The following is a 576716-nucleotide window of genomic DNA, read 5'->3' on the forward strand; positions in this document are numbered from 1 at the left end:
GAGGAGCAAGCTCTTTTCTGTCAGAGGACCCTGATCCAAACATCTGGGAAGAGAGGAAAAAGGGGTCTCTGTATCCTGAGGCTCCGATGCTTGAGCTCCAACTTGATACCAGTCTGAGAGCTGGCACAGGGCCCAGACATTTGGGGCTGGTGGACACTTGTGCCCACCATGTGGCTAGGAAGAGCGGTTGGACCCAAGGATCCATCCATTTCAACCCCACAGCTCCAGGAAAGAGCAGAGCTGCCATGGCTTCCCCCTGGTGGACACTGGTCTTAGAGAAGGAGGTGCCAGCTCCCAGGGGAATGGAGGGGTTCTGACATTGTGTATCCGGACCGGATGGGGCTGAAAGCAGACAGAATCCTAGGCGTATTGCGAGAGGGAAACACCCACCTGCAGTCTTCAAAGTTGCTGAGAACATTCACCAGCCCCACAGGTGAACTCATCTGCCCCATCATATTTCTTGGCAAGTTTGTCACAGTCCAGCTTGTCTATGGCCTGGGGAGATGAATGGGTGTGGCCATGGCCTGAGGTCCAATGCAGGGTCAGGAAGGTGGCCTTGGGGTCCACAGTCACGCCCCACATGGTTGGCTGATTGGGAGCCCCACATCTGTCGCTTCCAGAGCAGTCGTGGATGAGGAGTATCGTGGACCTCCCAGCACCACGGTCACTGGCTTTACCTGGCCGGATGGAGCTGGTGTTAGAATACAGGCTCTGACGCCAGGCTGCTGGGGTCAAATCCCCATTCCGAAGGTTGAGAGCCATTTTCCTGTAGTCGGGTTTCTCTGCCTCTCCACTGTCACCTGGGAAATGGAGATGTAAAAATCCAAATTAATAACCTCGCCTACTTCTTGGGAGGTGTTGGGAGAGGTAAGCAAAATAACGTGTCTGCCACAAGGTGCTTCTTCTGTTATGCTAATCCTTCAGGATGGCCCCCACCTCCACAAAAGCCGTGGAGTGTCGGGTGGCATGGGAAACGCAGTGTTACAGGGACAGAGGAACCGGAGAAGGCTGGTCAGCCACCGCCCCCCAGTGTGGAGGTTGAGCAGGACACAGTGACCAGTTCCTGGGATTCTTTTCAATCTTAGCAGAAAGGCTGTCATTTTAATAAGATGAAAGGAGGCTTGTCAGCTCCCGGGCACGGCGGTGGGTCCGCACCACCTCTGATCATCTGGAGAACGCTGAAGGGACACCCTGAGGCTCTCCACCAAGACCTGGGGACCTGGGACACAGGGACACAGGGCTGGGAGGCTTTCATAATCGCTAATGTTCAGATAGGGCGGTGGTGCCAGTGTGTTTAGAAAGACTTTTTTGAGCACTTCTAGCTCTGTCCTGTCAGGGCGATGGATCTGATTTCTTAAATTACCTGGTGGAGGTTTACAGTTTTAACTTAGGGAAAAGCAAGTATGACTTTAGCTCCATTTAAAGTGTATACTTTTTTATTATTATTTCAGAGAGGAAGAGAGAGAGAGAAACATCAATAATAAGAGAGAATCATTGGTTGGTTGTCTCCTGCATGCTCTCCACTGGGAGTCGAGCCCGAAAACTGGGCATGTGTCCTGCCCAGGAATCAAACCATGGTCTGCTGGTTCATGGGTGGATGCTCAACCACTAAGCTACACCTTCCGGGCTGGGGTGTTTTGGGTTTGTTTGTTTGTTTGTTTGTTTTTAATAAAATGGTACATTGACTCAGTGCACTTTCTCTACCTAGCCCTTAAAAAGAATAAGGCTTGCCCTAGACGGTTTGGCTTGGTGGATAGAGAGTCAGCCTGCGGACTGAAGGGTCCTGGGTTTGATTCTGGTCAAAGGCCCATGCCCGGGTTGTGACTTGATCCTTAGTAGGGAGCTTGCAGGAGGCAGCCCATCGATGGTTCTCTCTCATCATTGATGCTTCTATCTTTCTCTCCCTCTCCCTTCTTCTATGAAATCAATAAAATATATAACAAGAGAATAAGGCTTGAACTCCATGATTTAGGGACTAGCAAAAAGATAAATAAGTGTGATTCTGTCTGCATATCTAGACTTTCTCCCCACTCCTTTTTAAAGAAACGTTTATTTTCAATTTTTTTTAAGAAAATGTTTACTTTTAAACATGTTAATATCTTTTCTACTTGAATCCTCTTCTAGATTTTGAATGTTTCTTTTCATGAAAAATTAAGAGTTCTGGGACAAACAGGGTCCCAGGGACTTTACTCTTTCTGGTAACAAATGTATAAAGTTTATAATGGATTGCCCAAGAACCTGCGTTTTGGACACGACGCAGCTAAGCTCATTGCCATCTTATTGGTGAATGTTTGTTGCCAGAATGTGTTGGACTGAGGCCCAGGCAAGTGATTTCAGTTAGTTGTTGATTCCAAACCCATTGTCTTTCAAGTTTAATATTGGTCCGCCTGGTCACCATGGCCAAGAACTTTGAATAGAAATAAAGATGAGGGGGGCTTATTGGCCTCCAAGCAAACCTTGCCTTTGATTGGGTTTTACATGGATACTCCCCTCCCCCCACCCCTAGCCCCACTCCACCCCCGTTATGCTGTTTGGTACCCTGTGCCCTGCATGCCAGAGCTGAGTTATTGGCCGGGGAGTGTTTATTCGCCTTGTGGGGATAAGCTCTTAATCACCTGCAAAGAGCGGCTGGCCTCCCCTAAAAGCGCTTCGGTAAAGCAGGGCTCAGCTCAGTCGGCTCAGCCCTCATCAGCACCGGGCTCCCTCGGCCAAGATGCACTGAGCCAGAGCGGAGGTCGAAAGGTTAGTAAGCGTCCGCATGTCTCGCTGGCTGGCTTGTTCGGTGTATTGTTACTGCAGCACAGGTGAGTGTTGGCTAGCTTCTTTCCCGCTTTTCCAAATACGGAGTGTCCTTCTCATTCCTTTCTTCTCTGCCTGCTTCTGCCAAGATGGCTGTGGTGACTCTGGGCAGGCGGAGCTCATCCGCAGAGCTGTGGGCTCTAAGAGGGACTCACCGAAGGTGGTGTTGTGACATCGCCTGGGAGCCGGCCATCGGTCATTGGACCAGGACTGAGCTAAATCCTTCCCCGGGAATCCAGCCCTGGGAGAGGGCTCCAGGCGGCGGCTGAGCCCTGTGTCCACTAGATGGCACAGTGACATTGGGCACACACCACGGGCCCTGGGGCCTCCAGGACTCACCCTTCCGGGCTTGATGGTCCCTGAGCAGAAGACGCTGGAGGATCAGTAAGGTGGGGACAGACTTCCTAGGTTCTGTATCTTGGGTCCATTTTTCTGAATCTTCATTCCACACACTGTGACCAGGGTGTGGCTTTTGTAAAGCATGGGGCCATCATTAATGACGAGGAGACAGAGAAATACACCAGTGCTTGATTATGAGGAGAAATGCCTTGAACATGTATCTAACAATCTCTGATATGTAAAAAAAAAAAATGCCTCCTAACATTTGGGGGAAAATAGAAGGCTTAACGAGCTCTTATGCTATGCCAGGAATTGTCTTAAGTGCCTTATCTGCATTAATTCCGTTAATCCTCATAATAACTTATGAAGCAGGTGCTCTTAACGTACTAATTTTTCAGACGGGAAATTTGAGGCACAGAGAGGCGACGGCACTTGCCTACAATCACAGAGCGAGTAAGTGCTGGAACCGGGACTCAACCCTTGACTGTTGGCTCCATGGCGACTCTATCCACAAAGGAGGACTCTGCCAAGCACGCTCTTATGCTTTCTCCCACATCCTCGCTGTGAGCCTGCAGCACCGGGCTGTCCGCGCTCCACGCCCATGGGCCAGCGTCCTCATGCTCCCGTGCTAGAGCAGATGCCCCCGTCCTTACAGCGCTAATGCTGGGGCAGCACGGTTTTCTGTCCTTCGATTCAGAAAACCATCCCTTTGAAAACTTCGCCTGGGGATTTTCATTCTGGTGTTCACAGGGCCAAGTACTGGTAGGAAAAAATAACTTACCAGCTTAAGGACACTTAGGCTAGGACTAGAGAACTTGTTCTGATATCCATCCCTCCACTGGCTCGATGACGTTGACAGAGCCTGTGCCACGTCCTGGTCCTGTGGTCAGAGAGGTACCTTGGGCAGAGCCGCCACCTTCACATCACTCCCAGTTCGACAGAGGAGACAGGTAAACCCTATCGGGGCTGTTCCAGGGCAGAGGGCAACGGTGGGCGGGGCCTCAGGCAGCCTCCACAGAGGATGCGATCCTGGGCTGAGCTTCCGTCCCAGCCTGGCTGTTTGAAGAGCTGAAGAGAACGTGCTTCCCTGGCAGGTGAAGGAGGGAGGGATCCAGAGCCAGCCACCGGCTTGTATTTATTTAAAACGGTGTAAATGTTTAAAACATGATATGTAAACTTGCCTCTCGCTGTAAGCAGCCTTGACAGTTAACCATTAGGTGTCTCTGGATTGGAGAAGCTCTGAGTGCTTTTTTGAAAGGTGAGCAGAAAGGCCACTTGCTCCATAGCAGGGGGTGAGGGGGGAGAGAGATTGCATGTTGGGGGGAGTCCAAGGCAAAGCAAATGGGTTTGCCATCTGCTCTAGCTGAGGTGAGATGGAGGCACTGGCGGCAGCGGGGCCAGCACGCGTGTGAAATTCAGTTGAAGACACCTCATGCCTCTTGGGGCCTTTGCCATGATAACAGCTCCCCCATCCAAGTGGCTTACACCAGCGCCACATGAGCGTGTGGCCTGGGCAGGGCTCTGCTCCAGGCTGCGGGCTGACTCGGGCAGCCTCTCTCTTGTTCTGGGCCTCAGGTCTCCAGGGCATCCCCCACCTGCATCTTGCAGTGTGTGGCAGACACGGCAGCAGCACAGGAGGCCGAGGCGCACCACGCAGTCTCACTCCCTGCCGGAGAGCTGGCCGTCATGCCTGCTTGTATTCCACAGGCCACGGCAAGTCGCAGGGCCAAGCACAGGGGTCCAAGGTCACAGGTGACTATAAATACACCAAGGTTCTAGAGAAGTCTACACTGGGCTAGCTAAGTCTGAAAGCAAGCCAGCCAAGTGGGGAAATAGCTCAAGTGCCCTGTCTGCAAAGCTTTACTAAGATTTATTTGGAAAGTTGTGGTCTCTCCCGAAATGAATCCACAGATTGCCTTGCTCTGATTACAAGAAGAACGTTGAGGTCTTTATTAACCGTCCTTAAGGAGATTAATTAGGTAAATTTCATTACAGTAACACCAACTTTCTTGGAAAGAAACCATCCAACTTCAGAATGACTTTGAGTTTATATCTGGAAACCCAGCAATGTTAATGTTTACAGTTGAGAATGTGAAACATTAGGTTTTAATAGATGTTGATGTCATTCTTGGCATCCTGCGATGATATAAACTACTCAGTGAAGAGGTAACACATTGTTAAATGGAGCCGAAATGCAAAGAAAGAAGGTGAAATGTACACACGCTCACCGTTCAACCCAGCCTCCCACCTCCCCGCCCCACACTTGCTGTCTGAGCTGAACCAGAAAATGGTGGTTGACATGCCCCAGCCATCAAGAAGGTCTAGGTAGAGAGATGAAGGAGTTCCTCCTGTCCCATGTACTTTTGGATGCTCTAGTATTTCCAAGGAGCAAGAAAGAGAAGTCAGTTTTAGTCCTTTTTCTGCCACTAGTTGTTGCCTGACCTTGGACCAGTTGCTCTCTCCAGGCCTTGAAGTTGATGTCTAGTTGAGAGATGTTGTTTTATGCATGATGATGGGGAAGCTGGGTGAGCTCACTTGGATAGAGGTAATCATCCTCAAACACATAAAGATTGTGTACATTCATCACCAGAGAATAAGGGATATGGATAGCTAGGAATGAGAAGAAGAGAGGCCAGGATGATAGGGACAGGAGCTAAGAAAGGGGAGAACCAAGAGAGAAGGTCCAGGCTGTTTTTCCATGAGTTGGCCCGGGAGTCTCATAACTCATTTTGTAGTAGCATAAAATTCCATTTTCCCAGACAATACAAGTCGTTGTGGGTCAGATTTAAAACAGTCATTCAAGGCACCTAGTTCTTTCTACTGCCACCAAACACAGGAGCTATAGCAACGTTGGAATCTCATCGATTTATTCACAGAGGGCATTGGAGGCATCTGGAGGGAGCTGACACCTAACATCCTCGTGTAATTGTGCTACAGCTTCCCTATTAGTTGCAGCCACTTTAGAAGGCGCTGAATGGTACCACCATCCCACAGCCACTGCCCACCTGTGGGCGCTGATGCCTTCACCCGGGATAGAGGTCCCTCGAAGCCCTTCAGGCTGCTAGTCTCTAGAGTGCATGTGTGTAGGGCAGTGAGTACAAGGTCTCCCACGCTGTCTGCACAGAGTCTGAGGCCTCAAGCCCAGTCTGCCAGTGCCGGCACGGGAGGTGGACCCCAAAGCCTTGTGAGGAGGGGGCTAGCGAGGATGTGGCACATCATGACCTTTAAACGCCGACTAAGTCAGGTAAGGTTCTAGTGATGGATATGCAGACACTATTATTACCGAAGGTATTTGCATTATTAAACCATGGTATGAATCCAAAAAAATATATATAGATAGATAAAAAACATTATTTTCAAGGCCTGGAGGCCATTCGCTCTCCACGGAGAAGAGTATAGGAGACTCGGGCACACACACATGCTCAGGTAGATTCAGGTGTCTTGCCCATTAGAATGATAGAGACTGGAATGGGTCCGAGGGAGCTGTGCCCTGCCCTCCTCTGGCGTCCTTGTTAGCAGAGGGAATTCTGGGAGTGAGGCTGAATTCCCTGCTGGGAGTGGAGAGGCTAGATCAGACCTACACATTCACTCACCCAGCAACTCTCATTCTTCACTGAGGTGGAATAAAACCCACCTACAGGTTATGGAAAACAGCGTCGAGTGAGAATAAGAGCATGAGAGAAAAACAGGGAACTATTTGAGCTGCCAATACAACCATTTCAAGGGTGAGAGCTGGGATAGGCCTTAGACAAGGAAGGCCCAGCTCTGCTCCCCTCAGCTGTTTCTGAAACTATTTACAAGACCGAGCTTAGCTGTTCTCTCCAGCTTCCAGGACTCTAGCTCACATCAGTGCTTTGGAAAAAGAAGAGTTTGAGTTTGTCTATGAACTGTGTAGGGATGACACACTCTGTTGCATCGGCCCCTTGGAAAAGGAGACAAGAAGGAATAAGACTGTTTCAGTGTCAAAGGTCTGAGCCGGCAGGGAGGGCTGCTTTTGCTATGAGCTTCCAGATTCGCAAAATGGGCAACTGGCTTGCGTGTGTGGCTGTATTAGACGATGCCACTCTGAGCTGTGTTTCTTATTTTAGGGTTTGCTCCTGGCACTCCCGTGGCGTGAGTCACAGGACAGTGGGTCCCTGTCCTCATCACTAGGAACTGATTCCAGACAAGCCACCCAGCGCTTGGAGCTGCAGTTTCCTCTCTGGGACGCGAGGCCGTAGGGATAGACGGAGCGTCTTAGAAGGCAAGCAGTTTATGATTGAACGTCACATCTTCACCCCCTGTGTGCTTTTTATTATTTTTTGTTTTGTTTTTAATATATTTTATTGATTTTTTTTTTTTTTTTTTACAGTGAGGAAGGGAGAGGGACAGAGAGTCAGAAACATCGATGAGAGAGAAACATCGATCAGCTGCCTCTTGCACGCCCCCTACTGGGGATGTGCCCGCAACCAAGGTACATGCCCTTGACTGGGATCAAACCTGGGACCCTTCAGTTCGCAGGCCGATGCTCTATCCACTGAGCCAAACCGGTTTCGGCATGTGTGCTTTTTAGAATAATATTTTCCTTTACATTAACTCCTTTTTAATTATATGCATGTATTTAAAAGGTGGTTTTATATCTTACCATACAGGGAAAGCTGCCCCGCTTGCCACAAATAAAAAGTAAATGCAAAAGTAAGGACAACGAAAAGAAAACGACGTTATTAAAATCTAGCGAGCGCTGCGCTTGCCAAAGTCAGCCTGAGGCTTGCTCTCTCTTTATTAAAAAGGGAGATTAGCAAGTGTGAGAAAAGTGTTAAAGATATATTAGCCCCAAACCCATACTTTCTCTTCGACATAATCATGGGGGTTGAAAGAAACTTGAAAGACTGGCTTACTCTTTTGTAAGAAAAGTTTTTATTTGGAAATATAATTTCAAAGGTACAGAGAAGGTGTGCCAACAGTTCAAAAGAACGGCAGTTGCCTTTTATCCAGATTCACTAGTTTTGAACATTGACTTGATCGTGTTTTCTTTTTTTTTTTTTTTTAAATATATTGATTTTTTACAGAGAGGAAGGAAGAAGGATAGAGAGTTAGAAACATTGATGAGAGAGGAACATCCATCAGCTGCCTCCTGCACACCTCCTACTGGGGATATGCCCTCAACCAAGGTACATGCCCTTAACTGGAATCGAACCTGGGACCTTTCAGTCTGCAGGCCGATGCTCTATCCACTGAGCTAAACTGGATAGAGTGATCATGTTTTATATATATATATATATATATATATATATATATATATATATATATATATATATAAATTTTTTCTGAACCATTGAGTAGGTGGTTTACCCCGTGCCCTGAGTACCTCCGAAAGTCTTTCCTAAGAATAAGGGGAGTCTCTTTTCTAACCACAGTGTAATGGTCACAGCCAGGAAATTTGACATTGATGCAATACTTCTCTCAGTAGGCTATAACTCAGTTTTGTTAGCATCCTTCTCAGCCCCCACCCCCAGGACAGGAATCAGTTCCGCTGATGTATTGCATTTCGTGGTCATGTCTCTAGTTTTATTTAATCTGGAACGTTTTTTCAGCTTTTCTTTGTATTTCATGACTTTGGCATTTTTTGAAGAATGCAGGCTAGTGAGTGCACAGACTGACCTTCAGTTTCTGGAATGTGGAGTAGATGCTGGAAAGACTGACGGCTTCTGACTCAGTGTTCCTTGTTGCCACATCCATGTTCCGATGAAGTCGTCTCTTGTGTAACAGTGACAGCTGCCCACCCATGACGGAGTCAGAGAGATTTGCTCCCTGGTTCCTTTTAGCACCTTCTAGTTCTCAGTTCTGAAGAAATCCAGACGCCGGTATTAACCAGACCACATGATCTGTAAGCGGTCACGTGGTTGGCAGAATTTCACGTTGTGGCTGGTGCCACTAGATACTGCATAGCCAGCCTAGAAATGAAAGAGAAGCTTCCTTCTGACCCCTCTCTGTCGCTGACAAGGGTTGATAATCCCTTTCACTAGGATTCGAGAGCCCAGCACGGCCAGGCAGAGAGGGTGAAGAGGAGGAAGGATGCGTGAGTGATGGGCAGAGTTGTAGCAGGAACTCCACTCTCTGTGACTTCCATTATGAACAGAAATGGCAGATAAGCCATGGGAGAGAAATGATGGAGCCATCTGGGTCAGAGTGGAAGTCTCCACAAGCACTTACAGGGGCAAGAAGTGTGACTCAGGTCTACCTTTAACTGCGTTCTCTCCCTGCTTTCTGAATTGGGGAGGACCCCACACTTTGAATGTTCATGAGGTCCCACAAATTAGGTAGCTGGTCCTGGCTTTAATGCCTATATTTTAGGTGCAAAGGAGTCTGGGAAATGTAGTTTTGGGGTTCTACCCTGGGAAGGAGGGCTTCATAATGCAAGAAACCGGCTGGTCAGGAGTAACAGAATACCTGCCAGGCCACCAACCTTAGTTATTTTCTCTCTTGGATCAGGTGGGCCGAGCAGAGCCTGGAAGAGGATGAGATGCCTTAATCCGTTGGTTTTAAGGAAGACTCAGAAAATTCAAAAGGTGGGGAGGACACATCAAAGTGAAACCAGCTTCCCATTGAATGACCGCTGCACATGTCCTGAGAGGAGAGGAAGAAGAACCAGTTTTTCCAAATTGAGCAATGAATTCAACCTGTCAATCAGAGAGCTCCCCTGCGAGACTTGGCAGAAATACATGTGCTGTCAGTGTCCAGCTCTTTCTTTTTTATGCGCCAAAGAAAACCAGGGACACGTGTGTGGATGGCCAGGTTCCTAGAATCCTCATTCCTGCCCGAAGGTAGACCAGCAAGCCCCCTGGGAAAGCTGGGGGCCGAAAAAGGAATGACCAGTCTTGCATCACTGGAAAGGGCCCATTGAGATGTGACGTGTTCATGTCTGGGGATTGCGGACACCAAGGCCTGCCGTTTAGAGATAAGAACCTGTGCCCAGGAGGCTGCCTTGTTGGCTGGAAGTAGAGTTGGGGTCCCTGAGTCCCCACCCAGGGCTCACCGGCTTCTCCTCCACTCTGCTCCACCACAGCCAAGACCAAAGAGACAGGAGTCCAAGAGCAGCCATCTAGTGGCTTAGAATGCTTTCCTCCCAGGTCGTGGTGTCAGAGCAGGGGACATTGGAAGAAAAAGACGAGACTGTTTAGATTTGCACCTGAAATGTTGGGATCAGGTGAAACAGAGGCAAGGGCCAGAAAAATTGCTTCAGGCCAGGAATGGGAAGGCAAGTAAGTGAGTTTTTACACCATTCTTGTGAAGAGAAGAAAAGAAAAGGCATCTGACTTTAGCATCCCAAGAAATCAGTGTGTGTGTGTGTGTGTGTGTGTGTGTGTGTGTGTGTGATACAGTGTGAGTCACAATTCTGGGCTCAGGTCCCAGCCTCCCCCCTTACACGGTGTACACTGTGGGCAAATGAAGTCCTATCACATCTATAGGCCAATCGCTTAGTTATGAAGTAGGGAGAGTTTTAGTGGTAACTTCATTGTGGGGAGTCAATGAGGTTTTCTATGCAAAGCACGTGGGCCCGTGCCTGGCTGTTGGTAAGCGCCTCTTTAATGTGTGTTGTTATCTCATCAGACAATGTCTATAGCCCATGCGTTCCGGGCTGTCGGTTTTCTGGGACTCCTGCCCGCCAGGTCTGCTCCTCACCTGCTGTACACAGAGCTAACGCCCTCCCCTCCAGATTGCGTGCCAACACTATTGTGCCTAAAAGGGACAAGCTCACCTAACATGCCCACTCCTCTGCGGGGGGTGCCCGGTACCCTCACCCCCACCTCAAGTCTGCCTCTGACGGGTCATGGCTTGCTCAGAGGACTACCCACACAGCTTCAAGCCTCATCCCTAAATGAATACAGCCTCTTTCTCTCCATAAGGACGCTCATGTCTGAATTTCCCTATGAAATGTGTACACCATGGAAGTAATTCCTCATAGCAGATTCTTTAAATAAAATGTACTTTTGCCAAAACCGGTTTGGCTCAGTGGATAGAGTGTCGGCCTGCGGACTGAAGGGTCCTGGGTTCGATTCCTGTCAAGGGCATGTACGTTGGTTGCGGGCGCATCCCCGCAAGAGGCAGCTGATCGATGATTCTCTCTCATCGATGTTTCTAACTCTCTATCCCTCTACCTTCCTCTCTGTAAAAAATCAATAAAATATATTTTAAAAAATAAAAAATAAAAAATGTACTTTTTTGAGTAGAACAAAATCACCACATTGAATAGAAGATTTTTATTCACCCACAGTGTAAGGAACCCAACCTTGCTCCTTATTTCTGCATTGCAAGGACCTCCCGGGCCTCCCGGATGTCCTGATGTTCACGCTTTGGTGAGTGTGGCTGTTGAACTGTCTTTCTTCATCTGGGCTGTTTGAACTGACCGGGACCCAGCGCCTGGCCCTTCTGAGGCTCCAGGGGAGGTAGAACCCCAGAGAGTCAGAGGACCTGGGGCGCTGGGACTTCCGGAAAGATTCTAGCCCAAGGCAAGGGTGAGCTGTCAGTGAGCAAAAAGCCCAGAGGGGGCGAAGGCCACACTGAAGAATGTGAGAGGACTCTGTGGGGTCAGAGAAGCTGTTCCCTCTCGTCAGGAGCCGGCAGCAGGCCACCACGCAGCTGTGGCTCCCAGTGAGGACCTGCGCCCACAGCCTCTGCCTGGACTGCGGCGATGGAGGCATCCAGTGGGGACCCACATTCAGGAACTTCCCGAGGGTCCACTTGTCTGGTCCCAGAGGACTCTTGCCTCCCGCTGACCATTGCTCTTGGCAGGGCAACCTTGCTGGGTGGACTGCATGCCCTCACTGGCTCTGGGCTCAAGGTAAGTTTTCAAGGTCCGGATCAGTGGGTGGTATAGGGTTTGAGGTAACCATGATGGCAAGGGCTATCCTCTGAGGTGACTTGTCAGGTCCCAGACTAAGGACCTTGACTAAAGTCGTGACATTTTGTAATATTGTCGCTGACCTCTTAGCAATTCACTCCCCTACTCACTCCCTGGCCTGCACACTCATCCCAACTCCTGGTGAACATCTACCAGGAAGAGGCCTATGCTTTTCAACACAGAGATGGAGAGAGGTAGAGCCTCTGCCTTCAAACAGTCAGGCCTAGCCCAGCCAGTGTGGCCCAATGGTTGAGCGACAACCTATGAACCAGGATGATTGATTCCCAGGCAGGGCACATACCTGGGTTGTGGGTTCAATCCCCAGTGGGGGTTGTGTAGGAGGCAGATGATCAATGATTCTCTCTCATCATTAATGTTTCTGTCTCCCTCTCTCTTAATCTCTGAAATCAACAAAAAATATATTTTTTTAAAAATAAATTTTTATTGATTTCAGAGAGGAAAGGAGAGGGAGAGAGAAATAGAAGCATCAATGATGAGAGAATCATTGAACAGCTGCCTTCTGCACACCCCCTACTGGGGATTGAGCCTGCAACCTTGGCATTTGCCCTTGACCAGAATTGAACCTGGGACCTTTCAGTCCGCAGGCCAATACTTTATCCACTAAGCCAAATCAGGTAGGGCAAGGCTCTCCGAGACCTCTTGTGTAGCAGGTGGGGCACTTACTAAACCTCCATTTACGGAAGAAATATATAAATATATATATTTAAAAACAACAATTAGATCCATTGGTAATACATGTTAAGTGTTTGGGGAATTGTGATGATTAATTTTATGTGTCAACTGGCTAGGCTACAGTATCCAGATATTGGGTAAACATTACTTTAGATGTTTTTTGAAGGTATTTTTAATATAAGATTGACATGTATATCAGTAGACTTTGAGTAAAGCAGATTATCCTTCTTAATGTGGGTGGGCCTCATCCGATCAGTTGACCACCTTAATAGAAAAGGGACTGACCTCTAAATAATTAGAATTCTTCCTGTAAATTGCCATTGGACTCGAACTGGAACTGGCTCTCCAACTTGCTGGCTTACCCTACAGAGTTCAGACTTGCCTGCTTCGGTTGCCACATTTGCAGGGGGCAATTCCTTAAAACAATCTCTCATTCTCTCTCTCTCTTCCTCTCTCTCTCTCTCTCTCTCTCTCTCTCTCTCTCTCACACACACACACACACACACACACACACACACACACTTCTGTTTCTCTGGAGAACCCTTTCTAATAAAAGAATGCAATCCCTGTTTTATTTCCCTCTCGATAACTTTGGCATTTTAGTAAACAATTTATTGTCCAGAATATCAAATACACACTGTGGAAAACATAGAAAAAAATAAACATAGTATCAAGATGGTCACTGTGAGCATTTGCTGAAGGCCCTACTTTTTTTTCTGTGCACATATTGGCATGTATACCCCACAGAACAGGAATCACGAGTCTTTGTCCTGTGTTGTTGTTTTTTTTAAATATATTTTTATTGATTTTTTACAGAGAGGAAGGGAGAGAGATAGAGAGCTAGAAACGTCGATGAGAGAGAAACACCGACCAGCTGCCTCTTGCACAACCCCTACTGGGGATGTGCCCGCAACCAACGTACATGCCCCTGACCGGAATCGAACCTGGGACCTTTCAGTCCTCAGACCGACGCTCTACCACTGAGCCAAACTGGTTTTGGCTGTTGGTTTTTTTGTTTTGTTTTTTTTAATAAAAAAAAATAACATTAATTGTAAGCATTTTTTAAGTGTCATTAAAATATATGGAGAGAAGTTTAGGGCCTGCCCACTGGTCTGTTTTTGTTGGAAATTTCGGTTGTTTCCTACTTTCTGTTATTATAAATAGCTCTGCAAGGAAAGTTTTTGTACATAAATCTATGTCTGCCTCTGATTATTTCCTTAGGGAAGATTCCTGGAAGGGGAATTACGGAGAACTCCGGCCTCATAAATGAGAGAATTATGAAAAATGGAAGGGGAAAATGCAATAAATTAAATGAATTGGGTTGCTTGACTCATTTTAACCGAGAAAATAAGAAACACCTGACCTCCTCGAGGGCCAACCTCGTGGTCACAGACGTTGCTTGGGGAGGCCAGGAGGCCTGGCAGAATGAGCCCGGGCTTTGGAGCCAGAGCTGGGGTCTGGGCCCACCTCATTTCTCTTTACAGCCGGGAGCTCCGGGCCAGGCCCTGCCACGTCCCCTCCCTGATCTTCCGTAAATGGAGGTTTAGTAAGTGCCCCACCTGCTACACAAGAGGTCTCGGAGAGCCTTCGATGGTGTGTGTGTGTGTGTGTGTGTGTGTGTGTGTGTGTGTGGCCCCCTTCCCCACCTGGCCTTCCTCCTCCTGTGAAGTCTGTGTTAACTCACTAAGGACAAATCGTAGCCTCCCCTTCCTTTCTCCACGCACCTATCTAGTGCTTCTGCACCGAGTGGCCAGATTATTATGTGTTCAGAGATCATAATAATCTGGCCACTCAGTGTAGTGCTGAACTGTAATGATTTGTGCACACTTCCGCTCTTTCCGGCTGGCCTGTGAGTCTCATCCATCTTTTCTCCCCAGCTGGTGCAAGGCATGCAGAAGGTGCCCAGTTAATGCTGGCTGACGAAACTGGAAAGTGCTAAATGAGCATGATGGATACCTTCCCCGAGCATCACTAAGCACCAAGGATATGTCTTTGAACTCAAGGCGCTCACACTACGGTAAAACCAGTATTAAAAAGATTCAAGGCAGCATTTGCTAAGTCCTTGGTTGGTTGTGCAGATGCAAAGCACCTTGGGAGCTTGCAGCCGAGCAGGGAGCCAGGGCTGAGGGCTGTGCTGGCCAGGGCAGCCTCCGGGTCCAGAGCTGGGCCTCTGAGACACATTGGCCTTAGACGAGGGAAAAGAAAGAGGTTATCCCAGAAAAGGGGAACCGAGCCAGCAAAGTGATCGGGGTGTGACCGTGTTCTCTGGTATCCAGCAGAGAAACGTGCTGAGTGAGTGACAGGCCTGGATGGCTGAGCGGGCCTTCCCACAGGGACTGACGATGTTGTCAGTGCAAAAGCACCACGTCACCCACTAAATGTGAATGCTGGGCTCCTCGGCTCCTCTTTTTGAAAGCACAGGTACGAGCATGGGCCGGCGGGATCTCCGTGGCGCTGCGCTTCCGGTTACAGGCCTATGCTCCACCGCCTCCCTCCCTGTGCCCGCCCTGGCCTTCAGAGGCTGTGAGGGGGATGTGGCTCTGCTCTGTCACATCAGCTTCCACGGCGAGTGACACCCAACTTGGAGGTGTCCTTCTGATCAATTGACTGTCCCCTCTGATGTTTTAAAAGCCACTCTGTCCATTCTGATGTGACCAACACTTGTGCAGAAGTCACACTGTTGGCCAAAGACAGAATCAGGAGTTGAAGGGTTTATCACAAAACCATCAGAAAGTGACCATGTCAGACAATATATGTTGCCTCTCGGCCTCTTACTTTAGGTAAGAGATTCAAACCTGTCTTTGAAATTGATGGGTCATAGAATTACATTTAAAAAGTATATATATTCTTATTGATTTCAGAGTGGAAGGGAGAGGGAGAGAGAGAAACATCAACGATGAGAAAGAATCACCGATCTGCTGCCTTTGCACGTCCCTCCCTGGGGACTGAGCCCACAACCCCAGGCATGTGCCCTGACTGGGAATGGAACAATGACCTCCTGGTTCATATGTTGGCACTCAACCACTGAGCCACACCAGACGGGCTAGAACAGTGGTCGGCAAACTCGTTAGTCCACAGAGCCACATATCAACAGTACAGCGATTGACATTTCTTTTGAGAGCCACATTTTTTAAACTTAAACTTCTTCTAACGCCACTTCTTCAAAATAGACTCGCCCAGGCCGTGGTATTTTGTGGAAGAGCCACACTCAAGGGGCCAAAGAGCCGCCTGTGGCTCCAAGCCTCGGTTTGCGGACCAGTGGGCTGGAATATGTTTCAGTTAAAACGAGGTTCAGCTGTGAATGAAGAGCTGCGTTTAAACAAGGCAGCAGTGTGGTTCTTTTGCCCGTGTGAGAAGACCGGAGCAATGTCCCCCAGAGCTTGTCGCTGACTCCACTGTCACCAGAGACACAAAGCCCTCCTCGTCTCACTCTCATCCTTCCTCTGGGAGGCGGCTTCCTGCTCCAGCCCCGGCTGCAACTTCAGACCTGCGCCCCACGCCCCGCTGCCTCGCAGGGGCTGCAATCCCGAGGCTTTGGGCTCAGGCAGAAAGAGGTGAGTGCGACTTCGGGAAAACGTATTGGTGCCGAGGCCGGTTTGGCTCAGTGGATAGAGCGTCCGTCTGCGGACCGAGAGGTTCGATTCTAGTCGGGGCATGTGCATTGGTTGCGGGGACGTCCCCAGTGAGGGGTGTGTAGGGGGCGGCTGGTTGATGTTTCTCTCTCATCAGTGTTTCTAGCTCTCTGTCCCTCTCTCTTCCTTCTCTGTAAAAAAAAAATCAATAAAATATATATTTTTAAAAATTATTGGTAAGTGACACTGAACGGAAAGGAGCAGTAGCCGCTGTAGATATTTAAACATCAGCTACACTGAGCGCTATGGAGTAGATGCAGCATGAATTTACTTGAAATAAACAGTGTCTGCTACGAGGAAAGTGCCAAACCGCTCTCACAGATTTAAGGTTTTGCTATAAGTGAAATAAAGGGAGGGAGAAAGGGCACAACTTTGGCAACCCTTTCCGCCTGTCACTATTTTTGGTTCCCTGTCTAAAGGACGTTTTAAAGATTTCCTTGTAAGGACAAGAGAAAAAAATCATGTCTCGGCCTCACCACTTGTGTGGAAGCAATAATCATGGGTGACTGCCTGGCCTCAGCAGCTGGAAAGAACTGGTAGCAGACGTGAAACCCACCCCCGCCCCCGCCAATGGCACACGCTGACGCCATCAGCTCAGAGGAGGTCCCTGAGCATCATGACCCCCTGTGTTTCAGATAAGGAATGCCCCCCGACTTGAAGTGAGGGTGCCCCCTCCCCCCGAGGAGGCAGCCTTTTCTTCCTTAAGCAGGCATTGGAGCGGAGCCCCTGGGAGCTGTTTGGTGAGATGTACTTGGTTCTCACAGACGCTTCTTCCACTTCTGGAACTTCTTCTGGGTGGTGGACAGAAGAGAAGCAATAAAGAGAACGTCTCGCCCCCATGTGTGTGGAGACCGGTGGTAATTGTGTAAACAAGTTGCTGAGCAAGAAGGAATCAAGAATAATTTTTCTCTCGAAAAAAAGTGTTGAGCTCTCCCTGCTCGTATATGTATTAAACACACACTTAGATGATGTTTATTGCGTGCCTTGTAGGGACTTTAGAAATTAGGACTCTTTTTTAATACTCTTAACAACCCCCTGAGGGAGGTACTGTTTTACTAGTGAAGAAACTGAGGCACACAGGCTTAACGAATTGGCTCAAGGTCAAAGAGCTTGTCAGGGCATCCAGGGTCCATGCCCCGAACCCACGCAGGCTCCCACCTTCCAGAACCCCGAAGTTTGGGGAGAAGGTCTGTTTGAGAAGCACAGGTTATTATAGGACATGTAACACACTGTAGGCAGCCGGAACCGCAGCAGGTGTCTGATTGGTGGGGTCAAATCTCAGTTGAGCAACCTCGGTACTTGGGTTCTCGCTAGGAAAGAATTCAGTGCAAGACCCAAACTGTGAGAGAACAGGTACTGGGTCAATTACAGAGGCAGACGAAGTAATTCCTAGGAGAAACGGGCTTAGCAAACAAGTTGTGGAGATAAAGGGCCAGCCTGGAGCTCGGGAGCAAGAAGCTTAAGGTAGCGTGCCTAGTGGGTGGGGGGGGAAAGGAAGGGGAGGGCAGGGCAGGCGCACTCCTGGGAGGGAGAGCACCCTGTGTCCTCCGTCCTAAAGCTTTTCAGGGCGCAGGTTTTAGGGGAGGTCCCAGGACAAGATCTTACTTAACAGAATATTCAGCAGTTTCCCAGGTGTGTGTCCTTTCGGCGTTGTGGCCTCCCCTGATAGATTGGCCGGCACCGGGGTCATCATTCCGTGCAGCTGGCCCTGACGTCAGCCCTGGCTGGTTTTGTTGCTTCTCTGGGCCTGGAGCTGAAATACAACCAAAACCTAGAGGTTATCTCCAGGGAGGAAAGGTCAGGGGGCCCAAACCTCGAGGCCAGCCATATGCTAGGGGACGAAAGGTCACCCCGGGGGCGAGGTCCCACCCACCACTGGTTGTCCATTGCTAGGCACCTGGGGCCTTCCACCCTGGGGACCTTCTGTGCCTGGCCCTTCGCCCTCTCTCTGCTCAGGTCTGTCTAACGGCCTGCAACAATTCGATTCAGTGCCTTGTACCAACGCTAAAAAAAATAACGCTATTTCTCTCTCTCCTACTGCTACTGCTTCTGACACCTAGCATGGGGTTTCCCCACACCAACCGCAGGGCAAGAGATGGGGAAGCTCAGCGCTTCCCTGCCCTCTCTGGGCGCACCACCCGCCCAGCAGCTCTGTTTGGTGCCCTGCACCCCAACCTCTCTGACCTCTCAGTTAGGGCCGTGGTCTGCAAACTACGGCTCTCGAGCCACATGCAACTCTTTGGCCCCTTGAGTGCAGCTCTTCCACAAAATACCACGGCCTGGGCGAGTCTACTTTGAAGAAGTGGCGTTAGAAGTAAGTTTAAGTTTAAAAAATGTGGCTCTCAGAAGGAATTTCAATTGTTGTACTGTTGATATTTGGCTCTGTTGACTAATGAGTTTGCTGAGCACTGAGTTAGGGTCTTTCATGGAGGTTTTGTTATGTAGACATGATTACATCATCGGTCATTCCAAACTAATTCAGTCCCTGGGGTGGGGAGGGTGTGCTGGAAGCTCTAACCCTCTGATCACAAGTCTAATTCCCTTCGGGCTGCAGAAAGTCTCCTCGTTAACATAAACTCAGGTGTGGTTGAAAGGGGCTTGTCATAAATAACAAAAGACGCCCCTTTATTGCTCTGAAGCCATTTCAGGAGCCAGATAGGAAGACAAGAATATGTATTTCCTTTAAACAAAATATTTTGTTTGATTTCAGAGAAGAAAGGAGAGGGAAAGAGAGAAACATCAATGTTGACAAAGAATCATTGATTGGCTGCCTCCTGCACGCCCCACACTGGGGATGGAGCCCACAACCCGGGTATGTGCCCTGACCTGGAATCAAACTCTGACCTTCTGGTTCATAAGTCAACATAGGTCGATGCTCAACTGAGCCACACCAGTCGGGCTATATCTCTTATATGACAACTAGAGGCCCAGTGCTTGTGCACTGAGGCGGGAGTGGAAGGTCGGGGGGAAGAGTGGGGAGGCTGGGGGTGGGGGGCCGGGTCCCTCAGCCTGGCCTGCACTCTTTTGCAGTCTGGGACCCCTCAGGGGGATGTCCAGCTGATGGCTTAGGCCCGCTCCCTACTGGGAGTCAGACATCCTTAGTGCTCCCCGCACTGCCACTGCACTCACCAGCCATCAGCCTGACTTCTGGATGAGCAGTGCTCCCCTTGTGGGAGCTCACTGATCACCAAGGGGCAGTTTCTGTGTTGAGCATCTGTCCCCTTGTGGTCAGTGAGCATCATAGCGACTGATCATTAGCTGTTTAGTAGATTTGCATATTACCCTTTTATTATACAGGACTAGAGGCCCGTTGCACAAAGAGATTTGTGCAATAGGCCTCCTTCCCCTGGCTGCTGGCACAGGTTTTCCTCTGGCACCCGGGACCCAGCCATCCCTCTGGCTGCTGCCTTTAGTCTTTGCTCCAGGCGGAGCACTGCTCCTGTAGCTCCCTCTGCCCCCCGCCCTCCATCCCCGGCCCTCCCCCTCATAGCAGGCATCCCACTCCACCCAGCCATTCCATGTGTGCTGTCCAGAGGCCCAGAGCTGCTGGGGGGCAGGGCCACCGCCATCTTTGTTGGCTTAATTTGCATACCCACTCCTGATTGGCTGGTGGGCATAGCAAAGTGACAGTCAATTTGCATGTTTCTCTTTTATTAGTGTAGATATTGCAATGGCAGAGTACTCAATGGTTTTCTGAAGGAAAGGATGTAGGAAGCAAGGAAAGAAGGAAGGAAAGGAGGGGGGAGGGAGAGAAGGAAGAAGGGAGGGAAAGTGTCAAGGTCATTCCACATCAGGAAGGAAATACTGGTTTGGCATTTTCTCAAAAGGAAAAGTGCTGCTGAGGATGAGGCTCTGTTTGACCCTCAGTTTCCTCATCTTTCTTGGGGATTATCACAGCCAACTTTAGTTAACTATGATTTGTTGTTTATAAGTACTGTATATATCAAATCGGATAATGTATGCTGATGAACTTTATAAAACAAACTGACATGTACATGAAATACTTTTGTAATTATTATGATCAAGCCAACTCACTTGTTTCTGTTTTCAATTTTCCTTATTCAACCCTTCATTTAACTTTGGGGTGAAAAACAAGAAGGCTCAAAAAAACTCTCATATTCTCCAGAAGTCATTAAAACCAGCTACTAATCTTTTCCCCTTTGGCAGGACATTCCAAATATTATACTGCTCCCCCAGATGCAAAACATTCATTATTATAATGACACCTTCACAAAGGAAACACTTTCCGAATGGCATTCATCCAAAATCTCCAAGTACACTAACTAATCTTCAAGGCTCGACAATGTTTTATTGGCTTGCAAACCTCCAGACCGTCTGTTTACCACAGGAATAAGTGTGATGCACCCTATGATTATCTATTATCTGCAGAGTTTTACTCACATGAAGCTTGTTCTGTTAGGCCCCTTCTGTGCTAGTCAGTTCTTACTTAATCACAGAGCGGGGACTCATCCCCTTTGGGTGTCTGTTGTGTCTTCTCGTCCTGGAAGTTTGAACTATAGAGGGAGTCTGGGGGAGAGTCTCCCTGGATCTAGGAAAGAACACAGGCTTTCTGTGGAGCCTATGTTCAAAGTCAAAGGTAACTCTCTTTTTGCTTGTTTCACCCACATTTCTGCCCTGTTCCCTCAGCTTGGGTAATGAAGATGCAACCCCATTTTATTTATTTATTAATATATTTTATTGATTTTTTACAGAGAGGAAGGGATAAGGGAGAGATAGAGAGCTAGAAACAATGATGAGAAAGAAACATCAACCAGCTGCCTCCTGCACACCCCACACCGGGGATGTGCCCGCAACCAATGTACATGCCCTTGACTGGAATCGAACCCGGGACCCCTCAGTCCGCAGACCGATGCTCTATCCACTGAGCCAAACCAGTTTCGGCGCAACCCCATTTTAAATCCCTCTCCATCCCTTCATTCCTCACCCTGTTCCACCCAGGATGGCACCCACCACTTTATTAAACCTGCTCTCAGTTGCCCAGGTCAACGGACACACTTCAGAGACAAACAACCAGCCCCTGACCCGGAAGATCTCGTTGACCCCTGGGGGAGAGACCCTGGTATGTCAGCCTCCCTGGTGTTGTTGCTCAGCTGGGCCTGGAGCTGAAACACAACTTGAGGCCTCGATGTTATCTCCAAGGAGGAAAGGTCAGGGGGCCGAAACCTCAGGGCCAACGATGTGCCTGGGGGAGGAAAGGTCACCTGGGGGCGAGGTCCCACCCTAGAGCTGGTTGTCTGTTGCGAGGCACCTGGGGCTTTCCACCCAGTGGCCTTCTGCACCTTGCCCATCGTCCTTGCTCTGCTCTTGTCTCACTGCCGACAGCAGAACCGTCCCAGAAAAAAACAAAAGGAAAAACCCAAAACCATGCAGTGGGGTAAAATCCTCAGACCTTCACTGTTCCTGACTTACCAGTGACCTAATCCAATTTGCCTTTTCTGAAGGTTTCGTGATAGGGTGACTGGGGTGGTTTGCTCTGGGGGAGCTGGGCCACGGCTCTCGTTTGGGCTTCCAGCACTAGAGGGCTTTTCAACACCTTGTAGTGCGTCTCACAAGAAACCGTCCTCACCACTCCACATTCTCCTCTGAATTCTCCGGGGCTGTTACCACGCAGTTCCCGGTTCTCGATCATCCCAGCAGCTTCGGAAGGAATCCTACACTCAGAAGCTGATGTGACGAACAGCCCCAAGGGAAGAAACACAGAGATTTAGAATTTACCACAGACTTTGTGGGGGAAAAAGATAAAAATGAGATTTCAGAGAGAAAGGGAGAGGCGGGGGGGGGGGGGGGGGGGTGGTGGGGAGAGAGAGAGAAATATCGATGATGAGAGAGAATCATCGGTGGGCTGCCTCTTGCATGCTCCACACTGGGGATTGAACCTGAAACCTGGGCATGTGCCCTGACCAGGAATCAAACCATGGCCTCCTGGTTCATACTAGGTCAATGCTCAACCACTGAGCCATGCCAGCAGGGCTATTGTAGGATTCTTTTAAAAAGAGTTTGAAGCCTGATGGATTCCCATTTGAATTGTGTTCATGGATAAAAGACTTCCTGTAAAGAGGCCCTCAACGCTTGTGAAACAGCCTCTGAGATGCAGTGAGGTACACCCCCTATCCTCCCGCCCCAGCCTGTCCCGTGCGGGTGCCTCCAGCCCACGCATGCGCAGTGCTGTGGAGCTGCGGGCGGGCACTGCGCTCGGTGGGTGAGGGAGGCTGTGTCCCCTTGGTGCCAGCTGGAGAGCTGTCACAAGGCAAGACTCTCAGAGGCCTTTCTGTTTCTTTGTGGAGACGGCGTATTGATCACAAAGCAAGTGACCCCTCGGTTGAACTTACAATTCCCAGTCCCCACTGAACATCTGCTCCCCAGAAAAAAATAAAAAAATAAAAATACTGTCTGGATCCCAAATCAAATGCAAACCAAACAAAATCCGCAGTAAGGAGGGAATCCGGTATTTTCTTTTTTGTCTTTTTAAAAAAAAAATGTTTTTATTGATTTCAGTGAAGTGGAGAGAGGAAGGGAGAGAAACATCAGTGATGAAAGAGAATCATTGATTGGCTGCCTCCTGCACACCCCCAACTGGAGATGGAGCCCACAACCCAGGTATGTGCCCTGACTGAGAATCGAACCCGGGACCCTTCCTGCAGACATACCCTCTATCCACTGAGCCAAATCGGTTAGGGCTGTCTTTTCTAATGTTCCCCTTTTCTCCTTCCTCCATCTTTAAAGTCTCCTGTTACCTTGGGGATTACGGTGACCACATCCATGTGGGACTCACATTGTCAAAGGAATCTGCCAGTTCTGAACTGGCTCAGTATTCTGCCGCGGCTTCCGCCTCCCTCAGAACTGAGCTGACTCTGAGTCCATCAGTGTTCTCAGTGTTCTCCGGGGGCTGGTGATGCTTTTCAGGGGCTGGGCTGGGCCGGTGGCCCTTGCCCAGCGTGGCAGTGACCATTGGCATGGAGCAACATGGAACACTGATCGGGACCTTCAGCCCAGCTGGGGAATGAGTGTTCTGGATTTCTCTGCCTGTCTCGTGTGGCACACATTCTTCGGGGCTCCTGCTCTGAGAGGGACTTTTAAAACTCAGTAGAGCTCCATATGCTGAATGGAGTCTGTGACCAACGCCAGGCACAGCCACAGGTGACTGATGTTGGGCGTCCGGGGCCTGGCACTGAGAGCGGTAGCTGGCGGAGAATGGACAGTGGTGCTCTGTGTTCTCTCAAAGCACATTCATGTCTTTCACCGCAGCCTGTCTGTCACAGACAGGAACGGCAAAGCTGAGGAGACAGCCCAGGTTTCCTGAACCTTGCCCCACGCTCTGTCCTCCTCAGGCTGCTGCAAGACTTTTATCTCCGTCCCAGGTCTCTTCCATCCACGGGGGAGGTGGGGTGAGGGAGGGGGAAAGAACAGGAGAGAAAAAGAACAGAAGAGAGAGGGGAGGGAAGAACAGGACACACAGACGGATAAAGTGAACAGGAGAGAGAGAGAGAACAGGAGAGGAGGAAGGGGGAGGAAACAGAAAGCAGGGAAGGTTAAGGAAAGGAAGAAAAGAGGAAGCAGAGCCTGGCTGGTGTGGCTCAATGGTTGAATGCCAACCTATGAACCAGGAGGTCACAGGGATTGATTCCCAGGGCACATGCCCAGTTGTGGGCTTGATCCCTAGTAGGGAACATGCAGGAGGCAGCTAATGAATCATTCTCTCTCATCATTGACTAGGAGGGGGGTAGGGTGGATCCTTTAGACAAGGAGCCCTCAGGAGATGTCCAACTGACGGCTAAGCCATAATTTGGACATCCTTAGCCCTGCTACAGAGGCAGGAGAGACTGCCACCACCACCACTGTGCTCGCCAGCCATGAGTCTAGCTTCTGGCTGAGTGGCGCTCCCCCTGTGGGAGCGCACTGACCACCAGGGGGCAGCTCCTGCTTGAGCATCTGCCCCCTGATGGTCAGTGCACATCATAGTGGCAGTTATCCTACCATTTGGTTGATTTGCATATTAACCTTTTATTATATGGATGTTTCTATCTCTTCTCTCTGAAATCAATTAAAATATCTTTATATATAAAAACCCTGGGTCCGTGACATCTGCAATGACTGGAGACTTGACTGTTCACACAGGTTGTGCATGCAGCAGGCTCTGGTGCATGGGGACTTGTGGCAGCAGAGACCAGGATGGGGGAGGTGGAGCCAGCAGTCACACTCACAACCGCACACATGCACAGACAGACACACACAGTGCCCACCAGCTCACAGCCTTTTCTCCCTTTCTTTCCCTCTCTCCCAGCTTGCTCTCAGAGCCTCTCTCAGAATGAGGAAATAAAAGAGACTGGGCCTAAAGCAACCTGGATAGAAGGAAGGGACAGCAGAGGGTGGAGCAGCCTTCACTGACCCCACCCCCTTCCAGCTGGGAAAGAGGAAGAGGGACAAAAGGTGGCAGGGAGGCCTGGAGGAATGCTGAGAAAAAGACAGAGACTGGGCGAGATCAGGCTGGCAGGGGAGAGCAGTTGGGGGCAAGATTAGGCAGGCAGGGGAGGGCAATTGGGGGCAAGAATTGGCAGGCAGGGGAGGGCAGTTAGGGGCGATCAGGCAGGCAGGCAAAAAGGTTAGGGGTGATCAGGCAGTCATAGGGGTTAGGGGCAATCAGGCAGGCAGGCAGAGGCAGTTAGGGACAATCAGGTAGGGAGGCAGGTGAGTGGTTAGAAGCCAGCGGACCCAGATTGTGAGAGGGATGTCCTGCTGGTTTAAGCCCAATCCCACAGGGCAGTCAGACATCCTCCAAGGGGTCCCCAATTGGAGAAGGTTCAGGCTGGGCTGAGGGAACCCCACCCCCACCCCTGTGCACAAATTTCATGCACTGGGACACTAGTATCTTTTTTTTTTTTTTTTTTTTTAAGAAGAAAGCAGAAAGGAAATAGCCTCTGTAGGACAGCTAGGAGCCATCACCTTCCATGTCAGGGAACAGGATTAATAGTCTTGTCCCCCAGGACAGTATCTTCCCAGGCCTGAGGGAAGCGGGGGTGTCCCAGGTGGTCAGTATTGCAGTGCACAGTTGTCTTGTCCTTCCTCTCCTTTGAGTAACAGCAGTTGGAGTGTCTCCTGCCCCCTCCTTGTCTCCCTGGCCGACAGGAGCTGAGACAGCCATGTCTGCAGGGTCCCTTGTGGTGTCCACAGCCCATTCGCAGGGCTACACTGCGGGGAAGGAAAGTACACGGACACGCTGACCATCACCTGCCTCTCAGAAGTCCCACAAATCCTGCTGTAAGAGCAGGTGGAGACCCGGGAGACCAGAACCTGGGGAAGCAGCCAGCTTTTTGAGGGTCAGCTTAGCCATTATAGGATTTAATTCCCCTTCCTACAGGGAATGTGGCTCAAGGTAACACTGTCTGAACGATGACATGTGATTCTCGGGATATAAAATAAGACCAATTCTGTAAGAATTCTGTAGCATCTGTTAGTGTGGGGAAGTGGGATGCTGGTCACGTGTTTTGTTTCCACTCTTAACACCCAGAACCATCTCACTTTGTCCAAGGATCTCTCAAGCCTCTTCTGCACCCCTCCTGTCCTCTGTGCCCACCAAGGTGTCTCTCAAGGTCATCGGCTTCTAGAGGGCAGCGGGCACACTGCAGGTGCCCAGCCAGTGAGTAGGGAATGCCCGGGACAGGGGGCTCTGGTTCTGGAGAGAACCAGCTGGGCAGAGGCTGCTTGACCCTTTGTTTGGTGGGACGTGGGAGCCGTGGAGAAGATGGGTGGTTAGAGTGTCTGATGGGCCAACCCTTATGCTGCACACCTGACACTAATAAGGAATCACACTGAATGTCAACATGAACTGGAAGAAAAAATGGATGGTTAGACTCCATGACTTTAAGATGCCTTGACACTCTGAAATTCTATCATTCTTACATATTTAGAAAACTTCGGAAATTATTAGACTTATAGTAAGTTTGTTTGTCTGAAGCTTATCCATAGCACTGTTATTTTTAGTTTTAATTTTCTTAGTCACTTAAGTTCTTTTTCAGGAACGCCAATAAAAAACATTATCTCTGATGACTCTTACTATTGTCATAACTTATTTCACAAAATTGAAAAGCACGTTTGTTAGACTTCCAAAAGGAAGTTAACTACTTAAAATGGAGAGAAATACAACTACTAAAAATACCAGCAAAATAGAAATTGTCTAGGCCTGAGGTGTGTAGTAAAAATAGTCTAAACTGGGGCCCAGCTGGCATGACTCAGTGGTTGAGCGTCGACTTATGAGCCAGGAGGTCATGGTTCGATTCTCGGCCAGGCTTCAATTCCTGGGCAGGGATCATGCCCGGGTTGGGGGCTCGATCCCCAGTGTGATTCTCCCTCATCATTGATGTGTCTGTCTCTCTCTCCCTCTCCCTTCCTCTCTGAAACCAATAAAAATGTATTAAAAAAATAAAATAATCTAAACTAGGGCCTTTCCAGTCTTTCCACAATATCATCTGTGAATCTGTGCACCCCAGGGAGGCAGAGCTCACAGAATACGTAGTTTCCCATAGTGATAATGCTCGGTTGCTTACAAAGGGGAAAAAAATAGTCTGAAGTTCTAAAGACAAGAAAAAAGAGAAAGAGATTAAAAAAAAGGGGAGGGGTGGCAAATACCACAACTATGAAATAAAAAGAAAGCCAGAAAAAGATTGGACTGCTGACAACGATCATTGCTTTTTGGAAAACAAAATCCACACTTCCAGTGTCACCCATCTTTGCAAGATTTGCCAGGTTCTGTGGTCTTGAGGAGGAGTGCTAGGGGCCTGTGTGGCATATCCCAGAGCTTTAATTCTCACCAAGCAAAAGCTCCCAGGCTCCTCTAGGAATTCCCATCTCTGTGGCAGCTCCTGGAGGGCTGGAGGCTGGAATTGAGGCAGCAATACCCCATGTGTTCGGAAGGGAAGTTAACAGAAGTGGCATTCCACAGGAGAAGTTACATCAAGTCAAGCATGAGTCCATCGCAGCAGAGGTAGCCTTGTTTGGTAGTTGATCACTCTCTGTAGGAACCTACGGACTATTTGCTGATTATACTCAGGGAAGGGTGTCTTTACGAGGAGGGATGAAGTTGTCATCACCTGAATGTGTTTATCAATTTGCCTCTCACATGGTGCCTCCCGTGTCACCCGCTGTGAACGCATTGCATCATGACCAAGTATTCTTACCAAGAAGCACCAACCCAAATTCAGTCAAGCCCTTAGATCTTATTTCTGGTTCATAGGAAATACGAGGGAGAGACCAGGAGGAAGCCAGTGGAAAAGTCCAGAATGTAGGACCTTCTACGGCAAACCTGATTCATCTTTTCAACAAGTCAATAGCATGGGAAAAAATGGGGTGTGCATGTCTATGGGAAAGAAACCTTTGAAGATTATAAGAGACTAAGTCAGGACACAGAGAAAATAAATGCAATGTATAAGCCTTTTTGGATCCTAATCAAACCAACCAATTGTAAATAAGTCTTGGGAGATGGTGAGGGGAATTAAAATATTAATTGGTATTAAGGAATTTCTGTTACATTTTCCTAAGTGTGATATTCCTGTTGTTGTGATTGGAACCTGAGCTTACTTTTTAGGAAGATATGCTAAACTATTTAGGGATAGAATAGCCATTGCAATGATTGAACAGGCTTTTATTTGGATGCAGTATCAGTAAATTCCTTGTGTGAGGAAGGCAGTTTGAACTGAGCTTTCTTAGCGGTGTGCTGAGTGCTGAGGCTAGTTGTCTAGCGGGGAGGGAAAAATAGATGGACCGGGAGAGAAAGAGAGGGGGGAAAGTTGTTGGCACGCTGGGCGGGCAACAAGAGTGACCCAACACCTGCCCACCACGTGTTTGTTACGATCCCTGACAGGGTGAGCCCAGAAGTTGAGAAACCTGAATAACATTTTGACTGAGTCATTTGATGCCCTTTGAATCTAATGATTTAAATGAGGCTTATGAAAAATGTGAGTTTCTGGGGTTTTTTATTTTTGTGTGTGTGGTGTGTGTTTTTTTCCTATTATTTTTAACAAGATTCCTAAGTGGCACGGTATTCATTATTTCACCATCGCTGTTGCCAGGGCTTCTTAGCTGGGGTCTGCAGGCCCCTTGCCCAGTGCGCCCAAGTGGAAGTGCACACGGGTACACAGACACACATGAACACATACATACATCATACATGTACCACATGCATCTGCCAATAGCTTTCATCAGGTTTTTGGAGAGATCTGTGACTCCCTGAAGGTTGAGGAACCCTGGCCCAGAGTTGCCTTGGAGTCATCCCCACCACTTTGCTTAGAGTTGCCTGTGTGGACACTCCCCCCACCTGCCACCCGCCCCCCAGATTTCCCTGTTTGTGTGGCCCCATCACTGTAGTCATTTAAATACAAATGCCTTCGGTTGTTCTCAGCATCCTGCCCGGAGGGAGGTCTTACAAAGAATATGACAAGGAAACCGCGCCGCCTCCAGACAGACGGGCTCCCTGGCACCCCGTGGGGGGGCAGGTGTGGGGCGCCGTCTGAGGCCGAGGTTCTTGCCCATCTCGGTTCCGCCACATTGGCAGCTCCGTTTAACAATCCTTCTTGGCTTCGACACTCACCACACGATTAGCTGTTTAAACAAATTCCAGCGAGCACATCCATTATTACTAATGAACTCCAAACCAGGTCACCCAGAACTACAAAGCGCCGCCAGATGTTTCGCCAGGAGAAAAGGGGTGGATTCTCCCCACCGCCCATTAGCTAGGTCTGAGAGCTCTCGTTTATCAGGCAGCCACACAAAGAGGCATCACGAACATTTAAAAGTATTTCTTAGAGATGGTTCGCGAATCTGTTTCGTTGGGGATTTTACTTTGCATCGACAGCTTACCTAGCAAAACCTCTTTGGACCTCCTTTTTGTGTAGATCTTATTATATTTTACCCTAGGGCCATGGTCGGCAAACTGCGGCTCCCGAGCCACATGCGGCTCTTTGGCCCTGTGAGTGTGGCTCTTCCACAAAATACCACGGCCTGGGCGAGTCTATTTTGAAGAAGTGGCGTTAGAAGAAGTTTAAGTTTAAAAAATGTGGCTCTTGCCAAAACTGGTTTGGCTCAGTGGTAGAGCATCGGTCTGTGGACTGAAGGGTCCTGAGTTCGATTCCAGTCAAGGGCATGTACATCGGTTGCGGGCACATCCCCGGTGGGGGGTGTGCAGGAGGCAGCTGGTTGATGTTTCTCTCTCATTGACGTTTCTAGCTCTCTATCTCTCTCCCTTCCTCTCTGTACAAAATCAATAATATATATATATATATATATATATATATATATATATATATATATATATATATATATTTTTTTAATGTGGCTCTCAAAAGAAATTTCAATCGCAGTACTGTTGATATTTGGCTCTGTGGACTCATGAATTTGCTAACCACGGCCTTAGTGTATCTGAGTGGGGAAGCAAAAGTGACTATTTCCCCTTCTTCCAGGTGAGTAAGTTAAGGCAAACTGGAACACATGGGTTTTTGTTTTAAATAAGACTGTGTTTAGTACCAGATTTTCTGAGATTATTGTTGGACACTCAGTGAGCTAACAGACTTTTTAAAATAAAAAGTTTGTAAGAAATAAAGTCACCAGGGCCCATAGGAAGGCCACGTGAGGTGTGTTTGTTGTTGTTGTTAATCCTCACCTGAGGATACTTTTCCTTTGATTTTTAGAGAGTGGAAGGGAGAGTGGGAGAGAGAGAAACATCGATGTGAGAGAGACATATCCATTGGTTGCCTCCCACACCAGCCCCGACCAGGGCTGGGGATCTAGCCTGCAACCAAGGTACGTGTCCTTGACTGGAACCTAACTGGGACCCTTTCGTCCTTGCTCTATCCACTGACCCAAACCAGTTAGGGCCACACAAGGTGTTTTAAGGTCTGAATGAGATAAACCAGGGCAGGGAAATAAACCTGCAGCACTGAGCTTAAGGGTCAAGGTGAAAATGTGGATGGTCATGGGCAGTGGAAGGTCCCCGTGGATGGGTCCGGGATAGAGGGACAAGGTCCGCAGGATCTTGAGGCATCAGGGTGTTATCAGCAAAGACATGGGAAAGGTTTGCCATCATGCTTCTCATGTCCGATCATCAGGGGGCATGTGCGGCAGAGCTGGCCCCTCTGAGCAGCTCGATTTCCCCTGGGAACTGGTTCCTTTACCTGCCAACTTAAGGATTCCCACTGTGAGATCACTTATATGTGGAATCTAAAAACAAAATAAAATAACAAACAAAATTGAAACAGATATAGATATGAAGACCAAACTGATGGAGGCCAGAGGGGAAGGGTGATGGGGGACTTGATGAACAAGGTGAAGGATTAAGAAGTACAAATTGGTAGTTATAAGATAGGCATGAGGCCGAAACCGGTTGGCTCAGTGGATAGAGAGTTGGCCTGCAGTCTGAAAGGTCCCAGGTTCAATTCTGGTCAAGGGCATGTACCTTGGTCGCAGGCACATCCCCAGTAGGGGGTGTGCAAGAGGCAGCTGATCAATGATTCTCTCTCATTGATGTTTCTAATTCTCTATCCCTCTCTCTTCCACTCTGTAAAAAATCAATAAAATATATATTTTTTAAAATAGGCACGAGAATGTGCCAGGACTAACCAGCAGACCCTGAGCGACGGATGAATAGATCACTCTGACATATATTTCTGTGAAAGAGAAGCTAAGGGGCTGGTTGGCAGGAGGCACCAAAACAGCCTCGATTTCCTGCCTCATTAGGCTTTTGTTGTCACAACTGCTTGAACTCAAATTAACCTCTAGATACAATCAGCAGGGTGAGAATTCTTGAGAAAGCACATGCTTCTTTAAGGTCGAGTCTTTAAACATAGAGATTCCAGCAAAACACCCAGGGGCTCGGACTTGTTTGGAAAAGTCAAGGTGGGGCTGCCACCTTCGGCAAGGTTCCCATAGAGGCCCCTGACCTTTTGGAGAATCCTTCTTACAGACCTTCCAACCCACTCCCATGCTTCCCCACAAGAATGTAAAGCGCAGCATAGGGAATAAAGTCAAAATATTGTAATCTCTGTGTGTAGGGTCAGGCGGGTACTTGACTTATTGGGGGGACACTTTTGACCTCTATGAATGTCCATCCATGGTGCTGGACACGTGAAGCCAATGCAAAATAGTGTTGAATGCAAGCTGTCATTAATAAATAAAACAATTTTTAAAATATCCCCATTGGCCGAAACCGGTTTGGCTCAGTGGTAGAGCATCAGTCTGCGGACTGAAAGGTCCCAGGTTCGATTCCGGTCAAGGGCATGTACATTGGTTGCGGGCACATCCCTGGTAGGGGGTGTGCAGGAGGCAGCTGGTCGATGTTTCTCTCTCATGGACATTTCTAGCTCTCTATCTCTCTCTCCCTTCCTCTCTGTAAAAAATCAATAAAATATATATATTTTTTAAAAATATTCCCATTGGAGACTCATCTCTAAAACAAAACCCCTCCAAATGGCTGCAGGATCAGTGTTATGTAAAATACGGACAACTTAAGAGGTGGTTAGCAGGCCTGGGAGAGAGAAAAAAGGGAACTGTGTCATGTGAGACCAGCAAGGGGCCCAGGAAAACAGGGCTCACCTCGTTCATCGCTCAGGTGAGGGAACTGGGGCACAGAGAGGGCGAGCAGCGCCCCAGGGGTGAGCACACACTTTCTTTATGGTCTGGAGGTGATCCTCTGTTGGTGATGCTTTTCATTTAAATTCTTTATTGTTGAAAGTATTACATAAGTCTCCTTTCCCCCCCATTGACCTCTCCCCGGCTGCTCCCTCCCCCCAGCACATGCCCTCACCCCACTACTGTCTGTGTCCTTTAGTTATGCTTATAGGCATGCATACAAGTCCTTTGGTTGATCTCTTAAACAACCTTCCTCCCCTTTCCCTCTGAGGTTTGACGGTCTTTTCGATGCTTCTGTGTCTCTAGATCTATTTATGTTGTTCATTGTATTCCACAAATGAGTGAGATCATGTTTAATTTATTTTCTTCGACTGGCTTATTTCAATGATCCTCTGTTAATGAATAGTGTTTTTCTGCTTATTCTTACATCTATGCTCATTTTAAATACTCGTATGTTTCCAACGGGCTTTAAATATTTAAAACTTGCAATGAATAAGAATTGTGTTGTTTTTTGTCTCTCCTGCTATATATTTGTTCAAATAACTAAATTTTCATCTGGCTAGTGCGGCTCAGTGGTTGAGTGTTGTTTCATGCACCAGGAAGTCATGAGTTTGATTCCCAGGCAGGGCGCATGCCCAGGTTTCAAGCTCAGTCCGCAGTAGGGGGTGTGCGGGAGGCAGCCAACCAAACACTGTGGGGAGTTGACCAATGTTTCCATCTCCCTCTCCCTTCCTGTCTCTCTAAAACCACTAAAAACATCTTTTTTTTAAAAAAATAATCAATTTTTATTTATAGGTAGATTTCTATTTTTTTTTTTTTAAATGTAATCACACATTAAATATCTCAAAAAGGGCCAAAACCGGTTTGGCTCAGTGGATAGAGCATCGGCCTGCTAACTGAAAGGTCCCAGGTTCCATTCCAGTCAGGGGTGTGTGCCTTGGTTGCGGGCACATCCCTGGTGGGGGGTGTGCAAGAGGCAGCTGATCAATGTTTCTCTCTCATTGATGTTTTTAACTCTCTATTTCTCTAACTCTCCCTTCCTCTCTGTTAAAAAAAAAAAAATAAATCAATAAAATAAATAAATAAATATCTCAAAAAGGGTCCAGATTTAGAGCCTCATGTACAGAAAAGTCTTAGTCTCTGCTGGGTAAGGACTGCTGAATAAGGCCGATCTTTTGTTGGAGTGCATTTCATCATGCATTCCATCCCTACAATACATTTGATTTATAAACTCTAAAAATAAGACATACTTTAGACAGAGACGTGGGCTTGGTCAGAGTGAAAGTCATGGAATAAACAATCTCTTGCAATCACTAACATTCCAAATCATTTTTCAGGGTGATTATCTAGCCAAGAATTACAAAAACCACTTTCTGTACTTTGCACTGTATGAATCAATCCAGAGAGAGAGAGAGAGGGAGAGAGAGAGAAAGAGAGAGACCCTACCTACGGATTCAAGGTTCAAAGTTCCTTTAGAGATAATGAGGTAATATATAGTTAGAATGACACCATGCTTCTTTCTCTTCTCTTCTCCCTCTCCTCTTCCTTATTTAAATTAACTTTTATTTCAAAAGTATAATACATAAACATGCACAAACATTACAATAAAATTATAATACATGCCACTTACAGAAACATTAAGAAAGTTAAGTTGGTGACCTCTAGGTTATTATTTTGAACTTTTAGAATTAAAATAAAAGCATGGCAATATGCCGAAGCCGGTTTGGCTCAGTGGTAGAGCGTCGGTCTGCGGACTGAAAGGTCCCAGGTTCGATTCCGGTCAGGGGCATGTATGTTGGTTGTGGGCACATCCCCAGTAGGGGGTGTGCAAGAGGCAGCTGGTCGGTGTTTCTCTCTCATTGACGTTTCTAGCTCTCTATCTCTCTCCCTTCCTTTCTGTAAAATATCAATTAAAATATGTTGTTTTTTTAAAAAAAAAACAACAAAAAAAAACATGTCAATATGCAGAGAAAACTGTATCTGCATCCATTTCTCTTCTGACAAATGCCATGATTCTTCATCTGAGTTGGCACAAGTGCCACGTGTGAAATAACCGAAACCTGGTGTTTCTGTAGAGTCACGGCTTGGGAGGATCGTGCGAACACTCTTAAGAAACAAAAGCATTGCGTGACAGCACCAACCGGGCCTCCTGAGTCATCCAAACATTGTGTTCGAGGCCTACTTTGCTGCAAACAATTAGTGAGTGTCTGCCCTGCTCTAGGACCTGGATTTCAAAGATGAGAAAGACACAGTCCCTGCCTTCCATGGGTCCTGTCCCACCAGGAGAAAGATACGTGAACAGTGTACTCTCACACTGCAGCGCGCGCTGGACAGAATCACGGCTGACGTTTGTGAGATGCTTGCCGAGGGCATGGCATTGGGCCCAAAATGTCCCTGGTGCTAAGAGGGCACAGAGAAGGGTCCCGGATACCTAGGAAGAGAGGACACCTTGCTAGATATGAAACAGAAGCGAAAGGGCGATCTGTGACGGAAGAATCGGTGTGTGTGGTACCAGAGAGAGCCAGTCTGGCTGGTGTTGCTCAATGGTTGAGTGTGGACCAATGAACCAGAGGGTCACAACTTGATTCCCGGTTAGGGCCACAGTAGGGGGAGTGCAAGAGGCAGCCAATCAATGATTCTCTCTTGTCGTTGATGTTTCTATCTCTCCCTCTCTGAAATCAATGAAAATTTCATTTTAAAAAAATGTAAGAGAGAGAGCGCCAAAGTCAGACGGACTTAATGCCACTTTATTTTTGTTGCCTTATCAAACCTAACACGACAGGTATCTCTCAGCCTCTGGGCAGACCAAAATGCCAGTGAAACAACACCGCTGGGAGTTCCAGGCCTTTTTCTCCACGGCAAAGTGTTCCAGATCATAATGAAGCATGCCATCAAACAAACGTGTCCTTCGGGTCTGTGGAGTTGGGGTCTACGCCCTGGCGGGGCCTCCCCAAGGGCCGGCAGTGTGACCCAGATACATTTTCTAATCGAGTCTCAGTTTCCTCCTCGTGACCGGGGCTGAGAAGACCTCACTGGCGGGGCTGCTGTACATGAGGGGCTGGTGGCGCTCACATCGGCGCAGTTGGCATGGTCAGTTGGCATGGTGACACCTGGACCCAACCTGGGTCCCTGAATTCACCGTGTGCACATGTGTGCACAGGGGACCAGCCCACACAGCATGTGGCAGCGGGGGCACCTTTGGCATGTGCACGGGAGATCCTTGGCTGTGGGTGTCCCGAGCATGCAGTGCGGGCCACAGCAACCCTGTCCTCTCCCCATTAGATGCCAGTAGCAGCATTCTTTCGCTGAAACTCTTCCCAGCCACCGCCACATGGCCCTCGGGCGGTAAAATCACCCCAGGGGAAAACCTGCTCTGTGGATGGGTCTTTCTTGTCATGAGTCGGCCCAGGGAAAGGGCAGGCACTTAGCCTGTGTAGACCACCAGGCTTCCACCATCTGCTGAATCCCAACAAAAACCTGCTGTGAAGGAGCACCTTGCCAGTGTTACCTGCAAGCTTCCACTCGCACGCTCCCTCCTGCAATACTCTTGGGTTTTCGGGGCCAAGATGCTGCTTCTGGAACACTCTTACTCTCTGGGCTTTCTGACCCGGCCACAACCCCCTTTCCTCCCACCCGCCCCGCCCTCTGCATCTGTGCATGGTGACATTGTGATGGTCTCATCCCCGTCACCTCCTTGGGCTCCTCTCCTCCTTTGTCCCAGGCAGGCGCTCTTGACCTCTCCTCGTTCCCCAGGATGTGTCTGCTGTCCGCCCCCACCCCAGCTGGGAGAGAGGGCCTCCCACATCCTTCCTGCCTGGTCGCCGCCCCGGCTCTTCCTTACAGATCCTTTTCCAAACCCTGCTCCGCAGGGACACCCCTCCCAGCTCCCTGTCTGGCCATCTCGAGGCAGCTTTCCCAGGGTCGTTATCTGTGCAGGTCCGGATGGAACGGGTTCACTGGGAAGAGCATCACTGGATCACATGCCTACAGGAGTCACACGCGATGCTGTCCAATGCAGCGACCTCGCCGCTCTCGGCCCCGTCCTCCTAGCTGCGTTCACACAGCTGGGGTGGCGGCTTCATGGTTATCGCTGATCGTTATCAGGGTCAAACATCCGCTTGCTCCGGGTGGACCGATATTCCAGAAACCCATGTCTGTGCGTTGGATGAGGGCCCTTCACAAAGCCCATGTCACTACGTTGCGGGAGCCACAGCAGGAAGCCCGTGCCCGGGGGCAGCTGGCTCTCACACTGGTCTCCGCCACTTCTGCTCTCCGCTTTGGTCCACGTGAACTTTGTTTCCCAGGTTCCTCCCTTTTTTTCCTGGTATGTAGCTCTCTAGTTTATAACATTGTCCTGTAGCCCTCTATTCTTGCTATAAAGTTATAAGCACTTTTTTTAATGAGGGAAAAAGACATAAAAGAAAGCGATAGGAAGTAAAGGAAGGGGCGGCAGTGGGTGGGAGAGGAAGGCTTTGAGGGGCCGGGGTGCAGCTTGTGCTCATGACTCACGTATCCACGTTTTTAGGTTTATGAATGCATTTCACTGAGGCAATACCATCTTCAAAGCCGACTGAGCATAGTTTCAGGAGGAAGTTTGGGCACATCCTGTGCTTAATGAGTCTGGTTACAGGATAGCCTGACACGGCGTCATTGGCCTTTACTTCATACTTTGTAGAACAGAACGCTGAGTTTTTTGTTTGTTTGTTTGTTTGTTGTTTTTGTTTTGTTTTGTTTTTTCAAATTCCCCGGTGCACCGATTTTGGTCGCCCTGTTTTCATTAAGGTTACCCCTGATGGCGTGTCTTATGGGCCACCCCGCAGGTCCAGCCCACTTTCCTGATGTCCGTGAAGGGGATGGGCAGCCAGGGGCTTCCTGCATTGACTCCTTGGTCTTGGCCCTTGGAAGCTGAACTCTCATCCCTCCTGTCCTCCATCATGGATCCCGTTTGTTGGCGGGAATTCATACTGGTTCTCAGTGAGCTTTGCCCATTTTACTGCTGGGGAGTGGTTATTTTTGCCAACGCCTTTTCTGCTTGCACACGTCAATGCTTAAGACTCCCCGCACACTCCCTACCATCCAGAGAACGTTTTAGTTCTGCACAGAGCAGCTCATCTTCCTGCGCTAACAGCTCCCTAGGGCTCTGGCATAGAAACTGACCTGAGAGCCACCTTTTCGACACCAGTAACCGGGCAGAGAACTGGGCTGAGGACTGCCGCACGCTAATCTTGTCTCACCTCTTCTGAGGTCCACTTCATTGGGTTTAACTCCCAGCTCCACCATTGTCTGTCTAGCTGTGGTTCGGATCCAGTTGCTTTCTGCCCTTATGCCTCAATGAAACCTGTTCATAGGATTTCCATACCTAAATTAGAGACGAGCTATATTGTTTCATTGGACGTTTTTCTCTCCTCCCAACTATTTGGTTAAGGTGAGCTGCTCCCCCCACCCTTGGGTGAGACTAACAGGTGCTCTAATTCACTGGTTTTCAAAACATTTGTATGTCCCTCCAAACAACGTCGAAAAAACTTGTAACCCTCGTGCTTAAAGAAAATTCAACCTCAAAAAAAAAAAAAAATTAACCTCTGATATATTTTGCCAGTGGTATAATTTGATACAAAGAATGCAGCTTTGCCCTAGCTGGTTTGGTTCACTGCATAGAGCACTGCATTGGCCTGCAGATTGAAGGGTCCTGGGTTCGATTCCAGTCGAGGGCATGGACCTTGGTTTCAGGCTTCTCCCCAGCCTGGGTCCTGGTCAGGGAGCATGCAGGAGGCAACCAATCCATGTGTTTCTCTCACATTCACATTTCTCTCGGTCTTTCCCTCTCTCTCCTACACTCTCTAAAAACCAATGGAAAAATATCCTTGGGTGAGGATTAAAAACACACACACTTAAAAAAAAAATGCAGCTTCAATTGTATAAATATTGGCACTTGAAAATAATATTATCCTATGACTTTTTTACATATGTTCACTACAAATACCACAGTTATTTTATATCCATTGCCATCCACCTGTAATACGTGGAAACACTTTTTTTCTAATGGTGGGAAAGTTTACAAGTTTCCTTTGTTTTCTTGAACTTGTATTTCCATCTCACTTCTCCCATGGAATTCTATCCTATTGTCTTATGCTTGACAGTTTTATAACCACCGTATCATCATGTTTGCCAACAAAAATACGTGTATCAATGTAAATGTTTAGACGTCGTAGGTCTTTGAGGCTGAAAGTGTTAAAAATTTATTCACTTGCTCAAAACAACATGTGTGTATGAAAATTTAAAAAAATAATTATTTTTAAAAAATATATTTTATTGATTTTTTACAGAGAGGGAGAGGAACAGAGAGTTAGAAATATCGATGAGAGAGAATCATCGATCAGCTGCCTCTTGCACACCCCCTACTGGGGATGTGCCCACAACCAAGGTATGTGCCCTTGACTGGAATCGAACCCAGGACCTTTCAGTCCGCAGGCCGACGCTCTATCCACTGAGTCAAACCGGTTTTGGCTAAAAAAAAATAAATAATTTTTAAACATAAAACACACGATGTTATTGGGAAGGTATTTCAGAGGGCTCCCAACTTCTCCCCAGCACATCCTAACCCAGCAGCCAGCCAGTGGGCAGCCAAGTAAGTTCAGCTGGGGCCTCTTCTCGGAGGGAAGGAGCTGGGTGGTGGTGGGCGGGGAAGAGCATGGACTGCACCTCGGTCCTACCCTCAGGCTACTTCTTTCATCTCTGCTTCCCGGGAGTCTTTTCAAACTGGAGAGAACACAACACATGTGTCCTGCTTCCTGCCAGGAGTAGCAGAGAGGTTCTCCTGAGATCATGTAGAAATGCTGTGTGCGCATTGAAAACAGAACACAATCATCAACGACTGTTATTCGTTAAGGAGGGAAGTGCCGGTGGAAAACATTGGCCTCGGAGACCTGGGATTGAACCTGCAGTTGGATCATGACAGTGCTGGTTTAGGCTGACCTGCCTGGTGTCACCCGGGGTTATGGGTATCCAACCTATTGGAAGAAATATATTTTCCTAAAGAGAGAGATAAGGGTCCTTTAGGGATCCTTGAGACAATCTTAACAATAAAATGCAAAGGACCCCTGTGAACCTAAGTGATTTAATTTTCCTCTCGTGGGGAGTTTGCTCTCGGGATGCCCCAGCGAGGGCCTGGAGCCCCGGGAGGGCCGCCCACCCACCTGTCACCCTGGAATGGGATGCCCTCTGAAATACCTTCCCAATAACATCGTGTGTTTTATGTTTAAAAATTATTTTTTTTTTTAGCCGAAACCGGTTTGGCTCAGTGGATAGAGCGTCGGTCTGAGGACTGAAAGGTCCCAGGTTCGATTCCCTTCCCTTCCCTTCCCTTCCCTTCCCTTCCCTTCCCTTCCCTTCCCTTCCCTTCCCTTCCCTTCCCTTCCATCAGCATATATTTGACCTCCTTTACCCTTTACCTCCTTTAGCCTGAGGGTTTGTGAGTCGCAGAGCCACACCCTGTGTGCACACAGCTGGACAGCTTCTGGTTTAGGGACTTTCATCCTCGGTTCCTGGATGAAAAGAGGGGGAGAGAGTGTGATCTCGGAAGAGTGAGAAGGAAGGGAGCAGGTGGGGGAGAGAGGAAAAGGAGAAGACAGCACAGCAGCCCGTTTGAAGTCTGCCCATCTTGCTTCCATCAGGAGAGTCCCCGGAGAACACGGAGAACTCGCCGGTGTGCTGGGCGGCCCGCATCCCGTCCCCTGGCGGAGGCGGTGGGGAGGAGGTGGCGAGGAGGAGGGCCGCTCTGCACCGGGGCCCCACGGATCCCAGGTCTCAGCCAGGCTTTGAAGTTGACCCGACAGGCCTTTCATCGAGCTCTCTGTGTCGCTGCGGCTATAATTTAAACTTGAAACAGGAACAAAGTGTTGTTGCTATTGAGTAAATCCTCTGTTTAGGAGAGCAGATTCTCCCCGTGCAGATGGCTTCTCTCTTCCCTTCTGGGCTGGGTGGTGCGTGGAGCCACCGCCCTTCACACTCAGGGTCTGGAAAACCATCACTCCGTGCAGCACGTCCACAACACAACCGGCACCGACTGTGGGTCTCAGCAATCAGCATTTCTGAAGTTGCCCTCCCTCCCTCTCTCCTTTCCTCCCTCCCTTCCTTCCTCCCTGCTTTCTTCCCTTCCCTTCTTGTTTCTTTTCTTTTTTAAAAAAAAAAATATATATATATATATTTTTTATTGATTTCAGAGAGGAAGGGAGAGGAAGAAAGAGATAGAAATATCAATGATGAAAGAGAATCATTGATCGTCTACCTCCTGCATGCCCCCTACTGGGGATCAAGCCCGCAATCCGGGCATGTGCCTTTGACTGGAATTGAACCCAGATCCTTCAGTCCACAGGCTGACCCTCTATCCACTGAGCCACACCGGTTAGGACAGTTTCTTTTTTTTTAAGTTAAATATATTGGGGTGCCATCTGTTAATATGATTATATAGGTTTTCAGATGCACATTTCTCTGACACATGGTTTATATATTGCATAGTGTGTCCACCACCCAAAGTCTCATCATCTTCCATCAGCATATATTTGACCTTTATCCTTTACTACCCCCTTTATTCACAGATATATACATCCTATGTTCATTGCAGCTTCTTTTTTTTTTTTTTTTTTTAATTTTAGAAAAATGATGGTCCATGCTTTGGTTTGCTTACAGTACTAATGCAATAGCGTTGCAAATGTAATGCTCATTACAAAACATTAAGAAAAATACAGGTGAGAAAACACAAACATCAAAATAAAACTGTGTGGATCACTTCTTCCAAAACTATAAATTTCGGTTAACATTCTGGTGGAAATTCTTCCAGATTACCCATCCTCCTGACTCTCTCTCACTTAGCATGATGCTTGGATCAAAACCGGGTGTCTTATTTCCCTCAATCTGACCCAGTTCTAAATAGAATCTTCTACTTGTTTACTTTAGTTTTATTGACAAGGAGCTAACTCTTGGACCAACTAAGTCCAAGAGATTTTCCAGGTCAGAGTTCTCTGAGAAAGTCAGTTCTAAAGTTCCTGTTTTTGAGTGTGATAGGAGGTTAAAATTCAAAGGGTCTGAGTAAATGCTGAAACCAGAGTTTTCTGAGCAGACTTGTCTGATCTTGGCCCACAAGGTGTGATTGAAAGTGTGAACATGTCATCCCTACCATGACCATCATGAGTAGCCTTTGTCCCAGCTCTCTCTGTCCCTACACTTTCCACGACCCACTCATTCTTCTTTGTGCTACAAGGATTTAGGCCATGCACACTCCAGTTTAAAATCCTTTCACTGATCTTTTTAGTTAAAGATCAAAATGTTTAACATGGAGAGAGAGGTGAGGGCTGAAACAGATTTTTATTTTTTACAGAGAGGAAGAGAGAGGAATAGAGAGCCAGAAACATTGATGAGAGAGAATCATCGATCAGCTGCCTCTTGCACACCCCGTACTGGGGATGTGCCCGAAACCAAGATACATGCCCTTGACTGGAATCGAACCTGGGACCTTGAACGCTCTATCCACTGAGCCAAACCGGTTTCGGCTGAAACAGATTTTTGAAAAATGGGAAACACTAATAGCAAAACTGAGTATCCGGGAACCTGATTTCTGGTTTGGATCCTGCATAATCTTGTCAGTCTTGTAACTTCTCTGGCATCCAGTTACCTCACTGTACAACTATGTGGTTGGAATATGATCTCTAACTCTCCGAGCTGTAACCTTCAGAGATTTCTTAGGTCTGCACCACTAATTTGGGGACAAGAAATCATTCCAGGGTCTGGGGTAAGATTTCTGTGGAGCAACTTGGGTCATGAATACATTCACCTCAAATTAATAGATGAGAATTAAGGTGAGAAATCCTTGGTCCTAAAGAACCTCTGTGGCCAGACCTTGGCCAAATCTCAGAGCCACAGAGAGCAGATACAACAAATGTGGTCCTTCTGTTTATGTTGACACAGTTGGATCATCCTAGCGACTGCTCTTTCCAAAGAATCATTCTAAAGCCTGCTCAGGAGTGTGCCCAGGTGTTAGCTCGGGGAGTGGACGGCCAGTGCTGAAATTATTCCGTCCAAAACCAATGTGAGGATGGGTCCAAGTTGGAAGTGATGCGAAGCGAAGTCCCATGAAAAGATTACAGTTTCCACGGGTGACGGGTCACAGTGCAGCTCCTGAGAGTCCTCTTCGGGGAGATGAAACAGTGTGTCAACAATTCGCTGGTTGGATGATTATTATGGCTCTTATAGGTGCATGAAGAGGCCTGAATGGCCATTGTAAAAGCAACGTTAGCAATGCATCATTCATTTCCACTGGGCCCTGTGGTGCCGCTGAGGTCAAAGGTGGCCTCCATCGCTTGAACATAACTGAGCCTTTCACAAATTCGAGCTAACCCCCAGCGGTAGATGGAGGCCAGAGGCCGGATGGAAAACTACTCAGCAGCTCTTTCACCTGCTACCCCGGTCAACACTGCCCTCGGCTTCCCAGTTTGCCCACGATGTAACAGAAGGCCCTTCTCTTCCGGAGGCCAGCCTTCCTCTCTCATCACTCAGCCTGCTACGAAAATGTACCTTTACCAGGAATGGGATCCTTTATTCCTCCTGGATGAGGAGGGGCTGAGGATTTCTGATTCCTGAGGCTTTAGCAATCGCCCCGTCTTCGGTGCAGCCACACCATCTTGTAAACACCGCTCTTACACGATGAGAGTGTTAGTGATGTCTATCTTCTGTCTGCCCCCTCAATTGTATGACTGTATGTTTCCTTTTGGCGAACATGTGACTCACTTGTGTTTGTATCTCGCATCCACCACAGCAGCCAGCACACAGCTGTTACTCCAGAAAGAAAGAAAGAGAGAGAGAGAGAGAGAGAGAGAGAGAGAGAGAGAGAGAGAGAGAAAAGAAGGAAGGAAGGAAGGAAGGAAGGAAGGAAGGAAGGAAGGAAGGAAAGAAAGAAAGAAGGAAAGAAAGAAAGAAAGAAAGAAAGAAAGAAAGAAAGAAAGAAAGAAAGAAAGAAAGAAAGAAAGAAAGAATCATATTGGCCGAAACCGGTGTGGCTCAGTGATAGAGCGTCGGTCTGCGGACTGAAAGGTCCCGGGTTCGATTCCGGTCAAGGGCATGTACATTGGTTGCGGACACATCCCCAGTAGGGGGTGTGCAAGAGGCAGCTGGTCGATGTTTCTCTCTCATCGACATTTCTAGCTCTCTATCTCTCTCCCTTCCTCTCTGTAAGAAATCAATAAAATATATTTTTAAAAAAAGAAAGAATCATATTGATGACTGAAGGGTGGATTAGTTAATATCTCATAAGGGCTTTTACTCCAGTTTATTTCGTAGCAGTTAAAGTACTCCACATTGACAATGAAAATATAGCAGTACACAGCATGATTTGAATATTAGAAATTAAAACAAAAGAGTGTCGTGCAGAAAATATTTATTTGGAAGGATGGTTAAGGAAAGGCCAACAAACTGGCTTCAATAAAGGAGGAGAGGAAGTGAAGACCTTCTAAAGAGAGATCCCGAGTGATTTTAGGGGTTGCTCACATCTCTGTCACAGTCAGGGTACACATCAAAGCACATGGCCTTCTTTTTCCTATGCGTGCCCATTCTTATGTGTCTCCATCATACCCGGGACACGTCACAGGCTGGCAGGGTCAGGAGAAGGAGGGGCAGCGGTGGAAGAGACAATGAGGATGAAGGATTGCCTGGAGGAATCTGAGCCACTTGGAAGGCGTTGTTATGGGTTGAATTGTGTCTTCCCCAAAGTTCATGTCGAAGTCCTAATCCCCAGAACCTCAGAATTTCCCTTATTTGGAAATGAGTTAAGTATGGGCCCTGATCCTCATAAAAAAAAAAAAAAAAGGGGGGGGGGGGTGGAAACTTGGACACAAAGACACGCATGCAGGAAGAACACCGTGAACTTGAAGCCAGCCACCTACAAGCCAAGGAGAGAGGCCTGGGTCAGGTCCTTCCCCCACAGTCCTCAGAAGGAAGCAACCCACTGACACACACACACACACACACACACACACACACACACACACACATATATATATATATATATATATATATATATATATATATATATATAATATGTTTTTATTGATTTTAGAGAGAAAGGAGGGGAGAGGAAGAGAGAGAAGGAGACAACAATTGAGGGGTTGCCTCCTGCATGCCCCCCTGCTGGAGATCAAGCCTGCAACCTGGACATGTGCCCTGACCAAGTGGCGACCTCCTGGTGCACAGGCTGATGCTCAACCACCAGCCCTGGCACCCTCTGACATCTGGATTTCAGAGTTTTGGCCTCCAGAACCATAGGACAAACATTTCTGTTAAGTCACCTGCTTTGTGGTACTTTGTTATGGCACCCTGGCAAATTAATTGAGGGCTGAAAGAGAATGCGTGTGTCTACATACTAATATAAAATAATGATTTTCTCAGTGGGAATGAGCTGTAATGAGAGCGGTGAGCTCTCAGGGATGAGAACTGCTGGTGGAAGGCAGTTCCCGGATCCAGCCAGCAGATGGCGTCGTTGGTTGGAGCCGCTCTCTGGGCGGAAGGAGGAACCGGGTGGGTTCCTGATATCTGCCAGATCCTTGCAAGTGGAGTGGCCGGGTCATGGCAATCGCTGGACTTGAACTCGACTGCCAACTGTGTCCAGCATCCTCTGTGGTTCGTGGTCTGCAAGCAGGGGCTTGTGGGAAATATGTTTGGCTGTTATAACTTAGGCAGGTGTTCAGTGTGATACGTGGGCATGGGATTTACACTTCTGCTATATCTGATTAAAATGCAAACTCTTAGAGAGTCTGTGACTGTGGCTGTGCCTTTCTCTTCGCATAGCATCCTACACAAAGTTAGAACATGGTGGGTCTCTGTGATAACAATTTTACCCTTTTAAGCTTACTAAAAAGACTTTTTTTCCTTAAAATTACATATTTTTAAGTCAATGGTATATACAAAGCCTGTGTTTACACCTACTTAAATCTTTCAGACATGCTCTTGTTTACTTCTTAAAATATTAACACACACACACACACACACATACACACAGCCAAGAGTGACGAAGAAATAATGTGTTTACAAAGCACTTTTGTGCCAGAGCCCTGTGATATAATGTCGATCTTACTGTCCCTGTTTTATAGATGAGGAAAACAAACTCACAGAGTGTAAGCACAAGTAGGGAGTAGCGAAACAAAAAATAACCCCTCCCAAAAAAACACACCAAGAAAACCTAAAACCCAGTTCTTCTATCCCCAATTCAATATTCTCTATCATTAATTGCATGCTTAAGAATCGAAGGAACTGTTTGAAATGCAAATCAAAACCACAATGAGCCCTGGCCAGTGGGGCTCAGTTGATTGAGTGTCACCCTGTGCACCAAGAGGTCACTGGTTCTATTCCTGGTCAGAGTACAGGCCCGAGTTTCCGGCTCAATCCCTGCTAGGGGCATGCAGGAGGCACCTGGTGGATGTTCTGCTGCCTCATCAATGTTTCTCTCTCTCTCCCTTCTTTTCACTCTAAAAAAAAATTATAAAAACATATTTAAAAAAACAAAAACAAAAAACCACACACAATGAGATATCACCTGGCAGAATGGCTATCATCAAAAAGACAAGAGGTTGCAAGCACTGGCAAGGATGTGGAGAAGAGGGAACCCTCGTGAACCTTTGTCAGGAACATCCATTTGTGCAGCTACTATGGACATCAGAATGGAAGTGCCTCAGGAAATTAAAAATAGAATGACCATATAATCCAGCAACTTCACATCTTGGTCTTTATCTAAAGAAAACAAAACAAACAAACACTAGCACAAAAAGATATATGTACCCCCATGTTCATTGTACCGGTATGTAGTCAAGACATGGAAACAACCTGAGTGTCCATCAGTGGATGAATGGATAAAGACAATGTGATGTATACACAATGGGATATTATTCAGCCATAAAAAAGGAGGAATTCTTCCCATTTGTAACAATATGGATGGACTTGAGGAATTATGCTAAGGGAAATAAATCAGCAGAGAAAGACAAACACTGCATGGTCTCACTTAAATGTAGGATCTAAAAACAAAACCAAAACAATGATGTCAGATGGCCACTAGCCTTATTGGGATGATTGTTTCATAGAGTACATGAATGCCCAATTAGTGTATGATATACACTTGTATGTCAAATGCAATTGAAAACTAAAAATAATAAAAACTGAGTTCATAGATACAAAAAACAGACTGATGGAAGGTGAATGCAATGGGTAAATGGTCAAAATTTTCAACTTCCAGTTATAAAATAAATTATGTAAATAAGAAACTGGACGTATGCCATAGTGATTACTGTTAATATAATAGTAATGTGTTGTATATTTTAAAATTGCTAATAAAATAAATCTTTAACATTATCATCATAGAAAAAAATTGTAACTAAAAAAAAAAAAAAAAAGAATTTAAGGAACCAATACCAGAACATGATCACACATGGTTTAATGTCTTTGTTTTTTAATGGTCTAACTCTGCTATTTGTCAAGATATTTATCATAAAGAGCCTATAAAGTTTTAATATCAATAGAAATCCGGTTGTTGATTATATAATTAGTTCTCTGAGTAGAAAAAAATATAGACACCTGAAATGGCACAGAATGGGTTTGAATATCTCTAGTTTGGACAAGTTATTTAATGTCATCACACTTCAGTTCCCTTAACTGTCAAGAACGAATAGTCCTACTTGTCTCCTAACCTTCAACAAAATAAGATACAACATATTTAATATGGTTCCTGAGCCCTCGCAGGTTTGGCTCAATGGATAGAGTGTTGGCCCAGGGACTGAAGGGCCCCAGGTTTGATTCTAGTCAAGGGCATGTACCTGGGTTGCGGGCTCCATCCCCAGTTTCGGTCATGGCAGGTGCGGGAGGCAACCCATCCATGTGTCTCTCTCACATCCATGTTTCTCTCTCTGTCTCCCCCCTCCCTTCCACTCTGTCTAAAAACCCTGGGGTAAGGATTAACAAAACAAACAAGCAAACAAACAAACTACACATATATAGTTCCTGGTATCAACTCGGCCTCAGACATGGTAGCTCCATTATGTTCTGTAAGTAAGCGAGTATCTGGAGACTTAGCGTGCAAAGAGCGTGTTTTCTCTCAAGCAAATGTCTGAGATCAAGGTCAAAGTCATAATATGCAGCCGCGGACGGCCTTCCCGCCCACACAGGCTGCCAGGCACGTCAGCGGGCGCACTCCGTCCCACTTGCTCTTGGAACTGAACGCGGGAGGAACATTCCTTGGCCTGGAGCGGCTCCTCTCTCTCTCCCCGGCTTGCTGGGTGGCAGCGCTTCCCGGGGCTTTGTGCTCTCCGCGGGCTCGGTGGGAGTGTGCGTGTAGGAAGAAAGAACAATTTGCTATAAAGATCCCTGCTGTGGAGCAGGGAAGGTTATTTTACCGTAAAAGGAGCAAATTGCGGGACTCTCCTTTAATGTCATCCAGATGATTTTCTCCTCTCCGCTTTTTAAGCTCTGCTTCCAGTCCTGTGGTCTTTCCTGGCGGCGGCAGAGGCTGAACTTGGCACCAGGCACAGCTCCCGCCGTCACACACACAGGTTTGCAGTGCCTGGGTGTGCTGGCTGTGCCTTCCTGAACGTCAGAATTCCATCTGACATGAGCCCTTCCAAGCAGATGAATGCTGTGTCATTTACAAAGTGTTTAATGTGTATTCGTTCGCACAGCGTCAGGGCCGGGTGCATGGACGAGGGTAAGCCCGGCATTTCCTGTGAAGGGCCAGGCAGTAAGAGTTGCGGGCTTTGCAGGCTGAATAGCTTTTACCTGTTGCAGGTACTCAGCTCCGTGCTTGTAGAGTGAAAACAGCCACGTAAACAAACGGACATGGCTGTGTCCCCATGGAGCTTGATTTAGGGACACTGAAATTCGAAAATCATTTCATTTCCACATGATACAAAACAACTTTTATTAAAAAAAAAAAAATCCCCCTTAGCTCACAGGCTGTACAAAAATACGTGTAGCCGAAATTGGTTTGGCTCAGTGGATAGAGCATCAGCCTGCGGACTGGAAGGTCCCAGTTTGGATTCCGGACAAGAGCATCTATCTACCTTGGTTGCAGGCACATCACCGGTAGCGGGTGTGCAAGAGGCAGCTGATCGATGATTCTCTCTCGTCGATGTTTCTAACTTTCTATCCCTCTCTCTTCCTCTCTGTAAAAAATCAATAAAATATATTTTTAAAAAATACGTGTAGCCTGGCCATTGTGGCTCAGTGGTTGAGTATTGACCTATGAACCAGGAGGTCACGGTTTGTTCAATTCCCGATCAGGGCACATGCCCAGGTGGTGGGCTCGATGCCCAGTAGGGAGTGTGCAGAAGGCAGCCGATCAATGATTCTCTCTCACTAATGTTTCTATCTCTCTCTCCTTCTCCCTTCCTCTCTGAAATCAATAAAAACATATTTAACATATATATATTTTTAAAAATAGGCCTAATCTAACCCTGAACTAGAACATTATGAGACATGTGTTGAATCTGCTTCTCAAGGCTCTTCACTTTGTAGCTGAGATTCTGGAGCACAGCGAGATTGCAATAAGGTCCCAACTCACACAGCTAGTGAGTTACAGAGACAAAAACTTATTCCTGTTTTAAAAGCATGTCATTCTTCAACCATCGCCATGATCGATACACACCCGTGCAGACCTTAGGATGAGCTTGTGATGATCTGTGGGCACAAATGTCTGTCTCCTACTTGGCTCCTCTGGTCTCAACTTGGAGAGACCAGGAGTCGGCACAATGACTCCCTCCCCTGGACCCTTCCAGGTGCCCTTGGGGCAAAGGAAGCACGCGCAGCCTCTCTCCTGCGCCTGCCGCTGCCTGAGCTGATCACAGCATTAGGGTGTCTGGGCCAAAAGGGTCCGTGGAGATTCTTCTTGGCTCACATCTTCAAATTATGTGGGAGAAACTGAGGTCCGGAGAGTTTAATCAGTGGTCAGCAAAGTGCGGCTCAAGAGCCACATGTGGCTCTTTGGCCCCTTGCGTGTGGCTCTTCCACAAAATACCACGGCCTGGGCGAGTCTATTTTGAACAAGTGGCGTTAGAAGAAGTTTAAGTTTAAAACATTTAGCTCTCAAAATAAATTTCAGTCATTGTACTGTTGATATTTGGCTCTGTGGACTAATGAGTTTGCCGACCACTAGCCTAAATGAACTGCCCAAGACCAACCTTTGGCGGCATCTAGAAGCCAGATCTCATCTCTAGACCCCCAGCCCAGAGCTGTTTTAATTGTACCACGAAGCCTGGCCCCAAGTTCACGAGAAGGGTGCTTTTGTGTAACGTCCAGGGAACATATACTAATTACCATCAACTACCAAGTCATTCTTTTTTTTTTATTATTAAATTATTATCTGTGTACATATTTTAACATTGCCCCCCCTCCCATACATACCCACCCTCCCCAGAGTTTTGTGTCCATTGGTTGTACTTATATGCATGTATACAAGTCCTTCGGTTGATGATCTCTTATCTCCCCCAGATCTCCCTACTCTCCCCGCTGTAATTTTACAGTCTGCTTGTTGCTTTACTGTCTTTATATCTGACTTTTGGTTTGTCAGTTTATAATGTTCTTTAATATCCATAAATGAGTGAGGCCATGTGGTATTTCTCTTTCATTGACTGGCTTATTTCACTCAGCATGATGTTCTCTAGTTCTATCCAGGTTACTGCAAATGATGAGAATTCCTTCTTTTTTATGGCAGCATAGCATTCCATTGTGTAGATGTACCATGGTTTTTTGATCCAATCATCTGCTGACGGGCACCTAGGCTGTTTCCAGATTCTAGCTATTGTAGATTGTGCTGCTATAAACATAGGGGTGCATATATCCTTTCTGATTGGTGTTCCTAGTTTCTTAGGATATATTCCTAGGAGTGGGATTGCTGGGTCAAATGGGAGTTCCATTTTCAGTTTTTTGAGGAAGCTCCACACTGTTCTCCACAGTGGCTGCACCAGTCTGCATTCCCACCAGCAGTGCACGAGGGTTCCTTTTTCTCCGCAACCTCGCCAACACTTGTCGTTTGTTGATTTGTTGATGTTGGCCGTTCTGACAGGTGTGAGATGGTACCGCCTTGTTGTTTTGATTTGCATCTCTCCAAGTCATTCTTATGTATCAGGAACTATACTGGACACCCTAACATTATTTAATCCTTTCTTTTTTTGTCTCCATTTCACAGACCAGGAAACAGGCTGGGAGAGTTTACAGTAACGTACCTTATGCCCCGTAGCGGGGGAGTCATGGAGCCACATTTCAAAACGACTTACCTTGTTAAAGCCAGGGCCCTCCCCTTCCCCGGTCGCCTCTGTTGGGTCCCCTTTTTTAAGCCACAGAAAATGCAACAAACAAAATGCATAAGTTATAAGCATTTGTTGGGGCAGGGGATGGGAAGGGGGCAGTGGGACTTCAAGTGTCAGCCTCACTGGGCCTCCCCTGGCTCGTTGGAAAGACCCCAGGCTGGCTTCAGCCCCGAGTCCTCAGTCACATCCAGGGAGGGCGGCATGAAACTGAATCACCTGTCCCACAGCATCCGGGTCCCGGGGCGCTCCTGGGCCAGTCCCGGCCCTGGGCTGTGGGCTGAAGGCGGAGTCAGTCCTCAGAACCACCCTGGAGCTGGGAGGGAGGTTAAGGCACTCAGAGTGAATGCTTGTCACATAAAGCAGAGAAGGGTGCTCCCTCCGGAAAGGAAAACCGGAGGGGGAAGGGTGGTGGTGGTGGGGGGGCTTGGGGGGGGGAGAGGAAGCTGTTAGAAAAAGAACAGAAGAATGACTGTTTTGCAGGCAATCGATGCATGTACTCGACCAGCTCCGTATCCACTCTATGTTAACCTAACGCAGGGTCGGCAGACTCCTTAGTCAACAGAGCCAGATACCAACAGTACAACGATGGAAATTTCTCTTGAGCGCCGAAAACCGACTTCGGCACGGGGGCCACGAGGTTTCAATCTCACTGTCCGTGCATGCCCGCACGTGGCGTTTTGTGGAAGAGCCACACTCAAGGGGCCAAAGAGCCGCATGTGGCTCAAGAGCCTCGGTTTGCCCACCAAGGACCTAACGGATAGGGGGAGAGACGCCTGAGGGTTAGGGTTAGGGTTAGGGTTAGGGTTAGGGTTAGGGTTAGGGTTAGGGTTAGGGGGGTGGCGCCCGGCTGCTTGCGCTAAGGTGATGCGGGAAGGATGGCCAGGGCCGGTCCCGCACACCAGTCTTCGGCCCGCACCTCCGGGTCGGTGCCTGCACGCGAGGCATCACCAAGTGAGCAGGGAGCAGCCTCTCAGGGCAGCACCTTCCCAAAAGGCGTGCGGGCTGTTCCTGGGGCGAAATCACTTCCCAGGGAAAGGGGAAGGCACGGATGGTGGCCCAGTCCTCGTCTGTAACCCACATTCAGTCCTCTCCTGTCCCAGCCGGTGTCTGGCTGTCAGACTGCCCACCGCCCCCCCAGCACGCCGGGGGCTGCTCCATGCCTGCCAGCTCCGTGTGACCTCGGTCTCCGTGGGGAAGGGCTGTCTCTACCCTCTCTGGTCCTCAGCGTGGACAGGGCGGGGCTCGGGCCTTGGAATACGTCAGAGGTCACAGGTCACCGAGCTCCTCTGAGCCTCCCCTTCCATCAGATGAGATCCTTTCTTGTTTGTGTTGCAACCCCCACCCCCCAAATTCGTTTGTGGAACCCTAATGCCCAAGATGATGGGATTGCGGGAGGTTTTAAGGGGCTGTCTTAGGTCAGGGACTGGAGGCCTCGGTAACGGTAACACTTATAAAAGGACCCAGGGCACGCCCAGGCCTTCGCCACAGGAAATGACCGCTAGAAGCACCATCTGTGAGCCAGGAGCCAGGCCTTCTCCACGCACCCGATCTGCCGGCTCCTTGGTCTTGGACTTGCCAACCCCAGGCCCTTGGGGAAAACGTTCCCGGTGTATGGGAATTCGTTACAGCAGCCCGATCACACTAAGGCAGTCCTGCGATGGTCCATCTTCCTGTTTCGTAAAATAACGGTGACGCTTACCAACGAAGGTGTCTGATCGTCAATATCCAGGCAGGACCCCACCTTTGACAAATGCCCGAAAGACCTGCCTGAGGACCGCCCACCCCATTTGTCAGCCTCAAGAGATTCCCGTTAACGTTCCCCACAGCGTCCTGGGTGACTTCCGTCACTCCCCACCCCTCTTCTCCTTAAATATATCCTAAGGGCTCTCCAGATTGTTGTTATTTTCATTTCCACGTGCACTGGTTACAGTGTTCCAGGCAGTGCTCAAATCTAGCTTGTATCTACTTTCCATTACCAGCTCACACCACCACCGAGCGTGAAGTCATGGGAAGGACTCTGCCCTGTTTTGGAAAGAATAATTTTCATTCTAGCCCGCTTTGGCCACTAATTAGCTACATGTCTAACCTGCCATCATCTACAGAATGGAAGGGGGGGTGGGGGGGGGGGTGGTGATGTGCGAGGTCCAGTGAGGTCATATGTGCGGACATTCTCCGCAATCACCACCGCATTCTGGAGTGGGAGGTGGGGGGGGGGGACCGACGAAAGGCCCTAGCTCCCCTCCCCCTACCTCCCACCCCGTCATGGGCAGCTTCCCCCGGCAACCCTGGGGAAGAAAGGGGTGTCTATGCAAGTGTGATGATCATTTCCTCTGTGCACCCGCTCCACCACTGGGATGCTTTCTGTTCTGGAAGCATCTAGGAGACGTGGGAAACAAAGCGGCTGTTTGTTCCATGGGAGGCACCCAGTTTCCAGCAGGAATGTGAACTCGGTTGCTTTAAATGTCAGTGTCCCCCTGACTCTGCGGGGTTCCGGCAGGAGCTGCTAGCTTGGCAAGGGCCACTAGGGGCGCCTTATCTTGAGGTTTCTCAAGGCAGAGCGAGCCTGGACTTGAGGCTGGCTCTCTCAGTAGAACTGTCCAGGGACAAGCTCCCTTCTGTGTTTGGCATTAAAGGAGCAATCATGTATTGGTGGGGTGTTTTCCTCCTCCTTGTTAACTTCCGGCTTCCCCCTGCTCTGCGCACTGTTTAAAACTCGGCCTGTTTAAAACTCGGGGTGGGAATGGGTGGGCATTAGGGCACTAGCAGTCATGTAGCGCCCATCTGGGCTGGGTTTGCACCCAGGGCCTCTGTCCCCGGGGCACCTCCCAGTGCCCAGAAGAGGCTGAGGGTCTTGTGTCTGAGAAGAAGACACTGAGGTGGTGTGTCAGAAGTCATGGCCTCTGAACTGACCTCACCCCTCCTGAACACGGAATCTCTGAGCTTTTGTTTCTTGTTTCTGATTTTCGGTTTTGGTTTTGTCCGGGGATAAGAAAGAAGGAGCGCCGAAACCGGTTTGGCTCAGTGGATGGAGTGTCGGCTTGGGGACTGGAAGGTCCCGGGTTTGATTCCGGTCAAGGGCATATACATTGGTTGCGGGCACATCCCCAGTAGGGGGTGTGCAAGAGACAGCTGGTTGATGTTTCTCTCTCATCGACGTTTCTAGCTCTCTATCCCTCTTCCTTCCTCTCTGTGGAAAATCAATAAAATATATTTAAAAAATATTATTTGAGAAAATACTAAGTACCTGAAAAAAAAAAGAAAAAAAAAGAAAGAAGGTGTGAAGTCCTGGCTGGTGTTGCTCAATGGTTGGAGTGTCAGCCCCCTAGAACTGAAGAGTCTTGGGTTTGATTCCAGGTCAAGGGCAGGAAACTGGGTTGCAGGTTCGATCCCTTCCCCTCCCTTCCTCCTCCCCCCCTTCCCTGCCTTGGGGCAGGTTCAGAAGGCAACCAATCGATGTGCCTCTCTCACATCGATGTTCCTCTCTCTCTCCCCCTCCCCTCCTCCCTCCTTCCACTCTCTCTAAAACTCAATGGAAAAAAATATCCTCAGGTGAGGATTAATAAAAGCAACAACAAAAAGTGAAAAAAAAAATATTTGAGGAAACATTTGGCATTGCAGGTTCAATTCTCTTCAACTGGAGCTCATCTTCCACTCTGTATGTCTTTCCTTCATGTGTTATTCCTGAAAATGAACGTGTTAGTGAGTCATTTTCCTTTGTGCTTTCCCCCCCGGAACAATCCCAGATTCTTACGGGGTTACAGAATACGTGGAGCTCAAGGCATTCTGTAAAGTGGCAGCCCGAGGGAAGCAGTGAGGGGTAACTTACAGGAATGAGGCAGTGCAAAGCGCTAATAAAACCTGCGATACAGGTGAAAGGCAGACGGTACAATGTGCTGACAAAGCTATTTAGTACCAACTACCAAGAACTAGAAATATAGAAGATAAAAAAGCATAAATTATTTATTTAAAATGCAAAAAGTAACGGAGACTTAACGTAAAGAGGAAGAAAGGAATGAATTTCCGGCCCCAACATTTATTTATGTAAATAGTCACAAAGAAAATTTCTTCTTTTTTTTTTACTTAGGACTGCATTTTTCTTAGACAAATAGAAAAAAAAAATTACATTTTACTTTGGCCACACTTGATCTGTGATTGGAGTTCCTAAAACACAATTCTTATAATGTGCTAAATCTTTTCCATTTCACAACTTTTTTGCTTGTTTTAAATGTCTGATTAATGTCAGACATTTTAATGTTTGATTACTGTATTGTGTTACTACTTTTGTAGTAAAGTTTGTTTCCTAGATGTGTTGCTTTTCTCTCTAAAGAAAAAAAAAATCCTCTTTGAGAAGTCTTTGTATAAGAAAAGAAAAGCATAGTCTGTAAACCAATCAGATTGCTTAGGTTCATAGATACAATTTCATGGTTTCTCACAAAAAACCTTCGTCGTGTAAATGCTTTGGGAACATGAATCGAAATGAAACTCCTAGGATACCTTTTGGTTCACCAAAAAAGATGCAGAACGTACACCTGGAAGGAAAGGTGGGAGAAGACGGGTGTGTAAAGCCAGGCCGGCGCTTTATGAGCGTGGACATTATTTCTTCGATCACTGGCAGGGTTTCTCGGGGGAATCTGCTGGAACAGAGAGAGAGCACCGTTCCCATTCGGCGTCTCCTTCCCGTGGGCACGGCCATTCGCGGCCTCCTCAGGGGAGCAAAGTGGCCTTTTCCTGGGCAGGAAACCAGGATCACGCGCTGCAGCGAGGGAGGACGCTTCCCTGGTCCTCCTCGGTTCAGAGGAATAAGCACAGCGGGGCGCCCCTGGGCCAGGTCAGGGGGCCCGGCGCGCCGCCCAGACCCGCTCGATGCCCGCGGAGCGCACCGCGCCCCCTGCCCGGACCCCCAGCGCCGCGCCCCGGGGCCCCGCGTCCGGGAGCTGAGCTGGGGGCCAGGAGCTGAGCTGGGGGCCAGGAGCTGAGCTGGGGGCCAGGAGCGGAGCTGGGGGCCAGGAGCTGAGCTGGGGGCCAGGAGCGGAGCTGGGGGCCAGGAGCTGAGCTGGGGGCCAGGAGCGGAGCTGGGGGCCAGGAGCTGAGCTGGGGGCCAGGAGCGGAGCTGGGGGCCAGGAGCTGAGCTGGGGGCCAGGAGCGGAGCTGGGGGCCAGGAGCTGAGCTGGGGCAGGAGCGGAGCTGGGGCAGGAGCGGAGCTGGGGCAGGAGCAGAGCTGGGGCAGGTGCGGAGCTGGGGCAGGAGCGGAGCTGGGGCGGGAGCGGCGGGCCGGCTGCGGAGCCGGGATCCCGGGCACCTGCCGCTCCGCGCTCCTGGGCGCTACCCCCGGGCCGGGCACGGGGAGGACGCGCCGCACCTGGGCCCTTGAGCCGCGGCCCCCGTCCCCGGGGATGGGAGGGGAAGGGAGGGGAGAAGAGGGAGGAGAGGGGAGGGGATAAGAGAGGAGAGGAGGGGAGGGGAGGGAGGGGCGGTGCGGTGGGGCGGGGGCGCGCGGGGCAGGGCCGCTAGCTGCAGGGGCCTTGGCTCCGGAGCCGCACTGGCCCAGGGCCGCGGAGCCGGCATGCGGGCGCGGTGGCGGGCGCTGTGGCTGGCGCTGTGGCTGGCGCGGCTGGGGCCCGGGGCGCTGGGCGGCTGCGGGGACGCGGGGCGCTGCTGCCCCGGCCGGGACCCCGCCTGCTCCGCCCGCGGCTGGAGGCTCGACCGCGTCTACGGCACTTGCTTCTGCGACCAAGCCTGCCGCCGCGCCGGGGACTGCTGCTTCGACTACGACCGGGCGTGCCCAGGTGGGTGCCGGGGCCACAGCCCAGGGGCGCGGGGTCCCACGGCGAGGACCGTACCCCGGCCCCTTCCATCCGGGCGGGTCCAGGCCCCCTGTCCGGCCGGCCAGGCCCTCTCCATCCGCGTGCGCCCCGCTCCTTCCACCGGCTCCACCTGGAGTCCCTCCCCCCCGCCCCCAGCCCCTGCGTCCGAGCCCCCCAGCTCCACCGGCCAGGGCGCTCAGCCCTCCACATGGGCGCACCGGGTCCCCCCAGCTCCACCCGGCCAGGGCGCTTAGCCCTCCCCCTGTGCGCACCGGGTCCCCCCCACCTCCACCCGGCCAGGGCGCTCAGCCCTCCCCTTGTGCGCACCGGGTCCCCCCAGCTCCGGGCATCAGACTTACCGCCCCGACACCCCTCCCGCCACAGCCTGGATGGAAGGGGCGGCCGCCTCCCGTCTGGGGAGATGGCACTGGCAGGTGTGGGGGGGCTGGAAGGGAGTACCCCTGGGCCCGGGTTCCCCGCTTTCACTCTGAGACCCTCTGGGCCCGGAGGGTGGGCGAGGGGATGAGGGAGGGAACGGGGATGGTCCCATGGCCCAGGGCTAGCGCCGGGAGCGAGTTCTGGGGGCGCACAGCTGTGCTCACTGGGTGTCGCCTGCAGGCCTCTCCCAGGAGGGCCCTCCGCTCCCTCCCGAACCCGTGTCAAGTGGGTGGGTAGCTCGATAAAGAGTCCAGTCTCGGGGTTCCCATCTTGTCTCCGTCTTGCTGGTTTCCCCTGAGGGCCGGTCTGCCCATCCGGACACTCCCCACAGGCGCGCGCTGATGGGAAATGCGGAGGGAAGGGGGGCGCAGGGGGACGGGGGGGGGGGGGGTGCGGTCCTGGGGAACGGGGTGCACCTGAGAGCAGCGGCTCTGGAAGGAAAGGAGCCTCGCTCCCCGCGGGGCACACCACCCACCAGCCTCACACCCGTTAGGGTTTGCGTCCGGGACCCGGTGATGAGGGGTCCTCGCCCCCCCCCCAGCCCCAGCCCCCGGGTGAGGAACCTGCAGGGCCGGGTGGTGGGCCGCACCCTCTGCCCCTCTTCGCGGGGAGACCCGCGCCTCCTGGGGAGGAACACAGTTGAAAAGCATTGAGATGGTTTGACCCTGATGGGAAGCTAATGATTTACCCACCAGCGCTGATCTTCTTTTTGATGAGCTGCTGTTCCCTCGGAGGAGAGGAGAGTGGGCTGTCCAGGAAATGCAGCCCCACCCTCCCCACCCTGCTCCCTGGCCCCTGCAGCCCCTCACCAAGCCTCTCCCTCAGCGGCTTTGCCTGCATTTCATTCCTGTGTGTGTGTGTGTGTGTGTGTGTGTGTTTGTTGTTATTAATCTTCACTCAAGGATATTTTCCCCCCACTGATTTTTAAAGGGAGTAGAAGGGAGAGGGAGAGACACAGAGAAACACCCATGTGAGACAGACACCTCGATTGATTGCTTCCTGAATGCCCTGCCCAGGGCCGGGAGCTTGCAACCGAGGTATGTGCCCCTGACCGGAATCGAACCTGGGATCCTTTAGCCTGCAGGCCAACGCTCTATCCACTGAGCCACACCAGCTGGGGCCTTTGCCTGCATTTTAAAGCTAAATACGGAACTCCTGTAGTTCAGATCATGTGACTCAGACACAACTATGATGAAGGCACGGGTTCGGCCCTCATTCAGAGTCCATGGAAAAGCGTGTGTAGCGTGCTTGGTGCCAGGATAAGGGACCTCGAGGCTAGAGAAGGAAAACTTGAAGGACCAGAGGAATTCAAGGAAGACTTCCTGGAGGAAGTGGCAGGCAAACCGAGTCCTGGAGGCTGAGCGAGAGGCTTCTACAGGGGAAAGGAATTCTGGGAGCGTCCCAGCAGTTCCCTGTGGGTGCCGGCCTTCTGTGCCAGGCCCTGGCAAGGCCCTTTGGCCTGGCTGGCAAACAGGACAGGCCCGGTGAACAGTTAGCGGTGGAGGTTCGGGCGCAGAGAGGGATGGAGAAAGACGAGGCCGTGTCCTGAGGAGACCTGGCTTCCCGAGAGGACTAACACTGCTGTGAGCAGTTGCAGAATCCTCGGAGTCTTTATTTGGTCAAAAATAAACCACTTGCGTTCAGTCCAGCAAGCACAAATGTTTTTTAAAAGCCTGTCCTGTTAGAGTGGGGACTTAGGAGTCAGGAATACCAGGTGGCCATTCCGTCTGCGGAAAGACTCACAAAACCAGCTAGTCAGGTAGGCAAAGGCTGGGGCCAAAAAGACTCCTTGCTGGTAGATTCTCTGCACCTGCAGCCTTTTCGGGCTGAAAAGGAGAAAACAAACAATTGGGAGTTGGCCGCTTGGCGAGATGGAGCCTGCTGACCCGCAGAGCTGAGGGCGAGAGGAAGGGGGCAGCACAGAGCTGACTCCTTGGTGAGGGGGGCTGCACGGAGAAGGCCGAGGGGCTGCCCGCGGGCTCCACAGCTGTGGTGCTGAGACTGCAGGGGGCTCTGGGTCACTGGCCCCAGGAGGGGACGGCGGAGGGAGAGCCACACCCAGGGGGCCTGAGCTCAGGCTGCCGCCAGCCAGGCCTGTGCGGGCCAGTGCGTGGCTAGTCTTCGCTCCTGGGCAAACCCAGGCTCAGCAGGGAGCACTCCGCCGCTGAGAGCCCCTTCTTACCCAGTGCTGCTGCAGGCGGGAGCCTCTTTGACAGAATGGCATTAAATGTGGACAGAACATTGAACCGTGTCCGAACTCAGCGTGCCCTACTTCTGCTCCTTCTGACTTTTCCATGCTGATAAACATATTATGGTGGTGGTGGGGGGGTGTATTTGTTTTTTGTTGTTGTTGTTGTCGTTTTGGTGTGGCTAAACGATGAGATCTGGAATGTCTCTTTCTAAATAGAAATAAGTTATTGGATCTATAGAATTACTAAGCTGTGTCTCTCCCCCCGCCCCCCAAATATGTTCTGAAACCGTCTCAGAAACTCGAATGATGATGATGATGATGATGATGGCAAGGGTTTTAATGTCAAGGATGTCTTTTCACCTCTCCCCCCAAAAAGATAAGCAGTTCTCCTTTGGGCTGATCAGGAATGGGGGGAGGAGGCAGGCGGAGGAGGAGACAGGTCTGTATTTCCTGTCTGGACAGCCTCCGGGGAAGGCTTGCCTCTCAGGCTCAGCACAGCCAGTCTCTGCACCAGCCGGGCTGCTGGTGCCTCCTCCTGAGGTCACAGAAGCAGTGGCCGCCTTAGATCTTGGATGCGCCGCTTCAGGAAAGAGGAATAATGAGCCCGCGTGGAGGGAGGGGGACAGAGGCGGAGCAGCCTCTCTGGCCGGGACTGCAGAGGATGTAGGAAGTCCACTGGCCGGGTCTGCTGACGCCGTATCTGGAGGAAGATGGGGCAAAATACGTGAAAACAGGGGCTCTGAAACTCACCCCAAGCAGGGGTGTCACTGGGTGGTGTAGAAAGTTGAGGCTTTCCTGGAGCCGGCGTGGCCGAGGGACAGCGTGCAGCTTCCCCTGCTTTGTCTGCGGGGCCGCACCGACACTCAGCTCGCAGGACTCGGCTGCAGCCCTGGGTGTGCCGTCAGGAGGGCCATGTTGTCAGGCTTACCCAGCATCCCCTCCGTGCCCGGCCCTCCTGCGGGCACTGACTGAGGGCTCACCCCCACCGAGGTTACAGGCATACCTCGGAGATATTGCGGTTCGGTTCCAGACCGCCGCAATAAAGCGAGTCCGGCTCTTTCTGCGGGCGGACGGTCTTCCCTTCAATTAAACAAACAAAAGCCAATGGCTGTGAATCAGCGCCATAAAGTGATGCCCGCATTGCTCACGTTGGTCTCTCTGACGGACAAGGTACTCGGGGACCCGGGAGGCCAGGGGGTAGGCAGCTGGTCCACAGTCACACCACTGGTAGGTCAAAGGGATCGAACCCAGGGCCTCTGGCTCCAGAGCCCGCACGGGTAAGCATCATGTTTCTGAGCCTCAGAGAAACGAGGCTCCCCTAGAGGCTGGGTGCGCGCAGGGCAGGCCCCGCCCCGCAGGTCCTGGCGGAGCCTTCTCTCCCCATCGACACGGCCCCTCCAGGGCAGGAGCGTGTCCTCCTCTTGCCTCCCCTGATGGCCATCTCGGGGCCTCGGTAACATTTGTCAGATGTCATCCCACATGTGTTGATGTAATCTGTGGCTTCCCAGGCACTGCCGGTGGGGTGTGCCCACATGCCCTTTTAACAATAACATTTTTTTTCCTTGACTACAAAGTGTGTGCCGCACACCATTCGGAAAATATCTACAGAAATGCGCCGGATAAGGGAACAACCCACCCAGAAACGGCGGCGTGGTCTTTTTAATTTGCATCCCCCCTTTTTTTTTTGGGGGGGGGGGTTACATGGTGCCTAAAGCCCCAGCTCTCTGACGGGGCGGCCCATTTCGTTGTCTTGCTAGCATTCCAGGCACCTGCCCAGACAACGTGTCGAAAGGAAGACCCCCAACCCCACAGGGGCTGGGCGGCGTGGTTTCTGCCGGAGAAGGCGATGCTGATGGCTTTATTGGAGATTTTCCAGGGGGTACCTCTGGTCTCATTGGACCGCCAGAGCAATTCTGACGAGGTTCCACAGGAAATGCATATGTAGAACGGAGACAGATAAAGGCAGATAAAGACCATTTCAAGTTGTGTCACCCTGGGCGGGGTGTGTGTGTGTGTGTGTGTGTGTGTGTATCTCATTTTCTTCCACAGAATGTCAGCGGGCAAAAGCCACGCGGTGGGCAGAGTGTGAAAAGAGAGCACTTCCTTGGGAATGAGGAGGACTCTCTGCACTTAACAATGCGAAGGAGAAGGCCCTTGATCGTGGGTGGCCGTCAGCTTCGAGGCTGGCAGAGAGCCGAGCAGGCAGGGCTGGGTTACAGAGGGGGGGTGTCTGAGTGTCGGTGATTGACCGCAGAGACACAGCTACGTGAGAATACAAGCAAGGCCTTCCATTAAAATATATGTATGCAATCCAAATCCAAACACATTTATGATATGAATGCTGCTGACTGTCAGCTCAGGTTGCTCTGTGTGTGTGTGTGTGTGTGTGTGTGTCTGTGTGTATTTGGCATCATCAAGAAAAGCATTAAGAGCCAGGCTGGTGTGGCTCAGTAGTTGAGCGTCGACCTATGAACCAGGAGGTCACGGTTCAATTCCCGGTCAGGGCACGTGCCAAGTGTGCAGGCTTGATCCCCAGTGCGGGGCGTGCAGGAGGCAGCTGATCAATGATTCTCTCTCATTGATGTTTCTCTCTCTCTCTCTTCCTCTTTGAAATCAATTAAAAAAAAGAAAAGCGTTAGAGAAAAGGATTTTTCAAATTGCCCTTTGGGATCTAAAGACTGAGAAGAGCATCTAGTTCTGGCTGCCACACCCTCCGAGGCTGTGATGGGCCTAGCGGAGGCCCCGTGGCGATTCTGAGGGCGTGAGTGTCTATAAAAGTTAGGTCCAGAAGCCGGAGTCCTCACCCCGAAGGTCCATGTGGAGGGCAGGGGCCTGTGAAACAGGAAGTCCACGGGGGCCACAGAGGAGAGAGCAGGGTTTTTGCACCGTATTCTGCAATTCTTTTTTTTTTTTTTTTTTTAACTACTTGTGGTATATTTTATTTATTTTATTTTTTTAAAATTATTTTATTGATTTTGTACATAGAGGAAGGGAGAGAGATAGAGAGTTAGAAACATCGATGAGAGAGAGTCATCGATCAGCTGCCTCTTGCACACCCCCTACTGGGGATGTGCCCGCAACCAAGGTACATGCCTTTGACCGGAATCGAACCCGGGACCTTTCAGTCCCCAAGCTGACGCTCTATCCACTGAGCCAAACCGGTTTCGGCATATTCTGCAATTCTTGAGTGAAGGAAGTTTGGCTCAGATAAAAGGAAAAAACCTCTTCACACCACAGATAATAAAATTAAAGAAGCTTGTTACATTCAACACGTGGTCCTGGCAGGAGGCAGAAATGCATGAAAAAGGATTAGAAGAATGTGTGGCTGCCAGGACACGCGGGACCTCCCTCACCTGAAGGCACAGAGAGCACTGCTCCCGCCCCCCACCCCACCCCCGCCCCACCCCCGCCCCACCCCCGGCCACCGCTGCCAGGAGAGCGCCCACGGCTCTGGGCCAGGCTCAGAACCCCGTGTTTTTGGCTCTGGAAGTTTCTCCTGTCCTTCCCACTCTGGGTGTCTGTCAGTCAGTGCTGTGGCTTCTAACTAATGATGGGAGCAGAGCAGAGTCTGCTTCAGGGGAGAACGTCATTAGGAAGGAGGAGGAACTTGCCCAGTGCCATGTCTCCTTTCCTTTCCCCCTCTTCCCTCCCTCCCTCCCTCCCTCCCTCCCTCCCTCCCTCCCTCCCTCCCTCCCTCCCTCCCTTCCTTCCTTCCTTCCTTCCTTTTTTCTTTCCTTTCTTCCTTCTTTCCTTCCCTCAGCAATTATTTTTTGAGTTCTTCCTAAGTGCCAAGCACTAGGCATGAAGTGAAAAACTCACCAACAATGAACCCTGTAGCATATGAACATGTAATGGTGAACCGTGGAGATGCTGGAAAGAGAGGAAATAATTTTGAGGGGCGTGTGTAGGGGCTGGGAAGGACTTGGCTAAGCTGGCTGGAGAAGGACTCCCCGAAGAAGAAATAACTCCTCTGGGGCTACAGGATGAGCCGAGCCCAGCCGTGCCCAGTGTGGGAGGAACATTCCTGGCAGAGCGAAGGCCTCGGCTGTGAAAGAGTTTGGTGTCTTCCAGGGGTCAGGAGGCTGGCGTGGCTGGGGCTTGGCACAGAGGCGGGGGGGGGGGGGGGGGCGGGGGGGGGGATCAGGTGGGAGCGGAGGGGCAGGCACAGGCCGGCCACAAACTGCAAGGGGTTTGAATTTCATTTCAATTCAATGGCAAAGCAGGACGTTTAGAGGAAGTTTACAAAGCCAACCACCTATTAATTCCTTCATTCCTTCATTCCTTCATTCCTTCATTTCTTCATTTTGTGGAAGATGAGTGACCATCTTTAAGTTCACTGGATGTGGCCATGACTGGGTACCTTGTTAGGTCATATGCAATGTGCCTTCTCGTGTGCGCAGATGCGCTTCTGAAATACATGACGTCTCCGTTCTGGGCCTTCCCCGCTGTGGCCATGGCAGGACATCTGACCACCAGAAAGCTCCTGAGGAGGGGGATGGGCCGGTGCACCAGGAAGCATCCCCCTGCTCCGGACCTTCCCACCGTCTCCCTTCCCAGCGCGCCGAGGGCAGCGGTGCCCACTGGGCCTAACGCAGGGCCGTGGGTGCCTGCCTCGCGGTCTCTGCCTTTGTTCCCTTCGTATGCTCCTGGAGTCACCTCCCCGATAAACGACTGGCATTCACCTCCACGTGTGCCGTCTGCTTCTGGAGAAACGCCACCTGAATAGTCCAGTGAGTTTAGACAAAGAACAAAAAGGGCTTGCCCAGCTTCCTGGCACCCATTAAAGGTAGGCTCCTGTCCCCTAAAGTGAGAGGGATGACGTCATATCCTAACATGGAGACATCAGGAAGCCGCGATGGTCCCGATTGCTCAGGGGGCAGCGGTCTGTTGGACCCCCGGAACCCCAGTGATGGAGAAAGTCAGAGTTTTGTGCACATCTCTGTTCTGGGCCTTCCCCCTGTGGCCGTGGCAGGGACATCTGAGGACCAGAAAGCTTTGAGGAGGGGGACTGGCTGGTGCGCAGGAAGGCCTGGGAATTCCTCACACCCTGGGTCTTTCCATTGTCTCCCTCCCAGTGACTTCGATTTGCCGTTTGCAGATGTGAATCAGGTGCACTGAGAGGGAAGGGGACAAGGCACTCATGGGACCGCTCGGAAGGAAATGGTGTCCCGCGGTCTAATATATGGCTCCTGGCACTGAATCTCAGGCGTTTCCGCACTTCCCCTGACCTCCCTGACCAGAGGTCGCTTGTGATCTATGACACCCTCCCGTCCAAATCATCAGAAGTTCACCAGTCAGTCAGGAATTGATTTGTGTGTGAAGAATGGGAAAAGTACCTCAGAGTGTGCCGGGGCGCAGCCTTTGTGAACTCGGTCGCTCTATGGAAACTTGTTTCCTTTTGTCTTGCCACCCAGCCACGGAGATGATGTTGTTCTGGGCCCCAGAGATTCTCTTTACAGGAAAAGCAGCCCATAGCATTTTGCCAAGGACGGATTCTGTTATTTTGTACCTTGAGGATTTTCACTGTGGGTCAAACTGAATAAAATAATAGACATTGGGCATGAGACACAAATGTTGAAGTAACGCTGAGAGACTAATTTCAGCCATAGAACTCCCCAATGCCATCTTCTACCACATGGATAGGGCATTACCCAAGGCCATGTTACTCACTTCTGTCGTGTCCAAATGTTCATATTTGAAACAAGTGGAATATATATATATATATATATATATATATATATATACACACACACACACACACACACCCTATATAATAAAGCAGTAATATGCAAATTGACCGTCACACCATCACACAAGATGGCCGCCTCCATGTGGTCACAAGATGGTTGCCCCTATGTGGTCAGAAGATGGCCACCACAAGATGGCCAGCAGGAAAGGGCAGTTGGGGGCAACCGGGCTGGCAGAGGAGGGTAGTTGGGGACAATTGGGTCGGCAGGGGAGCAGTTAGACATCGATCAGGCTGGCAGGGGAGTGGATAGGAGGTGATCAGGCTGGCAGGCAGAAGCAGTTAGGGGCAATCAAGAAGGCAGGCAGGTGAGCAGTTGGGAGCCTGCAGTCCTGGATTGTGAGAGGGATGTCCGACTGCCCGTTTAGGCCCGATTCTATTAGGGTCATATGCAATGTGCAGTCGGACATCCCTTGAGGGGTCCCATGTTGGAGAGGGTACAGGCTGTGCTGAGGGACCACCCCCCCCACCACCACCTCTAATATAGATAGATAAATATATTTCAGAGTAGAAGGGAGAGGGAGGGAGAGAGACACACATCAGTGATGAGAATCATTGATTGGCTGCCTCCTGCACACCCTCTACTGTGGATTGAGCCCACAACCCTGGCATGTACCCTTGACCAGAATCAAACCCAGGACCCTTCAAGTCCACAGGCTCTGTCCACTGAGCAAACCGGATAGGGCAACAAGTGTATTTTTTAAAAAGTGAAATGGTAAATGTTGTTCAAGTCTAAACACGAGGGCAGGATTAGCTAGACTCGGAGATGAAGAGATTTGTTTGGGTCGAAAGAGATTTATTGGAAAAACGAAGGACAGAAGAAGCCCTTCCCACGCAGCTCCTCGCCCAGCTGTCTCTTTAAATACATACCTGTGGTTGTTTGGGCCATTTTCATCCCGAGATCCTGAAGATAAGAAGGGAGGGGTCCACAGGAGAGGACAGGAGCAGGAAACGCTCTCTGCTGAGTTTCCAGAGATGGCGCGCCGCGGCTATTGGGAACGAGTTCTGGCGTGGCTCATTCCTGCTGCCTTAGGTGGCTGGCCCGTGAGTCATGTGACAGCGATGAGTTTTTAGATGATGAATAAAAAGATTTCAAACCAGTTTGGAACTTCTGAGTCACAACCAGGTGTTTATGTTGGGTGGGACCCTTTTCGAGTCCGGGGCAGCTGTGTGCTCGCTGCCAAAGGACATGTCTTCCCAGCGCTGTGAGCCCAAAGCTCCAGGGTGCAAGTCGGGTTTTCCGGTACAAGCTGGCGGCAGGCCAAGCCAGGTCCCAGAGAAGTGAGGGGGCTTTCTTGGTGTGGTCTCTGCAGACTCGCGAGGGTGAGGGGGAGCCACGTTTCGTGGGAGAGAGAGCGTGTTGGCACCTGGTGCCAGAGGAACATAGACCTTCTAGCTCAGTGTTTCCCAAACTTCTCTCATGATGAGAATCACCTGTTGGAGTTGTTAAAATACAGATTCCTGAATCCCAACTAAGAAGTGCTAAACTAGAATTTTTGGGAACATATAGGTAAAATTGTATACTTAACTAGTGCTCTGAGCTTATTTTATTGTCTAGTGGGCAAGCCTGACAAGCTTAGAGCACTATATGTTCCCAAAAATTCTAGTTTAGCACTTCTTAGTTGGGATTCAGGAATCAGTATTTAACAACTCCACCAGGTGATTCTCATCATGAGAGAAGTTTGGGAAACACTGTTCTAGCTTCTCGACCTTGTCTTGTATCTGATTTCAAGTCCTGAAATAACTCACTTCCAAACCGCATTACAGGCCTTTATAGACTCGTTAGGACGTACAGTGGGATCGCTAACTGTGCAACCACAGTCGTGGGCAGAATTTACGCTCCAGCAGATTCTGACCCTGACTCTGCCCCTTCCCGGGGACCATGATGCTTTGACCTCTGTGGGCCCTGGCGGCTCGTCTCTAAGCTGGACGCCTCTCATGGTTCAGCTCCAACCGCGGAGGGTGAGGATGGGCAGCCTACGTGAGGGGTCCCTGGTGGGGCCCCGAGCCTTGTCTTCCGCAGACACAGTAGCTGATACTCCCGGGCAGGTGATGGGCTCGTGGTGGTGGTGATGTAAAACTTCTTGTTTATGCTTTGGTTTTTCCCCTTGCGGTCACTATAATGAATATGTGCTCTTGTTACAATAGAAAAGGACTGGTGAGGGGAGGAAAAAGTTAAAATCAAGAATAAAGTTAAGGCCCTAACCGGTTGGCTCAGTGGATAGAGCATCGGCCTGCAGACTCAAGGGTCCCAGGTCAGGGGCATGTACCTTGGATGCGGGCACATACCCGGTGGGGAGCATGCAGGAGGCAGCCGATCGATGTTTCTCTCTCATCGATATTTCTAACTCTCTCTACCTCTCCCTTCCTCTCTGTAAAAACTCACATGTTAAAAAAGAAGAAGAAGCCGAAACCGGTTTGGCTCAATGGATAGAGCGTCGGCCTATGGACTGAAAGGTCCCAGGTTCGATTCCGGTCAAGGGCATGTACCTTGGTTGCGGGCACATCCCCAGTAGGGGGTGTGCAAGAGGCAGCTGATCGATGATTCTCTCTCATCGATGTTTCTAACTCTCTATCCCTCTCTTCCTCTCTGTGAAAAATCAATAAAATATATTAAAAAAAAAAAAAAAAAAAAAGAAGAAGAAGAAGAAAGTTAAGACCCACGCCAAGATCTGATCTAAGCCTGGGGAGTATGAGGAAGTACCCCAAGGCCTCCTCTCTTGACTCAGGTGTGTCCCTGGCTCAGACCCACCTTCCGGGTCCCCTGACCTGCACCTGCCTCGGCGAGGCCACCGGTTATCAGTTAACCATCAGGGCAGGGAGTCAAGGTCACCTGGGCCCAGCTGAGAGGCTCCTCCCGCTGCTGCTGGCTCAGCCACAGCGCATTCCCGCGGGGGGCGCCCCTCTGAGCCGGGTGGGGAGCAGCTTGGGGGCTGGGCTCCCCCAGCGGTGACCGTGCCCCCGTGTCTTGCAGGTCGCCCGTGCATCGTGGGGGAGTGGAGCCCCTGGAGCGGCTGCTCGGACCAGTGCCGGCCCGGGACCCGCGTGCGGCGGCGCCCGGTGCGGCAGGAGCCGCTGAACGGCGGCGCGGCGTGCCCGGCGCTGGAGGAGCGGGCCGGCTGCCTGGAGTACCGGACGCGGCGGGGCCAGGACTGCGGCGGCGCCTTCGGTGAGTCCGGGGCGACTCCCCTCGCTGGGTGCCGGGTCCCCCGCAGGGCAGGTGCCGGCAGGGGAAGTGCAGAGCTGCGGGGAGGGGGCCGGACGGGCGGGCTGCAGGGAGCAGATAGGATGAGGTCCAGGAAATGCCTGGTGGAGCGCCCGGCCAGCTGCATCCCCGGCCCCGCCCCGCCCTGTGCTTCCTCCTGTGTTTCTAACCCGGCCGTGCCCCCTTCTCCTGGTGCTTGGACTCTGGGTTTTAGCAAACTCAGCCCAGCGGGTGGCCGAGGACGGGGGTGAGGATGCTTTACCCACGGCAGTGAGTGTCCCGGAGGGATAAGTCCATTCCACCTCCCACCCAGTCCTGCTCATCGCCAGCAGGCGCCCAGGTGAAAAGAGTGAAAACCTGACCCAGGGCTCACCGGTGGGAGAGTTACTAATCTTCTCTTGGAAACACCTGCCCAGCCTCTCAGCCAACTGGCTTGGAGCTGATGCGATGGGATTTGTGGTTTGACAAGTTCATTGCGGTTGTGGAGGGGCCGGGGTCCGCCCCTGGGTGAGTCAGAGCCACGGGAAGCTCCCAGAGAAACGGGCGGAAAGGCCAGGGCCCGTGTTTGGATCCGGATGGAACCTGCCAGAACAGAGGCAGAGCGGAGACCCTGTGTTTTCCATAGGAACTTGGAACATTTCAGGTCAGGCCATTGTGCTCCTCTTTCCGCCCCGCACACCAACATTCCCGGTGGGCACTGGCGGTGCCAGGGTTACGGTGGCCAGAAATGGTGACCAGGAGCCCGCTGTCCTGTAGGTACATCCCTGTCCAGCAGGAGGCGGAGGTGAGCCCGGGTCCTCCTGGGAAACGGATCTCTGAAAACCACAGCTGTAGTTTGGCCCGGCTGGTAGGGATCTGAGTGTGAGCGGTGTGGGCCTACAGAGGGTGTGAAGCTGGTTGCCCTGGTCTTGGGGGTTATAGGGGCCGTGGAGGCGGGAAGGGAGGGGTGTCCCTGAGGATTGGGGGTGAGGCTGGGAGGCCAGAGTGGAAGGGCTCAGAGAGGTCCGGCGATCTGGGAAGACGTGACCATGAGAGGCAGGACACACAAGTTTGGCGGGCGGTCATGGGGCAGGGCTGGGAGACAGGGACATCTGCCCAGAGGCTGTGGTGTGGGGCACCATCCTCAGAGGAAGGGGAGGGATCTGACAGGGCTTGGGTCTAGTGATGTCATTGGAGCAGCTGGGCAGGAGTCCTGGGGCCACAGAGTGGCCAAAGGCAAGGGCCTGGACCGCTCGGGGTCTTACAACCACAAGGTGTGAGCTTCTCAATGGCCGGCAGGTGCTGCGGTGTAGTTTCACAGGGTCTGCAAACCCGGCTGGGCCTAAGTGGCTAAAAATTTGCTCGTTTGACTATTTTCAAAGCAATGGGATGCATACAATTTTGAGTTTGGTGCCAGTGGCTTTGGAGCTATCAGGCTTCAGCCTGCCTTGGGGGCGTGAACCGCCGAGGGCTCACGTATGTCACACAGGGAGGTACACTGTCCCCACACCCAGACTCAGTTATGTCCCACAGGGAGGTTCAGAGGCCCCGTTGTAGAAGCCAAAGGAAGGCCTGGGTGTGAGGACAGAGGAGAATACCCTTCCCCCCAGTGCAGGCCTCAGAGCGCCCCAATTCGGATTCTGGTCTTTACTGTAAAAGCCTTGGATACCCACAAGGATGTTGTTTTCTGCAGGAGCAGGTGTGAGCAGGTCTTGATTTGCAAAGATTGTCCTGGTCGTGGGGAAAAGGAGCTGTGTGTGTGTGTGTGTGTGTGTGTGGTGGGGGGGAGGTCTGCCAGGGGCACAGCTGTCCTCTTAGGCTCCCAGAGAAATCGTTTGGGGCCCGCAGAAACCAAATAGGACCGAGCCACACACCCCATTCCTCTGCAGCAGGGGTCCTCAAACTTTTTAATGTGGGGGCCAGATCACGGTCCCTCAGAGAGCTGGAGGGCCGGACTATATGAACTACTAATTCCTACTGTAACACCTCGGCTGCGCTCACTGCCCAAAAAACCTGGCGGGCCCGCGGGCCATAGTTTGAAGACCCCTGCTCCGCAGGAACGGCTGAGGAGGAAGTGGGCGTGAGCGGCTTAAAAACCTGCCAGGAAAGCAGGGGCTCCGTTCCTTTACCTCTCGAGGAATGGAAACGCACTCAGCACAATGGAGAGGTGCTCTGGTAGAGAAATGGTCTGAGTTACCCCACATTGTGAGTGTTGAATGTCTCCAACATTCGCTTTCCTTACTGGGATGTCTTGGGATTGTCGATCCCGGCCAGCTTGTGGACAGGACGCTTCCAATATTCCCGTCTGCTGGTTCCTAAAGCTGTCCTGGGCCTGGGCCTGGGCCTCACCTGGGAGGTTGTTGGAAATGGGGTTCCTCGGCCCCACCCAGACTCCCCATCAGCGAGGCCTCCAGGGGGTGGCATGGCTCACCCAAGTCCAAGGACCACAGCTCTGGCCCGAGCATGGGCCCACAGCTCCCTCAGGCCTCTGCCTCGAGGCTGGATGGGTAGATGACACTTTCCTGAGGGCAGGACTCCCCAAAGTGCAAGGGGATGCATCAGGGAAATGTGGGGCAAATCAGACCATTTTCTATACCAAAGAACTCTCTTCATTATGCTAAATGTGTTTATGCCCCACAGCAGGGGGTGGTAAGGGATGTCCCCACCTTATTTGATTAAATGACCCTTTTCCCCAAGGGGCCTCTCACAGGTGTTCTGGGGAAATGTTGGAAGAGGATGGGCCTTCGGGGAGCCCAATAGGGAGATGAGATGATGCTGTGAAAAGCCAAGGGGGTGGGGTCTTCCACCTCCTCAAGCCCAGGCCCAGTTTCACAACCCTCCCCACCGGTGCCTTCATTTACATTTTACTGAGAGTCCGAGAGTGGAGGTGCAAACCTGAGTGACAACTACATCCCAGGCAGTTAGAGCTCGGGTAGTGAGTGGCACGACCAGTGGACGTGCAGGTTGGGGAGGGAGCATGGGGAGGGGCTCACCTCTACCTGCAGCTCAGCCCTGGGTGGTCACCTGGGTGGGTGTCCTGCCCTCCCCTGCCCTGCCCTGCCCTCCCCTCCTCTCCCCTTGTCATGTGGCCCAATGACCCCTCCCATTTGCATGCCAAAGAGCGTGTGGAGCCAGTGTTGATCCGGTCTCCAAAGCAGCCCTGAGAGGGGATGAGTGCTCCACCTCGGCTGAGACAGATGACCACTGACGCAGTGGCTTACAGTGACGCACCTTTCTCTCTGCAGGGCGGTGATGGCCCAGCCAGGCTCGCTGGGCTGCTTTCTGAGGCTGGGGGTGTGGGGGGAGTGGGCGTGAAGGGATTGTCCCTTGGTGGAAAGGGGTCTCTGCCATCAGGGGCAGAAGCTCAGTGGGACTGTGGCCTGCAGTTATGTGGAAGCACAGCTTGTAAGCGATGAACTTGGATACTTAGCTGAGGGGATCTGCAAACAGAATGGAGGTGGGGCTGGGTTCTTCTTGCTGAGATAGAGATATAGAGATAGAGAGATAAAGAGAGAGAGGGGAACCCCACTGGGAACAGGGCGTGGTGAACTGGGAACTTCTCAGCCTCACCGAATGGCAGGGCCTTCCGAGGAGACTTTAGAGTAGGGGTGTCGAACTCAATCAGAGAAGGGGCCAAAATCTAAAATCCAGCCTAAATCGCGGGCCGAATGGTTTACTGAACAGTCATAAACTGACAATGTCATAAACTGACAGCGGAGTGCAGTGATGACAGCGCGGTGCGGGCCACATTGCAAGGCCTGGCGGGCTGGATTTGGCCCGCGGGCCTTGTGTTTGACACATGTGCTTTAGAGAAACCCCCCAGGCGCGGTTGGATCGCCGTTGTCAATGCCCCAGAAAGTCAGAGACAAAAGCGCCACAGACTTAGTGACCAGCAGCGGAAATGCATCATCTTTGGTTACTGATGTCAGAAGCCAGACGGGGCCTCACAAGGCTTGCCTTTCCATCATCCATGTTCCTCTCCCCACGGCCCTCCTCCCGTCTCCACAGCAACGCCTCACCTCTCTGCATCCCCCTCTTGCGTCACATCCTCCTAGGACTCTGACTCTTTCTTCCACTTGTAAGGACCCCTGTGATTACACGGGCCCACCTCCCTGGGCCATTCAGGATAACCTCCCTAGGATGGACTGACTGGCACCCGATTGCTCATTGCACGGAGCCTGCTGTGTGCACAGGAGCTGGGGACCAGGGCGGGGACATCTTTGTTCTGGCCTGGCATTATCCTTGGTTTGCACAGGACGTGGGAGCTCAGAGAGGTGACAGCACTGGCGAAGGGCCACCAGAATTCAAACCTGGGTCTGTCTCATGGCTCTAAATCCCGTGCTCCCCCAGCCCCTGCACTTGGTAGGTATTGCTCTGCTGTTGACTGTTTTCTTAAGAGTTAAAATTGCAACTACAGATTCTGGTTAGCACCAAGTAGAAATATAAAGGCACCAAGTAGAAATATAAAGGCCCCGGGAGGCCAGTGAATACGTAATCATCGCTGACATGCTCTTATGATCAAGTAGCTATTGCATTTTTCCCGTTGGATTCAGTGCATATTTTGACTCTTATGTTTATCATAAAAGAAACCCAAAAGCCACAGGATGGCATCCGTTGCACACGACAGCTCTGTGTGTTCTCCTCCTGCAGGGAGGCGAATGTGCCTGTGAGCCTGTGCTTCCGGGCCGGTGTCGCCGGCCAGATGTCCTTTCTGTTCTGTTTTTACCCGAAATCCACAGACCTGGGGTTCCGAGCCTGCTGCCATGATACCCTACTGTGTTCGAGGGCTTTAGGAAATTCTCAGGGAAAATTTAATTTACTTTCCATGTTCAAAGGGGGTATGTGCGGGCCACGCTGTTAGAAGTGGAAGTTGCTGTGAAAGCCGACAATGGTGGGCTGGTGGGATGCCAGGGACGCTGGCCAAAGAGCCCGGTCACAAAGAACCCATGAGGTCCGAGTGTTGTGCCAGGAAGGCCAGAGGAGGAGGAACTCGCGGTGAGCCTTTGTTCTGGGCACCCAGCTACGACTTCCACGCGTAAGCAGAAGTGGGACCGGAGGCCAAAATAACTCCTAACTTACTCACCGCTCTGCAGTCATGACGATTAGGTTTGTGGGGCGGATTGTGGTGCTGGGTCAGAGCCCTGCAGGCATCCTGGCTCCTGGTCTGCTTTCTGAGGACTCCGGGAGGGCAGGCACCCTGTCAGGTGGGCCGAGGGGGTGGGACACAGGACACAGGGTCCAGCAGCCAGGGCTACCGGCCAGCGTTTATTCTAGGTCCTATCCAGGGCCTTGGCACTGTAGTGGGTCTTACAAAACCGGAAGCTGCCTTCTGTGCTGGGGCCCTTGCTCAGTCACTTACTATTTATTTTCCCTTTAACTTCTGTGAGCCCCATCTTTTTAATTTTTTAAAATGTTTATTGATTTTTAGAGCGAGAGGGAGAGGGAAAAAAGAGGAACATGCCAGCTGCCTCCCGCATGCTCCCTACTGGAGACCAAGAACCCAGCCTGGGTATGTGCCCTGACCGGGAATCGAACTGGTAACCTCTCGGTGGGTGCATGGGATGATGCCCAGCAACTGAGCCACACCGGCCAGGGCAGCCTCAGTTCTGTGAGGAGAAAACCCCCTAGAACAGCTTTTTATTTTTTTATTTTTTTATTTTATTGATTTTTCACAGAGAGGAAGAGAGAGGGATAGAGAGTTAGAAACATCGATGAGAGAGAATCATCGATCAGCTGCCTCTTGCACACCCCCTACTGGGGATGTGCCCGCAGCCAAGGTACATGCCCTTGACCGGAATCGAACCCGGGACCTTTCAGTCCGCAGTCCGATGCTCTATCCACTGAGCCAAACCGGTTTCGGCCTAGAACAGCTCTTTACAAAGCCCTTGGGAAGATCGGTGACATGACACTAAACGTGAGAGCTCTTCCCAAACACGGAGGATCGGACATCCAAGATGTCTTCCCACGACAGACGTCCATGGCGCCCACCCTGAGCCACCCCCAGCACCTGGGCCACACGCCCACCGCTCCCTGGCCCCAGGGGTCTGAGGGTAAGGGCTAACATCTCCCCCTTTCCTCTCTTCTCAGTACAGACAGTGATCAGGGACAGAAAGCGAAAACAAAGCAGAAGGTAAACATTTCATGGGAAATAGGCTTTAGAACAGGAATCCTCAAACTTTTTAAAGTGGGGGCCAGATCACGGTCCCTCAGAGAGCTGGAGGGCCGGACTATATGAACTACTAATTCCTACTGTAACACCTCGGCTGCGCTCACTGCCCAAAAAACCTGGCGGGCAGGATCAGACTCCTCTGCGGGTCGCATGTGGCCCGCGGGCCGTAGTTTGAAGACCCCTGCTTTAGAAGATAGTGAAACTTGTGATCTGCATTGTAATGGAGACTGTGCAGATGTGGTTGGAATCAGGGCCTGGCACTGCCCTGTCTAAACACGGGCCTCGAACACATCTTTTTTTTCTTTTTTTTTTAAAAATATATATTTTATTGATTTTGTACAGGGAGGAAGGGAGATAGTTAGAAACATCGATGAGAGAGAGTCATCGATCAGCTGCCTCCTGCACACCCCCTACTGGGGAAATGCCTGCAACCAAGGTACATGCCCTTGACCGGAATCGAACCCGGGACTTTTCAGTCCCCAGGCCGACGCTCTATCCATTGAGCCAAACCGGTTTCGGCTCGAACACATTTCTTACTTTCTCTGCACCACGATTCCATCTGTGAAATGGGGAATGACTGGGATCTGTCTGAGGGTGCCGAGACTCCAATGAGCTAACCAGGAAAAGTGCCTCAAGTTGTGCCCAGAAACTCAGCAGTGCGTCCTTGTCAGCTTTATTTTTATCATGCTAAAACTGTTCTTGGGGTTTTATATCAGAAACTGGAGTCCTAGCCTCCCTGATCTGAGCTACGCATTAGTGCTTGAGCCTTGGCCTTTTGTGGTGATGTATGCTGCGCAAATTAGATCAAGTAGATGTTTGAGTAAAGAAACACACCCTGGAACTGTTACAGTTTTGCTTGGTAGAAAGCTACGCGTCCTTCACTTAGCAAATAAACACACACATTCATCAGAAGAACAGGCATGAAAACAGACTGTGGGAAAACGAAAACCCTTCAGATGTCTGTGCTTTAGAATTAGGTCTAAGAGAAACAGAGAGGGATCCTGACCTATGTGCATTCACTTGTTCTTTTTGTTTGTGGATTTTGAAGTTTAAAAGCTACAGTCACGTTTAGAACACGTGTTGTGTTCTCTTTGGAAAAAAATTGAGTGTTAGTGCAGCAAACAGCACCACGCAGCACCACGTAGCTGGGGCTTGGGGCTTGTGCGAGACGCAGGGGCCTTTCTGCCGGAGAGGAAGCACCAACCACAGGAGGCAGGAGCAATGCCTACAGCTCCTGGGGGCAAGTGGCTGCCAGGCGTGGGCCACTCTTGTCTCACATTCCCCAGTAACTTAAGTGACTCAGCACTGAGAAAACCTAAAACGGAACAGGGCTGCCACCTTGTGGCCGTAAGGCGCCAGGTAAAATGAACATGTACGCTTGAAGGGTCAATTTTGCCCCTGGTACTCTCCCGCGGTTTTGCTCATGTTGATGATGATGTTGGTACCCAGAAGCCAACATTAGCCGGTGTCTACTCTTCCTGGGTTGGTCCTGTTTCTGAAATGAAAGGGAGGCAGGACTGTTGGGCATTTTAGCTACCAGCCTCAGTACAACAGAAAACCCTGGGGAAGGCGGACTCCTTGGGGACAATTTGGTGACTTCACTCATTCTCTCACGGGCCCCTTGCACACACACTGGTTAGGCGTTTCAGGGCCACAGTTTTCCTTGAGTTGAGAGCAGAATGGAATTGAAGGTTACCTGCAGGTGCTTCCTGGAGTGGCAGGTGCCTCCCTGGGCTTAGAGATGGAATAGGGAGGAGACGTACAAATAAGCAAACATCACAGAAAGAACAGAGATGGAAGAATTCCTGGCTCATCTTCTCTTCTCCCACCAGGAGCATCAAGGTTGGGGTAGGGTGAGGGGAGCGGGGAGGGGACTGGTTGGAACTTTCCTTCCTCAGGTGGGCACAGGGAGAAGGCTGCACCGGCTGGCACCTGGCAGTCACTCCTGGGCTATGTGGTTGGCGGCAAAGCTTCCAGGCTGCCATTGCCGGATGTGGGAAGCACTCACACTTCCTTCCTTCGCTGCTTCTGTTCCCCCCTTTCTCATTTCCTCTTTCTGGTTGTCCTTATTCCCTTCCATCCCTTTTCACTCTGTCTTCTTTCTCTCCCTCCTTCATTCTTTCACTTTATTCTTCTCAGCTTTCCCATCTCTCCTCTATATTTCATCTGTAAAAATAGTCCCTCACTTTTTCCTTGTCCTTTAATTTCCTCCAGGCTGTTCCTACTGGCCCTTCCCTCTCAGTGTTGTTCTGCAGACAAGCCCGCTTATCCAATCTGCAGCCCCTCCACACTCATCCGTGCCCACCAGTGTTTGCCGAATGGGTCTGGGGACACTGACCACCCCGATGCTGTGCCACAGGCCTTCGGCTTGAGAAACGAGGGCTGTGGACAGGTTTGGGAAGCGCTGGCCGGAGTTCTGCAGCCTCAGGTGTTCACCGTCACCCTGTTTTCCAGCCCCTGCCTTCATAACTACCTCTGCCTTCAACAAGGAGAGAACAAGACAAGTGGCCTCCCCGCAGTGGTCTGCAGACACACAGGAAGCCGGGTAATGTGCTTTTCTTTAAACTCGTCTTTTCACTTGTATGGTCGTCAGCCCCCAAGTCAACGTGGTGTGCTCGCGTTTCCCCGTTACTTGTTCAGTGCCTTTGGGCAAGGAGGACCTGACCTCAGAGTTGGAAAGCACTGGTCCCCTCCGTTTCTGTTGGACTTTAAAGCTGCATCTGTCTCTGAGGTCTGACTCCCCAGAAACACGCTATATAAAAATGGGGTGATAACACTGTCAGTCTCTCTGGGACCATGGACTCCAGCACCTCCTCTTTGGGGAACTTGAAACTGGCCCAGGCCTGAGCTCTGAGGGTTTCTAGGGACTCAAGGCCCAGGCTGGGAGGGACCACTCTCCTGCTGTCGGAGTAGGACACCAGGTGGCTGCACGTTCAAATCCCCACTGCTGCTCGCCGGCCACCCCAGCCTTTTCTTGAAAGACGAGGCTGTCAATACCTGCCACGTGGGGTTCTTATGAGAACTGAATTAGCGAACATCATTGAAGAGGTGGCGGGGTGAGCTGTCTGGAGTTGATGGGAGCTGCACTGTACTTTCCTACCTCAGTACTTTAAGATGCCTAAATGAATGACACCTGCTGTTGTTAGATTATCTTTTTTTAAAAAAATATTTTATTAATTTTTTTACAGAGGCAGGGAGAGAGATAATTAGAAGCATCGAGAGTCATCGATCAGCTGCCTCTTGCACACCCCTACTGGGGATGTACCCGCAACCAAGGCACATGCCCCTGACCGGAATCGAACCCGGGACCCTTCAGTCCGCAGGCTGAAAGCTCCATCTACTGAGACAAACTGGTTTTGGCTAGATTATCTTTTAAATACAGACACAGTTCTATTGATTTTAGAGAGAGGAAGGGAGAGGAAAAGGGATAGAAACATCAATGACAAGAGAATCATTGATGGACTGCCTCCTGCATGTCCCTCATTGGGGATGGAGCCCAAAACCCAGGCATGAGTCCAGACTGGGAATCAAACTGTGACCTCCCGGTTCATGGGTTGTTCAAACACTGAGCCACGCCTGCCAGGCTAGAGATCTTCGAAGCTGACACTCCACCTAACTTTCCATCCAACCAATTACAACTCATAATTCTAGCCCATTTTAGCATAGAACCTAAAATGCAACATTCATGGTTTTTTACTCTGCTTTATTTCCCCCAAAGAATTATAAAATTGTGTTGCTTTCGAGAACAAGACTCTGAAACATTCACCCATGTCTGGTGCCCTCATTCTAGTCATAGTGAGTTAGAGTTTTCCAAGTGTGATGTCAGGTGACACTAGCCTCTGTCACAGACATGACTTGGCTTCCCATTTCCTTTTACCTGTGATGTCCAGTATAACTTTAATGTTTGACTTCAAGTCAAAACTCTAGTCATTACCCCAGACTGTGCAGGTGAGCTGGGTGGAGTGCAGGGAGGGTCCTGGGGGTGTCTGGGGAACTAGTGCTTGCATGGGCATCAAGGACAAGCCTTCCTGGGACTCACATGGCTCAAGCAAGTTCTTGTTCAATTGATAGAATTCCTTAAAATGTCAGCAAACTTATCAAGGGCGATTTTCCCACTGAAATATGCTTTTATATTGTGGTCAGGCCAGACAGGATACAGAATATCTGGGTTTCTGCAGATCCATGCTGGCCAGGTAATCCAGTCATGGATGAAGAGCCTCGGTTCAAGGCAGTTGTCACCGTCCAGCGAATGAGAACCGGCACTGGGACCAGGGTGGGACCTGGGCAGGAGCTCTGCCTGCTCCAGGCGGTCAGGTGTCCTTGGGGACAACAGGCTTCCTGAGGCTGTCAAGAGGGCTCAGCCACTTCTAGCGCGAGTGAAATGGTTCCTGCTTCTGCTCTAGGTACTGCATGGAGTTCAAGACTGAGTCACTGACTCACCACTGCGCCAGGGAAAACCGCCCTCTGACGCGATGGATGCAGTACCTGCGAGAGGGGTTCACGGTGTGTGTCAACTGTCAGCCTCCAGCCATGAACTCGGCAAGCCTCCGCTGTTCCGGAGACGGCCTGGACTCTGACGGGTAAGTGACGGAAAGGGGTTGAAGGACTTGTCCTGTTACTCATTCGCAGAGATCTGTCCTCTGTGTGTCCTCAACACATGTCCGGTACAGAGCACATGAGGTATGAGTTGGAGAGAGAACACAAGGCGTGTGAAGACTCTCCTCCTGGCCATTCGAGAGTCCAGTTCACACTGTGGGACTTCAGGGGTGAATTTAGATTCTGGGGCACAGTTCCTAAGTGACTACCAAAGACCACCCTAAATGACTTAGTCATTTAGGTGACTTAAAATATGTAGATTTGAGTCCCACCTGAATCTGCACCTTTAGGGGTAGATTTAAAATATATATATATTGATTGTTTTCACAGAGAGGAAGGAAGAATGATAGAGAGCTAGAAACATTGATGAGAAACATCGACCAGCTGCCTCTTGCACACCCCACACTGGGGATGTGCCCGCAACCAATGTACATGCTCTTGACTGGAATCGAACCTGGGACCTTTCAGTCCGCAGACCGATGCTCTATCCACTGAGCCAAACCGGTTTCGGCTAGGGGTGGATTTTTAACAATTTCATAGGTCGGGGATCAGTGAGTATTTTCTGTAGGCGCCAGACAATAGATATTTTTGGGCCACATAGTCTCTATCACAAGTACTCAACTCTGCACCATAGCATAAAAGCAGCCAGACATACTATGTAAACTGATGAGCCTAGCTTTGTTCTAATATTAGTGTTAGTGGGCACTAAAATTTGAATTTCCTATTTTGATTTTTATCAACTCTTTCAAAATGTCTACAGAAAAGTGTGGGGTGAACTGGATTTGGCTCATGGATTGCAGATTGCTGACCCTTGCCCAGATGGTTCATTCCTGCAGCTGGTTCAGAACCATTGCTTAGTGTAGTCATGAGATCATGGTTGAGATAGGAGTGGTAGGCTCAGCTTTTCAGGGTCATAAACCTACAGAAATCTACCGATTGTCCTAAAGAATTGACCCATAACTCATTTATCAGTTAAAACTAATAATGCTATTTGTAACCAAGAGAAAGGTAGACTTCGTGCTGGGTACGGATCACGGTTTTTAAGTATGTCAGATGAAACTGGTAAAAATATACATTAGAAAGTAAAATATGGACCTTTCTAAAGGCTTAATAACTTGAATTTTCTTTTATTAGTCACTTGTGCCTAACAGCCTCTGTGTTGAGTATACCATATGAACAATAAAGTGGGTAAGGAATTCATATGAAAGAGAAACTTAATACTTACTTATTACTTTTTCTGAATACCTCATCCATATTTTGACTTGAAATGAATTTATAATTTAATTTGTATCCATAAAGTACCTTAAACCCTGGCTGAGGTTCCAGTGATTTTAAATATAATAATCTGGCTTTACTCTTTCATTTTTTTTCATTATGGAATCAAAGAGTTGGAAAGGATTATAAGATTATTTGGTTCAGACCCCTCTAATTTAAATATACATGACACAGGAAGCCTTTCCATTATGTGGCACTTTATATACTCAAGTCAAGTAACAAATACAATGACCTCAAATTTCAATAGAACCCAAAGGGAAACTCAGTTTGCAATCATTTCAAAAAATTTCAGTTTACAATGTCTTTAAAAACTCCATGTATGATGATTCTTTAAAAAAAAAACCAAAATTTTATAAATTAGAATTTTTAGTTTGCTTTAGATGTAAATAACATTTCACAATATTGTTTCAGAAGTCAGATTCTCCACTGGCAAGCAATTGGCAACCCTCGATGTCAAGGAACTTGGAAAAAAGTCCGGCGAGTAGACCAGTGTTCTTGTCCTGCTGTGCACAGTTTTATATTTATATAGACCGTGAGGTAAATATTTGTAAACAGGCTAAATAGTTGTAAACAGGCTAAATAGTATCAAGTCATGTTTAATGCTTCATAAACCTTGAAAAATTGTGTGGCCGAGTTCCTGAGACACGTCATGGCCATACTCTGAAGGAGAAAGACAATTTAGGTGCTAATTTTCAAGAAACATGGCGCTCAGTTGAGGACTCACCCTGAAGTCTCCTGTGGTTTTGTGTCCTTGACCTCCCACATAGTCTTCATTCTACAGGTGGTCCATGCAACACAAAATACATCTGTTTGCACTAGAATTACTACAACATAGTCCATTTGTTGGTAAGTTGTCATATAATGGTATCCGTGCTTTGAATATTGCATTTTTTCCTCCCCTTTCTGTAATCTTAAAAAATGTATAGATATATGTACACTCACATTTCTTATGTTATTCCACAAACTCTGAAATGACTAATTTCAAGCAAAAATCTCACAAATAATTTTCCATAGGACAAGTTATTTAAGATATAGTAAACATTCTGTAATAATCCAATAGCTCTGCAAAAAATACTTACTTTTTAATTAACTAAAGAATAGTTCTTCAAAGAGCAATGAGTTCCTTTAAATATACTTTTAATGAGAAACTTTGGCACCAATGACAAACAATTATGAAAATTCTACCATCTTTAGAATCTAAGATTATTGCTAAAGCCTGAAACTGACCAAAATCATCTTTCAAATTTAGTTGTGAATTCACTACTTATTTTCTGCAGCATATCATATTCATTTTCTTATGTTTGGAGTGGAAGACAGGAATAGATTATTGAAGGCTGGGATTTTATTATAGATCTTTGACCTCACAAGTAACAAATATAGTGACATAGAGTACTAGTCTATTTTATGATTGGAAAATCAGTGAGACAAAGTCGCTTAAGCATCTGGGATGCCAAGTGATTCTGCAAGTCAGCCACGGAGCCAAATCCGGCTTCTCATACAGAAGTGGGCTTCGATGGGAAGCCGGACTATGCCAAAGACGGTGCTGTAAAAGTGCAGCCCTTTCCTTTAACAAATCTTAAATCCAGGATATTTTCTTTGGAAAATAGAATCTCAAGATTTAAATTGTATGAAATTCATTTGTATAAAATATTTTACACTAGCAAATGATTTATATATTTATATTTCTCTATACTTATCATGTAATGACAATAGCAAGCTTAATAGAGATGGAAAATGTTTAATACTGAGAGTATTCAATTTCCTGACTAAATATTCACTTAACTGTCTGTGATTTTTATGGTAAATTCTTCAGAAATTATTAATAAACAAATTTACGTCTCATCAAGAGTTAAGAGTTCAACTGTAAGTTCAGTATTAACATTTTATGATCATTTCTAACATTTGTCAAGCAAGGTTTTTGAAAATATACCTGGGTAGTTTTCAATGTTACTTAAAATTTTTATACCAGTAAATAAACTTTCTGTTCACATTTTAAAAGCTCTTTACTTGTTTGATTAAAAAATACTCAAATTTTCTGGGCTGGTTAGAGAATGAACAAAAGTTCACCAAAACCACCTTTGGAATTGACAGTATGATAACTAACAGCAATAAAGTTATGATGGATTTAAGATTTAATATGTCATAACATTTAGCATATTTGAATCGAATAAAATCAAATTTTTACTTTATACATTTAGTTTTTAATGCATAGCCATTAATTACTTCCATCTTGTATATTTTTATAATTTCTATTCCTGAGAAAAATTTCATTAGCTAGACTTAACTTCTAATAATAGTTTGAAATGCTTGTTTTTAATTCTTGCAAAGCCCAAGAAATAAGGTCAGAACTGAAACATGTAGTCCAAGTGGTTAATGAAGAAGCAAAATTTTTATTTTCAAAGTTAGAATATTTAAAGGAGGACACCAAAGAGGTCTTAATGAGTACTTTAGAGTTAGGGGCCTGTCCACAGGAACTCTGCAATGGTATATTGTCCCTAGAACTACTTAATATTAATGGGCTGATTTTCAAAAGTGCAGGTGGAAAGTAATTTGAACAAAAATAAACACACCCACACTCAGGAAGGGGAAAAAGAACTCCGGATCATTTAAAAGAAAAATGTTAGACTCATCAAGAAACAGAGAGGACCCAAATAAAATCAGAAACGAAAGCGGTAAAATAATAACCGACACCACAGAAATACGAAGAATTGTGAAAAAATTACTATGAAAAACTATACGCCAACAAGCTGGACAACGTGGATGAAATGAACACATTCTTAAAAAAATACAATCTCCCAAAACAATCAGGAAGAACCAGAAAACCTGAATAGGCCAATAATAACTGATGAAATAGAAGTAGTAATAAAAAAACTCGCAGCAAACAAAAGCCCTGGTCCGAATGCTTCATAAGGGAGCTTCAAAGAACAACTAACACCTATCCTCAAATTATTCCAAAAAGTCCAAGAGGAAGGAACATTTCCAAGCTCTTTTTATGAGGCCAGCATTATCCTAATTCCAAAACCAGATAAAGACACTACAAAGAAAGATAACTACAAGCCAATATCCCTGTTGATCATAGATGCTAAAATCTTCAACAAAATATTAGTAAATAGGAGCCAGCAATGTATTAAAAATATTATACACCATGACCTAGGGGGATTTATTCCAGAGATGCAAGGCTGGTACAATATTCACAAATCAGTAAACGCGATACATCACATAAACAAATTAAAAGACAAAAATCACATGACCATATCGACATAGAAAAAGCATTTGGCAAAATCTAACATCCATTAATTTTTTTTTTAAATTTCAGAGAGGGAGAGAAAAAATCAGTGATGAGAGAGAATCATTGATTGGCTTTCTCATGCATGCCACCCACTGGGGATCGAGTCTGTAACCCAAGAAATAAATTGTTTAGTTCTATTCTGGCATGCAAATTTTTATCAGCCATCTTGTCTAGATATGTGCAAACAATGCAAAATAAACCTGATTCTGCCCTCTGAAGATATTCTAGTGATGGTTCATACAGTACTGCAAGTTGATTTAGAAAGCAAAGACCTGACCATTCTGAGTGTAAAGCAATGCTGAGAATATTCAATATGAAGAGCATATTGATATAGAAATTGATATAGAAATGAAACTGCTAGGTCAAGGTGACAGCTGGACATACTCACTTACCCTCTCCTCCCCCAAGTCCCACTGACATTACAAGACTTAGAAAAGAGGGTTCATAACATAGATGAGGAGGAAAGTGGTGTGAAAATCAGCCCAGATTTTGAAGACTGGAAACAAACAGGATTCCACTGATGAATAAACCAGAATTGAGGGACTATACCCTTTAGAATACGGAGACAAGAAAATGGAATCAGAGGTGAGAGCCATTCTTCCTGGGAAGGAAAGTCCCACTGAGCACCAAATAAGGTGATTTTTAAAAAACCGCTACCCTGAGAGCAAATAAATTTAAGGACTAGGAATCAAAGGCAAGAGTCAGCAAACTTTAGGCTAAATCTTGCTGGCTATTTTTGTAAATACAGTTTTAGGGAACACAGTCACGCCCACTCACTCACATATTTATGTCTATGGCTAATGCCAAGCAGAGCTGACAGAAGAAACCACAAAGCCTAAAATATTGTATCTGGCCCCTTTCAGGAAGTTTGCCCACTCTCTGGCTTACACCATCAACATTTAATGTAACTATTTAAAAAAAATGTTTTTATTGACTCAAGAGGGTGAGGGAGAAACATCAATCAACTGCATCCTACATGCGCCCTACTGGGGTTCAAGTCCACAACCCTGGCATGTGCCCTGACTGGGAATAGAACGGGCGACCTCTTGGTGCATGGGATGGCGCTCAACCAACTAAGCAACACTGTCCAGGGCTAATGTAACTATTGATGTGGTTAGAATCGGGTGTACTTTTTTTCCTGTCTGTCCTTGTAATTTTGTTTTTGCCCCACCCCCTCACCTTTGTCTTTCATGTTATTTGAATAATTTTTAATATTCCATTTTAATTTATCAATTGGGTATATATCTACAATATATTCTTTTAAATGGTTGTTCTGGGGTTTCAATATCATAGCTAACTTTTTAGTTTAAGAGTTAATACTCTTAATATCACACTGCATGTAAATCAGAAAGTCATCACAGGAATAACTGAAAACAACTCTGAGAGACTGAATATAAACAGACACTAGTCAGACCTTCGTATGACAACAAACTCTGACCCACAAACTCTGCAGCAACTAGCTGAGGATGCCAAAGCAACCTGTACTGCAATCCACCGACAGGACTTTGTCAATGGCTGCCAACATCCCTATTCTTTGTCCCCACTACCAACTCAGAACCAATCAGAGAAAGCCAAGTATGTTCTCCGAACAATTACACAAGATGCCACTGTTAGCTGGCCAGCTCCCAGCTTTCTCATGCCAATGACCTCTAGTCAGGGCAGCCTGCTCTCTCCTTTCCCTCTGAAGCTTTCCCACTATAAAACTTGGCCTGCTCAATTCTCTGCCAAACACAAGTGATGGTGACTGACTCCCTTGTTATAGGAAGCTCTGAGTACCATGTGATACATTTGCACAATGGAATACTATTGGGCCGTAAAAAAGGAAATCTTACCTTTTGTGACAGCATGGATGGACCTGGAGAGCATTATGCTGAATGAAATAAGCCAGTGAGAGAATGACAAGTACCATATAATTTCACTTATGTGGAATCTAATGAACAAAATAAACTAACAAAATAGAAACATACTCATAGGAACAGAGAACAGACTGACAGCTGTCAGAGGGGAGTCAGGTTGGGGAGTCAAGTAAAAAGGTGAAGGGATTAAGAAAAAAACAAACAAACAACCCCCCCCCCCCCAAAAAAAAAAAAAAAAAAAAAAAAAAAAACAGAAAAAAAGCAAACCCGAAACCCAAAACTAGACAGACAACAGTATGGTGATTACCAGAGGAAAAGGGGTGCTGGGGAGGTAGAAAAGAGTAAAGGGGGGGATAGATGGTGATGCAAGACTTGACTTGGAGTGTTGAACACACATTACAATACAGATGATGTATAGAATTATACACCCCAATAAATTCAATTAAAAAAAAAGGCTGAGTAAACAGCCTGTTTGCTCTCATTTTTGAGTGGTCTTTATTTATTCCCACAACTCAAATGCTCAAAAGCATAATAGGTAAATAACTATGATATAATCATAGGATGTATTACTGTACAGAAATGAAAATGAACAAGCTACAGCTACATATAAATAAATACCGTATTTTTCGGACCATAAGACGCACTTTTCCCCCCCCAGAAGTTGGGGTAAAAAGTCCCTGCGTCTTATGGTCCAAATATAGCCTACACATATACTGTAAAAAAAAAGTTTTTTTACTTGCCTGGCTCTGTGTGCTTGCCCGGCTCTAAAATGGTTCTAAATGCTGCTGTTTACTTTACAGGGTTGATTACATGTGTTTATGACTGTGATGTTGGGTTTTAATGCACATAAAATATTTTAGGACACTATTTGTTTCAGAATCTTTTTTTCTTCATTTCCCTTCTCTAAAAACTGGTGCGTCTTATGGTCCGGTGCGTCTTATGGTCCGAAAAATACGGTATGTTGGATGAAAGAAAAAATAGCAAAGAATACATAGAATAATTAATTTAATTTCCTTAAATGCCTCAAATCATTTTGCCTTTGCAGATTGGCTCCACGGTGGGGTCTTAGCCCGGCTACTTACCGTCTGTGCTGTAGCCTTCACCTCTAGCACATGAGAAGCCCAACGCTACTTCACTGGTGGAAGCCTAGAAACCTCTCAGGTGTTTTCTGAGACTGTCCAGTTCTGGGCATGGGCATGGCCTAAATTCTCCGGTTCACTCGTCCTTCAAAGCCCTCAACCCATGAATCTTCCTCTCAGGATTTCCAGCCTGTCTGCTGCCTGCCTCCTCTCTGTCCCTAGCCCCAGGCAGCTGTAGGTAATGTTTTTAAGGCTGAGAATTCAGAAGAGGGCAAAACAAAGACAAATCTCTGAATAAAACCCCCGAACTGGTTAAAAGACGCTACCACAATTCTGAGCACAGGGTCCGAGCTGCCCTGTCAAGCTACACCGAGTAATATACTTTAGTTTTAGAAAAATTTATATTGGGATATTTTCAACAAAAATGATATAGAAAAAAATATTGGGGGAACCTGGAGCAAATATACATGAGACCTCTCTGTATTATTTCTTACAACTGCATGTGAATCTACAATAATCTCAACAAAAATTTTAATTAAAAAAAATCAGATTTAAGATGACAAAATTTAAAAATACATTATCATTTATTTTGCTCTTTTTATGTTTCCAAAAGTTATATGATAAAAATGTTTTAATTAAATCTAACCTAGCTTTTAATAAGTAAAATAAAATTTTAAATAAGCAAGCACCACACTATAGTATAATTGATAGTAATCTTTTAAAAAAGATTACTTAGCAACTTAGATTTATTTACTGCATGTTTGAAACAAGGAAGTTGACTTATAGGTCCACGCTGGTTCATGCTGCCTGCTTTGGCACTTACCATCAAAATGTCTGCAAGAAACACAGTGACAGTATCCAGTCTAACAAAACAGACCAAGCCAGGAAGCACAGAATAATCACCCACATTTCTGTTCACTCTGCGTAGAGTAACAAATTCAGGTACAATGGGAAAGTCATGTATAATGCAGTAAGAAATGAAATACAGGTTACAAAATGCTAACATTTAACTTCTTATGCAAATAGTTCATTATTTTCACTCACTTGTTAAATAAATAAAGCACATGTAACTCAAATGCTAAATAGCTAAATTCTCTAAAGAATTAAATGTTGGTGAAAACTCGAAACTGTCTAGTAAAGTATGTGTGACCTTGTTTAGTATTAATCATACATGTGAAAATGATCATGGTTGCCAGAACTGGTTTGGCTCAGTGGATAGAGCGTGGGCCTTCGGACTGAAAGGTCCCGGGTTCGATTCCGGTCGGGGGCATGTACCTTGGTTTCGGGCACATCCCCAGTGGGGGCTGTGCAGGAAGCAGCTGATCGATGACTCTCTCTCATCAATGTTTCTAACTCTCTACCCCTCTCTCTTCCTCTCTGTAAAAAATCAATAAAACATATTAAAAAAAAAAAAAAGAAAAAAAAAAAAGAAAATGATCATGGTTAACATCAATGCAAGCATTTACAGAACATTATTTAGGCACATGTTGATATATTAAACAAAAATATCAGAGAAAGTATTTATGACACCAGGTTATAAATAAGCTTTACTTAAAACCATTTTGTTAAAGTTTTAACATTGAAACAAAAGTCAAATATTCCTAAATGAGACATGAAGCAAATCTTGGTAATAGTACAAATTTTGTCCAATGGTATTACTATTTAAGATTTTTCTTTTATAGAAAACTACTGAAAGGAAAATTAAAGTATGCTAAAACCCAGACTACTTTGTATCATTCTATAAGCAAATGTCTTAGTAGTTACTGTATCAAGGCCATAAATCAAGTCAATACCTCTTATGTGAAAAGACCATTATTATTCACTGATTTAGAAACTTCACCTTCATTTATATGTTCTGGACTTGAAGTCAGCATACAAACCCAGAACAGGTTAACAGAAATACATTTTTTTCTCTCAGTAGGTTTTCATCTTTTTTACTAGTACTAGATTTGGGGGTGAGGTAATGAGAGCATCAAGGTTTGACAAATTTACATTTTATCCAAGTAAAAAGGATCTTAAAGAAAAATACTAAATGCTTTAAACAAAAATGTTAACATAGATCAATGACCACCAAGTTTCAAACAAAAGGTGATGATCAAAATATGTAATTGACCTTTCATCATCAAGCTTTTACACATTCAGTCATCACTGTCTGAGCAAATCAGTTTTAGCTTCTTCATAGTCCTCCATCTGTCTTTTAACATAACACTTGTTCGATTGTTGAATTTATAGTGTAATAGTATTTTAGTCCAGTTTCCCTCTCCATATTTCCTCACGCCAGATAGCAGATTCTTGTCTTCTTCCCAAATCCATGCCTTTTGATAAAAAATTAAAGTTATTTAGAGAAACAACTCTTTATATTTTTTAATGAGGTATAATTGACAAATAATATATTAGTTTCAGGTGTACAACATGATTCACTATTTGTATAAAAAAATCATCAGAATAAACCTAGTTAACATCCATCAAAAGTAAAATAGTTATTTATAGAAAGAAGTCTTTAAAGAAAATACCTACTATAAATGAAACTATTTAAAATATTAGTTTCTTAAAGATGGAAGAATTCTGTATACATTTCTTAGATTTATGTAAGACCTTATCTACACTAATAAGAGAGAAACCTGCAAACTGATTGTACCTCCACTAAGCCCACAAGCCAATCAGAAGTGAGTATGCAAATTAATCCAACAAGATGGCTGCGGCCATGGAGCTAGCAGGAGGCTTAGGTTTCTCCGGCAATGGAGGAAGCCAAGCTTCCCGCCCATCCTGGCTGGCCCTGGCCTCTACTCAAGGCTACAAAGTTTCAATTATAGGAGATAAATCCTAGATACCAGGGACTCAACTTGGGTCACCGAGGGGCATGGCCGGCCTGTAAACCACCACAGGCCCCTCACCCAGGCTGCCCCATGCCCCAAGGGAACCCCCACCCTGATCCAGGACACCCTTCAGGGCAAACCAGCCGGCCCCCACTCATGCAACATGCCTCTATCTAATAAAAGAGTAATATGCAAATTGACCATCACTCCAACACACAAGATGGCTGCCCCCATGTGGTCAAAGATGACTGTCCTCATGTGGACAGAAGATAACTGCCACAAGATGGCCTGCAAGGGAGGGCAGTTGGGGGGGGGGGGGAGGGGAAGAAGAGGACCCAGGCAAGCAGGGAAGGGCAGTTAGGGGTGACCAAAACCAGCAGAGGAGGGAAGTTGGGGGCGACCGAGCAGGGGGGATGGACCCAGGCCTACAGGGGAGGTTAGTTGGGGGGGGGGGGGGCGGAGGGGGGGACCAGGCCTGCAGGGGAGGGCAGCTAGGTATCATCAATCAGGCTGGCAGTGGTTAGGGGGTGAACGGGCTGGCAGGCAGAAGTGGTTAGGGGAAATCAGGAAGGGAGGCAGGTGAGCAGTTGGGAGCCAGCAGTCCCAGATTGTGAGAGAGATGTCTGACTGCCTGTTTAGGCCTGATCCTACTGGGCAGTCGGACATCTCTCGAGGGGTCCCAGATTGGAGGGTGCGGGCTGGGCTGAGGGACAGCCCCCCTCTATGCACGAATTTCATGCACTGGGCCTCTAGTCCCAATATATAAAAACCCTAGGTCCATCACTATTGTAGGCTTGACCAATTAGAAGTCAGTCCTAAAGTCAGCAATGGGTTGCCGTGGCGACCCAGCACTGACTGCTGAGGGGGCTGCCAATCAGGCCTGGAGAGAGGCCTGAAGAGAGAAGCAGGGTCTGATCCATAGCCTCTGAGGCACCTGTTGATCAGCACTAGCCTCTTTCTCTCCAGGTCTGGCCAGCAGCCACTCTTCCATTTCTCTCCAGGCCTCCACAGGGGCTAGTGACCAGCCCCACCTTTTGATCAGGCCCCATTGATAGGCCCAGAGACACTGACTGGCATTGAAACCAACCAATCAGAACCAAATTGGCTGGCAGAGGGCAGTTGGGGCCATCAGGCTGGCAGGGGAAGGCGGGAACCAGGCTTGTAGGAGAGGGCAGTTGGGGGTGATTGGGTCAGCAGGGGAGCAGTTAGACATTAATCAGGCTGGCAGGGGAGCAGCTGGGGGGTAATCAGGCTGGCAGGCAGAAGCAGTTAGGGGCAATCAGGCAGACAGGCGAGCAGTTAGGAGCCAGCATTCCCAGACTGTGAGAGGATGTCCAACTGTTGGTTTAGGCCCAATCCCACAGGCTGGGCTGAGGGACACCCCTCCCGCCCCCCCCCCCCCCCCCCGTGCACAAATTTCTTGCACTGGACCTCTAGTATTTATCATAAGATTTTTAAGGGCCTTTACTATTACTGTTCATTTTACATAAGTGCTCAGATGCTTAAAATCGGAGAGCTACAGAATGATAGCGCGAAAAGTAAAAGCAGACACTAGTGATATCAGATTTCTTTTGGGGGGTGGGGAGGGGCATAGTAAACAATGACAGACAGTATCATCTAAATGGTATTTTTAAAATTATGTAGTTGATATCCCGTTTTGTTTTGAATACAAAGAAAGACAAACTGTTTTTTTTAAATATATCCATAAATAACACATATTCCATTTGAAACTGTTGCTCTAAAAACTACAGGGAAAGATTAAAAGTATGAAGCAGGGATTTATAATTTTTGGATCAATATGCAAAGAACTTAAAAATTATTTATTTAGACCTCAGAATAAGAAGAAAAGAAAAAAATTGAAAGTTAACAACTCTTCTTAGATCCACCAGAAAAGTAATGTCATTTGAGGTAAACTGGTGCCCTGAACACTAGAAAGACACAAAAGTGGATGCCGAAAATCACAGCTGGTTAGGAGCAGCTCACAGCTGGAGCCAATACTGGTAGAAATTTTTAACTGTGATGGACAAATTGACAGAGGCTCACTATGGACAAGTTTCAATTAAAAAACGGTAGGGTCCCGCCGTAGCCAGTTTTGCTCAGTGGACAAAATGTTGGCCTGCAGACCAAAGGATCCTGGGTCCGATTCCAGTCCAGTGCATTTACCTCAGTTGTAGGCTCCTCCCTGCCCTGGGTCTAGGTGGAGTGTGTGCAGGAGGCAACCATCAGTGTTTCTCTCACACCAATATTTCTATGTCTTTCCCTCTCTTTTCCACTCTTAACTAAAAATCAATGGAAAACTATCCTTGGGTGAGGATTAAAACAACAACAAAAAACTTTAGTGTCACAATCTTAGTGGGGTCAACAAACTTCTGTGAGTTTTACCCCCACCAGATTATCAGGGTGAAGAGGAGGGAAAAAGTAGTCATTTTGAAATACATTTAGAGCATTCTGTTCTCATTAATAAAAGCATGTCCTCAAGAGACACTAATTTTGCCAAGCATAAATGACAGGTAGACACACTCAATTCTAGTCATTTCTAGTCTTCCCGTAGGGAAAGGGAAATATCCAACTTCAGCACCCTCTAGCCTTCTTATTTCACCCAAGAGGCGGGAAAAAAAGCTGAGAAGCCCATATGAAGGTCTTAGCCTATGACACAGGATCACTAATAACAATCACAGAATTACAGAATGCTTCCTTCCCCCATCCCCATCTTACCACCACATTATCTGATCTCCTGTATACCAACTGCCTCAGCTGAAAGAGCTGCCTTGGACTATCTAAGGAGGAGTCTCTAGGAAAATCCAAATGCAACAAGGGAGATAAAAACAAGAAAATTTCAGCTCCTGATGTTTACAGCTACAGCAAATAGTAAATAAAGCATAATTCTTCACCAAACATGAAACCTCACAATAAAGGTTCCTTTGATACATCATGTCCAGCTATTCACAAAAATGATAAGAAAAACTGAAAGGTGAAAAACACAATCCGAAGGGATAAAGCATCAGGATCAGCTATAGCAAAAATTTTGGCATTATCTGAGTGGGAATTTAAAATAATTATGATCAATATACTAAGGCTCCAGTGGACAACGTATGAAGAAACGGATAAATGTAAGCAGAGATATAAACCCTAATGAAGACTGGAGAGGAAATGCTAAATCAGCAACCCACCCAGTAACTTCTGATGGGCTTATCAGCAGAACAGACATGGATTGAGGAAGAATCAGTGAACAGAAACTTCCCAAATTGACAAGTGAAGAACAGAAATAAAAAAGAATAGCCAACAACTCTGGGACAATTACAAAAAGTGTAACATACACATAATAGGACACTGAAAAAAAGGGAGAAGGCACAGAATAAAGATTTAAATTAATGACAAGACACCAAAACAGGTCCAGGAAGATCAGAGAAAACCAAGTAGGGGGGAAAAACGTGTGTATATATAAAAACTACACTTTGGCACATTACATTCACAGTGCAAAAAAACAAAGACAAAAATATGTAACACTATTGGTGGCATAAGTTCAGCATTTTCTTGTTCTCTTTTGGGAATTCACCCAACAGCAATATGGAAAAAAAAAATTCCAAACTCTGATAAAGTTAGAAGACCCTCTATGACCTGAACTATAACAGGTGAAAGGGATACATTATCAGTGGAAATTGATGAAAGGTATGTGAAGAAACAGGGTATAGTCACCTTGCTTACAGATCTCTGCCTGTGGTGAACACTTCCAAAGTAAGAAACATCTTGAGGTGCACACCTGCCTGCCTGCCTGCCTGCCTGAATCCCTGGACTGCAACAGCAAGAGCCTCCCTCAATCTGCAACAGTTCCGAAAGTAGAGGTGCTGAGACTAAATAAGGAATCACAGAGATAAGCAATATGTGCAGGAAGCAAAGCAAAAGTAGTTATTGCTTACTATGTACACTGGGAGAGAAGGGAGGCCAAAATAAGCTGAGTTATAGGAGATATTCCTATAGCCTGGAACTTGACCCTAGCTCTAACATCACAACATAAACCCTTTGCAAAAAACTTATCAAGGAAAAAAAATCACGTTTAACACACAGAGTAAGAAAAAGGTATAGGATCACTTTGCATTTCCAGTAATGATAGAACAAGGACCAGATTTATTCACCTGCTATAAACAACTAGAAAACCAGACACAATTCAGGGAACAATCGTTTTAGACACTATACAGATGGCACAGAACTATATTCATTCAGAGGGGAAATAAGTAAAGTGAGTCTTAAAACTGACCAATCTTAACTTGCTGAATAGAAAAATGTCTTATCAAATAGTGTTTTTTTTGTTTTGTTTTTTTCACAGAAGAACCTTATTTAAATCAGACTTCTATTAGGAAAATACTATCTAATAAAGAGGGAATATGCTAACTGACCATCATGCCCTCACAAAGATGGTGATGCCCCCAGCCAATAAGGAGGAATATGCTGACTGCCACACCCTCAAAGATGGCGACGCCCAGTCCCCTCAGTCCCCACAGAGTGCCTGCCTCTGGAGTCCCCCAGTTCTCTCAACCTCCCAGCTGCCCAGGGGCGCTTGAGGCTCAGGTAACCAGGGCTGGTCAAGGCTTGTGCTGCCGGCAATGGCAGTAGCAGAGATGTGATGGGGGCATCACCTTCCCCTGATCAATGGGTCACCTTCTGACATTGAGGGCTCCCGGACTGTGAGTAGGGTCAGGCCAGGCTGACGGAACCCCTCTTCCAGTGCTTAAATTTTCATGCATTAGGCCTCTAGTATGAATATAAAAGTTTACATATGTATATTTATGTCTCACATTAGATCTGATGGACTGACTCTATGATAGTATAACAATGTTTAAATAAATGTCATTATCAATACCCAACTTAAGACTATTTTTAAAATGTGGATGAAGTGTTTTCTTGGAATTTTGAATAGGCAGATTGGTCAATTATACTAAGACTAGTGCCCTGGCGCACAAAATTTGTGTGGCAGGGAGGGAGGGAGGGATGTTCCTCAGCCTGGCCTGCATCCTCTTCAATCTGTGACCCCTCAAGGGATGTCTGACTGCCAGTTTAGGCCGGATCCCACAGGCAGTCAGACATCCCTCTCATAATCTGGGACTGCTGGCTCCCAACTGCTCACATGCCTGCCTGCCTGATTGCCCCTAACCTCTTCTGCCTGCCAGCCTGAACGATTCCTAACTGTTCTCCTACTGGCCTGATCGCCCCTAACTGCCCTCCCCTGCCGGCCTGGTCCCCCCCACCCCAACTGCTTTACCTCCCCTGTAGGCCCAGTCACCCCCAACTGCCCTCCCCTGCTCGCCTGATTGCCCACAACTGCCCCCGCCTGCTGGTCATCTTGTGACCACATAGGGCCAGCCATCTTGTGCTTGGGCATGACAGTCAATTTGCATATTACCTCTTTATTATATAGGATAGCAAAATCAGAGACAGCCCAAAAGAAACATTTATACTCCCAATTTTTTTTTTTTAGGGTTGAAAAGAAACATGAAATAATCACAATTATCCAAGTTATGACTTTACTGTCCATTAAGTATTATTTAAAAATAATAAATAAGTACCTGTTTTTTTCTAGATCGGTAATTTTTAGAAGTTTCTGGTTGATTGTTTAAAACATCCTTTCTCTTTCTTTCAGTGGCGTGTCTGTTTCCCTCTGTCTTTCTTCTAGCTAAAAGTAGAAAAACTGCCATCAAAAATTGTTTTACATTAAAAGAAAATGAGGAATTGCATTTTAAAAAATTACAATGAAATTCTAATTTACTGTTTTAGTGATTTTAAAGGGAAATAATTCTTTGTGTTTAATTCTCCCCCCTTTGAATCTTGAGACAGTATTACACAATGCAAAGATCAGTACTAGAAAATCAGAGGGTGTGTGTTTTGAATCTTGATTATTCTGCATGACTTTAAACAAATCATCTCACCTCTCAGATCCTGCCTTTTCATCATCTGTTAAATTTTCTTTGGATAACATTTAGAAAGTATTTGATACAATTTAGTATAATTCATTCCTCATCCCTTCTTATTTATAGTTTAGTAAAACAAGAAATATATATGTAACTGAAAAGACATAGAACTATAATTGTACGAAAATTTTTATACAGAAAACCTAACAGAATCTAAAAATAGAACTAAAAAAGGTTTAGTAAGATGGGTAGATAATAAACTATTATTTGTTAGCTCAATAAACAAAACTAAATAGAACTTCTGTACATTAATAAGTTAAAATATTTAATTAAAACAACTGAAAGATAATATTTACAGTATCAAAAATGTAACATTCTTAGGGATAAACATAGCAAACGTGATCAAGACTTATATATAGTAAATTATAAAACATTTGTACACATACGTTATAATAAAATATATAAGAATCTAAATACAGAAATACACCTTTTGTTCATGCACAGGAAGATTTCCTATAATTGTGTCAATTCTCTCCAAAATTATCTATTGTTACAATGCAATCTCAAATTAAAATTTCAATAGGGTTCTTTGTAGAATTTAAGATTATTCTAAAACTATGTGTGTTAGGAGAGAGAGTTCACCATGAGCATCTCTACAGTTCTTGCTGAATGTACAAGGCTTGTTTATTTCCTGATATCAAGCAGTTTCTGTAGTTAATCAAATAGGCACCTAAGTAGGTCAAGGAAACCAAATCATTTTAGTTTAGAATTATAATTCCTAGGCATTTTGTAGCAATAGATATAGAAAAACAATTTTGAAACTTAACCAACATGAAGCAAATATTTCTTTGAATTTAACTTTACCATCTTTAAAATGAGAATGATGATGAGAATGATAACATCTATAGGTGTAAATGATTTTGATCCGCAGCACATAGGTATTAGCTAATAGTGACCATAAAAGTAGCCATAAATTATGAATATATTTACTCAATTAATATTTATTCTAGGCCTTTTATGTACTTGGCATAAAATTGGTACATCTATTATTTTTATATTGATTAGTGTATTTAGGTTTAGATAAATAAGGTTTTATAAAAAATCCCCACTCCTGGAGATATTTTTTCCATTGACTTTTTAAAAAAATATATATTTTATTGATTTTTTACAGAGAGGAAGAGGGATAGAAAGTTAGAAACATCAATGAGAGAGAAACATTGATCAGCTGTCTCTTGCACACCCTCTACTGGGCATGTGCCACAACCAGGGTACATGCCCTTAACTGGAATCGAACCTAGGACCTTTCAGCCGGCAGGCCAACGCTCTATCTACTGAGCCAAACCAGTTTTGGCTCCATTGACTTTTAGAGAGGGTAGGAGGGAGGGTGAAAAGGGAGAGAGAGAGTGGGCAAGGGAAAGAGAGGTGAAGGAAGGAGAAAGGAGGTGAAGGGGAGAGGGGGGAAGGAAGGGAGGGAGGAAAGGGAGGAAGGGGAGGGAGAGAGAGGGAGGGGGGGAGAGAGAGGGGGGGAGAGAGAGAGAGAGAGAGAGAGAGAGAGAGAGGGAGGGAGGGAGGGAGGGAGGGAGGGAGAGCGCGCGCGCGCGGGCGCGAGAGAAACATCAACATGAGAGAAACACATCGATTGCTTGCCTCCAGCAGAAGCCTCAGCCAGGGCACAGGGGCGAAGCTGCAACTCAGGTGCCCTTGACTGGGAATCACACCCAGGACCCTTTTGTCCATGGGTCAATGCCCTAACCACTGAGACACCTACCAGGGCCAATAAGGATTTAAAATCCTTGCATTAGTGGAGTATCTAGAATATAGTGTCAGTTCAATAAACATTGGATAAACGCCTACATATCGCTTAAGAAGGAACATGCAATCAAATTATAATTAAAAATAACTATGGACCGTTTTTAAGATTTATTTTTTGGTTGTTACTTGTTTCTTAAATCAATCCAGCCATGTCTTTAATAAAGATAATAAATTCTAAATGCAACGAAGATAGCTAGATTCTATATATAGTTAATTTTCATATTCAAGGATTCTGTATTTAAAAATCCACCTACTTATTAAAATTTGTAACTCAATAAGTCAATACTCATAGTGCTTTCATGGTCATTGGTGGATGTGTGCAAAAAATCTGAGTTACCTGAGGTGCACATTTCCAACTGAAGTTAAAGAAGGTGAAGCTCTGCCTTCTTATTTTAGCTCTCAAGCTATAAATAACTGCCCTTAATGATATCTGCTGGTAACTTTGTTGGTAATTTTAAAATGCACAACTGTACAGGGGAAATGCTATCTAATGTTCCTAAATGCAAGAAGTGCTCCCTCTAGAGAGAATACGATAGATAAGCTTCATTTAGGCATGAAGTTACAGTGCTGTTTGCCATGAGTTCAATGTTAATGAATACACAATATATATTAAATAAGATGTCTTTAAACAGAAACACATAAAAAAGGTTATATACTGATTAGTTGACAAAACTGTGACTAGAGGCTTCAGGAACCTATCCCATCCTCGCCTGTAGTTTCAGTATTCACTAAATCAGTGTTCACGGAGACTTTAAAGAACATAATGTTAGTTAAGTAACTATTCCAAGTTGCTAAATAAAGTTACAGTAGAAAAGCAGTGTACACATTAGCATAAGTCTGTAAACTCGGCAGTCAGAGCAGCTAAATTTCTAACACTACCTATAATTGACTCTGTGAAGTCATGACATTTAATCTCGTGCTTCAATGGTCTGAAGTGTGTTCACGCGCTGTGGTGATGAGGTCAAGGGTTGGCTCGCTTTCAAGAACACATCAATTTTCCACTTCTAAAACTGTAGTAAGAGTACTCACTTATAAGAGTTTCTGCTTCTTCTTTCTCATTAAAATCTTCTGTTTGGCGTCTGTATTGGGACTTAGATAAGAAGAGATTCTTGTGAGACCTAAACGAAAAATCAAAGCTCGTGACTGGTTTCACAAAAAGTGTTATTTTTTTCTCGGTCATTTAGTTTGGCCAGTTCCCTTTGATGCTCTCTTTGCTTAGTGTCCCACCTTAACCTATGGCCTCTTAAGATTTTTCATTATCAGACTCACCTTTTTCTCATCACTTATTTTCTCTATCTCATCTACTCAGAATGGAGATTCTTTTTGGCCTTCAATTAGATAGAACAAGAAAAAAAAAATCCTCAGACCATAAAGCAAAAATTTTCATTCTTTGCTATGGCTTATAAGTTCATTTCCCCAAAGAGAAATCCCAAAATTCCTTTACACACAATGGCAGGTATCACTTGACTGTCTTTATAGCTGCCGAAAAGGACTTTTCTGAAAGGTAAGCTGTTTGAAAATACAGGATATGGCAGAATTTTTTGACAACTCTGCAAAATTAGTATTATTCCAATTTTATCAAAATGCAAATTATGATGAAAAAAGTAGTTCACTTACCAAGCAGCTATTTTATCACCACCTAAAACCACTCCTTTCACCCCTGTAAGTGCTCTATGTAACCTGCTAATCCTTTCCCTCCCTCCCAAAACTTCCTCCTGTGCTCTCTGGAATGCCATTCCAGCCTCTTCACCCGTACCCCACCTCTTTGCCTTCTTTAACGTGTAGCTCTCCCTTAGGGACAATTTTTCTCTCATTTGTGAACTTCTCAAGTAGAGACTTAATTTTCTGTCTTCCATGAACCTCGGGGTCGCAGAAGTGAGCGGATCTTTCTACTTTTCATTTCCTAATGAGTGCCACTTTCAGGATCCTGCTTCCACAGAGACCTTAGCCGGTGAGGACTTGTGCCACTGTGATGCACCACCACCCACCACCTACTATTCTTCAGTCAACCACTATCCTTCTCAGCACTTCCCATCATTCAGATCTCTCTCTCTCTCTCTAACTGCTGCTGTTATCATGAGTTATTTCAGTGTTCCCATAGGTAACGCATATAGCATCCTAGTCTCTCAAATTTCTCATTCCCAATGAGCTCCTCCCCCCGAGATCTGCCATTCCCAACACAATTTCAGTCAGCATCCTGACTTTTCTATCTCTGAAATTATTGATGCAAACTTTCTGCTCTCTGAACATGTGACAATGACTCTCACAGCATTTCTAATAGGTTATATACAGTTTTCCAAGTAATTTCATAAAATTGGAATTTGAGCCCTGGCTGATGTGACTCAGTTGGTTGGGTGTTATCCTATGCACCAAAAGATCTCCAGTTCAATCTGTCTGGGTGCTTACAGGAGGCAACCAATCAATGTTTCTCTCTGTCTCCCTCCTTCCCCCACTAAAATCAATAAAAACATGCTTTAAAAAAAAAAGTCAGAATTTGGGACAGTCATCAGAAATGTAAGTTCCATCCCTCTCCTGCTGCAACATCATATTCTCATTTCTGTGGCAGAGGAAGAATTGCTAAACACCTGCTTTCAGTTCTAGTATTCCCTATGCATGCATTCCAACAACGGCCTTATAGATACAATGTGAAACCACCTGGGTCCCAGAGGTGGGTCTCTCTAGTTTGGAATATCAGGACATGTCAGGGTCTTGAATATCTGCTGACGTAAGTAGGAACAGGCAATATTTTTTAAATAATATCATTTTCATGGCAGTTATTATGACCTGTCTAGGTTCTACATGAATTCCTAAAAATATTTTAAAAACAGAGAAGAAATGTCTATTTACTTTACCTCATTAAAGATATTGTATCCTGTGAGGATTCAGTTACTACAGATGGTTTGTTATTAACACTGAAAAAAAGAAAATAATTATAAGAATGCAATAAAAATAAACATTTCATAAGAACAGTCATTTTTTTTGCTGAAACCGGTTTGGCTCAATGGATAGAGCGTCGGCTTGGGGACTGAAGGGTCCTGGGTTCGATTTCGGTCAAGGGCATGTACCTTGGTTGCGGGCATATCCCCAGTAGGGGGTGTGCAAGAGGCAGCTGATCAATGACTTTCTCATCGATGTTTCTAACGCTCTGTCTCTCTCCCTTCCTCTCTGTACAAAATCAATAAAATATATTAAAAAAAAAAAAAAAAAAAAAAAAAAAAGAACAAAAAGAACAGTCCTTTTTACCCTGGCTAGGTAGCTCAGTTGGTTAGAACAGTGGTAGGCAAACTCATTAGTCACCAGAGCCAAATATCAACTGTACAATGATTGAAATTTCTTTTGAGAGCCAAATTTTTTAAACTTAAACTTCTTCTAACACCTCTTCTTCAAAATAGACTTGCCCAGGCCGTGGTATTTTGTGGAAGAGTCACACTTAAAGGGGCCAAAGAGCCACATGTGGCTCGCGAGCTACAGTTTGCCAACCATATAGACCATTGTCTCGATATGCCAAGGTTGTGGGTTCCATCCCTGGTCAGAGCACATATAAGAATCAACAAATGAATGCATAAATAAGTGGAATAATAAATTAGCATTCCTTTCTGTCTCTAAAAAAAACAAGACAAAACAGAATAGTACTTTTCATGCAATTTATTAAAAATTTCAGTGCATAAAAACCATCTTTGCGAAAGAAATCCTGGTAAAATTGGTATATATATTTCATTACAACATGACTAATTTTTGCCACTAGTCTCTAACTGAACTTTATTTTCTGGTATTTTTTCATTGACTTTTATAAGAGTGGGAGGGAGGGAGGAAGGGGAAGAAAGAGAAAAACATTGATGTGAGAGAGACACATCGCTTGATTGCCTCCCACATGTGCCTTGACCACGGTGGGTATCAATCCGGCAACCCAGGCACATGCCTTTGATCAGGAATCGAACTCACCACCCTTTGGTGTGTGGGTTGACACTCTAACCACTGTGAAACACTGGCCAGGGCTGATGTTTTTTACAAATCCTTCTCCTTTGTGATAGTTAAAATTAGCCCCACAACACAGCACCACCATTTATATCACCATGGCTTCACAGCAACTATTCTCTCCTGAAAGGACACTTCCTCTTCCATCCACCTGTAAAAATCTTCACCACCCTCCAGGCTCTGCTCAGTGCTCAATGTCCTTGAAGCTGTCATGTAGTCTTTCAGCATGTAAGTCCATCAATACACTAACAAGCTAGGTAATGTCTGTTCGTTTCACAACTATAATTCTGATGGCCTCAAATAGTTTATAAGCTTTAGCAGAGCACAATATTTCATTTAGTACTGATAACATTAAGGGCTTCATTTTTTCTAGCATTTGTATAACCTTGCAGTCCAACTCTAATTCTATTTGCTTCCAGGATAGCTTTGTTAGTTGCTTACTTCTTGATCTCTACTTTGTGTCTAGTGTTGGTTTTTCTCTCTATGTCTAGTGCACTGCAAATTCTAATGTATACCTGGTAATGAACTAGGTACCATGGATACAAAGCTAATTAAGAATCTCTAAAGAATTCTCAATCTAGTGATAGACAAACAAATATGTTACTGTCCATAAGTCCCTTCACACAGGTGCGACTCAGTGCTATGGGAGCACAGAGTGACAACTCTGATCAGAGAGCACGAGACTTCTTGTAGGTGATCTTTGAGCTAGACCTTGAGTGGCAAGTAAGAGCTTGCCTTGAAGAGAACAGAAAGAAGGAAATTCAAAACTGAAGAGCCCTGGCTGGTGTGGCTCAGTTGGAGCATAGTCCCATGCATGGAGAGGTTGCTGGTTTGATTTCTGGACTGGGCACAAGCATGGGTTGCGGGTTTGATCACCAGTAGGGGGGGTGCAGGAGGCAGCCAATCAATGCTTCTCTCCTCCCTAAAAAAATCAATAAAAACATACTTAAAAATGTTTTAAAAAACACAAAAACTGACCCTAGCCGGTTTGGCTCAATGGAGAGTGTCGGCCTGTGGACTGAAGGGTCCCAGGTTTGATTCTGGTCAAGGGCACATGCTTGGGTTTCGGGCTCGATTCCAGTAAAGGGGGTGCAGATGCAGCCAATCAATGATTCTCTCTCATCACTGATGTTTCAGTCTCTCTCCCTCTCCCTTCCTCTCTCTGAAATCAATTAAACAAACAAAAAACATTCCTTGCTGCCCTAGCCATTTGGCTCAGTGGATCGAGTGTTGGCCTGCGGACTGGTCCTGGGTTTGATTCTAGTGAAGGGCACCTACCTCGTTTGCAGGCTCCTCCCCCTCCCAGGCCCTGGTCAGGGCTCCTGCAGGCGGCAACCAATCAATGTGTTTCTCTCACATGGACATTTCTTTGTCTTTCCCTTTCTCTTCCACTCAATGTAAAAATCAATGGAAAAATATCCTCAGGTGAGGATTAAAAAAAAAAACACCCACAAAAACACAAAAACTGAAGCAAGGGTCAAGACATGAAACAGCTTGTAATATTTCAAGATGAGGGAGAAGTTCTGGCTGCTAGAAAGTACCATGAATGTGGACAGGGAGGGACAATATTATCTAAGAGAAAAAAAAGAAAAAAAGACAAAAACAAAACCAGAAAGGGGCTATGTAAGGCCCTGTAAGCCATGCCAATAAATTATAACTCACCTAATAAGAAGCAGAAAGCCAATAGTGGTTATAGTGAAGTCATTTAGACAGACTTGCTTTCATGGGAAGCTAACTTTGGAAGTCATGCCAAGGATGGATTTGTGTGGTACAAAGCTAAGTAATAATCAAAAATACACACACACACACACACACACACACACACACACACACACATGCCTAAGCGACCATCCGACCAGTAGCTATGATGTGCACTGACCACCCGGGGGCAGATGCTCAACACACAGGCATGGAAACATGGAACAGACTGATGAATCTCAGAGGGAAGGGGGGAGGAGGAAAGAGATTAACCAAAGATCTTATATGTATACTAGAGGCCAAGTACATGAAATTCTTGCACTGGGGGGGAGGGGGCGGGGGGAAGGGTCCTTTAGCCCAGCCTGTGTCCTCTCAAAGTCTAGGAGCCCCTTAGGGGATGTCTAAGTGATGGCCTAGGCCAGGTTCCCCCCCCAGTCAATCAGACATCCTTAGCACTGCTGGCTCTTGCCACTGCTGTTGCCCTTGTCAGCCATGAGCCCGGCTTCTGGCTAAGTGGCTTCCCTGTGGGAGCGCACTGACATCTAGAGGGCAGCTCCTGCATTGAGCATCTGCCCTTGGTGGTCAGTGCGCGTCATGGCATCTGGTGGTTCCACTGTTGGGTTGATTTGCATATTAGCATTATATAGGACTAGAGGCCTGGTGCAGGGTCCTTCGGCCTGGCCTGCAGGATTGGGCTGAAACTGGCAGTCTGACATTCCCAAGGGCTCCCCGAATGCAAGAGGGTGCAGGCCAGTCTGAGGGACCCCACCGGTGCACAAATCCGTATACCGAGCCTCTAATAAATTATAAGAAAGGATGGGTTAGAGAGACATTTCTGAGATGGGATTCATAACACTTGGGGAGGTAACTGGATGTGTGAGGTGAGGGAGTTAGGTTACAGAGAGCAGATGAGAAATCAAGAATTCTGTTTTACATACTGATTTACTGTGTCTAGACATTTGAAACTAGTAAGTGGTACTATATAAGGAAGGCACATAGGATAGGTGTTCATTATCTGCCAGAATCATAGTAAATCTTTATTTTAAAGCAGTATTTTGCTGGGCAGGAAGGCTGGGCCACAAAAATGTATTAGATATTAGTTATTACTAAATTTTAATTTCCTAAACAAAATACAATAATTGAGCCAATAAAAATAAAATCTGGCCGTGGCCAGTGTGGCCTAGTGAATAGATCAGCCCATGTACTGAAGGTTCTTGGGTTCGATTCCCTGTCAAGGGCACATATCTGGGATGCAGGTTCAATCCCTGGCCTTGGTGGGGGTGCATGTAGGAGGCCCCACCAATTGATGTTTCTCTTACTTTGATCTTTGTCTTTCTCTCTCTGGTGAGAATTAACAAAAAACAAACAAACAAACAAACCCCAAAACAAATAAAATGGTAAATTTTAAAAATTTTAAAAATAAAATCTATACTTCTCAGAAGGAGCCTTTGAGGGTAAAAAAAAAATCAATAAGAATTAAGACTTTAACAGAGTCTTTGCAGAGATGAGCCAGAGAGGAGAAGATCCTGTTCTCATAGCAGGGACAGAAGAGGTTAATTATAAGATGACTGAGCTCAGCCCTGATGTGTGACGAAAGCTATGTCCATTCAACTTGTTGGACACCAATCCTCACCTCTAAATAAGTAGTTAAGAAGTCCACAAAATGACTATCCTCAGGCCTTGAATTAAGGATGAAAGAATGGAGGGAATGGACCATAGATTCAATAGAAAAGGTCATCATAATGGAAGGGATTTTTATTATTGACAGGGTTAGCTTATAAAACCAAAGCAAAGGTAAAATCAATTGTGTAAGTCACCCTTGCAAACCCTTAAAGAAATAACTCTGGAGACTGAACTCTTGTCTCTCAATATGTACGACTAAACAGTGGTTTCCCTCAGCACTGGAGCAAATCACTGTTTCTTTAGTGGAGCAGCAGATGAAGCGGGCTAGCTTACCATTACTTAGGGAAGACGTACGAGCAATGTCTTAAATAGCAGAATAACCCTCAGTGCAGTCAAATAGTCAAATAATAGGGCAAGCGGGATCTGAGAACAGATTCAAGTTTCCAACCTCAACACTGTTTCAGAGCACATGTCCCCTGAGAATGGTAAGTGACATTACATTATTTAAACTGTGTATTTCTTCACTCTCTACTTTTGTTTGGCATATATAATAGAATTTTGCATAAACCATGAAATAACTCTACATAAGCCAAATCAACAAATGTTAATCATCAGCAAGACAATATACCCACGGCTCAATAATTATTTTTGTTAATAATGGCTCACTAGTATCACTTTTACATAAAAAGACTGCATCAGAAGAAAAAAAATATGTAAATGGATTTACAAACCTTTTCTGTACTTCCAAATTAGCTTCAGTTTCTACTTCAACTTCATTACCATTAGGCTTATCTTGAGAAACTGTTGTTCTCGCTCTTTTACTTTCCACTACTTTTGCTGCTGCCTTAAAAAAAGGGGTTGGGGAAAGAAAGGAATGCATTAAGCCATTTTAAACAAAGAACATTAAATTAAAGCTTCTAATTCTTTGACAGTCATAACCAAAATATCTGTTCACAAGCCAATCAAAGGCACTGTGCTGAAGCTGTGACACCATGAGCAGCTACTTTAGCTATCTGCTTGGTTTATAAGCATTATGCAGGTCTTTCCTTGCAAATATGTCATACCTACAATGCTATCTTGGAAACTTTAAGATAAAAAAGTTACCAAAAAATATGCGAAAACTTTCAGTAAAATTTGAATTGAAACCAACTTATTTCTTAATTCATTCTAAGTTTTCCCTCTCAACTTTTTATTTTGAAAAATTGCAACTCCTATTTTGAAAAGTTGTAAATATACTACAAATATTACCAAGAAACCCTTTACATTCCCTAATTGTAACATTTTGTCACATTCCTTTACAAAAAAATCACTACACAAAATTCTGATTTGCTTTTAAAGGATTTCTATTTCAAGTATTCTTCTTTATTATGTCAATTTCTCCTAAGTCTACCAATCTTTCTGAATATATGCATACCTTCATTAGAAATGTTGATGATTTTTCATCAAGCACATAATTCACAAAACTCTTAATTTTCTCCATCATATGGCTGTAGTTGAAGTGTTGGAAAAAAGAATGAAATGTATCTTTCTGAGAGATTATCATAAGCAATTTTCTTTGTAAAGACTAGAGAAAAGAGAAGAAACATTAACCCATAAATCAAATAAGATACTAGAAATTTTGTCATAAATTAAATATAAATTTGTAAATATAAACTCAAAGACCTACAATGAAGAGTTTAAGATTCTCATATTTTAAATCGCTCACCAATTTATTTTTTTCTGAATTAAAAAATAAACCTTATATTTCACACACATACAAAAAACTTTAAAAAGATTACAAACCTGAATGTCCATTACCAACTTTAAGAACTAAGACATCATCTGTACGATCACAGCCCTTGTTTATAAGTAAGGGCAGGGAACCCAATAAATCTATTAGGCTTTCTGCTGTAATCTGGTGTGTTACACCCCAGGAACAGAAGCAAATTAGACACAGACTGAGCCATACTAAAACTAAACTAACCCTCCACCTGGCTTAGTCCCTCAACGGATGAAAGTGATCACCCATAACTCTGTATTTGTACAGTAAATGAAAAGATGCTCGCCTGCACGAGTCATCAGGGAAGCAAATTAAAACTCAACATAGCCCTGGCCAGTTTTGCTCAGTGAATAGAGCATTGGCCCATGGACTTAAGAGTCCTGGGATTGATTCCAGTCAAGGACATGTACCTTGGTTGCAGGCTCGATCCCCGACCCTGGTCGGGGTGTGTGTGGGAGGCAACCAATTAATTTGTCTCTCTTACATCAATGTTTCTCTGTATCTCCCCCACCCTTCCACTTTCTCTCTCTCTCCCATAGCACTAGAGAAACTGAGATAATATTAATATAACTATTTGGCAGCAACTACCAAAACTGAATGACTATGTTCCTATCCTATTACCTATCAATTCTATTCCTAAATACATACCAATAAAAACACATACAAGGTGTCCCAAAAAATGTATATGCACTTTGAATGATTAAAAAGTCAGTGTTTATTAACACAGTTCATTTTCAAAATTTAAAAGTATCTGTAGAAATAAATATTGTTTTGTGCCTGTTTCTAAACTGATGAGCGTTCTAGTTCAGGCACTGCTGATAATTCGAAGCAGTGGAATCGCAAATATCAAGAATCATTTTGCCTTAGCCAATTTGCTCAGTGGTTAGTGTTGGCTTGTGGACTCTAGGGTCTCAGGTTTGATTGCGGTCAAAGGCACATACCTCTACGGTTGCAGGCTCAATGTCTGGAGGCAACCAATTGATATGTCTCTTTCACATCGTTGTTTCTCTGTTTCTCCCCCTGCCTTCCCCTCTACAAAATCAATGGGGGGAAAAAAAATCAGATGAGGGCTAACAAAAAAGAATCATTTCTTTCAGAATTTGTATGCTTCTAATTCGTTGACTGTTGCCAGTTTTATCTTTTATGTATTTCCATAAAAAAGTCTAGTGGCATTTTAGGATAAATTTTCTTTGTTCAAAGCTTAGTCTAGTTTCCCCCTTTATTTCAAATCAGTTAAACCTTAAAAGAGTGAAAATTATGAATTTTTAATTCAGAAATTGTATGTGTGTGAAATATAAGGTTTATTTTTTAATTCACCTCAAAAGAGTGAAAATTATGGTGAGTGAGTTACCAGCTATTTAAGTGTGTAAATATTTCTTTGGAACACCCTGTATATATACTACAAAAGACAATATAAAGGTATGTAATAGCCCCAAACTGAAAATGACTTCAAATGTCCATCAAAAGTAGGATGTTAGAGTATATTCCTACAATGAAGCAATGAGAATGAACAAACTATTGTTATAAGCAACACCATGGATCAATATTAATATATAAACTTGCTATATGATTCTATTAAATAAGTTTAGAAACAAGTAAAATTGAACTTGGATGTTACAAGTCAGACCAGTGGTTAGCCTGGAGAAGGTGGGAAGGACAGTGACTGAAGGTTGGGGTTCTGGTAAAATCTTCTCACTCATAGCCTAGGGGCCCATCACACAGTGTGCTCCTTGTGTGAAAAAACACCTTTTACACAGTTATGGTGCATGCACTATATAAAGGTATGCAATTAATAACAAGTTAACAGAAAACACATAAACCCTTTCTTTGAATAAGCTTAATTTACTCCAATGGCACTTGCTTTTAATCTTTGACCTTAATGACTAATGAACACATAAAAAACTAGAAAAATAAGCAAGTTATAATGCCTTCTTCCAAACTGCATTACCCAATATAGTAGCCACTAGCCACATATGGCTACTGAGCCTTTAAAATGTATGATCCCAGCCCAGCCGGTGTGGCTTACTGGTTGAGTGTTTACCTATGAATCAGGAGGTTGAGGTGCGATTTCAGATCAGGGTACGTGCCTGGGTTGCAAACTCCATCCCCAGTAGGGGGAAGCAGCCAATCAATTATTCTCTCCCATCACTGATATTTGTATCTCTCTCTCCCTCTCCCTTCCTCTCTCAAGCAAAATATTTCATCAATACATTCTTATATTGATTAAATGTTAAAAACGACAATTTTTTTTAATATATTGAGTTAAATAAAATATTATTAGAATTAGCTTCACTTGTTTTTTGTTGTTTTTTTTTAAACTTTTTTCATGTGGCTACTAGAAAATGTAAAATCACATATTGGACTTGCACTTATTTCTACTGGACAGCACTGCTCTATACTGTTCATCATTCCTTTCTCCTTCCATGTTCTTCCCATTTCCCTCATGCCATATAAACTTCTACAATTCTGATTCTAATTTAAACAATTACCGTATCAGAATCTGAGTCATCAAATATTCTTTCAAAGACTTCTTCTGCTTCCTTAAAATTGCCACTTTCCATACAAACAGCTACAGCCTAAAAGACAAATACATACCTTAAAATTGTTTTGTAAAATAATGAATTGTTGTTTAATGCTGAAATAACACACAGAAGTCTAAACTACTTCAAATATTTTTCTGTAGTTTATTTTTTTTTATTTTTATGTTTTTTTAAAAATAAATTTTTATTGTTCATATTATTACAAATGTTCCTTTCCCCCCCATTCTCACCCCACCCTCTGTCCTTTCCCCACCCCCCATTGTCCTCATCCATAGGTGCACAATTTATGTTCAGTCTCTTCCCACATCTCCCTCTCCTCTTTTCCCCAAGAATCATCAGTTCACTCCCCTTCCATACCTCTGATTCTATTATATTCAACAGTTAATATTGTTCCTTAGATTTTTTTTTTTAGTTTCCTTGGTTTTTAGATTCACTTGTTGATAGTTACGTATTTGTTGTTCATAATTTTTATCTTTATTTACTTTCTCTTCTGAAAGAACCCCCTTCAGCAATTCATATAATTCTGGTTTGGTGGTGATGAACTCCTTTAGCTTTTTTTTATTAGTGAAGCTCTTTATCTGACCTTCGAATCTGAGTGATAGCTTTGCTGGATAGATTATCTTTAGCTGTAGGTTCTTACTATTCATCACCTTGAATATTTCTTGCCATTCCCGTCTGGCATGCATGGTTTCTGTTGAGAAATCAGCTGACAATCTTATAGGTGTTCCTTTATAGGTAACTACCTGCTTAGCTCTTGCTGCTTTTAATATTCTCTCTTTGTCTTTTGCTCTTGGAATCTTAATTATGATTTGTCTTGGTGTGGTCCTCTCTGGATTCCTTTTATTTGGAGTTCTGTGTGCTTCCTGGACTTGTAAGTCCAATTCTTTCACCAGGTGGGGGAAGTTTTCTGTCACTATTTCTTTCAGTATGTTTTCGATATCTTGCTCTCTTTCATCTTCTGGGACCCCCATAATTCTGATGTTGGATCGTTTGAAGTTGTCCCAGAGGTTTCTTACATCATCTTCAATTTTCTGGATTCTCTTGCCTTCTAGCTTCTGCAGAGGAGTGTCTTCTGGCTCTTTATGTTCCAAATCTTTGACTTGATTCTTACGATCTTCTATTCTGTTTTTAGGACTCTGTAAAATATTTTTTATTTCAGACAATGTATTCTTTATTTCTTGTTGATCCCTTATCATTTCTTGTTGATCCCTTTTCATATCCTCATAGGTCTCATTTATTTTATCGGCCTTTTCTAGGAGACTCTTGAAAAACCTTATAAGTGTGGTTTTGAACTCTATATCCAGTCGCTTTTTGTCCTCCATTTCTTTCGTTTGTGATCTATTTGGTTTAGGCATTTTCACAGGCAGCTTTCCTGATGGGGCGGGGTTTCAGGGTGGAGCCTACAGCCTTGGCTTCCGTCAGCCCCGCCCTATGCGACTCCTGAGACTCAGGGTCCTTCAGTACTTGTTGCAAGCGCCTCTGAGAGAAAGGTGCCCTCGATTTTCGCCTGCTGCCAAACTGTCTATGCTCTCCCCCAATGAGTCCGGTATTGGGGTTCAGTTCAGTTGGAAGTGGAGTTGTAGGTGGTGTTCAGAGCAGTCTGGAGCCCCTGTCTCATTCCCGTCAGGGCAATCCCGCGGCACAGCCGGCCGGCCCTTCTCTGCACGCACTGTGCGAGCCTCCGGGACCTCCTCTCACCGTTTCCTGGAGTTCCGCTTTACAGCCCAGCTCCCTATGGGTGAGCCTGGGTCCCCAGGGTCTGGCCTAAAATTGGGGTTCAGAGCAGTTGGAGCTGGGCCCAGCACAATTGGAGCTTTTCTCTGCTTCCCGCTTGGGAACGCCAGCCAGACACTCGGCCTCCCTCCTCTCCGGCTCCGTCCTCTCGGCGCGCCGCGTGTCTCCGTACCTTAGGCTTTTACAGCTCCTCCGCGCTTCCTTCTGGTTTTCTCCTTGCTTCTTGTTGTAGGATTTCCAGTCAGTCGACTTTCCTGTAGTTCTGGGTAATGTCCATTTTATATTTTAGTTGTATTTTTTGAAATTGTTGTGTGCGGCTGCGGCTAGTTGCCTACCCGAGCAGCCATCTTGGATTCTCTCTCCATTTTTCTGTAGTTTAATATTATTTTTTGGAGTTTAATAATTTTGATTTAATAAATTACCAGTATATAGTTTTTCAAAGATAAAATAACTGTGGTTTGAAAAGACATGAAGAAACTTCATATCCTATATAATAAAAGCCTAAGATGCTAAGTGTCTGGTTGACTGGTAGGCCGTTCAACCAATCAAGCTAATGATATGCTAAGTCCGCTCAACTGCTTGTTATGACATGCACTGACCATCAGAGGGCAGACAGTTGACCACCAGTTGCTATGATGTGCACTGACCACCAGGGGGGCAGATGCTGCGACTGGTAGGTTAGCTTGCTGCTAGGGTCCGGCTGATCAGGACTGAGCAAGATGAGCCAGACACACCTTGGAGCACTCCCACAGTCCCTCCCCAGCTGGCCAACCTCCCACATCCTTCCCTGCCCTGATCATGTACCAGTGGGGTCCCTTGGCCTGGCCTGCACCCTCTCGTAATCCAGGACTCCTCAGGGGATCTCCGAGAGCCAGTTTCAGCCCAGTTCCACAGGCCAAGACAAGGGACCCCACTGGTGTACAAATTCGTGCATTGGGCCTCTAGTCCTATCTAATAAAAGAGAAACATGCAAATTGACCATATCTTCGCTATGCTACCAGCCAGTAGGAGTATGCAAATCAACCCAACCAAGATGGTGAGGCCCATATTGGCCAGGTGGTGCTAGGGCTGCCAGGTGGATGGGAGACACAAACCCACAGGAAGGCTGGCACCCAGTAGCCCCCAGATCAAAGATACAAACTCACAGAGAGGCTGGCACCCAGCAGCCCCAGATCGGAGAAAAAACTTCAGGGGGCCAGAACCCAGATCGAAGGCACAGATTTATAGGGAGGCTGGCACCCAGCAGCCCTGGATCAGAGACACAAACTTACAGGGAGGCCAGCACCCAGCAGCCTCAGATCGGAGACACAAACCGCAGGAGGCTGGCACCCAGTAGCCCCCAGATCGAAGGAGCAGACTTACAGGGAAGCTGGCACCCAGCAGCCCCAGATCAGAGACACAAACTTTCAGGGAGGCCAGCACCCAGCAGCCCCATGGCCACATTGGGGCTTTGGGCCTGGATCAGAGCACACTCCCGCAGGGGGCTGGCACCCAGCAGCCCCGGATCGGAGACACAAACCTGAAGAGAGGCCAGCACCCAGCAGCCCCAAGCCCCGCCATGGCCGTGCCAGGGCTGTGGGGGGCCGGAACCCAGCAGCCCCCAGATCAGAGACACAAACCTGCAGGGAGGCCGGCACCCAGCAGTTCCAAGCCCCACCATGGCTACGCTGGGGCTGCAGGGAGCCGGATCGAAGACACACACCCACACAGGGAGGCTAGCACCCTGAAGCCCTAAGCCAGGGGTCTTCAAACTACGGCCCGCGGGCCACATGCAGCCCCCAGGGGAGTCTGATCCTGCCCGCCAGGTTTTTTGGGCAGTGAGCGCAGCCAAGGTGTTACAGTAGGGATTAGTAGTTCATATAGTCCGGCCCTCCAGCTTTCTGAGGAACCGTGATCTGGCCCCCACTTTAAAAAGTTTGAGGACCCCTGCAAGCCCTGCCGCCCTGGACCTGGGGCAGGGGAGGAGGAGAGGGAGTGGATTCGAAACACAAACCTCTCTGAAATCAATTAAAAAAATATATTTTTAAAAAAATTGTTCCTTGAACTATCTATTGACACTTTCTATATATCTCATCTCTAATAAAGAGGGAATATACTAATTCCACAGCCAATAAAGAGGGAATATGCTAATTGACTGCCATGCCCTTAAAGATGGTGGCACCCACAGCCAGAGAAGATGGCAGGACCCAGTCCTCTCAGCCCCTCTGGGGTGGCAGGCACACACTCCGTGCGCCTGCCTCTGGAGACCCCCCGACCTCTCAGCCCCCCATGGCCAGCCTGAGGCATAAGCAAGCCTCAGATGGCAGCTGCCCAGCCACCCAGGGTTGCCTGAGGCTTGTGCTGCCAGCAGTGGCAGCAGCAGAGGTATGATGAGGAGTCACCTTCTCTTATCACTGGGCCGCCTCCTGCACTGAAGGCTCCTGACTGTGAGAGTGGGCAGAGGCCAGGCTGAGGAAGCCCCTGCATGAATTTTCATGCACCAGGCCTCTTGTGTGTGTGTGTGTGTGTATGTGTATGAGAAGGCACAAACCACAAGTTTTTCAAAGTTGCTTCATGAACTTTAAATAGATGTGGCACATTTTCCAAAGTGTGACAATAAACCTGTATATAGCAGACTATAAGTCCCAGCTTAGAGAGTTCATGTCCAGACTATAAACCAAAGGTCAAATTTCTAAAGAAAATGATTACATTAAATTTTACTCTGGGTTTACTTCCCAACTTCTATTAGAATGACTCTTAATTTCTTTAGATAATTATAAACAGAAAATAACAATCATACCTGAATTTTAATTAAATTCTGTATTTCTTCATGAAGTTTGTCATGTTCCTTTTCAATTGAATCCCAAATCATTAGGGCTGATTCCAAGGGTGTAATTCGTTCATCAGTTTCAAACTGTGCATCTTTAAAACCAGAACAAAAATAAAGTAAGTTAGAAAGCTAAGTAGATTTACTGCATCAATTTTAAAAATTCATTTGTTTAAATATTTACCAAGTGTATACTACCTCTTAAGCACTGCTTTTATATATATATATAGCAGTTTAGGGAAGTGATCTAACTTTTCAAGTTAATTTCCTCATTAAAGTCAACTTTAACAATGGAAAAAGCTAAATTAGTTTACCAAGCATTTAAAGCTTTTCTTTACTAAAATATTGATTTTAAGAACTAAAATAAACTATCCTATATAATAAAAGGCTAGTATGCAAATCGATTGAACAGCAGAACGACCTGGTTGCTATGACACACACTGACCACCAGGGGGCAGACGCTCAATGTAGGAGCTGCCCTCTGGTGGTCAGAGAGCCAGAAGCCAGGCTCACAGTTGAGGAGTGCAGAGCAGTGGCGCCACCGAGGCAGCACTAAGGATGTCAGACTGCTGGCTTAGGCCTGCTCCCTGAAACATCAGTCGAGCATCTCCCAAGGGCTCCTGGACTGTGAGAAGGCACAGGCCAGGCTGAGGGGACCCCCCTACCGAGTGCATGAATTTCGTGCACTGGACCTCTAGTACATTACATAAGGTATCTATCACAGTAACAGAATTCTTAAATGATTTATAAGTCTGACTATATTATAACAAACCTCTAGAGCATGAAATTATTTTGTATTTAATTTTACCATGTACTACTTGAAATCCTTGATATATATTTTGTGGATGTTTGAAATAAGATCTTTTTAAAAAAATATATATTTGATTTTTTTACAGAGAGGAAGGGAGAGGGATAGAGTTAGAAACATTGATGAGAGAGAAACATCGATCAGCTGCCTCCTGCACACCTCCTACTAGGGATGTGCCTGCAACCAAGGTACATGCCCTTGACTGGAATTGAACCTGGACCTTTCAGTCTGCAGGCCAAGGCTCTATCCATTGAGCAAAACCAGTTAGGGTGAAATAGGATCTTTTAAAAAGTTATTTCTCTACTAACATTCTTCTAACCACCTAGACTTAAAATCTAAGGTGATTTTAAGTCTAGGTGATTAGATTAACATTTCATTCCTTTTTCTCATTACCATATCCAATCTGTTGCAAAACACTGTATAGTGGTTAAAAATCTTGCTTTGGAATTTATTCCAGACTGGTTAACTGTACTAGTAGCCCTGCGTACGAATGCATGTGCCAGTAGCTTGCTGCTGCCCTCCAGAAGCGCTGTGCCCGCTGCCCCGCCCCCTCATAGCTGGCTGCCCTGACCCCTCCTGTAGCGCTCTGCCACCCCACTTGTAGCTCGCTGCCCCACCCTCCTGCTGATCCGTGATCTGTCATTACTCGATATGCTTCACGGTGAAATGACCATTTGTATTTTACATACATCTTTATTATATAGGATAGTGTCGAAAACATTATTTCACCTAAGCCTCCTTTTTCTCACCTACAAATGGTGTACATAAATACTATCTCATAGGATTTATGTGAATATTTAATGAGATAGTATTTTTACTACTGTTAAACTTTCTTAGTTTTTTTTTTTTTTATCAAAGACTCACAGTGGCTGGTAACTATCGATACTTAGCAAACCATACACAAACATCTCAATGTGACATTCAGAACCTTCACTATAATCAAAAGGCCCTTTTAATGACCATGATAAACTGAATCAGGCATGTCCATTCCGATCTAAAATGAACTCTGGGGAAAGCAAAAGAAATTATAGTTAAAAATCTATTTATATAATAAATAAGTGCTGAAATTAAGTTCAAGTAAGAGGCTTCACATATCATAGTTGCTGGTAAAAAACACAGTGTGCGTGACAGGAAAATTCACCACCAGTTACCATACAAATTAAAATTAAAATCTCCAAGGTAGAGTCTGTGAAGTGTGGGACCACAACAGTACCATCAGAATCACCTGGGAACTTACAGGAAACATAACTCCAGGGCCCCTCACCCGTCCCACTGCATCAGAAACTCATGGATTCAGCATTCTTTCTTTTTTCAAAACAAGTTCTCTCATATTTGTGAAGCAGGATGAAGTTTAAGAGCTACTGCTCTAAGTGGGGACTGTATCCCTTTTACTTGCTTTAGATAAGCTTGTGTGTAGATGTACATGACAAATACATGTGGGTAAACTCTCAATAAAAACAAATGATGGCTCACCATCTGTTTCTCATTATCTTACCTTTAGACATAGACTGAAATATTTCCAATATAAGATAAAAATACATATTTACCAAGGGCTTTTCCTGATGCAATTCGTGTCAAAAACTGGCATATGTATACAGTTCTCAATTGATGAGATGTGAGACTAGATAACCCATGAATAATAGCTGAAAAAAGAAAAAAGTGACTTTTATTAAAACATTAAAAAAATAACTCTGACCCAGCAGTACCTATGTGGTTTGTTGAGAAAAAAAGTTATAAACATCACACAAAAATTACCATAAATTTAGAGCTATATTCTTTTATTTATAGGCAATTTTTAAAAACTATATGTATATTTTTATTTTAGAGAGGAAGAGAGTGGGAGAGAGAGAGAAACATCAATGATCAGAGAGAATCACGTCCCTCACTAGGGATAGAGCCCACAACCCAGGCACGTGCCCTTGACCAGAATTGAACCTGTGACCCTTCAGTCTGCAGGCCGATGTTCTATCCACTGAGCCAAACAAGCCAGGGCTATTTATAGGCAATTTTAAAAATATCAGAACAAAATTATTTTATAAAACTTATAAAAATAAAACAAATATTTCATATGTAGGATAATAAATATTTAAAACTACTTTCACATGTAGCACTCTAATGAATAGAGAGATTTAGACTCAAATTATAAAATGTGTCTAGTAATTATCTGGAAACTTATTTTCTATTTTAAAACTCCTAATGTTATAGGAAATATTTTATATTACTTCTGTCAAGGTTTCAGTTAAGTGTTGGTTACAGGTGTGGAAAAAGCAGGTAGCCAGCTTCAATCAAATAGGTTTTCCTTGTTCAGAAGGGCACTGGTGTGCAGGATATGTGCAGTGACTGCACAGGTGACTAAACTGAATATGGAGGGAAGTGAATACAGAAGGGGTCTGATTTTCTTCTCTACAGCTTAGGTTTTTCTGTTACTTTGCTCTTATGCTTTACTTACCCACTATGGGACTCATTCAGATTTTAATTAGTCACTTGCATAACTTTTTAATTTGTGCCTAAAACCATCGTGAGGGGCAAGGACCAGTTGGCTCTTTCCTCATTCAGTCATTAGTCCCTAACATTGGCTAGAAATACATGCTCAGTAAATACTGAATTAATTTGGTTTAAATTTTAATGTAATATTAAGGCATTTTATTTTTAAAATATATTTTATTGATTTTTTACAGAGAGGAAGAGAGAGGGATAGAGAGTTAGAAACATCGATGAGAGAGAAACATCAATCAGCTGCCTCCTACACACCATCCACTGGGGATGTGCCTGCAACGAAGGTACATGCCCTTGACCAGAATCAAACCTGGGACCTTTGAAGCTCTATCAAAACAGGCTGAAGCAAACCGGTTTCGGCAATTAAGGCATTTTAGAATTGAGGAAATGTATTTGTCTTATCTGCTTAGTGTTGGCCGGACTGCTTTTTTAGTTTTATATATACCAGGTAAATGCTAGGTGAAGTATAATGGCCCTGTTAGGTCTTAAGGCATCTTTATTATATGTTTCCATAGCATTCTATACTCATCTTTTTCGGTTTCCTCCACATTTTTACTTTAGTTGTTCGATGATTTGTCTTTCACTGCTATATGGTAATGTACTCACTGAGGTCCAGGATTATGGTTTACTCACCACTGTATATATTCACTGTCTAGCATAACACTTGGATGGGCATTCAGATATTTGAGATTAGTACAAATAAATACCCTGACCGGAAACTTGAACCGTGACCTTCGGGTTCATATGTGGACACTCAACCACTGAGCCATGCCCACTAGGCTCTTTTTAAAAAACAAACAAACAAACAAACAAACAAAAAACGTTTACCCAAGAAGTGAGGATATTTTTTCCACTGGTTTTTTAGGGAGAGAGAGGGGGAGCAGTAGAAGGAGGGGGAGGAGAAGGGAGAAGAGGAATAGGGAGCTCACTGTGAGAGACACATTGATTGGTTGCTTCTCACACTGGCCAATGAGAGGCGGGCATCCAACCTGCAACCCAGGTGGGTGCCCTTGACTGGGAATCGAACCCACAAGACAATAAGGTTCTGGTCTGTATCAAATAATCTTAGGAACAAAGCACTGACGACAGAGAGTTTCAATCAAACCAAGATAACAGGTAGGACTCCGCTGTGTTTCAGCTTCAGGCCCATAAAAGCAGTGAAACCATACCCATCCAAGCCATGGCTTGCATGCATCAGGACTGGATATGGATACACAGATTAACTACCCGTGTCAGCCAATCAAATAGAGACCAGGACCCTAACTCCCTTAGTCTCCATGATGAGTGGTTTCCCCCTATAGATCCCATCCCCTGGAAGCCATCAGGGAGCCAGGTCTTTGAGCATCAAATTAGCTCATTTGTCCCTGGGCTCGTGCCACCTTCTAAAATGAAACCCTGCCTTTCTTTGCAACAAGCTCCTGCTGCTGTCTCTCAGGGCTTTGATGAATGCAGGCAAACGGACCCCTTTAGTCTGGTAACACATCTGTCTTTCTTTTTTCTTTTTTAAACATATATTTTATCGATTTTTTTACAGAGAGGAAGAGAGAGGGATAGAGAGTTAGAAACATCGATGAGAGAGAGTCATCCATCAGCTGCCTCTTGCACACCCCCTTTAAGGGATGTGCCCGCAACCAAGGTACATGCCCCTGACCGGAATCGAACCCGGGACCTTTCAGTCGGCAGACCGACGCTCTATCCACTGAGCCAAACGAGTTTCGGCTGGAAGCTTTTTAACTAAAAGCAGTCGCCGCCTAGGCTACAACCTTTCCTGACGAAAGTCAATTTTTACTTTAATGGAGCCCATTGTGTTCTGGCATCTAAGACAACATACCTTTGGAATGACAGGGTGTTTTTCCTTTTTTCCAGACCCCTCAGGGCACAAACCCTAAGCACCAGGGCGGACCACAGATCCTCGCCTGGGGCTGCAGTGACTGAGTTAACCAAGTTAGAGACGCAGGTGTCTGTCATTTCACTTTTCAGCCAATCCCAGACACTTTCCCGCTTTGCTTTCTCCCGCCTCCCCCATCTGTCACTAATGGGTTTCACGTAAATCAATTACGTCTTTCCCATTGCTTAATGCAGTGTTTCCCAAACTTCTCTCATGATGAGAATCACCTGGTGGAGTTGTTAAAACACAGATTCCTGAATCCCAACTAAGAAGTGCTAAACTAGAATTTTTGGGAACATATAGGTAAAATTGTATACTTAACTAGTGCTCTAAGACAGATGTTATATACAGAGCACTAAGTTAGGTATGCAATTTTACCTATATGTTCTCAAAAATTCTAGTTTAGCACTTCTTAGTTGGGATTCAGGAATCTGTTTTAACAACTCCACCAGGTGATTCTCATCATGAGAGAAGTTTGGGAAACACTGGCTTAATGTATAGTAACCACCTAAGGTGCAGAAGTGCCATTTTCCAGAGCATTTTTTTCTCAATCCCTTCAGATTTTGCTTCCCAGCTACTGTCCTCCGTTTGGCTCAAATAGCGCCAGAAAAACCCTCTACAGGTTTGAGTGTTTCTCAGGTTGACAATTTTAGCACATCTTTATCCTGTATCAACTTTAAAGGTCCCCCCCCTCCCCATTTTTGTCAGAAAAACTCAGAATCCGCGAAAAACTGGGGAGCTGACAGTAGGCGGATGTGAGATGCCGGCAAACGGCTCAGAGCCCGGGCCCCTCCGCCCCCCGCCCTCGCCGCCCCTCCGCCGGGGGGACCGGGGCCGGCGCCGCGGACCAGGCCTCGCCGCCGCCGGCCGCCCCGCACTCACCCTCGGCGCTGTCCCGGGTGCGGTGGAAGTCCTCGGAGCGGCCGTCGCGGAAGGCCCGGCAGAGAGAGACGCAGAGGAAATCCAGCATCCAGCCGGCAGCCACCGCCTCGGCCTCCGTCTCCAGGCCCGCGTCCCTCTCTTTCTCGGGGGCTCCCGCCTCCACCGGTTCCTCGGGCAGGTCCTGGCCCCCGAACTGCTCCTGGTTCTCTCTCGCCGTTTCCCACAGCCCCGCCTCCGAGGGGCCCGCGTCCGCCCCGTCCGCACGCCCCCGGGAGTCGCGCGACCCGCCGGCTCCGTGGCCCGCCATGTTCAATCCCCGCCGCGGTTTTGCTCGTTCGAACGCCGGGCGATGATTGGTTGGCGCTGGAAGGATGGGGCGGGGCCACGGACGGGCTCTTCCGCCGGAAACCCACCAATCACACCGCCGGAATGGGCGAGCGGCTGGAGCCGGACTTCTGATTGGCTCAGACCTCTGGCCTCGGGAAGTTTGATTCTCCGTCCCTCCCTCCAGCGCGGGGCTTTGTGGTGAACCAGCTGACTGCTGAGGGGAGGGGAGGGGAGGAGGAGACTTAGAAAAGACACAGGCGATTAAAACTTCACTCCATTATTCAAGCGTAACACGAGACCCTGGTGTTCACTCACACTGTTACTACGTGATCACGAAGCCAATCTGTTACAACTGATGGACAGCCGCGATTCTCCAGCCTTAAAGTGCGTCCGGATCAGCTGGGCTGGTACAACCCAAGGCGCCTGGCTCCACCCCGTGGGGCTGGAACCGGGCCCTTTCATTGACAAACCTCACAGGTTCCCAGGTGATGCCGAGGCTGCCTGTCTGGGGACTCCGCTTTGAAAAAAATTGCTGCTCTCCAGGAGTATATGATTATGGAAATGAATTTCAATCAGCGTCTGAAATAGACTATAGGATGCAGCTTACCTTGGACTTTGAAACTTACCTTTCAGTTTGGTGATGGTGATCAGGTTATACTGTGTTTGTCTATGTGGGTGATAGTTACACCCGTGTAACAGGCCAATCAATGCACACAGCAGAAAAGTGTAAAATTCAGAAAAAGTATGAAGTTCAGAAAAGTAGACAGATATGTTTGTAATTCCATTTATGCCAACATTTAAAACGTGCAGCGCTGTACCTTTTGTTCATATGAAGGATAACTATGAAAATATTCAGGAGAAAGATGAACACCGAAGTGCCCACTTGAGAGGGAAGGGGGAACTGTTTTTAAATATTTATGTCTTAGTAAAAAAGATCTGAGGTAGAGGTGGCAAAAGTTTTGATAAGTTTTGATAAGGTTGGCTGGCAGGTATACGTTTATTCTATTGTTCCCCCTACTTCATAAATATGAAATATTTCATAAAATACATTTTTAAAATAAAAATATAGAGAGTACATTTGGGCTGTAACAACTCTACATAACAGATTTGACCAGCATCACCTTTCCAAATTAACCAATGCCTTGACTAGTGTAAAATGGCTTATTTTGTCAGCCATTGTGATATACTTGTTCTTCCCAGCAGAGGTCACTATGAGATGAAATATTTAGTTAAACAATGGAATACATAGTAGCATACTTCCCCCATGAGAAGATTTTCAGTCTTTTTAAAAAAATCTATGAAAACCGTTTTTACTGACTCAACTAGCAAGTCCAACATGCAAAAGAGCTAAAACAAGGTGGAATGGGCGCCAGAGATCCTAACAATCACATGTATGTACTGCTTCCTTCTAGGTTGACCTGAGGCTAGTAGGTAGAGATAAACGAGAACACTTGACAGGAGCAGAAAGTGTGAGGGAAAAGAGAAAGTCAGTCCTTTTCAGGCATAAATTAGACTCTATTATCAGATTATCCGTTAAAATTTACCTAGAAAATGAGGATGCTTTCTTGGATTAATTTTGCTGCCAGAGAAGATCTATATCGATAGATCTGTCTATCTATCTATCTATCTATCTTTCTATCTAATCACCTACTTACCTACCTAGTACCTGTCATCCATCCATCCATCCATCCATTCGATAACACGAGTTGTAGAGATTAGCACCTTTGATTGTATTATGTGTTTAATAAAACATTTCTGAAGTTTATTATCAAATGCCTTATTATCTGTTAAGAGAGGAGAGAGAGAGAGAGAGAGATGTCTTTGGGTGGCAATGGGTCCTTCCAGGAGACCCTTCCTTTAATTGCAAAGTTTTAGTGGCCACCTACACAGCTACTGGTGAATCTGACTTGAAGAACTTCTGTAGTAAACGCAAGTTGCCTGGCTTCACCCACGTCAGTTCTGCAGGGCTGGAACGGGGCCCTTTAATTGACAAATCTAACAGGTTCCCAGGTGATGCCGAGGCTCCTTGTCTGGGGACTCCGCTGTGCTAAGCCAGTAACAGTAACAGTACATAAAAATTGGAATTCTAAGATTGTATAGCAAGAACATAAAAAAAGCAAAATTATTGACCTTTTATAAGACTTCTGAAATAAATGGTAAATTTGAATGTATTCATCAGAGGAACAATTTTATTTTTAAAGAATCAATACATAGTCCTGGCTGGGTAATTCGGTTGGTTAGAGAGTTGTCCCAATACACCAAGGTTGTAGGTTCAATCCTCAGTCAGAACACATATAGAATCAACCAATAAATGCATAAATAAACGGAACAACCAGTGTTTCTCAAGTCAATAAAACAAAAAGAATCAATACATATATCATATAGCTATAATGGTTACTTGGAAATTTTTGTTTTCCAGTAGAAACTTGCTCCAGGGGCACATTATTGGAAGACATTTAGATACTGGCTTTTATTTCTTCTCAGAAATTTTATACTACAACATATAAAAAAACTTTTACCAAGAAACTTTCACCGGCATTGATATACTAAATAACATAATGATGGCAACTGGAATGTTGGTAAGATGATGTTTTTCTATTGATATGTAATAAACCATCTCCAAATTTAGTGGATTAAAAAATAAATTATTTGTTTATCTCATGGATTTGCAATTTGAACTTAAAAGGGCAGAGCTTGCTTCCTCTCTCTCTTTCCAACATATGGAACATAAACAGGAAGATGGCTATATCACATTGCAAGGGGTCATAGACACAGGGTAGCATGATTTTTTCATTATCAAAGTCATCAGCATGGTATTTCTGAATCAGCCCTAAACTAAGGGGCTTAGAACAATAACCACTTTATTACTCACAAATCTGTAGGTCAGAACTCGGGCGCATCTTGATGGGGTAGTTTTTCTCTGCTCTAACTGGTGCAGACACGGGCAGCCAGCCCGGCCTGGAGGACCCAACAGAGCCTCTGTCACATGTCTGGTCCCTTCTGAGGGATGGCTCAGAAGGCTGGAGTCTGGTGGGCTGGCTGGGCCTCTCTTTTCTCGTGGTGTCAGCTGACTTAACACACACATCTGTGTTGTTGGCTTTCTTCATGTGGCCTCTTTTACTATGCAGTGTCTCCTCCAGGCCTGTCTTCACAGCCTCTCTCAGTGTGGGATGTGTTGGACTTCTCTCCATGCGGGTAGACTCCCAAGGAGCAAAAGCAGACACTCGCGGGACTTAGAAGGCTCAGGCCCAGAATAGCACAATGTCAAAGCAAGCCATAAGGCCATTCCAGATTCAGCGATGGACAAGTAGACTTCACCTCTTCGTAGGAGGAGAAACGTGTATATGCAGGGATGAGAACTGTGGAGGGCGATCTCTGTGAACAATGAACCGAGTGCTGGACTGAATGTGGGAAAATGAGAAGCTGGGGTCAAAGGGTTAGTCTGGGTTGGTGGCTATGCACATAGGTTGTAATAGCCAAAATGATTCTACATAAGAGAAGGCAATAAAACTATAGGGGGGAAATTCAAGTTTCTATCAAGCAGCAAATCAGTAGGAGACAACGTAGGGACAGTGGTGAAGAGAGTAGGTAGAATCTGTTCTGCATATGACGTTTTCATGCTAGCTGGCCGTGAGATGGTCAATGAGAAAACCCCACAACCTCTGCGGCCAGGGGAAGTGTTTAGCTGTGACACAGGAAGCACCAGGAGGGGTCCGCGTGCCTTCTCAAAAGGCATTGTGCTGTGATGAGACTAATGTGGAATTTATCCTCCCACTAAAAGGATGAGATCATAAAATACCTCTCCCCTCATCACTTGGGTAGAACCCAGCAGCAGATGGCCAGACAATATGGAGGCTCTAATTAGGGAGAGAAAGCTGTAGGGCCACCAAAATAGAAGACATCTTCCCTTGGTAGTAACTAAACAGTTGCAGGAGACTTGCAGGAAAATAAGGGTTTATTTTTGTCTGGTGTGCTATATAAGGCCCAGGTGCAACTCGACTGCTCCAATGCCTTTTTTCTTTTCTTTCCTAAACCACCCATCCAGCATGGAAGCATTTTTGGATTCAGTTTTGAAAGACTTTGACTTCTGATATTCCTGACCCTGGCAGAACTGAAGATGACAAATGCTTTGAACTTTATGCATTTAATATTCCGTGATCCATGAAGACTCTCTTTTCAACCTCAAGGGCCTGGTACTATTAGGTCTAGTAATAATTAATGTCATTTTCTAATACTTTTTTAAATCGAATTTATTTAAACAATACAACAAAATTTAATCAACAATATAGTTGCCGTTGTTTTCTACTACTTGTGCCCAACGCTCAGGAAGCATTTTAATCCCTCTGTTGTAAAATTCTTGTGATTTTGATGCAAAAAATTCGGTCAATGCATTTTTAAGGCATTCTTCATTATTAAATTTTTTTCCAAGAAGAAAGTTTTGCAAAGAACGAAACAAATGGTAATCGGAAGGGGCAATATCAGGAGAATATGCAGGTTGAGGGAGAACTTCCCATTCCAACTGGCGCAGTTTTTCAGCAGTGATTCTTGCAGTATGCGGTCGTGCCTTATCGTGGTGAAGAATTACGCCCTTCCGATTAATCAGCGCGGGTTCTTTTTCTCTTAAAGCTTGGACTAACCTTTCCAATTGGGCACTATACACTGCACTTGTAATGGTTTGGTTAGATGGTAAAAGTTCATAATGAAGAATTCCTTTAAAATTCCACCAAACACACAACATCACTTTTTTCGCATGCAAGTCAGGTTTTGGCGTGGGCTGCGGAGCCTCATTTTTGTCCAGCCATTGAGGCCGCCTTTTCAAATTAACATACAGCACCCATTCTTCATCTCCGGTAACAATTTGCTTTAAAAACGGCAAACGGTTTTGACGAGAGAGGAGCGAACTGCAAATTGTGACTCTTTGATTACGGTTGTTGTCGGTCAACTCATGAGGAACCCATTTTCCAAACTTTTGGACTTTGCGAAGTGCACGCAATTGATTGGAAATTGTTTTTTGTGAACAATTTAAAGTTGTCGCAAGCTCTTGTTGGGTAATTTGAGGATTTTGCACCAAAAGAGCCTGAAGAGCTTCTTGATCAAAATTGGACACACGGCCTCGACCACTCTTGTCATCTAACGAAAAATTTCCCTCGCGAAATTTCTCAAACCAACGCTGGCATTTCCTGGCGCTAACTGCATCTTGTCCAAGAGCACTACAGATGTTTTTTGCAGCCTCACTTGCTTTTCTTCCTAATTGGAACTCGTAAAGCATGCAGTGCTGAATATGCTCTTCATCTGCCATCTTCTTAGCCCTAGTTTTGCAACAAAAACCAAACCAAACACAAACTTTTTCAAGCAAAACTTGTTAATTGCACTTCACATGTTCTGTAGATACCATGTGTTTGAAGGTTATGTCAATACAAGTCAACGCCAAGCAAGATTTTAAACGAATGTTTAAAAACGACATTAATTATTACTAGACCCGATATTATGACAACAGCAACAACAACAATAAAAACAAACAACTGATATTTGAGAGAAATATTTCCTTTTTTAAAAATATATATATATTATTGATTTTTTTTTTTACAGAAATAAAGGGAGACGGATAGAGAGAAACACTGATGAGAGAGAAACATTGATCAGCTGCCTCCTGCACACCCACCACTGAAGATGTGCCCACAACCAAAGTACATGCCCTTGACTGGAATCGAACCTGGGACCTTTCAGTCTGCAGGCTGACGCTCTATCCACTGAGCCTTATCGGTTAGGGCGAAATATTTCCTTTTCTCAAAGCACATTCCCATTTGTTATTCCCATCTTGTCTCACAGGTGGGTTTGCATTTCCTGTGGCTCACGGAACTCTAGACCGACTGGGAAGAATCAGAAGTGCTGGCCACAGTGGCTCAGTGGTCGAGCATCGACCTATGAACCAGGAGGTCATGGTTTGATTCCCGGTCAGGATGCTTTCATCTCTCTCTCCCTCTCCCTTGCTGTATGAAATCAACTTTATATATTCAGAAGCTGTGAAAGGCAAACTGGCGCTCTCCTATTAATTCCCTTTTAATGATTTAAGAATTTTATTTTTTCCTTCTCTACTTTAAAAGTTCACTACTTTGAGTGAAAAGCAAAAACATCCTACTTGAAGCCAAAACTTAATAAGAACCCATAAGTGCTAACTCTGTTTTTCCGCTCACGAGACCCCGTTGCTTATATGTGTCCCCATTAATGCACAAAATGAAAAGTGGTGATGGTATCAGTTTAATTAGGCTTAACATTTAAATTTGCATGCTCAAAGTTTACTGAGGTTTGTTGAGAGCTAATGAGTGCGGTGAGAGGTTGTCTCATAGGGAAAGAGTGGATTGGCTTTGCCCCTTCTAACTCTCCACCTACATTTTCATCAGTGTCTACAAGATACATTTGACTCAAAAAAGATAAAAAATAACCCCACTGCCACCCACCTTTAATACAACTAGAGAATTGCTGATGATCTTTTCCTAGGATTATGACTATAATCCTATATTGCTTTCATGTTTTGCAAAATTGGCAGCTGAGCCCAGCCAGTGTGGCTCAGTGGTTGAGCATCAACCTATGAACCAGGAGGCCACAGTCTGATTCTCAGTCAGGGCGCATGCCAGGTTGAGGGCTTGGTCCCCAGTGTGGGGTGTGCAGGAGGAGCTGATCAATGATTCTCTCGTTATGGATGTTTCTTTCTCTCTCTACCTCTCCCTTCCTCTCTGAAATCACTAAAAATATCTTTAAAAAAATAAATAAATAAAATAACAAACGTTAAATCACCCCAATCTTTGTTGATGATTAAGCTACTAATCACGCTTCGGGTTTGGGAATTGCTCTGCCCATTTTAAAATATCGCAGCCTCAAGGGCAGTGAAGACAATTTCTCGGAGCGAAATGAATTGTCCTCTTGGCCAGACACCCTCATTTCCTGGTCTGCTGCTTCCATTTTGATGGCCGTGTGGCCTTGTTGACGGCGGCTCATTTATAACAAATACAACCGCATTCCCGAAGGCTCCAGAACATGCTCAGGGGCTCACAAAGAGGAAATGGCTCTTTGGAGAATAGTGGTTGATGGCTTGTTCGGTCAGAGCCAAGTTTTCCATTTCCACAAGGAACTTTTAGGCTGTTTACAAAATGCATTTCCCGGCCTCCAGGTCTGGGCACTTCCCAGGGTCTCTTCAAGTCAGCTTCAGAGAAATTCCAAGGCCCCCAAAATGCTCCCAGGAGGTGCCTGGAGGGGCTCATCTGGAGCCGGAAGTCCTCGGCAGGCAGCCAGCAGGGAGGAGGCAGGGCCAGGATTCTGCACAGGCAGCTGCTCGGGGTCAGTATGGCACGGATGGGACCCCTCACTCCCCTGCTCATTTCCCTTCTTACTCTGTGAATGTCTCCCCTGAGCCCTGTTCTCCATGCCTGAGCAGCCATAAGGAGCAGGGGAGACTGTGATCACATTACAGAAAAGGAAGTGAAGATGAGCCCAGATGCTGCCCTCCCGCCGCCGTCCTGTGCGTTTCTCGGATCAGATTACCCCTTAGCACCTTGTGCTCCAGCTGCGGGCCTCTCCCGCTGTGCAGGAGAAATCCAAATGGTGCAAAAACTGTACAGCAAGACGTCTCCTCCTCCCCAACCCAGCCCTCAATCCCCTCCTCCTCCCCAGAGGCAGCTACAGATACCGTTTTGTTTATTCAGTTATGTCAATGTAAGAAATGTCCAAACCTGCAGGGGATTTTTATGAAGTTTATTTGAGCCAAAACTGACGACAATGGCCAGGAAGCAAGATCTCAGATGCTCCGAGAGGCGCAGCTTTGCAGCTGCTCTTATGCATTTGGGATTAGGGAGGGAAGTTCAGGAAGGTTACACGGAGATGAGAAACAGCAAAGCGGGACTGGATCACAGGACAGTTAAAAAGTCTGTGCCCTCTCAGGGTAGTTATGACTTTGAGGGGTATTACTTCTGGCATTTCAAAGGTGTGTTAACCTAGACACATAGGAACAATGGACAGGACATGCTTGGAAACCTTCATTAAAGAAGTTTTGCCCTGGCAGGGGTGGCTCAGCTGGTTGAGCAATGCCCCAAGCACAGAAAGGTCATTGGTTCCATCCCAGTCAGGGCGTGCCTGAGTTGCGGCTCGATCCCCAGTAGGGGGCGTGCAGGAGGCAGCTGATCAGTGTTTCTCACATCAATGTTTCTGTCTCTCCCTCTCTCTTCCTCTCTAAAGTCAATAAAAAACATTTTTTTAAAGGACCCTTTACACCTGGGATATGACTCCCCACCATGACCTGCCCAGGTAGGAATTTATGATCAGGTTCCTGTGAGGTCACTTTCCGTCCACGCCAGGCTGTGGTGAGCATCCTTGCACACATATCCGACCAGGAATGGAACCTGCCCTCCTGGTTCTTAGGCTGACGTTCAACCACGGAGTCACTGCAACCAGGCTCATTGTTGTTGTGTTTTGTGTGTAAAATCACTGGTATTTCAGAATCAGTTTATTTCTGCAGTAAGCCAATGTTCATGAAATTATATCCATCCTAAATTGAGCATTTCAGCACAAATTAATTGATTACACCTTACAGTGATTTGTTTGTGGGAGTTTCCAGGACTTCACCTTTGCATCATGTCTAACTCTAGCTTTCAGATATTTCTGAGAGTAAATCTCTAAACAATATTTGTGTTTCAGTACAAAACATAGATATGTGATTAATAGAAGCTTAAAAATGTGTTTTTACTAATTGCTTGCTTCCCCCTCTCCCCACCTTTATTCATTTGTCATCGTGCTAAGTGGATTTGGAGACAAAATTTAATGGACACAACTCACCACAGAGTTTAACAAAATAACACATTTGATTCTGGAGCTCCACACATGATAGGATCTCGGAAATGAAAAGGACACTGAAAGGTCATCTGGCTTGTCCTCCTTCATCCGGACAGGTTTACAGTCTCTCCCGGTTCTGAGGACTTCCTAGGAGGATGCCTCTCACCAGCTCTCTCGTTAGCGCTAATGCGAGGCATCCATCACTTCTGGAAAATTCGTCTGAAGGGCATCTCATTTCCTCAGACTGGAGTTTTCCCCATTTCCTTTCAAAAGGTCTTCAGCGATGACCACATATAAAATTGCTGTTAACGAACCACTTCAGAGCACAGGACTGAAGGAGCTGGTGGGTACCCAGTCCTAGAACAGGGTCTGGCACAACATAGGCTCTCCGATACAACAGCTGCCACAATCATTATTGTCATGGTTACACTGTATCCGACAGACATCACCCGACAGACATCATCAGACAGACATCATGGTCTTTGTCTGCCTGGTGATAAAGGAACATCAAGTAATTTGGGGATTAGCAGCGCCCACTGCCAGGTGGTGGTGGATTTGGGTGTTGTTGGCTGAGGCTGCATCTGTGCTCAGTGGAGGGATGAATGGTTGCCATGGGTGAGGACAGGGTCATGGGAGGAGCGGTCACACTTGTGCTAGCTGCTTACTATTCCAGTGGTGATTACTACAAGCACTTTGGGGGTAGAGACCCCCATTTTATTAGTTTTGGGTCCCTAGTACTTAACACAGTGCTCAGCACAGAGATAAAATATGTATCAAATACTTAAATTTGACTGTAGACTCATATAAAAATCACCCAGTAAACTATTTATGTTATCATATGAATGCTATTCCTGTCTTCCAATATGGCATTATAATTTTTAAAAATTTGTCCATGAACTTATTGCAGTTTCTCAGGCCAGCCCTCTCTTCTGCATCTGTCCCACTGTCTTTTATTTGGCCAGAGAGGTCACTGTGACTCTTTTCTGAAGATAACTGAAGTTCATCCAGGCTGTTTGTGAGTGACAGAGGCCAGAATTAAACCCAGTGTCTCGCTGAAACCTTGAGCACTGTGATGGGTTCTGATGTTTCAATTCCGGATGCTGATATTTCTGGCCATCACCCTGGCTTTGTATAATATGTACATGAGCAATGATAGAGTTCAAAGTCATGGGAGGGTCGCAGTGTCCCAACCAGTGGAAGTAAAGGCTTCTGTACAAAACTTGGCCCCATCAGGACCGCTTTGCAAACTGAGCTCAAAAGACCTTGCTACAGGGACTGGATAATCTTTAGCTCTTAGAAGACTGTCAGAGGACTCACAAAGGTTGAGAAATGAAAACTCTGGGGCTGGAGTGAGGATGTGCTCAGTTTTGGCTCCAGAACTGCCTCTGCTATTCTGTAGCAGCCTGGGCCGCACTGTTCAACCCATCTGTGGACGTGTGGTTGAATATGGGAAAAGGGGAAGGGAGGAGAAAAATACTTTTTTAGTTAAGAGAAGATGCCATGCTAGTAGTCCCTCCCACCTCCATCTTTCTTGTGGCCCCAGCTGTGTCCTAAGGGTGGAGGGAGAGTAGAGTGGGCTGGAGGAGATAGAGGGAACCATACCGAAGGGGTGAGGATTTTAAATTCAACCCCATCACCTGGCCTGTGTGGCTCAGTGGTTGAGCGTTGACCCATGAACCAAGAGGTCACAGTTCCATTCCCAGTCACGGCACATGTCCAGGTTGCAAGCTCGATTCCCAGCGTGGTGCATGCAGGAGGCAGCCAATCAATGATTCTCTCTCATCATTGATGTTCCTATCTCTCTCTCCCTCTCCCTTCTTCTCTGAAATCAGTAAGAATATATTTAACCCGGTCAACAAGGGGAAGGAGATGGAGGCTGCTTTTATTCCATTTTCCTTGGATTAGATGGAGTTCTAGGAATGGGCGACTTCTCCAAATTATAGAAAAGGAGGGTTTGGGAAATTGAGTGTGGGGGATGGACTGGAGAAGATTGTGCGGGAGATCTATGTTCCCTTTTGTGGCTAGATCACTCTTACCCCAGAGGCTGCCGACCTGCCCACCCTCTGGGATGACCGGAGAATCCTATGGAGCCAGGAATGGCTGCTCCTTGGTGCTACAGTTAGTCTGAAGGGCATGGGTGCAGCAGGCTGTAGGCGATCCTCCTTCATCTACCTAGTGGTTTCGACCTTGAGCATTAGCCTTGAGCGGAAGGGCTCTTGTGACTAAATGGGTACTGAGCAGGTTGCTTAGGTCCACAAAAATGCATCTTTTATGTGCTTCTTCCTCTTTCAAGTGGGGATGGGGCCCTCTTGCTTTAGGAAGTGCCTGGTGCTCTCTGAGCTAAGACGGCAGAGATTAGTGACTGGAGGAAAGTGTCACCGAGTCCAAGGACAGCCCCTTGTCCCTGTCACATCTTCCCTCTCTGTCATCAGCGCAGGGCTTGGGTATAGAAAGACCAGGCACTCTGTAATCATAGTTGTGGTGGGCTGAAAGACACTGATATTTTACTTACTATTTATAGCCATCTCTTATCAGTGTAACTCAGGCAAGCGTCCTTGGCCTGAAGAGAAGGGGCATGCTGATGAGAGTTGCAATTTCTCCAAAGATATCATCCGTGTGACTTTTCAACGATTAAACAAAGTCTTTAAGATAAAGACTGTATGCGCATCCCCAGCATGTTATTAACAACAACAAAAAAGAGAAAAAACTTTCTTTGATGGAAAGGCAGCACAGCAAAGCAAGAGCCAGCATTGACCTAAATGGTTAGGTGTGCAAACTCTGTAGCCAGGTTGCCTAGGTTCAAATCCTGGAGTTACTAGCTGTGTGACCTTGGGCACGCTGCTTAACTTCTCTGTGCCTTGACTTCCCCTTCTGTGAAATGGGGGTGATGATAATACTGGTATTATGCAGATTAAATGAGCAAATATAGGTGTAGGACTTGGTGCATGGTAAGTGCTATGTGCTGGTGAGAGTCTGCAAAATAAATAAGCCTCTCTCCTCACTAATTGCTTACCTCCTGCCTTGAAGAGCCCGACTCAATTGCCAGTCTCCTTTTTGAATTAAAAAACAAATACATCAAGTGACATACATCTGCAAGCTGACTAAAAGGGTGAATTTGAAAAGGAGAGTACTTTGAATGGCAATGAATCCAATTTTCAGTTTTCCAGACTTCGAAGTTTTACCCTACGTTTCCTCCACAAGCTCCCTGCTCAGCAACTAGTAATGTGGTGTCAAGCAACCGTGATTGTTGGATGGCAGGCACACGTGCCATGATTCCTGTGAAGAGGCTTCATGCAGAGACCCGAAATGACACACGTGATTCATTTACACATTTATTTTCTATCTCGCTTATTCTACCAGACTGGGAAGGAGAACAATGCCAGCCATTTTATAGACACTTTGACATAAAGTGAACAAGTATTTTGATGTTGAACAATTGTACAGACTACCACATGCATTTAAGTATGCTGACCGGTGCAGAAATATTGAGTTGATCAGCAAAACTAGGAATACAAAAAACCACATTTTCTTTTTATGGCGTTCAAATGCAGCAGATATTTGGGGACATTGACACAAACACCATTAAATGGGAGGGAAAGGCATTGTATTAATGGTGCAGGATGGACAGCTGAACAAACACGAGTCGGCTAAATCGTATCCTCTTTGCGGAACTGAAATCAAAACACTTCGTTTGCAAATATGATGAGAAAAATAAAGCATGTTCAGGCAGATGAATGAGACGAGACTCAGCACTTATGAATAAGCTGTAGCTTCCACTAAGGATTTGCATTGAAAGGATTTCAACACAGTGCAAGATGAAACGCTAATGCTGTTGTGTGTGTAGTCAGGACGGGACAACTCAACTGAGAAATCTTAAAAAGTAAAGTATTTATTGTGCTTCTTTTCCCTGCAGCATTCAGAGCGTACATAGAATTGTAGGAACACCCTCTCAAACATGAATAAAAGGGAAGGATGTTTTGTGCAACTGTACCTCTACATCTAACACCATGTGTAACTTAGAAATATGAAATTGCATTACTTAACACGGATAGCAATCTTAAGAACTATTCATTTAACTTTGAATTTCTGAGACTCTATATTCCCTAGGTTTTAAAAATAAGCTTACATGTTTTTAATCTGAAAGATGGGAGGAACTTAGAAACTATTGAACTTGAGGGGAAAAAAATAGGTTGTAGATCAACCTGCTTTATAGAGAAATCACCCATGATTATTCCCCGCGAGGCTTTTTATGTGCATTAATTACTCATAGTTGTATAGCTTCACCGTAAGATTACTTTGTGAATCTTCACAGAGTTGTCCTGAGTTTAACAATAAGATGATAATTCTAACATTCAACATTGAATTAATGAAGCTTGGGAGTTAGGCATACTGTTTTTAATAATATATGACTCTAGCTAACCAAAAAAGCAGACGGTTCAAGTTCTCCTCTTGATCCCAAGCACAGGTCCGCATGCGCACTCATCAACACTTGCTTCCCGATGCCAGTCAACTTAAAAAATACATTATACACTTCAGGTCCCCCATTGAACTCACTTGGGTATTTGCTTTTCTCTATGAGCTTTTCTTTTCTCTTCCTCCTCTATCTCCCAAAACTCCCCCACCCCCTCCCCACACCTCCATACACCTCCCTGTCCTGGCCTTTAAAAGTCTATATATGTCAATTTTATAACCAAGTTCAGTTTTCAGAGCCCAGAATGAAAATAATCTATACTCTTGACAACTGGACGTCACCAGATGGGTCACTCCTGAGTGACGTAAATCCTTTGGTACAAAAAGCTCATGCCAGGCAGGTAAGCCTTTACCAGGCTGCCTCCTTGTATTATACACTGAGTCGTGGTGAAGGGAATCCTCTAAGGTAGGGCTACACTGGCAGTGGGAAACCATCGCAGCCATCGCCTGGGAAAACCAGTCACTACGCCCACGCACTTTGCTATGCGGTGTGACTTGACACATTTAGACTGGGGATGTGATGTAGAGCTTTGTATTGCAAGCCTGAAGAAACAGGTAAAAGTACTGTGTCAGAACTTGTGGTAAAGAAAGCACAGACAGGAATGATGCAGACAATGAGACACCCTAACCCAAGGCTGGCTGCGCTGCCTCAGGCCTCTGGGGCTGGAGGTAAGCGGTTCGGAGTCACTTGAGTACCATTGTGTGTACTGACATACTGTGTGTACGTGATGAGACAGTCATGCTGGCAGCTTTTCAATGCAGCAGACAAGGCCCGTCAACATTGAGTTTCCATGTAAGCTACGCAGAAACAATGTAGTGAGCTGGGTGGGCAGCATAATGCTTCATCGGAATATTATTTACTAAGCTAGGAACTTCATCTTTCAAGAAATCGGGGAGGAGCCAAAACCGGTTTGGCTCAGTGGATAGAGCTTCAGCCTGCGAACTGAAGAGTCCCAGGTTTGATTCCGGTTAAGGGCATGTAACTTGGTTGCGGGCACATCCCCAGTAGGGGACGTGCAAGAGGCAGCTGATTGATGATTCTCACTCATTGATGTTCTTAACTCTCTATCTCTCTCCCTTCCTCTCTGTAAAAAAATCAATAATATATATATATATATATATATATATATATATATATATATATATAAAGAAATCAGGGAGGAATACAGTATTTGTTAGGCCATAACGAAATGGCAATAAGATCTAAACTGCTTTAGAGCATGTGTTGTTTTTTAAAGCATAGAAACTGATGGGAACCCCAAATGCTGTACGAAAGTTTTCATAAAATTCCTAAGCAAAAACAACAAAACTTAAAATCTCCTAAACCTTTTTAAAAATCAGTGTCTCATTTTTAGTTTATCAATGACAGACCCTGGATATTCTGAAGGGGAAGTTCAGCATACCAAGCAACTCCTCTGCAGATGCAACGGGAGATCTTCCCAAAAGGCAGTCTGTCCTGAATATGGGGGAATATCCACACTGGGGAATGGTCACACGATGACTGAGCATGTTTAATTTTGTGGTAATAAAGATGGTGTAAAAGACTTTTCAAATAGATAATATATCTAAAGTCTTGGTAAATCTAGGAAGCTGATTTTTCTCTAGAAGATACTGACAATTGTCTATTAAACATTAAAAATATAAGGCAGTTAGGTAAAAAAAAAACAACAACAACCCTGCATTACCTAATTTTCATAGCATTTAAATAATGTTAAATTCTCTTTAAAGCCAAATGAGGTGAAAATACATCCATATGTAACTTAAATGTAAATAAAATGCTTTCTATTGTAAGGTAAAAATGAGTGAAAACTTACATTTATAGTCACACACAAGTTTAAATTTTTCACTGTTTAAGAAGCCACAGAAAAATTATAGAAGATTAAGTAATTAGCACACAAATGTGAGTCCAATGATTTATTTTGGAATACTTTTAAAAAGAAAAAATACCTCCTATTTTTCAGGTATTATACTATGTGCTTTACTATTACCATCTCACTTAATTTAGCATAGCCTCTAAAAAGCTTATATTTCTAGCAAATTACAAATATTAATTTTAAATGTCCACCTAAAGATGTTTTTCTTATGTGAAAGAACTTAATAGTATTCTAATCTAAATATGAATTATTTCCAATTGGATGTACAGCAAAGTACAATTTTTCATTATGATCTTCTGTCCATCCCTAATATCTTTTGATCACGTTTTGTTTAAATTGGTATTACAGTTTTGGCCATGAACCACATAAAGAACTACCAGGTAATATTGGTCTCTCCTGACTGAAATGTTTGTCACCACTGAACCATTGCTAATGACTCATTTGGTCCTGCCCTTGACTTGACACCTGAAGCACTATCACCAGACAGACCCTCGGGGAGGATGGCTGGTAGATACTGCAGGAGCAGGATCTGAGGTTTCATCATAAAGAATCTGTTTCCAGACCAGGACGGTGACACTCATAAAAGAAGGTGGGAGGGAAGTAAGAAGAGCAGGTCACCTCCACATATGGTTTCCATGGTAGCCCAGGGCACAATAGGTAGTGTTAATAAGTTGTCCAATAGCTGTGCTCTCTAAACGCATTCACCCACTTAGCCTCACTTCTTCCAACAAAACAAAGCAAGCAAGCAGACACACAGCAATGATATGAAACAGAAAAGCTTCTGGATTGAAAGCAAGGTGCGAGGAGCAGGCACAGTCATTACGCAGTTCAATGCAAGTTTATTAAAAATGCGTCGATGTGCTAATGGAACCTTATATTTGCTCAATAAACCTTTCTTATACATTCAGTGTTGAATTTTTAATGGTTTAATATCATACCTCTTTAAAATTGCATAAGTTTGAAAACTTGGCTATTATTTGACAAACCTAGAGTTTTATAAGTTGCAGGTTTCCCCCTCTCTTTGGCTTGGAACTAAATATGATCTTGCCAATTCTTTAGTGAGATTTTCATAGTAGACATATTTGTTAATTCTGGCCATAGCATTTTGTTGGGCAAGTAATTAAGGTAGTATTAGTACATATTATGTTCTGGGTATCTGTTTCCTTTACAAAAATTCCTCCTAACTTCAACTAAACACTGACGTGGTTATCATCTGCAGGTTAAATTATAGCCTAACCCAGAGGCTGCAAATAAGAATGTTAGAAGCACCTTGGTTTAAAGATGGCAGAAACCGGCTGTGATAGAATTTTTGGCCAGCACCCTCAGGTGTCTCTTGGAGTTTAGAAGCACCTGTTTTTTCTCAGGGTCAAGTCAGGGGCAGTTCAGGCTCTCCTTGTATCTTCAGGTAGAATGGAGACTGTGGTTTTGTACTTACTCAGCCAGTAGCTTTGTTTCAACAGGTACATGATTCTTTAAAAAAAAAAAAATCACTACTTTGAGTTCTCTGTTAGGTTCCCAATAATGGTAGGAGGGTCAGAGTAGCATCTATTGTATATTTAGAGTACGGAACAGGGCACTGTTCAATATTTAGCCAAACTTGTGATTTTGTTTTGACGGAGGCAGCAGGTAGCAACATTCTGAAAGTACTGTGTGGAAGGTAGCAACAGTTTTATCGGATATTTTAGAATAAGAGAAAGGAAACTGGGACATGATCACTGAGAAAAAAATCTGGGTGGTACAAGTGATTTTGGCTGGATGCAGACATAATGCAAGGTGGAATGTGGTAGAGAACTCTCAAGCTCTTGTTACTGCATCTTTTCTCGGCAAATAGGGAATTCCACCATCCCTCGGACGGACCACTACAGGGCACTCAACATGGGTCATAACAGGATGGAGGGATCTTGATATTCTTGCTGAATCTTTTCCGTTGCCACTATACCGTGTCTATTTCCCGGAGCTTGGTTTCGAAAGCCTATTTTTATTGTCTTGTATGCTATCTCCAATCCTTGTTGGTTTGAAACAGAGCAAAACTATAACTAAAAGAAACACTAGTCAGCCATATCGTTTGCCAACATTGCCCTCAATGGATGTGGGAAAAGCTGTATGGCTCAGGTTGGCATTAAGCTTTCATCAACAGCACACTATGATGGCTTTTTATCACAGCACACAGGCTAGGATTTTAACAAAATCAAACAAAGCAGTTACGGTAGTGTAAAAACAATTATTTTCAACATCATTTTTTAATAATCTTATTTCCTTTGGCTGAAATAGGTCAAAGGAAATAAGTCTACATTGACATAAATTATCACTAGATTTCAGACAGCTACCATATGGTAAGCATGGATATTTAGAAAGCTTATGTAGTGGACATTCAAATTCTGGGTTAAGGAATTAAAATAAATCACTTGAGTCTGATGGGGGTAAAAATGGATTATAGAACTTCTCAGACAACAAACTCAAACATATTGTCATACGATTTCAGTTCACCTATGGAATTGGATTTCACTTTGGAATATAATCTCTGTAAACAGGAAACCTCTGCTAGACTATAAAACTGAGAGAATGAACTGTATATAAATTAATCTCTGGAACTTGGTAGACAATAAATGTTTGCTGAAGAAAATATTTTATCACAGCAATCTGAAAGTATCTGTTAGATGATAGAAAATAATTTCTTCAGGAGGGAAATTAAAATTGGCATCATGGTCTCAACTGTAAATTTCGTGTCAATAATAAACGTCTAAATTTCACACAAGCATATTCAGATGCCTGATATAAATTTCTCTGCTTAACAATATGTTAAATTTACGTACATATTTTTTAGTCTTCCTCCCTTTTATACTTACATTTTTTGGGTGGCCTTGGGCTGTCTTATTATTAGAGAGATCCACCCTCCACATTCTCCTTTTATTTGTAAGTATATTTACAGGGTAAACTTTTTTACACTTTAGCAAGGAAGAGATTATGCATTTTTGGCAATGGTAAATAAAGATTAATGCAATAAAGTCATACTGTTTTCAAAAGGCAAGTAGAAAAATAGTTACTAAACCCATGAAAGGATAGCATTATACTACACTAAGCGCTAAGTTAAACCATACAGAATGTTTACCAAGATTCTGGAGTTGGGACTTTCCCTCTTCCTTCTTTTTTCTTCCTTTCCTCTTTCCTGTTGGGGATAAGAGTGTTTCCAGTTTTTAAACTTGGGTTTTGTAGCCTTTCTTCCTTCCTCCCTTAGTGAGGACAGTGGCAGAGGAAAACAGCCCAATATATTTTCAAAATCACATGGACCTAGAGAATAAATCCCTTGAGTCAAGCTAAATTATTTTTGGTTACTGAATTTTTAATACCTTCCACTTAAAATTTAGAGGATTAAATAGAAAATAGTGGTGCATTTCTAAAATGTTGCCTAATGTCAATAGGAAGTAAGAAAAACCAGTCAACTGCTTTGTTTTTAACCACATAACCATCAACACACTATTAAAATATGAAGTTCGTTATAGATTTTCACTGGCATTACATTTTGCTTTAGCTATTAGTTATAGACTATTACTAGCAATTTGACAAACACCATATTGAACTAAAATTATTTTTCAACCTATCAGATAATAAGGAAAGATGACATATAACCTCGCTGAACCAGACTAACAATTTTTTTTCTCTCAGGTGTAAATCTAAATTGTGATGAAAAAATAATTGTGTGTTAGAGAACTCATGGACAACAGTGTGGTGATTTTGGTGGGGGAGCAGAGGAGTGGATGGAGGTGGAAGAAGGCACAGAGGGATAAAGGGTAATGGGGAAATTACATTAAATTAAAATTTAAAAAATAGGAAAAATAATTATGGATCAGACTTCCATTAATACCACCCATCAATTTCCAAAAGTTTGTTGGAAAAGCATTTCACTTACTCCTGTCATATGCTTTCTTGGTTTGATAACAGTGATTTTTCCATACCAGAAGAGACATGTTTCAGTAACCCAAGTGATCCTTAGGCGGGTTTAAGTGGGCCAGGCAGGAAGCTCCATGAGGCTGGGCTTGTACCCTGGCACCAAGCACGGTGCCTGGGGCACTCGCCTAGTGTCAATAATATAGGGATGCCCATCTAATACCTGCGGAATGAATGGAGAGGGAAATCACAAATTTGGTTATTTTTGAAATTAGACTAGAAGCAGTTCTAAAGTATACCTGTTTTTGTTTCAGAAAATCTAGGGGCTTCCTTCAGCCCTCTGCCTCATGTTTCATCATGAGCTATGAATTCTCTCCTTTAACAGAGATGTGTACCTTATGAGCAGAATTCTAAAGTGGCAAACATATGTGCTAAAGATGCATTTATCCTCAGTCATCACCACCTGGTCTGAGTCACTGTTGCTTTAAACGAACTACTTGACTATAAATGCATCTCTGTTTTATTTACATAATTTCAGTTATGAAGAGAGAGAAAAAAACACACCCCTAATCAGGTAATATATTGGAATGATGGACAGATGATGTAGTTCTGCCCAGTGACCTGTGCGAACCTGAGCAAAATACATAATAACCCCTCCGATCCTTCCCTGATAAATAAATAAATATTTCAGGAGGCTGTGATAGAGTAAGAGCAACAAGGAACTTGTAAAGTACTTGACACACATACGGCTTTTTGTTTGCTATTCATATTCCAAGAGATAACAGCTGAGTTGTTAACTTTCCTCAGCCTGTGTCTCCATGTGAGGCGGTTTTGACAAGAAATTAATGGGAACAGACACTTGGCCCAGATTCTGCTTGTTACTGAACCCAGTCCCATCAGGAAAATGCTTAATCTAAATGCTTGTGCCGGAGTGGAGAAATTTCTAGTGAAAATGTTTAGAGACCTATGAGGTCAACTCCAGGGACTCACTCCGTAGGTCACTCTTGTAGTTGTGATCCAACCGAAGACGTTTATCTGTGCACCCGTTTCTATCCTTTTATGATTGGTCTCAGTCTTTGATCTAAAATAATCTTGTGGCAATTTGCACTGGCTGTTGAAACAGCCCCAAGAACCAAAGGAACCATTCGGAGTGCATTCAAATGGTCTTTACTCATTGCCATCTGTCCTGGTCACTGATCTCGGGGCCGATAAGTATGTTCTCCCAGCAGCGGGCACCTTCAGCTTCTCAGGGAACCAATCTATGTTTCCCCCCATTCAGGCAGTGCTTCTCAAACTGGGCTTATGATACCTTTTCCAATGGGTACAAAAGAGGTATTTGAAGTTATGAGTACCAATTTTCCTAGTTGATAAATAGTATAAAACATCATTGCTTTAATATCAAAACATATGATATGGGGCAAAATGCAGCATTTCCATGAATTTTTAATGTAAAACATAAGACTTTAAAAGAACTCTGTGCTCAGTACATTCCCAGACTGTTCAGGACATTCACGTGCGTCTTCTGTGTTGGGGGCAGTTCATGGACAAGGTTTAAGAAGCGCTGCCCAAGTGCATTCTGGGAGCCCTCAGTTCCCGCATTGCCTCCCTGTAAAACACCAAAGTCCAAGTGTTTTTTGAGGAGCATTTTATTATTTTTCATAGCTGAGAGCTTTGGCTTGGAAGTGCTTGGAATAGAAGGTTAAGCTTTCAAGTGGATGTTCTTGAAAATTCTTTAAAACTTAGAAAAAAAGTAAAGGGGAAGAGTTTTTATGAAGAAATGCTCCCAGTGGGGATTGGCTAGGATTCCTAATCCAGGCAAGGTCTCTAATATATGAAGCATTCTGGGGCGGGGTTCTCAGGAGAAGGCCTAATGGGCAGATGAAGGATGGACATCAGTGAATTGTCAGGGAGATAAGACAAGTCCACTTGTGCAGACAGATACATTTTAAAAAATTGAGATTCAACAATACGGCATTAGAAGATAATTGCTTCATGATATTCGATATAAAGACAATTATTTGCATAATTTGTTTGCTATTCATCTAACAGAAAACTATAGATAGGGAATTCAAACACTCTAGATTTACAAAAACTGACCAACGTTTAGTTTTAGACACTAAAATAAGTATGAGTAATGGAAATATCAATGACGAAGGACCATAAACTCTTAAAGGTTATGTTCTGAAACAAACATAAAAACCATTAAGAAATTCTAAGAACAGTGCAAAAGAAATGTTTACAATTCTTTTTAGCAGTAGGGCAGCTTGGGTTTCAACTAGGATTGACTTGTTTTATTATCTGAGACATAATGACCAGATTCTGTTAATAAAGGAAAGTTATTCCTTAAGTTAGATTCTAAATATTTGGGTTGTCTTTTTCCAGTGGTTTTTACATTCTAAAAATAGAAACCAATTTAGAATATTTTCTTTCTTTAAACAAAAAGTTGTGCTTTAAATTGGCCCAGAATTTTCCTATTTCCCTGCGCGCGCACACACACATACACTGACAAAGACATATGCGGAGGCAAAGCTTGGACATTCCTGAGAGACCAATGAACCATCTTAATTTGAAGGTTTAAGGAATAATTTTGTCTAGGTTTTTATTGGGGCAAAACTGAGACCAAGGGGAGGTTTTTGAGGCTCATCCAGAATCACACTTCCGGTAGCCACATATCTGGGCCAGAGCCTTGGTTTTCTGTGAAGCAAACCAATTCAAATGACCTGGGTTCCAGCATGGTCTTTACCAGCAGGGCGGCCAAAGCAAGTGCTTAATTCCTCTGGACTGCACTGTTCTCTGTAGAAAATCCTGGAAGTGGTTTCCACCAGGGTAAGCTTGACCATCCCCAAGAAACACTGGAAACACAGTGGTGGGTGTTCCCACTTCCTGCAGCTACTGGAGGGTGCTGCTGGCATCTGTGGCCCTCCCAAAGTGGCAGTGTGCCCTCCCTGCCACTGGGAAATACTGGTGACCCATTACCAGCTCAGGATACTTTTTCCTGTAACTTAAAAAAATATATATATATTTATTGATTTCAGAGAGGAAGGGAGAGGAAGAGAGGGATAGAAACATCAATGATGAGAGAGAATCATTGATTGGCTGCCTCCTGCATGCCTCACAGTGGGGATGGAACCTGCAACCCAGGCATATGCCCTTGGCTGGAATTGAGCCGAGGACCCTTCAGTTCGTAAGCTGACGCTCTATCCACTGAGTAAACTGGCTAGGGTTCTGGTAACTTTTTTTTTTTTAATCCAATTCTCTGGGGGATGGCATTCTCACTTAAATAGCTCTGTTGTTCGTTAAAAGTCACGTTTTGGAATTCCCATTTGGCATATGTGCATTCTATCTTTAGATCTTTAGATAGGAAGGATTATGTTTGGTTCAAGTAGAAAATACAGGCATCTCCAGAGGGCTAACATACAATTAAAACAAAACAATACACCCAAAACTGATGTCCAAATGTGGAGTGCCATGAAACAAACGTTTAGCTGTATGATATAACCATTTCCTTATTTTCAGGTGTTTAAAAAAAATGCATTTCTGTAATTTTGCTGTGGCATGACATATAATTGATGGCAACATTTCAAGCTTAAATTCCAGTGTTTTGATATCTGGTCATTAAATCTTGCCTATGTTCATAATAGATAAATAAAACCACAAATGCCATAACGAAGCAGGGGCAAAAAGAAGAAAAGAAAAAAAAAAATGCACCCTAGGAATGATATCACAAGGAAATAAAAATACTGTATTCCTCTAAACAGATGTACTTAGAAGAGTTTTATAACCCAAAGCAAGATATGGGAGATGGTTTAAGAAGAGGTTGCAATATTGCAACAAGAAGCCTGTCCGCATCCCCCAGGCGGGAGCCAGGAGGAAGGCCCTGTGCTCACAAACTTGTTCCCAGAGGTTCTGGGGCTTTTGCACCCCGGGCCCCACTATTCACAAAAAAGGTAGGCATTTTTGCAGGGCGCGCCTCGCTCCTCGTCCTTAGGAACGCATGCAATGACATTTCATCCTTTCATGTGCAAATTCTAAAATCCACTGTAACAGAAAAGCTGCCAGTTGAGAATCCATCTACAATTTGAAATGAAAGGATCAAAAATGTCAGACATTGCAGAATACCAGCTCCTGGCAGAGCCCTCTTTATTTGGTCACCGATCCTCAGTCATTTTTGTCTGTTTGTTACAAAAAAAGCAGTCTTGGCTCTTTATTTAAACAGTACTTAAACTAAACTGCTCATGCCATGCAAAAATAACATTTTATGCACTTTTTTTGGAGGGGGGTGGGGGGAGGGGGCGAGCGTCCCATGTGTTAGTTCACAGGCATTATTAACCATAATTTTAAGAAACAAGTTTTTTTTTTTTCTTCTTTTTTTTATTGCTTTTGTAACTAGTCACATGCTGGTTTCACGTGTGGGACAGTGACCTGTGTCTCCTAGGTTGGAATGTGTTTCTGGGGCGAACAGGTGGTTTTCCATTTTGCACCCTTCTTGGCTGCTGTCCTTTTGCACGTCAGCCACGGCGTGGTGGTAAACGTCTTGCCTACAGTTGTGACTTGTGTCCTGGGGGGAGGAAGAGCCTGCACAGGCCTCTTCCCTCAGAGGGTCTCTCCCATCGCTAGGCTTCTCGGCGAAGCAGTTCGGGCTGGGGCCGGCCTGCCCGTCCTGCCCGGGCCCTTGCAGCTCCAGGAAGTCATCGTCGTCCCCGGTGTCCACCTCGGTGAAGCTCCTCCTCTCCCTCGATGGGAAAGGGAAGAGTTTCTGCTTGGGAAACCGGGGGCTCGGCCCTCGGGCGGGTCCCTGACAAGGCGCGGACACCTCGGTCCCCAGCAGGGGCCTGTCCGCCTGCGGGGGGTTCTCCTCCAGGAGGATGGTGCTGATGAGCTGCGGGGCGGCGGCGGGAAAGTCGGCCACTGTGACCGGCAGCGGCCTGGCCGTGCTGGGCGGGGTCTGCGGGGCACTGCCTCTGTTCTCCTTGAAATTCACTTTGAACGACCTGGATTTCAGGGGGTGGCTGCCTCTCAGGGAGCTCCGAGGGCTCTCGGGGGCACTGTCAGAGGGCCCAGGGCCGTGGAGCCCGCTTTGGGAACCGCTGGCATCGAGGTGCCCAGTTAGATTGACAGGGACGTATTCCAGGGAGGCATCCCGGGCCGCCGGGCCTCTCTCTCTGGCGAGTGTCAGGAAAGGGGGGCCCCTGGCTCTGTGGGGCTCCTCGGTGCCCGGGAGGAGGTCGGGCGGGAACCTCATCTGCAGGTGGGAAGCGGAGGGCGGGGGGAGGGGCGACCTGTCGGTCTCGGTGAAGTCGGTGGCGCAGCTGGTGAAGCTGTCGATGCTGGAGGTGCTCTTCATGTCCATGACCACCTCGGCAGGCGCCACGGCCAGCTGCTCCTGCGGGCACACCACCTCCTCCATCTCGATCTCCTCCTCGTAGGCTGACGGCCGCTCGGGCTGCTCCTGGCCGTTGGCGGCGTTGGGGTGGCCGTGGGGCTGGGTCTTGGTGATCTCGTTGTACAGCATCTCCAGCTTCTGCGCGCTCAGATGCTGCGGGCTGGAGGCGGAGGTGTTGTTCAGCTGCTCGTGGGAGTCCTTTTGGCTCACCTCCTGGTACTTGTTCTCGTAGGACTTGTTGGAGCTGGTTTCCGACAGAGCCTTCCTGGCCCACTTCCACCGGCTGGGCGACAGGTGGTTGTCGTCGGTGGGGTCCTTGGTCTTGGCCGGCTCCCCTGTCTTCTCCACGGCCACATCGATCAGCTCCATGCTTCGAGCAAAGGCGTCCTTTAAGTTCATGGAGACGATGCTGCCATTCCTCTTGGCCCGCTCCAGAGCCTCCCTCCTTTTCACTGCCTTCTCCTGGCGTTTCTGCTCCTTGTAAAACTCGGAGAAATTGTTCACGATGATTGGGATGGGAAGGGCAATCACCAGGACCCCAGCGATACAGCAGAGGCCGCCCACGATCTTCCCCAGTAACGTTTTTGGGTAGATGTCGCCGTAGCCCACCGTGGTCATGGTGATGGTGGCCCACCAGAAGGATGCCGGGATACTGGTGAACTTGGTTGCGTCCTCATCCTTCTCCGCAAAGAACACCAGGCTGGAGAATATCATGATCCCCATGGCCAGAAACAGTATCAACAAGCCCAACTCATTGTAACTCCGCCTGAGGGTGAAGCCCAGGGACTGCAGGCCCGTCGAGTGCCTGGCGAGCTTCAGGATCCGGAGGATGCGCATGATGCGGAAGATCTGGACCACGCGCCGCACGTTCTGGAACTGCAGCACGCTCTTGTTGGACTCCGTGAGGAAGATGGTGACGTAATAGGGCAAGATGGCCAGCAAGTCGATGACGTTGAGCGGGCCTTTGAAGAACTTCCACTTGTTTGGCGAGGAGAGGAAGCGTAACAGGTACTCCATGGTAAACCAAGCAATGCACACCGCCTCCACGTGTGCCAGCTGGGGGTTGTCACTGGCCTGCCCGAATTCATCCGTCTCCTGGAGTTCCGGGAGGGTGTTGAGAGACAGAGCGATGGTGGAGAGTACGATGAACAGGATGGACACAATGGCCAAGATCTGGAAAAGAGAAGAAAGTCCAAGTGAGTGAATCCTCTTGGTTGCTTAGGCAGCTGGGACACATGGGTTCAGCATTCTTTAAAGGACACGGATTGCTCAAAGATATCCCAAGAAGGTAACTCCGCAACCTGAAATTCCAGAACTGATACAAATATAGTCACTTTTTATGAGTTCATTGCACTTAGAAGCCTAATGTAGTCTATATATTTAAATTCTAGGGCCTAAGTAATTTTAAAAACATCCATTCTTCCCTTCATTGCCCATTGTTTTTAGGCACATTTGTGGGAATAACCACCCCTTGGAATAGTATTGGGAGAGTAATCATCTCTCCTCTCTTAGTTCTAGGTAATTTTTTTCTCTTAATTCCCTGGTGTTTTCTTAAGCGAATTGCCATACGCTAGAAGGGCTTCCTGATTTCTAGAAGTTTTATTCTGCAACTAAAATCACAAATGCAGACATACTCTTGTAGAGATAATATGGCACTGAAGACAAGTGTTTCTCTTACAATGAATCCTACTTATGTGGTTAGCACGGGTAACAGAATTGCATCAGCCTTCGTCCTGGGATTTGTGGACCTCTGGGCAGCTTCATGTGGGGAAGGAAGATGATGAGCATTCAGTCCAGGAAGGTTTCACAAAGAGGAGCTTGTAGTCTGTTCACGATGATCTGGGTGTAGGGCAGACACAGGCAGGGGAGTAGCAGCCCAAAGTCAGATTGGGAAGGCTCAATAATACAGAAGACATGGGTCAACTGAGTGGACTTTAGAGTCAGACATCCAGGGCTTGGACACTGTCTTTATCGTTCACTGTGTTACTTAACCTTCCTGGGCAAGTAATTTAACCTCTGTGTGTTTCAGTTTACAAAGCTGTCAAATGAAGCTAACAAGCCCAGTCATTTCCATTTCGTGGTTGTTGTGAAATTTACATGGCACACAGACATTGCTAAATAAACAAAAGCTCCTTCTGTTACTAGAGACTGAAATGAACAGGACTTCGGTCTTGAAAGATGAAGGCCAAGAACAGGTACTTGGGGGATCTGTAAAACCACGTGAGATAGAGGCAGCCCAAGTGGATTTCCTAACTGGAACCCAGTGTTCCAAGTTGATAAGGCAAAGCATGGAAATCAAGGTTCGAGGGCAGTGGAAGGAGGCACTTACTTGCTTAGGAAAGATTGTGTACCTAGAGCAGTCAATTCTTGGAGGAGGAAGGAACTGGAAGCTCCCTTACCTAAGTAGGTCTGGCTTGGTTTCATCCACCTTTGTTAATGATCTTGGGAGGTGTCACTGGTCTTAGTTATTATTTGTACTTCTGACAGTGACAGATTAGAGATTCAGCATCTAGCATACATTTCAGAAGACAATGACTAAACATCTTGAGGTCATACAGCTCAGTCAACATCAGGCTGTGAAAAAACTACTTTATCTCTAACTGACATCAGGACTTCCAAACTTCTTTTCTCTTGTTCTTCTTTCTCCCCATTCTCTTTATTCTTCCAGGCTCTCTACTTCTAGGTCATTCTTCTTAGCTTTCCCCCCATATGCCTCCATTGTACCTTCCATTGTTTTCTCTTCCAGCTCCTGACTTTCTTCTTGCTATAAGTAAAACTATGATATAATATATTTCAGAATGTGTTGCAGTTGTTACCAGGTGTACAGGTTAATAATGCAGATTTTTTTCAATAGATGGAGTGACACATATGTTGATATATATGCAATTTGATATGTATGCTATCTTGTTGGATTGACAGCAAGCTTCAAAACTTCATATGTCAAATTTTCTAAACGTGTTAAAATAGTTAGTTTTATGCTTAGAAATGTTGAATTTTGAGCCAAAAAAATAAAGCATTTGTGGAAAGTTTTAATTCATTACTTTATTTTGAAGGTAAGTGCTGCTGAAAGTTATCATATACTTCGGGAAGCTTACGGTGAACATGCTCCATCTCAAGATACTTGTGAATGGTGGTTAAAAACGTTTTAAAAGTTATGATTTCGATGTGAAAGATAAAGAACGTCCAGGTCAAATGAAAAAGTTTGAAGACCAACAATTACAAGCCTTATTGGATGAAGATGCATGTCAAACTCAAAAACAACTTGCAGAAAGATTAAATGTTGCTCAGCAAACAATTTCCAATGATTTACAAGCAATGGGAAAGATTTTAAAGAAAGGAAAATGGGTGCCACATCAACTGAACAAAAGACAAATGGAAAACCAAAAAGTCGTCAGTAAAATGTTGCTTCAACAGCACGAAAGGAAGTCTTTTTTGCATTGAATTGTGACTGGTGGTGAAAAGTGGATTTATTTTGAGAATCCCAAATGCACAAAAGCATGGCTTGATCCAGGTCAACCATTAACATCAATTGCAAGGCCAAATCACTTCAGAAAGAAGACAATGCTCTGCGTTTGGTGGGATCAGTAAAGTGTGGTGTATTATAAGCTTCTAAAACCAGGTGAAACCATTAATACTGATCGCTACCGACAACAAATAATCAATTTGAACCACGCTTTGAACATAAAACGACTAGAATGGGCCAGAAGACATAGCAAAGTAACTTTGCACCATCACACACTTCAAAACCAGTTAAAGACACGTTAAAAGATCTTGCCTGGGAACTATTAACCCACCCACTGTATTCACCAAACCTTGCTCCTTCAGATGACCACTTGTTCCGATCGATGGCCTGCGCACTTTCTGAGCAACACTTCAAAATGAAAAATTGGGTCTCTGAATGGTTTGCCTCAAAACAAGGAAAGTTCTATTGGGACAGTATCTACAAGTTACCTGAAAGATGGGGAAATGTGTAGCTAGCGATGGACATTACTTTGAATAAAGCACTTTTGATGTTCCTCTTGAAATTATCGTGTTTTTCTTTGATTAGAAAATCCGAATTATTAACCGGTACACCTGGTAATTAAAGATTTATGGTTCCTTAGTTTAAAGAACAGCATTTAATTATTAGTTCTTGTATATTTTTTCTCAAGTCCTTTTTACTTGAGTGCACTTCAGATTTTCCTTTAAAAATGCAGATCAATGAATTGCAATAAAGGTTCTTCTCACTTACTCTAGGAGAGTCTGAAGGCTCAGGTTAGAAACCCCCTCTCAGAGGGTTTATTAAAGGCAAGTTGGGAATGCTCACCTTGAATGTCTACCCTCAGAGGCCAAGGGCAAAGTGACATTGGCTATATTTGGTCACTAAAATACTCCTTAGGAAGCACTGGTCAGAGATGCCACCTTAGGCTCTTACCATAAGGAACTATGTCCCTCTGTATTTTCTAGGAAGTCACACTGTTGCTAATATAACTTAATATTGGGATGGCTGCCAGCATAGATTTTCCATATCTTATCTATTCACCTGTCCATTTTGGATGTATTTTACTGATGTTTATCACTTCAAAGAGCAAGGAGAAAATAGAAATATAAATTAAAGCATTCTGTTATCTTCCAACCTTTTGGACAAAGAACAAAGTGGAAGGTCCAAAGACGACCTTCAAAATTCCTTGACTTCACAATCAGAGTGAGATTGGAGGTCATTTTACTTTGGTAGATAATTTGGGGAAAATATTAAAACATTGTATTACTAATGCAGTCTGTGGTCCAGTTGATGGCAACTTAACAAATATGGCTACCTTCAAACTTGAAAATTTAGCATGTGCATAACCTGATTTGGAGTACATTTGTGAGAAAAAATAATTAGAAAAAGAAAAACAACAACAGCAGGTTCTCTGCCCCTCCTGTTCATCAGACAGCCTCTCCTGCACAGTGCCAGCCACAACCCTGAGACATGATGGTGAAGATCGGAGTGAACGGATTTGGCCACACTGGGTGCCTGGTCATCAAGGCTGCTTTTAACTCTGGCAAAGTGGATATTGTTGCCCTCAATGACCCCTTCATTTGGTCTACATGTTCTAGTATGTCCCCTCTGCAAGTTCAAAGGCACAGTCAAAGCTGAGAATAGGAAGCTTGTCATCAATGGAAAGTCCATCTCCATCTTCCAGGAGTGAGATGTTGCCAACATCAAATGGGGTGATGCTGGTGCTGAGTATGTTGTGGAGTCCATCGGTATCTTCACTATCGTGGAGAAGGCTGGGGCTCACTTGAAGGGCGAATCCAAAAGGGTCATCATCTATCACTGCCCCTTCTGCAGATGCCCCCATTTTGTGATGGGTGTGAACTATGACAAGTATGACAACGCCCTCAAGGTTGTCAGCAATGCCAACTGCATCATCAACTGTTTTGCCCCCTGGCCAAGGTCATCCATGACAACTTTGGCATTGTGGAGGGACTCATGACCATAGTCCATGCAATCACCACCACCCGGAAGATTGTGGCATGATGACTGAGGGGCTGCCCGGAACACCTTCCCTGCTTCTACTGGCGCTGCTAAGGCTGTAGGCAAGGCCATCCCTGAGCTGAATGGGATGCTCACTGGCATGGCCTTCTGTGTCCCCACCCCCAATGTGTCAGTTGTGGTTTAATCCACCACCTGGAGAAAGCTGCCAAATATGATGATATCAAGAAGGTAGTGAAGCAGGCATCAGAGGGCCCCTTTAAGGGCATCCTGGGCTACACGGAAGACTAGGTTGTCTCCTGTGACAACAGGGTGGTGGACATGGTCCACATGGCCTCTAAGGAGTAAGAGCCCCTGGACCACCAGCCCCAGGAAGAGGAAGAGAGGCCCTTAGCTGCTAGGAAGTCCTTGCCCCAGATCGACCCCTCAACACACTGAGAATCTCCTGACCATGATTTCCATCCCAGACCCCTTGAAAAATAAAAATAAAAAATAAACAAAAAAACAAACATTCAAATCCTCAGGCCCCCCCCCCCCCGCCCCATGTTAAAGAAACCACAAGATATTGACATGCATTATTCATGTTCAAATTCAATCTGCCAACTGTAAAGAAATGGCTTACTTTTAAATATCGTGTGAAACTTGGAGTTCTTCCAGAAAGACAACCCCCTAGGCAGATTTTCAATATATACCGAGGATGATGGGTGATGCAATAAGCCAAATGTAAGCTTATTGTCTTATTGCAGAGTTTCTTCTAACACGATAAATATAACAAATGTGAATTTTTGCTCTAAGCTATGGGATACACTTCCCAACATGGAGCTTTACTTTAGTACAGCAAACCCTTAATGGCATTTAGCTATTGCTTCATTTATCATAACTATGCAGGAGTAGGGCTTTCAATTCTGTCACCTCCAACAACTGGCCTCCAGGGCTCCGGCAAACAGACCCGTGTTTGTACAGGGCAAAGGAGATGCAAATTATAAAGTTGTCTGGTCAGCCCCCTGGGCGATCTGGATTAGATCAACTCTAAGGTTCCGTTCACCTCTAACACTTGGTGATTCTCTTTCTAAATGAAAAAAATTTACTCATTCCAGTCATGTCTGCAAACCAAACCCAGGACAAGTCATACCTGGTCCTTTCACTTAGGGTGAATTGCAAACATCCAATTTTGTTGCTTAGGAAACTGAAATGGGAAGGCTTTGAAAAATACCATGCTGTGCATGTGCCAAGCATTGAGTTAGTGGGAATAGACATTATTTCTGGATGAAACTGCATCCCTTTTGAATCGCCTGGGTAATGGTTTTAGTTCTTTGCTTAGACATTCCTGGATCACATGGAGTTAAGAATAGAGCCCCTAGCACTTGCATTAAGAGGTACCAAAATTGGGAGGGATCCAAGATGGCTGCGCCCAGGTGAACACCTAGCCGCAGCCGCACACAATTTCAATAAAATACAACTAAAATATAAAACTGACATTGCCCAGAACTACAGGAAGGTTGACTTACTGGAAATTCTACAGCGAGAAGCAAGGAGAAAACCAGAAGGAGGCGCGGAGGAGCTGGAAAAGCCCAAGGTACGGAGACATGCGGCACACGGAGAGGATGGAGCCAGAGAGGAGGGGGAGACGGAGTGCCTGGCTGGCGTTCCCTAGCGGAAAGGAGATAAAACTCCGACTGTGCTAGGCCCCCGACTGCTCTGAACCCCAGTTCTAAGCCAGACCCCGGGGACTCAGGCTCAGCCATAGGGAGCCGGGCTGTAAGGCGGAACCCCGGGGAAGCGGCGAAAGGAGGTCCCTGAGGCGCGCACATTGCGCGCAGAGAAGGGACGGTCGGCTGTGCCGCGGGATTGCCCTGACGGGAAGGAGACTGGGGCTCCAGACTGCTCTGAACGCCACCTCCAACTCCACTTCCAACTGAACTAAACCCCAATACCGGGCTCATTGTGGGAGAGCATAGACTGTTTGGCAGCAGGCGAAAATCGAGGGCACCTTTCTCTCAGAGGCGCCGGCAGCGAGCACTGAAGGACCCGCATAGGGCGGGGCTGATGGAAGCCAAAGCTGCAGGCTCCACCCTGAAACCCAGTCCCATCTGTAACTGCGAAAGGCGACAACAAAATAGATCACAAACGAAAGAAATGGAGGACAAAAAGCGTCTGGATATAGAGTTCAAATCTACGCTTATAAGGTTTTTCAAGAATTTCCTAGAAAAGATGGATAAGACCTATGAGGATATGAAAAGAGATCAACTAGAATTAATAAGAAGTCATCAAGAAATGATAAGGGATCAACAAGAAATAAAGAATACATTGTCTGAAATAAAACATATTTTACAGAGTCCTAAAAAAGAAGGGAAGATCGCATGAATCAAGTCAAAGATTTGGAACATAAAGAGCCAGAAGACACTCCTCCACAGAAGCTAGAAGGCAAGAGAATCCAGAAAATTGAAGATAATGTAAGAAACCTCTGGGACAACTTTAAGCGAACCAACATCAGAATTATGGGGGTCCCAGAAGATAAGAGAGAGCAAGATATCGAAAACATACTGAAAGAAATAGTGACAGAAAACTTCCCCCACCTGGTGAAAGAATTAGACTTACAAGTCCAGGAAGCGCACAGAACTCCAAACAAAAGGAATCCAAAGAGGACCACACCAAGACACCTCATAATTAAAATTCCAAGAGCAAAAGACAAAGAGAGAATATTAAAAGAAGCAAGAGCAAAAAAGGTAGTTACCTATAAAGGAGCACCTATACGATTGTCAGCTGACTTCTCAACAGAAACCATGCAGGCCAGAAGGGAATGGCAAGAAATATTCAAGGTGATGAATAGTAAGAACCTACAGCCAAAGATAATCTATCCAGCAAAGCTATCACTCAGAATCGAAGGTCAGATAAAGAGCTTCACTAATAAAAAAAAGCTAAAGGAGTTCATCACCACCAAACCAGAATTATATGAATTGCTGAAGGGGGTTCTTTCAGAAGAAAAAGTAAACAAAGATAAAAATTATGAACAACAAATACGTAACTATCAACAAGTGAATCTAAAAACCAAGGAAATTAAAAAAAAAATCTGATGAACAATAGTAACTGTTGAATATAATAGAATTAGAGGTATGGAAGGGGAGTGAACTGACGATTCTTGGGGAAAAGGGGAGAGGGGGGCGTGGGAAGAGACTGAACATAAACTGTGCACCTATCGATGAGGACAATGGGGAGTGGGGAAAGGGCAGAGGGTGGGGTGGGAACCTGGTGGAGGAGAGCAATGGTGGGGGGGAAAAAAGGAACATTTGTAATAATATGAACAATAAAAACTTATTAAAAAAAAAAAAAGAGGTACCAAAATTGCGGGCACATCCCCAGTATGGGGTGTGCAAGAGGCAGATGATCGATGATTCTCTCTCATCGATGTTTCTAACTCTCTATCCCTCTCTCTTCCTCTCTCTCTAAAAAAAAAAAAAAAAAATCAATAAAATATATTTAAAAAAGAGAAATCATGCAGCATACACTATTTGATAACTTAAAAAAAAAGGTACCAAAAGTTGGTGGCATTGTTCTCTCTATGTAAAAGGAAGTCAAGCAGTTGGAGACTTGCCTCAATTTGCCAACTTGTTGATTTTATGTCCTTGAAAAATAATGGGAGTTTTTTGGTGGAAAGAATGCAGGACAAGGAACTAAAACTCATGGCTTTACACCCGCTGGCTGCTGGGACCATACAGTTCCCACTTCCAGCCTCAGTTACCACATCCTCAAAATGAGGTGCCTCCCACTTGCCTCCCTGTCTCCGAGGTTGTTAGGGATCCAACCAGATCCTGCACACGAGGCTTCTATTATATGGAAGTTGGGGTGATGTAAGAATGGCTGTGGATGTGCCTTTGGCAGAACTAAGAGGATATAAAAAACACAAACTGTTTCTCCCCCATTGAAATACAATTGCAGACCTCTTTAATGCTCACATTTTGAACACATCCTCTCATCCAAGCAGTGGTTTCGATGCCAAACCCAGATGACTATAGTTTATTTGCCTTAGTTCAGAACCATCTAGCTTGCCAACAGCATTTAAGAGTTGGACTTGCCGAAACCGGTTTGGCTTAGTGGATAGAGCGTTGGCCTGTGGACTGAAAGGTCCCGGGTTCGATTCCGGTCAAGGGCATGTACCTGGGTTGCGGGCACATCCCCAGTAGGAGGTGTGCAAGAGGCAGCTGATGGATGATTCTCTCTCATCAATGTTTCTAACTCTCTATCCCTCTCCTTTCCTCTTTGTAAAAAATCAATAAAATATATTTAAAAAAAAAAAGAGTTGGACTGAGGTCGTGTGTGTGTGTGTGTGTGTGTGTGTGTGTGTGTGTGTGTGCTATGAGTGAAGGGGGAGAGAGGGTACAAAATACCAGTTATAAAATAAATAAGTCCTCGGATGTGGCGTACAGCATGGTGACTAGGGTTAACAACACTGTGTTATATATTTGAAAATTGCTGAGAGAGTAGACCTTAAAAGTTCTCATCACAAGAAAAAAATTGTAACTATGTGAGATGATGGATGCTAACTAACCTTATTGTGGTGATTATTTCACAATACATACTAGTATGTGTATGAAATAATTTATTGGGCACCTGATACAAACACAATGTTATACATCAGTTATATCTCAAAAAGGATTTGGACTGAGGTTGCATTGGGTGAACTTGATCTGCCTTGTGCCTTAAAACATGTAGAAAATGTTCTAGCTTGGGCCTCCTATGTGATAATCTGCTTTATAGTCACTGACGTTCAGCACTCCACAGAGACACCCGGAAACTTCTGTGCCTTGCTCTGAAATTAGCACAGATACTTTCTCCCACCCCTCTTCATGAACTAACCTCCCTCCCTTTTTTCCTCCCCTTTTACTCCCCTCCCTTCTCAAAAGCATGCTGAGAGGTAAAAATGAGTGAGTTATATAGAAATTCCTGGTTTATCTTCTTGGGATATAATATGATTTTTAAAAGCCTGATCAGCAATAGAAAACAACAAAATAACTGGAGTTTTCAGGAGAAAAGAACTTGTTTAAGCTGATAGGAAGGAAAAGGCCCGTGATAAGCATCATCAGAAACATGACTAATTGTCTCCTTTCAGGAAAAGGACAAAGCACAGTGGCATTTCTGAGCCTACAAACCAAAGGCCGAACTGTTTGTTGAAGGAAGAAGTGGGGAGTTGGTAAGAATCTCATGCGTTTCATCCACCCATCTTCTATTTTCAGTTATTTCCAAGACAACTTCCAGAAAGTATATGCTTTGATTTGAACCAGAGGAAGAAGTCTCAGAAGGAAATTCTAGCATCTGGGCTCTTTGAACACCTGGGCTCTCTTCTAAGGCTGGTGGCCCTGGGTTGCCACTAGTCCTTTCTTCTCTCAGATGTTCCCTTGGCCCTCCAAGGACGAAAGAGGGTCCATGCTTAAGAAGTCTCAGCTGATTTGCATAACAGCACACATGCGAAGAAGGAGTCACTAAAAGGTTCCGATGACTTTTACTTATTCTGGCCCTATGGGCACCAGGGACCCAGAAGTTCAGTTCTCTCCCTCCACATTTGTGGGCTGTTGGATGAGGAGTTTGCAAAGACCTAGTCATCCGCCACATGCTGATGTCAGTCCTAAGCTTGCATAATGCCTTTCATTTTGGTTGAGGGGTTGGGAGAGGGAAGAAGGAGGCAGGGAGGTGAGAGAAGCAACCAGGTGTACCTATTTACCAAATTCTTCTTTTGGCTTTTTCTTTCTCACATACAAAAACAATGCGAGGAGGAGACCTTCTGGTTCTCTTCTGACTAAAGATAGTGTTTTGATATTTTCTCGTTTATCTCCTGAAATAAACTTTGTTTCGCTCCCCGTGATGTATTTCTGTGTTTGGAAGGATTCGATTTTAGGAAGCAAACCATTTGGCAGAAGGCTGGTGAAGGGAACTTTAATGTTATTCGTAGCAACTCTGCCAAGAAAGGAACAACCGAGAGATGGAGGGACCTTTCATCTTACACCCACTCCAGTGATCAGGAACCTCTTTCTAGGTTGTAATTTGTTCGTACAGAAGTCTCCGGGAGCCAGAGCAGAGAAACAGAGCCTGGGTCAGCTTGGAGGAACAGAACTCCCTGTCTCCGCCAGCTCCTGAGGGGCAGGGCCTGTGGCTCTCCTCTCTGTAGTCTGCTTAGCCCCCCTCCCCAAGAAAGCACAACTGAGAGCTCAGACTCCCCTCTTCAGTGCGTGAATGATAGACCTGGGGGGAAGGATGTGAGTGGAGTGCATCCTTTGAACAGAACTTCATTTAACCTGATACCAAGACTGTAAAAAAATCACAGAGCACTCAGATCAGATGGTATTTTTGAAATACTCCATTTTTCACTTTATAAAGAAACAAAGATCCAGGGAGTCTGGTGAGGGCACTTGGCTTTTCTGGGACTCGGTAGTCCCACCTAGATAATGTGGAAAATAAATACTATATAGACAGCATTGTATTGAGGACTGTGTCAGCTTGTCCAGGCTGTGGTGCCCAGCTGTTTGACCAAACACCAGTCTAGAAGTTGTGAAAGTACTTTTTTAGATGTGATTAATGTTTAAATCAGTAGACGTTGAGTAAAGTAGATTTTCCTCCATAAAACCAGTGAGCCTCACGGAATAGCTGAAGATGGGTTTTCCAAAGAAGAAGCATTTCTGCCTCAAGACTGCAACACAGAAACCCTCCCTGAGTTTGTAGTCTGCGTGGCCTCCCTGTGGACTTCAGACTAAAGATAACAACAATGTAAAAAAGTTTTGTAGACATTTTCTGCTGCTTCCACATGACCCAAAGCCAGCCTGAAAGTTTTAACCACCAACAGATATTTTAACAATAGAAATTCATATTAAAAATTGCCCATTTTTTGCTAACAGACCAATGACATAATTTTTTCAAGTTCAATGACATCATCTTTTCCAAGGTTTAAGCTCTTACTTTTTTTCTTAATTCTTTCTTTTTTTACATTACACTAGCAAATTGATTTTTTTTCCTTCTCTTTTTACCATATTCTTTAAGAAGTCTGCTTTTGACTGTATAATAGCTTGGGCTTCACCTTCACAGAAGGATCCATTTTCTTAAAGAAAAGTGCTGTATTCATTCAGATCACTTTTTTTTTTTTTTTTTTTTTTTTTTTTTTTTTTTTTGCTGAGTGTCATTGGAACCTGCAGTGAATCCAACCAGTGGGGATTGGATTGTGAAAGTGATTGTTCCATGTATAGATCTGGGCAGTGTCAGGTTTGTGCAATAAAATGTGAAGCCCTGAAGAGAATGAATAATGTAGACTACCCATTAAAAATTACTTGCATGCATGTGCACACAAACACACACAAAAATACATACAAATACACACACATCATTGTTCCATGTAGCTGAAAGGAAAGCATCACAGGAAAATAATAGAAAACTCCATTAAACTATAAACTTAAGAATGTTGCATATTCTGTTTAATGCTTATTTATAAGCATAATTTGCTAAAACAACTTGTCCATGTAAATACACACCTTAGATTTGTGCAAACATAGGTCAAAATAAGTTTCCCTCCATTTTCTTCTTCATATAAATTTTTTAGTTCTTAAAAAAGATAATTTATATCAAGCAATAACTTCCTTAAAAAAAAAAAAAAGATAATTAAGCCTGGCTGGTGTGGCTCACTGGTTGAGTGTCAACCATGAACTAAGAGGTCACCGATTAAATTTTCAGTTAGGACACATGCCCAGGTTGTAGGCTTGATCCTTAATAGGGGGCATACCTCCTATGGAAGTTGCTATTGCTCTATCCATTTTTCTTCCTTTCTCTCCTAGAATACCAATAAAAACATAAGAAAAGAAAGCTATAAGGAGTAAGAGCCACCAATGGATTTTAAGCAAGGGAATGGCCTGCTCAGATTTGCATTCTGGTAAGATCACTAATTGCAATGGTGGGACCCATTGGGGTAGGGGTGCAATGGAAGATGAGAGCCGTGTCTACTGCAACGGCAGTAAGAAGGGGAGCGAGGGAATAGGTTATAAAATATTTATAAGGTGGAATTGCAACCTTACTTGCTATGGAGATGACGTGTCCAGAAGTCTCATGTTTGTGGCCAAGTTTACCAGGAAGGCTGAATAGTTCTCTCAAAGCTCCATTACTATCCCATTTAGATTGAAAACACAAAGTAAGCCTTGCAATCATCATTTGTCTCTGAAAGTAATATTTCCTCATTACAGACATTCTAATGAAAACATTAGGTTTTGAAATAGAAATGGAGATATTTCTCTCTTGAGCTAGACAATAGTTTACTAGACATGAAAACCTTATGAGACACTCTATCATTTGCCAGAACTATCTTCTTTTATAAAATTTCACCTGAAGTGTACATTCTGAGATCACACAGGCCATTTAGACTAGATGTTGCCTGAAAGCATGCTCATTTATTGAACTATTTTTCCAACCCACTCCAACTTCCAATTTCTGCAAGGAAGTCTTCTGAATTTCCCAAATTAAAGTGCCATTAAAAACTGGCTTGGTTCCTCGGACACTTAGGCGGTCTCATCAGCTCATCAATCACCATTAACAGAGAATTGCAAGAATTCATTCCCACCATTATTCCCATACCTAGTCTCAGCAGCGTCAAAGAAAGAAAAAAACAAGAGCCCTAATGCAATCGTTATTTTCCTCCTAACGAATCTCTGCAGTAAACCTCTTCTGAAAAGTATTTTTGGGGTTCACGTATTAAGGCCACATTATAGGAATATCAGAAAACAGAAGACATGCCGAAATGCAGCCGCTCCGTTGAGGGAAACGTTGATGGAAGCCAAACCCAGCGGCGATGGAAGAAAACGGTGATTCACTCTACAAAAGCTCTCAGGGGTGGGCTGAGTGCTGTCCCAGGGCCAGCGAGCAGCCGCAACTCACTGATGGCTTCTGTCGCACGGATGACAGGCGTTCTTCCTGGCAGGGAGCCAAGCACCACAAACAAGGGCCTTTAATGGCGTCCAGTTTGGCTTGCTTTGACAGCAACAATTGGGACCATGATTTCAGCAGGCTCAAGAGCTTCTGTGCTTATGAGGGCCTGAGAGGGTGTTTACTAGACAGGGGGTGCTGCTTTGCACAGCTGTCTGAGGCGACATACTCTGCAATCAGGCAGATACACGCCATCTCTGTCTGGAGTCCCTCCTGTCTATCATGAAGGCATTTTAACTAAGGCCTTGCCAATCAGAGTGTGGGCCTCCATCAATACCTGGGAGATTATTGGAAATGCGGCATCTCGGGTATATCCCCCTTGTCCCCCCTCAGCCCTCCTCTCAGCCCCACTGAATCAGTCTGTTTTAGAAAGATCTGGGAGGGATTCACATGCACAGTTAATTCACATGCACGGACAAGCTCCGCCCTCAGACACGAATGCATACCATTCAGAAAATCAGCTTTGGACGCTGTTCCACAGATTTTTTTTTTTTTTTTTTTTTTTTTTTTTTTTTTTTTTTTTTTTATTGATTCCAGAGAGGAAAGGAAAAGGAGAGGGAAAGATAGAAACATCAATGAAGAGAATCATTGATCGGCTGCCTCCTACATGCCTCCCACTGGGGATTGAGCCAGCAACTCTGGCATGTGCCCTTGACTGGAATGAAACCCAGGGCCCTTCAGTCTGCAGGCTGATGCTCTATTCACTGAGCCAAGACAGCTAGGGCTCTTCCACAGATTTTTGACCAGTGAATCTAAGCTCTGGAAATGTGTGTGTGTGTGGGGTTGTTGTTAGGCCTTGTGGGGCTTTTCAACACTGTTCAGAGGTTCTCAGTATGTGGGTGTAGTTAGCTAGAAAAGACCTCATAGGTGATGCTGAAGGAGTCTCTGATCCCACACAGACCTCCTCTCCCAGCCAGGGGTTGACAGCCATTTTTTAATTTATTTTTTATTTTTATTATTATTTTTTTATCCTTCCATTTTTTAATAATATATTTTTTATTAAATTATTATTTTTGTACATATACCAACGCCGCCCCTCCCATACATACCCTCCCTCCCCAGAGTTTTGTGTCCATTGGTTGTACTTATATGCATGTATACAAGTCCTTTGGTTGATCTCTTATCTCCCCCAGATCTCCCCATCCTCCCCGCTGTAATTTGACAGTCTGCTTGTTGCTTTACTGTCTCTATATCTATCTTTTGGTTCTTCAGTTTATAATGTTCTTTATCATCCATAAATAAGTGAGGTCATGTGGTGTCTCTCTTTCATTGACTGGCTTGTTTCACTCAGCATGATGTTCTCCAATTCCATCCAGGTTGGACAGCCATTGTTTTAAACATGTACATGTAAGAATATAAGTACAACCAATGGACACAAAACTCTGGGGAGGGAGGGTATCTATGGGAAGGGGGGGCAATGTTAAAATATGTACACAGATAATAATTTAATAAAAAAAATAAAAATCTTCTTAAAAAAATAAATAAACATGTGCATGTAAGAGAATTCAACTTGGCGGTACAAAGAATGCTGGAATAGGAGTCAGAAGACTTGACCCTTTTCCTGATTACTAGATCAACTGCATGACCTGAGTCAAGACATGGAGCTTCAGTTTCTTCATGTATGACGGGCTAATCATATGATTTTGCTTACATGACTAGGATATAGTGATGATGTTATTAATGCACGGGAAAATGTTTTGAAAGTTATACAATTCTATACAAATGCCAATATTTATAGAGTTTTGGGGCATAATTATTAAACTAGTATATAATTTTATAGGTTGAAGAACTTTATTCTTTTTAAAAATGTTTTTTATTGATTTTAGAAAGAGAGGAAGGGAGAAAGATAGAGAGATGGAAACATCAATGAAGGAAGAGAATCATTGATCGGCTGCCTCCTGCATGCCTGCTCCTGGGGATCAAGCTTACAGCCTAGACATGTGACCTGACTGGGGATTGAATGAACTGGGGATCTTTTGGTTATGGGTCACCACTAACCCATTGGGTGGGGAAGGGGAACTTCATTCTTACAATATCCTGTTGGAAGACAGTCTATTCTTTCATCTGAAATTGCAGTTAAGTACATTTCTGTGGATGCTGTTGACTGATTTACAAGTTACATTACTAGGCAAATGCCTAGGCTTGTTGGGAAGTCAGCATCTTGAACTAACTAGTGTCATCTTCCCCCAAATTCATATACAGCCAGAACCTCAGAATGTTAATTTAATGTTAATTTGGAAATGCCTTTGCAGATGTAATTAATTAAGATGAGGTCATATTGATTAGGGTGGACACTCAACTGGTGTCTGTATAAGAAGGCCATGAGATGGCCACACACACACAGGGAGATGGTCATGTGACAATGGAGGCAAAGATTGGGGTGGTGCCCCAGAAGCCAAAAAGTTCCAAGAATTGATAGCAAGCACCAGAAACTAGGAAGGGGCCAGGAAGACTCCTGCCCTAGAGCCTTCAGGGGGCGCATGCCCTGCTGGCACCTTGGCTTCAGACTTCCAGCCCCAGACCTATGAGAGATAAAGTTCTGTTGTTTTAAGCCACCCAGATTGTTGTACTTTGTTATAGAAGTCCTAGGAAATGAATTAAATCAGGTTGTATTATTTAAAAGTTAAAAAAAATTTTAATTGACGTCAGAGAGGAAAGGAGAGAGACAGAGAGATAGAAACATCCATGATGAGAGAGAATCATTGATGGGCTGCCCCCTCCACACCCCCTACTTGGGATCAGGCCACAATCCAGGCATGTGCCCTCACTGGGAATCAAACTGTGACCTTTTGGTTCATAGGTCTACTCTCAACCACTGAGCCAAGCCAGCTGGGCAGGTTCTATTATTCAAGACAGGGTCCAGTCTTTCATGATGGGTAGAGCTAACAACAGTCAGAGCTAAAGCATCCATGCTCTTCCAAAGTGAATCTAATATGATTTGAAAAGGAGAGGAAAGTTCTGCAGGCCCAGTCAGCATGAAAAACAGTTTAAGTTGAGAGAAACAGCTGTATTTACTGTTGGAAGTAAGTAGCTACGATTTGAGTAGGTAATTAATACCTGCATTCTAAATAGCAGCCTAGTACACGTTACAATATGTGGATCCATGAGCTGTAAACAAATCACTTATACTAGCAGGGTGTAGGAGAAAGATTAATAAGGAAATACCACAAAATACTACAAAATATCGAATTAAAATGGTCAAGTTAGCAACAAGAATGTTTTCTGATGTTGGCAAGTTAAAAAAAACCCCAACAAAAATCCCAATTTTAAAAGTCCTGGGGAATTCTTATGCTGTTATTACCTACAAGTATTATCTACAAAGTACCAGTGAGTGTACTGTGCATACCGGTCTTTCTGTTACTCCAGGCCCTAGTAGCAGGTCCTACCTAAACTTGGTGGTAGCTACCAATGAAGAACTCCTTAGAAACAACATTTTTCTTTTTTTAGTTTAATTTTTCAATTACAGCTGGCATTCAATATTATTCTGTATTAGTTTCAGGTGTACAGCTTAGTGGTTAGACAATATATACTTTACAAAACTGTTCCCCCCAATATTTCCAGTATCTACCCAACACCATACTGCTATTACAATATTATTGACGATATTCCCTATGCCTGTACTTTATACCCTCATGACTATTTAGTAATTATCAATGAGTACTTCTCAATCCCACCCCCCAACCCCCTCACCTCTGGCAAACAACCATCAGCCTATTCTCCGTATCTATGAGTTAGCATAGCATTTTCCAATCTGTGAGCAGCATGATAAATAGATTTTGAGAATCATTACTAGCACTTTTTTAAAAAGTGAGGAAGAATAGGAGAGAAAGAACAGAAAATACCAGGAAGGGTAAGTAATAAAGTAATACCCCACTCCCCACAACACTCTGGGCCATTATTCCTACCCCCATATAACAACAACAATAATAGTTGTTATTATTAAATTATAGTTATTTTATTTTGATGATCCATACAACGGGGCAACATGATCCTAATGTTTCCCAAGCTAAGAGTTGGATAATTCCTATCAGTGGGAGAGCAGAGAGGTGACCTTCCACACCCCCCAAAAGGACAGGACTCTTAGTCTTTCGACATTACTCTGACTTAGGACTTTGACAAGTTATCTGATTGTATACAGCTTCTGTTTATACTCACATTGGCCCTTTCTCAGTTCTGGTATTTAAATTTATGGCCTCTTTATTTACTACATTTTGCACTTCCATTGTTATTTGGGTTTTGAAAGGATTCAGGATATTTCCTAGGATATAAGATGGGGTGATAAAGTTTCATTAATTACTAGCAAACCTATTTAGAAAACCTTTGTTTTAAGTTTATAAAGCTTTGTTATAAGGAAGTGCCATATATGAAATTATGCCAGGTCATCACTGCCATTTTAGGACATTTTTATTAACTTCTGAATTAAAATATTAAAAATTGAATAGAGGTTAACATTATTGATAGACCATTGATTGATCCTGGTTTCTAAATATTATGTGGGTTTTTCAATTATATGACTTGTCTCAAAATAGAACACTCAGTTTTTTGATTAGGTACTAAAAAATGTTGATTTATCACATAAAATTTATATATGACAAATAGTTAATATTAAAATAGTTGATTCCATAATTTAAAACCACAACTTTTGTAGATCATGTCTTGGATTCAAAGTCCAGTTCTGTCACTCACCCAGCTATGAGGCACCTATTTTTCAGGTAGTAGAGCTGATAAGATCAAGCTTAGAGCTTAAATATATATAGCACCTAATAAGTGCTTATATAATGACTACAGGCCTGGAGCACGAAAATTCATGTACTGGGTGATGGTGGTGGGGGAGGGGTTCCTCAGCCTGGACTGCCCCCTCGCACAATCTGGGAGCCCTCAGGGGATGTCCCACTGACACCTTAGGCCTGCTCCCCCCACAATCTGGCCTCCCTCTGTGGGAGGCGACCAGGCCAATCATGGGAAGGCACCACCCCCATCACCCCACTGCTGCTGCCACTGCCAGCCACCAGGACTGCCAGTCCTCAGCCCTTGCTTCTTGGCAGGGGGGCGATCTGGGGCCAGGCTCACTGGGAGAGAGGCTGTGGGAGGTTGAGGCACAGCAGGTCACAGCCCCTGTGGAGGTGTGGTGCTAGGCCAGCCCGAGCCACTGCCCATGTGGCTCCCTCTGCGGAAGGGGCAGCACTGGGACCAAGACCACGCGGTCCCCTCTCCTGTTGCCTCTGTGAAAGGGGCCACGGTGGTGGACTGGCCAGCACCAAGGCCTTTCCCAGGCCACCTCTGTGAAAGGGGTGGTGGTAGTGTCTCCTCTCCTGCACCGCCCTACCTCTCCTGTGCTGGCCCCCATCTCCTGTACCACCTGGCCCTGTCTCTCCTGTGCCCCACCACCTCTCCCACACCCCTCAGCCCTTGCAGCAGCTGTGGCTTTTTCCGGATAAATGTTTAGAAGACGTCCAGTCTAATTAGCATATTATACTTTTATTAGTATAGATTATTAGCATTTTCCGGATGGATGTTCAGAAGACCTCCAGTTTAATTAGCATATTACCATTTTATTAGTATAGATGGCTAATACTATTGCATATATTCAACAAGTAGTTTTCACAGTTTCTACAATGGTTCCTGTGCGGCAAGGTAAAATTCAACTACCAGGATAGTTAGTCTACATTTAGAAATACAATGGTCAAGGACAATAGGGGGTTGGGGGCATGAATGTGGAGGGGTGGGGGATTGAAATGGGGGGTTGAGGACAAATATGTGATACCTTAATCAATAAAGAAATTAAATAATAAAAAAATACAATGGTAATGTTATGGCACATGTTCAGATAACTTTGATATATAGCCTGAACATTCTTATCTTTGAATTTCTTACTTTTTAGGTAGAAGTCTATCAGCGGTTGAATTACATGTGGTCACTCTATCACAGACTCTGGCTGTGGCTCATTTCCTGTCCTGGGTAAAATATTCCCCTGCCATTAGAAGGGTGGGAGGTCAGGTGTGAAAACTGCCACACACCCTTTCCTTTCAATGCAGGAAGGAATGTCTGCTCCCACGTCTATGTTGGAGATGGTATACACTATTTTGAATCATAAAATTCTAAAAATAAAAATCTCTCTTAATCTCCATAATAGAACCATTTCCTTCTTTGGTTTTCAAATGGGCTTTCTGGAGCCTTGGGTTCCGTGAAAATGGCTTTGGTGGCTATTGCTGAAAGAAGACAGTGGACAGGGCAGAGCTGTCCTTCCATGCAGTGCTGAAGAGGCATACATATGTGAAGAGGTAGAAGTTTTTCATAGGGGCACCTTGATTCTATGGTGGAATGGATGCACACATACAAACAACACAGGCATTTATATACATAACCATCTGCATCTCTCCTCTGGAGGTGATAATGCTGATAAATATTGCTAGCTGTGTTTGAGAATTCTGTGGAAAAGACCTACAGTACATGTGACCAAAGCTCTCTCTGCACTAATAAATGGCTATTTTATTGGTGGCCACAGCTGTTGTTTGCAGAGTTAGTTATTGAGCACTGTTTTGTCTTTAAAATTCTAGGCCTTCTAAGTGCCAGGCCAGTTTTGTATATGCCAATGTGCTAAAATTTGACCTCCCCAAACAGGCAGAAGGCATGACTAAACACATTACATTCAGATAGCATATAAAACAGAAATCCAGTGAGCCCTGGCTGCCACCGGCCAGCTGCACCACATTAAATGGCCTCCAGGAGGCTGAAGGTTTGGGCGGCAGGAGAGATGGAAGCATCAGTTTCCTCATAGTATCAGAGTACTTTGTTATGGTTTTGGATCATTTACAGTAAACATAATCAAATATTCAAAATCCATTTTGCCACAATAATGGCAAATTGGTTTAGAATTCCTCAAAAAGGCATTTTCTAGGACTTTGTCTTGGTCTAAGCACTCAACCCAAAGAAGGCCCATTGAATATGTATGTCATTCTCATCAAATTTTCATATATGCAAATACAAACTGAACAGATGCCATCTGTGGCCCTTATAGTTTCTAAGTCTGATTTCCTAAGGCATTAAGCTGATGAGAACAAATTCTAAGCCTTCTACATAAATAAAAGAGCTAACATAATAATCTATCTATATTATAAAAGGCCTGTGGCTTAATGCTGTAAGACCAGTGCGGGTTCACGAGATTTTGCGCTCTGGGCTTCTAGTACTAATTATAAAAAAACCCCACTGCATCATTCCCACAGCCCCACCCTCTCATTGGATAATAAACAGAAGGTGTTTGATTTTGAAAGGTGTTTTGAGAACAAAACACCAACAGACATGGCTTAGCTCTGTTACAAAAGATACAACTTTGATGCTGCTTGATCCTTTTGTTTCAAAGTTCATATCCTAATGACATGGTTGGGGGATTGTCAAGTACCATGTATTTGGCAGAGAAACAAAGAACACCAAAATTCACAACAGAGATAGGCTGAAAATAACTAATTTGCTCTCTGCAAAACCATGACGAGGAGAGAGAGAACACAATTGCCCAATTGCATACTGGCATGCCAGGCCAGCCTGGGATACATGTTGGGGCATGTTTTATTTATCCTGGGTACTCGTCAGCTACTTCTGCTCTCTGCACCTTCTATGCAATTTGCCTATCAAGGTCAAGTTCAGCCTCTTTGGGGCTGCTCAGGGTTCCCCAGCATAACATATGCTGCTACTGCCCCTCCTTTCCCAGTCCCTCTCATTCTCCATTGAAATATCTATCCAACAACCTCCCGATCCACACACCGGATTCTACCGTGAAGGTTATATCTTGACTCAAATGAATGTATCCTTATCAAGAGACTTTCAGACAATGGAAATATTTTTTATTTGTAGACTCTTTTAAATTATACCACAACACTTTAACTTATTATGCTCATTTAATTGTGCTGATATTACTGGAAAGATATGTTTTGGTACAAGGAACCATCATTCTGTCAAAAATTTATCACTTAAATATATGGCACAAAATAAATTTTTCTTTTCATCTCAACCCCATTGGCAGAATACAAATTCTACTTGAATTGAATTAATACTTGGCCTTCTTCATGTGGCATATGGTTGTCAATTAAGGATGTTTTAAATAGACTTGACTTATTGACAAGGTCTCAGGCTTTTAACTTTGGAATTTATTCTTTACTTTTAATAAGATGCCATATGCTCATTAAGAACAGTATAAATTAATTCCCTCTTATTTATATTGGCTGTTGTTTTTTTTTTTGATTTTTTTTTTTATCTGAACATTATAATAAGGGCAAGAACTTGCATATTAGTGACTGCTTTTAGTTCACTGATTATAGTATTTACTCTTTCTCATTCCACTGAAAGCATATTTGGTGCTAAATTCAAACTTTTGGTTCTGGTTTCTCTTAGCCATAGATAGGTTTATTTTATTCTCTAAACAGTTAAGTAATTTCTCAACTTTAGCACTCATCTAAAAACTCTCACAAGAAAATGTTTTCCTTCTTAGCTTTCTTATTTTTGATATCTAGAAACTTCTATTATAATACAAAAATCTGTTATATTAAACTGCCCTTTTACAAAAGCACCTGGGAGTAAAAGTGATTTCAAATTAACCCCTAATATAAACAAGTTAATAGCATTTCTTTGCACAAGGTTTTCAGAGTTCACAAGATCTCGTAGATTCTACAACTCCTGATTTAAAAAGAGTTTCCTGAGACCAATTCTGCATTTCCAACCTCCGAGGTGGTATTTCCACCTACATATCCTTTGGTCCCTCTACCCTTTTAGAGAGTTGGAAAAGGAAGCTCATGACATCACCCTCTGCCCCACGTTCCTGCAACAAATCCCTCTTATTTACTTACTTATTGTTGACAGTATTACAGGTGTCCCCTTTTCCTCCCTTTGCTCCCCTCTACCCAGCCTTTGCCCCACCCCAGACAAATCCTTCTTGACTATTTTATTTCTATTAGTTCTATTTCTACTCTTTATTTCATTTTTTTTCACCTAGGAATTAAAGTTTTTTCCTCTCTAATAATAATATTCCAATGTTCTAATATTCTATGTCTATATCTATGCTTATATTAGTATATAACTCTTCTCCATTAAGCTCCACATTCAAGCCCCTAAGTTCTAGTCATTCATCTTTTAAAATTCTTTTTTTCCAACCCATCTCCTCCCCACACCATTAATTATATCCCCTTAACTTTTTATTCCTAAACAATTGCATTAAACTTCTAATTGTTTAGCTACCTCCTATCCTGCCCATTCTCTTTCTGGGGATGAGATGGATGTGTGGGAAGAGGGAATTCAAGGAGTTGAGGGTGTTTTAGCTGCTCTTATCTGTTTCACTCCCCCAGTGGCTTCCTCTTATTGTCTCAGAGATCCATCACTTGTCTCATCTCTCCTGCTAGACTACAATTTGTCAACAATCAGAACAGATCTGACTGAGATCTGTTTTCTTTAGAGCTCCAAACACAAAGGGTGTTTAATTAATAAAATGTCATCAACAGTATTCAGGGATTTATTTTTGTCAGTGGTGCATCTCAATTATTGGCTACATTCTCAATGCCCACGTGCACATCTCCCATGATTTAAATTCTCTCACCCCCACGGATCCCTGGATGCCCTAGTCACTTTTGTATCATCCCCCTGCCCCTCCAGGTAGGCACATTTTCTTACTTTAACTCCAGAATCCACATAGAAACCAAAACCAAACGACATAGGTGATTGCATCCCAACAAGCCAACTGAAAACTGCTTCTTCGAAAGCCACCACGACTTCTTGATTATACATGGTAATGGGAGGAAGTTTAGTAGGTTTGAACAGAATCCAATGTGGTGCTAAAGCAGAAGGGTGACATTGCCATCTCCTTACAAAGTTTCCTCCTCTCCTTTATTTTCCTTCATCTGTTTCCTTCATCCTTCCACCATTTATCCTTTCTGAACGCTTTCTCCTAGACAACACTTAGAAAAGTACAATTTTCAAAATATAGTTCCACCCTCAACCAAATGACATGGTGTAGGAGAAAATCCAAATGAGTATACATTCATGAAATTGTTGATGGAAGAGTGTCACCTTTAGGGGAACAAAGTCACATCTGAGTGCCCCAGAAGAAACAAATTCATGTAATCTGATCAGACAAGATCTGAGTACCGGGAACATCTGGACTGGATGGGGAGCCCTGGCCTAGAGTCATCCTGAGACTAGAAGGATGAGCATCTTGGCTCCTGGCTTCTGAGCTGGAAATGCCTGTTGGAGGGGCCTCTCCCCACCTATCCTTGGAGTGCAAGTGCTCAGTCAAAGTCTGTTGACCTGAAATGAGAGTAATGAAGGGCCCCAAGGATCTTGTACCTGACCTGGTATTTGCCTCACTCAAGCATAGTGTAGGACCCTAAGAAAGTAGCTTGGTATTCCTATAAAGGAGAGGAGAGATCCTGTGCTTGGGCTGTTATATAAATAGTTGGATACATCTCACCTTTTCCCTTTTAAAATGTAATATTCTGAGGGAAGATGCTGTATCTTACTACCATACTGTTCATATCCAATACATATAAATCATAGTGAAAACTACCATCTTCAATGGTGGAAATCTGTGTAGTGAGGCTCATTCTCACCAGTAGGTGTCTCTGTTCCATCATACTCTCCCCAAACTCACCTAGGGTTTCTCCTGGAAATATAGATGTTACATAAAAGGCACCTTTCCTTTAGAAATTATATACTTTAAAGAGAAGACATAGAATGACTTCTTTTATTTGCATTCACTTTCACTCTGAATTTGGACTTTCTTTGCAGCACTGATTGCTCATAACGTTGGCAGGAATTTTCAAGATAATCCCCCTTTTCACTCATTGGCACTGAAATTAGCTTTCTTGCTAGGCTTCATTTCACTTGAACTTAGTGGTGCATTTCTGAGCAAAGTAGCAGTAACTAAGTCTCTAGGTTTGTGAGGCTGTTCAAAAGCTCAGACTCTTCCTTCTAAACATCCAAATTAAGGCCCCAATTGGAGTGTTGTCTGGAGATGTCTCAGGTGTTAATTTCTGGGGTGGGGGTGGGAATGGGAGGGTGAGAGTGTTTAAGTAAGTTGGTAGCCTCTAGTTGCAGACTCTGGGGCTCTGCTTCTTACTACTGGATTGATCTTCTATGAGCTACTTACTCATTTTGTGCTTTAGTTTCCCCATATATAATATAAAAGGGGATGATGAGAATACTAAGTACTACATGATAAAGTTCCTATCAAGACTAAATATCTTATACCTAGAGTGACTGGAACACTTCATGGCATGTGATAGGTAACATAAATATCTTTGATATGTACAGGATATACATGATACATATTCATAAATATGATAAACAAAAGCTAGCTTCCACTTTGGCATGGCTCATGTGGTCTTTCTTTGTGACTTGTCTCTCCAAGGCTATGGAGGTTGGAATAAGGAAACCACCTCATGTGTTTTCATAAAGAGAGAGAGTCACCAGCCAGCTTCCACCCACCACAAGCCAGCAAGTCCCTTCCCATGTGGAGTTGGGTTTCATGTTTTTGAGATGTTTTAAACACACTTGAAAAAATGGAGAAAGTGAGATAAATGAGAATAAAATAAATGGGAAAATGACCCACGGTGAAGTTCATAAAAATATGCAGAAACATTTTGATGAAATAGCCCAGCAGCTGTCCTAATTTCCAAGCAAGCTTTGCTGAGGGCATAAGCTAAGTGGAGGGCGATATAACAACCAAGCACTTTATCTGCATCAGCTCCTGCTTGCGTCTCAAACACATTTTAATGCAGGTACAATTATCATCCTTACTTTACAGGGGGGAAGAGGAAAGATACCATGGTCAAGGGCCTGCACAGTGATAAATATTTGACATATGTTCATTCATGCTGTCCTTCCTCCTCATCACACTATCAACTGATTTTGTCCTCATTATGCAAAGTGGGGGACTGAGGCACCGAGAGATTAAGTTGCCTGCAGCTGGCAAGTGGCAGAGCCAGAATTTGAGCCCAGCCAGACTGGCTCCAGACACAGATCTGTCTGTTATAGAAGGAATTAGTGCAGCCGTTGTCAAACTTGAGGTTGTACAATAAGAACTGCTTTTACTGCAAGTCATCACATTGAGAAGATGCTGGATATCTGAGACGGCTGTGGGTGCCTGGGAACCCCTGGCTAAGATGGCAGTGCTGGCTCCGGATGCACAGGCAGCACAGGGCTGTAGACAGTAATATTTACTATGTACCGCACATGTGTCAAACACAAGGCCCGCGGGCCAAATCCGGCCGGCCAGGCCTTGCAATGTGGCCCGCACCGCGCTGTCATCACTGCACTCCGCTGTCAGTTTATGACATTGTCAGTTTATGACTGTTCAGTAAACCATTCGGCCCGCGATTTAGACTGGATTTTAGATTTTGGCCCCTTCTCTGATTGAGTTCGACACCCCTAATGTACGGTGTCAGCTGGGTACCAGGCTCACCGGGGTGACCACTTTGCAAGCTGTACAAATGTCTGATCACTGTGTTGTATGCCTGGAAGTAATATAATATTACTGTTATGTCAACTGTAATTAAAAAACAAACTTAAAAAATAATAATTTAAAAAGACTTGCAGGGTAAAAAGTCAGTGTTGGATAATGAGAAGGGATCTGGCTCTGGTTTGATAAATGAGTCATCTGCACACTCTTGTCTAAAAAAGAATCATTTGGTGCCTCAGTTCCCTTGTCTGTCAAATGTTATTTCCAGGTGAAAGGCTTTGAATGGTGTGCGCCTGTGTAAGAATGAGTGTGTGCGTGTGCGTGTGTGTGTGTGTGTGTGTGTGTGTGTGTTTGAAGGGACTAAAGCTTGTTAGGTTTGAGGGGAGGCCCTAGCGCAGATCACATACAGTGTCCACAAGCATAAATAAGTCTGAGTGCCAATCCCAAAGCTGTGCTCTCTATGTTGGTGTCACGGGGAAAGCATGGCTGGGTTTGAATCCACAGAAGTCACTGAGAAGACCCTGAAATGGGGTCTAGAGACGCAGGCTGTTGTCAGAGCTTCTGTTCCACAGAGATCTTCTAATGCTCTAAATGGGAAAGTGGATTTCCCTCAGGAATATGCACGCAACACAGAAAATTGCCGCCGATGCTACATAGAATTTAATCCCTTTTCAAAACAGCCTTGCGAACAGAATAAACACATTATGCTTGCATGGTGTATTTAAGATGTCTCCTCCGTAGGAAATGACTTTCCGATAATCATTTTCCCTTCCTTTGCCAGCGCCCAACGATGCCCAGTGGAAAACTAGAATGGGCACCCACCTGAGGCCCTGAAGGTCTTTTTGTCACACTCCGAACCACAGCACTGAGGCAAAACCTAACTTCCATAGTCAGGAAACACTCTTAACTTCTTCTGCCCTGCCCTGTTTTGATAGTGTTTACATACCGAATAGTGACCTGCTATATCTTTTGCTGTGCCTTTCTTTTCTTTTCTTAAAAAAAATCTATATATCTATATCTATATATATCTATAAATATATATAGATATAGATATAGATATTGATTTCAGAGAGGAAGGGAGGCAGAAAGCATCAATGATGAGAAATAACTATTGATCAGTTGCCCTCTGCAAGTCCCACACTGGGGATCAAGCCTGCAACCTGGGCACATGCCCTTACTGGGAATCGAACTGGAGACCTCCTGGTTCATAGGTTGATGCTCAACTACTGAGCCATGCTGACCTTTCAATTTAACTGTTTTCTCAGATGTCACTGCTCCTACCTGTCCCAGAATTCAGTGTCACTTTGCAGTCCTTACTTTTCTTTATCCATTGGTAGGATTTTACTCTACTGATGGCTTCTCTTCTTGAAACCTTCTCTTCCCTGGGTTTCCACCACGTCACAGCATCTCTTCATTGTCCTCTTACCTCCCTGGATACTTCTTAATCACCACTGTGTGTGTTCTTTAGTATCATTTCAATGTTGGTGTGTTTTTTATACACTCGATTCTATTCTAATATTCTATTTTACTCCATTCTATATTCTACCTCATTCTATTCCAATATTTTATTATATCCTATTCAATATTCCATTCCAGTATTCCAATCCAACATTCCATTCCAATATTCCATCCCAATATTCCATCCCAATATTCCATTCCATTCCATTCCATTCCAGTGGCTCCAAATACCTCTATACTGGTGGTCCTCAAATCTATATTTCCACTGCTGCCACCACTGCTAATGACTTATTGAGGCTGAGTGCTTTACAACGTGACTTCAATTATGTCTCCCCAAATCTTATAGACTGAATTCACCATCTGTCCCAGAGTGATGCCAGCACCCTCCATACCTCATCTTCTCCCTTCTCATCCAATCAGTCCCCTAAGCCTGACAAACTGACCTTTTAGTTACCTCTTATATCTATTCACGATTTTCACCCCTTTTGCCACATCCCGAGTGCGGGCCACCATCATTTCTTGTCCACATTATTGCCTCAGCCTTAGAACTGTCTTTCTTCCCCTGTCCTGCTCCTCTGAGTGTACTGTCCACTCTGTAACCAATCAGCGCTTTAGGCAAAGCCCAGCCTCCCATAACCCTTATGGTAAAGCTCCATTCCTGACTTTGTTTTCAAGGCACCGTGATCTTGTTCCTGTCTACTGTCCAGGCCCTTGCTCACCTCTTGCCCTCCACTCAGCTCTCCAACCCCCCCCACTCTAGAATCCCTCTCCTCGCTCTCAGAGCCCTGCTCTCTCTTATCTAGGAGTCTGTGCAAATGCCGGTCACTTTGCCTGGTACATTCTTATACTCCCCATCCCCATTAACTCCTCCCTTTATTTGGTTCTAAACTTAGGTCACTGCTTTTGGGACCATGCATCCCTTGGGACCAGCGTGTGTGCCCACAGCTTTCTGTATCTCTCCTAGCAGGATACTGAGCACACTGAGGGTCCCTGCTCATGTGCTACTGATTGCGCATTAGCCCTAAGCTAGACAGTACCATGGCCATGCCCATCTTCCCAATCCTTCTATCCCCATTCCTGATATATGGCCAGAATAATGAATAAATATAGGATGGCTAGCTGTTTGACTAAACCTGGAGTGTCAACCTTGCAGGCACTGTCTGAGAAGTGGCCAAGAAGATACAAAGTAAATTGTCATCCACTCATATTGCCAGAACTGTCAAGCCCATTTGCATCAGCATGGGTGTATGTTCCTGGGTCAGAGAGTTTTACAAACCAGGCTCCGCTCTCTCTATAGGAGGCAGATCATCCTCAGGAGGGCATCCCCCGTGCACTGTATTCATCTTCTCAGAAAGCAGAGATGGCTGAGCCGCTGTGACTCAGCCCCTCACTCCTGCTGTGCTGCAGTTGCTGCCTTTATATAAACCTCATCATGACCATGACGGGGGCCATTGAAGCACCTCCCTGCTCTTCCTGCCTACGGACTCCCTTTCCCAGGCGGCCCTCCATCCTGCTATCTTAGGGAGCTTCCTCAATTGCTAACCTGATCATTGTTGTTTCAGTATTTTGGTTGGCTTCCTGTTGCCTACAAGATAACGTTGCAACACCTTAGCAAGGCTATTGATAACTTTACCCCAAACCTAGCTGTCCATGCCCACCTCTGGTCATTTCCCTATAATTAGCTATGAGCTCCTGGAGAGAGGAAATTATGTCTCATTCATCAATTCATCCATGCATCACCCTCCAATCAATTCACCAATTAAAGGAGCCTTCCTGTGTTCCAGGCACTATAAATTGGTGAGCAAAGTCAAGCATAATTCCTGCTCTCAAGCTGAGAAGATGGGCATTAATGAAATAATATAATATAATTTGTTTACGAGCAAATATCTTCTATGAAGAAAAGGCTGAGGTTCTATACAATTAAGAAAATTCCTAGACTGGGGTTAGAGATATGTCTCTGAGGAAGAGGGGGTCCACATGAAGGATAAGGAGGAGTTAAGAAGGGGTACCACCCTTCACTGTTGAGAGCTCTCCTCAGTGCCTGGCATAGAAGAGTCACTTGATTAATATCTGCTGAATTAATCAGGAATGGTGGGAAAAAACACCTAAGAAAAGCCAGTTTAGACTCTGTCCTAGAGAAGCCTGTAACCAAGTTGTGTTGGGAGATTCCAGAATGTGCCAGAAGAAGAGATAGACAGTCTTTGTTCACATAGAGGATGACAGTTCTTCTAGATAGGTGTATAAGTACCAGGGTCTTAGGAGGCTGCTGAATAATTGCTTCTCTACCTCAACTCAACCAGGAAGAAAAAAATTAATTGGAAGTTAAATCAAGAACTGATTAATTCCAAATGCAGACATTATCACATAACATCCAGGGGACACCAAGGTGAAACTTTAAAATGTGTCTGTTGGGCCTGGCCCCCATGGCCCAGTGGTTGAGCATTGACCTATGAACCAGGAATTCATGGTTTGATTCCAGGTCAGGGCACATGCCTTGGGTTGCGGGCTTGATTTCCAGTGTGGGGCATGCAGGAGGCTTTCTTTCACTATACAGCCCTCCAATGGGTCTCTCTCATCGTTGATGTTTCTATCTCTCTCTTCCTTTCCCTTCCTCCCTGTAGTCAATAAAAATATATTAAAAATATAAAAGGTGTTGAAAATGTGTCTGTTGGATTCACAGACAGTAGGCAGGCCACCTTGGGCTACCCCTCAATCTACGTGACCAAATCCAGGGCCATGCCAGCAGCGAGTGTTCCTGATGCTTTCAGGCCCCACCTTTGGTGTAATCTGACTCTGGAGTCTTTTAAACACAATTTTGATTTGCTACTTGCAAACATTTTTGTGTTCAGAGAATCGAAATGGGCTCCTGGATTCCTACAGGCCAGATTCTTCTACGTTTGCATGATACCTTCTTCAGGCAGGTACTTCTTCAGGCATGCCACATGCCTTGGACTTATTTTCTCTGCTCAATCCATCTTCCACTTTGTAGAAAGTACAGTGCTCTCTTACAATACACATACTTTTAAATAGTTTATGAAAATTGCAAGTTAGTTTTAGTTATTGAGGGTACTTCGTGGTTGGTTCATTCTTCGAAAAAAGTAGCAAGGAACACATACTTATCAGCAACTACCTATTCTTACTTCCAAGCAAGCAAACATTGATTTGCTTCTCTTATGAAAGGAAGCATTCTTATGGTGGTACTGATTGTATCTAGGGTTAGAATATAAAATGTGTCTTTGTAATCATAGACAACTAGTAGTCTTAATTGCCCAGTATGCCCTTCAAGGACAGGTAATACGAGGTCGCAACTGGTAGCTCTTGTGGGCAAAAGTGTGATATTTATCATGGAAAACTTAACATTAATTAGAAAGCAATCGAACGACAAGGCAGTCTTTGCTGTCAGGAAAGATATATTTTAAAAAGTCAAAACAGTGAGTCATTCTCCTACAATGCAATTCTCTATTTTGCTCCTACCTGGTTAATTTAAAACTTCTACTCTGAGAGAGGAAATGATTTTTACATAAAAGGCCTGAAGCTGCTTTCTTTCACTATACAGTTTGAATTCTACAGATATTTTGCTTGTCAGGAAAGGGAAACAGACAATTCTCTGAATTATCTTGTTTAATTTGACCTAATCCAAGGACTAAGGAATATGATCCTAACCTCTGCCTGGAACTGTTTTAGATATTAGTGGGAGTCATAAGATCTATAGGGGAATAAAAAGCAAAAGATTCATTGGCTTCTTAAAATAGGAGGCTTAGATTAAAACCTGTAAAAGGCTCAAGAAATTAAGGCATCAAAAATGAATGCATTTTAGTGGAAAAGAATGAGCAAAAGGCACAATGCCAGGTTCCTTTCTGCTTTGAAGCTTTTCTTTCCTCCCCTAAAGCTTCTTTAAATACAGTGTCAGTTTTACTTCTCTGCAGACCCGAGGTCTAAGACATTTAAATGAAAATGCAAATGGAAGCTCCAGGGCTTCCTGACAACTTAATAAAAGCATCTGAGGGAAGAAGAGAAAAAATTGAATAGTGGTTTGCTTTTGCTGATGCAGACAAAGGTCTTGTTCAGAGTGAATCCTGTGCATTTGGCCTGGGATCATCCCCACTAAGGGGGGGGGGGGGGGATAAAGCATCCCACACTCCTTTAAGAAAAATGACTTCAGAGAGGAAAGGGGGGGGAGAGAGAGAGAGAGAGAGAGAGAGAGAGAGAGAGAGAGAGAGAGAGAGAGAGACATCAATAATGAGAGATAGCCCTACTTGGTTTGGCTCAGTGGACAGAGCGTCTGCCTGCAGACTGAAGGGTCCTGGGTTCGATTCTAGTCAAGGGCACATGCCTGGGTTGCAGGCTCGTTCCCCAATAGGGTGTGTATAGGAGGCAGCCCATCAATGATTCATTCTCATTATTGATGTTTCTATATCTCTCTCTCCCTCTTCCATCCTCTCTGAAATCAATAATCAATATAAATATAAATATAAATATAAATATAAAAATATAAAAATATAAAAATATAAATATATATATATCGAGGGAGAGAGAGAGAGAGAGAGAGAGAGAGAGAGAGAGAGAGAGAGAGAGAATCATTGATTGGCTGCCTCCTGCACTCCCCACACTGGGAATTGAACCATTACCTCCTTGTTCATATGTCAACACTCAACCATTAAGCCAAACTGTCTGGACCACAATCACCCTTAATTTGCATCTCAAATATATATTAATTCCTGATGGTCTGGGGGCTTTTGGTGAGTACAGTATTGTGCATGAGCATGCATTGAGCTGAATAATAAGTCTTCCTAAAGTTCTTGGGTTTAGGGTTAAGGGGGCTGTTGCAACAGACTTAGCCATCTGACTAAAGGCCCTTTTGCTAGAAGCCAGCCTGCCTCACACACAGAGCAGTTGACATAATCCATTTCCTGGTGGACAGTCAATGGCATGCAACACCTGTGCTCTTGGTAATAAGTAGCAAATACCCATAGCAGAGGACTCCTCTGAGGGCCCTCTACTTTGTGTAGGTGTCATCACTCTCTTTTTGCTGAAAGTCTTTTTATAAAACGTCCCCATTAAAATTCACTTAACTTTCTAGTTCACTCATAATTTTAGCACACAAATATTTACCTAATGTCCAGAATTATATTTTTATTTTCTGCAATTACATTTCCAAGTGTCTTTCCTGAAATCCCATCTGAATGGCTAAAGTGAAAGAGAGAACTTCAGGATCCTGTTAATTGGGAACTTTTCAGGTGCCCAGCCTTGAGGGAGAAAAAGGAGGGGAGAGACTCTTCTCTAAGGCCCTGTGAATTCAATCTAAGAGTGCAACCTAAGCCTGAAGTGAGCTTTACGCATATTTAATTATTTTCATTTTCAGAGGCCAAGTTTAACTTGTAAGAGTTTTTGAGAAACATTTGAAGAGATTGGTTCTTAGGCCATTTAAGTAAACCATTTGTCAGAACTGGAGTCAGAAACCCATTGAAAGTGAGGTCTATACTTGGCAGGTATTCCATGGTTAAAAGACAATCATGAGTGATTTTCCAGATCTTGTGAAAGTGTTCAGTTATAGCTGCTTCCCATTTATCCTTCCTTCCTTCCTTCCTTCCTTCCTTCCTTCCTTCCTTCCTTCCTTCCTTCCTTCCATCTATTCATCCATCCACCCATCCAAATAACAATGGACCCCCGTTCACCCTTCCCTCCCTCCCTCCCTCCCTCCCTCCCTCCCTCTTTCCTTTCCTTTCCTTTCCTTTTCTTTCTCTCTCTCTCTCTCTTCCTTCCTTCCTTCCTTCCTTCCTTCCTTCCTTCCTTCCTTCCTTCCTTCCTTCCTTCCTTCCTTCCTTCCTTCCTTCTTTTCACCCATTTACCCATCTGGTGTTTAAATGATACAAGGAATATAAAAGTGGATAGGACAAGGTTCCTCTTCCCTAGATGCTGCATTCCAGTGAGAGAGAAGGAGGGAGGAAGGAGAGGAGCAAGAGGCAGGGAGAAAGAGGGAAGGGGAGACATTCTAGCAAAGGATCTATGTATATAATAGCCTAAGCGACCTTTATGACTGAACAACTGGAACAACTGGTCGACCAGCTGCAATGACACACACTGACCACCAAGGGGAAGACACTCAACACAGGAGCTGCCCCCTCATGGTCAGTGTGCTCCCACAGCCAACCTCCTGCAGCCCTTCCCTTCCCCCCGACTGGCTGGCCCCCTGATAGGCTTGATTGCTGGCCAGCCTGAGGGACCCTGCCTGTGCATGAACTTGTGCACTAGGCCCCTAGTTACAATATAATGTGATAAAGTTTCAAATATAAATTCACATAAAGTTCTATGGGAGCACCAGTGAAGAAACTTCCCCCCTTAAACACCAAAGCTGCTTAGTTAGAGGCACCCAGTTATGCTAATTGAATTTTAATTTTTGTTTATCTTGTCTAATTGTTAAAGAACTGTGAAGTGTCCAAGATTATTTCAAGGTGCAGAAGAAAAATGGGGAGATGTTAATATTATACAGAAAGTGGGAAATCCACTTTGGATAATTGAATTGCAGAGTCTAAAACTATCTATACACACTTAAAATCGCAGTGTAGTTGTGCCTTTTAGTAATACAACAGTACTTATCTGTAAGCACATCAATATTGAGTAAAAATAATTGGCAATCTAACTAACTTGTATATACAAAAGCAAATTATTTAGATAAAAATAGTGAAAGCTAAAAATGAAAAAAAAAAAGGCATAAAATGAGAAATGAGAAGTGAAACTATTTCAATTACTCTCTACTTCTCAACACCTTTTAAAAATAACCTAGAGATCTATTTTTACTAATACTACTCATATGGGATTTGGCTTGCTTTAGATTGGTTGTTTATATTTCCACATGGTTTTATTTCCCCTATTAATGCATAGTCTCCTGAAGATAAAAGGGCTGTGTCTCATGCATCCAAGTACTATATGAAATTAAGATTTTTTAAAATAAAAAATATGTTTTTCATTCTTAAACAGAGAATAGGTAAAAAGAGAAAATTTTTACATAATTATCTGATCAAGAGCAAAGGATCTGGTTTCTTAAATGTCTAGGTTTCATGGGGAGGATAATCTTTTAGAGATGACCTTTGTTTTAGGGCCATGGAATATTTGAGAGGTGTTGCTATCATTTTGAATCTCATTCTGTAGCAAGAAACTGGCATGATTTCCCTTAAGCAGTTTCAAAAGGGCAACTCAAAAGTTTTATTACTTGCCTTCAAAACAATTTGAAACCAAAATAATTTCAGGCTAGATGGATGAATATATTGAGAATTTTTATTTTCTGAGTTACTTGAAATTCTGTAGTCACAGAAACCTGAATTTTAGAGCTAGAACCACCCTCATCTCCGAAGATGAAGAAGGAGGAGCCTTGTTCAAGGTCACACACAATTAACAACAACACTGGGACTGTGCAAAACTTTGACTTCCTAATTTATTCTTTACATTTCTTTCTACTACGCATTTCTTTAGAGATGAATAAAAATAAGATACAGGAAAATAAATACACCAATTTCCCATATTAGTCAGCCACCAGAGATAAACATCGCAGAACAAATCAGTAATACCATCCCAAATACTAACAATAGATATCACTAGTATCCCCAAACCATATTATCTCCTAAACATTGATAAGATTTTTCTACAGCAATTGTATTATTCATGTATCTGTTCTTTTAACAATTATTTCACCAACTTCAGCAATATGTTAGGCAATAGGCTCTATCAAATTGAAACAAATGCAGCCATTTCCTCCATTAATCAAATAATTCGGTCGACTCCAGCTCTGTTGCAGAGGACTCCATTATCCCTTCTAAATGCTTTTGCCTCTCAGCTTCCCAATCTTAACTTCAATTCTCTTCCAATTCATCTGTCAACTCTCATGGCTTGGCCAGGATCTTGCTATCACCTGACACTACTCCATCTGAAATCCCAAACTCTAAAACCCCACTCTGTCATAGCTTCACCTCCATCTAGCTTTCCCATGACTCTACTCCCACAACTATCTTTGATGCTTCCTTGTGGTCTCTGAACCTTCCTTCCTGTTTAGATCCTTTTTAGCTTTATTTCAATCCCTATCCAGCCTAGAGTTCATTCTTCTGCCAATATGTTCAAATCCATTGACCTTCTCCTGTCTATCTGCCATCCTTACTATGTCACAGATTCATAGAACCATTTGTCTCTGTAATGCCCTATACTTGGGCTGTTGCTGAAGAAATTTGCCTGACTGATGCTCAGAGAAAGTTAAAGAACAGAGTGTAGGCTAAGCCCTCAATACTGCTCAGTCCTATCCTATATGGTTGCTCAGCTCCCTCTTCAACTGTTCAAAAACTTTCCTGCTTCTCTCAAGACACCAACTCCATATCTATCTCCCTCACTTGATGACCCTGTCTTCTATTTCCACAGAGTAAGGAAGCTCAGACTTGAAGTATCCCCATTTCCCACCCTGCTCCTCCAACATAACATAGCCTGCACTTGGGACAGCCAAGAAGTACAACCTCTGTGGAAGGAAGTTTGGCGGTGCCCAGCAAATGTGCACATACCTTCCATCTGCAAAGCACTTCAAGGAATCTCCCTGAAAGAGAAAATGGAGAAAACACAAAGTGACCCAAACACAGGCTAGTCATCCTAGCACTGCTTATAAGAAGAAAAGATTGGGAACTGACTGCATGCCCTTCAGTGCCACTAACTATGGCACATTCACAATGGTTCCCCAGGCAGCTGTAAAAGAAATGGATGGAGCAGCTATCTGTAGACTGTAATGGAGTGACCCTCAGTACCCGCTCAAACTGCAGAAGAAAGTTATAATATGCTGCTTTGGTTTAAAAAAAAGTTGGTGAGGATACGAAGATAGAAATCTATATGTATTTGCTTATATTTTCAAAAAGGAACAATGGGTGTCACTGACTCTCATACTGACTATTGCCTGGATGTCCAAGGGCAAGGTTCTGCTTTTTTTTTTTTTGAAGCCCTGCTACTTTTCTTGCAAGTCGTGTGCTGAAATGCATCTGAGATTGCCACTCCCCTTGGACATTCTGCTGCATCTCCTCACCGCATCCTCTGTAGCAGGAGTCCATGCCTCTCCAGCCACATGCCACCTCTCTATCCACACGTGGCTGTTTCCCTAGCCCTCTGCATTCGCCCAACCCTCTCTGACTCCTGCTCCAGACCAGAGCAATGCAAAGGGCTGAAACAATGAAATAAATAATGACTTCAAAAACAATCTACAGACAGCCAGGACTACCAGAACAAATTCCTTACAAAGGAAATCTATATCTTATTGTTTCCTATACTGAACATTGAAGTTCTCAGATAAAGCAGTCGCCTTTTATACAGGCAAAACACTCTCCAGGAGTAAAAATGATGAAGTGAGCTGACAGGCTTTCACCAGGAGAAGTCTGTCAATTAAAGAAAGCCTAGAATAAATTTATCTATCACCAGCCAAGCTCACTGCTACATGAGAGAAAAACCCTTAGAATTCTGTTGGCTTGGCATAGCACTGCATCTATGGTTAATTTTGAGGAAATCATTAATGAGCATTTGTTGAATTTCAACAGTTTTTGTAAAATTGTCTGAAAAGCAGAGTAAGGTTCATGAGCCCATAAAGAAGCAACCTTTGATTTCTAGGAAGCTCAGCAAAAATGAATAGGAACGTGAAGGAGCAAGAGAGACTTCTGGCTTGGTTTGATAAGAGCTGGGCTTAATTTCAATACATTGGATAAGGACAATTTAAACTGATGTTGCGTTGACCTCCATAAGGCGTTCCAGGTAACAACTACTCCAGACAAAATAAGGGGTCCACTTCTCAACGTCAATGGCGTTTTCTGCCCAGAGCTGCAATCTGTCAGACACCTCAGCGGTTTACAAAAGAGTCCTCCTTAATTCCCTCCTAATATGTTAGTCCCTGCTAGCCATGCAAATCCTCTTGATTCCCACAGAGATTAATCCCCATTAAAAAAGACAGAACTTGAAGTAGAAAATGAAAGACAGATATGAAGACAGTTCCCAGGGGCCACGTGCTGCTGTTGGGAAGCCCAGGCTCCCAGAAGTGACTGCCTTTGAAGCACACAGGCCTGGGACCCGCTGTCTTTCCAGCAGGGCTGTTCCAGTCTCCTCCAGACGCACCAGGTCCTCCCATATCTGAGAACAGGGTGCAGCCAAGAAGTCGAGTTGCAAATGAAGAATGCAGTTACCAGGGTGAGAATTCCTTTTGCTAGTGGGATTTTTGTTTTGTTGTTGTTAATCCTCCCCTGAGGATATTTTTCCATTGGATTTTAGAGAGAGTGGAAGAGATGAGGAGAGACAGAGAGAAACACTGATGTGAGAAAGACACATTGATTGGTTGCCTCCTGCATATGTGTGTGTGTGTGTGTGTGTGTGTCGTCCCCCCCCCTCCCCCCGCCCCCCAGCTGGAGCCAGTGTGGATCTAGCCTACAACCAAGGTACGTGCCCTTGAACTGGAATCAAACCCAGAACTCTTCTGTCATGGGCTGATGCTCTATCCACTGAACCAAACTGGCTAGGACTACCGATGGGATTTTTACATCAATGCCCTGTATTTAGGATTCATTTAAAACAGCCATCCTTGCTCCCCAAGCAATAATGTTTTCAAGATGAGATCAAGTCAGCCCAAATGAGAGGAAGTGCAAGAAAGAGGAGTTCTGAATTAATGAACTGCGGATCAGCACACAATCAATCTGAATAATTAGGATCAAGCCCCAAGCTTGGGTTTTTCACAGGTGTGCAGTTCCGGTCAAGGAGCTCATTTTCAATGATTAGTCGCCACTGTCTTTTAAATAGGTTCTTAAATAAAACAATTAATCTTGATCTACAAGTAACACATTCGAAACAAGGAGGGCGGACTGGAATATTCTTTGGGTAATTCAAGCTGACAATGACCATACTTCAAATGACCTATACTTCTGGATAGTGGCGAAAGTTGTTTCTCTAAATTTGATGTTTAAGTTAGGATCTGGAGGCCTTAATTATTCAGCTTTATTCTTCTTCTTATGTCAAACAGTAAAATTAATAACTTTTTTACTTGATCTTGTATGGTTTTATTTTTTCTATTATCTACAGAGTGAAAGTCAATAAAAATTTAGAAGACCACTATATTCTAGGTATAGGGAATTTTATAAAATTAATAAGATGTGGTCTCTGTCACAATATAGGGGCATGTATAGGAACAGCCAGTTTATTTCCTATATTGTAATAATATAATGAAAAAGTTTGGTCTGGAACTGTCTAGAATTTAAATTTTTAAAAAATTTATTTGAGAGAGGGAGGAAGAGGTTGGGAAAGAGAAACATTGATTTGTAGTTCCACTTATTTATACATTCATTGGTTGATTCTTGTATATACCCTGACTGGGGATCGAACCCATAAATACTCTTGGCATATGGGTATGACATTCTAATCAACTGAGCTACTTGGCCCAGGCCCAGAGTTGTCTAGAATTCAGATAGCACTCTTTTTCTATTTAAATCTATGCATTTATACGCACAGCCATAACCTGCATTTTCCATAAGACTATTATAGTTTTCTAGCTGACCAGAACCCCCCCCCCCCCGCCCCCTCCACACACACACACAAAAAGACTTGAAAGTGCCATTTAGAGGTAAAATAGACAACAAAATGGATAAGGAGTTTTCTTGTCTGATTGTCTGCACCAGCTGACAATATGCGTTTCTCTGAATGACTCAGATCTTGATTTTTTTTCTTCCTGATGACAGAGCCTAGATCTAGATTTTAGAGGAACCTTCAATTAAGACACACGATTTAAACCAGTCATTCGGAAGCAGTATTATGAGAAAGAGAATTTCTGACTCAAATACAATGTTTTCTTTTGAAATATTTTCTGGATCATTGGAATTGATGTATCTGATCTAATAATTTCGTGCACAACAGTCTGATATTTTGCGGCTGACAAAATTAGACATAGCAGGCTGAACTCTGTATATTCACATACACACACTTCTGCACAAATGTATAAATGCAGAAGTTTCATAATAAATATGGAGATTCATGCATAATTATGAACTGGAAAGGCCACTTTGCTCAATGTCTCAGCGATCATTAGGAGTGCTTCACTTAATTCATTCATGAGATACCATTTAGGGTTGACTTTGTGAAAGATGCTGTGCTGGTAGATGGGTGGACACAAAGGTGAAAAATACATGGCACATCTGTCCTACGGGAGGAAAACAATGCAGGTGACAAATACTAACCCCACAGCAATTCCCAGAGCAAGGCATACAGGTGACGGTACCCTCGTGAACTGCCTTATATTCTGGACAGAGCAAGTGTCGACTTGCTGGAAGAGAGACCGGCTGAAAGTTACAACCAGAATCAAGCTTACTAAATTATCAATAGCTACTTAAGAGGACATTTAGAGCTACTTTCTCTTGCTCTGAGGCATTCAGCAAAACAAAACTCTGCCAGACTAAACATTATGCTTCACTATAATTCTTCTCAAAGTTTCAAGCAAGTTTATAGAAACTTACTTTGGAAATTTGGAAAAAAATACACAAAAACCCAAGGATATTAGGCCCTGCTAATTTTAGGAGCTGTAAAGGACAACTTAAATGGGTAGGAAAGACAGACTTAAAATCAGGAACAAAATCTAACCCCTAATCAGTAGCCATGTTAATTAGGCCAAATATTTAAAAATGTACCATATTTTTCGGACCATAAGATGCACTTTTTTCCCCCCAGAAGTGGGGGGAAAAAGTCCCTGCGTCTTATGGTCCAAATATAGCCTACACATATACTTTAAAAAAAAAGTTTTTTTACTTGCCCGGCTCTGTGTGGTCTCTGTGTGCTTGCCCGGCTCTGTGTGCTTGCTGCAGCCACTGTCCATTCCTCCGTGCCCAGAGTGTCTGCCCCGCTCTGTAAACCCCGAGTGGTAGAGGAGTTCCCATGTATGGTAGTCAGCCTCCATGCCCTCGCTGCAGCCATATCTCCATGTCAGCCCAGGTGCGGTGCACGGTAACTGCGTAATCCAAACCGTAATCATCGCCTGTACCCCTTGCTGGCCCGTACTCTGTGCCCGGAAGAATGCCACGTCTATTCCCCCAATCATTCCTCTCCGCCCTCTGTTGCCGTGCTTGACTACTGGGTAGGCGTACTGTAGATCTCAGCAGAACCTTTACCATAAATCTTCAACTTTATTCTAATTTATTACTGAAGTCTCTCGTTATTGTGTTTTACAGTACATTTTGTCTTTTGCTGACTGTATTTGTTAATAATGGTTCTAAATGGTTCTAAATGCTGCTGTTTACTTTATAGGGTTGATTACATGTGTTTATGACTGTGATGTTGGGTTTTAATGCACATAAAATATTTTAGGACACTATTTGTTTCAGAATCTTTTTTTCTTCATTTCCCTTCTCTAAAAACTGGTGCGTCTTATGGTCCGGTGCGTCTTATGGTCCGGTGCGTCTTATGGTCCGAAAAATACGGTATATAGAAATTACTCACAAGTAGGTTGTCCCTTGTACTAATCTAGGCAGGCTGCTGGCCATGAGTATTGGCCACAAAGCTGTCAAGAGCTTTGTTTTGTCTTATGCTCTTCAGAAGATTTTCTTTCTATCACAGAGTTTCTGGATCAAGATTTGTATTCGCTGTGAGACCTTCAGCCTGTGAGTCTATGTTCCTCTCTCATCTCACTCTTGGACTTCCTAACTTACTTCATGAGGTAGAGCTTTGTTCTGTGGTATTAGTTCCTGTTAAGGCTATCCTATATAATAAATGGCTAATTTGCAAGTCAACCGAATGGTGGGTCACTATGACATGCACTTACCAGCAGGGGGCAGATGCTCAATGCAGGAGCTACCCCCCTGGTGGTCAGTGTGCTCCCCCACTCAGCCAGAAGCCCTGAACAAGGCTCATGGTTGGCTGTGTGGGGAGTGAGCCTAAACCAGCAGGCAGACATCCCCCAAGGGGTCCCAGACTGTAAGAGGGTGCAGGCTGGCCTGATGGTCGCCCCCCACCCCCAGTGCATGAATGTCGTGCACCAGGCCTCTAGTAACAATATAAAAAACAAAACATAAAAAACACCAACATACAAAACATAAATCTATTATCTGTCAGTTCTGAGTTTGAAATGAGTCTCAGTGAGCTAAAATCTCAGGGTTGACATGGCTGTGTCTCTTTAGGAGACTCTTGGGGACAATCATTTCCTTCTCTTTCCAGCTTCACGAGGCCATTGGCATTCTTTGGGTCTTTGCACCTCTCTATGCCTTTCTTCTGCTGTCCCATCTTTCTAGGACTCTCTTCTGACTCGTCCACTCTGGAGGGCCCTTGTGATTACATGGGGCCACCTGGACCATTGAGGAGAATCTCCCTATTTTAGGGTCAACTAATTAGCAACCTTAGTTCCATTGGCAGCCATAATCCCCTTTTGCCATATGACATACTCTGTTAACATGTCCTGGAAATTAGGATACAGGCATCTTGAGGGGCCATTATTCTGCCTATCGCACTTATCATTATAGAAGGCTAATCAGTGTCATTGTGTTGTGTTCACTGATTGTTTTGTGACCCTTGACCCTATTACCCTATTTTATAAGGGCCTTGGGGACAGGGTCCACTGGATCAAAGGACTGCTTAGTGTCTTGTAGCTAAGAGATCTAGGGAAATAAAACCTGAATATGCTTGCCTGAATATTTACCATTCTCCACAAATGTCCCTCCATAACTCTAGGGTCTATCCAACCCATGAAGCCTGTGTCCTCTTTGAGTGCCCAGGTGCTCTAAAATAAACAATGCAAACCTTTACTTTAAAGTAAAATTCGAATTCTTGAGAAAGAGTCAGAGTTTCCTGATCCTACAGAAAGGGAGGGAGACCTGCTTGGATCATATGTGAGGCTATTGGCAAATGGAGTTTAGAACAGGCAACATCTAAAACATATGAACTGATGAGGATGCTGCTGCCACAGGTGCCTCACGAGGGAGGTCCTTGGAAAGACCCAGGAAGATGGCATAATATGGCCCCTTTATATCACAATTAGATGGAGAAAATGAGGTGAGGAGTGATGTGATGTTATGCAGCAGGCCATTCCTTCCTTCTTTCTTTATTCTAAGAATGAGTGCATAGTCACAACTCTGCATATTTATAACTTTAAACAATGTAAACCATATCATGCTTTTCCTCTGAAAACACTCACATTTAGAATAAAACTCCTTGCCCAGGCCTGTAAAACCCCATGTGGCCTTTCTCTGATCTCATCTCCTCCATTCTCCACCTCGACCCATGTCTCCAGCCATAGAGACCCCACAGACTCCTTCTCACCGTTGGCATCTTTGCTTGTCTCTACACCTGCAACCCTTGTCCTACAGATTGTCGCATCACTGACTCCTGGAAATTTCAGATCTCAGGTTAAGTGGTACCTCCCAGTGAGTTTAATCATCAACCTACCCCAAACCGCTTATTTCAATTCCTGGCCTGTAATAATTACTTATCACTCTCTATGATTTTTCTTATTAATTAGATAATTAGCTCAAAGAAAGCAAGAAAATTGCCAACCTGTCTCATTGCCTCATCCTCATTGTCCAGAACAGTGCTTGCCAGAGGGAGACGTCAATAATTTGGGGTGGTATGAATAAAATGGACAGCTGGGTTTATAAGTATACATGACTTTATAATTGTGTCACTTGAATTGGACACCTCTGAGATCAAAACTGAATTTATAATGTCATGGAATTGACTCTGTTTCTCTGTGAACATTTCTGCTCAAGTCCACATAGCAAACCAGTTCAATCAAGCTACTTGGCTTTTAAGTTTGGCTAACAAACATATGGATTGCAAAAGAAACTGGTTAGACATTTGGTATTGTGTAGACATTACCTAAATCTCAATGTGTTTTCCTTGGTTATCTGTGAGGAGGCCAAAAAAAAAAAAAAAAAGTGGAAAATAATAGTGAGTTGCTTTGACCTTAGTTGTTTCCATTAATTTTGATAAGTAATGTGCAAAAAGATTGAGTAAGGTGATACATATATAAAAATAATCTGCACAATTCATTTAGTGCTAATATTATTTTGTGAAAGGTATTATGATCAAATTTTAGGTCTGAATTATGCTTGCTAGTATTGTGGGCTTTCTGTGTAAAAATAGGTAGAAGTCCCAAAAGTGCAGGTAAAATACCTAAAGGTATAAAATGCATACAATCACACAATAAAGAACTCCAGAGAGTTGAAAAGAATAAATCAAAGATATATTTTCTGCCTCATGCTGGGATGGAAAATAAATTTAGTATAATAGGACTCAGGACATGAAATGTATTTATCATGCCCAGATAGCAAACTGATGAGTGTGAGGTTTTTTTGTTTGTTTGTTTGTTTTTTAATAAGCAGAATAAATGTCAGGGCAGATAAATCTATCACAGTGCTCGAACAGAATTTCTTCATAAATAGCAAATCACACTGATTCTGGGCTGTCTTGTTTTTTTGTCAACTTGTATAAACCTCTTTCCTTTTATCAATCCTCAGATCTGAGTCACACACATCCATCATCCTAAGGTCAAACTAAACTTCCTGGCTGTGCAGTCATCCAGGACAAAATCATTAAATATTCCCAAGGGTTGATCAGCTGGCAAGGCTCATCCTTTCAGAAGTGAAATGTGACCATGGCCATTTCCTTCAGCCAACTGGCTACTTTTAGAGATTATTTTGCATACTTGTTTGAACAGCAATTTAATTTAATTTACAGCCTAATGGCTGTGTGTCCAGGCTAGACAATGGTAGAAAAATTTTTATAGGCGACCATTTCCATAGAAGGTTTAGGGGGAAAAAAGAGAGAGAGAAAGAGAGAGAGAGAGAGAGAGAGAGAGAGAGAGAGAGAGAGAGAGAGAGAGAATTGAACAAAATATAGAATTAGGAAAGGAGAGGGTGTAGGAGACAGAAAAGAGCAGAGGCTGGGAAGTCTGGGAGGCGGGCTCAAACCCTGGCTTGGCCACTGGGCAGTGGGACAAACCCGGGCAAGCTGTGTAACCTTGCAGAGCCTGCGTTCTCTCACCAGTAAATTAAGGATGGTCTGCCAACTTTTCACACTGTTGGGGCTCTTTAGGCGATTTATGTGAAATGCCTGTCACGTGCCAGGTCCCTGGTAAATAGCCCCGGATTCACTGAGAAGAGCCAGTTTTCCTATGCTAACAGTGAAAGAAAGGGAAGGAGGAGGCTTCCATGTTTTGGCAAGGTCTTCCAATGTGCCGAAGAGGTCATTTAGGTTTTCCATGGTGGTGGGCCAGCTGAGACTTCTTGCTCCAGCTGATACTCCCAGTGATGGGGGTCCCTGGCTGTGGTCGTTGTCTCTGGAACCGTCTTCCAAAGACAGCCATTGTTCTCTCTCCCTCATACTAGCTGTTGTATGTTGGTTTGCTGTGATTTCAAATCCACTTGCTTATGACTCCAGGAAAATTCTTTTCACTTGTTAATGACAGAAACCCAAGGAAGTTGCTCTTAAAAGTAAAGTTGTTTTGATGTGAGAATGAAGTAAGTTGTGTGAGGATATAATTCTGTTCACTGTGGTCATTGATAACCACCAGTCATCTATTCATTGACGTGCTCAAGTGGATCGCAAGGCCCCAGGTTGTCTGAATCTTTAGTGGTTGCTTTCTGGATACACACGTTGGAAGGGAAGTAAGGTCTTCAATAATGCAAGCTGAACAGCTACCATTTCACAGAATCATATCCACATCTGAGTTCCTTGATTCCCCCTCTACCATTGCTGCGTCCTGAAGACATATGGCCACACTCCTTACAGATCCAAGAAAAGAAAATTTAGCATACATTAACAATATGTATGCAGCCTGTGGTGTTACCAGCACTAAGATTTTTGTATCGATGCAAAAATCATTTCAATTGGGTTTGTGTATGACTCATTAGCCTACCACGATTGGAATTAAGGAGGGGCGATGATCCTGGCCGCTGCTCCCATTGAACTATGGGGCATATGGATTCAGTCTCCTCCTACATTGGCCCTGAGGGCAACAGGATTTGTGCCAAGGGTCTCAAGGTGGGAGATCTGTGCTTGGCATTCATTGTCCAAAGTTACTTTTCTTTAATCTATGGATTATAATCTACACTAAAGATAGTCTACATTTATATAGACCGAAACAGGGCTGCCTCCATCATTGTTGTTTACAATTATTTATGGGCAAAAGGAGTGGAAGCAGTGAAATGTAATGGCAGGAACATGGACTCTAAGATCAGAGATGGCTCCTTTGCTTCCTACTATCTGATATTGGCACCACCTAACTTCTCTGGGCCTCAATTTTCTCATCTGAGAAATGGGGTTGTGGGGAGGATTAAATAAAATAACACCCCCTGTAGAGAACAGATGCTCAAAGTTGACGCATATCTACTATTTCCTGCACAAGTTTAGCTCTGTGATTCCTATGGTGACTGTGGGAACCGGTGTGACAGGTAGTGACAATTTTCATGGTGGTATGATGGGCCTGGGTAGGGGACCTGAGCTTCAGGGGTGTGAAAAGCACAGGAGTGCTGGGCCAAGACTGACTGGTTCTGAGTTCCAGCTCCGCCCCCCCACACTCTATACTTTCCTCCACGCAAGCGAGTCATAGCTGTTGTGAGTGCTGGTCAGTGTCTCAGCCTCCCAACAAGGCTAGAAATTCCTTCAGTGCCTACAGTTCCAGTGCCTGGCACTGCTGGAAGGATGTATGGAATGACTTTTAGGTATTTGTGTTGCATAGATTAGCATCTGTGGTTACTTTGCTACAGAGAATGTTCTGGAACTGTAGAATCTAAATCTGCCCCTTTGACAAATGATTAGAGAACTTCTTCATCCCTCTCTCCTTCTCCCCTTTCCCAGCCTTCTGAAGAAGAAAAATGGAAAAATACTGGGATTTTTGGTTGTTAAGAGTTCTGTTTTTATCACTTCATTTTATTTATTGTTTATATGTCGTGTTTATCTTTTTTCTTTTTGATTAGGGAGATGTCTGTTTTCCACATTGAGTTCAGACCTTTAGTTCAAATTCCCACTTATTGCTTGGTGTCCTGTGATCCTCAGTTTTTAGTCTCAGTGAGTGTGTCTTTTCAGCTGTATAATGAAGATCTACACTCAGGGATGCTGGGTGAGGTGTTGTGAAGGATTTTTCAAGCGTGAAATGTGGTCCAGTGCCCAGGACGACGCCAACCTCATGCTCCCTCCCCCAGGGGCACGTGGCACTGCCTGCCGGAAGTCGGGAAGCCCTCAGACACAATGTTCCTTATAGTGCTGTGGAGCTTTCAAGAGGAACCCAGAACATTCCCCTCAGGCTACAGATCCTGAGTAGATTTTCTCAGTCCCAGAGTTAGTGTTATAGAAACTGCGATTTGTGAATCCCAGATTTCATAAGAGCAGTGGCAGCAGCAGATGGCCCAATGCATCCATAATTCACTGAAACCCGCTCCAAGAAATGAGTTCTCCCAGTTCTCATCACACTTACTTTTCTATATGTCTCGTCCTTGCCTTCTGAGTAAAGTGATTGTGGAGGAGAGAGACAAGCTCATGATTCCCTGTGCTCAGAGGCGGCGGCGGCTGTTCCATGGGCTCACGGGGAATATCACAAGGGCAGCTGCTGGTACTGAGGCTCAAGAAGCTCACTCTGTTGTTCCAGCCTGAGGCTTCAGTGATGGGGAGGTGGTGGCTAAAATTTACCTTCATGTCCTTGGACTGTCTTATTACAAACCGGGTAGCTGTGTCTAAAGCAATAATCAGTTTGAACCCAAAGCATAAGGAATTTCTACCTCTGCTAGCCCATCTCCTGATCTGCTCAGCAGGGGGCGGTTGTTTGGAATCGGCCATCCAAGAAAATCAGGACCCCTGTCAGGCCCCTGCTCATCAACCAATAGATTAAATTTATTATGTACTTTGATAATAAACTTCCCTCTCCTGTTTTAAAATAACATTGCCCACCTTGTTTTGGTCCTTGGTAGGTTGTTCACTCAATAGTCAAAATTCATCTCCAGCATGGCCGACTTTCAGATGGATATAGAAACCTGTGTAAGATGTGAGACTGGGTGGCATGTGTATTTGACAAATAGGTCATCCTGGAGTGGAACGAGGCCTTTGTTAACGTGGTTGTGAAGGACTTTTTAAGCATGAAATGTGGTACAGGGCCAGTGAAGAAGCTCGCAGGTTTTTTTGTTTTGTTTTGCTTTGTTTTGTTTTGTTTTGTTTTGTTTTGTTTTTCAGGGCCACAGTCAGGCTCTATCCCAGCTCCCTCACTTGATGGCTCAGGACATAGTCATAGACAATTCTCACGAGGCTGGCTTAGGGAATCCCTGTTGCTAATACAGATCAACCACAGGCAGAACCACAGTCCTCTGCCGGGGAGAGCCTGCCCTTGGCAGAGAAATGCCCTTGGCATTGGGCAGAGTCTTCTGGCCCAAACAGCTCTTAGCTGGTGCCACATGTGTCTTCCCTTGAAAATTAGGGCCCGGTGTCTGTGGAGTGTGACCTTGGTTACCTCATCAGACGATTCTTTTGTCTCTCTTCAGTGCCACTGCATAGCTATTGATTAATATTTACTGAACGCTCACAATGTGCCAGCTGCCGCTGTGATGAAAGTAGCTGATTATCGGTTGAAATTGCTGCTCCTTTGTTTGGTTGGAAGAGCCTGGGCTACTTGAAACTTTCTGAGGCTGTCTGAACATCTTTGCCAGGGGCAGTGCCAAGGGCAATGGCTTCTCCAGGGTAGTGCCAGCTCTAGGCTTTGCGGGGACACACCAGAGGAGATCAGAGCTGCAGGCAGCACCATGCCCCTCCTGACAGAACCTGCTTTGGAAAAAAATCTCTCTTTCTGATCAGTGAAAAGTAGGCGGTGGGGGCTTATGCTCTCCAGCCAGAGAGATGTTTGATGTCTAGCTTCTCGGGGAAGACAGAGTCTAGGAGAGAAAGAGATCTTTGGAAGTAGAACTTCGGGCCAGGAGCCAGAGGACTGTCACAGGGAGGCTGTGTTCCCACCCACCCTTTTGTTTGATTTGATCCTTATGATCTGGGAAAGAGAAAGAGGGACTAAAACAGGGCAGGCCGTAGGATGCAGGAAAGTGTCAGGGACTGTGAGGGACAATATACCCACAGGCTCTACAAGGTGATAGCGCAGCATGGGGACAGCGGAGAGGAGACTGGGAGGGTGGGTACGAGGGTTAGGAGGCCAGTGAAGAAGCTCACAGGCTTTCTCTCGTGTTCAGCTCAAGAATATATGAACAAATACTACAAAGGAATTTTTGCCCTAGCCGGTTTGGCTTAGTCGCCAAAGCGTTGGCCTGTGGTCTGAAGGGTCCCAGGTTTGATTCGGGTCAAGGGCATCTGTTCGGGTTGTGGGCTCGGTCCCCAGTGGGGTGTGTGCGGGAGGCAGTCAATCAATGATTCTCTCTCATCATTGATGTTTCTATCTCTCCCTCCCTTCCTCTCTGAAATCAATAAAAGTATATTTAAAAAGGATTTTTTTCTTTTATTAAGTTTAATCTAATAATAAACAAAATCTAACAATTAAAATAATTTCTGATATAGGGAAAGATCACTTATGGACACTGAAGGCAGGAAAGGCTAAACAAGTTTTTTTGGTTTTTTTTTTTTTCTTCCAAAACAGCCAGTGTCAGGGAATTGGTAATTCGCAGTCTCAGAATTCCCCATGGTCCATAAACACGTGGAAAGATGCTAACCTCTCTACTAAGGAGAACCAGGAAAATGTAAACAGCAAGAAGATGTCACTTCACTCTCCTAGTGGCCTGAGTTCAAAGCCTTGATAATGCCAATAATGAAAAAGACGTAGAGAGAGGAAACTGCTCCACGGTAGCTCAGGGAGCTTAAGCAAAGAGAGCATTTTGGAGAAGAAACTGGCAATCAAATAAGAGTAAAAAAGTGCTACCCTGTGACTCGCAATCCCACTGCTAGGCGCATAAGAGAGCTGCACACCTGTGTGTAGAGAGAGGACCACTCATTGCAGCGCTATTGGTAACAATAGAAGGTCGGAAACAATTGATATGTCCATCAAGAAGAGAGAAAAACCAATTGTGATGTATCTTCCAATGGAAGTACTTAAAATGAGCCTGTGTCACACGGGAAGTAGAGCACAGCATAGGGAACATAGTCAATAACATTGTAATACTAGTATGTATGGTGCCGGGTGGGTACCACACTATTAGGTTCCGGGCTCACTTCATAAGCTATATAAATGTCTAACCAAATAGGCTGCACACCTGAAACTAATAGACTATTGCATGTCAACTGTAATTAAAACATAAAAAATATATAAAAGCAAAAAAGCCTCTGTTGAATAGTTAAATCTAAAACATCACTTTAAATGATGCAGGAGAAAGATCATGTAGGCTGCTGGCTAGCTCTGGGAACTCGGAGAAGAATCTGGAATCTGGGAGACACACATGAGCTACTCTATTCCTTAGGAAAAGACAGCCTGGAGCAGAGTGACAAGGTGTTAGGTTTCAGTAGACAGGATGAGGTTACCTCAGTTCCTTTCCATAGACCTGAAATACTTGGTAAACAATTCAAACAAAGGAACAGCAATCAACAGAGTAGCGTTGAGTAAACAGACCCAGGCTGTCTCTGCAACCAGGCTAGTGAGGATGAAGAGCATGGACCGTGGGAGGTTCCGAGGAGCAGCCAGAGTCCGCGAGATGCTCCAGCTAGGACTGCCAGCGAGAGGAACCCGCTGAACTGCCATCTGATCACTGCTGGGGGGCTGTACCGCGTTAAATAACCGCTATGTAGTTTCACCACACAGTTGTTCGACTTCCTTCTCAGTGCATTTTTTCCTTTTGTTAAAAATCAGGTATTCTGAGATAATCACTTTAGTGCTTTATAAACCGAATGAAGCGGATCCTCCCCCCAGCCACATTCTCAGCCATCTGGCCTCTCAGACAGGAGCCTGACAGGGAATCCAGCTTCACCTCAGGCTGTCAAAGGGGCTGGGAACAAAAACGCCTTCTGCCACCAAGTGGTGTCGATCAGGAGTGTAGCAAGGGTGGAGGTGAGACCCTGGAGAGTGGAGGGGACGGTGGGGAACGGGAGAAGTGAGCAGTGGCTACAGATTTAGCTGCTTGTGGCCACACAGCAACAAGGGTGATTGCCTTCAGATTTTCCAATTCAGAGGAAGCCAGAAATGTGGGTTTAACAAACATAAATGTTCATTTTCCAATTATACTTGACACACAATATTATATTAGTTTCAGGTGTATACCCCAGTAAGTAGACATTATATAACTTATTAAGTGATCATCCTGACACCATAGTTATTGACTATATTCCCTACGCTGTACTTTTCATCTCTGTGACTATTCTGTAATTACCAATTTGTACTTCTTATTCCCTTCACCTTTTTCACCCTTTCCCCTAACCCTCTCCCCTCCCTATCTGGCAACTGTCAATATGATCTCTGTACACGCTCCTATTGTAGTTGAGTGTTGATTGCCATTGGCACATCAAAGAAAGGGAGTTATCCTCAGGCAAATTGGCTGCACGGACAGGCAGACCACCATGGAAAATCAGATGTGCAGGGGCCCACCCCTCCAAGCAGGACTTACTTCAGCGGGGTTTTGGGGTCTGCTGAGTCCGCCCCTTGAATATGGTTGGGTGGTGCTTTGATGTGGTCTGAAGCTGTCCATTGGGTGCACTGGCTCTGGGGCCTCCCAGGAGGTGCAGGCCAAGGTCAGTAGCCATCACCTGTGTTCTGCTGGGGGTTACTCAGCCTGAGCTACAAAGCAGTCTGCAGATGGCTGCTACTTGTGCTGGACTTGGAGGTTCTCAGGAGAGGCCAAGCAGCAAGCCAACCCTGTCTGAGTTAGTTCTGGGCCTGGAGTCACTTACTGAGAGGTACAGGGCATGCTGAAGCCAGATGCTTGTTTGAGAGATTTTATAAAAGTCTAAAGCATGAGCCAAGGCAGGCCATGCACATGGAAAAGCCACTGGAAACAGCTTGGGTGGGCTTGAAAGTTGGATGGGGTGGAGTCTCAGGGAATCACAAGGGTAGGAGAACATATTAGCTGGGTTGATGGAGGCTCAGATATGGCACTTATCTGCTGGTTCTGTGGGGGCAGGGCTCAGAAAATGAACAATGGCCTCTGCCAGCACTATTGCCCCTCTCCCTCCCCCCAGTTCTCACCCTGATGCCAGACACTTTAGTTCCTCCACATATTGACTTGTTTTCCAAAGATGTAAAATTTTCTGATTTTTAAATATTTCAAGTATTTGGAACATTTCTTAAAATACTATGTGAGACAAAACAACATCAACAAAACATAAGCAAGCCAGACCTTGGGGATCTTTGCTAGCAGACCATTTCATCTCATGGCACACATGAACTAATTACTAAAATTCTGCAGCACATAAAAATATTATATTTTTTGATCTGACAAAAATAGATATAATTTTTAAAATAATTTTTTTTTTACTGATTTTAGAGAGAGAGGAAGGGAAAGAGAGAAATAGCTATGAGAGAGAAACACCAACATTGATGAGTTGCCTCCTGCATGCCACCTGCCAGGGATTGAGTCTGCAATCCAGGCATGTGCCCTGAGCAGAAATCAAACAGTGACCTCGTCATGCATTGGTCAATGTTCAACTACTGAGCAACACTGGCTGGGCAAAAATATAGGTATACTTTTGATTCATTCATACTGAATGGCTAGCATTGTATTGGCTTTTGTCTTTTTATTTTATTTTATTTGACAATCTTAGGGAAAAGATGTCAGTGCCCCTGACTAAACAGTCAGGTAGTGGTATTGCATATTTAAAAAATTCTCGAGGCACACCAGTTAAAAATCGCTGATCTATGGTGTTTGGAATCCATGGAGAAAGCAGGGGTTGCTGGATCCATAACCCCGTCTCACTACTGCCCCCTGTTGCAAAGGAACTATAAGTGAGGGCGGTAATGAATCAATCTCTCTCTCAAAAGCCAGTATGGTTAAAATAAAACAAAGATGTGCCATGTCACTGTAATGAAATCCAAACAGGGCTGCTGAATGAGCTGGTAGGAGCTGTGATTGTCACCTAGCTATGACTGTGACCTCATTTTATACCTTCCCATCCCCCACATTCACTTTCATTCCAGGGGTGGCCTCTGTGGGCACCTCAGTTTTTCAATTCCTTCATAACAGCTCAATGCAGACGGGGAAAAGGAGGACAGAGAGGTAAAAGCGACACAACATGTGACGAATCTGAGAAATCATTCCCTCTGTCGAGGTTGGTGGAGCCTCAGAAATTTGATGAGCATGCACTGAGGGTCTCAATGGCCCCGAACGCTTTACTATGGCTTTTTTTTTATGCTAAGGAGAGAAGGTTGCAGAATCAGGAGAAGAAATTTGGGGTTGTTATAGCGCTGCTCTTATTCGAAGCTATAAAAGGAATGGTACATTTCCCCAGCCTACTGAAGTGATAACTCTGGGTTTTATTTCTGGAAAAAGTACTTTTAATCTTGTAAAAATTTAATGGCCTCTGAGTGGCAGGGAAGTTCCAAGTGGTTGTCTCTGGCTCTTCTCTGGCCGCAGCAGCAGAAGGAAGTGAGGGCCAGGTCCTCCCCTGCTCCTAGAGGACAGGCTGGAGGAGGAAGCATCCCCACCCTCTGTCCGGGTGCTGCCACTTCACAGCCAGAGCTTCTCTGAGCTCGGGGCAGGCAAAGGTAGCCAGAGCTGTAGGAATTATTGCTAATATTAACTATGAACTTCTGCAGAGTTGTGCTTTCAGTCTACCGATGTTTGAGTGTCTCCATTATGTCTTCCACTGAGATTTGGAAAGAGCAGAGATTTCCTTCCACTTGGTGTTAATATAAAACGATCGTGTTGCAGATCATTAGCTTAAGCCTCAGAGCAGGGCTTCTGGACCTTGACTGTGTATAGAGTTACCTGGGGGAGGGGGCAAATCTTGTCAAGATGCAGATTCTGATCATGTGGGTGTGGGTGGGCCCGAGTTGCTGTCAGGCTCCCAGGTGATGCTGATGTTGCTGATCCATGGACCACACCTTGAGGAGCAAGGGAGGGTCAAGGCCAGGAAGAGGAGGGGACTGGGGGAGGGACTTCCCTATCTTCCTTGTGAGGATGTGCCTGTTCTCTCCTTGCCCAGGATGATAATCTGTCATTTGAGCCTTGCTGGGGGGAGGGAGTAGGGAGAAGGGGCAGGCCCGGCTGTGGAGGTTAGGATGTGACAGAGAGGACGCAAATGCTGTTAGTCTGTTCCAGGTGCTTTCCTCATTGCAGACTGGGTGGGGTGCAAGTAAGCCCTGGAAGGCCAGGCACACAGATGGTGTCACAGTAGGGATGCCCCTCCTGTTTGGATTCGGAGGTGCAAAGGGCCTCCAGCCAAGGGACTGTGACAGATGCTGCTTGTTCCCAGCAGCTGCAAGAGTCCTGGTCACAATGTAAACATTTCATCTGTTCAGCTGGTCCTGCCCCTGCTCCACCAGGGAACACCGGCTCCCTGGGGTAGGATGGGGAGGGTGGGGGTGGGAGGGGAGGGGCACTCTGTGTGTTTCAGATCATAAGCTTGGGTAGGCAGGGCTGTGCTGGCTCCCAGGCTGCCCTGCCTGCTTCTGTGCACAGTTGAAGAAGCCGATGCGGACCCAGGTGACACCGGACTGGCCGACAGACAGGACACCCCAGTGGGTGACTTCCACTCAGTAGCACCCCAGACACGCCCCGAGGGGCTTTTGGCCCATGCTCATCAGTGGCCTTGTTTTAACTCACCCTCAATGACTGTGGAATGTCTCCAGCCACTCCCTAGGGCGAAGACACTGCCTAATATGCTTTCTAATTTTGGGTAGTGGCAAAAATTTTTATTAAAAAATGAGAATTGCATCCTACACAAACCCAGGAAGAAAAAGTTAAATGAAAAGAAGGTCTCCAACTGACAAGCAAATATCCTTAATTCATTTTAAATTGAAGATATGAATGAGCATGAGTAGGCAAGTCCATACTTGCTGTTGCTGCTGCCTTTTTTTTTTAGCTAGAGTGAAGAGATGGGGAAAGACACACAGAGAGAAACGTTGCTGTAAGAGGAACATATCATGTGCCCTGACCAGGGCCAGGGATCAATCAGGCCTGCAACCAAGGTCCGTGCCCTTGACCAGAACTGAACCTGGGATCCTTCAGTGGGCTGATGTTCTCTATCCACCGACCAAACCGGCTAGGGCCACACTTGCTTCTTGATGCTGCTCATGGGAATGAGGACAAACAATCTCACACACACTGTATATTTCATGGAATTACCAAAGTTGTCCAAACTATAAACAACACTTGATCTGCTATCAGAAAACAGGAGTTTCAAGAAATGTTATTATAGGGGAGAAGTTTAAATCTGTAGAAGGAAAGACTCTGGCTCACCTGAAGGTAGCTGGGCTAAAAGTGTCACCTGGGCAGGTACTGGGGTCTGCAGCCAGCCTACACATCCCCAGCTGCACATGCTGTCGCCATGTGACTTACAGAGGAAGATCTGAGTTGGCCTTTGTTCTAAATGGAACCACACTTTGAGGACCATGGATTTGCCTCATTTCCCTCCCCATAGCCGTCATGCAAACACTGAGCACCCAGTGATGTCTGATTCTCTTTAGCCAAGCACTCCTCTCTAAGTCCTGCCTTCTCCTACTTGCACTCCTCCCCTAGTCGTAAGCTCACTTGCCGGCCAGCGTGCCATGCAGGAGGCCTTTGGGGAGAATGCTAGCATTCCTTGAGAAGCTGCTCTGTGCCAGGCACCTCTGTGCACTCACCTGGGTTCACTGCAGTGGGCAGGCTGGGAGCACTGTTTGCGTCAGCAGAACTTAGAGGCTAAGTTTTTAAGTCAAAGGCTGTCTGGCGTATGCCATAGCCAGGTTTCCAAGTCATGCTGACCCCAAGACCAGTGTCCTTTTTACTGGTCTGTTACACAGTGAAGCGGGTGCTCCCTGACAGTAGGTCAACAAAGAGATGAAGCAGCCATAACCCATGAGCCCTGTGGTTCCCCCTCTGAGGAGGAGGAGGAAATGAGTGCACTGATGTACTAGCCATTCTGCTTACTTTCAAACTTGGATTTTAACGAATGAAGACAAAGCCACCACTGAGACCCCCTGTTGCAGGATGGTGGGTCGTGGAAATGGCTGGGGAGTCTGGGAAGAGGGCAGCGCTTGGCTTTGTGTTGGGCCAGATGTGGGTGCTGCCCAGTCAGGGCACACAGCTGAGCCCATGGTATTCTCCCAATCAATGAACATTTACTGGCTCCAACTATGTGCCTGAAGAGGCACTGGGGGTGCAAAGGGAATATGCAGACTCAGTGATTGTTGGAAGAGACAGGATCCTTTAGACATCCAGAACAGATGGGCAGAGCAGGCCCCCAGAGCGTGGTGGTGGGCAGATAAGCTCCCGCACCCCGGTATTTTAGAAGATTCTGTGCCAGGACTGTCTTTTCTTCTTGGTTGTTGAGTTTAGCTTTATGCTAATGAGATAAGATTAGGCGCAGGATGAAGACCACATTTTTACTTTTATGCTCTTTCACGCACAAGATGTTCCAGGTAGAACATTTTGCTAGTATTAACTATTATGTACATCATGACGGTCATTTGCGGGATGGAGATAAGAATCACAGAAACCTCCACAAATTATTATTTTTTTCTAGAACTAAAGCTAATTAACGTCCAAACCAGTGGCCAGGACTCTCCCCCTGCACACACAACCATACCCACATCAGAACTGACTGGGAAAGGGTAACACTGAGTGGAAGAAGCACATCAAATAAAGTCACCAAAAGGTATACCCCGTTCAAGGGCTGCTGAAGAGATGTTTGGAATGGGGCTTTTCTCACAGAGCTATTTGCTGAGAAAGCTGGTCAGTGCCCTTTCTGCTGAGAACTTCAGTCAGTTATCATCACAGCTGCACCACGGAGATGCCAATTTATACTCTTGATGCTGCCAAAAGAAGCAATTTCAAAAAATGTACCACACACGAATTCTCCAAAGACACTCTCTGCTTCACCAGGCAAGTGGCCACAGCTTCAAGGATTCAACAGACCATGTAATCCCAACTATTATAGATAGCCAGAGACTTCTTTACATGTGAGCATGGCCATCCGCTGTGTGTGTGGCCATTTTGTGGTGGCCATCTTGTGATGACGTCGTGCACGAGGGCCACCTAAGGCTTTTATTAGTATAGATAATACAAATGTAATATTTCCTCAAGCATTTGCTAGCTGTATGGTCAGCGACACATTTTAAAAATAAAAGTACAGCGCATAACTTATTAGTTTACTCATTCAAATAATATGCATTAAAAGCCTTTTTTAAATTTGAGAGTCTTACTGACATAAATAGCTAAGGAAGAGCTTGGGGGAAAGACTGGAATTAAGAATGTTTCTGTGTGAAATGAAATTAAGATTGGCAACAAGAGCAGGTCCTTTGGATAAATTCAACTCACTTCAATTTCCAAGAATTTTCTGAGAGATTATTGTATGTCAACCCTAGATGGGAAATGTTGGGAATACAAAAACACAAGGAATGTGTTCCTTCCAGAAGTCTGCAATCTAAGACACTTACAAGTTGGTTAAAGTTATAGTTATGAATCATTAGCTACAATCTCCTCATAAGAAATATTTAATATTTTTGTCTTGGACGGCCTTTGTAATGCTTTTCACCACTAACTACCCCAGTGAAGATTATAGTGTTTCAGATGCTGAAAGCTTTATCAGGCATCCACTCATTCAATAAACACCCGCCAAATAGTCTTCGTACGCTGCAGTGGACACTTCCCTCTTCACAATATTCAGCTTCTTTGGTAATAAGTGATTCCTGCACACAATGCTTTTAGCTATAATAGACATGCCTCCACATCCATTATCTCATTTTTTCTTTCAGCACTCTTGACTCACTCAGAAAGGTTAAGTGCCTGGCTCAAGGTCACACAGGCAGTGTGTGGAAAAAAAGAAACTAGAAGCCTCTTTGTCTCTAAGTTTTTCTATATATCACAAACTTGCTGTTTACTATTAATAGCCACAATTTTCTTAGTGTTTAGGAGGCAGTAGGAAAAGTATTTTGTAGATATCTCATTTAAATCGCCATAATTATGTTGTAGTGTAACCCCCATCTTACAAAGGATGCCTCAAAGTCAAATTATGGAGTCATTTATTAAAGGCCAGTAACAAGGGGTTAAAACGCTTCTCACAGCTTCGGACAGCTTGTCACATCTGTCTTATATTGGCAGAGTATCACAAAGGTATCGATTACATCTTTGGGTCTGGAATGAGGAACCTGTTTCGAGAAGATCATTTTTTACAGAAGGGAAACTGAGCAACTTAGTTATCTAAAGTATCTACGAATCACTGAATCAACAGAAACACATTATCTGGGACCACCTGGGCAATTTAGAATAATTGTGCTGTCCAGATTCTGGGATCAATGAGTCAACAGGAATGCACTATCTGTAGCTACTGAAACAATTTAGGATACTTGAGCTGTCCAGGTTCCCAGAATGTGTTTCATTGACCACTGAGGTCACAATCAATGGGATATTCAAACCGTCATCAATGGAGTATTGGAATAGCATACATAAGTTCAGAAAATCAAAATAACTTCCTATTGTTTTAGCAAACAAATAAGTACAGAACCCAAACAGCAGTTTCTACCTGAGATGATTGCTACCATACTTCAATTACAATTCATGAGGAAGCCAAGACTTAGACAAACTAATTTGCTCAAGGTCCTATAACTTACAGGTAAAAAAAAGTGACATTTCAGCCATGACCCTGTACGGCTTCCTTTCGATGAGCCTGTCATACGGGGAATGTTCATGTTCTCCCAGACGTGGCTGTCTGGTCCTTTAGGTGACTGTGCACTGTGCTCAGGGCTATGACTGGGCCCATTGACTGTTTTCATTTCAAGTTCATTTAAAACCAGAAGAAAAAAAATGGATATAATGACTAATATATAAACCCAGACTGGATTATTCCAGTGTATTAGTTCAATGTAATTTTTAGTATTCAATGGAGGAAGCAGCTCACAAAAGCAAAAGTGCCTAGGACAGAATGCTCCACTGTCTCTTCCTAACGTATATAAACCCTCAAGGAGGGTCTGTGAGTTTTCCTCGTGCCTGCTTCTCCCTCCAACCCCCTAGCCCGCTTGGAGGCGCACACTCACTCCTCTCTGCTTCAGAAGGCCTGTTAAACCACTATCGTCCTCACTCACAGGGCAGGCAACTGAACTATACCCAGTTCTTACCTCAGGGCTGCTCCCTAAGTGGGTGCTTTTTCTCCCTGTGACAGCAAGAGAACTGGTCCTGGTGTGGACTGCAGGGTCACCGGCCTGGGTGACCAGTTTCTATCCTGACTACCTCACCTCCATGCCAACTCTGGCCACCTGCCCAGTTCTGATTTTGATAAATGAGACTTCGGAGGAAGAAGAGACACTGTCCCACTGAAGGGTGACTTGGTTAGTGATGGGTGGTGGTGGTACTGGGACACAGGGAGGAGTCACATAGCCATCTTCAAGGGCCTGGATGGAATCATCCATGGACACAGAAGTGCACCTTCAGACCAAACGTGCTCTTCTCCTGGTGCTCCAGTGTCCTGCTCTGATTGCTTCCACTGTTCTCACCAAATCTGTTCAGAACAATGCATTTTATGTCTCTAAGTCTGGGCTGTGCTTCAGGCACCTAAGGCAGTATTTTTCAAATGTTTACTTAAAACAGACAGTTAAGGGTCACAGAGTGCTCTCCCTCCATGAAGCATGCCTCTGCCATCCCCCCCCTCCGCCCCCCACACACACACTTATCCCCTAACTTCTAACAGACCCCAGGAGACTTGCAACCAGGGGAGCAAGGGGCAGTGGCAGCTTGTCCTGAGATAACCCCATGACCCTGCCTCTGAGGCCCCCTTTTCTCTGACTTCCCAGTGAGCCAAAGCAGTCCGGCCTAGGCTCTCCTGCTGCTTCTTCTATGCCCTTCCTTGTTTCACTGTGGTTTTTTTTTTTTTTTTTTGCTGTGGTCAATACATTTTTTTTTTTTTTTAAGGTACATAGAGTCTCTTTTAATAGCAAGGTCCTCATTAGAATTAGAAAACATGAATGTGCAATAATTAATTAAACTAATTATAATATTATATTATAAAATTAAGTGCCCATCAGTAGACAAGTGGATAAAAAAGCTGAGGTACATTTACACAATGGAATACTACATGATCATAAAAAGGAAGGAACTCTTTTACCTTTTGGAGCAGCATGAATGGACCTGGAGAGTATTATGCTACGAGAAATAAGCTAGTCATAGAAGGACAAACATCTTATGGTCTCACTCATATGGAAATCTAATGGACAAATAAACTGTCAACAAAACAGAACCAAAGGCATGTATATATGCTATAGATTGACAGTTATGAGAAGAAAGTAAAATGAGGGGGGCGGGGCTGGACGAAAGAAGGTCAAGAGATTAGCCAAAGAGCCTCTATGCATTACCATGGACACAGACAGTCTCAGAGCGATGGCCAGAGGGAAGGGCCCCTTTTTATGGGACACTTTCTCCAGGCAAAGGGAGCTCCAGCCTTATAAATGCAAGTGGAAACAGTGTAGTTCCAAGAGCCAACCCTTTATCTGAAGGACCGTTTCCTGGCATTGAATGGTGTTACTTTTAAAACCAGCAGAGAAATATCTTTTAAAAAAGACATCATAGCCGAAGCCGGTTTGGCTCAGTGGTAGAGCGTCGGTCTGCGGACTGAAAGGTTCCCAGGTTCGATTCCGGTCAAGGGCATGTACATTGGTTGCGGGCACATCCCCAGTAGGGGGTGTACAAGAGGCAGCTGGTCGATGTTTCTCTCTCATCGACGTTTCTAGCTCTCTATCTCTCTTCCTTCCTCTCTGTGAAAAATCAATAAAATATATTAAAAAAAAAGACATCAATACATATAGCTAATAAGCTCATGCAAAGATGCTCAACACTATTAGCCAGCAGGAAAATGCAAATCCACAACACAAGGAGAGACTACTGCACATTCGCCAGGATGACTAGAGTCAGAAAGAGGGATGATAACAAGTGCTGGTGAGGTTGTGGAGAAATAGGAACTCTGATATACTGCTGATGGAAACAGCTCCTCAAAGATCAAACGAGAGTTGGCCTAAAACCCAGCAATTCCACTTCTAGGTAAATATCCATGAAAAGTGGAAACCTATATCCACATGAAAACTTGTATAGAAATGCTCATCACAGCATTATTCCAGCCCCAAGGTGGAAACAATCCAAATGTCCATTAGCCAATGAATGCATAAGTAAGATGTGCTATACCCACACAATGCAATATTACTTGGCAATCAAAAGAAATTAAATTCTGATACATGCTACAACATAAATTAACTTTGAGTCGTTATGCTATGTGAAAAAAGCTAGTCACAAGACTACCTACTGTATAACTCCATTTATATGAAATGTTCAGAATAGGCAAATCTATAGAGATGGAAAGTAGATTAGTGTTTGTCTAGGGCTGGCAAACTGAATTGTATATTTTAAATGGATGAATTACATGGAATGTGAATTATGCCTCAATAAAGTAATTTAAAAAGGCATCAACATATACTGAAAACTTACAAGAAAACAGTACAGCTTGATAATATCCCACACTAGAGTTCTCTCTGCAATGCTTTCCATCAGCAGGATGGCAATAACCATAGCAAACCTCTCAGCCCTCTTTCTTTCTCCTGGGGACCTGGGGAGGCCAAACACTTTGGTGTCCCAGATTCACAGTGAGTTTCCCTTTTTTAGGTGACGCATGCTTTATAAATTGGCGACATTATTGTGGAAATGGAAGGATTTAGGGTGCACCTATCCGAACATTTTGCAGGAGCAATCACCTTAGTATTTGTATTGTATAATCCTGTATCAGGGATGGAGAAAGCCCCATTCTTAAGGCAAGAGTAATTTACATGACACAAAGGGTACAGAGAATAGAGAACATTATTCCCTGGGAGAGTCTGCATTTATTCAGGATGTTACCAGGGAGAGGGACATTCACACAGTGTAAGCCAATCTGTACTCAGGAGAAGCAGCCACAATAAGGCAGATTCCCCGGAGGTCCCATCCTGGAATCACTTTTCAAGGCCCCGGTAATAAGAGCAGTTCCTGGGCAAGCCTTATAATTGACAGTGACAACTACCTTGACACCTCATACATTGCCTGCCTTAGTTCCAAATCTTTTCCTGATAAGCTTCATTTTACTAAAGGGCTGTGTCCTCAGCTTTAAACTGTGGAAAAAAGCAACTTTGGGCTGCCAGATTAGCTCTGCAAAGTGGGGATATTCCTGCTAAGTTTCTGTGCCTCAACACTTTAAAAATGCCGGGATGAAAGATAACTTAAGAACTTCAGTAAAAAAACAAACAAGATGTTTAAATTGCACATTATGGTAAAGAGTTAAAGTTACTCCCTGATCTAAGAATTTATTTACTTTTTGCAAAAGAACTCTTCTTTTTATAAAAATTAGTGTAATGCTGTTTAAAGTGGACTTGATTATGATCTCCTTTTAAGATTGATATTAAAATTATTGATATATATATATATAAAAAGCTAATATGCAAAGTGTCCCCTCTAGAGTTGGACAGGGAAATTGGGAGTTGGATTGCTTGCTCTGATGTGTGCTGACTACCAGGGGGCAACCCAGACCATGGCACTGAGAGAGTGAGGGAAGCAGGGGGTGGGTAGGCAGGGAGGAGGGGAACTGCATGGGGGCAGGGAGAGGGAAGGAGGGAAGGAGGAGGCCGGGAGGCAGGGAACCTGATGGACTCTGATGGCCAGCCAGGCCTAGGGACCCTACCCATGCACTAATTTTGTGCACTGGGCCTCTCTAGCACATCTCATAAAATATTATTGGGCCAGTGCAATTTAACTTGGTTAAACCTTTAAAAATGGGAACTATGAATTAAAATGAAATAATAGCATGTGGATTTATGTGTGTCATCATTCTTTCTGCTTGCTCAAAGCACTACACACACACACACACACACACACACACACACGTATTTTAAATTTATCTTTGTTTAAAGTATTTCAGATTTTTCCCTTTTCTTTTCCCCCAGGATACCCATTCTGCCCCCAGGTCTTTACCATACTATTGTCTCTGTCCATAGGTTATGTATATATGCATATGTTCTTTAATCTCTTCCTTCCCAGCACTGTACATATATTGTTTTATGACTACTTATGCATATAGAGAGGTTAAACTAGCAAAATTCTATTTTAGTATTAGGGCCAACAGATAAGGCTTAACAACTTTTCCAATATGTCAGAGACTAAACTCCATTTTAACCCGAAAGGTTATTTATTTATTATTATTTTAATATATTTGTATTGATTTCAGAGGGGGAGGGAGAGGGAGAGATAGAAACATTAATGATGCAAGAGAATCATTCATAGGCTTCCTCCTGCATGTTCCACACTGGGGATAGAGCCCTCAACCTGGGCATGTGCCCTGACCGGAATAGAACCTGTTACCTCCTGGTTCATAGGTTGATGCTCAACCACTGAGCCATGCCAGCTGGGATAAAGGTTACTATTTATTTATTTATTTATTTATTTATTTATTTATTTATTTATAAAATACATTTTATTGATTTTTTACAGAGAGGAAGGGAGAGGGATAGAAAGCTAGAAACATCAATGTGAGAGAGAGACACCGATCAGTTGCCTCCTGCACACCCCCTACCAGGGATGTGCCCACAAACAATGTACATGCCCTTGACCAGAATCGCCAGCTGGGATAAAGGTTACTATTTATTTATTTATTTATTTATTTATTTATTTATTTATTTATTTATAAAATACATTTTATTGATTTTTTACAGAGAGGAAGGGAGAGGGATAGAAAGCTAGAAACATCAATGTGAGAGAGAGACACCGATCAGTTGCCTCCTGCACACCCCCTACCAGGGATGTGCCCACAAACAATGTACATGCCCTTGACCAGAATCGAACCTGGGACCCCTTAGTCTGCAAGCAACGCTCTACCACTGAGCCAAACCGGTTTCGGCAAAGGTTACTCTTTAAACATCAGCTAAGATTACTCCTTTTTTTTTCTTTTTAAATTAAGTTTCTTGGGGTGACACTGGTTAATGAAATTACATAGGTTTCCAATGAACAATTCTATAATACATCATCTGTATATTGTATTGTGTGTTCGTCACTCAAAGTCAAATCTTTTGTCACCATATATTTGACCCCCTTTCCTCCCTTCTATCTCCCTACTCCTCTGGTAACCACCATACTGCTGTCTGTTTCTAAGAGCTTTTGTTTGTTTTTCTTGTTTGTTCATTTGTTGATTTCAGTTTTATATCCCATATATGACTGAAATTCTATGGTTCTTGACTTTTCCCGTCTGACTTATTTTACTTAGCATGAAATTCTCAGGATCCATCCTTGTCACAAATGGCAGTATTTCATCTTTTCTTATGGATGAGTAGTATTCCATTGTAAGAGTCTGTTTTTTGATGAGTCCACAGTGTGAGGGCACTGTAGCCTGTCAAATCTGAATTTATGTCTCTCCGGTATACACCACTTACTAATATATAACTTTGGGCAAGTTACAACACCACTCTGAACTTCAGGTTCTTCATTGTAAAATATGCTGTTGAGATAAATAAATTAGATAATATACACATGGGGTCTAAACATTCTAAGTTTTTTGATGCAGGTTCTCCCTCCAAGGTTAGTGCATCTTGATAACTGGTTCAAATCCAGTCTTCATCTCTCATTGGGATAAACAAAGTCCTCTGATTTTTTTTTCTTCTGACTCTTCATTCTTCCTTACACCTTCATTCTTCCAAACAAAAGGAAGCCAAAACCACCATGTCAGCTCTTAAACTTGGGTCTTCTAAGTGTTCTTTCCTTTACCTGGCTGTTCTGTCCTTCTCTATTCAACTGGCCAACTCCTCCTCTTCCCCCAGCACTTACCTAATGACCCTTCCTTTGGGAAAGTCTTCTTGGAATCTCTGGATCAGGTTTCATTCTGTTTCTAGAAGCTCCCACACCTTTCACCATGCATATCACAGACTCATCAAGTGTCTGACTTCCCCAAGAGGCTGCATGCTCCTTGAAGGCAGTGATTGCAAGGTCCTAGGGCCCAGCACAAGGTCTGCACATATTAATGCTCAATATGCATTTAATGAAAAAATGAGTAAAAGAATAACTGAAATGAGATTATATTACTTAATAAGATATGTTAGTTCTTGAATGAGGTGTAAAGGATCATCATGCATATTAAAGAGAATTGTCTTTCTATCTGTAATTTACTTCTGTGTTTCCACATGTTTGTGTGCTGGGGGAGGGGAATCCTTTGTTGAATCTCACTCACTCTGTGATATCAATAAATTGATCAAGTGAGAAAAGCTCTCATGCTGATTCTAGGAGCAAGAGGAGAAATATTACTAGACAAAATATTTCAATTGTTGGCTTTTTCCTTCTGAAATATGAATACTATCTTTGAGAATTAAAAAAGATTAATCTCACAATGCTCTTTAACTGCATCCAGCTATCTCATATGCATCTTCAGTTTTAGAACCAAGAAAAGTGATCCAATGAAAAATTGAGGAATTGCTGACTTTTTTCCAGTGATAACACTTTATCTCTAGGTATTATATTGAAACTGGTGGAAGCATTTTATCCCATCAGCACAGAAAGCCAAATCAGAGAATTCAAGCCTCAAAATTCTCAGATAATTAATTCCTTGAAGGTCTTTCCAATGAGGCTCATATTAATTCTGTTCGACTTGTTTCCAGGTTTTTGTTGTTGGTGCTGGCCTTACCTGTACTGTCCAAGGTGGTGGCCACTAGTCACAGGTAGCCACTGAGTACTTCAAATGTGATCAGTCTAAATTAGGATTTGTTTTTGGGTAAACTACACAGTATATTTCAGACACTTAAAAAAGAGAATGTAAAATTTTAATAAATTTTACACTGTTTACATGTTGAAATGATAATGCATTGGATATATTGGGCTAAGTCACAGATATTGTCAATGTTAATTCCATCTGTTTATTTTTTTATGTAGCTCAGTTATACCTGCTTAGTTATGTCCAATATATATATATATATATATATATATATATATATATATATATATATATATATATATATATATATATTTTTTTTTTGCCAAGTTATTCCAGTTCCTAGATATACAGAGGCAAAAACAACAGATCATATATTTATCTTTGTGGAACTCCTACTGTAGTCTAGTGGGAATTATTGATAGATAACCAAATAATTTTAATAATATGGAAAATTCAACAAAGAATATGGAAAGATCATATTGGAACACAGAAGGGGGGCATATAACTGGCTTGGGGGTTGCAGTGAGAGGTTAGAAAAGACTTCCTTGGGGAGGGGCTACCTGAGCTGAGAGTTGAGGAGAGGAAGGGCCAGAAGTTGGAAATATTATGGTGCATGTCAACTTTGATGAAATTTTGGTGAAACCATAAGCATTCTTGAGTTGCTAGAAAGTAATGATGCAGAGAGAAATGAGAAGAGTTCAATCTCAGAGGGCTCTGTATACAAAACCAAATTATGTCCTGCATGTGAGAATCAACTTTTGGAAGGCTTAAAACAGCCGTGTCAGGCATCTTACATAGGAAGCTACAGGGCAGAAGAGATTTTAGTTTTAATAAATATAGCTGTATGATAAGGCTCTAATTGCTTTTATTGTAGTTGCATTGCTGGCAAAGCAATTCAAGACTGACTAAGAGAGGCAGGTGGCCTTTGAGAGGGAGGTGGGGTGGAGAGACTAGCACAAAGGAGCTGAGAGATTTGGGTGAAAATCTCTCAGCTCCTTTGTGCTAGTCTCAAAAATCTCCTGGATCTACATGAGCACACCCTTGCATGCTGTGGACACAGAATATACTTCCATTGGATTGAGATGACTCCTAGTATAGTGACCTCTTCCCTTTTTCTATTCTGTCCACAGCTTCCCTGGGTCATTGCTCTTAGATTAAATGCTTGCCTTGTCATCTTAGGCCCTCTAGCTCTACCTGTGACATACTGATCATGTTTGGGCCTGCCACAGTGCCTTTGCTCATCCTAGTGCCTCTACCTGGAGTGCTCTTCTTCCTCTTACTGTTTCTCCAATATTAGCTTAACAGTCACTTATTTGGGAAGTCTTCTCTGATAGCTTTGAGTTGCTCAAAGTTCACTCTCCTCACAGTGATATTTACTCAGTCTCTGATTAAAACTCTCTCTACATTGCTATCTATGTTGCACTTTAAGATGGCAGGCATTCTCTATGTTTCTGCTAACCACATCCTTAGCACAGGATTCAGTATCTAGTAAGAACTTGATAAACATTAAGCAAGTCAATTGAGTTTTAACTCTTCACGGCACTGTGAAAATCTGAAAAAGTATTGATCCTGAGGTCAGTCCTTATGCAACACCCCAGGCTGAAATGGGACATCAAAAGCTCAATTCTAAATAGCTTTCTCCTAACACTTTTAAATATAGATAACTGACACTTGCAAATTATCTGAGTTGTATTTTCCCAGCACAACTGTGTACAAACTCAAGATTTTCCTCCTTTTGATTTTATTTTTTCTAAGAAGGAAAAGTGAACAACATCCCAAAGATAGTACAATTCAGTTTAGGGAATGCCCTAATAGTTTTCCCGACTAAGACAGAGCAGTCCAGGAAGCAATTAGATGCTCTAAATAAATAAGTAAAGAAACATCTCATAAATAAGCAAGTAAACATTGGAACTGAAGCATAATAGTCTTAAGTGTTTGTTTTTTAATTTAATTGGAAGGAAATGTCTTATATTTAGGCAAATTGTTGTCATTTTTTTGTTTATAATAAGAGAGCATAATATTACATTAATAGTAAGCATAAAAGTGGGGAGGGTGAAATAAGGAGATGGAATATTCTGGAAGTATCTACCCACTTGTATGAAAAAACACGACTTAGAATTTAAAAATAAGTAGAACTTGCAAGCAACTGGGAAATTCTCCATTCAAGTCAGGTTTATGTGAAGGTGCAGAGAAAAATTTGTCACCTTGAATGACCCCAACAAGGGCATTTATAGCACTTGTTGGGAGAGTTGGCATAGTTAAGTCCCAGAGAATTTTTTAAAATTAGTTTTAGCAATAGCATTGATGATGGCAATGTCTACCATTTGTTTAATTCTTTCTGGGTTACAAAATACTTTCATACAATAATAGAGCACTTAATTCTCACAGCGATCCCGTGGGTCAACTATTACTGTGACTTTACAGATAAAGAAATGGAGGCTCAGAGGTTAGGGGTAACTTAGGTCAGGTTCCGAAAGCAGAGCCTAGACAGGCTTCTTGCTCAGAGATGTCCTGGCAGAGGGCTGTGAGCAGGATGGGGGACAGCAGGAGGAGGCCCTGTGAGATGGCAGCCAGCGGGAGACAGCTCCGCCTGAGACCATGGGAGCTGGGCAGCATGGTGCTCACAGAGGGGTCCCGCCTTTAGGCACAGGAGCTGCCCTCTCCGTGCGGTGCCAGCTCAGTCACTGGCTGCAGGCTGCCCTGGGTGGAGATGGGGGTGTGTCTGTGACCTCCTTCATTAGCAGCCACCACTCAGAGCTGTAGAGAATGAGTGCACGAACTCAGAGGGGATCTGGTTGAGGAACAAACAGTGCCTATTATAACAAGTGGGTTGCCCAAGAGAACACAGATAAGTGTCAACTATGCTTTGAATCCAAACCTGCCGATTCAAAACTTGGTGCCTTTTCATTAGAACTGAATAGAATCCAATCATTTTACTTTACTAAAACAAAACAAAACAAAACAAAACAAAACAAAACAAAACCCCTCTTAGATGCAGAGGTGGAACTATCAACCCCACGTAGTGCAAACACTCTCCATAGAGTGTTTGATGCTGTTGACCACATTGTGATAATGAGAACGCGTTTGCATCATGGACTTATTTTTTGCATCCTATGGATGTGAGATTCAGAAGGGACTATTCTATGTTACCTAAAAAGCCACCCGATAGGACAAGAGGCTCAACTTTGAAAATTACAAATGACCAGCCTTCTAAAACCAAGGAAGATGAAATGATCAGTCAGTACTGGCTCACTCTTGTACATTCGCGCATAGAATACTTTCCCATAGAGAGATAAGACTGAAAAATGAGCCACCAAATTCTACTGAAGGGTCCCCACATCGTGTGCACAGGATTACAGACGAACCATTCAGCTGCAGGTTATCCACTGCCAACTAGAGTTGATTGCTTCCCCTTCCCACACAAATATTAATAATGTGCGCTGCTTAGCACATCCATAAAACTAAGATGGATGCAAGAGACCTACAGGGCTTGCAATATTTCACCTGTAGTGTGTACCATAATAGCACAAGTGTAAATGAAGCAGTAAGTGTAATGGAATGTGTAATATTTTGACAAATAATATAAATCTCTTTTTTATTTATTTATTATTCTTTTAAATATATTTTATTGATTTTTTACAGAGAGGAAGGGAGAGAGATAGAGAGCTAGAAATGTCGATGAGAGAGAAACAACGACCAGCTGCCTCTTGCACACCCCCTACCAAGGATGTGCCCGCAACCAATGTACATGCCCTTGACTGGAATTGAACCTGGGACCTTTCAGTCCGCAGATCGATGCTCTACCACTGAGCCAAACCGGCTTCGGCATAAATCTCTTTTTTGATTAGTAGAAAAGTAGTAGAAATGGTCATGAAAAGTGGGGTGTAACAGGGGAGAGAACAAAGCTTGTTCTCAAATTTCATGTGGGAAGAAAAACTCCTTCAAAAGTATTTTAAATACTGTCTTCATTTAAGTCAAACCTGCAAGAACAGGCAGGTTTTTTTTTTAATTGGGATAAAGGTTTAATAATATTCCTGAGTGCCATGCTAGGGAATCTCAAAGGAAATGTGAGATACGATGCCTTCACTCAGTTTTTACGGATCAGAAAGGTATCTTGAGAGTAAGATTTTAAGATGTATGGTGAGCATTAAGCTCTGTTGCCAGAATTAACATATTTTTTCATGGTTTTCTTGACAAGATTCCAACAACAAAAAGATTTTGAGGTGAGACATCTGGAATAAATTTCATATTAATTTAAAAAAATATATTTTATTAATTATTTACAGAGAGGAAGAGAGAGGGATAGAGTTAGAAACACTGATGAGAGAGAATCATCGATCAGCTGCCTCTTGCACACTCCCTACTGGGGATGTGCCCGCAACCAAGGTACATGCCCTTGACTGGAATCGAACCTGGGACCTCTCAGTCCGCAGGCTGACGCTCTATCCACTAAACCAAACTGGTTTCGGCTCATATTATTTTTTATTGTCAAAAGCCTCACGTCCAATTGGAGCATAATGTGAGCCACAGGTACAGTTTAAAATTTTCTGTAGTCACATTGAAAAGAGAAAAAAGAAACAGGTGAAATAAAACCCACTAATGTGTTTTATGTAACCCAATCTATGTAAATAAAATATTATCATTTTAACAGGCAATCAATGTAACATTTATTAAAGAGATACCAGCCGAAACCGGTTTGGCTCAGTGGTAGAGCGTCGGTCTGCGGACTGAAAGGTCCCGGGTTCGATTCTGGTCAAGGGTATGTACCTTGGTTGAGGGCACATCCCCGGTAGGGGGTGTGCAAGAGGCAGCTGGTTGTTGTTTCTCTCTCATCGACGTTTTTAGCTCTCTATCTCTCTCCCTTCCTCTCTGTAAAAAATCAATAAAATATATTAAAAAAAAAAAAAAGAGACACCAAAAACTCCTTTTTTTTTTTTTTTTTGCCAAACAATGTGGCTCAGTGGTTGAGCATTGACCTATGTACCAGGAAGTCACTGTTTGATTCCCGGTCATGGCACTTGCCTGGGATTCAGGCTCGATCCTCTCTAGGAGACATGCAGGAGGCAGCTGATCAATGATTCTCTTTCATCATTGATGTTTCTCTCTTTTTCTCCCTCTCCTTTCCTCTCTGGAAATCAATAAAAATATATTTTAAAAAAATCTACCCCCGCCCCATATTAAGACTTCAAATTCCAGCATGTGGGTGGTACCTCTCAGTGTGAACTGGTGACATTTCACGTGCACAGTAGCCACTGGGCAAGCAGCTACTGTCATGGACTACAGAGAACAGAGACGACACCTGCTAGGATTCAACCCAAGACAGCTCTCTTTCCCCTTCATCCTAAATAAATGTACCCTTTTAATATCAGAAAAAAGAGAAGTTCTCTGTTTCCTATATCCCTCATTACCCTCTACATACACACCAGATTTCTACACATCCAGTCAAGTGTCTGTCAAGACAGTGGGGAAAGTTCTGGGACTCAGCAGCATGTGGCTTTCCACTGAGAGAAAAGAGAAGAGGAGGAAGCCGCAGCCGGGCGCCCCCCAGGCAGACATGAGCTCCCTCCTCCTGGCAGACACCTGCTTCCTGAACAAACCCCGTGGCTGTGGGGGCTTCTGTCCCCTCCCGGGAGCCACAGAACCTCAGGATGCAGGTGCTCAGGGGGTCGAGGGAGAAAGTCAACCTGTCTGCTCTGGAAAGGTTCCTGCCACTTCCTGGCAAGTGACCAGAGTTCAGCCGAGAGCCACCCCGAGGCGAGTGTTTGAAGGAAAGACCTGGCTCTGGTTCCCGTGTCCAATTCTTTAGAGAGATTTAAGGTCACTTCAAATTCTCCTCGTAGAAATCTGTTCTGAAACTCAGATTTTAAGGATAATGCACAATGAATGTGAAAATGTCACAAAGGGCTAATTAACATAGTGCAGACACTTTATCGTGTGTGGTCCTGTCACTGGCTGTTTCAGATGACCTTGCTCGTCATAAGCCATGGTGCCCCGGGCTCCGGGCGCAGTGCCCTGTGTGCCAGAGGATGTAAGGCCATCATGGTGACGACATCCTCTGCTTAGGTGTTAGCAGAGACAAGGAGAGGTAGACTTATCTGTAGTTCTCTTGTGGAGATGTTCTGCCTCGTTCTATTAAGAAAATCTGCATATTCACATGCTTTATAAACTCTGTTGCATTTGTCAGATTCATCGGTGCCATGTGTTAACCTTCTGCACCTCCTTCACCCAACGTTAAAAGCAACGCCATTACAACTTCTCCCCGGTACCGCACCTTAACTGGAGTTGGGGTTTGTAAGCTTGTGCGGAGATTATTACACATCATCAAAGTTTCTAGCAGATAATTTCTTTGTATAAAAGCAGAATCTGAATTTTGCACCATCATTACTGGCTCCAAATGAACAGAGAGGAGTCTTAGCAAAAACCCTCCTAAATATGTACAGCCTTTAGATTATGCAAAATACACAACCGAATCAGAAATGTGCTGTTATTGCCTTCATCAGCTCTCAACAAACGTCTGTCTGGTGTCACAATGGTGCTCGGTGTTACTTACAAAGGCAGAGTAAGTAAGGTCCTGCCCTCAAGATACACAGGACTCTGGTTAGAAGTGCTGGGTGTTATAGATAACATGGCCTCAGTGCACCTCGATGGTACGGCTTTGGTCATCGGAACACACAGCATTGTTAGATGTTAGGTTGCAGGTTTTTCGAAGACTGTCCCCAAGCCTCATGTTCATGATAGTGACATTAGAAAGCCAAAGTTTTCTTCCACTATTGAAGAACTATTGGAAATGGACACCAGCAGAACTCCCACTTTTATTTTTTTATTTCTTTAAGAAAAAATATTTTTATTGTTGATAGTATTATAGCTATCTCCTGCCCTCCTCTTCGGTGTTCCCTGCTTTCCTCCCAGCTCCTGCTCTTAAAAAGCATTTTTGGCCAGCTCTTCTCCAAAGCAATCAAGAGATTGAACTTTATCACTTTAAACATCTACACGTTTTTTACTGGGAGAGGGGGTTTTGGAAAGTAAGCAGAATGCTGGTTTATATGATCTATTTTAAATGATGATTGACAGACTGAGTGAGAAAGCTGTACTTAGGAAAATGGATATTAAGTATCCTATGCATACTTAGAATTAGAAAGAAGGTTGGTAGAACTAATCTCAATGAAATTGAAAAGAATTATGATTGCTGAAACTGGTTTGGCTTAGTGGATAGAGCATCAGTCTGCGGACTGAAGGGTCCCAGGTTTGATTCTGGTTGGGGGCATGTGCCTTGGTTGTGGGCACGTCCCCAGTGGGGGGTGTGCAAGAGGCAGCTGATTGATGTTTCTAGCTTTCTTTCCCCTCTCCCTTCCTCTATGTAAAAAAATCAATAAAATATATTAAAAAGGAATTATGATTCATATCTTCTCTAATAAAAGAGAAGCATGCAAATTGACCGTACCTTTGCTACACCCACAAGCCATGCCCACCAGCCAATCAGGGCGAGTATACAAATTAATCCAACCAAGATGGCGGTTAATTTGCATATCCAGGCCAGAGTGAAGACTGAAGACAGCGAAGAAAGAAGCCAAGTGCTGCAGAAGGGAGCAAAGCTGTGGAGAAGCACGAAAGCAGGGCAGTGGAGAAGGAAGGGAAGCAGGCAGGGCAGCCAAGACTGCAGCAGGAAGCCCTATTGCAGGAATCTTCCTGCAAGGGGCATCTAGTATTGTAATAAAAATTTACAAGGCTGGTGTGGGAAAACTCCTTTTTTATGCTTATGAAAATGAGAATAATAAGTATTATGTTGGGCCTTAAATAAACAATATATGTGTGTGCACTGTGGATGTGAATTAATGACAAAAATGATGAAAATGCTGAAAAAGTACAAAAGAATATAAGACATAAAAGTAAAAAATGTGTAGTGATTTTTTTGGTTAGATTTATTTTTATTGATTATGTTTCACATAATTGTCCTTATTCCTCCATTCCCATCCCAAACCCATCCCTAGATATGTCCCCCCCCCTCAAACCCCCATTGTCCATGGCCACTGTCTAGGCCCATATGTATGCATACAAGTCCTTTGGTTGATCTCTTCCCCTTACCCCCATCCTCCCTTACTTTCCCTCTGAGGTTTGAGAGTCTGATCGCTGGTTCTCTTTCTCCGGGTCTGTTTATGTTGTTCATTATTTCCTCTAGATGTGTGAGATCATGTGATCCAAGAAATACCCTTGTAAGAACCTAAACTGCAATTTCAAATTTTTAGGGATATTGTAATGAAAACATTTTCTATAAGCTCTTTGAAGGTAGAAATGGGGCTCTTTTCATTATCATATCCCAGCATTTAGCACAGTGCAAACTTTTAATTAATCCTAAATAAATAATCATGGAATGTCTAGGTGGATGAGTCAATCAGTAAATGATTAATATATTTTGAGAGAGAAGAAATGAAAGAAGCATTATTTAAACCATTATGTGTTATGCCTTGCCTTTTAAAAGATATATTTTTATTGTCCAGAGAGGAAGGAAGTGAGAGAGAGAGATAGAAACATCAATGATGAGAGAATCATTGATTGGCTGCCTCTTGCACACCTCCTACTGGGGATAGAGCTCCTAACCTGGGCAAGTGCCCTGACTGGAAATTAAACAGTGACCACCTGGTCCATAAATTGATGCTCAACTGCTGAGCCACATCCTTCCAGGCCCTTGCCTTTTTTAGACAGTACTAAAGGCAACACTACTCAAGGCAGTACTACTCAAAGCGTGGTCCGGGAACCTGTGTGCATCTGCAAATTGTCACTAATCCATGACAACGAAAGTGCAGAAATTAAGAATAAGTATTGAAATTTAAAATATATATATATATATTTTATTGACTTTTTACAGAGAAGAAAGGAGAGGGATAGAGAGCTAGAAACATCGATGAGAAAGAAACATTGACCAGCTGCCTCCTGCACACCCCCTACCGGGGATGTGCCCACAACCAATGTACATGCCCTCGACCAGAATCGAATCTGAGACCATTCAGTCTGCAGACCGACGCTTTATCTCCTGAGCCAAACCGGTCTCGGCTGAATTTTTTTTTAAATGATAATCTATGTTTACCCCAATTTATTTTCTATTGTTTATTTACAAAAGTATTGGTCCATAACAAAATATTAACTATAATCAAGAAAGAAAAAAATGAAAAGAAGAAAATCCAAAACTGGTCCTTCAGCAGAGATTTGAAAAAGCACTGCTCTGGAGTAGGCACTACTGTCCCCAGTTCACTGACAAGAAAACCCAGCTTGAAAAGTCAAGTCCCCAGGAAGGGCTGGGACAGTTGGAGTCGAACATAAGATGGGAACTGAGCCGCCTGACTCACGGGGCTTCATGGGAAAACACGCCTTACCCACCATTTGCCTCGTACCCCCAAGATACAACAGTAAATGTGCTGTTTGTTATTTTCTGCCTTCTCTTATTTGGACAATCACTTCCAATTTGTGTTTTCTTCCCTTGGAGTAAAGGTAAGTTCTAGTGACCTCTCAGGACCCAGGAATTCCTAGGTCGGTAACAGCAGATGGTTCTGTCAAATGAAGTGAAAATGTCATAATTTCCATATTCAAAGTGATGGCCTTTACCCTTGATTGGTTGTACAGATGTGAAAAGAAATGCATGGTCTTGATGCAAGGACACGGAATTTAAGAACAGGTTCACAGATATCTAGGAAACGAAGCAGTTCATTAGCAACCAGAGGCTGGAAGCTGTAAAGAAGCTGCCTGGCTGCCTCAGCTGCTGCTTCCAGGAACAGGACTGTGGTCCTGGGGCCCAGCCCCCTCAGGTGTCTGTCCTTAGGAAGCTGTAAGAACACTGCTCTCTATTAGCACCTTTGCAGAAGCTCTGGACCATGCTAGTGATGAGAGTGTGTGATGCCTGGGAGGTGGGCCTCTGGGGAGGTCCATGTTTGGCAGAGGCTGAAAGGCCACTTGGGGGCGATGTTGTACAGAACACTGAGGGAGTGCATGCCCAAGCAGGAGAACATCGAAGATTCTTTAGTGGAACCCTAATCCAACTCATAAAATTATTTCAAATTTTAAGGGAAAGCCTTTTAAAACTCAGCTCAGGATGACTTCTAGTTATCTTTCCTGGCCTAGTCCCTGCAAAGTAAAAAATGCAGATTTAGATCAACACCTGAAGGAATTATTGAACCCTTTTTGGCTGTGTTTTCCCTTTTTCCTTATTAGCGTATAATTTCCTCAAAGGCACAGATGGTGTCTTACTCATCTTTCTGTTGTAATGTCTAACAAATTACATGGCAAGGCGCACAGTTGGTGTTCAAAAGATGCTGGTTGAATGGAAGTGGAATCTGAGATTTTCTAAAAACCAGGACAAATCATAGAAATTGTTTTCTGCCATTTAAATAATATTAAATCATTTGATTTAAAAAATATAAAATGATTATGTAGAAATGTGGAAGATGTTTATTATAGAATTCAGAGAAAACAAAAGTATTACGTAAACCGTGATTTACCTAAGAAATACACATTCACTTGGTAATAAGAAAAGAAGGAAAAATCATGCAAAATGGAAAATAACTATATTTAGATGATGAGTATCTTATTGTAAAAGGCCATTTTTACTATTATCTATATAATACATTCTTTTATATGTATAAATATATGACACATGCATTATTATAACATACATGATATATTGTTTTATATATAAATTTATACCTATAAATATGTAAATTATATGTAAAATAGTTCTTATATATAAAAACAAATAACTATATATAAAATAATATTGTTTTAATTTGTTGCTTACATTACCTTTTTAATAAAGATAAAAAATTCTAGGATAATGCTAAAAAAGTTCAGTTACTTTGAATATTACTTTTGGCTAATATTACTTTATTTAAAAGCATCACAATCTTTTTGGGTGGATATCAATAAGCAATTTTTAAAATGTGGGGCAGAATTATCTTCTTATTCAATATCCCAAATTTATGATGTCTTAAAAAATTTGGACATTTCATATGAATCAAAGATTTTTCCCTTTTATTAAAATCTTAGAAAAATTACATGTATGAAAAATGTTTTCTTTTTACATATTAATACCATTTTACTGTATATGTAGACTTTAATTTAGACCCATTAGTTTTAATGTAAAGTTACCATTCCATAAAATAGCTATAATAGCTATAGCAGTTACTCTGAGGTACATAATGAGTTAGCTGAATGAGTATTTTCTAAAATAATACTAATACCACAAAACCTAATTAATATAATTTAAAAAGGGAAGGCCAGCATGAATGTATAAACCAAACCCTGTAAAAAATTCTAAAGAAATATAGTTGTGTTATTTAACTATCAATCCTGACCCAAACTTTGTCAATACAAGATTTTATAGTCTGGTTGGTTTTTGGTAAGTGACTTCTTTAATAACTAAGTAGGGTGAAGGGAGCTTTGAAATTAGTATAGCATATGTCTTAAAATATGAAATATGCTTGAAAATATTTGATTTTCTTTGAAAGATATATTTTATTGATTTTTTACAGAGAGGAAGAGAGAGGGATAGAGAGTTAGAAACATCAATGAGAGAGAATCATCGATCAGCTGCCTCTTGCACACCCCCTACTGGGGATGTGCCCGCAACCAAGGTACATGCCCTTGACCGGAATCGAACCCGGGACCTTTCAGTCCCCAGGCCGACGCTCTATCCACTGAGCCAAACCGGTTTCGGCGAAAATATTTGATTTTCAAAGTCTGTAGCATTGTCCTTGTTATGGGATTATTTTGGAATTAATATATCTTGCTATGCTACTAATTAGCTCAATAACATATGGACTAGGGACTGAGATGATACATTTTAAACTTTAAAGCCTTTTATTGTCTAAAAACTATGGATTCCTTATTTGTGGGATCATGAATGAAACAGATTTCAGTCTATATAATTAATAGCTTCCCCTCAAATAACCTGGGTCCTGGGGAGACTGGTAATAGTCTGACAAATGCAAAGGTCAGGGCACAACTTCTAAGGGTAGTGCTTGTCCCTCTGATTGAAGAACTTGTCCAGACATTAGGGGTTTCTAGTGTGAAAAAACATCTATAATTGTTAAAAATTAATATTTCAAATAAATATATTTGGAAACCAAGAACATCCAAATTACACCAGCAATCACCCTTGGTATAATGGCTTTTCAGTCAACGAGCAGAGGTACAAGAGCTCCACGCTGGAGGAGGTACCGCAGGAGGGCCAGTTGCCATGAAGCTCCAGGTAATGTATGCATGTATGCATGTGGCTGCTCTGAGAAAAGACCCAGGAACCTCAGGTGGGGAGGAAAGGGCAGATTAGGGGGTTGTCCTTAAGAGCTGCAGCCCAGAGTCGTTATCAGTAGAGATTTCTCTGGTCCCAAAAGTACTATGGATGCACAATTCTAGGTACCATAGAATGGACAAAGCAGGGCTCAGATCCCTTCTTCTAGAATTAGAAGCCACCATCCAGAAGAATGTTCCAGCTTTAAGTAGTAGCTAGTGCCCACGGTGGAGAAGTGTTCTACTGAGGTCCTGTGCGAATGGGAAGTTTCCAAGCAAAGGAGAGAGCGGTTGGTAATGTTTTGGGTAGGGAGAGCAGAGAAGGCGATAGACAGGGAAGAGAGTCACTTTCACGTCGTTTGGCCCAGGGGAGCCTTGTGTGAAAGGGATACCTCAGCTTATGAAATTTCTAGGAAACAATGAAAAATCCAAAAAGTGGCACTGCCACGTTCAACAAAGTAACAGGCATGTCATGCTTCTTGCGAAACACCTCCATTTTTGGATTTTTTCCCCCAAGAAAATATTTCTGGCTTTTTCATTTTCATTACTAAGTTAATGGGAAAAAAAAATAGGTTTGTTTAAAAATAAATTGACTTTGCAAATTTGTTAAAACAAAGCCCGATTACAGCTGCAATGTGGTGACTGGAACAATACCTCACTGGCGCCTGTTGTTGTTGAGCAGTGGTTTCTGCCCCCCACCCCCCTTTCACAGGTACTACATGGAGGATTCAAAAGAAGAGAAACAATGGCAGGTGAACAGAAGTGAATGAATTTGGCGTTGACATTTTAACTTCAAATCTAGAGAATCCTTTGAGCAAAACATCCCAGTTGAAGAAGTTGCTGCTACACTCCAAAATTAATGAAGGATGGGACATTAAATAGCAATTGTAAAAGAAGACAAAGAAAGAGGCATCCAGCTCAAGGCTGGTGTGCACTGCCAAAGCCGAATATTGATGTTTGGCTCTCTGAAGCTCTCTGTTAATGTTCGCAGCACAGCGCCTTTTGAATATAGAGACTAATGGGAGGATTGCTGAAGCAATAAATGAGTGTGTGAATGAATGAATGCTTTCCAGAAGGGAGCCTGCAATGATTAGGACAGGAAGTAAGTTTGGGTCTGATGGAGCTAGTTTGGCTGTCTACACCAATCCCCTGAACCGGTAATAGTGCTACATGTGAACTGTCCTTTCTAGTTCTCTTACACCTCACCAGAGTCCCGGGAAGTCACACATCTGGGAGCCCTTTGCATGGGCAAGTTCAGAAAGCGTGCAGGTATTTATTCGGAAGTGCTGTAAGTACCTTCTAGTCCAGTTCCCAGAACTCTCAGAGCCACCGTTAAAGACAGAGGCTGTTACTTTACAGCCCGGGCTGTGATCAAGAAAACACGATTCTCAGAACTCCCTGCGGTGGGCACTATCCATCTTTCTCTCAGCATCTGGAGCTTATGCTTAGCTTTTTATTTACTTTTTTTTTTTTTTTCCTGTTGCTGTCCCCTTCCTGAAAAGGCAGAGTGACCCCAACCCATAAACACTGTACCTGGTTTTAGTTTAATTTTGAGACTGGTGTACTATTTGTTCCTGTAATAAAAGGTATACTATTTGTTCCTATAATAACAAACCTTATTTGTAAATTAAATGAACACTTGAAATTACACTCGGCATTAACGTGAAGTCTCAGCAGCATACTTGGAATCTGAAATATTATGAGCAGAGTAGTTTTGGTTAGTATTCATCTGGTTCATCTACCCTGTATACATGCTTCACTCCATCTCTCCCCCAGGGATACGAAGCTTTCAGTGACTCTTCAAAGGTACAATTGTTCTTAGGACCTGAGCCATGAGCCTCGCTAGAGGACTATTTACCAGAGACTGGCAGGACCTCTTTGCCCTGTTTGGGTACCATTCATTAGCATGGCCATGATCTGGAGGAATTAACTGTCGGGTGTGCTTGGGCAGGATGCAGAGTGGCAGAAACAAGAAGACAACGCTATCTGTGTTTCTGGCATTAACTCCTCAAACTCTATTCAAAGGCAGTGATTAATTTTTTTCTATAGTAGTCATAGTAATTATTTCCCTGAAATATCCCTGGCGGCACCTCATTTCATTTCTTTCATAGAAAGTCATGACTAAGTTGGGTGCATCCTTAGTATCCATCAGTATTCCGGACCCAAGATGCCTCAGGAAAGTCATGGCTCCTTGGAAGATGCCTCAGGACTGGCTTGGAGTTTGTGTCAGAGCCCCTCCACACCAAAGACTTAAATTTTTTGTCGCGTTCCTGTCATTTGGGCTCGATGATGAGCCCTTCAGAATAGCGCATCTGGAGAGATCAAGTCAAGGCTCAGATCTGTTCAGGCCTGATCCAAATTCATGCCTGGTCAATTTCAGATGTGCTCGCCAATGAATTGCTTTTTTTCCCCCTGCAGGAATGTTCCTCCAAACACTTCCTCAGTCAAAATTCCAGAGTCACCTCCTTGTAAATCTGGAGGGCTGGATGTGTTTTCTTGTTGTATTTTCTTATCAGTATCATGAGATATTTTTGCCACTTTGACCCCTGATGGAGGGAGGAACTCAAAGATGCTGAAGGGATCAATACAACATTTAAAATTAAGATACTAGATTCATGTACAGTTTAAAAGATGTCTCACAGAGATGCATAAATAAATAATTAGAAATAGCTATAATATCGGAAAAATGTAATAATTCACAAGGCCAAATGAATATGTCTTTCTCAGTTAAGTATTAGTTAAAACACCCAGCGATGAGAAAAATGCTTTTATGTAAAAAAAAAAAAAAAAAAAAAAAAAATCTGGCCTCTATCAAATGTGTAACTGAGGTCACTTGGGTAAATCCACATGTGCTGATGTGACAGAATGTAGGCCAAATGGGAGTCTGAGAAAAGACACAAAATTAAGGGGGTGGGGTGGTGGGTCCCTTGGTTGTCCACAGAATCTGTTCTTCATTCTGGCGCGATTGATTGACAGGCCTTCACTTCCCGGCTGCGCAGTTCCTTAACTTCCTCGCCTTCTGAGGGCTTCAGCTGAGCTCCACCGCCACCAGCCTCGGAGGGATTCCTAAGTCCCCTTCTCATTCGCAGCTGCTGCTCTGCAACAACAGCATCTCTATGTCCGGCTCTTGTCCTTCCACACTTCTGCATGGCTCCTTGCCTTCAACACGATTTTTAATTTAATATAAATGTCCTTATTTGCCCCCTCTTAGCCCAGCTCCTTTGGCTGTATTTCTCTCTCTGGGTCTGAACCCTACAGTCAAAGATGCCAGTGGCTTAGATTTCTTTACCCTCTAGCCTTGGACTGACTTCCACCCTAAGTGATTGCTACCATTTGTTTCTCCTGTTTCAGCTTCCATGGAATAGACAGACACGGGTCGGAGGTACACGCGTCAGAGGTACACACTGTTCTGATCCCCTCCCTCACTATGACATCACATGACCTTTCTGTCCTCAGCTGGACCCTTCTTACTCCAAGCAGTCCCTTTATCCACTCCTTGCTGGCAGCATGTCCAGGCCTTGCAGTAGCTTTCTAAAACTTATGAAACCTTTTCCTATCTCTGCATCTCAATCTTTCCCACTCCCGGCCCTGAACCATCTGGTATTCACTTGGCCTTACCTCTTCTTTCCCCTGAAAGATAAAAGCATTCTGGTCAAAGTTCCTGCAGCTTTCCACCTTTCTTCTTTAATATTTTAGCATAATATACCCATTCTTATCCTTGCCATGTCCTATTCTGGATAGAGACAATCTCCTCTCCTTTCCCAAACCAACATTTCGTTCACTATACTTGATTCTAGCTCTTCCAACTCCCTTAAGAAACTTACCGTAAGTTATCTTTTATGTTATGATACTCAATATTTCCTTGTCCAGAATGGACTTCTCTTCTTACCGTTGGGAAACAGTTTTCCTGGGGTCTCTCATGTTTCTGTGTGTCTCGAGCAGAGCTGTGACTGCCTTTGCTCTGGATTATTAGCCCAAGGTCGTTTGTAGAGCAAATAGCCTTGGAAGACAAAGCTCATCTCCCTTCAAAGCAAAGCATAGGTTTGCTTACTATCCACTATAAAAGATTTGGGATCCTCAAACCTAGGGGTCTTTTCCTCTAATGCAATCCAGTGTCTCCTGGCCTTCTCAGTGTCACACCCGGTAGGAACTGGGCCCAGGGGAACAAGGACAGAAAATGCTGGTACTCTGGAGAACGCCATTTCTGTGAGTGATAAAGTCTGACTCTCAGTGAGCACACAGCTCTCGCTGTGGGGGTGTAAAATGCAAGACCACACTAGGGTGGCTTATCACCTGAGCTTTGGGCTCGCCACGCACCTCAGTCAGCCTGACTTGTAAGGGGAGAAGAACCATTCTCGGTCCGGTCAGGTGTCAAGCAGACGAAGGTTAAGAAGGCTTCTACTGTATTTAAAATGGATGCTTATTTTATGACATTGGTATATAAAATGGAGATCAAAGCAGAAATCAATTGAAACCCAAACCCAAATGGCTCAACATTTGAATTACAGCTTTTGTAAGCCCGGGGGTTTTATTTGCAGTCATAGAATTTATGATCTGCACCCCTCTCCAAATGAAGTTTAAACTGCCAGGCACTGAGTTTCATAATGTCACTCAAGTTTTCATTGCTTTCTTTCATGCAGTGTCACCAAGCAGGGAGAAAAGATGTTGTCTGAGATTAAAATGGTGTTCAGAGCATGAGCCAAGACCAGGCGTTGATGACCAGCTGTGGTGTGACCCATGGGAGGACAGAGGCATTATGCCACCTGCAGATGGGCCAGATGCCCACCCAGGGACACATGGGACTGAAAGGCAGTCCATAAACCACGAAGGATCACTGGCAGATATTAAAATGTAAAGTTACCATGTACCTAGATTTAGGAGAATAAAATGGAACACGGAAGAAGTTACTTTTGGAATGGGTGGGATGGGTAGTAATGAGAACTTGACAAGTAGTTCTTGACAACAAGGGGCTGGTTGGCTTGTTCTGTTTAGTACGTAACTTCCCCAGAGTTGCTTTCCTCAGAGTGCATCAGCTCTAGGAGAGGCTTTGAACGTCCCTGTCCAGTTCTCTTCGGACAGGTGCCTCCTGTGGCGAGAGGACCTGTGAGTGAGTGAGCAGTTCCACTCATGTGGATACCTTATGATTTTGGTTATCTTCTGAGCACTTGAGGTTCTACCCCTTTTCCCCCTATAATTTCCTTCTTGGAAAATACCTACGTAGACAATTGTCAATTCTAAGAATTTCTACTGTTACAGCAACATGCGTGGGAGATGTCATTGGGAGGCACAGGGAGACTATGATGAAGTGGGTGGTTGTGTTACAATAAGAGCAGAAGAAATAACGAGAAGCAGAAGAAATATGATTTCTGAAGAACACTGGATTGTCTCAGCTGACAAATAGTAGCAATTTTTAGCGACAGATTATAGCATAACTCAGTTTCATTTTTGTTTGGCTTTGTGTTAGGAAATAGTTTTTTTATTTTATTTCCCCCCATCTCTCTTCCCTTCTTACTAACCTTGACCCTCACAAAGAATAAGGATTCATGATGCCAATTCTCACTTTCTGTCCCTCAGGATTCATCTAAGGATGTGCAACTATATTATCGGTGACAAAAGCCCAATGCATAAAGGAAATCATTTGGACATTTTAATTTCAAACAGATATTTTTGTTTTGTTTATTTTATAACACCAAGACATGGAAAAGAGTTTACAAAGCCAAATGGAACAATGTATTAAAAGATAATATATTTTTAGCAGAAAGAATGTGTCATCTAGAAGCAGGAACCCTGGGGTGCAGTTCTGACCACCACTGAATGGTATGGTGACCAGAGGCGAGTTGCCGCATTTCTGCATGTCTCACGTTCCCCACCAGTGAAGTGGTAAAAACAAGATCTTCCTATGGAGTTGTGCTGAGGACTTGTGAGAAAATATTTGTTTAAATATTTGTTTAAATACGGAGAACTGTGCACATACGAATCCCCTCATTATTTTACATACTGCTTACACAGAGGCACATTGAGAACTGCACTAAAAAACACTCTGACAAATATTAGCAGATTTCCATTCATTTTGAAGATTTTGGTGGGGCCCAGTCTACCCACTTCCTACTAATGAAGTCATTTCTGTAGTCCAGACTGCTTTTCCAAAGTAATGTGAAGAGGTGGGTAGTTACCGAATTCAGTAAAATGAAACATTTCATGAGCACCGCCATGTATGTAAATACTCTGAGACTGTCTTCAGGAAGAAGAATTCAGGCCTCCAACATCCCTAAGTACTTCTGGGCAATATTATCTAAAATAACCGACTGACTCAACTCTTCATTTCACTTTCAATGGGTACCATTTAGTCACAAGGCAGCCATTTAGAATCTTTCTTCTCTGGGTAGAACCATGAGGAGGCAAATGAAATTACAATGACTCACAGGAGGACCCTTGCCTGAAGCGGCCTTGGTGTTAGAGTCGGCCAGAGAAACGCTAACATCACCTGGCGATGATGCATGAACACAGCTATAGTGCTGTGAGCTCGTGTTTAATAACAGAGATACATTCTGAATATGGCAGGAATAAACACAAGCAGCTATTTTCAAACTACCTAAACTGTTACTCTTTCTCTGAGTGCTGGAAGGAAAAAGTACCAGCATTGTTACTAATTTGCATTTTACTTTGGAATTTCTAGGCTTAACGTATTATAGAAGGGGTGACTCTAGCATCCCTATTCTTAGAAAATGAGTGGTCTCAGGTTGGCTTGAAAACTATAGAATCGAATGTATTTTTAGCCTAATACATCTTCTCAATCCTTTCAAAAAACAGATCCATAGACATAGCAAGCAGATGGAAGCCCATGTGCTGTTTTGTAACATGTCCAGGGTTTAAAGTTGGATAAACACGGACACCCGGCAGGAGCAAATCTGTCCTTTCTCAGATAAAATCCTATGAGATCAGGAGAACGGCTCTAATAAAATATGCGCATTTAAAAAAACCAAAAACCCAGAACCCCTGCCAAGTTCTCTGCTGGGGTCAGATGATAAACAGCCTCAGAGTATGGTCATTAATCCATTTTTATTGATGACAATATGCATAATACTTCTAGGATGTTATTACTGTAACAACCCAAGCACTCAGGATATTAGCCCAAGATGAAAACCATACTGAAATACTGTAAAAACCTGGTTATCTTCCCATACACTCCCATTGCGTTATTGGACAAGACACGATGGAAACGTAAGGCTGTGGATATAATTTGGTTATATTTCTTTCCATAATGAACACTTAAGCTTCCTCTTGGGAAAACTGGTTAGAAACAAGCTCATATTTTTTGGACCGTGTTTGTTCCTCAGATATTTCATGTGATTCCTCATGTCAACTCCTTCCCTTTTCTACATGGCTGCAATTTAAAAGATTTTTTTGCTGCAGAAAGCACAGTGTTCACTGGAATCAGCGTGCGGAACAGAAAGTGCGGCCCTTCTGAGGCTCCTACCCCAGCATTTGGCACTGTAACTCTTTATGAATGTCAAGTAGACATTGATAAATGTTTGCTGAATGACTCAGTGAATGAATGAATACAAAGTTGGGGGTGAGGATCTCTTTGCCACTCTTGGCTGTTGGCGTAGCAATTAAAGGTGTTTTTCCATTTTCCCTCATCTCTTTTAAGGCCACGGCTAAGGAAGTGTTTGGTTGGAATTTTTCACCATGGCAGAGTATGTAGGTTTAAAAGACATCTCTATGATGTCCTTCATAGAGTAGATTTGGCTTCCTGCTTAAAATAAAGCCAATCACGATGAATACCGGTCTAAATGCTTTAGAAATGCTAGCTATGATTTGATAACCATTTATTCATGGAATCACCACAGACATGTATATGCCATAGGAAAGAGTTCCGAGGATGAATGTGTGCTCCCAGCGGAGAGAACATGGGGACTAACACATACACGGACAAAGACAGGGTGATGGTTCTATGGCGGGGGCACCCTGGGTTCTGTGAGAAAATGATCCACTGCTCGGTTACGTGCGAGAAGCAGGAAGGCTTCAAAGAGCCCTGAAGAGTGAAATCACTACACGTTCAGGAAGAGGAAGGCGTGAGCATGCTGTGTCCTGGAAGGCGGCATGTGCCATGTGGCTGGCACAGAGGACACTGGGTAGGGCTGAGACAGAGGTAAGTGGTAGGAGGTGAGGCCAGACAGGCGAGCAGAGGTGAGAGCCAGGGATGAGCTGCAGGGTACCGCCACGCGAGAGGTTCACTTCTGCACTGGTGAGGAGGTAGTAATAACACAATGGTGCGGCTGTTTATGGACCGGGAAGGTAGCCTGCGTGTATCCTAGGTGAAAGTGCCTTGACATCGCTAGGGGTAGAAAAGAGGCCTGCGATTGCTGATGCTATTTGCTCAGCACACCAATTATTTAATGGATTAATTGTGCCAAGTTGATTTCCCAAGATACATTCAAGTTATATCTCTCCTTTCCCTTCTCCCCTCAAGTAGAGGGTGTGGGTTCAGAGGATGCAAACTACCCTGTTTCCCCGAAAATAAGACAATGTCTTATATTAATTTTTTCTCCCAAAGTTGCGCTAGGTCTTATTTTAGGGGATGTCTTATCTTTCCATGCGCTAGGTCTTATTTTCGGAGGATGTCTTATTTTTGGGGAAACACAGTAAATTCATCAATAACCAGCTTCCCTCACCTTCAGCGATCATAGGAAGATCCACCTTTTCCCACTAAATCAGTGAAATATTCTAACACCTACCTGACGTGTGGGTTACCTGATATGCAAGCCAGGATCCCTTCGTTACAGGGGCCAGCCCACAGGGGACCAGCATAGCAGAGAGATGTATCATGCTGTTTGATCTTTCCCTAACACATCCCAATGTAAAACAAACACGGCAGAGAATAAAAAAGCCAAAGTAACACAAACACGTCTCTGTAGCTGTGGTTCTTGCTTACATTTAGTTACAATTGGCACAGAATTGGTACAAAGGGAATAGACAGCAACATCTGTGGAAGTTCTATCTGACAACACTTTGGGTTTTAATTCTCAGTGTGCAAAATTGCTGAATAATCAAATGCAAAAAACAATTCCTTTCAAAACATGTTTGTTTCCCCCACTTCTCCCCAAAATATAATTTCCCAAAAGGAAAGAGACTTTAGGGAGCTATTTTCTTCACCCAACCCCCATTCAGTCTTTTATTTTCATTAAAAAGAAAAATCTCTGAAGAAAGATATTTACCATCCTGAGTAACCTAGATACACATTCCCAGGAAATATCTAAATCAATCCTTCAGGATACAATTTAAACTTATTTTCTCTCATTCTTTCCTCAGTGAAGTAAGCAGCCTTTGTCATAGGCTTGCAAACTAGTTTGATTACCCCTTGCTTTTCTCTTCTTTGAGCCCAATACTCCTCTTGTCTTTCTTTAGTGTTCCTAGAGATAAACATTTTCACTGTTTTCTCTTCTGTTAGGATGGGATATTCCAAGATGGGGACCTGCTTTCCTAGCAGGGTTTGTGCTACATGGAATCTGATTGGGGGGCAGTTGATCATTTGCAGTTCTACTTTCTATATTCCTGTCAGACGATGCCAGAATTAGACTCGTCCTGACTCAGCTGTGACTGAAGTGCCAACTTGATAACTACTAATACCACAGTAAGTGTAAGAAAGATTTGCATGTGTGATTTCTAAAGAAAATCCAGGAGGCTAGGATCTATAGCAAGTCAAAATTTTAAAACTTTAAAGAAAACTTTAAAAAAAGGCCACACCTTAATGCTGGAATTTTTGTTAAAATAATGTAGTACCATATACTGTGAGAGAATGTTGAGACATGCATAATATAGCTATTATACTGTCAAAATAGGTATATCAAACTACCATTTGTTACCAATTATTTTTTCTTTTGATATCTCTTATATTTTAAAAATATTTTTATTGATTTCAGAGAGGAAAGGAGATGGAGACAGAGATAGAAACATCAAAGATGAGAGAGAATCATTGATCAGCTGCCTCCTGCCCAGGCCTCACTGGGGATCAAGCCCACAACCTGGGCATGTACCCTTGACTAGAATTGAACTCAGGACCTTTCATCTGTGGACTGAAGCTCAACCCACTGAGCCAAACTAGCTAGGGCCCTAATAATTTCTAAGCGTCTTAAAACACTTCCTCATAAAAAAATAAAATAAAATTAATGAGTAGATAAACAAAAGAATAAATAAATAAAAAAGGCCATGCCTTATACCATATTAAAGTTAAATGGATCAAGACCTAAAAATAAGGGCTAAAGCTATAAAAATCTTACAAAAATATTAGGGGGAACCTTTGAGGCATCACATTTGGTAATGAATTCTTAGATATGACACCAAACACATTGGCAACAAAACAGAAAATAGATGAGCTGGACTACATCAGAATTAAAAACGTAGGCATACCAAAGACATTATTAACAAAATGAAAAGACAACCACTGGAATGAGAGAAAGTATTTGCAAACCATATATCTGATAAGGGATTGATATCCCAAAGTATGTAATGCTACTTTCTTTTTTACACTACTCCCCCTCCCCCCTTTTTAAAATAAAGATTAAAAAAAAAGAGAATGGATATAACTCAAGAACAACATCGAAATCCAATTAGAAATGGCAAAGGATCTGAATAGACATTCATCTAAAAAGGTGTACAAGTGGTTTAGCGAGCACATGACATGTCACTGTCACTAGGGAAATGCAAACTAAAACCACATTGAAATACCCAGGGCGGCTGTCATAGAAAAACAAAAACAGAAAAGAGAACAGCAAGTATTAGGGAGGATGTGGAGAAATTTGCAACTTGTCCGCTGTTGGTGGGAATCTGGAATGGCATGGACTATGGAAAACAGCATGGCGATTACTCAAAAAATTAAAAATAAAATGACCATACGATCCTGCAGTTGCATTTCTGGATATACACTCAAAAATAAGTGGAAGCAAGGACTTAAACAGGTATTTGTGTACTCATGTTCACAGCAGCATTATTTACAATAGCCAAGAAGTAGGGGAAACCCAAATGTCCACTGATGGATGAAGGGATAATGAAAATGTGGTATGTACATTCAATGGAATATCATTGAGCCTTAAAATGGAAGGACATTTTGGCAATAACACTGAACCTTGAAGACATGCTTAAGTCACAAAAAGGACAACTATTGTGTGATTCTGTTTATATGAGGTTCCTAGACAAATGCACAGAGACAGAGTCCTGATCACCAGGGGCTGGGGGCACAAAGTTTCAGTTGGGAAAATGAAAAAAGTTCTAGAGATGGATGGTGATGATGGTTGCACAACAGTGTGAATATACTTATTGCCACACAACTGTACACTTACAGATAGTTAAAATGGTAAATTTTGTTGTGCATATTTTATCAGAATAATAATAAAAGAAGCCAGAGTTCAGAAGAGAGAGAGGGAATGTGAGGAGGCTCTCCAAAAGGCTTGTCCTAGATCCCCATCTACATTCTCTCTCCCCAGGAGCTTCCATGCTTCTCTCTGCAGGTCTAGTGAAGGTGGGCAGCTGCGGGCCACTGGGACAGCTTTGACTCTGCAACTGGAACACTGTGAGCCAGTATCTCTAGAGAAGGGCAGACTCACTGCTTTGGTCTCATGACCATAATGCTGTTGCTTGGAGATGGACAATTGCAGAGTTTTGGAGAACAAGATACTTGAGTGTGCATATGGTCCAAGCAAGAGGGGGGTTGCTTAGACACTACCTGCTAGGACTGTCTCAGGGACAAGAAGACCTCAGCAGCAATGATCTGCAGACAAAATACCACAGGGTGCTGGGCAGAAGAGGGAAGCCTGGGAAGTGACCAGTGCATCGAAGGAGGATCCAGCAGGGGCGCTGCAGAGTCATGGACCCGCCAAGCGAGACTGCCACGGACTACAAGCCATTCTTTGTTTTATAGCCATATGCCATGAGGCCAAGTAAGGACATGGTCAAGATGTTTACAACATTCTCGTGGGTTTCGATACTACTCAATTACATGCATCTGATCGAGCTTTGTTTACTTGCAGCCTATATCACTTAGGCACATGGGGCCATGTGTTCGGACCATAGGTTCAAGCTTACAACAGCTGTTGGCTATAATTGTGCTGGGAGGGCCCTGCCCTCCAAGCTGGGACTTGGCATGTGGCCATGAGAGAACTGTGCCCTCTCATTAGTCCAAGGCTTGAACCTGTCCAAAATCTGCAGCCACTCCCACAGTATTATCTGCCACCTTGATGGTTTTAGAATTTAATGAGCCAATGCAGGGAAGTATGAATAAATATGAACTATAATTATTATTATGGGTAGAAAAAAATTATAGGCCTTTGCCCCTTGAGACTTGAATTTCCAACAGTGATTATCACGAATCTTCCAGCTAAAATCCTGGAAACTTGTATTTGACAAGGACCTCAGAAGCAGAGAATTATGGGTATCAAAGTCCAAGCTGAGCTGAACTCTGATCAACATTATCGGGGCTGCCATGAGCAAGGTCTTTGCTGGGCCCATGTGGGAGGTGATGTCTGTGCAGAAAGTTTAGGAGCAGTGGAGAACCTGCTTCTCTTTGGCTGGATTTGCTTCATAAAGCCTTTGCCATGGCAACAGGGAAGTACTTGCAAAGAACTGCAGCTGACACTGTGAAAAATACCACCTGCTCTCCAGGTGCTCGGGATTGCAGAGCATGACTCACAGTGGTGTTCCCTTTCCGGCTATCTGTGGGGTCATGAATGCTGAGCAGACATGGAGCATTAAAGAGGTTCCTAGTTTGCAGATGCCTTATGAGGTAGAGAACATGTTCATGAAAGCAGAGATGAAGGGTTTGCAAAATGACTAGCTCAGAATATGAGGGGGTACTCATGGAGTCAACAAATATTCCCCACCTGCTTTTCAGAAGCCAGGTACTGGCCTAGACCAGTGGTCAGCAAACAGAGCCAAATATCAACAGTACAACGATTGAAATTTCTTTTGAGAGTCAAATTTTTAAAACTAAACTTCTTCTAATGCCACTTCTTCAAAATAGACTCGCCCAGGCCGTGGTATTTTGTGGAAGGGCCACATTCAAGGGGCCAAAGAGCCTCATGTGGCTCATGAGCCAAAGTTTGCCAACCATGGGTCTAGGCCATAGGTAGTAGGTGGTGGACAGGTGCCATATTCCAGCGAGCTCAGAATGGAAGGGTGACAGTGGGACAGTCCACGCACGCATAAATGCATTAAGTAGAAATTACCCCACAGGGATAACTGTCATGAAAGGTAGTCTTGTGGGTGGTCAAGAAAATGAGGTGATGGCATTTGAGCTGAGATGTGAATGACAGGAAGGATCTAGGATTTGGGACAACCCTGGCAAAGACCTTTCCAGTCACATAGAAGAGCTCGAGGTCAGAGAACTCGGAAGGTGTCTGAATTTTGAGGACCCTATGCTGTCTGGATTTTATTCTAAATTTGAAAGAAAACCATTAAAGAGTTTCAAACAGGGAAGCGATGTAACCTGATTTACAGTTACTGGAAGAAGATCATTGTGGCTGCTTTTGGAGTCTGAACTGGTAGGAGGGAAAGAGTAGGGTTGCTGGAGGGAAGCAGAAAAAAATTGAATGTTTGAATGATGAAAGATGGTGCTTGGACTCAGGTGGGTGGTAGAGGTGGAGAGAGGATAAGTCAGAGACAGTGACTGTGTTTGCTTCTTTCCAAGCAAGACAAGAACAGCCCACATAACACTTACGTATACAGCCTGTGCCAAATAATCCATGGATTTTTGCCTCAAACTGTTCTCCACTTTTTCAGGTCTGTATCTTGTCTTTGCAACTAGTTTGTCACATCATTCAATTCATAGATACCAGGCATTTGCCATGTGTGTGGCATTGGCCCTCCACAAGGTATTTACCAGAGGGAGGGAATGTAAGGCAAATTAAGCATCAGGAGGGGTAGAAGAGGAAGACTTTATTTCAGAATACTCAAGGGAAATGCTTGAAGATTAGCATAAGATTAAGAAATTAAAGCAGATAGTTTCTAAAATGTCATCAAAATATGTTCACTCAATATAGTTTTAAAAGTTCCATCAGCCCTGGCTGCTGTTATGCAGTGGTTAGAACCTTGGCCTGTACATCAGCGGTCATGGGTTTGATTCACATATACCTGGGTTTCAGGTTCGATCCCAGGTCCTGGTTGGGGCTCATGCCAGAGGCAACCAATTAATGTGTTTCTCTTGCTTTGATATTTCTTCTCTCTCTCTCTCTCTCTCTCTCTCTCTCTCTCTCTCTCTCTCTCTCTCTCTCTCTCCCTCCCTCCCTCCCTCCCTCCCTCTCTCTCTCCCTCTCTCACCTTTCTCTCCCTTCAACTCTCTTTAAAAATCAATGGAAAAAATATCCTCAGGTAAGGATTACAAAAATTTTCTTTAAAGTATGCAGTTCAAAGGCCATGAATCTGGCTTTAAATGATGGGCCATTAACTCTGTCGGGTAAAGCTGAGATATCTATAAAATCCCTCCTTCCACACATTCTTCATCTGTAAAATAACAATATTTTTAGTCAATCCTTCTTCCCCAATTCACTTTCCCCTGTTTGGTGACAGAGGGGATATTCATAAAGATGTTTATGAAACATTTTATTGGTATACAGTTTAATATAGCATATTTAAATATTTTAAAAATTAAGTTGGATTTAATTACATAAAAACATATCCACCGGTACTACTATAACAAATGAAAACTTTTCTATGAGAGATTTGCAAGGCATTATAATCATCTTCTATTTTATCAATCATTGAGTAGTCCCCAATAAAACTGTAGCTGTTGCTAACAATAAATTCAGCAGGAGGGCCGATTGGGCTGGGGGAGTAGGTTGGGTAGGTAACCCACTGGGTTGAGGTGAAATAATCCCTGCATTCTTTTTTTTATTTTTATTTTTAAAATATATATTTTTATTGATTTCAGAGAGGATGAGAGAGGGGGACAGAAACATCAATGATGAGAGAGAATCATTGATCGGCTGGCTGCCTCCTGTACACCTGCTACTGGGGCTTGAGCCTGAAACCCGAGTATGTGCCCTCAACTGGAATGGAACCTGGGACCCTCCAGTCCGCAGATTGACTCTCTATTCACTGAGCCAAACCAGTTAGGGCAATTCCTGTATTCTTGTTGAGAAAGTTACTGAAAGAAATGTTAATGCGACCTAGACTATTGCACAGTCCTATGAGAAAAGGCGAAAAGCAAAGGACTTAGAGATTTGAGCAGTCACCACAAGAGAAGCTGAAAAATGATGACAGCTCACTTTTTAGAAGAGCAGAAACCCTTCCACCCAAATCTGAGATAATATTGAATCAAAAGTTGGCTTGCTCCAAAGACATCACAGAAAAATCAATGACTATTTGGGACGCTCTGCCTTGCCTTTTTGAGACGCCGGTTATAGTAAGCCTGGCCTGTTCCTCAGTTTCTACAGGCTGGACCTTGAATGAACTGCTTGGTGAGGGGCAGTTCGGGGAGAAGAGGGCAAGGCTATTTTAAGCTCCACTTGCCACAGCCTTAACCAAGGTTTTGCCCTATGAATCACAATTTGCTCCACCGGAAACATAAAACCATTGAGAAGTTGTCAAAGCATCCACTCTTTTATTCATTCAAAACTTTTTAAAGACTTTTCCAGGGAACATATTTTTCTTTTCCCTTGGAAGATTATTTTTTTATAGATTGTGGCCTCCTTCAGGACCTAACACACTAGGGCATATGAAAGTTGGGTTTAAGAATTCTCTAACTTCGATACTTGCAGAATTTATTAACCTCTCCACTGCAGCTGTGGTTGGGGGTAGAAAAGCCCTCAGCAGACACACAGAGTCCTGGACCTTCTGTGTGTGAAAACAATAGCCATGAGGCACCCCTCTCCCCGCCCCCGTCCATCTGGCTTGTTTCCCATGGAGAAAGGAGAAAGCCACATATTTCATTTCACTTCTTTTTTAGCAGAGACTTTAAAAATAAAAGATGCTCCCAGAATCCATAATGGAAGCACACCATTAATAAGAGGTGAGAGTTATGGTTTTAGGTGAATTTGGTAGGGTATTCCTTAAGGAAGAGAGAGACATTATTCATGAATTCATATCACGAAACCATCAAAATGTTCAGCATATCCATACAGTCTTACTCCAGAGACACCTTTTCATGTACTTCATCTGCTGCCAGGTTACTTGAGAAATCACTGTATTTGGTGTATATTTTGGACTAACTGCTTCAAAATCTTGACAATATGTTTAGTTTGCATAAATCAGGCAAAACATATTTTGTTTTGTTCAGCCTGCTCTGAACTTTCACAGTTATTTCATTATCTGTTCAGATGGTCCCTCAGCCTTGCTTCAACTGAAAGGGAAATTGTAAATGTTGTTAAAATAAAACCAGGCTGGTGCACTGGCAGCTGTGTAATTTGCAAAGGACCCTGGTTCAGGGATCTAGCTGAAATCCATGAGGTTTATCTTCACTAACTGCTCATGCAGATGAGCATTGCTATTCATCACATTTTGCAGAAATCTGTCCAAACTTCCCTCTTTAAGGATATCTATTTTCATTTTAGAAGGATCATCTTATCCCAGCTTCCCTTCTTGGTCTCAAGCATTGCTGATTCTAAGTTTTTCCCTATTTATAAAATACCAGAAGCCCAGTGCACAAAATTTATGCACTGGTAGGATCCCTAGGCCTGCCCGGGCCAATCAGATTTCCTGCCTCCTCACTTCCTCCTTTCCTCTCTCCTTCAGCACCCCACCACCACTGCTGGTAACCCGCCATGTTCTGCATCGCCCCCTGGTGGTCAGTGCATGTCATAGCAAGTGATTGAACTTCCAGTCTCCCAGTTGAACTTCCAAGGAGACACTTTGCATATTAGCTATATCTATCTATCAATCTATCTATCTATCTATCTATCTATCTATCTATCTATCTATCTATCGATATATTTTTTTCTAAACTTTGTCCTTTTTTGGTGATATAATTTTGAGTTATTTTAAGAATAAGAAGGGATAAAACATGACTTTCCTAGCTTTATAGCTCTTATGTGTGAATACATTGAGGATAGTTGGTTCTAAAAATTAAAATATCCATCAGAAATCATTTCAGAATATTCCAACTCCTCTATCCCTGTCTCTCATTTCCATTTTCTTTCATGTTCAGTATCTGCGTTAGTGGGTAGTCACGTTTCCTGGGGAGATTCTGTTAAAGAGCTCCTGAATCACAGTGGAGAAGACATCACACATTTAAAGTGCACATTTTTGCAACTCCTTCTTCATGACCTTTAACTTATCATTTGACAAGGAATTCTCCAACCTCAATAAAAAATTGTGTCTCCCTTCTATGCTCTATTTGTTATTGATTTTCTGATTGGCTTTAAATTTTCAGTATTTCCTACAGTTCAACCCATTGTTTTCCTTATAATTTACATATTATTCTTTGGCTCATTATCTTACATTATTTATGCAGAATGATTATTATTCCACCCGCTTGGAGATGTCTTTTTTTTTTTTTAAATATATTTTATTGATATTTTGCAGAGAGGAGGAAGGGAGAGAAATAGAGAGCTAGAAACGTCGATGAGAGAGAAACATCGACTAGCTGCCTCTTGCACACCCCCTATTGGGGATGTGCCCGCAACCAATGTACATGCCCTTGACCGGAATCGAACCTGAGACCCCTCAGTCCGCAGACCGACGCTCTACCACTGAGCCAAACCGGTTTCGGCGGAGATGTCATTTGTTAGAACTGTGGTGTGCAGAGTAAAAGAGCAACATTAAAAATTGGAAAAAATTTAAAAATCTAAACGAGTACATCCTCCTAGTGTCAGGATTTTGCCTAGTATAGATTTAAATGAAAATTGGCCTCAGTAGGACGGACGATTGTATCCTCTGAATAAATGAAATACTTCGTGACTTAAAAACTTTCTATTACTTTTATTATTATTTCTGAAAAAAGATGAGTCCTTAATCAAAATTAGACGAAGATTTAATAAGCAGTGAAACTAGTTTTCACGTGTGACTTGCACAAATGGCTAAGATGGTAGTGATGGGAATTAACAAGAACCGTATGTAGAGCAAAAAGGATTCCACACTCCTGGAGGAAACATGGTTTGTCTGTACCACTAAATGCTCAACACTTGCCTAGCTTATCACCTTATGATTCCACTCCTAGGTATCTGTCCAATATGAAATTAAAAAAAAAAAGTCATGAACAAGAATGTTTATAACATTAGGAGGATTCATAATTGCTCCAAACCGGAAACTATTTAAATGCTCTTCAGTATTAGAATAGATAAATACAGTATGGTGTATTCATACAGTGTAATCCAATGTTGCAATTAGAATTCAATTAATATGCATCAACACAGCTGAATTTCACAAACAAAAGTATTGAACAAAGATAGTATTGAACAAAAGAAACCAGATAACAAAAAAATTATGCACTAGATGATTTACATCAAGTTCAAAAACAGGCAAAGTAATTGTTAGGAGACTACATCCTGGGAGGTGGTTGAGGGGGCTGATGTTTACATGAATGTGTTTAATTTGTGAAAATTAATTGGTATCCATTTTTTATTTGTTGTACCTTTGTGTATATGTACAATTCTCTGTTAAAAATTTACAAGGAGTGGGAGGAGGGAGGAGAGAGAGACAGGTTAATCTTGGTTGATTGCATCTTGGGTAGTCCCAGGCAGATGAGAAAATTTAACAAAGTTTACCTTTGAACAGTCTTTCTTTCCCTCTTGTGACTTCCTTATTAGTCTCACTCTCACGGACCTGGGAACCTTACAAGCTTTACTTGTTGATTTTCTGCACCCAAAATACCATCAGGAGCAGATGTTCATCAGACATTGCTTTCGGAGGATAAACTTAAATGGGTGTTTCATCCCTCCCTGGGCAGCTGTATTTTAAGCCTTACAATGTTTCTCACGTGAAATGAGAAGTCTTGAGTCGCCTATTAAAGGAACTTCAGCAGCTAGAGGCAGGTGTTTGGGGCAGGGCTTCTGGGTTCACACTGGTTAGGCCTCTGCTTGCCTTTCTAATGAGTAACACCAACACTGGTTGAACGTAGTTCACCGTTTCCTTTAAAAACCATTCTTTATATTCTCTAGCCTCTCATCTATATACTTTTTTTTGGTCTTTATTTTTTTAAATTAAATTTTTTTTTTATTGATTATGGTATCACATAACTGTCCTCATCCCTCCATTCTCACCCCAAACGCCTCCCCATGTATGCCCCCACTCCCTGTAATCTATATTCTTTTGTTAAGAAATATATAATTCCATTTTAAAATATATTATTGAGCCGAAACCGGTTTGGCTCAATGGATAGAGCATCGGCTTGGGGACTGCAAGGTCCCGGGTTCAATTCCAGTCAAGGGCATGTACCTTGGTTGCGGGCATATCCCCAGTAGGGGGTGTGCAAGAGGCAGCTGATCGATGACTCTCTCTCATCGATGTTTCTAACTCTCTATCCTCTCTCTTCCTCTCTGTACAAAATCAATAAAATATATTAAAAAATAAAATAAAATGTATTATTGACATTAGGCCATGAGTTCCTTGAAGGCTGGGACCATGTTCCATTCACCTCTTTATCTCCTGTTACCAAGCACACTGAGGCCAAGTAGGCATTCAACCAAGCCTGCTGGGAATTTTACCACATCATCAAAGACCATCTAATTTCCATGCAATTTATACTTCTCCAAGACAGAAAAAGAAAAAAACCTTCCAAATTCTTTATATGATATCTGCATAACACTGGTACCAAAATCTGACAAGCACTTTACAAAAAAAAAAAAAAAAGAAAACTATAGTCCAATGAAACTTATGCTGAGTAATGTAAAAATTTCCTACCAAATAGCAGCAACCAGAATGTGGCAACATATTAAAATAATAAAACTCCATGACTGAATAGAGATTATTATTATTATTATTTTTAAAATATATTTTATTGATTTTTTACAGAGAGGAAGGGAGAGAGATAGAGAGCTAGAAATGCCGATGAGAGAGAAACATCGACCAGCTGCCTCTTGCACACCCCCTACTGGGGATGTGCCCGCAACCAACGTACATGCCCCTGACCGGAATCAAACCTGGGACCTTTCAGTCCGCAGACCGGTTTTGGCCTAAATAGAGATTATTCCAGAAATGCAATGATGGGTTAGCATTAGGAAATGTACTAATACAATTTAATATATTTACAGACTTAAGGGGAAACATATGATCGCCTCCATAGACCCAGAAAAGGTAGCTAAGTATAGCAACTATTTCTTATTTAAAAACATTAGTTAAAGTGAGAATTGATAGATGCTTCCTTGAAATAATAAGTATATCTCTATATTTGTCCATACATCCATCATCCATGTCAGCCAAAAAACTGGCATAAAAATTAATGCAGAAACATAAATAGCATTCTCACTAATGTTACAGATAGAACAAGAATATCCACTGTTACACTGTTGTTTAACAAAATTAGCCAAGAAATAAAAAAAAATAGAAGTACAAAAATTGGAAAGGAGATGGTAAATCTATTACCATATTTGGAGAAGATTTTATCTGGAAAACCCAAGGTAATCAATAGAAAAAAGCATACAAACATTGAGAATTCAGTTAGGCATAATGTTAATCAATAGAAATAAGTACTTTTTGTATATAAATACAAGTTAGAAGATACAATGAAAAAAAAAAAAAAAAAGGCCCCATTCAGAATAGTACTCCCAAAGATAAAAGTTTACAAGAAATGTGAAAACTTATATGAAAACATTAAGACATGTCTGAAAGACATAAAGGAAGATCCTGACAAATGAAAAGATAGCTCAAATAGTTGGGATCAATATGTGACAATGGAAAGCTATCAATTCCCCCTAAGGAATTTATAAAGTTAACATAATCCTAATAAAGATATCATGAGTTTTAAAGAAACCAAATTAGCTGATTCTAAAGTTCATAGAGAAAAATAAACAAGAGCAGCCAGTAAAATTCTAAGAAGAGACAAAATGGACTAGCCCTACCAGATGTTAAAACACACTATAAAGCTTTCATAATTAAATCAATGTGGTACAAACACAGGAACAGATAGGCCAATGGAAGAAGATTAAAAAACAGCAATAGATCCCATTACTTATAGGTTGTTACATACGATAAATGCGGCATCATTGGGATAAAGGGTTAGCCATGTGGAAAATGAGAGTGTCATCCACTTTTTATTGCAGGATACATTCCAAATGGACTAAAGATTTAAGTGTTGAAAACAAATGAAACCATAAAAATTTTAGAAGAAAAGGACAAAATATCTCAGAAGGAGAAAACACACTTTGAACTCTGACTCAAAAATCAGGAAAATTAAAGAAAAAGAGATGGAAAGCTCTTCCATATCCAGCAGTGTGTGTGACTTGTTCCTGACAACTGAAGCTTATTTTTTTAAGTAAGAAGTTGTCTGAAAAAGAAATGGTTGAAATGGTAGGATAATAAGTAGCATAAATACAGTTTGGATAAGCGTCTTTTCACAAGATGATGATGATGCAAACCATCTCTCTTCACTTTTATGGTTTAGTTTGACAACTGCGAGTTAAACTTAAGACTGTTCACCCGGAGACATGAGCTTCCGGTTGAGATGTGCCTACTTCTTCCAAAAACTGCCTGATGTCAAGTACCAAAAATTTAAAAAATAATGTTCTTCCCCACACCCCCCCCCCCCCAAAATTTTTTTTTTTATTGATTTCAGAGAGGAAGGGAGATGGAGAGATAGAAACATCAATGATGACAGAGAACTACTGATTGGCTGCCTTCTGCACACCCACACTGGGGACTGAGCCCACAACCCCGGCATGTGCCCTAATCAGGAATCGAACCCTAACCTTCTGTTCACAGGTCGATGCTCAACCACTGAGCCAGGCTGGTCAGGCGATCTTCTTATGAAAATTGGAAATAAAGAACATATGTCTGTTCTCTAACAGCTGTACTATAATATAATATGAACACACAACAGTCCCCTCAGGGATACCGAAGTGTGTCACCTTCAAGACACTGGTGGAGCAAAGAAAAGAGGTGGCCATACCTGATTGAAGGCACTTCCTTATCTAAACAGGAGAAGGAATTTATGTGTCCATCAGAGGGAACTATTAGCAGTGGACATGTGAGCAAAGAAGACGAGCTTTCGGGTTGCTCTGAATTCCTTTTCCTTTGATGCCAGCAGCCATGAGTCCTGATTTATCAGGAACAGTCCAGGTTTATGCCTCCATTCTGATGTAATTATTTACAGTGTCTGCCTTGATTCTCAAAATAACATGGATGATAAATTATATAGACATCCTGTCCCACCTGTTTCCATGATGCTTAACTCTTTCTGCCAAGTTCCTTCAGGGTGGATGGTCTGCTCTGATTTTTGATTGGCATCTTCCGAAGATATTCTTCTTCTCCCAAGCATTTCCAAATGATGCATGCACACCTACCTAGACTCCAGGCTTAGAGGAACAGCTTGGCTGCCCTGGTGAAAACCATCCAAGTAGCATTAAGATGAGAGGGACACTGAGCCATTGGGGTTTTAGTGTTCTGGTCTCATTGACAGTAATGAAGAGAGCGAGTAAAGGGTACTAAAATTAAGAAGTTCAAATAGGTAGTTATAAAATAGTCACAGGGATTTAAAGTACAGCATAGGAAATGTAGTCAATAATATTGAAATAGCTATGCATGGTACCAGGTGGGCATTGGAATTATCAGGGGGAGGAATACATCATAAATTATATAAATGCTTAATCACTATGCTGTACACTTGAAGCTAATATAGAAAACTAGTAGCCCTGGGCACGAATCCATGTGCCTGTAGCTCTCCAGTAACTTGCTGCTGTCCTCTAGTAGCTCTCTGCCTACTGCCCTGCCCTCCTTCGCCCTGTCCCCCTACCTCATAGCTTGCTGCCCTGCCCTCTCCTGTAGTTCTCTGCTGCCTGCTATAGCCAGTACCTCACTGCTGCCCTCCTGTAGCTCTCTCTGTCACCCCCCTCTCCCATAGCTTGCAGCCCTGCCCCCTCCTGTAGCTCTCTGCTGCCCGCTTGTAGCTCACTGCCCCACCCCCCCTTCTGCTGATCCGTGTTCTGGTCATTATGCTCACGAAGTTAACGGCCATTTGCATATTACATCTTTATTATATAAAATGATATTGCATGCCAACTGCAATTAAAAATAAAAATATTTTAAAAATTAAAAAGGATACTAAGGTAAGACAAATAGTAAGAGATATAAATTTAAATGAAGGCTTGGAAAAGGCATTAGGAAAAGGCAATTATTTCTTCAAAAAGAAGGCAGGTTACGATTGAAGACTGGCATTTGTTTCTAAATGCTCCGATGGAAGGTCTGATTTCAGCCACGGTAAGCCCGAACTCAGTGGACAATCTAGTTCTGGGGGTCCTTGGGGTTTCCTTAGGAAGAAGCATTCTTGCATATAGGTTGTCCTTGCCAGAGACATGACAGAGGACATATTCAAGGGCATTATTAGCACTATGGATTCATTTTGAAAAAGTATTTCTCTAATAAAGTTAAAAAGAGAAGTTTAAGTTTATCTCAGAGACCAACGTCCCCGAGCTAATCAACTTTACTTCCTTGCAGGTCTCCAAGGTAATGGAAGCTTTTGCTGCACGGAGTTGCCGGGGATGGGAGCATAACTACTCCAAGTTCACTTTTCCCTTTTTGTTATTTTTAATTTCATTATAATTTGTAAATGCCACATGTACTACTGGGGGAAAGTAAGATTTATAGGATGAAGAACAACTAATTTTCATATATTAGAGCAGAAATTGGTTATGGATATTGGTGCAAAGGTTTGTCTTGGAAAAGAGAAAAAATATTTGATATTTGAACTTTACCTCCACATGGGACAGAGTATCATCCCCATTCCATCATGTAATTAGAGCATTTAGATGAAAATAGTAGACTGTAACTTCCTAGATTTAAAGGCTATTTTTCTGATTGCTTAAGAGCCTGGATACAAAACCACTTCAAGCAACAGTCATTCAACAAATATTTATGGAGTGCTGTTTTGGTCAGGCGCTGCACTAGAATAGCAAGCAACATTTGTCATGATGCTGTCCTCAATGACCTTGGAATCTAATGTGCAAAAGAGGCATTAATCAAGTATTGAACCAAATAGATTTAAAGTTATAATTGTGTGAATAGTTAAAGAGACCTGACCTTTTTGGATGTTGTAAATAGGATACTCAGCAAGGTTAGCATTTGAAGGCCAATGACTTGGTACACTGAAGGCATAAAAGGAGATCTGATGTAGGCTTAGGATCAGGTTTCCCTTAGGACATGACCTTGGACCTGGAGGATGAGTAGGCATTACCTAGGCGAAGAGCTGCCTTGGGGATGGGGTGGGGGAAAATGTCAAGTACATAGGGGCTCTCGCTGTTTTCCCATGAAATAATATAATTCTTAGTGGTATTGGAAAATTTCTCCCTAAGACTGCAAAACTGTGTGTTATTAATATTTTATAATTGCAAACACCCTCCATTTCTGCTCTAATATATGTAAATTAGTTGTCCTTTCTCCTATAAATCCTATTCAAGGTTAGGATAGGGAATAGATTACCGTGACTCTTCTTAGAGAGAAAGACTCTACCTAACACTTTTCACTAAAGAAACATTTATTGAGTTGCCCACTATATGCCAGGCACCACACTAGGCAATTTTAAAAATAGTAACATGAAACAAATCATTTGATAGTTCAAACATTTGTTGCATTTAGAGATTTTTATGTAGAAATATCATAAAGCTTCAAAAGATACTGTGATATTATTATTACTTAGATTTAGATGTACTTCTGATCAAAGCATATATCCATTTGATAGGATTCATCCTATTCATGCTATTGGAGCTCAGGTTAGAACTGGTCCCTGGTTGTGAAAGATTTCATGAGGTCAAATGGAACGCTGCACTTGGCCAAACCAAGGGACACTGCAACATGCAGTTCCTTAGCTCTTGTAACACTTGCATGAAGTCAGCTGGGAAGGTGAGCATCAGGAAGATTGTCTTGGTAAGGTATTTTAGCAGCTTTCAGCTTTTGTATTAGTACCTCTGTTCTGCTACCTGGGCTTGCCTTTCTATTATATTTCCTTCACTTTAGCTTCCCCCCCCACCCCCCCCTCTCCCAAAGCTTCTCACTAACTCAATAGAAAATTCAGAAAAATATTCCTCCCCCTTATTTTTACCTAGGTTTCTATCTGTACTTATTATTTTCTGGAGAAATTCATGACCCAAACTGTGACATAAGTTCGCTCCTGTCTCACATTGTGTGACACAGAGGTGGCTGCCTTCTCCCGCCCAGATGCCATCTAGATGGTGTTTTCCTGGCAAGAGAAACACAAACCTGTCTGTTGGAGCACCTGAAGGTCAGACCTCACCAGCATGGTGCTCTGAGTAGGATCTCAAACAAGGTGAGTCTGATGTGTGCAAGGTTAATGTTAGTCTGATTGAGGCAGGAAAGCACAGAGCTGCCCACAGACCAGCTGAATGTCTAGGAGGAAACGGTGCTTGCAGAAGCCATCTGTAAGGTCTAGCATAGCAGGAAGCATAATAATAACTCACGCCTGCAGGGTGGTTCAGGTTTACAAGGGCTTACTCACTTAAGAGTCTATTGTATGATTCTCTCAATAACCCTGGATCCCAGAAAACAGCTTGCTCGTACTGACTTGCACACAGTCTATGGTTCATACCCTTCATCTCAAGAGCTCTTTTGGGAGCCGACAAGCTTTGAGATATGGGACATAACCTACACCAGCTGCATGCTGCGGAACCGTATCTCTGCAGCTTCCGCAAGCAGCTGTAAATCTCCCACTGGCTGTTCCTGTGTGCTCATTCAGGCCTGGGAGCTGTGTTAAAACTCCCAGCGTTTCCCTCCTGGGCGCACCCTCTTGGAAACCTCTCCTCTTCCCTGTGGCAGACTCTTCATTCTGGTCACAATTAAAATGGACCCACCTCAGAGAATGAGAGAGATCCGTGATCACTCTCTCTCCAGCGTGAGCCCCCTTCCTATTCGCTCTCCCATTACTCAGGTATTTCCTTGATAAGCTTCTAATAATCTGAAATTATTTTGCTAATTTCTTTGTTCATTGTCTGTCTTTCCCAATGGGATACATGCTCCATGCAGGACTAATCCTTGCCTACCACTGCGTCCCGGTACAGGTAGATACTAGGCGGTCCATAAATACTTGTTAAATGAATGAAATAGTCTTACATTTTTCTATTAAGGATTTCACTGAAGTATATATGTTACTAAAACATTCATCCCTTTTCATTTGTTAGAAACCAAATAAAGTGAAACTATAGCGTGCACAGTTTCTATCTCTGCTGTTTCACAAAGGAAGAAATTGAAGCCCCGGAAATTGTGGTTTTTCCAAGGTCAGAGACAGTGCTAGAGCTGGGTCACTTTTCCTTGTCCAGTCCAATGCCCTTCCTTACACACAGTGACCACTCCCAGAGAAGGCCAATACTTATGACAGTTCCAACAGTCAGTCCTCTTTCGCACAGACGTGACCCTTGCTGGCTTCATACACGCGAACCAAAGACAAAGTATTCATTCCATGGAGTGGTTCGTAAACTCAGAAGGACATACGATGCTGGTAGGTCTCAGACCTTGAAAGCAAGTGCCAGCACTTTGGTAGGTTATGTTGTTTAAAGAACCAGACTGCAAATGGGTTTGAGGTTGAGAGGAGCATGAATCAATCTGGTAAATGAAGAGTAAAAAGAGCTCATTTAATACATGGCTCAATAGATTGGGCCAGCTCTATATATCACTTTTCTAAAATCTTTATTTGCAGCAGGAATAATTCTTAAAAACATGGCTGTGTGCAGGAAGACAGATCTGTACTCTAAGATAATTCTCTTAAATGTCATCTTATAATTTCCTAGAGGCCTCACACTGGCATCACTTTGGGAAAGTCAGAACAACAACGATATCTTTCCTGTGGCTGTCTGATTTCAGAGCTGATAACTCTGATTAGAACCGTGGCCAAAGTGGGGAAAGTTTATCTCTGTAGAGAGAGGACAGATATCTGGGAAAGACATCTCTCCTTTAATATATTTGATCTGTTGAACTTTATTTTTATACTTTACTATTGTAAGTTGTTTGGCTTTTGATGATGATGATGATGATAATGACTGAGCAGCTACAATGTGTGAGGCCCTGCTCTGAGCTCTTCACATGTATTAATCTGCATGATCCTCACAATCAACCTTATTGTGAGGGGAGGGCCCCCCTTTGTCAGAAGAGAAATTGAGCCGGTAAGGTGGAGCTGGATGTGAACCCAGGAAGTTTGGCACTTGTGCCCAGCAACAAAGTCGCTGCAGTGTCTCACTTTGAACCTCGTGGTCTGAAGGGGATACTCTCAGTGTAACATTTATCCTAAGGGGCAAAATACCCAGTTCTCCGTGCAGCCCTGGGATCCAGTACTTCCTTTCCAAGCCTCCCCCGGGGATCAGGTGCTTGGTTACCCCTCCCCTGGCTCCGCTCCCGGAAGCAGAGGCACTGGGTTTTATCTTGGTGTAGCCCATTGCTAGCCTACAGATAACATGTTCAAACAGTGATCAATGAGTGAATGAATTTTCCAAATTAACTGCTACTCCTTTCATTTTATTAACAATATAGCCAAGCCTCACAAGTCATTTTCAGATGTTATGGTTTAATTAGTAGTTAATTTGGCTTAACCTATGGGGAGGAAGGCAGTGTAAAAAGCTGGAGTAGAAAAGGATAACATTGATTAAAACCTTGGATGAGAGCACAAGTACTAACACTAACCTTCGTCAGCAGAAGGATGGATTCTATTTTATTTTTGCTGTCCCTGGGTACTGTGATCCCGTTTCTGAGAGACCACCAGCAGTTTCTATGACCTGGTGATACTTTATAAGTCAAATGAACTAGCTTTTCTAGGTTCCACATTCCATCAGAGCAGTGAGTAAAGAGAATGACATGCACTTAAAATTAAGGGAGGGAGTGCGCAGGGCAGGTATACTTGCTCTGGACTATGAGGAAGCTTTCTAGAACATTCATTCATTCATTTATTGCCTCCCTACAATCTCTTCCCTCTTCACAAATACAGAGTATCCCCCCAAAAACGTATACAATATAATGTATTTGAGTAAACACTGCTTTATAATTATTCAGAGTGTATATATACATTTTGGGGGGATACCCTGTATATGCTGCAGTTCTGCTAGCCATAATTTGATCAGATCACCTTTCTTCCTATTGAAAGTCCTTCAGTGGCTCCCCACTGCCTTGGGGATAAAGGTGACTCCATACATGGCCCACAAGTCCTCACAGCTAGACTCAACTTCCTTTCTAGACCCTCAAACTATATCCAATCATCTGCCCTCGCTCTGGTCATACTGATCAGTGTTTATTTCCTGAAACACGCCAGGCCTTTGTACAGAACTGTAGCTGTTTAACATGCTTCCCTCCCTGCACACACCCCCTTCTCAGCCAGGACAGAAGGGAAAGCGATTGCTCAGAGTCAGACCTATTCAGCTTTCTCTTCCAGCTTTTCTTGCCCTTCCAACTCCATTTTCATAACAGTTTGCTGGGTGCACCGTGTAACACCTGCTTCCTGCTTCACTCAGCCTTTGTCAGTCCCCTCCTAAACCTCTGCCCCCCGAACCAGGCTGTCACTCACATGTCTCTCAGCATTGTGTCCACCTGGCCTGATGCCAGAACTGTCAATCATGGTGTCACATCTACAGATACTCAGGGTTTGCTCCTTGTCTCGAAGACCTGGGAACTCAGGATTATAAAAAGGAGTCAGAGGAGATAACTGATATGTACTGGAGAGTCCCAGCTGCAGGGACTTTTCTCCAATCTTGATATGCCTTTTAGCTCTCCCAGATGTTATGAAGGGTCATTAAGCCTGATCTGCAGAGCAGGGATGTTGGTTGTCCAGATAAGGTGCTACCTTGGGCTCCCAGTTACCAATGATCTAGAATGGCTGTCGTGTTTCTGGGATTTTTCAGCCATTAGGGAAGTTTGGAAAAATGCTGGTGAGATGTGATAGTGACAAAACAAAGCATGGGCATTTGATACAGGTCAGGTGGGAGAGCAGCAGGCAACGAAGGGCATGTTAAAAGGGGTGGAATGACCCTGAAAGACAGAACAGAGAGCATGGGGTCAACCACTTGCTCTGACCTCCTGGTGCTGATGCTGCTACACTGTGCTGCCCTTGCTTGTCATGTGTCCCCTAAAGTAAACAAATAGGTTCCTGGCTTATTTATTTCCACAAGTTGAGGCCACTGACCCAGAGTTACAGATGTCAGCAGTGAGCATGAGCATCTTGGCGGTGACCACATTTTCCTAGATCACATGACTCTGTTCAAAGATCTGAGCGATAAAGTTTCAGGGCATTTGGGGAGAAAAGAATCTCTTAGTAAACATCAATTCTCAGTAAAAGACGCTTCTGATGATCTACCACATTCATCCAAAGGGCAAAGAGAAACGTTTTCTGATGTGAAAACGATGGAGAAGGAAGCTGTGACAATTCTCATTATGTCATTATTGCTTACCCTGGGTCTGCGCGCTCACCCAAAGAGAAAGCCGTAATGGAAGAGATCCCCATTAGGGGTGTTCAACGTGGCACTTAACAACAGCAGCGGTAATAACACGGGGCCCTGAGAGAAGGACCGCATTCATTAGCACGCTGATGTCAGACTTCAGAGTAGCTTTTAGTTGCAGACTTTTAATCTTTGTCCTCCCTAGTCAGATATAAACAAGCAAGTGATCGAAGGGAGAATGGCCACACAGCACGTTGTCCAATGCAGAAATAACCTAACAAAGTTCCAAGATGATTAGAGAACGAAGTGAACATCTGCTCAGTGCACTGCAGTCTGTATTTAATTAAAACCGAGATGATCTTGGTGAGGTAGGAGAAAGGCCACTGACACCTTTGAGTATATGTCAACCCAGAGATAATATCTAAAAAGTAACAAGGATTTTTTCTCTGCCTATATGATTATGTAGTCCAAAGACGAGGCTCTGAGTTATTCCATCAGCAGTGACTGTATGGGTATCAGCCATCACTATCAATACTTAATAGCACATGTCTATGGATTTAGGGACTGTCATCTCAAAGCCCTTGAAAATTGCCTTATTCATCCTATAGGACTTAAACCACTGCATTCGTTGCTAACAAGTAATGAGCTCTGTGGTAGAACCTAACAGCTGTTTGATACCAAATAACAACAATACGCAACAACCGAAGAGAAGTGCATGGAATTCTGAACCTACTAAAACGACAGGGATAAATTAGGTAGGAGGAATGTAATTATCCAAACAAATCTGGGCAGGCTAACAGGGCTAATAATAAACTCATCTTTCATAGAGATCTAATAAGGAAATCAGCTACTTAACTTTTCTCTTACATGTCATGTTTTGGCTTTCTTAGAGGCTGAGGGAAGTGGCTGAGATGATTCTGCATTTGTTTGGGCAAATGTGTGAAATGGGAAATAAGGACACGTTGCTATTTTTTTTTTTTTTTTTTTTGCTCTGTCACAGCCCCATCTGGAAAACTGCCTCAAGCCCGAATACCAGCCATGTCTTCTGAGATATCTTTTCTGATGTGTTCACATAAAGAATCTCTTTCTTGCCCCCATCAGGTGACTTGGTTGGAGCATCATCCATACACCAAAAGCTTGAGGGTTAGATACCCGACCAGGGCACAAACCCAGGTTGTGGGTTCAATATCCGGCCAGAGTGCTTATAAGAGGCAACTGATTGTGTTTCTCTCTCACATCAATATTTCTCTCTCTCTCTCTCTCTCTCCCTCTCTCTCTCTCTCTCTCTCTCTCTCTCTCTCTCTCCCTCCCTCCCTCCCTCCCTCCCTCCCTCCCTCCCTCCCTCCCTCCCTTCTTCTCTCTTTAAAATTCATTAAAACATTCTCAGGTGAGGAGTAAAAAAAGAAATAGAATCTCTTACTGCCTTGATCTTATGCTCTGAGAGCCCTCCTATCTTTTCTAAGGGATCTTTACTCAATCTGTCATCCTTACTAGACTTGAGGACAGGAACCATGTCATTCATTTTTCTATGGCCAGAGCCTCTATTTATGCTCAATACATATATTTTAAGTCAAGAAATGCTTCAGAAAAATAATTAGGAATTCTTAAAAGTATCAAGGCTACAGAATTATCTATAAAAGTGAGGTGTCTTATTATCTGATCTTCAAAGTTTAGGTTCTGAAATCTAACTTAGTGTTGCTGTAATACCCATCTTCCCAAGGGGGCTCATCAAAAGAGGACTCAGGGAAAGTCAGTGAGCATGACCCATTCTTTTTTACAAACATAGAAAAAAGGGGCACTTTATGTCAATAAAGATATCTTAGGTTTTGGAGCCCAGCATCTGAAAAGGGTACCTATGATTATCCAATGTGTTATGTAATACTTCCTTTTCAACCAAGTAATAGCATCTTTTTGAATCAAAGGCTTCCAGCAGGGCTCACTATGGTCCCATCCTTTCCACGTCCAATAAGCATCTTTCTTGCATTGTTGGCCCTAAGGATTCAAGACCGGATTTTTGCCTTTCATGTTTTGAGCCACTGGGACACCATCTCACACAGGAAACAGAATGGATTAAATTCGAGGGAAACTTTACAAAGCTTCTTGCACTCACTCAGTTGGAATAAAAGTTTCGCACTTTTAGGAAGACCCTGAACCTGTAAGGAAGTTGTAACTCAGGTAGTACTCTTATTATTGGAAGCCAGACATTAGACCATCAGGAGCTATTTTTGTCATCAGTAACTGTAAGAGCCACAACACTCAACAAAGTGTCACTTCACAAAAAGAATCTGAAATTCTACCTGTTATAATAATAAACACAACTACAGCCAATTGCATCCTTGCCTTTGGGGATTGGAGGACCAAAAAACTCCATAAAAAAAGTATTGGAGATTGTGTCACTGGCAAAAGTGAATAACTGACTCCCAATAGACGAATCAGGCATTGGGCCTTTTATGAGTTCTAGGGTCATATTTTCTCAAAAATGGAGCCTTAGAGAGCGAGGGACATTGATTCAAGTGAGCTACTGGCCTCATTGGGGATTCTTTACAAATATACATAAGCATTTGTTCAGGAATAAAGAAGCTACCTCAGGAAGTTTGTATTATACAAGATTTAAATGTATTAATAACTAAAAATTATTGGCCAAGAGATGTAGTGTCCCATAGTTAGAGGCTGCACTCTGCAAACATTCATGAATTACAGTTGAATAAAAGGGAGCAACACGGCAGGCTATATTTTTCACAGAATAAATTGGATTGCTTTCTCGAAGGAGGATGTTTATATTCCAGTGACATGATGCTTCTGCCAAGGTAAGCTTCCAAAGGTCTGTTTTATTTTGTTTTTTACTGTCTTCTTAAACTTATGAAGACATTACAAAAAGCAAAACAAAATACACACACACAAACACACACACACACACACACCTCACTCAAGATGTTCCCTGGGCACTTGGTTAAGAGCCTAAATCTACACCTAAATACAGATAGCTCTGAACATTTCCATTCTGTGCTCAAAAACCTTCAGACTAAGACCTACAGATGAAATCCAGATTCATTTGCTTGGTTCTCACATGGGCCCCAGTGACCTTGTGTTCTCCCTGTAGCATCCAGAAAAGCTCCCCAACAAAGAAATTTCCCTGCCTCAAGCATATAGTACTTACAGTTCCACTTACTGAAATTCTATTATCTTCCAAGGCTCATATCAAGTACAGCCTCTCTTAAGAGTCCTTTTGGACTAAAATAAATCTTGGTCTTCCCACAAACAGCAAATTTCTTCTTCAATTATATTTATGTATGTTCATGTCCTGAGACACTACCTTAGCACAGGGGCTGGCAATGGGACTGAGTACATATTTGCTGCTTTCTTTTTAAAAAAATTATGTTTTTATTCATTTGAGAGAGAGAGGAAGGGAGAGATAGAAGCACCAATGAGAAAGAGATGTCGATCAGCTACCTCCTGCATGCTCCATACCAGGGATCAAGCCCACAACCCGGGCATGTGCACTGACCAGAATTGAACTGGTGAATTCTTCGTTCATGGTTTGATGTTCAACCATTGAGCTCCACTAGCCAGGCCATATTTGTTGCTTTCATATCATTGCCCTTCTCTCCTGAGGCTTCCCTAGGTTACTACCTCTATACCTACTTGACAGACCTAACATCCTATGGCCTATGGTCATAAAGGTTATTTTCTGGTCTGATCCACTGCAACTTAAAAAAAAAAAAAAAAAAAAAAAAAAGGTCACAATGTGGTTTTCCATTTTCTAGAACACAGGAGTGCTAAAAAGATTTGTTTCATCAGTGTTTTGTAAATATAGTAAATCCTAAATTCTGTCAATAGTTCCCGCAACTTTTAACTGAAATGACATAAAAACTCCACATCCTATATAAAAGTCTAATATGCAAAGTGTCTGGTCCGCTGGTTGGCCATTCAGCCAATTGAAGTGTAATATGCTAATGATATGCTAAGGCCACTCAAGTGCTTGCTATGATGTGCACTGACCATCAGAGGGCAGATGCTCCAACTGGTAAGGTTAGCTTGCTGCTGGGATCTGGCTGATAGGGACTGAGTGAGACAAACCAGACATGCCCTGGAGCCCTCCGGCTGCCCCACCTCAGCTGGCCAACCTCCTGCATCCCTTCCTGGCCCGGATCTTGCACAGGTGGGGTCCCTTGGCCTGCGACCTCTTGCAATCTGGGACCTCCAGGAGATGTCAGAGAGCCAGTTTTGGCCAGATGGCTATGACATGCACTTACCACCAGGGGACAGATGCTCAATGCAGGAGCTGCCCCATGGTGGTCAGGGCACTCCCACAGGGGAGCACCACTCAGCCACAAGCTGGACTGACAGCTGGTGAGTGCAGAGGTGGTGGTGGCAGCAGTAAGGATTAGGCCCGGGCCTAAGCCATCAGTTGGACATCCCCTGAGGGCTGCCAGACTGCTAAAGGGCACAGGCCAGGCTGAGGGACCGCACCCATCTCTGGGTGCACAAATGTCACGCACCAGGCCTCTAGTAGGGAAATAAAATACAATAGCAATGGGTGTGTGTGTGGAGGGGGTGTTGGGAAGTGGGGGTGAGCCAGGGAGGAGAGAGGGCAGGCCTTCATTCCAACAAAAAGAAACCCACTATTTACCAGCATCTTTGACTGCCAGGATTCTTAAGTAGAGCTAGGTTTTAGCATTAGCTATTCTGAGGTTTCAGGAGAAGGGAAGAATAAAAGGAATAGTCCACTCTCATAAGCACTTTTTGAACAGTACAATGAGAAAGCCATTATGTTGATTGCTATTGCAGATACAATTAAAACAACAAACTAGCCAGGTAGCTCAGTTGGTTGGAGTGTCATCCCTACACTAAAAAAAAAAAAAAAAAAAAAAAGTTGCTGGTTCCATTCCTGGTCAGGGAACATACCTAGGTTGTGGGTTCGATCTCCAGTCAGGGCATGTTTGGGAGGCAACCAATCTATGTTTCTTGTTCACATCGATGTTTCTCTCTCACTCTTTCTCTCTTCCTTCATCTCCCTCTAAAAATCAATAAAAACATGTCTACCTCTGGGTGAAGATTAAAAAAAAAAAAACACCCATAAAACTACACAAAGACCTGGCCTTCAAAAAGATTACAGTTCCAGTGGCTGTGTCAGGATAATTCTTGCTGGGGTCACTGAAGAACTGAGTGCCTCTTCTGGATTACTAAAGCATTGAGATGCAGAGATTTGGGATAAGATTTTTACTTCAGAGGCTAGTCTTCGCTGACAGCTAAGACAGTTCCTGTGGGGAGGACGCCATTTAGGCAGAGCCTGCAGAGTTCCAAGCCTGGGGCTATTTTCTTTAATCTTATAAAAATGTAAAAGATATAGATTGCTTCTCAGGATCAAGGGCAAATTCAGAATTACTGCAGGTTTTCCAACCTTGAAAACATTCTGAGGAAAAAAACACTTCCAAGGAAAGTGTTCAGGGTATGCATATTAGGAAGGAAACTTTGGAAGAAAAGGGGTGAGGAAGCAATATTGTAGAAGACGTGGGGATTTAAAAATGACTAGACATAGATATAAAATTTTGAAAGGTTTGACCACCAGAAACAATTTTTTAAAATGGGAAGATGATGGGAACCTTCTTTTAGCTGTGGACCCACCCCTTCCTCCTCAGCTCCTCATAGCTATCACCGAGACATGAGACGAGCCACAGTCGCATTACAAACAACCCCTGGGAGCTGTTGTGTACTCACAGCAGTTGGCCTCATAATCGTCTTGTTCAGGCCCTGTTACTGTAAGCCTTGCAGATAATTGGTTTCGCAGAGCTAAACTCTGTCAGCGTGGCTGATCCCAGATGGCTGAGAAAATGCTCTCAACCTGGCAGGTGCTGGATGTTGCATCCCACAAACCTCATTTCACTTTATTAAGCTACTCCCCTTTGTAGCACATTTTCTTGGCGATAAAGTTAAAAATTGAAGTTGAAGACCGAACTGATCAAATTGATACAAGTTCAAAGCTGATCTCTCAAGGTCTCTAGCGAATGCAGGTGCTGCTGGCGGGATCGGGGGTCGCCTTTGAGCATAGGGACTGGGGTCCCGCCGCTCACACCCCCATTGCAATAGAGGTTACCTTTTTTTATTACACTCACAGCTTTGGGGCCATTTATTGCCAGTCTTATGTAGATTAGGAAGACACAGAGGCCAGAACTTCAGGTTTCTGAGATGATAAAATAGGAAGACTTGCCCAGCCAGTGTGGCTCAGTGATTGAGCTTCAACCTACGAACAAGGGGGTAACAGTTCGATTCCTGGTCAAGGCACAACCCCAATAAGGGGCATGCAGGAGGCAGCCAATCAATGATTCTCTTTCACATTGATGTTTCTATTTCTTTCTCCTTCTCCCTTCATCTTTGAGAGTAGATGAATTAAACTAAACTCATTCCGCTGTCTAGTTACTTTTCTGAAGTCTTTGTGGGGACTGTATTAGAATGTTAAAAAATCTTTTACAACACGTTTACCAATAATCCTTGCACATTCGGGTAAACAAGCATTCTCCTTTAGAGATAACACACGTCATCGTCAGCTCCACCTGAATCGTGACACGAGGAGCATAGGAGAATCTCAGGTTCTCATTATTATCATATCATATCATCGTTGTCAACCCTGAGAGGTCATGATGTGTTTGGTAACTGGAACTGTCCGCAGCGTACAAAGCACTTCCACACTCTAGATCCCAACTGACCATCAGCTTCACCGAAAAACACTTCCAAGAGGATGAGAAAGTCTCTGCTCAGGAAATGTCAGAAAATAATGTTCAGGACACTCTGAAGTGCCACCAGAATTCTCTACAGAAGACCTGCATGCGCACACACGCACACGTCTCTGCATATACAATAGTTGATAAGAATCTGGTGACAAACCAAAGTTCTCATATAATTACTTCAGCCACAACAAGGTCCCAACTATTTGTTTGGCTTGTTTATTCTGTTCAACAGAGCAGACACTATTTCCCTGGTAGTTATTTCCAGGGGAGCTTACGAGGCTATTTTGATTTTGTAATTTTTAATGAGTCAGAATAAATGTGATTAGATTGAAAAAGTACATAAAAATCCCAGCCTTATTATCTCAAAAATGTCCTGAATATTTATAAAGTCCCCCATAGTCCCCGAGAGAAGATGAAAACACCAATTACTTTTTAAATATGACATGAATCAGTTTTCTGAAACTGTCCTCAAGTCGCAGGAACAGTAATGAAATAACACATTTGTTTTCTGTATCTTTTGGGAAATTTCCAAATTGCTGGCTATCCAGTTCCCATTAACCAGCTGTTTGCTTCAATGAAACGGGAGCAAACACATTTATCTCTATGTCCCTTTACACCTAAGACCATCTCTCCCATTTAGCCCCCGTGTATTTGTGATTGGAAATTCAGAACAATGTGAGAAATTTTAGACTTCGGTTGCATAGAGCAAACCTAAAATCTGTGATGATTCAAACACTGATTAGCCCAATGGCTCCAAACAGGTGGTCACTCCAGGACAAATGCACCTGAACAAATATTTCCTTCGGTAAACGTTTCCTGGTGACAGCAGAGATCCCGGGTCATAAATGTGACTGCTTAATGTGAGGCAGGCCAGATGGAGCCTGAAAAGGGCGAGGAGGATGGTCCCTTTGTCACGGCAGGAAGGGAGCCTCAGTGGGCATTGCACACTAGACTGAAGTTGAGCAACAGCATCGTAGGGCTCCCCGTTCCCATTTCACCCATTTGGAACAGGAGGTTTACCTTCCTTCATACGCTAAGATGGTAGAAGCTAATTTTGTTACTGACACATCATTACATGCTTGTGTAATAAGAGAATCCTGCTTGCTTGCTGTACGAGGAACGATAGAAATGTGCTGCTCCTTATCATGAATGTGAATAATGATTGCACAGTTGGTTTTGGCTTTACTTAGTTTTGTTTTGAGCCATCTTCAGGGATTTGCATTATCTTTTTTTATTACATTAAAAAAAAAATCCTCACCTGTGTACTCTATATGTCTATTGATTTTAGAGAGAGAGGAAAGGAGAAAGAGAGAGCAAAAGAGAGAGAGAAGAGCGAGAGACAGAAAAACGTCGAAGTGAGAGAGAAACATGGATCAGTTGCCTGGCATAGAGCCCTGACAGGGAATTGAACTCACAACCTTTTGGTGCACAGATAATGCTCTAACCAACCAAGCCACCCAGCCAGGGCTGATTTCCATTATTTTAAATTTTCACACAGCTCACCTTTATATCAAACATTTTAAGACATTTGAGAAATAAAATTCTAGCTCCATTTCTTATTTGCTTTGAATATGAAGACCTCTGATAAATAAGTGACTAAACTCCAGGTAACGGATCTGCCTGACTTCCTGTCGTCGTTGAAACAGCTGGTCCTTGGTCCGGCCTGTGGGTTACTTCATGCACTGCCCTCTCCTTCATGCACAGAAAGGTTGCTTTTCACAGATCAGTATGCCGTTCACATTACACAATTTCCAGTGGAATCTCAGACTAGCCACAGAAAACATTCAGGTGATTCATTTCAGGGCCTTTTTGTGGAGTTGTTCCTTTGGTCCCTCAGTAGGTAATTTAATGGATTGAAATTTCCAGCCTAGCCCATAACTGCTGTTTCTTACAGATCAACTCTCCTAGGTCCTGCTGAATTTTTAAAGCAAAAAGGAAGTAGAATATATGTAAAATTTACTGAGTCACGTTGTCTATTTTGGGATACATCCGCTTGCTCTACTTGGCAAAGTAATGTAATCCATATATTTTTTTCTGTGGTGGTATTAAAACTCTAAATCTCACTTGGCTCTTAATGACCTTGCATTGATCTTATACACACACACACACGCACACCTTTAACATCACAAATATTTTCAGTCTAGATCTATTTTACTGAATGTACTCATGAACTTGTGGCAAGGAGGGTCGTTAACAGTGTTCCCTTTGGCGAGTCTAATTCCCAAACCCCAAATCAGGCACAGATTTTTCCAGTGGTTACTTCTCTACTAGATCCTCAGCAGCATTTGAACCAGCTGGCTCTTTCTTCTTTACCCACTTGGGCTGTTTTTTTTCTTTTTTCTCTCTCCAGATGTTCTCAGTAGTCTTCAGGACTTAATTTGAATAGTTTCTATTAAATAGGGCTTCTGCATTTGCAGCTTCTACATTTGTGTCTCTAGCTTCCATCTGGAGTTGAGCTCCAAAATCATATCTTCAACAGACTACCTGATACTGTCACTTAGCTGACCAAGGCACAAGTTGAACAACAGATTCTAGGGCCTACATATCTATACTTAGGTCACCCTTCTCTTAACCTACTCCTCTCCTGGCCCTCTCTGCCTTGGTCAAGAATACCTGCATTCACACCTGTTTGACTTTAAACTTAGGAGTCATCTCTCCTCCAATCCAGTAAGTGTGGTTGGTTCTATACCATATGCCTGTAACATGCCCAGCCTGACCATTTCATTCTTCTTGTTTCAGACTAGGACAAAGCACCACTATCTCCCTTCTGGAATATTGCAACTGCCTCTTCACTGATTTCCTTCCTTTTGATCTTGCTGAGCCCATCTGCAATCCACTTGCCACTAAATGGTGTCATTCCCTTGCTTACAACCCTTCTCATTATAAGTGGAATAAAATCCTATATCTCTTTATCAAGATCTCAATTTTTTCTGTACATTAGGGACACATGGAGAAAACTAATGTTGAAACCCAAGAGATTCTGAATCAATGAATCTGGGTGGCTTAGGCTCTGTTGCTGTTTTTTTTTTTTTTTTTTTTTTTTTTTTTTTTAATTATCAGGATATATATATATATTATTGATTTTCCACAGAGAGGAAGGAAGAGGGATAGAGAGCCAGAAACGTTGATGAGTGAGAAACATCGACCAGCTGGCTCCTGCACACCCCCTGCCAGGGATGTGCCCACAACCAATGTACATGCCCTTGACCAGAATCAAACCTGGGACTCTTCAGTCTGCAGACCTATGCTCTATCCACTGAGCCAAACCGGCTTAGAATGTACAACCAATCATGTACATTGCCCACATGATTGGTTGTCTGCCTACCTATATGACTATGTCTTTTTTGACTCTCATTTTCCTTCTTGATGCTCTGGTTCCAGTGGCCTTGATTTTCACAAGGCTGACTTCTTGTCATTGAATTCTTAGCTCAATTGTCACCTTCTGGAAGAAGCTTTCTCTAGTCACTAACTCTCAGGTAACCACCCACTGGTCTCTATCACACTCCCTATTTTTTGTCCTAGCCCTGGTTGTTTCTAGTCTACTTATTTGTTCATTTCTGCTCACCCTTCTGTTATCCCTTTGAACTAACCCCAGTACTTACATAGGATAGATTCCCAGCAAACATTTGACAAATGAACAAATGACTGTGGTATCAGTGTCATGAGAATATCTGCAATTGGTATATTCTTGGAAAATGTGGGGAATATTAATTGTCTAACAAACTAGAATGTTTAAAAGTGTGTAGGCAGTCTCAGGTCTGAGGAGGAGGAGAAAGAAGAGCTGTTCTTTTTTTTTCCTCAAATGGTTTAACTGCTTATGTTTTAAGAACTTTAATTAGTAGATATCAAAAAACATCCTGCTACATATAGTTTTATTGATATGTGCTACTGATCCATTGCTGTGTTTTCTTCCACCATCTGGCAGGACACCTCACTGAAGGTACCTAGTTCTCTTGTAAACACCTGCTATAGGTAGGATTATCAGATGGTGAAGCTCAATGGCTTCCAACTCTGGCTGCACATTAGAATCTTCTAGGGCAAGTGTGGGGAGTATCTGGCCCACAAGCCTTCATTTGGTCTGGCCCTGCCAAGGCATTAGGGATGAGTTAATTAAATGTTTGACCAAATAAAGCAGGCTAATTTTTAAGTTGATAATTTTGTATGGTCCTCAAAGGATGTTATAAATATCTGAATGGCTCTTGGCAGAAAAAAGTCTCCCCCCTCTGTTCTAGGTGAATTTACAACTATACATATGCCTGGATTTTATTACAGGGTAACCAAAATAGAATTTCTGAGTATGAGACGCTGGCAGAGGTATTTTGATTTTATTTTAAATTTTTTTTCTTCTCCTCCATCCCCAGGGCTTCCCAAGTGATTCTGCCTTGCAGTCAGGTGTAAGAGCTAGTGGCAGTCAGCAGCATTAGGCCTGGGGAGAAAGGAAAAATGTATGAACATGCCAACCAAGTAGAAAACACCCCCTTTGTTGACAAGAGGGATGTTCCCTCCCTTTTCACTTTGAGACACATAGATTGTTACTTCATTGTCTTACTTTAGAAGTCACAAAGGCTATCAGTGGTCATAAAAGAAAACAGGTAGATTCTTTTGTGTGTGTGTATGTGTGTTTTGAGGAAAGGATATTTTTAGGTGCCTATTAAGCCAGAGAAATTCAGGAAGTGCAGTTTATTGAGAGAGCTCCAAAGGAGTTCTGTGAACTCAATTCTTTGGCCAAGAAGGTGGCCTGGCTGGTTAATGGGGAGACCAGGCCTCAGGAGACAGCCCTGCTTTGATACTCACTTTGTTGTTGACCCTGGACAAGCTCCTGAGCTTTTCTTAACCTCATTGGCTTCTGCTGCAAAACTGAATGATAGAACCTTCCTCACTGGCAAACAGGGGTAGCGGGTGCAGTGCCAGGCACTCCTGCTGATTTTTTGCAATTACACTCTTGGTAGGATTGTGTCTGGGACATAGCAGGTGCTAAAAGAGTATTTGCAATGGCTATTGTGATTGATCAACTGAGCCAGAAAAATGGGACAGTGAAAGGCTGGTGAATATGCTGGTGGCTCTCAAATGATCATCAGCCAGCTTTGCATGAAGAAGAGGAGCAGACTTAATTTTGCCTGCTGAGGGGCCTCTGTCCTTCCACTGGCCCTGGCTTCCCATCCAGGCTACTGCATTTCCTCTCAGGAGTAAGTGAAGCTGGGACCCAACTGCTCTGCATCTGATCAGCATCCCTCTGACGGAGGGATATGCTACATGCAAAGGGTGCATCCCAGTTCCTTCACTAGTACTCTAGCCCTCTCTTGTCTGAAACTTAGGGAAGGATCCTCTAATTAGTCTCTAACATCTTGCCTCATGTTAGCCACTCCGAACATCTCAAATTTTTGGGACTTCTCTCCCTCAACATCTCTAACATGAAAATCTTTGGGAAGAGTTATTTGGTTAATTTTTCTTCCCCTACCTGGCTTTTGTTTGTTCATGAGAATGCTTACCCAAGATGCTTTCTTTATTCTGATCATCTGACAGGATAAATCACATTGACAGAAAAAGCATCTATAAAAACATCCTGATTTTGATGCTCCTTAGGAAAAGACTTTTATTAAGACTTCTAAACTATTTTTACTAAGGCGTTTATATCAGCTGGATATATAGTAAGCCAAGAAAAGAATCTTACATACAAATTCCAAGTATAAACACATTTTTAAAAATAATTGGCAAATGAAGTAAAACTTAAAAGGAATATCAATCAGTGAGGTTTTCCAAAGACTTTAGAGGTTAGGATATTGTTTGATCCTTAGAAGTTAGGATATTTTTAGGAATATTAGCTGTAAGGTGAAAAGCCCCTCAGCGCTCCTTGGATCCTCCCTCCTTGATAGCTCCTGTCATGAACAATGCTTCCTCAGTGCCCACGTTCTTGAAAACACATTCTTTATTAGACGCTTCCATTTCCTCACCTTCCATCACCCACTGCAAGTTCACAAGTGTCCTTACATTCCACTGAAGCTACTCCAGCAGTGTTACTGGGATCTCCTAATCATCAAATTCAGGGGATAGTTAATAAACCTTCCATGGCCCTGAGTCCTATATCCTTCTTGAATTCTCTTGGCCTCCAGAATGCTGCCCTCACCTGGTTCTCCTCCTGCCTTTCTGTCTGGCCTCCTAAGGGCCTTCATCCACTCCGGATTCTCTTTTCTTGAGCTGCTCTCTTGGGGCTGGCTTTCATCTCCCGACTTGCCTTGAACTGTTGTTGCCTACGAATGGGATGATAGCTTTCCAATCTCCACTTCTAGCCCTGACTTCCTTGGAGCTTCAGAAGTGCCTTTCTGGTTGTCTATAGGTGACATTCACTCAGATACCCCATCAGCGACTCAAAGGAGGGCACCCTAAATAGAGCTCGTCCTCCATGCAGAGCCCACTTTCCCTTCCATTTCCCTCTCTTGCTTCAGAGCACCATATTTCGTCCAATTCTCTGAGTTTGGAAGGAACCTGAGAGATAGTTTTGCCTTTCCACTCATCCTCATTTTTCAAACCCGATTAACTACAAACTACTGATGACTACTCTTAAATATACCTTTGCAACTTCTGCCCAGCCCTACTCCCACTTCCTAAATTCAGATCATTACCACCTCTTGCTTGGACAAGTGTGGTTGTAAACTGGTCTTCCTCTCCCCATGTAGCAACTCTCTGAGATAAAACCTTCCCTGTCCCAGCATCAGGGTGACCTAATAAAATGAAAAGTTTATCTCATTTTACATGAATTTTCCTGCTCAAAAACAAACAAAAACAAAAATAAAACAACAACAAAAAAACCCTCCTCCAAAACAATCTCCTAACAATCTGCTATTTTTAGGTTAATCATGACTTTCTAGGACCTTGCCCTCAAGGTGGTCTCACATTAGATGATTCCCAATTCATATCCTACTCTCCATTCCTAGGAAAGCTGTGTTCCCGCACATCTCAGCCTTTCTCCTTTCTGCTTCCTCCTCCTCCATCTGAACAACTTTAATTCATCTTTCAAGATCCAGCTCAACAATCATTTCTCTATTAAGTCTTCTGCCGGATTTAGATATTTTGTGCTCCAGGGCAAAGAGGCAGTGTGGACATGTGAAAATGCCCTCTGAAACGAGACCAAATCCAGACCTCAGCTTAGCTTCACAACTAAAAGCCACTGGCAAGATACCTAATCTCTCTCAACCTGTAAAATGTCAACCACCACAGAACTCAGTATTTTTGTAAATGTTAGTGAGAATAATGAATATAACACACTTGGCATGGGAACTGGAATATTATAGTGAGCACTCAATAAATGATGCCTGCCTATTATTACATTTTCATGGCAACAAACAACTGTGTCCTGTTTCTGGTTTATTATAATTACTTACTTACAGGTCTGCTCTCCCCAAACGCCTTTAAGCTACTTTAAGGTTATGGTCTGGGAACTATTTCCTCTGAACCCTTAGGGGCTGGCACATAGTAAGGAATCAATATTTTTTTCATGAATAAATAGAAGAAATGAATGTAATATCAAGTTGAACAAGCCTGTCTTTCTCCTTGATAATTACCTTATCTAGCAATCTCAGACTAGTCACTGAACAATGAATGTCATTTAGTTTTTGATAGTACATCCTCACAAAGGTAGATCATGGGCTGATTTATAATGAAATTTTATGTGTGGATCTAGGGGAAAGGAAATTAAGCAATAACTGCAGTTTCACACAGTGGATCAGTAGATTTGGGCAGGGGACTAAATGTTCTCTGCCTCTCCTGAATTTGTCACTGTGAACTGAAACATGTTCTCTTTGGGATTCGTCTTACCTGATGGGTCATTTTTGCATCCCAAAGCTACTTCTAGGTTTCATTATATGTAGAGTATACATACATTTGTTGTTATGAACTGAATTGTGTGCTCCGCCCCCAAACCCCTACCAAATTCACATATTGAAGCTCTAATCCCCAAAGTGATGCTATTTGGAAGCAGACCCTTTAAAGAGGTAATTTAGGTTAAGTGAGGTCAAAGAGATGGTCCTAACACTTATAAGAAGAGACAGCAGAGTTCTCTGTCTCCACCTACAAATAGTGAAAAGGCCATATGAGGATACTGTCAGAAGGTGCCATCTGTAAGGCCAGGGGTCCTCACTAGAAATCAGCTCTGCTGGCACCTTGATTTTGGACTTCCAGCCTCCAGAACTAAGATAAATTAATTTTCTGTTGTTTAAGCCATCCAGCCGGTGGTATTTTGTTATGGCAGCATGAGCCGATTAATGTCACTTGAGTTACAAGTTCTGCTATAATAAATATATATATAAGTTAATATTGTTAAGGCTCATTGTGTTGCCAGACACTAATGCTATGTCAAGTCCTTAATATGCATTCTCTCCTTAAATCCTCTTGACAAACCCAAGTAGGTGCTATTATTGTCACCATTTTACAAATGAGGAAACAGAAAATCCAAGTAGATAATCAACTCGCCCAAAGGCACAGACAACAACTGTCAGATCTAGACTTCAGATGTCTGTTTTCAGAGCCTACTACTCAATCGCCATGCTGTGTAGGAAAACCAAATTACCTGACATTAGTGAGACTGGTAATTAGTGGTCAATACAAAAATTAATTAAAGCAAGAAAATGAGAAAAAATATGTAATTGAAAATGTCATTTTAATGTAAAATTCATTGGCCAATATTTCACTAGGAGGAGAAAGAGGAGGCAAGGCAATGCTCACTTCTTTAATATGGATTATGCAATTCTGACTCTCTTCCAGAAGTCATACTTCAAACGCATTGTTGACAGTCTCCAGTTTGAATTCTTTTAAAGTGGAATGCATCCAAACCCTGCTGAGCAATTTGTGTGAAGATCTGTCTAGATTTTTGTACTCCTCCTTTCCCCAATCTTTTAAAGTTACCATACCCACACTTAATTAAAAGAATTTCTTTTAGCCACACATCCTTACTGAAGCTCTCTAAAAAGAATCATTTTAGTTTTCATAAAGGTGACAACCTGTTTTTATTGTAATTGTACTTTATGGTTTATATTCTATTGAATTAAGTTGTATAAATGCAGTAATTTCAAGTGGATTAGTATATTGAGAAGCAAATACCACACACTCTTAGCAGTCAAACATTTGGAGGGAGGAGGGGTGAGCGGCCGGATGCTCTGAGACAGATCAGTGGGTGTTAGCAGGAATGGGGAGCCCTGGTTAATTTGGGTGCTGGGTTATGTGCAGTAGATTACGAGAGCTCCTGGTATAGGGATATGACATCCCTCCCCATAATTCTAGAAAATGGTACCACATTCATTTAAACTTTGTATTTTAGGTTTTAATCTCAGTGTGTTCATGGACTGTTTACAGGACAGTGTTTCAAGATTTCCTGTTCTTAGACAAAGCATTTCTCATTTCATGGTTTGCTCCATGGGTCAATGGAAAGTTAGATTTATTTTCTTTTAAAAAATATATTTTATTGATTTCAGAGAGGAAAGGACAGGGAGAGAAAGATAGAAACACAAATGATGAGAATCACTGACTGGCTGCTCCTGTACACTTCCCAGTGGAGACCAAGCCCTCAACCCAAGCATGTGATCCTGACCAGGAATCGAATCCTGACCTCCTGGTTCATAGGTTGATGCTCAACCACTGAGCCACACCGGCCAGGCTAGATTTATTTCCTAACTAAGATTAGAGGCAAAGATTATGAGTATTTCATAAACAGGATGGAATAATTTATATTTGAGAAATGATTAGTGTGGAATATACTAGCATGCAACAATGAAATATAAGCTCTAAGCATTGATTTACTATCATTCTCACTTGGGAATTAATCTAAAACACCATATCCCTGATCCCTAAGGAGAGGTGCTCAGTAGACATAGCAAAAGGAAAATGGGAAATGGATGCTTTTCTTTATTCCAAATGATTGAGTATTACTCTCACCCATTTTTATTCCAGTGCCTTCAAGATGATTTTTATTTTAGGACAGACATAATCAGTGTAAGATGTTCAGAATTAAGTAAAACTAGGCTCTCAGAAGATAGCCTCAAGTTATCCTGGCCTCGAGGAAGCCCTCTGAACTGTCTGATTACATAAAATAATCTGCCCAGTGCATCCAACACAGGCAGTGTGGAGATAGCAACACTGGGTGATCATTCACGGCCTCGGAGCTGAGCCGCAGCTGAGTTTATCTGGTTGCATGGTGAGGGGAGATAAGGCCTATGAAAATGCTGTAGTTTTAGAAAATCTCACATTGCAGCCAGTTGCCTTACACAGCGCCTAAGGATGATTGTTTGAACACTGACTACACATCAAGGGAGAATAAATTGTCCTCCATATGTATATAAGTAGTAAGGCATAGATTCTTACAGGTGGGTACTCTTCCTGAGGGTGCCTCAAACTAACTGAGCAAATTGTGATGAGCTATATATTATATACTGATCATTATAAAATTTTAACTAATAGATTTGTCATAAACACCATAAGAATTAATTACAGGAATTCAGGAGCAGAATTAAGGCTTTTTAAGAACTCAAAATATTTAACTAAATATTCGTTAGTAATGACATGTGGATATATACATATATATAAATAATATATACATATATGTAAATAATATGTGTATATATAAGTTTTATATATGCACAAACAGTGTGTGTGCATGTATATATATATATATCAATATATATATTGTTCAATGTATATATGCAAATTGACTGTCTCTCCAACACACAAGATGGCTGCCCCCATGTGGTCAAAGATGGCCACCCACATGTGGACACAAGATGGCCACCACAAGATGGCTAGCAGGGAAGGGCAGTTGTGGGCAATCAGGCCAGTAGGAAAGGGCAGTTGGGAGGGAACAGGCCTGCAGGGGAGGGCAGTTGGGGAAGACCAGACCTGCAGGGGAGGTCATTTAGGGGTGACCAGGCCAGCAGGGTAGCAGTTAGGCATCAGGCTGGTAGGTGAGTGGTTAGGGGCAATCAGGCAGGCAGGCAGGTGAGTGGTTGGGAGCCAGTAGTACTGGATTGTGAGAGAGCAGTCAGACATTCCTTAAGGAGTCCCAGATAGGAGAGGGTGCAGGCTGGGCTGAGGGACACCCTCCTCCACCCTCAATGCACGAATTTCGTGCATCAGGCCTCTAATATATGTAGTTTCCATCTGTACAACACATGCTATGTTTTATATTTTGGTAAATGTCATACTCTGTGTATTGTCAGAGATAAGTGCATATATTCGCAATAATATAGCTATGCTTACACTATAATATTATTTTTGTGACTGTAATTGTTGACATGAAAATTGAAGGTAATTTAAGATTTTATGAACAGAAACACAGTGAAAATGTGACTAAAGCTGTCATGCTTTTTTTGCTTTCAGGTGTTTTTTTTTTTTGTGTTTTTTTTTTATGGCCCCCTTCACATTTAATTATGAACAACTTTATTTTTGCAGAAAATTAGTGACCTTTTTGTGCCTGCAAGCCACATTTAAATATGGAAATACTTATGAATTTAAAAATGGAACTGCCCTTTTCAGTATGCTGGTTCTGGAGAAAGGTCTCATTAAATATAAACCCCATGATGTGTCTCCTTTGGCACCTAAATCCATGTCTGACACACAGTAGGCATTCAACAGTTATTGAGAGAATGAATCATCTCCACATTAAAGTTCCAGAAACTGTTTAAGTCATTGGCCAAGGAAAACTGGACTGTAGAAGCAAAGTTACTTTGCCTGAGAAGACAATTTACCAGAAAATTTGGAAATACACCAAGAAAAATAAATGGCTTATGATTCATGGTATCTGTAATCACATAGAACAGGATGTCAGAAAAAATACCTGATTAAATGTTATCATCTTCCTTCAGGGCAAAAACTTCCTTCTACTAGGGAACAGGGTTAAACCCGAGCCATTTTTATTTCTGGTTTTATCTGAGTTAACTGTATTAGCATTATTTTCTTTCCCAAGAATGGAAGTACCTCTCATCACCCCCAGGTTGGACTTGGCAGTCCTAGGAAAAGGCAAGAAGTGACTAACACAAGTTTATCTCTCAATTATTCGGAGCTCATTATCCAGCATATGGCCTGTTTGTAATTCCCTTTATTCCTTCTCTTCTCCCACATGTTTTTCTTAGGAAGAGAAATGTAAGGATGTTAAACTCATATCAATAGAGTTCCTTCTGGGTTAGCAACTTTGATCAAATGTTTGGTGTAATTAATTTCTACAATGAGGTTTGGGAATTTTCTGTGAATTTAAGTAATCCTTAGCAGCCACCTGGCATGGCTCAGTGGTTGAGCATCGACCAATGAATGGGTAGGTCAAGGTTCAATTGCACCTGCTCAGGTTGCAGGTTTGATTCCCCCGTGATTCTTAGAGTTGGTGGTTATATCTCCCCCTCCCTCTCTCTTCCTCTCTGAAATCAATAAAAATATTTTAAAATGTATAGCAGCAAGCCACTTTTGTTGAAAATAGTTTAAATAGGGTGAAATTTGATTATGAAGGTTTTTTTTTCTTTTAAAAAATATTTTATTGATTTTTGCAGAGAGGAAGGGAGAGGGATAGAGAGTTAAAAACATCGATGAGAGAGAAACAATGAGTTGCCTCCTGCATTCCCCTCACTGGGGATGTGCCCGCAACCAAGGTATATGCCCTTCACCAGAATCAAACCCTAGACCCTTCAATCCACAGGCTGACACTCCATCCAGTGAGCCAAACCGGTTAGGGTGTTTTGTTTTGTTTTCTTTTTCTTTTTTAACTCTGAAGTTCTAAATAAAAATAACTGTAAGTAATGAAATGTAGACAAATATATTGACGGTTTCTACCTGTAGAATACACAATGTATTTGGCAATACAGTCAACCACAGTCAGAAGTTTAAGGTCTGGTCTCCTTCAGCAAACTTGAATTGTGCATGTACTTAATAGCATGCTCAGGGATGAGAAAATTAAGATGAATTAAATAGTCCTCCCATGCAGTAGATTCTGGTCTCCTGGAAGAGTCGACAACCAAATTAATAATTATAGACCAATGTGGAAAGTCCAATGGTAGAGACTACAGGGAGCATTATAATATTATAGTGCTTAGAACTGGTTACCCAACCTGGCCTGGGGAGGTGAGAGAAGGTTTGCTAAAAGACAAGTGACTGCTAGAGCTTTTAAGGAATGCTAGAGCTTTTCTGGAAGACCAACAATCTTCAGGGTAAAGGGTCAGCACATGAGCAAGGTCAACAAATCCGAAATATTTTTACATATTCATAGAAACAGGAGTTTGTTCCTACTCAGTTTGGGACTGGAAGCAAGTCCTTGAGCTATCATTTCTTATTTGGCCAAATTGCTGTGTGCATGGTTTATAGGAGTGAATGAGAGGCATGTCCCTGCTCTTAGGGGCTAGTGAAAGCAAAAGAGTAACTTCTGATAGTGACAGATGCTGTGAAGAAGACAATGAAGGTTAATGGAATAGGGAGTCAGGAATGTGGGAAGGCTGGACACCTTCAGAGGGTGGGTCAGCAAGAGCCTCTTTGAGGAGGAGACACTGAGCCATGGAGACCGGAGAATTATTTGGAATAGAGGGACCAGCAATTGCAAAGGCTTAAAGGTAGGAATGAACCTGGATATTCAGGTACCTGAGAGATGAGTGGTTTGTCTGAAGAACAGTGGGAAGAAGTAAGAAGAGATGAGGATGGTAGAAGATAAGTTTGGAGAGAAAGACCTCCCATTTAAGAATGTGATCTGATTTATGCTGTAAAAAAGGTCCCAATGGCTGTTGTGTGGGAAATAAATTATGGGGAAAGGTTGGGATCCCTTGTAGGAGATTAGAAATGAGATGGCTTGACTCTTTTGTAAAGTGAAGGTAATGGATCCCCATAAGATGTTTGTAAGGTTCTTAGAACTACTGCAGGAAATAGCAGACACTGTAAGACACAATGTCAGATGTATCTACATTGCAGAGTAGATTCAAGCATCAGATGGTGTTGCAGAATGTAAACTCTGAAGTTTCTTACAACTCTCATTAACTCTGAATCCTTGACCATTCTTATGCATCGTTGAAGCATTCTCTCTTTTATATTATAATGATAACAATTGCTTGAAGGATTCTTACACTAAAACTTGTAGTAAAATGAAATGTACAGAAGAAAAGTAAAAAATGGCCCAGAGGGAGGACAACCTAAATGAATAGCTAAACACTCCCTTCAAACACTTGGCCAAAGTCAACAGAAATTTTTCAATATGAACTTGAACTTGAACTTCATTCATTGGGGAATTTACTTGAGTGAAATGGGTCTTAACTATCAACAATCCAGAAAAAGTAGATGGGAAGAGCCAGCTATGCTCTTGGAAGGCTGGCCATCTCATAATGCAATGGGTCATAACAAAGTACTCCGGGCTTGGGTTCTTCTCAGAGGGTTAAACAGAATGAAACAGCAAGGCTTTCCTTGCACGTGGTCCCCATCTTTAATCAGTTCTAAGTAGTTAACTGGATTGCCCTGGAAATCTTAGTACCACCTGAGGAGTAGACACTTGGGGAGTAAGTGCATTCAAAAACGTCTTGACATCTTACACCAACATGCTGTGATTTAAACACAATGCTAATCATGAAGAAACTTTAGTCAGCCCTGGCTGGGTGGGTCAGTTGGTTGGAATGTCGTCTTGGACACTGAACAGGTTATGAGTTCCATTCCCAATCAGGGTGCATGTGGGAGGCAACCGATCGATGTTTCTCTTTCCCTCTCCCACCTTTCTTTCTCTCTAAAATCATGAATAAAAACATATCCTCAGATGAAGATGAAAGAAAGAAAGGAAGAAAGGAAGGACGGAAGGAAGGAAGGAAGGAAAGAAGGAAGGAAGGAAGGAAGGAAGGAAAGAAGGAAGGAAGGAAGGAAAGAAGGAAGGAAGGAACTTTAGTTTAACAGATAAGAGGGAGTTCTTAATTGTTTGAGATTTATACAATTAAATACTGAAATGGGATTAAAATCTTGTCCTGATTTGTGAAGCTGTTGAGTTTTGAATACTTTAAATTTATAGATGTTGTTCCACTTGGGGTTGGGCCATATAACTCCACCATCACTTTACATTTTTCCAAGCCTGAATGACATTTTCAGTCATTTTACTATATTGAAGAAACAGAAGAGCAATAATTCTAATTGAAGTGGAGAGGATATATTAACCATGTAACCGAAAGAAAATGATTTGAACATCAGGACCTTGCAGATATTTTGGTTTTTATTTGTCACACTGGCCTCAGTATTTCAATTCCCTCTGAGCATATAGACGGTCAGAAGTCACAACGGGAACACAAAGTCCTTGGCTCCAGTTCTGAGTTTGGATGACTAGACTCCACTTACAGCTGTGGACATGATTACATAACGTTTCAGACAAGAGGCTCTGATTTATAGTGAAAGGGCAGCTTTACCCACAGCAACCGCTCAGACTAAACAGGTAGGTCGGTCCTCTCACCCACAGCAATCAGAGGAAGGGTGATGGGTAAGTCTCAGTGACATTCGGAAACTAAATGCCTAATCCTGAAAAGCAGCGGAGGATATTGAAATACTGGGTCATTAGGAAGCAGCAGTCCATTTTCATATAGTTCTCATAGATTTCATTTGGTGCTGAGCGAGGGGAAGAATGTGCAGCTTGACTTAATCTAGATCATTCCGTCATCATAGTTTTAGGTGTCCTCTTCTTTCTTTATCTGTAATTTGATATTCTGAAATTGTCAAGTTACTTTAAAAAAGAGGAGCTAGCCCAACCAGTGTGGCTCAGTGGTTGAGTGTCGACCTATGAACCAGGAGGTCACGCTTCAATTCCTGGGCAGGGCATATGCCCAGGTTACTGGCTTGATCCCCAGTGTGGGACCTACAAGAGGCAGCCAATCAATGATACTCTCTTATCATTGTTGTTTCTATCTCTCTCTCTCCCTCTCCCTTCCTTTCTGAAATCAATAAAAATATATTTCTTTAAAAAGAAGAGCTATCCAGCTAGACAGTAAGATTTTCTAAAAGCCCTAAAATCCACCAACTGAGGACTTTCAAATCCAATCAAAAGGCTGAATTCTGGAAAAGGGTAAATGGAAATGAGTAGGATCAGAATTGGAGCATGATGTCACATGTACCTGGGAACCTTCCTTTCCACGTCCCCCTCCGGGAGCGCAGGCAGCTGGTTTTAATTCAGCCTGAAGGAAAGGTGCCAGCCGGCCTGGCCAGTCAGCCCGGGAAACAGGAACATTCTGTGTCGGAGGTGCCCTGCGTACAGATGTCTGTGTGGCTGGAATCTTAGCTTTGCTTCTCTGGTCACCACAGGGGGTGCTGAAAAGGGTCTCTCCCACACAGAGACCAGCGCCTTCCACGAAGGAAGGCAACATTTATTTGTTATTTTCATCACCCCTCTACAGAAAGGAGAAGCGATGAAATGCTGTGGTAGCCTTTGTTTTGTGAGCTGAGGATGAAGCCCAGAGTTCCCTTCCTGAGCCTCCTATGCCAAAGCCTTGCTCACATCTACTCAGAAAGCAACAAGCTAAGTTGTGACTGAGCTTCAAGCCAGGTAGGTGTGGGAAACCTTCCAGCAGTGTGTGCACTTGCTGACTGGGCACAGGGAATCACCTCAGAGCTCAGCAATCAGCTGCTTACAATTGGCTGCCGACGTAGGAGCTGGCTTCCTACCATCACCTGCTCTGCAGGTAGCGCTGGCAGCGATGTTTAGAAGGGAAGGTGTCAGCCAAACTCTCTATTTGGCTTCCTGAGTGACTCAGTAGGAAATTGGGCTCTAAAGTCAGGTTGGGATTAGAATATATTATTTGTTACTGTGAACGTGACTAAATCTGAACAATTTCTAGAGAAAGGAGATGCTGAATCTAGCCACCATTTAATATCCCCCCAACCAAAGAGATGTATATTCACCCTCCTTCAAGCTTGGCAAGATAACATGGTTGAACCTAAAGTAATGGAAAGAAGCCAGAGGCCAATGGAAATTAAGTTTCTCTTCATTAATCTTCATTTTCCAGGGCAGCGAGCACAATAACACCTGTGTGAAAACTCATTCTTTGTTTCCATGATTAGAAAACTAAGCTGTTTAACTGTTGGCCAGAAAGGAGTATTAATTATAAATATCTCGCAGCAAGTGATGGAGGAGTTATTATGTGGCCCACCCCAAGAGCTAGTAACTCTCACAGATGCTATTTTAGACAACTAATTTTTAGTTCATTGTTAGTTTGTTGTGAGAGGGCAGGGTGGGACGAGGATGAGCTCCCGACTCCGCCCTGCAGGGTGGAGTTATCCCTAGCCCTCACCCAACCAATCTGGGTTAGCCGAGGCAGTGACATCACCACTGACCTGACCGGAGTAAACCCCTGGACTGGGCGAAATTCGCTCTCTTCTGCCATGCTGCTGGTGTGAGTGGGACAGAGCCCATGCTAGCATGGAAAAGGCTCTTTTGTTTATTGCATCGGACTCAGCTCCCTGGTGGTCCTTGGGGATCACAAAGTCTGGGCGTAACAGTTGCTGGGAACCGAAATCTAACATTGTCAGTGGTAATAAAATGTAAAAAGAGCTAGCCAGGCTTGATGGCTCTGAATGGTCAGAGCTATTAACTCATTGACTCTAAGTGGAGTCACTGGTAGTAAATTATAGAAAGAGCTAGCCAACCTTGATGGCTCTGAATGGTCAGAGCTATTAACTCATTGTCTAGTTGAGATAGTGGTAGTTGAGGCAACTTTAATTTGTTTATCATATGTAAATGTAAGTTGATTTTCTGTTGTTGGAACTTCCCGCCTAAGAGATGTCTTTGTTTCAGAATATCGATAAAAGGAATGGTAAAAGGCCAGAGAGGTAGGTTAGTCTTCCCACTAGAGGTGGACTTCCTGCCTGGCCCCCATTTTCCCAAATTAACTCTTTTCCAGTCTCTCTCTTCATTTTAGTGTGCGGCCTTCTCCAGAAACCAGACCCTGAGTGGGCCCTGAACCACGTGGGTCGTGTTAAGGGATCCCACAGTTTGTAAGTATAAAGTATGAAGACAGCGGCTGATGATAGCCTCTGCTAAGAAAAAGAAAATGGGGGTGAAAAGGCCAACTTTATTTCAGATGTCTGGAATAGGGTTTTTAGCAGAGGAGAAGACTTCCAATGAAAGTTCAGTATTAGAGTTTTCCTCAGAAGAACAAACTATGTGTTCAATCACTAATCAAAAGACTGTACCAGCCAACTGTTTTGAAGAGTTGTATGTTTAATTTTTTTGGTCTTGAAATCAGGCAGAATGTCATGTCTTACTACGTTCTCTTTTTGTACTCTGACCACTGAACATAAGTCTAAGAAGTAAATCAGATATTTTAAGCACACATGCACAAGCACACACAAACTCTTTTTAATATTATTTCTAACTAGAGGCCCAGTGCACTCAGGGGAGGGGTGTCCCTCAGCCTGGCCTGTGACCTCTCACAGTCTGAGAGAGGCTCCCTCCACTGTGAGCCTGGCTTCTGGCTGAGCGGCTTTGCCCCCTGGTGGTCAGTGTGCATCACAGCGACCGGTTGTTCTGCCATTCAGTCAAACTGCATATTAGCCTTCTATTATATAGGACAATAAGAGTATATTTTGCCTTCACATCACTTTTTAAAACTCTGGGCTTCTGGAAATTCTTGGAAAAAACAAAACAAAACAAAACAACAACAATAATACAACATGGTGGCAACAATAAACTGGGTCAATATGTATTAATTGAGAAAACAGATGTTATAAACCGAGAAACAGATGTTATAAACAGAGACACTCAATGTGGTGACTTTTCTAAGATACATCGAATGCATGGGTGCCTGACTGTGCCTCTGGGAGAAGCCTGTGAGTCCCCACATCTCACTCCTCTCTTATCTCCAGCATTTCCAGTTCCTAAGAGGGTCAGGGAACTTTCATCCCTTCTCCCCACATGCCCCAAATCTAAGTTTTATTCTCTCATTTGCCAAGGGCCAAATTAAGCTGGTTCAGGAAAGGCCTTAGTAGCACTTTGCAGATATGCAAGGCTAAAATGACAAGCAATGCAGCACTCTTAGCAGTCTGTTGAGCTCTGTGTTGAAATAGCACTAACTCTTTGAGCTCTAGGCCATTGCCTCATTGGCATAACAAAAAGAGGAAGAGAGAAGATGCTATTTCAGTTAACATGAGAATTTGTCAGTGTCCCTGTACAATGCAGATTTAATTAAATAAATTTACCTTCTTTGCTTTAAGATGATTTCCACATTTCTGGTGAATCATCTGAGATCTATTCCATTTAAATCACATATATTAGCGATTTTAAACCAGTGTGCCACAAGAATTGTTAAAACATGCAATACCTGACTATTTAGTGAGGGGCAGTGACCTCTTTTCCCTTAGCTTGTCAAATAAACAAATGCCAACAGACAACACAACAATAGTTGTCTGGCTGGCTGCGCAGGAGGCAGCTGATCAATGATTCTTTCTCATTATTGATGTTTCTATCTCTCTCTTCCTCTCTGAAATCAATAAAATATATTTAAAAAACAACAACAATAGTCATCTAGTGTGAATGAGCTGATATTATACATTTTTTTTTTTGGTCAGACTTGCAAAACAAATAATACTAGAGGCCCAGTGCATGGATTCATACACCAGTGGGGTCCCTGGACCTGGCCTGTAGGGATCAGGCTGAAACAGGCTTTCTGACATTCCCCAAGGAGTCCTGGATTGCGAGAGGGTGCAGGTCAGGCCAAGGGACCCCACTGGTGCACAAATCCATGCACCAGGCCTCTAGTATGCATATAAGATCTTTGATTAATCTCTTCCTGCCCTCCTCTTCTCTTTTTCCCTATGAGATTCATCAGTCTGCTCCATGTTTCCATGCCTGTGGTTTCTACTCCTGTGTTGAGCATCTTTTCCCCTGGTGGTCATAGCTACTGGCTGGTCACTGGTCACTGGTCACTTAGGCTTTTATATATATATATATATATATATATATAGATAGATAGTTTTTAGTATGCCACAGAATTTTAAAAGTTTATATGAGCCATGAAATAAAAAAGTTGAAAATCGTTGACTTATATGTAAGAACAAAGAACAAATGATAGGATCATAGACCATTAAAATGAGGAAGGAACCTCAGAAGTCATACTACCCCATCATTTCCCAGTTGGGGATGTAGAGCTTAGATCAAAGGTCACTCAGCTGAGTTGGCTGGCCGTCTCTCCCTAACTGCAGGCCTTTAACCCGAGAACATGATCTGGAACCAGGATGAATGCATGTTGATCTCTGCACTGTATGTCTCCACTATCCCCAGAACTCTTTTCTTGGTCATGTTAGCTTCATCTCCCTCAGGACCAGCCCCTAAAGTCCCCACACTGGCCAGCAGCAATCCTGGAAACACAGTAAGATGTTCTGAAGGAGGAGGCCTACATTGAAAAGCCAAAAATAGTCACAGTGGGTTGGAAACATCATCCTGAGATCCCAGTGCTCACACAAAGCAAACATATGTAAATAAGGACGAGAATGAATAAAAAGCAATGTGTGTTCAAAAACACAGGCGATAATTAAGTGGTTTTTAAAGAAGGGCACAGCCTGGCATTCTTAAATGTGACCTACCTAGGTATTTTCACCTGTAGGTCATTTTCTAAAAAGGTCATTCAAACAGCCACTTCATTTTCATTGCCCTTTAATTAATACAAGGCTGGGGGGAGGGAGGCAGGCGCGGTGGCTTTGTATTTTTGCTTGAAAGCTGAGGGGCGTTGCCACTGGGTTATTTACTGTGAGTCACAAAGTCAAGTCACGCATCTGTGTTTTTAAATATCTATTTACTTAAGGGGAGAATAAAGAACAGGCTTTTAAAAATACATGTGCACAGCTTGTGAGTGAAGGGAGAGCCACAGCGCCTCTTAGGCCCACCTGCTGTTTCTATGCTGAAGGAATGCCTTGAGCCTTGTCATTCAGGGAGGCGGTGACCCGGGTCAAAAGTTGGCAGTCTGGGGTCACAGGTGGTTTTGCACCATTGGCACAGTATTTTTAAAAACTGGACTTTGAGTGGCTTTTGACATTGCCTACATCCCCCCCCCCTCTTTTTCTCCCTCCCTCCCTCCCTCTCTCTCTCTTTCTTTGGGGGGTGGTCCACACCACCTCCAGACGGCAGCTGGGCCAGCCCCTGCAGGACTGAGTTTTTGGTCACTGACTATTTTAGGCAGGGAAGGGAGGTTGTGAAGACCTTGGCCCCTGGCAGGGGTCCCGGCCTTCCTGTCCCTTCTCTGCCTCAGTGGGGTGGGAGATGGAAGGCAGAGGCTTTGTAGGCAGGTGAATGCTTCTCCCTGCTCTCCTCTGTTTGAGGGAGCTTGTCTTGGGGCAGAAGGGATTTGTGATCTGTGTGACAATTCCCTACTTGGAGATAGCGTTAGGGTCCCTGGGGACCTCTCCCTGTGGTGACCTCAGGTGCTTCAAAGCTCAGCAGCTGTTAGTGGGCTGCTCCCCTGCATCTGTCCAATGCAAGCCAGGTCTAGGCTGCTCTCTGCTTCTAGAGCCCAGACAGAGTGGATTCCCTGAGCTACAATGAGGAATAATTTCAGCAGGTCTCCACTGAGTGGAGGCTCTGGAGTGAATTAATACTGGACATTATTATTAATACCTCACATTGTTGTATTTGTAATTTAGTGTTGCCCTAAACATACTGCCAGGTATAACTCAGGGAAATAAAAATGTATACGAGGGCATGAGAGTTCTTTCATGTATATGTTAATATGATTTTAAAAACTGAGATATAATTGACATACAATATATTGGTTTCAGGTGCATTAGTATTTGTATATATTGCGACATGATCACCACAGTAAGTCTATGTAAAGTCCGTCACCATACATAGTTACAGAATTTTTTTGTGTGTGATGAGAACTTCTCAGGTTTAGTCCTAAGAGCAACTTTCAAATATGTAACACAGTACTATTAACTATAGTCACCATGCTGTATACTAATGAATATTTTACAAATAATTATGACAGAAAGTGAGATGAATATGAAAAAGGAATGGCAAGTAGAACTGCAGAAACAGTCTCCTCTGGCTGACACATAAGAAAAAGGGACAGAACAGTTAGATGGAGGCTGGTCTTGTAGTCAGACTGCATGGGCTAAAATGCTGGCTTCATGACTTGCTACGACAAACTTAGGCAAGTTACTCTTGTTGCCTCAGTTTCCCTATCTCTAAAATGGGGTTAATGACAGAAGCAAAATCACTGGGTTATAGAGGACTTAATGTAAATTAAAAACTCTTGGTACAGTAGCATATAATAAGCCCGAGGTAATGTTTTTTATTATTGTCATTGTTGCTAATATGTAGTATTATACAACTCACAAAACAATGAGCATAATACTCCTTTTAAGAACTTTAGAAGCTTTTATAAGACCACCACTCTGAATTCCTGAATTTCTCACTGATTATCTTGTTTCATATCAACTGCAGCTCAGACCTTGGGCTGAATGAGTGATTTGGTTTATGGTTTAATTAATTTATAGCATAAACATGTACCTTAGTTCCATAGTTTAGACCTTAAAGTTCTTAGATACAAAATTAATTGTAAAGATGAATAACCTTCGGGAAAATAAAGTGAAACAGAGCAGCTCAAAATACTTGGTAAGTGGAAAGGTTTTCCTAATATCCTAGATATTACTCTAATAATAAGATTTAATATTGACAAGAATGGCTTGAACAGGCTGTAGTTCCTTCTTTCCAATTTTTATCAGCATTCTGAAAGCCAAGTCACATAAAAAAATCAATTTAAGTAAAATCTCTATAAGCCTTTTCTACGAAGGAATTCTGAAGCCATCCTCATACAATATATGTTAATAAGAAAATGAATGAGTAATTAAATGTTAAAATTTGGATCAAGGTCTCCTCAGGAGGCCCAAATAGCCTCAGCAGGGCTTTCTCTCGGATTTCATGAAGCTCTTTGACAACCTATTAATTACAGTTGGCAAGACTGGGTTAGAGTATACTTCTTTCCACTTTACTAAAAGCTCAGCCATTTTCACCACACCAGTGAAGATACAGGCACAGTTGACAGGCCCAGGCAGTACAACACAGGCTGGGGAATTTTCACAATGCTCACTCAGCTCAACAGGGCAGCCACAGAATGAATGCCTCTTACCTATCAAAAAATTCACGTGACAGCCCCAGCCAGTGTGGCTCAGTGGTTCAGGGTCAACCTATGAACCAGGAGGTCACAGTTGGATTCCCGGTCAGGACACATGCTGGATTTGTGGGCTTGATCCTCAGTGTGGGGTGTGCAGGAGGCAGCTGATCAATGATTCGCATCACTGAGGTTTCCATCTCTCCCCCTCCCTTTCTCTCTGAAATAATTAAAAATATATTTTAAAAAATTTCACAATGCAGCTGTTAAAAAGTGAACATGCTTGGGCCAGGAAAGAAGCTAAAATGTACTATCTTTTGTGTCCCCCTTCCATTAATTAATTATGGCCAATCGCGAGAACTGACTCAAGAGGAAGGCGATGCCAACCTCCCCTAATGGGCAGCATAAGTGAGACTTGCCGCCATTGCCACCTGACCCATAGGTATTTTAAGCATTAATTCCAAGCCATTGAGAAGAATATTACTGAACTTACAGGCTTTCCAGAATGCCTTAGCTGGCATTTCAGAGACAGAAACTGACTGGCCATCAGTATCACAGACCCAGCTAAGCATACCTGTGTGTGGACACATCAGCAGGACTTGTGATCAGAACACCCCTCACACGGGTACTTATGTTAAATGGACAGACCAATGTGTTTGTAACCAGAACCTTCTAGATTATGCAGGTATGAGATACTTTTAGGGCGAACATCGAATCCTGTATTTACTTCCTACCAGCACACTGCTGAAGTGTCCAGAATAGTGCCAAGTATGAGAGGAAATAATCTGGGCTTAAGACAAACTTAATAGACAACAAAATAGATAGAAGCACTGATGTCTAATCACCTACTTCTCATCTTGGCATTCCTCAAACTTTGGGAGCCTTGCCCACTTAACTCAGTGCATCTGGACCAGGGAAAATGTCTCCCAGGGGACACAGTAATGGCAGGAGACAGTTTTGATAGTCATAAGTGGATGCTAATTGCTAGAGGCCAGGGATGCTGCTAATAAACACCCTACAATGCACAGGACAGAGCCCACAGCAAAGAATTATCTGTTAGAAAATGTCAATAATACTGTGAGGCTGGTAAACACTGATTTAACTCCTATCCATGGGTACGACCTACCCTAGATTTGGGCTATCACTGGTCTGATTAGGGTCCTTGAGCCAGTACCTTAGTGTCTCCAGATCTTGCATCAGCTTTGCAATGTCATCTGCTCTGCCCTTGAATCCAAGGGCCTGGCTCTTGACTTCTCCCCCTATCTCATGTCCTTGAGTCCCTCCTCTGCCCTCCTATCTGATGTTCTGCCTGGCTCATCAGGAAATGTGGTTTTACATTCTGTCTGAAACCTTCAGGGACTGAAGTCAGATCCTGTTCTCTAGTCCTCTGGGATGCTGGGGACTGCCATGAGATCTCCTGGTGCCACCTACTTACCTGCTTCACTTTCTGCTCCTAGACCTTCCTAAAGATTATAATGATTGAACAAGCAGACTTACTCTTAGATGTCAGTGCCTGAGCTTTCATTTTGTAATATTATATTAAACTAGTGACCCAGTGCACAGATTCGTGCACATTGAAAGGAAATTAATTAGAAGGTGGCTGGTGAGGCGGGCCTGGGAGAGATGGGCCAGACACACCCTGAAGCCAACTTCCTGTGGTCCCTCCCTGGTGTCTGCTGTGGAGTGAGCGGGGTCCCTCCAGTAGGTGGGGTCCCTCAGCCTGGCCTTCAGAGATTGGGCTGAAATCAGCTGACATCCCTCCCAGGAGTACCAGAGTTGGAGAGGGCACTCTGCAAAGTTGCTGCTGTACAGAGTATGGAACACAAACACAAGTGTGAAATAAACCAGATATGGGGCCGACAGTGCCAAGCAACAACATAACCCACGGCGGAAGGTGGAATCACTTGGCCTTGTGAGGAATCAGCTCTCCTCTCTCTGGTTTCAGGGGATGTCACCTGAGAACCACTGCTGCCAAGTCATTGCAGCTCTGCAGCTCCTGCGTTGAGCATCTGCCCCCTGGTGGTCAGTGCATATCATAGTGACTGGCTGGATGGTTGGACACTTAGCATATTAGCCTTCTGTATATATAGTCTAGATGCCTGGTGCACAAAATTTGTGCATAGCGTTGTGTCTCTCAGCCCAGCCTGCATCCTCTCCAATCTGGGATCCCTCAAGGGATATCTGACTGCCAGTTTAGATTGGATCTACCAAGGGCAGTCGGACATCCCTCTCACAATCCAGGACTACTGGCTCCCAACTGCTCTCCTGCCTGCCCTCCTGATTGCCCCTAACCACTTCTGCCTGCCAGCTTGATCACCCCCTAACCACTCCCCTTCCAGCCTGATTGATGCCTAACTGCTTCCCTGCCAGCCTGTTTGCCTGTAACTTCCCTCCCCTGCAGGCCTGGTCATCCCTAACTGCCCTCCCCTGCAGGCCTGGTCCCCTTCAACTGCCCTTCCCTGCAGGCCTGGTCACCCACAACTTCACTCCTCTGCCAGCTTGGTCACCCCTAACTGCCCTCCTTTGCAGACTTGATTGTTCCCATCTCTTACAGGCCTGGTCCCTCCCAACTACCCTCCCTTGCCGGCCTGATAGCCCACAACTGTCCTCCTTTGCAGCCTGTTTCCTCCCCTGTCCTCCCCTCCTGGCCATCTTGTGGTGGCCATCTGTTCACAAGGGTGTAGTATCTTTGAACACATGGGGGCAGCCATCTTGTGTGTTGGAGTGATGGTCAGTCTGCATATTACTCTTTTATAAGATAGGATAGAAGCCTGGTGCAAGGGTCAGGGCCAGTTGGTTTGCCCTGAAGGATGTCCTGGATCAGGGTGGGATTCCTTAGGGGTATGGGGCGGACTGAGCAAGGGGCCTGTGGTGGTTTGCAGGCCAGCCATGCCCCCTGGTGACCCATGTGGAGGCCCTGGTATCTGGGGTTTATTTATCTTTTTTTTTTTTAATATATTTTATTGATTTTTTACAGAGAGGAAGAGAGAGGGATAGAGAGTTAGAAACATCGATGTGAGAGAATCATTGATTAGCTGTCTCTTGCACACCCCCTTCTGGGAATGTGCCTGCAACCAAGGTACATGCCCTTAACCAGAATCGAACCTGGGACCCTCCAGTCCTCAGGCTGATGCTCTGTCCATTGAGCCAAACCAGTTTCAGCTGGGGTTTATTTATCTTCTATAATTGAAACTTTGTAGCCTGGAGCAGAGCCAAACCTTCTGCTTGCTCTGTGGTGGCAGCCATTTCTGTTGGGATTTATGTATCTTTTGAAATTGAAACTTTGTAGCCTTAGGCGGAGGCCTGGGCTGGCCAGGATGTGCAGAAAGCTTGGCTTCCTCCATTGCCAGGGAAAGCCAAGCCTCTCTCCTGCTCTCTGTGGCCACAGCCATCTTGGTTGGGCTTATTTGCATATTTGCGCCTGATTGGCTGGTGGGCGTGGCTTTTGGGTGTAGCGGAGTGGTGGTTAATTTGCATATTACTCTTTTATTAGATAGGATGGTCTGCTCTACCTGGCTCCTGGAACATGGGACTTTTGAGCATAGCTACATTTCCCCAAACCAAATCAACCAACATTCTCCTGTTTGTTCTTGCCCAGCCACCAGGTGTCCCTGGTCCTGTACCTGCTCTGTCCCTGCCTGGCCTGTTCCATCACCCACTCACTGAGACTTCCTATGAAGAGCCTAAAATCCCTATCTCAAGTTCATCCAATAATATAGCAACTTAGGCTGACCTCCCCATAAGTAATAGATATCAGATACTAGTTTCATACATATATTAAAGAATCCAGAGAAAAAGCAACTCTGTTAAAAATTAATTCACTTAATAAAACACAATTTTGAATGTTGATATGGTAAAAGTAGGGATCTATAGCTCCATAAAAAAAGAGGAAATTACCTTATCTGCAGGCAAGCAAATTAAATATTTAAGAACATGCCACAAAAAAAACCTGGATGATTTTTAAATGAGCAGTTCTGTGAAAAGAGGCTTAGGTAACTACTGATGTTAACTGTTAGAAAGGTTAATTATATATCATTTCCCCCCTTTTAGCATCATAACTTTTTGGTAATGTACCCTTCCCTTAATTATACAAATTCTCTCTACTTCCTGTGTAGAAATTGCATCCAGAGATGATTTTTCTGGTGAAATCACAGACCAGCTGAAGCTAATTCTGGTCACGTCTTTCCCTCTAGGAGTTTTTTTCTTCAAGACACAAATGTAGCTGAGTTCTTATCACAATGGAATGTTTTTAAACATCATTTGGACAGATACAAGAACAGCACAATTTCCTCCGACTTTAACACGTGTTGCAGAAAGTGAATGTCACAGCTGTGTGGTGTGGCCGAGGACTCAGTTCAGAAGCCTCCCTGCACAGTGAATACATGTGGTTATTTTCAGTGTACTGCATCTACATTGCTTTCTGAAGTGAACCAAGCTGTGGCCCTGGCCCGAGTGGTAATAACAGGGAGCATTTCTTGAGCACTTAATTTGTGCCGGGCAGCCAAGCCTTTACACGTTTTATGTCATTTAATCCCCCATCCTGGCCATATGAGGTAGGTGTTATTATTATCCTTACCTTACAGACTAATGAGCTAAAGCTTCCAGAAGTAACTTGACCAAGATCACATAGCTAGTGAGGGACAGACACAGACAGGGTTAAATTCAGCTTTTTGACTCTGCTCCTAGACTCACCTGCTATGCTACTTCCCTTCCCACGAGTACTGAAGGTTTTATTCCTACCTCATGGTGTTTTGGAACATTTTCTTGTTCTGTTTAACAAAGAGCATTGCTCAGACTTTCTTTCTTGGAGCTCAGGTTGGGGAATACATACTGTTCCCTTAAGAGACGCGCGAGCACGCACACGCACACACAAACACACACACACACACACACACACACACACACACACACACTATGTCTTACTACTAGAAATCATTAAGTATCATTATAGTCTTTGGATACATAGATGGCATATCGGGTAGAGCATTACAGGTAGGTATCTGTGTCTGACTCCATTATCATAAGAAAAATACTAAACATACTATAAACATAATTCAAAAAAGGATTCTCTTTACATAAACTTATAAGCTTTCCTTTGCCATGAAAATGAAAAGTTCACCCAGTGTATGCAGATATGTGTATATTTACATCTAAAAACTATATATACATTTATTAATATCAGTTTCTGTTTGCTTTGTTTTAGATTTGTCTTTAGCTACCAGGAAACAAAGTCAACATTTTAGTGTTCAATGTAAGAAGTATAGACACCAAATTATCTATTCTTAGGCCCCCTGGAGCAGTTAAACATAGCATAATAATAATAGTTAGCACTTTCTATAGGCTGAGTGCTAAATATATCTTTATTTCATTTAGTCATCTAAAAATTCTAATGCATATGTATACCACAAATAATGTGTATTCTTATTTACATACAGAAAGCTAAGGGATATTTTCCTTCTGAGCAAGAGTAAGGCCCAAAAAGTGTAAAGACCCTGGTACCTGGGAGAGAAGGGAGGGGCCAAGTGGAAAAAACGATTTGAAACAATGGTTTCTAAATGGAATTCTGCTACAGAAGGTTTTCTCCCCAAATTTGTTTTTGGGTACCACTAAGGCTACTTGTCCAAACATGTCAGCAGGTCATTCTCAGATTGCTGTTATGACTACAGACGTCACATCTTCCATGCCTGGAAAATTTGAAAGCTGTGGGTATAGCTTTTATGGCCTCCATAACACAGGGCCCCTCTCCTGGCTGTGTCAGAGAGTCCCTTCTGCTGGGAAACAGGCAGGACCTTGAAATGGTCCTAATGTAACTCTGGTGACATAGCTGCACACCTTAGCTCAGCACAGGGGGAGGCATTATTCAGAATTGTCACGGAGGCTACAATGTATTCCATACAGAACCTACGGAAATATGAACATCTATAAATCCAGGAAGTGATGCAGTTTTAAACAAACTTTTGCTTTAGATGTTTAACATAAATCTAACTTCAGGTGATTTTACAGACTCTGGTAGGCTGCTGATGGAATCAGGTTATTTGTGCTCTACAAAGGGATTATACTTTTGCAAATAGATCTCTCCTGAGGTATGCATGGGCTGTCAGCAGTAGAGATATTAGAATATTATTTCTCTTGCAACAGCATTTTATTCTAAAATCAATGCCACAGCTTTCATAGCTAATGGATTCTGTTGGTATGCATTCATCTGCCACGGAGAAAATCATTGCTTAAATCAGGTTGCTCCAAATAGGAATGACTAAAGCAAGCAAGATGGCATTCTTGTCAAAGCCACCTCATACTCCAATACACACATTGTATTCTAGTGCTGACAGCTGAAGGCTAGAGTTTTGATTAATCCATTTTCCTCTCATTATAAACATTCTTTCTCCCCTGCAGCTTCCAGCAATCGCTCTAGCAAGTGTTGGACCTTGATGAAACAATGCTTACCCTTTGGTGGCCACTGCGTGTACAAGGGAGAAAGAGCTGGTTTTGTTTTCCAGATCTCCTTGGGCCTTGTTGAAAGGGGCTCATTTGTGAATGCATGTGGTTCAACAGAGCTCAAGGTTGTATTTTGTTTTTCTCTTCCATGGCGAGGCAGGGAGGGAGAGGAAATCGTGTGCCCTTAACCCAAAGCAGGACCTGCACTGCTGAGGAGTCATTTCAAAGTGCTCCGCGAGGCAGCACTGCACACAGATTCAGGGCCCACTTCGGCTGTGGAAGGTAGAGGTCAGAAGGTATAGGCTGACCACGCTCCTCATAATCCCCATCTGAACTATCACACCACTCGGAGGCTTACTTTCTGTGTTGTTCAGACTAATAGTCAAGACTATTTTTGAGCCCGAGATGTTGCATTACTTGATACACAGTGGTGGGTTTGACACCCAGCCACCAAATACAGTTGGGAGAAAGGGAAGAGGGGGTGATGGTGCCACGAAGAAGCGACTTCATATTGCACAGCCTGGTGACTCCAGTTAACAATACTGTGTTGTGTAGTTAAAAGTTGGTAGACCTTGAAAGTTCTGATCACAAGGAAAAAAAACTGCAACGATGTGAGGTGATGGGTGTTAACGAAACTCACTGTTGTAATCATTTCCTACTACAGACATATTTCAAATCATTTTGTTGCCCACCTTAAATTTACACAATGTTCCAAGGAATTATATCTCAATAAAACTGAAAAAATTCTCTTCCTGTTGATTAAAATAAAGAATTGGCTTCAGGCAACAGGGAAGTTATGAGTTCTATATTTGTTTCCCAACCCCGATTAAGAGACATGACTGAACACGGTCAGACAGCAGAAAGAATTTTGGAAATTCCTGATCTCCCTAAGTCTAGAACTCCGGTCCCGGCACTTAGCTATCCACCTGAGGCCAATCCTGCGCAGCTCAAAGTAAAGTACTGCCAGCACCATATGAATCTGGGGAGGTAAACAGGAGACTATATTCAGTATAAACTGTTCCCCCGAGGCCCATGAGCCCTACACCTGCTGTATACTTTGAGTTACTGACCTGCTTTACCCTAATATGATAGTTTATGTTTTAGTGTGCATCTGCTGGAGGACTTGGTAAGCAGCTTGCTTGGTTTCGGATTTCTAACCATGAGTTTCTGACTCAGTAGGTCTGCATTGTGACCCTAATTCCCAGGTGATGCTGTTGCTGCTGGTCCAGGGACCAAGACTGAGAACCATATCCTGAGACTTTGGGCAAGGGAATGCCTTCCTTGCCATGCTTGAAAAATGAGGATTTCTGGACAGGCCTACATCATGTAAGTTGTTTGAATGTTTACTCATAAAAGGGCAAGAGAGAAAGGGAGTTATTCAGAAACTCCCGTGTTTTCATACATCACATCATTTAATGCTCACAACAACCTGGCCAGATAGAAACTGTTATCCCCACTTCCTAGTTAGGAGGATTAAGGCACAGATGATGAGGTCAGTGCACTTGCTTCAGTCCTTGAAGGCAGTTAGTGCTCAGGCTGAGATTCAGGCTGGGATAGTCTGGCTCCAGACCTTCCATGACACCTCCTTACACCTGGAGGGATCTTATAAAAACCCCAGAGAAGAAAAAAAGCAAGACTTAAGTCAAGGTATGCATCTGAATCAAGTAGGTGGACCACTGATTCATGTGTTTTAGGCAAAGGGCGTAGAAATTCCAGATGCTGCAGCCCAGCCACATTGAGGTTGTTTCTGCCTGCGACGTTATCTGACTTCTCACTGCTTTGCCCCTGCATCTTGACACTGACCTGGTCTCACTCAGGCATCCAGTGGTCACCCCTGGTCTTAGAATGACAGGCTTACCCTGAAAGGCTCTCGGGGAATCCTCTCATAAATACAACGGCCGATGGGCTCCCTGCCAGTGATGATGCCATTCAGAGGTGGGGCAAAGCCCAAGTCAAATCACACACTCCCTGTCTTGACAGCTTCCAAAGACGAGAATGGTGATTTGCTCGCCTTTAATAAAGGGTACAGATCGCAGCATTTCAGATCAGCCATGCTGCAGTTTGGTTAGTTCACTCCACGCAGAGATAGAAATATATGTTCTGTTCAGAGCCTTGCCCACTGTAGTTGCATAATGTTAGCTAATCATGGTAGGAGAAAGAAGGCTGCTGCTGAGGACTGAATTTAAATTCTCATGACTGTCTATTAATATTTATTGAGTGTCTAGAGGAGGCAGGCTCCGTGGTAGGATTCTTCCCAGATCATCCAGGTTTGATTTTTTTCTCGTACATTTCCATTAAGATATTTTATGCCTCAATGTCCAATAAAAATATAGGGAGCTGGCATTCTTGATTCCTCAGGGTGAGTTTCGCTTCCCTGTTTTCTAATGTAATATAATGCCATAAAGTAGAATAAATGAGCCAAAAAAGAATTTTTTTTCTGTTAAAACAAAAAAGATTCATGTCCTTTCCTCTATCCTGCCAACTCGTTTACATAATGGAATAAACAAAGCTCTTTGAAAAACAAGAGGAAAAGCAACCTCGCTCTGTGCCCTCGACATCCACCCAGCCCAACAGAGCAGTCTCATGAGTTCAGACTCCGTGAACCAAACAAAGGAGGGAGAGCCTAAAAGTTCTTGTGAACTGTTGGCACGGTTTTATCCTTTCTCTGGCCGCCCTTCAGCTAGCTGATAGACTTAGGGCGTGTCATCAGGTAGTCCAGTTAATGGCACTTGGCATAGTTTAAGTAAATGGCAAACCAGGTTAGTGTGTGGAGTTCTGCTTTTTCTCCATTAATGGAATGCCCATGGGAAATAACCAATGTTCTTTCTTAAAAAAAAAAAAAAAGGAACTGTGAGCCCTCATGTTTTTCAGCGACTGCCAATTCAATCACTATTGAAATAAGTCCTCACAGCAGCAGTACCTCTGGAAGCTCAGCTGCTCCTCTGGGTACCTGATAACCTGCCACAATGAAGGGAGAGATTAAAGCATTCTCCCTGTGAGAGGGAAATGAAAACCTTGAGTAATGAACATGGAGGAAGATGGTCTTGAGTGACAGAAGCTGGAGATTTTACTCTTTGAAAGGAGAAAAGTGCCATTGAGGCTTGTGTTACTTTTCATAACTGTGAGTCATTCATTAGCTGTATGATCGGAGAGCTATCTTTCTGTCTCTGTTTATAAACACTTCTTCTGCACCCACGTGACTCATTCTTTCTCCAGTCTCCCCCACCACCTGGGCCCCGGACTTCCACCACACCTGCCTGGCAGGACCAACCTCTCAAGGCTGTTTGTGTGCTATATGCCCAGGCTGCCAAGCACCTATGGAGACAATAACTCTGAGGGCTGATGCCACTACAAATTTCTAGGCTCCAATTTCAACCGGATCGTTTGAAGCATCCGCCTTATATAAAAACTGCCGTTTGAAATTTTAATCCCGCTATTTGGCTTCTGTAAATGCTTGCTTGCTTAAATAATAAGGAAAATAAGACTACTTCCACTTCAGAGAGGCCATTATCCTCCCCCGGATGAAATTATCAGGGCTGGCACCAGGCCAAGCCTTTGGTTGAGGTCTCAAGGCCCCAGCACATAGAGGCTCTTTAAGAACTACCTGCGCCCCAGGTGTTTCAGGGCAAAGCCCCTGCAGTGCCTCACCCCATGATGGGCTGTGCTTTTCCCTGGCCCAGGAGCCTTACCATGCCCACTTCTGGGCTGAGACCATTGTGAGAAGATCCAATACCCTGACACTCAGTGGAAGGTGGCGTCCTATGCACAGCTGCTGAAGGCTGTGGGAGGCAGCTTTCCCCAGCCAGGCGGGCTTCTGGGCAGGCCTCCCCAGCCAGCCTCTGAGGAAGAAGATGCTGCCCATGCCACACTCCTCCCCAGCCATATACTGCACACAGAGGTGCTGTGGGAAGGAAGGAGCCGGGCACTGTGGAGAACAGTTGTCCTTCTCCCTCAGCTCTCAAGAATGGAACCTTCCTGTTGGCTCAAGAAAGCCAGAACATTTGCTCTATAAAACAAGCAGCCATCTGTGCTTGCAAGCACATTGAGTACAACTGACAACTGAAGGCCTCTAACGCACACTAACCAGGTGTTAGAGGCTAGACTGTGTCCCCTAAAGTGAGACATACTGAAGTTCCAACCTCCACTACCTCAGAATGCGACCTAATTTGCTAACAGGGTCTTTACAGAGGTGACCAAGTTGAAATGGGGTCATAAGGGTGGGCCGTACTCCAATATGACTAGTGTCCTTATAAAAAGGGGAAATTTGGACACAGAGATGGACCCACACCGAAGGAACAGGCTGTGAGGACACACAGGGAGCATGCCACGTGCAGACAAAGAATTAATGATCCATCTACGGGCCAAGGAACACCAAAGCTTGCTGGAAAACATCAGAAGCTGAGAACAGGCAAGAAGTGCTCTTGTACTCTTGTACAGGTCTCAGAGGGAGCATGGTCTTGCTGAGACCTTGATTTTGCATTCCTAGCTTCCAAATAAGTTTGTTGTTTTCGGTCACACAGTTGGTGGTACTTTGTTATGGAGCCCAGGGCAACAGTGCACCAGCTAACTCCATCCACTACCTGAGACACAGGCTCTCCGGGATCCATTCTAACCTCGGCAGCCAGGTGTTTGGCTCCGTCATCCCACCCTCTCCTGACCCTTTTCCTCCACTGGCTTTTCTCTGCAGACATCACTTACCCTCCCACCCCATGTGTGGTCTCTTCAGCACTTTGGCAGAATTCTGTGGAGTGCAGGTTCAAAGGTTTACTCATTCCTCTCTGCAGATTGCCTTATAAATGATTCCAGCTACCATTTAAGGCCTGGCTACGAGGCAGTAGGTCTCTCATATATTATCACCTTTCATTTCCACATTACCTCTAGGTCAGAGGTAGTTTCATCTTCATTTTAGGTATAGAAGCTGAGTTTTTGGTAGCATTAACTCTGCCAAGGTAAGTAGCTTCTAAGGAGCAGGCCTTGGAGTCTAGCTCAAGGCAAACTGGAAGCTAAGGCCTTGCCTGCCTCGGGGTAGCATGCTCTTAGACACAAGCTCTCTGCTCTAGCTGTGCCTTCTTGCTGCTGTTCCACCTGATGGATGAGCCAAGGTCCAACGGTAGGCCCAGGGGACTCAAGCTCTCTCCATTCCACCTGTGTTAACTGAGTAATTTTTATAACCACTGAGTTTTAAGAATTCTCTACAGAATCTGGATACTAGTCCTTTTCCAGAGTTGATGATTTAAAAATATTTTCTCCTGGAGAAAGAGTCTCCTGTCCTGCAGGGGCTTATAATTGCATTGGAGGACACGCAATGCCATCCTAACTCCAGCCTTCCATTTCTATTGCTGGGGCCAGGGCAGCCTTTCCCAAGGGAACATGGTCTGGCCAGCCCGGTGCTGCATTCCACAGGTAGGCACATATTTTCAACCCCAGTGCTGAACTGAATTAAGCATTACCCATATACTGGTAAGATGTCATTCAAAATTCAGTACACTCACCCCGAAAAATAGCTGTGAATATTTTTCATAGTTCCATGGATATGAAATGCTCCTAAAAGTATTAAAACGCCTGGGTCAAACTCCTTTGAGAAATAAATTGCCACATTTTTGCAGATTATCAATTATTAGCTGATAATGGGCTCATGAACACCATGCTAGCATAAGGCTATACATATTTTGGTTTATATCTGAATGCTGAGAAAATTTCCTTTTGGAATTAGATTGACTCAAGTTCCCACAAAAGAGAAAAATCTGCCATGATTGGATTTACAGTGTTGAGTGGTCTCAGCCTCTGCTGGAAGAATTTTCCAGGTTTCAAGAGGGACTTCGGGTCTCAATAATGTTGTTGCCAAACATGAACCTTTCCTTCTAAGTTTGTCCGCTTAATTTTGGTGAAGTTTGCTCACAGATGCCCCTTCCAACCAATGCACCATGCATAGGGCAATATATATGAGTAGGAATGTGAATTTATTCAGAAAACAAGAAACAGGTACTGTTGATGGGACTAATTATGAAAATCGTGACTAGGGGCATGGTGCACTGGGTAAATAAATAGTTAACTCAGAAACGTGTTCTGAATCAGTTCAGTGATGATACCAACACTGATTATTCCTTAGATCTCTGAGTGACATGCAAAGGATAATGGGATACACTGCTGATGGAGAAGATATGGGCACTTTGGAAAACAATTTGGAATTCTCTCATGCAGGTGAGATAAGCACATCTTGTGACCCAGGAATCCCACTCCTGGATATAGGGAGAAATTCTCATACACTTGTACTAGGAGATAATAAAAGCAAATGATGTGAGACAACACAAATGTCCACTGTTAGCAGTACAGATAAATAAATCGTGGCTTAATTTATACAAGGAAATACTATACAACAGGAAAAAATGAATGGAATTTGGTTCTATGCCACAACATGGGTTAATATTAGATTCATAATGTTGAAGACAAAGCAAATTGCAGGAGACTGTGTATAGTATGAAGTCACTTTTATGAAGTTCAAAACAAGCATAGGAATCGGTGTGTGGTTTAGAGATGTGGCTATAGATGATAAAACCTTTGATAAACACAAAATTCACCATAGTGGGCATCTTGAGTATGAGGAGGCAGGGAAAGAATATATTGGTACATGTATAATTGCTAATAGAGTATTCCTAATATTAGGCAGTGAGTTCATGGGTCTTTAATTTATTGTGTGTTTTTAATGTACATATGTGCCACCTTCTTATTTGTATATACACAAGTATACATGCTAGAAAAATATTTTAAAGCCATATCATGATTTTAGTGTTTAAAATGTTACTTTCCTTGTCTAAATAGTTTTAGGCAATAATAAACAGGTTAGATTCTAAGTATTTATATTTATACTTAAAACAGTTTTTGGCTCCTTTCCTGGGATAGAGGTGAAAGGAATGACTTATGACATCTATAAAAATGCAGTGATCATTTCTTACTATGAAACATACATATACACAGCTAACAAATCTTTTTTTCTTCTTCATGGAATTGCAGAGAAAATGACTGGTCAGATTAGAATCTATGAGTGGACCCAGAAAAGGCCTTGGGTGATTTTAGGTTCAGAAGCACTTTGCATGTCAGAATAAACCATTATAATAAAACTTTGTATTTTATTAACTTAGTTTCTAATTTCTAAAATAAACCAAAGTGAGTTTGGGACTCCGTAAATTCAGTAGTATTGAAATGTATATTGTTTACTTCAGCTCTCTCCTAAGGCACATCCATCCCCTCAAAAGTCCATAGGTCTTTGCAATAAAAATAGCATAAAATTCACCATGATATAATAAAATATTGTAAATCTAATCAATGACAATTTGCTTGTCTAATGGATCTGGCATGCCATCATCCAGCACAATAGAAAGGTTAAGCATCTGAAGCTTATCTGATTAAATAATATTGAGTTATATAAAATCATCTTACTGGCCAGAGTTATTTCAGTAACTTTCTTAATGGGAAATAACAACAACTTCCTATCCTGCATGTTGATGAGACTTAAATTGATGAGGAAATAAACATCCAGGATATTAAAAAAATTATAACAATAAAAATTCAATTCATTTTAAATTAAGACAATCTATATGCACTTTTAATCAATATTGCTTATTTGTCCTAATTGTCTGTTGACTCCTTCCTTGCCTTCCACCCCATCTTAATATTTATGGGTACCACCCATTTCTTTGCTTTTCATTATAATTTCTCTCTTGACCAAAGGACAGTGGAGCTGACAAAGCTGCTGATATGTAAATAACAGCTTGGGAGACAGAAGTCTAAGGTTGTTCCTAAACAGGAGAAAAATGCAGTTGCTTTAGTAGAATGTCTCAATATAAAATTTCAGTTGCTTTCTATAATTAAAGCTGTATTATCTAGGTTTGAGCTTCACAATAAGCATGAGAATATTATAGAATGCTGACAATCCAAATGATCATTTCCAGATTGAGCAAATTATAAGATAGGCTGCCCACTAAAATGAGAATTTCAGGTAAACAATAATTCTTTTCTTTTTTAAGGACAAGTGTGTCTCAGATATCATAAGGGCCATACTTACCCTAAAAAAATTGTTTGTTGTTTATCTGAAATTAAATTTTAACTGTATTTTATCTGGCACCATAACAGGTAATTTTTATGAACATTTAAGTTTGAGGAACAGGGTAAGATCTGTTTTTTATTCATGAAGTAATTTAAATAATTGGATTAACTCCAGGGCTTCCAACAATAGGTTATATTAGTGCTAAATAAAATTAAAAAAAAAATAATCTTGTTGCTAAAGGTCACAAAGACCTATGACTAAGAGATCCCTTCCAAACCCCATGTGATTTTCTAGTTTATGTATCTGATGCTCTGAATTTAGGGCCTTGTTGACCCTGGAGGACTGTCACTCCCGAGGCCACCGAATTCCTGGAGGCAGCAAACAACGTATGGAAGAATGTGCCTTTCTTTCTTTAATATATTTTATTGATTTTGTACAGAGAGGAAGGGAGAGAGATAGAGAGCTAGAAACATCGATGAGAGAGAATCATCGATCAGCTGCCTCTTGCACACCCTCTACTGGGGATATGCCCGCAACTAAGGTACATGCCCTTGACCGGAATCGAACCTGGGACTCTTCAGTCCCCAAGCCATTGAGCCAAACCGGTTTCGGCAGAATGTGCCTTTCTATGCAAAGTAACCAGAGAGCACCCCAGCACCTCCATTATGCAGCTGTCACACTCGGGGCCACTCTTCCCTCTCACTACCCCAGGGCCAGCACCCAACAACTAAGAATAACCTCCAGTCTCAAGAGCCTGCTGAAATTATTCAAACCAGCCAGTCCAAGCCTGCTGACTGTGCTTCACCTAGTCCTTCCTGTAGAAATCACAACAAAGACTTTTGATCAGCTGGTTTGGCTCAGTGGATAGAGCACTGGTTTTCGAACTGAAGGGACCCGAGTTCCATTCTGGTCAAGGGCATATGTCTGGGTTGCTGGCTCAACTCCCAGTAGGGAGCATGAAGGAGGCAGATCAATGATTCTCTTTCATCATTGATGTTTCTATCTCTCTCTGTTCCTCTCTGAACTCAATAAAAATATATTACAAAAAAAAGGACTCTTGATCATACTTCCCTCCATGCCCTTTGCCTCCTGATTGACCCCGGTGCTTCCCCTTGCGGCCTTGCCTGCTGTGTTATGCCTCTTGGTTCTAGGGATCTGTGAGTATAAAAAAATTACTTGTTCATGACAAGCATTTCTGTGTCTGCAGCATGTCTTACCTCATCTGATTTAAACAAATCTCAGGGACCTTTTTTTAAACACCCCCTGTTAACCCAGCAAAATGATATCAGATTTCTCCTGGAATTGTGATTAAATCAACCTTCCCTTTAGAATGGAAGAGAATGGTGAATAGGGCATTAAACTGAGGCTCCACGATAATAAAATTCAGCTAGAAGAAAATTCGGTTTTCTGGATGGTGAGTCTACACAATGCTTGGAGACATTTGGGTGATTCGATTTTGTGACTTATCATTCCTCAGTCAGCTGTCACTAGGCCATCATCTTCCTCAGTCCTTCAGGTTAGGGCAGGCCACACAATCACAGAAGGACATATTGCAGCGCCTTCAAGGGTGGTGCAATGATTTTGAGGCTACACGTCACAGCTGTCACTCACACTGAGAAGTGGAGAAGGCAGGGTTTCTGTGCAAGGTCATCTGGAACACTAGCACACAAGGACACACATCTCTCCAAGCCTATTATGCAGTAAAGCATGAAGTTATTTATATCATCTTCCCATTGGGTTATCCAGGTGTTTTTCTTTTCTTGTTTTGGTGTTTGTTTGTTTTTGATAGTAAACAAAAGAAATTTTGAAAAGTTGACAGCAACCTCAGATTCTAAATGTTAAGGACACTGAGGCTTTATTTACGATCACTGTCAATTGGACAAAAGGACAAGGTTTTTGTTCTCACAGTTGTTCACAATATTTTTTAAAAAATATATTTTATTGATTTTGTACAGAGAGGAAGGGAGAGAGATAGAGAGTTAGAAACATCGATGAGAGAGAGTCATCGATCAGCTGCCTCTTGCACACCCCCTATTGGGGATATGCCCGCAACCAAGGTACATGCCCTTGACCGGAATCGAACCCGGGACCCTTCAGTCCCCAAGCCGACGCTCTATCCATTGAGCCAAACCGGTCTCGGCGGTTGTTCACAATATTGATGTCACTTGCCCAATTAACATTTGCCAAGTATGTACAAATATGTGCTCAGGAGAGGGGAGAATCGTGGCACTTGTCAGGGAGGAAAGCAGCACACAGATTTGCTGCCCGGAAAGGCGGAGTGTGATGTGGAGATGGGCGACATGAATCTGTTGATACCTTTATAAGGATGCTTGAAACTCCGCAGTTCTAGTCTGCTCAGGAAATTCAAGGATGAGTACAGCTCCTTCCTTACTCAAGCAACCCGAATTGCATGCAGGACTGGTACATAGAATAAGCAATTGAATACAAACCTGATTTGAGAAGTTCTAGTGTGAAATAAAGAATTTGAGTCCTGGCCAGTGTGGCTAAATTGGTAGGAGCATCATCCCATACACCAAAAGGTCTTGGGTTTGATTCCTGGTCAGGGCACATACCTGGGTTGAGGGTTTGATTCCTGGTCAGGGCACATACCTGGGTTGAGGGTTTGATTCCTAGACCCAGTTGGGGCACATGTGGAAGGCAAACTGATTAATGTTTCTCTCCCACATCAATGTGTCTCTTTCTCTCTTCTCTCTTTCTAAAAATTATTGAAAATGTCCTCTGGTTTTTTTAAAAAAAGAATTTGAGTGGCCCTTGTCCCTGACTCTTTACAGGGAACCTCTAAACTAGGGATGGGGAATGTCAGGCCTGGGGGCCATATAAGGCCCATGAAATCATTTGGTCTGGCCCTACCAAGGCATTAGCGGTGAGTTAATGAAATGTATGAGCAAATATAGCAGGTTCATTTTTAAGTTGATAATTGTGTATGGCCTTCGAATGATGTTATAAATGTCCAAGTGGCCCTTGGCAGAAAAAAGGCTCCCCACCCCTGCTCTAAGCTCTTGGAGCTTCCTGAGTGAGGAGAGGGTCTTTGCTGCTATTTATGGACAGGACCCTCAGCCACACCTGCTAGGTGATGCTCATGACATGACTCAGGATGGAGGCTGGTTGAGGCTTGAAGAGGAGAGGGGGACTGAGTTCAAACTCCTCACCAGTGATCCCATCAATCATGCTTCCTTAACGAAGCCCATAAAAAAAGGTTGGACAGGAACGCTGGGGTGAGCTTCCCTAGTTAGCACTGCTCTGCATATTGTCACACATCAATATGCTAAGAGGATAATGCATCCTGAGGACAATGGGGGCTCCATGTTTGGAATCCTCCCAGACATCGCCATGTGTCCCTTCAAATTTGTATCTTTTTGCTACAATAAACCTGGAGTCGGAAGCACAGTACTTCCAGTGAGTTTGGTGAGCGTTTCTGGTGAATTTTCAAACCTGAGAGGGTAGTGAACTAGCATGACTTTGGATTCCCTCAACAATGTAGGTGGCATCTGAAGTGAGGGCAGTCTGTTGGGGACATTGCCCTTAGCCTTTGGGCATCTAGGAATACACAAGTCCTAAAATATTCACATTCATTCTCTCCCACCCTTTTCCCCTCAAAGAACACTGCACATATTTTTAGGATAGAAAACTCCTAATTGCACATTTATTTTACCAGCACAGCTTTCCTACTTGCTTACTTCACTTGCGTTTTGCCAAGGATTCGCTTGCTTTCTTTCCCAAGGTGGTGTAGATGGCACCAGATTTCTCTGGAGGGGGTGGGGCAGGGACCCCGATTTGCATATTCAATTCAGAGGGTGAAAAGGAAAGGTGTGCTAGCAGTGTTGCTTTCCTCTCCATGTTTTCATTATGGGCTATAACTGCTTAGAATATTGCCACAATTATACTGTGTATTATAGATAGGCAATTTTAATGCCCAATATTTCATAAGGGAGTATCTTAGTATTAGAATTAGAATGAGTCAGAGCTATAGGGACAATTCAAGACCTTCACTTTTCAGATTCACTCTAATACTAGTAACGGTCCCCACCTCCCCCCAGGTCTTGCCTGACACCATGTCCTCATTTATTCATTCTGCAAATATTTATGGGCGTAGACTGCACTTGATTAATAATAAAATACGGCTTAGGACCTTCAGGTTATGAGACCGATGTGCTGCCGACTGTGCTATAGTAAATGATATCGTAATAACTATGTATGGTGGCAGATGGTTATTAGACTTACGTGGTGATTTCTTTGTAAAGTATATATATGTCTAATCACTATGTTATACACCTGGAACTAATACAATATTGTATGTCAAGTACAATTAAAATAAATTTAAAAAATGAACTACAACTGAGATTTGTTTTCTGCCTGAAAGGTGCTCACGGAAGAATGGCACAGCTTTTGCCAGCTTTCCAGTCTGAGAGTACATCCACTGAGCTAGAGTCCGCCCTAACCCCAATGGCAAGCACTTACAAATGCTGTTAAAATGCAACCATCCCTTTGAAAAAAAAATACATACAAGTCTGAAAGAAGAGGTTATGATTATATTGTAAAGTCACCAGTTGACTCTAGTATGTGTGTACTGAGCCCGGACCTTCCTGACAGGAAGAGGAGGTGTGAGTGGGAGCCAGGATGGAGAAGCCTACGTAAAGCCAGAGCCCTGAAATAAATGCCCCTCCATGCACGGGCGGACAAGAGACTTTCTTCCCAGATGGGGACCAAGGAGGACATGCATGAGGACGCTGACCGCTCGCTCGGTGTGGGGAGTCAGAGGCCCTGGGGATAGGCACTCAGGGAGGGGGATCGGCCAGTCAGGGAAGCAACAGGCCAGCATATTTCTGCCCTTGGCTCTAGCTTGGTAGGGTAGGGCAAGTACCTCCCATGACAAATAAAAATTCCCTGGCGGTGGTACCAACCATGGGTATCCAGTCTTAATTTATGCCACCCTTATGGTGCCAGAAATCCAGAGCAAAGACAACCTCTACTTAGCTAAACTATTTTCCAAGTGTTGAGAACAAAATACATTTACAGAAAAGACCACAAGAGTGATCATTAAAGGCCTGTACTTGAAAGAATTACTAAAGAATGGATATCCAGAAAAGGAAACCTGAGCACATAATGAAGAAATGAGAGTCAAGAATCCACGGTGAACAAATACATTTTAAACTGTGTAAGATCTAAAGAAGCTTTCATTGAAAGCACCATCACAATGCAAGGTACGCACAGAGTGGCAAACATGTGAGCAACTTGAAATGGAAGCACAGACAAGACAGCCACTAATTCCCTTGGGAGAGTTATGAAAGAGACTGAGGATCGAGGGAGGAGCAGGAATTTAGCAGGCAGCACGGAGAAGAGGGGGTTTTCTACGGTCAATCGCCCGGGTACGCGCATGTTGCAGGGACCAGGCATTCGCTCAGAAGTGTCAGAATAAAGGCTAAGAAAGGCAGGTGCTGAATCTGGTCTCTTCCTCTCAAATCAACATCATCAGGTCAGCTTGTGCGAAATGTCAGCTTATTATCAGAATTCTTGGGTTGAAATAGAAAACATGAAATTGAAAAATAACCATTTCATTATTTGGGGGCTTTCTTGCCAAGATTCCTTTAAATAGTAGTAACTTTACTCTTTTCAAGAGACATCAGCTCATTTCCTTTCCTCTAGATCCCCTGGGGGTCTATCATCCCTGAGACTGTTGAAGTGGAAGGAAACTTCTCATTTATTGAGGCATTTTTTTTTTCTGGTTCAGTAACCAACAGTATTTTAGCTCACAGTTAGAAAACGGATCTGAAAAGTGAAGATGTCTTGAGAAGAGAAAAAATATTTATATTAAAAACAGTGAGAGAACCACAACATCAAATAAAATACCTATAATAAAGTTACAATACACAGAATACAATAGCCCATTGAACAGTTAGAATTCATTTCCTTCTTGCTGCAAAATACTTGTCACATAAATTCTAAAACACTTTTATTTAGGTGGAAGAACTGATAAATATAAGATCTGGAGAGAATGAAGGTAGAGACTTAGGATTTAAAGATAAGCTAAGGGATTTTTTTTAGCTACAATTTAAGTAGCAACATTCAAAGGAGAATACAGGTCTGGCCAACCACACTGTGAGGAAGGTCCCTTTTTCTGCTCTATCCCTATCTTTCAGCAGCCATCAGTCCTGGGTCTCTCATCTATCCCCCAGAGAATTTGTTCCATTAAGAAGATTTTTATAAAAATATTCATATTAGGTCTGAGTGTTACTGTTGCTTCAATAGAGTGTCTTTCCCTGCCATATTCACTTTGTAGTAGGGGACAGCAGTCTAAATTTCTTATTAAAGACTTTGAGGCATTATCTTGTTAGGCTGAAAGGTGACTCTTGACCTGGGCATTCCAACAGCTTTAGTATTCAACACATAGGTCCCTGCTTCTATATCCTGGACATAAATCTGTTTCAGAAAGTGATAACCTATTTGCTCTTTTGGGTCAGTGTCAATAAACATAGCACCCAGTTGGTGTGATAATGTCAAATAGCATACAAATATGCTGATTTCAACATGATCTGAATTAATCTACCATTTGACTATTACCCTGCCTCAAAGAGTCTCAATATTTAACAAATGTAGATAGAAGAGAATAAAAATCATGAGTTCACAAGGAAGTTCTGTGTCTTGCTTTATAAACAGGAAGATTCTGAAACCTAAAGAAGGCGAGCATTTATGAAAGGCTACTCCCTAAGTTGGCGCCAAAGCATAGCTGTCTGCAGTCGCCAACTTTTCGGACCTCACAGACCACCAGTGGTCCAAGGATCACCAGCTGGTGACTGCTGGTCTAGAGGTAGACAAACTCTTCCAATCAATCCATCAGCACACCTTTGTTGCATGCCTGCTCTGTGTACTGCATTGTACACAAGCAGTGTGATGTGGTTCCTCTCCTGGTGAGTTGGAGAGATAAGATCCCTATGAAACAAGAGGAAAATAAATTAAGGGTGCACTGCGTGGTACGGATAGAACTGATGACTGATTATCCTTTCTGTTTTTCCTAAGTCTTCCTTTTATCTTAGGACAAAGTCCAAATCTTTGATCAGTTGTAGTGAATCTTTCTATTTGGTCCCTGCTTATCTTTCTAGCTTCATCCATTGGCACTCTATTCCATGAATTCAAAGCCCCAGCTCTGTCAAGACATATGGAATTTTATTTTATATTTTATTTTATACCCAGGGCCATCCCTTCTGCTTGAAATGCACTTCCCACTCTTTTTGGCTTAATTCCTACTCATCCATTTGAAAGTCTTCTCCAGTGGGAAGTCTTCCCTAATCCCTAAAGAGTTTTGTGCCCCTCCTCTATGTTTCCATTATGTGTCTCTATTTAATCATATGATGGCAATTTCACACTGTACTGAAATCTCTTATATGCTTGTCAATTCTCTCACTATCCTAGTTTATAAACAAGTATGAGGATCTGTACCTCATTGACATTTGTGCCCCTACTACCTAATTTGAAACCTAGGTACACAATTTGGTGTTCAATAAATAATTGTTAAATAAATCCCAGTGGGGGTGATGGCAGATGGCAGGTAGATTTTTTTCCATAAGGTTGAAAGACATGACAATAGAAAAGAAGTTACAGAGCGTGGTAGGGCAGAATGATTATGGAATGATATCTACAAAACAGTACAGGAGGTAGTTGAAGTAAACTTATCCAGGGAATCCCACAATATAGTCTAAAGCTAGGACCTATCACTAATGATATTTGAATGGAAAATGTAAAGAAAAAGGAAAAATGGATCATATAATCTTAACAAGTGGTATAGTTGGAATATGTAACTAATTTTTAAAAAGATTAAAATTAGGAGTGATTATCCATAAAGAATACATTAAGGGTATATCCTTTATTTTCTAACCTGATGTCAAGATGAAAACCACATCTTAGGCTATAATGTTCTTAGATGCCTCAGTTGAGGCAACACTCTTTGGCTAGAACACAGATGCAATCCTATATAATAAAGAAGTAATATGCAAATTGGCTCTCATACCCTCGTGTCACAAGATGGCTGCCCCCACATCATCACAAGATGGCTGCTCCCACATTATCACAAGATGGCGACCACAGATGGCTGTTTCCACGTCATCACAAGGTGGCCAGCAGAGGAGGGAAATTGGGGGGGTGATTGGGCTGCCAGGGGATCAGTTAGGTGTCAATCATGCTGGCAGGGGAGCAGTTAGTGTCAATCAGGCTGCAGAGGAGCATTTAGGGGAGCTAGGCAGGTGAGTGGTTAGGAGCCAGCAGTCCTGGATTGTAAGAGGGATGTCCGACTACTGGGCCTAAACCAGCAATCAGACATCCTTCAACAGGTCCCAGATTGGAGAGGGTGCAGGCTGGGTTGAGGGATACTTCCCATCCCACTGCTCCATGCATGAATTTCATACACCGAGTCTCTAGTATCATATGATAATACTAGAGGCCCAATGCACAAAGATTCATGCAAGAAGGGCCTTCCTTACCCTGGCTGCTGGCATTGCCTTCGCCCCATCCGGAGCTGCCTTTTCGCTCTGGCCCCAAGCTGGCTTTCCATCTTCCCATGGTGCCCAGAGGCCTGGAGTGGGTGGGTTGGTATGAAACATTTGGGTCATTGCCATGGCAATGACACAAGTGTCTCGCCCCGCCCTGTTGGCACCTGCATATGCAAATTAACATACAATTTTTATTGGATTAATTTGCATACTCACTCCTGATTGGCTGGTGGGCATTGTGAAGGTATGGCTAATTTGAATCTTATTCTTTTATCAGTGTAGATGATAAAACTATTTCTAGTTGAATTTTTGGTTCCTTGTGTTCTTTTTTCAGGGGTGCTCAGCTTAACTCTTTGCCTGATACTGAGTTGCAAACTAAGGCCAGGGTAACCAATTACTTTGAGTTACTATCTGTTGGTTGCATGCAATCACAGCAGGACAAGGACAGTAGGGGTGGGAAGGGAGTGGCTTGCATTTCTTCCAGAGATTAGTGGAAGGTATGTGGGGCTGTCTGTGACACCACACCACAAAGTACCTGTGTGTCCAATGACCAGGGGCTGGCTCTGAGATGGAGAAGTAACCATTGGGGAGAGCAGCTGGTAGTTGGGTGTGAATGTGGAGGTGGGGATCAGTGACAGGGGAGGAGAACTGTCCTGGCATAGGATCAAGGACACATAGTAGTCTGGATCCCTTCTCCTCAGAAGAGATCTCAGCACTCGATTGGTACATAACTATTAATTCATAGCATGATTTTTCAAAGTCCTCACATTTGCAAACATGCTTACTGCATTTTAGAAGTATCTATATCAGGTGCCAGTAAGAGAGGTAAAGGCTTTTCCTGATTTTCAAAATGGGAGCCCTCTATCCACTAAGATTTGGATCACATATATAAAAATAGGAATTTTCAGACTATTGATACCAAACATATATACTCTTTAAAAAATTAAAAAATATATATACTTTATTGATTTTACACAGAGAGGAAGGGAGAGGGATAGAGAGCTAGAAACGTCAATGAGAGAGAAACATCGACCAGATGCCTCCTGCACACCTCCTACTGAGGATGTGCTCACACCCAAGGTACATGCCCTTGACTGGAATCGAACCTGGGACCTTTCAGTCCGCAGACTGACGCTCTACCACTGAGCCAAACCAGTTCTGGCCAAACACATATACTCTTATTCAAGCTCATGAACAGAATCTTCAGAGATTCTTTAAAGAGTTTTCAACTTGAGGGGCCTGCTGAGGAGTGGGGATAATGTCCTGTCTGGAAGGGAATTGTTCATTTTTCCTGGAAAAAGGATGAGAGATATCCATCAACATCTCAGAGGCTCCACTGACACTTCAAGAAAATGTTAAGAGCTCTCATTTTAGAGGAAATAACTACCTACAGTTTCTACACTATAAATGTAAACTTTTTTTTTGTATCGACCTGTACAACTCGTCCAGATCTCTGACTCTAAGCAGGCAGTCCTTCTGAGAGTGAACCATCAAATGCTTGCTCGATTGCTCATTCTACAAGAAATCATTTCTCACATTGTTTCCTGATGCTGAAAGGGCAGTTGTCTAAGTTGTCTTCTAAAATAGCACCTACCAGCCCCAACCACGTGTTTCCTCCTCTCTGCTGATGTCTTGACCTATGGCTCATTACGAAGGTCACCACAGCTTCCATGCTATCATATATTTGGCAATGATAATAGTTGAAACTAAACACTGAATCTGGCTACCTTCTGGGAAAAATCACAGAAAGGATCTGCATTCTCTTTAGATACTGCTAGAGAACATTTGTCTGCAACTAATTTGCATTAATAAACACTGGCTAAGTAGGCATGTTTACAAGCTGTGAAGGTATAACCTCTTCCCAAAACAACTCAGAATTAGAGCCAAGATTTTAAGTAGAACAAGCAATTGGTTTTGCTCATAAGGAACAGTCATTACTTAATATAGTTGGCAAAATCCAGATATTAGCAATCATAACTAATAGTCCTTACTTGGAAAACAAACACATTGTTGTTCATTTAGCCCCCAAATTATCTGTAAACTCAACTATAATCCAAACTTATGTTAGGAATCAACTGGAAGCAAGCATCATTTGATTCATGATATTATAGATGATAATAAAATATCTTGAGGAAACGATTTTTTACTATTATAAAATATATTTTAAATCACTGTGGTGTCTTGTATGCCTATCCATACAAGTAAACCCCAAAAAACCATAACAAAACAAATTGCAATAATATTTCAAATATTGTACAATTGTGAAACTGTTTAAATTAATATGTAAAATTATATAAATATAAATAATTAACGTCCTTGAAGCCCAGGCCCATTGCAGCTCATTTCGCTCAGAGAAATCTCTGACATTAATCTGATATAACTATACACAATGTATTAATTTGGCTCATTTTTGACCATTATATTTACCTTCATTTCAAATTTTAGCCACAAATTCTAAATTAATTTAGGGCATATTATCCCTATATTTTGTCATTTAGAGACTTAAAAGGAGGGACTGGAAGTGTTGGCTAGAATCTGGTAGAGAGTAGCATATGGATCTAAATACCAAACTCTTTTGTTTGTTTCAAGCAGGGAATTTTATCTGAAAAATGTAAGGAGAATCCAAGGTTCACTGGAGAATGAGCATTATCATTTGTCATGGCCCTTTAGTCAAAATTTTAAGTTTCAATAAATGAATTCTATCTTGCTGAATTATACCAGTTACGACTCTTGGAACTGAGCCAAGGTAGCTGACAAGTCTCCAGTTCTCCATCATGAATATGGAATAAGATGATTCTGGTCCACAGTCTCATATCTAAACATCTTGAGGCCAAATGTATTTCAGAATTCAGAATTTTTTGTTTTCTGTTTTCTTAAGTGATGGAATGGCAATAGGGTACATGTACTGAATATAGCATAACACTGCCAACAGGAAAATCCAAATCAATAATATTTATGCAGTGAAATGTTTCCATATTCATACTAAATTGTGAAATTATACATCAAGGGAAGGTTATTCATAGCCCACATCAATTCAAACCAAATTATGTTGTCAAATGAGTTTTGGTGCAAAACTTGGGCAATCATTCAATTGCCAGTGTTGCTAGGGTTTGGAATTGCAAATTAAGTACTGTGTCCTGTATGGATGCATGGGAATTGTTTCTCTATCCTATATAATAAAGAGATAATATGCAAATTGACTATCACTCCAACACACAAGATGGCTGCCCCCATGTGGATACAAAATAGCCATAATATGGACAGCAGGGGAGGGCAATTGTAGGTGATCAGGCCAGCAAAGGAGGGCAGTGGGGAGTGACCAGGCCTACAGGGGAGGGCAGTTGGTGGGGGGGACCAGGCCTGCAGGGAAGGGCAGTTGGGGGGAGACCAGGTTGGTAGGGGAAGGCAATTAGGGATGACCAGGCTGGCAAGAAAGGGCAGTTAGGGGTGACCCAGCTGGCAGAGGAGGGCAGTTAGGAGCAATTGTGCTGGCAGGGGAGCAGTTAGGCATTGATCAGGTTGGCAGGGGAGTGGTTATAGGGTGATCAGGCTGGCAGGCAGAAGCAGTTAGGGGCAATGAGGCAGACAGGAGGGTGAGCAGTTGGGAGTCAATAGTCCTGGATTGTGAGAGGAATGTAGGACATCCCTCCAGGGATCCCAGATTGGAGAGCATGCAGGCTGGGCTGAGGGACACCCCCCCTACCCTGTGCACGAATTTCATGAATCAGGCCACTAGCCATATATATTCTTTAAGCAGGGAAAACTATCAAACACTCTATTAACTTGCAATGTGATTTACTGGGATGCTGTTGTAACCATGCAGAAACTTAATTTTTTAAAAATATGATCTTTTTTTCTTTCTTTTGATTCAAAGTGGCCTCACCCAGCACCCTGACTCACCTGCCTTCTTCTCCCTTGCACATCACACTCTTAATCATTAAGCCCTCAGGATATTGAGGCCCTGGTCAGCATTAAATAATTTTAGGGACAAAACCTCCTGACCACAAAGACAGAGTTTCAGTCAAACTAAAGATAACATTTAGACCTCCGTTGTGTTTCAGCTACCCCACTGACCACATCTTCATGAAGCCAGACTAAGTGACACCATGGCTGACATCAGGACCAGATGCACTGATCATCTACCCCCTACCCTAACACTCATCAATCAGTAGAGACCACACCCCTAACTCCCTTAGTCCCGCTATGTAATCCATCCTCTGAAAACCATCAGGGAGCCAGGCCTTTGAATATTAGCTCACGTGTGACTATTGGCATGGTGCCATTTCCTCAACTAATAAACCCTTACTTTCTTGGGTGCAAACTCTAGTTTTTGTCTTACTGGGCTTTGATGAGTGCAGCCATGTGGACCCCTTTAGTTTGTAATGCTGCCATTTCTGTGAAATCTGAACTTCAGTCATCCATGTCAAATTTCTGCAATATATTGTAATGGCACCCATTAAGAACAATCTTGATGGCATTTGAGCAAACCAGGCGACAAAAGAATAGGCAATCTGTTTAGTAAATGACTACCACACATACCATACATACCCTAAGCCTATTCCCAGTGTCATTACTGCTCCCAGAAGACTCAGGGTTGTTCCTCTCCATAATAAACTAAAGAATAAAATGATCTGGTCCAGTGTTCATCGGCACCTGGAGAGACCATAAAGATGAAAGAAGCTCGCCTCACTGGGGCAGAAACCGGCCCTGGACTCTGACTTCTTATCATGTCCTGGAAGACTCTGATCCCCAAGAAAGCTTGAGAATCCCTGACCTAGCAATATCTTGTTATGTTATAACCTAACTTTTCTTGATGCGTGGGAGACCTTTACCGAGGCTGAGTAGAGACTGCTGTACAGATTCTTGTAGGAAATGAGACATGACTGCCATTTTTTGGTAAGACACACAGTGACTTTCGTGAGCAGAATAATAATAAATCTTGCTGGGAAATTATGTGATTCCAACTGCTTGTAATCAAAGAACTTTATAAAAGCCTCAGTAGTCATCTACAACAAACCACAGAAATAATCAAAAATCACTTCCTGGTGACCAATTCTAATTTGAACCAATGCAAAATATTGTGTGTGTGGCTTTTTTAAAAAATGGTACTGCACTTCTGGATGCTACTTAACATTGTGAAGATCATAGGTTGGGAAGCTGCCGGCGGGTAGAAAGTGACTATAATTTCGCCCATGAATCATGGTGATGCTCACAGGAAGAGTGTGACAAGGAGACAAAGGGGCCCCGCTGTCCATTATAAACCACTAAATTGCTCTCAGATAAATGCATCTTGTCCTTTGAGCAGAAGCCACCTATCAAATTCCCCCCGCAGCCCGCTTTGTTCGCTGTAATGAAAATGCATTTGGTACAGGACAAGCTGCCTAATTCATTATCACGAGCCTGTGTGGACCACCTCCTGGCCCTGGGGGGAAGAACAAGGAAGAAAAAGCACATATTTTTCTAAAATGGCTGACCTTCACCCAAAACTGTTGGAAATATTGTTATTGTGAGATGTTGTGTACACTACACAGTCGGGTATCCCCCTATGAGCACCCCAGCAGGCTGACACCTATTTCCTCTTTTAAGAGGCCGCCACCTCAGTGGGGATGTTGGTGTTGAAGATGCAGAGGCAATGGCCACAAGTGTCATTCAGTTTTCTCCTCTGAGAGACATGCATTTACACATATATGCATTGGCACTGCATTGTAGATGCTGTGGGCAAGTGTTGGAATGGTAATAGGCCCATCCAGTCTCTTAAAAATAACTTTTGTATGGCCCTAACTGGTTTGGCTCAGTGTATAGGGCATTGGCTTGTGGACTCAAGGGTCCCACGTTTGATTCCAGTCAAAGGCACATGCCTTGGCTGCGAGCACATCCCCAGTGGGGGGTGTGCAGGAGGCAGCTGATTGATGTTTCTCTCTCATCGATGTTTCTAACTATCCCTCTCCCTCTCCTTTCCGCTCTGTAAAAAAATCAATAAAAATATATTAAAAAAATAACTTTTGTATGACAGTACAGGTAAGACATGTTCGATAATTCTGTAAAAATATTTTTTATAGAAGCACCAAATAACACAAACATCCTACTTTAAATTAGTCTGTAACTTCAGATAAGTGCTCTTTAAAAGGTAGGAGATTGCCTGGCTAGCGTGGCTCAGTGGTTGAGCATTGCCCTACAAGAAAAAGGTCAGGGTTTGATTTCCAGTCAGGGAACATGCCTAGGTTGTGGGCTTAATTCCCAGTGGGGGCGTGTGAAAGGCAGCCAATCAATGACTTTCTCTCATCATTGATGTTTCTATCTCTCTCTCCCTCTCCTTTTCTCTTTGAAATTAATAAAAAAAAATATTTTAAAAAAAGCTAGGAGACTATTGAACCAGTTTGAGTGATGATAATGGGAAATGTTTGAAATGGCTGGAGTCAAGCTTTCACTCTGAGAACAAAGGGGATAGCTGCTGCGATGTACTGATGTTGGCTCTTGTTTTCCCCAAAACTGCCGTTCAGGGTACAGGTGAAGCCTATACATACTTATCAGATGTAGAAACAGTCTCACTACCCACATGAGCCTAGATTTAGCCTGTGTTTTATCCATCATGCCAAATCTAGGCTACAGCTGATAATGAGACTGTTCTTACATCTTAAAGGAGTGTCTGATTACTAATCTAAATGTTGTCTCTTCCAGATTGCAGATGACAAATACTCCATTAGCAATCTTCCAAGTCAGTTCAGCAGCCAATGAACGGATGGCAGAGAGTCGCCTTTAAGAAAAGCCAGCATCTATAAAAAGAGCTGGATCAAAAGTAGAAGCTGATCACACACCCACTGTGGTTGGGCTGACAGAAATAGCCACCCGCACAGATTTAGTTCACTTCAATGTCAGGTTTCCCCCTCCAACCGCCCTGTCGCCCACCCCTTCGGCTCCTTAAATGATTTCCATGATGCGTTCAGTGTTCGTGGCAGGTGCCTCAGAGTCATCGGCTCCAAACGCAGGCTGTTGCTCGAAGTATGGGCTCAGAACACTCCTCCTCCTCCTCACTATTCTAACCACCACCTTCCTGGGAAAGGATGGTTTTTTACTGCTACCTTTTAGAACACGTGTGCACAGTGCCTGGTACTGGATGGCACTGGGTGCTTTCATACAAGAATTAATTGAGCCCTCCAATAGCTCTATACACAATCATTATTGTCCTACCCACTACTTTCCTGATGAGGAAATGATGGCTCTGAGAAACAACTTGGTTAAGGTCACACTGATCACTGGGACGGCAGATTCTGAACCCAGTCAGATGGCAGAGCCCTGGGCCTTATGTTCTGCTCTCCCAGTTTGGTCAAGAATGGGAGATTCTCACATATCCCATTTAGTGCCCTCCTAGGGAGGTATGGCAATTAGCCATGTCTCACCCCCCACCTCAAAACCAACGCCAGAATTTCAGTATAAATGACTTGCAGTTTAAACAGGTACTATAAGACAAAGGTAAAGCAATAAAGGCACACAGTTTGGCTAAAACCTCATTTATTTAGAAACAAAAAACACACGACTTAAAGGTAATAAATGAATGGAGTTTGAACTCTTAGACTAACATATGTCCACACTTAATAACAATAACCTTAGTATTACTTATATCGAATAAAAAAAGACCCTGAATGCTGCAGCAGTCCTGAGAAAGAAGAACAAAGTAGGAGGGATCTCAGTATCAGATATCAAGCTGTATTACAAAGCCACTGTTCTCAAAACTGCCTGGTACTGGCACAAGATCAGTTATATAAACCAATGGAATAGAATAGAGAACCCAGAAATTGATCCAAGCCATTATGCTCAATTAATATTTGACAAAAGAGGCAAGAGCATACAATGGAGTCAAGACAGTCTCTTCAATAAATGGTGTTGGGAAAATTGAACAGATACATGCAAAAAAATGAAACTACATCACCATCTTATACCATATATAAAAATAAACTCAAAATGAATAAACTAGTAGATGTACTGGAAACCATAAAAATACTAGAGGAATCCACAGGCAGCAAAATCTCAGACATATGCCAAGGCAGTATCTTCACCAATACAGCTCCTAGGGCAATGGAAACTAAAGAGAAAATAAACAAATGGGACTACATCAAAACAAAAAGCTTTTGCATAGCAATGGAAACCATCAACAAAACAACAAGAAAGCCCACTGCATGGGAGAACATATTTGCCAATGTTATTACCTATAAGGGTTTAATCTCCAACATTTACAAGGAACTCATACAACTTAACAAAAGAAAGGTAAACAACCCAATCAAAAAATGGGCAATGGACCTAAATAGATACTTTCTGAAAGAGGACATAAGGAAGGCCAAGAGACATATGAAAACATGTTCAAGCTACTAATTATCTGAGAGATGCAAATCAAAACAACAATGCGGTACCATGTCACACCTGTCAGAATGGCTATCATCAACAAATCAACAAATGACAAGTGCTGGCAAGGATGCAGAGAAAAAGGAACCCTCGTGCACTGCTGGTGGGAATGCAGACTGGTGCAGCCACTGTGGAGAACAGTATGGAGTTTCCTCAAAAAACTAAAAATGGAACTCCCATTTGACCCAGTGATCCCACTTCTAGGAATATATCCCAAGAAACCAGAAACACCAATTAGAAAGGATATATGCACCCCTATTTTCATAGCAGCACAATCATAGCTAAGATTTAGAAACAGCCTAAGTGCCCATCAGCAGATGAGTGGATTAAAAAACTGTGGTACATCTACTAGTAAACAATGGAATACTATGCTGTGGTAAAAAAGAAGGAATTCTTACCATTTGCAACACCATGAATGGAACTGGCAAGCATTATGCTAAGGGAAATAAGCCAGTCAGAGAAAGTTAAATACCACATAATCTCACTCATTTCTGGAATATAATGAACAACATACACTGATAAACAAAAACAGATCTAGAGACAGAGAAGCATCGATCAGACCTTCAAACCTCAGAGAGAAGGTAGGGGAGGGTGGGGGTAAAGGGGAGAAATCAACCAAAGGACTTGTATGCAGGCATATAAGCCTAACCAAATGGACACAGACACCAGGGGGATGAGGGCATGAGTGTGGAGTGTGGGGGGCAAAAAGGGGATAAGGACACATATGTAATACTTTAATCAATAAAGAAAAAAAATGCAAAAAAGAAGAAAAAAGAAAAAAAAGATAACTTTAGTATTTGCAGAGCCTCTTTTTCTTTTCTTCCATCTTCTATCCTTTCCTCTCTATTTTTCCTCCCCATTACCTCTTACTGAATAATTTATTCCTTCACGAAACCATTCTATTCTTTCTTCATTGCCTTCACAAATCAGGCAGGGTGCTAGGTGCTGAAGATACAAAGATAACATACTGCTCTCCAAGTGCTTACTTTTTAGTTGGGAAGACTGGTGAGCCCCAGGTAGGTAATATTGTAGTTCATGGTGACCTATTTTTTTTTAATATATTTTATTAATTTTTCTTACAGAGAGGAAGGGAGAGGGATAGAGAACTAGAAATGTCGATGAAAGAGAAACATCGACCAGCTGCCTCTTGCACACCCCCTATTGGGGATGTGCCCGCAACCAATGTACATGTCCTTGACCAGAATCAAACCCGGGACCTTTCAGTCCACAGACCGACGTTCTACCGCTGAGCCAAACCGGTTTCAGCTGACCTATGTTTTGACAGGGACAACACCTTGAGTACTGTCTGAGCACCTAGGATAGGTGGTCAGCCCAGACCTAGACAGATTCAAGATGCTCTTAGATGTCTTTTTTTTTTTTTTTTTTTAAATAATATGCCTTATATTTAATCTCAAGCATGGTTGAAAAAAGTCATTAGATGGAAGTGTCTCTTACATAATGTATTCCTTTCCCCAAGTCCACAGAATCATCAACGGGCCAACATCCCAGTCATTGTCAATATGGGCCTGGCAAAAGGTTCTCAGTACTATCTTAGTTTATCAGTTCTTATGGTTAAAAATATTTAGAAAAAAAAATTATCATCTAGGAAGCATCTCAATTCTATTAGTCATACTTTCTTGTCATGTCTACGTGAACAGCATGATGTGACCAAAGGTTTCCTGGAAGGCTGTGGGCTGCTCCCAGCAGGTTAGAGTCCAGACTGGCTATATGACCATAGCTTGTGACACAAAGGAAGTGTGGCTCACAGTCACCTGTAAAGTCTGGGGTTTGGGTTGACAGACTGACAAACTATAGTGCCCACAGGTTCTAGCTAAGGAGTAGCACCTTCTAACTAATGACCTGCAGCTTGAGACAAAGCTGCCCGCTGGGAGCAAGTAAAGAAACAACTCAAAGGCCAACAGAAAGAAAGGAAAACAAATCTTCTTTGGAAAACCAAGGAAACACCCTGTAGCAGATAGAATCAACTTCATGAGCATGGCCTCCATGACCTCCAATCTAGGCATCCTTTTGGCCTCTGAAGGGAAGAGGAGTCAGCAGGGAATACACATCTCACTGTGTGAAAACTTCTGTTCTGCAAAGATGAATTAGCTAAACTCATGGTGTTCCCCGATGCCAAGTGACTTCAGGAGAGACTGTCTCTAGGCAGCTGGTTGCTAGTGAACCAAAGTGGCCCCAGACCAACAAGATCACCATGGCAAAGCTCCAGCTTACGAGGCACGAGCTCTGAGTTTCTGTAACCAGTGATCTGTTCTCACACAGAACACTTTCTATTAGAAGTCTTGAGACATATTGGTCCATGACCTGTTTTTCTCTCTTCTTAGCTGCTTGTTACAGCTGTACTGAGAGGATTCGGCCTTATTATCTCAGGCCTCCTGGATGCTGAGAAAGGTTAAACGGCGTGTTCACACTCAGATTGAGCACTGCTCTCACTTGCTGTAAACGCTACACTGTGCACTGCACACAACGTTTGTTCGCGAACAAGTGGTCTTGCTCAAATCAGCTGCTGAATGGCTACCTTTTATACGAGGCATCTGCCTTCGTCTTATCTCTGAATGATTTTTAAAAACACAGTAACACTGGTTAATGGGAAAACTCTCTCGGCAGATACTTCCATGTTTAACATACAGTAATGTTCAAAATGAGGATTGCAATATTCTGAAATGCCCTTTGAATCATTAAAAGAAAATTATATTCAACCCAACATGGCTTTTTATCTTCTGTGCAAGGTATTGTATGTTCATTTATAAGTGAACCACTCATCATTCACACACACACACACACACACACACACACACACACACACACACACAGTATAAGGACCTTCCTGCAAGTGAAATATTTCATTCTTTGAAAAAGTAGTGTACAAGGTATTTTCTTCTTGTTCTCACCTTTCCTGTTCATTTTCCCTTCCACCAAGTCCACCATTACAGCATTATAGCGTGAGCCTCAGTTGTTGAGCGTCAACCTATGAACCAGGAGGTCACAGTTTGATTCCTAGTCAGGGCATATGCCAGAGTTGTGGGCTTGATCCCCAGTGTGGAGCATGCAGGAGGCAGCTGACCAATGACACTCTCTGATAATTGTTTCTATATCTCTTTCCCTTTCCCTTCCTCTTCAAAATCAATAAAAATATATTTAAAAATAAATAAATATAAAGTGCGAGCCACTGACCATGGCACCAGAGCCGCCAGAGTACTGCTCCTTCCTCCTGACAGCCAGCAGCTAGTGGTGATCGGTATGGAAACCAACAGAGGAGGGATATGGGGAGAAGGCTTCCTTGTCAGGAGATAAGACTATGGAAATTTGGCCTCCTGGTCAGAGAAGTTCCATCTGTCATCATCATTGTTTTTGTAAAAGAGATCATTATTTTTTTTAAAAAAAATATGTTTTTATTGATTTCAGAGAGGAAGGGAGAGGGGGAAATAGAAACATCAATGGTGAGAGAGAATCATTGATTGGCTACCTCCTGCATGCCCCACACTGGGGATTGAGCCCAAACCCAGGCATGTACCCTGCCAGGAATCAAACCAATCAAATCAAAGTGACCTGTTGGTTCATAGGCTGATGCTCAACCACTAAGCTATGCCAGCTGGGTGAGACCATTCCCTTTTGATAAGAGATTCCCCAATCATTTCTAGTCCATAATGGTTTATTTCAGGTAAGAGTTATTTGAATAATTTCTGGAGAATAAAATTTTAAGAAATTAGCTGAGTTGCCTAGTCTTTAGAAGTTCAACTTTGAGTTTGATGATACCTATGATTCTGATGTTTTAAAAAAAATAGATCTGCTATATTCTTTCTCTCTTCACATACTGTCTTTCATGTAGCTGATTTAACATGGCCAGTTTCTCATCGGAGACTCAGCACTGAAAGGGAAAATATCGAAAATAGAGCTAATTGCTTTTTTCTTCAAATTTCACTGTTCACTGGAAAGGAAAAACTGACATTAATTGTGAAGAAACCGGGACAAACGAATTAGATTGTGAGTTATTGCCTTATTATTCACCCAGTAAGACTTTCCGGGATTAATAAAAGGCCAATCACAACAGGTTAATTTTAATCAATCATTAAGATAAGCATTATACACTCTGTTCTTTCTCAATTGACATTTCACTTGAAACGAATACAAAGTAATCTAGAGTTCCTCAAAGGCTATTTTAGACATCCATTTTAGAATTTAGTGAAATAAGTTTGGAATGGGTGGTTGACTGCTTAAAAATAAGGACAGTCAGAAGGAGAGATGCACCCAAACCAAACCCATGCGTGTACTTGGGGGCCTACCCAGCCCTAAATAAGCTCAACTCCCCCCTCTCCCCCCCACTGTCTAGGCAATTCTGAAGGTTTGGCTGCTAATGTATGGCATAGAGTATCTCTTGGGAGTAGACAGAACTGGAGTTCGCTTATGTGGGATTACGTCTTGGGGCATCAAGGAGGAAATCTGAATTAAATAACATCAATAACAATAGCAGCATCTGCAGAACCAGCAGCAAAATTTCCCCTTGGTTACTAAAGATTGAAATTACCATATTAAAAGTTGATCTTTGCACGTCCCCTGCCCTTAAGATCCAAACATTCTTAGGAGATGGAGTCACTGGATGTTTTTGTAATTTATGAAAATTTTTCTTCCTGAGAAATTTGGTAAGGGAGTGTTATGTTCCAAAATATCCTAGTATCGAGTGAGACTTCCTAGCCCGGCAGTTCACTGGAAATCTATCTTTCTCAGTGGAAAGAAACACCCAGAATCCCCATGGATAATCAGGATAATGGCCTCCCTGTCAGTTTGCAATTAAGATCAGCTTTTAACCTTGAGGTTCCTCTATGCCCAAAACATTGGAGCTGAAGACCAAAGTAACATTTGCAATTTAAAAACAGAAAATGGACCAATGGAATGGTATTCACCTCAATTCTGTGAAGAATAGCACAAGGTGTAAGAGATGTGTGCTATTCTTTCAGCAATGAATGATCTTTGTTGCTTCTTTATCTGGCAAACTCATTACGATACTTCCAGGCCCAGCTTCAATGTTACTTGTTTTCTATAACTTCTCTTGTATTAATTTCCCTCTCCCTCCCTGCCACTTTATTGCACAGGTAAAAAATAACATGATTTCAGGTCTTAACTAAGGTATAATTAACTTCCCCATGGTGCTCCTTTATGCCCCCATTCCAGCATTAAATAACATCAATAACAATAATATCATAGATATTTCTCCACATCTGCTGGTCCCATCAGATGATGGCAATATCTGGGGCTGTTGCTCATTCTGTATTCTGGTAGAACCCAGGGCTTGAAACATTGTGCATGTACATGTTCTTAGAGGGTTTGCTCAGTCAAGTGTTTGTCTTTCTCTAAACTAGCCCCAAATAATCATTCCTTCATCTAGCCCTTCTTAACACAGAGCACATTATAAGTGTAGCAGGGACTCAGACCAAGGAAATAAGACTAGAAAGCAGTATTGACAGAAACAGGGCACGATTCCATTTATGACACTTCCTGATCAGCCTGTTTATGAAGAATAACTGAGTCTCATACCATCACACTATACAAAAAAGCATTGTCAACCATACAGGTTTTGACCCAAACATTTAGTCAACAATACATGGAGTTAATGTTTACTTCCTCCTGATTTAAAAAGTGAGAGGTAATATCAGGAGAGCAGAGTCACACTGAGAACAGTATAGAACAGAGATGCTTCCGGAAGCCCTGGAATGGGAAGAGAAGAAATGCCCTCTGTTTTTTTTTATGTGGTTTCTCAAATGCAGTGTGGTTCAGATGGAACAATGCCAACTGCCTCAAGAAAGAGATGGTGTTCTGTTTCCTACAGTTTTGAACTGGTTTTCATGCTTCCAAATTGGGTTCAGTTTTCTTTGAGGATAAATAATCTTGGTTTTTAAATAAAGTCTAGCGCCTGGCAGGTGGTCACAGTCAGGGCACATGCCCAGATTGCTGGCTCAATCCCCGGTAGGAGGCATGGAGGAGGCAGCCGATTGATGATTCTCTGGACAGCGGGAGCTGTTAAGGGTATTACTTATATGCTCACCATAAAACTATGCTTTAAAACGGCTACTTCCAATCATGTTGATTTCCTTCTGCCCAAATGGGTCAAAGCCATGTTCAATGTCCAGCTGTATGTCTTCCAATCATGGATTAGGATCTCTGACCTGTTTCCTTGTGACTGAGTCTGCTCTGAATCCTGTGCCACACAAAGTTTACGGTCACTCCACATGGCATGTGACGATGCATGCAAGCATAACTGTCCCTCAAAAGGTTTCAACCACAGCCTCGCTAACTGGTGCAGATTTTGTTGGAAATCACCAAGCCAATGCAGGGATTGGCTCTCGAATGTAAATTATAACAATGCTTCCATGTGACAGCGGTGCAGCACACTGACACAGGTGGCCTATCATAACTAGCTGTGTGACGAAGAGAAGACACAGATGAGGGCAAAAGTCTTGGCTAATGAGCCAAAAGAAGGCAAGGTGCATGCCCCTGCTTCTGGGTTTGCAGTGTAATTGCTAAGATATTTGATGGCTAGACAACTTTGCAGATTGTGCACAGATTAAGTAAATGGGTGAGTGCACACTGGGGACATAAAATAGGTCTGGGGTGGGGGTGGGGGGGTGGAGAGAATCCAGTGATACCTGTGAAGCAACTCATTTTCTGTTTAAAATATTCCTCTCCATTTCATTTCCATTCCATAAAGGTCTCTGAAGCTCATTAAAATATCTTTCTGTTCCATCTTGTTAAAGATTTCCTGGTTCTTTTTTAGCTTACTAGCCTTTTCATCCAATGAGCAAAAATATCAGGAAAACTGGCAAGTGAATAGCAATGGGATAAAAAGCAGAATGAGAGGAAAACAGAGAGCATTTCCATTAGGCCATTAGGCGGGGTTCATGTTGCTACTGGCGCTCTGAACTCCATCTCAATATCAGAGGCTGCTGGCTATAGCTGGGAGCTGCCAGCCATCATGGGGAAAGACTCCAGGTCTGAGGCACTGCCTCTTGCACAGCCACTTCATTTTCAGTGTCACTCCCAAGATGGGTGCTGGCTCATTAACAACAAAAAAAACCTTTGAGTTTATTTTTCCGATTACAGATGTAAAATATATCCAAGATCTAGAACTTGCAAAATATGGTAAAGCATAAAGAAAAATTAAAGCATAAACAAATCTATAATCCAATCACTCAGAGACAATTCTGTATTCACATTTTGGTGTATGGTCTTGTATTTTTAAATAATGTGTATATGTATAGGTATTCTTTTTTTTTTTATAAGAATATGTAATAATTTGTAGATTACTTTCTCACTTAGATTTAATGAGAACTTCCCTATATTTTAAGTCTTTAAAAGAATGATTATGACTACACAGTAATCTACATGTGGATTTACCATCATTTATTTGACCAATATTCTATTCTTCGATATTGTCTTCATCTGCTTGAACTGCTATTTAAAAATATCATAGATTGTGAGTCTTAAAACAACAGAAATTTATTTTCTCACAGTTCTGGGGGCTGGAAGTTTGAGATCAGGCTGTCAGCATGACAGGGTCTGGCGAGTCTCTTGGCTATTAGATGGTGCTGTCTTGCTGGCTGTGACCTCACATGCCAGGGAGGGAGAGAGAGAGAAAAATTGCTCTGGTGTCTCTTTTTAAAAGGTGACTAATCCCATCATGAGTGTCCCACTCTTGTGACCTCATCTAAACCTAATTATTTCCCAAAGGCTCACCTCCAAAAACCATCACATTTGGGGTTAGGACATCAACCAATGAATTTGGAGGCAAGCACAATTCAGTCCATAGCCAATATTTAAGTTGCTTTCCATTTGCACGACTAAAATGAATGTTGTGATAAACATGCTTAGACATATATGTCTGTGAATATAAAAACATCTTTGCTTGGCATAAATCCATAGAATTGTTGGATAAAATTACATGCACTTGTAGAGGCTTTTAATAGATTAATTTAGGGTAATCAACTTATATCCTCAATTCACTAAAAAGCAGCTCAGCTCACAAATACCTATTTATGTGTTTATTACTGTTTGTTGATAATTCTCGCTTCCAAGGAGTTGAGAGTCTGGGTAGAAGGATCAGGGCGTCAAGTAAACCAACAATGAGAGTCGAAGCATACGTATTTCTCCCCTGCCATCTACAGAGCCAGTACATTTCAGCAAGATGATAAATGTATGATTTTTTAAATATATCTTGACAGCCTGCCTTCTAGAAAGTTTAATACGCCTCCTGGCAAAGGAAAGAGCCCTTCAGTTTTCAGAACTTACAGGACTAAACTTGACTTTCAATTGGCCCCGTCACTGGAACCCTGCTCTTCTCTTAAATTGTTAGTCATGAATTTGCTGGCTCAGAGCCTAGAACTATTCCAAATGACAATAAAAATATCCTTCATTAGTTAGAGAAGTCACAATATGTACATTCACCTGACAAGTAAGCTGTTTGTTCTCAGATACAACAAAATAGTTAAAATGTCAAAACATTTAATATTTCATGCATACATTTTTTTAATCCTCATCTGAGGATATATATTAATTGATTTTGAGAGAGAAAGAAAGGAGTGAGAGAGAGAGAAGAGAGAGAGGCACCAATGTTAGAGAGAAACATCAATTATCAATCGGTTGCCTCCCAGGGATCAAACCTGCAACCTAGGCATATGTCCTAGGTTCAGGGGACTGAACTGCAACTTTTTGGTGCATGGGACGACTCTTCAACAAACTAAGTCACCTGCCAGAGCTTGCCTACATTTTAATTTTGGAATAATCCGATGTTGGGGTAAAACATTGATGTGACCAAAAGTTCTTCTTTTCTAAAAATATGGTTTGCTTTAATAAAGAAGTGACTTTTTAGATACCCTAATAGAACTAAATTTTAACAAGTAATTGTGACATCTCCAGGGTGAAAAAAGAAAAGGAAAACGGTCACATGTCTTTGGCACTATAGCTCTAAAAATGAAAGCATTTCTCCAAATAATAGAGAATTTTTTATGAGTATTGATTACCTGCAACTTTCCAATCAAGGGAAGGGGAAGTGATACTCTAATACTTACTGAGTATTGGGTATTATACTTCATTATTTCATTTACATTTCCTTAAGAAATTGCTTTTGTTTCTCACAACCACCTTGTGGTAGGGTTATCAGATTTAGAAAATAAAAATATAGGATGCCCAGTGAATTTGAATTTCAGATGCATGACAAATAATTTTTTAGTATAAGCATGTCCCATGCAATATTTGGGGCATGCTTACACTAAACATTGCTACTTATCTGAAATTCAAATTTACTTTGGCATCCTATATGTTACTTGGCAACCAGAGGTCAGCATGGTGATTCACATTTTACTTTCCAAACTATGGAAATGAAATAGCCCGGAAAGAAATCAAATTAAGGTGCCACTGTTTTTCTTAAAACACACACACACACACACACACACACACACACACACACCTGGATTCCACAAATTAAGGCGTTAGCTCCCCTCCAACATTCAATTCTAATATCTGACAGCATATTTGGCTTGCTTTCTTTGCCTTCACTTTGATTTAAGGTTTTCTAAAATGATACATTCACTGTTTTCCACTTCTAGGCCAAGGCACACATTAAATGGAGAAATAGCTACACAACTGGCATTGAAATATTAATTTGTTGAAAGATCGATTTTCCTGGCCATAACCACTCACTCATATTTAATTTACAGAACTGCGGATACGCATAACAATACAAAGTAGACAGTGATACATGATATCTTCATGTGAGATTATGAAATATGGCCATAACACTATGACAAGAAGACAGAGCAAGTCACAGGGCAAGAGGCTAACTGGGAGCAGAGGAGAAGCTCTGCCTTGTACAGGAAAGGTACTTGGAACCCGAAGAAGGGAAGCAGAAGGGGAGTCTTACCCCCAGGCACAAGGTGCACACACTGAGCAAGGAGTTAATACGAAGCTGCCCAAGGGAAGGGAACAGGGACTGATCATGTTACAAAAGCATGCCACGCCCTGTAGCCTCTCCAGATAACGACTAGTGACAGAAACCTGGTTCTGAATGTGTCATGACTCAATGTTCTAGGGTGGGCTTGGGAAGTTCTACAATTCCTTGCTTCTCCTCAAAAGCACTTGTCCAACTGATTTTGTTTGTCCTTTTTAAAAAAAATAAGTTTTTTTTTTTTTTTTTTTTTGATGTTTTAGAGAGAGAAGAAGAAAAAGGGATAGAAACATCGATGAGAGAGAAACATCATTGATTGGCTGCCTCTTGCACATCCCCTACTGGGGATCAAGCCCACTGAATCAGTTACCTCTTGGTTCCTGGGCCAACTCTCAACTGCTGAGCCACTCAACTGCTGAGCCACAACAGTTGTATCCAACTAACTTTGGATTGGAAAATATGACCACGACCCTGGGCCTTTTGTGTTTTGGGCTCCTGAATGGTGAGACTAGGGAAGCAGTCCCATCAGAATCTGAGATTCTGCATGTACCAGGGCTTAGCTACCTACCACGCACAGGAGGGACTGACACCTGGAAGCCAAGTCAGCTAACAAGGAGGAGACTGAGCCCACTCAGTTGGCCTTCTGAGTCAGCCCCGCTGTGGATTACAGGCTCTGGGCTTCAGCTGGGCTGCAATGGTGATTGTCGCTTCCTGATTATGCAGTCACTTCTTTGGGGCATGAGGAGGCTTATAACGGGGCAGTTTTCACAATGGACATTGAGAAAGTCGGGATGATTTGGGGCAGTGGAGCTTTGTTTTTGAATGGCTGTTTTGGCTTTTAGTTTCTTCAATTTTGGTTTTACTCCATTTTACATGTTTTAGTTAAAATAAACATATCATGCAAATAATGCTGTGACTGTTCGCTTCAGAATGTAGATGGAAAGACTGGACATCTTCGGCATTTTCTTTAAACATTTTTTTCATGATATATTCTCTAATAAAATTCACTTTTCCTTTGTCTTATTGTGTCATCATTTTTCAACTAGAATTGATTTTCCCCCTTCTTTTATATTCCCTTCCTTCCTTCCTTCCTTCCTTCCTTCCTTCCTTCCTTCCTTCCTTCCTTCCTTCCTTCCTTCCTTCCTTCCTTCCTTCCTTCCTTCCTTCCTTCCTTCCTTCCTCTTCTTCTATCTCTTTTAGTCACTAAAGTTCTACAAATGCCGCCCCCCCCCCCCCCCCCCCCCGCCACCCTGCCCTTAATGGCTCCCTGAGATAATGTGGCTGAGCAGGAGCAAAGGAGAAAGTGGTTAATCTTTGGGCTTCTTTCTGCTTTTCAACTAAAACGAAATCTATAACAAGATACTTACAGTGACTTCGGCAGATAGAAAACTAAAGGGTGATTTTGATCTTTCTTAAAGAAAATGTATTTTGATGGGAAAGCTCCAGTCATTCTATAAAACAAACTGGTAAATGTTACATAAATGTACTTAGTAATAAATACAACAGCCTATTTCAGCAGAATAGATCTGAGGGGAGAGGAATGTCATTATCTCCTGTATTCTGAAACATTACTAAGTAGATGGTTTTATGCCAGGCGTCCCCAAGGAGATCTGGTTCCAGGGAAGAGGAGAGTGAGGGCCACGGCTTCCCATTAGTCTGGCTGTCACCAGAGTGTATGCAGAATTTGAGGATAAAATCAGAAGAGTTCAAACAGTGATCCGAGAGAATAGTCCATTCATTCCTCACCAATAGGCATTATTCTGGTGGAAGCTATGTCAGCCAATGCCTGTCATGTATATCTCATGGCTTATTATTACTATTGCCATAATCTTTATCTTAACATCTAAAGTGCTCACATCTACCGAGAGGCAGGGAAAACATGATCTTACCATATGGCCTTCCCAATTTACTCCCATCTCTGAATCTCATGTTTTATTTGTAAAAAAGGGGGAGGGGAACCCACAACACAATACTCACTTTATGTATTTTTTGTGTGATAATGAATAAGTTCCTGATCAAGTGGGAGCATATAATACTGAAGCATATAAACTATAGTGCATGTCAGCATTGATCACCATCTCTGGCATTTAGTGAGCATCCAGTAAGTGACAGCTATTGCTATATTATTGTTAAAGAAGAAAACCACATTATCCAACAAAATGTTAGCCCATTTAAGCCAGCAGGCCAACTGTTTTCAAAACAAATGCATGTCACAGGATAAAAGAGGGTAAGAAACCTGTCACTGCAACATAGGAATCAGTGAGTAAAACATTACTATGTATTCCACCAGCAAGACCATGGGGAGGCATTACTACTGAGAGGGCACTGGGCACATCTGTAAAAATTATTACTGCTTCTTCTTCTCCCCTTCTCCGCCCTCTTCCCTTTCTAGATTGCACTTGCTTATAGAAGTCTACAGAATGAAACATATATTATTAATTATTTCCACTTGCTTTTATGAATAGCAGTCATCATTAAGTAAAAGCCAATTAAAAGCATTACATAACAGAGCAGATATACAGAATAATATAAATAATCAAGTACAGTAGGACAAAAGTCAAGCTAGTTAAATTCTAAGCTGGTCCCTTAAGAGTGCTGTGGGTGGCTTTTGCACTGTGCCCTCTGCTAGGAGCACTGCAGGCCACCTTTGCCTGACCAGCATCTCTTCATCCCTCAGGTCACATCCAAATATTGTTCTCTTGTGACTCTTTAAGAAGGAGTTAGGGTTCCCCCTCCTGTGTGCTCCTAAGCAATCTTTATCAGAGACCTTAGTACATGTTATTGAAGTTGTCCATCTATGGATCTGACTCTTCAGTGTCAACGTACAGATTAGGGGGGAGAGACTGAGAGCTGGATCTCATCGAGGGCCTGGCATAGGTAGGCCAGGTGGCAGTCATTAGTGCTATTTCAGGACTTCTGCCCCCTGGCACATAGTAGGTTTACACCTCCTGGTCCCCTCATGGCTCTGCTGGGCCATGCAACATGCTCTGGCCAATCAGTTGCAAGGGAAAGTGGAGGGTATCTCTTCTGGACCAGAGCATACACAGGACTCTTTCCCTCTGCTAAGGGAACCACTCCCCAGAGGCGCCATCAGTCAGTATCCTGGTGCAAGGAGGGTGCCCAGCACAGCCCCTAGCTAATTATGATGGACCTGCAGGAAGAGCAATAAATGAGTCCTTGTCATCGTAGACCCCTGCGACTGAAGCACTGCTTATCATTAGAGTAATTTAGCCCATCCTGATACAGGAAGTCCAAACTATCTAGTATTAATGAATAAATAAAGAAGAAACAACACTCTGACCAATCCATCTGCTCAAAGAGCCTTGAGAGACATTATAATCCATTGCCTCACTTTCAGAAAAACCCATACTTTAAATTAGTCTCTTCCAAAAATCTCTAGAGATGACCAGGAATACATTTGGATGTTTAATAATGTCTTGGTTAGGAAATTCATTTTTGTATCTAACCAGGGAAGTGACATGTGCATGTCCTTGGAACTATTGAAGGTTGACCTGTGGTTTCACCATGCCTGCTATGGGTTCTGATAGATTGTGGCCACACATTGCTAACTCAGCTCAACTGAGGCCAACTGTCTCTATTGTGCAATTAGGTAAGTGCACTGCTCCCATCCACTCTTCCCTTAGTTCCTGCTGCTTTTCAGCATGCACACACGCATACACACACACACACACACACACACACACACACACACTTTTCCTTTCCTATATTAGTTCAAATTTTGCAGAGCCTGCCTAATAAATAAGACCATATTTCTCATGTCAGGTCATTACTGGATCTAATTATCTGTGTCTTTGAATGTACCATTGATCCTTTCCAAGTATTGGTTTCTCATTTGGGAGATAATTATGATGAGACTTGAAAGAGACAATACATGAGAAACATAGTAGAGCTGTGAAGTATTAGCCACATCCCATGGCATGTGATGGGAAGGAAGCCAGAAAGCATGACTGCCCTCAAATGGCCAGCATTCCTCCGTGTTCGTGTCTCTGAGAAGCCTCTACGAAATTAAGTAGGCCATTTGGGGATGGATTAACACGAATCAATTATTGCCCTAAAATATCTGCAAGCTAATGAGGTCCTAAGTACACTGGGAGGTAGGATTAAAATGTGTGGATGGCACAGAGGGATTTCAAAAGACTTCCTGGACAGGTAACCTCCCATGAGCATCTAGGGGTTGGGTGACTAAAAGGGTGGGAAGGAGAAAAGTAAAAAGTTCTGTTTTATAGCTTCACCGAGGATCCGCGGAGCTGTCCTCTGGCTGAGCAACCACCGGACCACAGAGGTATCCCTGGGGGAACATTAGACCATTCTGGTACAAAGAACTTACTGAGTGGTCCCACCATCATCAAGCCGAGCCACGGGTGACAAGACAGCTGAGAGATTGAAAGACTCTGGTTATTTAGTTAGAGAGTTAACCAAATTTCAAACAATTAAAAAATTAGTTTTGGGGAAACCTCTTTTGTCTTTACTGCAGGCCAATGAAAATTAAAAAAAAAAAATTTTTTTCCTTCATAGTGGACATGATAGACTATGGAGAGTTTTTATTTCCCTCTTTTCTTTTTTTTTCTTTCAGTAGAAAAAAAATAGTATTCCTATTTCTGTTCTTCTAGACATATTTCAGCAGACAGGTTAAGCTCAAACCACTGGCTGCTTGATGAAAATATGTGAAGAGACAGTAAATAATGTCAGTACTTGGAAAATGTGATGTTATCTATCAAAAGGTAAATGATGTGTTACATTTTTTTTAGACTGCCATTTTTTTCATCCTCACCCAAGGATATGTTTCTATTGATTTTAGACAGAGGGGAAGGGGATGGATGGACCACTCCCTGTCCATGAAGGTTATGGTCTTTTGAAACACTGAAGTGGGCTGGTAGAGAAAGCTGTGAAATTACTTTCTCCCAATGTCACTGAGATTTAGGTTCTTACCTCTCTGGATGATCTAGTTCTGACGCTCCGAGGGCAAGATCTGAGATGGAATCACCTGTCAAGGTCCCTTTTTTCACTCATAAAGTACCAATCAGAAGGCACTGACATTTACAAGGTGATGGCAGAAAATGGTGCCAAGTTGACATTAAACAAAGAAGACCTCAGAGGTCATGGGAAGACAGCATGATTGAGCCGAGACCCCACTGATTAATGTGCAGCACGCACACTAAGCAAACATGGACTTGCATGAACACAGAAGACAGAGCTGTGGGTGATACCACAACAAAGCAGAGCCAGTTCTTAAAACATTTCCGAAAAGTGCATGTGAAGCATGAAAAGTGAAGCAATGAAATCCAATTTCTATTTTACTGATAACCAATTTGTGGCAACTCTGCTCCTTTTCATGTGTGGATGGAATGTCCCCTTCAGAGGGGGACTGATATGACATGAAAATGATCTGTGCACTTTCTTATTGAGCACGAGACCATGAACAGACGGATCATGTTTATTTTCCTGACTCATGAAATTCATCACATTGTGCACAGATGAAGCATGATGATTCAGGGGATGGTAAAACACACACACACAAAACAAACACTATAAACCCCAGTGCCTGTGTGCTTGACGAGAAAGCAGGCACCATGACACTAATTGGTAATTTGTGTCTCTGGGGAAATTAAGAAGCGGTCTTGATGCTTAAAGAATTCACTCACCTTAAAGGAAAAGCTTTTCATTCAATATGGGCCATTTGTGAACTACACTGATCTTTTACTTTAAAAATACTGTGGTTGATGGTCTGAAACCCATACTTTGTTCACTTTCATCTATACTTATAACTAAGTATTAATATTTAACTATCGAACCAGAGCCACATATGATTTTTAATTTTAAAGCCAAGATTAGCTAGTGAGAAGAGAAAGGGTCCAGAGTCTTTAGAAGGCTTTTAAGCTAATTTCAATGGATCCCTCATCCAGTGCTGACCAGACACACACCCCATCGCTCAGCTGGGCGATGGTGATCAGTTCTATCAGCCCTCCTTCGGACACACCGGAAGCACAGACACCAGTGTGCTCACCCTTTCGCGAAAGTGGAGCTCTCAGATGGATTCTTTTATTTTCCATTTCCAGGAGCTGCAGCATCCCCCTGCCAGTCCCATGGGCTCTCAATGCCCTGCCCCTCCCCCCGTCTCCTGTCCAGTAGAGCTCTCCCTCAGCTTCCTTCAGATGAGCATAGAAGCCTGTCTCTGGCTGTGGACCGTCCTCCCCTGGAAGTCTCTGTCTTACTGCCCCCCCCCCCCCCACTCCGGCTACACCTGCTTTTGGCTTCTCTGATTGTGGAATCACAACATTAGGAGTGAACATTCTGTCTGTTCTCTAACCAAGTCCCTCAGTACATTCCAGTCAGGAACTGGGCCCCTGTCTTGTCCCTGAGTCTGAATGTACCTGGGTAACCTGCATAGTACCTCAGGTCTTTAAAGACTGAGCCTCTTCACCCTCCTCCCATTGAGGGGACTTGCATGCCAATATCTGTTGCCAGCTATCCTGGTAATAAGCACCTCACTCCCTGCTCTACACACCAGACAAAACAACTCTGGTGCATAAGATCCTTCTTCCACATCTGTCAGGACGTCACATTGTCTACTGACACCCACGCATATGCTGTCTACATGGCTTGATTGCTTTCCTCCATCCTCAAACAAACTCTGTCTACTAGCCTCCCTCCTATTAGAACACACATTGCTACAGCAGATCAGAGACACACATCCATCATGGCCATCTTTACAGATCCTGGAATTATCTACCAGTGTGATTTATTTTTTCACAAATATAGCGTCTCAGAGGTTCTTGGTCTTTTCTTTCCTTATTCCCATCAGCAAGATCCAGCCTAAATGCCTTCTAACATTGCATTTTACTATGTCTTTATATTTTATCAGAAAAACTGAATTGCACCCTGTGTGGGAATTTGTAGACAGAGTTTGTGAGTGAGGAGTTTCCTACCTATAAAATCTTATGAGAGGGTCACCAGGATAACCTAGACAACTTTAGAAGGGTATATGTAACAGAGGGAGGCCATCCAGAGAAACAGAGTCCAGGGATAACAAGTCTTCAGCTACATCCTTGACTGATACAGTCAGAGCTCCAGTCTCCTCAGATAACCAGGTAAAGGACAGATGGAGGAACTGAAAAAGTGTCACAGGGATTCACTGAAAGACAGGAAGAATCCTTCTGAGCTAACTAATATTTAAATCACCTTTGGATTTCTTACTTCTCACAACTTTAGATCTGGAAAGTCCTGCTACATCCCTCATCTTTAGAGATCACTTAAAGAATAACTCAATTTATCCTGAAGCCCACTCTTTATTTTTCGGTGTTGGGTAGGAGAATCCTTCTGATGGATGAGGTCCTTTCAGGGACACAGTGCTCATCCTAACTATACTCCAAGTTCAATAACACACACACACACACACACACACAGCTTTCTTAGAGAGAAAACTATAATAGTTGGATCATTTCAGTAACTTCTTTTGGATTGCAGACTTTTAGCACATTTTTTAGGGTAACAATACCATCTATTATTAGCTGCTCAAAACTGGGCAATTTACTTACTTTTCAAAACTTCATGTTTTTCATCTATAAAATGGGGACACTAACACAACTCATTAAATAAGATAATATTATGCTAAAATATTCTACAGGCAATGAAGGATCAGCCAAATGTTAGTAGTTATTGTTCCCACTTCACTTTCATAGTGCCCTACAACCTTCGTACGAAAGGTTATTTGCTCAATAAATGCCACTGACTAAATGACTGATAAAGTAATTAGAACCTGAACTCCCTCAATTAACTCTAGTAGCAAAGGTCTGTTTTTCACGGTCACTGACATTATCCAAGAATAGATTTTTGAGCTGTAAGGTGTGCCTGGGGGATGTCTCCCCTTCGGCAGCTGTACATTGAGGATTCAGATGCACACATCAATCTTTGGCTTAGTACTGGAAACTTACCTACTACATTTAAAAATTTAAGCACAGAATCAAAGGCAATATTCGTCATAGAGTGACATAATGGATGGATGGTTGGAAGCATTATCTACTGTCTATGAATAACAAACTCTTGAAATCAATGCTTCTTCCCTGAGCACATGCATTTTCATTGGTAATTTTGAGGGAGTTCGATAACATCACACCTCTTGTCCCAGAACTACCCCATGAACAATTTTAACTACCTATGACAGATTTTTTTTTTCTATTCTTTGTAGTGAATGCAGGAACATGGCCCAGCCTTTCCTCTACAACGACCTCAGGCTCCACGTCCCCACCCCTCAGGTACTGCAAGTAATGGAAGCCAATAGCTCTCAGCTGAGACCCTCACTGGGGAGTGTCCGAAGCTGAAGACAGTCCCTTGACCAAGGTCATGTCTCTTCTACAGGCAGCCTGCACCAAGGAGTGACTGAAGTGGAGGTACAGAGGCCTAACCCCCTCATTGCAAGTGTTGACGACTCTGGAAAGCCATCCAGCTTCAGAGCATCCATGGGATCGGCTGAGTCTGGGCGTGACAGAGCAGTTTGTCCTTTTTCTCTGCCCAGTCCTGTGCTCCCTGCTCTCCATAGTGCTGGGCCCCGGGCCACTTATGAACAAGCTAGTGCATCTGCTGGGACAGGAGGGAGTGTGTCTAGCATTCATTCTTGCTCAAGTCGATGGCTAAGCTCTTTCCCTCCAATAGCACCACAACCAAGCTTAGAATCATGCATAAAGGATGCAGTTAGGAAAAGAAAATGGCTTTAATTTCCATACCCTTCTCTTGCTGGCCTTATGATTAAATGTCTATTGATATTTACATAAGAGCTCGCGATTGCTGCCTCAGCAAGATGAGAAGCAAACCTAAAAGCTCTCTTGGTAGAATTCAGCCAGGGAAGTGGTTCTTTAATGATCCCCACTGGCCTAGAGGTGGGGCCAGGTCACTGGGAGGAAGGACAGCCCCAACAGGGCAGGGTAGCTTTGGGGAAACCCACAGACCTAAAGGACCCCCAAGGTTACGCCCTAAACCTGGAGACCCAAATTTCCCCCTCACCCTCCCAGGCACCTTTCTAAACCTTTTCTAAGGTGTAACAACAACTTTGCCTCACAATTCTCACCCAGGGCTGTGTCCACCAGGCTGAAGGGACTCCCAGAACAGAATAGAACATCTGACAACTCCAGCTCAATGTTTTTCTAGCCAATCCTTGGCAGAAGCTGGCTTTTAAAGCACAAAAATGGCACATCATGGTTCCATCGCTCCACATCATTTCTTTCCCTCCCTTCCTCTCTGATGCACAGGGAGGCCAACGCTTCAGAACGGCCCCTGGCCAAGTGACTGACTGAATGGCCTATTTACCAGGTTCTGGAGGAGAGAACACAAAACAAAAACAGAAGCAGACTTCTGCCTGCGACAAACAAGCAACAAGGCTGCACACTGACTGTGTTTATAATTTTGGGACACTACCAAAAGGGGCAGGTTAAGACTATTCTGCCCGCACAATGCTTCGGTGTTATTTGAAAATGCACATTTCTGTCTGTGTTCAAAAACTTCATCCTGGTCTCAAAGGGAGAGTTGCCTGGAAGATGAGGAGCTGGAGGGTGAGTTAGTTGGAAGTGACAGCAGTTTGAGTGAGTTCCTCCACCCTCAGACAGGCATGCACACAAAATCTGAATCCAGAGAAGTTAACATGTTTTTTTGTTGTTGTTGTTTTTTGTATAGCTACTAATGAGATCATTGCCTGATACAGTGCAGGATGGGCTTCTGACCTCATCATCGATAACAAATGTCAAGATGAAAGTTTGTCTAATGCTTTGCATTTTGCTAGGTATTTCATACCCAAATTGGAACAATCATTGTAGGAAATGGAAAGTACAACCCTTGAAAAAGAAGAAAATTTAAATAACCAATAATCCCACCTTCTGAAAATAATTTCTGTTTATATTTTGAGTAACATGTTGGATATTTGCACGTATAATATTATATATCTACTAGAGGCCCGGTGCACAAAATTCATGGAAGGGGCCCTCACAGCCCCAACTTCATCTGTAAGGTTATCCAGGAGGACATCCAGAAGGTCATTTGGCTGTTCAGTCTAATTAGCATATTAGCTCTTTATTATATAGGATTCTATATGAATAATTACTGCTTTGTCATTTTAAAAATAAGTTATATGTCCATGTCACTTTAAAAGGTTAAATAGTTTTCCCCTTTATATGTACTTTACAAATTATTTAATCATTTCCCCAACTACTGGATGTTTAGGTGTTTCCCATTTGTTCCTCCAATAACCACCCTCAATAAATATTCTCGTAGCCAAATCTGCACAGGTGAACACAGGCATGGGTACTTCCTTAGAATCAATTCTTAGGAACAGGACTAAAGGTTAATTCTGTCTATCCCACCCCTCCTCTTATTTAGTCTAGAAAGTATGAAGAAATGGAAGTAGGAGGAGGTTAGAAAACCTACTACACGGACAGGTGTAATGTGTGGTAAGTTACCACAGCTCCCGCTGCACCTGGGCAGCATCTACATGCTGCTGCATGAGGGCAGGGGGTGCAGATGCTGGGTTACTGAGAGTAACTTGGTCACGAAATGACTTTCATATCTATGAGAAGTGCTTACCTTCATGCAAGTGGTTAATTTCTTTATGAATGTAAAGAAAATGATTATAATTACATGTTTAGTGTGCTGTTCACGGTGCCTATTCCATAAGAAAGTTCAGTTTTAGTTTGAAATGTGTTAGTGTGGTGGTTCTCAGACCTTAACGTGCATCAGAATCACCCAGAGGGCTTCTTAACACATGGCTTGCCCAACTCCCAACCCAGGTTTCAGATACAACACGTGCTCAAATCTAACCCCTCAAAGTGATGCTTTGTGGGTGGGACTTTTGAGAGGTGATTAGGTAAAGAGGGCAGTGTCCTCATGAATGGAGTTAGTGTCCTTAAAAAAGAGACCTCGGGCCTGGCTGGCATGGCTCTATAGTTGAGCATCGACCTATGAACCAGGAGATAGAGGTTCAACTTCTGGTGAGGGCCCATGCCTAGGTTTCGGGTTCGATTCCCAGTAGGGGGTGTGCAGGAGGCAGCCAATCAATGATTCTTTCTCACCATTGATGTTTCTCTCTCTCTCTTTATTCACCTCTGAAATCAACTAAAATATTAAAAATAAAAATAAAATAAAAAAGACCCTAGAGTGCTCCTTCGCCCCTTCTGCCATGTGACGACGTAACCAGAAGACAGCACCTAGCAACCAGGAAATGGGCTCTCATCAGTCACAAAACTTTGATCAAAATTGCCAATCTCCAGAATTGTGAGAAATAAATTTCTGTTGTTTATAAGCCACTCACTCAAATATATTTCATCAGCCCAAACAAACTGAGAAATAGGTCCATAATTGCTCCCCAATTTACATGTTTTATAAGTTTAAATTTTCTGAAATTGGGTTGATTTCAAAGTCAATTATATCTAATGCAAATCCAACTCCCAGGGGGTAAGGACTCCCTGGGTAAAATCCTTGCTGAGCAGCATGTGGAAAGCAGTTAGCTGGAGAATCAGGTACTGAAAAGGCAAAGATAACATCCACGGTGGAGCTGAACATGTCCATCATGGGACAAGGATGAGGATGATGATAGCTGACATTTCCTGAGAGCTGACTATGAAACTGAGACTCCCACAAGCACTGTCCAGGCGTTTTCCCACTCAGTCCGCACTGTGATTGTATTATAGGAGGTGGTTCCATCCTATTTTGTCTGAGGTGAGAAAGCCATGGCATATTTCTCATGCTATGGAAAGTGAATTGATTGGTTAGCTATTGAACCAGTCTCTTTATTTTTAATACAGACCTTGAAATACCCCGATAACACCAAAGGCAGGGTAATAAGTTTCAACAACCAGGTAGCAGTGATGTTTACATTGACGAAATAGTAATTTGCTAAGATCAATGCTTTTTAGTTTTTCAATGACTGGGAAGAAATAAAGTGACACCCAGAGTTTCTTGGGAAGATGGTCCCTTTTAGATGTATGCAGGAAAGATTAAAAAAAAAAAAGAGTAATAACATATGCCATTATTTTTATTAACTGTTCTCATAAACAGACTAATATATAGAAAAAATAAATTCTCCTTAATAAAAAGAAAAGATAACCGATAAAAAGCATTTTACCAAAAGGAGAAACTTAGCATGTCTGGCTCATGAGGTTCCCTAAAGTATAGCAGGTGATGTATGCAGAAAAGTGGTTCTTCAACAAGAAAGCAGAATCCAGGACCAGAAAGGCTTGCTCATTTGTGAGGCTGTGTTTCCCTGGTTCCTAGTTTCCTCCCACAGCTCTGTCCCCGGCTCCTCTGTGATGTCCTCCCCCAAATCCCACACGACTTGAAGGCTCAAGTCAAATACTCATTCTCTAAGTCAGAGATTCTTAGGGCATAGCGCGAGCACACACACACACACACACACACACACACACACAAACATTGCCCCCATATATACACACCACACACATATACCAGACGCACTGCATGAACACACACACACATTGCCCCCACATACTATACATACCACACAAATATACCACACATACACTGTGCACATGTACACACACACACACACACAAATACACAATTGCCCCCACATATACACACCACACACTTATACCACACACACACTGCATGCACACACACTCACATTGCCTCCACATATATACACCACACACATTACCACACACACTGCACACACACACACACTGCCCCCCACATATACACATGACACATACAAGTATGCACACACCACAACACCTATCTACGTGCATAAGACCCATAAATACACACCACACACACACCCCACATATTTATACACTTACACACATCCCACACACAAATCACACCACACACACGTATACATATACCACATACATACACACACACACCCCTCCAGTGGTTCCATATTCTGAAATTGTATGTTTCATAGGAGATGTATTTTTCCAGAGCAAGTTCTATAGTCTTTATCACATTCTCCAAGACTCACATTGTCCTTCATTCCAAACCCTTCCCTACCCTTTAGACAACTCGCACACTACCTAGCACATGCATTCCAGTTACCCCTGCTCTGCCTCCCTGCTAGACTCCAAACCCTCACAGGGTGGGATCCATGTCTGATGCGCCCCTGAGTTCAAGCCAACGCACTTAGCACAGAGGAAGCCCCTAATAAATATTTACTGAAGGAGGAAGGAATAAAGGTGGGAAAACAGTGAGAGAAATTTAAAAAACCACCAGATTTCTTCCCCATCTCCTGACAAGGTCACACCAAACTGGCTCCAGCAGGAGACTCTGCAAGCACCAGCTTCCAGGTCCCTCTAGAAAAACCACTTTCTCTGTGGTTCACTGGCTGCAGCCGAGGATCACGGCTCGGCCCACTCTATTTCCTCTCTGCCACTCATTGAATGTCACCTTGTACCGCTAATACTTCATTGGCAAGAGGTCTTGGAAAATACAAAACAGACTCAGAAAGTATTCAGCAGTTGGGACAGAGAAATCGTTGGCATGATTTGGCTGTGTTAAACAATGACCAAAGTTCTGCCAGGGGGCCATTCAGGGCTTAGGAATATAATGATGTGTCCAAAATCAGGTCTAGGAAATATATCCAATGAGTTGAAGTATACCAGGAAAAAAGACTATTTGGTAATGTTCTTGTTTCATTTGCTGATGGCTCTGCTGTTGTCATTGAAAGGAAGCGTTGCCTCTAAACAAAAGAGTTTGCATGAATGAATTAAAGGAGACATCCAAAAACCATGAAAGCTCCTATTTTTAAAATCGCTCAATTATTAGATTACTAGATTAACTTTTAAAATCCATCATCATTGAAAATGTGTACTGTAGCCTCATAATCACGTGCACATGGGAAAATCTGGTCACTCTCTAAGCAAACAGGTACTTGAATTCCTGGCCTCTACTGTTCAGAGCAGATATTTTAATTGAATTGAGGTAAACTATTTCCAGTGCCAAAAGGTAAAGTTTCCAGGTAGAAGAAACATCATCAAATATTAGACCTTCATTCAAATGTGGAATTTTTATTTTCTCGGTTCCTTCTCAAAATTTGATGAGAGAAATAGTGGGGACAGTGGAGGAGAGGTTGAATGTTTTTTTAACTTGCATGTATTGGGCACTTACATTATGCCAAGAATTGCACTACTTACTTAACATTGGTTACAGCATTTATTCTTCAAATTTCCTTCTAAACTGGGAGTATTTTCAGCCCATTTTACAGATGAGGAAATAGGGGCTCATCAAGTTAGTGACTCAGTTAGATTAATGACATCTGGCACAAAAATCCATGTGTCCTTATTTTCAGGGGAAAATGTAATTTATGAGCTTGAAAAAGAAAGTTCAATAAGTTAGACAAATGGAATATTTATTTGTTTAAAAAATATGTACTTTATCTTTTTAAAAGATGGACACACAACCCAAGCTGGTTTGGCTCAGTGGATAGAACGTTGGCCCGTGGACTGAAAGGTCCTGGTTTTGATTCTGGTCAAGGGCACCTGCCCACATTGCTGGCTTGGTTCCCTGTAGGGGGCAAGCAGGAGGCAGCTGATCAGTGATTCTCTCTCATCATTGATGTTTCTATCTATCTATCTATCTATCTATCTATCTATCTATCTATCTATCTATCATCTATCCATCCATCTATCTATCTCTCCCTTTACCTTCCTCTCTGAAAGCAATAAAAATCTTTAGAAAAGATGGACACATAGGTAGTATAAAACTTTTTAGTAAAAGCAGTCACTCAACTGCTGATAGTTTGATCCTTGATGATGTAAGTGACATTCTATACTCAGTATTTAAGAATATATTTACCAACGGCTCTTATTCATAAGGTCCTCTTTGGTTATATCTGACAAGACTGGAAAACTCTCAATTTTAAAAATATTTATGTCTATGTTGAAGTTGTCATTTTCTCGAACACTTTGATAGATTTTTTTTCCCCCTAGACACTAAAAAAGTGTTATTTAAACTTTTATTTAAACTGCTACATGAGGGATTTATTTTCGGTTTTCAGAATGATTGCTTAAGGCAGGTTTCTCTTTCAAATGCAGGAATACATAAAGGGGACAAATCCATGCAACAAAGAAATCCAGGGCCTGTTGAGTACCGCAGGGAGCTTACTATAGCAAAGACAAAAGGAAATGGACATATTTGAGCAAACAGAGGTGGGCATGTATATCATCATGCAAACTCAGTGATTTGACTCTAAAAGCCAGTCTCCTCCCTGCCACCCAATGCAAAGTAAAGTGCTTTGCATGCCTGCAAGAAGATATTTTAGGAAACGACCTTCGCAGAAAAAAACGAACAAAATTGAATTAGGCCTAAAGTACTGCCATATCATTTATTAGCTCTTAATTCAGTTATTCTCAGATCCCTCCTCTTCCTCTCACGAGGACAACAAAAGGCATAAAAATGCAATGAATGGAATACTATGTTTCTATTTTCCCTCCCAATGTGTACACACCATTCGGTCCTCCGGATGAACATTTATGCTGCTTGGGATAATGATCAACTTGAGTGCAGGATTTGCTGTTGTTTTAAGGGGAACACGGCAGGTTGAAGTGTAAACTACAGCGGCATTTCAGGGGGAAATGCAGGGCTAGGACAAACTGCTGGGTTTTGGTGAGCAGAGCTGATGTTTCTTGTATCCAGGAGATGACAGAGAAAAGGGCCATTCTTACTCTCCCTTCTTCTGCTCCCCTGCTTCTCCCTTTCTCTTCTCTCCGTGGACATCCTGAACTGAAGCCCTGTTACTATGGGAGAAGCAGGCTTCCTCAGACAAGGCGAAACTGGCTAGGTTTTAAGTCACTCTGAGAGTATTTCTGGAATAGTATGGGCTGCCTATGCATTTCTCAGCCTGGACCCAGAAACACAACCTGAGGCAGAGTGGCATTTCATACAGGGAGTTGTTGCCTTCTTTTGTTGGTTTGTTTTTTTGTTTGTTTTTGTTTAAACTGCTTTCAGAGAGGAAGAGAGAGAGACAGGGGGGGGGGGGGGGGGGAGAAACATCAATGATGAGAGAGAATCATTGATGGGCCTCCTCCTGCATGCCTCCTACTGGGCATGGAGCCTGTAATCCGGGCATGTGCTCTGACTAGGAATCGAACCATGACCTTCTGGTTCATAGGTTGAAGCTCAACCACTGAGCTACACTGGCCAGGCTGTTGCTTTTCTTAGAACCTAGAGTTTGTCCTGGCTGTGGGCTGGCCAGCAGGTGGACAGACAGTAGGGTTTATTCTTTCAACAAGTCCCAAAGAGCCCTGTCCAAGGGCACAGTGGTTGCAGGCTTTGTGTTGGCAGGTGTATCCTCAGAGGCCACAACAGGTTTGACAGCAAAGCCAGGCACCAAAGGTGTGGTCTCCAATTTGCATAGAGAACAGATTCAAGTCACAGGTAAGAAAAGTGCTGTGGGAGCTATGTGTCCCCGGTCCCCGCCCACCCTGCCAGGTAAACACAGACCCACACACAGCCATCACAGATGTGCTGGAGCAGGGCCAGCCAGCAGCACACGGGATGCAGTAGTACCAAGGGTGCACTGTCTTCAGTTGTTCAAGTTTGACCGGGCAGCTAATTACAGTGACCCAAAGAGGGCTGTCAGTGCTAATGATGCCATGCTTTTGTGATTATCACAGTATTCTATTTTTCCATTATCAAAAGCAAGTTACATAATTTCACAACTAGCAAAAAGCCTTAGAACAAACAAAATGCACGAGACACACACCACTAGCAGTCCCACTACTCAGTTTATGTCTTCTCAAACACCTAGGCTTGCTCCTAGTTTACACGTTTGGAAAAAACACACCCTCAATTATGAGAGACATCAACATATTTTAAAATCCAGTGAATAACAGAATATTTAGTATCAACAACCCCCAAATTAGGAAAAAAACAGGAATGTGGAATATACATTCAGAAAAAAACAAAACAGAAAGCTGTTTTAGTTTCATTAAAATTGTGAGATCATATTTGTGGGAAGAAATGACATGTATGTGTGGGGAACACTATGTGGGTACAAGCCCAGCATTCAAGATCCAAGTGTCTCTTTATCCCAAATTGCAATCCTTGGGTGTTAGCATAATGTTAGACAGAGGACACTATAGGTCACTGGAGGTGAAGAACTTTCACAAATAATAATGGGCCATATTGTCAGGGGGATACATGTGGACTTGCCCATTCTCCCCACTAAAGAGATGCTAGACTGGGACAATATTTCTGTAACTGGCTGTGATCAATTAATTGTAGGCACCACTACACTCGGACCAGCCTAGGACAATATTTCTTAAACTATGTGTGGGGAAGGATCTGCCTCTCTTTCATTCCCATCCTTCACAGACAAACACTTTTGTAAAACAAAATAAAAATCAATCAAAAGAAAGGTAAATTAAAAAAATCAAAGGTTTATGAAGTAGGACACCCCCCCCCTCATTTTTATAATGAGATTTGGCAGATATGGTCAAACTTTCTCTCCATTTCTGCATTTATCTCATTATGACCCACTGACCAACAACTCACTTTAAGTAGCACCAAAACAGGAAGTTAGGGATCTCTAGTCATCTCATGTGGATATACTGAAATTACAGAAGGAAATAGGAGGTACTAGAGAGGAAATGGAACCCAGCATATATAAACCTTAATGGGAAGACAATGGCATCGTCACAATATAAGCTACCGGTGGAGGTGATGACCAGCTCTGAAGAATAAGACACGTCCAGGTTCCCTGTGAAACCCGCTGGGCTTGAGAACTGTGAGGCTATCAAATGATGAGTGACTGCTGTACTTGGAGCTGCAATGTGTGAATTACCTTGTGGCACCTGCGGAGGGTGGCAATTATTGCAGCACACAAATTAGCTCCTTATGCATGAACAGAACGACCCGTTATGTTCACTAGATTAATTGTAGTAGCTTACTACTTCTGAGGTTTCCGGATCTAAACCGAAGGAGTTTGCCATTAAATGCTGGTAGAAGGGCATTAGTTCAAGTAGGTAAGACGTCTCTTTTTTACTGCAACTTCAGCACTGGTGGTTGCGAGAGGAGTGAAGCTAACTGGCCACTGGTCAAAGGTGATAAAATGTGTCTTTCCTCTGTATTCTGTGAGAAAGTTCGGTGCCCATGGAGGCACTGTGATATCTGCTGCTGGAGCTGGATCACAGTGTTATAGAGAATGACAGGCGCTAGGGGAGACTAAGCCTATTTTTTTAAAACAGCAAGTTATATAAGCGTTTCATTCCAAAGGAAAACATTAAATGCCTCTTGGCCTTGGGGAGCTGAACCAGCTCCATCAATGTAGCAAGTTCAAAGTCTGCCATGCATATTTCACACACAAGCACCCTGCTAACCTCATGAACCCTACACATTTAGTTGTCATTTTCAGGAAGATTGGAACCAGACACTTTTGCAAATGTGAGCATCAACCACTCTCCTATGATTTTAAAATGTGAGTGGATTTGTATCTTGTCTGCTCCTTTTAAAAAATATTTTATTGATTTTTTTTTTAAAGAGAGGAAGGGAGAGGGAGAGAGAGTCATTGATGTGAGACTGAAACATTGATCTGCTGCCTCCTGCAGGGCTCCTACCAGGAATTGAGCTTGCAACCTGGGCATGTGCCCTGACCAGGAATCAAACCGGCAACCTTTTGGTCCATGGGACAACCCCCAACCAACTGCTACACCAGCCAAGGCTTACCTACTTTTTAAAAGATACTTAAACAGTTCTGGATGCTTTGTGGCATCTGAATTAAATAAAAAATCAGAGTACCATTTTGTAGTTTTAATTTAAGGAAATATAGCTATGAATTGATGACACAATGAAATAAACCAGTCACTTTCTATTTTCATGGTAAATTGTTAAAAGTGCTAGCAAAAACTAAAATTGGGCGCATCCAGAAGTGATGGCTGAGAACAACTAGGGCTTGGTTATGGACCTCATAAAGGTTCAAGTCCAGTGGGGATGACAGACAAACCAGCACTATAGGAAGTGCCATGTGCTGTGAGAAATGCAGGTGTGCAGATACTATGCAAAAGCCAGGTAGACTTTCTGGGAAATGAGAAGGCTTATTTTTGGCTTTGTTCCCCTAAAGGAGGTTTCTTCATCTTCAACTGGTCTACAGACACTGCGATGATAGTTAATTTAACTGATGACAGTTGGTAATGACAGTGATTTGCTTCCTGGGAGAGAAGGAAACAGTAATTACTGAATCATATGGTTGCTCTTATTGACAAGTCCCCTTTCAAAGGAATCAAGATGTTCCACTCATGTCCATTTCTATATGACAGCCACTCCTGGGAGCAAGTTCTTCCCACTTCTCAAAGCTCAATGAATGCAGAAAATAGGACAGTTTGGCTTCAGAAAAAAAATCTCTTACAGTGTCCCACTGTGGCTACCTAGGTTTAAATTTGTAAGAAGTTGAACTTTTCTTTCATGGCTAGAGAAAGCTTTAATGCATACTTGTTAATGGAATGAGAAATTTCAGGAACAATACATTCTATTTTAGTGTCACAAATAAAAGAAGTTGGGTCCTCGTCTGGTTTCCAAATATAAAACAAAGACAGATTTTATAGGTAGCAATACAAAAATAAGCCAGACTCACAATCAGAAGAATTTTTCTTAATTCTGAAGTTTATATAATTCTTCAAAAAATTAAATAGCCCAAATGTCCATCAATGAATTAACAGATAAAATATGTTATATTCATATAATGGAATCCTATTCAGTAATAAGAAGGAATGAAATACTGATGTAATCTATGCAATGTGGATAGAGTTAAAAAACCTTATATTAAGTCAAATACTCCAAATACAAAAGACCTCATACTGTATGATTGTTATGAAAATGTCCAAAAAGGGAAAATCTATAAAGACAGGAAGTAGACTAGTGGTTGTTCAGGGCTGGATGTGGGAATGCAGAGTGACTACAGATGGGCACAGGTCTTATTTTAGTGATGAAGGAAATGTTCTAAGATTAGAACATAGTAATTGTTGCACATCTCTACAAACAAACTGAAAATCATTGACATGTGCACTTAAAATGGGTGAATTTTACGGTGTGTGAATTTTATCTGAATAACATAGCAGTTGTTCAATACATATTGATGAGCAATTATATGAAAGAAATAATTTTTAAAGTACAATCTCTATAGCTGAAATTGTATTTATATCCCTTTATCTATCTTTCTTCAAAATATTATGATTATTTACAAACATAATGTACTCTGAATTAAAGAACAAGTGCATTTAAACCCCCCTTACTTTTTAAAAGCTATTTCTTTCAAAAAAATTTTTTAATTCTCACCTAAGGATATATTTTTATTGATTTTTAGAGAGAGACAGAAAGAAAGAGAGAGAAACATTGGTCCACTGCCTCCCATATGTGCCCTGACCAGGGATTGAACCCACAACCGAGGTATGTGCCCTGACTAGGAATCGAACCTGAGACCCTTTGGTGTACTGGACAATGCTCCAAACAACTGAGTCACCAGGCCAGAGAAAATCCCCCCTTTCTTTAATTCCTATGGTAATTAAAGTCTAAAGTAGTTAATTAATTCATTTGTTCAATGTTACTTCAGTAGTTACTAAGCACTTTGTCAGGCACTGCAATTCCAAGTACAATGAGCTTTGGTCTTTGCTCTCAAGAAGCCCATGCAATATGGGAAAGACAGACAGATCATAAGGAATTAGAGTAAAATGTGGTGAAAACTATGACAAAGACATACATGCGGTAAGGTATTGGGGGAAGGGGAGATTTTCAACTGAGCCAACCACAGAAGGTTAAGTAGAAATTAGCAAGATGAGAAGTCAAGGAGGATGGATAGTCAAGCAGAAGGAACCACATGGAGATAAGCAGCAGCAGGATGGACTTGGGGAATCTAAGTAGATTCTGGGGGTTCGAGAGATTTATGCACCCCAAGTATCAACAGGAAACAAGGCCAGAACAGTGGATAAACACCAGTTCAGAAAAGGCCTACTATGCCAAGCTGAGGATCTCCAAAAAGGGTCTTAGGTTTTCAAGCTGATGCATGAAAATCAGGTGGGCATTTCAGAAAGATCACTGCAGTATCAGCGTGAGGACAGACAGACGAGCCTTCTGCCACCTCTTGAGGCTCTGCCTCCCGGTGTCAGACTTTGCTTCCATCTCCAGGAACCAGAGCTTCAGTGGCCCCTGGTGTTTCCCTACTTCCTCTCACAGACCTGGCCTCTCTGCCCTCTGTAGTCAGGACTTCTCCAGCTGCCCTCAAAGGAATCCCCATTCTTCCCTTGGTGTTCAGCTCCTAACAACAGCTGCTGGTCAGGCACCCAGGGTGGCCAGCTGGACACAGAGGTATCACACATCTCATTTAAAGAGACATTCGTGTAAAAGACAGTAGACCATTGTCCCCACTTCCAAGGCCACTACATCTTTCTAGACTATAATGGTAGGACCATCACTGTTTGAAGTTCAGTAATGAAATCACGGAAACAGAATTAGTTTAAAAGAACCAACAAACTCTTTACCTATCTGAAACAATATAATTTATGGCCCTAGACTTAACAGCACACGTACTTAGAAGATAGTTTGTTTCTGTAGTTTTATTGCTGCAGTAATACTATTAATGAGTTCCAGTGTTGCAGCCCCTCTGCTACAGAGACAATCACATGCTCACCCCTGGGCCAAACATTGGTTGGAAATGACAAAGAATAAATGTCCTTACACAGCTTTCTCTTTCTTGTCACTCACTGGGGAAGAAAGATGACAGGTCAAGCTTGAAAAATGGTTAAATGCGATATAAATATGGAATAAAATTACATTTATTTGAGGAAGATTTCCTGGCCTGTGACTTCTTGTCACATAGAATGTGTAAAATTTCCTCTCCTCCTCCCTCCTTCCCTTTCACTCTCTCTGAAAAGCAATGGAAAACATAACAACAGAGGTGAGAGGTAAAACACTAATCCTATCCCCCTCTCTCCCAAATGCTCACAAAGTCGTGAGAAAATACCATAAAAACACTTGCATCGATTAAGCAGTTTTAAAAATTGCTTTGTTTTCCGGAAGGACCATCAACATCAAAGAGCCAGTTGAACCATATTCATTCATTTTCAAGATTTATGAAGACATCATTAGCCTTCTGTCAATGAGTGAGAATGCTCTTTATTATTCTAATTTTGCAATCCCCAGTGACTTCATACATAGCTTCCTTGGTAACGGATGCTATGAGGTGAGACCAAGGTGGATCAGGCCTCTCAAGGGAATTCCATCAGCATCTTGTGACACCACCAACTCCTCATTATATACCACCAACTTGAAGACCATTGTCCTGGAGACTAAAGACGGCTATTTAGGACATACATTTAATTCTAAGTATTGATTTGGGTAAACATGATATGGGGTTAATACCTGAGTTCTGTGCCTCAGGGCCCTATTTTTAAGCAAAATCACCCAGGATGTGTATTCTATTGGGCATGAGCAGGGGGACAGGAAGGAGTGGCATCATTTTCGGCCTCAAAAAATAAATTACTTCTCACCCAGAGACAAGAAACAATTTCTTAGCAGTCACTGCAGAATATTCAGTGATGTACTGTGTTTGAGGTTAAGTTTGTTTTTAGGTCATTTCCATGCTGGCAAGATAATTTATTTACTGCCTTTTTTATTTTTTTATTTTTATTTTTTTATACCCACTTACTGTCCTGTAACTTTGCTTCTTATTCTCTTTCAGGTTTCTTAGATAAGAAATCTCAAAGAAAAAAAAAAAAAAGATCATACATTGTTAACATGGAGAAGTCCAAACAGAGCTTATAGGACTATGATCAGGGAATCTGTGGAAAAGACCATATGGCAAGAGGCTCACACTACAAACTCCATCTAAAGGATGCAGCATTTTTCTGTTTGAAAGTTCAAGGTGTTGACAAAGCACTAAGTTGAGAAATTTTGTGCTTCAAACAGAAAAATATATGATCTTGTAGACAAAGTATCGAACAGAAAGGTTTGACACCAGAACTCTTCCTCTCACGGGCTGTCCTTCCAGCATCTCAAACTACTTCTGCTTCCATGAACGTTCCCAGATGCCATGTTCTCTCTGGTGTCTGGACCTCCTTGCACTGTTGTTCCCTCAGCCTTCTCTTTCTGACCCTGCCTCTCCCCTCTAACACTCAGCTTGAGGTATCAGCTGGAACTATCCCTTCTCCTTCTTTGAGGCCTACACTTAGCTAGGTGCTCTCACTATGTGCTCCACGGTTCCCTGGACCTCTAATGTCAGAGCATCCACCATTCTCCATCTTCATTTATTTTTTTAACCCAGGTACGTGCCCTTAAACAAGAACTGAATCCATAACCCTTCGGTGTTCAGTCCAATGCTCTAACCACTTAAAAACACTGGCCAGGGCCATTCTTCATTTTTAATTCTGTGCATCTATCTTTCCCTATGGACTGCAAGCTGCAGGACAGGGGCCATGTTGGTCCCATTTAACACGGTATTTCCATTTTTCAGGACATATAGCAAGAGCTCAAGTAAATATTTGTTAAATAATTCATTAAAAATGTCCCCAGTCTTTATAAGCATGCATTTTGTAATACTGTTTTGAGAACTTGGAAAAAAAAATGAGGTGGTAAAAAAAAATGGCAAAAGAATACTACTCATCTATAAGAAAAGAGGAAACACTGACATTTGCAGCAACATGGTGGAGCTTGAGAATATCACATTAAACAAAGCAAGTCAGGGTCTTATTTTAGGAACCAGGTGATTTCACTCATACGTGGGATATAAAACTAAAAGCAACAAATGAATAAACAAGAAAACATAGACACAGACAACAGTATGATGGTTTCCAGAGGGAAAGGGGGTGGGAGGATAGGAAAGGGTAAAGGAGGACAAATATATGGTGACAGAAGATGATTTGACTTTAGGTGGTGGACTCACAATGCAATATACAGATCATATATCATAGAAATGTACACTTGACACCCATATAATCTTATTACCCAATGTCATCTCAATAAATTTAATAAAAGCATTTTAAGAGTCCTAGACAGTTTGGCTCAGTGGATAGAGCGTCAGCCTGCGAACTGAAGGGTCCCAGGTTCGATTTTGGTCAAAAGCACAGGCCTGAGTTATGGGCTCAATCCCAGGTAGGGGGGCATGCAGTCAACCAATGATTCTCTCATCATTGATGTTTCTATCTCTCTCTCCCTTGCCCTTCCTCTCTGAAATCAATAAAGAAATATATTTTTAAAGAATAAATATAAGAATACAGGTTACTGATTATAAGAAGTCTCCCAAACCCAAGTAATTCTTTTCTGAGACTTCATATCAGTGTGGCCTGTTACAGTTGGCTTTATGTCAGAAGTTTTTTGTTTCTGACTTGTAAGAAGGGCATTAGGTACATATGAGCTTCAGAAAAGCAATACAGTTCTGTCATACCTCAGAGAAATGTTCCTTGCTTTTTGTTTACTTTTGTGAAATTATAATTTTTTTCATAACTTGAAAACCTACTAAATTTGTTTTGACATTAAGTTATTTAAAGATGAAGAATCCCTCAAGGGAGTAGAGGAATAAAAATGACTGTGTTTATTCATAGATAGGGTAGAAACACAATAAAGGTGATATTTATTTTTAATTTTTATTGAATTTATTGGGGTGACATTGGTTAATAAAATTATATAGGTTTCCGGCCTGTAATTCCACAATACATAATCTGTATGTTGTATTGTGTAGTCACTACCCAAATTCAAGTCTCCTTCCATCATGGTTTATCCCCCTTTACCCTCTTCTACCTCCTAAAAGTAATATTTAAATTATGCTGTGTGGACTTCATAAAGTAAGTCTGAATAGACTTGTGTGACTATCTCAGCGGGAAGTACACAGCTCCTAAATGCACTTGGTGACTTTCTAATTTGCACACGCTGAACATGGTTCAGCTGCTCCATTTCTTAACAAATTCTAAGTCTTCATGTGATTGGTGGTTTCAGCTCCTGGTCACTGATCAAATATTGTTTTTAAATCTCAATCTTTAAATCTCATATTCAAGAGCTCTCCATGGTGCCAGATGTGCTGTACTAGGGACATGCTTTTTTTCAGAGAAAGGGGTTTACCAATATTCAAATTTCTACAGATTTATCAAACCTACTCATAGCTAGAAGATAGATAGGGGTCAGGCAGGGCCAGATGACATTCTCTTCTCCTTTTGCCTCTTCAGTGTTGTGATTCTCAAAGACCCTAACTTGCCCCTCATACCCCTTTCTACTCTCTCCCTGGGCAATCCCATCCACATCCCAATATATACTAGTGACTACCATCTCTCCAGCCCTGACCTCTAAATCCGATCCACCTCTGCCTCCCAGGCTAGCGCCACCTGGGTGTCCCAGGGTTTTGTCAAAAGTGCCGCACCTTATTTTTGCATTCCCCTTCTCAGTGACCAAACAGTGGCTCAGGCCAGAAACCCAAGAGCCACTCAGAAGCCTAATTCTCCTGCATGGGCAGTCAGTCAGTCAGAAAATTCTTTACATTTTATTGTAATTTTCTCTAGAATCTGTTCCCTTTGAGCTCCATGCGGGAATGCCCTTTGGCCAGGCCTTGTCCCCTCTGCTAATGAACGGTCTTGCTCCTAGACTTCTCTGAGTCCACTGCCTCCCCAGCAGTCATTTACTGATTTAGTAATTTTTATGTTAATATCCTTCACCCTCTACCCCATTCTCAGGATAAAATGCAAACCCATGAAAGCCCTTTGTGATCCAGCCCCCAACAACCTGTCCACCCCATCGTTTGCTATTTGTTGTCTAACATGTGAAATCCCTCTTTCTCTCTATGCTCCCACCTCTATGCTCCCCAGCACCCTGTCCATACCTCTAATAATGTGCGGAATGGCACCCGCTTGGCCCCTGCATAGCAAAAAGGCTTCAGCTCTTTTTGCTTGTGCAGAGCCTGGTCTCTCTTCCTTTGGTCAGAGAACTTTGGAGGGCTCCATCGGAGGGCCTGCCAGTCAAGGTGCCCTGCCCTCCTTACCCAAGGGGTGGGCTCCTGACCTAAGCTAAGCCAATCAGAAGCTGATTCATTTAGGCAGCATTGCCTTGGTGAGGGTGTCCACTAATTCCATGTCTAGATCCCAGGACTGATTCCAAACTCACTTCTTTTGATCCTTTAATTTTTATTTAAGTGGCTCACAACCCCTCAACTATCCCCCAACATCCTTCAAAACCCTAACTGAAAAAGCAATTGGAAAAAATAGATTTTATTGTTCTATACGGTCTGGCACAGTGCCTAGAAATCAATAAACATTTACAGAATTAATTAACTGATGCTTGCATACATGAATAATCAGAACCCTTGAAGGGGAACATAAAATATTGTGTCCAAAGCAATAGATTTCAAGATTGTTTTAGCTGAATTAAAAAAAAAAAATTCATTGGTTAATAAAATTATATGGGTTTCAGGTGTACAATTCTATAATACATCATTTGTATATTGTATTTAGTGTTCAATATAAAGTCAAGTTTCCTTCCATCACCATTTAGTCCCCCATTTACCCTCTCATACCACCCCTACCCCCTTTTCCTCTGGTAATCATCATAATGTGGAAAGGTGCTGACATTGTTCAGTGTTCAAAGCGGGGTACTTAAGCTCTCTGTGTCTCTTTACATCCCTAATGTTTATTTCATATTTATTTCCCGAAGTTGCAAAGGGAAGAAGAGAGCTTTGCCATTATGCCAGGACAAACGTTGTTCACAAGGACCCAGCTTATTATTTAATCAGTCCTAGACCACGTGACTCTTGATTCTCCATTTAACATGTTATGGATACACAATAAGTATGCAACAAATATATTTCTAGTATTTGGAAGCACTCTCATCCCAATGGTGGTATTTAATCAAATTGGCCCAGATGACAATAAGGAATTTGAAAAATAAATAAGTTAATGTATAATTTATGAATGTATAAGATATTCTGTTGCCTTGGCCTATAATTGCCCAGTAAGCTGTGCTGAGCTTGTCAGGAGATGATACCATGTATGATAGGTGGGCAGCCACACTCCAGATGACATTTAATCATGGCCTGAATACAATATATTTGAAAAGCTGAGCCTTAGTTATTATCTCAAAATGGACTGTATTTCATATAAAAATCACATAATCACACAGGTTAATATTAACACATTATCTCAAGAACACTAAATATAAATGCTGAGAAAACAGGAAATTGAAACCCTTCTCATTACAGCCTGTGAGTTCCAAAGTCTTGGTTAACTGATTAGAAATAAATACTTTGAAATATAATTCTTAATCCCTAGATTAAGATTGTTTTCAAAACTGGTACCTAAAGGATCAGGGATCCTAAGTCACTATATTCTAATTTCAGGCTCCTCTTTAGTAGGAAGATTAACCTTTCTCGTGGCCCAGGACTTTCTACCATGCCGAACTTCGTGCCGCCCTGGTGATGCTCTGGGGAAGGATGCAACGCCAAGCCGACTCCATTTATGCAGGTGGACACTGCCTGGGAAAGCCTCCATTCAGAGAGCTGCCTCTCTGGCTTTCCAAAGTGCGGCTGTGCATGCCTTTCCTCACAGGCTGAGAATGAGGAGAATTGAGGGTGCAGCTGAACTCGCTGAAGGTAGACTTCACCGACAAGGGCTGAAATCAGACTGCCAAGACCGACCCACAGACAAAGTGCAGAACCATTGGAGACTTTTGGAAAGCGGAGACAAATAGGAGGGCCTCTTCCACATTAATGGAAAGAGTTATAACTGCAGCAGAAGCAGGTCTAAGACCTGCAACCAGGACCTAGGAGTCAGGGGCACAGACGTGTACTCAGCAAGAACACAGGGCAACAAGAGACACAAGAATCACCTTGATACCCTCTGTGCAAAGGGAATCACTGCACCTGACTTTCCATCAAGGCTGCACAGAGCATGAGCAGCCTGTGCTGAAGCCAGAAGGGCAAAGACTCTCAGAAAACTCAACCTACCTGGTCCACACCTACATCCATGCAGGAACTCATGAACTCCAGGGGTATTTCTCTAAAAGTAAATAGACAGGCATTTCACTGGGGCTCGAACATGGGAATAGCCAACCTTTCTTTCTATAGCCACTGATGGTGCACCCCATGTGGGAGAGTAACAATCACTCAAGGGCTAGGTGCTCCCGTCTCCAAGGCTCTGCTTACTGCTAGGAGAATTCCTGATGGAAGGACACGTAGCCCTTCTCCAGAATCCAGAACGGCATTCTTCACTTATGAACGCCTGAAGCTTACACTGGGCCCTTCTCCCGGCATCTACTGCCACAGAGTACCATACCTGAGATGCAGGGGGAATCATTAGTCAACAGCTATATAGGTAAACTAGGGGATTAACAAAAACTTTTATTGATGCTGTTGTTTAATTCTGCCATCTACCCAACAGTAATAAAGTGAACAAGAGCCAGGTATAAAAGACAGAGATGTGTCATCTGAGATTAAGCAAGGGGAACCTAGGGACAGAGGTCCCACCTGGCCTGTCCATTCAGCAGATGTAAGTCTTAGCAAATCATCTGTCTGCCTTTGGTCTCCACTTACTCAGCCAATGCATGAGGGGGTTGAATCAGAGGATCCCCTTAGCTAGAAAATATAGTGAATCTATATCTATATGTACCTATTCTTATTTAATTTTTTCTTTTTAATAGCAGCCACATGGGAAGAAGGTCTAGAAAGTTTCATTGCTCCTCAAAGAGTATGATTGGCAACTTTGGGTTGAGAGCCCCTTGGTGAAAACGTTAACAACCAACTTTAGTGCTTGCCAAATGGAGAGTTAAAGTAAATCGTGCTGCCCCAATAATAAAGGTTCAGCATTTGAACTTGGTACTGGCCTAACAGAAAAGCTCTTTTAATATTTCTGGCTAAAAGTTGTGCTATTACTTTAAATTCAATATCTCCCACTAAATTCAATATCATCCCCCAACAAAACTCACTCTACCTCCTGCTGTCCCTTCTCTACCAATTTAACCATTTCATGGGTCACCTCTGACTTATTTTTCATGTCACCCTTCATATAAAACCAGCTATCAGTTCTTCTCCATCCTTCTCTTGAGTGTCCCTTTATTTTTCTGGCTCTCAGTTTGGAGGCTATCACAGGAGGGCAGAGCAGATACAATAGTGAGCAGAAATGGGGCCCTGAGTATATCTAATCTTCACAACTGACCTTCAAGGGAGGCTCTGTAATTATCCTCATCTTCTAGGTGCACGGGTAAGGTCAGGATTGTGGACCAAGCTCCACCCAGCACATAGTAGCTAAACCAGAACTCAATCTCAGGCAGTGGGCGCCACAGCCCAAGCTGCACCCTTTGCCCACAGCATTTCCAAGGGCCTGGCATGATGCTCGATACACCATGCTGTATTTGATCTCATTAGTCATCGGTATGACCTTGTGAGATCAGCCCACGTCATCAGTTTATAGATGCCAGGAAGTAGCTCCAAACCCACATCCTTTTATCCTGCTGTGCCTCCTTGGCTTACACCGGGACTGGGGGCCAGCCTCAGCCCTGCTCTACCAGCCGCTCCACTCCACAGTGTCCCAGATAGGCTCACCAAATTAATTCTCCTAAGACACTGCTTTAATCATGTCACTTTCTGGATCAAAAGCTTCCCAAAGCCTCCCCTTGGCTGCACGATGGCTTTTACTTAACAAATTCCAAGTTGGTCACTCTGGCACTCAAAGTCAAGAGGAGGGTAAGATGTGGCACTCCTCCATTAGCTGGCCTATTTTATTTTTCTGATTTCAAGCCCCATGGCTTCCTCCTCCTGAAGTTTTCCACCCCTAACCTGTCCCTCCCTCCCTGCCTGCCTTTACTCAGACCTTTCCTTTGTAAGCTCTTCTAGGTGTTTCTAGGTATCCTCAGACTTCGTTCCTTGGAGTACAGGCTGGAGTGAACCCCTAAATGTACCGAAGCTGAAACTGTGTTACAGTGTTCTGAAATTCAGGTAATTAAAATCCTATTAAGCATTCAATATTATTAAATTAAGTTTTGTGCTAAGGTGGGTGATACTATAATGCAACCTTGGTATAATATGAACTTTCAGAATTTAGTCGCATTATTGATCTTGGCTTAATAGAATGGGATGAATAAAACAGGACCCATTACACAGTGATGCATCATCCCATTAGAGATGAGGATTAGGTCAGTCAGGAAGTTGTCAACTGCCAAGAGCGGCCACAGGATCAGAGAGCAGCCTCCCTAGGCAGTGGGGTTGGCTTAGTGGCTGTCAGAGCCACGTCTAACAAGGATGGTGAAGCCTGCTGTTCCCCAGAAATCACGTGGTGAGTCCTGAACCAGGAATTTAATCAGATGCCAGATCCCAGGGGTTACTCAAAGCCACACAATGAACATGGTTCATCTTTATTTTTGAGGATTCAGGGAAAAATGTAAATAATTAAACTGAAACCATTTTATAATCTTTTATGTCAAAACATAAAAATTCCATGGAATTAATATAAAGTCAAATGGAAAATTCCACACTTTTTCATAATAAAACGTGAACCATGTTTGAATTAGTTGTTGACTCCTTTGGTTTTCACAGCCAGGCCCCTGGTAGTGATTTCTGCTCTCTGGTATTAGAAGTACTCCAGAGGAAAAGCTGGGGTGGCTGATGTAATGTGCTAAGTATTGTGGGCCAACACCCAGTGAAACCTAGTTATCCTATGATGAAAGGCTCTGGCATGATCCATTAATAAATATTAAAAGACAGAAGTTTATATTTGTCTCATGTGAGCTGCGAACAAATAAGAACATTATCCATTCCTTAAAAATTGGATGTTCCTTTCAAACAAGCCTTAGCTTGTTTAACTGAGGCTTCACAATGTAGCCTGGATCTTCTAAAGCATGACTCAGTTACCATATTCTGGAAGATTTGTAATCTAAATCCCTTTCAAACAAATCTTATGGGAAAGGTTATAGCAGAATCTATTTGGGTCAGGATGATAGCTCAAGATTAAAAATCTAAGGCCTTAAAAAACAGCTATACATTTAGCCATTCTAAACCATTTACCACATGATGGGCACTCATCTAGACTCCAAAACTAAAAGTAAAGAGACACGTTCCTCAAAGAGCATTACCATAAGAATTCACACAGGACAACATGGCAGGATCCTAGCTGGAGGTCACATAGCATCGAATGGAGTACAGAAATACGAGGCTACCTATGGCAGTGTAACCTTACCAGGCTAATCCTGGATCAATCAGTAATTCTTTCAACATATATTTGTGTGCTAGGATCTATTGTAATAGCCCATAATGAAAATGAAGTTTCTGACTTCATGAAGTTTGTAGTGGTTTTTTTTTAAAAATGAAATAATTTAAGAGGACTAGAGAGTGAGGAACAAGGATTTGCTTAGGGAAGGCTCCCCAGTTAGATGACATTCAAGCAGACTTGAAGTGAGGAGACAGTCATGTTACCATCTAGCAGGAAAGCATCAAAGGCAAAGAGAACCTCAAGTGAGAGGCCTTGAAGCAGGACCATTCTTGGCATTCTTGGGAAAAAACCAACCAACCAACCAAACAAACAAACAAACAAACAAAAAAATAAGGCAGGTCAAGGTGGCTGGAACAGAATGAATGAAGAGAAAATTCGTTCATTGTGTGGCTTTGAGTAACCCCTGGGATCTGGCATCTGATTAAATTCCTGGTTCAGGAGACTATACGTCATGATAAGGACTTTGAATGAAAGTGATTAGTAACCATTAGAGCTGGCAACTTGATGTATGCTATGCATTGAAAGGATTATCTATACTAAGCATGTCAAACTTGGGCCCATGGGCCACATGCCTTGTTTTTTTTGGTCCATGTTGACCTTTGAGTTTGCCATGCTTGATCTACACAGATTACAGGGCAATTATTAACATAGTATGTCTTCAATTAGAAGGCAATATATGAGGTGAGAGATGAGGGTGGCTTGCATGGAAAGTAGAGGTGGCAAAAAGGGATTGGATTCTGGTTGTTATAAAGGTAAGCCAACGGGATTTCCTGGCAAAATGGATATGTGAGGAGTAAGAAAAAGAAAGGAGTTAAGGATGTTTCCAAAATGTTTAGTTTACACATCAGAAAGAATGAAGTTGCCAATTTTAAGATTGGGGAAGAATAGATTTGGGGAGACATGTTTACTTTGAGAAGCTTGTAAGAGATGCCTAGTAGCAGTTGATTACACAATTCATGAGTGCAGGGATGAGAGGTCCAACCTAATGACAAATTTGGAAGCCTCAATATAGTGCTATTTTATTTGATGCCAAGAAGACTGGATAATCATCTCAGAATGAATGTAGGTTCAGAGCATCTTGATAGGCCCGGTGATTGAGACTTGGAGCACTCCACTATCTGTTTTTATAACAGCTTTATTGAGATGTAACTGGAACACAAATGTTGAAAGGCAACAAAATGAGATGAAGTGAAAAAGGTGACTGAGAGAGTGGCCAGTGGTTAGGAGAACAGAGAATGGTGTCCCTGAGACCAAGTAAATGCTGCTGATGGATGAAGTAAAACACATACTGAGATATGTGCTCTGGGTTCGGCAATGTAGAGGCCAAGAGCAGTTTTGATAAAAGCCTAAATGGAGTTAGTTCCAAAGAGAATGAAGCAGAAGGAGTACAGACAGGGGGTGTAAACAATGTCTTCAATGATTTTTCTGTAAGAGGGAGCAATGGAATGGCGAAAGCTGGAGGGGGCTTTCAGGATGCCTGTGTGCTGATGGGAAAGGACCACCTGCAGGGGAAGATTTCATAATGCTGGAGAGGAGAATGGCTGGCGAGGAGGAGGAGAAGGAGAGAAGGTTTGGAACCTGTATCAAGTCCTTGAGGCTGTTGCAACACACCACATACTCAGTAGGTTATCATTAGAAATGTATTGTCTCATAGTTCTAAGTCCAAGTCAAGGTATCAGCAGGCCAGGTCTCTCTGATCCATATGGAAGTTGTATTATCCCAGGCCTCTCTTTTAGCTTCTGCTAGTTGCTTGGGTTGTGGCAACATAAGTCCAATCTTCACAGTAGCATTCTCCTTTTGTGCCTGTGTCCAAATTTTCCTTTTTATAAGGTCACCAGTTATATTAGATTAGAACCCCGCCCTCATCCATCGTGACCTCATCTTAGGGAATTATATCTGCAATGACCCTATTTCTAAAAAGGCACATTCTGAGCACTAGGGTTAGGACTTCAACATATAAATTCTGGACAGCCATACTCAACCCTACTAGGACCCAATGCAAAGTTGAGAGGCTGGTGTTTGTAAGAGGTGGGAGGAAGAGAATCCATTATACTCTTCTAAACCTAAGTAGAACTTGATATGGATTCAGATGCAGGTAGAGGGTTAGCTGTGGTGGTGGAGCTTATGGAAGTTCTCTTCTGATTGCTTATATTTACTCAGTGAAATAAAAGGCAATGTCAACATCTTAGGTTAACCCATACTTGCCGAACTGACCCGAACCAGCTTAATACTAGCCAATAAATTTATAAGTGAGCTCCACTACATTTCAATGTAAATTCTATGATACAAAATAAATCAATTTTGCAAAATGTAATTCAGCAAAGTTCTAACTACATTTATGATGTAAAGAATGGTGGATGAATGACTGTGTAAACATTAGATAATGTTAAGAGATAACAAGAGCAGGAACATAGGAAGCAGAAAGAACAGATCAGAAACAGAAACTCTCCTCAAGCCAGAAGAAATATGGTGGAATTTCCTAGGATGCCATGGGAAAGAAGAAATATTAACATGGATTTTAATAATCTTAGAACAACAATAGGTACATCAATTTTATTATCCCTGGGAATTGAGGTGACTGCTCATTGGCCTTTGTAACTTTATAATTAATATTAACTGTTTTCAAGTTCTTCATGCTTAGCAATGACTGCACTTGATTTTGCAATGGAGACCCTGGCAAATGACACACTGTCATGTCATCCTATTCTGAATCTCTAAATCTATAGAGTTCCATGCATATGTAAGGATTATGCATAGGTTGAGGAGATAAATGATGTGAACAAAAACAATGCAACCAGTTTGGAAGGTTTATCACTTTGTAATGAAAACATCCTTGCTTTAAATGAATGTTTCTAATGTTATACTTTACTGAGACATATTTCTTCTCCCATGCACTCACATAATTGCTGTTAGCATTTTTGTCTGTCTTGAGTGTTTAATGAAGGACACTGGAGCTCTTATAGCATATAGAATGATCTCATTTCATAAATAAAAATAAGACTTCAGGTTGTCTTATTTCTGCAGTGAGCTTCCCATTAACGTCAGTAAAAATGGTAGGAGTGAACCAAGGGTAATATATTGGCCTGCAACTACCTAAAACTCTAGACACAAGGAAATGGAAAACATCTATTATATTGTCAGCTTGTTCATACCCTGGGGACTGGCACAGCATTTTTTTCTTATTGAATATTTTGTTCAACTTTCTTCAATATTGCATTGGAACACACTGAGCAAAGATTGTATTCATTGCTTCCATCAGGAAATTCATAAATACAAGAGCTTTGATTATAAAAATCCTTGGCAAAGCTACTTAAACACTTTTTATTAAACTTTCCCCCCAATAAATCTACATATACTACCTTGCTTTTGATAAAACAATCTTTTTCCCCCCATATTGTTCTCTTCCAAAATGCCTTGACTATTATTGTAGCCCTGTTGGTCATTTCTACTTGAGTTGTAAGCAAAGGGAATGACTAAAAGAACAAATAGGAGTTGACACTTTTAGCAGTTACTCCTGGGCTGTTTTAGGAGCCTGTTTGAGTTCTCATAACCATATAATATCATATTTTTGCTTATACAAAGAAAAAAATCCTTATTTTTTAAATTTGCTATGACTTCACTCAATGTGCAACAAGAGCAACAAAGTTTTCTTACAACTCTTTCAACACTTCAATCTTCTCCGATACCTCTGTGCTGCCACACTTTTATTTATTTTTATTTTATTTTATTATTATTATTTTGAACTTTACTGAGATGACATTTGTCAACATGAACATATATGTTTTATGTGTGGATTACTAATTTACAAAATCTGCTTATAGGACCATGTGTTGTCAAAAATTAGTGGGGGGAAAAATCTTCAAAGCATCCAGGGAAAAGAAGGAAATGACCTACAAAAGAAAACTCATCAGAATTTCACCCGATTTCTCAGCAGCAACTCTCTAAGTCAGAAGAGAGTGGAACCAAATATTCAAATGTCTGAAAGAGAGAAATTTCCAGCCATGCATAGTATAACCAGCAAAATTATCTTTTAAATATGAAGGAGAAATAAAGACATTCCCAGACATACAGAAGCTGAGGGATTTTATCACTAGAAAACCTCCATTGCAAGAAATACTCAAGGGAGTTATTCTATCTGAAATGAAGAACATAGGTAATACCACTACCAGTAGGATTGCCAAAAACTTGCAGCATAAATAGGGATAATTTGTGACAATAAAAACATACAAGGGGAAGAGGAACAGGTATAAATAGGCAAAGAAAGATGAAGATCAGATGCACTCAAAAGGGAAAAAAACTATGGTATATATGCCAGCATTTTTAGAGCCACACCCTTATACTTTTCAACCTACAAATATCCTTCTCTATGAGTCAGAAGTTAGGGTCATTTATTTCTATTCAAAACATGTATTAAATACTCAATATGTGCCAAATGCTGGGACTACAAATCCATCATCAGTGATTTAAGCCAATAGTGTTCTTATTCATTAAGAAAATTTTTGTAAAGCATCTTTTAATTTATACTGACCCTTTTTTTTTTTTAATAAGCTAATGGTGCTCATGTTTATAAAGGAGAATTATTGCATCAATAGTCTAAAGTTGCAAATGAGAAGTAACTAGATTCAAATCCATGATATTTCCCCAAAATCTTAAGTAGACCTTGATATGCCCTTGATCTTGGATGAAACCTATAGCTTAAAATGTTGTTAACATAAGTGGTGTTTAGCAAGGCAAATGAAGGAAAGGCAGAAGCCTTAGTGGAAAAGAATAATACTTTTGAATTCTAAAATATTTAATTCTTTAAAACAACCTTTTAAAATAGATACTATCATAAGTACTTACAGAAGAAAAAAAATTAAGTACAAGAAAAAGTTAATTAACTTGCCCTATAGCCACAGATGGGCTAGAGATTTAGACTTATGATTCTGACTTTAGAGCCTATGATCTGATCATTATGATACCACATCATACTAGTTGTTTTTGGATGAGGATGTGGGTTTTTTTTTTGTTTTTTTTTTGTTTTTTTTTTTTTGTGGAGATGGGCAATCCACAGGGTGAAGGAAAATGCTCCACAACAGCCATGGAATGTACTAACCTAATTAAGCTACCAATTAATAGGGGGTTTCTTTCTCTTTCATATTTTCACTGTAATAAAATATACCTAACATACATTATACCATTTTAACCATTTTTAGGCATACAGTTCAGTGGGATTAAGTACATTCACATTGTTGTGAAACCATCACCACCATCCATCTCCAGAACTTTTTTATCACCCCAAACGAAACCGCCATACCCATTAAACACTAACTCTCCAACCTCCCCTCCTCAAGCCCCTGGAACTACTATTCTTCTTTAAGTTTCTATTAATTTGACTAATCGTTGTATTTCCTATAAGTGGAATCACACAATATTTGCCCTTTTGTGGCAGGGTTATTTCGCTTTGCATAATGTTTTCTAGATTCCTTCATGTTATATCATGTGTCAGAATTTCATGATTTTTCTTAAGTCTGAATAATGTCCTATGGTATGTACATACTACATTTGGTTTGTCCATTCATTTATTGATGGACACTTGGGCTGTTTCCATGAAAAGGCAGTGAATAACATTATTATGAATAATGTTGCTATGAACCATTGGCATACTAATATCTGTTTGAGTCCATGCCTTCAATTCTTTGAGTATATACCCAGAGGTGGAATTGTTGGATTATATGGTAGCTCCATGTTTAACCCTTTGAGGAAATCCCAGCAACAGTGCACAGTTGTATATATCCTTGCTATTTTCTGGGTGTTGTTGTGTGTGTGTTTTTTATAATGCTTCTAACAAAATTTTAAATTGTAATGTATTTATCACAGTGTGTATGCTAAGAGTTATAAGAATATGAAAAATTTTAAAGGTCAGGAGATCCCCATGGTCACTAGGAGCCAGGATAGTTGTCCTTGAGATTGAGTTTCACACTCCAATGGAGCCAGAAACCTTTTCTATAAACAGAAGACTTTGGAGAGATTGGAAACGAGAGAGAGAGAGAGAGAGAGAGAGAGAGAGAGAGAGAGAGAGAGAGAGAGAGAGAGGGAGAAAGGGAGAAACATTTTTACTAGAGATAGTATCAGTGAATAGTAATAGGAGCAATGATGAAAAACAAAACAAAAAATACCCCACAACTATCTTAATTGATTACAATTACCCAAAGCCTTATGGCACACTTAGAACTGTCACTCAAAGAGCAATGTGCCATTGCCAAATTTTGTTAAACCATCCATAATTCAAGATGTGTTAGCATGCTGATAATTGCTACTATGGAGAACTAGTCCATGTTAATTTCCTGCAACTGTGGTAAAAATATCTATGCTAATGAGTTTGAGGGAAGTGAGTTAGTTGAGCATTATCTCTTTTATGGTTCTAAATAGAGAGATTCTATTATTTTTCTCATTCATTTAATTCAAAATAATGTAGTAAAATAAACTTTCCAGAACACTTTTGATTATTCAATGACTATTGGATCTAGCTGCCCTTAGACATTTAAGCAAACAGAAAATTACTATATGTGAAGTACTTGTTATTCACTTCCTTGCTGGGGAATGTATGACTCTGAGAATTATCCTCACTCTCACTGTATCAGTTACCTATTACCACAATAATGTTGCATAACGAACAGCACTGAACTTCAGCATGTTGGAATAACCATTCATGTAGCCCACGAGTCTGCAGGGACTGATCTGTCATGGGCTTAGCTAATGGGAGTTGGGCTAGTTTACCTATCTAGGATTCACCTGACGATTGGCTAACTCAGGAAAGTCACACTCAAAATATATGGGGTACTTGGCCCAGTCTTACCCTCCAGTAAGCTAGTGTAGGTGTGTTCTTTTGATCATGGCAATGAAGTAAGAGAGGAAACAGAGACAGGCCAGTATATGTTCAAGCTTCTACCTACGACACAACCGCTAACATGACACTGGCCAAGGGAAGTCCACCTGGTAAGATTCAGTATCAAAGGCAGTGAAAGGTACTCCACCTTTTGAAGGGAAGAACTAGAGATTATATTGACAATGAAACAGTGTACCAAGAGGGGTGAAAGATGAAGCCATTAAGTTAGTTCATCACACTCACCCTTCAGATTCTTAGGCTGTGATGGAATTCTTCCTATGACAGTTTCTAGAACAGGGTTCTTTTTCTCGTTGGCCCAATCACAAGGTCTACAGCAAATATCTTGCTAACCTGTAAGTACTCCAGGGCAAAGAGAGCTCAGTGCAGTGCCTAATGCAGAGTAGCTGTTCAATAAATGCTGGATGAATGAATTAATGAAAGAGTGAAAGGTTCTGTAGGCTATAATTCAACATGGTGGTGACTTGTCGCGGTATTAATTACCATAAGATGAATGTGTTTTGTGATTTTCTACATCAATACTTTTTCCATATTGAGGTGACTGTCTCCAGTGTAGCCAACAAACATGAAATGTGCATCTCTTTTGTGCAAAATACTATGGAAAGTACTTAGAAATGTGAGTGTTATCCCTCTAATGAGGACTCAACGGATGAGATGAAAAATCACTCTCCATCCCTATTTAGAACTCTGAGGATCCACAAAATAGTTCTCAGATAAGAATGGTCTGTGTAGAGTTGCTTTCAGCTCTGAAATTCCACTATTTTTTTATTTCAGGTACAAAATAATAGATGGCAGAATATAAGTGCTTTAGGAGAGGAACCCAGAATAACAGATGATTGCAAAGGAAGGGAAAAAGGTCACATCCATTTGTGGTTGGAGAAAAAGTTTCCATGAGAGAAGTAATATTTAAGAACTTGCAGGACTTTAAAAACCAGTGAGAGCAGTGCAGGTGTGGAGGTAGGTGAGGCTGGGCATAACTAGGGCCAGGGAGCAATCCAATTTTGCTGGAACAAAGGGTAACTGGGAACAACTGGTGGGAGATAAACATGGAAATCTGTATTGTTTATGATCTTGAATAGCATGCTGAAGATTTGTAGCTCTTTCAGCAGATATCCCTGCCTTAGAAATATTAATCTTGGTACTGTGCCTTGCAGGGAAAGGAGGTGGGCAGGTAAATTCACAGATTACTGAAACTGTCTGGGTGAGAGCTAATGAGGATTTAACTGATGAGGATGGCAGTGAGGATGGAGAGGCTCAGGAGGAGAGAGGGTTGTGGATCAGAGGAATAGAGCCAGCATCTTACCCATTAAACTTTCCACCCTCCATAGGAAGCCAGTCAAATTCCATGCCAAGTTTATACATTCTATGGTAAATGGTAGTTCTCAAAAATTCTGTCAAATTTTCTATGCGCATGAATTTATTACAAATCAAGTTCTACCCAAAACAGAGATGTTGTCACAGCAATTAGCCTTGAAAGTATCACTAGAGTAATAAGAGGCTCAACTTGATTTTATCACTAAAAGCAGTGATCACCCATTAGAAGCACTTCACTGGACTTTTGCCTTTTAACAGGCTGAACTGTCCACTGGCTGCTTGAGCAAAATCTTATCTCCTGAGAATTAATGACATCCTCTAGAGGTTGAGTGGTTCTCAACCTTTCTAATGTCGCAACCCTTTAATACAGTTCCTCATGTTGTGGTGACCCCAAACCATAAAATTATTCTCATTGCTACTTCATAACTGTAATTTTGCTACTGTTATGAATCATAATGTAAATATCTGTGTTTTCTGATGGTCTTGGGCAACCTTGCTAGCAGTTCTCAACCACAGATATTTACATTACGATTCATAACAGTAGCAAAATTACAGTTATAAAGTAGCAACAAAAATAATTTTATGGTTGGGGGTCACCACAACATGTGGAACTGTATTAAAGGGTCGTGGCATTAGAAATGTTGAGAACCACTGCTCTAGACCCGTGGTCAGCAAACTCTGGCTTCAAGCCACATGCGGTTCTTTGGCCCTTTGAGTGTGGCTCTTCCACAAAATACCATGGCCTGGACAAGTCTATTTTGAAGAAGTGGTGTTAGAAGAAGTTTAAGTTTTAAAAATTTGGCTCTCAAAATAAATTTCAATCGTTGTACTGTTGATATTTGGCTCTGTTGACCAATGAGTTTGCTGACCATCAACATAAGGGAGATAAAATGCAGGTTTTCAGAGCCCTAAGCCATTTGGAGAGCATCTTGTTCAATCTCCTCTCAAGAACGAGGAAAGCGAAGCTTAGTGAGCTCTCATCAAGTGACCCAGCTACTCAGTGGTGAGAGTGAGACCAGAGTCCAGTTCTCCCAATAGTCACCTGGGCTCTCTGTATGAAACTACTTAGCATGCAGGCACACTCATGGCTGCTCATACGTTTAAGTAAAAATTCTCAACCAGGGGATTGTTCAACTAGACTATGAAATGTCTGAGGACAGGGAATAGCAGATGGTATGGTGAGGCTGGTGTGGAGAAGACCTAGGTGATCAAAAGAGGAGGCTATAAATAGTGGCTGGCTGCTGAATGACAAACCAAGGGATTTAAACCCTTGGAAGAAATAATGTGAAATTGTGAGTCATGGAAGGATTTTACAACTGTGCTTTATTTAAAAGCATTGTATTATCTCAAATTCTTATACACAATCTGAATGAAATATATGTCACATGATTTCATTGCTAGGAGAGAACAAATTTTCAGAAAATTGCCACAGGCAATTAGATTTTTTTCTCCCAAAACTTCAAAATGGAGAGAAGTTTCTGTTTATGATAGTGACATTTCCAAAATTATACACATCACTGTGAAACAGTCTTTTGGATATATTTATCTCTTTCCTTTCTGAGTGAGGTTTCTTCTAATTGAGAAAGCTATCTTTTTACTCAGTTATTTCTACAACCGTTATTAAATATTTTAGAAAGTTAAAGTCAAAACAAAATATTATATATACTCTAAAGTCTTACTAAACTATGATACATTAATTCTACCAAATTCTCTGAGTATTACTGATTCAGTTAAAATGTAAATGCCATACACAAGTAATTCACAAAGCAAATGGAAATCCGACTGAGTGGCCATAATGGATCTCGAGCTGTGTGTGGCTCTGGTAGGAAGCACTCGTGGCTTTCCCTCAGGGCCTGCCCTCTGCCTCCTGCCCCGGACAGGCAGCTTCACAGAGACACTGAGAGGGCTGGCAGAAAAGTGGAAGTCGCCTGTCCATCCAGACCAGTCTGTTCAACACAAGCAGTTACAGGTGTGGCAGCCAGCATCTCCTCCCATCTGTCTGACAGGTTAGAATGATTGATAAAACATTCATTAAAAATACAAATAAAAACCAAGGAGACAAGTGTACACATACAAATAACAGGGCGCATCATTCAAAAAGTGTATTTTAAGTAACAACCATATCTCAGACAGGGTGCTAGGCACAAGAAAAACATAGTTTCTCTTGTTGCGGATCTTCAAGTCCAGTGGGGAGACAGACAAGCAAGGGAAAAAGTACACACAAACACAGTCATCGTCTGAGATACTGTTACAGGGGATCTGATGAGAGTCTTGTGGGAAAGGGCTAGGACCAGGGTTCAGGTGTGGACAGGTTAGGTGTGAGATGCTGTGAGACATCTAAGTTGAGAGGATCAGGGATATACTTTTGAGAGGTGAAAGCAGATAGACAGCTGGATAAAATTTAAAGCTACAATAATGGATGCGATCACCTAGACTAGAGAGAAAGTATGCAAGAGAAAAGAGAGGGCTCAGAACTAATCCTCGATGACCTCCAATATTCAGAGGTTAGGAAGAGGATAAAGAGGCAGCTTATTAAGTATCTGGCTTAGTACCACATGCTTTTCATGAGCTAAATAGCTAATCCTCATAAAGACTCTACGAGATAATTCTTCTTCTTCCCATTTTCAAGAGGAGTCAGGAAGACAGATAATTCAGATAACTTGTGTTAAGTATCTCACTTTCTTTCTCGCTCTCTTTACACACACACATAGAATAACCAGAACCCAATATCTAGCTCTAAAACCCACATTCTTTTCTGTTCCACTTCAATCTTATAATAGAGCGGAGAACAAAACACAAAAATCAACAAAATAAACAACAAAAATAGGCAAGGATTAAAGAAATTTCTAGTAGTTATAATTTCCCAAATCAGGAAAAACACAGACACACACAAAAGTTATCACCGAAGTAAAAATAAAGTCTTTTCACTTCTTATTTGAAAGTCACACAAGAAAATATAAAATTGTCCACATTTCGGAGAACCAAGTAAGTAAAAACACAGCACCATAAAATATGCTCCCTTATCCTTTCATCCACAATTCGATCCAAGTTTCTGATTTTCTCATCTATAGTCAAGACTGTGGCATGAAGATTACACTTGAAAATGTACTCAAAAGTGCTTAGCTAAAGTGTTAGAGATATTGGTCATTGTTCTCTCAAAGTATTTGGGCAAAATCACCTCTTCTGTAGGTGGATCATAAAGGGAGTAAAGATAGAGAGGCCTTCCTAAATTTAATTTTGTTTTTTGTTAATCCCCACCAGATGATATTTTCCATTGATTTTTAGAGAGAGTGGAAAGGAGAGGGAGAGACAGAGAGAGAAAAAGAGAGAGATAGAGATAGAGATAGAGATAGAGATAGAGAGAGAGAGAGAGAGAGAGAGAGAGAGAGAGAAACATTGATGTAAGAGGGACACATGGATTGGTTGCTTCCCACACATGCCCTGACCAGGGTTTAAGATTGAACCTGCAACCAAGGTACATGCCCTCGATTAGAATGGTACTTGAGACCCTTCAGTCTGCTGGCCAACTCTCTATCCACTTAGCCAAAGAGGCTAGGGCAGAGGGTCCTTTTTTAAAGCAGTGTCAGGAAGATCAACCAAAGGACTTGTACGTTTATAAACTTGCATGCATATAAACATAACCAATGGATATAAGAAATCAGGTGGAGGGGGGAGGTGAAGGCATATATGGGGGGAGGTCAAAGGGGAAAAAAGGAGACATATGTACTACTATTTGTAATCCTTCAAAGAATAAAAAAGAAAAAAAAAAGAGAGAGGAAAAAAAAGAATCCAAAATGCCATTTCCCAGTGGAGGGAGACAGTATCAGGCATGAGCTGCTGGAGAGAAAGTGAGGTCTGCCAGAAGCATCTACATAATAACCTTTCTTTGTACTAAATGTATTTTTTTTTTGTTTGTCTGTAAAGAAAAAAAGTACTGAAAATATAAATTAAATTCATCTGGTCTAGGTTGCCATTTAAAGCCTCTGTTTCCTTGTTGATTTTCTGTCTGAAAGATCTATCCACTGATTTCAACAGGGTGTTAAAATCCCCTATGATGACTGTTTTACGGTTGATCTCTTTCTTTATGTCCATCAATATTTGCTTTATATATTTAGGTGCTCCATCTTGGGTATATAAATGTTAAAAAAAAAAAGGGTTAGATCCTGTTGTTGGATTGATTCCTTCATCTTTATGTAATGTTCTTATTTGTTTCTTATTATAGCCTTTGTTTTAAAATTTACTTTGTCTGATATAAATATTGCTACCCTAGTTTCCTTTTCATTTCCATTTGCATGAAATATCTTTTTTTTCACCCCTTTACTTTCAGTCTGTATGTATCTTTCATTCTGGCCAGTCTCCCATAGACAGCAGATATATGGGTCTTGTTTTCTTATCCATTCAGCTACCCTACGTCTTTTGATTGAAGCATTAATCCATTTACATTTAAAGTGATTAATAATAGGTATATATTTATTGCCATTTTATTTTTATAATTGTGCTCCCCTTTTATTCTCCTTAAATAAGTCTCTTTATATTATATAATGGCTATATAATAGCTCAAACAAAAACTTGACAGGATTATCATTCATAAGATGTTTTATATATTTCATAAAAATATTAATCTTATTAATAAGCGGTTTATACTCTTAATTTTATTTTTAGTATAAGTATATTTTCATTATAACCACTTAAAAAACCTCTTATATTGACACATAAACTTTTTTTTCCCTAAACTATTTTGAATTTTCTCACCAGTGGAGCTGAATTTACTCAAAATTAATATACTCAAGTAAATACATTTTGGTTTAAAAAAAATCCTGTTCAAACTTTCTCTTTTCTGGTTTCCTTTCTAGGAATTTTCTTTGATCTATTCTTTTCTGTAATTTCTCCCTATAAAGCTCAAAATATTTTGTACTTCTTTAATTGTACAGTATCTTGCAAATGCTTGACTGATCACTTTTCTTGTTTATTGTAATTTTGTGGGTGTGGGGGGGAGTGTAGAGGCTATGATTCAATCAATATGTTTTGTACTGTGCCTAGTGCATATTTTATTTTCATTTTTAAAAATATATTTTTATTGATTTCAGAGAGGAAGGGAAAGTGAGAAAGAGACAGAAACATTGATCAGCTGCCTCCTGCATGGCCCCTACTGGGATCGAGCCCACAAACCAGGCATGTGACCTGACTGGGAATTGAACCTTGACCTCCTGGTTCATAGGTTGATGCTCAACACCAGCAGAGCCCTAGTGCATGTTTTAAACACAAAAACATCTGAGGTGGTCAATACATATCTTTTAAATTGAATTAAAATTAATTTGATGTTAATTAAATGAATTTGAAAATATATGGAGTGGTTGGTCTTCTACCATAATAAAATAGAGCCTGTGGCCAGGGCCCAGTGAGAGGCTGGGGGTTCTGTTCCCAGTGTTCGCTTATAGATAGAGACCATCACCTTTTCCAACTCAGGCAATGTGACTCCTCTCTCAGACATCCTCAGAATGAGAGAGGGAGCTGTTGGCTTTGGTGGGAAGGGACAGAAGTAACCCAGGAAATTGTTACCTGTACTGAAAAGTTGCTTCCACAGTGCATGCTCCTATTTCCACAGGAGAAAAGAATTATTCACAAATGCGAAGGATAACCTGCTTTTATTCCTTAATATGAAACTTTCCTGTAATATGATGTGAAGAATTTAAGCCATAATGCTTAGAAAAAGCCTGAATTGGGAAAGTCTAAGGTTCTCATTATAATGGTAACTTGACTATATTGCACATTTTTCATATCATAAAACAACCTTGGAGAGTTTATCTAGATATTGAGAGACAATATCTGTGTACGATTTGGGTGAGTCAACATTTTAATGAAAGCCTCATTTCTACATTTCCTGGCTTTTGTGAACCATTAGTATTATTTATGACTTGAATGCTGACAGCCAATTCAGCATGACATAAGCCATAAAGCAACTGTGGTTTCCACTGTGGGGCTTAGTGAATGAATTAGACAGGCGATATATTTCATATTAAACCCTTCAATTCTGGAGATAGGAAACTCTCAGAGGTGCAAGTTGCTTTGTCTTTAAGACACTTGTCCTTTTCTTTCCTTACTTAACCTTTTTAAACTTTCGCCTTAATTTGTGCATTTCATATGGAGAAGATCATTGACACAATGAAGATGCTAATTTGCATAAAGAAATAGTTGGTCTGGTATTCTAGTGTTGCAAAATTAAAAGCACAGGGGTGAACCCTATGTTCATAGCAGTACAATTTACAATAGCTAAGATCTGGAAACAGCCCAAGTGCCCATCAGTAGATGTATAAATAAAAAAGCTGTTGGTACATTTATACCATGGAATACTATGCAGCTGTAAAAAAGAAGGATCTCTTACTTTTTGAGACAGCATGAGGGACCTAGAGAGTAGTATTATGCTAAGTGAAATAAGTCACTCAAAGAAAACCAAGTATTACATGATCTCACTGATATGTGGAATTTAATGAACAAAATAAACAGACAAACAAAATAGATGCAGTGTCATGAAAGCATATAATAGACTGACAATCCTCAGAGGGAAGCAGGGCGAAGAGATTAACCAAATAATTTATATGCATAACCCCTGGACACAGATAATAGTGGGGTGAAGGCCTGGGAAGGGATAGGAGTGGGGAGTAGGAGGGGGTCAATGGGACCTCTGTAATACTTTAAAAATAAAGATTAAATTTTTAAAAAGCACAGTGTGGAGAAAAGGCCATGACTAGGATAATTAAATTAAAATGAATTTTCCTTTGTACTTTGGTACATGCTACTGCTTCTGCTCATAAGATCCCTTCCTCCCTGATTTCCAGCTCAAAGTCTCTGCCACTGAGCAGTCTTCCTTGTTCTCTCACAGACCATACCTATTGGAATTTTCTGCCACCTGACTCCCCACTCCCTGTAGGCAGAGGGTATGCCTTATTCAGCTGTGTATCCCCAGTACCTCGCACTGAGGCTCAGCAACTATGAAAATCGAATGAATGAAACAGCCATCCTATCATTTAGTATGATATGTGAAATGACATATATAATATGACTACTTCTGAAATTTCACCCTTCAATTCAAAGTCTTATGAACACTCTCTGACCCCTTAAATTTTGCAATTAGCTTACCAACAAGCATGGTCAAACTATGTTTCTTGATTGATTACTTTTCCTTTATGGGCAAACAATTACAGGTTCATAGGTCCTCTACTTGTTTTAGAATTCAGTAATTTCCCAGGACATAGCTATGTCTCTTCTTCATTCACTAATCCTGTCAGTCCTTGAAGATACTCAAGACTTTACTTAATAATAGTTTGTTCTCCTTCTGAAACTCCTATTACAAAGAGAGTGAATTTCCCACTCTGTCCTCCATATCTTTTATCTCTTCTTTCATAGTTGTCCCTGGTTATCTCTCTACTCCAGGTTCTAGAAGAATTATTGATGCTATTATCCTTATTCACTAATTTAAAAAAAATATATTCTGCCTTTTTATTTAATATTTCTTTATTAAAGCAAATGTTTGAGGAATGTGAAAAAACACACAAAACAACCACAGTCAATTATCTAAACTATCTAAACCCACATACCTATTATCTTATCGTGTGGATGACCATTTGAGATTTCAAGAAAATATTATAAGCCACTTGTTCCTTCAAATGGCACTGTTTTTATTTTGTATTGGATATAAAAATACAATTACATTTACTAATCATTGATTACTTGCCTCAATGTGTATCTTGCATTTTTCTAGACATTGTTGGGGTACAAAACATATAGCATTGCTTATACTGTGATGTCCATGATAATCTTTAACCTTTACATTTTACCGTAAAATGTAACATAATACTTATGATTTAGGAGGCCTGGGCTATTCCTAAGGAGGTAAACGTCCACGGAGAGCGGTAGAAGCATGAAGTGGCCTCAGTGAAATACCTGGGTTTGTTGTCTTTGGAAAATGATGTTAGCTGTGGGATAGAAGTAAAATCAATAGAAATAACCAAGAACCTATGGTCAGAGCCCAGTTGGAGTCCTTACTTTGCCCCTTACTGTCTGGGTGACCTCATTTTATATGCATCTGAAATAGAGAGCATAATACTGACCTAATCGGGTAATTATGAAAATTAAACAAGATGACACACTCTTCAAAGTAATTTGGGATCTAAGAAGTGCATTCTGTAATCTTATCTTAATAGAATTTCCTCTTTCTCTTTTAACCATCCAAACTTAGAAACAGAGAAAAAAAACCCCAGATATCTTCCTCTTCAAAATGTCAACCCTAAGAACAAATTAAATTTCTCTCGTTAGAAATAACCCTTTTCAATATAAATCAACACATATATATTACTAGGGGCCAGGTGCACGAAATTCATGCACAGGGGGAAGGAGGATGTCCCTCAGCCTGGCCTGCACCCTCTCTAATCTGGGACCCCTCAGGAGATGTCCAACTGCCACTTTAGGCCCGATCCCAAACTGGTAGTCAGACATCCCTCTCACAATCCCAGACCACTGGCTCCTAACCACTCCCTGCCTGCCTGCCTAATACCCCCCCTGCCCCCACTTCCTTCCCCTGCTGGCCTGGTCGCCCCCTAACAGCCTGATCACCCTTAAATGCTTGCCAGCCTGATCTCGTCCCTAACTGCTTCTGCCTCTGCTCCTGACACCATGGCTTTGTCCGGAAGGAAGTCAGACATCTGGAAGTTATTAGAATAGATAAGTCAGACACCTATGCCTGACTTATCTCATAGCCCCTCCCCTGCAGCTTTTTTTTTTTTTTTTTTTTTTTTTTTTTAAAGGACCAAAGAGTACAGATTTTAGGCTTTGTGGGCCACAAGGGTAGTTTCTGTCATGCATGACCCTTCAACCCTGCTGTTATAGTACAAAAGCAGCCACTGACAACATGAAAGCATATGGGGTTGGCTGAGCTCCAATAAAACTTTACAAAAACAGGAGGCAGCTCAGATTTGGCCAAGGGGACAGACATACTATACTAACATCTGTGCTAGATGATACTGAGATGAAGACAAGGCACCTGCCCTAGCTGGTGTGGCTCAGTTTGCTAGAGCATTGTCCCATGCACCAAAAGGTTGTGGGTTCAATCCTGGTCAGGGCACATACCAAGGCTTCAAGTTTGATCCTTGATCTGGGAGCATACAGGAGGCAACTGATCAATATTTCTCTCTTACTCTGTCTTCCTTCCTCTCTCTCTAAAATAAATTAAAAAACAAAACAAAAAACTAATACATATCCTTGGGTGAGAACTAAAAAAGCAGCAGCAGCAGCAGCAGTGGCAGCAGCTGGCTGGTGTTGCTAAGTGGTTGAGTGTCAATCTATGAACCAAGAGATCATGGTTTGATTCCCGGTCAAGGCATATGCCCGGGTGGCAGGCTCAATCTCCATTGTGGGGCGTGCAGGAGGCAGCAGGTCAATAATTCTCATCACTGATGTTTTCTCTCTCTCTCTCTCTCTCTCTCTCTCCCTCTCTCCCTCCCTCCCTCCCTCCCTCCCTCCCTCCCTCCCTCCCTCCCTCCCTCCCTCTTCCTTCCTCTCTAAAATCAATAAAATATATATGTATTTAAAAAAGACAAAGCCCTTGATCTAATGGAGTGTATATTCTAGTGGGGACAATAACCAATAAAAACATACAATGAAATGGTAGATGGTATTAAAGTGCCATAAAGAAAGGTAAAAGCAGAATGAAAGAATGCAGAGTAACAAGAAGAAGCTATTTTATTTTTTTATCCTACCAAACTGTATTTTTTTTTATTTTTTTTTATTGTTTAAAGTATTTCAAATACTAATACATATGTCTCCTTTTTTCCTCCCCAATTGATGTTCCTCTGGCCTCCCCTACTCTCTGGCACATGTCCTCCCCTGGCCCCTCACCCCCCAGTCTCGTGTGTCCATTGGTTATGCTTATATGCATGCATACACGTCCTTTGGTTGATCTCATAGCCCCTCCCCTTCCCTAAACACTCCCCAGCTTTACCGCTATAATTTCATAGTCTGTTCGATGGAGGAGAAGCTATTTTACATAGGTGGTCAGAGAGGGCCTCTATGAAGAATTATTACTTGAGAAGAAACTGGGATCAAGTGAAGGAGAAATGCCCTGTCTTCCAGGTGAAAAAGATCCAAGGGATGCAAAAGCTGATATCGATTGCAGTGGTCTCAACAGTGGCTTTGCAAAAGACACGTCTACGAGGAACTTTACAAGATGACCTTACTTGGAATAAGTGTTTTTGCAGATGAACTTAAGGATCTTGAGATGAAGTCATCCTACGTTAGGGTGAGCCCTAAATATAATAACCATTCTTCGTTTTTGAGATGAAAAGGGGAAACAGACACAAGAAAAGAGGGGTGAAGACCACATGAAGACAGAGGTAGAAATTGGAGCCACGCATCCTCAAGTCAAGGAACACCAAAGACTGCCAACTTTCACCAGAAGCTCAGAGGAGGGCATGGGGCAGATTCACCCTCTGTGCCTCCAGATGGAACCAATCCTGCCAACATCTTGATCTCGGATTTCTTGTCTCCACCACTGTGAGAGAATAAATTGCTGTTATTTTGAGTCAACCAGTTTGTGGTAATTTGTTAATGCAGCCCCAGAAGATTAATGCAGATGGAAATAAGGTTGGTATGTTCCAGGAACAGCAAAATCAGTGTGGCTAGAGCCAAGTGGGCAGAGCCAAAAGAAGTAATCAGGGCAGATATTCATATGTTTAATGGCTGACCTGACAAGGGCGCCCATCAGTCAGAACAGAAGCCCGTCATTAAGCCCTGCCTGTGCATATGGATACATTTCCAGCCTGAGACGTCAGGCGGGGGGGAGAATGGAGAGGCTGGCAGGGATCTGATCTTAGCGTAGGCCATAAAAAGGAGCTTGGTTTTACTTTGATTATAAATGGACACTTTTGGGAGGTTCCAAGCAGGAGAGGGACATGATTTGATGCCTGATTTTATTTTATTTTTCATATCTTTTATTGATTTCAGATAGGAAGGGAGGGGGGAGATAGAAACATCAATAATGAGAGAGAATTGCTGATCAGCTGCCTCCTGCAGGCCCCACTCTGGGGATCGAGCATACTACCTGGGCATGTGCCCTGACTGGAAATTGAACTGTGACCTCCTGGTTCATAGGCTAACCCTCAACCACTGAGCTACGCCAGCCAGCTGATGTCTGATTTTAAAAAGATCATTCTAAATTATCTGTGGGAACAAACCCCACACAAAACTATAGCAGGAAAGCTGGAGAGGAAGCAGGATAGTTAGCTAGGTCTTGTGGTAGACGGCTGCCTGACTCAGGGCTGTGCAGGCTTTGCACAGCACAAACTCAGACACTGCATATCTGTCACATGACTTAATGTGTCACAATAACTTTCCAGTAGAGGGGCATTCAAGTGACTTCTTTGGAGCAAAACCAGTATAGAATAGCAATATTCCAAGAGATGGTTGTTTCTTGAGAAAGTAATGCCTTTTCCAAATTTGGACAAGGGCACTGGGTAGGCTAATGATGCCTGGGCCTTGAGAAAAGGTCAAATTCAAAGTAGATTATGGAGGCAGAAATGAGGGACTTGTGCTATTGGAAGTGAGGTAGAAGAGTCAAGAACAGACAGTACTTTTTTGAATTGAGCCATTGGGTGATATAATTTACCAAAATGGCACAAACAGGGTAATAATTCTCAGCTGGTGAGTTCGTGTGGAGTGGGGAATGGACTTAAGGGTTACTTCTACTGATTACCTTTGAGATATCTGTTAAATATTCAAGATCAAGAAGACAGTTGCATATACTAAATTAGGAGTTCATTTCTGATGAGCTCTTCCCCAGCATTATTAAATCTTGAAATAATATAATAAATTGATGTTACTGCTCCTCCTAATAGTGTAAGGTTGATTAGATGAACTGGATGCAGATCTAATGCCCAAAGACAAAATAAATAAATAAATAAAAGCATTTTTCAAAAGGTGCTTGGAATTGACTATGATTATCTAGTAAAATTTATAAGCGGATGAGCCACATCTGGGCCTCCAGCCAAGTCACTGCTGAGCCTTTTATCACCAGTTTGTGTGGTGCAGCGCTGCCTTCATGGATGTGGGGGGCAGAAAGTCTCCGTGGATGTTAATGTGAAGTAATCTTTAACAGTAGGGATTTAATGAGTTGTTTTAGTGTTGGATGATAAGTACTTCAAATCCATAATTTCACTCCACCCTGCCTTTGTTATCCAACACTATCTTAATTGAAATGCAACTTTTCAAAGAATTTCCAAGACAAAATGGTTTATTATCCCTTGGCCCAAGTAGCCTCCCTTGGCCCTTACTGAAAAATTATTTACTTATGGAAATAATGACTTTAATCAACCATAGGTCAAAGGAGATGTTAATCAAAAGAGAAAGTTTTTAATATAATTGTTTTTATAAGGCTTGTAAAAAAATGAAACATGACACATAACTATGTCTCATGAGTAAAACCTAACTATGCTTATTGAAAGAAAAGTATTATGCTTATGCTTGTTTTTTGTTTGTTTGTTTGTTTGTTTTTTCTTTCATTCCTGATACTCTCTTCATTGAAGTTTTCTCAATGAACCCTGAAGAGCGCAGGGAATGGTGCTTCTTCGGTGCTTCCCACGGCCTCATGATGGTAATTCTAGGGCTGGAAAAATGAATGCTAGTTTTGACATCCAATCTTATCTTGAAGATCCCAAATAGATCAGTCTACTAAATAGGTCTTGGCTGCTGTATAGTAACTACAAAAGTCTCTGGGGAAATTCAGTGTCATTTTGACAGAGGGTGGGTTATTTCTACATCTATATCTACAGTTATTCTATGTCTTCCTCAGAGATTAGAAATATTGACAAGTAAATCCTTTAGAAAACAGGATAAATGCTGACTTTCCCTTAAAATAAGCAACAAGAAATATCCTACAAATCCTGAAACTGCTTTTTTTGAAGCAGATTATGATAGATACACTCACTCATCAGTGGGTAAATACATTGGTGACAAGATCTTAGGATGTGGGATGCACTTTAGAGGGACCTGGCTCTGTCAAAGGTCGTCATCGCCGTCTACGATGTGATCTTGAGCCAGTTACTCAACCTCTCTGAACATTAGTGTCCTCATTGATAAAATGGAGATTGTAGCAAAGATTAAATGAGAAAGGCCCTGACAGTGCCAACTCAAAGACAGAGCTCTTCTCCTGTCTTTTGTGTCTCCTTTTGTCATAAGAGCAAGTGGACTGTAGCTGAGCTATGAGGAAAAGGTGGCCATTGAGTGGGAGCTAGGGGATGAATGACGCCCAGGCATTCAGCAAGTTGAAATCACAGGCTTGGGTTTCAGTTAGCTAGGAAACTGGAATTGCTGGTTCAATGGACTTGTGTAAATGAACGCAGGCTTAAAAGCTAAAAAACTCATTCTTCCCATCCTAAAGTAAACCACTGTTATTTTTCTCCCAACACAGGAAACCATTGACAAGGTATTCATCAAAGACATGTCAAACCTTGCTCATGATTCTCACATCTAGTGTGACACAGAGGAACTAAAGAATAGCTTACAAATCAAGCTTTTCATCGTTATCTTTGAATCAGATACTATATTCCTTCCTCTGGAGACATAACACCTTTTTTATGGAGACAGAGCATCATGAGTACTGAGAACTATAAAACCTCCACACAAACACTCCATTCAAACGCCTGCACTGAGACCTTTGAGCAAATGTTGGCCTAGCTTCTAGCAGCCCACGGTGATCCCTGGGGTGACCCAGTCCCTGAGAACCTGTCTGGAAAAGCTCATAGCTGTCAAAAGAATTTACTGTTTCTTCTAGCCCACGGTCTGAAGATAGGCCATGACCTCGCTTTCTTAGAGCATTTACTGAAAAAGACTAAGGATTGTGACTCCTTCCCTCCGACCCTTTGAAATGAAGATCTATTTTCCTCAACTCAAAAGTGACTCTGCCCAGGTCTTGAAAAGCCACTCCTTAGAAAAGTAATCGTCAGGAATGACAGCTCTGATGGCTGTGAGAGAACAAAATCCTAACTTTGACTCTCCAGTACTTGAGCCCCACCTGGGCCGCTTCCTAGTGCCTCATCCTCCCTTTAAAACCCCCATTCAAGCCGAAACCGGTTTGGCTCAGTGGTAGAGCATCGGTATGCGGACTGAAAGGTCCCGGGTTCGATTCCGGTCAAGGGCATGTACGTTGGCTGCGGGCACGGGATGTGCAGGAGGCGGCTGGTCGATGTTTCTCTCTCATCGACGTTTCTGGCTCTCTGTCTCTCTCCCTTCCTCTCTGTAAAAAATCAATAAAATATATTTAAAAAAATAAAAATAAAAAATAAAAAATAAAACCCCCAGTCAAGTCTGCGTGGTTTCAAATGAATGGAGCCCCCTCTGTCCGCTACCATCAGCAGTTACTGAATAAAATCTGTTTGCACTGTTTGAACTAACCTCCAGCTTCATCACTGAGAGCACCAAGCCCTTGCTTTCTCATTGAAATATATAATTTCCCTTAAAATTTCATTGAATATTTCTTTGGGTAAATATCCAAAGAGCTTGAATGAATTGAACAAATTGAAGAGTAATATGTCTGTTGATACTGACCCGACTTTTAAATTTCTATTAATTTCTTTGGCACCAAAAAATTCTAGCAAACTTGATGGATGCTGTTCTTAAGAAAGAAGAAAAGTAGTGTTACAAATTATTCAAACAATTAAGTATCCAAATAGGGGGAATTCATCAAGAAATAACAATGTGGCTACTAAAAAGAAAGCTATTTCCTCACATCCCTCTCCTTTACTAGACCGTGCTGGGCTGGGATGCAGAGTCAGCATTCCTAAGGGAGTTTGCTTTGCCACCATCAGTTTTCAGAACTCAGAAACTATTTAAGACATGAAAGGTTCCCCTCAGGATGCAAGCCCCCGTGTCCCCTATCAACCTCCCAGTGATGGAGAAGGATGAGAGTGTGTTCATCGATGCGATGCAGGGCGAGAGGCAGGGAACCCTCAGTTCACTTTGAGCTCTTCCATTTCTTCTTGAGGTTACTTAACCTCCTTTTTGGACCATTGGCCAAGAAAATAGAATCATTATAACCCTCTTTACAAAATATAAGTAAAAAAAAAATGCTTTCTTATAAATATGTATTATTATTTTGCATCTCTATGATCAAAGTTGATTCACACCTCAAAACACTCCTTAACTCAACCAGGTAGATCTTTCATATGTGTTTTAAAATACAGGTGAAAAATTCTGCTGTCAACATGAACGAAAAAAACTTAAAAAAGAAAATGATAAATATAACTTATTTTTTAGTGACAGGTGCCTAACTTGTAATCTATGGGACAGGGTATGTATTGAATACCAATGACAACAGGGGGAAAGAGTCATCAACGCCCTCCGTCCCTACTAATCAAAAGGTGTCATTGTTATGGGTCAGGATCTCACACTGATAAACACAGGATTAGTGATTTTTGCATTTGCAACGGGTGTGGTCTAGTCCATATGTGCTCAAGGCTGGATATCGAAAGGATCAGGACATACTTTGGTTCTGTTTTGAGATCACCGGGCAGCTGAGCGGACAGAATGGAGAGCCGTCCCGTACCACCTCTGAAGCTCCGGCTACACACGCCCAGAAACTCTGGTACCACGAGGCGCTGAGCCAAGTGCATCCAAATGAACTATAAATAATACTTCCTCGGGCGGTAGAGGAAGTTGGCAGCTTTGTTACTCGGCCTCGCTAAGACAAAATTGATGTTGTGATATTTATAAAAATGCGATGCACTTAGAACATAAAATGCACCACTGCCATCTTGCAGCTGCGCCTCTGAAGAGTCCAGGGGACCCGCAGCTCCTTCATCGTCCAACCACGGGCTGCCGTGCTGTGACAAGGAGCCTGTAGGGCAGAGACTGGCATGCTCCATACATGAAACGCCAAGTCCTGGGGTGAACCCCTGCCTCCACGGGGGCGAGCCCATCTTCTTACGTAGGAGAGGGGCTCTAGAATTTGGCATCGTTGCCTATGAGACACGGTCAGTACTGGTGTGGTCCTGATTAGGCTCTTCTGAGGACCCATCAGCACTGGATCGCATCACAGTGCTCTGCCTCACTTATATCCCACAGGGGTCACAAAGACTCATTTCCCCTATTTCTAATCATGCAAGTGTATTAAAAAAGCTGGCGCTGTTGGCTTTTATCTACTGCAATCTGGGCATTCCTGTGTCTACCCCGTCAGCACAGGCTCCTGGCTTACCTACCGGAAGGCCATCAAGCCTGGCACGGGACTTGGGGGTGAGCCCACCTGTATTTGAGTCTTGACTTTCATTTCTTTTGGTCAAGCCATTGAATTTCTCCAGGTAACAATTTCTTTATTTGTCAAATGGGAGAAATAAGCTCACAGGCTTCTGCAGGGACAGAGTGAGATAATGTATATGAATAGTTCAGTGAGCACCTGGCACGGGGAAAAATACTCAACAAATCTTAATGAAATTGTGAGCTGAGACTGTTAGACATCCAAGCAAACCCTTCACACATATTTAAAATGACATTTAAAGTGATAGCTCTCTACTTTACTTCCACAGCACTGCTAATAAGATTCTCAGTCTAAGGCTGTGTTTATGTTCTATAGACAACCGTGGGTGGTTTCTAATGTGGTAGTTCCAATTTGGCAAAGCTCATCTTAACGCTGGAATTATTGCTTTGGGCCAATACCATATTATTTTGCAAGTTAAAAGGAGTTTCATCCCTTGTTTTTCCCCCTTTTATTGTAAAGATCCCAAACTACACCATCAGGGCTGGTCACCCTGCAGCTAAATTGTCACCATAGCATAAAAATCTGGTAAGTTACCTGGCAGTGCCATCAAATAGTATATTTTAAGGAAAAACAAAATAAAACAAAGAGCACTACTTCTTTTCTAGATAGCATTCATCTGAAGAGAAAGGGATAGGGGATTTTCAAAAACCAGGTTTGGCATAGTTAAGGGTACATGGATAATTAAGTTTCTGGTATGAATTATTGTTTCTGGAGTATGAAAAAAAATGGTTCATGTGCAGAACAAAACCCACTTTCAAAGAACGTGACATTTTATGCACAAATGTAGGTTGCAGATCCTAATGTTATTATTTATTCACTGCACACACATTTCCATGAATGAAGGGCCATTCTTTCCCCAGATGTTCAAAGCACTATCACCTACTGCAGGGGGAAAAAAAAGTTATTTCCTTTGATTTGTCCCATTTAAGTCAATTTCAAATTATTGGAAACATGAGAGAAAAGTGTATGTAAAGTCATTTCTATGTATTTTTGCAGGGTAATTATTTTCCTTGTGCTCTCCTAATAAGTTTGCTCTACAGGCCTTTGCTCAGAGCAGAGGAATGTTTCCATCAGAAATATCTCCTTTGCTCACCCAGAAGTCCACTAGTCCTCAAAAAATCAGTTCTGTATGGGAATTCTATTTTCCACTAGGGATTCATGGCATAAGAGAGAATTTCCAGAAGGGAAAACCTAGCAGTGATCAAAAGTGACACAAATTCAGAAGGAAAAGATGAGTAGACGTCAAAACCGTGCCCTTCAATCTCATCGAAAGGCAGATGAACAGGTCAGCACAGTGAAAGGCAGAGGGCTCTTCCTCCCTGAGTTTTAGCTGAAATTTCTGGCCATACCATGAAGTCAGATATGCAAAATGGACAGAAACAGACAGGCTCAGTCCACACTGATGCAGGGTCTGAGGTGTGCCATACTGTTACTGTTGTGCTGGGATGACCAGGAAGCTTCTAGCTCCATACTTAAAATTACTTTCTGGACAGCTCAAGCCCATCAACACTTTTCTCAACTGAACAAGCCAATGCCCAGCACAGTGCCTGGCACACAGACGAAGCTCCATGAAGCTCCTGTCTTTCCATCCTTACTTCCACATCCCCTTCTTTACTTCCCAAACCCAGCGGTTAGATGCTTCGGGTTTGTTGGCTGTGTGTGGAATGGGTGCCTGGAGAGAACCACTGGGAGATACGGAAAACATAATGAAAGCATGCTCTTGAACTAGAAGACAGAACAGCCCCTTCAAACTTGGCATCTATTAAAATGAGAATAGAGTTCTGGTAGGCTGGTTGAAATTTTGACTCCTTTTCTTGGCAGGCTCAAAAGCTGTCTATCTGAAAGTCAAAATAGTTATTTCTTCAGAAAGCTGAAAGCTTTAAAATGTGCCTTTTTTTCTTTTGGTTTCAAGTTCTCTATATTCAGGCTTATTTAACATCTCACATTTTTCCAGCTAAGTACTTCAAAATATATCTCAACTCCATTGGCCAAAATACTACACAAACCAAGGCCAAGGGGGAAAAAAAAGAAAAAAAAAAGATGTTCTTGAACAAAGAGGCTCTGAGATTGCAGAACCTGCGAGTTCTTCTACCTTCATTTTACTATTTTGATTTCTGATTTTACAGAAGACAAACAGGGTGCTATTAAGACAGATATCAGTATGGTGCTTACCGGAGGGGAGGTCAAAGAGGGCAAAAGGGGTCAAATATATGGTGATGGAAGGAGATGAGACTTTGGCTGGTGAGCAGACAATGCAATATACAGATGATGTGTTATAGAATTGTATACTTGAGACTTACATAATCTTATTAATGAATGTTATCCCTATGTTGAATTTTTTAAAATTAAAAGAAAATTCCTTGTTGCCTGGTGGGTTTCCAGAGGATGACCACCTGTCCCTTTCCACGGCCACTGAGTGTAAAAGGTACAGGTGACCTCAAAGTTCCCAGGGGTTCTGAACCAGGTCGTATAAGGAAGGCATGTGGGCACCTTTATCATGTGGATTAGGACTCATAGATAGAATTCATCTGAAGACAAGGGGGTAGGAGATTTCACTAGACTAGGTCTTTGAGTCATTTCCCACCATATAGTTTCTTTTCACTGTTGGGCTGCATCACCCTAGAACAGTGCAGTCCACTAGAAATAGAATGTTAGCCACATGTGTAATTTAAATTTTCTATCAATAATAGCCTTATTTTTAAAAGGCATAAAGAAGTAGGTGAAATTAATTATAATATAGTTCATTTAACACTATATATCCAAAATATTACCATTGTGACATTTAATCAATGTAAATTATTAAACAGATATTTTACATTTCTCTTTTTGCACTCATTGTCCAAAATCAGGTGTCTGTTTCACATGACAGCACATCTTAATTCTGACTAGACACACTTCAGGTGCTCAGTAGCCACATGTAGCTAGAGACTACCATATTGGACATTTTAGATTTTTCTACTCTCTGTGTAACTAAATCCCATTTCATTAAACTAATCAAGGTTCCATTCACATTTTGGGCTTAAAGAACATAGCCCTGTACTCAGACCATGTGACTTACAAGTGGTTGAAAATTCACTGAGGAAGCATTTCTGGCTTTCAGGGATATATGGCTGTAGGTGTTATGGCTTCATATGGAATATCTGGTGCTAAATTAGTACTCAACACCCATCCAGCTCTTTGCCCCTGGCACTGTGGTAAGTGCTTTGCAGATATTACCTGATCAATTTTCACAATTAGCTTATGAGGTATAACTGCTTATTTTACAGATGAAGAAACTGAGTCTTAGCTAAGTAGCTGAACTAAAGTTAGGCTGCAAGAAAGTCGCCTGATTTCAGAGTTCTAGTGTACTCTGGTCACCAAATACCCAAAGGTAGTATCCAATTTCATATGATATAAAAATGAAGATTAAAGGACTAGAAGCGTAATTAGAATAACGAAGCAAGAAAAGAAACTACAGGAGACCAATATACAAGATATCCAGAATGTCCATTTCTTTTGCCTGACATACAAACATTATCCATATCTCTCTCTGCAGTAGGTGGACAGTGAAGAATTAATTACATGGACTTGATTAAACCCACCTGGGTGATTATAGAAAAAAATGTACATGGAAAGGTGCTTTATAAAATAGGACTTTAGGGATGTGAAAAAATTAATTCATCTACAAGTAGGCTGCAATTAAGTCTTTTATCACCAGGAGAACCATTACCATCAAAATAATCACCCCCAAATTAAAGCATACAATGATACTTTGATTCAAAATTTTTATTGAATAGAAAAATTTTGTTAGGTTGTAAAGGCAGTTTCATCTATCAGTGTAATTATACAAGTAGCTCTGGCTTGATCTCCCGGACTTCTGCTTCCACTTTTAAATTTATTTATTCATTAAAAAAAAAAAAAAAAAAAAAAAAAAACTAAGTCTTTATTGATTTTAGAGAGATAGAACCACGATGAGATGAGTTGGTTGTTTCCTGCACACCCCCTACTGGTGATCGATCCAGTAACCTGGGCATGTGCCCTCACCAGGAATCAAACCTGTGACCTCTTGATTCATGGGTCCATGCTCATCCACTGGTTGATTCTCAACCACTGAGCACACTGGCCGGGCTCTTTTAATTCTCATTGTCCCTTTTCCAATCTCCTGTACCCCCGTACTCACACACCTCCTCTTCCAACTTAGGAAGGTGTATTGCATAAACACTATGTAAGTTCCCAAGATTTTGACTGGGGAGGGCACTGAAGACCAAGTTTTACTTTTATACCCTTTCTTAACTGTATTGCACCATTTGCAATATAAAACTGAATTAATTGATTAGTTGATAACAGTATCATTTAAAAGGCCTTAGGTTGAAACGATAAAAGTTTTCTGCCAAAATCATGAATAGTCAATTGGCCCATACTAATCATAATGTAATATCAATTCCTGTAATTAAATGGCTTCTTTCTAATATATTTTTAACCACGAGTTGTTTTATGGGCTTTCTTATATTTTCTCATCTACCATCTGATTTTATAGAGCTTTAAAATGGAATTTTTAATGAAGTTGGTGTTTTTTTAATTGCTCTTCCTCAGCATTATTATTTTCAGCACACTGGATCCAGTGCTGCTCCAGACACCCATGGAAAGCTGCACTTTCTCAAAGGTCAGGTGTGATTTTCTGAAGAACTTCGCTCTGATAAGGCAGGATGTGGCTTCCTTCGTTTCCATAATATGCCCTGACCTCAGGCCACTGATGACAGACATAAAACCCGGTCCATAGGTACGATTTTGCTGTTCATTCATTCATGATTCCTGGTCCATTTGTTCCAAAGACCAAAGCGGAGCTCCTCCTCTGTGTCTGGAGCTGGACATAGTCACATTCCCACACTGGAGAAGTCACTGTCTTACAGGAGACCAATATACAAAGAATAAGCTTCTGCCCACCAGCAAGAAAAACCTAGAATAGGACTCAACTGGTGCTGTTCTTTTAACACTCTTTCCTCCACTTCTTGCCTAACAGGGCCAAAGAGCTCTTTTATTACAGGTCAGAGCCACCCCCACTCACCACCCCGAGGCTATAACTCAAAAACACACGCAAGGATGCCTCTGATCAATGACCCTTGAAAAGACAATAAAAAATCCATTCAGTTCTTAAGCACTCCCTTCCTGGCGTCATCAGCTCTCCTTCACCTGACATTGAGCCATCTAGCTAATCCTGTTGGGTTTACATTCCTTATTTTTATGTTTAGATTTATTCTCTGTTACACGAAAACCAAGTGGGTAGTTCTGAACTGTGGCTATACATTAGATTATTTTGGGGGAACTTAAAAACAATAGCCCATACTGGGGCCTCTCTGAAATTGTTTCAATTGATCTACAACTCAGCCCCAGCTGGCATGTTTTTCCCTTTCAGTTTTATAGAAATACTAGAGGCCCGGGGCATGCAATTCGTGTGGGGCAGGGGGTGGGGGAGAGTCTCTCAGCCCAGCTTGTACCCTCTCCAATCTGGGACCCCTTGGGGGATGTCTCCAATCTGGGACATCACCCCCCTCCCCACCATAATCCGGGACTGCTGGCTCCTAACCACTTGCTTCCTGCCTGCCTGCCTGATTGACCCTAACCACTCTGCTTTCCAGCCTGATAGCCCCCTAACCCCTTCCCTGCCAACCTGATTGACACCTAACTGCTCCCCTGCCAGCATGATCATCCCCAACTGCCCTTCCCTCTGTCCCAATTGCCCCCAATTGCCTTCCCCTGTGGGGTTGAGGGGACTGGGAGATGAGGCTGAATGAGGCTGGATGCTGCGGGGCCTGGGCGAGGCAGGGCTGAGGGGACTGGAGGCCTTAGGCTGGATGAGGTGGGGCTGAGGGGACTTTGGTGCCACCATTTTGTGAGGGTGTGGCAGTCAATTAACATATTCCTTCTTTATTGGCTGTGAGCACCACCTGTAGAGAGCCCCCTGGGAAGGCACATGGGCATTACTTAATTATTGTCAGCTGAACCCAGTGGTGTCAGCAAAGCCACGCCCTGGGAACACGCCTTGTCAAAAGGGCAAGGGTATTGTCAGTTTGACTTTCATTTCAGTCCTTGGTGTGGGGAAGTGGTTTTGATATCTAAATCTAGCCTAGCACCAGGAATGCTCAGGGCCTACTCAAGAATGCAAATAATTTCCTTTTATCTTGTCCTTTTGGTGAAACTTCCTGGTATTTGGGATATAAAATAAACTTATTGGATTGGCTCTGGGTCACTGTCCCTGTCTCTCCACCAGAAGAGGATGGTAGTCCCACCTGGTCCCAGCTTTTTCCTTCTATCTCTGTGTCATGTCTCTTTCTTTTTTTTCTCAATCCCCAACCACCCCTACTCAGGAACTGGACCCACTCTCTAGCCGCACTGGATACAGAAAGAGAGAAATATCTACAACTGCCATCTTTGTGAGGGCATGATGGTCAATTAGCATATTCCCTCTTTATTAGATAGGATACTTGACATACATCAGTGTGTAAATTTAAAGTATGTAGTAGTATCATGACTTGGCTTACATATATTGTGAAATTATTACTATAATACATTTAGTTTTCAATGCGCCCTTGATAATTCTACGAAACAGTTGAGATTCCAAAATACTTCTCTACTCAGTAATCATGAAGCCTGAGGAGCAAAATTTGGATGAGTCACAGCCTCACTGAGCAAACCTGCATACCTCTAAGTAGGAAAGAGCCCTGGCTCCCTGTCCCCAGAAGAGTTACTGAGCAGCAGATCTGGGTGAGAGAGAGAGAGAGGCCAGATGAAAGAGGCTGTTTGTCAAATAATAACATAAGGCAGATCTCACAGTGGGAGGCAGTGAAAACTAAAACCCAAGCAAGAAAATGTGAAATATTAAGAAGTTTTAAGACAAATGACTGCATGGGAGCTGGAAACATGTTTCTCTGCCTGAAGGCTTGAGGACATCTACTCAACAGATTGGGGGCCTGTTAGTTATATTTCTGAACTTCCCCTGTGCAGGTGGCAGCAAGCTTACCAATTGTGAGCCTGAGTCAGAACCGGGGGTTGTGTGGCACAGGGTTCTGCTCCATGCAATGGAGACCAAGCTGGGGAAGGTCATGTCCATCGGCTTCAAAGAGCAGGCACCTTGCCCAGCTGGTGAACATCAACCTATGAACCAGGAGTTCAAGGTTCAATTCCTTGTCAGGGCACATGCCCGGGTTTTGGGAAACGTGCAGGAAACATCAGATCAATGATTCTCTTTCATCATTGATGTTTCTATCGCTCCCTCTCCCTTCCTCTCTAAAATCAATAAAAATATATTAAAAAAATATTCTAGGCACCTAATCCTGAAAATCCTGCCTTCCTTTATTAAATGGATTTGCTGGCAAAAATTATCTAAAAATTTAAAAAACAACTCATATTTCCAGTCTGTGCCACCAATGGAGGTAGAAAGAAGAAGTGTTCTAGGAGATAATTTGGACACACTGGACATTCCCGGAGACAATAATGAGGATTCAATGAAGTCACATGATCTATATAAGTTCGGTGATTGATTGAATACTGTCTGCAGTTGGCCTTGGAGGCACTTCCTTCAGGCATTTATCTCTACAGACAGGAAGGTGCTTTCACTTGGACTTTTGCCATTTCAAAGTGGGAAACAATGACATGAAGTGAGGGAAGTTCCAGGCTCCTGCAGACTAACCACATATCCCAGCTGGTCACCTAACCTCTCCAATACCATTTCTTCCACCATAAAATGGAGACAATAGCACGACATGGTTCCTGAGTTTCTTCCAGCTATAAAAGCCAATGGATTGATTTAAACTGGATTTTGTAAGAGTTTGGGTGCACTGCTGGCCTGTGTGTGTGTGTGTGTGTGTGTGTGTGTGTGTGTATGTGTATGTGTAAGAGGCAGAAATTAGCAGCTAAAAATTTAAGGCCGACTTAAAAATATATGTGTTTCCTTATACAAGCAAATTATCACAAGAAATGCACATTAAAATAAGAGTTCATCTTCTATAAGAATGGTTCTCTGGAGCTGTGAGGGAGACTGTCACATGGTTATTTTGGAGAGAGGCCAAATAATTAGCCACACTTAGGAAGCTTGTGGCCAGCACCCTTGGCGAAATAGCTTCTGAGGATTAAAGAACAAAAAGACGTTACTTCGTGGTAGTTGACCAATCTTTGGTAGTTTCCTATACAGTGTCTATAGAGGAAAACTTTGGAGTGCTCACTCTAGCTTGACTGCAATATGAAAGATAAAAACAGAAGGAGAAAAATAAGAGACGACAGAAGACTAGGGTCTGACCCAATTTTAAGCCTGCAGGATCTTAAAAGATGCCTTACAGAGTTATGAATGACTAAGGCAGGAATCTCCAATTATTACCAGGGAATTCAGTGGTAATTCTAACAATAATGAATGGATTTAAGCATTAATATAGGATCACTGCTTTCCATTGGTTTTCTCATTCAGTCTTAACAACTGCATGTGACTGGCATTGTTATTATTCCATTTTGCAGGTGAGAACACAAAGGCTCTCTCAGCTGCCCCGTCTCATTGGCGAAAGAAGAAACAAGGAAACTCCTTCCCATGGCCCTTTACTCCTCTCTGTTTACCCCTAATTCCAGTTTGTTCATGTCTTTCTTCCTTTTCTTTCATTGTCTTGAAAGCCCCCTCAATTACCTTCAATTCTGGACTGTAGTGGACTTGTCAGCATCTACTCTACTTTTGCTCCTCACTCTTCTCATATGAGGTTGATGGCCAACCTCTGGTAACATGTGTGTTTAACAGTCTCTCAGTCCAGTGCATAACAGTGCAACTCATCTGCTAAATGGAATTTATGTAAAGGAGACGAGAGAACTTCCAAGGTGTCCCTCTTCATGAGCTATTTAAAAAGAAAAGTAAGAAAGAGGGAGAAAATGGACCTAATAGTGACAAGAGCAGTGGGGCCAATCTCTGCTGCATTAGCACCACCAGTGACACTGTGCACATCTCTTCACTCTCCATCCTTCTCTGCTCCCCATTCTCCCAGCCCACACACATGCTTATGCTTAGCTAATAGGGATGATCTGATGGAAGGAGTGACGTGACTGTGTCACTCTGGATGGATTGATAGCTCTAATTTCCCTACAAAAAAAGATCTATTCAGAAAGAGAAGGGAAAACATTGTTTATAAAAGCAATGAACTAAACTGTGAAATTATTTAGTACAACTTGTCAAGCAAAAACAGATTAACTTTCTCCATCCGGGCTACTGTAAAATAGAGTGTATTGAGAGTAGGACTGCTCTTTGCAGCTGGTTTAGTGCAGTGGCACTGCTAAATACCAGGTTACTCTAGGCTACACTGTGCAGTAGCCCATTTCATCCTTACTTGCCTTCAGTACCTCTGGTGACCGAGCCAAAGGCCTTTCACTTGCATGACTTGGTGATGTTGGCAAAAAGGCTCTAGTGCCATAGTCTCTATCAAGCCATCCCAACAAGCAGAGCATCTCCATACAAGCCAGGTGCTTGTTTGGCAAATGCACCTTCCAGGCAGGAGCTCCAGGCACCACCCTCCCCCACTCTAACCAAATACTGCCCACAAGGCCCTTCTGTAGGAAAGTATTTTAGGAAGCAGATGTATATATTTTTTTAAAATATGTTTTTTATTGATTTTTAGAAAAAGGAAGGAAGAGGGAGAATGATGAGAGAGAATCATCCATCAGCTGCCTCCTGCACACCCCCTACTGGGGATCAAGCCTGCAACCTGGGCATGTGTCCTGAACAGGAATGTAACCAAATCATGACCTCCTGGTTCATAGGTTGATGCTCAACCTCTGAGCCACACTGGCTGGGCTGGGAAACAGATATTTCAGGACTGAAATGAAAGGATTCAGTCTGTGGCATGTCAGAGCATGTCAGTGGCAGAAATGGGTCAATGCCTGATTTCTATGGTTTTTAGTTCTTTCTTGTCTTTGGTTACTTTGCTTCTTACTTTGAACTGAAACTAATGTCTGATCTTCTATAATTTGAACTGTCATGATGACAAAAAGTGTCCTGAGAGATCAAGAGATTTGACTTGACTCATGGAAGGGAGAACATCATATTTATGAAGAGCACTGTCTTTGAAATAAAAAAAAAAAGAACTAGGTTGCAGCCTGCCTCTGCTTAGTAGCTGTGTGACCTTGGACAAATTATTTAATCTCTCTGAGCCACAGATTTCTAATGTGCAATAAAACAGGATCATAGTATTCCCTACCATAATATTGCCTGACTTTGGTGAGGACTGATTAGATAAAGTATATAAACCAATAAATGTCACTGTAATAGTATAATAATATAAATTATAACCTAATCTAATCGAAATAGAAGGATTAGAGCTAACTAGAGGAAAATTTTATTCTTTCAATGGTTCACAGTGGGTATGTATGGGCAAATAGATTTCTAATTTAGAGAAAAGGCTAGTTTGCTTGCTCCCAGTTAATTTAATACCTTTTAGTAGTTTGCTATAATGAGCTGGACTTCAGCCATTTCTCCCCCAGTGACTACTTAATGCCAGACTCTTCACGCAAATGGTGCATTTGCTTAAATTAACTATAACCATCAGAGAGGGATATGCTCCCTGTTTCACAGAGAAGAACTTCAGAGACTGTGGGAGAGGCCCTAATTTGTGCAAAGAGCCAGGATTTGAACCCATGTCTTCTAATTTCATAGCTGCTGCCTCAGGTTCTTCGAACATCAGAAAATATACAACAATAAAGGCTAACAGTCACAAGCAAATACCTGTGCCAGGTACTGTTCTAATCACTCAGATGTGCACACTTAACATCCTCACAAAACCCTCTGAAGAACTGCTATTCCCATTTCACAGATAAGAAAACAGGGGCGAGAAGAGTGAGAAAAGTGCCCCAGGTGACCCAGCCGGTAGGCAGAAGTGCATCTGCAGCCTTTTGGTGAACCTCCGTCCTATAAAAACAGCCTGAGGCCAGCCTGCCACCACCAGAGTGAGGAAATCAAACCGAACACCAGCACTGCTTCCCACTGTCCACAGTGAGATCTCGGTGGTGGAGAGAGAGGCGCTTGTCATTCATGCTGGGCTCCCAGAAGCCCAGCAGGATCCCAAGGAGTTCCTTTGGGGCCTTTTTTGTCAATCAGCCACCCTCTGCGGAGTGACAGGATAAAAAGTCACTGAGAAGATAATGCCTTCATTTTGAAGGTAACCAAACCTAATCTTGATGACTCAGAATCTCACATAAATTGAGTTTTAGTGCTTTAGAAGCATCTCAAATCCTTCCGTCTTGAAGGTGAAAGATACGGTACCTGCCTCTTGGGTGTTGCCTCTGCCTGCCCTCAATCAATCCCCCTTACTGCCAAGGGGGAGAGGAAGCCTATTTGGCCTTGCCAACACCCAGGCAGGCAGTCTCCTCCCAGGCACGCCACACTCACACCAAGCTCAGGCAGCACTAGCATTAAGAAGGGATGCAGTTTCCCCCATAGGTTTGCACGTGGAGCCTGTGCTATACGCCCAGCTCAGACCTGGGGGCAGCTACACAAACGCTAAGATTTCAATTCACACTGTCCGGACCAGTTCCCCAATACAAAAAAAGCTGGTGTGTTCCTGGGATTTCCAAAGCATCCAGGGGGCTTAAAAGAGATGTGGAGGAGGAGGAGAAGGAGGAGGAGGAGGAGGAGGAGGAGGAGCGGGGGGGGGGGGGGGGGGGGGGGGAGGGAAGGGAATATTTTGGTCTCCTCTAAATATCTTCTCATCAACACAAATTACTAGACCACATTGCCTCATTCTGCAATTATACTTGAAACGTTTTAAAGAAATTATCTTCCTTATGCTAACCCTGCCATCAAGACCCTACTTAGATCCAAATGTTAACTTGATATAGAGTCTAATAAACGTATTATTAAATTTGAGTTAATTAACACGAGTGGCATTATTCATAGCTTTGCTTCCTCTGGTGAGGGAATACAGTATCATGAAAATTACACTGAAATCCCAAGGCCAGCCAAGAGAGCAAAGTGAAACTGAGTTACATGACTTTCCCAGGAAGATAAATATATTTAACCTAGAAGTCTTAGCTAGTTTGGGAAAGAAAATAACCTTTGGGGAAGAAATCTGTCCATGTTGTTCACAGACTGAACTCTGGCCAAGCAGAGGATGGCCTATGGACTTGCAGAAGGGTGCCACCTGGGCGGTGGTTAGAAATGTGGAGTCTAAGATCCCACTCCAGACCCGGACCATCAGAGCATGTATGTCCATGAGACCCCAGCGATCATAAGCACGTTTGCAGCCCCGGTGCACATCCCTGAGTGCCTCCGGGCTGGGACTTTGTCAGTGATGGAAAGGGAAGTCCCCAAGTCCATATCCCCAGTGGGATCTCCTTTGTTTAGCTCTCTAGGATTTCCTGAGTGCGCTTATAATAGAGCCTGAACTTCTACTTTGCTTTCAGTTTTCTCATGCTTGGATCGAGTCCAAGAACTCTTCTAAACTTGGCCATCAACCAGATTAAGTGGGTAACCAGAACATTAGATTGCATGGCAAGATGGTAATTTACCTATAATTTGAACAGTCATGAATAAATGGATACATTCCCAACTTCAGAGCGTGCACATGTTTTTCCATCTGATGCCTGGCTTTGACTTTAGGAGAGAGAGGGGAGGGGCCAGGATGGTCACAGACCTCAGGCTGGGCATGCTGTGCGCTCTCATTTTTGCAGCACAGCTTATGTATGTTTCATCCATGGAATGACCTAGTATAAATATTCTGAGCTATCAAAGCTTGATCTGCTTAACTGTCTTGCATGGGAGTAACATGGGGAGGCCCAGATGAAAAGTTACCTTTAAGCTCCAACGTTGCAATAGAAAGGAATGACCCACCAAAAGGGTCTCCCGAGTGGAAAAGAGAATGCAGTCACCAAGGCCAAATGCGGATTCCTCAGCATCTCCAAGAGGAATGCAGGATGCAGAATGTTTAGGTTAGACAGAAGTTCCCCAAAGAGGACCATGTTCTTGTTCTCATACCTGCAGCCGAATATGTTAAGTTACAGGACAAAGATGTAATTGGGTTATAGAACTTAAACAATAGGGCATGGTCTTGGAATGACCGAAAGGGGACAAACTAATAACAGGAGCCCTTAGAAGCAGAGAATGTTCTCTCCTGGAAGCAGGAGAGATGAGGCACAGGGAGAAGTCAGAGAGACTCGAAACTCGAAAAGGATCTGAGCAGCCATTGCTTGTTTGACGAAGGAGGGACTACCAAGGTAAGGAATTGAGGTGGCCTTAAGAAAGCCTTCCACAGACAGGAAGGACGTGGGGGTGGGGCATAGGCTACCCTACTGAATGCCGCCAACCATGTGAATGAGACGCAGAAAGGAACGCAGCCCTGCCGACATGTTGGTTTCAGCCTTGTGAGACCTGGAATAAGAAACCAGCCAAGCCCGCTGGATTGCTAACCTGCAGAGCTCTGAGATAAATTCTCAACGTTTTAAGCTACTAGTTTTATGGTAATTGATTTAGGCAGCAATAGAAATGCATACAGAGAGGATTAAATGAAAACCTACTGAATTTAACTGACCTGAATTATTTCAAGATGACGGTTACACACAGAGGTTCCGTGTTTGGGGGAGGCTGGAGGTGGTCATGAACACACCTTTGACTCCCAGCAGTTAATTCTGACAATGGAATTTTAAGCGTGCCCATGAACTGTATCGATTCAGTTTTCTAATTCAATGCTTATTAACTGTGTGATTCTTTTCATAGGCCAAATCAGGATGACGTCATCATTGATGAATGAAAAGATCCCCTCCCAGCGTGAAGATTGGCACCAGCATACTACTTTGGCACAGGGGCCGGGCTGTGTCGTCCAAGAGTGGCAGTAATAGTTGTGAGTGAGGTATGGTTCACAGGATTATCCAGGAATGGCAGCAATAGTTATGAGTGAGGTATAGTTCACAGGACTAGCATCCTGAGCAGGCATCACCAAAACTCCCCTGTGAATATTTTAGGTTTTGGGGGACAAAAAAGTCTCTTCTGCAACTCCCCAATTCTGTCTATGGCATGTGAAAGCAGCCATAGACAATGTGTACATAGACTGTGGTTGTGCTCCAATAAAACTTCTCAGGGCCGTGTGCACAGGCAGTCAGGTGCCGCACGTGAAGCTTGGCTTGCGAAGAGATTCAAGACAATACTTTGCCCTCCTTACCACTCGGCCCGGACGCCAGGACTAATGTATGCACCATGGTCATAAATATGATTTCAGTCTTCTGAAGATGCACCATGATTCTAGATTTTCCTTTAGACAAGAGTCTTGCTTTAGAAATAGCATCACTAGGCTGATTTTGAAATGGCTTTTTTGTTCTGGTGACTTCCAGCATTTGTATTTAGGCTTTCCAGTACCTTCTTTTTGTAATGGGTGAGCACATTCTCAGGACTCTGCAAGTCCCGGCTGTGAAACTGGGGTCCGTGGCGAACTCTTCTCCCCAGCTAACAACACCGCCCTCACGTTCCTTCCCTGAATAGCATCACCTGGCAAGTCAACACTAGCATTTGTTCAGAAGACTTTGAGTTCTCTTTTGAACCAAAAATAAAGTCCTCCAAGGTAAAATGTCTACCACATTGGAAAGAAAGATTTTAAGCAAATTTGGATTTTCTTTCTCAGCTAGCTAAGGTTATTGAGCTTCTCACTCTGCAATTACATTTGAGATGAATGAAAGTCTCCAACGTGTAGATGTTCTAGGTTTATTTAAATGTCAGATTCTTGGAGGAGGGCTTCGCTTTGTTCATGGCCCATTCCCAACATCTAAACTGGTGTCTGCAACACAACAGACCACTATCTCTTTGTAATGAATAACCACAAACAGGGACTTAACACAACCAATGCCGAACATCTCCCAGAGTTTGTGGGTCAGGAGGAGTCCCTATGGCTTGTCTGGGTCCTCTGCTGGGATCTCACGGGATAGGGTAAAGGTGTCAGCCAGTGCTGAGGTCTCCCTGGGAAAAGGGTCTGCCTTTTTGTTTCTTTTGGCAGAATTCAGATCCTACAACTGTGATACTGACTGTTTTCATCAGCTGTTGCCTAGAGCTCGAAGAGGCTGCCCTAATCTCCTTGCCACATGGGCAGCTCACAGCATAACAACTTGCTTCTGCAAAGCCAGCAGGAGTGAGAAAGACAGGTGCTGAAATGCTGTGTAATGCAATCATGCACATCTAACAGGCCCCCATCTTTTGCCGCGCTCCATTGGTCAGAAATAAGTCCTGGCCCCACCCACAGTCCAGTGGAGACTTGACATGGGCAACCAAGAGGTGAGTCATGGGACCATCATGACTCAGAAGATGCCAAGTGCTCAGTATGATGTTGAGCAAATAAATAAACGCAGAGCCATGGTATGTAATTAACATCTGGTTGGTAGGATCAGATGGGTACATTTAAATTTTAAGTCCTTTTATTTTACTAAAACCAGTAGATTTTTAATTCCTTCTTTAGTTCAAAAAACGTCTGAGTAAAATAATTTTTTAAAAGCCATCTCAGGCTTATAAAACCACCTGGGAGAGAGAGTACATGTGCCACAGAACTGTAAGGACAGCTTTTTGTTGAAGAAAGTGTATCTGAAAGCACAAAGGAATGACATGCTGAGAAGCAGTGACAGCTCAGTGAGGAAGAGGCATGGAATGTGTGCTCCCTCTTTCAGGCAGCTCTCCCGGGTTACCTGAGCCGACAGATGAGTTGAAGTTTCCCTCAGCACCATCCGGTTCCATAGGCTTTGATGGAGAGACTAGTACAGAAAGCCAAGCTTGCAGCAGGCAGAATAAAGACACTTAGGAAGTAAGCACACATTTGTAAGGTAGTTCATGATGAAGTGTTTTATTAATATGAACATCAGACACACCAGATTGATTGAAATATTAGAGTGGACTGAATAGAAAAAGTAGGAGGCATGGAGCTTAGCTCTGTGTCTACCTGTGATTTATAAGATAAGTTACAGCCCAGCATAACCACTCTGTGTAATGAACAGGGGCTTATGCGATGAAGAAGAAGCCTGGATATATTGGCAGTCTATGAAAGGATGGGGTGATCTTGAGGGCACCAGGGAAAAGGTGACACTTTATGCAAATGAGAGCGCACCTCTGGGGCCAGTCTGACCCTTCACAGCTCAGAATTTGGGGACTAGACTCTTCTAAGACTTCTCATCTATAAAATCGGGACAGTAGCCGACCTCCCTCGAGTGTCTGTGAGAGCCACTAACACAGGTAATACATTTGGAAGAGAGTCAGGAAGGCAAACGTCAGCTGTGAGATTTAGCATTATTTGTTAGAAAAGCAGATTGCAATATACCCAACCACAAATATGCATCAAAATACTTTCTTTCACACAAACATAAAAAAAAAAAACATGGAAAAAATGCTTGTCAATTCACTCTGATATCCTTCAATTAAACCATATTAATACATCACTTTAAAGAGCCATTTCCCCTCCTACCCCAACCAACATCAAAATGTAGGCTCCGTGTTCTGAAATGTTACAAATGGCTCATCTTCGTTATCTGGTCTCAGCTTCCTGTGTGCTGGAAGCCTGGCTCCTTCCAACTAGTTCATGAGGCCCATCACTCATATCTTTCCCTTATCACCCTTCCTTCCACTTGTAAAACCTTTTTTGGTTTTTCATCATCCCCTGAAGCGTGTCCAAATGGCTCAGGCTCCAAAGTCCTCTATTAGAACAAACCAGTAACTGCACACCCCGGCCCAGATTTTCCACCCACCCTGTCATTTCAGCAAATGGCACCTGGGCTCCCGCCCCCACTCCTCCCTCTGTGTTTGCTTCCTCAGCCTACAGATGCCTCCCACTGCCCAGCCCACGCCCCCTCCAAGCTCAAGTTGAGATTTGCACTCTTGGAGTTATGTCAACTTCAGAAGGGAAAATGATGAGAAAAGCCCTTAGGTTGTACCAGGCATCTCTATGATGTAAGTTGATAGAAGGAATTTATTTTCTTCCTCCAGCATTGAGGAGAAAGAACTGTTCCAACCGATCAATACAGCCAGAGGAAGCTGACCTCCAGGTTGACTGACTCTGGATGCCTGGAAGAGGGCCCCTTTGCACCAGCAAGGCTGCAATGCAAGGGCTTCCAGAGGAACGAGCCCGTCAAGGAGGAAGCACGGAAATACATTTGCAAACCTCCAGTTCCCTTCCTCTGACACTGTCCCGATTCTTGTAAAATCAGAATGCTAAGCCCACCTCCATTTTTACAGATGAGGAAATGCAAGCTCAGGGAGATTAAGTGTATCAACAAACCCACAGGATGAGTTCAAGTGCATGCTGGAACAGATCCCAGGCCTGGAAAGGCTAGGATACTAGGCTCTTAGAGCCGCATCACATGATTCTCTTACTGGTCCCTTCAACACCAAGTAAGATGCATTGAGCACTTCAATAGATAGGAGTCTGAGATGAACTCACTTCAAATCAAATTCTGCTGCTTACAAATGATGTCTGAGTTAACATTCCCATACAGGACAGAACAATGCAACATTAGGGTTCTCTTAGATCCTTCTGTAGCCCTATGGCATTAACTGTAGACTAATGTTTGGAGAAAACTGAACAGTGGGATTTAATCACCTAGATGATTCAAGTCCCTCTTCATCAGATTCTTATGTACTTTTATTTTATTTTATTTTTAAATATATCTTATTGATCTTTTACAGAGAGGAAGAGAGAGGGATAGAGAGTTAGAAACATCAATTAGAGAGAACCATCGATCAGCAGCCTCATGCACACCCCCTTACTGGGGATGTGCCCGCAACCAAGGTATATGCCCTTGACCGGAATCCAACCCAGGACCTTTCAGTCTGCAGGCCTATGCTCTATCCACTAGCCAAACCGGTTTTGGCAGATTCTTATGTACTTTTAAAAGTTTGCCTGAAGTGTTCAGGTTAATAATTTAACCATTTTTGGAAGCTTGACCCAAGAGAAAATGACTTTTATCTCACTTACTTGGCATATGTAGAAAGATGTTTCTTCAATCACTTATCATCAAGGTATATTTTTACTCCTGGACTTTCTAGTAGATCATAATCTTACTGTCACATTGTTTCAGCTGTTGTGTATGATGGCATGTATGTTAGTAACATGTTTGATGTCCCTTATTATTGGGGTGTCAAGAAATGCTTCAACAATGTCTCAATACTTTTGGATAATAATGAGAGACTGTGAAGCATTATTCATTAGATTGGTTACGGAGGTGTAGGGCTCTTCTCCTTATGAAATCATTTATAAATCATACTAAAAATGGTTGTAGTCTGTTGAAATATCATATTTTTATTCCTGTTTTATAGAACAAAGCAAAGGCCTAAAAATAAGGCAAGTTTATTTTCATTGTGCAATCCACAAGGACATAACAATGTCTTAATTATCACTCAATTCCAATACTTTGCACAGGGCTTGGAAAATGGTAGATACTCATTCACTGTGTATAACAGAGAAAGTGATTCATTAAAATACATTACAGATCATAAATATAAATTTATGTTTTAAAAGCAAACAACTATAAGCTATTTGTCTGCAGGTCATATATAGCTGGAAGAGGGAAACATTGTCCATATGCATGTTGGATTCTTTTGAACACTCTCATTAAATGTATGAATACCAGCCTTACAATTTAAGAGATCATTTTCAAAATGCATTTCAAAAGATGCTTAGATCTTGCTATAGATTTTATAAAATCTTTGATTTTTGTAATTAACTGATGGTTTTAGTCTAAATTTTATTAAAACTGCAGGATTTGCTACTGTGTTACTTCTATTAAAAAAACAAACAACAACAAAAAAACACCTCTGCTGCTAATCAAAATGAGTGAAGGATAATATTTGAGTCAAGTACAATATAAAAAGACAAAAATCCCCACAACTATCTGGGAAGCAACAGAGAGACGCACTAGCTGAACTTATGATCCATCCTCTCTTTCTAGTTTTTTGAGTAGAAAAATCTGGAAGCTGGGATGTGGACTGGGTGATATCATGTTGGGCATCTCTATTGCTGTGTCTTCTAGCAACACCACCAGGTGGCAGAAGCTCCTTGGCATGTATGGGAGGTCCTGATTGACATGTTGGGTGTAAGTCATTTGGATCAAATAAAATATACACATCAGAAAGAGTTAAGAGATGTAATGTATGCATTATATTGGGATTCTTCTGAAGAACACACATGCATAAGTTTGTAGTCTAATTTATCAACAAGAAAGACTCAGATGTATAGAATCACTTATAGGAACATTTCTTGTTCTAGGATATTCACATACAAAATAGTTAGATTTCTCATAAAAAAAACAAAACAAAACAGAAATTCAGCCTTGGCTGGGGCAATGGTTAGAGCATCAGCCCACAGAATGAAGGGTCTTGGGTTCAATTCCTGGGCAAGGACACGTACCTTGGTTGCAGGTTCTCCAGCCATGGTAGGGGTTCATGCAGGAGGCAACCAATTGACGTGTCTCTCTCATACTGATGTTTCTCTTTCCCTGCTTCTCCCTCCCTTCCACTCTCTCTAGAAATCAGTGGGAAAAAATATCCTCAGGTGAAGATTTAAAAAAAAAAACACACATAAAAAAAATATAAATATAAAAACAAAAGTCCAGCTACCATGGGGGCAGGCAGGAATGCGGAGTTAATGTGTATAGAGTTTCAGTACTGCAAAATGAAAAGTGTGCTAGAGATTGGTTGTACAACAACATGAATGTTCTTAATACCACTAAACTACAGACTTAAAAACAGTTAAGATGGTAGAGTTTATGCTCTATGTAATTTGCCATAATTAAAAGGAAAAAGTCCAGATACCATGGCCACTTCTGTGCCTAAGGGCCTACCACACAATCCACTCAATTACTATATCTAAAACATAAGCCAGGAGTGCTGACCACCTCGGACAGCAATGCATATGAGAGAAACGTTTGAAGACGAAGGGACACTGGACTCAATCACAGACAAACACCGACATGTCAGCCTGCCGCTACCGCACCAGGCTCCCTGGGATCGCCTTCCCCCCGCGTGCCAAAGCCATCCTCCTTCCAGCTCGCACTAGCCGGCGGTGGGTGTTAATACTGCGGAAAGGGGCTCGGGATTGACTCAGCAGACAATGCACCTGCCTGTTTCTCCTTCCTTTCCCCCACAGCAGACCAGACTTTAATGATTTCAAGTTCTTTCCCACTGTCGTCCCGCTGATCCTCACAACAGCCAGCTGAGGGAGGCAGGGGCTGCTTTCCCCATTCTACACATGACAGGGCCTGAGGAGGGCCGCTCGGCCCAGGGCTGTCCTGTCCTCTGCTCCTTGCTCTGCCTGGCTGTCCTCTGTGTTCTCAGGTGGGCCTGGCTCTTTCAAAGGGCAGAAACAGATCTGCCCGAAGCAGCATTTGTTCTGAGAGCCAGGAGCCCACATGACCTCTGGCTATGGCCTCCCCCTGATTTCCCAGCAGCCTCATGTGCACACACAGCAAAGACATAGACTGCCCCCGAGCCCAGTCCAGCACACTCAGACCATAACTGCAGATCAATCCCTAGGTACACTTGCATACCATGCACACACACACATAAACACACACACACCCACACCCCCACACACACACACATACACACACACACTCACACTCACTTCTAAACACACCGTGTGCACCATGTGTGCTCTGCCCTGCACAGCTGCACACCTGCTAAGACCGGGTAGGGCCGTAGGGCCAATGGATACGCCCATACCCTGAGGGCTCCCCCTTTCCTCAGTCCACCATGGGACAGGGGCAGGGGCTGCTGCAGAGAGGACATCTCCCCAGCAGGTATGCTGGGCTCTGCAGCAGCTGCCAAGGCCTGGAAGGGGCAGCCACTTCCCTGAAGGCTCCTGGCAGTGGCCTCCTTGTGTATCCAGGTGGAAACTGTCCCTGACCTCATGGTGCTGGTGCTGGCAGCCAGGCCGAGATGGGTCTCTTCTCAAGCGGCATCTTGAGGACATTGTCCATCTCCAGCCGGCTCCCGGCCACCTCCTTCTGGCTCAGGCTGTAGGTGCCCTCTGACTGACAGTGCTTTCTGGCTGCCAGGATCCCTGGGAGGAGGCCCGAGAGGAGGAGGTGGCGGCGGCAGGTGCAGGCTGCAGGCTCTGCCACTCCATCAGTAGGAATGGCAGTGGCAGCGGCAGGCCCTTCACCAGCCCACAGATTGGGCCCAGCACCTTGAACTGAAGATATCTGCATGCACCCCACCAGCTGCCCTGAGTGCTCCCCTCTTTCGCAGGACCTGCTGCTTCTTTATCGATGTGCCTTCCCAGTTTGTGCTTGGGAGGGAGCTGGGCAGCTCTGAGGGCAGAACATCCAAACGACTCCTTATGTTTTCACTAGATGGTGACATTGTGTTTAATTGTTTCTCAACACAGCAACCAGATCACTTTGTCTATCTAAAGCAGGGCTGCTTAGTAGGAATATGTAATATCAATTTCTATGTCACATTTAAAGAAGTAAATATAAACAGATGACAATATACATATACATATACATACATATACATATACATATACATATACATATACATATACATATACATACATACATACATACATATATATATAGTCTTTGAAATATGGTGTGTACTTTACACTTGTAACATATCTTCAGTTCAGGTGAGCTACACCTGAAGTGGTCAGCATTTACCATGTTGGACAGCACAGCTCTAAGCATTAATACATTCAGAGGATGGATAATTAAATCATTTAATATACCATATAAACCAAATGGCTCTGAAATTCACTTATATCCCACTTTTACTGTTGCAGTCTCAAAGCTTATTTTAGTTTCCTCAAACTGAGCTGAGCCTGGCCAGGTGGCTCAGTTGGCTGGAGCATCCCATGCACTGGAAGGTTGCAGGTTCAACCCCTGATCAGGCATGTATGAGAGGCAACCAATGTGTCGCCCACATAGATGTTTCTCTCTCCCTCTCTCTCTCTCTCTCTCTCTCTCTCTCTCTCTCTCTCTCTCATCAATAAAAGCATACTCTCAGGTGATCATTAAAAAAAACCCTGATTTGATTGTGTCTGTAGATCATGAAAACATGAAACTAATCTTTTTCTAGGGTGGTGGTGGGATATAAGACTTAGATGAAATAAAATTTTAAGATGACAAAAAATGTTTTTGAACTGAAGACGAGTAAATAAAATTTTTTCACTACACCCTGTCTCAGTATCAACTACTGAAACCATATTTTATTAAAATCTAGTTCTATCCATGAATGGATGCATGACAACAGTAACCAACATCCGTATATTTAAATTAGTATCCAGGGCAAATTCATTGGCAAGAGGAGAGGAGAGTTTCTCCAATCCTAAATGTACGACAACTCAGAAAATACAGCCCGGGGCAGTATTTGGGTTTGGTTTTGGCCCTCCTCCTCTGTTTCCAGGCCTACAGGCACTGGAGACATGGATGTTGGCGCTTGCGGATCATTTTCTTACTCCTGTTGCGCGGATCCCGAAGCTGGTGACATAACGCCAGTCTACGCCGCCACCCTGGCAGGTATTTTTAGCTTCCTCACCACAGATGCAGTCACACGAGGGGCCGTGTGAGAAGCAGCCCTTGTGGAAGCTCTGCGGCGCGGGAGGCTGCAGGGACCTCAGAGGGAACGCCGCCCAGTGTCACGGCTGGTGTGGCATCCCGGGAACTCTGAGGTCCTTCTCCCACACATTTCTCTTTCTCACCAAAGAGCCCGAGAAGCTTAATGTTACGGGGTGTGTTTTCTCAAAAAAAAGGCTGGGACAGCATTTTCCAAAAGTCGCTCTATTATTCATTGGTTCACATTGTTTATTTGTTGAGGGGTGTGGGGGAAGGAAGAGTCTGAGAAAAACCACTGGATGGAGGGCTGAGAAGTGAGGGTAAGGCATGAAACCTGGAAGAAGGGGTCACACAGGGTGGGGCAGTGATGGGCGGGGCTCCAGGGGCTGGTCTGCCCCCTTTCGTTTCCTTCTCCAGCCTCCAGCTTTCTTAGGTAGAAAGTGGCCTGTGTCACTTCTGCCTGCAACCTGTGAACCCTGTTTTGGGCCAAATCTGTAGCTATCATTTTGTTTCCTAAACTTCTCTAAACCCTTCCTCTCCCTGCCTAATCAAACCTCAGCTTCAAGCCCTGCCCACTGCCAGACCAACTGACAAACAGGTCATCCAAGGCCCCTGACCCTCTCCCCAAAAAAAACTTTCCAAGAGGAGAGGTTCTCCCTGGTCTCTGAACAGTATTCAGAAGATAAGCCCCTTCTCTCTGTTTCCAAGAGCGAGGCTGTGTGTTTACTGATGAGTATTGCAGTTAAAAGAGGAAGAGAGCAAAGGTGGGGTTGGAAATGGAGACCAGACACCATCACGTTAGGAAGGCTTTGGAGCCCAATCAGGTAAACTGCTGCCTTCATCTAACCCTAGAGGGACCTGAAGGTCTTCCATCTTTAAAGGGCAAGTTCAGCTTCCATGCCAGAGATGGTGGTTCCATTCTTCCCTTACTTCCAATGTGAAGCAGAAACCAGGGCATGGATTAATACAGACTAAAAGAACAGACACACGAAACTGGACCATGAACCGCGGCTCCTCCTGGTCAGTGGCATTTTTGCAATAGACCCTTAATTATCTGGCCATGATTTCACTGGCCACGTGGAGGTAGGTAGTCTGCATAAATCACATTAGAGCCAAAACTTGCCCCTGGGTGTTAAGTCACAAGGCTGTGGGAGAGGAAGACATTCTGGAAGGTAACAAGGGGTCTGAGAGCTTTGAGATTCACATAAAGGAATCCTCCAGGATCTTAGGCTGGAATGAAGGGCAAGAGACAAAGCCCTGCAGAGCCTGTGCCTCCCATCACCCCTCTCCACACATTATGCAAATACTTACTCCATCTCCGTCTTTCCCAGGAGGAGCTTTAGGAATTGGGAAGAGTTGCAACCTAGACAGAAAAATCCCCACTCACATAAACCTTCCATTCTAGTGGGAAGTAGAAGGCAATAAACAATTCAGAAATAGGAAAATTTCAGACATTGGTACCTGCTATGAAAATAAAACCGAACAATGTGACCGAATAGGGAGGGGTTCCTTTCATATAGAGCAGTGTGTAATGAACTCTTGGAATGACGTTAACTACTTAGATGGAGAGCAGCATGAAGAAATAAAGCCTATGAGCTGTATAGAATTTTACACTGAGGCATCACAGAATATGCCTGACTTCGGCGGTTAAAAAATTCAATAAATTTGGAATAAAAACACAAAACAAAAAAACCCACCCTGATTGAAGTGATTCTTAACAGTCAGGAGGTAAAATGTGACATGGTTTTGTTGTTAGCTTCCACTCTACATAAACATGACAGAATCTATATTACTTCAAAAGTACAGCTGTATTTCCGTTCCAGAGCTAATTTTAGAGCTATCCTAAATTTCCACTTAGAAGTTAAATGGCCAGGACATCGAAGATGACAATTCAGAAATGTCCTACAAACAATGGCAACAATCCTTGACTGGCTTCTACTCTGCCCAAAACTGCATTTTATTTTTATTTATTATTTTTTAAAATATGTTTTTATTGATATCAGAGAGGAAGGGAGAGGGAGAGACATAGAAACATCAATGACAAGGGAGAATCATTGGTCAGCTGCCTCCTGCATGCCCCCTATTGGGGATCCAGCCCACAACCCTGGCATGTGATTTGACCTCCTGGTTCATAGGTCGACACTCAACCACTGAGCCACACCGGCCAGGCCCAATCCTGTATTTTACAGTGTGCTCTCATCCAGTCGTAAGGACGATACACTTGGGCAACAATATTCATTTAACAGCAAAAGAAATCCAGTGTCCAAGCGAAGAACGTTCCGTGGGTTCACAGGGCTATGCAGGTTCAGCAGGAAGTGAGCCGAGTCCCTCCCTCAGATTCTACATTCACCACCAGGCACTGACCCTTAGACACAAAAACAACAGATCCTTCAATGGTAGGAGCTAAAATCAAGGACTATATTAGAAATCGATTAGAAGGCATTTCCTTCCCGTTTGGCATTTAATCAATGTTTCATAAGCCTATTTTTACCTAGTGCACAGCGCTGGGAGAAGAGGCTGTAATGTCATCAGAAACAAGGGCTGCTGAATGTGAGCTGTGGCCACACGCCCTGGGAGCCACGTAGTTCCGCATCGGTGTTGTGACTCGGTACATTTCCCCGGCCTTCCTAGCAAGAACACAGGCCGCCTTTCTACAGGAGAATTCACTGCCACTGACTAAAATTAGATCGTCCACATGTACGCTGTGAGCTGGTGTCATTATCTCAGTGGCAGTGTGGGAGTTTAAACCCATAATCTCTGCGTGCTGAGAATGGAGAAGGCCTGCTCTGAATAACTGCAAAAGCTCAAGAAACCGAGACGGCACTGCACTGCGGGCAGGAAATTTAAATGTGGACCGTTCGGAATTTACCAGGAGGGAAAAGGAACTCCCCTGGCTAAATGCTCAGTTGAATGCTCCGTGAGCCCACTGGCAGCAATGGACAAGCCCACTGTTTAACCACACCAGGTTACAATGCCACAGCGTTAGGTGTGCGAGTATGGTTAACAGACTCCCAGAGTGGCTGCGACAGGACACGGTGGGTTGAAATCTATCTCTGACACCACAGTCCACAGATGGCCAGATCGTAACACCTAGCAAAACACTGATTCCATGTAAGGGGTGTTTTATTTTTATGTTTTTTCCCCCCTTCTAAGTCAAATACTGCAGAAACCTGAAGCTAATTAGAAATATTTTTTTATAGCCACAAAACACAACCATAGTCTGCCAGTGACTCATCTATATCAGGTAACAGGGTGAAAGGTATTGAAAGCATTTTTCAAGGAATAAAAATTCACAGTTACGACAGGCGGAGCAGCAGACTCCCTAAGGGCTTACAGAGGCCAAAGGTGACAGCCTGATTTGGACTTGTTAGGACTGCATTCAGCTGGAAGATAACTGCCTGCTGGAAATCCACTGTTTTCACTTTTATTTTCAGCTCATCTTTGTAAATCAGATTCCCTCTGGCCACCTGGAAAACACTATCATGATTGTGGAACAGAGACAAAATAGTCCACATGGAACTATAAAGCAGGTCTGGACTCACCATTTCTAGTTTCTTTTCATTCTATAGTTGTGTGTGTGTGTGTGTGTGTGTGTGTGTGTGTGTGTGAAAATAAAATGACATGAACTTCATAGAGACATCATTTCAAAAGGGGATCATACCTTCCAACAATACCATCATGTTTAGTCTTCCAAACAAGTGTTAAAAGGAAATCTAATTCTGAAATCTACTGAAAAGAACATTCCAGCTTCTTTTCTCACTCTGCCCTTCATAGCAAGTATGTTAAAAGTCGAAAAAGCCTAGGATTTCTAAGGACTAAAACAATCCTTGCCTCAGGGGAAAAAAAAAATCAATGACCTCATCCCTCAGCATTCAAATGTCTATTGCTACCTCCACCAAGCCCAAGGCAACTGTTTCTATTGAACTTCTTCTAGACTTTGTGGACCCTGGAGTCTGGCTTCCTGGCATTGTCTGCTTCAATATGTTGAGCTTTACTGAGAAGACTTGAATTAAAATTAGATGCCCAGGGGCAGGTGTTTCTAACTCCTGGATCATAGTCAATGATATCATTTACTTATAAGACATTGGAAACTTAAGGCAGGAAGAAAGCAGGGCAAAAATGTCACCAGTTGGAAATGACAAAGTGATGTCTTATTGTAAAAATTCACCAGTAAGTCTTCCACAAAGTTTTATTTCCTGGGTTTTCAATGTTGCTTATGATTACATTCATCAAAAGTTCAGGAGAATGAATCTTGAGTCAATGTGGGTAGGATATGTATGACTCTTCACCCAGACAGAGCTCAGCATTGCTGAAGCCTTCAACCTCAGAACAATTTCATTTTTTTCTTTTTTTTTTTTTTAATGTATTTTATTGATTTTTTACAGAGAGGAAGAGAGAGGGATAGAGAGCTAGAAACGTCGATGAGAGAGAGAGAATCATCGACCAGCTGCCTCTTGCACACCCCCTACCTGGGATGTGCCCGCAACCAATGTGCATGCCCTTGACCGGAATCGAACCTGGGACCTTTCAGTCCGCAGACCGAAGCTCTACCACTGAGCCAAACCGGTTTCGGCCTCAGAACAATTTCTATATTTAGTAAGTTAAGCCGAGGAAGGGCAATAGTCAGGCTTTCCATGATAATCCTCAATGTTAGTGGCAATCACTATGAATTGGGAAAAGTCGCAGAATTTACAGACTATAAGTTTTAAGTAAACTGTAACGTTGCATGAGATATATCATTTGAGAGTAACCTGCTTTTTGTATGGTGGTTTTACGGTTGATGTGCTCTCTTTCATCTGAACTCCGTAATAGGTAATCTGGCATTAATATTTCTACTTTCTACAATAGTTGACATTTATTTTTTAAACTTGCTTAAGCACATAGATTAATTAAATTTTTTTTAATATATATATTTTATTGATTTTACACAGATAGGAATTGAGAGGGACAGAGAGTTAGAAACGTCGATGAGAGAGAAACATTGACCAGCTGCCTCTCGCACACCCCCCACTGGGGATGTGCCCGCAACCAAGGTACATGTCCTTGACCGGAATCGAACCCGGGACCTTTCAGTCCGCAGGCCAACGCTCTATCCATTGAGCCAAACCGGTCCCGGCAGATTAATTAATTAATTAATACCCATTTAATCCCTATCACAATCTGATTGTTCCCATTTGCAAATGAGAAAAGTGAGGAGTGAGGATCTGGGGGAAAAATAAAAAAGAATGGCTTTCTCAATCTTGAGCAACAAGTGGGCCACTTAGGATTAAGTCCAATTGGAGTGAGCCAACGTCTGAGATTTTATATTTCCGAACAGAAGAAATATAAAGCGACATGTTAAATCGGAAGAACCACACCATGTCTTTATGTGTTGCAAGATGGGAGGTTCATTGTCAGAGAAGGTATACCTTCCACAGTCCATTGTAAAGAGCCACTGTGCCACACAGCAAAGCATAAGTCTGCCCACACCCTCTTTGCAGCCATCCTCGTGGCTAAACAAGTCACATGCAATTTGCAGGGCAAAGGGAACGCATCTCATCAGGAAGTCTAGACCTCTGGATGACTGTATATCGCACAATACAAACACTGTGCAAAAAATAACATGGGAGAGGCTGACAGATTCACATATTCAGGGTCACCCAAAACCAAGAGTTGCAAGCTTGAAAACAGAGAGCCCCACTCTAACCCCATGGTGGCGTTTGGCAGCAGAGTGGCCCCATTCGTGTTGAGAGACTTCTTTGGGTTAGTTACCTTTGTAAAGACATTGGCAAAATGAATAGAGCAATCTATTTTGGAATAAAATCAACTTTAAAAACGGATGTTTTAAGGTCATCCATCTGCATAACTGTCAGGACTTTGTAAGAAAATATTGATAATATGCTAAGAACTGAAATATGGTCTCTGTTTTAAGATTCATAGCACATACTGTTTCTTTTCCTTTATTCAGTGCTCTTTACTCACTACAAGAGAACAAGATATATGAATTTATAATCATCTCAACATACACACCTTGATTCTTTGAGTTTAACTGTCGTTAATCAGTATTAGTGATGAAAGCAGCTTTCTAACAATGGTTCCTTCTACCCAAGGCCAGCCTGTGACGTCAATACTGATTTGAGACAAATCTGACCTCACTGGATTGACCTAAGTCACCCTGCTTTTACATGAGCCAAGCTGCCTGTCTGATTTTTGCACATTTTAAATGACCAAAATCCTATGCTTTGTAAACCACTTGTGTTCTGAATTTATCCAATCTTTGTCTTTGTTTTCCTTTGGAATGATTCTATTTTTAATTTAACAATGTCTTAATTCCTACCCACGGTTTAAAATGGGCTAACAATAGACCTTACATCATATGGGTGGTTGTGAAGATCATCAAATTAATATACTTGGGAAATGTTTAGGTGCACACAGGAAGTGCTATGTAATTTTCAGTTATTTGTGCTACTATGAATACATAATAAGAGATCACATACTTATACTTTTGATTAGGCATGATTTGTTTTGAAATTTTCAGGGAGAGAAAAGAATTTGCAAGTGTATGGTTTTTAAATTAATACCCTGTTTCCCCGAAAATAAGACATCCTCCGAATATAAGACCTACTTACAGGTTTCCTTCTGAGTGAAATATAAAGCATCCCCCCAAAACAAGCTCCCCCCCCAGGCTAAACATGAGAGATTTGGTCCACTGATTCTGAAAGAAATGGAGTCACAAGAAATTCACCAGGAAATTCAGGAATTTTGGATTGTTATGATGTTCCAGAAGATGATGACATGATTGTCATTGAATAAATGAGTAAATTCTTGATACTGTAGGATTCACAGTTTGTCTGGTTTGTGTTGCAACTACCGTACTACCATACCGTACACAGGTAATAAATTTCCTTTATTTTCACTTAACAATAAATGTGTATCGTATTCTTCTTCATGGAAAAATAAGACATCCCCTGAAAATAAGACCTAGCGCATCTTTGGGAGCAAAAATTAATATAAGACACTGTCTTATTTTCAGGGAAACAGGGTAGTTGGTAAACACAAACAAGAAAAAGTATGAAGTAGATTACATCATCATAAATTCAATAGCTTAAAGTCTAGATTCACTTTTTTAATTTTTTTTATTATTATTAATCCTCACCTGAGGATATTTCCATTGATTTTTAGAGAGAGTGGAAGGAAGAGGGAGGGGGGTAGAGAAACATCAATGTGAGAGAGACATCGATCAATTGCCTCCTGTACACACTTGGACTCGGGCCAGGATTGGGTCTGCAACCCAGGTACATGCCCTTGACTGGAAATCCAACCCAAACACTTCGGTCCTCAGGCTGACGCTGTAACCACCAAGCCAAATCAGCCAGGGCTAGATTCTCTTTGAAAGTTGTTCTGAGCTAGGAGCCAGTTTGCCTGTTCATCAGTTGGAGGAAGCGCTCCCACTGACTTCAGCAGGAAAACTGGGCAGTTAAACCCTTGAAGATGAGGGGATTATATGTCAGTACAAAATCTACTTTTCAGGAGATGAGATTTGAAGTGCTTTGAAAGTCATTATCTTTTCTCTCTCTCCAATGACTCCTCACTCTGATCTTTTTCTGTTCACTGATGTGTAGACTTTGCCCCCTGTTGTCTTATCATAACACTTAACGGTTGAAAAAGTCACCCAATTCTTTTCAAGTATTAATTTATTGTATTGAACAGGGGCAGGGAAAAGCTATTTCAGGTTTACAGACCCAAGGGCATATCCATGGCCATTTCTGGAGTGATTCCCCGGGAGCCAGGACCAAGTTCCATGTGGAGAGCAGGACAGCAGCCCTGCTCAATGGTCAAAATGCTTCACAGATATTCCAAGAACTGCAAATAAAATTAGAGTAAGCTGAGCCTAATTGACATTGTAGGATAAAACAATAAATATTTCCTTCTTGCTCTTTTCGCCTGAAACCAGACTTTGCATTACATTCCAAACCTGATCTTATCAGTGTCTACTCTAGTTTGTGTTCAAGCACAAATAAAAAGGTAGAAAATACTAATAATATTTGTTATGGGTAAACTCCTGTACCTAATAAAAAATACACCAGTAAATTACAAACCATGATGCAGAGATCTATTATGCTAACATTTTTTTTGATTCAAAAAGAAATAACATTTTTTATCCTTAGATGGCATTTGGAGGAAAAATATTAACTAAAATTTTATGAATCAAAAATGTTCCACAGGGTTATTTTTCATCATTATTCTTTTAAATCACCTTTATAACTAAATAATTATCATCTGATACCATATGTGTGTGTGCACCATGACTATGTGAGAATATGTGTGTGTGTGTGTGTGTGTGTGTGTTTGAGAGAGAGAGAGAGAGAGAGAGAGAGAGAGAGAGAGAGAGAGAGAGAGCGAGCTAAAATGGTCTGAGAAATAAGGATCCAGGTTATAGCTCTGGGTTCTCCACTAATCAGCTATATGATCCTGAACAAATTCTCAAATTCTCTTAAATGTGCTGGGACTCAGTTTCCTCATTTGTAAAACAAAGGAGTATTAGACCATCACTTCTGAGGTTTCTTCTCATTCTAATACCCTCAAAATCCCCCCACTCCCTATCATACCACTATTGCTTAAAGTTATACCTCTATCATAACAATTACTTGTTATCTATAACTGCACCAAATTATGAACTGTGGAGTAAAACGGCTTGCTTGCACATTTTGTTCCTCTTTATAATCATGCTGTGGCACAGTCTTCAGAGGGTTGACATCTACATAACTGAACCTGAGCCAAATCATGGAGCTAAGAGCAGGCTCCTGGTTTCCACTAATGAACCTGACAGTGGTGCTCAACGCCCCGCCTCTGGACTCGGTCTCATCCTTTCCTTTTGGAACACTTTACTCCCTCATCTCCGACCACATTAAAATCCTCACTCTTTACATCTTCTGTGTTCTCTCCTCTCCCTCTGCTCAACCTCCAGTGCTGGCCTCCCTTCCCTTCTGTCTACACCTTCAGGCTGTCAGGTTGATATCAACAAGCATCTCTCATGGACATCCTCAACTTCTCCGTCTCAAGGTGCACTACCATCTTCTAAGGCATCAGAACCTCTTACTTACCTATTTCTTTTTAATATATTTTTATGGATTCAGAGAGGAAGGGAGAAAAATAGAAACATCAATGATGGGAGAGAATCATTGCTCTGCTGCCTCCTGCACACCCACTACTGGGGATGGAGCTCACAACCCGAGCATGTGTCCTGACCGGGAACCGAACCTTGACTTCCTGGTTAGTAGGTTGATGCTCAACCACTGAGCAAACCCAGCTGGGTTCACTTACCTATTTCAATAGCCTCCCAACACCCTCTCTGATTCCACTCTTGCCACCTAGAGTCCACTTTCCACACAGCAGCCAGAGTGATATTTAGAAATATCAAGTTTTAGTCAAAACCACGTGCAACCTCCTTTCCCTGCCGGCACTGCTCTGTGTCACTTGATTTCTTCCTACCTCTCTTATCCCTCTCAACCTTCCAGTCCCAGCCACTCCTATTTCCCTCAGGAATGCCCATCCAATCTTGCAGTAAGTATGTGTGGCAGGCTCATCCAGGGACTTTCTCCAATTATACAATCTAGCGTAGCCACCTGGCAACCTGAAGGTGTAGACTGAAGGGAAGGGATCCCAGAGTTACACCAAAGGCCCTACCAAAACCGGAGATTGACATACCACTCTTCTTTAAAATCCCTAAGAAGCTCATCTGAAAAATTTTCAGCTTACTCTTTCCTCAAGAGAATATAAAGTCCATCAGAGCAGGATCCTTCTGCTTAGGTCACATGGAAACACTAACCCTTTCCCTTTTAAATTTAATTTTTAATTGCAGTTTACATTCAATATTATTTTGTATTAGTTTCATGTGTATAGCATAGTGTATAACCATATAATATACAAAGTGATACCCCTGATATTTCCAGTACCCACCCGGCACCATACATAGTTACTACAATATTGCTGACTATGTCCCCTATACTGTACTTTACATCCCTATGACTATTTTGTCATTCCAATTAGTACTTCTTAATCCCTTCATCTTTTTCATCTAACCACCAAACCTCCTCCAGCAACCATCGCTTGCAGAAACACTAGCTCTTTGAACAACGCCTGCCACACAGCAAATGCTTAATAAATACTTCTTCAATAATGATGAATGAATAAGTAAACTAATATATTCCTATCGATTTACTGGCCCAGTCTAAAGACATCACTTTTCTTTAATAATCATAATTTTTATTTTATAAATATGTGATGTTCAAAATGTGTTAAAAAGACAGATTATTTTTAGGATTTCATATTCTTATTCAAACTTGTTCACTCCTACATGAAGTGCATAATATAATGAATAAACTTTTATAATGAAATAACTTTCTTTGCTAAGACCAATTATGTATAAGTGATAAATCTTTAGAGTCCAGGGAAGGCATTTTTTTTTTTTTATAGCTATATCTGAAAGTTGTTTTTTGTTTTTTTTAAAAAAACAAAAACAAAAAACTTGTTATTTTCTAAATAGATCATAAAATATAAATCAAAAAATCATTTTTTTCTTGTGCTCTGTATTACTGTTGCACAAAGAGACACTTAAGTGTTTTATCTTCATTATTCTTCATACATTTCAATAGTTTTGCATTCGCCAGGGCATGCCAGCCTGGGAATGCAGCAGTGAGGAATGAGTCATTGTAAGAGTAACAATTAAATTCGCTAGCTCAGTCTCCAATAAATGCATTGGGAAAATTCCAACCTCTATCTCTCTCTCCGAATCACTGCATTTGGAAACAAGGGGTCCTTGGAGTGCCTTGCAACATATTGGGAATGACAGTCCCCTCTACTGTCAGAGGCCCACCTTCCTTCCTTCTGCTTCTCTCCCGTGTCTGTTCTCCCCATCTTTGTTCCTCAAACACTATTATTCCCCCACCCCAATGGCTGTTGCTCCTCTTATTGCCTCTGACACTTGTCACCTCTTCAGCATTACCACCAGCGCTGCCCCACTCTGTTGGAAGGAACCCATAAAGAAATCCAGCAGAGGCAGTGGTTCTGGTTCTTCACCTTCCCTTCTTCAGCAACATTCAATACAGTCTTTTGTCCTAAAACCAATTTGGCCCTGGTCTCTTCTCTAGCCAAATCTGAACTCTTGGCCATATGACCCATCTCAATTCCCAACACTGGTCCCTCTGACCTGCTCTCCCAGGCATCATGTCTCTAGCATCCAACCCACAGGTAAGTACTCATTCTTCTTGGAACCCAGAACCCAGCTTTCATCTCAGATACACTCCATCCACGGGTGCTCAGGTAAGTGCAGATGTCCACCTCTGTTTGTTTGGCTCTCTTCTCCAAGGGGAGCAACCCTCATGGTCTACTCATGATCTCTCCTCCATGGTTACCATACCTTCCTGCAAATCACATGCTGGCCAAACTGACCAACCCATAGCCTCATAAAGGGCCAAACCACAGGGCTATGGAGCTATGGACCTCTCCCTAGATGGCTCCAGGCAAAAAACTTAATGTTCCACTGTTTCTGGTTATAAACTAATAAACAATAATTAGTATGACAAATATTGATCATAAAAACATAAATTGCCATTATCCTGCCATTCACCATCATTAACATTTTGGTGCATTTTCCTATCTTTTATAATTTATAAAATATCTTAGAATTTTATAAATTATAAATAGGACAGTAGTCCATCTCTAATTCTATATTTTCTTTTCCTTGTATCATGAGCACATCCACATACCATCAAGTATTCATCAACAGCATACAGGATTCCATAGACTTGTCACTACCATGTAGTCATTCCTCTATATTTCCCCCCATAATTCTGTGAAAGAAGTAGTTATACCTAATACTGAGATATTTTATTCTTTTTCATACAGTCTTATAAGGAATTTCTTATTATTCCTTAGGAGTAATTCCTAAAAATAAAATTATTGGGTTAAAAGATATGAACATACTGCCAAGTTGTTTTCCAGAAAATAATAATAATTTAACTTATTCCAAGGGGCCTGTTTTGCAGTATATTCACCAGCATTCAATTTTCTTTCTTTCTTTCTTTTTTTTTTTTATTCTTTGCTACTATACAATTTGAAAGGTAGGTTATTTCAATTTACATTTCTTTGATAATACTTCGGTTAATTTGTAAATTATCTTCAAAACCTTCTTATTTTTCAATTGGTGGAGAAATGTTTCTCTTATTGTTTTAAAAATATTAAGAATATGACATTTTTATTGTTGCTCCTGCAAAACTAGTCTAAAAATTATGATTTTTACATAGCTATAAAAATAAGTCCCATTTAATTAACACCTTGTCTATAATGTTATGCTCACCTGCCATCATTAGCATCTTTATTGAGTCATACATCTTGACAGAGACAAAGTTAAAATTGGAAAAAAGAGATTCACTTGGAACATTTCTTTCCAATGCAATTGGTCTGCAAGTAAATGACTTTGTGTGTGACCTAAAAGGCTTGCCCACAATCTTCTTAAGGCAGTTTTCAAAAGCACTGAAAAACACTTTACTTAAATATATCCCTCTTTGTTATGGACACAACATCTAACTGTTCAAAGATATTCCTTCCTTTAGCAATGACTAAGAAGGCTGCCCTAATAAGACCACATGGCTCACCCTGGCAGTGTTCTTAGTGGTTAGAGCATCAGCTTGCACACCAAAGGGTCACGGGTTCGATTCCTAACCCAGGGCATGTAGCTGGGTTGCAGTTTCTTATCCCTGGCTCCAGTCGGAGCATGTGAGGGATGCAACCAATCAATGTCTCTCTCTCACATCTATGTTTCTTTCTCTTTATCTCTCTTTCCCTCTCCCTCTTCCTTTCTCTCTTCCACTCTCTCTGAAAATCAATGGAAAAAATATCCTCAAGTGGGGATTAACAACAATAACAAAAAGACCACATGGCTCTCTGGAAATCCTAAGAAAGTTATTTAAGGCTGTGTAATATTTTCCCTAATAGTTTAAAAGACTTTATGTCTCAGACTTGTAGTAATGACACAAATGGGACACAAGTGGGCCCAAAGAACAAAATCAAAAGCTGCCAACATCACGAAACCCCTAATGATGTCCTGTGTGGTGCCCCCAGCGTAGCCAAGACACTGGGCAGCTGCTAAGAGCCAGAAGACCATGTGGGCACTGCTGTTCCCACCAGGTCCCCACTGTGCTGTGTCAGCCTTGTTAACGAGCACAGCAGCAATGCCACGGGGTGACACATTTCTTCCTGACATCTCCCCCAAGTGACTGTATACAGCCGCCTTCTATTAATTACCCTCATCGCCTAGCCTTGTGCTGCAAAGGCTTTCTTACTGCACATTTGAGTGGCACGCCCCTGGTGAGCCACACAGAGGTTGACTGGCTGTCTCAAAAGAGACAGCACAACAGAGAGAAATAAAACATTCTAAGCAAGACTGCTGATAGAGTTATGAGCAGAAGAGAAAACCTATTTGGCATCAAGAGGCAGTTACGAAAAGCTTGTCAAGAATGTTAAAATCATTTTCTCTCCCTCCACAAAACAAGGAGAAGAAGTGATTGATGGCTAGTTCATTAAATAATGAAAGATACATTTTTTAAAAAATCATGTGCTTCTACTCAGCATTCCAATCCCTGATAGGAATGACTTTAGTAGTTTAAGTTAAAGGACACAAAATTAAAACCACAAGAATATTTTGAGGAAAAATACAGAATTGTAAAAAAAAAAAAAAAAAAAAAAAAAAAAAAAAAAAAAAAAAGTCACTTAAACAGGTACTAAGGGATTAGTTAATACATCCAATTGAAAGTCATTTATGAGCAATTAGTATGTTCATGGCTCTTTGCTGGGTGATCATGAGGAAAAGTACATACTTCTCTCATTTTTGAAGGCCTACTTATAAGACATTTATAAATTTTAATTTCTGCAACAACCCTGCAAAATTGTTATTCTTTTCCTTGTTTTACAGATGATGAAAATAGGGCTCCAAACCTTACACTGAGTGGCTCTTAAATATTACACCTTGAACTTGAACTCAAGGTTTTTGTTTTTCTGAACTCTCACTTTCTGTTATGTCACTAGACTTCTCAAAATAAGTTATAGCTCGGCTGATAAAGCTCAGAGGCTGAGCCCTGACCTGTAAACCAGGAGGTCAGGGTTCAATCCCCAGTGAGGACAAATTCCCGAATTGCAGACTGTATCCCCAGTGGGGCACATTCAGGAGAAAATCAGTTGATGGTTCTTGCTCATCACTGATGTTTCTATCTCTCTCTCCTTCTACCTTTCTCTCTCTGAATTTAATAAAAACATATTAAAAATAAGGTATAAAAACCAAATAGAACATAGTTTCCAACCCAGTGGAAGACACACAAACATTCAAACAGCTTATAGATTGTAGAACTACTGTGTGCAGGTAGTGTTTTAAGCCGTTATTACATCTTGGTTCATTTAATCCACCCAAAACACCTATTAAGTAAGGCTGATTATTATGGCCATTTTAAGGACAAGAACGCTAAAGTACAAAGAGAGAGAGAGAGAGGGTAAGTAATTTATCCAAGGTCTTAGAGCTAGTATGTTAACTCCTTAGGGCTGTCCTAAAAAGTGCCACAAACCAGGTGACTTAAAACACTAAATATTTATTGTCTTACAGTTATGGAGGCTAGAAGACCAAAATCAATATGTCAGTAGGGCTGAGCTCTAGGGAAAGTCTGTATCATGACTTTCTCTTAGCTTCTGTGACTGGCAAGGACGAAGTCAAGACAGGGACACTAGTTAGGAAGCTATGCAAGGGATGCCCAGAGGCTAAATTTGAGAGGTCAAACTCATGGTGATCACTTGATTGGCTGCAGGGAGTAAGAGAAGGATGGGAGGTTCATCACTTTTGCAGGAGATACAGCCTCATGGTCAGTGACTAGCATGCTGGCTTTGTTTGGCATGCTTACCTTCAGAGGAAACTCAGTTCACTTACCCATTTGTGGCATATTGAAGATGCCCATGAATTCTTTGGTTCTCCTTTCATCTAGAGAAAGGCAATATTTATGTCTCCTTTCCTTGGTGGGTTCCATGATGTTCTGGGGCTCTGGGCCTAGGGTCACGAGAAACTTTGTAGCTTCCATCTGGGTCTCTTAGAAGGCTCACCCCTAGAAGCCTGAGTTACCACTTGAGAAGTACAGCTCTCCTACTGGAGAGGTGATATGGAAAGACTCAGAGACTACATGGTAAAGGACAGAAGCCTGTATGAGGCCTGCCTTCCAGCTCCTATCACAAAGGTGCCGGACTTACAAGCAATGACCAGTCAGCCCCCAGCTGAATCCTACCAGTTGATGGCAGCTGATGCTACCTGATGCAGAAGAGACATCGAGCCACACCCTGCCTGAATTCTCAACCCACAACATTGTGAGTCAGAGTAAAATGGTTATTCCTGAAGCCAATGCATTTGGGGGTATCTGTAAAAGGTAGCTGGAACCCACCCATAGAATGAGGTAGTATGATTCGTTTAATTATCTCACACAGCTCTTATGTAAAGCAAAACGAAGAAATATTGGTAAGGGTGACATAAATTAAAGTAACTCAAAGTGCACACTCATTCCGATTAAAATTCAGTCGGGTAGCAAATATTCTAGTAGAGATTTAGTGGTAAAAATTCTACTTGTGTTATGCAACCCAAAGGAAGGGGAAAAGGATAGAGACAAAATTGAGGCCACCTCCCCAAATTTAGTCTGGGACAATCATGACCACTCAGCTTCCGTTACAGATGTTCTGAGGATTAAATGCCAAGGTTCATTTCCTCTTGATAGTTTCTCAAATGCCTGGAGCTGCCTAATATCAGCTCTTAGTACAAAGAACAGACCTTGTAAGCGAAATAGAACACTTTGCATTTCAGGAATGATAACACAGCTTTCCCAGAGCTTCTGCCCACACACACACAGAATGAACAGAAATAGAGAATATATGGAAAAGTGACAACTGTGTGATTGTTGACCAAACTTCAGTTGTGACACCGAGGACCAAAGCAAGTTAAAATATATCAGCAAATCTGCTTAGTCGTGGAGCTTCAGTTCTTGCCTCTTTGTTCTCATCATTTGCCCCCAACATCATTTAGGGTCCTGGAAGTAGAGTTCCCGAGCTATGCTCAACAAACTGTATTTTTTGTTTTGTTTTGTTACAATGAATGGTATTTCAGATCAACAACTATATCAGCCTCTATTTCAGGAGTTAAGATTTACATTGTATGATAGCAATCCTATGTCCAGTATTCAGTAGTATGACGCCTGAATATTGCCCTTAAATATTAGCAGTGGAAGTAAGTCAGGAACTAAGTTATTAATACAATGTGTCTAAGTACTATGCAGTAGTCAAAGCAAAGTTTAAACTTCAATGACCAGCAATGACAACAGAAAAGTGATTAGATTTTCAACCTACAGAAGCTGAATGTGTCATGTGGATATCACTGCTAAACAGATGCCAATAAAGTTCATAACCAGACCTTCCAATGTTACTGAGTAATAAAAGGTCTGTGCCTCCAATTTTGCCTCCTTTTCCAAACGTATGGGCTCACAATTCTCCCTTTCTCTAAGTCACAGGAGGCAAAATACTAATGACAGAGGTCTAATTATAGTATTCCCCATACTCTCCACTTGAATGCACACTAATGACTTAATTTTCAAAGTTCTATCTTTGGGATCATTTTATGTAAAAAATGCTGACTAAGGACAATTGCTTGCTGGCAAATAGAAGGTTAATGTAATTGATACAAGCTATAAAAATGCAAGTACATTCAACTCCTACTGAGAGATAATATTATCATTAATTAAGAAATGTTAAATAAAATGGCTTTAATTTGCCAACTAAATTATATAAAGAATAATTAACAAATTTGCTGATACTCTTTTTTTACAGGAGGTAATACAATTTTAAGACCAAAATACAAGGTTTGTTGTGAGTAGAACACATTCTTTTTGTTTTTTTGTGTGTTTTAATTTTGGGTGTGTGTGTGTGTATTTTGTTTTGCTTCTTGGTGTTTATGGGTTGGACCCTACTGGCTGTGGCAATGTTAGGGATGAATTCTAGAACCCCAAATCCAGAAAGACTTAATCTTCGCATGGGGACAGAACAAACAATCTAACTATATTATTAGGGCTGAGCTCTACCCTTCTGTTCAATATACCAATTGTCAGTCGTCTAACAGATCATTGTTAGACGATTGACAATTGGTATATTGATTTGATGAAGAAAATAACCTAACTCTCTGTTAGACTTATGGTAACATTCAAGGAGTTGGGGCAGATTTAAAGCAAGACAACAAAGCCAATTTCTATATTATATGGGCAAAGATATTTTCATTGGATCATTTCAAGATATTTTTGTTTTTAAAACATGTCCATGAAACTTTCTTATGATGCCATAATAACATGATGATTTAATTTAAAAAAAAAAGAAAAGAAAAGAAAAAGAAACCCCAATGGTAAAGAGATACTTCTGGATTTTGTATGCAATGGCTTTATACTGCCATTGATAAAAAGGAAAACATGCCAGTTTCAGGCAATGTGAACAGAAACTGGCTGCATCAACGTGTTCCTGCAGCAGAGGGTCCTATGGCACAGGCAATAACAGCAGCAGAAAAGCCTTAGGAGGCAAACCCCACGCCGATTCTGGCTTTCCACTTTGACATCATGTATGTGATATTTGGAAAATTCCAAAAAGCAGGCACAGCTAATGCCACTGGCAAGAGCAGATGATTTCTTTAGCTCAAAAGAAGTGAATACATAATACTTTGTGTTGCTTTTTATAATCTATGACTTGGACCGTTTCCTTATCTTCATAAATTGAGTTTACAGAGCGACAGGCAAAATACCACTGAAAATCCTCTTTGAAATTAGATAAATGTAAGTCACAAGTAGAATGGAATTTCTTGAGCTTATTAACCATGATTTTGAAGTAGCTAAATACATACTATTATACAGGTGCCAAATATTAGACATTCAGTGGTAAGGTAAATAAATGGGTTGCTTATTCTTAAGATCAGGAGTCAGAAAACTTTTTGGAAAAGTCCCGAGAGCAAGTATTTTTGGCTTTGTGGGATGTACAATCTCTGTCTCAACTATCCAACTCTGCCATCACAGTGCAAAAGGAACCATAGAAATAGAAATCAGAGCTCTGGCTGGTTTTCTCAGTGGTTAGAGCATCGATCTGCAGACCGAAGGGTTTCAGGCAGATTTGATCCCAGGTCCTGGTTGGGGTGCATGTGGGAGGCAAACAGTTGATGTTTCTTTCTCTCTGTCTCTGCTTGCCTCCCTCCTTCCCTCCTCTCCTCCTTCTACGCTCTCTAAAGAATCAAGGGGAAAAATGTCCTTGGGTGAGGATTGAAAAAAATAAAAATAAACAACAGTGTTCCAACAAAAATTAATGTACAGAAATTGACATGAGCTGAATCTGGTCTATGAGCCATCGTTGGCCAACCCCTGATCAAGACTGTTAAGCAATTCCAATGTGATGTGGGATGGGCTGGACATCGGAGATGCAGGATGTCAGAGCATGGCAGGGACACACCTCTCTCTCTGGGAGGCCAGTGAAGGCTGCTCTGAATGAGTGGCATAAGAGGTGAGAATCAGAGTCTGAGCAGAAGTTAGCAAGAAGGACTTCAGGAAGAAGAAAGCAGAAGACAAGAGGGGCATGTGATCCATTTGCGGATGATCAGGCAAAGGAGTCAAGGACTGGAGCATGGCAGGAAGTGATGGTGGGCAGGGCACTCTGGGCCAGCCAGGATGGGCTCAGTTAGGGAGTCTGCAGTTGATGCTAATGGGAAGAGGGTAGCATTTTCCCCAGGACAGTGACAGGGCCACCCTGAAACACTTTTCCATCAAATAACTGCTCCCTCAGGGGCTGGTGAGCTATGAAAAACAACTCCCTCCCACTAAAGGGTTCCTGGTTGTTGAGCTTTTCAAAGTTTTTCTGTCTCCTTTGTTGTACAGGTATTTGTTAACCATCACTTCTGAGTAATAATGTGTGTACATTCAGGACACTTTTTTCCTTCTAATTTTCTGCTTCTAGTCTGTTATAATATTTAAAACTATTCTAATGCTTTAATTTTCTTATTTAAACAAAGAGTAAGTAGATGGGCTGAGTAATATGCAGAGCAGGGATGGAGGGTTTCTGTCCTGTTACTACTTGTGCTACCTTACTTGGAATTGCTGAGTCAATGATCTTCAGATAAAGAAAAATACTACAGTATTGATAGCATATAGCTTGGTAAATCCTGTACAGCTTTTCTATCCACATATTAGCCTAGAAATTTTGGTCATTACCACATATTAGCCTAGAAATTTTGGTCATTTTGGTCAAAAGTCTATGTTGCAGCCACCAAACTCAATTATTATACTTCCTTATTTCTATAACTATCAAAATACAACTGAAATGTCACACCCTACCCCTAGCCATATATCCAAGACTATTCATCATAAGCCATAGCAGTTAACATTTTTTCCCCCTGATTATATGTGGTTTGGAAATGCTTGCTCATAATCTGGACCAGAGGTTATGTAGGACATGCATTTGAATGATGGGGGCAGGGATAAGGGGGCGGGGGGTGGTGGTGGACAGAAATTGCTTAGCTCCTTGTGGCAGGGTTGCATTTTGAACTTTTCTCACATGGAAAACACCTTACATTTTTAACCATAAATTCATTTTATCTTTTCATTTTCACTTTCAAATTCTTAAAAGGCTATCATAAATATCAGTGGCGCTGAGTCATATACAATAGGCAGTATAAGGTATATAACAAGATTATAATTTCCTCAGTTAAACTCCAAATTCCTTGAATTGGAGGCTAATATTATTCATTTTCCTATATCACAGAGTGTCTGGCATAATACCTTGCTCAATTACTATTGAGTAGAGATAAGTGAAACAATGTTCATTAAAACTTAAAGATTTATATTAACTAATATTCTACAAAGAGGTTTCCTTTTCCCTTCAATTTGAAAACAAAAAAGAATAAGTTTCCATTTGCTTCCTATAAACCCAATAAACAAAGCAATGCCATTTGGCAGACTGTGGCTCATTCAATATTTATAAAATTAACCATAACACAGCAGATTCAATCATTTCAGATGCCACAGCAATGGTCTTTACAATTGATTCCCACATAATCAATTCAGCCTTGGTAGGAGATTATGGCTCCAGATCAGGAAGGGGGAACTGGAAACTGACTCAGACCCTGCAGTGGCCCCTCAACCCCATGGCTCCACGTCTGACACCATCTCCTGAAGTATCATTAAGATGGGACAGTGTCAGAGCATAGTTCTAACCCCACATCAGTTCTCACTGGACTTGTCCAGGAATTAAAACAGAAACAGGAGAGGAAATCAACTATCCTGGTTCTCATAATACCTAAAAGCCTATCTTTTCTCCCACTGAATTGAATTTTTAACATCTTTCCTTTTAGTCACTGAAGACCCCAGAGTGTGTGTTTCTCTCTCTCTCTCTCTCTCTTTCTCTCCCTCTCTCTCTCTCTCTCTCTCTCTCTCTCTCTCTCTCTCGCCTTTTCCACAGCAATAAATAAATACATACATACATAAATAGATAAATAAATAAATAAAATAAATCTTATACATCTTAAAGTAATGTGCTTATACTTCTCAGTTTATCCTGAAGAGGCATATGAAAGAATTTAATGAAACTATTTCCATTCCATAAGTCATATTTCTTTCAGTGTTTTGCACTTTAAAGTACTTCTCCTGCTACAGATATTTAGGGCTCAGCGTATCTTTCTAAATGTAAATATTATACAAACTTTGAAAGATGTCGACAACCATGAATACTAAATATAGTACTTGTCATTTTTAATTTAAATTACAACTATCGAGCATGCCAAATACTCAGTGCAATCAAATAAAACTTCCTTTTACATGTTGTCTTCTCTTCTGACAACTTTATAAAAGAAGCCCCAAAAAACTATAAACTTTAAAGCAGTTCGAATTAAAAATTCCTTTCATTTATTTTTATTCCCTCAGATTCATATCAATGCTTATTAACAGACACAAACTTGCATTTTCCTTTAGAGGTACAAGACAAAAATGCCCTTTGTGGATATTTTAGGTTTTGTCTCAGTATGTTAGGTTATGCCGCTATAACAAAAACAAAACAAACCCAAGATCTCAGAAGATTAACAAACAAAAGTCTCGTTCTCATTCAATATTTATGAAATTAACACATTGCATGGGACTTACATAAACCTTCAGGGTGTTCTGCTTAGCAGTCACTAAGAGGCGTTTGCTGGTGCAAGACCCATCTCAATACACACCTCCATATTCCACAGGAAAAAGGAAACATGTCTTTTCAGAAGTGACACTCACTTTGATATTCACATTTCATTGGCCAAAGCAAGTCATATAATCATGAATAACTTGGGAGAAATATTTGTGACCAGTCCTAATGTAGGTAGACCCCTCCCTCCCTTCCTGTCACTCTTCCTCCCTTCAACTATGTGTGTGTGTTTGTGTTTGTGTGTATACATATATATTGCAATATTAGTGTAAGAAAAAGAAAAAGTAGTTCTCAAATTCAGCATCGGTGCATGCACTCACTTTACTATAAACTCCATTTTTTTCTTTTAAAGTGAATACGGAAAACAAAATCATTCTTAACCCAAGTATGCATTTCATAATTCCCTTAACATGAAAAAAAGAAAGATAACTTTTGGGTAAAATTTACAAATCAGAATATTTCTGTGTACCAGAGTATGAGGCAGATGAATAAGCCATTCACTATGAATCTTTCACATTGGCTCACTAGACTCTAAATATATCCTGTACTTGAGCAGATGGACATAGCATAATGCAACAATAATGTGAGTCTCTTAAGCCAAGATGTAAATTTCTTATGCTTTAAGTTTTAAGATATATACTTTGATGTAGCAGAATATTCATTTTAAGAGATTATCTAGTTCTTAGTTACATAAGCTTATGTAAGATTATTTTCAGTGATACTATTCTTATAATTTAAAAGGCTAACATTATAACAGGAAAAGCTGTACATGAAAGAATAACCAAAATAACTTTATTTATCAAACATCTACTGAGTATCTTCTAAGCCCCATGTTACCTACAGGAATCCAACATTGAATAAAATATGACTGTGATCTTCTATTGCTTGTCGCAGTAGTAGGCAAACTGTGGCTTGTGAGCCACATGCAGCTCTTTGGCCCCTTGAGTGTGGCTGTTCCACAAAATACCCGTACCCTAATTAAGTTAATAACAATGTACCTACTTATATAGTTTAAGTTTAAAAAATTTGGCTCTCAAAAGAAATTTTAATCATTGTACTGTTGATAGTTGGCTCTGTTGACTAATGAGTTTGCCAACCACTGGCTTGTCTGGTCTGATTACCCTTCAGTGAATTGTTTCCATTTTGTATAGGAATCTTACTTTCTGTGTCCTCTCCTTACAAATCTTGTGAATTCAAGTCTACACAAACAGAGAAATTTGAGGAGGAGGAATTAGATTAAGGAATAGAAATATAACTGCTGACTTTTCACTGATGACTATATATGATAGGATTGTATGACTTTGCTATTAGGGTTAGTAGAATAATTTCCACTTCCATAGTAGGTAACAAACGTATTTAATTTTTATTACATTTCTGAGTAATCGCCTAAATAGGCCTGTTCTAAGTGTCTAGCAACTTCTAGCTCAGTTCCAGATTATGCAGATATTTTAGGTTGATTTATATACTTGTAAAGAAACCTTTATGCTCCCAAACCTCTAATGCCCCATTGGATGCCATGAAAGGAACGGATGAGTATCTGGCTATAAAAACCTGTGTGTATGTGAGTCATCGGATCTGAAGCCACCAGAGCCTTTAGGAATTACTCAAATTCTGAATGCCTACCAAACTAGATCTACTGAATATAAGGTTTCCTCAGACTGGGAAAGCACACTTAGGAAGCACAATGGTTAAAAGAGCTTGTCAGAGAAATTGACTGAAAAGAGATAACTGAACAAAAGGTGTTTCCAAGAAAAAGGCAAAAGGATATTATTCAAAAGTTGAGTGAAGCATTTTCATTTTACCTCTCCCAAGATGAGATGCATACTTATCAGAGAGTTTCCTCTTCCTTTCCTTTCTTAGTCCTCTGTCAGACACCCTACCTTTAAATCAGAACCAAAGGTTTCAGCTACCATAATTAAAGAGCAATTGTCACAGGCATGTTATGCTCAGCTGTGATTTTTAACTTTTGCTTTTGGTTTCACTTGAGTATGTGGGCGACAAATACACATCTGAAAAGTAGATGGAAGATGAACTCTTGGGGGGGTTTCGTGGTCTTAACACTCACAGGAAATGGGTTTGTGTCATTTTTAGGAATTGGTGGAATGCATGTATCTTGTGTCCATTGTGTAGGGTTCACTTTCTTTTATTTTTTAAATCTTTATTGTTGAGAGTATTAAGATGTCCTCTCCCTTCTCACTCCACCTGGTTCCTGCCCCACCCCAGGCCTTTACCACCCCATTGTCTATCCATGGGTTTACTTTAAGTTTTGTTTTTTTTTAAAGTGAAAAGCTAGTGTTATCTCTTGCAAACTGCAAGACAAATGCCACAAGCTATCAAAGGAATCATTTGACCGAAATTAACCTAAAGTGTTACCTTATTCTAGTCCTTGCTACCCAAACATGAAACTCATTATGCTCTGGTAGAAACTGATTTCTGAAAGGATTCATATTTCCCAGGCCATGTGGTGTGTATATCAAATGAGATATGCCAGTTACTATGGTGAAGAAGAGCTTTTCTTTTAAGAGAAATAACTTTGCCCTCTTGCTCAATGGAATTAGTTCCATTCTGATTCCAATGTTCTTTCAGAGAAGAAATAGAAAAATAAAAGCAGCAGGGAAATGAGGAGAACCATCTCTGGAAGACACCTCAATTCCTCTATTGCTTTTGGACTTAATGAAACTCAAACTAACTGCAAAGCAGTTACTCAATTGTGTGAACATAGAACATAACTATGTTGGTATTATGCCACATGATACTCAAAAAAAGGAGATCAGCCCAGCTGGCATGTCTCAGTGGTTGAACATAGAGCTATGAAGTTGGGGGTCACAGATGGATTTCAGGTCAGGGCACATGCCTGTGTCGAGGGCTGTGTATATATTTTTGTCAAAAGAAGACAATTCTTAGGTGATTAAATTACCTAGAGTTAAAATTGCTATAAAATTTTGAAGAGTATAATTAATGACTCTGCATGGTTATGGCTCCTAATGGAATTTAATCCAGGGTTCTCAATTCTATCACTCAAAACACCTCCTCTGAGAAACATCATTTTGTGTGGCCTCATTTATATACTGAAATAAAATTCATGGGTAATTTAACTTACCTACACATTCACTTTAAAAGAATCCTTATAAGAACCTAAGTGTAATCTACAAGAGACACAAAGAAATGAATTTCTAACAAAGAATCTATATTTCCATAACGTAAGTGCTCAGGCTGGACAACCAAATCAAACAGTCACATGCCTACTTGGCTGCTAATCACCATGAAAGCAGTATCTCCAAATCTGTGTTACTTGTGCATCTGCAGAAATGCTAAATGTCTCCTGTAAACTTCAGAGCAAAAGAAAGTATAATAATTTTTAGATTCACACGTCAATTATGTTTTTGAAAAATACATTTATTAAAATTGGGTTTAAAAATATGCCAACACTGTTTAAAAATACTATTCCAACAGAGTTGGGTTCTATGTCCAGAAAACTAGACTAATTTTCCACCTGTCAGTTCTTCTTTATGTGTGATGCTGTGTGCATAGCAGAGCTTGAGGATCCCAGCACATACCTAACTCAGTGCCAGCAAGGGCTACGATCGTTGAGACAACTCCCTGCCCCCCCTTCCCTCAGCCACATACACATACACATACTGCCAAGACAGGTTCCTTTATTGAAAACCACCATTCTAATTTAGGCATTAAACTAAAAGAAAAGCATATATTGAAAAGATTAATATGTATATATATATTTTTAAAAGTCTCTTCATATCATAAACTTTAAAAGAAACTTAGATATAATTAACATATTAGCCTTTTATTATATAGGATATACATTGAGTGGCCAGATTATTATGCATTAAGAGATCATAATAATCTGGCCACTCAGTGTAGTTAGTACTATATTATATACTTGCAAGTTGATAAGGGAATGGATCTTAAAAGTTTCATCACAAGAAAAAAAAATTTAGTAACTGTGTGGTGGTAGATGTTAACTAGTCTCATTATGGTGATCATTTCACAATATATATAAATATAGAATCCATATGTTATCCACTTGAAACTAATTCATTCTTTCACTGAGCCACCTTTTACAGAGAACACACCTACTATGTTCTTGTCACTGCAGTAGGAACTTGACATAATACACTAAAAGATATAAATCCTGCCTGGCTGGCATCGCTCAGTGGTTGAGCATCAACCTATGAACCGGGAGGTCACAGTTTGATCCCCGGTTGGGTCACATACCCGGGTTGCAGGTTCGATCCCAGTGTGAGGTGTGCAGGAGGCAGACGGTCAATGATTCTCTCTCATCATTGATGTTTCTATCACTCTCTCCCTCTTCCTTCCTCTCTGAAATCCATAAAAAATATTTTAAAAAGATATAAACCCTGTCTTCAAGGAGCTTCCAGTCTCTGGAAGCAGATCAGCCCCCACCCGCAGGCTATCACTCTGTGGGAAAACAATGTGAACCTAGAAAACATGAGTTGAATCTGTGCTGTTTTCAAAGTTACAAAGTCAAGACTGATTATTTCTTCACTAGTCAGTCTGTACATACTGAGAAAACTCCAGAAATAAAAACTGTTTCTTTCTTCATAGCAATGCACTATAATCCTCAGTCAAGTAGAATCATCCTGTATCTTTGCTTTCCATAGGTAATATTTTAATGAAGAGTTCAGTGATGCCGCTCCAGGAGTGAGAGTCCCCACAACTTTTGGGAAGATAATACTTGTTACCTATTCTGTGGACTTTAAGGGAGGTAACAAATGACCCCAGGAGGAGAGACTAATCCTAAGTCAAGGAGACTTTTAATAAATGTGACATGATTGGACTGTTGACTGCAGTCTGCTTTGTTTTTTTAATTTTTTAAAAATATATTTTATTGATTTTTTACAGAGAGGAAGAGAGAGGGATAGAGAGTTAGAAACATCGATGAGAAAGAATCATCGATCAGCCGCCTCTTGCACACCGCCTACTGGGGATGTGCCCGCAACCAAGGTACATGCCCTTGACTGGAATTGAACCCGGGACCTTTCAGTCCGCAGGCCGACGCTCTATCCACTGAGCCAAACTGGTTTTGGCCAGTCTGCTTTCTTTATTCAAGGATTTTTTATACTGTTCTGACAGTATGGGTGACTCAAAGCAGGATTTGAAGTTTGGAAATACCCCTAGTTTTGTTTCTTAATCTCTCTGAGCTTTACTTTTTCATCCTCAAAAGTCAGAACAAGAGTATCCAAACCACAGGATTTACTGGGTGGCTGAAATAAGAGAACGTGCTAAGTATTATGGTAGGCAATTAATGCTAATCTCTTTCCCAGATATCGCACATTTTCATATTAAGCATGTCATCATGCATCTCGATTTGCTTAGTTTTGAAGATGTTTTTAACTGAGTGCAGAAATCACAAATCACTCGACATACTTGCTTCAAAAACACTATCATTTGATAAAATTGTATTATCTTCTTGGAGAACTAGCTAAATTACCCTAGAGATTATGTACAAAAAGAGAACTCCTAATTTAAATGCCACCTGGAACTCCCTCTAGAACCTCAACAATAAGAAAGCAGCTACAAATGGAATCGTGCCATTCCTCAGAGACAGCCTTTCAAAGCAGAACAGAACCACAGCAATGAGTTCTGTATTGGCCACTAGTCCCATGTACTATTTCTTTTCTTAAAAAACTTAAATACATTGAAGAGACATTTATTAATAGGATTATACAGGTTTCAAGTGTATAATTCTATGATACATCATCTGTATGTTACATTGTGTGCCCACCACCCAAAGTCAAATCTCCTTCCATCACTAAATATTTGATGCTCTTTACCCTTTATTATTCCCTCACGTCCCTTCCCTCTGATAACCAACCACCATGCTATTGTCTGTGTCTGAGTTTTTGTTGGTTTGTTTTTCTTGTTTTTTCATTAGTTGCTTTCAGTTTTATATCCCACACATGGGCGAAATCATATGGTTCTTGATTTTTCTGACTGATTTCATTCAGCATAATATTCTCAAGATCCATCCCATGTTGGTGCAAATGGCAGTATTTTATCTTTTCTCGTGGCTGAATACTAATCCATTCTATGTATGTACCAGATCATTATCCAGTCATCTATCAAAGGACAGTTCAGTTATTTCCGTGGCTTGGCCACTGTGAATAATGCTGCAGTGAACATAGGGTACTATTTCTGAGCAGTTACTTTTGTAAAAGTTTGTCTGTTCTGCAGGGAGGAGAGGGGGGACAAAATATAGGGGTTCATGTGCTAAGCCCAGGGCATCTGGCGGTGTGGACAGCTCTTTTGCTCCACATGGAGAAACATCAGGATGTCACTTTTCAGGAATGCTGGTGGGTTAATGAGTCTACTTCGAATGAGAGAGAACATATGAAATAGCAATCAATTTTGGGTGAGATCTCACTAGATAAAAATGTCTTATCTTTTAAAATGTTTCAAACTACTGCCTTTTCAAACTGTTTCCTTTCTTTTTTGAAAATACTGATTTAATAAATGACATATTAAACAAATAGCTTATTTGGCTGAAATAAGGTATTTTCCAAACCTGCTTAGAGAAAAAACAGTAAATTTCTGTTATAAGAAATTATAGTCTATCCTAATTGTTATATATAAAAATATTATAGTTTTTCTTTCTTTTCCCCCACCATTGATATTTAAAGAAAACATTGGTCATGTGCTCAATGTTTTGCCATATTATCACCCTGATTTGACCATGAGAGAGAGAGGGGAGCATGAGCTGAGCTCCTACCTCACAGAGTTCAAGATCTAACCAGGGATGTGAATACATATAGACAGAAATGTCAATTAAGAAAACGTGGATAACTAAATACAAGATGACTCCTTAAGACTTTATTGATTTAAATATTATGCAGCATTCCTCCAGCCAGCAGCTATCTTTAAACAATGTGTTCATTTGCATTTGAATGGCTACGCCTTTTGATAGCCCAAGCGCAAGTTTACATGTAAACAAGTTTGCTTCTCAGTTCCCAGGACAGAAAAAACAAGGTTTAAAATTATTAGATTTTAAAATTTATTCTTAAAAATATAAGTTTATTAATTAAAAAAAACACCAAGGAAATTAAAAAACCTGATGAACAATATTAACTGTTGATTATAATAGAATCAGAGATACGGGAGGAGAGTGGACTGACAATTCTCGGGGGAAAAGGAGAGTGGTGGATGCGGGAAGAGACTGAACATAAACTGTGCATCTATCTATGGATGAGGACAATGGGGGGTGGGGAAAGGGCAGAGGGTGGGATGGGAACTTGGTGGAGGGGGGAAAAAATGAGGAACTTTTGTAATAATATGAACAATAAAGATTGATTTAAAAATAAATAAATATTATGCAGCATTCCAAGGGGATCACTTGCAATTTTTCTCTCTGCTACTTGGGAGTTAATTACAAGGCTTGATTATACCCCACTTGGCCAGGGATAGAAACCAACAGTAACAGTGACCGTGAATCCCTTTACTGAGGGCTACTTCCTGCCAGTATTCTGCAAAGCCACGTGCACAGATGAAGCCACTCAAGTCTCAGCAACATCCCATGAGCTGGGACTGTGATAGCCCATGTTCCAGACGAGAAGCAAAAGGCTTGAGGTGCTTGCTCCCATAAAGGCCCTCCGTATCCTTGAGTCCAAGAGCTATGATTTCTGGGCTGCAGAGGCCCCTCATCACCACCTCACATGTTGAATAACCCAGAGAGATGAGCTGAGAGAAGGGCAATGATCTTGTACCTTCAACAGCTGGGAGCTGGAGCTCCCGGTGGGAGTTTTGGTCAATAGTCAGTGATCACAAACCAGAAACCTAAGTGGGTTCCATAATTTGAAACACTAAGTGTAAGGGACCATGTCTTCTTTAGACAATAGAAATGGTGGCATTTCTCTTGCTGAGTCAAGATTACACAGATCCTTGTGTGTCTTTCCTGAGAGAAAGCCCAAGTTCGTGTTCCCCTATAGGGGGTAGGGGTTGCTTGTCATATTGACAGTAAGTGGTCTTTCCTATGGTTGTTTGTTTGAATATATTTTTATTAATTTCACAGAGGAAGGAAGAGGAAGAGAGAGATAGAAACATCAATGATGAGAATCGCCGATTGGCTGCTTCCTCCATTTCTCCTGCTGGGGATCGAGTCCGTGACTAGGACATGTTCCTAACCAGCAATCAAGCTATGACCTTTTGGTTCATAGGCCAATGCTCAACCACTGAGCATGCCAGTCAAGCTGCTCTAAATTAAATATATATAGTTTTATTTTTTTATAACAAATATATATATATATTTGGGGTTTTTTTTCTCTGTAAATATTTGTTCAATAAATGAATGGTTATCTGAAGAGCTTACCATACACCTCCTCCTGTCGCAAAGGACTCTACTTAGTGAGGGGCCATATGTCTTGCCTGAAAAGTCCAGATTTTATGTAATTTTGTTCTTTGTATTTGTTCTCCTGTTTGCTTTATCATTAAGAATACTCAAAGCGCCAAAACCGGTTTGGCTCAGTGGTAGAGTGTCGGTCTGCGGACTGAAAGGTCCCAGGTGAAATATAGTGGCAACCATACTTTGGTAAAAACTGCTGTTAGAATTTTAACCTTGCTATCTGACTTCGACCTTCTATTACTTGCTTAAACAATAGGGTAGTTACAGGAGATTGATTCCCACTGACTCAGTAGCTTCAGGGGTAGAAACTATAGATAACCTTTAGTTTTGCTTTTGTATTATGGGCAAGATAGGGCCACATTCCAATGTCTAGCAGGATGTGACTGGGAACCAACCCTGCGGGCTGTCCCCAGACTTTAGAATTTAGTCTTTAGGATTTAGAATTTAGAACAAAGGAAAATTCCTGTGGTTTGAACCTTTAAAAGGGACTGCCTACCCCTGAAACAGTGTAGTCATTTGGAGTCCACCTGCCTGTGGTGCTCTTGTGGCTGTCCTGGCCAGTCAATAAATCCTTGCCTGCTTTTTTTTAATTAATTAATCAGCCTCCAGTGGTCTTATTTTTGACCTCAGGGTTCGACCCCACAACACCAGGTTTCGATTCCAGACAAGGAAATGTACGTTGGTTGTGGGCACATCCCTGGTAAGGGGTGTGCAAGAAGCAGCTGGTCAATGTTTCTCTCTCATCGATGTTTCTAGCTCTCTATCTCTCTCCCTTCCTCTCTGTAAAAATTCAAAAAAAAAAAAAAAAAAGAATGCTCAAAGCCTGTTTCCTTCCTCCACCAATAATAGACCCTTGTATACTATTTTATATGCTAATACCCCCCATTTCCTATTTATTTTTCTACCCATATTTCATTTTCATTTTTATGTATCAATTTGTCCACCAATCTCTCCATCTACCATCTATCTAATCTCTCTATCTAGCTATTCTATCTATTTAGTCTATATTTCCATCTAGTCTGCCTATCTATCTATCTATCTATCTACCTATAATCCATTCGATCATTTATTATCATGTCATGTTATATAGCTCTGTAAGATGCATTAAATAATTTAGGGGACATGAGACTTGGTAATACATTTTCTTAATCAGTAAGATAATTTAAAATGCTAATATCAATTTTAAAAAGAAGATATTTCGATTTTGAGAGAATTTTTATTATTTATTTCTCTAAAATGAATATATCAGAAAACAAATGCTTTGTCAAATATCTATCTCACTCTTAAGTTCAGAAAATGTAATTTCATCATGAAAAACTAGTAATTAAAACCTGATAGTGTCCTTCTAGCCACTCCCTGGTTAAAGTATTTCCAACAAACTTGAAAGTTTTTGAAGTTCAGCGTGGGATATGTTATAGCTGAAACTACGTTTACTTTAAATTCAATCCTTCCTAAGGCAAGTCATTATTTGCAATCAAGTATATTATTGTGAATGCATCAGAATGGCAGGGATTTAGAAGGCCAATGATCTGCATTTAATTTCTTACCCCACTAAAAGATAGATAAAAAAATATGAGCCAATGAGACCAACCAGAAAGCAAGGCAGAGGCACTATTTGTGAACAAGAATAGAGCTATTTATAGCTGCTCAATTTCCAGGCAGTTATATTAATATCGGTGATTAACACAAAGGCAACCATCAGAAGACCAATAAATACAAATGCTAAACTGTAATCAAGCTTCAGAATGGTTAGTTCATTCTTTTTTAATGTCATTGCTTCCATTAACAGAATCCATTTCCCAAAATTAGGCATTCTTAAGATTTAAATGTGTATACAGTTTGATTTATCAATGTGAATGAATTAATTTAATTAGTTGCTGTTAAGGGGTTTAGTTCTAAAAATAAGATGAAAATAGTTTGTTACCCATAATAGATGGGTAAAATAGTCTAAAATAATTACTCAAAGTGCAACAGAAGAATACTAAATATTTTTTGGGAAAATTCCTCTTGATGATAGTTTAAAACAAAATATTTTGAGTAATAATGGTATGCTGTGTACCAAGGATTCAGCTAACTAGCTCATTCAATCCTTGAAATAACTGTATTAAGTACAGATTAGTATCCTCCTCAGTATGCCCCAAGAACCTACGGCTCAACAAAGACAACAAGTTGGGCAAGTGGCAAAGCCAGCCCTCCCCTCCAAGTATGTCCTATCACTGAGTCTATGCTTTTCACCACTGTGTTGCCCCACCACCCTAGCAGCTTCTCACCAGCCACTGACAGGAACAGACTCAAAGGTCACCCATCTATGACCTTCTGTAGGAGTGCAGACTCTGAGGTAGGCACTCAAGCCTGGGCAGTTGTACGTGGCCCTCCCATTCCCTCTACTGAGAGTACCTCTAATGCCCATGCATGCATTGAGCACCTGAATCTCTTTCTTTCGGCCCTTGTTTAAATTTTCTCCCTCTTCTAAAAATATTTTGCTATTTCTCCTATTCCCTCTGGTTTACAAAGCTTTCCCTACATGTTAAAAATTCACATAATTAGATCCCTCCTCTGAAATTCTAAATGCCACACCAAATGGCAGGTTACTCAAATTTGTGGATGTATTAAGAATATTTTCTGATCATTTTAAATCTATCAACTTCTATAAAATCTTGTGATCTCTTCACAGATTACTCTTCTCCTTGTGGGTAAACAAATAATTAACAGCTGAACTGAAAACATACTCGAACTTGACAGTTTCCTTTTGCAGTAGAATTAAAAGAATTGAATTATGATATAATGCTACCAAAAACTCTTAAAAACTGATATAATAAGGTCAAAGGACTTAATGAAAAACTATTTTACTCGTAAGTTATCTCATTAAAATTCTTAGGCGATATGTATAAGGTTTAAAGGTTTTTTACATGCCAAGTAGTTGTTTAAACAAGAATTTTATGAATTATTAAATTGAAACATGTCAACTGGGGAATTTTAAGAGGGGCTGACTAAAGCTCTTTCTGAAAACCAAACTAGAAAATTCCATCCGTAAAGTCTGAAATATAAGAACGATATTTGAAAACAACTCATGACAAAGTAACATGCTAATAGCAAGCAATTTTGATACAAAATTGCCTCATTTATTGGAAATAGCTCATTTCCACTAAAAAAAAAAAAAAAGCAAAAAAAGCAAAAAAAAAAAAAAAAAAGCTTAAATTAGAAATTTCCAGAAAAGAGTTTTTGGATTACAATAGAAGTCAGTTCCCCTAAGTTGATACCATTATGATTCTTTCAGCATTTGTAGTAAAAATAAAGATTCCTGGGCTCCCTTTTTCATATTGTGCTATTAAGAATGTTTTCAGACTATCTTGTTATTTCTACATAAAACACCCTGTCTGTCTTAATTCAAATCTCAGGTTTATGCACATTTTGTGACTTTTCCTGAGTAATGAGTTAACTCCACTTGGCCCTAGGTCCTGCAAAGGGTGGATGGTTGCATGTGAAGAAATGATCTACTCATCCTCTAGAGAGGACAGAGGACTGTTCGTCCGCTGGTGCCAGACCAAGCCCTCCTCCCTCACTGACACACATGCTACATTTTATCTACGAGCTACCATTGGACCCAGCAATGCCCTTCTCAGTACCTAATTGAAAAATTTGAAAACACTTACTCATGAAGACATATGTTTCCCTATGTTTATTGCAGCATTATTCACAATAGCCAAGGCATGGAAACAGCCTCAGTATCTTTCAACAAATGATGGAATAAAGATGTAAACAATGGAATACTACTCAGCCAAAAAAAAAAAAAAATTGCGATTTGTGACAACATGGATTAATGTGAGAGTATAGCTCTGAGTGAAATAAGTCAGACAGAAAAGGACACGAACCATATGACTTCATTCATATGTGGGCGCTAAAACAGAAAGTAACACATGAACAAACAAAACAAACTCACAGACACAGATAATAGAAGGGTGGTTACCAGTGGGTAGGAGCAAGATGAAGAGGGTAGAAGGCATATAACATATGGTGATAAAATGAGACTAGACTTTGGGTGGTGAGCATTCAATAGAATATGCAGATGATGTGTTATAAAGTTGTACACCTGATACTTATATAATATTACTAACCAATGTTATCCCAATAAATTTAATTAAAAAACAAAAAGAGTTTCCCAGAACCTATAGTTCAGATGAAATGAGCAATCTTAGCAGAGGAGCTCTCCTTTCAGCTCCCCTGAGGCCTCACTTAGCATAAACTCTGTAGCACACAAAGCAGCCTACACTTGAGAACTTACACAATGGAAAATTGGAAAAGCCACATGTATGGTTCTCAGGCTATTTCAAAAACATAAAGCCATTTAAACAAGTCAGATATCCAGCTTCCTTAAACTTCCTAAAACAAACCTAGCATCACACAGGTCTAATCACTGGGATGAGACAGTCAACCTCTATGTTGTTTAATTTTCACAGGGAAAGGGAAATATTGTGAAACATTTGGTCTGGCTTTCATGTCTCTGCCCTTTGGTGTCATTCCGAGGCAAGTGCTAAGCATTTGGTACATGATGGGAACTGTGCTGGTGTCAGGAATTGAATGAAGAGATGTGGTCTGCACCCCCAAAAGCGACAGCCTAGCTGGGGTGATGAGAACAACACAGAGAAAATCTCTCTAGATTACAAGAGTGAATAAGGATCTAGGGAAAAACAGAGGGGGAGTCAGGTGCACACTATAGGAGTAGGGAGATATGGACAGAAAAGGAGTAACAGGCATTCCAGGTCAGGAGAGCAGGGGTGGCCACAGAGCCATGAATGTGCCATCTGTGTCCTGGTGTGGGTGCAGCAGTTTATAAGGCACCCTTAGAGAAAGAAATGTCCCCTCTGGATAGATGTAACCACGTGGGAAGACTGTCTGTTGAGTGCAATAAACAATTAAACCAGAGCCCCGTCTTCAGAATACTCCAGAACCGTGGTCAGCAAACTGCGGCTCTCGAGCCACATGCGGCTCTTTGGCCCCTTGAGCGTGGCTCTTCCACAAAATACTACGGCCTGGGTGAGTCGATTTTGAAGAAGTGGCGTTAGAAGAAGTTTAAGTTTAAAAAATTCATCTCTCAAAAGAAATTTCAATCGTTGTACTGTTGATATTTGGCTCTGTTGACTAATGAGTTTGCTGACCACTGCAGTAGAACAACGGAGCATTATGTACAGTAAGTTCTCAGTGTCCCCAGCTTCTTAGGACTGCAACATAGAAAGGAATCTTTTTTTCTATAGTCTCATTGATATAAACAAGAGATAGGCATCTCATCAACATTATAACAAAACAACCCTGACCAGAATGGGATTATTCAGGGACCTGCCTTATGAGGAGTGATAAGACACAGGATGGGCAAGTGAAGGTTGTGAAGAGTCTTTCACATGACGCTGAGGAGCCTGAACCAGACGGCAGGCAATAGGAAACCACTGAACTTCATCATTCAGAACGACCCCTGCACAGGCACATTTGTAGAAGGTAATTCTCTTGGCTACATGGGGAAGAGATTAGAACTGGAGGAAAATGAAGGGAGAAAGGCCGATTAGTGACATCACCACTATTCAGTTATGGGATAACCAAAGCCTAGGTCAAGACAGTGGATCCAGTGATGCCCACTGAGTAGAAAGGAAGGGAATAAGTAAAACAAAAGAGGTTGCAATGGGGACAAAGTATAGATTCAATGGGAAATGGAAGTGTGGTAGCTGTTATCAGAGTTCAAGATTCTGAAAGTGCTTTCATCCATTTGCTGAGTTCAAGATGGAGACCACTGAGGCTGGAATTTATGATTGGTTGCTGTCTGCATGACAGCAAGGGGGCATTGTAGTAAGATGATTACAGTCATGAACCAAAGTCTTTAGTGGATATTGGATAGTGACAGGAATATTGGCAATGAGGATAAAGGAATGATAAGCACACTGGACAGGAAGAATTGTGGGAAATCCAAGCTTTGGAGAGACTGGGTACAAATCCCAGTATGCCACACTGAGAGGGACAATAGACACAAATTTGATATTTCTGGTATCAACTCTCTAACCTGTAAAATGGGATTAATGACGTCTTTCTCAAAGGGTGACAGAAAGTAGCAGGAGGCCAACGATGGTCACTGGGCTAGAACCAGTGGCTGTCAGTCATACTGGAATCCAGCTATACCCATTGGTTTATATGTTGTCTATGGCTGTGTTCCCCCTACAATAGCAGAGCTGAGTGGTTGTGACAGCGACATTATGGCCCATAGAGCTGAAAATATTTACTAAAACATTAAAAAATATTTCCCAAAATATTTACAGAAAACCTTTGCCGACCTCTCTTGTAAAGGGTCAATATGAAAATCCCAAATTCAACGGATGTCACACGGCAGACGCTTGATATTAATTCTTTCCCTCCTGCTCTTTGAGGAAGGTCATGCCACTTACAGAAAGGACAAGAAAATGTGCCCCTTACTTCATGACTCAGAACTGCAGGGAACAAGGTTCATTTCCCCCCCCCCCCCCCCAGGTTGTGAAGGATGCAGTCTTGATTGAAAAGAAATGATCTCAGAATTAGAAGACAGAGTCAGAACACTAAGATGATACTAGGAAGTTACATCTACACCTCACAGAGGACTTTGAAAAACAGAAGCTAACTGAGCCTTGTGAAAAGCATCTGTTGCTGGATTAGGTATTAATTAAGCATAGTCTCCTCCCACAGAGTCAAATTTCTGCTAGAAACAAAAGGCTCTGGGGGTAGTGACAACTATTATGAGAGATTGGAAAGCAAAACCAGTTTAATTGGCACAGCCAGAGCTCATGGGTTAGGGGTGAGTTTGGGATGGGTTAAGAACCAGATGTTTTCAAATGGAAAGGAAAAGTACTATTTGGATACTGGTTTGAGAGTTTTGAATAAAACCGTCTACCCATTCGTAGATTCTAATGCTTTGGGATAAAGAAAAAACTGACTGTTTATAAATTAAAGATAAAATAAAATCCAGATCTTTTAGGTTTATTTACCTTCTCTAATTTGCACTCTTCACTACATTCAATTTCATTAGATAGATATCATCTCATGAAAAGATTTATAACCATCATAAACATAAATGTGAAATCCAGTTGGGGCCAAAGAAATTCAATGGGCAGTCAATAGTTGCTCATGTACAGCTTGGTGACGGGAGTTAGTAATACTGTAATGCATATTTAAAAGTTGCTAAGATAAGAGATCTTAAAAGTTCTCCAACTAAGAAAAAAAAAATGTTTTGTAACTATGTATGATAATGGATTCTAACTACACTTATTGTAGTGATCATTTTGCAATGTATACAAATATTGAATCATGATGTTGTACACTTGAAATGGATGTAAGGTTGTATGTCAATTATACCTCAATAAAAATATGGTTGTTCAATGAAGTGTAACCAAAACAGCCCCCCTTCACCCCTGAGGATGGGCCAGGAGCACTGCATGTGAAGCAGGCAGTGGGTCAGGGTTTCTTCTGCATCCTCTGGAAGGGCTGATCCAGGTGAAGGAACTGAGAGCAGGTGTGGAGAGAAGAGCAGGAGAAAGTGAGCCTCCTCAGAAGAAAGCAGAGAAGAAAAGATCTTGAAGAAATGATAAAAGCATTTCTTCATTTGGGCTGAGCTACGATGAGAAAGGCATTTTCAAAGCACCCACTGTTGTCGATATAGTGCCGTTAGGAGCCATTTCTGTACTAAAACTATCCCAGGAGGCTGCCCCATCATAGCCAGGACAGAACGTCCGATAAACAGCAAGAGCCCTGCCATCTCACCTCCAGACTCTATCTTAGGTATACGCATCAAAGGGCTGCAGGAGAGACCAGCTCATCAACGCCACGCATATGCTGGATAACTTCACTAAGGTAAACACAGACCCAAAGCAATTTATTCTATTGTAATATAACATTTCTTTCCTTAAGCACATATATTGTTCAAATATTACCTATCAGAATGGTTTGCTACTCTTTAAGCCACCTCAAGCATAATTTATATGCAAAACTTAAAAAAAAGTATGTGTGATTAGCACTTTGTAAACACTCCATGTAATTTAAAATATTTATAATAGCTCATGAGCTAGATATGAGTTTGAAAAATTAAGATCAGTGCTTACAACAGATTTCTACTTCAGATTTTAGCATTATTCACAATGCAATTACTTTACTTATATAATGTAATTAATTTTCACACCTGCAGAATTCATTTAAGAAATATAATAAAATGTGCTAGTTTTTATTTACATGGCAAATATGTAATAGCGAATTCATGTTGTACTAGATTCTAGCCTACTATTTCATACCTTCTTTCATTCATTATAGTTCATTTCATGTGTGGCATAGCAAATTATCACCTTTTGAAAAACAACACTGCCTACCAATGTTTTTCTGCCTCGAAACGAAAAAATGCATTGAAATGGAACAAGCTGCTCACCTTAAGGATATTACGCAGGGCCTCTTGCTAGTCTCCCAAAATGGAAATTTCCTTTGTATCAATGAAATAACCCTAAATTATCACAGCACAAATCTGTCCCTATACTTCACAGATAGTGGCACTGACTTGTTTTTCAATTCACCCAAATTCTGGTTGAAACTACATGCTCGGACACCAATGTTCAAGTTAGGTAGCTCCACAAACTGTTGCCAGAGATGATGTAAGTCTAAGAATTCAACTAAATATTTGAATGTTTTATTCTAAAAAATCACGGTGGGGGGTGAGTGGGTGGGTGGAGAGAGATTAACCAAAGAATTTACATGCATATATGCACAACCCACAGACACAGACAATAGTGTGGTGGAGGCCTGGGGTGAGGGGAATGGGTGCAGCTTATAGGTCATCAATGAGGGAAAAGAGGGACATTTGTAATACTTTCAACAAGAAAAATACATTTTAAAAATCCAATTTGAGGCACACATTTGCTTGAGGATATAATTTAGATGACACCAGTTAGACAACGGCACTTCAGTAGTCAAAGCTATATTAGTGATCGGAAGGCTGGGAGCTCTTTGAGTCATGTGCAAACATCCTGATGTTGGTTTTGGTAAAGGACACCACAACTGAGCAACCCCATTTGGAGCTGTGCGGATTACTGGGCTGTCCTTGGCATTGCTGTGGCGTAGGCTAGAGAAGCTATTTAAAGTGGCATTCAACACCTGTGGTTGTGTCAGGAGTGACTCAACAAGACATAAGTAAAAGCATGAAATCCAGGGTGGCAATGACCTCTAGCATCCTGAAACAAAACCCTGGGAGACGAATGAAAATACTTCTTCCTGCTATTTTTGTAGCAGTGGAGCATTTTCCAGGGACCTCATGCCTGATCAGGTTATCACAAGTTTACGTATATTCTGAATGAGCCCTCTTATTTGGATGACAAAATTGCATTGAGCCTGTTACCAAATACAGATTGAAGTATATTGCTTTTTTGTGCAAGTTGGTTATTATAATATAGCATGCTCTAAATGGAGTAGTGTGTATGAGTAACATGCATCTCAAACAGTGTGTATGAGTAATCTCTCTCTCTCTCTCTCTCTCTCTCTCTCTCTCTCTCTCTCTCTCTCTCTCTCCTTCCCTCCCTTCCTCCCTCCCTCCCTCCCTCCCTCCCTCCCTCCCTCCCTCCCTCCCTCCCTCCCTCCCTCCCTTCTTCCTTCCCTCCTTTTCTCTTTTCCTCTCTCCCTCCCTTCCTCCTTTACACATACACACACAGAGAAGAACAGAGTTAGTTCAGATACCACTCAGTGAGGGCTGCTGATACCTGGTTCGCATCCCCACCAGACATGGAAACTTGACTATAAATACCATTAGTTGGATTTATCTACTTCAGACACCTGTCTTTCAATTAAAGCTTTATAAAGATAATAAAAGGAATGATTTAAGGACAAAAAAAATCCATTCATTTTATGCATTAGCAAAGGAGTTAATGTAAACACAGATATATACAAAGCCCAATCTACATATACATTGGTGCAAATCTGGTATAGTTCTGAGGTTAACTTTTAGTGCTTCCTGGAAAAGTTTTAGAGGGATGACAGCAAGCATCTTCCTCTTCTACTTTTCCATTACCTGTCTCTATGCCGGCCACTACACTTCTCTCTTCCAGCTGGTCCATGACCAGCTTCTTTATTCTAGATGAGTTATCTCTGTGTATCAAGGTTGACCTACCAATAAATTGCAAAGATGTCTTGGTCCCTCAAATCCTTCAAAGTTCTGATTGTAAACTATGAAGTCATCTTCAACTATATTCCAGGAGATATGGGGAAAGAGGAAGCTGGGCGAGGGGTCGGATGTTGCTGAGAGGCACAGGAGGTACAGCTTGCCTCCCATGTCCACATGGGGAACACGCTGACTGTCACAGCCTGGGGACTCTATCCTTCTCTCTCCCTCTGCAGAGAAGGATTAGGATGAATGACCACCAGGCTGTTGGTGGGCAAGAATGATTTCCAGGCTGACTGCTACCTTAGAAAGCACCTCTCATTCAGCCTGGCTGGTGTGGTTCCGTGATTGAGTGTCAACCCATGGCCCCGGAGGTCACGGTTTGATTCCTGCTCAGGGACCATGCCAGGGTTTTGGGCTTGATCCCTAGGAGGGGATGTGCAGGAGGCAGCAGATCAATGATCCTCTCTTATAATTGATCTTTCTCTCTCCCTCTCCCTTTCCCTCTGAAATCAATAAAAAGTAAAGTAATATCATTAAAAGATTCTCTTACTTTGAGCATATGTAAATAGGATATTTTTAATGATGGATGTATCCTGAGAGCTTCACCAATCTCTACCATATCATACAATCTCCCTATAAAGTATAAGAACTTTTACTGAAATGTGTCAATAAGGAGGAAAAAACCACACACAGATTGGTTTAGGCTAACATCAGTGGGTAGCCAGCTAGGCTCACCCACTATCAAAGCCACCAACTCTTACACACCAACCTTTCATTAGCAGAATTCAGATTTATGTCTCAGAACATTACAGATTCTTGACTGTCAGGGAACTCCAGGGTTATTCGCAAATTCAGTAAAATCTCCACTGCTAAATCAATGCCCAAACAACAACAAAAATCTGTTGTAATCCAATGTGACTTTGTGAATTATTTATTAGCAGCTGGAGTTTTTTGTGTTGTTTTTTTTTTTCCCCCGTATAATCATGTTTTGATCAAAAACGAATTTTTATTCCAGCAATCTTTTAGAATCAACCTTTTAAATTATTTAGAAAATGTCCTTATTCATCAGAATGGTCACTTCACAAGGATATACAAACTGTATCTCCATGTTAAAAATGCCTCTTACCTGCGGTCAGTTAACAGTTTTCACTAAGGCCAGAGAGGTAAATTTTTCTAATACAAACACATCTTTTGTTAATGAATTTTAACTCAATTTTAAATTGTAAGATTGTTGTTTTTAATTAAAAGCATTCAAAACACCTTTTTAAGAAAATGAAGCATTCCCTTGTATTGCTATGACAATTTAAAATATATTTCTTCTAGCTCTTGTTTTTGCTTTGGATTCTTTTACTGTCATTTTATTTGAATTATTAATGTAAATATTTTTAGTGAGTTGCCTCTTTTGGAACAAAGTGGAAGTGTAGAGGAATCAAAAATAAATGGAATGACCCAATGCATATAATATTTAACATTCAATAAATATTCAATATTTTATGTCACATTTAATATTCTACAAAACTGGCTAATTGGGGGTGGGGGAGAGTTAATGATAAGAACACTTAATCTAAAACATTATTCAAACCTTTGTAGAGTCTTCCAAAGTGGAGAGAGTTAAATATTGTGACCATTTCTTCATAATCCTAATGCTTACCTAAAATACATCATTCACTTTATCAAGTGTCTCACTCAAAAGAAAGAAAACAAATCTGTTAATAATCTAAGCAGTGTACATGGATTTTCAAGAACAGAGCATGTCAATACTGCCAATGTACTATGTTTTGTGATAACATTAGAGAATGTAGGTTTTTTTTATTACTTTGAAAATGATAACTTATTGAGGTGTAAAAATCAAATATGAAGGGAATGTGAATGTTTTCTTTTAATATTAATGGACACCAATGATTTTTCAACACAGATGGAAAAATGGCTTGAAATTTAAGATCGGCTCTCTGCAGGTGTAACCCAAGAAGCAAAGAGGAAATAAAAAGTGTATGGTTCTTGGGCAGTTTCTTCTTTATTTTATTTTTTTTAAAAAAAAATCCACATGCAAGGTGATCATATAGTTTATTGTTCAAAGTAGGACACTTTTCAAGAGTGAAAGGAGATACTGTGAATAATTAGTCTAAGACAAAAGGCATTGGCCAGGAAAGCCAGACCTATGGTATGGCACCCAAGAGGATGTGCAAGGTAAGCTTTTCATTAGTTTCTTCCTCTTCCATTGCCCTTCCCTCTCTGATCAAAAGGCCAACTAGACAGATTGGTGCATTTTCAGGCATCTTTTTGGGGGAAATCAGAGAAGCACGGATCTAGAATTAGAACCACAGGAGCTAAAGAATAGAATATTTGAGATATTTTAATCAAATCCCAATGATTTCTAACTTATCTGTTTTATTTTTTATACCTAATTTATTCTAGGCTTTTAACCAATTTATCTGCATAGATTATATATTTTATAAAGGAGAAAAGAACATATCTCCAACCTGAATCTTCACAGAGTGGCCTTTAAGCTATGCCCTGTGAGTACCTGTGGACTATTTTACCATGTTTCATGTTATGGGAAGAGCACAAACACCTAAACGGTACAGCTGGAATGCAGACAGGAAAGCGCAGGGAGGGAAAAGTGAACAGCACAGGAACAGCACGATGGGCACACTAACAAGGCCACAGCAAGCCTAGACAAAAACCTGAGTGCCGAGTGCCCCTCAGCCTGAGATGCCTCTATGGGGGAGATTTTGATGAGCGCATCAGCTCATTTTCTGGAGTTCATTCATGGTTCTAATGACTACTGTTATTGTTTATCAGTAAGAAAGTCATCAGAAAGCTAAACTGGGCAGTGTTGTTCGCTTGACTGTGTGGAGTATATACATATGCACAACATGTGACGAATTCTGTTCTTGGACCGAAAGGAAGTCACTTACGGCTCTGTTCCAATACCTTTCTTTTTTTTTCATTCAAAGCATTAGAATAACTGACCCACACACTATAAATAGAATGAGAATGTTATGCATTCTTTTCCCCTTGGTGAGTGTACAGGAGTTCTTGTTTTATTTGGATTCATTTTCATTTTACTATTTCTGTGACTTGAAAGGCAGACACTCTAATTTGGCTAGAAGAGGAAGTATGGTCCTCAAGGACTTACCACCAGCGGGGCACCCAAGCAGGCACCTCCCCTGGGAGACTCACAGTCTGAGCTCTGGCTCTCCAGGAAGCGGGAGTTCCAGGGGCAGAGTCCTACCTTTGCCACCACTGGCTTCCCTCTTGATCTGAAGATGACTAACGTCTCCAACTCTTCCCATGCCTGCTTCCGGTGCTGCACTGGGCCACGTCAATGGTTGTGGCCATGAGGGTGTGTGTGGAGGCAGAAAACAGTCATCTACTCCCGAGGGTCCCCCTCCCCACCACCGCTCTAGGCAGTTTCCACAGAATGCTATTGCCAAGGAAGTAAATTGATTTGTGTGGGAGGGCTGAAAAGATCTTCGACATTCCAATAGTTTGTAACCCTCCAAACTCCACCCTACCTGGCAAATATTATTCCTTAGTGTTTAGTCTTTCCCTTTAGGGAGAATTTAAATTTAATTTAAATTTTCTTCTCAGGGGGCCGTTAATGAAAAAAGATTGAGAGATAATTCTCTATCAATCATTTTCCCTCTCCTGTGCTAGGGAGGGGACAGGGAAGGATGGAGGGACAAAGAATGGGGGGAAATGTAAGAAGATGAGGGAAGAGTCCTCAGGTAATAGTGGTAGCTGTGGATAAAGAGGGAAGTTGGGGAGAGGGAATCAGATAATACAGTGTCCCCACTCAGCGCTGGACCCTGGCCACCAGGGATGCTGCTGGCTCTCACTGTAAGGGTTCGGATGAACAAAATGTTTTTGGGCAGATTTTGCTTCATGTGGTGCTTATCCTATAAGAGCTACTACAGTCCAACTTCGTGGCCTGACACTTGTGATGGGCCTCTTGGCTGGCATTGTCCTGACATGCCCACCACCTACATGTCTGGGTTCCTCTCTGGATTGGATTGAAGAACTGGTTGGTTGACTTCCTTCGTTCTTGACCTTCTTCAGAGATGCAGAGTGAGGGTGCTGCATGACACTGAGGATCTAGCTCCTTTCAGCTAGCAAGTGGGCTGTGCTCTTTCTGGTGGCTCTCTCCTCGCAGATGCTGATAATACCGCATTTCATGGCACCCAATGCCTGATACGCTTTCCAACACCTGAGGCCTGATGTCGCTGTGGCAATATTTACAGACAGTTGCTGTAGTTCCTTTGGGAAGAGGCCAACAAAAAGGGAAAAATGTGTCCGATCCAGAGGCTGACTAAATTGCCCCAGGTTGGAAGGACATACAGGGTCAAATTCCAGCTCCCTGCCCAGGAAACTGGCTGCAGGGTAAGCCCTTCTTCTGCCCTTGCATGTCCCCAGGAAAGGTATCCCAGAGCCAGCAATGGCATGTCCTGGCAACCCTGCATCTGTGCCAGCCCAGTGTAAACTCTGTGCATTGCCTCTCCATGAGGGTGTACCTACAGTACACACAACACACATGCAGTCCCAAGGATTGAAGGTCCAAGTCTATCTCTCACACAGAGATAAACTCATGCCACACTGCCAGACCATACCAAACCACAGAAAATTATACACTACCATTTCTATTAGCCCTGTCATTATTTTGTATATTATGTAAATTAAATACAATTACATTCCATGGTACTTTGTAAAAATGTTATTTTATTTAATGCAGTCATTTCTAATACACTGAACTTTAAACACTGTTTTAGCATATTTTTTTTAGTTACTAATATGCCAGAAAGTTCAATCCATAGAAGTGACATCAAGAAGCATGTTCTGTAAGAGCCAAATTGTTATTGTCAAAGATCACAGCCAAAGCCAGAGGATGACCGACCATGAGCCCTGCAGTGGCTTTGGGTATCACAGTGGATGCACAGAGCATGGCTGAAGAATTATTGTTTAATTGATTACTGAGTATTCGTTCCATGTTAATGAACAGCTATTTTATCCTATTGTGGAATGTTTGATAGAAAACATGACGTTTTTCCTTCTATGCTAGGAAATTGGCAAGTAATCTTATAACTTTTATTCTTTATTACAGGGATATTATAGATAAATAATAAAATATAGAAAAACCAAAAGAAAAATAAACAAATCTTTTCAAGAATATGAAATCCTTGTTTAAGTTAAGAGGATATATTTTTAAATTCTGAAGAGAAGGGAGTGTCTTTATGCTTGTATTTTAATGTCTGCAGTGCACAGAGAACATTCTATATATATTCAACCAAATTACCAAACTGAATGAATAATTATTGAAAAGGCAAAGTAAACAATATTCTCCTCCAATCTTATCTCCTAAGCAAGTTAGGAAAACACAGAGGTTACAAGTATCCCAACACAAGAGCTTCATAAGCATAAGATTCTAATGTGGCCATATTATTAACAGTAAGGGCTAGAGTATCATCCCACTGCTTTAACAAAATGATTATTTCAATTGTTCCTGAGTTGTAAAAATACTATTCATACAAACCTTGCATTAGCACCCCAAGGATTATTCTGTAGAAATACCAAGTTATGGACTTGAGAAGATTACAGGAAAAGGTAGTGATTCAGAGAAGGCACCACACAGAGCTGTTTTCAAAAGGTTCCAAGCCTCAGACAAATGAACAATGCCTTCACTAAACGCCATATAATCAAATGTAAAGAATTTCCACACTATTTCACCATTCACAGAGAAGAAAATGCAGACACTCAAACAAACACACACAGACCCTTTAGGAAAATTTAGTGAAGACTTTACTTAGGTTAGCAAAGATTTGCTTAGCTCAATTAATAATTTGGAAACAAATTTATTTATTTAAATATATTTTATTGATTTTTTACAGAGAGGAAGGGAGAGAGATAGAGAGCTAGAAATGTCGATGAGAGAGAAACATTGACCAGCTGACTCTTGCACACCCCCTACCGGGGATGTGCCCACAACCAATGTACATGCCCCTGACCAGAATCGAATCCTGGACCTTTCAGTCCACAGACCGACGCTCTACCACTGAGCCAAACCGGTTTCGGCTGGAAACACATTTATTATTTATAATTGCATAAAAATTTCCAACCCAGTGGCCTTAGCTGCTGTGTCTAGTTTGAGAGTAGATGTCTCCTCTGTGCATACATAATTTGAAGGAAGTTTAGCAATCTGTCTGATAACAGAGGTGTATAATAATATATTATAATAACCCATTCTTAACATTACCCTCTTAGCTATTAAGAGAAGGCTGCTGTTTCTAAAATTTGGAGATTTAATGAACTGCCCCATCTGGGAAAGAAAGTAATTGACCCTATTCTATCTTTACTAGAAATTCTTCAGAAAAAAATATGTGTATATTTAAAAATTTTTTCCTATAGCAGTACTTAATTTTAGATGTTAATAATGCTGTTATAAGCAAATAAACTGCATTAAACTTTCTTTGATTTAGCTGCATATTTTCACATATTTGGCTAACTCCCTCTGGAACAGTTGGTGGAATGATGATTTATCCCTCAATTGCCTAAAGACTTGAAAGAATTAATTTAACACCCCAAATACTCCCTTAAATCCAGAGTTTATCCCATTCATCTTCAAAATTCACTCCATATTTTTAGGAGTAACTCAAATACATAACTAAACATTTTAAATTGGAAAGAACAGTAACCTTCAAACCAAACCCCACAAATATAGTACATCTATTTCTTTCTACCAGGGAAACAAATGATTCATAACAAACTTTCCATTTGCTGCAAAATGCACATTTCCTCATTAGGTATGACAGAAATACAGTTCATTTCATTTAGCAAAGTAAAATGCCTTTAGAAGTCAACAAGATGCAAAACCAGACATGTCAAATGAGAAATTTTATGGTCATCTACTTCCATTATTTATATGTTGCAGGTTATCATGTGAAACCCTAATTTCCAGTCAAAAGGTGCATACAGACTTTTATTTTTTTTATTATTTACTACTTATAAGAAAGGATAATTGAAGAAACTGTAAGTAATTTAAATAACTCATATGAGGACACACTCTTTTCTTTATTCCATATTCTATTTTCATACAAAATATCAATACTATATTTCTGCAGCTGAAGACGAGTCATTTGACTTTTTACTCATAATTTATATTGCAATGTAAAACTAAATATGTGGGATAAAAATCAGTGTAAATAAAATTAGATAAACAGAAGTACGCTGTTGAATGAAATACTGATATTACTGGCAAAAACCAGCAACACATTTACTCTGAGATTTGGATGTATGCAGGCACAGTGGAAACATATGGATTTACCTTCATTTTTGGCAAACACTTTATGAACTCTGAGATATCTCAATTGTGGAAAGAATTGTTACCCCAATGTCAGAAACATCATTGTCAGAGCAGACACACAGGAGAGGTCAATGGGTGCATCTGGACACTGACTCGTGCCTTACACAGCTTAATATGACACACCTCAGACCTTGGCTCATGTGAGGCGCCACCAGCCCTCTGAGCTACTGTCCTCTCCTTCCCTGACTTCTAGAGAACCAGGCCAGGAGGCACCTCCTCCATGTTCAAAGACAACACCTCACCTTTCTGCAGGACGGAGCCCAGGCCCCAGCTTCTGCAAGACTCCCTGCCTGATGGATCTGAGCTAGTGCTTTCTCCTCGACCTCCGAGTCATCACCACACAGCGCAGGGAACCCAGACTCCTCCGTTCCCTTTACCCAGGCTGTTCCGACATAATGACATCTGTGACAGAGTAACCCCACTTGATGACATTACACAGGCAGAATAATGCTACGTGACTAAGTAAGATTTTGGAAAGAATCCCTCACCGTCCCTGTAGCCATGCTTTGTTCTGCCTTACCCAGACATCCTCAAGGAAGAAAATCACCCTCTGGAATGCCGGCAGCACCTTCCCTGACCTCACACCGCAAAGCAAGGCCGCGCTTTTCTTACCTTTGCAGCCACCGAGGAGTTGGGCTTCTCCAGCAAGTCCCACAGCTTCTTCCTTTTCTCGGGGCAGCAGGTGTTATCGAATTCTTCTCCCTCCCGCTCTCGCATGGTCTCTGCCTCCCGCCTCAGTTCTTCATTCATTTGCTCTTTCTTTTGGTGATACCTGGCTTGGCAACAGGACTCTAGGTAGATCTCGTCAATGCCCCAGTAATCTAGCTCCTGGCCGAAGGAGAGAGCACACATTTCCTCCATCATGTGGAGTTTCCCTGTCCGGTAGAAATTCAGAATGGAAGTGAAGGCGCCTGGGTGCCGGTCGAAGAAGTACTCATTTTCGTTCAGGTTGTAGTCGTCGCACACCTCCAGGAGGCTCTCGTGCGTGTTGCAGTCGCGCAGCTTCCCCAGGCGGGTCCTGGGCAGCCGGTCCAACGTTCTCCACAGAACCTCGTGGTTCAGGCCCCCCACGTTGATTTTGACTCTCCGCGAACACGTTTTGCTCCGGACGATGTCCACAGGTTCTGGTGGAAGAGAGAGTGTTGACCTTGAAGTCTTCCTGTTTAGCCCCGGGGGAGCCTTTTCTGCCATTTTGAACTGAACACAGCTGTGGAGTCAGAGTCTTCAACACAATGAGCCGTGGAAGGTCAGCTAAAGTGACATCCCTCTGAGGCAGGCATTTCCATGGCCACACTGGGAAAAAACCAACAACGATCTGGTTACTTGTACTTTTCCTAAAGCATGTTCTCTTCTAGGGGATCACTCTGTTATTATGCACAATAAGAAGGTAAATTATTAGTATTATGCATTTATGGAGATCTGAGTCTTTGCTTTAAGATATGTCAGGCGAAAACAACAATGTACTATGCAGAAAAGGCTGTATATTCAAATTAATACACCTATAGGTTGGCAGCTCCTAGATTTGCCACCAAAAACCTCTTTCTCAAGCTCTAGACTAAAAAACCAATATGCTGATCACATCTTCCTAGATAAACCTAAACCAACCACACCTCCAACTGGCCACACCAGTTCCTCTTCCTGCTCCACCTAGATTTAGGGCCCTCTGCACCCCCATGCCCAGCCACCCAAAATAAAACTCTGAAAAAATCCTGATCAATCCATCCATCCAAATCCAAATAAGCTCTTGGTCTTACTTAACCAACTGTACCTCCTAAACATGTGTAAGCCCTCTGCCACCACTGCCCTGTTCCCATTACCCTTTGAACTATGATGCTGGTTCAAACCCTCTGCATCTCCTGCCAGCATTCTTACATCAGCCTCTTCACTGGATCCCAAACTCTGGTTTTGTCTATCTAAAGCCCATTGTCCACACAGTCACCAGAATGATCCATTAAGATAAAACTTGACCTTGCCCTGCTTTCTCCCCTACAAAGGCTCCCTGTTAATAGCAGTGCAAAGTCCAGTTAGCCCTTAGTCCAGTTAAATCTGGCCTACCTCTCCAACCCTCACCTCTCATCTGTCCCTCATCACTACGTTCCAGCCATCCCAGTGTGTAGTCTGTCTCAAGCTCCTGGTCTTTCTTCATGCTGTGTACTGGGAGGGCTCCACTTTCCCCACTTCCTTTTGACTAACTGCTGCTTGCTCTTCCAGACTCAGCTCAGGCATCACCTCCTCCAGCGATCCTCCATGATATCCCTCCTCCAGGAATTCTCTGTGACTGTCTCTTCTATTTCATCATACCACTGCAATAACGCCTTTCCCACAGGAGGCTGGATGCTCTTGAGGACAAAGACTATCTTCTCTGTTGTTGTATCCTTATCACTGAGCACAGTACCTATCTATTGTGAGGGTTTGATGAATGATAAATAATGAATCAATTCTTTTTTTTTTTTTTTTCAAGAATACGGCTGACAAAAGATCTAGTAGTGCTAATGTATATGGACAGAAAACACATAAATGGAATTATTAGGATCCGATGCCTAAAAAGCAAAGTATCTATGTTTAGGTTTGTGTGGATATAGTATATCAGTGTATATGTCTGTGATATTCTCTTTCTCTACATCCCTTTTCTCCTTGTACCTCTCTTTAAGGTATTGCTGCTCTAACATTCCTTCTTGCTGACCTAGTATTCCTTATTCTGATATACAGAAGCAAGCCATCTTCTTATGTGATCTCCCCCTATAATGTTTTTTGCTGAGATTCACAGAACTTCAAGAAATTCACCCAAAACACCACTTTCAATAAAAACACATTTCACAAAGTAAATGGGTTATATCAACCATGTTAACTGTGTGCTGCAAGAATTTTTAAAACATGTAATACCTAACTATTTAGTCAGGAACACTGACTAAATTGTTCCTTAGATTGCTACATTTAAAAAAAAAAATAACAATAGCCAATACAACAATAGCCATCCAGTGTGAATGAATCAAAATAAATCAAAATTACACTTTTTTTTTTTCTGTCATAGCAGCAAAAACTACAATATCTTTTTTGGTGTGCAGCAGGATTTTAGTAATTAGTTTATATGCCATGAGATGAAAAAGGTTGAAAATCGCTGGCTTATACCAAAGGGAACAGCTTTAGATTTAAGCGGTCCTTATAATTAAAACTCTCTTTTAAGATACACACCAATTTCTGCATGTCTCTGGTTTATCCACTCCTATAAGTTAAAATTATTTCTCCATTTGGAAACCAAATATCCTCTCAAATGAAAATAAGTCAAATTTATGAGAAAAATATGGATGGACTATATAAGAAGTATTTCAAATATTGCCAATAAGCACACTTGAATTGGGAGTTTTTCAATTACGGAGTCACAGAAATATTTTAAGCATATACATTCACACTTCATCGCAGACAGAAAAGTCTATTTTTACAAAATAAAGAAGAGTTACAATGATTGAGCAACTTAAATTCTCTGAGCCTCAATTTCTAAATCTAGAAAATGAGGATAATAGTATCTACTTCAGAGGCAATAGTCTGACAATTAAATGAGAGAATTTATGTGCTCTGTTCGTACTTATTCTGAGTAGAATAAGAAAATACTTTCTCTCCTAAGTTTGGTTTCCAATTACTGAAAGAAAACTAAGATGAAAGGTATACCAGTGTTTAGTAAATAAATGGTAGCATAAAGTTTTTTTCCTTATGCATATGCCTATCTTCTCCAGTGCATTATGAGCCTCTAAGGCTAAGAACTGTTGTTCCCACCTTTTCTCTGTTGAGCACTGTACCTACACATAACAGGCACCTCAGAGCATGTATCTCTGATGCCACTGATCCCCTGTTCAAACCTTGTAAACAGGTGACAATTTACTATATGTACATAAAAACAAAATTTCGCAGCAATGGTAGGGTCAGGCAAAACTAATGAAAATATTACAGATGAGGAAATTCCAGGGATGAATCTGAATATCTCTTCTCCATTAAACAATGTGATTGTAAATGCAGTAACATTTATGCAGGTTATATGATCTGTCAATATGAATAATAAACAGGAAGGCTAACCCACTTTTGGCTACAAATAAAACATAAAATGAATGTACGTAGTCTGGGATATCACATCTCACACTGATGTGAAGAACATAAATGGTTTTTCAACTGATTATAATATCAGATGAGAGGTTTTCCAGAAAGAGCGAGAACAGATTCCAATGTGACACGAACATCTCATGTTTGTGGTCAAGGGCTTAGTGTGACTTGCTTTCTTGTAAAAGTCATCACTAAAAGCATAAATGCTATGTCACGGTCATTGGTAGGTCACCCTTTGTCTTAAATGATTTCACACTCATGACTTAGAGTGACTTTTCCTTTCTGTATGTGTCTCAAATGAGGAGAGGTCATAAGAGTTAAATTTCAAAATATCTTCTTTACTGATCAAGAACTTGCTATTATAAGAAATCCAGTGTTGATTACAAACCTCACAGTAAAAGATAGACTGAAATGCAATGCCCTTTCTTCAAAGCAAGGGTAGAGAAACTCAGAGGAAGGATGTGGCTTGTCGATTTGATTTTCTAAAGATCTAAAGAAGGTGCGCTCCCATTGTTTCTGTGGCTTAAATTTTTTGATTCTCCCTTGACAGAATGCTCTGCCTGTTACCTGATAAAAAGTGAGGGCTCAAAGGCACAAGTTCCTGAGCAGGTGAAGAGCTGTAAACATCGCACAGCACAAGCCCTGATCAGCAATCTAAACTCACGGGGCCTTTCTGTCTCCCTGCCTGCCATTATCCTCCCTTTTCTCTCTTTCTCTGTGGTTTTTCTCTCCCACTGTGCCATATCTCTATCTCCCCACACACTGCTTATCTTTCTTCCATGCCTCCCCTTCTCTTCCTTGCCAGTTCCCTCGATCTTTCTATCCTCAGAGCCTCTTAATCAACCACAAAACCAAACTCTGTATTTTCAAACTTGTCCATACCTCATAAAGTCCCCTAGATCCTTATGATGAAAACCTCCTGAGCTGAAAATGCTATGTCTCTCTCCAGAATAGAGAAACATCTACCCAGAGGTGTTTTATTTAGTTATTTATTTATTTTTGATGAGAGATTGTATGAGATAACAAAAGGGGGCGCTGCTCTGAGGCCCAGGACCCCGGGTCCAGGTGGGCTGACCTGCATCTCTGTCTCCTTTATGAATGAACTTGAGTTTCCTCGCCCATTAAGCAGTGGCATTCCCATGCTTACAATTCTTGGCTCTCCTATGACTCTGACCGTTACCAGCCTGTCCCTCCAATCACCATCCTCATTTAGGTAGACATGAACATCACAGTATCTCAGAGTCCATGAGAACATTCTCTTAGGTCTAGCTTCTGAAGCAAAGGTAGTTTTCATAATTCATTTAAAGAACACTCTGTTACTTGTCAGGGCTTGAAACAGACTACATTCCAAACATCATAAAAGTTTCATTTATTTTACTTAGTGTTTAGTTGCTTTTCTAACTTTTCAGTTTTAGTCTATGTTTGTTGCTGGCACACTAACTTTACTTCTAACAATGAATCGGTTGGTCCCTGACTGGTTAGGCACCATGTGTTGCCACTCCTAAGTGCTTGTAAAATTTATGTTTTTAATTCTAGTAATTAAACTGGATGTGATGCTATGTTTTTTCACATATAGTGTTATAGGTGAAACCCCTTAAGAATTCATCAGGTAATTCAATGTAGCATATATAAGTATAATTCACTGTGTCAATGTTATGCAACCTTGTAGAATTTATATAAATAGTTATAAACACTTAAGAACGGACATTTTTTAATGAAAAGGGCAAAATCTCAGTTTGTTGATTTATTTCACCTCACTCGGTCAATTAGAAGTCAAGCTTGCAACAGTCGGTGGACCCATGCAAATGGAGTAAACATCCCTTCATTAGGCTGTTAGAGGGGAAAGTGACGCCTTAAACAATAAACAACAGCAAACATTCTGATTTTGCACAGCTGCACCGTGCTCCTACCAGCAGCATGGAATTATGCTGCCACCCATTCAGGGCCCAACCTGACAAAACACAACTTTGTGATCATGGCATGGTAATTACAGCCTGAGACTGCAGGTTTGAAGGGAGCGGGGTGCGGGGGGTACTGTAGCCTCAAAAATACTACCATTATGTCATATGACTTGACACGTGCTTAGAGTGGCGAGGCAGGGTAAGTGTCCTAGGAAGATGAAAAGCGGGTCTTTCTAAAGACCCAAGGGATGCGTAACCTTTTGTTTCTCTGTTGCTCCTACACGCCCAGCATGCATTTGCAAACAAGCAGCTCAGAGACCTTGAAGTCTAAGTCACTCTGTGCACAGCTCTAAAGCATTTCTTACATGTTCTCGTATGGCGTTAACCATTAAATGCATCTTTTTTTCCTAACAGCTGTTTCTGTTTCAGAGAGCCACAAAGATTACTTGCAGTAAGGCACTGTAACTATTAGTTGGAAACATAATCAATCAATGCTTTTAAAAACACAAATTGGTACTCACTAAAATTTGAAAAAGCACCTCCAGAATTTACTAATGGAAAAACCATAACATTATAACAGGTGAAAAACAAAGCAAATTTATTTGAGAAAGATAGATAGCGTTTTAAAGTAAGATCTTGGAAACTTTCAGCTATTCCACGAAATGCAACAAACCTGCTGCATCACTTTAGAACGGATAGTATGGTGCTTACCAGAGGGAAACGGAGGTTGGAGGAGGTGGAAGAGGGTCAAGGGTGGATACGTGAACACACAATACACTATGCAAATGACATATTATAGAATTGTACATCTGAAAACTATACAATTTTATTAGCCAATGTCACCCCAATATTTAATTAAAAATATTAATGAACTCCAGTTTATTGTTTTTTAATATGTCAATAACTACAACACTGTCTTTGTCCTTTTTCTGCAATCAAGGGCTGCTAATATCAATCTGTTCTTTGATTTTAGCACAACTGTTTACTCCTTAGTGCTTCTTAAAAAAATTCCAGGACTCTTATCCTTGATATAACCGATGCTTTTTTTAGATACACTAAAACAAAATCCTAAAAGCCTTGCTTTCAGTGGTAAAAGGAAGTGTTGTGTTGCAGTAAGAGAAGACAATAAGTAGAATATGTAATATGAGTATCTTTCAATATCATAGGTGCCTTCAAATAACCACATTATAAATAAACTATTTTATTTAGACACATAATATGATTTTTATTCATCAGAATAGAGAACTATTTAAAGAATTAGATCCTCTATATGTGTTTGCTATAATTACTGAATTAAACCCTCAGTTTGCCTTTAGAAAAATGACCTTTAAAAGACTTAGCTGATAAAAAAAAAAAAAAAAGTCCTTTCATACTCTGAAAAATATAATACTGACGTTAGACCTTTTCTAAACTATCAGGTGGAGTTGTGGCTGGAAATTTCCAGTCTGTTTCAAAACACACGCAAAAAGGTTCAAACTTTTCTGTGAACAGTCAGCCATTCAGCTGGTGGGAGATGTTCTATTATGGCGGCCCAAGTGCCCTTTACGTGGGGACCCAAGAGGGGTTCTTTTAAATGTCTCCTTTTGGGAAAGTCTTCCTCCAGTCACAATGGAGTGAAGGGGAGAAATAAAAGTTAAAGGTGACAAGAAAAGTGAAAAAAGAAACCAAGAGAGAAACTGTTGGTGCCACTGAAATGGAGGAGAAACGGGGCTGTCCACATTGGATTGTTCTAATAAAAGAAGTCACAAGCTTCACTTGCTACCTGCTGTTCTATGTGGATAACGCAGCCTTCTATTTGCATGCTTGACTTAAATTTCACATTCTTCTGGCATCAGTTAGATTAGGCCTCTATGAAACCAAGTAGAAAATGTTCATGGAGTTTGGATAGGATTTGAACCTTTTGATATGTTTTTTCCAATAAAATTAGCTTTCAGATCCTGGAATGATGGGTCTGGAATGTTCAGTGGTAAGATTCTTGAAAAGGGATGTTTCTCAGTTGGGCTCCATTTAACAGTAAAAATACATTTTCCAATTGCATTCTGTCCCCTCACTTCACCAGAATCAAACACATTATAGGCAACGTGGCTTTTTCAGCTCAAATACTGAGTCTGACTTGAGATTAGTCCCTATGACTTAAACATTACACCATGCTTTATATATCTCCATGAGTGGAGACTAGAAGCACAGAACATGGCAGAAGGGACTGGGATCTGATCTGGTCCAATTTTCTTATTTACAGCTTTCAGAACTGAGCCCCAGTGAAGTCATGTGATTTGGCTGACCTCTGCAACTTGCTCAACTTGAACTAGAACCAGATCTGTAGATGCCTATAGAAGTCTCTTTCTTTTACACCCCATTTATTATCCTTGCATTTTACCTTCTAGTCAAAGTTTTTAAAAAGCTTTATTTCTTTGTCTATTCCTGTGTCAAAATATTGATTCCAACTATTCTAAGTTGAGATGTGTTATCTTCTCTATGATGTTTGTTTCTCTAAAGGACAATGGCTGCAGGCAGGCAGGCACCTTGACTGGCTGGCTCTGTAGAGAAGTGCCCTTCACACAATAACTTTCATGCCCTCTGCTTCCCTAGTTCGAGTTTTTATGGTTGCTCCCTCCTTCTGCTCTGACCCCTTCAGCCACTTCTGCATTCTGTGCCCCAGCACAGGCAGATCGGGGCTATTTCTTGCAGAAGACACTCCCATGCTCCCTGCTCTCATGAAAAACACATCATCCAAAGACTGCAAGGTCTGTCCCTACTTATCTCTGAAGTTCTATCACATATCTTGCTTCCTCCCTCTCTCTCTTTTAGCTTTTTCTTTCTTTCCACGTGTATAGGGAATCTGTACACCTTCTCTTTGCACCCCTGTTTATGTGCTGGTATCAACTCAAGTATGGCCTCCTGGTATCCTTGATTATACAAAACTAGAGGCCTTATACACGAAGATTCATGCAAGAATGGGCCTTCCTTCTCCTGGATGCTGGCACCTCCTTCGCTCTAGCCCTGAGCTGTCTTTCCGCCTTCCCACGCTGCACAGAGGCCTGGAGCAGCTGGAATGGTGCTAAACGCCTGCATTGCCACTATGATGATGACACAAGCGCCCCGTCCTGCGCCCAGCCACTGGGCACCTGCATATGCAAATTAACCCACCATCTTTGTTGGGTTAATTTACATACTCACTCCTGATTGGCTGTTGGGCATTGCAAAGGTATGGTCAATTTGCATCTTTCTCTTTTATTAGTATAGATTACTCCTGTCTTAGGAGCTTATATATGCCTGGCCAGTGTGGCTCATTGGTTCAAAGCTGACCTATGAACCAGAAGGGCACAATTTGATTCCAGGTCAGGGCACACATGCCTGGGTTGCAGGCTTTATTCCCAGTGTGAAACATGAAGGAGGCAGCCGAATGACTCTCATTATTGATGTTTCTATCTCTCTCCCTCTCTCTTCCTCTCTGAAACCAATAAAGATTTTTTTTTTTTTTTTTAAAGAACTTATATAGTATCAGGTGCCTTTTACCTGGAGCACTTGTCACAACAGCCGTTTTATATTTTTGGAGATAAGTATCTTATTATTTGACTAATATATAATCTCCCCACTAGACTTTGTTTCTTGAGGGCACGGATCATATTTTATCTTATAATTTTATCCTGAGTTCCTGGTATACAGTAGACAATAGATATATAGTAGACAATATCTATTTCAACAATACATATTAGTGAATAAAAAAGTAAATAACACTTTTATTTGAAAATCATTTTCCTTCTATTCCACCTACCTCACATTACATGCCACTCCCCAAATCCAATATGATTTTTATGTATGAAATGCTCTTTTCCACAGTCTCCATCTGAAAAACTCTTATTACTTGGGGACAAGAACAAACATCTTGTTTAGGGAGAATTAATCTCTTCTGCCACAATGGACTAGAAGTTTGTTTCACCTACTATAATATGCTTTTCTCATTGTAGCATAACTATTAGCTTAGAATTCTTCCACATTCATTCATTCTGAAAATATGTATGAGGTCTTACTCTGCTAGAGGCAGAGTCTCTGACATCATGGAGCTTTCCTGTTAGAGGATGTAGACAGAGATTTGACATGCAAACACATGAGCAACTAAGTATGGTTGTGACAAAAGCTACAGTGGAGAAGGAAGTGGATGTGAGATCTAACTGAAAACACCTCTGGGTTGTGAGTTCTTAAACGTGCTGAACACATCTTGTCCATATTTGCATCTTTGGTACACAAGTACTTAATAAATGTTTGTGGATTAACCAAAAGAATGAGTGGTTGAAAGAATGAGTGCTTTGAAAAATGAATATTATTTTTTGTTGTTGTTGCTAAGTGTTTTGGTTAACATAATCAAATGTCAGTTTATTGTGGTGACTTCCAATTTGCTTAGAAGTTTTGCTGGCTCTGATTTGCCTGGGCTTAAATAAAAGCTAGGTTTTTTGGAACTATGTAGGAAGAAGTGATGAATAAGACTCTCTAATAATTACTGCTGACCCCAAATGGAATATGCTGCTGCCTCAGAACACTACTGGGCCCAGGAATGTTCTAGCAGACGCCAGGTAACTACCTGCCAGTCGGCACAGAGGCAACGTCTCCTCTGCTGAGAGATCGACAAGACTGCCTCCAAAGTGTCTTCCATCACTGAAATTTTAAGGTTCTATGAGAGTTTGGTGTGAATGCTACCCATCCACATATTCCTTTGGAAAGATGATGACGACCAGGAGAAAGTTCACTCTTATCAATTTCTTAAGTTTAAAATTTGACAAAAGTGAATTTTCTATTTCTTAGCTCCCACTCATTGTTAGGAAAAACACTCAAGCCAGCAAAGCCAATATGATAAAATTTCTACCAGTAAAGGAATAAAGTAAAATATAAGTATCAAAGTTAATTAATCCAAATAGCCATGTGAAGACTTTAAAAGAAAGGCAAACTTGAATCAAAGGAATGACCCTATAGTAATGGAAATACAAGGAGAACAATATTTGGGTTGGGAAAATAACTAAGTGAAGGACAGCAATTTTTTCCTGTGCATTCAAAGCATAATATGTAAGTGGCCACATTTTCAGATTCAAAGCAGATTGCTGCCAAAATTCACCCCAGGATGTTCAGCACAGCCACTTCCATGGGTACCTTTCCTGATTGTGCATATTCAAAATAATGTGTTCTGGACTCTAGTATGAACTCAACACAATTTCTAACAAATCAATGCGATCCTTCATTAATGGAACTAATTTTTAAGTAATTGTATGCTTGAGATTATATATATATATATGTATATATATATATATAGTGCATTAAGGACAAAAGGGAGGAGGATTCACTAGATAGAGACATCCAGCTCCACATCCCTCATGAACAATGTTTTTCATCCACTCTGTCATCAGTGAGGATCATTAAACAACATTTTTAAAGCAGCCATCTGTGTGTGGCACTTTATAAATATTCCTCTCCTGGTCCCTGCCCCCTTCTCAATCTACCATGTGTCTCTGTTGGGTAAAATGCTTGGGGAGCCACAATGATAATAAATAATGAATGGTAAGAACGTTAAGGCAGATGGATGAGATGACCTACTAGCATCTATGAATCTTAGGATATTAAATTTTACTGCTAAGAATATAATTTAGCACAATTTGATAGGAAAATATCAAATCAAGCATTTGATGAGAAAAATGAGCTCATCATATTCCATCAACATTTTCTAAAATAAAAATGTGAAAATTAGGGACCACAGATGGGCTGACTGAAGCCCCAAGTTCATGTGACTTGTACCAGATGAAACAGTCTTGGAATAAATTGAAAAACAGTGAGAAAGAATCATAAAATTATGATCACAACAGTGTAATAGGAAATGTTACTTTGGACCAAGGGTGAAAATATTCAGAAATAAAAAAGAGCTATTGTTTTCACTGAAAGAAGGAGCTTGGTTAAGGATGGAGAAATTGTGGATGTTTTTCCCTTTTTTCAGTTCTTTAATGTTGTTATACTATTTTTTATTATTTTTAAATATATATTTTATTGATTTTTTTAAAGAGAGGAAGGGAGAGGGAAAGAAAGCTAGAAACATCAATGAGAGAGAAACACCAGTCAGCTGCCTCCTGCACCCCTCCCCCCACCCCCACACTGGTGATGTGCCTGCAACCAAGGTACATGACCTTGACTGGAATTGAACCTGGGACCCTTGAGTCCACAGGCTGATGCTCTATCCACTGAGCCAAAACGGTTTTGGCTGTTATATTATTTTTTAATTTTTCTTCAAGGAAAGGACTAGTTCTAGATTTAGAGATGGTGATACCTGCCTGAAGCACTCTTTTTCAGCTCTGCACGCTTCCTGTGGGCGGGATCATCATAAAAGAGCATGTCGGTAAAACATAAGCCAGAGCTATGGGATTCAGATTTGTAATCTAGATTTTATTTCAGCTTCATATCAAAATGTCCAAAAGTAGATATTATAGTTCTTAGAAGGTGGGAATATTCTTGGAATTGTATCATAACAAAGGAGAGCCAAAGATATATTTTTGTGTGTGAATTTGGTTAATAATAATCATTTTCACCATATACCACATAATGAGTGATCAGTATAGCACACAGTGCTTATCCCATTAAATCCTCATAATGAGAATTCTCATTAATTCCCAACCACCATGGGGGTCAGTATTTTATCTTTGATTAACAGATAAAGAAACTGAAGTTCAGAAAGGTGAGTTCCTTGCTCAAGATAACACAACTAGCAGGTGCTGGTTCCAGGATCCAAACCAGTATTATCTTAAATTAAAGAGAATGTTCTTAACCTCCTAATGCTGGGGATTTTCTTTAAATGGCAGGCTTCTAGATGCTTCAAATGATAAACAAATGGAAATATGGACCAATATTGGGCAATCTTTTTAGCAAGTTATAGAAGGAAAGGATGGACCTCAATAATTCCTATGACATTACATCTATCCCTTGGTCTGAGTGGCTTGCATAAAAACATATTAAAGGTTCTAATTTTTTATGGATAAAGACAGTAGGTTTGGCAACTGTTTCAGCAATTCTAAGTTTTTTAAAACTAACAAATTTTAGTATCTGACTTTCAAAAATCATGCTATTCGTCTCAATATTGGAGATTTATAGACAAGACAGATTCTTAAATCATTTTTTAAAATGTTACAAATATAAAATTCATAGTATTTGAAAGTTCAACACTGGTATATTCAAATGATCTTCCCAAGAACTAGAAATCACATTTCTTGTTCCTAAACCCATGTTCTTCCCACCAGCCCTTGCCACCTCATGGCACCAAAAATAAATATAAAATTAAAACGATGAAAGAGAAAAAAGGTGGAGTGAGAGCAGTGGAATTATAAGTATTGCCTGCTTTCTGAAGGTTTGATTTGCAAGCTGCTAGAGCTCTGAACTGTGCTGTGAGCAGCTGTGCTTTATCTCAGTTTATTTTGTGCATTTGTTAGAAAGATGTGTCCTAAGGCAATTACTCCTTCACTTTAAGCAATTTTGGATTACAAAGGGTTTCATAGCAATGCTGTACTTTCAGATCTTAGGGGACACCTGTATTTCACATTCTGCTAACCCTATAAATACTGATGAGTTGAGTCTATTTATTAACGATTCCTGACCGCACCACAATCTATAGTTTCTACTATTCCAATAAGGGCCAGAATGGAAAAAGACCATGAACTATAAATAACACATACTGATTTAGAGCCATTATTCCTTTTTTCATTTCCTCCCCCTTCCTTCCAAAACAATGCTTTACTTGGCTATCATCATAAACTGAGTGCACATGATAGAAAATTAGGCAACGTGGCTCTTGCTCTCAAGGAAGCTACAGAAATACTACAAAGAATATTATAGAAATTTTTGGATTTGTGAACCTAAGTGGTGTTCTGATCTTTTCATGCTGATGTAAAGGAAGAGAGAAGTATAAAATAGCAGCAAATGATGCAGATGTCTTAAATCGGGGCCTCGTAGACTATCATCTTCATTTACGGGAACTATAGTCTTAGCCTTAGATAAGGTCTTAGGTAAACTAATGAATTAAGTGAATTAATGAATCAAATGTATTTCATTAATTCATTCAAATATATTTATTGAGCACCTACTACATATCAAGCACAAGGTTCCAGATGTTATAAAATGCCTGGGAAAAAAAATGGCTCCCAAGATAAGAGAGAACAGTTTTATAATTTTATATTATGATATTAAGTTTGTCTTATTAAATGTAAGATGGTAATGACAATGAATGCCCATTCTCAGCTTTTACTGTGTAGCAAAATTACAAAATGTGTTTTTAATGAATACTACATACTGGTTATGTTTATCTGACTTTTGACTTGAAATTAAAATGGCTTAAATATCTATCATGTAGAAAGTTTTAACTCTAGTAATCCAAAAACACTTTAACCAGAAATCCATTTTATATCTAATTAAAGTACATTGCTGCTTATTTTTCTTCTAACTCTTAAAAAGGTTAGCAGAACAAATTGCTCACTATATATTCTAAAGACACCATAATTTAATATCCTAGAAAACTTAAACCAGATTTATTTTCCTGTTCTATAAATAAGGAAATTGAAGTAGATGATTTTCCTAATTTCTAAAATTCTCAGATTACCTAATGACTTACTTACTTTTTCATGCTAACATTCAGTCATAGGCATACCGTTTTTCTTGAACATTTCTTAAATTACAAAGCAATCATGGCAGACACACAAATTGTATGAACTGAGTAACCCGAGTCTTGGACTGTTCCTATGGCATCATGTTCTCATTTTTATAGGGAGTGGCTGGGTAATCCCTTGGGTTTCTAAACTGCTTGAAGTTGGTTTGAGAGACTGTTTTAACTCCTACCCGAACATATGGCCTCAGAACAGTCTCACAGGGGAAAAGAATCAATCCTCCACCAGACCCAAGAAATTATGACCCATCTCCAACTCTGTCTGAGAATCCTAAAATATTTTGTAGGGAACTCACCAAAGGAGGTATGATTAATACTTTTTAAGATTTTAAGAAGGGCACAGAGGCGGTGTATACACATGCACATATACACATACATACAACTTTGGGAAAGTTGTCCACTCTGTTTGGACATTTTAATTTTTTTCCTATAAAATGAAAGGTACATAGTAATAATCTCTAAAATCCCTACCAATTAAATTTATGTTGTAATGTATTAATTGCATAGATAATGTCTTAAAGTTTAAATTTGTATTGTCTGATGTGGTATCCACTAGCTACATGGACCATTTAAACTTAAATAAATTAAAATAAAATAAAATGGCTTCCTAGATTTTTAAAATATGGGCGGGGGGGGGGGGGGGGGGGGAGGGAAATCTTACCATAATGCTTGATTTTAGTTCTCTCTATATATTACAAACTATGTTTATTATCAAGTATGTTGCTGGGCCTGAATGAAACCAGACACCAAGTTTAATAAGGAGCTTTTTAATAGCTCCTAAGCTTTCCATGTGCACTCTTTCTATAAAGCCTAATGAAAATACTCTCCTTAGATTTAGAAAAAAAACTAGGATTCCAAATTTAAAATGACATTTATCTCAAAAGTAAATTAAAATTTAATGATCGTCTGATTAATAATTGTGATTTTATGAACTGGAGACATTTAGCATGAAAGCCCCAAGATGCACTTGTTCTAAGCTGTACAGACTAGGGAGAAAGACTAAAGATGAACCAGCTTCTTTCAAATGTTACTTTACTGGTCTATTTCAGAATTTTGTCTGCTAAACAGCACTTTCTCCTTCTGGTGTAATCTGCCTGGATGGAAAGCCTTTCATTTGTGAAAATCAGGACAAGGAATTCAAGGTATCCTACCCAGGGGAACTTTCAAAGACTTAAAAGCAACTATAATGTTACCTTGGTGATAACTATTAAAAAACACACACAGTATACTTCACTTTACATTCTTTACATAAACACTGATGTTATTATATCTGCTAAATCTCCAAAAATGTATCAGTTGGCATGTCAAGAGCTTTCATCATTTCAGAGATTTCTTTTTGATTTTGCTAATGATCTGAAATGATAAAACAGCTTTTGTAAATAAGCACAAAAGAAAAGGAATCAATATGCATAAGAATTGGAACTTGTTAAAGGACACAGTGCTGGGTTTGTGTCATTTTAGAGGTTAGTAAGGAAACAATAATAGAGGAAGAAGGGGAGAGAGAGAAAAGGGAACAAAACAAAAAGAAAGAAAGAAAGAAAGAAAAATCCTGTTTGGGAAAAGTGAGCGTGAGAAAGCATTTAAGGTCACATTACATAGATACTTGCAAAGATAATGTTCTCCACTTGTATAATGTTTTACATTTTGTACAGATCTCATAAAGAAAGAAATGCCTTCAATAAAGAATAATTCCTACAGATAGAAACAAGACATAGAACATTCAGATCTCTTCACAAGTATGTTCCTGGGAGATAAGATGCTCATCAGAGCCAAAGAAGGCTTTGGACTCCAGAGGGGGTTACACGTTTATGTATGTTTAATTGGTTGTAAATGGATATTTCTAGAATTTATACCATACTGCTTTGGAAATGGGGAGCTTCCTAAAGTAATTCATGCTAATAATAGTCCAGGCCTGTACTGTCTGGTATTGCAACCACTAGCCACAGATGGCTATTTGAATTTAAATCAAATTTAAAATTTAATTCCTTAGTATCTCAAGTCCAACAGCTTATGTGGCTACTGGCTACTGTCTCAGGGAGCACATCGAGTTCTAGTGGAAAGCACGGGTCTAGACAGCCTTGTCGTGGAGTGGCGAGGCTGAATTCTATTCTGAAACAGGGATGTGGGAGGAGCATTCTCTTGGGTGCACTATGTTTGGCCTTGAATGTATCTCATCCCACCAGTTGCCTCTATTCTGAACTCCACCTACAAACTCAGTAGAATGTGGGGCCATCCTGGCCCTTGTGCAGAAGAATGTCAAGAGTATGTGAGCATAAATGGTTCAGACCATGGCCTGGCACTCCAGCATCAGGGCAATTTGCTCTGGTCTTCCTCCACCCTGCCCCACCCTGGCACCTGTTGTGGTAACTGTGTTTCAGGTGCTGCCTTGTGACCTAGAACCTCACCTGGGTCCCGGGCTCTGTTCATTCCTTCACTCACTGATTCCACAAATGAACACTGAGCAGCAGCTATGTGCCTCCAGTTGTGGAGATGCTGTGGGTAACAGAGAGTAAGAAGGACAGTCCCTGTCTTTACTGAGCTTACATTCTCACACAGGAAAATGACAGTAAATAAGCAAATACCCACAATTTAGTTATAATTGGGGTAAGTGCTGCAAGGGAGAATTCGTGGTCTAGGGACAGAATAATGGAGAGACCTGCTCTATGCACTTGGCTACTAATGTTCTATGCTTGCTTTCAGAGATACAAGTCCTGTGAGGGTCAAGACCAATTTGATTTAACCTGGACCAAGAAGGGTGCTTTAACCATAGGACAATGCTTAATAAATATTTGCATGTCTTTTAAGAAAAAAAAGCTGTGCTACAATTTCTAGCAAGTTGGACTATGTAAGAGAAGGCATTAAGTTCTCTTTGAGAAAGAACCACTGCTTTATTTTGGACCATCATGAACTGTTTGGCTAATATGGGTAAGTCCCATTGTGGGACCTTGAAAAAGATATAGGAAAAATCCTAGCTGAAGAGATGTGAGGAAGAGTCTAGAGAAAGAGAGAACTCTACCACATGGCCGAATCCTCAAGGAGAACCAGGCCAGTGAGCAAACACCTATGGTGAGAAATGACAAATACACCTGTAGGAGAAATGACATCTAACACTCAATTAGAATTACCATCCTTTATCCCAAAGCACTCAGCCAGAGTTTGTTAGACACAAGAGCCACTGGTGAAGTTCAGAGAATGAAGGAAGATGCGTGGTGGTCCCAGAAGTCTGGATGAAAAGCTGAAGAGAAGACAGAAGTGAAGTGGGGGAGATGCCATCACAGTGTGGGTGAACAAGCCAGTGGATGAAATCCAAACCTTTCCCCCTCGTTTATTCTAGAGGAAGATGACTAGGACAGGGATGGCTAATGTCTATCTAAATGCATGTTCACCTTTGTAAGAGAAAGCTGTCACTGAGAAGCTCATGGTAAGCCAAGGATGTCATTCCCCAGGCCCCCTGAGTCATGGTGGGCATTTGACTAGTTTTCATCAGTGGAATATAAGAAGTGTTGTTGTCATCACTTCTGAGCCAGATGTTTAAGAAGTAGGTATGTCTTTCATTCCTTTTCTCCCCACACATATCCATATTTTTTTCTCTCTCTGTCTCTCTCTCTGATTATGTGAGAAATAAACTTCATTGTATGTTAAGACACTAACAGTTCAGTTTATTTAAGCAGTCATCATCATGGGTCAACACTCAATCACTAAGTCAAACTGGCCAGCCCCAAACTTCTTCAGTCTGATCTCCCTTAACTTCTGTAAGTACCAGCCAAGCCGTTTTATGACACTGCTTTGCAAATGCTGTTCCCTCTGCCTAGACCCGTGGTCGGCAAACTGTGGCTTAAGAGCCACATGTGGCTCTTTGGCCCCTTGAGTGTGGCTCTTCCACAAAAATACCATAGCCTGGGCGAGTCTATTTTGAAGAAGTGGCATTAGAAGAAGTTTAAGTTTAAAAAATTTGGCTCTCAAAAGAAATTTCAATGGTTGTACTGTTGATATTTGGCTCTGTTGACTAATGAGTTTGTCGACCATTGGCCTAGACTATTATCCATCTGCCTCCTTTTTAGCCTGGAGAATGTGCACCCCTTTCTTTAAAAAAAAAAAAAATCAGCTTAGGTGTCACTTCATCTGTGGAGTCTCATCTGTCACTCCCCCGTAGAAAATGAAACTGACGGTTATGATCAGATCAGCCAGCCTGATGTTTCTAATGTTCAGTAATCTAAATGGCTTAACTTTGCTGTGGTTTATGCCATTATTTAGTCAGCCTCTAAATTTATACCCTTACTAAAAACTTCAGAGTTCTGCTTTATCAAAATAGCCCAATTATGCATTAGAATTGTACTGGCTTCCTTCAATTAGAGGATATACCGATAATTAGTGTTTGCCTGGGACTCACACAGTCCTTTTAAGTGAGTTTTTGATTATTGTTAAGTATATGGAAGGCTGCCGAGACCGATTTGGCTCAATGGATTGAGCGTTGGATTGGGGACTGAAGGGTCCCGGGTTTGATTCCAGTCAAGGGCATGTACCTTGGTTGCGGGCGCATCCCCAGTAGGGGGTGTGCAAGAGGCAGCTGATAGATGACTCTCTCTCATCGATGTTTCTAACTCTCTATCTCTCCCTTCCTCTCTGTACAAAATCAATAAAATATATTTAAAAAAAAAAAAAAAGTATGTGGAAGGCAAGGGCCAGGAATGCAAGAAACAACTGTTGGAGAAATTCTGTATCCTCCATAATTTTTATGCTTCTCATCAGACACATATGTAAATAAAAAAAAATTATTATCTGTGACTAGCTCCTAACTTGTTATACATAAAATATTTTTCCATAGGGATATTCTAGGACTATAACTACCATACTTGGAGACCAAGATTTTTCACCATTTCGGAATGGCACATCACCAAGAAAACACTGCTCATGATAACTGATTCACTAACACAACACACACACCTGTTTACCATAAGCTGTCACGCTCAACAAATGTATTTACTTTGTTCTTGCAACAAAATGCCAAGTACTGAAACGTGTCACCAATATTCAATTAAATATTTTCTCTTAATTCCAAATTTACACATTTTAAGTAGCAAGCATCTGACTGCTTTATTTTTAGTACAGTTACACCCAAACGTATACATAGTGATATACCTACAATTTTCGTAAGCTGCTTTCTTCTCTTTCTTCTATTAAAGGGAGAGAATTTATATTGGTTTTTAAAACATTACACATGTAGATAGGTTATGTTGTTAACATATCAGGAAAGTAAAAGGAATATTACAAAACAGTGTTTATAAAAAAGGAGGCTTTGGGACTGACTGAGTAGAGAATCATGACCAAAAACACCTAAGAACTCAAAGAAACCCAATTTTTCTCTCATGGGATGCAGCTGTTAGGCAACGACTCCATTGAATTGCCTCTCTGCTCCTCCAATGGTATTTTAGACATGTTGCCATGACTTATTTGTCTACCCGTGTAGGCTGTGATCTATGTCCCTGACACCTACCTTGGGGCTTAGCACAGAGAAGGAGCTTGGCGGATACCTTGAGGATGAAATAACAAATGAGAGTCTTGAAGAGATATTCAGTCCCTGGCTCTTGCGCTGGAACTCTAAATCAATTATTCAACATCTTCCCTATAACAATATTATAAAGCTGTCTTCATTCTGCCTGATGTCAGAGATAGTTATGTCCACACTCTCCTCCCTGGGGGCCCTCTGTACCCCACATAGAAAAAGCTAGTAGCTGTGAGGAAAATAAAAATGTAGTCTATCATGAGGACGTATCTAAATATTTGAATGTATAGCATTCTGCAGATAATATTTGGTCCCTTTACCTTCTAAATTTAATCCAGATGGCATTTTTTTCACATTAAAAGAAGCAGTAGCTATTTATAAAGAACTTGGACTTCAAATATTAAACTTTTCTTGATGAAAATCTGAACAATTACTTGATTTCTGCTTACATAATTTTATTATAGTTATTTATTATTTGATAGAATGAATTCATTTAGGCAATATACTAGAAAATAATTCTGTTAAGTGACTATTTCAATTGCCATGAATATATCAGAAATACATTTTACAGAGGAAAAAATGGGGACATGGGTAAAAGGAAATTATATTGTAAAACTACTGGTGGTAATTTTCTTTTCATATAATCCTACAAATAATAAATATGAAAAATGTTATACTACTATGTTCCATTCAAACTAAGTGACAGAATTTTTAAAGAATTTAAAATGAAAATATGGCAAATAAGCATTAGACACTGATTAGTCAGATCATTTGTCTCAGACATCCTTGTTCTTTTTAAAATATATATTTTTATTGATTTCAGAGGTAGAGAGAGAGAGAGAGAGAGAGAGAGAGAGAGAGAGAGAGAGAGAGAAAGAGAGAGAGAGAGAGAAAGATCAATGATGAGAGAGAATCTTTGATCAGCTGCTTCCTGAATGCCCCCTACTGGCTATTGTGCTTGCAACCAGGGTATGTTCCCTGACCAGTGATGGAACCATGATCTCCTGGTTCACAGGTCACTGCTCAACCACTGAGCCGTGAGGGTCAGGCTCAGCCATCCTTGTTCTATGGTCACTGTAAAGGCAGTACTTACTAATATTTTAGCATTCTGATAAAAGTCCACCCATGTTTTAAAAATCAGTCTCTAATTAAACTACCTTCTTACTTCTAATTAATGTTGAAAATTTGGGGGGTTTTCCATTTAAAATAAAGTCCCTGCTTTTGACCTTTTCCAAGTATCCCCTGTAATAATAACTATTTTATCTTTCAGTAGGTAGAGCTCCGACTAAATCTACAAGCTGCTCACATCTTTCTTATTCTGCCTGAGATCAGATTTGTTAATACTTCTCAATATCAGAGTGGTGAAGTGGAGCCAGAATACCTGAATGTGAGTTCCATTTACTTCCGGTGTGACTTTAGACAAGAAAAAAATCTTTGTACTTTAATTTTCATAAATATATAATAAACAGTATTAGTAACAGCTGCCTCATAGAATAATTGTGAGAATTAAAATATTTAATATTTGTAAAACACTTAAAACATCTCCCGGCTCAAGTATTTGCTATAATAATAATAAAAGTAAATTAATTCTGATTATACATCAATGATAATTATTAAAATATAACATAGCCCTGGCCAGTGTGTCTCAGAGGTTAGAGTGTGGGCTCATACATTGAAGGGTCGTGGGTTCAATTCCCAGCCAAGGGCATGTACCTGAAATGCAAGTTCGATTATGTAACATAAATATTTATAATGTTTTAATGTAATTTAAAATTTTTAATTAATTATTTTAATTTGTTACCATTATTGTTTTCTAATCATTTCTCAATGCACAGACTGTGGTGAATTTTCATGATCCTCTTCATGAATCTGCATTAATTAGTTTACTAAGTATGAAATTGTTAAGTGCACTTCTGTATGCAAGAGATCCCAGATTTAAGGAGTCTAGTCATTCAAGTTTTACTCTCTACTGTAAAAAACCCTTGAGGGGCATGACTGTGTTTCCTACCTGTTTCGCAACTGTTACAGTCTAATCAAGCACTCTTCTCTTTATACATCCTAATGAGTGATAAGGGAGTTAATGAATGAGTGGATACAGGACATTGAGTCGGACAGTATAGAGAGGTACAATTCAGCCTACAGGAACAGGCACTTTTCCCTTTCAGAAAATGCAATAGGGTTTGGCTTACCCAGGCCAAGGAACCCCTGGCCTCACACATTTGACCTTCTGCCTATCAACCTGGGGTTGCAGTAACATGTTGGTGGGAATATATATTTAAGAAGCATAAGGAGGAAATAAGCAATGAGCAAGAATGGGCTACAGATACCAAGATACTTGTAGTACCTGACTAAAAATTTGAAGACTGTGTTGCTCTATGAAGTTGGTTTTATCATTGTGGGAGTAGAAAAGCCTTAAACTCTTATAACTTACATACAAAGCATCTGTACTCTCCACTTTTCTGAAACCCTTGTGAAAATAATAGAGGCATCATAATTGTATGCAAAACCCACCTGACAAAGCAAATCTCAAACAGTATTTTATTCTGAAGTAAATAAGTGTCTTAACCTTATATATTTACCATCAAATGTACATGAGAAGATGTCCTGTCAACTTTAAGGATATTCCTTAGAAACTAGTCTCTAAGGGGTTGCAGATTTTAAGGGACAAATTATTCCTTATACCGTAATTTATCAAGAAAATAATTCATTAGGTCAAAATAAAACATCTTATAAGTTTCCTACATTTTTACCAGTAATTTGGTCTACTTTCATAACATATATGCATGCATACCAGTCTCTAGAATACCATTTCAAAACACCAGATATAAATTCGAGAAAAAAAAAATACTTTTTCTATGTTCAACCAAGATTTTCCACAGATATGCAGGCAGTGTGCAAAAAACCTGGACAGATATGCTTTTAATTGGCCAACAAATGTGACTGAACACATAACCCGTCATTTCGATTTTTCTAGCAATCTCATTTTCTTACCATACCGGAAATTAGAAGGCTGAGTTCAGATTCAGAGATGCTTCAAGGTATCAACAAGGAAACTTTAAAAGCCAAACAGAAAGTAATCATTTTCACTAACCTTTTCTGAATATTCAGTAAACATGCATGCTTGAAAAGGTGAACTGGGGGATTTGGAGAAATCTGAAATTGGAAATTGTTTCAACTGATGCTTAGTATGTTACTATCTAGAAAAACAGGAGAAAAATAAGAGACACTAGCATTCTCAAAGTGGCAGGCAGTGGAGTTATTTTCTGGAGCCAGAGTGCGTTTGAGAATGAGGGAGGTTTGGGAACCCTGACATGGAGAGGGTAAAGTGAAGATGAAAAGGAGGAAGAAGCAAAGACAACTGCCAAGAGAGCCACTCCTTTCTCCAGGAGTCTGAGTAGAGCCAAGAGGAAAAAGAGGACATTAGACAAGATTCTATTGGTGATGAACAACTGCTCTGAACCTGACCTCAGAGGGAGGGGGCTGTAATATTACTTTGTGAAAGCATATTAACTCCTTTAGGTGAAGAGAATAATTTTCATTCAATGGGAAAAAAAGTTACTTATGCATTGGAAAATTTTCAGATTTTCAGAAAATTTTCAGAAAATCCATGGAACCATACAAGTAAGCATATCATGTGGGTCCTATATAAAAAAAACCACCACCTCTAGCAGCAATTAAATACATATATACATTTATAATATGCCAAATTACTGAATTGTTTAAGTTTGGGTTAAGAACCAAGAACTCTCTAGTCTAGATGTCTATAGATCTTATTCACGTATTACAAGTAAGCTTTGGACAACTTTATATTTGTTGACTCACATACACACAAACACATACACACAGCCCTCTAAAGAGTGAAATATATAAAGTAAAACTTTATTTTACTTTATTTTACACAGTATAATTTTTTAAATATTATCTTCTTTTTCAAAACCTTTCCTCTAAGTTACTCAGTACTGACAAGTTAGACTTTAGATCTTGGACTGGAATGTACCTTTCTCTTGTCCTATAAAATACAATATCTCCATTGATGTTTATTGTCCCTCACAATACTACATGTTTAAAAACAACAAATTCTTGCTTTTCCTTTGAGCTGAGCTTGAAAAATCAAGTGCCCAACAAAATCCAAAAAACAATTACTGCAAAAAAAAAAAAAGGAAAAGAAATGTGAAATGCTACTTAAGAATTGACATTATTGCATAACTTGATTAGAAGGAATGCTGAACCTGCGTGAAATGAACCCCTTGTACATCTCTGCACTGTGAACGTTCCAGTGTGATCTTATAGCTATCAGTGTATCACTTGTGCAGCCCTAAGGGGTGCATAAATGGCATGTGTGTGCACACTGACAAGTTTTATGAATGAATACACAAAACGCTCATAATTCGAGAAAATGGATGGCAGTACATTGTTTGGGAAATGGTCATTAAGCACTGGAAGCAAATGAGGAGGCAAATGGTGTCTTTGGTTCCATTCAGGGCAACTGTATTCCCCAACCCCCTAGCCCTGTGTGATGGAAACAGCCTTGGGGCTCTTCCCTTAGAGACTCCGAGACTCCTTCTCCCTCCCAGGAACCTGCTACGGAGCGAAGACCTCTCGGTGCCTGAAGAATAACATGCACGCACTGCTTCTGTGTGCTGAGGTTTGTTCATAAATCAGAGACATCACATTCCCTAAATCCGGCCCCACAAGTGTGTGCATGTGAGTGTGGCATTTACCAACAAATGAACAGAAGGCAGCAGAGCTCATCTCCTAGAAATAACATTTCCTACCCCTTCCCAGGCAGGCTGCTGGGAAGCTTTTGGGGGGCTAAGACTTGAGCGCCTTCCCCTCAGCTTTGTGTGTAAATCCACTGGGCACCATATGGCAGTTTCCAATGTCTGTAGACTGGCTAGGCTGCCCACAATGGTTCATTATTAAAGGAAGAACCCCTCGGGAAGCAGCAATCCCCCCCTCGCTCCCCCCCCCCCCCCCCCAACTTACCTAGCTCCCATAGACCCGTTCAGCAGGCGCCACAAAGGGCTGGGGGATTCCCCGTTCCCTGGGGACTCCTCTCCCTGCGACGATCCCCTTCGCCAATGATGTCTTGCTGGAAATCCCCCTCCCCTCCGCCGAGAGGAGGGTCTCCCCGGCTGGCTGGAGCTCCAGGCGTGGCGTCTTCCCTCCTCTCTTTACATCCCGGACTCCGGTTCACGATCTCCTCTGAAAAGGCTCTAAGGAGAGACGGCGGGAGGAAGCTAAGGAATCCTTAAAAAGAAAAATAATCTTCATCGATCTTCACCCACTTCCCCACGCGGGCCCCCAGCCCCTTGCTGCCGCCGCCGCCGCCCGGCCAGAGCGAGCCGGGATCGCACGGGGAAACCGAGCGGCGCGGAGCCGGTCCAGCCGCCCGGGAGTTGCCGCTCGCTGGGCCCGCGGCGCGGCGGCGGGGGCGGAGGGCGGTGGGTGCCCGGTGGGTGCCCGGTGGGTGTGTGCCAGCGGCGGAGCCGGCAGAGGCTGGGCGCGGGAGGCGAGGCGAGGCGGGGCGCTGGGGGCGCCGGCCCGGCGCGCACCCCGCCCGCCGCCACCCCACCTCGCGCTCCGCCTCCTCCCGCGCCCCGCGCACCCCGGGAGGGAGCGGCCGCCGCCTTCTCCTCCTCCTCCGGGGCTCTACGGGCTCTCGGGGGGAGCTGCGGGCCCAGGTGGCGGGGCTGGCGGCCGGCTGGACCCCAAGGCTCGGCCTGGCAGCGCGGGAGCCGTGCGCTGGACCGGGGACAGCGCCTCCGAGCCCGGGGCGCGGCCGGAGCGGGCGCCGCCCACACCTCGGCGGCGCCACCCTCTCCAGCGCCCACCGCTCCACAGCCCAGGCCGACTCCACACCCACCTGCTTCCCCGCGGCTCTCCCGCTGGCAGGGCTGGAGGGTCCGCAGCCGCGAGGCCGGGAAAGCCCGGGGCGCCCCGCTGCTATGCGCTCAGGAGGCTTCGCGGGATTCCCGGGCCCTTCTGCTTCCAGCGGTGGCTCCCCGCGCCAGCCCTGCGCGACCCGACCCGCTGCTCCACGATCGCCCCTGGGTGATGGGGCCCGGGGGGGTTTCCTGCAGGGAGACTGGGAACGCAGAGAGGTCCCCACTTTCCTCTGAGCAACTCGAGCTCTGCTGGGGGGGGGGGCGGGTAGTCAGCCCCAGGAACCCCGCTTTCCCGGGGCTGTGGGAAAAGCCGGGTTGGTGGCAGCCTTAACTCTCGCTTCCCACAGGGGCGCTATTTATACTCAGGCTCTCTTTGATTTGCCCGCTCTCCCAGCCACCTGGAAAACGGTGCTAAGTTCCTCCCGGCGCGACCTCAGATGGACACCCAGTCCTTCCCCTACCTCCGGGGCGCGCGCATCAAGACAGGGGGAACTTGGATAATGTCACTGGCTTTCCAGGTTTCTGACCCCTAACAGGTAGGAGGTAGAGACAGACTTCAAGCTAATTACAGGGCTTTCAGGGAAACAATGTAACTTAAAATACCCTTTAAAAAAGAACATAGACCAACCATGGCAGTGTATTTAAAGCTGGGGGCGCCCTTCCAAGTTTCTTTAGGCCAAGGAAGATGGCTGTTGAAGAAGGTGCAAACACACTCGGTTTTAAACACATCTGACTTAATCCTTGCTTCTGTCTGGGCCCTGATATGCTCGGGGAAGCACTGTATGGAGGGTTCGCACACGTAGGCTTCCCGCACTCCCATGGGCCTTACCTTGAGCTGGGTGGTTTTTCCAGGTGCCAGAGTTGGGTGTTTGGTATAGACGCCATGGGCCTCCGCTGCCCAGGACCTGTCCCGTTCTCTTCTCTCCTAGGGGCTTCTCCAGTTTGAACCCTGGGAAGAGGAAGAGCACTCCCAGATTCCCAGACCTTTACACCCCCACCCCCTGACCTGATTCCGAGCTTCAGCTCCAACATTCCAGGAACCTGCGGGATGTCCACTCCTGCAACTCACAGTCTTTCCACCCTCCGTGAATTTCACCTACTTCCTGCAGATTACTCTCCCCCAACCACAACCCTGACCGTATCACTTATCCGTTCACAAATGTTCTCCAGCTTCCCATTCCCTACAAATGGCGCCTGCACACTTCAGTGCAGGTACACGTGGTAGGTGCACGTGGCAGGTGCACGTGGCAGGTGCAACCTCGCCCCATACCTTGGCCCCTCCCGTTCCACCTCCTTAGCACATGTGGGAACTATCTTTTAAAAGACCTACCACCTCTGCTTCCTACAGAATATATGATCTTTCTTTGTGCATGTCTTAGGGCTTTAAATAAATTCCTCCAGGGTGGATTCCATATCACTTTGTTTAAATTTCTTACATTTAACTCAAAGACACGGGTGTAAGAGGTACCTATTCGTTCAACAAACTTTTCTCAGCACTCAATATTTACTAAATACATGGAACTTACAAAATAGTTTAAATCTAGAAAGATTACTTTAGATTAATTTCAGGTGTGCCTAAATTTAAGCGGCATGACCTTTAGTAAATTTTGCATGTGGTGAAAATCCCTTCTCTTTACCAGCCCTACATCAACATTACTGATCACCTTATTGGGAATTTAATTATTTGACAAGTATATGTTTAAAATATTTTCCCCTAGCCGAAACTAGTTTGGCTCAGTGGATAGAGCATCGGCCTACGAACTGGAGGGTCTCGAGTTCGATTCCGGTCAGGGGCATGTTCCTTGGTTGCGGGCACTTCCCCAGTGGGGGTGTGCAGAAGGCAGATGATCAATGTTTCTCTCTTATAGATGTTTCTGGCTCTCTATTCCTCTCTTTTCCTCTCTGTAAAAAAAAAAAAAAAAAAAAAAAAAAATCAGTAAAATATATTTAAAAAAGAATACTTTGAAATAATTTGAAATGTAAAATATAGGCAACTTTGTAATTTAAATAAACATGTTTTTAAAAATAAAATAAAATAATTTCTCCTTAAAATTTCCATTCGAGTTTGGAAATCTGTATCAATTTTCCTACAAAATAGACATTAGTAAAAAGAGCAAATTAACTATTGGCTAAAAGACATTGCTGCCATCTCTAGATCTGGGGGTGAAGTGTTAGGAGTAGATTATTCACTAACACCTGTGTGTATCTGTAAGCATGCAATGATATGGAACAAGTCTTTGGAAATAAAATCTAATTCCATTTACTAAGTTACTTATAGCACAAATGGGTTATGGAGAATAACCCTTAGTATACAGATTGTTTGGAATAGCTGAGTTCCCCATATGCACAGCTTGAATTCCGGGTGGCTTCAAAGACTCTTGTGTTGATTATCAGCATGTGGTTCCACTGCCTTTGTATATATAATTTAGTATTTTTTCAGTAGTTCTCCAAAGGAAAAATTAAAATGATCTAGCTGAAAAGACAGTCATGTTTTAACTCTGTTAAACCATCTTTTTAAAAAAAACCTTTATTGGTATTTATAGAAATTTTCCTTTTGCTTGTATTTCAATTTCCCAGATTTGCTTTTAGATTTGATGAAATTATATTAATCATAAAGGGGAGAAATGTCTGTTTAGTATATCAAAATGTTTCACTCATAATGCTTGGTAAAATACATAAATCTAATATAAATTTAACCCGAGATACTCTTATGCACATCAGTCGATACAATTTAGATGAACAATGTGTTTCCTCATACATCACAATGCTGCTGTGTTGGAATATATATGTATATACATATACAACATCAAATATAATGTTTGGGGAATTTTTTGTTAAATAAAGTATTTAAAAAATATTTAATACAATCTGAATAACATCATTACTGACTATGCTTAAATTTTTCAGGTTGGAGTTTTCACTTGCAGAGAGCGTCTGTATAGTTTAAAACAAGTAGAGAAGGCAAGAGAGTGAACATATTTTAAATGTTAAAAGCATAAGGGTAGCCCTAGCCAGTTTGCCTAGGTGGGCAGAGCATCAGCCTCAGTGGCAGGCTCCTCCCTGGCCTGGGTCCTGGTCGGGGCACTTGCAGGAGGCAACCAATCAATGTGTTTCTCTTATGAAAATATTTCTCTTTGTCTTTCTCTCTCTTCCACTCTCTCTAAAAATATCAATGGAAAAATATCATTGGGTGAGGACTGAAAAAAAAAAAAGCAAAAAAGTAAAAATTTACAAGTTTGGGGTGACTAAAATATTACAGAAAGATTGAATGTTTTTAAAAGTCAAATGGAAAGAAGGCTGTGGCATAGTAAGTACAGCTACACAAAAACAAATGCCAGTCCTAAAAGGATTATTAAGAATGACTAGAGGGCACTGGTGAAAAAGGGGCGTTGGGAGTGGCTGTGGGTGGAAGTTGGTAGGGTTTCCCACTAGCAAAGGTAGAAGGCACAGACATTGTGGGTTGAGTGTGAGTTTCTTGAGGAGCTGAGCAGCCAACTCCTGCCAGTCAGAGTCCCAGGCAGGGCCCATAGCAAGGGCATGAATCTCCTTGACAAGCTGGCCTAGCATGAGCCAGACCTGAGCGAGGTCCCAGTCAAGGAGCTGGCTGCAGTCCAACCCAAAGGCCACCATCCTGGATCTGTCCTGCCATAAATTGACTGCCATGAGGTTTCTGTGGTCTTGCATGCCTGGTGCAACTGGACCATAGGAGGACAAAATGCAGCAACTACAAAGCCTTGGCCAACTAGTCAACCTCTAGCACCTGGATGTCCTCAATAGTAGGCGGGTCACCCTGCCTGGCTGCTTTGCTCAACTCAAGAGCCTGAAGTGGCTGAACTGAAGGACAAACCCCTGGATCCTGTCCTGGCCATAGCGGCAGAGGGTTGCTTGGATGAGAAGCAATGACCATGGTGTGACACGGCTGTTCCTCCCACAGCTGTTCCAGCACAAGGAGGCAGTGCAGGCAGCTCGGAGCCACAGAGGGCACAGAGGCTGGAGGTAGAGCTAGAGGTAGTGAAGAAGCCGAGAGGAGTCCAATGCCCTCAAAACATCCACGCTGGAGCAGAGAAGAAGCCTAAGAAGCAAACAAGTCAGGCCCTGAAATCTAAGTCCAGCGCTGGGTCTGGACCACAGCCAGCCCTGAGCTGTGCTGAAGCTGCTGTTGTGTGTGGCAGGTGGCAGGTGCAGCAGCCGCTCTGCACCAGCACTACCACCATCTAGGACAATGCGGTCCGAGTCTATGCAGCCAGGACATCCTTCAGTGGGAGACTGATTCTCAGCAGTGAGCTTGTCCTCAACTCCCGGTGCCTTCCAGTCTTGGAACTTGGGTTCCTATGGAATTGGGTTCTGCTGGACACAACTTCTTCTTAGCTCAGACCTACTTGCAATCTCAAATGGATGCTGATAAGTACTTGAGACCTCCTCTTGGCAGGACTTCTTTGTTCCTTAGTCAGGGCTCCCTGGTGGCATAAGAAGTAGAAAGGGATAGGCTTGGGGTAGGGAGAGAAAACATACAGCCTTTCCTCGTTGTGATACAAAGCCATGTAAAGGCAAGGTTCATATCTACTAAAAGGTAAGCTCTTCCTACATTTATACTTTTGTAGGTCACTAGCCCTTCCTTTCATTCCTCCCCAGGTAGCCAGGGCAGATCAGGAGGCAGAGGGTTGTTAGTGGGGACTAGGAGAACCACACTTAGCAAAAATCTTGCCTAAATGGACCTCAGATATTCAGACATTTAATGATCATACAAGATCTCTGGCTCTGAAAGAGACCTCAAGACTATCCAATCCGATAGCACCCAGGCAGAGGAGGAAATAGAGGCCTTCCATGACATGCTTACAGTCTCCTGGCTGGTTTGAGAAAGCCGGATTCCCATTTCAGCATCCTTATGTGGCTTCCATTAAGTGGGAACAGTCCAAGATCCTTGCCTCAGCTTTCGAGCATTAACTCCCCAGTTGCCAATAAACAAGGTGGACCCTTGTAAAGCCACACTGTGACAGCTCTGTTAGTAGTTGGTCAGATCTCAAAGGCAACCTGGAAACTCAAGCATCACAGGGACTGAGATTTGGAACTATTTTGTTCTAGATCTAAACTACACCTACACAGTGAAGGGAAGCAAGAAGTAGCAAGGTATTTAACAGTGCTCAGAATTGCAAAGGCACAAATAAGGGCAGGACTGCCATTCTCTTATCTGCCAGCATAAGCGTTTTCTTACTCAGTCTCCTCCTTTGCCTCATCTTCCACAACAGCTGCATAAAGGGTCAGAAATGGCCATGCCATGGTGCTCATTCATTGAAATCTCCGTGAGCAAAAACCTGTCATGGTCCAGACACAAAGAGGAGGGGTTCCAGCTTTTCATCCATCGTGGCCCAATGATTTCTCTCCCATATAGGCCCACACCTTAGTTAGAATCACTCCACATTCCTTTTGCCTTCGTCCAAGCTCCAGAGCCATTGGTACAAATGCTTTGTTGAAACCAAACACATAGCACAATAAATGAGACTGAGAGAACACAGAAGTCAGCCTGGAGTTCAGACTCCCATTCCCAGCTGGTCAAGGCAGCCTCACGGGCAGAGGAAGGGTAAAGCATGCCCAACCAGTAGAACCAAGCCACCGAAGGCGGTCACTCCTGATCTCAAGATTAGATGCTGAGTTTCTTTTGAATTTTTACAATTATTAAACATGACATGTGTCTGAGTGGTAAAACAAACACACACACACACACACACACACACACACACACACACACACTCAGATCCAAACTCCATTAAAAGGTAAAGTATACATTTTTTTAAGCTAAAGGAGTTATCTTCAAGAGTTGGAAGGCAGATTTTGTTTTATTTGGTATAACCTGGTTATACCAAAAGATGGGTAAATATTCATCTTTTCTAAACATCATCACCATGAGGACACTACATTTTAAATCATAAACCAAGAAGTATGTAGCTCAGTTATACACTTTTTTTTTTATAGGGATAAATACTATGGTTCTTATCATCATTCAAGAAAGCCACTACTGAAGGGTGATTATAAATGACCATCCTTTTAGACCTAATGTGCCTCTTTTGCCCTTCTAAATGAAAATGCAGGAAAGCTTGGGCAAATGAGAGCCACTCACAGAATCTTAGCAGCCACTGACCTCCTCCTTTTACACATTACAGTGAAGGCCTGAAAAAAAAAAAAAAAGAGCTGTGTGTGTGTTCTTCATTGAGGAGATAGCAGTATGTTTTGAATTTAGTGGAGACAGATTTGGCTGTCCTTTGAAGATTTCAAGTAAGAGATAAACTCCAGACTGGCTATTCTTTAAACAGTTACTGTACTGAGCATGAACTTTTTGAAAAATGCCAAGTGCTTAAGCACAACATTTTTTTGCCATGTAGTAGCACGAATGTGAGTACTGTGTTTGAACCCTTCCTTTGAGCTACTTCCAGACATCATTAGTGTGTAAGCAGCCTAGTTTGTTCTTAGGATTTCACAGTGTTTAGGGTGAGAGTTTCTGAAGCCATTTAACTGGAAATTTAAAAAATATGCTAGGTAAAAAAAAAAAAATTAACTAGATTATTCTGGAATATGGATTTCTTCTCAGATCTCACCTCTGTGCTGTATTTGTTGTTACATATAGGAGGTAAATTATATAAAAGTGTTACTACTTATTAAATACTCAGCTAAATTTTTTGCAAGTGTTGGCTAATTTAACCTTTATAATGATTCTTTGAGATAGAAACTATTGGTATTATTACAGCTAATGAAAAAAGTAACAGAACTAGAGAGAGTTTAAATTGTTATTAAATTTAATTACTGCCAGCATTGGAATTCTATCTAAGGCAGTGTGACCTTAAAATTTTAGGCTAGATTTTTCCCTACCTCACCTGACATTGAAATCATCTTTCTTCCTATTTTGACATATTGTCTCAAGTTCATATAGAGAAATATTGTATAAAATATTACTTTGAATTTTTAGGGTGGAAATGTGGGACTTGCCAAAGACAAACTATGAAACAAACAAACAAGCAAACAAAACAAAACAAAACAAAAAGGAAGGGAAAAAAAGAATTTGTTACTCGTCCTAAAGAAGGATGAAAGTAGGATGACCCCTTTTGTTTTTCAACAGGTAGATTGACCCTGATTCACCCATACCACTCACTACATGACATTTATCTAAGATGTGACCTGTCAAGACTAGACACATATGTGTTGGAGCCCCTCATTCGGGCGTCAATTGCTGGGGTTCTTTTTCCCCAGCCTTACAAAGGGTTCAGCATTCTGGAGAAAGGGCTGCGTGTAGATGATGAAGAAGGAGTCCGTGGACGAAATATATTTTTGATAGGCATTGGGGGTCAGAGGAACTTACAGCTGAAGGAACTAGAAGGCTTTATTCTTGACCAAGGACCCGTGCTTTTAATTAAATACAATTTGTCCCAAGGCAAGGTGGAAATATACACTTCAAAGGGTACAGTATCAAAGAGTATACAGAAACATTATCAGTTTGGGGAATAGTCTAAGGCTGTTTAGGTGTTTGGCCAGGAGGAGGCAATAAAATGCCTTTACTCAGCATGATGTTCTCTAGTTCTATCCAGGTTGCTGCAAATGATGAGAATTCCTTCTTTTTTATGGCAGCATAGTATTCCATTGTGTAGATGTACCATAGTTTTTGGATCCAATCATCTGCTGACGGGCACCTAGGCTGTTTCCAGATTCTAGCTATTGTAGATTGTGCTGCTATGAACATAGGGGTGCATATATCCTTTCTAATTGGTGTTTCTATTGTAGTTTCTTGGGATATATTCCTAGAAGTGGGATTACTGGGTCAAATGGGAGTTCCATTTTCAGTTTTTTGAGGAAACTCCACACTGTTCTCCACAGTGGTTGCACCAGTCTGCATTCCCACCAGCAGTGCACGAGGGTTCCTTTTTCTCCACAACCTCGCCAACACTTGTCGTTTGTTGATTTGTTGATGTTGGCCATTCTGACAGGTGTGAGATGGTACCGCATTGTTGTTTTGATTTGCATCTCTCGGATAATTAGTGACTTTGAGCATGTTTTCATGTGCCTTTTGGCCTTCCTTCTGTCTTCTTTTGAAAATATTCTATTTAGGTCCATTGCCCATTTTTTAATTGGATCATTCATCTTCCTTTTATTTAGTTGTATAAGCTGTTTGTAGATGTTGGAGATTAAACCTTTATCAGTGGTAACATTTGCAAATATGTTCTCCCACACAGTGGGCTTTCTTGTTGTTTTGTTGATGGTTTCTTTTGCTGTAAAAAAGCTTTTTATTTTGATGTAGTCCCATTTGTTTATTTTCTCTTTAGCTTTCATTACCCTAGGGGCAGTATCAGTGAAGAAGTTCTTTTGGCATATGTCTGAGATTTTGTTGCCTGTGGATGCTTCTAGTATTTTTATGGTTTCCCGTCTGATGTTTAAGTCCTGTATCCATTTTGAGTTTATTTTTGTGTATGGTGTAAGTTGGTGATCTAGTTTCATTCTTTTGCATGTATCTGTCCAATTTTCCCAACACCATTTATTGAAGAGACTGTCTTGACTCCATTGTATATTCGTGCCTCCTTTGTCAAATATTAATTGAGCATAGTGATTTGGGTTGATATCTGGGTTCTCGATTCGATTCCATTGATCTATATGTCTGTTCTTGTGCCAGTACCAGGCTGTTTTGAGAACAGTGGCTTTGTAATACAGTTTGAAGTCTGGTATTGAGATCCCTCCTACTTTACTCTTCTTTCTCAGGATTGCTGTGACTATTCAGGGTCTTTTATTGTTCCAAATGAACTTTTGGAGAGTTCTTTCTAAGTCAGTGAAATATGCCGTTGGTATTTTAATGGGGTGTGCATTGAACCTATAGATTGCTTTAGGAAGTATGGACATTTTGAGGATATTAAAAAACATTATAAACTGACAAACCAAAAGATAGATATGAAGACAGTAAAGCAACAAGCAGACTGTAAAATTACAGCGGGGAGAGTAGGGAGATCTGGGGGAGATAAGAGATCAACCGAAGGACTTGTATACATGCATATAAGTACAACCAATGGACACAAAACTCTGGGAAGGGAGGGTATGTATGGGGGGGGGGGGTAATGTTAAAATATGTACACAGATAATAATTTAATAAATAAAAAAAATAGAAAAAAAATAAATAAAAATCTGAAAAAAAAAAAAGAAAAAATGCCTTTAGCTGTCTAGCAGTTAACAATCTTCCTATTCAACACCTGTGGCTCACCCTTATTGAGCCCACCAAGTCCCATCAACCTTTCGATGGAACTCGTGTAATTATTACATGCTGGAATTGGTTCTTGGCACATATGGGATGGAGCATTTGGCCATGGACTGGGATGAAGGCTTGCTGTCTACATGGAGAAAGTACCTGTGTGGACATGATCCAACTGGAAGGTCTAAACAGCCTGGATTGTCGACATACCGTATTTTTCGAACCATAAGACGCACCGGACCATAAGACGCACCAGTTTTTAGAGAAGGGAAATGAAGAAAAAAAGATTCTGAAACAAATAGTGTCCTAAAATATTTTATGTGCATTAAAACCCAACATCACAGTCATAAACACATGTAATCAACCCTGTAAAGTAAACAACAGCATTTAGAACCATTTTAGAGCCAGGCAAGCACACAGAGACCACACAGAGCCGGGCAAGTAAAAAAACTTTTTTTTTACAGTATATGTGTAGGCTATATTTGGACCATAAGACGCAGGGACTTTTTCCCCCCACTTCTGGGGGAAAAAAAGTGCGTCTTATGGTCCAAAAAATACGGTACCACCAGCACAGTGGGTCAGAAAGCTTCTGGGGCTCTCAGAATAAGCAAATTCTGGGGTTTGTAGAGTCATCTGGGTTTTGGATAAGTAGGAAATGGATAATCGACAACAGTCGAGGAAATACAATCAGTCCTAAGGAAAGGAGCCCTCTTTACAAATACAAAGGCATTATTCTCAGCCCCAGATTTCACATCACTATGAGCAAAAAGTGGATATAACAACCTTGCCTGTGAGAAGCCAAGATCACTGCCTCAGTAAGCAAAATTACAAAACTACCCACAATTTTACCTGAGGCATTTCCAAGTGGACCTAGAACTCAACAAAGCAATTGGGTTTAAACTGTAGCAGATACTCTATTAGGACTTTTGTTCCCTTCTGAGAATCAAGCTTGATTTGACAGTGTATTCAACACATACTTCTAAAAGGGCCATTAATTCTCTGAATGATGGCAAACTAATGCTGCCTTCTATCTTGGTTTTCCTTGCAGTTGGTTGGCTCTTGCATATTCAAAATTTTCTTGCAATATCAAGTGGGAATATTGATCATTACTAGGGTCCATAGCATCATAATTATTGTTTCTCCTACTAATTAAAGTTGTTCTTTAAATTTGTTCTAAATAAAATATATTATGGTGATAAATATAAAATCAGAGCTTTTAAAAAGCATTCTAGCACTGCATAGTTACTAAATTTATATCAAGAACTTAACATAGTAATTATTGAAAAAAGCATTTATATTAAAGACTAGAGGCCTGAGGGGAGTGGGCCTCAGCCACAGTCTGCCCTCCCTCTGTGGGAGGCGATCAGATGGGCCAATCAGGGATGGAGCTGGCCAGTCCTCCCCCCTCCATCCCCCCACCGCTCCCCCCCATCCCACCCCAGCATCGCCCTGCTACTGAGGCAACCTGGCAGGAGGATTAGGAGATGGCACTGCCTCCACCCCCAATTGCCCCTCAGCCACAGCCACAGCTGGTCACTGCTGCCCACCCCCCATCGCCATCCCCTCACTCTGCCCGCTGGCATGCACTTTGGTTGGCCTGGCGCCACCTGCTCACTGTCCCTCCCCCCCAACCAGTTTGCTGTTCAGTTTGATCAATTTGCATATTAAGCTTTTATTATATAGGATGCCTACATGTGAGTAGTCAAAATTGATAAATAAATGAGAAGGCATACAAACTCAAAAATAAGTATATTTTACTTAAAATGTACTACAGAAATGAAAGAATGCTGTTTTTATCAACTTTCAGGTTACTTAATTACTACTAACACATTGTTAGTTTATGGAATTGCATGTGTATGCTAATTATGACACTTATATTCAATATTTTACTTGAAGTAAAGTATGTTCAACGTGCATTTTAGGTGTTAGGTTCCGTTTATTATTTTTTAATAAAAATCCATTTTAATAATAAATGTTCAACAAACACAGTTATATGTTTTAGAACACAAGACCAATGATTTTGACTGGAATTTATAATACAGAAATGAAAATTCTGAAATGACTATTTCTTTTCCCCCTTCTACTCTATGCATACCTTAAGCAGACCCAACCAGATTTTAGAATGTCACATTTTATATTTTATTTAGTGAGTCACATTGTTCATAGTGATGACCAGATATGTAAAAAAGGAATCAAACGTGGAGAGCCAGCCTGTTAAATGAGTGCAATTAGCATGAACACCATCTAATTGGCCTTTCTGCTCTTGCTATTAAAGAAGTCCCCAAGCTGTCCCAGCAATTGATCAGGTCACATGGCACCATGATGACAGAAATGTCAGTGTCACTAAAGAAGCCCATCTTAATGAGCTTTAAGTTCGCCGTGACTTATGCTATCATATTTCTTTCCAGCACATAAGGAAGTGAGTTCAACAGAAAACTGACCTTTCCTAAGAACAGCAACAAAAATCAAAACCACTTCCCTTCTGCAGTTAATGCTCATTGCAGTAGGGGCTTCAAATCTCACTTGCATTCGATTTCTCCTGCTCCTTCTTTCACTACTTCTATTTACCTTCAAAACCAGCTCCGGAAATTAGTGGGAGTGTGCACCATTGGTGCTAGGAAGGTTAGCTAGTTATAATGCACACACAAACAGTGGCATTCTCTTCTACTGTTTTGAAATTACTGAATGCACAATTGTGACAACTGCCTTTAATAATAATTGACAGAAAAGAAATCTAATGTAAGCCCCATCATATTCTCTATTATAAATTACATTATTTAAAAACATTTCCTGCCGAAACCGTTTGGCTCAGTGGATAGAGCATCAGCCTGCAGAGTGAGGAGTCCCAGGTTCGATTCTAATCAAGGGCACTTACCTTGGTTGTGGGCACATCCCCAGTGAAAGGTGTGCAGGAGGTGGCTGATCCATGTTTCTAACTCTCTATCCCTCTCCCTTTCTCTCTGTAAAAAAAAAAAAAAGAAAGAAAGAAAATCAATAAAATATATTTAAAAAAATAAAAACTAAAAACATTTCCTGTATTCCTAAGAGAACTCTTTAAAATTCAGCGTTTTGCACATAGTTTATTTGAAAATTTGAAGGGCACCATATATAATATCATGAAATTCATGTTTGAAAAAGAATGTGTTTCTATATAATGCATAAAATGAAATATACTTGTTAAGAACTACAACCTCAAGAATTTCCAGGCACAAGACTTACAACACAGTGTCAGGTTATTGGTGTATGTAATTTTTTATTTTGCCTCTGGCAATTACCCATGGTTGTAGAACTGGAAACTAATGCAAACAAATGCTAACCAAAATTATGCAGTAGCTAAATTAAGTTAGTTAAATAACAAATGTGGAGGAAGGAGGGAACACTTCCTTGTCTCTTTACAAACTCTCCAGTTTTCCCCCTGAAGCAGGAGGTCTGAGTGCCCATAGACAATTTCATTGCTTGGCTTCTTGCTGAGCTATAAAATCTCCTGGCATCCCCATTTGAAAAATGTGGCTGTTGACATTTAAATGACTCTGTTAAGATTTGACCAGGAAAATTATAGTCAATTCTGTACACTTAGTTATCAGAAGAATGTGGCCAGACTAGAGGGAATTTGGGAAAGAGTAACACAAATGATTAAAGAGGGAAGATAGGCAGAAAAATGTTAAAATTATACAACTAGAGTGAATATGAAAAGCTCTTTTTAAATCATCAACTATAGTAAGCCCTTCTTTTAAACAAAGCAGAGCAAAATAAAACAAAGACAAAAAAAGAGACTTGGCTTAAAGAATGTAACTTGTTCTTGATAAAGAGCTACTTCAGCTCCTTTTCTCATACTGTCAAGGAGAAAAATGTGCATGAGAACTTTTTTCCTGATAATACTTGCTAATGTAATGAGCACCTAAGAAATGTGCTATTTTATCTGATCATTTCAATAATAAGGCACATTATATAGTACATTTGGGACCTCATTTTATGTTGAAAATATATAGTTACATATATAGTGATATGTATATGTAACTATATATAGTTATAGCAAGTCAGAAACATTAACGTTATTAAGTACTTGGACTGCCTATTGCTATATCCTAAAGTTATTTATGAGTTAGAGAATTAAATTCCAATAAGGCTTTTGTCTAAATGAAAACTTACCTATCTCAGAGTAAATGGTTTCTCATGAATTTTTTCCTTAACAAATTTGCAGATTTATTCAAATTTTCAGTGTCCCTATTTGACATTCCTTCCCTATTTCCTTCAAACTATCACACTTTATCAACAATTTTATTTCCATCACAGCTAGAGTGGCAGTTTTAGTAGCTTAAAGAAGAAAAAGAAAGAAAAAAAAGGAATAATTTCCACCACTAGTTGGGTTCCCCCTTAGAAAGGTGCGTGGAAATGATAAGAAGGGGAAAGTCAGAATCGGGGTTGACCACCCCACCTCCCTTTTTCTCCTTTGGTGACCAGCACTGGCCCTAGGATTTTCATCCGCATGCAGATGACTCCCAATTTTTAATCCTTCATCATTGAAATTAGTGTTACATTTCCAACTGTTTACTGGATCTTTTCACTTGGATATTTTGCCATCACCTCAAAGTAATTCATCTGAAAGAGTTCCTCTTGTCCTTGATTACCTAGCATGCTAATAGCCCCACTGTTCTTGCCTTGCTTTGACAACTGTCTTTTTAAAAAATATATTTTATTGATTTTTTACAAAGAGGAAGGGAGAGAGATAAAGAGTTAGAAACATCAATGAGAGAGAGTCACCGATCAGCTGCCTCTTGCACGCCCCAGACTGGGGATGTGCCCGCAACTAAGGTACATGCCCTTGACCGGAATCGAACCCGGGGCCCTTCAGTCCACAGGCTGATGCTCTATCCACTGAGCCAAATCAGTTTAGGCTGGCAACTGTCTTAATTCATTGCTTCATACACACACACACACACACATACACACACACACACACAGCCTCATACTTGGCCTAATTCTCACAGTTCCCTCAATGTAAATTTTCTCCCACCCACACTCACCTTCCCAAAACATTACCATCCCACCACACCTAGGCTTTAAAAGGTATTCCCTTCTGCCTGTAGAATAAGTCTGTAACCTCTTAGCCAGGGATTCAAACCTTTCCATAACTGAGTCTACCCTATATTTCTACCTTCATCTCTCACACATATTCCTGCAGTCACCATCCCTCAGAGAGACTTAGCCTTCCTGGGGTCCATACTTTCAACCACATCATTTTCTTCTCTTGAAATAGCCTCTTCTTCCTTCTCCATCAATTTGAATCCTGAAAAATCCCACTTAAATCCCACTTACTCCCTGAAGCCTTTAACTAGTACAGGCAGAGAGTTTCTGTTCTCAGCTGTAACACATCATCTGCTGCTCATTCATCCTAGAAAATGGTGGCATTTGGACTAGTCATACTCTAATATATCATATATTATATTAGACTTCTAATACTAGTATAACCTATATGTATCAAATGCTATCTCATAATTACTTTAAAAATATATTTTATTGATTTTTTTACATAGAGGAAGCGAGAGGGATAGAGAGTTAGAAACATTGATGAGAGAGAAACATTGAACAGCTGCCTTCTGCACACCCCCTACTGGGGATGTGCCCACAACCAAGATACATGCCCTTGACTGGAATCAAACCTGGGACCTTTCAGTCTGCAGGCCAACACTCTAACCACTGAGTCAAATTGGTTAGGGCCATAATTACTTTTTAAAAATATATTTTTATTGATTTTTATAGAGAGAAGAAGAGAGAGGGGGAGAAAGGGAGAGTTAGAAATACCAATAAGAGAGGAAGATCATCAATTGGCTGTCTCCTGCACACCCCCATTGGGGTTGAGCCCACAATCTGGGCATGTGCCCTCACTGGGAATTGATTCAGTGACCTCTTGGTTCCTGGGTCAACGCTCAACCACTGACACAACACCAGCTGGGCTCTCATAATTACTTTTCATAGAGAGTTTCAAAGGTCACCTGTATCACTAATCAGATACCAGAAAGTTGAAAGAAATATGGTAATAAATAAATAAATAAATAAATAAATAAATAAATAAAAACCACTACCTTTGAATTTATACTAACTTATGAATTTCAAAACAAGCTCTAGATGTTGCCAAGAAAATAGGCAGGTTACTTAGTTTTTTAAGCCACAGGTTCCTTGTTTGTAAAACAAGGACTATTTTATAGGATATACCTATCTGTAAAGGTAATTTTAAAGGTTAGTTAAAATAGCATATGTAAAGATATCAACCACAGAAGACACTCCATCAATCCGGGTTCTTTTCCCTAATAGGTGAGAACCTGGTCAAAATTAATCATAAAAAATGTTTGTAATGATTTAAATTTTTAACATGTTTTAGAGAAGTTGCTCAGTATTAGTAGAGCAAACTTGCACACAAGAGATTAGAGAGTAATAAGATTGACAATGTAGGTTGATGCAAGATTTAGAAAAACCTGATTGTCAGGCAGTAGATTACGCTGCTCACTTAATCTTCAATAAAGCATGCTAAAACATGTGACCTATTACTCTCTCTTTAATTTTTCCCCTTTATAATATGTGGGAAATAACCACATGGGAAGAAGAGTAGGTGCTAGATATTTGCAAAAGCTTGGATTTGGATTCAGAAGCCTGGGCTAACGTCCTGGCCTTGACAATAAATAGCTGTTTGATCCTAGGCAAAACCCTTTACCTCTCTGAGCCTCTGTTTCCTCATCTGTAAAACAGAACAAATAATTCCCTTCCCATGGAATCTCCTTGAGGACTGAATATTATCCTATATAATAAAAGGGTAATATGTAAATAGAGCAAGTAGCAGAACAACCGAACAGCAAAAGAATATGCTAATGATATGCTAAGATTGCTCAACTGCTCGCTATGACGTGCACTGACCTCCCGCGGTCCTTCCCTGGCTGGGTCATGCACCCTTAGGTGGGGTTCCTCAGCCTGGCCTGTGCCCTCTCGATATCTGGGACCCCTTGGGAGGTTTTGATACTAGAATATTTAGTATCAGGATAGTCAGCCCGATGCCACAGGCCACGCCCCTTGGGAGGGCACCAGACAGGGCTCATGTCTGCCTAGCGCTGCTGTGGTAGCACAAGCCTCTCCTGAGAGGGACTGATTGGGTGCAAGCCCGAGGCAGGCACAGTGGGGCCAGGATGAGTGGGAGCAGCAGGTAGGAGCTGCAGGTGGCACTGGAGTGTGGGTTTCGGCACGATCCCTGCAGGCCACCCATAGGGACCCCACCCGTGCACCAGGCCTCTAGTATAGAATATAATTCATAAGATATGAAGTACCAAGTGAATGTAAAATATTAAAAATGACATGTGCCTTATCTCATAGATTATAGTGTTATTACCATTTGATTTGATGAGATATGTCATATGGCTTGTACCTCTCCATAAGAAAAATAAAAATTAAGATTCAGGTCTATGTATATGGCAGAATGGGAATTTAACAATAAAGTAATGATGGAGTTGACTCCATTTGAGAGGAGGGCTGGCTGCAGCTACAGAGGAACTGACAAAAGCAGTGATCCCTGTAAGGTGGGCTCATTCAACTGTTACTTATCCTCTTCATCCCTTTCTGGTCTCAGTGCTGGCAGATTTCAAATCCCATAAAACAAAATAATGTAATTTGATTGTTTACTAAATTTATAAGACAACATCAACTACTGGGAAAAAGTAATAGCATTACATCAAATTAAACTAAATCCAGCAGGCAGAAAATTCAATAGAATGGTGCAAAACAAAAACATGCATTTTGTTCTGAGCCTAAGGACCAACAGGAAATGGTAGCGAGGAAGCCCCTGTGTGGAAATTTTGCCTTGTGTTTCAATATTCAGGTTTGGGAACAGTTGACAATGGCACCCTATGCTGGCTGAGCTACTGGGATGTTGGATGCAAAGGCAATTAGGTCCCACTTCTTGTGTGGCTTTAACGAACAAAGATAATTCCATTCAAATTCTGAAATTATGAACACATGTAAATAAAATATAAAATTACTAACACATGTAAATAAAATTAAGAAACAAGTAATCATCAATAATATTGTTTATGATTCTTGATATAATTTAGGAAGCATTCATCAATGACTTTTTGGTTTCAGAAATGAAGATTATGTTTCTTTGGTAATAATAAGAAAGACAAAAGCAACATTGTGAAAATAAATAAGCTTACAGATGTCTCAATTGCAATGTATAGTATGTTCATAGAATATTAAGAAGACAACTCAGTAAAGTATCACTAGTCTTTTCACTGAAAATGAACTTGAAGCATAAGGACATGAAAAAATTGACTCAAAAGTCTAGCTGTTATTATATATTTTAATTATTTATTGTTGTAGTTAAGCCTTCAGGCTTGTAGTCTTTCCATTTATAGTTTAAAAATAAAAATAAAAATAAAAACATATATCACTTTAAATTAAAATTCTAGTATCAAAGATATTAATTAGCCCCCCTTGATAAAATCAGCTCCAACAGTACATTTGTCTTTATAGTTAATATTAGTTTCATGGTGTTTTAATTTTTTAACATTCATATCTATAGTGCTTGATAAGGTGGTAGGACTTCACTCTTTCTAAGTTATAACACAGCAGAAAAATTACCACATACTCATGTAAGATTCAAACTCCTTATTAGAATAGGTATGAAAGATCATGTCTTAATAATTTGATATGCATGGCCAATTAGTTACACAACTATGAAATTTGTGAGAATGAGTTATTTTTAAATACCATAACCAATCTTTAGATTTCTTAACATATCAGATGTATATAAGTTAAGCTTGAAGCTTTATTAGTAGTTGAAAACATAAGGGACAGACCACCTTGAATTTTTAAAACATACTAGTAGGTATGTTTTAGTCAACAGAATTGTCTTATTTTAAAAATACATTCTAAATTCCTAAATGCTTTCAAGATAAATAAAACAAAACAAGCTTTCATCAGACTCCTCACTAACAGAAAGTCTTCAGATTTCTTATTAAAAACTATTTTCAACCTAGAATGCTATACTTGGCTAAACTAGCAATTAAATCTGAAGGGAAATTAAAGAATTTTTAGATCTTTAATAACTCAAAGTATTTTCTTCTTATCTGTCATTTTAAAATTATTCTAAGTAATTTAATTCCATGTTATTGTAACTTATTGTAGTAAAATATACATAATGTAAAACTTATTATTTTAACCATTTCTAAGTATACAGTTGAGTGGCAATTACCCTGCAACCATCACTATTATCCATTTCCAGAAAATTTTCACCATCCCAAACTGAAACTCTGTACACATTAAACAATAACTACTAATTACTCCTAATTCTGGTAACTACTGTTCTACTTTAGGTCTCTATAAATTTGACTATTCTAGGTAACTTCTAAAGTGTCATCATACAATATTTGACTTTCTGTGTCAGGCAGATTTCACTTGTTTTCAAGGTTTATCTATGCTGTAGCATGTATCAAAAATTTCTTTTTATGACTGAGTAAATATTCCATGGTATGTTTATAACCCTGTATACCACATTTTGTTTATCTTTTCATCTGTCAATGGGAATTTCGGTTGTTTTTACTTTTTGGCTATTGTGAGTAATGCTGCTACAAACACTGGTATACAAATAGCTGTTGAAGCCCCTGCTTTCAATGCTTGTGGATAACCCAGAAGTAGAATTTCTGGGTCATATGGTAATTCTATACTTATTGTCTGGAGGAAGTGCCAGACTGCTTTCCACAGCAGTTGCACTATTTTACATTTCCACCAGCAACCACAGGGCCCACATTTCTAACATGTATTATTTTTTTCAGGTGTTCATTTTTTGTATTAGCCATCCTAATGGGTGAAGTGGTATCACATTGTAGTTTTGATTTTCATTTCCCTAATAATTGGTAATGTTGAGCATTTTTTTTGTGTGTGTTTATTAGCCATTTGCATATCTTCTTTGGAGATATACAAAGAAGTTTTTGCTATTTAAATTCTTCATCCATTTTAAATTTTTGTTATTATGTGGAGTTGTAAGAGTTTTTTATATGTATTTTGGATAGTAATACCTTATCAAGTGATTTGTAAGTATTTACTCTGATTCTGTGAGTTGCCTTTTCAATCTGTTAATGGTGTCCTTTGATGTACTAACGTTTTAAATTGTGATGAAGCCTAACTTATATATTTTTTCTTTTATTGCCTGTGTTTTTGATGTTTTGGCCAAGATTTCATTTTCAAGCCCAATGTGATGAAGCTTCCCTGTGTGTTTTCTTCTAAGAATTTTATACTTTAGCTCTATGTTTAGCACCTAGATTCCTTTTGAGCTGATTTTTGCTTGGGGTGTACAGTAAGAGTCCAACTTCATTCTTTGACATGTGGCTATCCAGTTTTCTTAGCACCGCTGGTTGAAAACACTATCCTTCTACATTGAATAACCTTGGCATCATTGTTAGACATCATTTGACCATTTATATGAGGGTTTATTTTGGGGATCTCTATTCTACACCATTGGTCTACATGTCTGTTTGTATCATGTTGGTCAATTGTAAATGGTTAAAGAAGTGTTCCAACTAAATTGAGAAAAAGGACAAGATAGGCTAAAGGAGACAGAAGTGCCAAACAAGATGAATGGTGGTATACAATCCTCAAGTGGTAGTTTTAGTAAACCTAAAGAGCAAACAGTCAGATTAAGCAAAGGTCAGAGATTTCCCAAAGCAGGTTTTAGGAATAGAAGATTTAATTGGTTAGCTAGAATGAGGGTTTTTTAAAAAAAATACATATTTTATTGATTTTTTACAGAGAGGAAGGGAGAGGGATAGAGAACTAGAAACATCGATGAGAGAGAAACAACATCGACCAGCTGCCTCTTGCACACCCCCTACTGGGGATGTGCCTGCAACTAATGTACATGCCCTTGACCGGAATCGAACCTGGGATTGTAATGCCCAAGTGTCATAAACCCCAAAGACTACCAGGGAGCCGAATCCGATGCAATTGCAGAAAGCCTGTATTTATTTCGGACTAGTCTGAGCCCAGTCTCACCTACTCCCAAGAGGGCATGGGCGAGAAAGAGGAAGAACTTAACATATCAATGGGTTTTATAGGGAGTGTGGTGCCGCTACCTTGGCTGACCTGATTGGTTGGGTTAGGCCTAGGGTCCAGTTACCTGGAGCTGGACCCACCCCATCCTGCCCTCTCACCCCACCTGCCCTCTTACCCCGCCCTGCCCTCTTACCCCGCCCTGTCCCCTCGCCCCGCCCAGCCCCCTCGCCCCGCCCAGCCCTCTCAGGATCTTTCAGTCTGCAGACCGATGCTCTATCCAATGAGCCAAACTGATTTCAGCTAGAATGAGAGTTTTGACAGGAGCAGAGAAAAAAGGAACCATTTGAACCTGATTGTAGGAATATTTCCTTTGAATGGCACAGTAATTGTGACTTTGGGTCTGTGGAAGAAGAAATATAATCCAGTTACACAACTTGGTTCTGCAGGAAACAAAATTTACATAATCATAATATTGTAAACTATGAATTGTTCATTGAATTTTCAATTTAAAAAAACCTCATAAACAAATCAGAGACTTAATTGTATTACAAGAAGTGATGTAAAGGTTATTCACTAGAACAAAAATGTAAGACATTAGAGATGAAGTTTGAAGAGGGCCGCCTGGGAAGGCACATGGACGTTTCTTTAAATTGTTGTCAGCTGATAACGCCTTAATTTTAATGGAGAAAGGGAATGACAAGCCCTTCCCACCCAGAACAGGTAATCCAATTCCAACCAGCAGCTATGTTTAAACAATGTGTCCATTTACACTTGAATGGCTACACCTTTTGATAGCCTAAGGGCAAGTTTACATGTAAACAAGTTTGCTCTCAATTCCCAGGGCAGAAAAAAAAACGAGGTTTAAAATTATTAGATTTTAAAATTTATTCTTAGAAGTGTAAAAGTTTATTAATTAAAAAAAAAAACACAACAAAAGGAGATTGAAAAACCTGATGAACAATAATAGCGGTTCATTGTAGTAGAGTCCGTGATATGGGAGGGGAATGGACTGACTGTTCTGGGGGGTGGTGGGGGGTGGGGTGGGAAGAGACTGAACATAAACTGTGCACTTATGGATGAGGACAATGGGGGGTGGGGAGGGGGCGGAGGGTGGGGTGGGAACTTGGTGGAAGGGGGAAGAAATGAGGAACCTTTGTAATAATATGAACAATAAAGATTGATTTAAAAAAAAATCTTAAAAAAATAAATTGTTGTCAGCTGAGTCCAAGATACAGAGCTGTGTCTCAGATATAGATTTCTCCAAGAAGGCGGAGACATGTAATCAGCTTGGCTTCCATATCAGCCCAGGTGTCGGCAAGGGTGGGTCTAGATATGTAAATCCAGTCAAGCACCAGGAATGCTAGGGCCTACTTAAGAATGCAAATAAGCTCCTTTGATCCTAAGTTTTTGGTGATACTTCCTGGTATTTGGGGGTATAAAATAAATGTGCTGCATGGTTCAGGGTGGTCATCAATGCTGCCTCTCCATCTGAGAGAATGGCATCCCACCTGGCTCCCAGCTTTTAAATCTATTTCCATTTCTTTCTTTCTTTCTTTCTTTCTTTCTTTCTTTCTTTCTTTCTTTCTTTCTTTCTTTCTTTCTTCCTTCCTTCCTTCCTTCCTTCCTTCCTTCCTTCCTTCCTTCCTTCCTTCCTTTCTTTCCTTTCTTTCCTTCCTTCCTTTCTTCCTTCCTTCCTTCCTTCCTTCCTTCCTTCCTTCCTTCCTTCCTTCCTTCCTTCCTTCCTTCCTTTCTCCCTCCCTCCCTCCCTCCCTCCCATCCTCCCTCCCTCCCTTCCCTTCCCTTCCCTTCCCTTCCTCCCTTCTCTCCCCTCCCCTCCCCTCCCCTCCCCTCCTCTTTCCTTCCTTTCCATCCTATTAATTTTCAATCCCTGGCAAGCTCTACTTAGAGCTGGTTCGTTCATTTCTCTTTCTGTGCTGGACACTGAAAAGGGAAATCCCCGCCATAACTGGCCTCTGCTGCATCTGGGCCCCGCAGGGTTAAAGTTGAATAGATGGAGACAAAGCTACTGTATCAACGGTCTTTTAGAATAGAGGTCAAGAGATACTCGCTATAGTTGTTGGGCTAGGAAGTGGAGGTTTAACAAGCAGTTTAAAATTGCAGATGTATCCAACAGGAGTGTGAATAGTGATAAAACATGGATTGGTGAAGAAAAGAGGGAGGTGAACTAGGGAGATAGATATGAGATAAACCCTTGCCTATCAGTAGGAAGTCAATAGACACTGTCTAAAAGGTGTAAAACTACAAACACTGATGAGCAACAAGCAACTAGTGAGCAAGTGAAGAGATTGTTGAGACAGCTCAAAGGAATGAAAAACAAACATGTTTAAAAGGCTGCCTCTTAAAGAGCGAACTAGTGGGTTGGGATGATGGAGTAGCAGACTTCATTGTAAGTCCTTTTGTTTGTTTTTCAACCACATGCATGTCTTGTTTTGATAGTGTAAAATAAAATGCAATGCCAAATAAAAAAAAAGATATAAGGTCAGACAATAATTCATAAATCAGAATAATTTGAAGTACTGGTTTGATTGCAAAATATTACTCAATTCACTAAAGATTCAGTGATGGGCATCTTTAAATAGTGAGTATGCCATCTGCATTCATTGTTAATCCAACATCATAAACTGCTTGATGAAGGTCTTCAAGCTACAGTGATGGGACGAGGGCTATTCATCTGAAAGTGTGTTGGAAATTAAGATGTAAATCATTTGGTTAAATGACTTTTTCTAATCCTCACCTGAGAATAAGTTTTTTATTGATATATTTAAAAAAATATATTATATTGATTTTTTACAGAGAGGAAGGGAGAGGGATAGAGAGCCAGAAACATCAATGAGAAAGAAACATCGGTCAGTCGCCTCCTGCACACCCCCCACAGGGCACATGCCCTTTACCAGAATTGAACCTGGGACCTTTGAGTCTGCAGGTTCTATCCACTGAGCCAAACCGGTTTTGGCTTTTATTGATATTTTTTAGAGAGAAGGAGGGAAATAACGATGTGATAGAGAAACATCAACCAGTTGCCTCCCACATGCACCCTGGCCTAGATAGAACCTGCAATCTAGGTATGTGCCCTGACAGAGAATCAAACCTGCAACCCTTTGGTGTATGGACGGAACATATCAAAATTTCACTGATTTAATACCCAAGGGTCTGACCCCTTAATCTATCCTGAAAAACACTATAATACAACCTAAAAACTTCTTAAAAGACAAAACCTACATATCTTAGTATTTTACCAAGACAGCTCCACAACTCCCTCCTGTGAGATATATTATTTATATTGATATTAATGTATACATACAATCCTAAATTGGGGGGTGGCAGTTTAGCCAATCACTATGCACGGAACTTTTTAAAAAATAGGTGGAAAAGGGAATGTAATAGGAGATAGACAGCATCAAGAATGGCAAGGGAAGAGACATAAAAACCCCCACCAGAATAATAAAGCAGGCACAGAGCTTTGAAAAATAGCAGTTGGAGGTCATTTAGTTTGCTGACGAACCGCCCCACTGACGAGAAACCCCCAAGAGATGTGCAGCTTCAACAGTGCTGTAACTAATGACAAATCACAACCTATATGTTGATGACTCTCAAACCTAGATTTCTCACTCGTACCATTCTTGAGCACCAGACATACTTATTCAGCTACTCACTATCTCCAGCAGAGTATTCCACAGGCACTTCAATTTCTCATCCACTTCCTTCTCTGGAAGCTATAATCTTCCTGATTCTCCTCTGTCTCTGTGGCAGCATTCTTGGGCTCTAATCTGCAGTGCTCACATTTGCGTGGGTTTATGCAGTTTCCTCTCTGTCTGTCTTTCTCTCTCGCACAGATCCCAACTGTAGGAAATACCTACTCTTTTATTTGCAAGACCCAATAGCAGAAGCATCACATGCTGCATAGACATTTCCCGTCCTTCCTGGGTTTCCAAGGGCAGCTCAATGTGTCAGTGTAGACAGATACATCTTGTGGTGCTTGTAATACGTCATTCACTCAAATCCCTCTACCAGACTGTAGGCCCTTGGAATGTACAATCTGTATCTTCACTGCCATTGTCACTTAGTCCCAGGCCCTCACTATCTGCTTCAAAAATGTTTTCTGAGCAAATAAATGAGATATATAGAAGATAGCAAATTATTTTTTGTCAGAGCAAAACATATTAACAGGCAGTTCTCAAAGAAAGAAACACAAGTGTCCAGTAAACATAGGAAAAATGTTGACATTTACAAATTGTTAGGGAAATGCAAAAGAAACCAAGATAAAATAAAACAATAATTTAGAATGCCAAAGGCAGAAAAGATTGATAACTCCTATTGCTGGCCTGGATACATACATCTGGCATTCTCATTTAAGATTGGTGGGATATAAAATATTACAACTGTAATTGAAAGCAATTGTTATTAAAATGTAAAATGTATTTATTCTTTGACCCAGAAATCTCATTTCTGGGGATTTATCTGACAGAAAAAAATATATAGCAATTTGTTACAGAATCATTTTAGGAGCAATTTCTCAGCAAACTAACAAACAGCAAACAAAAACATTCCTGGAAATCTGGTCAATGTGGGAATCAGTAGGTCAAATTATGATACATCCACACTATGGAAAAAATCCAAAGAATGAAGTAATCTGCACATGTTGACTTGGAAGAATCTGCCTATAATGTACTGAGTCAAAAGTAAGTTCAAGAATAACATGATAAATTAAATATTTGTATGTCTATACATATACTAGAGGTCCAGTGCATGAATTCACACACCAGTGGGGTCCCTCGGCCTGGCCTGTAGGATCAGGCTGAAACTGGCTCTCTGACATCCTCCAAGGGGTCCTGGATTGCAAGAGGGCACAAGCCAGGCCAAGAGACCCCACCAGTGCATGATCTGGGCTGGGGAGGGACTTGGAAGGTTGGCCAGCTGGAAAGGGACCACGGGAGGGCTCCAGGGCATGTCTGGCCATCTCGCTCAATCCAACTAGCCAGATCCCAGCATCAAGCTACCCTACCAATTGGAGTGTCTGCCCCCTGGGGTCAGTGCACATCATAGCGACTGGTCCACTTTTTGCCCCCCAGTGGTCAGTGCACGTCATAGTGAATGGTTGAGAGGCCTTAGCATATCATTAGCATATTATTCTTTGGTTGGTTGAACAGACGACCAGACATTTAGCATATGAGGCTTTTATTATATAGGATTAGAGGTCCGGTGCATGAAAATTTGTGCACTCGGGAGAGTCCCTCAGCCCAAGCCTGCATTCTCTAGCAGTCCAGGACCCCTTGGGGAATGTACACCTGCCAGCTTAGTCCTGCTTCCCAGGGGATTGGGCCTAAGTTGGCAGTCAGACATCCCTCTGGCAGCCTGGGAGCCCTCGGGAGATGTCCACCTGCCAGCTTAAACTGCAGTCGAGGATCCTTAGAACTGCCAAGGAGGCGGGAGAGGCTCCTGTCACCGCCGCTGTACTCTCAGCTATCAGCCTAGCCTGTGGCTGAGTGGAGCTCCCCTTGTGGGAGTGCACTGACCACCAGGGGGCAACTCCTGAATTAAGTTCTGCCCCCTGGTGATCAGTGCATGTGATAGCGACTAGTCATTCCACTGTTAGGGCCAATTTGCATATTAGCCTTTTATTATATAGGATTATTATATAGAATATTCTTGCAAAAGTAAAAGAAAAATATGGAGATAAAAATGGCCAGATGAAAACGGGATAAAAGACTGATTTTGCTTTATACTTATATGAATTTTAAAATATTTTTAAATTGTAACTTTAATATATAAAAAATTAGAGCATATATAACTGATAGCTGTCTATCCATCCCTTAGATACAGCAAATGTCAATATTTTGACATATTTTTTCTAGCTCATTTTACAAAAAGAAGTGTCATAGACAAAACTAAAGCCATTTTGCCCACATTCCTGTTCCCACTCTCCCCAGAGTTCTTCCTGTGTATTTTATAATTTACATGTGAATATCCTATCTAATAAGAGTAATATGCAAATTAACCATCACTCCATTACACTCACAAACCACGTCCACCAGCCAATCAGGAGGAAATCTGCAAGTAAATCCAACCAAAGATGGCTACAGCCACAAGAGAGCAGGAGGGAGGCTTGGGTTTCCCTGGCAATGGAGGAAGCCAAGCTTTCTGTCTGCCTTTGCCGGCCTAGGCCTCCATGCAAGGCTACAAAGTTTCAATGATAGAAGATACATAAATCCAAACAGAAATGGCAGCAGCCATGGAGCTGGAAAGAGCAGGTTGCCCCCAGGTGATGGAGGAAGCTAAGCTTTCCACACACCTTGGCCAGACCAGGAGGTGGGAGAGGTTCCTGTCACCACTTAAGGCTACAAAATTTCAATTATAGAAGGTAAATAAATTCTAACAGAAATGGCTTCTGCCACAGAGCAAGCAGAAGCCTTGGCTCCACTCAAGGCTACAAAGTTTCAATTGTAGAAGATAAATATATCCCAGATACCAGGGCCTCTGCTTGGGTCGCCACGCCACGGGGCATGGCCAGACAGCAAACCACTATAGGCCCCTGGCCTAAGGTAACCCCCACTCTGATCCGGGACATCCTTCAGGGCAAACCAGCTGGCCCCCAGCCATGCACTAAGCCTCTATCCTATCTAATAAAAGAGTAATATGCAGATTGACCATCACTCCAACACACAAGATGGCTGTCCCCATGTAGTCAAAGATCCTGCCCCCGTGTGGACACAAGATGGCCACCACAAGATGGCCAGCAGGAGAGGGCAGTTGGGAGAGACCAGGCCTGCAAGAGAGGGCAGCTGGGGGCAATCAAGCCTGTAGAGAAGGGCAGTTAGGGGTGACCAAGCTGGCAGAGGAGGGAAGTTGGGGGCGATCAGGCCTTCAGGGAAGGGCAGTTGGGAGGGACCCAGGCCTGCAGGGGAGAGCAGTTGGGGGGGAGGGGGGAAACCAAGCCTGCAGGGGAGGGCAGTTAGGGGCAAACAGGCTGGCAGGGGAGCAGTTAGGCATTAATCAGGCTGGCAGGGGAGAGGTTAGGGGATGGCAGGCTGGCAGTCAGAAGCAGTTAAGAGCAATCAGGAAGGCAGGCAGGCAAGCAGTTGGGAACCAGCAGTCCCGGATTGTGAAAGGGATGTCCGACTGCCCGTTTAGGCCCGATCCAGGTATGGGTCCCAGATTGGAGAGGGTGCAGGCTGGCTGAGGAACACTACCCTCCTCCCCCATGCACAAATTTCATGCACTGGGCTTCTAGTGTGCATTCATAAACAACTGAGATTTTTTGTGTGTTTAAATTTACATACATGGTATCATTTTTATGTATTGTTCTGCTACTTGATTTTTATACTCAACATTCTTTTCCAGCAGTATCCATGTTGAGGTAGTTCATTTATTTTAATTTGCTATACAGTAGGTCCTCGGGTTATGTTGGAGATCTGTTCCTACGTAGCTACATAATGTGATTTTCGCCATAAGTCGGAACCCACTTACATAAGCACCTATGCTACTTACATGGAGCACATACACAGCAGTAATGACGTGAAACAGTAAAAAAAAGTTAAAAGAAAGATAACAATCCCTGATTTTTACTTGTGGAAATAATAAAAAACATAAACCACATATGTGCATATGTCAAAATGACAGAACTTTTTTTTATGTGTAACATTTCACTTTTATTTTTTTTAAGAACTTTTTTTAATGTAAATAAATAAGAGATGGTAACCACAAAACAACGTAAGTCGAGTCCTATGTAACCAGAGGACTGTCTGTAATGTCCTCTTGTATAACCTTACCACAGTTTACTTCTCCTGCTATTGTTGATGAATGATGCAATTAATACTCTTATCTATATGTTCTTAAAAGCATGGGCCAGTCTCTCTAGGTTATGTAGCTGCAAGTGGAATTGTAGGTTCACAATTGGAATCAACTAGAAGAGTATTTTTCTCCACCATTTTATTCCTCGGTTATTTTAGTGTTACAGAATCTTTTCTTATTTATTATTATTATTAAAATTTTAATATGCATGTTTGACTCTAAATAGTTAATAATAATCATAATAATCAAAAAGTCTGACTACATCTTGAGAAATAGATCTTAGGACACTTGGACTTGAATTACAGCTCTTCCTATCTCCCACAGCATGGCTATGAAATCATTTAGTTTCACTCTCGTTTTAAATCCTCTCACTTTAAATTAGTCTTTACTCTTGTTTTCATTAATGTTTATTTCATTTTACCCATATGTTTTCTAATGCCTTGTTGTGGCCCTGCTTGTTACATCTCTGTCCTTCCATGATCAATTTACTTATTCCTAAAATACATCCATTTAGTATTTTTTAAAACTCTATTATATATATATATATATATATATATATATATATATATATATATATATATATATATATATATTTATCTTGAGATATGGCCAGTGCTGCTCAGTGGTTAAATCATCAACCTGTGCACCAAAGGGTCATGGGTTAGATTTCCAGTCAAGGTCACATGCCTGGGTTGAAGGTTCCTTCCCTGGCCCCAGTCTGGGTGAGTGCAGCAGGCAACCAATTAATGTGTTTCTCTCACATTGATGTTTCTCTCTCCCTCCCTCCCCCTCCCTGCCTTCTACTCTCTCTAAAACTCAATAGGAAAAATATCCTTGATTGAGGTTTTACATTAAAATATATTTTTTTAATCAAATTCTTAAATGGTAGTTCAGATTCGAGGATGACAGCTATTTTCTCTCAGCTGCTTAAATATACATACCCCTTGTTTTTAGTCTCTGTTGTCATTGAAAAGAAAGCTATCAACATAAATTATTTTTATTAATAATATTGATTTCATCTCTGGATGATTTTTAACAATCTTCCTAGTTTTTTTTATGTTTTATACTCTGACTTTGAGTTTTCCAGGTGCAAAGTCATTTTTATTTATCCTGACTAGACTAAGTGCTTTTTCTTTAGTCTGAGGATTCCTGTGTTACATAAATTCTGAAACGAATTAGTCATTTTTCTTAATATTCACATTATTTTTGCACTTTTCATTCTTGATTATTTCCTCCCTGTCTCTTAATAGCTGTTTCACATGTTCATCTATTTTCTCAGTGTTGCACTGTAAAAAAAATTCCTTATTGATATTCTAGTTCACTAATTCTCTCTCCCACTATGTCTCAACTGAAGTCTAATTTATTCTCTGTTTTCAATATCAAATAATTGAAATATTCATATCTAAATATTCTTTATTGCTATTTAAGAAAACGTTTTATTTTCTTATACTGATTTTTTTTATAACATTTTCATTAAAAAAAACCTTTAACATTCTACATATAACTATTTTTATGACTTTATATATACTAATATTCTGACTCTTTCTACTTTCTGTTCCCTCGTGCATAAGGAGGATGATTTCCTTGTGCATCTTATAATTTTGGAAGGTGAACCGATCATCAGTGGCTGTTGTTTGTGAGAACCATGTGTACTTTGGGCTGAAGCTTGCTGCAGAGTGGTTATGCATTTGCTTCTGGCTCGTGCCCAGGTGTTTCCCCACATCAGTCAGAAATGCATATAATTGCTTGTCTACTCTTCTTTGTGTTTATGTCTATATGTAGACATATATAGGTATAAGTAGCAGTTTAGATGATTATGCCTTATATGTTTTGGGCAAAGAACATCAATGTAAGGAAGGGCCAGTCATTTCCATGCTCCTTTACCTACTACACATTAAATATCCACACGCTTCAGTCCATTCCCTAAATTTTGGTTTTGTTCCTTATATTATGTCCTTATAAGGGGTTTAAAAAATTAACTGAAGTCCTTAATTCATTCAGATTTCTTTCAGTTTTACCTGATGCCCCTTTTCTGTTCCAGATTCCATCCAAATGCCCTATTACTTTCAGATGTCATGTCCTCTTAGGTTCCTTGGGGCTACAATAGTTATTTATTTTTGGTGATCTTGAAAGATTTGAGTACTGGTTGAGCATTTTGTAGAATATACCTCTGTTGGGATTTTTCTGGGATCTTTTTCATGATTAGACTAGGGTTATGGGTTTTGAGAAAAAGGACTCCAAAAGAGGTTAAGGAAGACCACAGAGGTAAAGTGCCATTCTCATCACAACATATCAACATGACTTATCACCAATGAAGTGAATCTTGATCACCTGACTGGTAGTATTTGTCAAGTTTTCCACTATAAAGCTACTCTTTTCTCTCACCTTTCTTTTTTTTTTTTAAATATATTTTTATTAATTTCAGAGAGAGAGAGAGAGAGAGAGAGAGAGAGAGAGAGAGAGAGAGAAACATCAATGATGAAATGATGAGTATCATTGATCAGCTGCCTCCTGCATGCTCCCTACTGAGGGTTGAGCCTGCAACTCGGGCATGTGCCCTTGACCAGAATGGAACCCTGGAACCTTCAGTCCACAGGCCGATGCTCTATCCACTGAGCCAAATCACCTTTCCATACTGTACTCTTTGGAAAGAAGTCCCTTTGTAGAGCCCACACTTAAGGAATAAGGTATTATGCTCCACCTTCTTGAGGGTGGAGTAGTTACATAAATGATTGGAATTCTTTTGTAGAGGAAGTTTGTCTCCTTTCCTCACTTATTCAGCATTTATTTATTCAGTTTGTATCAGTATGGACTTGTACATATTTAGTTTATACTTTGGGATTAATAGAGTACTTATTTATTTTTGTTGCTCAAATTGTTGCAGCTACATCCATTGGGGGCTGTTTCAATGGACTTTGTGCCTTTAAAAAAATAATTATTGTTGAAAGTATCACAGATATCCCCCTTTATCGCCCCACCCCCTGCCCCATTGATTCCTTCTAGCCCACCCACACCCAACCCCAGGCCTTCACCACACTATTATCTGTGTCCATGCATTATGCATATATGCATATAAGGCCTTTGGCTGATCTCTTCCCACCAACCCAATCACCCCCACCTTCTCTCTGAGGTTTGACTTTGCCCCATCATTGTTGATTCTTTTGAGCACTTTCTTCCTTTCTGGCATTCTAAGATGCTCCAGGCTCATCTTGTATATTTCTGCCCCACTCCTAGAATCAACCATTTCTCCAAGGTTCCCTGGTTCCTTTTATTGGAGAAAGGTATTAGAAATCAAGATCTGGGGTGTTGTTACTTCTAGGACCTCTCAGTTGACAGAGCAAGGGAATACCTATGTGCATATGAATATATGTACATATGTACATCCATATACACACACAAATATCTATAAATCTATTTGTAATTATACTAAGCAAAACACCGAGTCTCAGAGTGATGTCTCTAATTCTAACCTATTACCACATGGATCATTCTAGCATTTTCTCCTTGCTTGTCTATAACATCCCATTCCAACAGTGAGAAAGCTGGCTCTCACCTTCTCCCATCCATTTATTTAATTGTCCAGTTCCAGTACACAAGGATAGTGGTTTCAGTTTATAGGCTTTTATTGAAGAAAGATGAAGCCAACTGTTCATTCAGTACCATTATGGACTGCCCATTGCAACAGCAATAAGCATTGATACACTATGATTAGTGCTCTTTGTAGAATGTTAAGAATGTTAAAATAATCAAATATTTAGTCTGACAAGTAAATGAATTATATTTGATTCTACAAAGATTTGCAGAGACAGGTACCGATGAAGGCATAACTGGAGTAAAGGGTCCCTTCAGAAAAACAACAATGCATGGCGTAGGCATTCAGTGTGTACTGACTGTGTGTCAGCATTGTTCTGAGTACTGAGGAAACAAAGATGAGAAGGACCCATTTTTTAAGAGTAAATTGTCAAGAAGCAGGCACAGAACTAGAGAGAAACACACAGCCAAAGCCTGATAACTATTTGCTCATTATACTTATTAAAATACTTGTCTGAACAAAAGGGAGGGAGATGGTGCTTTTTACTGGGGAGGAGAGAAAAGGCTTACAGAGCTGATATCTGATCTCGGCCTTGAATACAAGCAGACATTCAATAGCAAGGAGAGATACAGAGGATCCCAGGCCAAAGAAGCAGCACACACTGAGGCACAGAGGTGTGAGTGTGCACTGATCTTCAGGAACCCTCAGTATCCTCTCTGCCTTCTCCTAAAAACATCCTGTTCCCACTCAGCGACACTGTTTCCTAGTAAACCAGAAATATCAATGATTGTGGAAGTCTCTGCTTTGGAAACAGTGACATTTATAGCACCTGCACTGTCTCCAGTGTTGGACAAACAGTGCAGAAGTGAGTTCCTAATAGCATCCTCAGAGAATTAGCTTCTTAACACAACAGACACGGGGATTATGCCTGAGGAAGCAATGGAGTAATTAGGTTTTGTGATCTCTTGGGCCTAATGGAACAAATCACTTCGTTTTTCACTTGAGATTGGCCCAATAACTAACCCATATTTTTAAAATGTCATAATATTTGTCACACCATTTCTGAGTATATGACCCTCAACACTACATAATCTCCTCCTCCAAGGTGACATGAAAATAGAGAAGTCCTTTTTTAGGTGTTAAAATCACTATTACCAAAATTTTATTCATTTTTGTCTGTTTAGGTCCATTACACTTAACAATTTGGTCTGCGCTATTTTTACAAAACTAACCTTCATCCCTCTACAGTGACATTATGCTCACATATTCCTTTTCTTCATAGTTCCCATCACCATGAATCACTTTCTATTATAGCAGCCAGGTACCCAGCAGTATTCTAAAACAGAGTCATGTACTATAAATTCTTCATAAACACAAGTTATTTTGGTAAAAATACCATTTGTAATTTCAACATTACTCTAAAATATTAAGTTTACACCTAGGAAATGCAATAGCATGGGGGTTAAAGGTTTTAAATAATAATAATACAGTATGAAATGCCATCAAAAGAAGAATATATGTAAAATATATTGATGGGTATATGTACTGATCAGGGTCACAGGTGGTCACTTTAAAGTGGCAATGGAAGAGAGTTTAATGACAAGACTACTTACAAAATTGTGGGGAAAATAAAGGGAAGCCAACATGGGATGACAAAGCATTCTGGGGCTGGCAACAGCAAACAGTGGTAACTGTGACAAGTCCCTATGCTTGAAAGGGAAGGGAAAGCGAGTGGCAATGGAAACTGGGAGCTGCAGAAAAGGGCCACTCCACAGAGCTGCGACCTCAGCTAGAGGAATGCAGTCACTGCCAAACCCGCACATCAGGGAGGGGAGGAGGGAGGAAGTCAGGAATCCATATCCTGCAGATATCTCCCATTGGCCAAATCCCACTAGAAGCTCAAGGCCAAGGGCTGACAGTCTATAGAGATGGCTTTACAGAGCACCTGGTGGAGTAGGGTGGAGGCAGGTCAGAAAGAGCAAACAGTGAATACCCAGCACAGTGACTGTCAAGAGAGGGCTTTGGGGACAAGACATAAAAGAGAACATCTCTTAGAGAAAAAGAATGATACATTTGACTATTCCAAATTTAAGACTTGTATGCCAGTCCATTTTACACAGCAAATGTCAGATTGAAAGAAGATAGTTGAAATATACTACTACTAGAGGCCCAGCACACAAAATTGTGCATGGGTACTGTCCCCAGGCCTAGCTTGTGATCAGGGCCACCTTCCCTGGATGCCGGCCCTGCTCCCAGCCACCACCTACCCTGGTTCTCGTTCACCATCCAGCTATTGGAGCTTGACGGCTGGGGTAGGGACCTAGAGGTCAGCCATTCCTGCCTGCTTGCCGGCCCCACCCCTGCCACCAGTCACTCTCTATGGGAAGACCGGTGGGGAGGAGGCCTTGGCCTGGCACTACCCCAATATCCGCACCCCTGTTCACCATCAGCGATCAAAGCCTGCCAGCCAAGGGAAGGAACTGAAAAGTGTTTAATGCACCTCATAGTGACTGGTCAAGTGGTTGTTCTGCTGTTATGGTTGCTCGGCTTTTATTGTATAGGATAAAATTCACATTCAGAATACATATTTGTGTAGGGGTGTGTGTGTGTGTGTAACAAATGCTGTTGCCTGTGTGAAGAAATCATATGCTGTTGGGTGAATTGGTACAACCACTTCAGGGAGACTAATTTGGCAACATAAAATAAAGCTAAAATTATACATACCTATAATCCAGCAATTTTTGCTCTAAAAATATTGACCAAGTAAATTCTTGCAAATGTGCTCCAGGAAGTCATATTTTATGATTATCCACTATAGTGGTTTTTTAAAATATATTTTTATTGATTTCAGGGAGGAAGGGAGAAGGAGAGATAGAAACATCAATGATGAGAAAGTGTCATTGATTGGCTGTCTCCTGCACGCCCCCTAATGGGGATCGAGCATGTGCCCTTGACCGGAATCAAACCCTGGACTTTCCAGTCTGCAATGCAATGCTCTATTCACTGAGCCAAACCAGCTTGGGCTATTGTAGTGTTTTTTTTGTTTAATTATAAGAAAAAAAAAATGAAAAGAACTAAATGTTACTCAAAGGGAATGAAATTGTGGTCTACTCATATAATGAAATATTATCTAGCAGTTAAAATTCATGAGCAAATACATTTGCTTTGACAATAGGATCGATTAAAAATAAGTTGAGTGGCCCTAGCCAGCTTGGCTCAGTGGATAGTGTCAGCCTTCGGACTGGCCAAGGGCACATGCCTGGATTACGCTCAATCCCCAGTAGAGAGTGTGCAGGAGGCAGCGGATCAATGATTCTCTCTCATCATTGATGTTTCTATCTCTCTCTCTCTCCTTCTCTCTTCCTCTTTGAAATAAAGAAAGAAATATATATATATTTAAAATGTTAGAAAAAAAATAAGTTGAGTGGAAAAATTGAGTTAAAGAGAGCTTTAGAGCAGAATGGTAGCATTTATACAAAAATTAAAAATAATATAATGCAAATGTGTATGTAACAAAAATCTAAAATATTGACTTGAAGGATGTGTCACTTTTTTTTTTTTTTTTTTTTTTTAGTGATTGGCTCTGGGGGGCAAGGACTATGGATCTGGGAAGGGAGAATTTAAAGTACTTCAATTTATTTATAGCATTTTATTTATAATGTGAAAAAAACCACAAAAGTGAATTGGACTCAAGTATACCACAATGTTAATAGGCAGTGACTCTGGAGGATGGCACTTTGGGCAATATTTTTCCTACTATATATATGTTTCTCCATTTTTCAAAAGTTTAAAAATGACCACATATTACTTTAATAATCACCCCGCCCTTTTTTAAAAAAATATATTTTATTGATTTCAGAAAGGAAGGGAGAGGGAGACATAGAGACATCAATGATGAGAGAGAATCATTGATTGGCTGCCTCCTACATGCCCCACACTGGGGATCAAGCCAGCATTCCAGGCATGTGCCCTGACCAGGAATCTAACCGTAACCTCCTGATTCATAAGGCAATGCTCAAAGACTCAGTCACACCGACCCCTCTCCCCTTTTCAGTCATCTTTGTTATGGGAATAATCAAGACAAACTATTTTAGAGGAGAAACTTGGAAGCAGTTAGCATGGAATATGAGGAAAGCCTTGTCATCTGTACCTAGTCAAGTGAAAGCCATCACGGGCTTAAAGACGGGTAATTTAGATGTCCTGACTTCAGCAATGCTTAAATTCTCACCTTATTTTGTACGCAGCACACTGAGAAAAGAGCAGCTGGAGTCATGGTTTTCATTAGAATTTCCCAGGGTCACATCCAGGTTAATGAACTATATGAGTGAATCACCAGTGATTATGTACATATTTAATGCATGAGGTCTGTTTTTAGACATGTTCAAAAATAAAGCTCTTTATGCTACTCTTCCTAAAATGTATTATGCCCTAATTATTTTTTCTCTTCTCAAAAATTTTCCTTCTCCCCACAAATAGATCTCTTGAACCAATTTCTCCATTTTTTTTCATGCCTTCTTTCTCATTCATTTTAAAACCAATCAAGCCAAAGGCAACGTGTCATGATATGACTAACGTATTTTTGAAATTGAAATTGAAAACCCTGGATTTGAGTGCAGGCTCTGCTTCTACTTATTTGCATGATTTTCAGCAAATGACTATTTTTCTGAGCCTCAGTTTAACTGAATTGAAAGATTGTATCACCTAACACTCAGATGAATGACCTCACCATAGTGTGTAAACTACAAAATTTCAGAGTCAGGGTTTACCAGCTTTCTTGAACTACCTGGCAGCTCCAGGATATAAGCAAGGTGTGAGGAGGGAGAAAGATTCTAGCCATATCTTTGATGGACTCGTAACCAGGTATCATTTGTAGCAAATTATGAATCCATCTGTGAGCATGCACACTGGACATGCTGCTCCTCAGATGACCTGTGACCACACAAATCCTGGATAAGAAGGCAGCAGATTAATGATTCTCCTACTGGACTTCTTTCCCCACGTCCCATACATTCAGTTGCATACAGCCTCACTCCAAACCAAATGAAAATGGGACAGTATTAATAGTCATCCACTCACTCAATTTTATAAAGCATTTTAGTATGCTCCAGGTATGGTTAGGTGCCCAGCAGTGAGTACAAGGTTGAAAATGCTTGTCCTTGGGGAAGGAAAGAAGCAATAAACCAAACCAATCCAGAAATTAGATAGACCACTGGGGAGTGGTATGTACTGTGGAGATTAATAAGGCAGGGGCCATGGGTTGAGCCTTTAAACAGGGTGGTGTGGAGGCCTGTGTGTGCCTCACAGATGTCTACTGATATGAGTGTTTGTTTTCTATTGCTGCCATAGCAAGTTTGCCCAAATATTGCAACTCAAAACAACGCACTTACTATCTCTCGGCTTCTGTAAGCGAGAAGCAAGGGTGGGCTTGGCTGGTTCCTCTGCACCAGGACTCACAGGGCTGAACTCAAGATGTAAGAAGGCCTAAGCCCTCATCTGTGGGATCAGGAGACGACCACTGGTCTAGGATGATTCCACACAACTTCCTTCCCTCTCCCCTTTATCGCGTCAGACTTGCATCCCAGGAATTTCCTCCTAATACAGTGGTTCTCTACCTTTCTAATGACACGACCCTTTAATACAGTTCCTCATGTTGTGGTGACCCCCAACCATAAAATTATTTTCACTGTTACTTTACAACTATAATTTTGCTACTGTTATGAATCGTAATGTAAATATCTGTGTTTTCCGATGGTCTTAGGCTCTACAGCAGAGGTTCTCAACCTTGTGAGCCGAAGACCGTGGGAAAACACAGATATTTACATTGATGTTTCATTAACAGTAGCAAAATTACAGTTACAAAGTAACAACAAAAATAACTTTATGGTTGGGGGTCACCACAACATGAGGAACTGTATTAAAGGGTCTCGGCATTAGAAAGGTTGAGAACCACTGCTCTACTAGAATCCATGCACACATAGTCCCATCCAGATGTCTGCCTCCTGGGAAACCTGGACTAACAAAAGTGGTACCACCAATGGTCCAAGGAAGCAGGCATATTTTTACATGTAACTAAAAATTACACATCCAAGAATTTTTAAATTAATCTAAACGGGCCTTTGGACCTGGCTCACCTACTGCACAGGAGAGGGTGCAGAGGATGCTGTCTGGGCTGGTTGGAGGGTGGGACACAGTCATATCTGACACAAGGGACTCTTCATTGCTGAAGATTTCACCTGTGGTGACCTGGTGCCATATCCTGGTGGGAAGGGGAAGGCTATGCCAGGTGTGATAGGCAGTTGTGAAATATTGGGGGAATAATAGTTCCTGCAAAGACATTATAGTTAGTCAGTTACTGCTAAACTACATTCACATCCTACAGAAGGGTCTGTCAATAGGGTAATGATAGGGCCTATTTTGTAGTTTACCAAGAGGTTTTTAACTCCTATAGTGGCAGGGCAGACACAGTTGAATGAAGGATGAAGACATCAGTCAGAACTGCAGGGATGTTTGAAAGCACAGCCAAGGCAAGTTTGCTATGCAAAGTTTGGGGAATCCTGAAACATGGGATGGGGACATGTTTATGGATGTCCCTGAGAATGTTGACTTTACCACTCCATTTCCCCAGACTCTGTGGGCTTGCAGAGGTATCCCCCCTTTTTCCTAATCAAAACTAGCACTTTAGTTTTGCCGGAAGATGCTGCAGAAGCCTCTACCCACAAGACAGTGTGGCCTTGGGCACTTCCACCCCAATGTCCTTCTCTCTCTCCTTCCCTTGGGGCCGAGTTGGTTTTCTTAGCCTTCCCCAGCTCACCTCAGAGGTATCTCCCCTAATAAAATCCTTGCACACCTGCCCCCTTCTTGGTAACTGCTTCTTGGAGGATCCAGCTGAACAGAGGTGATGTAGGAGGCCCTCATTAAGAAGATGACCTTTGATCAAAGATGTAAGGAGGTAGAGAGGTCACGAGGGGATTTGGGGAAAGAATATTCCAGGGGAAGGAACAGAAGTAGCGAAATCTTGGAGAGGAGCTTTCACTGCTGTACTCAGGGCAAAGGCGGCCCCAGGGGAGGAGGTGGTAGGGACTGCTAGGAAGAGACAAGGTCAGGGGTAGATAAGGCGTGGGGTGGGGGGGGCGTGTCTTTTACTCTAAGTGATAAGGGAAGAAACGGCAGGATTTTGAGCAAAGAAATAGCATGACCCAACTTCAGTTTTAAAAGGGTCTTTCCTGCAGCTACTTGGGAATTAAATTAGAGGGGCCAAAGGCAAGAGCAGAATTATCAGTTAAAAGACTATTATTGCAGGATCCAGATCAGATGATGGGACTGGCCTAGGATCAAAATGGTGGAAGTGATCAGAATATATATATGTGTTCTGAAAGCAGAGATATCCGAATTGCATGAAGGACAGGGTAAGGGATGTGAGATGTGAGAGGAAAAACAGTGACAAGAATGGAAGTACTACGTAGTAATGAAAACAGAGAGCATTTGCAGCTGGCGTGAGGAGTGGTCAGAGTTTGGGACATGTTAAGTCTGAGATGTTTATTCAGCAAGTATGTGGAGAGGTCAAGAGGCAGTGATGCATGAGTCTGCTGGTTAGGGCAGAAGTCTGGGCTGGAGACATAAATTTAGGAGTTGTCAGCAGTGCGATGGTATTTAAGGCCATGAAACTACATGAGCTCACCAAGGAATAATTATGGATAGCAAAAGAAGTGTAGTTAATAAAATCACATATAAGCAAGTGATTTCATATTACTCACACTTGATGCTCAGAAAAATACCAGATAATCTGCCTGCTTTCCTCTGAGTTAAAATTTTCTAATTTATTGATTTGATAAGATTGTTGTTCCACTTACTTATGTATTCATTGGTTGATTCTTGTATGCACCCTGACTGAGATAGAACCCGCAGCCTTGGCATAGGTTATTGATGCTCTAACCAACTGAACTACCCTGTCAGGGTTCTGCATTTGAATTTCTGAGATGCAAATTCTAAGCCTGTTCACTGTAGATCTCTGCCTAAATACCAGTAAAATAAGGTTTTACAGCTGGCTTTCCTGCTTGATTAACGAAATTAAGAAGCAAAGATATTTGGGAGTAAAAAAGGTTTGCTTTTGTACATAATTATTATACCTGCAGACTAATGTTAGGGCTGGAGGCTAACTTACTTATTAAATTCATTTCTCTCTCTATTTTTTTTACCTGAATTACACTCGTCAGTATTTTCCATTTTGTTCGATTGCCCCTGCATTAAGACTAAAATAAAATCTATTTTCTTCATTCTATATATTTTCAAATTGTGTTAACTATTTTGAATCAAGTAGTCTTCAGGGTGCAGGGCAATTTCCCACATATACCTCAAAGGAAACTTTTCTATTTCCATTACTAGAGAAAAGATTTGCCCAGCAAGTTTACTCAATCCACCCTGCAGGGGATTCTTGAGGTAGCATGGCTAAGGGCACACTCAGAATTCCTCTGGCTCATCTTCCCTTAGTTCCTTCAAAACACAGCAGATATAAATTGTTTTATTAATCTATTCTGCTCCCGGCCCTTCCATCTGAGATATGCCAGTCTGTTTCATGCCTCCATGCTTCTAGACTATATGCATAGCCCATGGGTAGACAATAGTGTGGTTAAGGCCTGGGGAGGGGAGGGACTGGAAAGAGAGGGAAAACGGGGGTGAAACGGGGGACTACTATAATACTGTCAATTATAAAAAATATATATTAAAAAACAGCAGATAATGCCTTGGTAAAAAAAAAATCTTTATACACCCATGAATACTGGGGCTAGAGGAAACCACAGTGATTGCTCATTACCTCTCATTTTATAAATTACATAAAAGAGTAAGCTATTTTTGATCATTTGCAATTCTTCCTTGTTTATCTCCTTTCCCCCTATATTAGGTTCCCAGGAATGCTGCAACAAATTCCCATCAGTCTAATACAGCAAAAATTGATTTTCTCAGTTTTGGAGGTCACAAGTCTGAAATCAGGTATTCACGGGACTGCGTCCCTCTGAAGGCTCTGAAGAATCCGGCCTTCTTCCAGCTTCTGGTGGCTTCGGATGTTCCCTGGTTTGCAGAAGCATCACTCCAATCTCTTCTGTCCTCATGTAGCTTCCTCCCTCCGTGTCTTTGTGTCTCAAATCTTCCTTTCCTTTCTCTCAAAAGGGCACCAGTAATTGGATTTAAGATAGACCTAAGCCCCTCACAGCAGTCTGTTCCTTTTATCATTTCATACTTGATATTAATTTCTATCTATCATTGATTCTTCAAGGTGATCATAATCCCTCTTTAAAAACAACAAAAAGCTTAGGACAGAAGGGTTAGTTGGAAAATCTATAGTTCCTATTTTGTGCATTTGGTCCAGAGAAGTCATGTGTATAATCCATTATCTCCCTTTTCTACCACACATTTTATAACTTCTTAATTTTTGACTCCACAGGCCACTCTGGTCTAGTTTGCATGCCTGGTGGAAGAACATACACTTTATCCCTGAGGATGCCGAACCTTTGGTTAGCTTGCCTTGATCAGCTGTGTTTGTGACAATTGCCTGCTTGTTGTTATGATGCATATGGCAGCATCAGGAGATGTTGTGTGAATCTGCCATGTTTCAGGCATACTCCTCCCTGGCCCCATTATGTATCAGTAGCCTTCACTCATTATGACTGTCATGGCCAAATGCTTGGCCAGCATAATACTTTCTCTCAATGTGTGGCAATAGAACAGAAGTCTCTTTCCATTATACCCACCTCATTATTCTTTGCTGTTCATCTTCTAGTCAAGCTTTTAGCACTTTGATTCCTTTGTCTACCCCATTGTCAAAGTGAATGGTAGTGATCTAACTTTATGTTCAGTGGAATGGTTGCTTACGTTCCCTGAAGGAAGTGTTGTTGCACAGCTCACAGAAGCTCTGGTTATTTTTTTTTAATCTAATCTAATGTATTGTTAAAATACCCAACACTGAATTGTTTTATCTCTAGAAATTTAATTTGTATGTTTTGTATTGGGGAAAGAGAGTTTCTCTTGAATAAAAGAAGAAAATCTTCAGGGATCTTAAATTCATATACCCACATTTGCCACCTGATTTTTTTTTTTTTCCCTTTTGATGAGAATAAAATGGTAATTTGTTAGGAAAATTTGTTTTCTCAACTTGTACATCTAAGTTTTGCAATTTTCAATGCAGATATGAAAAATTCTCCTATGAATTTTGAAAAATATTTTATAGATATAGATGAAAACACAAAATAACTTCCATTGTCCATTTACATGTTGGTTAATCCTTAATGAGTCTTTAGATTATTATAAGCAGATTTTAGCAATAAAGTAAATTAAGCTGAGAAATAGAGACTACTTTCACCTGTAGCATACTTATATTTAGAAATGCTATATGAAATACAATAACATGTCTTACATTTCCTGTTTTCCCAGGCAAAACAGAAAGGAAATCATGTTGCATAAGATAGAAAATTACCAATTGTAGCACTTCTACTTATATGATTCCTTTCTTATTTTCTACATTTTATAAAACTCAAGAACGCTAATTGAAGTTACTATACACGCTGGGGAACTAAAGAAATAGATCTGTTAATGTAAATATTTGATCTAAAAGAGAACAATCTAGAACAGTCAGGCACATAAGTAAGCCGATATAATGAAGAAAAGAAATTAAACTAGTGAGCCATGGTTAGAGTGTGATATTTTTAAATGTACAAAAATATTAATAATGAACACAAAACCATGAAATGTTTAAATGCTTTTAAAAATAATTTTAGTGATAGCTGTATAATATATAATGTTCTCTCTGATGTAGACAATGAATGTGTTTTTAAAAAATCTCAAAATAATTACTTTCAATACCTACTGCAATAAATATTCTTTCCTCATGTATTTTTCATATTGTGTAGCACTGATATAGGGAAGTGACATTTACTATAATAAAAGCATACCTCTCTATTTGTTAGCATCTATGTGGTTATTACTAAGTTCCAAATATCACAGATAGAAATATCTCTGTGACAGGTAAATATTTACTTCAGAAAATGCTATTTGGGATTTTTAAATTAGTCTAAAAACTCACCTAAATTTGCCAAAACTATTACAGGCTACATGAAAAATTATTAACTGCAGATTACTGATACTATAAATATTTGCATGCAATCTACTAACAATTTTCCAATCCTTGAAATAGCTATAAACAGATATTAGTCTAAATTGGGCATCATTTTTTATGCAGAGGAAACATGTAAAATAGTGTTTCTCATCATATAGATTGTAGAGGTGGGAAAACTTTTTTTCTGCCAAGGGCCATTTGGTTATTTGTAACATCATTCACAGGCCATACAAAATTAGCAACTTAAAAATTACCCAGCGAGAGTGAAACAAGCCAGTTAATGAAAGAAAGACACCACATGACCTCACTTATTTATGGATGATAAAGAACATTATAAACTGAAGAACCAAAAGATAGATATGGAGACAGTAAAGCAACAAGCAGACTGTCAAATTACAGCGGGGAGGTTGGGGAAATCTGGGGGAGATAAAAGATCAACCGAAGGACTTGTATACATGCATATAAGTACAACCAATGGACACAAAACTCTTCATTGGTATATGTACAAAAATAATAATTTAATAATAATAAAAAAAATTACCCAGCGATATTGTGATATAGAAGAGTAAATGAAGCTTTGTCGTATCTAATGTTATTTGTCTTGACTTGGCTCTGGTTTTTGTTTTTGGTGGTCTAGCTTACTACAAAGCCTGATATGGAGAAAATCCATAGTAATAGCTGGTAGCATCACCATATGGCCTCTAGGGGGAAGTAGTGCATTAGGCAGCATAATTAGTAAATTGTGAGTCCTGGGTTGGACTGGGGTCTGATTTCAAAGTCCAAGTATTTTTTCCACTACATTTCCCTGGGTAAGCCTTGGATTCAAAGGAAATGTCCTCAGAGCATCCCTTATTACATAAATTGAATTTTTATATTCATGATCATGAAATGTACTACATTGTGAAGAGACGAAAATGGCAGCAGGCTGGAAAACAGTCAGAGTGCATTTCATGTAATGAGGGTAATTGCTGTTTTGTGGATTTTTTTTGTTCCCATTTCTATATGCATGTGTATAACTATGTAAAATATAGTTCTTACAGTGGATTGCACTAAGAATTGAAAGCCTCTGAAATAGAGAAATCATTTTTTTTCTCACCAATGGACTTTTAACAAATTATCAAGTGTGAAACAAACACAAAGAGGATGCATGTCTATTCAATCGTCCTACCAATAACTAAATTTTTTGTTGTTGTTAATCCTCTCCCAAAGATTCTTTTTCCTCATGATTTTTAGAAAAAGAGGAGGGAAGGGGAGAAATAGAGAGAAACATCAATATGAGAGAGACATCAATTGGTTGCCTCCCACACATGTCCCGACCAAGGCAGGGTATCAAACCTGCAATAGAGAAATGTGCGCTTGACCAGAATTGAACTCAGGACTCTTAAGACCATGGGCCAATGCTCTATCACTGAGGCAGACTAGCTAGGGCTAACTGAAAATTCTAAGTCTCTCAAACTGAGTTTAGGAAGCCTTCCCAGGCTTGTTGAGTGGCACTGGCTTATATTCTGTTTCCCTCCATCACCTTGGCTACAACTTTATTTTTTAGGTTACCAGCATCATCTTCAAGTAAAGTCTCCTGGATTTTTAAAATTTTAACCATTGAAATCCCTCCCACTCTCTGTACAGAAAGGGCACATGTGAGCATGTTTCTCCTCTACTTGCAAGCCTTTGTGGCTTTCTTTATGTCCAAATAGGGGTCAAACTCCTTTGTACACCCACATCTCCACCCCTGTGGTCACATCTCTTTCATACCCTCCCCCAAAACCGCCACCGCCTGAACCGCTTGCAGTTTGCCTAACACACCAGATGCTCTGTCACCTTGATTAACTGCCACCCGCTAATCTCCTCTGACAAACCCAATTGGGTATTGATACTCAGCGCTTCCCTCTTTCACACCACACAAAGGCACTGACTTACATTCTCCTGTTCACCCACCCCATCCTTACCACTGGCCCCCAAGCTCCTTGAGGACACTGAGTCTCATTCATCCCATGATCCCAACAAATGGCTTAGTTCCTGATGCATACTCGATTTTTTGGTTGATTGAAAGCATTAATAGACAAATAAATTCAAAATAAATAACAAAAAATTAATTATGAAGTATTTTGGATTAGATCATGTATAACTAGTGATTGAAAACTTATCTCTCACTAAGCAGCTTCTCTGAATAGGCACCCTTCAGTGGAAATGGCAGTTCTAAATCCCTCCTCAGAGGCATATAAATAAACAATGGAACTGTGCAGTGGCGGTTCATTTAATCTTTTCCAGAATCACACCAATCATATCAGTGGATGGAGGACTTTCTCCATGGTAACATTCCCTTGAATGCAAAAGCTCGGGGCACTCTGCAAACAATCACTCAGGGATGCCATTCCTGCCAAATCCAAATCCTGATTAACTGGAAACATGGACCAGAAAGAGTGCCATAGCCCAGGTGATGCCCTGGGTTCTGTTTGCTGGTAGGAGATACAAGCTGTGACCTGTGAATCTCTGCATTAGAATTATTGTCAAAAAGGACAGGCACACTATACCTTCCCAAAGCAATAAACTAAATATGACAAATATATTCTCCATGTTTGGATAACAAAACAATAGGTTAGCCAAATCTACTCAAAGATGCAGTGTCTCCAATTTGTAGAAGAGTTTACAATTTATAAGGGTACATATTGGATATGGCTCTAATGCTATTTGAAACACACAGAATTACTAAGGTATGCAAACACTATTATGAGTATAGAGGAGCAGAAAAAGATGGAGTGTCAATAACAAGCTATTACCACAGCATTAGGAAGGTAGGAAACATGATTTGAGGCACAGCCAAGTTTAACCAGTAATTAGGGTAACTACCAATTGACTTAAATATTTGATTTTAGATACTTAATTTAGAGAGAATGGGAAGCAAAGGTTATTGTAAAATAATAAATAGCAGGATTAGTCTGTGTATAATTTCTAAAATCTGTAATAATATTCTGGAAATGGTTGTAAAGTATCTTTTTGAAGTTCTATAAATGTAGTAATTCTTGCGGGGGGGAAAGTCATTTTAAGGTTTATTGTTTTCAAATTTTTAGACTGAAATTCACTCAGCAAGTATTTATTAAGACCTACTATGTGTCAGGCAATGTTCTAGACTCCTGAGACATACAGTGATCAAAAAAAGTTTCATCCCTTGTAAAGCTTATATTTTGAAGGGAGGAAAGACAATAAACAGAAATGAAAATAAACAATACAGTGTAAGTTAGAAGGTGATCATATTATGTGGGAAAAGGAAGACTGACATTTTGATAAATTGGTTGAGTATGTGCCATAGAAAACAAGAGTTAAAAAGAATGGTTTGAGGTGAAGGACTTGGTTGTATAAATGTCTGGAAAGGAGCATTCTGAGCAGAGCGAGAAGCTAGTGCAAGCTTATGTTGTCCAAGGAACAGGGAGGCCAGAATGACCAGCTTGGTGATCAGTTATTGGTTAGGCTAATGCAATTAAATCTTAAAGGCTTATCATAAAAGAAATTTATAGTTGCTTAAAGTATAATAGAAGGAGAGGCAGGAACTCCTTCATTCAGAAGCCCAGGCTAATGGTTGCTCTGTCATCTTCAACACATGATTTTTCAAGGTCATCCTGGACATTGCTATGTAATGGGTGGTAGAAGAGAGTAAAAAGAATTACAAGAGGTTTTTATAGGCCAGGGTTGTGGGATTTCAGGGTAAAAACAACCCTCAAGGTTATGAAAAAGGACCAACTAGAAATTAAGCATACACTGACTGAAATAAAAAATAATATACAGAGATCCAACAACAGACTAGAGGATTGCAACAATCAAGTCAAAGATTTGAAATACAAAGAAGCAAAAAACACCCAACTGGATAAACAAAAAGAAAAAAGAATCCAAAAATATGAAGATAGTGTAAGGAGCCTCTGGGACAACTTCAAGCATACTAACATCCGAACTATTGGGGTGCCAGAAGAAGAGAGATAGCAAGATACTGAAAACCTATTTGAAGAAATAATGACAGAAAACATCCCCCATCTGGTGAAAGAAATAGACTTACAAGTCCAGGAAACGCAGAGAACATCAAACAAAAGGAATCCAAAGAAGATCACACCAAGACACATCACAAAATGCCAAGAGCAAAGGACAAAGAGAGAATATTAAAAGCAGAAGAAAAAAAGTTAATTACCTACAAGGGAGCACCCATAGGACTGTCAGCTGATTTCTTAACAGAAACTATGCAGGCAAGAAATATCCTAAGTGATGAACAGCAGGAACCTACAACAAAGATTACTGTACCCAGCAAAGCTATCATTCAGAATTGAAAGGCAGATAAAGAGCTTCACTGATAAGAAAAATCTAAAGGAGTTCATCACCGCCAAATCAGTATTATATGAAATGCTGAAAGGTATTATTTAAGAAGAAGAAGAAGAAGAAAAAGGTAAATTAAAAATTATGAACTACAAATACATATCTATCAACAAGTTAACCTAAAAATCAAGTTAATAAAAAATCCAATGAACAGAATAATCTGGTGAATATAATAGAATCAGGGGCACAGAAAGGGAGTGGACTGACAATCCTTGGGGGTAAAGGAGTGTGGGGGATGCAGGGAGAGACTGAACAAAAATCATACACCTATGGATGAGGACAGTGGAAGGAGGGGTTAAGGACAGGGGGTAGGGTAGGAACTGGGGTGGAGAGGAACTATGGGGGGAAAAAAGAGGAACAACGTAATAATCTGAACAATAAAGATTTAATTAAAAAAAAAAAGATTTGTGTATGGCGGATGGGTTCCTCAGCCTAATCTGCACCCTCTCCAATCTGGGAACCCTCAGAAGAGCCCTCTCTAATCCGGGAGTTTCTGTCTTTGCAATCGTATGAGCGAATTGTCTGAGACCCCAACCCAGTTTGGTTTGGTGCTCACAGAATAATAGAGGTCTTTTTTTTTTTTTTTTTTCTTTGCACCATTGGTGGAGATTTCCTAGAAGTTTCAGAATATCTTTTCTTTAATTTTTCCTTGACACTGTGACTTCACTTATGTCTCATCTCTGCTTTCCCTCCATCTCCCACCCGCAACAGTAACTTGCTCCAGGCTCACTGTGCTCTAGTTTAGGAGACCCCTCACTGCATCTGTCACCAGAACTACAATTCCCAGCATTCCTGGTGCCTTTGCTCTTGCTTTCTGGTCCAGGGGCTGCACAAACCAGGAGGACTTCAAACTCCAGCCACCTTCATGCCAGGCTGACAGGACCAGACACTCCAGTGGTGTCCCTGGGATCAGCATGTCCCTGTGGCCAGCGCACACGCCAGCGCTGAGCGGCCAGGGTCCCAGGATGCCTGCTGCATTGCCAGGCTATGTGGAGGACGGGTGGGTGTCCCACCCTGTCCCAGGCACTCAGAGGGGGGCAGGGCAGGAATGCCCGCCACTTAGCTAAGGTGACACTGCAGGTGTCCCGCCCCACCCCTGGCTGCTCGGCCACACATGTGCACAGCCCACAGGCCAGACATCTTTGATTGGCTGTGGGTGTCATGGAGGTATGGACAATTTACATATTTGTCTATTATTAGTACAGATTAGCAAAGGCAGATGATATTTCCCATCATCTCTGCATCAGGTAAATTCATGTTTGGGAGTTGACCTCTACAAAAAAAGCTCAATTAGCAATTATCATCGCTCAATAAGATGTAGTTATATAAAGAGAACAATTTATGTTCATTGCTCACATACTGCTTTCCTCATAAAAACATGGAAATCTGCCTGTGATAAGCTTGAAGGTAGTGTCTACTCCCAGTATGTGTCTGGAATTGCCCAAACTTCCTTCTGAGGCCTGAACCAAGTATTTAATTCCTTGCATATGTTGGCAGTATTGCAGGATATAAATAGTGTGCTTTAATTTCATTCATGCATTAAAAAGAGAATATCTTTCCAGATCTGATTAATGGGTTAGGGCCTTGGTTTCAGGGTAGACAGTAAATCTAATGAATATAAGAATATGCTTCCTTTTACCAGTATATTCTTACCAGGGAGTAAATGAGTTAAGATATATTTATGAAGCTTATAATATGAATAAGTCTCATGTAAATGAAATGTATTGGTGATTTTTAGTAACCTGACACACACAAAAATGTAAACAGGAGTTAAACAGTGCAGCCTCAATTTCCTTATTTTAGACTTGAACGATGAAAAAATATACATAAACATAAATATCAAAATCTCTATTCTCCAAAATGGGAGTATGTCAGATGGTACCTTAAGGATGGGATATATGATTAGAATTTCTATTTATTTAAACTTTGTTAATTTTATGTATTCTGCACTATTTATAAATTAGTGTGACAGTACATGTATATAATTAACAAGTAACATACAGATATTTAGATCAACTTTTCCACTTTTAAAATATATATTTTTTTATTGATTTCGGAGAGAAAGGGGGAGAGAGAGATAGAAACATCAATGATGAGAGAGAATCATTGATTGGCTGCTTCTTGCATGCCCTCTACTGGGGATCGAGCTTGCAGCCCTGGCATGTGCCATTGACCAGTGTCAAACCTGGGGCTTCAGTCTAAACGCTCTATCCACTGAACCAAACCAGCTAGGACTCCCCGCCCCAACCCCTTTTTTAAATGAGCAGTGTATATAATCTAGAAATGGGTAGACACGATATCACACCATACTCTCCTTCTCTTTGTAGTATATTGGTCTGTTTAGCTACTTTCATGTGAGAATGAAACAAGACATCCTACAAGGAGTAAGAGAGTGAGCGCGAAAGTGGAATTCCAGTTCCATGCAATGGTACAGAGCACTTTCTGTGCATCTGTAACATATGGTCTTGGTGTGCTCAAAACACACCTTTACTCTCTCTCTCTTTCTGATATCAGTGCAGTAGGGGTATGATTCAATCCTCAGCCAATGGGACCAGAGCCTGTGGTTGAGCCCCACTTTCTATCCTTTGGACTGAATTGTCAGAGGTTCCATAGAGATCTGGTTTCCGCAGATACCTCGTCTTTTTCTTGGCTTTTTCTTCTTGTCCATCTCACTTTCTCACCTCTCTCATTCTTGTTTCCTACGATCACCCTCCACCCTCTTCAGAGGCATCTGCATCTGAGTTCTTGTCTCAGGCTCAACTTTGGGAAGAATCTGAACTAAGACGTTGTTTTAACACAGTCCTATCGGTCACAACTGAAACATGTCAGTAGATTTAGAATCAGAAGTTATCATAAAAGGGAAACTTTCTCAGATCCTCTAATTTTTGAAAAATGTAAATTATAAAATGAGATGTACATTAAAATTAAAATTTTTAATTTAAGAGGTCAAATTAAGAAGGAAGCAGACAGGAAGCAGAAGAACATTATGCTTAGCCTTTCAGTTTCATCTTTAAAGGAAAATGAAAGTGAGTGATTGTGAGGTTTAAACTTATTCCTAAACAAGCAGTGGTATTAAATATTAGAAGAAAAAAAACACATCTGCTTCTGTAAGACGAACCTGGCAAGAATCCTCTCATCAGTTAGTATGAGAGCAGTCAAGGTGCCCCATGCTTGGTTACTCTGATTTTCCCCAATGTTCCTTGGGATTTCTTGGATAGAATTTAGCTTCTACTTTTACTAGTATATGATTTAAATAATTTCTTTTATTTGAACTTCCATAATGAATAAACAAATGGATAGAAGCACAATACTGTATAATCGGCAATAGGCGGATTTATCACATATTCACAGCAGAAATGTGATTTATGAAGCAGAAATGCAGTTCACCAATTCCACCACATTTATTTTCTTCCAGTCTATCATTTAATGTAAAAGACTCACCACTTCACCTATTTCCACCTTTTGTATAGAAAAAACTATATACTATGTGGGAACAATTAAGTATCAAAGCACATTTTTGATGTTGTTGTTAAGGAGTCAATATTGACAACTCTTGTGTATTTCTGGTTCAACAATATGGAATGAAGGATTTTCTGTTAAATAACAATGCAAACATGAACTATATGCCCTAAATAGTGTTTATGTGAGTATGCAGCACTCTACTGCAAGAATAACATAATAATCCCTAATTAAACTTTTAGTGAAGAAACTAAACTGTAAAAAAAATAAATAATACAAAAAAAAAAAGGAAACTAAACTGTGTTTGTAATTAAGAAGCAAAAATAGCTGTGAATGGAAAGCATGATCAATGTAAGACATGTGGGGAAGAAAAATCATTTTTCCTCTTCTCTTCGAGGTACTTGGCTGAGATTCCCTATAATAAAAACAGATTGCCCTGGCTGGTTTGGCTCAGTGGATAGAACGTCGGCCTGCAGACTGAAGGGTCCCAGGTTCGATTCAGGTCAATGGCATGCACCGATGTTTCTCTCTCATTGATGTTTCTAGCTCTCTATCCCTCTCCCTTCCTCTCTGCAAAAATCAATAATATATATATATTTTTTAAAAAGACAGATTAACACTAGAAAAGCATATTTAAGTTTGTACACCTGAGAGGCCACAAAAATATGAGACTCAAGGTGGCTAAGACTTGAAAGGAAAAGAAAGCAATTCATAGGAAGATGAGAAGAAGAAATGTTTGATAAATAAATGTTTGGCCTGCTATGCAGCTAAGTCTCATGGAAGAGTTATATCTCTTTGCCAATAGCTCTCTTTCTGGTATAGGCCCATTTCTAAATTCTTTTAGAAAGTTAAAGGAGAGGCAAAAAGTTTTGCTTGTTTCTGCCACGTCTTAACTGCCTTCAGCTCGACAAGGCACATGGCGAAGTGGCTCATTTTTGGGTGGCATATTCTGCCCCATTTCAGACAACATCTAAAAGGTACTCAATGTAAATGGTCCTTTTAGAAAATGATCCAATTGCAAAATTCAGCTGTCCAGTGTGCATGTACACAGTGGAAGCTTTTCAACATTGCCAAACTTTGTATGGCAGCCAGATTAACCTTTAAGAATGTGCTGTTGTTGCATATAATCTTTAATCCTATATAATAAAAAGCTAATAGGCAAATGACCGAATGGTAAATGACCACTCACTATGATGCCCACTACCACCCGGGGGCAAACACTCAACACAGGAGCTGCCCCGTGGTGGTCAGTGTGCTCTCATAAGGGGAGCACCGTTCAGCCAGCAGCCAGACTCACGGCTGGTGAGCACAGCAGCAGTGGTGGGAGTCTCTCCAGCCTCAGTGGCAATGCTAAGGATGTCCGACTGATGGCTTATGGGCCTAAGCTGTCAGTTGGACATCCCCCCAGGGCTCCCAGACTGTTAGAGGGCGCAGGCCAGGCTGAGGGGTCCCTTTCCCAAGTGCACAAATTTTGTGCAACGGCCTCTAGTAACCTAATCAACTCCTTGAAAGTGATTTAGTTGTATGTAAAAATGAACAATTATACAAATCATCTGATTAAAACCAAAGAAATAATTGGAATTTTGTATAAATTCTCAACCTATTATAAGACCCTCACTGACCATACCTTTTGAATCACAGTTTCAGATATGGTAACATCTGGAGACTGCTGGCTGTGCGATTTTTATGGCCTCACTCACAGAAAACAGGATGTTGTTTGAGGCTTTCTGTCTTATCTGCTCTTGTTTTTCATTTTCTATAATTATATTTTAATCTTTCTCATATCTTTGGCTCTTTGCATTTGTACACTGTTGAGTGGGAGACAGTACCTTCTATCTATTTTGGAAAAATGAAACTCCTCTTTTTAGCTTTAGTAAGCTGTGCATGTCTTCACTGGTGCTGGGCTAAATTTCTGAGGGTTCTTTTAACTCCTGAATTATACTCACTGAACTTCTGTTTAGTGAAAATTTGGGGGTTTCACCGAAGTCTCTGGGCCTCCTGGTATTAGGTGGAGCCATGAAGGATAGTACAGCACTAGAACCTCACTGGCAGCATTTCCCCTCTATTCTTGCTGCCCAACTTAGTCATCCCCACTATGTTGGTCTTAGAACCCATTTTTAGTTCATTCTAAATGAGAGTCTCATATTTTTATGTGGAGGATTATATTTTTAGAATATAAATTTATAAGAATTCCATTTTAACAATTTGAGTTTTTATTTGTAGTAATAGCCAGTATTTATCCCAAACTTACTAAAACTCTTTAAATGTATTGTCTCATTTAATTCTCACAAGTAATCTTATGAATTTTTCTTTTGCATTTTAACTATTTTTCTAACAGTTAAATGTGTCTGTAGTAGATGGTGAGGAGGTTAAAAGACTAGTTAAAAAAATACATGGGACAAACTCAACTTGAGAGACATTCTACAAAATGCCTACTAATGCTCCCCAAAGCTGTCCCAGTCATGAAAAACAAGGAAGCTGAGAAACTGTCACAGAGCAGAGGGGACCAAGGAGACAAGAACTCAATTCAATAGGGTGCCTGGAACAGAAAAAGGACATTAGTGGAAAAGCTAGTGACATCAAAACTAAATTTGAAGTTGAATTAAAGCTATGTATCAACATTGGCTTCTTAATTTTGACAAACAACAGAGTGATGTAAAATGTTAACCTTAGTTTCCGGGAAACTTTCTGAGGGGGATAGGAAACTATTTCTACTTCTCTTTGCGGTTTTTCTATAAAAATGATCTCAAATTAATACATTTTTAAAAGTAAAAAAGTGGAGAATTAAGACAGTGATCCCTGCCCCTACGCACTTTCCTTTAGCAACAGAGACAAGATCTTCAGTTGCATGATACCTGGAGGTGAGCGTTCTCCAAAGAGGATGCCAAAAGTGAGCCCATCGTAAATCAATGCTTTAAACTTCCTACCATGTTTGGGAAGTGCTAGGCCTCAGCTTCAATTTTAACTCACAGTTTTTATTTTTGTGTGTGCAGAGTTTTATCTGTTTTTGTTTGTTTTAGCAGATCTTTTGAATAAGGAAAAAAAGTTGTGGGAAGTTGTTCTTGTTTGAATCTTCTTCCTAATTTTTACATTCTGAGCTCCCAATGCTACACCCTAGTATTCAATGGATGCCAGTAAAGAGAAGTATTCACAAACCTTTCCTTCCCCATCTAGCCAGTGAGGATCTGGAGAATTTGGAGGGCCCCTTCCCTCCAGAAGGCCTCCTGCTCATCACTGCAGATCAGAGCTTCTTGAGAACCAGCCGGAGCAGCAGCTAAGGCTTGGAACACTGGGAAAGCTTCTCCCCTTTCCAAGACCAAGCTCCTATCTTACCTTCCATCCGACCTTAGTTATAAACTTTACTATACATATGCATGTGTGTGCATGTGTTAACTGTATCCATAGTTAAATTCAGGTCCCCTGAGATAAGTTTATTATTTTAGTTATACTGAAAAAGATTTAGCACATCAGAGGTTTAATATTATATATCAGTTTAAATAAGTTTACAGTATTTTGTAGTTTTATTTTGTATGTCACTTCACTGACTTGGCTACAGTGTGTGTGTGTGTGTGTGTGTGTGTGTGTGTGTGTGTGTATAAGCTAAGGGAGAAATGCACACATACCCATATGGTAAAATAGTGCCCAAGCTTGTTATATATATGTTGCCTCTTTTATTTGAATCATTGTCTCTTCAATGAATGTTTCTGTTGACCTGATTTCATCTGTATAAATAATGAAAAAGAAAATATCAAATCTGATTGGCCCAACCTGCCCCAATGCTATCTAAATGCCAGGAAAAGAAGACAACTGGGTAATGTGTTCTTAGGTAGAGACATGGCCAGACGGCTGACCTTGCTGCCCATCCTTAGCTTTGCCGTATTGATTGGAAGCAGCACCTGAGAGGATGAGGCTCTGGATCTTTTGTCATTTACTGTCTTATTTCCTTTGTTCTTTGCTTTTACTTGGTAATAGATATGGTTGGTATAACCAGAGGAACTTTTGAGCACAGATTTTCACATCCAAAAATAAACAATAAAGAACTTCCAGCCAATTCCACTGAGTGGGGATGCTCAGAACAGTCAAGTGGGATGCAGCCCCACAACAAGCATGTGTTCAGTGATAAATGTGGCCCTGCTCTGATGAATGTGCTTCAGTTCCACATTTGGAACCAAATACAACCCTTCCCAACTTAGCTTTTCAATTTCTCCCATTAAACCCTCCATGTTCATCCCTTTTTGTTTTTCTGACCATCTGTGCTCAGTATTCTACCATAAAATTAATAAATACTGTTGCTAACCTAAACAGTTTTTCCTTAAATCCAAGAAAGAGACACTTTTCCAATCTCCCAAATGGTGTAGAATCAAAGTAGAAACCTTAGTTTCTGTTTCTCTTTAACCTAGGTTAACAGGTGAATTGAGGCCACACATTTTTAGTATATCATTGTTTCTTACCAATTTTACTGACATATAGTTCCTCTTTGAGCTCCTTAAAACATATTAAAGAAATTATGGCTTATTTAGTTTCAACAAGGATTTGAGATTCATTCATAATTCCATCAACCAGCCAGAAATCTAACTCCTTACCCAAAATAGCACACATTTTATTTTTTTATTTTTTTATATATTTTATTGATTTTTTACAGAGAGGAAGGGAGAGAGATAGAGAGCTAGAAACATCGATGAGAGAGAAACATAGACCAGCTGCCTCTTGCACACCCCCCACCGAGGATGTGCCCACAACCAATGTACATGCCCTTGACTGGAATCGAACCCGGGACCCTTCAGTCCGCAGACTGATGCTCTACCACTGAGCCAAACCGGTTTCGGCAATAGCACACATTTTAGACACTCATAAACAATTTGTTGAAGGAATTAATTAATACATGAACATGGCATATTTCACTGAATTACACTAATTTTTAAAAAATGCCTGACACAGGCCTAGCGCATAGTAGGTATCTGATGGATGCAAGGTAAAATTAATATGCATATTTGAGCAACTAGATGAAACAGATGTAAGTGAATGATTATTCATAAATGTATTGACAACGTTTATTTGTTGAGAACCTTCTCTTTCCCGAGCATCATGCTAATTCTGGGTAAAACGGAGCTGCCATCTCTGATCTTGCAGAGTACACACTCTGGGTGCAATAGAGTTTCGCCCAATATTCACATTTAGGATTGTGTGATGGAGAAAGTAACTTTGTTGTATGAGAGAGTAATTGAGGATAACTAGTATATGCCATCCTGAGCTAAGTAAGGGTAGGGACCTGGGGCCTTAAAGGGGATGAAGGCAATTCACAGGAAGATAAGAAGAGCAAATACTTGGTAAACAAATGTTTGCCATGCCATGCAGATAAGTGTTTCTGACATAAAAAGTTATTTCTGGAGATAGCTCTCTCCTGGTACAGGCCCCCATCTCAATTCTTTTAGGCAGTTAAGGGGAGAGGGGATAATATGCTCTTCTGGTATCTGTTGGGTCCCAGCAGCTCAAAAGAATCCACGTCATTCATGGCACCTGCTGGGCTAGCATATTCTCTCCCCATCCCTTGGAATTCATAGATGGTCACTCCTGTAACTCTGACCACATTCCTCATGGTGAGAAAAAGTCAGAAAATAGCACTCTGCATTAAAAAAGTGATCTTCTTTACTCCAGTTAGTTTTTATATTTACGAACTGAATAAAAAAACTACTCAAAAGTAAATATCTGTTTTAAAATCTCTCTAATATTGACAATTACTTCAAAGCCAAATTGAAGTTGACCTCAAAGTTTGAACCAATGATGGCATGAGGACTGTGAAAAAAAAAAAGACTAGTTTAAATGTCCCTTTTATGCTTGTTAACACTGAAACTAAAATCATACTACTGTTTTGAGGCTCAGTGACTAGCTATAATGTACATGATACCATCTAGAACATAGAGTGCACAAAATAGGTACTAATTAAATCTGGTATCATTTCAACAAAGAATGATGGCCAATATTTGAACCTTTATGACTCTGGAATGGCCACTAAAACCTAGCAGAGAAAGATGTTATCCTCATACAAATTAAAACATATCACCATAAAATAAACAATGGGAGGAGCAATGTTACTTGGTCCTTGTCTCAGTGGGCCTGTTACACTGAAAAGTGTGCCTGCATTTACAAATGGGCTACGAGATGAGTGTTCAGACCCCAGGTCCAGAGCATGTGGTCTTTCTAATGAAAGATTACGGGGCTTCAAGGGTTCCAGAGCAAGTAAGCCAGTACTAACTCAATTAAAACAATAGAGGGTGAATGTAAAATAAAGTTAACAGTGTTGAATTACCTTAAAAGAACACATATACAGTTTTTGTTAGCACTAGGCATACATACGGAAATGTAATTCTTCTATGTTAGGGATTCAGACTATAATCTTGAAATAACACTGGTAAACTGTGGTGTCAAAAATTATTTTGAAATTGTCAATTCTCATGTAAATGACCATCATCAGAGAAAAGGCATGACATTGAGGCCTCTTGATCATTTTCACCATGTTTAAAAATTACAGCTCCAAAGGGTAGTAAAGCCAGTAATTTATTAAATGCATATCAAGTACATTTAAGTTCTTGGGAGGGAAAAATGCATTAGATGTGGTCGTAAAAGGTTTCCATAATTATTACAAGGGAAAACCTTTGTCCTTGAGGAAATCAGCAATTACTTTTAAAAATTCTTTTTAAAATGATCTAAAGATATCTTTTCATAAGAGTCTCACATAGCAAAAGGCACCAGTTTTTAACATTTCTCAGATTTTTCTAAGGTTTTTTGGAGGAAGGAAGCAAGGAACCATCCCTTTGATATACGTGGTTACATTTTAATCAGTCACAATATACTGTTATGATATTCAAATTTTGAAATATTTATCAAAGTTGAAAATCACTGAAATGATATGATACAATTAAACCCAGTTAAAATATATATAATAAATCAGGACAAAGGTACATTTTCCTCCTAAAACAATGAGCAACACTGCACTTTTGGGAACATTAGTATCTTTGAAACCATTAATCAAAACGGTGACTTTGCCCCAGTTCACCGTTCAAACACGATGGTGCTAGAAAAAAAAATCATTATTGATAGAGTTCTTTTGGAATGGAAGAGCATTTTAACTAAAATAACTGAAATATAAAAATAGGGAATGTTTTTTACTCCTACAATTTCCCCTTTGACTTAATTTTGTCTCTATTCTTCCTCTCTGAAATCAATAAAATAAGATAAAATAATTTTTAAAAATGCCAGACACTGGCCTAGCACATAGTAGGCAAGGCTATTAAAATAACTGGAATGCATTTTTCCACACATCTTTCATAAAATGAAGCTGAGACTAGTGAAAATCTTATGAGATGGTTAAACAGTTGACTGTTTTCAGGGGAATTTGTGCCATCACTAATTTGCCTGCTTTGGGATTTCTGCTGCAGCCTGAAATCCAAGGGTGATTGGTGGAAAGCTTGGGGGAGAATTCTTGCTTCCCTGAAATTTCTAGCACTAGAAGCATTGGTGATTTCAGTGGTGTGTATGTGTATTTATTTTTTATTTTTATTTTATTTTTTTGGTAAAATTTATTTTCCTTTTGAAATGCTTCTATTTAACATCACACAGTTAAGAATACAAACCCCTATTTCTAAGTATAGTTTCAATATCAAAGCTTTGATAAAGTCCCAGGGAGAAAGGCCACACACAGAATCCAATGCACTAAACATTGCTCACACCATCATAGGCCTTTCAAGATAAAGTGCCTTGAGGTTGTAAATAATGGTCTGCGACAACACTGTGCATATGAGGCCAGAAATGTGGTCAGACTAAAAAAGAGACTGTTTGATTTATATAAAATACTGTCGTGATTATATCCAGTTATAGCAAACAAAACAGAGAAGTGGGGGGGGGGGGGGCGCGGGAAGGGAGAGGGAAGCCTGTGAATGAGCTTTTATAAAATATTTTTTAAAGCTCATTTGAATTTACATTACTGCTCCTTGGGAACTACAGCAAACTTGATAAATGAAGACCTTACTAAAGTTAAATTATAGCTAGTTTGAAACAACAATGCCATATATTTTATAAAATTATTGCCTGTCTTTTTTGTAGAGAGCAACTCCATACAGGGTCCAAGATTAAAGAAAAAAAGAGGGGGGGTGGGGTGTGAAAATGTACCTCACAAAGAATTGGAACACTATAAATGATTTAGTTCTGAATTCTTTAAAATTGTAAATTATAATATTATACATACAGGATTCACAGTTGTGCTTGGGAAATAGTGAATTTTAAATATATGTATACTCATCATTAGATTACTTATGAGAGAGATGTAAAGGGAACAACTTGATATCATTACAGTCAGGTCATTTCAGCATTATAATAAAAGAAATTTCAAGTTCAATAAAAAAAAATGAATGATATAATGAATTTTTTAAAATGTCATGCCCACCCTGGCCAGGTTGCTCAGTAGGTTAGAGTGTTATCCCAAGATGCCAAGATTGTGGGTTCAATCCTTGGTCAGGGCACATATAAGAATCAATCGATGAAGGCATAAATAAGTGGAAAAACAAGTCAGTGTGCCCCCCTAATCAATTTTTAAAAATTAGCCATGCTACATTCTAATGAGTATATTTTAAATATTATAGCTAATACCTTTTTTTCAATGAAAAGTGTTTCATTCATTTATTTACTCATTTAGTCAGTCATCATTGAGATAGGCCAGTAAGCCAGGACAAGTGGAATGGGAAAACTGAGACAGATAGCTCAAGAAATTGCAGCAGATACAGAGGGCACCTCCCTAGAGATAACATCTAGGCCTCAGTTGTATTTCAGCTTCAGGCCCAGAAAAGCAGCAAGACCAGGTGGATGACACCAGGACCAGTTGCAATGACTAAGAACCCTCTGCCCTGACACTGACCAATCAGTGGAAACCAAGACTCTGGAGGAGTACATCTAAATAACTGACAAATATTCTGCTGAAACCCTCCCTCTGAGACCTCCCCTGAGATTCCTGCCTCTAAGAGAGATAAAACCCTCAAGACAAAGGACTCAATGCAAGCCCTCCTTCTGGGGAGCAGCCTGGCCATTCCCTTTCCCCGTTCTTCACTCTCTTCCTCCTCCACAGGCTACATCTTCTAAGCTCCAAGAGTCCCTATGAGACTAGCAATCAGGGGAGCAACGGCCAGTGGCAGCTTGTCCCAGGCTAATGCCCTGAGCCTGTTCCCAAGGCCCCCTTTTCTCTGACTTCCCAGAGAGCTAAGGCAGCCCAGCTAGACTCTGTTGCTTCTTCTGTTCTAAACCCTTTCTTGTTTTACTGTCCTGAGCTTCAATAAACATTCTCTCATAGTACAGACTTACATGTCATTCTTGAGCTAAGAAGAAAAGGGGCTGTGGTTTGGGACTTCAAAGGACAGGAAGGCAATTTACATGGATATGGAATAGCCAATGTTTTATTTATTTATTTTAAATATATTTTATTGATTTTTTACAGAGAGGAAGGGAGATAGATAGTTAGAAACATCAATGAGAGGGAAGCATAGATCAACTGCCTCCTGTACACCCTCCAATGGGGATGTGCCTTCAGCCAAGGCACATGCCCTTGACTGGAATCCAACCTGGGACCCTTCAGTCTGCAGGCTGACGCTCTATCCACTGGGCCAAACCGGCCAGGGCGAAATAACTAATATTTTAAACAATTTTTCGCTGAGCCATCTATACATTCAAGAAGTAACAGATAATCCAAATAACACTGTATCTACTAAAATAATTGGATTTGTAGTTAAAAACTTTCCCATAAAGAAAACTACAGGGGAGTTCTACCAAATGCTTAAGAAAGAAATAATAAATATTCTAAAAAAAAAACTCTTTTTAAAAAATATATTTTATTGATTTTTTACAGAAAAGAAGAGAGAGGGATAGAGAGTTAGAAACATCAATGAGAGAGAATCATCAACCAGCTGCCTCTTGCACACTCCACACTGGGGATGTGCCTGCAACCAAGGTACATGCCCCTGACCGGAATCAAACCTGGGACCTTTCAGTCCGCAGGCCAACGTTCTATAGACTGAGCCAAACCAGTCTCGGCTCTACACAAACTCTTCCAGGTAAGTGAACACAGATTTTAAAAAAAGAGCTTTAACAAAATGCTAGTGGACTGAATCCCACTATACATAAAAAGGATAGTGTCTCATGAACAATTGGGGCCGGTGAGTATTTCAACAGCCCAAAATCAATATAATTCATTTTAATAGACCACAGAAGCAAAACCATGTGCTCAGCTCAACAGATACCGAAAAATAATTTGAAAAGATTCAAAACCCGTTCATCATAAAAATTCTCTATACCAGAAATAATAATAATAAAAAAAACTTCTAGAACCTAATAAAGGTCATCCATGAAAACTGACATATAACATCAGACTTAATGGTGGAAGTCTGTCTGCTTTTCCTCTAAGACATCGATTTTTAACCTTTTTCATCTCATGGCACACAAATTAATTGCTAAAATTCTGTGGCACACCAAAAACTTATCATACCTTTTGCTGATCTGACAAAAAGAATAGGTACAATTTTGATTCATTCACACTGGATGGCTACTATTGTGTTGGCTGTTGTCATTTTTTTATTTGACAGTCTAAGGCAAAAGTGGTCAGTGCCTTTGACTAAATAGTCAAGTATTGCGTGTTTTAAAATTTTTTTGCAGCATATGGGTTAAAAATCACTCCTCTAAGATATGCACTCTCACCACTTCAATTCATATTATTTTGGAGGTCCTAGTTAATGAAGTAAAGCAAGAAGAAGAAGAAGAAAAAAAAGATACAGTTTGGAAATAAAAAACATGAATCATTATTTGCATCTGATATTATCTATATAAATAATCAAAACATCTACAAAAATGCCTCCAGAATAAATAAGTGAATTCAGCAAATCCACATGATACAAGATTGACATAAAAATAATTTTTTTATATAGCAGCAACAAACAGTTGAAAATTAAAATTTAAACATGTATACCATTTTCTAATAGCATAAAATCAGGAAATATTTAGAAATAAATCTAATAAAATGTGTGTAAATATAAAATATTAATAACACAAACATGACTGAGAGAAATGAAAGTTCTAAATAATAGAAAAATATGCTATTTCACACATCATAAAATTTAAAATTATTAAGATGTCAATTCTCCCGTGATATCAATTTTCTGTTGGTTTGTTATTATCAGTAAGACAGAAATCCATTCAAACCTACAGCACTTAGACTTTCACTCTGGCCTCAGTTTCTGCTTTGCCCTAGTCTCACTTCCTTTTATCATCCACATTCACTAAGCTCTGACCTGTCTGGAAACAGACTCTTTGTACAGAATTGCTATTTGAAATACATCTCCTCTTTTGCCTCTTTGTGTCAATCAGGAATGCTTTCAGATGTGAAGTAACAGAAAAGCTGACCCCAGTGATTTGGACAAATCTGGGTGCATTTTTTTCACATAACAAGACTAAAGGTAGGAAGTTCAGGGCTCCTAAGGACTAACAACAGGAGCGCTCTCCATCTCCCTGCCTGCTCCTTTGAGGCCCGTTAGCTTTCACCTCCTCTGTATCATCTTCCAGGCATCACATCTGTATACCAGGCAGATGGAGGAGGGAAAAGCCAGCAATGGTTTTCTAATCTAAAGCGTCATCTGCTTATTCAGGAAGCTTACACCTCATTTGGCAGATTACCAATCTTGACTGAGGAAACATATTATTACCAGGACAGGTTTAATCAATCCTGATAGATCCCATGGGACCAAGGAAGAGGCTAACTTGCCTGAGATCTGGAGATAGATATGAGATTCTTGAAAATAAAATAAGATTCTGCTTTCAGAGAAGAGGAAGTGTCATGAATGTGGGTCTGCCATTCCTATTCAACTCCTCCTACTCATCTTTCATGGTCCAAACGAGATGGCAACTTCTCTGTGAAGTGCTCATCTTGCTGCAAGCAGGGTGGTTATTTTGCCTTCTATATACTCCAGCAAAACCTGGAGTTTTAATTCAGCAGCATCACTTGACATAATTTCCCTGGGATATCTGTCCCTTGGCTTATTTGTCCTTCCTGGTCTGCAGGCTCTTCAAGAGAAAGATCTATCCAAATGGTGTTTGCATCCTCAAGGCTGAGACATAGCACAGAAAGTGCCCAGTAAATGTGTTAAATAGAAAGTTGAAGTCATAATAATAGCAATTAGAAAGCCTAGATTGTTTTCAATTATGTACTGCTAATTGCTCACATTTATGTAGCACTTTCCACTTGCCAGACATGCTACCAAAGATGGTAAATCCTGACACAACCCTATCAGCTACTTCTGGTATCCCCAAATTTATAAATGAGAATCTGGGAACAGAGAGATCCTAGGTAACTTGCCTCTGTCCATGGACACACATTTAATAAAAAGTGGAGCTGATTTAGCTCTAGAGCTGATGCTCTGAACTGCTATGCAATGATCTGCAGAAAACTACTCTGAGCTTTAACTTTATACACAACAAATTTATCACTCAAGGAAGCAGGATGAAATTAATCAGGATCATCTAACTGCACAGAAATCCTATTCTGCAGAAATATAGGATATCAAAACATCATAGACTTTTATAATGATGTACTCTAACTTTTTAATTCATGCAATCAATCAGCCAACAACTAACCAAAAAATATTTATTGAGTGCTTACCAGATACTGGACACCGAGAATAAGGTGATGAGCAAAAGAAGTCTAGTGGAATAAATGAATGTTAAATTAGTTTATGAATACATAACTGGAAAATAACAACCATAGCATGACAGAAATGTTCATAATACATTGAGAGTGTAATGGGAATTACTAATTTAGGGAGATTTATATTATAAGGAAGTATATGTAACAGCATGACTGAAGCAAATCCTGAATAATTAATTAATTAATGACTATCTCAAATGACAGTGCTACATGCAAAATCAAAAATGTTAACTTCACTAAGGCATAATAAGTTTTCCTTATGAAGCTGTTTCCATTAAGGCTTTGGGAGAGCAAAAATCTTCCTTTTTAAGATAACCCATGCCACCTGCCTCAGTGATCCTTACCAGCTCTTTATAGAGATTGTGCTTGACAGATTACTGTGATCCTTTCATTGGCAGGACCATGAATGGAAACATGAAAGATTTCAGGGGGGCTCCAGTTCATTGTTGTTCTACTCTAATAAATTTTTCCCTTACATTGAGCTACTATATGTATCAGAGTTATGCTTATCTTGGAATTATATGGAATTAGCCCAAATTAATGGTATGGCTTTTGTAAATTTACTATGAGGAAGGCCCATGTTCTTGCAAATCTAGGTTACCTTGCTGGAGTTCTAGAGTTTATCATACTTTGGGATGCTGTCTTAATATACTAAGTAGGCACTCAAGTATAGAGGTGTTTACCTAAAATATGACTTAGGAACAGACAATGAGAAACTGTCTAAATGAAGCAGTCAGCAGAACCAAGATAATTTCTTCCAGTAAGAAAAACATTTAGAAAACCAAATTTCAGCATGATAACAGAGTGTGATGACAAAACCAGAGGGAGTTAACTGATGATTCTAAGAATTCAATTGATTCTACCCCTATAAAAATTGTCTTGAACCATTCACTCTTCATCATCCCTCCCCTCACTCTATTTATGCAGACATCATTTCTTTACTGGACTCTTTATTGCAATGACCCATTCACTGTCATATTAATCACAGAAACACAAATCTGATCATGTAAAATTTCTGCCTGAAATCCTTTTATTGGTATCCCATTCCTGCAACAATATCCAAGATCCTTCCCATGACATTCGCACCCCTGAGTGACCCACACCCTGCCAACTGCTGCAACCTCCTATCCTGATCACCCCTCATTCTCACTGAACTTTTCATGCATAAGACTATCTCACTCTTGAGCATGTTCTTCACTATTCATGGACCATTCTCCTCCACAGGGTCCTCATCCCACTAATGCCCTGGATAATTCCTATGAATTCACTGAAAATGAGCTGAGTCCTTACTTTCTCTAAGAAGACTTCCTTTTTGACTCAGCCTTAGTTTTGCTAAGTTGCTCCAGCTGCGTTCTCTAATAGCAAATTCCCCCTACTTCCAGTTAACTGCATGTCTGTTGTGCTAGACTGTATGGTTGATGAAGGCAAGGGTCATATGATTCTGAAGGGTCTGAAAGGGGAGTTTCCAACTCATTTATTATTGCATTCCAGGTACCCAGTAGAAAGCATAAGATTCAGTAGATGCTAAATAACATTTTAAATACATACATTGCAATATTCATTAGTATCAACTCTGATACAATGATTATAGATTATTTCTGTATGCCAAGGGACGTTGTGATCCACTTCTCATTGTCCTTTTTGACCCAAATGCCAAAGTATGACTCTCAGGTTGTCTATATTGAAGGAAATCTCTGCATTCCTCTCAGATAAATTTTCCTATTTCTTGTTCCTTTTTGTGAACAAGAAAAGTATTTTCACCAGTGAATAGTTTGATTATGATACTCTGCCATTCCGTATTTCCTTAGTTGCAGGACTTCTGTTCAGCTAATCTTCGGGTAGTTCTCTAGTGTACTTGGTTCTATAATCTAGTTATTTTGATGTCCAATATTTTAAACTCTTTAAATTCTTTAAAAAATTTATATAATTCAGAGTTAAATAACCAAGGATTGTTTATCTTTATTTCTGATCATCATAGACTGTTTTCCGGAACCAAGTCCACGGTCTAATTTTTCTTTAGGAGTACAATAAGAACTGAGAAGATCAGCACAAATCACTGTAAATAGAAAGACAACCCTCAGAGAGTTCCCTGACCTTACTGGCTAGGAGAGCCAAATTTATGTCTGAAAAGCGCAAGGGCTCAGAATTAAGTCATCCATGTCCATTGTAATTTGAATTGTCAGTGGCATGCCTAATTATCACATAGTACTGTGGTTGGAATTTAGTATAAGGTAATGATTGTTGTGGATTAAATATTGCTCCCAAGAACCACTCTGGAATCAGGGCAACCTCTACTCCTCGAGGATGACTTCACCCAGAGAGGAAAGATAGGAGGGTCTGCGGACAAATGGCTGCTCCAGAAACACTGTCATGGGCACCTCACATTTAGTGGATTGACTTATGGGTTTGATTTATAGGGAAGAAGGAAAGCATTACTTGTTGAAAAGCTGCTATGAAATCTCCTGGACAACATTGAGCCTACAGTTAACAACACTGTCTTATGCATTTAAAAATGTGTAAAGTGGGTGGAGCTCAGGTTAAGTGTTCTTACAAAAATAAAAACAAGCACCACCAGAGTAAACCACAGCAGCAGGAGGAAAATTTGGAAGGTGATGGATATGTTTCTTATCCAACTAGGGGTGTGTACACTTGTCAAAATTCATCAGATTGTATACTTTAGATTTTAAAACTGATAAGCAGTGTTTTGCATAACAATTATACTTTGATAAAGCTTTTTAAAAATATAATCTGTCTTGAAAATAACTGTTAGCAAAGTCTTCACTATATCCCAGTAGCTCAAATGAAGAAACATGGTCTTACATTATAGTACAAGACTTGTCCTTGCTGAACTCAGGATTCTTTTTTTAATGATACTAGAGCCCGATGCATGAAGATTTGTGCAAGAATGGGCCTTCCTTCCCCTGACTGCCAGAATCACCTTCACTCCAGTCCGGAGCAACCTTTCTGCCTTCCCACACTGCCTAGAGGCCTGGAGCTGCTGGGGCGGTGTGGAACACCTGGCCATCGCCAAGGCGATGACACAAGCTTCCCATCCCACCCTGGGCTCCTCAGCACCTGTGTATGCAAATTATTTGTTAGGTTAATTTGCATATCAACTCCTGATTGGCTGGTGGGAATCATGAAGTATGGTCAATTTGCATCTTTCTCCTTTATTAGTATAGATAAATTTAATTTGAGAGGGATAGAGAGAGAGAAACATCAGAGAGAAAGGGAGAGGGAGAAAGAGATAGAAACATCAATGATGAGAGAGAATCATTGATCAGCTGCCTCCTGTATGCCCCACACTGGGGATGGAGCCCACAACCCGGGCATGTGCCCTGACTGGGAATTGAATCCTGATCTACAGGTTCATAGGTCAATGCCCAACCATTGAGCAATGCTGGCTGGGCAACCCTGAGGATTCTGATTAATGAATCAAGTCAACCTGAAGGGAACTTTCCTACTGTGAAGATCTGTGCAGAAGTTCTCCATCCACAAACCCCATTCCACTTCATCATCTGATGATTTTTATTATTAGAAGCTGGCCTGGGAGGAGCTACACAGTTTGTAAGGGAATCAAGAGAACCTAACTGCCAGAGGGGGCACTGACCCCACAGCAACATGAAATCATGTGGGCAATGTTTTGTGCTCTCACATGGCCCTCCTCACTCTAGGACTATTCAACTCTGAGCTCTACTCACAGTAGAGAGTTGTTGGGAAATCACAAAAAACTCATTACTGGATCATCACCTCTTCACTCTGGACTTGAGAATTGGTGGAAGCTACCAAGATGTATTGTTTTCATATCTGTATTTGGACTACACCTGGATTACCTAATAAGTATTTTGGTCTTTTCCTTTTGAAACGATAATATCTCTGTAAGACCAGATATTCTTTTTTCCCCCTCATCTAAAGCCACTTGGTCTTACATTATAATACAAGACTTTTCCGTGCTGAACTCAGCCCTGAGGATTCTTTTTTTAATAATATACTTTTAATTTATTTCAGAGAGGGAGAGATAGAAATATCAGAGAGGAAGGGGGAGGGAGAGAGAAACATCCCTTACTTCTGTAAAGTAAATAAACAGTCTTTGGTGCTTTAACATCATGTGAAAATAATGAAGATTCATTCCCAAAAGCAATTTGTGCCTCATCTGTCTTATTCTCCCACATGCCCTTCTGGCTACTTCTTCCAGCTGGTGTCATCCGGCTTACATCACCATGCTGGTAAGCAGCACTTGTCAGGTTCTATCACATGGAAAGAGCCACATGCTGGGCATACAGCTTTGTTTAACTATGATGCTCTACTCCCTTCTAGGCTCATATCAAAATTAAATGAGAAAATGCACACAAAGTACTTAGTAAGAGATCAATAAATATTCATCATTTGTGTGATTTGTAGTATCTCATTAAGTATCATACTCATTGAGATTTATTTTCCTTATGACTAGTTATGGTCATCTGAGAGTTTAGATATTAGTCTTAACAGATTTTGGCAAAGAAATCCTTTATACTTAGAGAATTAAAAAAAGAAAAGATTTTCAATCCTAGCCCACCTTCACTTCAGGGCTTTTCTTAGGATTCTTTCAGGCATCTAATTCTGGGCCATGTACATCCTAGCATACACATTGCACATCTTATTCAGCAGGCAGACTAAACTCTGCCCCCCAGTACCCAAACCCACACAGCATGAAACATTGCAAAAGGCAAGCAGTCCCTCCCACTCCAAGAGCTCATTTGTGAATCTCTAATTATGGGTCTGTTTGAAAAGCCTACATGTAGACTGCTCTGCTAAACCACTGCTAGAAAAGGAAAACAAGAAGGTGGTGGCTTAAAATGTGTGTGCATGTCCTGAGAGAGGGCTTCAACATAGGTTTGTTTTCCAGTATGACCCTTCTTCCCCTACCAGGGACAGATTGCAACCCCTCCCCAACTGACCAAGGTGCCAGTGATCACAGGGGTCTGTGATGTGAGAGGCAAGGCCAAGAGTGCTTTGCTCCCCTGTGTTTAGGGAACTGATCCATAATGAACGACCCTTGAAAAGGTGTGATGCCAAAGGCTTCTGGTGTAATGCATGGCATTGCTGAGATGATAGATGGGGTAGCTAATGTTTAGGCAAGAAAGCCAGTCCAAACAGCATGTTCACCGATTTCCAAACAAAGTCAGTTTTCCTTCCTAAACACAGGCTCTTGTTTTTGTAATCAGTTTTACAATGATCCCGGGGACTTGGCTTATAGCAGAGGAACAAGGAAATCAGATCTAAAGGGCAACGTTGACTAAGCTGTGGTTCTATTTTTAGACCTGAACATCACAAATTGGTGTTTGATCTGGAACACTCCTACATGCTCAAGTGATATATTATAAAACAGTCACAAAATCCAGGCGTGCAGGTGTCAGTCACTGAAATCAGTTACCTGAGCACATTCATTCATTTGCAAAGGATGTGATCTTTGCATAGGAATGTGACAATTCTCACCATTTCTGGAGGTGTCAAGTAGCCTCAGCCAAGTAAAATTACATTTTCTGTTACAAAATTGAGGTTCTCCGTTCATTTACTACTCATCCTTTCTAGGGGTCTTGCTACTTATGGACAAGAGCATTTCCCATTTGGATCTTCCAAACAGCTTCATATTTGTTTGACTTTCAACTGTCCCTTCTTAAACCTATAAATGTTTCCAGCCCTACTGTGTTTGGGGTTATGAAAACCACATAAATGACCACAGAAGACAACTATATTTAGCTTTCTTATTACTCTAGTTAGAGGTCACAAACTTGTGTCCACATATCAACCATAGCCATGTTTGTCTAACACAGTTATTTTAAAAATATTTGTATAAAAATTCACATTTCTGATGTCTTTCAAAAAATTTTTGAATTCCAGAGCTTAAAACTATCTTCATGAGTGGAGCCGAGGAGCAGTGATTTTAGATAAGATGTGGACTTTCCATACAGTCTCAGCACAATCCCAACCTATTTCACCCCTTTACCTGCCTTTCCTTAAGGCACTGAGAACTTCAATCTTCTTCCACCCCCTTGTATCTGCCTCCTTTTTGGCTTCCAACCTTGACTTCTTAATGGGTAGTTGATTTGAAAGAACTTACTCTCCATCTGACCTGACAATCATGAAGGACTCAATTTCTGATCCTCACTTCCCGGGTACAGAAGTCAAAACAGAAGAGCCTTCCTCTCACTCACCCCTTGTTGTAAGGCTAGAAGGATAACAACCAACCTCCAGTGCCCTGTGGTCCCAGGTTTTCAGGAGAGGGAGAATGTAACACAGACTATCTAACTGCTAGGCAGGATGCAGGGAGCAGGGAATGTTTGGGAATTCTACTTTTTTAAAATAATATATTTTATTGATTTTTTACAGAGAGAGGAAGAGACAGGGATAGAGAGCTAGAAACATCCATGAGAGAGAAACATGGATCAGCTGCCTCCTGCATACCTCCCATCGGGGATGTGCCCGCAACCAAGGTACATGCCCTTGATCAGAATCAAACTTGGGACCCCTCAGTCTGCATGTCGACGCTCTATCCACTGAGCCAAACTGGTTTCGGCGGGAATTCTACTTTTAATAACAGAATAATTTCTACAGCAACTTTCCGGATGTGACAATGTAATTCATTGAAGGGAATATCTCCTGATAATTAGATATCATATTATCAAAGATACACTCTACAAGATGAGAACTTTCAGATGTTGCTGCAAGCAGTGTAATTCAGTATAACCTGTCTGGGAAACAATTTGGCAATGTGCATCAAGTCTTACTAAGTTCTATGCCCCAAGTACTTGCACTATAAAGATTCCATTTTATGGGAATAATCTAAAATGAGGGCAAAAATGGCTTTGCAAAAATGCCTAGTCAAGCATTATTTGTGATAATAAGAAATTGGGAAAGATTTAAACATTCATGCTCCAACTGAGTTATGGTACAACTAGATTGTGGTACAACCATTAAAAGGGACATTAAACAGTCACTGAAGATGGTTTGGGGGAAGCAATTATTGTAGAATTGTAAAAGAGAGACGTTCATGTTAGAATACTTGAGAGGTTTTTTTTGTTTTGTTTTTGTTTTGTTTTTTAAGGCAAGTTACATAATTTCATGTTCAGGATGATCTTAATGACATTTATATGTTTTGGTAGGTATGTTTTATGTCTCTGTAGTCGAAGTAGGAACAGTGTAATAGTGAATGCTGGGGACATTTGCTCAGGGTACAGTGGTTCTCTTTTTCTGACAAATGACCCACGGCCTCCACACAGGGGCCCCAGAAGTCATGGCATTCTGTATGAGTGTTCCCGCATCACCACTAATTGGACCACAGGTGGTCTCTTAGCATAGTCAGGAAAACTGATTGACTCCCCAGGAACCTGGGCTTGTTTTTGATAAATGGAAGGAAGAATAAGGTGTAGAGTTGAGACCATCTTTGACTAGCTGCATGCCAATGCAAAGAAAGCCAGGCTGAAAAAGAGAAGGATGGAGCCTGTATTCCCGAAGTTCCCATTTGCTTTCCAACCTCTGGTTATAGCACCAACTATGGTTCTGCTATCATTAAAACCAACAGGATGTGGGATAAACAAATATGCATAAAAAACAGAGCAACAAGAGCTTTTAAGATGTTGGTAATGGCAAAAAATTGCAAAGAATACTTATTTTCTTTATACTTTTCTGAATCAATAGTTTCTAAAGGGAGTAACATCATTTCCATAATAAAAATGAAATAAAGTTTATTATAAGAGAAGGAAATATTTATTTATAAACTAGAGACCTGGTACACAAATTCATGCACATCGAGAGGAAATTAGAAAAAAAATATTTTAATATCACTATTCTCCCTTTTTCTATAATAGAAGAGTCAACCAAGTTCATGATCGACAATGACAGATAGAAGCACACACATGCAATTGGCACCAGATTGGTGCCAGTGAGAGCTTTATATACTGAGTGGCCAGATTATTACGATCTCTGAACACGTAATAATCTGTCCACTCAGTGTGTGTGTGTAGGTGTGTGTGTGTGTGTGTGTGTGTGTGTGTGTGTGTGTGTGTGTGTGTTTTCCTGGGCTGAAGAAACTCCGAGGAGGCTAGTTGCTAGGGAGAGTAAGCTGGACATTGCTACGTGATGTCATTTCCCGGCACACACAACCACCATTCCTATGCCGTGCTGGACTGTGGGCGACATTTTGTGCCATGGGGTCTGGGCAGCATTGGCTGCAATTTGGTGGGTTGTCACTCCAGGGTGATGGTGGGGCCTCCGTCCCACATGGGGGAAGGTGAGTGTTGCTTTGTCGGTGCCAGGTCCATGGTGCTATTTCTTTGTAAATGGCCAGTGTGCAACATGGCAACTCCTGCATTGAGCGTCTGTTCCCTGGTAGTCAGTGCCTGTCATAGCAACCGGTCAGATGGTCAGATGGATACTTAGCATATTAGCCTTTTATATACAGGCAATCCTCAGATTACATTGAAGATCTGTTCCTAACGTGTGACATAACTCGATTTTTGCCATAAGTCAGAACCCACCTAGATAAGCACCTATGCCATTCACACTGAGCACATACACAGCGGTAAAGAAGTGAAACAGTAAAAGTTTTTAAAAGATAACAATTCCTGACCTTTACTTGTCAAATAAATAATAAAAAAATAAAGCTCATATATGTACATACATTGAAATGACAGAACTTTCTTTAAAAAATATGTTTTATTGATTTTTTACAGAGAGGAAAAAATCAATAAAGGAGAGGGATAGAGACCTAGAAACATCGATGAGAGAGAATCATCGATCAACTGCCTCTTGCACACCTCCTAGTGGGGATGTGCCCGCAACCCAGGTATTGATGTGCCCTTGACCGGAATTGAACCTGGGACCTTTCAGTCTGCAGGCTGACACTCTATCCACTGAGCCAAACCGGTTTCGGTGACAGAATTTTTTTTTTTTTAATAAATACTGTAAATGGGAGATGTGACATAAGCACGAAACCATGTAAGTAGAGTCTGATGTAACCCAAGGACTGCCTGTATATAGACAAATCTTCGCAATAGAAAGACCTTCAGTAAAAAAATATGCTACTCAAAAAAAAAAAAAATGCTATTCAAATATTCTCAAATGTAACTCGTATTTCCATCAGGAAAGCCCAGTGTTAGATAGTAGGTAGAGTTTGTATATAAAGCAAGTGAGACCTCAAGCTAACCAAACTCTGGATATAGATATGGGCCTGCAGGTCTCGAGTCAATGATTGGTTTGTGAGTGGGCATGTGACCCAATGTGGGCCAGTGAGGTTAAAGAAGAGGTTTATGAGAAAGTTCTATCCCAGAGTAGTTGCCACCACCTTCATCCCTGCTCAAGGATGAATCTGACACCTAGGAGAGAAAAAGTAAAATTTCAGGCAAGTGGAGCTGAAGTTGCTTAGTTACTCCATCTATGAAGCTCCATTTACCTTTGGACTTCCAGTTGAACAACTCAATAGCCTCCGCTGTGGTTTCGCCAGTTTGGATTGATCCTTCTGTCTTTCTGAGCCAAAGCTTCCTGACATATCTATGAATTGAAAGGTATTTCCATATAACCCCACTCAGTTATTAAGACCTAATATAGCATTATTATGTGTCTCTATTTATCTCTAGCTATCCTTTCTGTCTCTGTGTCAGTTTCCCTTTTTTTCTGCATATTTTGATGTGGCTCATCTTATATACAGCACATGTGTAGAACCTACTTAAAATATTTGTCAACAAACCTGCTATTTCTTCTACTTCTCTTTGACCAGACACCTATATTCTGCTCATCCTTCACCCTCTCCCTCCCACCCACCTTCCACCTCCACACCCCAGACTTAATGCTGTCATTCCACCAAGGAATTGCTCAGCCTTGCTTTTTATCCAGTGTCCCCAGCTTGCCTCTTTGGGAATTGAGCACTGGTATGTGTTATTATACTTGTACCTTGAATTGACCTTTGGAAGTCAATACAGTCTATCATTATTTATTGTCTTGCTGGGTCTGTGTTGGTTTATTCCAAAGAGCTTATAAAGAGAGAGGTAGAATTTAAATAAAATCAAACCAAAATTTTCATGTGCTTTAGATTCCAGAGTGAAGTGGTATAATCAACATCAATGATGATGCTTCTGAAGAAATTTTAGCTGTGAGAGCCCTTAGAAGATTTGATTTTACTAAGTCCCTAGTAAATCAGTCCCACTCATATAAGAAATATTTATTCGGGGGTTTTATATCAGTTTGGTCTGCTAATCAGTTGAAAGGAGAAATGTAAATGGTATAGAATGATTTAAATGCAGAGGCTATAGGAACATAACACTGTATAAATTTTCCCAGTAGTAAATTAGAAAAAACTGTATCTTAGACCACACCTGCCCTCCCCAGTATCATACAAAGAAGAGAGTTTTGCACAATAGTAGTTTATGTGCTTTCTAGACTTCTAGTTAGTTTAATGTATAATGTAAGTTTTCTTTAGATAAACACTTGTTTTTCAGGCTCTTGACAGAATTTAAATATTTTGAATTCTTTACAATAAGGTTTCTACTTTATCTTCCCCAATATTCCTGGCTTTTAGATAATGGAAGTACAGGTGCCTGAAACCTGGTATATCATAGACATTGAAGAAAAGTGAGTCCATAAGTGTCAGGTTGTCTGTGGCATCTCTGAATTAAAACAGCAGATTAAAGCGAGTTTTCTGGCACAAGCAATGCTACAAAAATAAAGCTAAATTTTCAGAGCTGATTTAGCAGGACTCAAACTGTAAGCAGATTAAGTTACACATGATAGAAGAGTGGAATTAAGGATTACCTGAAACACGAATGAGGTTCCCCACTGATGGGTAGGAAGCTGCGCTCACTAGCTACTATCCAGGAAGCATCATTTTGAGTGGGGCCAGAGAAAAGCCGTGGCAGTTAGCACTCTCACAGGCAGTTAGCCTGTGTGATTCAGTGGTTAAGCATCAACCTATGAACCAAGAGATCACAGTTTGACTCCTGGTTAGAATACATGCCTGGGTTGCAGGCTCAATTCCCAGACTGGGGCATGCAGGTGGCAGCAGATCAATGATTCTCTCTCATCATTGATGTTTCTATCTCTCTCCACTGTCCTCTCTGAAATCAATAAAAATATAGTTGTTGAGGGATCCCAACCATACACGAATGCATTAAACTCGCTTTAATATGCTTTTTAATTCAGAGATGCCACAGACAACCTGACACTTATGGACTCATTTTTCTTCAATGTCTATGATATACCAGGTATTAGGCACCTGTACCTCCATTATCTAAAAGCCAGGAATATTGGGGAAGATAAAGTAGAAACCTTATTGTAAAGAATTCAAAATATTTAAATAAATTCAGCCATTATATATTGAGTTATAAATAACATGTACAAATATTTAAAGTAAATAGATAAAATAAAAGTGCCCTCCAGTCCCCAGCTGGGTAGCTCAACTATTCAATAGTTAGAGCATTCTCTTAATAAGCCAAGGTTTCAGGTTTAATCCACAATCAGGGCATATATAAGAACCAATAAATTGATGTTTCTTCCTCGTTCTCTTTCTCCTCTTTCTCTAAAATCAATGAATAATTTTTTAAAATATATTTTATTGATTTTTTACAGAGAGGAAGGGAGAGGAATAGAGAGTTAGAAACATCGATTAGAGAGAAACGAAGATCAGCTGCCTCCTGCACACTCCCCATTGGGGATGTGCCCGCAATGAAGGTACATGCCCTTGACTGGAATCGAACCTGGGACCCTTCAGTCCGCACGCCAACTCTCTATCCACTGAGCCAAACCAGTTAGGTAGGGCTGAATAAATTTTTAAAAAAAGGATTCTCCAGAAGACAGAGAAAATCATTTTGTATTGCACTGCAGATGTGTCTTGAAAAGTGGTAGTGAATTATTATTCAGCACCATTAGAATTAATCATGAAATGCAATATTTGGCCTTTGTCTGAAATGAAGTACTGCTTTAGGATATACCTCCCAAACACTACCAAGTACATTCAGAGGTTTATACACAGAAGCACACATTGTATGAAAATTTATCTTTCCCCTGTCCCACCTGCAGTCTGTGGAAGGGCTTCAGAGCATGTCTGGCCCATCTCGCTCAGTCCTGACTGGCCAGACCCCAGCAACAAGCTAACCTACCAGTCAGAGCATCTGGACCCTGGTGGTCCATGCATGTCATAGTGACTGGTCTACTGACTGCCCCCTGGTGGTCAGTGCACATCATAGCGAGCAGTTGAGTGGCCATAGCATATTATTAGCTTATTATGCTTTGATTGGTTGAACAGACTGGATAACCAGACACTTAGCATATTAGGCTTTTATTATATAGGATGTATTGCCTGATAGTATAGAAGGTTGGCCCTGAGCCCTGACTTCCCCTTTTATTAACTTTGTGAGAATTTGAGCAAGGCATTTTTGAGTTCCATTTTCTTTACCAATTAAATGAGGATGATAATGCCCATGGAACAATCCTGTTGGGGAGTTTTAACTGAATGGAATTGCATGCCTCCCTCAGCAGGTTGCTGCTCTGAGAGGTAGCAACAGGTCAGAGCAGCTTGGTTTTACTTTTGGGCACTACACCTGGATTGTCTTCCCAAACACTGGCCCTGCTGCCAGAGAGATTCCAGACTTGACACCAAGCATTGGCTGTGGATCCAACATTGGGAAGAGGAGGGTGTGAGTGGGAGGCAGTTATCACACAGGGACAACCGCTTCTCATAGAAAGAAGGCTCTTCCTTCTTGGTCTCATTGTGGCAGCCAGGCAAAATGAAATTCCCGGTCATAAATTAAAGGAACAATTTGTCTCCATAATAACAAGACCGAGTTGTAAACAACATCTGTCACTAATTGCCCAACCACCATCCACTTTTCTCTGAGATTTAGACAACAGCAGGGTGACTGTGGGTCCTTGGGGAAGTTTGTACTAATTCTTACAATTATCTATTTCAGGATTAGTAACCAGTATTCCAGTCTCAAATTTTTAAGTGTTTGAGCTCTTTCAGAACACGTGACCACCTAAGTGCTATAATCTGAGATGGAGGGGCCTTACAGTGGGGAGCTCACAGAAATGATGACTCTCTACCCTACATTAGTTCCTAATCTGGGTGACTCCCATGTGTGACTGTGGACAGTGCTCTAGTCACTTGCCTTCTCCTGGGGATGGGAGATACTCTGGGAGGAATCACTGGATCTTTATGTCCTCCCACTAGTGAATTCTAAGAACACCCTTCAGACCTCAGGATTGATTTGGGTAAAGAGCTTAAAACCCCTGGTGAATGTGGTTGCAGTAAATGCTGCACCAGCCTGAGTCACTGCAGATGCTCCATGAAGTTCCTAAACACCAGATATCCAGACTGGAAAATTTGCTTCTAATCCTTCCTCGCTTCTGAAACACCACACCGGCTTCCTGCCTCCCCCAACTGCAAGTAATGAGTTGTGCAAAAAAGCACTTTGTAAGTAAGTATTCAATAGAACAGTACCTCGTCCATCAGCGAGGGAGCATGGAAACAAAAGGTTTAAAGCTCCACTGAGAATCCCCTGAGTCATCCAGCTTCCTCCCTCCTTTTAGTCAGCACCCCATGCAACTTCAGCTCAGTGGGATTCCAAATTGTACAGTTAATTTTAGCTGTTTCTAGATAGACAGCCATATTCTAGGTGAATCATTAGGAAAACTGAGGATAAGAGCAAAAAACACACTGCTCTACTGTGAACCACTTCATCAGTGCTTTAAAGGAAAGATGGGCAGAGAGCTCTTTAGTACATGGGTGTTTTGGGATAATGCAGAAAAATGCATGCTATACACACACATTCATGCTATGCACATGCACACATGTATAATATGTGTGCAGTAGAGACTGATAGGAAAACATGTTTTTGTTTATATTAAGCTTTTCTGTGTCTGTATTTTCTCACATGTAAAGAACACCTTTACTGACTCTTCAGAAAGGGGTTTATAATATGGTATAACTAGAGGCCTGATGTACACAATTCGTGCATGGTGGGGGATGAGGGGCCTCAGCCCGGCCTGTACCCTCTCACAATCCGGGACTCCTTGGGGGCAGTCGCACATCCCTCTTGCAATCTGGGACCCCTCCGCTCCTAACCGCCCACCTACTCACTCCTTACTGCCTGCCTGCTCACTCCTTACCATTTGGCTTGCTGCAGAGGCAGGAGAGGCTCCCGCCACTGCCGCTGTGCTCACCAGCGTAGCTTATGGCTGAGAGGCACTCCTGCTATGGAAGCTCACTGACCACCAGGGGGAAGCTCCTGTGTTGAGCATCTGCCCCCTGGTGGTCAGTGTGTGTCATAGCGACTGGTCATTCTGTTGTAATGGTTGCTGGGCTTTTACATATATAGACTAGAGGCCTGGTGCATGAAAATCCATGTACTCTCGGAGGTCTCTTAGCCCAGCCTGCATGCTCTCACAATCCAGAACCCCTAGAGTAGGGTCCAGTCCCATCACAGCATGGCTGTTGTTCCCCGGGCCAGTGGGCTGTGGGGGAGGGACCAAGAGGCCAGTTCAATTGCAGCATGGCTCCAGTTCCCTAAAGTCTCTGGGTAGGGGAGGGACCAGGATTCCCAGATCGCAGCATGGTTCTGGTTCCTGGAGCCTGCAGGCCAGGGGTAGGGACCAAGCAGCCAGTTCAATGTCAGCATGGCTCTGGTTCCCTGGAGCCTTCAGGTGAGGGGGGAGGGACTCAGAGGCCAGTCCAATGGCATCATGGCTCCATTCCTACAGCTCCCTCCTATCGCCACGCCATGGGTGGCCAAGACCCAAGAGTGACTCCTGCCACGGGGGCTGGGACCCAGGACTGACTTCTGCCACACCATCCAGGACCCTAGCCTGATGTTTGGTCTTGCATCTGGATATTTAGGTCGTGACGGACCCTGGCTCTTTATATATTAGAATTTAGGATTTTGGTTTTCTCTTCGTGAATTGACTGATCACCATTTTCGGTGCAAATGAGGAGGATTGGTGTAATATCAAAGTACAAATGTGACTTACAATAGACAGAATGTGTTACTTGTTCCATCTCTCCCAGGGTATACAACATGAAAAAATATTGCCTTCTTTGTTCATGATCTGAGGTATCAGCTCACCCTTATTCAGGATATTTTATTGTTTAGATTAAGGAATCTATTTTGTAAACTGTTATTAAGCTGAAATTTTCCCACATTCTGATTATAGAGTCATATTTTCATGTCCTTCTCACCCCCACGCAGCTCTGCCTTTGATGCAATTAGAACAACAGAACTGCATTTTTAGCTCCAAAGAATTCATAACTAGACTTCTGCCATGCATATGACATTCTACTCAAGGTAGAGAACTAGAAAGATAAACAAAATGCACAAAAGTGTCCTAGTATTAGCCCAAAGGAATGTTTTATTTTGTCACCCACCATTTACAGAAAGCCAAAGAATTATTCTCCAATTCCATGTAAGGTAGATTCTTACAAATTAGTTATCCTATTTTATATATCTTTGTGTCCCCCATGATGTTTTCACAATGATTTTTGAAGGAATGTAAATAAACAAATGGATAAACCCATGGGGTTGAACTTTTAAAGGTAAAGTGTGGAGACAGGAAAATAAGACATGAAGAGAATAATCTCAGTGGGGTTTCTCAACCTTAGCACTACTGACAGTTTGGGAAGGACATGATTTTGGTTTCTTTTGGGGGGACGGGAGGAGCTGTTGCACTGTGGATGTTTGTAGGATGTTTAGTAGCATTCTTGGCCTCTATCCACAAGAGGTCAGTAGTGACAACCAAATGTGTCCAGACATTGCCAAATGTCCCTGGATGGTAGGGGCTGGGGTAGATTGGGAAGCAGGGAGTAGGACAAAATCACTGGTTGATAACCACTGAGCCAGAGAACTAATTTCCTTTTATCCACAGACACTGGGAATAATCAGAGTTATTCTAATATATATGACACTGGATATTGTATATTCTAATATATATGACACTGGATAATGTATGTCAAACTATAAAATCCAGATTATATGAAAGTATGTTATTACCAAGTTCATTATGTTTCTTGCATCTATTCTAATTAAAGCCAGATCTATAAGATATACCACAGCAGATTTTGGGAAACACAGCCAAAGGTCATTGCTTGGGCATTTGTATGAGTACTTAGACCATTCCTACTTTTCCTAATGGCAATATGGTTGGAATAGAATTTGAATTCAGTGAGAGAAGGGGACATCCAATAGAAACCTACTTGATAGGCATCAGACTTAAGGTAGGCACTCAGCAAATGTTAAATGGATGAATAAAAATGGTTTCTATTTCCCGAATTCACTGCCAAGGATTCTCTTATGTATTGACTGAGTCCAGATTGTTAATATTGAATCTTATTTGTATTTTCGAAGATCATTGTAAGGCATAATATGAAATTTTTGTAGAATTTTAGCTTTTCACCTATATATGAAACTTATTACATTCCAAGTTTCTTCTACAGTTGATTATTTCCTCAATAATTATTTTTTATTTTTTAGAGAGTGAGGAAGAAAAAGAAAGATTTGTTGTTCCACTTATTTACACATTGAATATGCCCTGACCGGGGATTGAACCCAACACCTTGGCATATCAGAAAGATACTCTAATCAACTGAGCTACCTGGCCAAGGCTATTCAATAATTACTTTAATTAATCATTTTACAAGGAAGAAGGAAAAGCCTTGAGTAAAGTAGTTTACCATCTCCCAGTGGTATTCTAAGTTTGCCTGGTTACTTACCTAGATGCTAAAAACACAAATTTGTTTAGCAAAATAATCTAATGCAACTTAAATGATTCTCCTGTAAGAATTTAAATATAAATAAGTGAAATGAGTTTAGAAATATACATATGAAATATGCACCATTCTTTCTGATAAATTACTAAGTTACAATATATGATACTGTTTTTAGAATTCAAAAATTGTCAAATATTTGGTAACTGGCAACTTCATATGGTTCAACCTAACAGATGCTGAAAACAGATGTACAGGGAAAGAAAAAAAACAGAAGCACCTTTAGAGATAGATCCCATAACAGCAATGTCAGCAAAGGAATTAAGGCCAAGTGCTCCTGGAAGACTTTCTCAGCATTAGCTGTGATCTACTCCTTCCTTTCTCAGTCCCTCCTTTCCTCCAATTTATACAGGACTTATTGAAGATCCACACGAACTAACAACTAGAAATACTGGAGAGAAAATTCACTGTATAATTAATAGAATACTTTTCATTTTTTTATACAACTAAAATGATCTTTTTAAAAAATTATCTTTATTGTTGAAAGTATTACAGCTGTCCCCTTCCCTCCCCCCAACCCCCGTCGTTGGCCTCTCCATCTCTCTCTCACCCCCTCTCTAGGCATTCACTGCACTATTGTCTGTGTCCATGCATATAAGTTTTTTAGTTAACCGGTTCCTGTCTTCCATCTCCTTCCCTCTGATATATGTCAGTCTGTTGCTTGCTTCAATTCTCTGGATAAAATGATGCTTTTAGTACACATTTTGGTTTTGTTTTCTTTTGTTTTAATCTTTAAGTTTTGGTAAAACTATAGGTATTTCTCTAAACAGAATGCCTTTACAGAATGTGATGATGTCATCTCTAAAAACAATATATTTGGAAGTGCAAGATACTAGTAAAATTAATTATTCTGTAATATATTTGATACAGAAGTTACTGTATATCAAGGTTGACTATTTTTTCATATGGGATGCTTATTTCCTAATTATCAGGGACTTTCTTTCTACTTAGTTTTATAAATAACCAAAATAATATAATTATTTATAAAACCACCAAATAAATAAAAAATCAAAATAATAATAATAAAAACACCTAACAACTAGGTAAAAAAAAAAAAAAAAAAAAAAGTGAAGACAAATTGTTTTCTGCAAACATTAGGAACAAGGCATCAATGGTAACCATGGAAGCAGCTGAGTAGTAAAACATGAAAAAGTTACAAAAGACATCTTAATGATTGTCCTCTAATTAAAATTTGTTACTGCCAGTGACTAATTAATAATTGATTATAATGTCACATTCAACTTTTCTCACAATGCTATACTGAACCCAAAGAACTTTAGTCCTACTCATCAATATCTTGATTCTTTATGCTTTTAGATAGTCTTTAAAGATAATGATATGCTTTTTCAGCTCTTGTAGCTGTATGGCTCTCTATAGAATATTAGGATTACACTGGGAAATGCTGTAGCAACTGATGTTGGACCTATAATTACCTGGATTTTGATCTTCTACTTTCCTTGGCATGGCTATTTCTAAGGCTGCATAACCTTCAGAATTTGAAGGCTATTTCTCCACTTCATCCTTCCTCATTTTGCTGTTTTTGTGAAGTATTTTGGGCAATTGACTAGAGCTATGGTTCTCAAAGTGTCATCCCCAAACCAATAGCATCAGCACCACCTGGCAATTTTTTAGAAATTAATATTATTGGGCATCACTGCATACGTACTGAATAAAAATCTGGAGGTGGCACCTAGCACTCTGTATTTTTACAAAACCCTAGATGATTCTAATGCCCACTCAATTTTGAGAATCACTGAATTGAAAATACCATTGGGGAAGTAGCCTTTTTCTACTCTTGAACCAAAAACTTTCATTTATCAGTGAGTTAGGATTTTCTTATTTTTCATCTTATTCTATAAGGTACCAGTTTGATGCAGGGGTCCTCAAACTTTTTAAAGTGGGGGCCAGATCACGGTCCCTCAGAGAGCTGGAGGGCCGGACTATATGAACTACTAATTCCTACTGTAACACCTCGGCTGCGCTCACTGCCCAAAAAACCTGGCGGGCCGGATCAGACTCCTCTGCTGGCCGCATGTGGCCCGCGGGCCGTAGTTTGAAGACCCCTAGTAGAGTAACTGGATTAAAAGACTAAAATCTGTAGAAACTCACAGGTGTTATCAACAGAGTAGTTCTGATTCAATTAGTCGACATCTCACTCATACACAGGGACATTTTGGAGTCCCTAAGAACTTCAACTAGAAAAGCGTGTAGCTCCCACCCTGAACAAGCATGTGAAAGACTTTTGGGTAGCAGCTACCTATCCATGACATTCTTTATGTTTCAGCTTCTAAAAGTATACGGAATTCTGCAGAAACTTATGGTGAATAGCATAACTATAGTGTGTTGCTCATGTAAATAAAGACTGGAAATTAGAAATATATTTTGCTTTTTTTTTTTTTTTTTTTTTTTTTAGCAAAATACCTTGCTAAGCCATTTAATTGGGGGTGGGAGCGTGTGGCAAATAGGCTTTATGGAATAGTCAGGAAAATGAAAGCTTGAAGCAAAGAAAACAAAATTGTTTGCATAAAAAAAAATCCAACTTTTAGCAAGAGTCCAGAGAGAAGAGATGAGGCCCAGGGAGTGGACATCACAAAACCTAGCTAGATAGGATACAGGAGAGCCAAGGAGATAGTGGTGGCCAACAAAAAGTTCTAGTGGCAGGTCCAACCAAAGCTAAGGGACATCTAATACATATTAAAATGAAAGTTACTTTCCATGGTCTGCTGGGCTATATTCCCCTCCAGGATTCTCAGACTGTGGCAGACAGACTGCAGTGTGGTCCCACGTGATTGCTCCCTCTTGATGCTCATGCCTAGAGATAGTCTCCTCCCCTGGGGCACCTGTGACTTGTTTTCTAATATGGCAAAGGTGATAGGATTTACCTGATTATATGTACACTTGAAGGCCTGGTGCATGATATCTATATGCACTCAAGGGGGGAGGGGTTCCCTCAGCCTAGCCTGCACCCTTCGTAGTCTGGGAGCCCTCGGGGGATCTTAGGCCCTCTCCTGCCACCAATGCTGCACTTACCAGCTGTAAGCCCGGCTCAGGGCTTCTGGCTGAGCGGTGTTTCCCCTGTGGGTGTGCACTGACCATAAGGGGCAGCTCCTGCATTGAGTGTCTGCCCCCTAGTGGTCAGTGTGCATCATAATGACCAGTCATTCTGCTGTTCAGTCAATTTGCATATTAGACTTTTATTATAGGATGATTATGAACCTGATGGTAGCACCTGTCTTGCTGGCATTTTGCTCATTCCCATGCCAGATCTGAAGAAGAAAGCTGCCATATAGGGAGACCCATGTGGCAAAGACCCTTGGACAGCCTTTAGGAGCTGACAATGGCTTCCAACAAAAAGCCTGCAAGAACCTAAAGACTTCAGTCCTGCAGCGGCAAGGAACTGAATTCTGCCAACAACATGAGCCAACCTAGAATCAGAGCCTTCCCCAGGTGAGCCGCACATGAGATGAAGCCCTGGCCAATGCCATGGTTATAGCCAGTGATTCTTAAGCTGAGAACTCAGCAAAGTCATGCTTTTGCTCCTGGTGCTGGTTGGATTTCATTTAAAATCTTTGACTATGCATTTAGAGAAAAGAGAATATTCTACTTATGAGTTTAGATCCACAATGCTGTTGCAATGGGCAGTATAGATGCACATTACTGAAGAGAAAGTATAAAACCATTCTCTATTAAAATAATTGACGTTGGGGCTATTTACTGATTAGAGACCTGAAAGAAGTCTCAAATTCTATGTCCCAGCAATGTTTAGAATGTATAAGAAAGAAAGGGGAATATTTTTCAGGGAACAGCATGGCAAAGCAGTCCCACAGGCTACCCCTTTGGAGGTAGGAGATGCATGAGGGTAGAAGTTGGTGTGAGGCGGAGAGTCCACTCAGAGCTCCAAGGTTGGGGCAGCCTGGTCTTCCACCTCCAGTCAGATTGCTTCCAGGAAAGTTTCTGAGTCCTGACAGATAATCACAGTTGCTCATTTCCTACAGGTAGGGGGCAGGAGATCCAGAACTTAACTCACTACAGCCTCTAAGGGACAACCTGGGAAAGGAAATGGGAATCTAGAGACTGCCTTTAAGCCAACAGGAAGCATGGACATCCAGTCAAAGGAGCAACCAGAAAGCTAGGTTCCACAGATCCATTCTGCACCTATCATGAATGCAGGCTCAGTACCACTCTTTCTCAACACTACGAAGAGCAAGCAGTACAGCCCTCACTCCTCTGATGACTGGGAGGATGCAACATCAGCTAGAGGTACTGGGTTTTCTCCTCAAGGTTCTGGGTCCCACTTCCTTGAAAGAAAAATCTGCCCATAACACAATGATTTAAAATAGCAAATAAAAACTGGTCTCAGGATTTAAATGAAATAAAGCAATAGAGGTGAACCAGGGCACAGAATGAAACAACAGTGAACTGACTACTGTATTTTTTTCATGTATAAGACACCCTCATTTTTCAAACTCCAAATTAAAAATCAAAACATTTTTCTGGGTTTCCTCTTATGACCTTCTTCTTTTTTGGCATCTTAAGGAGTTGTTCTTCCTGTTTTCTCCACTCTCTGATCACACACTCAATAGGAGGAGGTCCAAATTGTCTCTCTGCAGCTCTATTTCCATGCTCTTTTACATAGGAGATTACATTCAGTTTGAGTTTTTTAGAGTAAGGCAATCACTTACCAATATTTACCTTTTTATTTTTTAACATCTTTATGAGCTCAGAATGCTCCAGTACCTGTTGCATTGCATCTGTGCACTCACCACCTCCACCTCTAATTATGGTATCAGCTGATGTCAGTAACAATAGGGTCCTGATTGGAGGAAGCCTATTTGACAAGGTATGGGCAGCTCCCTCTTTAGCTGACTTCCATGTGTAAGATGCCTCTCAAATTTTCAGTTTCACAATTTTAGAAAAAATATAGTGCCTTATACACGGGAAAATATGCTACATATAAAGTGAAATATCAAAAGAACATGAATAATATCTTCCATTATCTGGGCAGACTCTCCATGACCCAGCCTGCATACTCCTGAAGGTAAATCATTTTAAGTCATGTAAATTAGGATGGGAAATGAATTATAATGACCCACTCTCCTCCCAAATGATATATCTATAGAATTCAAACTTAGGAGACATCTTAGTCACTCTATGCGTAGAGTTTATCTATGGATTTAGGAGCTGTAATATATTATGCCTGAGGACCATGATGAAGTCGGGCAATTCTTCCTCTATGAAATACTGCAGGAAAAAATAATGTAAATATGCAATGCATGGAAGCAGAAACATTGTTTTGTCTTGCTATTATCATTAATCCAGTGACTGAAATATAAATAACTTGAAATCAGCAACAAATATCTCAATCCTACCTTGCAATGGGACTTTCTATTGCTCCAAACTTAATGAAAAGCCTGTTTTTGTTTTGTTTTTATAAGAAGAATCCATTGAGAATGGTATGTGGCTGAATGGTAATGTGAATTAATCAGGACCTGCACTTCCCTCTCTGGTCAAGAAGGGTCATTCTTTTTTAACCTTTACATTTATCCTATAGTTCTCAAATGTCATTCAATTCAACCTTACCTGATCTTTAAGACATCCCCTGCAGGGAAAGTCAGTGTAATTAAAAAAGGTGCAGAAATATTAAATTGTTTAGCTCAAGTTGCATAAAAAATCAGTGCCAAAGGACAGGATTAAAATGTATAAGGTTAATCTAATGGGTCACTTTTCTCACTGGACACAGGTGACTTTGTTTTTCTTTTATAATAGACTCAACAAACATTTTGGAAGTTGATAATCACATTTTGAAGGTATCATTGGCTTCTAAAATAATAAGGTAATGAAAGATTGACATAAGACTTGGTGAGGAAGTTGTCTCCTTAAAGAAGAGAAGTGACAGAAAGTGTCATGCTATGGCCTAGAGTAAGTATAATGCAGTCAGAATCAAGAAGACAAGATGGTATTCTGCCAGGTTAACTAAGTTACTAGCCTTGCACCTGGCCCACTTTCCTGCTGAGGAGACTGCAAGTCCCAGATGCTCTGACATGGGCATTTCTGCCTCTAGGAGGCACTAACTACCTACCCTGTGTCCATTCCTGGGCCATTTATGGGGAAGGTGGCAGCTTCTTGCAGAAAATAACTCTTCTGCCTGTGTGGATATTGTGAAGCATTGCTTTCTTCACCTGAACATCCCTCTCGTCAAGAAGGGTCATTCTTGATTATCATCCCGCTCACACACCAATTAATCCCTCAACTCTCACCCCAACATATGCAAAGGAAGTTCAGGATGCTGTTCCTGGGCAAGACTGTCACAGAGAAATCTTTCACATTCAAAGGAGGACACTGATGTGAGAAACTTGTTTCCAAAGGGATGGAAGCTCCTGTTTATAAAAGAAGCCTTGTTTTTAAACAAGTTAAGTTATCCCAAATTGAAATTATTTTATTATACAAATCCCATTACTAGCTTAATAGCACCAATTCCATTTAGGCAATGGATACCTGATAGAATTGTGACCATATATTTTCAAGGTTTGCTTTTCTTTTCTTCTCTTCAAGAGAATAGATATCATTGATTTAACATATAAGTATATTTTTTAAAAAATTAACATTAACTCTTTGTTTTTCAGTCCATAAAAACTCTATGTATTTTCTAGGAAGTTGCATGCTGCTGACTATTACTGGAAGAAATGACTTTTTTAAAGAACTGCAGAAAATGAGAACAAAAAATTAGTATTTCACCCGAAACCAGAGCGTCGATCTTCGGACTGAAGGGTCCCGGATTCAATTCTGGTCAAGGGCATGTACATTGGTTGCAAGCACATCCCCAGTAGGGGGTGTGCAGGAGGCAGCTGGTCGACATTTCTCTCTCATTGATGTTTCTGGCTTTCTATCCCTCTCCCTTCCTCTTTGTAAAAAAATCAACAAAATATATATTTTTTTAAAAGAACCTTAAAAAAAAATTAGTATTTCAAGATATCATCTCTGATTATTACAAACAAATGAGTACATTAGGATGTATGCTAATGTTTGTATTTTTTTAATATTTGCTTTTTAAAATACATTTTTATTGATTTTATAGAGGAAGAGAGAGGGAGAGAGAAACATCAATGATGAGAGAGAATAATTGATTGGCTGCCTTCCACATGCCCCGCACTGGGAACTGAGCTTGCAACCCGGGCATGTGCCCTCAACTGGAATTGAACCTGGGACCCTTCAGTCCACAGGATGATGCTCCATCCACTGAGCTAAACTGGCTAGAGTTAATATTTGTGTTTTAAGAAGGACATCACCTGTCTTTAATATTTTTTTCTTTTGCATCAGCTATGTAATATTTGCTAGTCATGTATGTTGCACTAAAATCATTGCAATAATTTCATGCCACCTGTGTTTTATCCTGCATGTTTATTTTTTAAAATATATTTTTTAATTAATTTAAGAGAGAGAAAGGGAAAGGACGAGAAATAGAGAAACATCAATGTGAGAGCAAAACATCTATTGGCTGCCTCCTGCATACCTCCTACTGGGGATCAAGTCTGAAACCTGGGCATGTGCCCTAACCTGGAATTGAACCAGCAACCTTTTGGTGGCAGGGCTGCTTGTTTATTTTTTTATCATGATCTTGTTACCTTCAGATACTCAGACATACAAAAGCAAGTGGAAAACAAAAGTCTTTTATGTGGTTTCTCAATGCCCAGCCCATGGCCTCACACAATAAAGTTTGAAATTCATTATCTGTATATGTTTTTGTCATTATCCAGAAAAATAACACCACAATTTTAATTCTTAAAAAAAACATATTGTTATAGGTCAGTAAATAGTTAATTTAATCCTAGAAAGTCTGCCTTTTAAAATAAATGTGAATATTTGAGTCTTAGAATATTAGTTGGAAAATTCTTAACAGTGGCTCTACTTTGGGTAAAAATAGAGAAGATATATGACTGGAATTATTGGATGTAGATAGAATTTAGAAAGAAAAATTGAACAGGTTTGCAATTTTATTTTAAATCTTGGTGAATAATGCTACTTACAGTAGAAGTGAAAAGTATATTATTCTTGAGGTAAGCAAGAGTATTGCTTACTTCAGATATGCACTCTGCTCTATGCCTGGAAGTCTCAAGGATATATTGGAAAGGACTCACACTATTAAGCCCTTTTTGAGAGTGGAGGTAGGGGTGAAGGTAGGGACAAGACTGGCTACCCAATTGAAGGAATAATAATGATAATGTCAAGGACGAACATTACTTGGAACTTCTTTGGTTCGTCTCCTGCTAGAAATTTTAATTGATTGCTGAAAGTAGATTATATATGTCCAATTTGCTTAAATCTTCATTAAAGTGAGAATTTGTTGTTTATTTTCCTTGAGAATTAGGAAATTTTAAATTCAATAATTAATAATGATGGTCCTGGCTGGTTTGGTTCACTGGATAGAGGATCAGCCAACTGACTAAAGGACCCAGGGCTCGATTTTGGTCAAGGGCACACGCCTGGGTTGCAGGTTCAATCCCCAGAGGGGGGCATGCAGAAGACAGCCAATCAATGATTCTCTCTCATCATTGATGTTTCTATCTCTCCCTCTCCCTTCCTTTCTGAAATCAATAAAAATATATTTAAAAAAATAGAGATGACTATAAACTCATTTAAAATACACTGTGACCCATTCTAGAAAGTATAAATGATATTTTTTCAAAGAGTAAACAAACACTTTGGGAAAGAACAAATTGTAACAGAACTAGGAACTGTACTAATGGTGCTCTTCTCACATTTTTTACACAATCTTCCATTGAAGCATTTCACAAATTAGCTACGGAGACAACTTGTTCTGGGGAATCAGCACTATGTACTGGAAATGGTACAAAGTTGCATTTAGTGCCCAGCAACTTTTTGCTTAACCTTTAGCCACTTCTCTTATCACTGTCTTCCTCGTTGTTGTCATCACATTATTACTATCTCCATTATCACCACCATGATCACATCAACTGTCACCTCATAAAGAGGACTTTTATGAACTAATTCTCTTTGTCATTACTGTTTATCTCCCCCTCCATCCCCCCTCCTTTTTTTTTTTTTACCCTTTAACCTACCTTAAATTTCTTCAGATTATATTTAAACATCAAAAATGGTATTTCCTGTTTAGTTGTTCACTATAGCTACACGAGGACAGGGACTTCTGTCTGAGCATCCCAGTGTGTCCTGAGTGCCTGGAAGAGTTCCTGGCATACTGTTGATGCTCAGTGTGTACTAGTTAAATGAATGAAGTATTATTTACCAATCATGCATACTGCCATGCTTATTCATTTACACATTTTTATGTTGTGTTTACTATGTGCCATTTTCTATGAGCAGGGGATAAGCAGGAACCAAAGAGGCAAATATGCCCTCTAAGAACTCATGTTCTAGTAAAGATAGAAAATAATAAGCAAGGTAAAAAAAAAAAAAAAAAAAAAATTATGTATATACTAGGGGCCCAGTGCACAAATTCATGCACCTTGAAAGGAGTTGTGGGCCATGAAGCTGCAGTGAACACAGGAGCGGATCTCAGCCCATTCTCTTTGCCCCCCATCTCCTGTCTGCCAGCAGCCCCGCTCCCATCGCTACCGCTCCCACCCGTTTAAATTGCCAGCCCTGCTCGCACCTGCTGATGGTACAGATTGATTGGGGCTGGCACCAGCAGCTGAAGTGACCAGAGGCTCCTCCAGTGCCAGCTATGGGTATGAGTGTGAGCGGGCCGGCAGCAGGTACGAGTGCCGGGAGGGACCATGGCATGCAGAAGCAAAGAATTTTCAGTAACCACCAGAGGCTCATTCAGATGATAGTGATTGGTGCCCCACCTTAGTCTGGTGCCCCCACTCACCTGCTCCACTATCCCACCGCAGCTGATGCCCACCATGTTCTGCGCGTGCCCTCTGGTGGTCAGTGCATGTCATAGCAACCAGTTGTTCAGCTGTTCCACAGTTTGATCTATTTGCATGTTAGGGTTTTATATATATAGATTAGGGATAAATGTGTAGAAGAAAAACAAAGTGGGAGGATAAGAAAAATTGTGGATAGAGTTACATTTGAATCAATATTAGAAGAGAGAGAATCATGTGGACTTGATAGGAATAACACTTAAGGCAGACAAAATCACCCTGGCCAGTTTGGCTTAGGCTTGGACCAGAGGATCTTGGATTCAATTCCAGTCAAGGGCACATACTTCTGTTATGGGCTTGATCCCTGGCACCAGTCAGGATATGTGCAAGAGCAACCAGTCAATGTGTCTCTTTTGCATCTATGTTTCTGTCTCTACCCCTCCATTCCATTCTCTCTAAAAATCAATTTTAAAAAATCCTCTGGTGAGAATTAACAAAAAATAAAAAAATAAAGGTAGACAAAGTCTAATATAAAAATGACCAATGCAGCCCTGGCTAGATAACTCAGTTGGTTAGAGCATCATCCCAATACTCCATGGTTGCAGGTTCAGTCCCTGGTCAGGACACATAAAAGAATCAACCAATGAATGCATAAATAAGTGAAACAAATCAATGTCTATCTCTCTCTCTTCCTCCCTCCCTCCATCCAGCTTTCTAAAAATCAATCAATAAATTTTTTTTTAAAAGAAAGAAAATGAACCATGAAGAGAATCTCAGAAGAAGTAAACAGAGTAAGGCAGGAAAAGAATAATAGGAGATAAACTGAGACGGTGGGAGCCTTTCATGTGGGTATGATGGGAAGCCACTAGAGGACTTTGGGAAGAAGAGTGACAGAAATGACACAGTTGTAAAAGGCTGTTGTGTTAAGAATATGTAAGATATCTCACAATTTCACTTAGGTCCTATGGCTCTGCTTGCCACAACAGAGCCTTGTGTACCTCTTATCCAGTGCCTAGGATTTATGTATTCACAAATATTATCGAGTTACTGCTTTTTCCTTTACATGAGGCTATATCTAAAAAACACAACAATACATGAGAGGATTTTTTAATTTATGAATTGGGTTAGTCAATAAGGCTTACTATTTGAATTATTTTATAAACTATTTATAAGATTTAAAATTAAAAGATAGCTAGGGAAGGAATTCATATCTAGCCTTACTACAATATATTATGTAAAATGCCCATTTTTCAATAAGACATTACAAGAAATCCAAAGAAGCAGGAAAGTGTAACTCATATTCAGGAAAAAAACAGGCAATAGAAATTTCTTTGGAAGAACTCAAAAGACAGATTTAATAAGGACTTCAAAGCAGCCATTATAAATATGTTCAAAGAACTAAAGGAAATCATGTCTAAGGATTTAAAGGAATGCATGATGACATCTCATTAAATAAAGAATGTCAATAAAAGGATATAAATTATTTAAAAGGACCAAATGGAAATTCTAGTATTGAAAAGTATAATAATCAAATGAAAATATTCACTAGAGGGGCTCAGCAGTAGATTTGAACTGGCAGAAGAATCAATGAACTTGAAGATACATTAATAAGAGTATGCAACCTAAAGGAGAGGGAGAAAAAAGAATGAAGTGAGCAGAACCTCAGAGAACTGTGGGCCACCTTTAAGCATAACAATTAACACATAATCAGAGTTCTAGAGCCAGAGGAGAGAAAGAGGAAGAAAACAATATTACAATAAATAATGGCTGACAACTCTTCAGATTTATTGAAAATTCTTTTTCTTTCTTCTTTTTTTTTTTTTAAATATATTTTATTGATTTTTCACAGAGAGGAAGAGAAAGGGATAGAAAGTTAGAAACGTCTATGAGAGAGAATCATCGACCAGCTGCCTCTTGCACACCCCTTACTGGGGATGTGCCCGCAACCAAGGTACATGCCCTTGACTGGAATTGAACCCGGGACCTTTCAGTCCGCAGGCCAATGCTCTATCCACTGAGCCAAACCAGTGCCGAGTGAAAATTCTTTTCTATACACCCAAGTCCAAGTAGGATAAATGCAGAGAATCACATCCATATGCAATGGAGTAAAAATACTGAAAAACCAAAAACAAAAAGAAAATCTTGAAGCAGCAAGAAAACTCATCACACACAGGAAGCTCTGATAAGGTTAATAGCTCAACTTTTTAAAAAATTGTTAATAGAATTACAGATTTCTCCATGTGGAAACCAAGATGGTGGCATAAGGTAGACACCGGAATGCAGCCTACCACAACAATTTTGAATTTAGAACTGGAAAACAGGGGAAACATCGCCCTGAAGCACCGGATGGCTGGCTCAGAGGAGGCTCTACCATCTGGGAAGGAGAGAGAAGGCACGCTGAACCTCAGAAACAGTGAAGGTGCGGAGAACTGTGCTCGCGAAAAGGCAGCCACAGATTTCGCTGCTGGCTTACTTCCGGTGCGCTGAGAGGGTGGACAGCTAATGCACAGCTGGCTTTCTTGTTCGGGAGGAAAACAGAACCACCCTATTGCTCTGATAGATGGCCCCAGACAGGGAGAGGCCAGACTGTCAGGCAGCGGGCAGAGATCTCTCAGAGGTGTGTGAAGCCAGCGGCCTTTACTGCGGGACTCAGGGAGAGGCTGACGGGAAACCAAAGCTTGTCTGTACCACCCGGAGACTCTGCCCCATCCAAGCTGAGCACAGAAGCTCTCCCAGAGCTAGCAGACCTGCCTTTCAAGAAATACAAAGTTCTCCTGGCTACAAACTAGTGATATGAAAATAATTAGAATCCACAGCAGAAAACAAAGAGTACTAGTAAAAGTAATTATGTAAATAATTACAACAAACAATGCAATTGAATATTTTTTCTCATTTCTTCTCTTAATTTTAAAAGCAAATGCATAATATATATTTTAGGTTTTATAAATATATTTAAATAACTATATACTTATTTAATTTTAAAATTTATAATATATACTTTCTATATTTGACAATAGCAGCACAAAGGAGGCAGGTGAGAACATACCTGTATTTGAGTTCAGAAATGACATCAAATGGTAACTCAAACTCACAGGAAGAAATGAAAAGAAACAGAAATGGCAAATAAAAAGTTTAATAAAATAAACTTTATAAATACATACTTTTTTCTTTTATTCCCCCAGGTTCTTTAAAATTGAGAATATAAAATAAAATTATAGCAATGGGTTATCTTTTAACACAGATACAGCATATATAACAATAGTAGCACACAAATGGTTGTGGGTTTGATTCCTAGTCAGGGGATATACCTAGGTTGCAGGTTCAATGCCCAGTCGAAGCAGGTGCAGGAGACAGCTGATCAATGTTTCTCTCTCATATTGATGTTTCTCTCTCTCTCTCCTTCCCTCGTTCTCTCTCTCCCTCTCTCCTTCCCTCCTTCCCTATCTGTTTAAAATCAATAAACATGTCCTTGAGTGAGAAATTTTAAAAATTTAGTCTAAAGGAGACAGTTTAGTTTCAAAGATACATATAGATTGAAAGGGTGGAAAAAGATAAATGGTAATCATAAGAGAGCTGGTATGGCTCGTTAACAAACAAAGTAGACTTTAAAATAAAAAGTGGGAATAAGCACACTTCTTTTCACTATGTCCCAAAACATCAAAGCATAAAAGGAGTCAAGAAAGGAAAGAGCACGTGGCAGGAGAGATGAAAACAAAATGCCTGGATGGAGTGGTTCAAGACAGAAGAGAGTAAGATAAAGCCTGGAAAGTGTTCATTTGATTTTACATAAAAAATAAAAGAGGTGCAATATTCTTTTGTTATTGTTCTCACCATAGAGTGAGTGAAATTAGGAAAAGAAAGACTTCACTGGTTTGTGAAAGAATTGGGGTGAAGAACTGAAAAATCTGCTCATTGAAAAAGTTACAGAATATTCTTTAAGTGCATGAAGTGAAAGAGAAAGAAGGTAAAACCAGGAAAGTCCTTGAAGTCAGAAAAACAGTGAATATGTTTAAACTTATTGTTTTTTGATCATGGAAGTAATACATGTATATTTACAAATTCAAAGATACAGTAATATATGATGAACAAGGTGACATTCCCTTAACTTTCAACAACAAGGAAGAAATTAAGAGTTAATGTAAATTCTTCCAGTTGCATTTTATTTACATATTATTCATATAAGTATAGCCATGATGCTCTCTGGGGAAAAAAATGATAAGATATGGGTAAAACTGGATATTCCTACAGCAAACTAAGTATTTGAACAAAAAGTGTTGTAATTCAAATACAGTGATGACTAGAAGCCCACAGTCAGTGGGGCTCATTGACTAGATTATCAAGGGGCTCCTGTGCCTATGTACAGAGTCATCAATATTTTTTGTCTCTCCCTGAAGAGTGTTACTTGGAAAAGGTCCACTGGTTGGGATAAGGGAATATAAGTTGGACTTCCTATAAGAACCCATAGTACTTTTTACTATTTGGAACACTTCTGACAGGGTATAATGATTGCTTGTTTTATTCTCTCACCTGTGAGCTTTTATTTTTAGGGTAGTGACCAAATCATGCTTAATACTCTATCTACAGAACATGCCTGTCACCATTACTTTTGCTCATTGAATTAATGAATGAATAGTATATAGGCACTAAATACACATACCACAGCAAAGGTGTTTGTGTGTGTGTGTGCGTGTGTGAGTGTGTGTGTGTGTGTGTGTGTGTGTGTGTGTGTTGTTTGAGAAATAAAGAGAGAGAGAGAGAGAGAGAGAGAGAGAGAGAGAGAGAGATTGATTTTGTGTTTGATGTTGGCCTTGATAGTTACATGTTATATCTAATGGTTCTAATTCATCCAAATAAATTACATTGTGAAAATTGAGTGTTAGAAGTAAATGTTGTTTTCTTTTTTAAAAATATCTTTATTTATTTCAGAGAGAAAGGGAGAGGGAGAGAGAGATAGAAACATTAATCATGAGAAAGAATCATTGATTGGCTGCCTCCTACATGTCCCATTCTTGGGATCAAGCCTGAAAACCAGGCATGTGCCCTGACGGGGAATCAAACTGGGATTTCCTGGTTCATAAGTCGATGCTCAACCACTAAGCCAAGTTGGCCAGTCCTTTCCAAACAAATAGGATCAAGCTATCAATAGTGATTGAAAAGTTTAAATGATCACTTCAGCCTTTAATTTTTGTATATGTATTGTTAAAGTAGTTTGAGGTAATAAATATGGCTTGTGATATAAGTATCTAGAAGCATATATTCCTTTATTATCAGTGATGGATTCATGTGTTAAAAACCAAAGATATTAAATTACAATACACCACTTCTTTTCAAATTCCAGTTCTGAATTACAAATTTCAATTTTAAGTGAATTGAAAAGGCCACTGGAAAGGCCAATATAATTAAAATGCAATTACAATAATATACATCTTGTTCTGAGACTACAACAAACCATTCATTATATTCTGGCAACAGGTAAATTCCCATTTGCTATTGAATTAGCCATTTACTTTCTTTGTTCTCTAATATCAAAATTGAATAGCAGTCTGATTATATTCATTTCTTAGTTGAATTCATATATACATTTTTCATTCATAGCTTGTGAGATTCTTTTATTAATATTTATTTACTAAGGCTTTCAAAGTATGAACATTTATAGGTCAATTCCATTAGAGAAATAATTGGGTTCTTTGCCAACATCAGAACCCAATAAGTGATTGTAAGTCAGTCTTTTGAACAAGTGAAAATTTAAGATAAAGTGTCTATAAAAAAAATTGTTTTGTAGTTGTTTATAGAATCCCCTCCCAACTAGAAAAAAATCCAAGATTCTGATTTTAGTTCTTGGATCTAGAATAGATCTTGGGCATTGATTTGATTTTACAATTATTTAGTTTAGAATGACAACATTTAAATTAATAATTCTTTTTAGAGTAAACTGAGTTAGTAAAAATACATTTATAATAAATATGTATATATTGCTTACTGTGTACTGAATACATGTGTTGTCTCATTAAATACTGCACTTATAATTAATCTGTGAGAGATATATTATTGTTCCAATTTTTCAGATAAAGAAATGAGGGCTCACAACCAGTGTGGCTCAGTGGTTCAGTGTTAACCCATGAACCAAGAGGTCACAGTTCGATTCCTGGTCAGGGCATATATTTGGGTTGTGGTCTCGATCCCCAGTAGGGGGCTTGCAGGAGGCAGCCAATGAGTGATTCTCTCTCATTGATGTTTCTATCTGTCTCTCCATCTCCCCTCCTCTCTCTGAAATCAATGTATTTTTTTAAAAAACAAGGGCTCAGAGAGGTTAAATAACTTATCTAAGGTCAGAACAACATCCTGATGCCTAGCAATGTACATAAGAGTTATAAAACCACATAGTATCCATCTGCTTATTAAATGCTATTTTCTTTCAATAGCTTTGCTCTGTACACAGTTATTCAAATTGTTCAAGGGTGGAGAATCCTAACAAAAACTTTGAAATCAGATTACAAGTTGTAAACTCAATATTAGCTGAATAGTTTTAACCCTAAACATTTATCTGATCATGCCTTGAATTTTTTAGTAGTAATTTTACATTTTAATTGCACTATATATTAACTAATATTTTGATTATTTTGCCCTAAAATAAACATGCATGTGAATGTGAATCTGTGGGCCTCAGGTAGAAAAATCTCCTTGGGCCCATGAATGCCCATCAGAAAATCTTGTAAAGAATGGCATTGTGACCAGCTTCTTGCTGGCAGGCTGTCCTGCTTTCTCAGCTACACACTTGATGAACAAAAGTGCCTGAGATAGGCAGAATTTCTAAGAGGGACCACAAAAGATGCTATGCTTTAATCCCCAGAACCTATGAATATAAAAAGATATCACTCTTATGATTATGTTATATGCCACAGTCAATCCCAAGATAGAAATTATCTGGATGGGTCTAATCTAATTACATAAATCTTTAGGAACAATGAGCTTTTTCTGGCTGGTGGCAAAAACAAAAAGTAAGAGACTTGAAGCATGGGAAGAATTCACCACGCCACTGCTGTCTTTGAGGATAGAAGGGACCACATAATGGGGAATCCAGGCATCTTCTAAGAGCAAGGACCAGCTTCTAACTGATGGTTGTCAAGGAAATACAGACCCCCGTCCTACAACTACGAGGAACTGGATTCTTCCAACAATCTGAATGAGCTTGAAAATGGGTTTTCTCCCAAATATTTCAAATAAGTGCCCAGCATGGATGATACCTTAATGATAGCCTTAGAGGCCCAAAACAGAGTCAAGCCCTCTAGATTATGATCTATAGAACTGAGAGAGAATGAATTAATATCATGTTAAGTTTCAAAATTTGTAATAATTTATTAATGCAGCAATAAGTAACAAATGCAGATGGAAATTCCCCCAATTCCTCTCCACCAAACCTCTAACTGACCACCATGAAAATGCAACTTGCTATAGTCTGGCTTGTTCCTTCACCACCAAAATTGCCAATGAGCTTTATGCAAATCCAATGGTCACTCAGTATCTTAGAAATGTTTGCTATTGCTGACCATGCTCTTTGACGTCTACTCTGCTGTACTTGGCTGATTTTCCTCACAGTCCTATAACTTGAGACTATTCAGATCACTCTGAAGAGGATTCAAGACCATCTTCCTCCAGTAGGCTTTGGCCATCATGAGACACACACATCTCACCCTTGCTCTGGTGGGGAAGTTGCCCCGCTTATTGTGTTAATCTCCTCTTGCTCTGCATTCAGAGTGCTTTGCCTTAAATCTTTTCAGGTGTTCATCAGGTATCAGTCTCTACGTCCTCCAAATACTAATGGGCATATGCCAAGCTCTCTGTGTGGTACTATTGCAGCTCCTTTCACTGGAATAAGCACCCATCTCTACTCACCCACAGCAAGGGAAGGGAACACACACTCAATGACAACCCTTATCAAATAAATCTCTTATTTTATTCAAATTCCTTCTTTTAGGTGTTATGGAGGTGCATGATTCACCTTTGCTGGGAAAATCACTATCACAGTGTCAGCAAGTCCGCAGAGCCAGACTGATTTCTAAGTATTTTTTCAGCCCCTGGGGCCTCTGCTAAAATTAGGCAGTAGTAAAAAGAACCACAAATTCTTCATTTTTAAGGATGCATTTTTGTCCTATGAGGGTGACATATATAATACAATTCATTCAGATTTTAGCTTTAGGTACATTTCTTGGCTTATTATTAGAGAGCTCTAGCACATTGAGGGACCTGTAAAGGTAACAGGAACATTGCAATAAACATATTGCAATGTTCTGAGCCAATAATAATCTACAATAATAAAAGAGAAAGATGCAAACTGACCGTACCTTTGTGATACCTACCAGCCAATCAGGAGTGGATATGCAAATTAACCCAACAAAGATGGTGGGTTAATTTGCATACACGGGCACCAATTGGCTGGGGGCAAGGTGGGACACCTGTGTCATCACAATGGTGATGATGCAGGCATTCCACACTACCCCAGCCGCTCTGGGCAGTGTGGAAGGCAGAAAGGCAACTCTGGGCCAGAGCAAAGGCAGAAAGGAGGCTCAGGTCTGGAGCAAAGGCAGTGCCTGCAGCCAGGAGAAGGAAGGCCCATTCTTGCATGAATCTTTGTGCATTGGGCCTCTAGTAGTATAATAACAGTATACTATATAAAATACTAGGGGCCTGGTGCATGAAAATTCACTCACTGGAGGGGGAGTCCGTCAGCCCAGCCTGCCCCCTCTCACAGCCCAGGAGCCCTCAGAGGCTAGAGGCAACCCAGCAATCAGGGGAAGGTGATGCCCCATTACACCTCTGTGGCTGCTATTGCTGGCAGTGCAGGCTTCAGCTGGCCCTGGTTACCTGAGCCTCAGGTGGTCCTGGGTGGTTGGGCAGCCAACATCTGAGGCTTGCCTGCTCCTCGGGCCAGCCCTGGGCGGCTGAGCAGCTGTCATCCAAGGTTTGCCTGAGCCTTGGGCTGGCTGTGGGCAGCTGGGGGACTGAGGGAACTGGGGGAATCCAGAGGCAGGTGTGCAGAGCCGGCCAGGCCAGCCTGGGGGCAAGACTGGCCTTGTCAAACACCTGCCACCCTGGCGGGGCTGAGAGGACTGGGTGCTGCCATCTTGTGGCTGTGGGCACCGCCATCATTGAGGGTTTGGTAGTCAATTAGCATATTACCTCCTAATTGGCTGTGGGTGCTGCCATCTTTGAGTTTGGGACAGTCAATTAGCATATTTCCTTTTTATTGGCTGTGGGTGCTACCATCTTTGTGATGGCATGAGGTTCAATTAGTATGTGCCCTCTTTATTAAATAGGATTTATTTTCAACAGACTCTAACATCAAGGCAATATGCACACAACAAAACTGTATACTAGTGATCATTATCCATAACATGTTTGGGGAAAATTTACCAGATGTATGAAGTTGATTCCCCAATATTCACTCCAGCCAGTTGGCTACCCTAAGTCAATCATGGAAGGTCTCTTCCACTTGCCAGTGAGTGGTTCTTACATATCAAAGGATGATGACCTTAAACCACAACAAAGTCCTTAATATGTCACACAGAGACATCAAAGCCTCAATGTCAACACAGAGAAGTTATTGAATCTGGAAAGGTTTATCCTCTTATCTGAAGAAAAAAAAAATCATTGCCCATCTTCTTGACTGGCAGGTAACTTAAAGATTAAAGAAGGTAGCCGAAACTGGTTTGGCTCAGTGGCTAGAGCGTCTGCCTGGGGACTGAAAGGTCCCAGGTTCAATTCTGGTCAAGGGCATGTACCTTGGTTGCAGGCACATCCCCAGTAGGGGGTATGCAAGAGGCAGCTGATCGATGGTTCTTTCATCGATTTTTCTAACTATCCCTCTCTCTTCCTCTCTGTAAAAAATCAATAATATATATATTTAAAAAAAAAAAAAAAAAAAGATAAGAGAAGGTAAAAATTAACATCTGCCTGCTGGTTTTTGGGGTGGGTGTAATCATCTTGTCTGCAGCGAATTGGAACACCAGGAAAAACCAAACACACTCGAGAACTATAGAACACGCCTTTAGTTCATCATTTAGCCACTTTACACAGCAGTGATTCTATTTCTTAATATTCAGCAAAAATAAAAAAGATAAGGTGTACAAGCCAGAATTTATAATTTAAATACGAATTCATTCTCAATGTGGCTGGCTATTGAATTGTGAGTCTCACCTGCACCAAAACATTTCATTATTGATGCAATGTTGTGCATACATAGTCTTGAACACTGTAGAAAATTACCTCCTTACTCCTACCCTTTCCGTCAAATCAGGGCTAGAGGAAGAGACTCCACTGTTCCATACACATATCAAGAATGAATTTTACAAATCTAGAAGTTGAGCTTTAAAATTAGATCAGCCAGGGTCCAAATCCCAGCACTCATACTTTTTCAGTTATGGGTTCTTGAAATACTTTCTAGTCCCCTAAGTCTGTTTTCTCCTCAGGGAAATGGAGATAATTAATGTCTCTCTAAGATGTTTGTTATAAGGCCTGGAAGAGGAAGTGCGTGGAAATTGCTTGTCAGGGAGCCACAACATAACCGAGAACAAATAATGTCCGTTCCCTTCCACGTTTCCTAATAAGGACTTACATCCAAGAGGGTAAATCATTGAGGGCGTGAGAGAATTTTATTGGCCAATAAAAATATGTTTTGCATTAGGAGGATCCACATTTAAAATAAATTACTGACATATCTATGGACCAATCTCCCTAAGGGATGTTTATCACACTGGGGCCACAAGAAGTCAGAACATTTTTGCTGGGATGAGAATCTTAAGTTACAGATATTAAAACATCATACTATTTTTAGCTGAAGTATATACTTAACTGTGTGAAAAATAATTGCCTGGACTTTATTTTTGAATTTTTAGAATAAAAGAAGAGAGATTCTGTTTAAATGTCAAGCATTTGTTTAAATGCCTTCAAGTCTGTCATATTTTTAGCTTCCAGTAGCTGACAGTTCTAAGTCTGGGGGAATGACTGTGAGAGTGTGCTCCAGTATTTACCAACAAAACTAAATAAACAAAGGAAGTGTCAGAGAGAAGGCTGCATTCACAGACATCAAGCCATGGAAATCTGTGTGTCAGAGAACTGAACTCTGGCTTAGAGAAGAGGTAAATATCATCCCTAACTCTCCATCCCATCAACTCTATGTAAACACCGCAGAGGGGAACTGAGAGGCTGGGAGTCTCCTAGATCCAGGAGTGATGACAGGATGGGGATACCCTGTAAAAGCTCTTCAGCAGAAGCCTTGACTCAGGAGGAATGGAGGAGGGACTGGAGGCAGAGGACCCCTCCGGGGGAACAGCTTCCACAAGGGCGCAGGGAGGGACTCTTCTTAACAACCCTTCTGGGATGACGGGCTTCCTACTTATGCAGCTCTTCAGCAGGGTTTAGAGGGCTGTGTGAGGCAGAAACACATTCTGCACCTGGCACACATCTGTTCCATTTCCAAATAAACAGATAATGTCTTCCACACACTTAAATTCTCTTCTTTGAATCTCACTTTTGTTAGCCTGGATTTTAACAGGAGCTAGATGACCTCTAATTCAATATTTTTCCTGCTGCATGCCATGGTTCTGACATTTCAACTTGCTGAGAGATTCATGTATTTTGATGATTAGGTGAACAGGTTGCAAAACAGCTCAATGGTATTGTTTTTATGAAAAACTCTAACACCTGACCCTTGTTAGAATTTATTATCCCCTTTTCTCTTCTCCCACAGCTCTGTTCTTAATAGTCTTGTTGAGTGAATAAATGCTAACATTCCTTTAACACAATTTCAAAGATGGAAAGGCAGAGTTGATTGTAATTTTACATAATTGGCATGTCCACATAAAACTAAATATATCTTCAGTTTGTTTTGGTTGAGTAAATCCTTATTGAATAGCTATATGTACCAGCCAATGTTTGGGGGATAGGGTATACCAAGATGAATATGACATTATTCTTATTTTAAAGTAGTTCAAAACAAATTATTAATTTAAAATTTGGCTCCAGAGAAAATGCCTTGGAATCTTCCTTATTTGCATATTTTATGGTAGTTAATCCATTTGTATACTATTTTAAATGTTTTTTTTCACTCTTACTTAAGAAAATAATCAGTATTGTCAATAAATCATAAGACAAAAATCAATACTTTCATTCCTCATTTCTACATACTATAATTTCATGAAATGACACATTTGGTATCATAGGTTACAAAACCAGTTTGATATAGTTAGTAGTTATCTGTTCAGTGCTTGCTTTGCACTTATCCTTTGAGATTTTTGACATTGGAAGGCACTCTTTTAAATACTCCTTTAGTTTTTGAACCATGGTTGCCATCAGCTGGGAGAATATGGCATTTCATTCAATAGAAGGAAGATCATTCTCTCCAATAACTAGTGTCATACACATAATCAAATTTTTGTAATTACAAACCACCAAAATGTAATCCTTTATATTTAATTAGATAAAAACTAAATCATTTAAAACATTACTATTGTATAAATCTTGATCCATATATACAGGTATTATAACTGGTTAGGTTTACATTCTCACTTCCATTTTGTATTCATGGCTGTATAATGTGTTTCTTTTATATTCTCCCATATTTATTACAGTTAGATGATTATTCTTTTTTTTAATATATTTTATTGATTTTGTACAGAGAGGAAGGGAGAGAGATAGAGAGTTAGAAACATCGATGAGAGAGAGTCATCGATCAGCTGCCTCTTGCACAACCCCTACTGGGGATATGCCCGCAACCGAGGTACATGCCCTTGACCGGAATCGAACCCGGGACCCTTCAGTCCCCAAGCCGACGCTCTATCCATTGAGCCAAACCGGTCTCGGCTCTAGATGATTATTCTTTACTAAAAATTCTATATTGTTACATTTACTCTTCCTATTTCAAAGTTTTCATCTGTTCAGGTTCTCTATGGAAGATCCAGAGAGGAACCTCTGCTCAAGATCAATATCTCTAAAGTCTCATTAGACTCTCTTCTGTGTTTCCTCAAAATTATAATTCAAGTTTCAACCATTTCTACAGTCTTAAAACTCTATG

At 41.9% G+C, this 576716-nt stretch overlaps 3 protein-coding genes, 1 long non-coding RNA gene and 1 pseudogene across 8 annotated transcripts; 3 read left to right on the forward strand and 2 right to left on the reverse strand.

Annotated features, from left to right (window-relative positions):
• The first annotated feature begins 7533 nt into the window (after positions 1-7533).
• LOC311612204 lies at positions 7534-12641 on the forward strand. The gene is made up of 3 exons (XR_014793247.1): positions 7534-7591; positions 9610-10375; positions 11393-12641. It is a non-coding gene; the product is annotated as an uncharacterized lncRNA (long non-coding RNA).
• Positions 12642-55845: 43204 nt separating this feature from the next.
• Positions 55846-81707, forward strand: SBSPON (somatomedin B and thrombospondin type 1 domain containing). The gene is made up of 5 exons (XM_084865017.1): positions 55846-56092; positions 67460-67654; positions 76293-76383; positions 78242-78418; positions 80121-81707. Exons 1-5 carry the CDS (start codon positions 55870-55872, stop codon positions 80236-80238), a joined length of 804 nt encoding a protein of 267 aa, XP_084721143.1. The 5' UTR covers positions 55846-55869; the 3' UTR covers positions 80239-81707.
• On the reverse strand, positions 80430-119005 carry TERF1 (telomeric repeat binding factor 1; the record flags this gene model as incomplete). Of its 3 annotated transcripts, none has more annotated exons than XM_084865012.1 (10): positions 118674-119005; positions 114955-115050; positions 112573-112694; positions 108009-108095; positions 105175-105324; positions 104492-104604; positions 99317-99376; positions 97494-97582; positions 94311-94417; positions 80430-80582 (listed from the first exon to the last, which is right to left on the reverse strand). In XM_084865012.1, exons 1-10 carry the CDS (start codon positions 118978-118980, stop codon positions 80430-80432), a joined length of 1284 nt encoding a protein of 427 aa, XP_084721138.1. In that variant the 5' UTR covers positions 118981-119005. The 3 variants fall into 3 exon arrangements, with proteins under 3 accessions (XP_084721138.1, XP_084721137.1, XP_084721139.1); XM_084865011.1 differs by lacking the exon at positions 80430-80582 and adding an exon at positions 81270-88248; XM_084865013.1 differs by lacking the exons at positions 80430-80582; positions 99317-99376 and adding an exon at positions 81270-88248.
• Positions 119006-142160: 23155 nt separating this feature from the next.
• KCNB2 (potassium voltage-gated channel subfamily B member 2) lies at positions 142161-472991 on the reverse strand. 2 transcript variants are annotated; one of them, XM_084865001.1, is made up of 3 exons: positions 472874-472991; positions 448321-449001; positions 142161-144608 (listed from the first exon to the last, which is right to left on the reverse strand). In XM_084865001.1, the coding sequence occupies exons 2-3, from the start codon at positions 448897-448899 to the stop codon at positions 142443-142445; spliced, it is 2745 nt and encodes a 914-aa protein (XP_084721127.1). In that variant the 5' UTR covers positions 448900-449001; positions 472874-472991; the 3' UTR covers positions 142161-142442. The 2 variants fall into 2 exon arrangements, with proteins under 2 accessions (XP_084721127.1, XP_084721128.1); XM_084865002.1 differs by lacking the exon at positions 472874-472991 and adding an exon at positions 470979-471083.
• On the forward strand, positions 148187-149184 carry LOC311612199 (glyceraldehyde-3-phosphate dehydrogenase-like; annotated as a pseudogene). Its single transcript has one exon. The product of its transcript is annotated as a glyceraldehyde-3-phosphate dehydrogenase-like (transcript).
• Positions 472992-576716: the final 103725 nt, after the last annotated feature.

Source organism: Pipistrellus hanaki (genome assembly GCF_964339955.1).
Source record: "Pipistrellus hanaki genome assembly, chromosome: 17".
In the NCBI taxonomy this organism is placed as follows: Eukaryota; Metazoa; Chordata; class Mammalia; order Chiroptera; family Vespertilionidae; genus Pipistrellus; species Pipistrellus hanaki.

Bases quoted from the DNA above. Each gene is read 5' to 3' on its own strand.
- KCNB2 (XM_084865001.1), bottom strand. From the start codon at position 448,899: ATGGCAGAAAAGGCTCCCCCGGGGCTAAACAGGAAGACTTCAAGGTCA. The intron at 144,609-448,320 runs GTAAGAAAAGCG...TCTCTTTTCCAG, and splicing joins ACTCCTCGGTGGCTGCAAAG to ATCTTGGCCATTGTGTCCAT.
- SBSPON (XM_084865017.1), top strand. From the start codon at position 55,870: ATGCGGGCGCGGTGGCGGGCGCTGTGGCTGGCGCTGTGGCTGGCGCGG. The intron at 56,093-67,459 runs GTGGGTGCCGGG...CGTGTCTTGCAG, and splicing joins CTACGACCGGGCGTGCCCAG to GTCGCCCGTGCATCGTGGGG. The intron at 67,655-76,292 runs GTGAGTCCGGGG...CCTGTTTTCCAG, and splicing joins GGACTGCGGCGGCGCCTTCG to CCCCTGCCTTCATAACTACC.